At 45.4% G+C, this 528,157-nt stretch overlaps 8 protein-coding genes and 3 long non-coding RNA genes across 33 annotated transcripts in view; 6 read left to right on the forward strand and 5 right to left on the reverse strand.

Moving 5' to 3' along the window:
• The window catches only part of PARP12 (poly(ADP-ribose) polymerase family member 12), a 39,095-nt gene extending 3,356 nt beyond the window's left edge, over positions 1–35,739 (reverse strand). Inside the window, exons 1-10 of the mRNA XM_023250622.2 lie at positions 35,309–35,739; positions 31,518–31,653; positions 28,509–28,809; positions 26,909–27,010; positions 20,006–20,129; positions 15,307–15,502; positions 11,550–11,691; positions 8,170–8,266; positions 2,046–2,121; positions 135–265 (exon numbers count right to left, since the gene is read on the reverse strand). Coding sequence (XP_023106390.1) covers positions 135–265; positions 2,046–2,121; positions 8,170–8,266; positions 11,550–11,691; positions 15,307–15,502; positions 20,006–20,129; positions 26,909–27,010; positions 28,509–28,809; positions 31,518–31,653; positions 35,309–35,634 — 1,631 coding nt within the window. The 5' untranslated portion in view covers positions 35,635–35,739. The remainder of the gene's footprint in view (positions 1–134; positions 266–2,045; positions 2,122–8,169; positions 8,267–11,549; positions 11,692–15,306; positions 15,503–20,005; positions 20,130–26,908; positions 27,011–28,508; positions 28,810–31,517; positions 31,654–35,308) is intronic.
• Positions 35,740–43,823: 8,084 nt separating this feature from the next.
• KDM7A (lysine demethylase 7A) lies at positions 43,824–126,397 on the reverse strand. The gene is made up of 20 exons (XM_023250623.2): positions 126,085–126,397; positions 90,383–90,468; positions 85,370–85,487; positions 81,925–82,085; positions 79,966–80,107; positions 79,474–79,660; positions 78,093–78,255; positions 74,314–74,401; positions 72,891–72,997; positions 69,426–69,517; positions 67,031–67,120; positions 59,849–60,058; positions 58,223–58,347; positions 57,855–58,009; positions 56,539–56,636; positions 55,901–56,049; positions 55,362–55,570; positions 53,885–53,970; positions 51,095–51,368; positions 43,824–50,430 (listed from the first exon to the last, which is right to left on the reverse strand). The coding sequence occupies exons 1-20, from the start codon at positions 126,276–126,278 to the stop codon at positions 50,336–50,338; spliced, it is 2,829 nt and encodes a 942-aa protein (XP_023106391.1). The 5' UTR covers positions 126,279–126,397; the 3' UTR covers positions 43,824–50,335.
• Positions 126,398–140,561: 14,164 nt separating this feature from the next.
• Positions 140,562–295,049, reverse strand: SLC37A3 (solute carrier family 37 member 3). 11 transcript variants are annotated; one of them, XM_023250625.2, is made up of 16 exons: positions 294,912–295,049; positions 292,205–292,354; positions 286,214–286,375; positions 284,703–284,811; positions 278,251–278,343; positions 275,229–275,312; positions 273,009–273,154; positions 269,100–269,196; positions 266,643–266,727; positions 265,722–265,900; positions 263,112–263,253; positions 261,166–261,267; positions 260,515–260,562; positions 258,615–258,766; positions 253,545–253,610; positions 252,312–252,863 (listed from the first exon to the last, which is right to left on the reverse strand). In XM_023250625.2, exons 3-16 carry the CDS (start codon positions 286,300–286,302, stop codon positions 252,726–252,728), a joined length of 1,530 nt encoding a protein of 509 aa, XP_023106393.1. In that variant the 5' UTR covers positions 286,303–286,375; positions 292,205–292,354; positions 294,912–295,049; the 3' UTR covers positions 252,312–252,725. The 11 variants fall into 11 exon arrangements, 10 of the variants coding, with proteins under 10 accessions (XP_023106397.1, XP_023106398.1, XP_023106393.1 ...); XM_045052844.1 differs by lacking the exon at positions 294,912–295,049 and adding an exon at positions 294,872–294,887; XR_002740623.2 differs by lacking the exons at positions 252,312–252,863; positions 253,545–253,610; positions 292,205–292,354 and adding exons at positions 140,562–141,004; positions 241,691–241,805 and having other exon boundaries at positions 294,912–295,029.
• LOC109497647 lies at positions 176,813–181,464 on the forward strand. The gene is made up of 4 exons (XR_002153993.2): positions 176,813–178,842; positions 180,357–180,469; positions 180,651–180,737; positions 181,094–181,464. It is a non-coding gene; the product is annotated as an uncharacterized LOC109497647 (long non-coding RNA).
• LOC111559547 lies at positions 182,836–186,566 on the forward strand. Its single transcript, XR_002740624.2, has 3 exons — positions 182,836–183,021; positions 184,200–184,338; positions 186,127–186,566. It is a non-coding gene; the product is annotated as an uncharacterized LOC111559547 (long non-coding RNA).
• Positions 295,050–298,990: 3,941 nt separating the features above from the next.
• On the forward strand, positions 298,991–309,708 carry RAB19 (RAB19, member RAS oncogene family). Of its 3 annotated transcripts, none has more exons than XM_045052848.1 (4): positions 298,991–300,103; positions 301,227–301,450; positions 304,036–304,219; positions 308,633–309,708. In XM_045052848.1, exons 2-4 carry the CDS (start codon positions 301,250–301,252, stop codon positions 308,899–308,901), a joined length of 654 nt encoding a protein of 217 aa, XP_044908783.1. In that variant the 5' UTR covers positions 298,991–300,103; positions 301,227–301,249; the 3' UTR covers positions 308,902–309,708. The 3 variants fall into 3 exon arrangements, with proteins under 3 accessions (XP_044908783.1, XP_011278896.1, XP_019681457.1); XM_011280594.4 differs by having other exon boundaries at positions 298,991–299,364; XM_019825898.3 differs by having other exon boundaries at positions 298,991–299,347.
• A 14,459-nt stretch (positions 309,709–324,167) lies between these two features.
• Positions 324,168–343,625, reverse strand: MKRN1 (makorin ring finger protein 1). 2 transcript variants are annotated; one of them, XM_003983147.5, is made up of 8 exons: positions 343,261–343,625; positions 335,439–335,567; positions 329,924–330,153; positions 329,012–329,238; positions 326,579–326,793; positions 325,660–325,770; positions 324,962–325,100; positions 324,168–324,598 (listed from the first exon to the last, which is right to left on the reverse strand). In XM_003983147.5, the coding sequence occupies exons 1-8, from the start codon at positions 343,440–343,442 to the stop codon at positions 324,386–324,388; spliced, it is 1,446 nt and encodes a 481-aa protein (XP_003983196.4). In that variant the 5' UTR covers positions 343,443–343,625; the 3' UTR covers positions 324,168–324,385. The 2 variants fall into 2 exon arrangements, with proteins under 2 accessions (XP_003983196.4, XP_011278872.1); XM_011280570.4 differs by lacking the exon at positions 343,261–343,625 and adding an exon at positions 342,988–343,030.
• A 29,264-nt stretch (positions 343,626–372,889) lies between these two features.
• DENND2A (DENN domain containing 2A) lies at positions 372,890–478,537 on the reverse strand. Of its 5 annotated transcripts, none has more exons than XM_023250632.2 (20): positions 477,748–478,537; positions 448,640–448,741; positions 444,927–446,081; positions 430,691–430,818; positions 428,110–428,231; positions 419,069–419,269; positions 414,295–414,388; positions 413,712–413,762; positions 412,417–412,604; positions 407,740–407,849; positions 406,708–406,777; positions 405,333–405,410; positions 398,929–399,069; positions 397,061–397,209; positions 383,933–384,110; positions 382,254–382,295; positions 378,154–378,271; positions 377,595–377,840; positions 375,908–375,994; positions 372,890–374,757 (listed from the first exon to the last, which is right to left on the reverse strand). In XM_023250632.2, exons 2-20 carry the CDS (start codon positions 448,711–448,713, stop codon positions 374,726–374,728), a joined length of 3,264 nt encoding a protein of 1,087 aa, XP_023106400.2. In that variant the 5' UTR covers positions 448,714–448,741; positions 477,748–478,537; the 3' UTR covers positions 372,890–374,725. The 5 variants fall into 5 exon arrangements, with proteins under 5 accessions (XP_023106400.2, XP_044908786.1, XP_019681461.2 ...); XM_045052851.1 differs by lacking the exon at positions 477,748–478,537 and adding an exon at positions 475,923–476,115; XM_019825902.3 differs by lacking the exon at positions 477,748–478,537 and adding an exon at positions 462,689–462,777.
• LOC109497649 lies at positions 448,633–472,695 on the forward strand. Of its 4 annotated transcripts, XR_006594648.1 has the most exons (6): positions 463,311–463,443; positions 464,243–464,362; positions 465,684–467,900; positions 469,203–469,917; positions 471,498–471,689; positions 472,047–472,695. It is a non-coding gene; the product is annotated as an uncharacterized LOC109497649 (long non-coding RNA). The 4 variants fall into 4 exon arrangements; XR_002153997.3 differs by lacking the exons at positions 463,311–463,443; positions 465,684–467,900 and adding an exon at positions 448,633–448,766; XR_002153996.3 differs by lacking the exon at positions 465,684–467,900.
• A 10,516-nt stretch (positions 478,538–489,053) lies between the features above and the next one.
• On the forward strand, positions 489,054–506,933 carry ADCK2 (aarF domain containing kinase 2). 2 transcript variants are annotated; one of them, XM_003983109.6, is made up of 8 exons: positions 489,054–489,992; positions 491,897–492,043; positions 494,485–494,613; positions 496,648–496,743; positions 499,023–499,274; positions 500,918–501,046; positions 502,323–502,376; positions 506,506–506,933. In XM_003983109.6, the coding sequence occupies exons 1-8, from the start codon at positions 489,060–489,062 to the stop codon at positions 506,644–506,646; spliced, it is 1,881 nt and encodes a 626-aa protein (XP_003983158.1). In that variant the 5' UTR covers positions 489,054–489,059; the 3' UTR covers positions 506,647–506,933. The 2 variants fall into 2 exon arrangements, with proteins under 2 accessions (XP_003983158.1, XP_006929484.1); XM_006929422.5 differs by lacking the exons at positions 502,323–502,376; positions 506,506–506,933 and adding an exon at positions 501,327–501,761.
• Positions 506,934–511,668: 4,735 nt separating this feature from the next.
• NDUFB2 (NADH:ubiquinone oxidoreductase subunit B2) lies at positions 511,669–519,654 on the forward strand. Of its 2 annotated transcripts, none has more exons than XM_006929423.5 (4): positions 511,669–511,827; positions 516,647–516,791; positions 517,941–518,043; positions 519,572–519,654. In XM_006929423.5, exons 1-3 carry the CDS (start codon positions 511,730–511,732, stop codon positions 518,013–518,015), a joined length of 318 nt encoding a protein of 105 aa, XP_006929485.4. In that variant the 5' UTR covers positions 511,669–511,729; the 3' UTR covers positions 518,016–518,043; positions 519,572–519,654. The 2 variants fall into 2 exon arrangements, with proteins under 2 accessions (XP_006929485.4, XP_003983159.4); XM_003983110.6 differs by having other exon boundaries at positions 517,941–518,039.
• The last annotated feature ends 8,503 nt before the right edge of the window (positions 519,655–528,157 follow it).

Consider the following 528,157-nt stretch of genomic DNA (forward strand, 5'->3'; position numbering starts at 1 on the left):
AAAGTGGGGACACAGCTCTGGCTGCCATCTCAGATTGTCCCTAAAACCTAGGACATGTTTGGCAAGCAGCTAGCTACTGTGTATGTATCAGAGGGGACGGTCACCAGCCCACCAAGAGTGAGCCCCCAACGCACCACTGGTAGACTTCCCAGAGGGCCAGATTTTGGACTCGCTCGATCTTCTGAACAAAGTAGAAAGGCAGTGTGCGGTTAAAGAGGTTCCAGACCTTCTGATATTCATCCGATGCAGAACTGAGGGCAATCTTCTGCAGGGAGCAAATATTTTTTTCTCTGTTATCATCAAAGCAGAGGATATACATCAATCCCTTCTCAAGGTTGCTCATAAAACACCAGAACTGCCAACAAGCCCAGATAGTGATCACCACCCTCCCTTTGCCAAGAGGTGTAGTGTCTCCAGGCATGAGATGTATGCAAGTTGTGGTCACTTCCCTTTTGTCCACTGTGAAACCCCCCTGAAGGACAGGCAGGTGATGCTTACGTCAGCACCACCCTGGTGTCCCCAGGACATCCCTTCTCCTCCTCTGTACCCACACAGGGCAGACTATATAGCCTCCAAGACCAGAATTGGTATCAAAAATGTGGAGTGCACACATCTGGGAGAGAGGGGGGCCAACCCTGTTAAAGCAGGTTCAGGCTTATGGGCAGCAACGCATCAGGAGCTCTCAGGCTGGCAGACGCACATCAACTCAGGAGCACAGTGAGACTTGCAGGCATGGTGCCTGGCTGCTGCGTCCTCCCAGCTGAGTCCACCTCTCCCCTAGTGTCTTGCTCTGAGGAACAGTACTCCCTATGGGCCAGGAGATTCCTAACCAAGGGCAGCTGACACTTACACAGCGACCATCCACAAATTCCCACACCTGAAGCCTGCACCTAACCAGCCTGGCTCTGCGAGGCTTGGCCCAGTGACGGCCCAGTGATAACCCATTTGGGGACCCGTGAGAAATCCCTCTGTAGCATGCCCTACCCTTACCCTGAGTGCCGTCTGAATGTCCATGGGCTCCTGCAACAGAAATTCTGACTCTGGTTTCCCTGGTCGCACCCCAGGGAGGACACCAAACTCCTCTCCCCTGAGTGTGGAACCAGCCTGCCCCTTCCAGACCAGACTGTCAAGGGCTCCCATACCTGTCACAGCCTGCAACTCAGCCCCACAACCAAGCACTCCACAGCACGGCCCAGATGTCGCTCCTGCTTCCCAACACCTACACACGCCCTCTATCCTGACCCAGGTTCTCTCCCTAAGAAGTTTCCATCGACCTGTATGCTCTGCCCCTACCTCTGTCTGTACAAGCACCAGCCATCATTTAGGTGTGGACCCAGTGACATCTTCCCTGCTTCCCTCGGTACAGACACCTCGTCCTGCGGTGCTGAGTGCTGCTGTTCAAACTCGCCCAGCCCTTTACACGTGTGTGTGTGTGTGTGTGTGCTGCTGGGGTCTCTGTTCTCTGTCCAACTCAAGAGGAGTCCTCTCAGGGCAGAGAGCTGGTCTGCAGTGCTCTGCAGGAAGCCAGCAGCAGAGGGCAATCTGAGGGCCACACGTACACAAGGCAGTCGGACAATGGCATGAGCACTCCACGGAACTCAGTGTAGCTCCTGTTCGCTGGCAGGCACTACACGAGCCAGGTGAGTCGCTATTCCTGGTCTTTGAACATCCAGCACCTTTCAACAGCAACTCCCCCTCTCCGCGTCCCTCATCATACTTAAGTCCTCTCCTGGTTTTGTTTTCTTGCTTTGTAAAACTAATACGTATTGGCCGAGCAGCCGTTAAGCCCCTTATTTCTGCCCTTCCCAGAAATTTCTAAGTCATCATGCTCCATCCACAATACATCCTCTCCCCTCGGGGCCACAACCATCTTCTTGGTGGTCATCCAGGCTTAAAATCCCCTATACCTGAAAATAACAAAACCCGACAGAACTCTCCCTTCCTGCCCCGGCCTGGCCTCATAGCTTCCTCAGTGGTGGAGTCAGTTCACTCACTAGGTCACAGAACGCCCTCCTCCATGGACCAAAACAGTGCAAGTCCCATACCTTGAAGCCAGGGTCTGGCAGGGCCGAGGGGTCCCAATGGTCTGGGATGCTCTTTGGGCCTTGAAACTTGACACTGCTACAAAATGTAAACAAATATCATTTTGTGAAAGCAGGCAGAAGGTAAGGAAGCACCTAAACACACACTATCCACCATGTGGGAGCCCATGTGGCCAAAACGCAAATGATAAGGTACAAGGGATCCATTTCTCACCTGTATCCCAACTCTTGTATGAAAGGCAGAGAATAACTGATTAGAGCAGCCTAAACTCTCATCATTTTAACATTCACAGAGCTCTGCAACTTTTTCCAAGCAGCCTCAATTAGGTGTAATTGGCATACAAAAGCATTTTTAAAAACATAAAATCTATGTCAAAACCAATTTGGCAGTAGAAATTTGATTGAAACTGCTAAGAGACTACTTATGGTCTGTATATACCCTACTTAAATTGACTATGCTTTTTTTTTTTTTTTTAAATGTTTTCTTGAGAGAGAAAGAGAGAGACAGCACACAAGTAGGGGAGGGCAGAGAGAGAGGGAGAGAGAAAATCCCAAGCAGGTTCCATGCTGTCACAGTGCAGAGCCCGACTTGAGGATCAATCCCACAAACCATGAGATCATGACCTGAGCAGCTATCAAGAGTCAGACACTTAACTGAATGAGTCACCCAGGTGCCTCAACTATGCTTAATTTTTACTGCTGCAATATTGGCAAGTTTAATTACAGGTCTCACATAACACCAGCGCCATAGGATCTTCCAAAAAAGATAAAGAAAGATGGAGTTCTAAAAGACATATGGCTCCCCCCACCCCACCACAAAAAACTTAAAAAAAAAAAAAAAAAGACACATCACACAAAGGGTCTAGGAACAGGGACGGTGAAGCTATAATTCCAAATTTTTCTGACTCCTTTTCAGAATGGTCTGTTCTTCCTACAAAAGATATTCCTTCTGTTTCCACTGGCATAAGACATGTACCTTCATCCTAAGCCTCAAGGAACTCCCACAAATAACTTTCCTAGGAAAACAGCACAGTTTAAAAATAACTAACCAAGGTCCCATGAGCAAGAATCAGCCAGAAACAGACCATGAAGACCAAAGATGCTGAAATTAGGAGGCAGATTATAAAACAATTATTCTTTCTATGTTTAAAGAAATAAAAGACAAACTTTAAAAACCTATGTAAGGAGCTAAACTATAAAAAGATGGAGATTTGAAAAAGAATTAGGAGGAACTTCTAAATATGAAAGATACACTCCTTGCTAGAAGTTTGAAGGACAGGCTTATGAGCAGGGGAGACCACCTGAGAAGGGAAGAAAAGAGTGAGCTGAATGAGATGCTAAGTGGTAATTCAGAATGTGGCCCCACAATGAGGAGGTGGAAGATGTGGGGAAGAAGCTGGGACACAGAGAAGAGGGAGAGACAGAAGGCCAGAATCTGGTTGGAACCTAACCGAACCTCAAAAAAGAGAGGAGAGAGGAAAGGATGGAGGCAATCTTAAAGAGAACAAAGGAGACTCGCTGACACATAGGTCTAAGAAGCCCCAAGAATCTCCAGGATAATAAAAGCACATGCCCAGCCTCACCAAGGTGACAGTGCATGACAGCAAGACCAACGAAATCTGCAAAGCAGAGGAAAACGAGGGATTCTGGGAAAGAAACTCCAGTTAGACCGACTGCTGATTTCACAAAGACAGCAATGGAAACCAGAGGACAGTGGAGTGACCTCTTCGGCATTCCAGGAGAAAATAACCACACCCCAAAATTCTACAGCCAGTGAAACGATCTTTGAAGATTGAGGGCAAAATAAAGATGTACTCGGGCAAACAAAAACACAGAATTTTCCAACAGACTCATCTAAGATAATTTGAAATTACAAAGTGGTAAAATGTGAGTAAATCCAATGAAACATTCATAGTATAAAATAACAGTACCTCAAAGTTAAAAAACAGAGGAAGATAATGGAATCAGGTATATGAAAGCCCTTATATTAGTTGATACAAGCACAAAGATACAGACTTGACTCATACCTAAGAACACTTATTATAATTTCTAAGGTGGCCAAAAAAAATAGTTATACAATGTATAACTCTTCCAAACTAGAAGGGAAAAAAAACGAAATGACAAAAAATATCCACAAGGAGGCAAGAAAAGATAAAATAAGACCCAATCACATGAATAAAACATTTTTATGGAGGATATAAGGACAGTAAGGAACTAAACCGGATAGCTGATGTGTAAATGCCATTTCGAACTTTACGTTAAACTCTTGTATTATAACTGTGGAATGTGGAGATCATATTCTGTGACCCTGTCACTCACATAAACAGAGAAGTTGTATCTCTTTTTATTTACTTATTCTGAGATTGAGAGATCTCTGAGCATGCATGATCAAGAGGGGGAGGAGCAGAGAAAGACAGAAAGAGAATCCCAAGCAGGCTCCACGCTATGAGCACAGCACCCGATGCAAAGCTCAAACTCACGAACTGTGAGATCATGACCTGAGCTGAAATCAAGAGTCAAACGCTTAACTGACTGAGCCACCCAGGTGCCCCAAGAAGTTGTTTCTGAAAGCGACCTACTCTAATAGTCCCACTCTGCCACAGAGGCCCAAGCAGACTTGCTTTCTAGAGTTACAACATCTGGCTACTGTCACATGGGTTAGCAGGAAGAGCCACAAACTTCACTGCATGGACACTGACTCTTAGCTTATGCAGCAGAGAGATCCTAAATCGAGTCATATCTCAGTTTGAATTTAACCAAAATGATCACTATTATTTCGGATGTGTGGTGTGTTTGTGGCCCCATGAAAACAACATTACAGTGACAATAAAAGACATCCAGTCTCAGAAAGGAGACAGATTTTTTCCAAACCGTATCTAAGGTAGTCTCCGGATAGGGAAAGAATCAAAAATAAACTTTCAGAAGTAGAAGCAGCCACAGTTAACTCTAAATCCAGAAGCAATACACAGAAGACATGAGTAAATTTCACTAAAAAATAAAAAATAAACATTTCTGCATGGTAAAATATTTCATAAACAAAGCTGGCAAATAACCAAGAAAAAAGGTTTGCAATTTGTATAAGAAACTGAGTGATGGGGCACCTGGGTGGCCCTGTCAGGTAGGCGTCTGACTTCAGCTCATGTTGTATCTCACTGCTCCTGAGTTTTTGAGTCCCGCATCAGGCTCTGTGCTGACAGCTCAAAGCTCGGAGCCTGAAGCCTGCTTTGGATTCCGTATCTTTCCGCCCCTCCCTGACTGATATTCTCTCCCTCTCTCAAATATAAATATTTTTAAAAATTTAAAACAAGAAACCGAGTGAGCTCTCCAAAAGATAAAAGGCTCTTAATATTTACGAAATATACCAAAAGTCTGACAGAAAATTGGACAAAAAGACAAACCATCCACAGAAAAAGGCAAATGGCTGTTACAGGTTAGGAAAAAATATTAAACCTCACTCGTAAGAGAAAGCAAATTAAAATACACTGATATACCCTTTGCCACCCACGAGAACAGCAAAAGTCCAAGAGCTTGAGGTGAGGCAAACAGGCACCTCAAGCATCCTGGGGCAAGCGCATAATGGTCCAACCCCATCAAGAGAAACCTGCATTTACCTTCTAGGGCTTTAACCTCCATGAATATGAAACAGCACATACACCAGATCATCCATTGTGCCGTTACACTTGTGACAGTAAAAAATCTAAAACAATGCAAAATAAACCTCTAAAAGGAACAGATTAAATAAACGAGGGTATATACAGGTGATGGAGAGCCACGAAGACAACAACAGATTTCAGAAGACTTTAATGTCTTCTGACGTTGAAAGGAAATAATTATTTTTAAGTGGAAAAGAAAAGGTACAGAACAAACAATACATTTAGAATGTTACCCTTAGCACAAGAAAAACCAGAAAATACTGTATATGCATTTGCTTATTTTTGCAAAAAAAAAAAAAAAGATAATAAAGATAAACCAAAAACTTATACAAACAGGTCCTCATTACGGAAACACTGGGGATAACAGCAGGCAGGATACGGACCACTGAGTGTACCTTTTGCTTGAATTGCTAATACCTTTCCCCTCTATCCTGTATCAAACTCTCCTCTAAATGACCATGCTCCACAAATACAACCACTGAAGTCCATCTGTGAGACCTAGAAGAGCCAACAGAGAAACTACCAGTTCTCCATGAAACGGCTAACAACACCGGCTGAAGTCTCAGCGTAAGCCGTGACACACCCGAATGTAACTGGTACTGTAGTATCTCTTGCCAGCCAGGCTCCTCTCCCCCATCATGTGGCTGCGTGGATCGGAGAGAAAGGACCCCTTCCCCAGCTCCAATCCTGGCACATCTGCACCAAGCCTAAAACTAGTGGTTCAGAGGAAGCAAAGCTCATAGATATACCCCCAACAGCCGCAGAAGGGCCTTCTCCTGCTCTGAAATGCTTACAAGGCAGGGCGCTACCCTAATGGCTTCTGGCAGCTGTAAGGGAACCCACTCTGAGGATGAAGCTGGCCTGTTAGTGCCTTCAAGTATCCGTTTTTGGTTTTTTGGTATCCCATGAGATTCAAGTCCTGAAATACATGGATTTTTATTGATCTAATTCCATTAGTTTTCTATTACTTTAACATTTTAAAATACTCAAGTTTAGAATTCAACTAGTCAACTGAAAATAAAACCTGATGAGCCAGGTTCGAGTCTAGACTGATCACAACTAACAGCCTTATAATTGTGTACCACCAATCTCCTACCTACAAAGATAATTCTCTTGTTTAAAACATTTCCCAAGTAGAAGCAGCCACAGTTAACTCTAAATCCAGAAGCAATACACAGAAGACATGAGTAAATTTCACTAAAAAATAAAAAATAAACATTTCTGCATGGTACATTCCCAAGTAGTGGAATATGGATGCCAGGAGTCAAATTGCTACAGGTGACTTGGCATCAGAACTGCCATTCATTCATGATGCAAATGGAGAACAAAGAACAATGTGCTTTTAACACAAGCAAAAACCATAGCTCACTATCAATAAAAAACTCTAGGACTAAATACAAAAAACCCAAAGAGCTACTGAAAAGATCCCTTCCAAGTTATAACAAAAGAAAGTTACATGAAGATAGAAACAGAGAGAAAATATTAGGAGTGATATTACTACTATTTCTTAACCATTCTCTCAAATCAGTCTAAAGTCAAGAACTTTTTTGGCTTCTGGAAAAGTCTGCACAGGAGTACCTTTATGACTCAGTAACATTACTGGCACACTTAAAACATATGTTGTGTTTGCTTTGTCACTTTAATGCTTTATTAAAAATTAATTGATCTGGGTGGCTCAGTTGGTTAAGCATTGATTTCAGCTCAGGTCGTGATCTCACTGTTTTGTGAGTTTGAGCCCTGCATCAGGCTCTGTGCTGACGACTCAGAGCCTGAAGCCTGCCTCGGATTCTGTGTCTCCTTCTCTCTCTCTCTCTCTCTCTGCCCCTCCCCTGCTCATGCTCTCTCGCTCTCTCTCTCAAAAATAAACATTAAAAATAAATAAAAGTTAATCTGGCAATTAGTATAATACTCTAACGTTCACCTCTCTATAAACCTGCATTATATTTTATACTCTTGTAATACATGCTAATATTTCTCTATCTGAAATGTGCTAGGTGTACCCTGATTTTTCAGATTCATGAACTCTCAGACCTTTTATAGAACACTGATATTAATACCAGCACTCTGGCATTCAGTGAAGGAAAGTACAAAGGCACGTGGAGGAGGGGCGCCTAGGTGGCTCAGTCGGTTAAGCGTCCGACTTTGGCTCAGGTCATGATCTCACGGTCCAGGAGTTCTAGCCCTGTGTCGGGCTCTGTGCTGACAGCTCAGAGCCTGGAGCCTGTTTCAGATTCTGTCACCCTCTCTCTGACCCACCCCCATTCATGATCTGTCTCTCTCGGTCTCAAAATAAATAAACATTAAAAAAAAATTTTTTTTGAGAAAAAAGGTACTTGGAGGAGAGCTAGGCAGAGACGGGAGTGTGGGCGCTTTCGGTTATGGAAGCCAACAACCCTCTCACTGCGCTGGCTGGTCTGAGTAGGTTTTCTGTACACGCAGCACAGCGCACCCCAACTGACACACATGCCACCTACCAGGTTTGCTTCACCTTCACCTCCTGGGGAGACACGTATTTGGGTCTCCGGCAAACCCTTCTGACCGTGCCATAGACCAGGTTTTTCTGAACAAAGGCTGAAAAAAAAAAAAACACCAAATGCATAGATGCACACAGGACAGCAAGGTTTTATAAACACAACTAAATGGGCTGGAAAACTAATCCAAATGTGTAGTATAGGATCAGTCTGCTAAGAAATAAAGCAATTTTCACATTTCAAATATCCATAAAGAAAATAGGTATCCTTAGGAGACTGGGTTTAATGAACACATGAATGATGAGTAATTGACATAACAATTATACATGAGTACTTTTAAATTGTTCCTTCCAATCTTGTTTAAACTATTATTTTGCTTAGCAATTTTTCCCAGCTTGGATATAAAAAAGCTTCAGCCCAGCCTGAGACTAAATTACTACATCTTAAGCCAGTGGGATTTAGTTAATATAATAATTTTACTCTTATGACTTTTTTTCTTAATTTGACTAAACTGATTCCATAGCAGTATTAAACCTTTTAAACCTGTACCATCTTTAATAAACAAAATTCTTGCCCCATGCCCACCCCAAAACCCTCAGGGTAATCCTGAGGGTTGGTGGCGGGCAGGGGTGGGGGAGGACAACACTGACCCTCAAGTTGAAAAATCACAAATGCCTATGAGCTAGATTCCATGTCCTTATCCACCAGGAAAACCCTGTCAAGTCTTACTTTCTGAACCTGGAGTACAAAAACAACTTTTTTTCATTTAAAAAACACTTAATACTAACTTGTAGATGTCTGTAACTTACATTACAGCATTTGAACCTATGCTGCGTTATCACCTAGATGTGTGTCCCTCATGCTGTAGCTCAGGAGGTCGTCAAGAGCAGGCACTCCTTGGGGGTCCCCCACATTCTAATCAAGAACCCATAATCCAGACATGGCTACCACTGCCCCCATTGTTGTCCACCACTCAACTCCCCATCAATAATTAGCACACTTACATGGGTTTTTATTGGCCTGTTGACCGACATCATGATAAATCTGAAATGGGCTTTCACTAGTGAAATGATTCAAGATATGTGGACTGGCTAAATATATGTCAGACCCACTCCCAACCGTCCCGTGGACAGGGAAAAATAAGACGTTTTCTCTAACTTAACGTTACCAGGGATACATAGGCTGAGTCCCTACACAAGCCTGACCTTTGGGATTCTACCCATCTGCTGCCAGCTAACAGTTGTCAGAATTCTGCCTCTGGAATCTTGGCCCTGGCAGTGGCCTTGAGCAGCACTTATAACAAGAGTCCCTAAAATGACAATACTGAGTCTTCCCCCACCACCTCCCTGAGGCTTCCTCCTCCTCCCTCAATCCTACAGTACAAATCATTTGACCTATTGTGTGTGTTTCTTAAATGTACTTGTTTCCTAATAATACTTAGTTCATAAATGTGTCTGGCAGATTTGGGTCCGAAACTTGCTTTCACTACACCTCTCAGTGAGGCAGTGAGACGGGAAGCTAACTCATCTCAAACTACTTCTGTGGCTGCTGTTCTCCACCATCAACAAAAGTAATTCTCCTTACTCGCATGAGCCTGGGTCAGTCTGGGGTGAACTCGCTTCTTCCTGAAGTTTGCAGAAAACTGCATTCGTGTGCTCTTTCCCACCCTTACCCTGATTTTCTGTTACGTCCCCTGGGGCTGTGGCCCAGGGTGAGAATGATCAAGGTTGCATCTGACATTTCTGGTTTTGATATTTTCCAGATACTTAAGAACAGTTGCCAGCAGCAGTCAGATGGGTGCTAGCCGTATAGACCTGATCCTCATGGAGTTCGCTGTCCCCGTTAGTGTATTTGTACCTATCAGACCGTGGACTGCAAACCACCTGATGTACGGCTGGTGTTCTCCAGCAGAGACTGAAGGCTGGTAAGCAGTTCTCATCGCAGAGCAGAAGAAACTTTTAAGTTCTCTGTAAGGGCAAGTCGAGGGGGCAGGGATTCTACCTTAAGCAAGAGGATGAGCCCCACAACCACAAGAAAAACAACTGGCTAACAGCAGGCAGGTAAAGTGACTTTAGGATAATTCACCAGACACACTTTGCTGCCCTTTATCCAGAAGAAGGTCCATAAAAATAGAGAAAACAGTAAACCATATTTAAATGAAGGCCCAGTTATTCCCCTTAAAAGGACTGAACATTCAGAAGGATTCAGAGTTTAAAATGTGAGTAATGCAAGGGGTGCCTGGGTGTCTCAGTCAGTTAAGCACAGGGCATGATCTCGCGGTCTGTGGGCTGAAGCCCCATGTCAGGCTCCCTGCTGACAGTGCAGAGCCTGCCTCAGATTCTGTCTTCTCTCTCTGCCTCTCCCCAGCTTGCACTCTCTCCCTCTCAAAAATAAACATTAAAAAAAAACAAATGTTGGGGCACTTGAGTGGCTCAGTCAGTTAAGCATCTGACTGCGGCTCAGGTCAAGATCTCACAGTTTGTGGGTTCGAGCCCCGCATCGGGCTCTGTGCTGACAGCTCAGAGCCCGAGCCTGCTTTGGAGTCTGTGTCTCCCTCTCTGTCTGCCCCTCCCCAACTCGCACTCTGTTTCTCTCTCAAAAATAAATAATAAAACATTTAAAAAATAAATAAAAAATAAACAAATGTAAGGCAAAACTGAGTTAAACACAGCTGGACTAATAAATCCAAGAGAAAACGTCTTCAGAGAAGCTACAGAAAAAAACTAAAATTTAAACAAAGGAATTCTCCAAAATCAGTCACTACGTGAACTGGCCAAAGAGTATCTGGCCTGTTTCTGTCTGTCTGCAAAGGCAACCAGGACAAGTCACTTAAAGCCCAGTGTCAGAACATCTGGAGCACAGGATAATCTGCTTCCCAGCAACTTTTAATGAAAGTGTGCATCTAGCATGTGTTTAATCTGCAGCCCACCTAAGCCACAGGTGCCTACGGAGACAACGACATGGAGCTGCCATTCGAGGGAGGACACAGCAGAACTGCTATGACAGGAATCAGGGACTCAAGTTAACCCTTAGACCAGAGGGACTCGTCGTCCATGGCCTACAGGCCCACCACCACGGCACGCATGCAGACCACCCCCATCCCTCCACACTTCGGGCCCCTGTCTCCATCTCAGGGTCCTCTCTCACCACCCCCTCCTCAGGCAACTTCTCTTCCATCCCACTGGGTTGGCATCATCTGTTTACAGATCTGTCTCCCATTCCAGATGTGCAGGACTTCTGGAGCAGGGACCACCCTTACCACCCTTTCCTTTTCTCTCCTGGCCCTCAGTGTGCACATGGACCTTTTCCAGGGTGCAGGTGGAGAAGGCAGAGCCAAAAGATGGCCAAGCCCTGCTGGGTGGGGGCAGCGGGTCAGGAAGTACCTTTGAAATCTAACTCATATTTGTGCTTTCCAGCCTGGAACTTCAGAATGGCTGCCTGGGCATCAGACCCAGGTGCACAGTATGCCAGGTAGGCCTTCTCCAAATCGCTGCTGCAGACGGTGGTCACGGGGTGCTCCATGCCCTACAAGGGAAAAGCCAGACGCCTGGTGAAGCCAAGAACCTACAATGATGAGGAAAGCTGCCGGGTGCTACCCACACCACACTGCAGGCATGACCATGGTGCATATTCGTGTCATGCGGGAGGCAGGAGAGCCGGAAGAGAAGAGCCAGGGCGTAGGGGTGCGGCAGGAGAGGGAGGCACAGAATAGAAGGCAGCACGAATGCCTCCAAAAGCTGCCCAGAAAATGAAAGGGAGTAAATGCAGATCCTGGCTAACCATACCAAGATAACCAGGATGGCAGCAAAATAAGACACAGCATTCACTCCTAAGGGATGACACCTCCATTCAAGGGAAGGTGAACACCAACGCTGAATTCTCCAATCCGCATGAAGGGATGGCCTGAGCATGGCTGCCTCTTCTCTGCCCATTCTTGTACCCACCACCCTGCAGTCAGAGCTTAGTCTTCCTGTTTTCTTTTTCTGGGCCCTTGGAGAAGCTCTTCTGCTTTCAATCACCCATTTTGATCCCACAACTTCTATCCAACTACCTCCAAGCTATCTAAAATTTGGGGATGGACCAAGCTTGAATTTTGGCTCCTTCATAACTGTGACAAGTTATTTTAACCTCTCTGAACCTCCACTATCTCAACAGAACAGGAAGAAAACTTAAACCATACTCCTATCATGATTCCACAGTGCCATCCCACCCTCAAAGGACTAGGAAAATAATTAAAATAAGGCCTGCAAAGCACTTAGCACAGTGCCTGGAACAAAAAGTAAAGGAGCCACAGAAATATTAGGAGTGTATCTAGATACATCAGTCTCAAGTTCAAAGAATCTGGTCTGCAGACAGACGTGGAGAGACCACTTAAGGTGGCCACCAACGTCAGAAGAATGGAGGTGTGGGCCGGACCCTGGGACACCCCAACATTCATGAAGGAGGGTGGAAAGAAGAAGCCCATGAAGGAGACTGAGGAGGAATGAGACAGGAGCGTGAGGAGGGAGCGGGCAAAGGCTGCAAATGCCCCAAGATCTGGCACCTGGGCCCATGGCCGTTTGCCAGCTTCTATGGCACAGTAAGGGCTGTGTCTGGCAAGGCCCCACGTCCTGCCAGCGCTCCATGAAAAGTGGCTAGATGAACAAGTAACAGGAACACAAGTTAGATCCTGGAAAATGAAGGAACGAACAGGAGTCTTTACTTCCATGTAGAGATGAATGGGTTGTTCAGGCCCAAAAGGGTGAGAACAACTGTAGAGGTTTTAGATCAAGGCAAAGCAGATCACAGGAAAGGGTGCTAACTCAAAAGGTCTATCAACATGAGCAGCTTGTTAAGAATGATCCAAAAGGATACAGGTCAGGGTAAAGCATCCTGGAGCCCAACACCTCAGGGACATTGAGTTTAACTCAGGAAAATTCAGTGGGCCTGGACAGTAACACCTTTATACACAAGATTAGGTTATGGATTGCACTATGCCACCTCCTTTGCTGTAAAAGATATGCTGAAGTCTTAACTCTAGTACCTCAAAACTTGACTTCATTTGGAAACAGAGTCACTGCAGATGTAGTTAGTTAAGATGAGATCATACTGGAGTAGGGTGGGCCCCTAATCCACATAACCTACGTCCTTATAAAAGAACAGCCACGTGATGACAGAGCAGAGACTGGACTGAAGAACCTACAGACCAGGGAAGCCACCAGAAGCTAGGAGGAGGCAAGTATGATTCCCTACAAGCTTTAAAGGGAACATGGCCCTGCTGACACCTTGATTTCGATTTCCAGCATCCAGCTGTGACACAGTAAGTCACTGCTGTTCTAAGCCACCCAGCTTGTGGTACTTTGTTATGGAAGCCTTAGGAAATTAATATAGGGTGGAGGTAATTTAGACTGAAATTTGGCTGTACCTCCTGAGCTTGGGAAGAAAAGAACCTAGCTTTCTGAATCAAAAGAAAATGGTCCTAAACTGGCCATTAGCAGAAAACTAAGAAAGAAATCCAAATACAGGATGACACCAGAAGTGTACGGGAAAGAAGAGCTGGAGTTGACAGGTCACCCTATGACGCAATTCAGCCAATGGTACCAAACGAGACCGCACAACCAATAACCACTGAATTCACACACGTGCATCTGCGCCCCACCATCACGTAGCACATCTATGACACCCAAATACAGGTCATTCCCAGAGATTCTCAATGTTCTAAGTGAAGTTATACACTCTGACTATACGGAGTAAATGAAGAGCAGCATAGAGAAAAAAAAGGTAAAGCCCTGAGTGTGGGTTGTTTGGGGGAAGAAGGCCCCCACTTCCTAAAGTTGTGATAATGCAGTTTGCCAAGTCACCTAGAGAATCCTACTTTTTCACGGGATGCCCTTAGGGTCTCATGTCATCTCATTCAGCTCCCCGAGAAGGGGGACACACCACAAAACAAAAAACGTGAGAGGTAGTCACATTTGCTAAGTGCTTTTCACCTGCCATGAGTTCCTTCATCAGGTCACCAGAGAAGTTCCATTCATGGAACATAACCAGCCCCTCATTCTATCCCCCTCCTCGATACCAGGCATGGCCTCTCCCCTCCTGCTCCCGACCAAACCAAGAGCAATGTTGGGGAGCCTCCCTGAACATATCTGCATGGCAAGGAAGGAGAGGGAGATGGGTGGGAAAGAGGGCAGACAGAATAGCCAATGAGGAAAGGCTGGCACTGCAAGAAATGGAGAAGTGTATGAGGGCTAAAGCAAGGCCACTGCTGAAAGTGACCATGTCCAACTCAGCAGTGGCCGTGGGGCAGCAATTACTCTGTCCTTCAACCCACCAACATCTGTGACCTGAGAACTTGCAGGGTACAGGCAGAGTCTTCCACACAGGGCACATGTGTGGCAAAAGAGAGACAGAACTCCCTGCTCTCATGGAGCTCTCATTACAGGGTTCCCAGAGAAAAAGATATCCTAGGTGTAAGTCAAAATAAGAAACTAAAGCTTTAATACAGCCTTATACAACACAGAAGAGTACAAATGTCTATCAGACCACATATCCCAATTTTCGTTTCGGAAAGCTGTTCCTATAGAAATGGTGATCTCCCTATACTTGTACCTCTACAGGCACCCAGAGGGTTCCCTTTAATGTGATCCAGCCATGAACATCTTCAAATAATTGACAGCAACAGTTATCAGATCCAGATTCCAAACCAATACCTGAAATAAATCAATTTTCTTACACTTGCCCACGTTCTATGAAGTTGCTGCTACAGAGAAGTCAGAAGCTAGTTTCAAAGGGCCTTAAAGTTTATTCTGCAGCTACACAAGTCTCCTATACACACAGACACTTGCTTTGGAGCTATCTGTTCAACAGTTAAGGAAGGCATCTTTCTATCCCATGTAACAAAACCAATGAAGAAATGTCCTCTCACTGTAATTTACACTAGGCCATGTTCTCATGAGGCCAACAGATACCTAATCATACAGAAGAACTCCCAACTACCTAGTTTTATCATAATTCTCCCCAAGCAAGTGAGTCACAGGAGGATTTGGGGCTCTTTGTCTCTATCAAGGACTCCCCAGAACAATCCTTGTGCTCATGTCTGAAATGGCTCCTCCATTGGGGGCCCTCAGGAGAAAACACCTGTCCTCTTTCCATGACACTTACTTGTCTTCCATACTCCTGCCAAGAACCAAACTCATCAGTCCAGTACCAAACCCAGTCAGTGGTGAGGATGAAGTGTGGAGGTTTAGTAACCGAGGAGGCTGTGGAGAGGCGGCGGGCTGGGGCAGCACCAAACATCATGGAGTCAAAGTCTAGACAATCAAAGTGAAAGTTGCTGGCTGACTCAGCACAGAGGATCCTGCAAAGGAAGTGAGAGGTAAACTGAAAATTCCACCAGTCAAGCGAACACTCAGGTGCTACCTGTGGTCTTCTAGATGCTCAGCTGGTAGACGTGAACATCAATGTGACACATACCTCAGGGGGGGAAAATGTTTCCAAGTTGGGGGAGGGGAGTACAAGTTGGTTCTTATAAAAAAAATTTGGGGGGCGCCTGGGTAGCTCAGTCGGTTGAGCGGCCAACTTTGGCTCAGGTCATGATTTCACAGTCCGTGAGTTCAAGCCCCACGTCGGGCTCTGTGCGACAGCTCAGAGCCTGGAGCCCGTTTCAGATTCTGTGTCTCCCTCTCTCTCTGACCCTCCCCCTGTTCATGCTCTGTCTCTCCCTGTCTCAAAAATAAATAAACATTAAAAAAAATAATAAAACAATAAAAAATAAAAATAATTTTTTAATTAAATCAATAAATCTCAGAGGCAAGATTGATAAGAAAAAAGAATACTGGAAATATAAAAGGTAAAAATTAAAAATGTCATAGACACTAAAAGAGGTATTATAAGCAAGTGTATGACAATTAGTTTAGCAATAAATAAAATGAACAAACTCCTGGAAAAATCATTAAGTTTACCAAAATTGACTCAAGAAAAATAGAAAACCTGACTGGTTAGCAGTTTAAAATCTTCCCACAAATTAAACATTAGGCCTAGATACTCTTATGGTCATTCAGGAAAAAAATTATTCTAACTTTACATAAATTTTTTCAGAAAACAGAAAAGAAACCATCCCAATCTCATCTTCATGAGGGTAGACACTTAAGATAACAACCAGATCAAGACAATATGAAAAAATTATAGACCAATCTTACTCAAATATGAATACAAATATCTTAAGTACTGGCCATACAAATTCAGCATTGTGTGTGAGTTGAGTATGTGTGTGTCTGTGGGGGGGGGGAGGGGAGAGAGAGAGAGGAAGAGAGAAGAGAGAGGGGGAGAGAGGGAGTGGGAGAGAAAGGGAGAGAGGGGGGGAGAGGGGGCAGAGGGGGAGAGAGGGAGGAGAGGGGGGAATAAAAAAGGATGAAATTAAAGTGCTATTCACAAATATTAATGTCTAGATAGATATCTAGAATATATAGATAACTATACAGATAATTCAAACATTACCAAGAGAGTCCTCTGAGTTCAGATACCTTAGTAAAGTTGCAGATACAACAGCTGACAAAAATCAATTGCATTTCTATACATCAGCACAGAGAAAAATTTTTTTTTTACTGGGGATGTAACATATAACATGACGACTACAGTTAATGCTATACGGTATATTTAAAAGTTGGTAGGAGAATAAACTCAAAGTTCTCATTGTCAGGAAAAAAACTGTTTAGTAACTATATGAAGTGATGGATGTTAACTTATCCAGATAATCATTTTGCAATATACACATATGTCAAGTCATTGTGCCGTACACCTTAAACTTCTAGTGTTGAAAGTCAATTGCATCTCAGCACAACTGGAAAAAAAATTAAATCTCTAACAAATGATATCCAAGACCCTAATGGAGAAGTTATAAAAACCACTGAAAGATATTTTAAAAGATTTGAATAATCACATGCTATCATGTATATGAATAGAAAAATCTCAGCATCATTATGGTGTCAGTTCCCCAGAAATGCCAAGTCAATGCAATATTAATTTCAAAAATCACAACAGCGATTTTTGTGAAAACCAATGACATTTAAAAGTTTCTAGGGGCGCCTGGGTGGCTCAGAAAGTTAAGCATCCGACTTCAGCTCAGGTCAAGATCTCACGGTTTTTGAGCTCAAGCCCCGCGCTGGGCTGTGTGTGCGGACAACTCAGAGCCTGGACCCTGCTTCGGATTCTGTGTCTCCTCTCTCTGCCCTTTCCCAATTGTTCTCGGTCTCTCAAAAATAAATGAATGTAAAAAAAAAATTTTTTTAATTTCTGAAGAGGAGCAAAAGACCAAGAGCCCTGGCAATTCAAAGAAAGAGAAGACAGGGATTTGCCTTACCGGATGCCAACACTTAAAGCTCCACTAGGTCAAGACAGTGTGGCACTGAAGCAGAGACAGACCGACCAGTGAACGACAAGAAGAGAGGACCAGTGGGTGTATTCGCTGATCCAGTGCCGGACACAGGTGGCACTTAGAAACAGGTGCAGAGCTGGCCTACTTAAACAAGTGATATTTGGCACACCAGCCTGAAAATAAGCTATAAAATGTGTTAACACTGCCAAATTGGGCTCAGTTTTGATGGGTTTAAAAATAACTGCTAGAAATGGATGATGGGAATGGCTGTACAACAATGTGAACGCAACGCATGCCACTGAACCTACACTTAAAGATGGTTAAGATGGGGCACCTGGGTGGCTCAGTCAGTTGAGTGTTTTACTCTTGGTTTTAGCTCAGGTCATGACCCTGGGGTCATGGGATACGGCCCCATGCCGGGCTCTGCACTACGTGTGGAGCCTACTTAAGATTCTCTCTCTTTCCCTCTCCCCACTTCTCTCTCAAAAATAAGAATAAAAATAATGAGAAGAATAAGAAAAATAAAAAATAAATAAAAACAAAGGGGTGCCTGGGTGGCTCAGTTGGTTACGCATCTGACTTTGGCTCTGGTCGTGGTCTCAAGGTTTATGAGACTGAGCCCCGCATTGGGATCTGCGCTGAAGGTGTGAAGCCTGCTTAAGATTCTCTCTCTCTCTGCCCCTCCCGTGTTCTTTAAATAAATAAAATAGAATAAAATAGAATAAAATAGAATAAAATAAAATAAAATAAAATAAAATAAAATAAAATAAAATAAAATAAAATAAAATAAAATAAAATAAATGGTTAAGACGGCAAATTTTATGTTACGTATATATTACCACAATTTTATATTTTTTTAATTAAATATATTTTTAAAAAGTAGTTTTGCCAAAACCGGTGATTCATCTGCGTAAGAATGAAACTGGACCCATATTTCACCACCTGCAGGGTAAAGATTAAACAGTCCTTAAAACGTTAAGATTTTTTAAAGAAAATTCAGAAAAATTTCCTTACAGTCCTGGGATAGGTAAAGATTTCTTATGACTCAAAAAGTAAAAGCCGTAAAGGAAAAGACGGATAAATACTTATCTATATTAAAATATACCATAAGCTGACAGGAAGAGTTTATCTTCAACGCACATTTAATATCCAGAAATTTAAAGAATTCCTAAAACTAAATAAATAACTAAACACACAACCTTGCCCTTCAACAAAACAGCCAAACTACAAGAACAGACATTTCACAGCAGAGGAAGCTCAAGTGGCCAAGAAACAGGTGAAGAGACACATTACCTCATTAGGACCCAGAGACCTGCAAACGCAGATGCCACGTGTGCCACTTTAAATCCCCAGGCTGTGAAATGTTCAGATGCAAACAATACCAAACGCTGGGGACACGGTCACCACAGACCGAACGGGTGTGGAAAGTGGCACGACCATTTAGCGCCACCGGGCAGAGCTGAAGAGGGAGCCAGCCTACCTCCCAGAACTCTCATCCCCAAACGTCAGGCCTACAGAAGCCTGCTCGCACGCCCACCAGGAGACGAGCAGAGACTCGAGCACAAAGCACTGAGAGAAAGACATCAGACGTGGTGGTAGAGCGTATGCTCCATTCAGACAGGGTTCAAGAACAGGCAAGACTAACCTGTGGTGACAGATGTCCAAACAATGGTGGCCTGGGGGTGGGCACTGATGGGAAGGGGACAGGAGGGGACTTTCTACGGCGATGAAAATGATCTCTATTTGGATGAGAGTGTTACATGAGCGCATGCATTCATCAAGACTCACTGAACTACACGATTAATATCTGTGCACTTCCCTCTGTGTAAATTCTGCCTCAGAAAAACAGAGAGAGGGGAAGAGTCAGCCAATGCATCTTCCCAAGGGGAACCATTTGTTCCACATACTTCCCCAGCAGCAGTTTGCACACAATTGCACTCTTAGCACAAATTTATTTTTTCCACCTTAAAAAGAGTGGGCTTAAATTCTCTTCATGGCAACATATTTTAGCAAATTCAATCCAAGATATGGTGAAGTATTTGAAAATAAGGCTCCCCGAACTTCCCCATTCATTCTGAATCAACTAAGTGAAAATACTGGGACACACACAGAAAAATTAAAAAGTTAAAGGCTGAATAGTAAACAGCAGTTCAGCTGCATGACTTTACATGCAAAGGCTAAAATTTCACAAATGACTGCTTCTCGCTTTTCTGCATTAATCAATGTGGATATATGTACACAATCAATCCCAGCAGCAAGTAATTCAAAACTTATCTGGTACCGCCAGTTCCTTTCCCCATAGCTCCTCCCTGAAGGAGATAAAGGCACCAATCCACAGTTTGAACAGTAACTTCCAATTTCCAGCCCAAGTTGTTTATTGGGGTGTGTGTGTGTGTGTGATCAAACCTAAACTCTGTTGTGTCTAAACTTCCCACACTGCACACAAAAGCCCAGTCACAAAGCAGACACCAGTAATGTATTTCATACCTGTCTTTTCTGGGATTGCTATATGCCTCTTCAATAAGCTCCATTTTGTCCAAATCCTTCCATTTGCCTCTGTCCAAGAACTGCCATCGATATGGCAAATGGAAATGAACTTTATTGCACTTATCTAAAATAAAAATATTAAGAAGTAAGACATCTTGGCAATACATAGCATGACCCAGGCCCATGGTTCTCAATGGGGGTGGTAATGCCCACTGACCTGGGAACATTTTGGAGATCTGTGGGGGCATTATTTTTAGCGCAGTCATACCTGAGCATCTAAATACTGAAATACTGTGTATTTTATTATACGCGCTTCCGTTTTACATCTCCCCTTTTAATAGGGCGTTACATCAATTTTTAAAAATACGTATGTTGGCAGGTAACATTACATTTGAATTTCATCTCATGAGCAAAGAAGCTGACCATGAAAAGGTCAATCAGACTGCGGGAGGCCGTGTGATCACCCATTATCACTATACATGTAGCATGTGGACAGGTAGCAGTCACACTAAAAACTGAGCCAGATTCATCTCTATTAGAAACCCATCCAAACCCCGACACATCTGACCACAGGCAGGTCAGCAGTGTGGTTCCAGCCTGCTTTGATCTTCTGGCTGCTAACATACTCACCACCTCGACACATCCCCACATCATCCCTGAAGGTATTTATATACACTGCCCTGCCCCTGCCAAAACACACAAAATGGCCCAGGTCTACAGTTTCAAGCCAGGTGCTCCCCCCACATCTTCCCTGTGCACCCTGGGACCTCTGTCACTCCTAGCACATTCTGCCTGCCTCGCCTTGGCTCATGCCAGCCCCTCACCTGCAATGCACCTGACACTTTTGTTACTTTTCAATATCCTATATGAAATTCTGGTACATCCCCACCGAGGAAAGGCACACTGGAAAGAAAAGCAGCAGCAATCTCTTTGCACTCTGATACAGACCTACTTCCAAGGTATATGTTATTAGGTAGAATGATACACAAAAAGGTGCAGAACGCCTCTACTTGGGTAAAAAGGTAGAAAAGAAAAATGAGAAATACTCTAAATACATATACATACACATATTATTCCTTGCAGAGGGGAAGTTGGTAGCCAGGGACAAAGTTATGAGGAAAGACTTGTGTTGTTTTCTTTTGAAGTTTGAACCACAAGAATATATTCCAAAAAATTAAATGTCTAGTTAAGTGGGAAAAGATACAAAACAGTGTGCACAGTGCACCTACGTGAGAAGGAAACTGATCAGACATATATACTTGTGTACATATAAAATCTTCATGGAAGGATAGTCAAGGAACTGGTAATAATGACTGCTTCTGGAGGGGATCTGGGTGCTAGAAAAAAGAGGTGTGAGGGAGACATTTCTTACTGGCTGTCCTCTGTACATTTTTAACTCATCTGTCAAAATATTAACAATGAGGCATGGCTAATTTGACACTTGAAAAAAATTAAAACTTTCTAAAATTGTATGCAGGCTTTTCAGACATATCTCAATGCCACTTCCTTCCCACAGGATCTACAAAAGTTACCTTGGTCCAGGAGGACCATGGAGGAAGGTGGGCAGGCTGCCTGAAGGTGTCAAAGGCTAGGCCTGATGCCAGGCAGACAGGACAGACAAGAGCACCCAGCCAAGACTCAGGGAACAAGAGACACCTCAACCCAGGAAATCCCCTCCAAGTTCACCAAGGCTGGATTCAGCCACTCTGGGGACTCAGGACATCCTGACTTGTCCAGAGTTACAGCGTGGACAGCTCATACCAAGCCAAGAGACCTCTTGGACTCTACCAGGGATATGCACAATACAGTAATAATGAAGGGCTCAACCTGGATAGGTAAGAGCACAGCTATGGTCCAGAGGTCATAACCACGTAAGATTTCCTGGTCCCTCCCTGAAGGGCACGAAGGGAATGATCAGAGTTAGGAGCATTCAGTCACTGCACCTATATACCTCGGCTCAGGTGAGTCCTGGACAGCCTGAAGACTCTCTCCTTAAGAAGATCCCCTTCAAGGAAGGCACACCACCTACCACCCTCCAGGCTGACACTTCCTTGGGAAGGACACAGGGGCGCAGGGAAGGCTGTGTGGTCAAAAGACTGCAGGCCCAGGCTTCCAACTCTTAATGTGAGCTCAACGTGAAGACCACATCACTCAAGCCTAAGAAAAGAAGGTGCCATACAGGCCACTGCAGCCACAGTGGCTGGTTAGAGCGGAGTCCCAGTTGATGAGTCCCCTTCTCTGCCACATCTTCTCTGGTCCTCCTGTCCCCTTTCTCGATTTCCTCTCCCTCCTTCTAACGTTCCCCTCCTTGTTGTGGCATTCTAGAATCTAGGCCTTCTGGAAGGTAAGTCGCAAAAACAAATTAATTTGGCAAAGTACCACATCCATATCCCCTCTCTCCCTACATCACTTGAAATGATAGACCAGAGAGAAGAACAAATTGAAAAATGCTGGAAAAACGTAATCAGTGCTATCAAAAGACCAGAATTATTGAAGAATCCCTAAGAATATGAAGGACACAGAATCAAACTGAGGGAGATAAAGAGAGAGAAACCCTTGAAGATATGAAGAGATCTACCATGGAAGGGGGAAATACTGGGGAGAGTGGCCTAACAAACTCAGAGTTACACGTAATGAAAGGCAAGAAAGACACCTTGCCACTCACAATGAGACTAAATGGGACCCACCAGAGCAGGAACTCCCTCTGTGCATTGCTTGTGCCCAGCAACCTTGCTATTTGTCCCACAGAACATGTGACTGTGAACGTAAGTGCTGGAGAGAGACAAACATGTAAGAGGGCCATCAAAGCTCCCACCCCATTCCAAGGATACACACTAGCAGCCCAAGCCACCGCACAAAATGTACTGCCCCTTCCCCAATAAGCCTCGATCAGAATCCACATCACCAGCAGACACTGAATTCTGGAGTAGGTAACCACGAGTCACCCCACATGTGAGGGAGACTAACACAGACAGGAAGCTAACTCACACAGAAGAGCCAATACCAGGGCACCTGGGTGGCTCAGTCAGTTAAGCGTCAGACTTGTGATTTTGGCTCAGGTCAAGGTCTCATGGTTCATGAGATCAAGCCCCACATCAGGCCTTTTGCCGTCACCACAGAGCTTGCTTAAGATTCTCTCTCTGCCCCTCTCCTGCTCATGCTCACTCACTCTCTCAAAATAAATAAATAAATAAATAAATAAATAAATAAATAAGTAAATAAGTAAATAAATAAATAAATATTAAAAAAAAAAAAACAATACCCAAGAAATAATTATTAGAGTATATAGATTAATAGCTAGACCTCAATTTGTAAAAGTGAAACCGATAAAACTAGGGGGAAAAAACATGGCGCCATTTTCAGAGGCATGGAACAGGCAAAGATTTTTGAGACACAAGAAAACTATAAAACAAAAAAATACTAAAATCCTCACTGATATTAAAACTTTTATTCCTCAAGGGGCGCCTGTGTGGCTGAGTCAGTTAAGTGTTTGACTCTCGATTTCGGCTCAGGTCACAATCTAAGCATCATGGGATCGAGCCCCGTGTCAGACTGTGATGAGTGTGGAATCTGCTTAAGATTTTCTCTCTCTCTCTCTCTCTCTCTCTCTCTCTCTCTCTCTCTCTTCCTCCCCCATCCCTCCCCTGCTCACGTGCTCTCTCCCACCCTCTAAAACAAAAACAAACAACTTTTATTCCTCAAAAAAAAAACCATAAGGAAAATGAACATTTGTAACTGACAAATCACTAAATTCTACTCCTAAAACCAATATTACACTATATGTTAAGTAGTTAGAATTTAAGTAAAATTTTGAAAAAAAGAGAAAAAAAGAAAAAAAATGAACATAAAACCACAGACTGGGAGAATTTATTTTCAATACCTACATCTCACAACCACTTGTATAAATAATACACCAAATCCTCACAACTCAATAATGAGAGATCAAACCATCCAATTAAAAAATGGGCAAAACAAGGGGGCACCTGGGTGGCTCAGTCAGTTAAGCATCAACCCTTGATTTCAGCTCAGGTCAAGATCTCAAGGTTCTTGAGTCTTAACCCTGCACTGGGCTGTGTTGACACTGCAGAGCCAGCCTGGGATTCTGTGTCTCCCTCTCTCTCTGCCCCTTCCCTACGCATGCTTTCTTTCACAATAAATAAGCTTTTTACAAGTCACAAAAGACTATGTATTATATGATTCCGTTTATATGAAATAACCAAACAAATCCATAGAGACAGAATGTAAACCTGTAGTTGCCAGGAGCTGGGGTGCAGGAAGAATGGGTACAGGATTTCTTCGAGGATCATGAAATGTCCTAAATATTAACTGCGATGATGGCTGCACAATTCTATAACTATACTAAAAACTATTAAATGGGTGAATTGTATGGTATGTGCATTACACTCAATACCTCAATCAAGATGTCATAAAAAAATTAGAAAATTTAAATAGATACTTCACTGAAGATATACAAATGGCCAGTGAGTACATGAACAGAAACGTTCAGGGCGCCTGGGTGGCTCAGTCGGTTGAGCAACTGACTTCGGCTCAGGTCATGATCTCACAGTTTGTGGGTTTGAGCCCCATGTCAGGCTCTGTGCTGAAAGCTCAGAGCCTGGAGCCTGCTCTGGATTCTGAGTCTCCCTCTTCCTCTCTGCCCCACTCCCACTCACGGTCTCTCTCAAAAATAAAAACATTAAAAAAAAAACATTAAAAATCATTATCAGGGAAATGCAAATTAGAACCACAATGAAATATCACTACTCATTAATTACAATGGGTAAAGTTTAAAAGACTGGCAATACCAAGTGTTAACAAAAACACAGAGCATCGAACTCTCATACATTGTTGGTGGGAAGGTATACCCACCAGTTTCTTATAAAGTTAAACACACACTTATATACGTTCCAGTAATTTCACATCTACGTCTTTACTCAAAAGAAGTGAAAACAGGGGCGCCTGGGTGGCTCAGTCAGTTAAGCATCCAACTTCAGCTCAGGTCATGATCTCACAGTTCATGAGTTCGAGCCTGCATGCATCGGGCTCCGTGCTGTCAGCTCGGAGCCGGGAGCCTGCTTCAGATTCTGTGTCTCCCTGTCTCTCTCTGCCCCTCTCCCGCTCACACTCTGTCTCTCAAAAATAAACATCAAAAATAAAATTTAAGTGAAAACATACATCCACATTAAACTTGCACATAAATATTTATAAAAGTTTTATTTCTAAAAGCCAAAAACTTGCAACACCTCAAATGTTCACCAACATATGAATTGATAAATTGTATTCAATCCATCCAACAGAATACAACTCAGCAATAAAAAGGAGAAAACTACTGATTTGCCAGCATGGACAAATCACAAAAACATGCTGAGTGAGAGAAGACAGGTACAGTAGAATACATGCTGTATGATTCCATTTATATGAATTTCTAGAAAGGGCAAATCTACAGTGACAAAATGCAGATCAGAGACTGTGTGAGGTCAGGAAATTGGGAGGTGAGGATTCACTACAACAGGACAAAGGGACCCTTTAGAATAAGGAAACTCTTCCATTACCCCAATTGTTATTACCAAAACTCAGTGTATACTTAAAATTTTTAAATACTTAAAATGTTATTGTGTGTAAATTATATCTCACTAAAATTGACTTTAAACACATACATGCATATATGATACATATTTCTTGAGCTAGCATTCCATTTCCAGGAATCTAGCTATGGAAATACCTATGTGTACTCAGATGCTCAATGGAACATCACTCTTACTGGACACTACAGTTGTTTTTCAAAATAAGGTAGACGCACACATACCAATGTAGAAAAAAATCTTCAAGACACAATGTTAAGTGAAGGAAGCAGGTTAAATAATACCTATCACATGTTCTCATCTGTTGAAAAACATGCGAAACAAGTATCATAACCACACGGCACGTGTTTACCTTTGGGAAGGGCTGAAGGAGGACTTCAGACTTTACTCTGTATTATTGGACTCTTTCACAAAGTGAAAGTATTCCTGAATTGCTTGGGTGGCTTTTAAAGACTGAAAACAAAACAAGAAGTTTGGTGGTTGTTTTTTAAGAGCAGTCACCGAATTTGAGAAGGAAGCTTTCTTCAGTCAAAACCCAGGACAGCAAGAAGAAGAAAACAAAGCTTTAGTAAATACAGACAAACACGTACACACAAGAATTGCTACTTGTAATAAAAGAGGGACCATGGAGAGAAGGGGCACCTGGGTGGCTCAGTCAGTTCAACGTCTGACTCTTGGTTTCGGCTCAGGTCATGATCTCACGGTTCATGAGTTCCAGCCCTGTATCAGGCTCTGCTGACAGTGTGGAGCCTGCTTGGGATCTGTCTCTCTCTCTCTCTGCCCCTTGTTCCCCAGCTTGCTTGCTCTCAAAAAACAAACATTAAAAAAAAATATTTTTAATTAAAAAAAAGAGGGACCATGGAGAGAAACCCCCAACTTAAGTTCTTATGCCCCAAGAGCACACACAGGCATCTCCTCCTCAGGGAAGGCCTTCCGGGTTTCTGAAGCATTTCTAAGTCTACAACCTCCCTTTATAAGGGACACTTATATTTGTTTCCACTAGACGGGGCATCTGTGCAGGCCTGTGACCTCAGGCTAAGGTGATCAAGGGTCAACACTTGACACTGAATGAACCACTTACGTTCCCCAAAACTCATCTACAGTCTGATTTCAAGAAACTCAATTCCTACCATCCTCAACTCCCCAACAAAATCGCTTCAGAACTGGTTTGGCAAAGTGCCACACCAGCTCACCATGAAGAAGGTCCCAACCCTCTCTGGATGGGGGAGAGGGCCCTGAGGGGTGGCCTTAGGGCAGAACTCTTGAAACACATAGCAGCTATTCCACCTGCAAGCGGATGAAGGGGATTCCTCTGACTTACCTTGAAAGCTACAACTTTTCCGGATGTGGTACAAGCAGATCTGATCATTCTCCTCCTGGTTAGCATTGTTTGGGGATACACAACCTGAACTATCTCTTCTTTCTACAAGGAAACACCACAGAGATGTATCAGCATCCACCAAAGCTTCCAGTGTGGAGTCAGAGTAGTTCAAGATACAAAGGACAGAAAAGAGCATTCACTTCCCTGCATAAGACAAAAGCAGGTGACGTAATCTCACAAAATCCTATGATGTTCAAGATAAAATGACCCTCAGACATACAAGTGGACCCCCTCTCTGCTTTTTAGGGGAGGAGCCAGGGAACCCAAAGCCACACAGTTGCTTGCCAAATCCAGGACACCATGGAGAGGCTCTTTTTTCTCAGCTCTATGCTCCCAATCTTAATATGAAACCTCCTTAATAACTTTACATTAGTTGCAAGAATTTTTACTTAAAACAGGCATGGAGGGTATTTCAGAATTTATCTTTACTAGTGCTCCAATGAGACTTTACCTAACAATTACATTTACCACCGCACCCACCTACCATAATACAAGAAAACAAAACTCATTCGCAAACCCTCTCTATTCAGTATCGCCTGTTAATTTTCCTTTTTCTTTTTATGGGCCCTTCAGACATCCACAGGGTGGGCCTCAAAACCCACACCTTTGGGGCCTTGGAAATAACCTCCCTTGCTCCCCAAGGACAAGTATCCTTCCCTCCCTTTCTAAGGCCATAATCCACTTGACACTCTTAAAAATCTATTTAAAGCAAAACCTGTCTACATCTAGCTTCCTACTATTGAAAGAAATTAACCCAAAATAACGGAAGAAAATGTAAAGAAAACACATATATGGCAAGGACAATTTTTAAATATCAAAATCAAGTGAGATTAGATGTTGGGGTGCCTGAGTGGCTCAGTCAGTTAAGCGTCCAACTTCAGTTCGGGTCATGATCTCACAATTTATGGATTCGAGCCCCACGTGTGCTGACACCTCAGAGCCTGGAGCCTGCTTTGGATTCTGTGACTCCCTCTCTCTCTGCCCCTTCCCTCATGCTCTGTCTCCAAAATAAATAACCATTTAAAAAAAAAAATTTAAAAGATCAGAGTGTTAAGTGTGTTTGCTGGTAGTCCTAGCAACACCTAGAACTGATATTTTAGGAAGTGGTCTATTAAAAATCCTAGATGCCACTATAGTTAACAAATTCCTTTATTAAAAAAAAAAGTATACTAGCATGCTCAATCACTCACCAAATGCCTGCATGCCCACTATGGACCAGGCACTGTCTAGGTGCTGAAGATGAGCAGCAAACAAAGAAAATTTACAGGGACTAAAAAATCCCATTTATTCATGCCAAGAAGAGAGCTGAAATTAAAATATGCTTCCTTCACGGTAGATCAGACCTGTGGGGAATTCATTCAGTCAACCTCAAATGGCATTTGTCTTGCTTGTTCATGGCTAGGATTCCAAGTCATCTTTACAACACCCACTGATGAAGGAATCACCAACTGACTTTACTAAAAGCAGCAGTGACTTGCCCAAAGTCATACATTCCATTAATGGCCAGCTGGAATCTACGAGCCCCAGCCCAGGGTCTTACCAGAAGTGGCCTGTGGGCCTGGAGGAGGAGGGTGCCCTCTGCTGGAGGTGGAGCTCCTATTCTTGATGTCGTGAGCATTTCTGTATATGGAAGGCAGCCTGTTCACCAGATCGGAGTTCATGCCCAACTTCTCCAGTTTCTCCAGATTCTCAGAATTAGAGATATCATGAGATCTCTTACAGCCAGTGCCAAACTTGCATTCACCCTGTAAAAAATACTGGCAGATATGGAGTTTGATACACTGCTTTTGAAAGGAACAAGAGCCGTAGGGTCCATCTCCTTTGTTGTAATGAAGGCAGATCTGTTGACAGAAAAGGAATAAAAACACCAGCTTAGGAAGGTCTCACAGGACACCACCCCACTACTGACCAGTCCACGGTCAGAAGTTCCTCCAGAGATCTGGCCAAAGCTGTGATTCCGTCATCCACACAAGCCACACAGCTCTGAGAACATCCTCCACTCTAGATGGACCACCGCTAACATATGCCCTTGGATAAAACGGGAACTGGGTGGACAGCAATGAGCAGAACAAGCCTTTCCACTGGGAAAATCCAAAGAACTTCCAACTGATCAGAGCTGCTCCCTTCCCAGGAGACAATTCAACATAACTCACATAGCAGGAGGCTAACAACCCATATACTCCACCTACACCCTTCCCCCACTGACTCACCAACTTTCCCTAAGCCAGGCTTCTATCTCCCTTCTTTCTGAAATTCAAGGTCAAAGAGGCTCTGAGCATTTAAAGCATCTTAGAGAAGGCCAAATACAGCCCTTTCGTTTCTCAAGAGCAAAGTGAAACTCAGAGAAGTTCACCAGCTTGCCCTAGTTCACTGCCAGCTATCTACATCTGGCACACGCAATGTCTGTTGAACTGCGTTGTTGGTAAAGCTGGGACTTAAACCTGAATCAACTGCTCCTTCTCTACATTCCAAATTCCTAGAGACCACCAAGGGCCTACCCACTCAATTCATACACTGAGCAAAAGATAGAAAAGCAGCAGAGGGCTGCAGAACCCAGACTTAGATACGCAGGGACCCCACTCAGGACAGAAGCCCCAAGGGAAAAGGCTAGAAGAGGCTGGGCCCTAACCTTGATTTTGCCACTTACAAGACGCCTGACCTTAGACAAGTCACTCACCAGCTCTGAATTTCAGCTTTTAATCCCTAAAATGGGAATAATGCTACCTCCATCATTGGGTTATTAAATGGGAAATATACAAAGTGGCCGAGACAATGCCTTGGAACATAGTGGGTGCTCGATTCATGGTGGTGGCCCCAACTGTTCATCTGATAAGGGGACTAGCCTGAGAGCAGAAGGCCTGGCAGGAAAGCTGCACTGGATCTGAGTTTATGGTCACAGTTCCGGTTGCCGGCACTGTGCTCTAAAAACCACCTGCATACCCAAGAAGACAAGAGGCGACACACTCCAGACTGGTCACCTTCGGATTCATTTTTTTATACCACTGACAAGTTGCTCACTCCAAAACATTAATGTCCACTCTCCAAACACAACCCCCCACCCCAAGTCCTTCCTGTGATACCAAAGGCTGCATGGATCAGTCTCTACTCACCCATTTCTCCTTCTCTCCTCTCCCAACCTAAATCTAAGCTGTGCTCACCTACATGCTGTCCCCCAACCGTGCCAGGTTCTGTCCTCTGTGCCCCCCTTCTTCCCAGACCTTCATCCTTCATTCACCCTTCAGCATTCAGAGCAGGCACCGCCTACCCCAGGATGCCTTCCCAAGTGCCCCAACTGCCTGAGGCCAGAGTGCTCACTTCTATCGCAGCACCTAAAATAGCACCTTACAATCACACACTGATTTGTCGGTCTCACCCAGTAAACTTGCCTCCTGGAAGGGCAGAACAGGGTCTTTTATCTCCTTATCGGCAGTGCCTGACCCGTAGTGGTTATTCAATAAAGGTTAGCTGAATCAATAGTAATTTTCAAAAGGCAAGAGAAAAGTTACTATCTATTATGTAGCAGTCACTAAGCCACAAAGCACCGTTCTCAAATGAGTGGTTTTAACTGAGTAATATGGAAGCATTTTCATTAAACCAGGTCAATCTAATCTCTGTAGCCTTATCCCAGAGAAAGTGCCAGAACATCCCATAAACCTGTGCTGGCCACAGGAACACACCACTCGGATCTGCTGCAGAGCACCACTTACTCAGCTCAGCTGCTGCCCTCGGGAGCCACTACCTGATTCACACAGAGACCATGCTCCCACGGGCTGCTCCTAGCCAACAATGAGCTACTTTAGCTCAGAACTTCGTAATGGCCAAGCAGCAGCTTTCTTAAAACTGTGCTCCAGTCAAGGTCTCCTCCTACCCGGTCTCCTTCCTTCCCCCTCTCTTGCAACATCACTGTCCAAAGGCTCCCCACCTCCTTCTGCTCCCTCTCCACTAGATCTCTTACACTTCTAATCCCATCTTGGCGTCTGCTTCTTGGAGGGCCCAAGATAGTACACGGCCATTACAGGGACGTTTGGTTAGCATCTGAAACGCATTATGAGCATCTGAAATGCACATCAACTAAAGGTCAAAATTCCCTGGGTGCAACTGATTTAGTAGAGAGCTCATCACCTGCCTGTCAGCATCTCTGAAAAATTTCCTCACAGAACTCCTGGGTTTGGCAATAACACGCGGTTCCAAGTCCTGCTAGACAGAGAGGAGCAGGCTGGAGTCCCTTATCCCCTCATCCCCATGTAAGGAACATCCTGTTGCAGCCACTGGCCAAACAGACTCCCCCGATCTCACGGAAGCCCTGAAAAGGAGATACCGGCCCAAATGACACAGAAGGAAAGGAGGCCTCTAGACGGGGCAAGGTTGGCCCAAGGTCACAGGTCTAAAAATCAGCAGAGCCAGGAATTCAATCCAGGTCTCCTTCAAGTAGATCCCTGTGGTCACTCTGGGGTCCTTGGCTCCTCTTCTGCCACAAGATTTCCTATCTCCCGACCTCTGGCTTCTCCCCCATCACTTGCATACATACACACCCCCTCCTGGAACTCACCTCTGGCAAAAGCCAGGGGTCATTCTGAAACAAAAGCTGGCAGAGCTCACTGTAGCTGAGGTGGTCAACACCGTGAGTTCTCAGCACACTCAGGTTGTGATCTGTCGTCAAGCTGTGACTGTTTCTACAGTTCTTCCTGCAAAGAAGCAGAGCTGGTGTCACGGTTCAACCGAAATTCTTAGGTTGAAGTTCTAACCCCCAGTGACTGTATTGGAGATAGTTTATAAAGAGGTTGTTGGGCTGGGGGGTGGGGGCCTAGTCCAATCCAACTGATGTCTTTATAAGAAGAGAAAATTAAGATACAGATGCACACTTGTGAGGACACGGGTAAAAGACAGCCATCTGCAAACCAAGGAGAGAGGGCTCAGAAAGAAATCAACCCTGCCAACACTTTGATCTCAGACTTCCTGCCTTGAGAATCGTGAGAAGTTTCTGTTTAAGCTCCCAGCCTGTGGCACTTTGTTATGGCAGCCCTAGCAAACTAATAAAGCTAGTAAAATCAGTCTCGAAGATAATTTTTCAGTCATCGTTCTTGACACTGCTTAGGAGCATCAGAAAAAAAACCCACATGTCTATGCGATGAAAAAATGTAATGCTTATTCACAAAGGAAAAGGCATTACCTTGCAAGCTCGAGGGCCTAGGACAGCACTTCTCATCAACATCTGGTAAGAATGACAGTGCCATCCCCCAAAGAAGAGTTGCAGTATGACAGACAATGAGCACTTAGCAGACACTTGAACACCGGCTGAATAAATGAGCGTGGACACCTACGGTTATAGGTATGTGCACAGACACACTCACACCCTGAGGCTCAGACCTCTTCTCTGCTCTCCTCCTCCGTCCTTTCCATTAACAAGCCCTGGCTGAACATTCACTGTGAGCCACGTACTGGCACCATGCCCTGATGATCCAAACACTTCAAATGATTTCCCAGGTCACCAGGACCCGGAAGAGTCAGGCAAATATCATTTGCTTTACTCAGACTCTGCCAAACCTCACGTGTTTATTGTGAGCATCTCAACAGAAAACCCAACCCGTGACGGACTCCCCCAAACCTGCACCTTTCACAAGCTCCCCCAGCTCAGTAAAAGACCACTTCCCTCCTTCACTGCACAGACCGACAACCTTGGAGTCATCCCCTTCTCCCCTCTAGCGGAAGTAACAGATACGGAGAGGACTCTCAAATGGCATGGTCAGCTGTGCTGAGAGTACGTCTATGCAGACGGGAAGGGCACCTGAGCCTGACAGAAGCACTCAAGGGTCAGTGCCTAAAAGGTGTAAAGCCTGGGCCAAATACTTAGGTTGAGGAACCAGGCAAGAAGAGGAAAACATTCTAGGCAAACTTGGTGCCGCCAGAACCAAATATAGCTAATAATTAGGATAATGACGGCAGCAATAGCTACTAAGACTTGAGCACTTATCACAAACCTGAGCCTGACAGAAGCACTCAAGGGTCAGTGCCTAAAAGGTGTAAAGCCTGGGCCAAATACTTAGGTTGAGGAACCAGGCAAGAAGAGGAAAACATTCTAGGCAAACTTGGTGCCGCCAAAACCAAATATAGCTAATAATTAGGATAATGACGGCAGCAATAGCTACTAAGACTTGAGCACTTATCACAAACCAGAGATTTCCTGAGGTTTTATCAGTTAAGTCATTCAGTCCTCAACAAGTCTATGAGGTAGGTGATATTATCCTCATTTTGCAGATGAGGGAACTGAGACACTGATACAAAGTCACCTGCCCCAAATCGTGCAGCTAGCAGGGAGTGCAGCCAGCTTGAAACAAGGCAGGCTGGTCTTGGGGCTGTGCTCTTAACCACGATGCTTACTGCTCCTCAGCAAAGGATGGAAGTCAGGGACCTGGGACCCTTCCCAGCTGTGACCAGTGGGCAAAAGCAGGAGCCATGATCTATTTCTGAAACAGCGGATCCTGTAGTTCAGGGAGACAAGCAGAGTCCCAAAGAAAGCATAGAAAATGCAGCCAACCGCACCCACTCTCCCTTATGTGACCCGAAAGCAGTTGAAGAAGGAAGGTTCAATTAAGTGTCCTGTGTGAACCGCATGGAAAATGGAACAGGGAAGAATTTAAAAGAAAACTCAGCATCATCTAGGCCAACAGATACCAGACTCCCAGATTTCCAAGACAAGTAAAACGCAACCCCCAACCTTGGGAACTAGCTGAGAAAAGGGCTGCCATCTTTGTTTCACCAAATACAGACGTTAACAAGATCCACCAGTTACCCCATCATGAGATCCACCCATCCACCGTTTATTACGTCCACCTTCTTCTCCAGCTACTGCTCCTCCTTCTCCCCTGAAGTGACCCATCCACACCAGTCCGAGGGCCCAGTTTGCCCAAGGTTCCACCGTCAGCCTCCACCTCAGACCTGACCCGCTCCTGGGGCTGCAGCCGTCAACTCCCACGCCAGCACCTGGGACCCTGGCCATGCTCTCCCAGGCTGCAGACTTGGAGAGCTGCCCCTGGACACACTTCTGCTCTCTCCGCCAATAAGAAAGCAAAGTAAGAATCATCCCTCAGTCAACAAGGAAAAAAGAGAGGTATGAGTCATCCCTCAGTCAACAATAAGATAACAGCCATCACCTCTCCCCCATCCTGTCCCCACACTCTCACCAGCTCCCCATCTCTCTCTAATTTCTCACACACACACCCTCCCCTCTTAAGGCCTTAAGCTGGGGGTTGGAATATTCTAATCTAGGTATTTCTCAACAGCTGCTTCCCAGGGGCCACATTTCCCAGCTCCCCGCCTCCCTCGCATCTAGACATGATGGGGGTCATGAGACATCCTGTGGTCCAGGGGACAGATGGAAAACTGTCCACCCCTTCCAGACCTGGGATAACCTCCCCCCAACCCTCCCCTGTCCATCTTCTCCACCTGCTCCCCGGAATCCGAGACCCAGAATGGCCTAAAGAGCCATGGGCCAAGGAGACAGAGTCTAGGTCAGTCGGCCTGGGTCCCTGAATGACTGCATGGATCAAGACCACTACCTCATGCCGTCTAGTGGACCTGACGGGAGCAAGAAAGAAGTGAAGCCAGAAAAAAAAAAGAAAAAAGAAAAGAAAAGAAAAGAAAAGAAAAGAAAAGAAAAGAAAAGAAAATTAAAGAAAAGAAAAGAAAAGAAAGAAAGAAAGAAAGAAAGAAAGAAAGAAAGAAAGAAAGAAAGAAAGAAAGAAAGAAAGAAAGAAAGAAAGAAAGAAAGAAAGAAAGGAAAGGGGAAAGAAAAGGAAATAAGGAAAAACGAATTCTTCTACATAAGCGGACTAGCTTCTCAACAGGGGCACGCATTTTCTTCCCAGTGCCACGGAGGCCACTGCCGGCTTGTGAAGCAAGCGAGCAAAAGCTGAAACAGGCTTTCGAAGATTCCTTCGCTGCCGGGCAGAGAAAGCCCTCGGCTGTGGGGCCCCTCAAAGGTCGCCCCGGAGACCGGGCGTGGGGGGGGGGGTGCTCCGGAAGCCAGAGGCGGCTTTTTCTCGCGGAGAATCCCCCACCCCACCCCCCCGCCACCCGCGGGCTGTCGCAGCGGGTACCGCGCTCCAAGTCCCTCTCTGACACTGCAGGAGCCTTGGGGACACCGCTTCACCCGGAGTCCCTTACACGGCACCCGGTATTCAGCAGGTGCTCGATAAACGTTCGCTGTAGAGAATTAAGGGTGGGGAGAGGCCAGGGAACGGACGCCCCCCGGTCTCCCCAGACTCTAGGAGGGGCCCAGGGCGGGCTGGGAGAGAGCAGGGTCCCCCGGCCCCGCCGTCGGGCTCCGGGCGCGGCGCTTACCCGGCCCTCATGAACTTGCAGGCCCCGTAGACCAAGAACTTGCAGAGGTGCAGCTGAGCGCACAGCCCCACGCAGCCCGGCTTGGGGCTCTGGTACGCGCGGCACAGGCGCAGCGCCGAGACGGCCACCACGACGCGCTGCGCGGAGGCCGCCGCGCCGCCCGCCCTCGCCGCCACCGCGAAGCGGCCGCGGTCCCGCAGCAGCCGCTCCAGCGCGTCGTTGCCGACGCCCTCCCGCAAGCGGCGCCGCAGCTCCTCCAGCTCCAAGGCGCCCCCGGCCGCGCACAGCACCTGGGTCACCTCGCCGAGGACGCCAGCCTGCGCCATGGCCGCGGCGGGGGCGCGCTGCCCGTCGGAGAGCTGCTGGCGGGACGCGGGCGGCGGCCGGCGCGGACTGGGCGGGCGGTTCCCGCGGGGCTCAGACGCCAGCTGGAAACGAAAGCGAAAGCGAAAGCTCCCGGGGGCCCGGAAAAACGGAACCTGTGCCGCCTCACCACGCCCACCGGCCCGCAGCTGAGGGGGCTCGCCGCCTTCCGGCCTCAGGGCTCCCAGCTGTGCGCGGCCGCCGGGCCCCGCGGCCCGCTCCCCCGCTCCGTCGGCAGCCGGGGGGCCCCGGAAAGCGGCTCTCCGGAGCTCCAGAGAGAAGCAGCCCGGTCCTTCGGGGCAGCGCCTCGCGGCTCTCGAAGCGCCTTCGCCTGGTGGACGGGGGCGGAGATGCCCGGGCCGTGCGCAGCCGCTCGCCGAAGCCCCGAGCATTTGGAAATCGCGCGGCCGCCGGCCCCGGGAGCTCTCCGCTCGGGCGTTGGCCGAGCAAACGGGGACGCCGCCCACCTGGCGACCGAGCCCCTCAGCCCGGCTGCTGCCGACGGCGCCGGGCCGTATCCTACACCACGTGACCGCGATCACGCCGACCCGCCGCGCGGCTCGGGCGCTACTTTCTCTTGGAGCCGGCGCGATCCGCGCCGTTCTGGGCGGCGATCCCGCCGTTCTAAGCTCCGAAGCGTCTGTCCTGTGCGAAAGCAAAGCCATTTTTTCCTCAGCCCTGCTCAATAGCACAGTGACCGAGCGCTTAGAGACCGCTCGGGGTCCCGGCACACTCCCGGGGTGGGGGGTGGGGGGGGCGGATGGAAAGGTGAACTGTTGGCGCCCTTTGGCAAAGTAGTCCCTCAGCCCCTAGTAAAGTTTTGAAGATGCATGACCTTTGACTCAGCAGTCTGTCTTCTGAGAATCTTCTAGCACTGAAAGGAACAAATTCCACATATGAATGAAAATATACGATATCGGTGTTTCTCTGATTTATTTCACTTAGCTAACTTGACAGTAAGCTATATTAAAATAAAAACAAAAAATAAAATCAGCCCTCCTAAGAAAAAAAAAAGTAAAAGCAACAGTAAGTTCTGGTGAGAGTGTTTGGCGGGGGGCGGGGAGGAGGTATGGTGCTGGGAGCAACGCCGGGGATCCTTGTCCAGACTCTGTTACAGGACTTCAGCAAGCATGCATTACATTTCTACAGACCTAGAAGGACGTCCGTGACGTGTTAAGGGGGAAAAGCGGTACAGAACCGTTTAAATCAATAGCGAAAAGAGAACCTATTTGTGTGGCGATGTGGCTGTTTTTGAATGGCAATGAGAAGGCTCAGGAAGGACACACACTGTGCCAAAGTTGGCTCATGAACACTGGCGTCGGGGAGTATGCAGTAAGGGGCACCAGGAAAGTGGGAGAAAAATGAGGGGCGGGAAGATTGCAGGGGAAGGAAACTTAGGTACGATGTTAAAATTCTCCATAATATTACCGCAAAACGGTAAAAATCTGTTAAGTGTGTGGATGGTGAGTATAAAGTAACACGCACAAATGAATTAGGGGGTGAGGGGCAGTTATCGCTTGGCTTTTAAATGTGGATTTAGTGGCGCCTGGGATTTAGTGGCTTAGTCCGGGTAAGTGGTGAAGTGTTGGACTTGGGCTCAGGGCATGATCTCCGTTAGTGAATTCCAGCCCGCACTGAGCTCTCTGCTGTCACCGCAGAGGCCGCTTCAGACCCTCTGTCCCCCTCTCTGCCCCTCCCCTAGCTCATCGTCTCTCCTCTCTCTCAAAAATAAAATAAATATTAAAAAAATAATAATAAATAAATAATAAAATAAATTTGGACTTTAAAACATCGTGGACAATTTTTTAGGTTTAATTCTTAATTTAAAATTCTAATTTTTAATTGTGGTTTTAATATTGTTTTGCGGTTTTGTTTTGTTTTTTTTTTTTAAGGAAGGATGACAGCAGTGAAAATGGTGGAGTAAGGACCTCAGAAAGTTTGCCCTTCCAGGTGAAAAAATGGCCCAAATGGCCCAAATCCCTACTGGAAATTATAAAGTTTTGCAGCAACTCATTTAGCATTTAGTCAAGAAAAACAGCCGAGGGCCTCCCTGTCGAAGCTTGATCTCGGGGATCGTGAATTTAAGCCCCACGGCTGGGTGTAGACTTTACTTAAATAAACAAACAAACAAACAAAAGCAACAGCTGAATCTAAGTTGAAAACCTCAAACTTTGTAGCACTTCAACTTCCCCTAGTCCTGTCTCCTCCTCAGTTCCTTGGCGGCCTTGAAAGCTAACAGCCCACACTGCTGGTACCAGAGAGGGCAGAACAGGGCTGGAGCTGTTTCCAAAAGTCCTTGTTAGACTTGTCCACTGGTTCCCTGGAAGACCTTCCTGAAAACACTTGTATTCATTCGTCCTCACTGTAACTAGCCTAGTCCTAATGGCTTCTCCTCAACGGTGTTTGTTCAATGTTTTAACATAACCACTGACTGAGGCAATGGATAACAGTCGAGGCAAACAATAAACGAATCAAAAGCTTAACAGGAAAAGCTGAAGGATGAGATGTCCACCGGGGCTTTGAAAAGCTCCAATATATTTCTAGGAATCTAGAAGGCCATACACATGCCACCCTGATTCCTTCCCACAGAAGTCACGATAAAGACTCTTGCCCGCATTTTTCCCACTCCCTCTGCCCCCTTGCCAGTGTTGGCGGTGCGTCCCTGCGTGGCCCTGCAAGGTGTGCCCGCCTCCTGTTTCTGGGGACTTGTGAATATAAAAACATCTCCCTTCATAACAGACATTTCCCTGTGTGTGCGTCTTACCTGATTAAAACAAACGCCTTTTATTTATTTATTTTTAAATGTTTATTTTTCAGACAGAGAGAGACAGAGCATGAACGGGGGAGGGGCAGAGAGAGAGGGAGACACAGAATCGGAAACAGGCTCCAGGCTCTGAGCCATCAGCCCCGAGCCCGACGCGGGGCTCGAACCCACGGACCGCGAGATCATGACCTGAGCTGAAGTCGGCCGCTTAACTGACTGAGCCACCCAGGCGCCCCAACAAACCCCTTTTATTTATTTATTTTTATTATTTATTTATTTATTTTTAATTTTTTTTCAACGTTTTTTATTTATTTTTGGGACAGAGAGAGACAGAGCATGAACAGGGAAGGGGCAGAGAGAGAGGGAGACACAGAATCAGAAACAGGCTCCAGGCTCCGAGCCATCAGCCCAGAGCCCGACGCGGGGCTCGAACCCACGGACCGCGAGATCGTGACCTGGCTGAAGTCGGACACTTAACCGACTGCGCCACCCAGGCGCCCCTAACAAACCCCTTTTAAAACACAAGTCACGAAGGGTTTTAAGATAGAAGAGTTTAGAAGATTCCTTACTAAACATCCGCGCGGAAAATGCCCAGCCTGCACTTGGATCTGTGCGTCTGGCATTTGTAGATGAGGTCAGAACAAGAGCTGTGAACATATAGATGGCTAAACCCACAGGACCGATTAGATCATCAGGTAGGAGTGTAAAATGAGAAGAGAAGTCCAACGATCTGCCCCTCTAGAGCTGAGAAGGCTGAGAGAGAGCCGCCTCTGAGGTAGGAGGAAAACCAGAATTAGGGAATCATGAAAGCCAAATATTTCAATATCTCAATATTTCAATATTTCAAGAAAGGATGATCACCTACGTTGAGTGTCATCAAGAGACTGAGTAAAAGAGGGTAGAGACATGTTTTATCCATTGCTGTGCAACAAACCACCCCAAAACTTAGGGGCTAAAAACAATGGCTCCGTTTTCATGATTTTGTGAGTCGACAGAGCTCAGTGGGGTAGTTCTGCCTCACACAGTATAACCAGTCATTCCTGGGGCTGCATTCAGCTGGGAGCTCAGCTGGGACTAGAACATCCAAGATGGCCCCTCACCTTCTGGGATCTGTGTGACTGCTCATCACTTAGCAGTCTGTCCCAAGCTTCTTTATAGTGTGATGGGTGGCAGAATGATTAAGGATAAAGACTGGAGTGGGTTGAAGTGTGAATGGGCAGTGAGGACATGAAAACAGCAAATGGAGATAGGGTCTGCAAGAAATTTTGCTGTAAAGGGAAACAGAGGAGATGGTGGTAACAACTAGCCTTACTTACTAGAGGAAGGAGGGGGGGTGCAAGGTCTAGGAAGCTTTTTGTCCGTATTTTGTCCTGAGGCAGTCATAACTAATGCATAGTTTCATTCTGTATAAACTACCCAGTGGGGAGATGGTTGATGTCAGGTGAATCATTGATTTGGGTGGGGAGAGGGGCGATTTGAGGACAGCATCCAAGAATCTGGCTTGGGCAACTGAACGTTGGTGAGGCCACTCACATAGAAGCCTATTTGCGATTCAGCGTGGGAATTTGGGATCTGATACCCAAGTGTAAGGTGTCTCCACCAGGTGGAGTTGATCTGGAGTTGGGGAACCAAGCCTGGATGAGCTTGTGTTCTGCTGGTCCTGCTCTTGACCAGGCTCCTTACCAGGAATCGGTAGAGCCCGAAATCTCTGCTGGGCTCAGCATACTTAACACGCTCATCCGTGGCCAGGCCAGCTGCGTTACGACTTGTCTTCCAAGGTGAGCCCTGCCGAACTCCCGAGCAATTCCCTTTCCGAACATTACACTGCCCAGGAATTCAAGCAGAGCGACAGCACCCTTGAAGGGTCCTGCTTCAAACCTCTGAAAATAGTGCTCTGTGGAATCAAGTAATTTTTAGCAAGCTCTTTTTCCTTGTGGATAGAAAAAAAAAATCCTTTCATAATTATGTACCACCCAAGTAATTTGTTTTGTGGTTTTAGACATTAACCATTACTGTTTAACCATTGCCATAGCTCCAAAGCAAGGCACGCCTGTATAATATTTACAAAGCAACTACAATAAAATTTAAAGTTTTAGGTTCTATGTGAGCTATATAACCCGTTTATCTCATTAAAATCTATTCCGTCTTTTTTATTATTGTAAAGAAACTTCAAACACCCATTTTTATACTATATTGGTGAGTTTCCACAGCTCTTAATACTTGAGACCGAATTCTACAATTGTATTAGGTTCTTTTCCCATTGTTCTGCTTTTTTCTTTTACCCTATCTCTTCCCACCCCCCCCCCCCACCATCTCATCCCACTGGTCGAGAGAGAGAGAGAAAGAGAGAGAATCTTGGTAAAAAGGACTGTGTTTGTTTATTCAGTGTATTTTAGTGAGATTTGTGCTAAACCCTGGAATAGAACACACTCAGGCTGGTAGTTCGAACAAAACAAGGAACAAAGACACTGCAGAGCGAGAAGAGCCTCAAGGGAAGCAGGGACGGGGCAGAGAGTACAAGAGGAGGGAGGAAGGGCTCCCTGGTGACCTGCTCTGTGTCCATTCAGCGGCCCTGACCCGTGTGCCAAGCCCCACTTAGGCGGCCAGTACAACAAGAGGGTCTTATTTCTGAGGGGTGAGATAGGTACCCCAGCGTGAGTAGTGTGTTCTTGGGCAGCTAACCCATACCCTGTGGTGGAACCCACTTGTCTCCTATAATTTCGAATTTGACAAGTTATTTGAACTAGGAAAAAAAAAAAAAACAAAACATAAACCCGAAGTGTCTACAAGTTCCCAGCCTCAGAATCTCCTATTCCTCAGGTCACCAAGCACCACTAACACAACATGCTTTATTCCAGACACAGATAGACCTCAAGTTCCTTATGTAGGGCAGCTTCTAGAGTAAATGATTAGGGGAAGGTCAAATACTATTCTTACTGTTACTGAGAATCTGTCCCAGGTTTTATTTGCCTTACAGAAAAGTGTATGCAATTTACACGTTACTTTCTATTTTTAGGCCTTCATTTTTTTCTTTTTCCAACTCTGGCATGGAAGGGATGACTTTACAACACATCAGAATTAGCGCTTTTAGAGTGTAAAGGGTATTTCTGGGTCCGAGGGTGGGAAGAGCCCAGGAAGCAGGGATGGAGAACCTTCCTGGAAGTGAGTGAAGATGAGGACCTGGGGACCTGGATGGTAAGGAGATTTCGGGGGGGGGGGGGGAAGGTAGACTCTGGAAGGCAGGCAGCCGGTCTTTTCTCTCTCTCCTTCCGTATCTGGGCTGGCCCACCTACAGGGTGGAGGTGCAGAGGGCGGCAGGAGAAGCTTCAGAATGGGGAAGGCGGCGGCACCAGCAGCGAGGGAGGCAGCTGAGCCCTCACGGGGGCCACATCCAGGCCCAGGAAGCGGCGTAGGCACCGGGCACAGCCCCTACTGGGACCCTCGGGATGCGGCTTTGGGATCCGCTGTTGGGTTCATGTATTGTAATGGTATCCCATGTTCCCTGTTTACAGCCTGTTCTCCACAAAAGGTGAGATTCTAGATGATAAACCAGTGTTTCATGTGTGCGTGTCCCTGGGAAAACTAGACTCAAAGCTGAGTGACAGAAAACTTCTGAAGTTATTTCAGTCCAAAATGGATACCTACAAGCAAATGTTTAGAACACAAACCATTTTGTTTGTTTTTAATGTTTATTTTTTGAGAGAGAGAGATTGCGAGAGGGGAGGGGCATGGAGAGAGAAAGAGAGAGAGAACCCCAAGCAATCTCCACGCTGTCAGCACAGGGCCCGACTCGGGGCTTGAACTCACAAACCGTGAGAGCACGACCTGAGCAGAAATCAAAAATCGGGCACTTAGCCGAACTACCCAGGCGCCCCGAACACAAACCATTCCTAAGGACCATCTATTCCTTTTTAATAACTGAAAGTATACAACTAAAATAATGAGAGAATGCCAAATGCAGAGGAAATACCAGAGCTTTTAGGTAGGCTTTTGATTAAAATCTGTTTTATGAGCAGTGTGAACCCACACATATTATTTACCCTCTCTGGCCTCAGTTTCATCTGTAGGATGGGGAATATAGCACCTACCTCGCTGGGTTACTCCGAGGAAGAAATGAAAATATCCCTTATACGCAGGAAGTACTCAAATGGAACAAAGATAATGAGGGCTTCTGTCCAAAACTCTGTGTTCGGCATACCACCTGATTCTTCTCAATCTAAAATGAGGGCTGGGTCACACGACACATCTCACAGTGATGCGTCTCAGTCTCACTGCTTGGTGCAAACACAAAAATCAAGCTAAGTCTACGGAGAGTAGGTCCTGATAACCAGTACCAAATGAGCCCGGTGAAGGGTCAACATCCCGCAGGTATACAGACCGACAGTCTGGATTTTTACAAAAGAACAGATTCGTTTCAGATTTAGGTCTCAATCGGCTGGACCAGAGCAGGCCGGTTTAGAAGAAAGAGGAGGCATAAAGGTGCTTTGGGTAACACTCCCGTAACAGCTGCTGAGGTGGGCTAAGTGTGCGTGCTCTGGAACAGCGACTCTCTTGCAGGTATTAGGTACAGGAGGGCACAGGCCTCTGTTATCTCTGTAGCCTTGGCTCCTGTGACCTGCACTCGGGGTCCTCCTCCTGAGCAGACTCAGCCGCTCTCTGCCCCCTTCCCGGGCCCCTCTTCTGCCCTGAAGTGCTGCCCCCACCCCGTACTCCCTCTTCCTCTGCCCAGGGCTCCTTTCTCACTGTGCCGCATATCCTCCCAGACGGGGCTATCAGATCCCGCAAAAGCACCACGTCTGAAAGGGAACCCGTCTTTCTCCCTGAACTAGCGCTCCCACCCCACCTTCCCTGAGGCAGCCGGTCACCGAGGCACCTCTTTTCTCCCCCACCTTTCACATCGACCGTAAGCTCCCTGACGACTGGGGCTGTTCCGTTCGCTCCTGTAGCACCGGCACTAGAACAGCACCCGGTATACCGCAGGTGCTCAAGAAATCTCTGTGGGGTGACCGGCTTGGGGACCATGAGTGCTCTTAAATGTCCGTCAGGAAACACCCCCATCCGTGGCCACAACACAGCAGCATCTTGCCAATTAGCCTTTGTGTTCTTTCCCCTCTTTCAGCAACTGCTTCCCCAGAGATACATCTAATAAAAGAATAGGACACATTACTCCTCACATTTAAATCTTCGGAAACAGTAAGAAGCGGAAGTGTGACACAGCTTTTCACATTCTCCAATCTCCTATGAGTCAATAAACAGAAAAAGGGAGCAGCAAGTCAGATTTGGATATAGAATTCAGGTTTTTTTTCTTTCAAAGACACATTTTATACAACTTTCAACATTTATACTTTCAAACAAAATGAGCAAAAAATACACCGAGTGCTAAAAAAATCAAAACAGAAGTAATACAATTTTAATTTCAATATTTTAAAATACAGAAATTGGAAAGTAAGAATACTAAATACAACTTGAAACAAGTCACTTGTCCTCCCCTAGAATAACCAATGTAAGCTACTTGAAGACTTACAAAGTGAAAACAGAAACAAAATAAATACTGTACACTTTCCCCGCCTGCAGGCAAAAGATGGGAAATACTGTTACGAATCCAAAAAAAATGCTCTTAAAGCTTCCGCATCCCATTTCCCAGCCACACCCCACTCTGTTGTCACACCGTGTGCTTCTGTATTCAAAGGACACACATGTGCACACATACCAACTGCCTATACAAACAGACAAGACACTACTCCGCAGACACCCCAAACAAGAAAGGGTGACAGTCACCTTGGACCATGGGCATAAAAATCAGTTAAGGAAAGTCAGTCAGGCTAGCAAAACGTTACTACAAAACTAGTAAATACCATAGCCAACAACTGTCCCCTTTTCAAATTTCACAGATTTAAAACCCCTAAAACCAATACTACCCCCGCATCACCACCCTCTACACCCCACCCACCCCCCAAAAAAAACCTGCTGAAGCACTGGCAAAGTTAGACATTTCACAGTAAATGTGAAAATTCATATTATATAATCTCTTAGAATGAACCTTTTCACCCTCTTTCCACAGCATGAAACTGTTATGGCTTAATTTATATTAAAAGTAGAAAAGTCTTGTCGGAAGGAAATAGTCTGCAAGGGTGCACTGTGCTCCCTGATCAGCGCTATTTCACACCTAACAACTGCATGAATCGCTTTTGCAGTCAGAAGCTGTTTTTGAGAAAACTGAGGTTATTATAGCTTTTGATTCAGTCTAACCATATATGTAAGGCCCTTAGTTTGGTTTAGGTTTCTTTTGCAAGATAAAATAACCTTGGGGTTCACTTAGCAAGTTACACCTCAGGTCCCTGACTATAGTGTGGAAGTTATATGTATGCTTTGTAAAAATAAAAGGTTACTTATGAATCTTAGAGGGAAGAAATGATTCTTGGCAAGGAATCAACTCCTCATTATAGATCACACTCAATGCTGGTAACTGTCACCAACCAAAATCACCAAAGAAACGTAAGAAGAGTATGTCTGGGTTATTTTATTCCTGCAAAGTACTATATATTCCAGCACTTATGACCATTGTTTTGGTGAAAAATCTTGGGGACAAAGAGCTGACATCTTGAAAAGGAAATGGCCAAAATAAAACTGGGTGGAGGCAAGGTTTATCTATGATTAGGTTCCATTTAGGACTGATTTCCAAAATAAAAGTGGATTCAGAATGTCACAGGTCTTGCATAGGTTTATAAACTACTTGGAGGTCAAGGGCTACGTGGTAGCCAGGGTTTATTAGTGAAATAGTGCAGAGCAGATAAACTTGGGAGATTCACTGTATGCAGTTTCAAAAAGGTTTTAACAAAAAATTTAATTTTCCACTTGATAAGACAAAGCTTTAGGACACTAGAAAGGGCACCAAGGGTGAGTGGGAGAGTCTACGGGGTAGAATGCAGGCAAATGGGTATCATATTCCCCTACCCATTATAAAGGGAAAAAATACTATAAAAGAATAAAACCACAGTCATGATAAGCTGATTGCTTTGGAAACAGGCATTTGCTTCTTAGCGACCTTACTTCTAAAATTTTGTTTCTGTAAGGGGATCAAATATTTGACTTATGGCAGGAAGCTCACTGAAAAACAAATGAAAATATGAAAAGGGTTTTTAGTAAGGCTACAGTATTAAAATTACATTACGTTCGTTCATCAGCAACGTAGTAAGCATATTATTTCTTTCCCTTTCTTTCCACGTGACTTCTAGTAAGCTTATCATCGTCATCCACCACAGGAGGAGCAGAGGCTGCACAAGGTCACACAACAGGGGCTGCTTCAGGAAGCGAGGGACCTGAGGTCTAGGATCCACTGTGACCCCAGGCGAATCACTGCCCTCCTGGCTTTCGTTGGTCTCCTCTATTTACTGGCAACACTCTTTTCCTAAGCTAACAATCTGAAGCTCAGCCTTCTCAAGATTGCTTTAGGTGAAGGTCTGGGACATCCAAAAATGACTGCCGATTTTTAGCAGGGAGGGAGCAATTAGCTTAATATTTAATGGGGGAGGGAGAAGGGGAAGGAATTTTTGAAAAATGTTCAGATTTACATTATTAAGCCCTCATTTCTTAACATGAAATTGTAAAATGTTTACATACTGTAGTAGTTACTCCTGGTATCGCTTCTCGGCCTTTTGGCTAAGATCAAGTGTAGTTACTCCTGGCAGTAGTAAAGTGGGCCGTACAATTACTCATCCACTCTTTGGGGACTAGCCCTATCACTACAGACAGCACCTCTGGAAAAGAGCAGAAGGAATCTTCTCCTCTGAAGATGTCCAGTCAAGTCTCCTTTCCCACTACAGTGTGTTCTCTCTCTACCCAGCAAGCTCTTCGTGGCCAACTGCGAGCTGGCTTTGTTGGTTCCCATCTTTTGACCATCTTATATTTTTTCCCTGGCTCCTTGGGTAGCTGCTAAACCATTTTCATTCCATGACTTATTTTACCTTTATCTAGTACCTGAAGAGTCTGTGGAGCAGCACTGACCTAATTCCTCTTTGAGCAAAACCTCAAACCACCTTTGAGTTCCTTTAAACCATCATAACAGCTACTTGTTGTTATCCATAAACCCTTATCCATAAACTAGCTCATTTCTTTTTCTTCCACTTCAAGCACTAATTCTGATTTTAACTCAATGCCTTGTTAGAGATGCTTCTGACTTTTTAGGTACCATGCTCCGGGCATGTATTGTATGTGAAACAAAATTTATGAGTAATAGTTTTCACTTAAAAATGCATAGAGATGTGCACTGTCAGTTGTAACTTAAATGATAAATTCTCGGTAAGTATGACGTGTTAATAATTAAGGAATGTTTTTCTATGTTTTTCCTAACCACATTTTTGTCCATACTTACAAATGAGAAAACCAAGACTCAGAAAGAGTGACTTATTTCCGGACACACAGCTGATGCATAAACGGTAGAACTTGGGACAAAAACCCAGGTTCGTGCTCCCTTCCATGTTACACCACACCCCTCTACTACCAACATTAAATTATTAACTTCTGAAATATTTCTTAAATTTTAAAAATTAAAAAAAAAAACCTTCCACTTCTTTGAAACTATTAAAGTTATGCTTTTTTTTTTTTTTTTTTTTTTTTTTTTTAAATACACGGGCCCTCTTTTGCATAAGTTTGCTTAGAAATGAAACTAATACTGCTTACTTCTTGGAGAAGATGCCTTCAAGAGCAGAGACCACAACTTCAACTTTAAATTCCCCCACAGGACTAAGTAGTGCTGGGCACACAGGTGTTTCGTAAATACCTGCTGCTAGTATACGAGTCAGTACAGTAGAGTTCATTTAAAAGGCAATAATTAGGATTATTAAAAAAACAGAACAGTCTTCAAGCTAAGTATTTAAGTTGTGATAAAGATGGGCTTGTTTTCTCTGAGTTTACAAGACGATTTCAGTCAGAATTTTTAACTCTGTATGCTTAAAACTTAACTGATGCTTACGAAGTTCGGTGTATTTCTAGGACGCCAAACTACTATCAACTGCCAGCTTTGTATTATTTACATCGTTAATCAATCCTGGAAAGCATGTTGTGTGACATTATGAGTTACAGTACAGGGGGTCCCAGGTTAACAGAAGTCACTTATTTGAATCAATACAGAAAAACCATGATCTACTAGTACCATTAAAATCACATATGTTAAGTCGCAATTGTTTTTACCTATTTACTTGCATATGATCAGCTAAATGCCACCACTGTTGTCTCCTTGTCTATGCTGCAGTGTCCGTGTGGTAGTATGGTTTATAAAGGAGACAGAGGAAAACATGAAAGGCTGTCTATCACAGCGGAGTCCAGACCCTGGCTGCAGTCATCTCAAAGTTCAGTCATTTCCATGAGATGAAAGGATGCATCACAGCCAGTAACTTTAGAAGACCTTTGACTAGGAGACTCACTGGGCCAGTAGGCTGAATTTTCACCAATTCAGAGAAAGATACATGAATTCTGTTTCAGTGGTTATATTATACTACCGAAAGCTGTTTTTTGGTTTAACTTAGCCCGTTAATGGGCTAAATGTGCCAAAAATGAATCCACAGTACCTTCACTTAATACTTTTACATACTGGCTACTTAAAATTAGTATTTATTGGCCTAAGTACACAGGGTGGACACTGCTCCCCACTTTAATTCATAAAAATAAATCGATTTTCATTTTTATAGCTAAAGAAAAGAGGTCAGGTAATTAAAAACACTTAGAGCTAAGAAAAATGTAAAGAAAGCGAACCCAGATCATGATGTAGCCGGAAGAAGAAATTATAATTCTTATTTCTTAAACCCAAACAAAATCATGGGAACTCTAACACTAAAACGGTGTCTGCAGAAAACCAAAACGTCACAATAATACATCGGGAGGTAGGAGAATCAGTCAAACCCCAACTTTTGACAACTTGAGATCCAATGACCAAACAAATGACTGATTATACCCATCTCCTTAACTAGTTTTGGCATAGTGTAGACAGAGTTTAAGTAGGCCATTTACAGACATTTAGTATTTCCATACCAATTCTTTTTCCTGACACCCAGTTAAGACCCAGACTTTGGTCCAGTTGCTTGGACCAGAAAGGCTAATTCATAAGCTATTTTATATTTATTCCATGAAATACTGGAATAGAGACAGAGTAAGAAATATTTCTCTTTGAAAATACACATTTGAATACAACCATGAAAGATGATGGTATAGGTTTTTTTCTTAGCTCTTCAAGTGACACTTAATACAGAAGGGAATGTCCTGCTACCTTGCTGAGTAAAAAAGAGACAAATCCACAATATGGCCATATTTCTTCTCCATAAAAATAAATTTTATCTTATTTGCCTATATTTTCTTTGTAGAAACTTGTAAAATGTTCTATTGTCAGAATTGGGAATATCTCCACCCCACCCCCAGAAATCACTTATTTTTATGCCATGGGGGAGAAAAGGGAAAATATAAGCTATTAGAGCAACTGAAAACTGGCATTTAGTAAGAACTGTGCATAAAGGAGATAAACGATTCCTTAAAGCTCGACCAGATACTTAATCTCAATATGCACTGGTTAAGTTAGGACATATGGAAGAAACTGCAAGAAGCACCATTTTACTCCAGATCCGTATCTTAAATAATTCCTTAGAAAGTTAAGAAATAAGAAACTAGACACACATACACCCAAAAGATCTACTCCAACATGCTTGCTTCTATACAACTTAATATAGTATAGTCCTATTATATTACGGCTTATTATGCAGATTTGAATATACTAAGTCAAACCATATCTCATATTTTCCAACAAGTTAGATACACACAGAATAAAAGCGTCATAAAATATAACCTCTGTGGCAGGTGCTCGTCCTGCCCTCCAACACCAGCAGTATGAAGAAGGCCCTCTGTAGTTACAAATGTATTTGAAAAACTATAAACATGACAATTTAACCAAACTTATGATCCTTTCCCCAAAGGTAGGAAAAAGATATTAAAGCTGTTCTCTTTGGGACCCAGATATCATCAGCAAAAATGAAAATGCAAGAAGCCTATTTATATATAATTAGAAGAAAACTGCAATGTCAAACGAAATGCGAAATGTGGGATCTTTTATGTAATTCTTACACGTTGGCTACGAAAGTGTTTCCCTGCAAAGAGAAGAGTCTTGTGTCGTCACAAAATGATGGGGAGTGCAGAGGGAAGGTGGGATGTAAGGTAATCGACCTGGATAACAGTATGCACCTTGGATGTTAGCAAAAGCGAAGCTAATAGCTTATAAAAAACACATGAAATATATAAAATAAAATGATTTTCATATACATCTTAATTTAAAATAATTAATGCATCAAATCCCTGTTTAAGACTTTAACCTGAATATCAAATTTAAGAGTCCAGACTAGTTACTGTTACTGTGGCTCCTCCCCACATGTAACATACACACTATCAAAAATAATTTAAAAACTTTCACATTCTTAAATCTAAATTAGTGAGATATTTCTCCAGAAATCTTCCAAATAAATAGCTTTAAAAAAGAAAGAATTTAAAAGCTGTTAACTTTAAAAAAAAAAAATCTGTTAAATAAATTATTGATAATTCTTTACCTTACTACTGAAAATAAATCAAGACACTACCAACAACAAAATGAAATTCAAGCCCTGACAAGAGACCTTTCCCAGTTCAAGGTCTCTTTTTAAGGTTCTACCCTCCTTCTTCCTCTCCCCCACCAGGTCCAAAACGGTTATTGCTGAGTGGGTGTGGCACAGTGAAAATGCAGCATCAGGTTCATTTTGTTCTTCAGGCAGTGTTCTCTACTGTACATGCAAACCGCGTCGGGCGAGGGCCCGGCCGGAGCTCCAGGCTCCCGCGCCCCCGAAACCAGTCTGTCTCCAAAGGGAAGAGTGGCCACAGCAGCAGCCCCGTCACACAAAGAAACGGGCGTGGCCATTTCTGTTCAACTTAAGGATCTTCCCAAGACGTTGCTTGGCTGTTGCCATTCCTTTTTTCGGACGTTTACCTATAAAACACCAACGACAGTGTAAATCATAATGAAAGTCATTCTCGACAGACAGCACTTGGAGGACCTAAAGGGAGAGCTGTACGGAAAGCAAGGCTTTTAGGTGTTCCGATCGGGCAAAGTCACGCTCCTGGAATCCTGTTGCTTCAAACTTCCACCTCAGCACTTGAGAGATACAGGCCAACCTCCTTCACAGGACTTACCAGGCCATCCGCCCCTCAGTCTGATCCCTGCCGATCTCTTGAGCATGAGCTCTAACCGGATTCCTGCGTCATCCGGTGCTTCAGTGACAAAACGGTGGGTCCCTAAATACCACCCCCCCCCCCCCCCGTACTGTTTCTCACCTTTGTACCATGGGCCATCCCATCTCCTTCACCCTCACTGTGGTCCACCCCGTCACTTCCCCAACCCGGCCTGGCTAACCCCTTAACCTCCCTTTTCGGGATCCACCTCCTCTTCCAGAAAGCCACTCCCAATCCTCACGGCTGACCTAGGTATCCTTCTTTTCCCACGGGCATCTCTGTTCGCACAACAACCTCTGCAAGCTGCCATCACCGCACCATCCCTCAGGCATCAGGCTGTCAGCAGCTGCAGGGCAAACCACTATACGAGGCCATCGCAACTGCCACCAGCACCGCCACACACAAAATTATACTCAGCCTACCTTTTGTTGCCTGGTTGCTGATAGGTGGTGGATTTGATGCAGGTCTCTTGGTGGGGTGAAGGGGCACTGAAAAGGAAGTTTCACCAACTGGCCTTTCTGGGCTTATACTGCCATTATTTATCTGGCACGCCCCTGAAATCAAGCTTGAATTCTGCGTATACTTTCCATTTTGAGGGCTTGAGCCACTGCTGTCCACAGAATTTCTACTTTGTACCTTCTGAATGATTTCGGATGAACCTTCCTTTTTGATGCATTTCTGGCCTCTACTAAGATCCTAAAAAAGGAAGGAAATAAGGCCGGATTTTTAAAGTCCTTTAAGATAAGCGAGGTATTTACCCTCTCTATTCAATAGCAAGTCAAGAGAGAGGAGAAATAGACTACTGAACTGCGGTTTTTGTAAAATGTGGCAGCCACAGAAGACCACCCCTTCAGGATGGCCATGTCACTCCAAACCCGAACAGCACGAAGGAATTCAAGTATTGAAGTTTGCACAGTAACTTAAGTCCAAAAGAAAACTTTTTTATTTACATATTTATATATACACACACATATAGTTTTATTTACATAATTTATAATTTATATATACATAGCTTATATTTTTTAAATGTTTATTCATTTTTGAGAGAGAGAGAGAGTGCGCGAGCACGCATGAGTAGGGGAGGAAGGCAGGGTGGGAAGGACTGAGGATAGGAAGCAGGCTCTGTGCTGACAGCAGTGAGCCTGATGAGGGCTTCAAACTTCCCAACTGTGAGATCATGATCTGAGCTGAAGTCGGTCACTCAACCGACTGAGCCACCCAGGAACCCCACTTATAATTTATGTATATAAATACCTCTTTCCCTAAATGTATATATTTGTATAAGTACATATAATACATAAAGTATATTATACTGCAACATGGCACTGTGCGTGTGCCATGATATGACATGGAAGGAACACGGGGATGGGGTATGTGGACCTACCATTTCCTTAGCATAACGCAGCTCCCATGTATGGTGTAATGCACTATCTTTTTTACAATCTAACCTCTGTTAAGTTTCATCTCCACTGTATTTAAGTTGTGTGCTAAGAAAAGCCCCTGGATGCTGATTTTTCTCTAACAATTCTTCCTTCAGTCTCTTCAAGATCACTGAGTGAACCATTAGGAAAAACAAACAGTGCTACTGACTGGTAGGTCTTGAATCCAATGGAAAGGGTCATCACCAGAATTAAAAAAGGAAAGGAAAACACAAACTTGAAAAGAGCATACATCTGATGTGATGTTTCATGAAACCAGTTGTATATGTGTGTATGACATAAAATAAATTCCTGATTCCGTAATGGTCAAATAAGTTTTAAAAACAGCATTAAACATAGACTTGCTTTAAATTAGTCTTACAAATCTGCCTGAGGATGAGAAAACAATTGTTATGATTTGACATGCCTCTCTATAAAACCTCTCTAGCTTACAGGCAAAAGAAATCTGATATTTTCTAAGGCGATCTTGTTAATTATGTGCTTTACTTCTTTATTTTCAAAGACAACAATAAAAACAACAGCTAGATTCAGGGGCGCCTGGGTAGCTCAGTTAGTTGAGAGTACAACTCTTGATTTTGGCTCAGGTCATGATCCCAGGGTCGTGGAATCAAACCCCACACTGGGCTCTGTGCTGAGTGTGGAGGCTGCTTAAGATTCTCTTTCCTTCCTTCCCTCCCCTCTTCCCTCCCTCACATGCTCTCTCTTTAAAATTAAAAAAATATAAAAAACAAAAGATTCAAATAATAGCTTATTTTTAATATTGAATCCTATACTACTAACAAATTATAAATTTTATGACCAGTGAGGTACTATAAAATCATACACTGAATGAGTGAATTACTAATAGTTAAAGGATTCCTTCCTTGACCTTTGATTCTGGAGCATATTCTTCTATTAAAAGAACTTGTACTTACGAAACTTTGCCTTAAAAAAATAACTTGGCTATTTTTCTTATTGTAAAATCGATAGCTATTTAGAAAATGTGGATAAGCCAAATGAAGAAAATAAAAACCACACATAAAATCCACTGCTCAGAGTATGCTTGGCGTTGGGAAGGTTAGGGGACTCAACTCTGCCACATGAGAATTTTGATTCTTCCTCTGTCATTTTCCAAGGTTTGTAGCAAAAGGTCGTATCACTTTCCTTGTATGGTGCTACTGGTAAGGCTGTGGCTTTTCAAAAAGCTATTTTGGGTTCATTTTGTTTGGTATAAGCAATAATACACTGGGATCCCAAGACATCAAGTGTCTCTTCTCTTAGAGCAGGGGCTCCTAATCTGGAGTCAGTGGATAGTCTGGGGTAAGGATGGGACACAAACCGTGAGAAAATTCTATGCAAAAATCAGTATTTATGATGAACATTTTTCTGGAAAGAGAATCTATAACTGTCATCAAATTTCAAAGAAATTTACTATCTAAAAATGTTCAAGAAACACTGTCAGATTAAAAAGAGATCTTCATGGTACTTTTTTTCCCTTTCACTCTACCCAGACATAACTTAAAAGTGGTGGCTTCAGGAGTTTTTAACTTTCCTTGTATCAACTATTCTTCTCCAGATCACATTATATCCACATGGCTTGCATTAGCTGTTACATTGGAAACCCGTAAGGAGGAGAGCTGTTAAATGTGCATTTAACTGTAAATTATTTTTTTACCTTTACAGATCGAACGGTTGATTACTGGTTGCAGTAAAAAATAAAAAAAATAAATAGAAAGCAAAAAGAGTTAATAACAATCTTCAATCTCCTTTTGATGTTTCAAGCCTGGCACATACCTGAAGATGAAATCTGGAAGTGGTATCCAACTGTTTCCTCCAGGAAGAACTCCTCAAGTCTTGATCTTCAGTCTTGACATGGTACCCTAAAGAGATGTTTTAATTAAATCATCTCCGTACAGACTTGATCGTAATGAACAAAATTCGCCTAATGTTTAAAAGTGAAAGTACATTTAGGTGGACATTTTATTAAAACAAAAACAAAAACAAAAACAAAAACAGTATGTTAACCCTTTAGGTACTTATGCACATACTTTCACCACACTTGTTTCCCTCCCAAGAATAAAACAGCCACCAGCTCACAATCTAACACATTAAACCTTTCAATTCTCTCCAAGACTGTCTTTCTATGACAGGTTTTGTGCCAGATGCTGGAAGATCTAGAGTCAAATTCTAAGGCCATCTGTTGGAGATGAGAAACCAAATGCAACATACTCTAAAGCTGGTATATTTTTCCATATAGAATAAAGGCATATGTTTGCCTGAATTCCGCAGTATTTTCCTAGAAGCCTTCTTTTCAAGGGACCAGAGAAATTACAAGGAGACACAATGGTGTGGACAGACAGATAAACCCAGACCTGAATCTGAGTTTTTCCATTACCAATGCATCTTCAGGCAAGTTATCTCTAAACCTCAGTTTCCTCTTCTACAATAAGCCCAGATTTTGAGATCAGACAGTCCTGGGTTTAAATTCCAATACCAACAAATAATAGCTATGTAATACTATAATGGCTATGTAAGTACTGTAAGTACAGGCAAGTTCACTCAGCTTTATTAAGTCTTCTTGCCTCCTCCTATAAAAGCGTTATTACATACACCAAAATGTTGTTTCAAGGACTAAATGAAATGCATGTCAAGTATCTGGCAGACAATTCACACAACTAGGTGGGAATGAACACAATTTCTACAACAGGAATTTCGTTTTAATGTGGTACCGTCTTCTCCACCCGTCTTCCTCAGACTTTCGGTAGACAAAATCTTCCCCCAAGGCACAGAGAACAAAAACACTACATGACATCACTAATACTGTCACTGAGTCTTCTCTTCCCCAGTACTTCTTTTTCAAGTAGGAGAGAGAATATTCTCAACCAGAAAGAGATCAAAACTTGTTTCCCCTCCCATGAAAGGAAAGAGGGCTGATGGTTCAAGCCTAGCAGACCATGTGAGATGCCTCAACATTCTTTCCACTCTGAACAGCTTAGGAAAGGGAAGCAGTACTAACTATCTTGCAACAGAACTGGTAGGATTATGCCAGTGAACATGATTCTCCAGCCATTAATTTACATTTTGAGTTCTTATACTTGCATCTTGTATACATCAACACTATGTATTTTTTGGCCAATAAGCATAACACCATCTCCAACTAAAGATGTCCGATCAACAGTTCTTATTCATAATCTTTAACTGCAGCTAGGATTACAGAGCTATTAGTTGGGGGAGACATGTTACATTTTAGAGACTAATTTATGTTTCTTACCACATTCCACTGGTTTATCACAGCGATACACCTGTCTGACCTCATGGTTACTGCTGTGGCAGCCGCTGGGATCCTGGAGAGAGTCTCTTTCACCATTGCAGTCTGTGCTTTGTATCTGCCTTTGTAAACATGTGGAATAGTGCAACCCTGCCATAGACAGCATGCCCTGAATCGCTTCTTCCTCTGTGCTCGTCGAGGTAGGACATTCCCTAAAGAGAAGGTAAGTAAAAGGACAAGAGTTTATTTATTCTTTTGACACTTTTTGGTAAAATTTAAAATAAAAAAATGTTTTCATATAATTTATATCACAATGTAATAACACTACTACCATCAATAAGCCTAACTTTTTTTTGAGAGCACACATACACATGAACAGGGGTGGGGCAGAGAGAGAGGGAGAGAGAGAATCTCAAGCGGGCTCCATGCCTAGCACAGAACCTGACACAGGATTCAATCCTACGACTGTGAAATCATGACCTGAGCTGAAATCAAGAGTCAGACACTTAACCGACTGAGCCACCCAGGCACCCCAAGCCTACCTTTTAACTGGAATTTCATTCCTAGATGGCTTCTGGCCCTTTTGAACAAAGTTCCTCATCACAGTAGAGTCCTCCTTGAAGTTTGATGTTATTTCTTGTTTCTTTTCATCACCTGAACTTTCAGACTCTTCAGTGGTAAAATTATTTTTCTGAGATAATAAATAATTAAATGGAAGCAAATAATGTAAGAAATCTGAGTAAGTCTGTACTAACCAAAAACACTTTATCAGTCTAGGCAAAGTCAGAATCTTAATTATCATGGAATTATTTCTGTATTTCATATGACAGCTAAAGTTTCTAGCAATTACAGTACGTAACTCCTTAGTACAAAAACATACAGTACAGGATTTCTTTAAAGTAAAATGAAACATAACCTATGAGAAATATAAGAACAGTATTTCCACCCACCCTTTCTAAAACGAGACAAAAGCCACATTTATCAAATGTAAATAGTCTGTGACTGGGGGTATGTGTGCACGTGCATGTGTGTAATCACCATTACAGGGAAGACCGGGTGCCACAAAGGTCATGGAGACAGGCTTTGGGAAAAGCTGTCATTTACTTTCCTGGTAGGTGAAGGAAAGTAGGTGTTCATCTTTCCATCAAAGATTGCAGTAGTCACAGGGGTTTGGGCATACCAGTGCAGTGCAGTCAGGTCCAGAGTCTTCTGAATCAGAAATATCAGAATATTCTGATGATCGATTCCTGAGTTCTGATTTCACACTTGTAAAAAACCCTACAAAGGAAAAGGAAGAGGGAAAAAGGAAAGTCAGTGGAAGCTTACGAGCAAGGTGGTACCTGAAGTTGGTCCAGCCTCCAGGTCTGTCTCGACTGCCCCGCTCTCCCCTTTTCCATTGCTTTCATTTTGTTCATTTCTTTCTTCCCCCAGAGACTCTCTCCCTAATTGACCATGGTACAGACTGAACTGTACTCTTAAAACGTTTGGCATTTACTGAACATGATGATATAGTCCTCATTTGCGTGGAAATTTTGTATTTCTGTCCAGAAAAAAACCTCCGACGCTAAAATTAGCTACAAGATGCTTTTCACTTTCCCTTTTGCATTCTTTCACTCAACAAAAAACAAAAAGATAACTCTCCTAAACCGAAAAAGCATTCACGTGGATAGCGAATTCAAGACGTGTGAAAACCAGGCTTTGCCACTGCCCTTCTCTCCCACGTGGCATCACCACATAACAACTGTCTGCTAATCCCACCGATGAGCTGCCTTCCCCCTGGCGTGTGAACACATGCACAGCCACACCAAATTTACTTGGAATTAGCAGGAACTGACGTATCCCAAACGGACTTGATGTTAATTTTTCTTGTCATTATCAAAATACTTAACTACTTTTTAAAATAGAAGCGTACACAGAGGCTCTGAAAAATGCTAAGAAATGAAGACTTCATTCAAACAAGAACGATCTCAAGAAGGAGGAAGTGTTACTATTTGTCACGCTGACAATAACCAAGCAGAGGTGGTCCTGTCAATAGGCAATCAAATAAAACAATATATGGATTACTAACAGCTTCAGACCAGCCAACTGTACTGCCTCCTAATTCTGAAAACCATATACATGTTAGCTAAAATTATTTATGAGGCTGTATTAAACTGGTGACTATTTTATTATTTGGAGTAGAGGCCCATAAAACGCACAGGCTTTCATGTGACTCTTGCTAAAAACTGTCACTAGACAAAGGTGTCACTGACCAGCACGTATCCTTGTCACTAAAAATGCCTTCCCTGTGCATTACACCTCACTTGGCATCCGCACCCACATTTCCCCGATGGACAAACTACTCGGAAACACTTCAGATTTCTCAAAAGAGTATTAGGGACACGACAATTTTCAATCCTGCCACGAATTTAAGAATCTTAAAGTTAGCAAGATACTTTACACATTATCACATTGGTAATAAGCAGACCTTTAAAGCGACCATTAAAACAAACATACTGTTAAGTGGCTTTTGAGATTCTTCATTCTCCACCCCCTCTATTCCTGAACTCTCTTCCATCTTCATTTTGGCCTTTTTTGTCCTTCTCTTGTCCTCTTCATTTTCACTATCTGCTGTATAAAGACTTGGATCTGCAAAGGGCTGTCTCTCATCCCTGTACATGGAGGGAAAAGTGACCAAGTCACAAAACAGTGCAACGATGCAGCCAAATAGTATACCCTCTCCCCTAATTTACAGTCGGAGTGGAAAACCGAGATGCTTTCCCTGTATTTGAGTCAGACGTGCAATAATATGGACTAGGGATTAAATGAACACAGGGAATCCACCGAAAACTCATCTGTATGACACTGTGATCTACTTTACATACTTAATTATCCTTCCATTTGTCAGCAATAATCGTAGATCATTATCTTTTGCTCTCCATTCAGGTACCGTGGAAGATGGCTGGAGATGTTTGTTAAATTTTCCATTCAGTTTCGAGCTCAAGATGTCCTTAAAGTATAAAAACAGAATTGAACTTAGCATCTGCCCTCAAACATGCCTGCCTGACAAAAGAAATGCAGTATACTGCTACCTTCCTCCATGGCCCTGAATCCCAAACTGTGCTAGGCAGCCCCCTAGGCCAGGGGATACACAACGTGTGGCACTAAAGCTATGTGGTTCCTAAAACCAAAGCATAAATATGGTTTATCTTTCTGTAGGGCCATTGACAATAAAACACATTCTATAAAGCAGAATGTAAAATTTACATAAAGTGAATTTAAAGACATTTCACTCTTGCGGAAAGCTGAAAAGCTAGAAAAGCAGTGCCTTAATGTATTTTAATTCTCATTTCCTTGCTTCTTCCTGCGAAGCACTAGTCCCTCCCAGTCATCCTATCCTTGACCTAATCTCTTGTCTTCCCAAGAGGTACCATCAGCAACTCACAGACCACCACCCTGCCATCACGAGGGACAAAGGCCACTGTGTGACATAAAAGAACAACAGTAGCTGGTTTTTAATAGAGAGTATTTCCTATTGGTGGTGATTTTTTTCTTTAGTAATAAATAGAACCTTTCATAATAAGCTACGTCTTTTCCAGAGGGCTATCGGTTAAAAAGGTTTAGAACAACAAAAGCTTAAAATAGTATCAATACAATTACATAAAAACGTAAAATATTTGTTACAATTCCTACGGAACTTCTTTAAATATTTTAAGTCAGAAGTACTTCTTTCTTATTCATTTTAAATTATTCCTATCCTTTACTTAAGATGTAAATTGATGGGTGATCTGCATCTCATCACAAACTCATTACCATGTTTTACAAAGGTCCGCCCTCTCCCCTTTGTCCATCGTGCCAGCATTTCTCTGACAGTTTCTCTGGGTTTATTCTGACCGTCTTCCTGTCCAACAGTCCCCCATGCTGGTGCTGTTGAGTCAGGGTTAGGCTTTCTGCAATTGCTTTTCCCTCTGTTTCCTCAAATCCTTGTATCCACCTGACTTCTTCCAGTGTTTGTCAGCTCAAATGCCACCCCACCTGAGAGGCCCTCTGACGGCCCCAGCTAAAGTAGCCAGCCACGCACCAGGCCCTTTATTCTCTTGCTCTACTGTTCTAGCTTCCTTTATAATACTTGTTATCTGAAATTACAACATTTTAGTATATGCCTCATGTTCCATCCTTCCAACTCGAGCTAGGATGGAAGCCACACAATAGCAGAGACTTAAGTTTCGCTCACTCCAGTATCTTTTTCAGAGCCTAGAAGAGCACAGGGCATTTGGTAAACAATAAACATGTCCGTAGATAAATGAGATCTATTCATCCTACTTCTACACCGATGCCTACAAAGCTGAATGAAGCCTGTTCCCTGTCGTAAGCATCAGTACTGTTGACCCCTACAACGCTAAGCAAAGATTAGAAAACAAGAATGGCCACACTCTTCTTTTTATGACCCTTCTAAAGAACTTGCAGGAACAGCCAAGTCTCTTTCTGTAACAATGAAACATAATACTTGCCTCTTCCCACGGACACATCTCTAACCTTCTGAGGACCTCCCTTGTATGGAGCTCTAGGATGTCTAGATTAGAAGGAGTTCGGACATTATGATCTCGAAGTTTCCTCATCTTTCGTCGGGAATGATATGGGGAAGTTGCTTCATTTGAGGATCGTGAAACTGGACACACAGTAGGAATTCCCTGAGATTTAACTGGTTTGCCATTTTCCTCCTTTAAGAATTAAATTCAGAGTGTTTTTATGACAAGGCCACCATATATACCTGACTAAATAATCAGCCACAAAAACATTTTAGAAAACAAAAACCATTCAGTTCAATCATGTAAGAAACAAAGACCAAATCATAACACTCCTAAGACTCAACATAAGCTTTGCTGAGACCATTATTCCCCCTCACTCCCCCATGTAATATACTGTGAACGTATTTCTTTGATTTCAAATACCATTTTGAAAGCTGAGTTGTGTTCCACTGTATAGATACAGCATAATTTATTGACCTAATACCCACTGGTAGTTATTACAGGCTGCTTCCAGTTCTTTCCTATGATAAGCATTTTTTCACACATACATATTTGCATAAATCAGCAACTGTTTTTTAAACCAAAGTCACCCATCTATGTAGTTTTAACAATTAACTCTATAAAACGTATCATGAAAAGCAGTTGTCTCCTCTTCCCCATCCCTGATTCCCATTCTCTTGAGGTAACCACTTGCAAGTTTCTTTTTAGTGTAGTGACATCCATGTGATTTTGCACCACATATATGGTAATATATATGTAACTTACCATTTTAACATTTTTAAGCATACAGTTCGTGGCAGTAAGTACAGTCACATTGTGATGCAACCATCACCACCATCCACCTCCAGAACTTCTTAATCTTCCCAAACTTAAACTCTGTACCCATCAAATACAGTAACTCCCCATTCCTCCTCAGCACCAGCCCCTGGCAATCACCATTCTACTTTCTCAATGAATTTGACTGTTCTCGGAACTTCATGTAAGTGGAACCACACAACAGTAGTATCTTTGTGACTGGCTTATTTCACTGAACACGGTATCTTGAAGGTTCATCCACAGTGTGGCATGTGTCAGAATTCCCTTCTCTCTCAAGGCTGAGTAATAGTCCCCGGTGTGTATGTGATGTCTATACCACTCTCTGTTCACCCATCCATCCATGATGGACAGCTGGGCTGCTTCCACCTTTGGGCTGCGTAAATGAAGCTACTATGAACGTGCATGAAAACCCTGCTTTCAATCCTTTGGGACATATACCCAGCACTTCCAACTCTTGTAGCTGTTTTGGTGCTGGTGGTGTTGTTTGTTCAGTTATTTGCCCACAAATTTCTAATCACGTTATTTCTTGATTTTTCAAGAAAAGAAACACTTTTCAAGAAACACTTTTCAAAAAGAAACACTTTTCAAGAAAAGAAACACTTTTCAAAAAAGAAACTTTTTTAAAGTGTTATTTCTTGATTTTTCAGCTTTAGATATTACTGAGTTCCTACTACGCAAGATGAAGTTTTAATCCTTGTACACTTTTCCTAAATGTACACATATTTCCTCTTCCTTCAGTAAACTGGACTCAGTGAAAATTACTTACGACTGAGGGCCACGACTTACTACATTTCCTTTCTTTTACATCCTTTGACTTTCCTTTGAATTTATAATTGTCTCACCCTCTGCTTTGTTTTCTATGTACTTATCACTAACTGATCTCAAAATTCTCCACTGGAAGAATATTCAAACACATTAGGTAATCTATCAATTTTATATTTTTCTTTAGTGACATGCCTCCTGGACAGGAACACCAGCTAAAGTACAAGATGCCCAGCTAAATTTGAATTTCAGATTAACAACAAATATAGAGCCCTTCATTCTCCTGATCCATCCTTGGCTGGTTGCTCATCAAAAACCCTTCCTGACCTGCCACTTAAAACTGCAACCCCCACCCACTTAAAACTGCATTCCACCATTTAAAACTGCAACCCCCACCACCATCTCTGGCTGTCACTCTCTATCTTTTCCCCTTCTTTATTTTTCTTCATAGCACTTGTTAATTCCGGATACATTAAAGTATTTATGGCTAACCTCTTCCTACTCAGCTCCATATGGGCACGGCCTCTGTTTTCTTCAGTGTTCTATACCCATCTTAGATGGACACAGCACACAGTAGGTATTCTGTGTTTGTTGGAAGAATTCCGGAGCTCCTTCTTTTGTTGGTGTTATTTACTTCCTCTCTTTTGGAACAGCACCTAAGAGTTTCCTGAGAAGGGGTACATGGGAGGCAAACCTTTTGAAATCCTGCCTCTTTGTCATCTTTATTTTAAAGTATGGCTGGCTGAATACAGACTTTCGTAGGCTCACATCGCTCCCATCACCCTCTTCCCCCAGAATGTTAAAATACTTTGCTTCACTGTCTTCTAGTTCTACAGTGTCACTGTTGAGCAGTCTGATATTATTCTGATTCCTAATGCGTTATTTCCTAACGCTTTTTAGAATCTACTCCGTTACATGTATTCTAAAATGTGACCACTATGGGCCTTGGCATAGGTCTTTTCTCACCTAGTGTACTCAGCATTCTGTAGGGTCTCAATCTAGGAACTTGTGTCCTTGAATTCTAAAACATTTTCTTGGATTATGCCTCTGATAATCTCCTTATTTTCTATGTTATCTCTTTCTGGACTTTCTATTATTTTGATGGTGACTATGTAAAATGACCTTCTAATTGTTCTGTCCTATTTGGCCTTTTTAAATTTAATTTTATTTTTTAACTTTATGGCAGATTTTTCCCAACTTTATCTTCCAGTGATTTTGCTAAATATTATTTCTATTATATTTCTAATTTCCAAGAACCCCTTTCCTTTTTTCTTTAAATATTCTTTGTTATAGCCACCTGTTCTTTTCTCATGGAAGCAATATTTATTTACTCTCTTCTCTCGAAGATATCAATTATATTTGGGTTTGGGCCTAAAGATTTGTTTGTTTATTGGTTGTTGTTTCCTTCAAATACTTTTTTTTTTCTTTTTCTCTTTTATTTTTTGTCTTTGCCTTCAAAACTCTTCTTGGTTCTCCATGCATTTTAAAAGAAAAAGCATTTATTTCTTTATTTAAAAAAAATGTTTTTTAAATGTTTATTTTTGAAGGAGAGAGAGAGAGGGAGACACAGAATCTGAAGCAGGCTCCAGGCCCTGAGCTGTCAGCACAGAGCCCGACGTGGGGCTTGAACTCATGGACCGCGAGATCATGACCTGAGTCGAAGTCGGACGCCCAACCGAGCCACCCATACACCCCAAAAGAGAAAGCATAATTAAAAAGCTAATTGGTTTCAAGAAATTGTGGCAAGAGAACTAGATAAATATGTAGGGGGAAGATAATGCCTTAATTTACCTTATGCTATACATGAAAATTCAAGATTGCCCATGTACCCAAATGTAAAAGCTTCCAGGAAAAAAGAAAGTACCTTCAAATCTTGGGGTGGACAAAGATTTCTTAGAGTGGACACAAAAAAAATATTATAAAAGAAAACAAATTTATAAATTGGACTTCTTCAAAATTAAAAATTTCTGCTCATAAAAAGACACTATTAAGAGAATGAAAAGATAAGCCACAGGCTGTGGGTAAATATTCACTATATTCATCATATATGAACACAGGCATGCCAAAGGACAAAGAACTTGTGTCTAAGAGCAGCGCCTGGGGGGCTCAGTCGGTTAAGCCTCCGACTCTTGATTTCAGCTCAGGTCATGGTCCCAGGCCATGGAATCAAGCCCCACATCAGGTTCCACGTTGAGCCTGGAGCCTGCTTGGAATTCTCTCTCTTCCTCTCTCTGCCCTTCCCCCAAATAAATAAATTTTATTTATAATAAATAAACATTTTTTAAAAAGAACGTGTGTCCTCTCAAAATAAATAAACATTAAAAAAAAAAAAGAATTTGTGTCCAAGATATATAATGAACTCCTACTAATCAATAAAAACAATATAATTTCTTAAATGGGCAAAAACTTCCAACAGATACTTCATAAGAAAAGATATATAAACAGCCATGTACAAGAAAAGGCGCTCAACATCATTAATCGTCAGGAAAATGCAAATTAACACCACAATGAAACAGTATTTCATATCTCTGGGAAAGCAAAAATTAAAAAGACAGAAACCCCCAAATATATAGCAAGAATATGAACAACTACAAGTCCTATACCTTAGTGGTGACAGTGGCACAACCACTTTGGAAAACGGTCTGACAGATTCTTATAAAGTGGAAATTCACTTACCATATGACTTGATAACTCTACTCCCAGGTACTTACCCTCCCCCTCAAATGAAAACATATATTTACCACAAAAAGACATACAACGTTGTTTATAACAGTTTAATTCATACCGACCACATCCATATGTAACCCAAATATCCATCAACAGAAGAATGGAAAGCAAATCATGGTATATTCATTCAATGAAATACCACTCAGCAACCACAAAACAGCTACTGGCTGATGCAACAACACAGATGAATCTCAAAAGCATTAAGTTGAAAGAAGCCAGACACAAAAATAGTATGCACTACATGGTCGCCTTTATTTGAAATTCAAGAACAGGCAAACTAATTCATGATGAGAGCCACAGAGGTCTGAATGGTGGTGGCTTTTAATAGTCAGATCATATTGGGGAGAAAGGACTTTCTGGGATGACAAAAATGATTTCTGTATCTCAGTTGCAGTATTGGTTACACAACTGCCTGTTTTTGTCAAAACTCGAACTGTACTTTTATGATCTGTGCATTTTACTGTATGTAAAAAGAAAAAAGCTAATTGGGAGCTCTGTGTAAGTAGGGCTTTGTCAATTGGTGGGTTTCGCTGTAGGAAGCTGCCTGAGTTGTTCCATTCAGGAAGGTTTCAAACGGTCACTATCAGCGGATCTTCTTCCTGGCCTGGGAGGTATAGGCCAGGGTGCCAGCGTTTGGAGAGTCGGGTGGAAAAAGAATCATTCACTGTAGACTGTCACTTAATCCCCTTGTTTTCAGTATGTACCCACGTCCCTCAGCTGGGTTCAGTGTCCCCAAGTCCAGTCTCAAGTCCAACCTTGCAAACCACTAAATCCCTAGTTCTCTACATGTGTTAAGACAGGGATTTGGAGATTAATTCATTTCTTAAACAGACCTGTAATCAATCCTGTTCTCAATCCCACCTCCACTCTGATATTCAGAGGGTCCTAGCTCCCTAATTCCCGAGCTTTTTGAAGGTTCTGCTGTACAAGTAAGACCTGCTTCTGGGCTTCACCCACCGCCCACACAGATTTTGGCTCTCTCAAGCTTGTTAAATTGGTGATCACTTGTATACTTCTTTCCAGCTTCCAAAATCATGCTGGAGTTCATTTCTATTATTCTCCTTGTCTTCAGGAATATCGTTTTTATTCTTTTACTATCATTTTGGCTCCAAGAGGTGAGAGCAATAAGTAGGTATGGTCAACATACCAAGTTTAATTAGAATCCTCTTCTTTACTGGATTAAGTGCAAGTGCTCAGCTAAGGGATATGCCACTTAGAAAGTACAAGCTAATTTACACTTCCTGACCAGCAGGACAAGAATACAGAATTTTATCTTTGCCAATTAGATGAACGATCATTTGGAATCATAAATTATTTGGCAAAAGATGGCTGAATACTTTTTCACATACTGAGAATCTTTTTCATATTTTTATTGGATTGGCCATTTCTATTTCTTCTTTAGTGAGATACCTGTTTATTTTCTTGGAACATTTTTCTAGTCATTTTGCTGCCTTCTATACTCTCAACCCTCCAATTTAAACAACAACAACAACAGCAGCAGCACTTTGCTGGCTATTTTTGTCCAATTATTCTTCCAGATAGATCTCACCATTTTAAATTTGTAATATCAATTTGGAATTGACATATTTCAGAAATGACATTTATTCAATTGTTATTTCACCTCCCTTACTAAAGATTTATAGTTTTTTTTTTCATATAGACCCACACCTTTCTTTCTTTAAAAATCTTTTAAATGTTTATTTATTTTTAAAAGAGAGAGAGAGAGCGAGAACAAGCATGCACTTGAGTGGGGAAGGGGCACAGAGGCCGGGGACAGAGGATCTGAAGCAGGCCCTGCACTGACAGCAGAGAGCACAATGCAGGTCTCAAACTTGGGAACTATGAGGTCATGACCTGAGCCAAAGTCAGATGCTCAACCAACTGATGCACCCAGGTGCCCCTAGACCCACATCTCCTTTCTTATTGAGTTTATTCTTAGTTTTGGTTATCACACATGAGATTTATGCATTTATATATCTACACATATATTTAAGATTATATATGTGACTTGATTTCAAAATCTATCTCTATGCATAAATAAATAAAATCTTTTTATTGCAATTACCACCACTCTTTAAAAGCGGAAAATATTTTTCCACTGTATCGGAACACATTGAGAATTATATAAAATATTCTATCCGAGGATATTAAACACAGCATTTCATTGTTTCTTAGATGTATACCTCTTTCCATTCCCCAAACACAGCCTGAATCTAAGCTGTTAAATTACCACTTAGCCTCCATTCCTCCACTTAATTTCCTTCCACTTCGAGCGAGACACTAACAGAACCACCTTGTTGAAGAATTACTTTAATTAAAATCCCCTTTAATACCGAAAATAGTTTTCTAATTAAACAATTAAAACAACTAATCTCAGATTTTATGGGCTTTTATCAAGGGGGGGTTTACCAACCCTAGTTGCTCTAATACTTCAGTCACGTGGGTCTCCTTGCCTTTCCCCACCAGTAGCATCCCTCTTTCCCAACGAGCCTGACCTGGCTCGACTCACCTGACATTTTGTCTCTTCCTCTAATTACTTAACACATACTCATCTCTGCAGAGCAGAAAGGAATGGGATCTGAAATTTTTTTTATTTTGTATTTTTTTATTCTTGGAGTAAGCTGAAGAAATTCAAGTAACCTGGTAACCACTTCTTTATTTCTTCATTATGATATAATACTCTAAATTTCTCTGTAGAAGCTTGGAAGCCTGAGAACCTGAGACTCCTCCCAAGACACAGCTCATTCTATTTCATCTAAGAGTATAAGTGCTTTCCAATGTTTGTAATGTCACGGTAGCTGCGTTTGCTTCTCAAAGCAGACAGTAACCAAGCATTCAGTTGACAGTTTCTACTCTTACCTCTATTGCGCGAATTACTTTTGAAAGTTCTTTAATAAGATGTCCAGGTCTGACGTTGTCTGGGATCTCAAAGGCATGTTCAGATACAAGCTGGATTCGGATTAACAAAGATAAGACAACCAAAGTTATTTACACTTTAATAAGTGAAAACTAATTTACTAAACAAATTTTGGATTCTCTAAGCGAAATACTAATAAGCCAGGTCTCAGAGTTCACAGAGTTGGTATAATACTCTTTAAGGAGAGCCTTATTAGCATGAAATCCTCTTAGCTCAAGTTAAAGATGGACTATCTTACAGTGAGTTTTGCTTTACACTGAGAAGTAACCTTGTACTCTATCCCTCAAAGCCCACTGTAATTCTAACTACTACTATAATTAGTAAAGTTAAGTCTAGCATTTAATTCATAGTATATAAGGATTTGTAAGTAGGAACACAGGGACTTAAATAATCCTATTTCCTATAGGAGGTCTAATCTGAATAAGTTTTTGAAACTTCTTTTCTAATTTAATAGGAAAAAGATTGCATCAGTAGGACAGACGCATTGCTGAGAAACCCCATCTATCCAACTGCAAACTACTGCCATAATTTCTTATGTCTGTTTCTAAATCTTAACTGTTGTTAAGAACATTTTGATTCTTCAGATGCATTTGATAAACCAGTTTTTACTTTTGCTTTACATCTTCTCCTTGGTTTTAGCATAACTTGTTAAAACAAACTAGGAACAACAGTAACCGCAAGTGCTAACTATGTGCCAGGCAAGGTACTGCACTGTTAAGCGCTTGAGGGTGTTAACTCATTCATCCTTTCACCAACGCTATGACAGAGCTAGTACTATTCTCACTTTACATTTGAGGGAAAGAATGCACAGGGGTTCGCTAGTTTATTAGTAGCATAGCTGAGATTTGAATCCAAACATCTGACTCCGGAGTCCATGCTCCCGACCACTAGACTAAGCTGCCTCTCATCCTAGAGCAAGGTTAACAGGCGGTTAAACGCAAACATCATGCTTTTAAAAGAGCACTTCGAATGTGATGAATTAACAGGATTTATTATTAATGAATTTCACTGTACATCAAAATCACTTACAAAGTTTGTTAAAAACAGAGGTTCAGATCCCACCACCAATCTATTTTATCAGTATCTCTTAGGGAGGATCCAGGGAGTTTGTTTTTAGGGAGCTCTAAAGGCGATTCTGACAAATACGGGAGTTTGAGAAGAACTTATCTCAAGTCTTCAGCAGGAAACAAATTACACAGTTTTTGCCACATAATCCTTTATTTTGTTATGATATGGTTGTACGGTTTTGTAATCTGTTTACACTTTTATGTGTCATCTAGACGATGACGTCTCTGACAGGGGAAGACACAACTTTCTCTTTCCTGAATGCTTCCACAGTGCCTTGCTCTAGAGGGTATATAGCGATGATAATACAGTAAAAAGAAGTGAAAAAAAATTATTGGAAGGGTAACCTATTAATTATTGTCTCCAGTATCTCTTAAGAGCAGAATTTTTATTTCAAGTAGGCATTCAAAAAATTAATATGGGAATGTATTTTCACCAGCTCACATATATATCACTTATTAAAGAGTTGCATGTCAAGTTACAGAGGGGAATAAAGATGGCAAGTCCCTGTTCTTCAAAAGCTCATAAACCTAGTGAAGGGGATGTGAATATGTTACTTTACAGACATTACTTTGAAGTCCACTGGCATAAGAAAGATGCTACTAAGCATAAGGGTAGGACACACAGCTTCCAACTGGGGAGCGGGGATGACCTCTTGGAGGCAGCAGGACTCCAATGCAAACAGACCACATTTTAGTGAAAATGGAAGCTCCTGCTTGAACCCTTACCTCCCTTTTCCTTCATTTTTACAGAAGTCTAGCAGATGGATAAGAGTACTTTGCGATTACAGAGCCCCAGCTTTAGTCCAAGACCCTCCGGTATTCTTGGGCAAGTCATATACAACTCTTTGAACCTCAGCTTCTTCATATGTAAGACAGGGATAAGGAGAGCATCACAGCCTTCCAGAGTTGCTCTGAGAGCTAAATGGGATTATGGATATAAAGACTAAGCACAGCGATTAGCACACGATACGAGTTCAAAGTTATTTATTATCGTTCTGTATCTACATGTTCTTTTCTTAGCATCTTAAATATATTCGAATTATTTTCTTTTCAGGCTAAAGATTAAAGAAGTACTTAGGTACTCTATCCTCATCAACGTAAACACAAGCCAGGACATCTGTGCACGCGTATGATAAAACACACGTTGTACTGAAAGCGTCCATTCCCTTGACCACGCCACTCAAAGTGCTGCCGCGGCAGCATCGGGACTCGCGCTTTGGATCTTGCCATAGAAACAGTAGCCATCGTTTCCCCAAAGAAAACTACTTACTTCTTTCTTCATCCATAATTTTAAAGCAGCATGCAGTGCCTTCACTCCCTGTACCAGGTACGTTTGAGGCTGGAAACCGTCTTCTCTCAGCTCTGTGGGAAGGGAAGCGGAGCGGGGAAGGGAGTTACAACGGAGAAAAGGGCTAACTTCAGACGCTGAGCAACCACCGACTACCAGAGTGCGTAACTTCCAAGTTACCAGAGAGGAAAAAAGTGAAACAAAAGGCAAGAAAGAAAAAGAAATGGAATTACATTTAAGCATAGTTGTACTAGGTGCTCCAGGCAAAAAGAAGCTCACACAGTGCTGAGGAAGAGACAAGTCATGAAATAATGTCATATGGATCGACTCACGCGAACTCTAAAAACGGAAAACATTGTGCTATTTTATCACTTGTGACAGAGGTGATAAAACGGAAGAAAAGGATTATCACAAAAGTCAGGACAGTGGTTCTCTCTAGAAGGGAAGGTGGGGGAGCGGTGGAAAAAATAACTGGACGTTTCAAACGTCTTGGCAAGGCTGTTCATGCTCTCCAGGTGAGCCCTGTAATTATTTAAACTGTTAAGCTCGTGCACTCTACACAGTCAGTGTGTGTGGTCTACACAGTCAGCTATAGGCATGACATATTTCATGATTATAAAGGTAAACACGCCACACACACATGCGCATACCTTTTCCGAGTCTTTAAACCAAACTATCTAAAACTCACACAAAATGTATTCTGTTTATGTATGATATGGTCTAAAATTTGGGTAAGGTGAGCCAAAAGCAAAAGGTTTTACTTCTGTCCAGTGGCTAATTTAGTTACACAAGTCCAAGATTAGTTCATTGCTGTATTATTACTGACACTAAACACAATTAAGTTTCATACAATCTATCCTCATTTTACCCATCATATAAGCCTAATAACAGTCTGAGAGCTGGTAAGTAACAGGCCCCGATGGCAAGTTAAAAGGTCAGGTGTGAAAGAACATAATGTGGGGTGACAAGACCACCATTCCCACTTCCAGGATTGAATGCCTAGGATGATGAGCAATTGGTACAATGGCCACTTGGCCCCAGCCTTAGTGGGATTTGATGGCCTCGCTCGTGTTGCCGGCTATCCTATCCCATACTGATCCTGTACTGATGAAATAAAAATATTTAAAAACTTGAGCTACCAATATCCATTTATAGTAAATCTTCTTAAGTCTTTAATGTACAGGGCCACGTTTTCAATCAGACCTCTGTATTTCTGAACTCTCAATGGCCTGAAACAAAGGCTAAATCAATATTCTAAGCAATTTGCTGTTTGTGGGTGCAAGAGGAACAGCAAGATTTTGTCTTTCAGATAAATTTTTTAATTTGTTCCAAAAAGTTGATTGATGAACCTCTCTTGGACATTAGGAAAAAATACCACTTGAGGCGCCTGGGTGACTCAAATGGTTAAGCGTCCTACTTTGGCTCAGGTCATGATCTTGCAGTCCGCAGGTTCGAGCCCCACACTGGGCTCTCTGCTGTCAGCATGGGGCCCGCTTCAGATCATCTGTCCCCCTCTCTCTCTCTGCCCCTCTGCTTGTGTGCTCTCTCTCAAAAGTAAATAAACATTAAAAAAAAAAAAAAAAAAAAAAAAAAAGGAAAAGCATCACTCGAGGGCTGGGTGTATGTTAGTGAGAAAAGACGGAAAAAGACTCCGAACTTTCTGAGTACTGAATTGCCAATCTCTTATCTGGAGAGTTCAGTAACAGGGTTTTATTTCCAAAAACCAAGGACATTTATAAAGATTTTTATAAGTACTTGTAAGTGTTCCTATTTATGTAGGCTTCTACTACCCAGTACTTTACTGGAAACCACACACGGCAACTCTATGTATGGTCCACCGGGAGATTCCTGCAGTCCAGACATCAAGGCATGCTCACTGAAGATGAGGTGGCGCTCAGCCTCACCAAAACCTGAAAACACTCAATGAGTCAGGGATTTAGGATTAGAATGCATTTCTGGAGACTGGTCTTGTGGAGAAAGCACCCATTCCTCTTTATCCATGGTCTCCTTCCTCCATCATATATATGACGGTATACCTGCACCACATTAAGACATCTACCTCCACTGCTGCAAATGTGGGAAGGAGCCCTACTGTTTTTTCCTTTCAAAGAGAGGGAGGTTGTGGGGTGTGTGTGTGTGTGTGTGTGTGTGTGTGTGTGTCTTGAGGAAAGAAACATAAATGAGTTTTATCATTTAATTCTGTGCATTCTATCCTGGGAAATTATTGATTGTTTCTTTTCATTTTACCTTTTATTCTTGTGCAACTTTTAAATGGAGAAAGAAACAAATGTTTAGAACAGACTTTACCGTTTATGTTTTTATCTGTTTTTCTGAGAGTTAATTTTTTTTTAATGTTTATTTATTTTTGAGAGAAGGCAAGTCAGGGAGGAGCAGACAGAGAGAGACAGAGGATCTCGACAAGGGGCCTGAACTCACCAACCATGTGATCATGACCTGAGCTAAAGTCAGACACTTAACCCACTGAGCCACCCAGGCGCCCCCTTCTGAGAGTTAATTTAATAGCACAATTTACAAACTGACTAGAAAAGTCAGACAACACAAAAACCAGACAAACTGTATTCTCATGAGCACAAGTGAGAACATGGATAAAAGTAGACATGACAATCTGTGCCAAACTTGACTGCTCAAAGATTATTAAACCAAAGATAAAACACCAAAATATGAAATTCCACATTAAAAAAGTTGCTTCTAAGATTAAATTTTTTTTAACATCTATTTATTTTTGAGAGACAGAAAGAGACAGCACAAGCAGGGGAGGGGCAGAGAGAGAGGGAGACACAGAATCCTAAGCAGTTCCAAGCTCTGAGCTGTCAGCACAGAGCCTGACGCGGGGCTTGAACCCACAAACCGTGAGATCAGGACCTAAGCCCAAGTCAGAGGCTTAACTGACTGAGTCACCCAGGTGCCCGGTAGCTTCTAAGTTTAAATTAAAGAATTTCCCCTTCCCAAAAAACATTTTTTTCAACAACAGACTCATAGCTTGACATTCAGCTGTTTTGTGCTAACAGGGACCTGAAACTGGCCAGCCTAATCATCATTAAGGGCAATGAAACAGGTGCTACCTGATTCTTTCAGGACATAAAAAATTCACATTACAGTAACAGTCTCTTAGCTTAAACTCCATTTTTGTGAGGGAGGCCCTTTTACATGCCTGACAGTGTGTGCAGGCTACTAGAGTCCAAGGTGAAATGAACATTTTTCAGTATAACCTATGCTGTTCTGCTACAGCGCTTCATATATCTGATTTTTAAGGCCACGGACTAGAGACTCCGATTTGCTAAAAAGGTTCTTGGCAGGGAGAAATCGTGCATTTCAAAAGCCAAACAGGGGCAACAGTTACACCATAATAAAAAAGGGCCTTTCTCTCAGTGGCTTTCAGTGGAATTTACAAACATCATACATCATAATGTGAAGATTAGTAATTACCTTTCAAGGTTTCCAGCAAATTTTTGGCTACAAACCAACATATGGCTTCAAAGAAAGGGAATTTGAAAAGATCTGGTGTTTTTAGCCTTTTTTCCATCTCATAACACCTAAATAAAATTTGAAGAAATTTAGTATTAATATTAGCATTTCAAAGTTAAATGGAGGCAACCAACTCAAGGAAAACAAAAGCAAGCAGGCCACAACACATAAGCCCTATCAAGTAGGGTGTATTACTAAGCACTGCTTCATTTGAGTAAGAATGAACCGTGATCTTATCCAGGTCTGACTGACCACAACAAAAGTACACTGAAGTATTCTTCAGTGTACTTCCAGTGTACCAGTTCTGGAAGACACCGGTCTTCCAGAAGCTCAGAACCTCGGAATTTGTATCCCAGTTGTGGTAGAAGGAATTTTATAAGGGTTCCACCGTAATAAGTAAAATAGTATGCTTAGAAGAGAGCTCCCTGTGTTGGGCAACACTGCAACACCCACTCAGGGAGTTTTCTTCAGGCTCTACTAAGCATTCAGGTTCAAGGACACAATCGGCGCTGGTCAAGGTGAGAAGACAGGAACCACAGCTTGTCACAGTGTCAGTCTTCCGTGGGAGTCCTGGCAGCAGTCCATATAGCCAGGAGCCATCTTTCCCCCAGGGACGGTTCAGGTAAAGAAACAAGATTCATATCTGACAGGTGTGTAAGGTGCCCTGGCTTAGAGCTTCCTGACCCGTAAGAGCCAGTATTTCTGTAGTAACTCCAAGGACACATAGCTTCCAAGTTCCCCGTGGGTATGGCAAATAACAAGAGTCACCACTTTCAGGAAAGCCCAAAGATATGGCTTCCTACTAGGTATCTCTAGTTCTCCCAGTCGTGATGCAGTTACTCAATCAGAAATCATTTTACCATAAGCAGTGAATGTAGCCTGGTAACACTCTACTCTCTTCAGGCTACCAAGGGGAACAGAGGCATCCAAAGGTCAAATTCTCAGACAGAAGGGGAAACAGCTGCTAATCCTTTACCCACAGCACAACTAAAGCAGGTGTTCAGCAATACTAACCTAGAATTACTTTCCCCCAGCACCGTCACACCTGAGCCTGAGGGGTTTGGTTCATCTCCCTTATTGTAAAAACAGTCAAAGGAGAGGACCCACCCATTTTTATAAAATTTTGAAATTCAGGGATACATTTAGTCTCAAACTGAATAAATGATTCTTTTTGTTTTTAGAGTTGAAATACATCAAGGAACCTTCCTGACAAAATTTGAAGATAATACATTTGTTTAAAGGTCCTATTTCTAATAATTTCTCAGGGCTTTTCTTCGTGAGATTTCAATTAAAATATATTGCTGAATTTATTTTTTGGAAACTTTAAAACAATGCCCTATTTAAGAAAAAACAAAAGATCCTTTAAATTACTGATGACACAAACCTGAGCTGCATGCCAATGTTAAGGTTGTGCAGAAAGTTCCCTCCAAAAGCCATACAGTCCTGAGATGTGAGCACAGCATGTATCCACCCTGAAATAGTTAAAAGAACATAAAGCAGTGATCTTTCAATATTTAAACCAAACAAATGTGCTATCTATCTGGGAGACAAGAAACTCACAATATCAACATCAGTTTACTTCATACTCCGCCCGAGCTAGAGAAGTTAATGTCTATTATGATCTACAGATACATTCATTTAAGTATCCATTAAATGCCTATTATATGCCAGATTCTGTGCTGAGTTGGAGGAAACAAACGCATCGATCCAATCAAACAAAATCATGGTACAGGATAGGTGATGGTTTTTGTGGTTATTGCCGTTTTCGTTTTTTAGTTTAAAAACACAACGCAACTTCACATTGAAGATTTTACTCCGAGAGTAGTCAAATGTGGCTAGAATGAGCTGAGCACATGTCTATGAAATGAACCTGGGACTGGCTGAGCACGTCCCTCCTCTAGTGTCATCCTGAAACGAGTGTTGCCTTAGGGACAAAGCAGAGGAGCAAGAGTAGAACTCAGCTGGAGGCCTGGCTCTAAGAAGAAAAAGGTAGATCACCCACATTTCATTATGGAAGGTTATGGTCCTATAAATATAAATGTTGACAATCAAAATGAGGTCTTTTTTTTCCCCACAAAAATGTTTTGAAAGTAAAAATCACTTCTAAGAGATGATGCCTAACTTTTGAAAGAAATATGCATACGCTGAACATAAAGCCTTGATATAAATATAAATATATACACACGTTTGCACGTAAAAATCAGCTACTAAAATAGAACCCATTTTCTTTATATTTTTCATTTTTTGATCTCTCATCATGCTGCAACACAACATGAAAAAAACTCTTTTTTTCATTAAAAATTTTTTTAACGTTTATTTATCATTGAGAGACAGAGAGACAGAGCATGAGCATGGGAGGGGCAGACACAGAATCTGAAGCAGGATCCAGGCTCTGAGCTGTCAGCACAGAGCCTGACGCAGGGCTCGAACTCACAAACCAGGAGATCATGACCTGAGCCGAAGTCGGACGCTGAACCGACTGAGCCACCCAGGTGCCCCGAAAAAAACTTCTTTAAAGACTTTCATGTGGTGCCCATTTGTGTGCTCAAAGGCACACAAAGCCTTGAGCTTCACCCTGAAATCACAAATTAGACATTTTTGTCAGCTACGAATCCTATATATACATCAGTGGTTCTCCACAGAGGCAGCACTGTCTATAAAGGATGTTTTGGGAAGTTTGGAGGACCGTTTTTGACTGTCTCAGTGATCAGGAGGCACTACTGTCATTTCATGAAGGAGAGCCAGGGATGCAATGAGCAGGCCACTCCACGCAGTAAGCAACTGTCCTGTCCTGCACTAGTCAGGACTCTCTCCTGGGCACTCATACAGGTACAAAATCTGTCATTAACTGTTGAAGTCTAGAAACTGTAAGTCCATTATATATGTAAACAGTATTTTTTGCACATTTGGCACAACTTCCCAGGAATACAACCTACTCTGTAAATTGAAGGAAAGTATAGTTTGTTTGAAAGTTTATCAGCTGCCAGCTACCCTGGAAAAAAGCAACAGTCCCTACGGTAATGGTTCTCAAAGTGTGGTCCCCTGACCAGCAGCATCAGCATCAATTGGGAACCTGTTAGAAATGCAAATTCTCAGCCCCCCTTCCCAGATCTACTAAATCAGAACTGCTGGGGATGAGGCCTAGCAATCTGAGTTTTAATAAGCCTTCCAGGTGATTCTAATGCTCAGTGATATCTGAGAACCATTAATCTACACCGATGCTAAAGAATTTCAGTTGCCAATCATACACTTGTCTGAACAGGCACATATAAAATTGTATTTTACTATAAATTATTTTTTAATTTCTTCTTTCTATTCTAGTTAGAGCACTACATTTTGGGGGAAATTATTGGTTACTGGAGGTTATATCATCAAAGAATATGAATTCAAGATTTTGAAGAGGGCATAACAAAATATTTGTTATAAAAGGGTGCCCTGGGAAGAGGATTGAAGGGAGGAGCTGAACCCACTCACAATAAAAATATTGATACTCATCAAGATTTTTAAATTCTGGCAGTTCTAGGCATTTATTCTTCATTTATTCAATATGTATTTATTATTATATACACCAGAGGCAAGGCAACAAAGCCAGACCTGCGGCGACAGATCCCTGTGAACTCTGCAGCCATTAAGGAAGGTCACCCACATCAGAAAAACATACTTCTCAAAACCACTGGCTTGGAGAGTCCATACTCTGCATTCAGTCACAACTCAAAGTGACTGACCTGATACCTATACTTGAGGTTATAGCTAAGGCTGGTATTCAATCCCTTCCCAGGGTCCCTCAAAATATACCCGCTGTCTCCAGAATGTCCCAGGACAGCAGCCCAGATTCTTAAAGCAGACTTGGCCTTCGGCAGCAATGTAGAGCCGACTAATTAAAATTGAAAGGGTGTCATCAAAATTTCAAAATTTTGTGGAAAGGACATTACAATGAACCTATAAAGAAAGTGAAAAGATAAGCCACACAATAGGAGAGTCACCTGCAAGTCACATATCTGGATATATCTAGATCATATATCTAGTATACAGAATAGATCAAGAACACTTAAAACTCAACAATAAAAAGACAAATAACCCAACTTAAAAATGGGCAGAGGATATGAATAGACATTTCTCCAAAAAGATACAAATAGTCACATTAAGCACAAGAAAAAAGTTCAGCATCACTACTCATTAAGGAAATGCAAATCAAAACCATAATAAGATACCATTATTTCACACCTACAAGAACAGTCAAAATAAAAAAGATAATTACAGCGTTGGTATAGACGTGGAGAAATCAGAACATGTGTACATTGCTGGTGGGAATGTAAAATGGTACGACCATCTGGAAAACAGTTTAGCAGTTCCTCAAAAAGTTAAACGTCATAAACTGTATGACCCACAATTCCATTACTAGGTATATATATAACCAAAGAGAAATGAAAACATAGCTCCACACAAAAACTTGTACACAAATGTTCAAAGCATCACAATTCATAATAGCCAAAAAGCGGAAACAACCCAATGCCCATCAACTGACAAATGGATAAGCAAAATGTGGTATATCTATACAGTGGCATATCATTTGTCCATAAAAACTAATGAAGCACTCATGTGCTACAACATGGATGAACCTAGTAAACATTATGCTAACTAAAAGAAGCTAAATACAAAAGACCATGCACCCCGCATATTATATATGAAATGTCCAGAACAGGCAAATCCAAAGAGACAGGAAGTACATTAAGTGGTTGCCAGGGGCTCGGGGGGGGGGGGGGGGGGGGGGGGGGGCGGAAATGGGGAATGCCAACTAATTGGTACAGGGTTTCTTTTTGAGGTGATGAAATGTTCTGGAAGTGGTATGGGTCACAACTTTGTTAATCTACTAAAAACCACTCACTCTTACATGTTAAAAGGATAAATATCATGGTTTGTGAATTTTATCTGAATAAAAATTTAAATGAAGGCAAATGACAAAAAACACAATTCTGAAACAGGTCCTAACTACAAGAGAAGCCCTCTAACGGACAAAGCAGTGAAAAGTCTAAAATCAGGATTATCTCTCAGGCTATGCAAAGCTACTTTCCAAGCATGTTAAAGCCAGAGGTTCTAATAAAAAGCCAGCTTCATGTGACTGAGTATCAACCATGGGGTACGGGAATGGGATTAAAGCCTTACCTGTAGGAACAAATAATGTATGTCCCTGCTTTACCACACATTTGTAGCACTTATCCACTTTATCTCCAAAGAACACCTCACTCTGGGTCACAGATGAACTCCAAGACTCATAGAGTGCCAAGTTTTCATCTGTTGGTTTTATCAAATAGAAAATCTTCTCACCCTAGAAGGAAGCAATCACACTATTTTTGAAGAAAAAAAAAAGCACCATTCTTAAGACGCCCTACAGTGATGCAATTTTCCAGTACAACGATCTAAGTAAAATTACATAATTATCAGATTTTTTAGGCTCAAAAGGACACCTTTCACAAACCTGATCAATAGCTCTTGCCCTTAATAAACATCTTCACAAAAGCTAAAACTCCTCCCCTCCCCCGCCAAAATCCGAGCAGAAGTCAGTAAGACAGCATCGGAGAAGCAGTTAGAAGAGAGGAGGGTAAAGAATCATGAACATCTTACTGATCTCATTTTCAAAGTATGCAAGTAAATACATGTTAACAGGCCCAGGTCACAGAGAGGCATCTCTGCAAACTCTGCCCTTGCCCCTAATATCTACAATATGATTATTTTTAAAGGCCTGTAAATAAACTTCACTTCACCAACTAACCCTTTGCCTTCTCCTAGAGAAAAGGAACAGAAGCTCAAGGACACAGCATCAAATACAGTCCAGAGCATCACAGACGCACAGGCATTGTATATAGATGAAGATGTGGTTCTCGACCAGCACCGTCCAACAGAACTTTGTGTGATGATAGAAATGTTTTTTATCTGTGCTATCCAATACACGAGTCATAAGCCACAAGTGGCTGCTGAGCACTTGAAATGTGGCTAGTGCAAATAAGGAACTGAATTTTAAATTGTATTTAATTATTATTACTTAAATTTAGCCACGTGTGGCCAGTGGCTACTGTACCAAATAATGCAATTCTAGCTAAAGCAAGGTGAATATAAGCTGCCAAGAAAAAATAGCAGCTTTGTGGGCATTCCCAATTTATCCAACTAGCTGTCCTGGCCTGCCCTTAAGATGAGAAGCAATTACTACTGTAATTTTGCTATAATCAGGTATTTGATTCAGGGATTAACTGATCATTGACTAGGAGAAAGAGGAAACAGAGACAAAAGGCTAAAAGAGACCAACTTATAAGATGGAGACAAAAAAAAAGGAATCTAAATATAAATTAAAAACTCATGGTGGCCCCTCCATTCCTTGAGACTTAAAAACCAACAACATAATACTTAAAGGTAAAATGATAGATCCTACTTAAAAAGCACAAAAACTTCCCTCTTTACAAATGTCATTTATAGCAAACAAATGCATTCCTGGAAAAACAAGATTATGTGTTTCTGGCAATAAGGGAACAGAGAAATATACCAATCTTACCCAGAGGACATGGTACCAAACTGAAGTTCCCCCAAAGTCAATATGGAAATCTGTGTAGCTGTCTTGAACTCCCATTAAGCAATATTTCTGAACAAATGGCTTGGGAAAAACTGAATCATCTGGCCAATAATTTTCCACCCAGGACAGTTTTCTGGCTATATCAGGGACCTCCACCAATTCAGACATCCTTTAAAAAAAAACAAACACACGCATATACATATACCCACGTCATGCAAATGAGTTCTTAAAATTTCATCCCCCATCTCAACCCAAACCAAGAAATTAACTGGAACTCAAGGTTAACACCAATAAAGTTTAAAATTCATCATATTTCTAAATATTCTCTGTGTGTGCCAAAGCAAAATGCACAGCATTGCTATCACTGGACCACTTTAGAAGTAATAATTATAGTTCTTACTAAAATAAATGTATCATTTAACTACATTCAGCTAATACTGAGAAGACTCAACCAAAATGTCCAGAACTACTCACTTTGTATCTGAAAATTCAAGGCTGATCACATTTAACACTTTTGGTCTGTTAGGATTCATGAAGTATTTAACATAATTGTGAAGTGTCATTTTGCTGTCTGCCTGCCTTGCCACATCAATGACATCTATCACTTTGTCACCACCTGCAGAGAAAAATTATAGTCTTATTATCGGGCTTAAGAGTTACATCAATAGATGCCCTAAACAAAAATATTTAAAAGACCATATTCACTTCAGCCAGCTATAAAACTACATAGCCTCGACAAAGAATCTGCCTGTATTCTTGCTTTTTAAGTCCAACTGGAACTTTTGAAAAAGGGGGCAGTTTTTGAGGGAAAGAATAAAGCAATGAAGACAGAGTTACTCATTAACACTGAGTGTGAAAACCTAAATGTTTACAAAGTTTTCCATACGCTAGTGATTTTTCGTGTGCAGCTCATACTGACAAAATGCATTCTATTGGTACGTGCAAAGTGCACCACATGCTCGGATTCTCCATTTCCTCACGCATAAAATGAGCGGACTGACTTCCTCCTTTCGCTTCTATAACTTCTTTGAGAAGTATCTTCTATAAGATTCTATCATTTAGAAAAACCAATCAGTCTCTGCGGAACTAGTGAGCAAGGTAACCACAACAGACAATTTCTGCTTGCCAGGTAGGGTCTCCTCTTCTAATATTCTGCTTCAAGAAAAAAGCCAGTGGTTAGGAAGCAAAAATCAGTTCCTATTAGTGCATGTGAGAGGAGTTGTGAATTGGGATTAATTTATAACTTTCCTATAAAACCATGAGGTGTCGCCTGCACACCAGTGCACTGTCCCCCCCCGGGAAGCATCACCAGTTCTGCAATGTGCTACAGGACAAGCGGAATTCAAAACACGGCAATAACCAATCTGAAAAAGAATTCAAGTAAATGCCATTTTCTTACTTTAACTTTAAAGTATTACCTAGTAGACTTTATTTTATACTTCAGAGGCAATACAATTGTTAACCAAGGCATCTTGCAGTGTTGAAAAGGAAGCTATCCAGTCATTTGAATATTTTTTCGCTAGCCTCTGACTCTACAGTGCTATTTATGCAAACAGGTTCAGGTTACACCTCAGCCTCATCCCCTGATTCATCAAATAACTCAAAATTAGCTGAATGTGAAGTCATGACATTTAACCGGGTTTCCTCAGTGAAACAGTTATCAATAAAAACTGTCAACCAGCAGCTCAATAAAAGAAGTCCTCAGACATTTCAGACTCAGGAGATAATGTATCACAGTAAATGTACAATTCTGAGTCAAGGGAGATTTGAGATCTAACCCTCAAAAAATCTCTATCTACAGCTGACAAGGAATGAGATCTACAGAGTCAGTTTTATCTATAAATAGCATGATGAGAAGGAACAAAATGACTGAAAATGTCAAGAAGATGGCAAGACATAAATGGTTTTCCCTCCTGTTTCTTAAGCCTTTCTGGGCCTCAACATCACAAATGGAGTCCATACATCATTAAGTGGCAATATCATCAAGTCGTTAATATAAAAACAGCCTTGAAAACGGTCTCCTCTTTTTTCTAGTCTTTCTCTACACACAGGAGGCCACTACAACACCAGGACCCAGAGATTCCTCTCTGAATGAACCCGTCCGGCTTCCCAGTGTCTTTCTTAGTATTTACAGTTACACCTCAGTTATGGTTTTTCCTAAGCGAGTACCAGAGAATTTGATGACAAAAAAAAGCAGCATGGTGAGCCTGAGTAAATAAGAATAGATACATTGTTTCATTCTGTTTTCCTGGTAATTGTAGGTCTGCTGAGAAGAAATAGTTTTCAATATAGGTGATCCTGAATTTCACTTTTCCTGACCCAGAAAACTGAACTAAATTAACATCTCCTCACTTAACTTCTCATGTTATTAGGACAATACCACTATTACTTTTACCACATTCTCCCAAGTACTTAAAGGAATCAAGTGCGTACCTACATAGCGTTCCACATCCATGACTGAAAAAGCAGGTGGAGGGAGCCTGAGTCCCAGGTCATCTAATTTGGGGACCATAATAGGAACTTCAAATCCATGTTTCTCCAAGTATCTTTGTGTCAGCTGGCTGCCATGCATCTTTACAATGATTTCATCGGCACTAAGGAAAACAGAAGGATAAAATGTCATCTTTGTTGTTAAGTTCAGTTTTAAAAAAATAGTCTGGTAATGGGTTAATTCATACACTGCGTTATTGTCCATATCAGCAGTTCTCAACCTGTCGTACCGAATTCTCCATTCTATAAAAAATGTTTTTATAAAGTCTCTTTTACTATCCTAAAGTAAAATTCATAATTAGTCCAATACATATAATTGGAAAAATACAGATGTATTGTATTAGATGCCTTCACTAACACAAGAGAAAAAAATTACAGCAAAATATATATATTTCAAGATGTAAATGTTTAGGAAAACTATGCTAGAAGAGAGAATATAATAATAGGGTGATTACAATTTGTTGTAACGAGTGGCTGAATTTAAAAAAGTAACTAGATCAGAAGCCACTCAACACAAGTCGTGTAGGAAATCAGAAGAGCAAAAGGGAAGGGACATCGGAATAAAAATTAGTGTCAGGATAAGTAAAACAGATCAGATTCCATCTGGCTATAAAATTCTACGTAAATACCTGTCAGACATTTCAAAGTCTCATGGCCATAGAACAATTCACTGCTGTCCTGCACAACACAGGCAGACTGGCTCTCACAGTCCCTGCCCACTGAGACAAACGTCCGGAATGAACTCCTGACTTAAATTATCTGGTACCACAAGTATTTCATAAGTTCCAGTAAGCAGTCACCTTAAGCCACTAAAAAAGGATAACCCCACACGCCCTCTCTGATGATTAACACTCCACAGGCGTTACACTTAAGTGTGGTTTGCCCCTTTTCACTGTCCTCTCTCTTGCCATAAATTGAAGATCTCCTTAAGGGAAGTTCTAGATTTTATCTCCCAATTGCTCCCAGAATGCAGCTGCCGTACATTCAAATAAGTGCAACCCTTGCATTATAGGTTAGATCACAAGAGTTTCCATTTACACAACGAGACCTTAACCGTCTTGATGTCATCTGTGGCTTAGCCGTCAAAGAGAAGACAAGAGGTACCAGTTCTCTGAATTACTGGCTCTGTCCACCCTCTCAATAAGAAAAGGTCGGTTTGAGGCTCCCCAAAATGAGATAGACTTTTCCTGGATAGTCTTATTACATTTGGAGGGTGTAGATCTCCTTCACCGGACTCACTGAGTTCTGTACTACCTTCTACTCCCCCCCACCCCCCAGTTTCCCTCCTTTCCCAACCTCTGACAATCAAACACTTCCTTGAACTCCAACCTAAAGGAGAATTTCGAATCACTTGTACACCCTGATCTTTAACGTTTGGTGTTTTACTTCCCCTGTCGATCAAAAATACATAAACACAAGTGCTTAAAAACAGTTTTTTTTTAAACCTATTAAAATCTAGTATCTGCAAGAGAAAAAAACTGGTGACAAACTACACATGTATCATAGAGGGACAGTTAAGTAAATTATGGCGAATATACACAACTGCATACTACACAGCAGTTAAGGAGGGAGGTACATTTTTGTACACATAGAGAAAGACACAAATGAAATATAATAGAATTAAAAAAGCTGCACATCATTTGCATAACATAACCCCATTTAAAAAATTAGATGCATATATATTTATATATTCATACATCTATATACTAAAATACTTTATTTTATTTATTTATAAGTTTATTTTGGGAGAGAGAGAACACACACACATGAGCTGGGGAGGGGCAGAGAGAGACAGAGAGGGAAAGACAGAATTCCAAGCAGGCTCCACGCCATCAGTGCGGCGCCTGACACAGGGCTCAAACCCACAAACCATGAGATCATGCCCTGAGCTGATATCGAGGGTCAGACACCTAACCAACTCAGCCACCCAGGCGCTCCTAAACATAAGTATCTTAAATGTAATTATGTAGACAAAAGGCTTACACTAAGTCTTAAAACAGGGGAGGAGAAAGATAACCCATTCACTTTATCTTATACACTTGGTATGTTAATCACATCAAGTATGTGTAATTTAACTAATTATTGTCACTCTCTGGTTTTAAATGATATGAAGGTTTACAGAGTTAAACAAAAGAAAACCAAAGACCTTTAATTAATGGTAATTACAATTTAGACATCTGTGACCATCTCCATAACTTGCTCTCGTTAGTGATTACTTTGGCAGAGAAGGCACCAGCATAGCCAGGATTTTTAACACTATTCTTTTGGGTCACAAACCTATTCGAAAAAAATAAAAGCTATGGCTCCTCTTCCTGAAAAATGTACATTCACATACTGACACTGAACTGTTTATACAGTTGTAAGAAACTCACATGCCTCTCTGAAGCCAGTCCGTAGGCCCAGGCCGGAAACTCTGGCCCTAGACTCTGAACCAATCAAGGAAAACAAACATTCTCCTAACCCCTTTGAAACTGAGAAAAGAGAAATGTTGAGACTAGGGACTTTAATATCACAAAAGTCATGTGGAAACCACTGTGGAAACCTCAGTAGACCTGAGGGAGCCAACACGAGGCACGTATCAATTCTAGGTTTCTGTTTAAGGATTAAGGGGAAGGGGACAGACCGGAATGTAAAGGCTGTGAGGCAACGTCAAGGGTTTTATAGTCACAGGATCTGAAATAATTCCATAAGAGGCTGCACGTGATGTTGTGATTTAAATTTAAATCGTGCCTCCCCTCTTTCACAAGCCTGGATATGATCTGTGTAAAAGGCTATTAAGCATTATCACTTTAAATAGATGTCAGGCAGCAAGCAGGAAATGATCTCAATTAGCATGATTCAAAGCTGGATCATACTTTTGACTCTCTTTGAGCCACAGATAAGTCAAACACTTTCCATTAACTTTAAAAAATCAAGAAGCCTAGTCCTGGTGCCCCCAGAGAGGCCAAGCCATGGTTATGGGTCCCTCTGGTAGGGGGACCCTAGGGTAGAGAGAGAGATGCAAACTACCTAAGAAAAAAACCCGAGTTTGAAAATCAGAAGAGATGAGGTAAAAGAGAAAGAGAAGCAGCAGCTGTACAGCAGAAGGAACCCAGCACCAGGCTTAGTGTATCTCAGAGTCTCTGGACAGAGATCAACAGTGAATATATTTTTATAAGGTGACCCAGTACACATAAAGGACACAATAGTTCGTGAAACTGCACTTACTTATTCCTGTTGCTAACAACATGCCGATATTTTCTATTTCATTTATTAAAAAAAAAAAAAAAAAGGTAAAAATCTGAGAATAATGGGGTTGCAACCTGAAATTCGAAAACATTGCTTTAGATAATGTCACGTTACCAGGTAACACTCTTCAATTGTCTTTGGTCACAACAAGTTTCCGTACCTTGGGAAGACTCGAGAACGTAATTCCTGAACAAAAGTCCTGGTCCCAGCCTGCACTGGTTTGGAGCCATCATCAATTTCGGTGTAGTCATGCCTGTGCCAGTTCCTCCTCTTTTTCACTGGATTTTCAGATTAGAAAAAGAAAACAGTTTTGGTAACTGGTGATACCATGCACTTTCTAAAAGTTATATTCTATATAATCAGAAATAACAACTGTTTAAGTAGAAACACACTTGCTTTTTAATGCATTTCCACGCTGAAGAGGTAAATTTTACCTTGTGTAATGCTGCAATTATAGGCAATTAACTGTGGATTTTTAAAAATCTTTTTATTTCAAAAAAATTTTTAATGAAAGCAACAAATTCAAATTAGCAGGTGGAGTCCATTATAATAGCCACATTTACACATACTATAAAATATCACAATTATTTTAAATCATGATTTTCACTAGACCATTTAAGTCATAATATGGTTTCTACGGATCATCCAAGTCATCCTCTCAGGATAGGACCTTTGATCCCACATCGGAAATTTATTCCAACAGCACAGCTCCCTTCTCTTTTATGTCAAGATCTATTCCCAAAATAAGCATGCTTACACTGCCACAAAAGAAGAGCAGGTGGCTACATCATAATTAAAGGAAAACAAGAGAAATGACAGAACAAATAACTTTATGATTAGTTCTAACGCTAAGATCCTGTGATGCTACAGCTCTGGGCGGCTACGATCTTCAAGAGTCACGGCAATCAAAATCAGTAGACTTGGATTTAACTCCTAGTTCAGCCATGACTTACTCCACAACCTTGGGCAAGTCACGGAACACGACTGGGTCCAGTTTTCTCAAGTGGAAATGAAGGCAGGAGAGCTGTGTTTCAAACTGTGTCAAGAAACCCTTGATAAAGCGGAAGATGGAGAAGAGGCCGAAAAGGGAACTCCAGACCTCATTCTGCTTCCACCAGGGCAGCACCACATACATCCCTTTTGTTGCTATCGGTGTAAGATGTCAATTTTCTACCTTTTTTTTTTAAGTTCGAAAATCACTCTTAAGCCTAAAACCTTCATGATTCTGGGAAATGTACTGAAGTCTGCAACCAGCTTAGAATGCATCCCCCCCCCAAAAAAAAAAGTGGATACACAAATAGACAGTGGGATAGTTACACAGACCGCAGTAAAGCAAATAACGTAAAATGTTAATAGAGTCCTAGATGGTGAGTTTGGAGGTGCTTCCTGCAAAATTCTTTCAACTTTTCCTGTATGTTAGAACAGTGTCATAATAAAACATGGGGTGGGGGCAACTCTATGAATCTAAGTTATTTTAAACCTGCACCTTACAAAGATCATAATAATAAAATAATACTGGATCCTCATATGGATAAGAAGTCACACTAAGTACCCAATAGGGGAGGAAATAAGCCTTATTCATATCTAAGAGTTTAAAACAAGATTCCCAAGTAATTTGTGGCAGTCAGACCCTCAACATGGAGAAGAATAAATCCCATTTTTTAAAAGTCTCATGAGAAAAACTGAGAATCTTAAAGCAACCTTCCTAGAAAATACCATTTCCTAGTATCCTTCGTGTGTTATTTTTTTCTCATTTAAATCACTTGTAAAATTCAAGGGTGTTTCATTTCAGGCTTCTGTTCTACATCTATATAGATTCATAACCCCATTTTATTTTCAACTGGGATCATGATATTCATCCTGCTTACCTTTCTTATTCTATCAGGAGCATTTTCTCATTAAATATTCAAAAGCAATTTAAAGGCAGCCTAGAATTTTAAGACGTAGATGTAGATGCATCATTTTATAATCCTTTTTTTGATTCTTAAGCACTTAGCTCATTCTGAATCTTTCTTCAAACAAAGTTAAGATTAATATTCATATACATAAATCTGTTTCCCTCATTAATTCCTCAGGATAAATTCTTAGAAATGCTAGAAGATTCAATATTATGAAGATACTTGCTACATACTGCAAAACTGCCTCCAGAAAAGTGGTAGGTAACTCATACTCTTACCAGAAAAGCAGTAGGTGACTCATATTCTTACCAGTGTACATATAAGCAGCAGCCATTTCAAAACCCTGGATCAACAGTGAGCATCATCATTTAAAAAAAGAAAAAGAAAAGGCTGCCCATCTGATAAGTAAACTATGGTATTACATTGTTTTAATTTTCATTTCTGCAGAACAGATTAGAATTAGAACAGATTTGGGACTGGACAGCTACGGGCTCAAACCCCAGCTCTACCAAACAGCTACATGAAAGAGCTGGTTAGATAATATTTTTCTCACATCGAGGTGTTACAAATACCAAAGGAAATGACAGAGGTCAAGTACTTCTTAGCACAGTGTCCGGGGCATCCCATGAGCTGCCAATTACTTCTCTTTCTTTTTAAATAAGCAGTCTTGCGGGGCGCCTGGGTGGCGCAGTCGGTTAAGCGTCCGACTTCAGCCAGGTCACGATCTCGCGGTCCATGAGTTCGAGCCCCGCGTCGGGCTCTGGGCTGATGGCTCAGAGCCTGGAGCCTGTTTCCGATTCTGTGTCTCCCTCTCTCTGACCCTCCCCCATTCATGCTGTGTCTCTCTCTGTCCCAAAAATAAATAAACGTTGAAAAAAAAAAATTAAAAAAAAATAAATAAGCAGTCTTGCATGATGTTAACAGAATGTTATAAATGTCCTGTGAGGCCAACAGGCTTAACACACAAAATCAGCCACTGCAAGAAGCTGGCTGAATATCTGAGGGGAAGGAATATTCTAGCAGTGGTCCTAGGGAGAGAAAATGTTGAGTTTGGCTTCCATGTGCCTGAGGAGCACTGAGGTATGTATTTAAGTATTGGGCTTTTTTGATACTTGCCCTTGAATAGAGTTCCTGATTCCCATTAAAAGGGTCAAGTCTAAATTCACTATACCAAGTGGGTATTATACTGACTAATAGTATCTATAATAAGAATTCCCAGGGAATTCTGAGAAGACAGAAGCCCTAGGTAGCCAGCAAGAGAGGCTTAACAGCAGAGGGAAAGAGGCCAAAAGGGATGACCCAAGTTGAGGGTGGAGGGTGAGGGGGTGGGGAAAATGAGCCTTAGATCAAGATAAAACAAATTACTGGATCTTGGGCATTTTCCCTGTGGGTATTCAGAGCTGGACTCTTGCCCAGAAGATAACCAATGCCTGACCTTATGTTATTCAAGGATGAGAAGCATACAGGCCAGGGCCAGGCAGTAGTCAAGCTTCTCTCTGAAGCATCGTTATTCAAAGTGCAGGTCGTGATCTATTATGGATTGTGAAATCAATTTAGTGAGGATGACAAGCTTTTTAAAAAATTAAATCACACAGGAAAAATAGAAAATAGAGTGCATCACATATCATAGTTAACCCACTGGTATTTCATAGAAATTAAATTCAAATTATTTCATTTTGGGATTACATACTTGAATTCTAAACTAAAACTGTTATAAATTTTAGTTCCGTTTCCTTTCTTGAAATAACAACCCAGTATTGGTTATTCCCTCTAAGAATTATACTTGGTAAATAATTATTACAAGTTATATGCCACATACTTCACGGCTACACAAAATAAGAACTTTTAAAAACATTTATGACAATAAACTGGTCAATTACACTAACAATTCTACCAATTTGTTAACCTCAAATTTTATACTGTGTAACTAATAAATGGATAACCTGTAGATTACAAGGAAATATTTTAATGTATTCTTACAGCTTAAATTTCTCAATCTCTTACAAAGAGACTAGATAAATTACTAATATTTCTAACAGATAAGCAGTCAGTTGCTAGTAAGTTTCTCTTAAGTAATTACTTGCCCACAACTTCAGAAAAAAATTTCTATGAAGAAAAAAATACTAGGAAAAAAGCTGCATTTAAAAAGGTTGGATAGGTTACCTACATCTCACTCAAGTGTGTATCAAAGTATGTTCAGGTACAGTTTTCTTCCTATTGCAAAATGATTAAGCCTGGTTTTTCCCTCTAGTCTCATGAACACAAAAATGCTATGTTTGTAGCCTACATTTTTTACAAAAGAAAGTTGTAACATCCTTCAAAACCTTTTAAACGTTATCCCTACTTTCCATCTGCACAATGACCATTAGCATTCCAGGCTATTCTTCTGAAGCATCTGTAAAATATCGTTTTGTGTGTGATGCTGGTACACCCCAGAGGATGTGTGAACTTCCCTGCCTGTGTCCTGCCCCTGGGGCAGAAGAGTGCAGGCAGACACTTGGTCTGGCTTTGGTCTTCCTCAGAATGGGACTGGACGGGGTGTGGCTTCAAGTCGGGCAGGACTCTAGGCCATACTCAAACTGATGACCAAATTCAGAAAACGTAAGTAATATTTTAGCATATTGATGCCCTAATTTTCTCCTAAAAATATAATGCATGTGTGTGCATTAAAGTCTGTCCCAAATATTACTGAAAGGTTTTTTTTAATTTATTTATAAAGAGATAAAAGCAGTTGATATCAGTTTCTAGAATTAGCAAATTTTTCACATTTCTCAAATTGAAAACTTTGAATATATGTCCTTGAATTTGGGGGCTTTGCACTGGCAATTAAGAATAATATTTTTTCATTTAATCTTTTTGACTTATGAAATAAGTTATTCAATAATTCAGACAGAAAGTGCATTCTCAGTATCTTCAGAAAAATATTCCCTACAGTTCTTAGTGGATGTAACATAACTAGTGAAAGTATTATTAAAATATTGTCATGTACACATTAAATTCTTTTTATTTTTTAATGTTTATTTATTTTCAGAGAGAGAGAGAAAAAAACATGCAAGCGTGAGGGGAGGAGGGGCAGAGAGAGGGGGAAAGAGAGAGAATCTCAAGCAGGCTCTAAGCTGTCAGTGCAGAGCCCGACACAAGGCTCGATCCCATGAACCATGAGATCATGACCTGGCCAAAATCAAGAGTCGGACACTCAACTGACTGAGCCACCCAGGCACCCTGTACACATTAAATTCTAAACTTCAGTTTTTATTTAAGCTTCTAGTACTTACTCAAGGAGGAACCATGTAGAACTGCACAGTTGGGACAGTGATAAAGGTCAATGTCAACAGCATGATGTTCTTCTACACCAACACAGCTAAGATAAAGAAAAATAGAATCAATATGTAAATAAGTTGAAAATATTTACTTAACTGTAATAGATGGTTAGAATTTAGCTGCAAAGTGTACAACAACCTCACCAACAAATTTTGTAGATTCCAGAAACATATGTACAAATTTTATTCTCTTCCCTACACACTTGCTAAATAATTATGGGGCAAAAATATGCCCAAATACATGGGAAATGATTCACTATTAACAGTAGAGACATCAGAAATAATATAATTATAAGCCATAAGAGCTCAACCATTATGTAAATGTCACCTAGTGTGGATTCAATGTTTGCGTCCCCCCAAAGTTCACATGCCAAAGCTTTAACCCCTCCACGTGGCTGTATTTGGAGACAGAGCCTCTAAGAAGTAATAAAGACTGAATGGGGTCATAAGGGTGGGGCTTTGATGCAACAGGATCAGTGTCCTTAGAAGAGACACTAGAGAGCTCTCATGCTCTCTTTCTCTTCTCTTCCTCTTCCCTTCCTCCTATATCCTAGCATTCTATTAACCTAGCACTTAGTATTCAGTTAAAAATATGTTTCAAGAAGGAGGGGGGAGAATGATTCGTAGTGAACCAAAACCTGAGAGTTCACCTCCAGCTAACCCACAGCACAGGAAATGCAAAGGACATACTTCTGGAAAATGGGAGATGATCACAGAGAGGTCTGGATGCAAGAAAAAAGTGAAAAGCTAAAAAAAGTAATAAATATATGGGTAAATTTACATGGAGACTCACTACCGAAAATAATGTCATGTGAGATTTAAAAATATATAGAGAACTAAAACACATAACAACAGCACTTGAGTAAGGAAAGGACAAATGGAGTTACAGGCTCTTCAGGCACTTATCCTGGAAGGACAGGAAAGGTGATGATTAACATCACCTTAAGTTGATTAAGTTGAGAATGCCTATTAGAATTTCTTGAGAGATGACTAAAGGAATGGAAATAGAAAGTATAGCTTCCAGGGGCCCCTGGGTGGCTCAGTGGGTTAAGTGATTTCGGCTCAGGTCATGATCTTGCAGTTTGTGAGTTTGAGCCCTGCGTCGGGCTCTGTGCTGACAGCTCAGGGCCTGGAGCCTGCTTTGGCTTCTGTGTCTCCCTCCTCTCAGCTCCTCCCCTGCTCACACTCTGTCTCTCTCTCAAAATAAATAAAGATTAAAAAAAAATTTTTTTTCAAAAAAAAAAAAAAAGTATAGTTTCCACACTAGTACCGAAGCAGAAATAGAATTTATAAGAATTTATTTTTAAAAAATCAATTCAAAAACAGGAGGGGAAAAAAAAGAGGAAAAGAAATAGAGACAGCAAAATAAGATGGAGGTATAAATTAAAATATATGACCTCTGTCATTACATTATATGAAAATGGATTAACCTGTTCCAATTAAAAGCTACAGATTACCTGGCTGGACTTCCCTAGTTATAGGAGACATACATAAAACAGGAATACAGAAAGACTGAAAGTAACAGGATGGACACACAAATACCATGAAAATAGTAATCAAAAGAAAGTATGCTATATTAAAATTAAGCAACACAAAATCTAAAGTAAAAAATATGCGATAAAGCCTAAAACTTTCAGTTCCCCAGGAGGACAATAACAAGAACAACTAACTGTACTGGGAGATTTTGACACCTCTGTCAGTATCTGATGGAATAAGAAGGTCAAACAAGAATCTAAATATACAAGATTTGAACTGCAGGATTAAAAAAAAAAAACATGAACTAATGGACATCTATGGAATACCCTACCCAACCTCTCCAGGACACACATTCCTTCAAGCATACATGGACCATTGGTAACAAGCTACCATACACTGGACCACAGTCAAATTCTGAAGGTCTGAAATTAGGAACTCTCTAGCTACAGTTCAATTAAGCTAGAAATCAATGACAGAAAGCTAAATGGAAAATCTTCCATTGCTTAGAAATTAAGAAATAAACTGCTAAGTAACCCATAAGTCAACAGATAATGAAACACTGAAATTATCTGGAAGTGAGCACTAACGAAAATGCTACATAACAAAACTTGTGGGATGCAGAATTTATAAACAGAATATACAGTTTTTTTTAAAATATCCCTTACAAAGTAAAGTGTTTTTATTTCTTTTTAATTTTTTTAACGTTTATTCATTTTTTTAAATTTTTTTTTCAACGTTTATTTATTTTTGGGACAGAGAGAGACAGAGCATGAATGGGGGAGGGTCAGAGAGAGAGGGAGACACAGAACCTGAAACAGGCTCCAGGCTCTGAGCCGTCAGCACAGAGCCCGACGCAGGGCTCGAACTCACGGACTGCGAGATCATGACCTGAGCCAAAGTCGGATGCTCAACCGACTGAGCCACCCAGGCGCCCCAGAAATATACAGTTTTAAGTGCATGCATTAGAAAAGGCTGAAATCAATACACTAATAAGCATCCACCTGAAGAAGTTACAAAACGAATAGCAAAATAAGCCTTAAAACATAAACAGAAGGAATAAAAAAGCAAAATTGATGACACAGAAAACAAACCATGCAACAGAGCATTGGAGCCAAAAATTCTTTGAAAAGACAAAACTGGGAAAACCTCTAGCAAGTTTAAGAAAAACAGGTGACACAAATAACCAATACTGGGAATGAAAAGAGGTAGAAACTAGATTCTTACAGACATTAAAGGTAAAAGAGAGTATTATGAACAACTTTATGCCGAGAGACTAGAATATATAGGTAAGACAGACAAACCTGAATCACAAGGAAATAGAATATTTGAATAGTCCTGTAACTGTTACTTAGTAATTTTTAAAATTGTCCCACCAAAAAAAAAAAAAAAATCCCAGTCCCAGATGGCCTCACAAGCAAATTCTATCAAATACTCAAAGAGTAAATAATTCTTGTACTAGAGGAGCATCTGGGCTGCTTAGTCAGTTAAGCACTGGATTCTTGATTTCAGCTCAGATCATGATCTCAGGGTTGGTGAGATCAAGCCCCGCATAGGGCTCTGCACTGACAGTGCAAGCCTGCTGGGGATTCTCTCTCCCTCTCTCTCTCTCTCTGCTCCTCCCACGCATGTGCACGCACATACTGTCTTGCTCTCAAACTTGTTTTTTAATTTTTTTTAATGTTTGTTTATTTTTGAGAGAGAGAGAGAGTGGGGAAGGGGCAGAAAGAGAGCCACACACAGAATCCAAAGCAAGCTCCAGGCTCCAAGCTGTCAGCACAGAGCCCAATGTGGGGATTGAACTCAAGAACCTCAAGATCATGACCTGAGCCAAAGTCGGGCACTTAATCAACTGAGTCACCCAGGCGCCCCAAACAAACTTTTTTTGTTGTTTTATTTTATTTATTTTGAGAGTGTGTGTGACAGCAGGCGAGGGGCAGAGACGGGGGAGAGAGAGGGAGAGGGAGTGGGGAAGAGGGAGGGGGAGAAAGGGGGTGGGGAGGGGAAGGGAGAGAGAATCCCAAGCAGACTCCACCATGCTAGTACAGAGCCCTATACGGGGCTTGATCTCACCAACCATGAGATCATGATCTGAGCCGAAATCAAGAGTTCCACACTTAACCAACTGAGCCATCCAGGCACCCCCCAAAATAAATAAATTAAAAAAAAAAAAAAAAAACTTGCACCAGAGGGTAGGACAAAAAGCCTTACTCCCTACCTCATCTTAGGATAGCATAACTTGATACTAAAACTTAGGATGATACGAGAAAGGAAAATTACAAACCACTCTCATTTATGAGAAAACATACAAATACCAAGTTTGGCCTATCTCAGGAATGCAAGGTGGTTTTAACACTAAATATTTTAATCAGTGAAATGTACTACATTAAACAGATTAAAAGAAAAAACTTATGACCATTTAAAAAAAATGCAAGACAAGTTCTCAACAAAATTCAACATTTACTTATGATTAAAAAGCAAACAAAACCTCTAAGAAAATCAAGACTAGAAGGATACTTCCATAATCTGTTAAAGGATACTTCTAAAAAATTCTATGCAAATAACATGAAATTGGTCTGAGATTAAGAACAAAAGAATGTCTGAGCTTACCAGTTCTAGTGAATATTAGCTGGTGTAATAAAGTAAGGTTAAAAGGTTTAAGAATTAGAAAAGAAAAAAAAGCTACCATTTGCAAATGTTACGGTTACATATGCAGAAAACTCAAAAGAACCTATACATAAACGATAAGAATCAATAAGAAGGTTGCTCGATATGTTATCAGCACATAAAAATCAATCACATTTCCATATACAAACAATATAAAGCTAAACAATGAAATAAAACACCACATAGATGCCCCCCATAATTAAAATGTTTTAAGGATAAAATTCTATCTTATTTTTACAACTACGTAAAAAAATTAATCAACAAAAACTTTGAAATATAGCAATCTAATGACCATAGCAAAATATCAAAAAAAATCTTACAGATCTCTGAATATACGCAAACAAGCCTACTTTCTTTTTTTTTTTATTTTTTAAAAAAATTTTTTTTTTCAACGTTTATTTATTTTTGGGACAGAGAGAGACAGAGCATGAATGGGGGAGGGGCAGAGAGAGAGGGAGACACAGAATCGGAAACAGGCTCCAGGCTCTGAGCCATCAGCCCAGAGCCCGACGCGGGGCTCGAACTCATGGACCGCGAGATCGTGACCTGGCTGAAGTCGGACACTTAACCGACTGCGCCACCCAGGCGCCCCAAACAAGCCTACTTTCATGTGTGAACTCCATCCAGTACATCTGCTACCATAAAGTCATTGAGACTCTGAGTAGAGCTCGCTGCAATCAAGACAAAAAAGCTAAAACCAGCTGTCAAAAATAACATGACAGGGGCGCCTGGGTGGCTCAGTCGGTTGAGCATCCGACTTAGGCTCAGGTCATGATCTCACCGTGAGTTCAAGCCCCATGTCGGGCTCTTTGCTGACAGCTCAGAGCCTGGAACCTGCTTCGGATTCTGTGTCTCCCTCTGTCTCTGTCCCTCCCCTACTCCCGCTCTGTCTCTCTCTTTCTCAAAAACACAGATTAAAAAAAAATAATAATAAATAAATAAATAACATGACATTGCCATTCAAACACTCAATCCATGTACCTTAATCAGGTAAGTGCAATTTACTTTTGAGCAGACTGAAAATTGCTTTATTTTTTTTGTCCAATTTAGATTTATTTCATTTATTTCCATAGAAAGCAAAAGGTGAATATGCTAATTGTTTAAAAAGCTTTTTTTTTTTTTTTTTTTTTTTTTTAAAGAGAGAGAGTGTGTGAGCAGGGGAGAGGGAGAGAGGGAGGGAGAGACAATCTTAAGCAGGTTCCACACTCAGCACAGAGCCCGGCGCAGGGCTTGATTCCACGACCCTGGGACAATGACCCAAGCCAAAATCAAGAGTCAAACCCTCAAGCGACTGAGCTACCCAGGTGTCCCTATAAAGCTTTTTTTTTTTTTTTTAACTGAAAGACTATAAATTTCCACTTCAATAAAATAAACCCTAGTAAAATTTTCTACGTATTTATGTATCATGTCCTGGGCCCATGGTTTCTTATACCCAAAAAGGTTTCTATAACCCAAAGGTTAAAATTCATTGGATGGAGGATCCAAACTTCCAAATTTCAAAACTTACATATAAAACTACAGCAATCAATACTGTGTGGTAGGAGCGTAAGGACAGACACACAGATCAATGCAACAGACTTGAGAACCCAGAAATAAAGCCTTACTTTTAGGATCAACTAATTTTCGACGACAATGACAAAACCATTCAATGGGGAAAGAATAGTCTTTTCAACAAATGCTCCTGAAATGAACAAAGACGCAAAAGAATGCATTGGGACCTCACCATATACGTATACCAAAATTAACTCCAATGGATCATACACCTAAATGTAAAATTAAAACTATAAAACTCTTCAAATAAAGCAGAGGAGTAAATCTTCATGCCTTGAATCCAGCCCCACACGCACACGGAACAAAGGAAAAAATTGATAAATTGGACATCACACTATAGCCGGAAGGCTTCGGTTTTCTCAGCTTAGTCTGGTGTGAGATAATCAGCTGAATGTGGACAGTGTGAGAAAAGAAAGGCGTGAGGCGTGAGGAGCTAGGGAAGAAAGTATAAAATTACTGACCTGAAGAAGGAAAGACCAAGAAACACAGTCACACTGCCAGGCAGTGTTGAGAGTCCACCTGAGGTCTGTGACCACAAATTCCAAGTAAAACCACTTCTGCCCACGTGTGCGATGTTTTTTCAGCAGTGTTCAACACAGGCCCAAGGAAGGAGAGTGGGTCTGTCCAGAGCTGGGGTTTTGTGGACAAAGACCAGAAAGAGAGGTGAGGGTATTTCCAAGGAAGTTAACATAATGATGGACGCTGCAGTGTGAGCTGGACAAAAGGGGCATGAAGACGGGAAAAGGTAGTGAAAGCGAAAAAATGGTCAGATGGTCTGAGGCGTCTCAGTGCGGTCCTATGTGCCTCAGCGGAGGCCTTGAGCAAGCGATCCGCGAGGGGCAGAGGTTATGCTCAAGTGGCGGAACGTTTAGAGCTCGAAACATCCAAGGAAGCAGATTCTCTGACAGTGCTACGGGCAGTAGCAGCGGGCTGAGATGCAGCAGAGAAGCAAGCGAGATGGGGGAGAGCTCTCTCTGTATCCAGTCAGAGCTCCAAACCAAGCCTCGAAAGGGAGGTTCATGAGGTGCCAGCAGTAGAGGCTACACTCCAACCAGAACAGAAACTCAAAGGCACAGAAGCCAACTTGACACTTCCAGAAACTCAGATTTGTCAGGTCATACCTCGACTACGGCCACATTCCTCTTAAATAGTGACGGTTACACCAAATTAAGTAAGAAAATAATGTCCTGGAAAATCTAAATCAACATATAACACAAACTCATCTATCAATAGCTAAGATACATAAATAAGGGTGACTCCCACAAGGCTTAGGGAAGAAGATAGGGCCATTTGAACTAATTTAGGACCCTTTAGGCAAAACTTAGCTAATAATCCCCAGAGATCCCTAGTTCCTCTCTCCAGCTTCTACTCTTCACCCCCCTCCCCAATATAATCTCTTACACTAAAATGTCAGTGATGTTTTCACGTTTTGACAATTCTCATCAACTAGCAAAACATTTTCACCAGCATTCATTTTAAAATTTCAGAACCTGGAGTGCCTGGGTGGCTCAGTCGGTTAAGCGTCTGACTTTAGCTCAGGTCATGATCTCGCGGTTCCCGAGTTCGAGCCCTGCGTCGGGCTCTGTGCTGACAGCTCAGAACCTGGAGCCTGCTTTGGATTCTGTGTCTCCCTTGCTCTCTGCCCCTCCCCCATTCGTGTGTGTGTGTGTGTGTGTGTGTGTGTGTGTGTGTGTGTCTCTCTCTCTCTCTCTCTCTCAAAAATAAACATTTAAAATTTTTTTTTCTCAGAGTCTAAGAATTTTAAGTTTTTATCAAGATAAAAACTAAAAATAAACCAAAACATTATAAATGGCATTTTACTGAAGAACCTCTCACTACCTTATGTGCCCTCATGATTATCAAGCAAGCTAAATGTCTGCATGAGGTGAAGCTATACTCTCTTCCACTATGTGTCTGATCTAATAACTCCTACCTGTGCTTCAAACTTGATTCAGAAATCACCACTTTGTGGACCATCACTGCCTGCCTGACTCCAATCACAGCTGACAACTGAGTTAGGTTTTCTTGTTCCTTTCTATAGCTTCTGTTATAAAGTTCAGAATATATCTTTTACCAATTTGGATTGTAATGGTTTCACAGGCCATATTTCCAGTAAATTATGAGCTCTGTCAAAAAAATAAATAAATATAAATAAAATTTAAAAAACTTTTTTTTTTCAACGTTTATTTATTTTTGGGACAGAGAGAGACAGAGCATGAACAGGGGAGGGGCAGAGAGAGAGGGAGACACAGAACCGGAAACAGGCTCCAGGCTCTGATCCATCAGCCCAGAGCCTGACGTGGGGCTCAAACTCACGGGCCGCGAGATCGTGACCTGGCTGAAGTCGGACGCTTAACCAACTGCGCCACCCAGGCGCCCCTAAAAAACTTTTTTTAATTTCAGAACTTTATAGTAAATTTGGTACACTATTTTTTTACTAAAGCAATAAGTTGATAAATTATTTAAATCTCTTTAATCATAAAAAATATCATTTTAAAAAATCAAATTAAACACAAAAAATTAAGTGTTCCCAGGGCACCAGGGTGGCTCAGTTCGTTAAGCATCTGACTCCAGCTCAGGTCATACATGATCTCATAGTTTGTGAGTTTACGCCCCATGTCAGGCTCTCTGCTGACAGCTCAGAGCCTGGAGCCTGCTTAGGATTCTGTGTCTCCCTCTCTCCCTGCCCCTCCCCTGCTTGCACTGCGCGCTCTCTCTCTCTCTCTTTCTCTCTCTCTCTCTCTCTCTCTCTCTCAAAAACAAACAAACATTAAAAAAAAATTTTTTTTTAATTAAATGTTCCCAAACCAAGAAGGTTATTTCAGATCTCTGAAGAGCAGTAAAAGGAACTACTACATACATTTCAGTTTCTTTCCCAGAGGAGGGATAACTTTTCCCACTTCTTACCCTACATTAAGAGAATTCTAGAATCACTACAGCTTTAACAGGTATGTTAAAAGCAAATAGAGTAGGACACACAAAATGCAGAATTCTGAAAGCAAATTTTGTAAGAATCACTGTCAACCCTTTAGTCTCTCCATTTATTTCTCTTATAAAACTTTCCTTCATATACAAATCGCCCTTTTTCCTAACAGCAAAACGTTAAATGTTTATTAGACTAGTGTGTGTATGTGTTGGGGGTGGTTTTCTATAGGGATGACAATCTGACCTTTGCTCAATAGCTTCCATCTATAGAAGAACAGCCCTATTGCCATTTGGTGAGTGGGACAGTGACAACTTTAGCACTTTCTATTGTCTTAATCTTCTGAAATTGTTGCTTAGCTGGCTTTTTTTTTTTTTTTTTTTTGGACCCTTGACAAGAACAGAATTGAATTAATGACTAACCAGAATTCCGTAGGATCTGCCACACATTCTCTTTTTTCCTCTTAGATAATGCTCCCATTTATATTCTCTACTCTTGTAGTTGGAAGGGTGGGTGGCCAAATTCTTTAAGATCTTACTGTCCTGTGGACTTCATTAGATATTATTTTTCTTGCTTCAAATTCTCTCTCCATTCTTCACCAAGCAATCCACACTACCTAGTCTTCAAAGACTCAACTCAAATTCCAACTTCTCGGTGAAACTTCACTGGATCACCCACAGAAAGTCCTTCAACATTTTATTGCTACATTTTCATACTTTGATATTGAGCTATTTTACATACTCTATTTCCTGAGTTGAGCTCAAGATTTCTCCTGGCTAAGTACAGTGTCCCCACACCACCATGATCCCAGCAAATTTCTACTGATTATTAACTATGCAGAATACCTATCTGAAAACTAATACGTTGTGTTAAAGTTATAAGCAACTTTTTTTTTTAAGTTTATTCAGCTTGGGGTGTCTGCCTGGGTGGCTTGGTGGGTTAAGTGCCCGACTCTTGATCTCAGCTCAGGTCTCGATCTCAGGGTTCTGAGTTCAAGCACCACATTGGGCCCCACACTGGACATGGAGCCTACTTAAAAAAAAAAAAAAAAAAAAGTCCATCCAGCTTTAATTTTTTTTAAGAATTTGGTACAATAACTAAAGGCATCAAACAGTTGGTAAAAAAGGGAAAGATCTTTCAACATATGAATTAGTAGATTTTTCATCCTTTCTTGGATGATAGAAGGCTCTAGTAAAGAAATTCATTCATTTAAAATTTTCCTTCCTTACAAAAGTTTTAACCTGTGTATCAAAACTCCACCTTCTCACCCAAAGCACCAAACTACTCGACTACGACCTCCAAAGCCCCACACTATCATCAAAGAGGCTGGGAAGTAGCCTTTGAAGTGAATGACCTCCAGGAACATAGAAGATAGTTTATAACCCGCCTTCATATTTCCTTTTAGATTCTAACTCTGAGGTCAGTGGGCTCATGGGACAGCGATAAGCCAGGCAATATCTACCCGGCCTAGGTCCTTGCCATAAGATAAACAAGTGTGGACTAGCTTCAGTGAGATGCACGGATTCTGGAATTAGAAAGGCTTGGTTTGATTTTAGCTCTCAGAGTTTTGACTCTGAGCAAGTTTCTTAATCTCTCTGGGCAGGAGTTCCCCTAGGATCAAATAGAACAATGTGTGTAAACACGTAAGGCACAGGGCTTGGCAAATAGTAAGCAATGGCACTGTAAATATTTTAAGTAATAAATGGCAGCCATTAATATTATTACATTTCTATCAGAGAGCGGTCATAGCTAGTATAGCTTTGGGTTTATTTATGAGGTTTGAGCGTAAGCAGGAAACTTGGCTTAATATTTTTTCTTCCCAATGTCTCTTCAGAGAACACTTAGATATTCAAATGGCCATTCTTTAAGGGGGTGAGGGGAGATACTTTGTTTTCAATTTCTGATTGATTTTGATGGTTGCATTGTCTGGACTCAGTCAGCCTATATTAGAATCCTGGCTACTCCACTTAAGTAGTTGGGCGACTTGGAGCAACTGACTCTGCCTGTTTTTGTCTTATTTGTAAAGATGGAGATAATGACACTTGTTTCCCTCTTAGAGCTAATAATAAAATATACATAAAATGCTTAGAATGAAACTGTAGAACATTAGTTTTGCTGGTCCAAAAACTTTATTTTGCTAACTAGTATTGGCTTAATAGGCTGACATTCTTACTAAAAGTACAAGGATGCCAAAAGGCTCGCTCTTTCTTTCTCTTTCTTTCTTTCTTTCTTTCTTTCTTTCTTTCTCTCTCTCTCTCTCTCTCTGCCTCTCTCTTCTTTCTTTCTTTCTTTCTTTCTTTCTTTCTTTCTTTCTTTCTTTCTTTCTTTCTTTCTTTCTTTTTTCTTTCTTTCGAGAGGGAGAGAGAGAATTGGTGTGGAGCCCAATGGGGGGGCTCAATCCCACAACTCTGGGATCATGACCTGAGCCGAAATCAAGAGTCTGATGCTCAACCGACTGAGCCACCCAGGTGCCCCAGGCACTTCCATTTTTAAATTACATTTTGTGCAGTGTGTTAACCCTGAGATTATTAACAGATATCAGCTAAAGTAAAAATTTATAATTTGCACATATGAAATTCAAAATGGTAATTTATGATTAAATCTGTGGTTCAGAAAAAGCCCAACTTCTATTATTTTCTTGCTGACATGTAAAGCTATTTTCATAAAATTAAGTGCTTTTCTTTATAAGTCAAGTATGGCATATTTCAACTGCTGGGGAGATTTTATTTTTGACATATTAAAGCTATTTATTGGCATATTATGTGCTTAACTATATTTAACGAGGGTTTTGAATGAAGTGCATACTATGAACCAAATTCCTTCAGTTCATAATAATCTCAGAAAATGAGACACTTTTTCTACCTCAAACAGCTGGCTTATGCTTCCAACTGTTCCAGGGCTTCCCAACTTATTTCCAACCAGCTGAATGAGAACATCTATGTTACTGAAGAACAGAACGAAGAACATGAGAGAAAAACAAGGGGAGGTTGAAGAGCCAACAGGTGTGCTCGCTGGTACAAAATGCACCCCTTAAAAGCCAAACATTCTGTTAACAAGCTTCTAACAAAATTTGTTCCAAGGTAAATTTGTGAAACCTATCGGATGCATCGAATACATTTTAAATGCTGACACACTGCACTGTTTGCTTCTTGAGTGCCAAAAACATGTTCCTTCTGCCTGTCACTGCCTGACATCTAAGTACCGAGTAGGCAATGTAAATGGTAAATGGATGAAATGGATCTTTACAAATAAACTGTTCTCTCACGAAGGTAATAATTTCTATTAAAATGTTCTAAAGAAAGAAAAGGTGTTTAAAATTTCCGAAATACCCAAAGAGCGAAACATATTTGCCTTTCACCAGCCTGTGGCCATTCCACTAGCCATTCGACCTCTTGGGCTAATAGTCTTGCTTCTCTTTGGCGAACTACTTTCTGCCTGTCTGGCTCTGTATAAGGTATGTCGGCAGAGACTAAGCGAAGCTATAATGCAAACAATGCCCAGCGGATCCGCTATTTGAGGATCTGCTATTTCATGGAGCTAGACTATACTGCACTTCTATTTGTAACCAGTGAAACAGCGAATAAATGAATAAACGCCATCCCAAAGCAAATATGATGTGAACATGTAAGAACTTTGTAAATTATTTGGGGGGGAGAAAAAACTTGCAATGTCAATAAAGGATAAACATTAGCAATTTCATAAAGGTTTGCTTGGCAATTTTCTTAATAAAGGAAGGAATTTAAAAGTATGTTATCAGTATGCATATCAGTATATAATGCCTTATATATTATATATATATTATAATGCCTTATATATTATATATATATCATATATATAATACATATAATACTACTGCCTTAATGTATTTTTGACTGACAAATTTTACCTAATAACCATATCAAGTAAACATTATGTAAAAACTTGTTCTAAAGCAACCTGAATCTAGAAGTACACAAAATGTTTGCTGAGTCTAGTTCCTTGCTGTGGAATGCAAGATTTAAAGCATTAACATTTCAAGAAAACTTTTCCTAACCTCCTTTAACATTCAGACTATCTGTGGCTCCCAAACCTGGCTGTACAATAGAATCCCCCGTAGGGTTTTTATAAGCTGCTAGGAGGCAGCCTTTCAAAAGAATGAGGCAGCTCTGTGGGGAGAGACAGAGAAAAAGATCTTTAAGATATGCTGGAAAGAAACAAAAGCCAGGTGCAGATTTGTATAATATGCCCCCACCCGGCCAACCAACCACACATGCATGTTTGCAAATGCATGCAGAGTATAAGTCTGTAACAATATGCAAAAAGTTGGTACAAGTGATTGCCTCTGGGAAAGAAATCAGAATGGATGCAGAATGGAAAGAGAGAATTGCTTTTTACCATATAATTTTCTAAATCTTTTGTGCTGTGCATTGCTTATTTTTCATTCTTTAACGTTTTTATCCATTTTTGAGAGACAGAGGTGGGGCAGAGAGAGAGAGAGAGAGAGAGAGAGAGAGACACAATCTGAAGCAGGCTCCAAGCTCTGAGCTCTCAGCACAGAGCCTGATGCGGGGCTCAAACTGTGAGATCATGACATGAGTTGGATGCTTCACCAACTAAGCTACCCATAAGCTACCCAAGCGCCGCGCATTGCTTATCTTTAAAACGAAAAACATATTCTTGAGCCCCACCTTAGATCTACAGGGAAAAGTTAATGGGTGGGGCCCAATAACCTTTATTGTTAACAAGTTCCCCAGGTGGTTCTTTTGCAGCCGCTCAGAGCAATCCTCAGCAATGGTATCTGAGGAAGTGCGGATGTAAAATCCTGGCAGGGAGGCCAGGGCAGTACCTTATTCACAGTTGTTTGTCAAGACGATGGTAAGATGGAGAGGCAGGTATGGTAGAGCACTTCAGGGACAGGTTTTTCTCCCGTCATAAAAGAGAAGGCCACGTGACAGAAAGATTGCTTTTGACCCCTTCCTTCCCTCCTGCTTTGGATGCTCTTAAGAAGACCTTCGCCAGCTCTCTTGCAACCGTGTGGTGACAAGCCCGAAGTCGGGTGTCAGCATACCGGGGAGGTAAAATAACAGTTTTCCTTCACATGGTAACTGAAATCTGTGCGTTATCAGAACCTTGCTAAGTGAAGACTGCACATACAGCAGTCTCCAAAAGAGCATGTCTTAACTGTCCCACAGGAGGTAAGGTTCCTCACAAAACGATTCCATAGTCAAATAAGACTGCCTAAGAGGCAAGATACAGCCTATCACCACCCCGGCCATCTGCGTGTCCTCCGGGTCAGACTACCTGTGAGCCAGCACTACCCTCATTCACCAGGCAGAGCTTCTGCATTCCAAGCTACTATCCAGCGTCACGAGCACACTTTACAAATTCTAAGCTTTCCTGCCAGACCTACTGAAACGGTAACTGCCAAATCCCTCGGCATAGCTTGATTCCATTCCTGGCCGGGCTCATCCTGTCACAAGTGTAGCACAATGACAGAGTGGGCAATTTAAGAAGACCCGTTGTCTGATTCCACTTGAAATCTTACATTTCTCTCCAGTTAAGAAAACACAGTAAAACAGGAGCAGAATGTAAGAGCTAGCAGGAAAGTATAGCAAGTTAGGAGATGAAACACTACCAATAAATACCACCGGTCTGAGGCAATTCAGTGCACAAACGGTCCAACACATGCCAGCAGCCCATGCGGCACAGCAAACCAAGGTCCGTGATGCTTAGTCATCAAAATTCAATAGTGCAGGATTCTCTAGTAGAGCATAATATGCCCACCAAAATCCTTCTAAAAACAATTGACATATGGGGAATTTTGTCTCCAGAGCAACTTTTCTGAGGACATTCAACTACATTTCACAAGGAGAATCTTCAGTTATAGGGAAATTTTATTCCAGTAGACCACATCATTCCTCAAAGATAGCAAAACGGCTGCTAGTTTTTATATGGTAATTAATCTGTGAAATGTTAACACTTGATTGCAACTGGACCCATGCCAAAGGTTACTTACCACTACAGAATATTTCTAGCATTTTGAAAAAGGGATTCAGAAAGGATAAAGAAAGGGAGAAATAAATTAAAACAGTAGCAAACAACTTCAAAGTCAAATCTTATCACACAAGACATCTTTTTAAGGTAGCAGGATCAGAAAACTATTCAATGAGGTAAGTAAGTGGCTTTCATGTTGTACTTTGCAGGTAACTTTCCCAGTGCATCTGCACACAGATACAAGTAAATGAAAGCACACTTATTATACAGGCATTAATACACAAATATGACCATCAGGTAAAAAATCTGTTACTATTTATCTTTTATAAATTTTTCTTCAATGTGTATTTATTTTTGAGAGACAAAGAATGAGCAGGGGAGGGGCACAAAGAGAGGGGGGCACAGAATCCAAAGCAAGCTCCAGGCTCTGAGCTGTCAGCACAGAGCCCAGTGCGGGGCTCCAACTCATGAACTGTGAGATCACGACCTGAGTCGAAGTTGGATGCTTAACCGACTGAGTCACCCAGGCGCCCCTGTTATTTACTATTTAATAAAGGGAATCCAAACTCTACTTTCAAACCCAGTATCTCTCATCTATGACCTTTCTTCTCATTAATAATTTTCTACGGCTTTGGGTGGGAGTCTCCCAAAAGCAGATCCTGATACACAAACCTGAATGCAGATGTTCACATGGCAGTGATCGCAGGAAGCACTAGCAGAGGAGTGTAAAAGTGGGACAGGAAGAAGCCACAGTGCAAACCCTAATGAGCATTCACCCCTTTCGGGACAGCTGGAAGACTGTGTAGTAGGGACATGGTCCCATCCAAAGGAAGAGAAAGCAAGGTTATTTATCCAGCCTCCCAACAGACAATGGTGATGGCTATCCTCCGGGCATTAACTTCCCAGCATTTCCAGCCTATTTCAAATGCAAGGTGTTGAGCTTCAAATGCAAGGTTGGAGAAAGTCCTCAGGCCAAATCTCAAGTGCTTTCAGCAAGAAGTCTTCAAGAGATAAAGACAGAGGGGCGGCCTGGGTGGCTCAGTCAGTTAAGCATCTGACTCCTGATTTCAGCTCAGGCCATGATCTCATGGTTTGTGAGTTTGAGCCCGGTGTAGGGCTCCACCAGTGTGGAGCCTGCTTGGGATTCGCTCTCTCGCCGGTGCGCTCTCGCGTGCGCTCTCTCTCTCTCTCTCTCTCTCTGTCCCAAAATAAATAAACTTAAAAAATTAAGAAAAAAAAAAGGGAGATAAAGACAAATAGAAATAGACTGAAACACAGAGCGCCAGGGGAAACAAGGGTAGTGTTCCTACAGAGCCTGCTACATATGCACAATTCCAGTCTAGTCACACTAGTGTGCGCACCTACTTGTTCATTCTTGGTACGTGTATGCTCATCTCAATACTCATTGAGTTCTTCCCCCTTCTCCCTATTATTCCTCCATTTTCTCGGGGACAAATGCTGAACAAGTATATATGTAAAATATAATAAAGTTATCATAAGTAACTAGGTATAAATTAAGTAAAAGACACTAATGTGTAATACTAACAATATTAATTACTTAAGTAATATGCAATATACTAATATGTGATATTAAGTAATATTAATAAGTAATATTTCTGAACAAAAATTAAAGAAAATTTGTCCAACGTGATGAAGAAATTCACAACTGATTTGTGTAGGAGGGGAAGAACCATCACTGGACCTCGGCAGCTCTCCGGAGGGGAAAATAATCATTCCTAGCAGCATATTATGCATCAGCTCCAGAGACACACATAAAGTTGATGAATTTTCAAGACAAATTTTGTTCCACCACTGAGGGCAGTCTCAGCTCTGGGCTCAGCTACCCTGAATCTCTTATGAGACTGGACCCTTATGTAGAAGAACGAAACATGGAGCAGATGGAAAGAGGGCAATCTTTTAGACAAAAGGGATTAAAATATCTTAGCTATCCTAAGAGAGGTTCCATAGAAAAAAGTACCATTTCAGGAACTATTTTTATTGTATTTTATTTTTTTATTTTTTTTTAATGTTTGAGAGAGAGACAGAGTGTGAGCAGGGGAGGGGCAGAAAGAGAGGGAGACAGAGTATGAACAGGGAAAGGGCAGAGAGAGAGAGGGAGACACAGAATCTGAAGCCTCAGGCTCCAGGCTCCAAGCTGTCAGCAAAGAGCCTGACACGGGGCTCGAACCCACAAACCGTGAGACCATGACCTGTGCCGAAGCCGGATACTTAACCTACTGAGCCACCCAGGCACCCCACCCCAGGAACTGTTTTTAAATTAAAGAAGAGAACATGGTGATGACTAGGAAATTTCCAGAGACTTTTGCTTAAGAGGAAAGTGCTACACTAAATTACGTGGGGAGGGGGGAACAAGGGGGATGAAAAAGGAGCATACAGAAGGGGTTATGGAGGGGGATGGCTCAAGGAATGAGAAAAGAAAACAAAGGAAGCTGGGATTAGGTAGAAGAGATTAAGTCACAAAGAGACCCCTCGAGGGCAATGTACAGCACGGGAGGTGAGAGCAAGAAAAAGAAATGCAAGCAGGTGGAGGTGCAGGCCGTAACACCGGTTTGTTAGTTTAGCAGCCATAACACCGGACGTGGGTAAAAGACACACTTGACATCTTCTTTCCTTCATCAAGGGATAAACTCCATGCCATAAAGTGAACCCAGAATGCCTTCTATGACTCAGCCATTCACTCATTCAAAGCACTATCAGGACACCTGAAATGTAACAATGATAAAATCAAGAAAATCAAGTGTCTATACTCCTGAAGCTTACATTTTATCTGGGGAGACAGAAAAACAAACAAGCAGCCATACAGTATATGTCTGATGTCAAGTGCTGTAGGGGAAAAAAAATGTGCCAGAGGGTAAGGGATTTTCTATCTTATACTACAGTAGTTAGGGAAAAGATGACAATGAGAAAAAACCTAGAGGAAGCGTGGAACAGACCCTGGGGTATGTGAGGAAAGAATGCTCTGAGTTGAAGTAAAAGCGAATGCAAGGGCCCTGAGGCAAGTCGGCCTGTGTAAGAAACAAGAAAGCAGGGACGCTGTTGGCCAGGAGCAGTGGAGGACATGGTGTTCTTAGAGGCACAGAAGGCTTTTACTCTGGGGGAGATGGGACTCTCTGGAGAGTTCCAAGCAGAAGAGTCACAAGACCTGACTTATATTTTAAAAGTGTCACTCTGGTTCCCATGGCAGCAGAAGGAAGGGGACCAGTTAGAAAGCTACTGCAATAACCTCAATTTATGTAAGGGGAGCGATGTGAAGGGATGAGACCATGAAGGTAAGCCAACGGCGTTCTGCTGGAGAATTTAAAACACAGACTAAGAGAAGAAACAAGGATGACTCCAACGATTCTGGCCTGAACACCCTGAAGGAGAGTTGCCATTGACAGAGGCCGGGACGGCTGCAGGAGGAGGAGAGGGCTGACTGGGAAGGGAGGTCTGGGTTCAACTGTGGACACACTAGAGGGCGGGATGACTACTACTACAACTCATCCGAGTAGAGACATAAAGTTGGCAACTACCTATTCAAGACTAGGGCTCAGGGGAGAGGTCTCTGAAGGAGATAAAAATTTAGGAATCATCCACATACAGATGAAAGCTGAAGTCACGGATGAGATAAATGCTAGAAAAAGAGAGCTACTGAGGACTAAACCCTGGGATCCCCCAGTGTTAAAAGATCAGGAAGATAAGAAGGACTTGCTGGAGAAAACCCAGCACGAGGATTCCCTGGAAGCCACGGAAGGGGAAGCTCACCAGCAACTTTGACAAGACCGTTGGCACAGAGTGGTAAAGATGAAAGTCCGATTGGGTTCAGACAGAATGGGACCTTAATTAGCAAAGAAGAGATAGAGAAAAAGAACAAAAACAAAATTGGAAACAGTGAACATGGACACTTCTTTTGATGAATTTGCTGTAAAGGGAGTAAAGAAATGGGGGCTGCAGATGAAAGGGGAGTGTCAGGTTAAGGATGTTTTTCTTCATTTTTAAAAAATGAAGGTTATATACTACTTGCTAATGAGAAAAAACAATATGGGGTAAGGGGTACAATTACTGAAGCCAGGTCCCTGAACAGATGACAAGGGACAGGATCTAATATACCTAAAGATAATTCCCAATAACTTTGGCAGTTTCCTTTTCTTTCTGGAAAGTTACATTTCCAGAAATTTCCGGAATCTGAAAAGAGATCTCTCCATACCACAGCAAACTTCGGCAACTGGCTCACATACAAATGACTGAATACAAGATGTATAGCACTGACCTTTCAAAAACAATGACTAGAATAAAAAGCACTAAAGACGAAAAAATGTCATTGATTTCAAGAATACATGTTGTTCTGACAAAACAGATATGCTACATGTCCTCATTTAAAGATCCCTTCTTTCCAGTGGGTATGCAGACAGCTTCCAGTGACTCTGTACTGACCCAGCTCAGGGTCTACCAAAGTGTAGTTACGCGAACCTGCATCAAGCGGCTTGAGAGCCTCCTAGGAAGATGCTACGTCTGAGCAGCTGATCTTCAAGTCACCCTGTCTTGCTCTCAATGCTAAGGGATATGCTGTGGTTCAGAGCAGTTACTCTTACTCGCTGGGCAGGCAAGGCCACCACTAAATCAGGGAGGAATCCAGAGAGCCCCACCCAGCACCACCACCATCGTTAGAAAGGCTGGACAACCTGATGGGATCCAGTTCCCAGATGGCATTACATTGGCAACAGGACACATTCACCAGAACTGAAGGCCAGGACGGCTTGTCCTGCCACTGGGCCTCCTGCTGTATGAAGCCATTCTCATTTGGTTAAGTTCTTCTTCTATCCTTTACTTCCCTTAAAGAAATGTGTATTCTTGGGGCCACCTGGGTGGCTTGGTCGGTTAAGCGTCCAACTTCAGCTCAGGTCACGATCCCAGAGTTCATAGATTCAAGCCCCACTTCTGGGTCTGTGTTGACAGCTCGGAGCCTGGATCCTGCTTTGCATTCTGTGTGTGTGTGTGTGTGTCTCTCTCTCTGCCCCTGTCCCGCTCATGCTCTCTCTCTATAAACATTTAAAAAAATTTAGGAAATGTGTATTCTTTCCCTGTGTCTGTAATCACCCTGTCATCAATCACCACCACCCTTCTGTCAATCTTACACATACACATTTTCTGTGATAAAGAGTCTTTATCTCAATACATACATCTTTTCTCACAAAAATTCAAATATGTAGTGAGTACTGCAAACATGCGATTTAACAGACACCTTTGTTCAGGACGAAGTTAAATTTAAAAAGCCAAAATCCATTTAAAGCTGTTTTAAAGAAAAATGTTAAATAAATATTGCAGTACACAGATACAGCAGAAACCGTGATGGTGATCAATAAGACGAAAACTCACTGATGTGGTGGAGAGGAAGAGACAGAAAGGGAAGAAAAGTCACCCATATCCTAACACCACTTGGCCTTAAAGTCCTAAAAAGCCGTGCCATCATCTTCCTCTGTTCTGTCCAGAGAAACAAAAGGACTTCTCCAAGCATGGAGCTGGTGAAAGAACCATGCAGCAGGCCTGGGGCCAGGACTAAGGCTGGAAACAAGCACTCTGCGACTGGCAGGAAGTAAGAGAAACTGCCTGGGTCAGGTAACACTCCCAAAGAGACGAGCAGCCCCAACAAGGTGATTCTGAGAAAAAGATGTGCGTGAAAGGCTGTGGATGAACAATTAGAACAAGGGGTTCAAGGAATGAGGACACCGAAAAGAATTTCACATCAGGGGATCCGGTCTCTCCCACCACAGGCTGGATGCCCACAAAGGGAGAGGCAAGAACAAGAAAATTCGGGAGCGGAGGCCAGCACAGGCTACTTGGCATTTGGAAGGTTGGAAAAGCAGGTTTGGGGAAAGAATTCCCTGAGTCAAACAGAAGAGACTCTGCTCTCCCAGTAACCATGGGATCTGATCCTTTGATATACAGAAAATAAGGACAGCCTAGCAAAAAAAAGAAAGTGACTCAAAGAACCAGGCACACAAAAAATCAGCCTTAAAAAAGTACTGAAATAGGGAAGACTCTAAGAGAGAAATATGAGTCATATCTGTGACAAGTTAAATTAAGTAAAAAGACTCAAATTCCTCTAATCTGCAGATGAAACTATTTATACCCCACAATTCCTTCAGAAAGCAATGAAGTAAAAAGGACTGACCACATGTCTCCAATATAGTGTGTGTGATGTGATAGGTGAGGCAGTGTGGGAGCTCACAGAGAAGAGGAAAAACCCATGAACCCACAAAGCAGTTTCTGGGGGGAGAAGGCTCTGATGTGGCCTCCCCAGAAGGCCACAGAAAGTTTCTGACGTCATTGATGGGAACTGGCCAGAAAGCCTCTGCTTCCAGGGTGCCTTGTCCCACACTTTGTCACTTACTAAATTAGGATGCTATCCAAACTCACTCGGTTCTGACTTTTGTTCATGTGGAGTTGTTGGGATTTTTTTTTTTTTTTTTTGCTATTGTTTTTTAAATAGTCTGTGGAGTTCCTGAGCAGTAAGAATATCTCCAGGACCTCCAAGCAGATCCCCAGGACCATTTAATTTTCTTTTTTATATTTGTTAATACTAAAGTATCCATAAAACACTATATAAATCAAAAGGACCACAGTGGACATTATCCCAATTTCTTTGTCAGACAGTGACTGCTTATCTGACAACAGCTTGTGCACATAAAAAACAAAACAAAAAAAAAAACAAAAAAAAAACACACCAAATTGGAGCACCTGGGTGGCTCAGTTGGTTAAGCCTTTGACTCTGCTCAGGTCATGATCTCACAGTTCACGGGATGGAACCCCATGACGGGCTAAGCACTGACAGCATGGAGCCTGCTTAGGATCCTCTCTCTCTGTCCCTCCCCTGCTCATGCGCTCGCTCTCTCTCTCTCTCTCTCTCTCTCTCAAAATAAACAAACATGAACAAAAATTAAAAAAAAAAAAACAAAACACCAAATTATCTACAATGGTATAGGTTCTCCCAACTTGAACAAGGTCATAATTTACTGCACATGATGTCAGGCTGTTATGATTGCTAACTGATAAATGGGAATCAATATTAGATATCTGAAATGCCTGTGTTTTGAGCTCAAGGAAAACTATACTTCTAAATTACAAAGGAAGAGAAGTTCTGCACTTCTTCACAAAACATTCTGAAAATGTTTTATTCCCCCTCCCCATAATACAATACAATTTGGATATGTCGTTGTATGTTCTCTAATATTGATTTTGATGTATTAGAATTAGCTGATGAATGCAACTTACTGCCTTGGTAAATTAGTATGTTAAATTTGCATAGTTAGTAGGGTTAAGCTCACCAAACTTATATTTTAGTATCAGTGTTCCTTCTGCTTCCTGGTTGTGCTCAACATTCCCCTTAGAACATAAATTTTAAAATATGACTACAGGGGCGCCCAGCTGGCTCAGGCAGTTAAGCATCTGACTTCGGCTCAGGTCACAGTCCCATATTTTGTGGGTTTGAGCCCTACATAGGGCTCTCTGCTGTCAGAGCAGAGTCCGCTTTGGATCCTCTGTCCCCCTCTTTCTCTGCCCTTCCCCAGCTCGTTCTCTTTCTCTCTAAATAAATAAATAAACTTAAAAAAATTTTTTTAAATAAAATATGACTACAGATAAAAAAAATTTAAAAATGTGTAACACTAGGAACTTATCTTAAGGCTACCCAAATGCTTGTCAAGAATAAAGATAAACATACAAAAATAACACATACTACAGCACAGTTAGGTACTAAGAAGAAAAAAAAGAAAAGAAATGGAGAGACCAGATGAAGAATCCATCATCAGAGAACCAGGTTAATTATGGGAAATTCACAGAATGGAATTCTATGCAGCCATTTAAGAAGAACGAGATACCTGTCATGCTGTTACAAAAAGCTCTCGTCAACCTCCAGGATATTTTAATAAATGAAAAAGAGCCAGTACAGGGGCACCTGGGTGGCTAAGTTGGTTAAGCATCCGACTTCGGCTCAGGTCATGACCTCACCGTTCGTGAGTTCAAGCCCCACATCAGGCTCTGCGCTGACAGCCTGGAGCCTGCTTCAGATTCTGTGTCTCACACTCTCTCACTCTCCCTCTCTCAAAAATAAATAAACATTAAAAAAAAAAAAAAAGCACAGTATAGAATCATCTGTACTGTATGACGTCTGCCTTCTTGGATGGTAACTCAAAACCGTCAATGTTGTTTACTGCTAGAGAAGTGAACTGTAGGAAGGAGACGAGATTTTCACTTCTCATTTTTTCATCTTTCTATATTGCTTGAATTTCTCACTAGATTTGTTTTGTTTTGTTTAATTACAGGGTATGTGGTCAAAGGAGATATGAACCCTTTCTTGTATTTATCTTTTTACCTCCCTATATTGCTTAAAGCTGATAAATGTTATACATTAAAATAATTCTTTAACGAATAATCAATAAAGAATGCTAATAAGCCGATTAATTCCAAAACTAGTGATAAAGGGAAATAAACAGTTAATTCCGCCTCTCCTATACAAACTGTACCACTAGGTACCCAAAGGGGTAGATAAAGAAAAATCTTCTCTTTACGGAAGTATTCTAACTAGTAAATAAAAAAGAATTACGTAAGTAAATTATCATCATTTTGGAACCACTCATAAATAAATGAATGGATACTGACATTGGTCAATGGCAGTAAACATGACAAAAAGAGAAATCAAACATTTTATGCTTCCTGATGGAAGACTATACCTCCCACTTATAAAATATTCTTTAAATTTATTTATTTATTTATTTATTTTGAAAGAGAGACAGGCAGAGGGAGAGACAGAGAGAGAATCCCAAGCAGGCTCCGCACTGTCAGGACAGAGCCCAATGCAGGGCTTGAACTCATGAACCACGAGATCATGACCTGAGCCAAACTGAAGAGTTGGACACTTAACGGACTGAGCCACCCAGGCACCCCTATAAAATACTCTTGAAGGGAAAAAACTGAATCTGATCAAGCTTCTCTAGATCCAACTACCAATTTACAGGAAAGAGAATATGTTAAAAGATGCAGCAGGGATGTAATAAGCAAAATCCAGAAAGTGGGAAACTTTGCAGGATAAAAGAGCACTGTTGACCAAAAACAAATTGCAAGGGGAAAATAAGAGACATGAGGAAAATCTGAAGATGAGGGTTTTCCAAAAGCAGCACTAGTGACACTTAGGGATGGATAATTCTTTCTCGTGGGGGCCATGCTGTGCACGGATGTTTAACAGCATCCCTGCCCTCTACCTACTCGACTCCAGCAGCAATTCCTCCTCTCCATCCACCGGCCCCAAACCCCGGTGCCACCAAAAGTGTTTCTAGATATTCCCAAGTATCTTCTGGTGGGGAACAAAACCTATCCAGTTGAGAACTACTGCTACAGATTAAAAGACTTGTGGACTATATTTGGATCCTGATTCAAACAAACAGTAAAAAAAAAAAAAAAAAAAAAGTTAATGACATTTTTGAGACAAGTGAAAATTTGAACAATGACTATTTCATGAAATTAAGGAATTGTCAATTATTTTTAGTTGTGATACGGTATTTTTCTATAAGATGCCTTAACTTACAGATACACATGCTAAAATATTCACAAATGATTTGTCATGAATTTGCTTCAAAATAACTAAATGCAGGGGCGCCTAGCTGGTTCGGTAGAGCATGCAATTCTTGATCTCGGGGTTGTAAGTTCAAGTCCCATGTTTTGAGGGAGAGATTACTTAAAAGTTTTTTTAAATCTTAATACAAAAAATGCAAGGGAAGAGGGAGAGTTCAATGAAACAAGACTGGTCATGAATTGATAATCACTGAAGCATAGTGATGGTTACCTGGGAGCACATTATATTATTCGGTCTACTTTTGTGTATGTTTGAAATCTTCTCTAGAAAAAACAAAAATTAAAGTCAAGACCATCATGGTAACTAGCAGCACTCAGCTGAATGACAAGCCAACCCAGTAACTCAATCTTGGTAACATTCAACTGATTTCCACTAACTATCCCATGAATGTCACTCAGAGGCACTCAAACTAATGCATTAAACACACACACACACACACACACGCACGCGCACGCGCGTGCGCTATTCCTCTTTTTCCAAGACAAATTAAAAGAAACTCCCAGGATACTTTAAACCCCGGGGGTTCACAAAACACAGATTAGAAAATGCTGCTTTAGAGATATTCCTGAATCATTAATAATGCTTTAGAGATTCCTATTATATTCATTTAGTTGCTCAGTGTATATCTGTTCCTTTATGTCACTTCGATTCGTCAATTTTGTTTAATACTAAAAATGACCAAAAGCAGTGGTATTTTAAAATTCAGATAAGTATAATATTTTTATCTTTCTTTCTAAATATAATTTATTGTCAAATTGGCTTACATACAACACCCAGTGCTCATCCCAACAAGTGCCCTCCTCCCTGCCCATCACCCACTTTCCCTCTCCCCACTCCCCCCTCCACCCTCAGTTTGTTCTCTGTACTTAAGAGTCTCTTGTGGTTTGCCTCCCTCTCTCTGTTTGTAACTATATTTTTTCCCCTTCCCTTCCCCCATGGTTTTCTGTTAAGTTTCTCAAGACCCACATAAGAATAATATTTTTAAACTTAGGTACAAAGCATCACAGGAATACAACTTAAATATCCACTAGTGAACACTGTAGTGAAGAATATTTTCCCACAAGGCTATTCTTCCCAGGCAGCCAATGATAAGGTACACTTAAAAATATGTTATGTATATATTAACAGATGTAAGAGGGAAAGCATACGGTTCTCTTCATAGATGCTGAAGAAGTCTTTTGACAAATTCAATATTCATTCACGATAAAAACATTAAAAAAAAAACCTAAAGAGACTCTTAATAGGATAAATTATGCCTAAAGCATATCTAATTTAAGGAAGAAACAGAGGCCTTTCCACTAAAATCAAGAACAAAGAAAGGATGTCCACTATCTCCACCACTATTTAATACTGCAAGTGGGATAAGCCCGTACAATTAGATAAGAGAATTCATTTAGAGGCAGAATAGGTATGATAGGAACCTCTAGTGAACTGATAATACAACAAACTCAAACAATTCTTTTAGTAAAATAGCTGGAAATAAAAGTAACTCCCGAAGTCAAATCTTCATATATACAACCAATAACCAATTAGCAAGCAAATGATAGAGAAAAGCCCATTTACAACAGTAACAAAGAAAACAATGTATAGGAATAAACTTATAAACTTGCAAAATCTTCAGAAAAAAAAAACATTTAAATGTATCTGATAGTCACATTAAGTAGACCTAAATAGACATCCCTGTTCTTGGGATTACAATGTCCATTCTCCCTAATTTAGAAATTCAATGTAATACCAGTAAAATATCAACAAGCCTTTTTTTTTTTAACTTTTAATTTTAATTCCAATTAGTTAACATACAGTGTTATAGTAGTTTCGGGTATACAATGTAGTCATTCAACAACTCCATACATCACCCAATGCTCATCACAACAAGGGCACTCCTTAAATCCCCATCACCTATTTAATCTATCCACCCTCCTCCGGTAACCATCAGTTGTCTATAATTAAGAGTCTGTTTCTTGCTTTCAAATAATCAACAAGCTTTTAATTAAATTAGACAAGTTGCTACTGAAGTTCATATGGAAAAATACACCCCCAAGAATAGCCAGAAAAACAACTGAAAATAACTAACTGCAAGGCTGGGACTGGTGTTACCAGACTTTAAAACATACAGTAAAAGCCATACTTAAAAGTATGGTAGTGGTATAAGAGTAGATAAACAGATCAGTGGAAAATAACAGAAAGGGGAGAAACTGATTCACATATATAGAGAATTTCAATATCTGATAAAGGTAGCATGTCAAACTACCGGGGCAAATAAGAACTTTTCTTTTTTCTTTTTCTTTTTTTTAACATTTATTTATTTTTGAGACAGAGAGAGAGAGAGAGAGAGCATGAACAGGGGAGGGTCAGAGCAAGAGGGAGACACAGAATCCGCAACAGGCTCCAGGCTCTGAGCTGTCAGCACAGAGCCCGACGCGGGGCTTGAACTCACGGACCGCAAGATCATGACCTAAGCCGAAGTCGGCCGCTTAACCGACTGAGCCACCCAGGCGCCCCAAGAACTTTTCAATAAATAGTGCTGCGACAAGAAAATTTATTTAGAAAAAAATAAAACTATATCCCTATTTCATACCATATACAAGAATAACTTCCAAATGTATTAGGGATCTAAATGTAAAAGAACACAGAACCATACAAGTTCTCAAAGAAAACCGTTAAAATCCTTTTTAACCTTGGGGTAGAGAAAAGCTTGCTAATTATGACTCAAAATCCAGAACCAATAAAAGACTGGTAAATAAGACTATATATGTGATGTGTGTGTGTGTGTGTGTGTGTGTGTGTGTGTGTATTCATTTGCATGGCATAAAAAACATCACCACAGGCAAAATTATAAAAATAACTATGACCATGGAAGAAATATTTACATATGCCACAAAGGGCTAACATTCCTAAAATGTAAAGAGCTCCAAAAACCTGACAGAGTCAGAAAAAGTTATAAACAATCTTCAAAAAAAGAAAATGCCCTCAAACATATGAAATGTTGTTTAAACTCATTTATAATTAGGAAAACACAGAGAGATACTATTTTTCACCTATCAGGTTGGCAAAGATTAAAAAACATGACAACATTCTGATGGCAAGAACATGGGGAAAGATGCACTCTCATATCCTGCTGGTGGAACTGCAAAATGGTGCAACAATTCTGGAGGGAAATCTGGTAATCTTAACAAACAATATATGCACTTATCTTTTGACCAAGTAAACCTACTTCTGCTAATCTAACCTGAATATACCTCCAACAATATGAAAATACATCTGCACAAGGTTATACTTTTTTGGTAGCCATTTGTAATCACAAAATACTATAAACAATCTAACTGCCCATATACAAGAGAATGGATGAATAAAACAGGGAACATCCACACAAAGGAGTACTATACAGCTGTTAAAAAGAATAAGAGCTCTATGAACGGACATGGAATGATTTCCAGTATGTATTCTTAAGTGAAAAAAAACAAAGAATACTCATCATAAGCCACCCTGTGTGTAAAGGAAATAGATACAAGAAAATACACATTAATCTTCCCACATTTTGTGGGAAAACAAAAACTCCACAACGCATAAATCAGAAACTAAAGAGAGGTAGCTGGAAAAGAGATGCAAAGGTACTGGGGAGATGAACAGGGTGTGACCCTTCTGAGTAGACCTTTTCAGGTAACTCTGACTTCTCAGAATCATGGTAATACTTTACATACTCAAAGTATAAACCAACAATTAAACCAACCAGGATGTGGGAGGAAACCAAAATCCAACACAAATAGTAACGTATAAACCCAACTGTATTACAAATAAATGACATGACACACGAAATTGGGGGATAAAAGAACAGAACCTAAGTGTGGAAAACAGTGTTTGGCTAGATGTTATAGACAGCTAGAAAGTATAGGCTAGATATTATAGATACATATTTGATATTATAAAGCTAAAGATATTGTAGGTATAAGGCTAAAAACAAAAAGAACCACAAATAAATGCTATAATTTAGTTAGTAAATCTATTACAACAGTGTGGTTTAGCAATTCTAGAACTACTTTATGTATATACTAGGATGGAAGAAAACATAACTATATTGCAGATAATAGCTAGACTGTCCAACCCACTGCTGGACAAAAAAGTTAAAAGTAAGGAAAGGGAGAAGGCTAAACTGAACTCTGTAGTATTAGATTAGCATCAAAGTTATGATTATGAAAACTCATAGGTTTTAAAACATACAGATAGATGGAACAGAAACAAATACAGTTGTGTATGCATAATAAATTTCCTAGCTTTGTCATGGAGAACGCCTACAAGCAAAAAGCCCATCTAATGCCAGACCTTCGTTTCTAAAAACCAGTCTCCAATAAAAGGAACCAGGACTCACAGAAACACACACAAAAATCATCCAAGTTTCTATTAATTCACACCATAATTAATGGAAAAGTATAATGCTAATAATATTAATGGAAAAGTAAACAATCACTATAGTAACAAAATGTCACTTCCAAAAAGAATCAGAAACTTGGTAGCAGCTGCAAGATCAACACTGGTCAACTGTTCAAAAGCTGTGCAAATTATTGTGGGGTTTGAATTGCTCAAACCAAGTAAAGCTTGCTTTATAATCAAATTCCTCTACACCTGTTCCATTATTCTTAAATCCCCATTTCAGATCAAATATAAAGGCATTCTTCCCCTTGGATATTCAGTAAAATCAATTTCATACCTAAGAACACAGGATATGAGAGCATACCAAGCAGAAATCTTCCCCAAACTGAGAGTTAAAAAAGAAAAAAAAGAAAAAAAAAAAAGTTGATGAGAGAACTATGTCACTGCCTCCAAGCAGCCTGAGATGACTCCCACATCAAAACAGATTTTGTTCAATAGCAAAATCAAGTACACATATATTCACTTTTATAAGTCAAACACATGAAAAGAATGCTCATATATTTTCTTATGATAAACTGTCATCTCAAAAAGAAAGTGGCGGGGCGGGGAGCGGGGGGGGGGGGGCGCTTCTGGGTGGCTCAGTTGGTTAAGCATCTGACTCTTGATATCAGCTCAGGTCATGATCTCACAGTTCTTGATTTCAAGCCCTGAGTCAGGCACCGCACTGACAGCTTGGGGCCCACGTGGGATTCTCTCTCCCTCCCTTTATCCCTACCCCCCCCACACACACACACACTGATTCGCATGCATGCTCACTCTCCCTCAAAATAAATAAATAAAACTTTGGAAAAAAAAGATATTGATAAGTTCCTCAAATGGGCTTTTCGTTTTCTTATAGGGAAATACACGTTCACCTAGTAAGTTTATGTCGTAACACTAAAAGTAATTTCACCTTTAAGAAGATACATAAAATAAATTTTAAAAATAATTTTTATCCCTAATGTAAAAAGTAATAAAGTAACAAGAAATAAAGAAGTAAATAAAAATAAGAAACCCATTATAACAAGCATGAAAACAAAGCTATAAAACTTCTCAAATATTTTATAAGTGCTACTCCCAAAGCAGTTATGACCATTTTTAATATATTCATGCCAAAGACAGTAACTTAGTAAAGAACAAAAACAAAAGTACAATGTTTATAGATGTATCTCTCTGGAAACTGTTGCATCTATTCCACCAATGCCCTCCCTCACCCCATCCCAGGATAAAGACAGACAAGGGGGAAGAAACCCAATACCGCCCACTACTGGTCAAGAGAGCGAGCTCAGGAGTCAGCTCACCTGAATTCAGACGCTAGCTCTAAGACCTTCTAGCTTTGGATGCTGGAAGACTTAGTAACCTCTCTAACCCTCAGATCCCATCTGTAAAATAAGGATAACAATAACCCTTACCCAGCAAGGTGACTATGAGAAATAGATGAGCTAGTTAATACATCTAACACAACAGTGCCTAGCATTTGGTATAAAGCATTCAATAGTGTCTGAGTGAATCCCAGGACTCCGATGACTTCAGGTGAGGACCTGAGAAACTGCTACCAAATAGCACTATTCTAGATAAAATTTTTCTTTTCTCGTAAACGAAGTTTTTCATTCATTCTTTTATGACATGTGAAAATTACCAAAATTGATTCCAACTTTTAAAGTCCTCTCACCTGGATGATTACAACAGCCGTCTTCCTGGTCTGCCTGTCACCTTTGCCTCTCTGTCTATTCTCCACATAGCAGCCAGAATGAAGCTTTTAAAGGTTAAGTCAAATCGTTTACTCCTCTATTCAAAATATACCTGAGCAAAATCAAAAATATTCTTGTGTTCAAATGTCTCCTCAAGGCCTTCCATAATCACACCATATAAAAGCGGCCTTTTATACTACTTCCCAGCCTTTCTTTTTTCCTAGGTCAATTTCCTTTTCTTTTGTAATATATACTTATCTATCTTCCCCCACTAGAATATAAGTTACAAGAGAGCAAGGAACATCTTCTTCATTGCTATACTCCTAGCACCAAGAACAGCACCACGCATACCACAAACCCCAAGCCAAAGCCAACATCATACTTAACAATAAAACACAGGCGGCAATCCCATTAAAGACGGGGACAAGAAAAAAATCGCAAAATACCATACATCAGCTACCAAATTGGCAAATTATTAACTTTTTAAATTTTGAAGTACACTTCAACAATAAAATCATTTTAAAAAAATCTCCAGTGCAGGGTGCGCCTGGGTGGTGCAGTTGGTTGAGCAGCTGATTCTTGACTTCATCTCAGGTCATGATCCCAGGGTCATGGGATAGAACCCTAAGTTGGGCTCCACGCTGAGCTCAGAGCCTAAGATTCTGTCTCTTTCTCCCTCTGCCCCTCACTCATGTGCATGTGCTCTCTCTCTCTCTCAAGTTAAAAAAAAAAAAAAAAAGACAATTATTTAGGGGAGCCCAAGGGGCTCAGTCGGTTAAGCATCCGACGTCAGCTCAGGTCATGATCTCCGAGTTAGTTGGTGGATTCGAGCCCTACACTGGGCAGGCTCTGCCCTTGACAATGTGGAGCCTGCCCAGTATATATTCATTCATTCATTCATTCATTCATTCATTCATTCATTCATTCATTCATATTTTCTCCCTCCCTCTCTCCCTTCCTCTCTCTCTCAAAATAAGTAAACTTAAAGAGAAAGCTCTCCAGTGCACATACATCTCAGTGAATTTTTACAACTGCGTACATTTATGTAACCACCACCCAAGATCAAGATACACAACATTTCCTGAACTTCAGAAGCTCTCTTGGTTGGGTCTCCTCTCAGTAAATAGCCCCAGAGAGGTAAGCACCAGTCTGACTTCTCTCACCCAACTACTCCTGTACTTGAACTTCACATAAGTAGGTTCAAACAGTAGTCGCTTTTGTGCCTGGCTTCCTTTATTCAACTTTGTATCTGTGACATTTGCCCATGTTATTGCATGCATCAATAGTGCATTCCTTTTTGAATCATTGGGTAGCACTCTGTCTTATGAATATACCACAATTTATCAAATCCACTGTTGATGACATTCAGGCTGTTTCAGTTTGGAGATAATATGAATAGTACAGCTGCAAACAATCTTCGGTATGTCTTCTGGTGGAAATATTATCTGCAGACCGGCAACATGTTTGATTGGTTCTGGGGGAAGGGTTTAATAATACTTTAGACTATGGATGACACAGGGAACTAGAAGTGGGCAGTGCTGGTGAGAGTCTAAACTGGAATAACCTTTCTGGAGGACAATGTGGCAACAGGCACCAGAAGCTTGAAAAGATCTGTGCCCTGAGACTAATAATTCTACTTCAAGGAAATTTCTTATCGGATACTTACAAGTGCCAGACTTCTAAGTGTTTTGCATGTATTAACGCATGTGATTTATTCTATGGACATATTAGAGATGCTCACAATGGTTTAGAAGGATGTCAACCATCCATCATTAGGAACTGCAAGTAGTAGCAGTAAATAAGGTAAAAAACTAAAAGGGGAATGATGTTAAAACATATTGTACCTCTATGAAATTAAACATTATGCAGCCACTGAAACTGTTTTTAAAGAACATTACAGACACAGGAAAAAATATATGTTAGCAAAGTTAACAGTGGAATGAATAAAATGAATTCCAGTTTTTTAAATCTATGCATATACCTTAAATGTTAAAATAGTGGTAATCCCTGGAAGACATGGGTACTTTCGTATTCTTGATATTTTTCTGTACTCCCCATTTTTTCTATATTGATTTTGTCAATCAAAGAGAATACAACACTAAAAGGACTAGTAAACAAAGGTGTTTACATTCTTATGGGGAGACAGAAGATATAATCCAATTTAATTAGGGCAGTGACGCAGTTTTGTATAGGATGAAATTAAGAGTACTATGTGAAAGACCTCTAGCCTAGAGATTAGGGGCTGAGACATTATCAGGAAAGATCTCCATTGTCTTACTTCCACCAAGGACTCCCGAGAGGAAGAACTCCATCTCTAGGCTGGAAGGAACCTTCATAAGAAAATCCTGTTAATTCTTCAGCTCACCATCCTTAGGATATCAATTACACATTGTACCCTGGCAAGTGTTCTTCTCCCCGCCCACTTAGAAAAAAGGCTTAGCCAGAGGAGGAGTGAAAGAATTCCTGAACACCAAGGATACAGTAGTTCAACAGCTTCAAACGTGGAGGAAGCTGGTTCCACCCACTCTGCAGCCTGGCTGAAAGGCACGAAGGAAGGGCCTCTCTTTCCCTGTCAGGCTAAATGAGGGCAAAAACTTCTCAGATTTCCAGATGTCAGAAACTCCAGATAGAGTAAACTCAAATTTATACCAAAACGCTGATCCCTTGAGTTCAAAAAATTCTTCCACTTGAAGAAATAAAATCATCAAGAAATTATCCTGCTAAAGGTAATTCTCTGTATCAGCCCTCCCACTCCCTCCTCCTCTGCAGACAGACCACCCCTGGAAACCAAAAGAAAGCGGAGCATGAAGATTAAAACTGCACCTTAGTATCTGAGTGGCCAATTCTCACTTCAGCAAATGATATTTGTTTAATAATTAATGCATAAAGAATATTTTGAGGTGTTCAAGAAAACCACCACTCATTTTTATGGTACAATAAACATTATTTTCTCAAATGTTGCCAAATTACCCATACTTGATTAAGAAATTTGCTAAGAAGATGTTGCTTTTGCATGGCAGGGCGTTATTACTAAATTTTCTAACTTGTGACATCTAAACCACATTAAAATTCTCAAGGACTGCTGGTCAAAAAACAAAACAAAACAAAACATTTCAGAGTCACTTCCACAGATATGAAATCACACAAATTTATGTGATAAATTTATGTTTTGGTCTCACTCTCCCTCCTTCAATATATGCCCTCTTTATTTTCCCTTCAAACTTCTGTTTTCAAATTTATACTTAAATGCCACAAAATTCTCCATAACCTACCTGCAGCTTTTCATGGCTATAGTATTAAATTGCCTAAATTAAGATTTAAGAAAATTCTAGTCTAAAATTTATTAATGGATCACATCTCTACATCGCACAATAGAACAAATTTCTTATGCAGCTAAAATAGTTTTTTGAAAAAAGTAGCTATTTACATAATCACCAGGGATCCTGGTTTTATTCTATATGTAACCTAGATTTTTGGATAATCTACTCCGGTTGCCTAGAATATGTTATGGGAACAGAGGATATAGAAATAGAACTGGCAAAATTTGGTATGTTCACATTTCGGCTTTAGATATAATCAAAATACAGAAAAAAAATCGCTTTGGAATAATAAAAAAAGAACGTTGGATAATTTATTCTTAATTACATGTTCCAAAGTTGTAATAATATTCCCTCAGCACAGACCAGACTGTGAACGATTACCTGATATACAAAATTAGGACGCTGTCCTTCTTTTACAGTGACAATTTGGCGGGGGAGGGGGGGGTGGTCACTGTTGTCGCTGTCAGAATTGTGCAACCTGATTAAATAAAACTACTTGAAGATTAAGTAAAACTAACTGTACCTAGCACTAAACACTGTAAAGAACGCTGTAACAGAAGCGGTTTTCTCTCCCAGGGCCAGTAGAGGGAGACTAAGACATCTGGCCTGGTCGTGCAGTGTTTCTGTAAAATTGGGGAGGGGGAGCGGAGGCTGTATTTAAATGTCCTGCTGTCAATCAAAGGACACTTCCTACAATCACAGTCACCATATCTGCTATTAGCCGTGCGCGTACTCTCGCCAAGATACAACACCAAACGGTGCTCGCGTAACCTGCTTCACCTAAAGGTGACCGCAGGCTTTGCCACAACACCCAAATAAGGACTTTGGGAGCCCAACCCCAACTAGTTTCTTTGTTTAAATGCCTGCGAATCCCTCCCACGCCGGAGTCAAGAGGCTGTGGCGCCGCCCTTTATTAGCCTCACACTTTGATTACAAAACACACGAGTCGACGGCTTGGCGGCGGAGGCGGCCCGAGCTCTCACAAACGTCAAACCCGAAACGCAGGCGGCTGCGGAGGCAGAGGGCGACGCTCGCCGCCCCCGCCACCCGACCCAAAGTGCCCACCGGCCGGCCAAAGTTCGCCCGCACCAGGCCCCCCGGATGCGAGCCCCCGGCCGTCCGGGTGTCGCCGGCCCCTTGGGCGACGGGAAATTTCACTCTTTGTAAAGTTTGAGCTGCGGCGCGGGGGCGACTCAGGGGGTTGGGGACCAGAGGCTGTCGTTCGGGCCCCGCTGACCACTCCACCCCCGCCAGGACCGGGTGTGCTGGGGTGGCGGGTGGGGGGCACGGTCAGAGCCGACCTGCCGCCCCGCCCGGGACCCCCGGCCCCAAACTTCCGACTGGCATCTTTTAAGTCCCCGAGAGTGCCTCATCTGTTGCTCTGTTTACTCCTCGGAGCCTCGCCGGGCTGGCGCTGCCGACGCCCCCGTCCCAGTGTCCCGCGGCCGAGGAAGTTTGATAAAGACCGGGGAAGGGGGCGCGACGGGGACCGCGGAGGGGGGAGGGGAAGAGGGCAAATTCTGGAGACCCTGAGCTGGGGCGAGCCGGTCGCCGCCCGAAGGAAGGCGCTGCGGCCAGCCGAGCAGGGCGGCCGGCCGGGCGGCGACTCCGGGCCGGAGCCCCGGGCGGGCGGGGCGGCGGCCGGGCTGCGGGCGCCGCGAAGGGCGGCGGGCCCCGCCGGCGCTCCGCCCGCCGCCTCCGCCGGCGCCTGCCCCGGCCGCGTACCCTCGCCCCGGTCTCCCCCTGCCAACTTCTCGGCCGGCCCCCTTTGTTCCCGTTTGTTGTGGCGACTCTTCTCCCGGCCGGGAGATCCCACCAGCCCCCCTCAGCCCGCCCGGCGCCCGGCGAGCCCGGGGCCCCGCGCGCCCCGCTGCCCGGGCCGGGGGCTCGGAGCTGGGGCCCCTCGGCGCTCGGCGCCGCGGCCGGGCGGAGGGGGGCGCGGGCGGCCGGCGCGGCGGCGGCGGCGGCGGTTGGCCCGTGGCCGTCCGCGGCGGCGGCGGCGGGGCTGGAGGGGGTTTATTTACCTGCCGTGGAACCAGTCCTTGCAGATATCGCACTCGATCATGAAGCGGTTCACGTCGTACGGCTGCCGGCACACACAGTACACCGGCGGGGGCGGCGGGGGCGCCGAGGCCCGGCCCGGAGCCGCCACCGACACGGCTGCCGCGGCGGCTCCAGCTGCTGCTCCCGCGGCCACCGCCGCCGCCGCTCCGGCCATCTTTAAAAAACACACACACGCTCGCTCGCTGCTCCGCTCGCCGACTGGAGCGAGCGCAGCCGCCAGCCAGCGCCGCCTCCTGCAGCAGCCGGAGCAGCAGCCGCGGCGGCTGCGGCGGCGGCGGCGGCGGCGGCGGCGCCTCAGTGCGCGCGCGCGAGGTCGCTGCCGGGGCCTGGGGGCGGGCGGCGGCGCGCGCACGACGCGCGAGGCTCCGGCCCGGCTCCTTCCGGCGCTCCGCGCGGGGCCGTGCGTCTCGCGCACGTCGTCCCGCCGCCGGCGCGCGCGCCCCGCTCCCCTCGCGTCGGCCGGGCGGGGGCGCTGGGGGGGGGGGGCACCCGCTGAAGGGCACTCGGGGCGGGGGAGGCGGAGGGAGGCCGAGGCTCCCTGAGGACACGCGCGGCGGCGCAGGGAGCGCGGCCACAGGAGGAGGACGGCGGGAGCGTGCGAAAAGCCGGCTTCGGCGTTTCTGAGTGCGAGCTGAGGCCGGGGAAGTTCCTGCGCAGTGGAGAGCGGCACACGCTGCGTCTGTGCGCCGGGAAGGGAAACCGAGGAAGTTAGAGCCCCGCCAGGGCCACCTCCCGACGAGGGGAGAATCCTTAGGCAATTAGCAGCCTCCCTGCGACCTTTGCGGGCCGGAGCCGAGGGTTTAACAGCACGCCGAGCCCTGCCGAGGTGCCCGAGTGTGCTGGGGAGTTCCTCAGACCCGAAAACGTCCCACTCCAATTCCCACCGCCCAGCTAGGGAATTAGTGTGGATGGAGCCGCTGATAGGTGAAGGAGGTGGTTCTCAAGAGGAATTCATTAATGTCAGCGAGCCGAGAGGGACCAGCGTGAAGTGTGCTGCGTGCAGAAAGGACTGCAAAGGACTCTGGCGTGTTATAAATAACACGACGTAGATGCGAATGCTTTCGAGTCCCAAGTTCGGAAGACAGGGATAAAATTCTAAATGACAGTGACACCTCGGGAAAGGAATACTACAAAAAAACAGACAATACGGTACCTGGCGCGTAACAGGCCATTAATAAATATTTTTGAATGAAAGGTGAGATTGACAAGAATAAAAACAGCTAACAAGTACTGAATAGAGAAAGAATGCTTTGGAATCATAACTACGCGAATTGGAAGGCACGTTAAGGATTATTGAATCAGGTATTTGTAGCCGAATTTCGTAGTAATTTCTATCATGGGGAAAGCCCTATGGCTCCCATCTCAGCCAGCCCGACAGAGAATCGCTGATCCAACCTACTTTTTATAACCGAGGAAAGTGAGTAATTTGCCTGAAGTCTCACCGATCCGAGCTAGAGCTAAACTTTCAGTTTCTTGATTATGCGCCACTCCTTTTTCTTCCACACCACTACCTGGCACGTATTTTGCAGGCAAAGAAACACCTGGAAATCAGAGTTGACCACAAAGTGAATGCGTTCGAAACATTTATACCGGAGAAAAAGGAAAAAAGTTACTGTAATTTTGGCGTATGTTTAGAGGCATCATGGAGTGGAAGCCCCACACTCAGACCCTACATATATGTAAGCTGTGCAACGTTGGGCGAGTCACTCCATTTCTCTTCAACTAGATCCCTTGGAGATATGTTCAAAGAAAAATTATGGATAATAATACTACCTCAAAGAGTTTTCATAACAAGCAAAAGAGATCATGTATTTTTAAATTTGTTTTAATGTTTACTTATTTTTGAAAGGCAGACACGGAGCACGAGCGGGGGAGGGGCAGTGAGAGGGAGACACAGAATCCGAAGCAGGTTCCAGGCTCTGAGCGATCAGCACAGAGCCCCCACGAACTGGGAGATCACCACCTGAGCCGAGGTTGGATGCTTAACTGACTGAGCCACCCAGGGTCTGCCAGATGATGTATTTTTAAAAGTACATTGTAGAGGATGTGTGTTGTTAGGGGAGAGCACAGCCGAGTGTAAGGGAAGGAGAGGCAGCCAGAGCTGTCATGTTGGATTTGGGGTGAGAAGGGCATGCACACAGGGAACTGGTCCGGTGCAGGGTGCTCTCCTCTCCCTGCTGAGGGGCTATCTGACCTTGGGAAACCAGCCTGGGTAGGTTGAAGAGGGGGCCAAGCAGAAGAGGGGGCAGTATTGGTGGTGGGAGATTGGTTATATATAAGAGTATTGATCCAATAAGTAAATAAGGGAAATGGGAATCCTATGTCTCACTATTAAGGAAGAGAGTTACAAATATATGGAAAGAAAACTAGAATGAGCCTTTTGGTAGTGGACTGACAATGGAGGTGTCAATTATTTATATAGGTGTTTAAGTAGTATATACTCTGTCGACACTGAGAGAGAGTAGTGACAAAACAAAACAATGAGTACATCTAGTCCAGATCTTGGCTGCTTTTTTTTTTTAATGTTTATTTAATTTTGAGAGACAGAGAGAGAGAACACAAGCTGGGGAGGGGCAGAGAGAGAAGGAGACACAGAATCCCAAGCAGGCTCCAGGCTCTGAGCTGTCAGCACAGAGCCCAACACGGGGCTCCAACCCAAGAGCTGTGAGATCATGCCCTGAGTCGAAGTCGGATGCTTAACAGACTGGGCCACCCGGGTGCCCCCAGATCTTGGCTTCTCTACCATTCTCCTTATTTTTCTTTTTTGGCAAATTGGCTGATTTCAGGACTGGAGAAGAGAAGTACAGGATGAGCCTGGAGCCTCTAGCTGTGCCAGAAAATAAGGACATGCTCAAAGAATAATGGGGCATGTCAAATGGACACAGGCCAACTTGGGTCCCACTGGCCAAATCTTTGACAAATCCAGCTTCAAAATAAAAAATGATAATAATGTATTATAACCTATTGAATAGCACAGGAAACCATACAGAGGTAAACAACATAAATTGATAATTTGAAAAAGATTGGAATATTTACATACTTTCAGATTATGTCCCCACAAAATACTTGCTCATTATAAAGGGAAATAGAGTAATTTTACAGTGGAGAGAGTCTGGCAGACAACATCTTAAGTGATTAAAGGCCATTGGTAATGGGACAAATCAAAACTGTGCCCCAGCTGATAGGATCCAATGAGAAGTATACTAACATCATTTCTGTGTATTTCTTCCTGGCCTACTTAGAGGAGTCTCTAGTTTGAAAATGCAACGTTTTAAAAGGTACATCAAGAAATCAGCAAGAATAAAAACACTATAAGGCATACGATCTGTAAGGAAAGGTTAAAGAAATTGTAAACACAAATATTTGACCTTGAGAAGAAAGGGATGAAGGCCACACGTCTGAATAATGCCAAAATTTTAGTGACAAGCGCCATGCATGGTAATTAAGAGCATAGATTCTACAGTCTATTATCTCTGTGACAACGTACTGTTGGGCTTTAGTTTTCTCATTTTAATGGGGATGATAAGAATAACCACTTCACAGGGTTGGGTTCATTAAAGGAGATAACAAAATGCTGGCCACAATTCTTAGTGCCTAATAACCCATATAGCTGTTAGCTGTAACTATGAATAATTATTTTACTCGTTTATTGACAATAATAGGACTGAAGAGCATCTAGAGAGTTAGAAGGGAAGCCTATGAGAGTATTATCCCAAGTCAAGGGGGAGAGAAATTCCGAAAGAAAATATCTTGAAGAAAGACACCCAGCTCCCTGCTAGCATTGGTCGGCAATGACTGTGGGGCTCCCTCCGCCTTTTTCTCCTTTGCAGATACCCTAGTACCTGAAGTAGACCTTTACTTTTCATATCAAACCTAAGCTGCTCTGTTGGTTGTTTTTAACACTGCACTTGTCCTTAAACCCTCATTTCTGTGAAAAGAAATATATTCTCCAACCTAACAACTCTGCTTCCTACTACTACCAATATTTGTCTAGCTCCATGATCATGTCTGCTGTTCTCTCCCTTTTTCTTCAAAATGCTGTTCAAAACCCACCCCCAATCCTGATGATACTGTGTACCTTTATATACATAAAATTTAATTTGCATACTACTTGTGTGTTACCCAGATATTCAGCCAGTACCCATACTTTTTTTTCTAGGGGATAATTTCCTTCTTACAAATTCAGGAACTGAAAGAGCCTGCTTCCCAAAACTTTATATACTTACAGGAAAAAATTGAATAATGAGAAAAAAAAAATTAACAAAAGAAGGGATATTAGTAAAATATTTAGCAGTAGCTCTGGATGCTTCTATGGTGATGAAGGCTATAGACCATTTGTCCTATGCAATTTATTTGGGGTCCTGAAAGAAATTACCTATCCCAACTTGTTTTCTTCATCAACCTGCCAGGGTACATAAAAGTCCCATCCCTCAAAGGTAGGGGTAGGGAGGGTCTCCTATCCTCAAGGCTCCTGAACAAAGACAGATGTATCAAGTGTGAGAGGTATCCCATTGATGGTGATTCTGTGGAGCAGCGACACTAAGAAATATTCTGGGGACTGCAGGGTTCCCACAGCCAAGTAAGTTTGTAAGATACAGCCCTACACATCGGGCTCCGTGCTGAGTATGGAGCCTGCTTAAGATTCTGTCTCTCTCCCTCTGCCCTTCCCCTGCTCATGTGCTCTCTCTCTTGCTCTCTCTCAAATTAAAAAAAAAATTAAAGAACGAAAAGAACCAAGCACAATTCATGAACCTTGATCCTGATTCCAAAAAAATAGCTATAAAAGACAGTTTGGGGGATAATTGGGGACATTTTAATATAACCTGGGCATTAGATGATGCTAAGAAAACATTCATATTCTTTGGTGTGATACGGTATTGTAGTTTTATAGAAGAATGTCCTCATTTTTAGAAGACACATGCTGAGGTTTTAAAAGTGAAGCATTATTTTTAAAAATAAATAAATAAATATTTTAAAAGTGAAGCATTATGACATCAGCACTTGCTTTGAAAGATTTAGAAAAAAAAGAGAAGATGGAGATGAATGAAGACAGTACAATAACGTTAGCCATTGTTGAATCTGGGTAATGATGTGTACATGAATGTTCAATGGACTAGTCTTTCAACTTTTGTGTATTTTTGTAATTTTTCATAAGTTTAATAATACAGCCTCTTTCCTGAGTCTGCTCAGAAGTTAAATGATTCTTATGTAGTCAATGATTTCCTATTCTGAATATCTCTACAGTTTCTTTTCTTGTTATAACGCCTTCTAGAGTTTCACCTGTCTTCCAGAGAGCAAAGTACTATAGGACCATTATTTCATTAAACTCTAAAACCCAAATATGGCTCTTCTAAACAGGAACAGGGAGTGGCACATTTTTAGACTATCTATATGCACATCCAGAAAGTTTTCGAAGTGTTCCTAACACTGTGCCTCCACCCCTCCATCTGTCATCTAGTGGGAGATGTTACTCATGGGTGTGTGCCACACATGTGTACAACATGGAAGCAGAAAAAAGTTGATAACCACCATGTTAGATCCTTATAAAAAAAAAAAACTCCACTTGTGCCCCAGTCTAACCATGAGAAAAACATCAAACAAATTCCTACAGAGGGGCATTCTACAAAGTGCCTGACCAGTATACCCAAAATGGCCAAGATCATGAAAACAAGCAAAACCCGAGAAACTGTCACAGCCAAGAGCGTCCTAAGGAGACGTGACAATTAAATGTAATGTGGTACCCTCGATGGGATCCTCAGGGGGAAAAAAAACCACATTAGATTAAATCTAAAGAAATCTGTATAAATCATGGGCTTTAATTAAAGATAATGTATCAATATCAGTTCATTAATTACAACAAACGTATCAGATGTAGGATGTTAACAATAGGAAAAACTTGGTACTTGCATATGGAAACTCTGTACTACTTAAAACTGTTCTAAAAAATAAAGTTTATTCCAAAACACTGTTGTGTACGTTACCTACAAGGTCTCCATGTTTCAAATACGAACCCAGTTGCTAAAATATAGCTACGCAGGGCACTAGATCATGCTTTCCCGTTCTGATTTCTGTGATACTTTGATGCAGTTTAAGAAGGTATGCCTGGTGGGGTGAGCAACATATTACTAATGATTAAGTCTGGAAAACTATGCAGGTCTGTGTCTATATGTGTAACATTATTAGCCTGAGGGATTGGCTAAATTTAAAAGTAAAGTAACTTATTTATCCATCCATTCATTCATCATTATTGAGTGACTGGCTACTACATACATCTGATAGTTGCTAAGAAAACCAGGGATGAAACACACATCCTCTATCCCCAGTGGGCTCTCACTGTAAAAAAATAAATAAATAAACAAGTAAATATAAAACCATAGCACGGGACACCTGGGCGGCTCAGTTAGTTAAGTGTCCAACTCTTGATTTCAGTTCAGGTCATGATCTCATGATTTGTGACGTCGAGCCCATGTCAGGTTCTACACTGACAGTATGCAGCCTCCTTGGGATTTTCTCTCTCTCTGTCTCTTTCTCTTTTATAAAATAAATAAACTTAAAAAAAAAAAAACCCATAACACATTATGGTAAGTGTTGTGGTGGAGAAAAACACAAAGAGTTGTAGCAGCACATAGGAGGGTCAGCTAATCCAGACTGGGATAGATCAGGACATGTTTAGTTCTAAAGGGCAGACAAACACTGAAAGAAGCTCTATGTCCTTCACCATCCCTATTTCTGAAATATTAAAAATTTACTTTCCAAGCAACATAAGGAAGTTTTACTCTCACTGCAAGTAGATGTATCTATCAAGTAATATATACACGTTTGTATGTATGTTATGTATGTATATATGTGTGTGTGTATATATATGTGTGTGTGTCTACACATATATATAGACACATATATATCAAGTACATATATACTATACATATATATCAAGTAAATATATACATATATATATACATTTACTGTGTGCATATATATTATATATATATCTCAAGTAGATATATATATTTATAAATATAGATATAGATACAGATATAGATATAGATATTGGTTTTAGAGTTTTCAGGCTATAAGAAGCAAATGAAATAATCAAGATAGTGCTTACTAGTAAACAAGTCAGGTTGTGTATCTTTAAAAGGGATTGAATAAGAGACAGTGGCAAAATCACTAGGGTACCAACAACCACAAACACTTTTTCAGCACCCAAGGCAGTGTGTTTAACAAAACTGCAGATATAAAGAAAAACTGGATAAATACCATAATAGAAAATTATGGACAAGTTCTTACTAAATTTTGTTTCCATTCCTAGTTCAGGGGTAATTCATCCTCATTTCTGATTGATAACAATCAGTAGTCACTCCTAAAAACCTATAAATAAATATTTCTAAAATGCAAAGAATCTCTTTCAAACTGACCCCAAATGACAGGTAATTCTTTTGTGACCTGAAAACTGCAGCATTAAATATATATGTGACAAGTACAGATATTGTTCATTGTCTTTAAATTCCTCATATATCACCTATGGCCTATGCGTAACTATATTTACAGCCTAGTAAGTCTATAAATTTAGTTCAATTGTGAGTCCTGCCTCTTGAGTTTATTGTCCCACAGATTTATTCCTCTCTAAACCCTAATTGAGAAATTAACAATAAGACCAAAATTGAAGTTACAGTTATGTTTTGTTTTCTTTCTTTCCTTTTCTTTCTTTCTTTCTTCTTTCTTTCTTTCTTTCTTTCTTTCTTTCTTTCTTTCTTCTTTCTTTCTTAGAGAGAGAGTACGAGTGGGTAAGCAGGGAAGAAGGGTGGAGAGAGAGAGAGGGAGAGAATGAATCTCAAGCAGGCTCCACACTCAGAGCAGAGCCCGAAGTGGAGCTCAGTCCCACGACCCTGGGATCATGACCTGAGCAGAAATCAAGAGTTGGATGCTCAACCAACTAAGCCACTCAGGCGCCCCTTAGTTTTTTCTAATTGCTCAAAAACTGTAAAATGCCACTGAACATCTTTCTTCATAGTATAGGAGATAGAGTTTAGAATTCCCAGCTCTCTTTTGCTTAAGTACTTAAAAATGGTAATTAATGTACAGTCAGCCTTAATATTTAGGGACATTTATGGGAAAGAAGTTTGCATGTTTGAGAAAGAATAGCCTCAAAGATGCTTTTAACAAATGCACTAAGAATTACTGGAGCATATAATAACAAAAATAAAGTGGGTTAATAAGATTTTGCTGAGGTCTGTTTCATGTAAGGCAGTATGCTAGATGTGATGGAGAAAAATGAAAGAAATATACAAATGGCTCCTGCTTTTAAGTAACTTATAATTTACAGGAGTAAAAATAGTGAGCAAAGGGCTAATCGTGTGGTACACAAGGAGCCCTGGAAAGCCAAGATTTTCAGAGAGGTTGGACAAAGGGACATTCAATCAAGAACAAATACAGAACTGCAGCACAGACTTGTATAAAAGATATGAGGAAGATTAAAGCATGGGATGGGATGGGCCTTGCCAAAAAAAGTTAAAGACATTAAAGGGACTCTGAGAAAAAGAGTGAGAAAAGAACAAGGAAGGCATAGGCAGGATGCTTGGGGCTGATGGTGTAATACTGACAGATGACAAAGCAAACTTGCCCAATTATCTATTTCATTTTCATCACTCTTACCAGAAGACATCTTTGAGCTAGAAAATACTCTGCCAAAAAAAAAAAAAAAAAAAAAAAGATGGCATGTGGAACTAAGTACTGATTTGATCCGACTTATTTGTAGCAGGATTGGGAAGACTAGAAAGGTTCTCTGTTTAAAACTAGACTTAGTTTTTGAGTGGGCCAAAGGGAAGTATCAAAGTACGAGAGAGGCAGGGGTAGGTGATGCCAGAGACAGATGTAGGTTCATATGTATGAGGGTCAGTTTGCCCAAAGGAAAGAGTAAAACCAGTTGGCAATGCAAAGAAAGCTGTTTACTGGGGGGTCAGAGACAAGGTAATAGGGCATGGAGAATAGAGCTAGTATTTCTATGCAGGAACTATCCTGGATGCTTCGTATACATTCTCTCATTTAATGTCTTCAACAATCTTAATGGGAGTAGGATGATCCTCACACTTTTCTAATGTGGGAAATAAGGCTTAACGTGCAGGTTAAGGTTAGGCAGCAAGTGAGAGGAGCCAGTGAGCTCTTCACCCAGGTCTGTATGACTTCACAGTATCTTCCTCTATATGCTGAAGATGGCCCAATAATGTGGAATCTAAGGAATAATAAACTCAAGAATCAGAGGTGCCCATTGGCATCAAGTAAGTCTGTGAACACCTATAACAGCCCCCCGCCCCCCACTTCTTGGGACTGGAGTCTAGGGTTAGGGTGACCTTCCCTAGGCAAGGAAACTGACTAGAGCAAAGTTAGGTACTAGGCCTATGTTGTCTGAAATACATCAAAAGAATGACCTAATCACAGGGACTAGGCCACAAGGCCAGGAATTTGACATACAATTCAAGGAAGAATGACTTGGCGCTGACCTGCTTAAATACTTCCTGCTAAGATTCACGCAACATGGGAAAATGGTTAAGGGAAACCCCAGGAGTGTAGCTGAGCAGAAGCCTGCAAAGCAACCTGTCAGATGGGAAAGGCAGACAGCTAGGAGAGGAAGGTCTCCAGGGACTAAAACAAAAACAAAAACAATGAAACTGACAAATGGCTTGAAATGGTATTTTAAACAAACAAAATACAACTGATGAGTGTGACAAGTATATTGGAGCATTTGGGGAAAAAATTAATAAATAAACACTAAAAAAAAATAAGCAAATTCAGGGGCTCCTGGGTGGCTCAGCCAGTTAAGTATCCAACTCTTGGTTTTGGCTCAGGTCATGATCTCACGATTCATGGGTTCAAGTCCTACATCGCGCTCTGTGCTGATGGTGGGAAGTCTGCTTGGGATTCTCTCTACCTCTCACTCTCCCTCTCTCCTCTCCCTCTCTCTCTCTCTCTCTCTCTCTCAAAATAAATAAACTTTTAGAAAGGAAAAAAAAGAAAAAGAAGCAAATTCAAAAATTGGTTGATTTTAACATTAGGACAAACTCAAATTGTAAACGAAAAACAGTACACTATGAGGTTCTGTAGTGAATCCTATTTAAAGTCTGGTTATTGATTTAAAAAGAAAAAAAAACCTAATACATATAGGGGCACCTGGGTGGCTCAGTCAGTTAAGCATCAGACTATTGATCTAAGCTCAGGTCATGATAATGGTAATATTCAAAGTTGATAAATTGAGAAATAGTCCTATAAGTATGTTATTTAGAAATATAGAGTTATAGGGGCGCCTGGGTGGCTCAGTCAGTTGAGCGGCTGACTTCGGCTCAGGTCATGATCTCGCGGTCCCTGAGTTCAAGCCCTGCGTCAGGCTCTGTGCTGACCGCTCGGAGCCTGGAGCCTGTTTCAGATTCTGTGTCTCCCTCTCTCTTTGACCCTCCCCCGTTCATGCTCTGTCTCTGTCTCAAAAATGAATAAATGTTAAAAAAAAATTAAAAAAAAAATAAATATAGAGTTATAGAGTGGCTCAGTCGGTTAAACGTCTGACTTCAGCTCAGGTCATGATCTTGTGGTTTGTGAGTTCAAGCCCCACATCAGGCTCTCTGTTGTCAGTGCACAGCCCGCTTTGGATCTTGCATCTCCCTCTCTCTGCCCCTCCTCCGCCTCACACATGCTCTCGCTCTCTCAAAAATAAAGAAACATTTAAAAAATTTTTAGAAATACAGAGTTAAATAACAGAAAAAGGGGCTGAAAGAGTTCAAAACAGTTGCCAGTAGAGAATGAGTCTGGGTGGCATGGGTGAGGGCAGCAAGGTGTAGTGATGTTAGCAGAAGACTGCTTTTTTCATTGCAAGTCACTTTTGTACTATTTGATCTGTTGCTTATATCATTATGACAAAATTCCTAATTTTTTTATTTATTTTAAATGTTTATTTTTGAGAGAGAGCGGGCACCCGCAGGGTTCTGCGCTGTCAGTGTCCAATGCAGGGTTCGGGCAGCACAGAGCTCGATATGGGGCTCGAACTCACGAATGGTAAGATCATTACCTGAGTCGCAGTGGGACACAACAGACTGAGCCACCCACGTGCCCCTAAATGGCTAATTTTTTTAAGCTTATTTATTTATTTTGAGAGAGACAGCACGAGTCGGGGAGGGGCAGAGAGAGGGGGAGAAAGAGAGAGAGAGAGAGAGACAGAGACAGAGACAGAGTCACATGGCGAATCCCAAGCAGGCGCCATGCTGCCAGCGCAGAGCCGGATGTGAGGCTTGAACCCATGAAGCCTGAGATCGTGACCTGCGCAGAAACCAAGAGTCCGACGCTTAACCGGCTGAGCCACCCAGGCGCCCCTAAATTGCTAATGTTTTAAAAGCAGATGGGGTTTGATTGAAAAAGAAACAAGAAACCACACCACAAAAAGTAATAATGAGTCACCAGTCAATACATTTAGAGAGGAGCGAGCCATGGGACAGTCAGCAAAGCAACTCACTAAAGAACGTGAGAACCAGCTGGAGCAGGTGTACCCTCTCCCCTCTCCTTCTCAGAAACAGAGTTGCTGGCAGCGGTGGCTTCGCCCTAGGCCAATAGGTGTCACACTACTGGGCTTGTTTTGGGGCTTGTTAAAACCTAGATCGCTGAGCCCCACCCCCAAAGTTTCAGTCGGGCTAGGGTGGGGCAAAGAATTTGCATTTCCAGCAGTTTCCTGATAAAGCTGCTGCTGCGGCTACAGGGAATCTGGGACCACAGTGAGAACCTCGAATCCGGGATGAAGCTAGAACTGCTCTCTAAACAGGCAAAACCATAACACTTAACGACAGAGAAAAAAACCAAAAGTTGCTGGAGGGAGGTGGGCTAGGTGGGGGGATGGGGACCAAGGAGGGCGCTCGTCATGATGAGCACAGGGTGTTGTATGGAAGTGATGAGTCACTCAGTTCTACTGCTGAAACCGATATTGCACTGTAAGGTAATTAACTAGAATTTAAATACAAAACTTGAAAAGAAAAGGAATGAAAAGTACATGAAAACCGGCAGGCAACGTGCCTCAGGAGGGCTCTTAATAAGGGGACTGAGGGCCGGGAGACACGCAGCACAGCTAAAACTAACTCCAGGCCTCCACAACAGATGCCAGGAAGAAGAAGGAAGAGAAGAAGCAGGAGTAAAAGCCAAGGATAGAAACACGCTAACTTGCTATTTTCCCAGAATAAAGCTCTTCTTACTTTGACAATTGAGGAGGTCCCCAACCTGCTTGCACGCTGCCCACATCCTGACCAGCAGGATGCCTGCAAATATTCCTCACCCACTGACCTAAAACCCACACTCAGGGCTCCCGTACAGGGAAGAACCACGTCAATCAACTGCAGGAAAGCCCCAAAGCAGCCACGCACTAACGTCTATATTTTTATATATATAAACGTGTATTGTATATTTTTTAATGTTTATTTATTTTTGAAGGGGGGGGGTGCAGAGGATCCAAATCTGGCTCTGCCTTGACAGCTTGGGCGCTGACAGCTGTGAGCCCCAATGCGGAGCTTGAACTCACAAAACGGGAGACTCTCCCACGGCGAGCTCGTGACCTGAGCGCAAGTCGGATGCTCAACCAACTGAGCCACCCGGGCGCCCCACAGGAACGTGTATTATAAATGTGAAGGGACGAAAAGGCATGTGAAGGAAATCCACGGTATAAAAGAGGAGGTCTAACGTGAAACACACACACACACACAAACAACTCACCCTAAAAGAAGTATAATTCAGGAAGAGAAATGTATTTTTGTCCTAATTCTGGTGAGTAGCCTCGGAGAAACTTGAGGGAAAACGTCAAGCCACGAGAGCAAACTGCTATGACAAAGGAGCCCAGCTTCTCACAGAGTTGGAGGAACGTAAAATACATGACTATCAAAACTAAAAAAAAAAAAAAAAAAAAAAAAAAGTGAATGAGCAGAATAATGAATGAACAAATTAATGGCCAAATTCGTGATCTGGACGATAAACCCAAGGATATGTCCCAGGACATGATACAAAAGACAAGAAAATACATGATATGTGAAGGAAAATGAAGAGGAAGGAAGTCCTATGTTCATCAAATGGAAGTTCTTCAAGGAAGGCAAACGGAGAAGGGGGGAAAAATCAGAAACAACAAGGCAATATATATATATATATATATATATATATATATATATATATATATATCCCTAAGCTTAAGAATGAATGAATGATTTCAGAATGAAGGGGCCCACAGAATGCCAGGCCAGTGCGGTATAACAAGACCCAGAACTAGGCGCATCTTGGTGAAAATCCCTAATAAAATTCAGATTAAAATATCTATGTGTATGTACGTGGAAAGTTTCCAGAAAGAGAAGCATGTTACTTACCAAGGAATAAGAATCAGTCTGACTTCAGACTTACCAAGATTGCCAGATGCTTGAATGTCTTCTAAGCAAGGTCCACTTCATAACTTAAGGGTTCAGTGGCAATGAAAATGTGGGACTCCATGATAAAAAAGTATTAAGAATTTCAAGATGGTGACAGGGGAGTCTTATACCAAACCGGGGAGGGTGGGCACTTCCAAGCACAGGGTCCTTCTAAGTACGGGGCCTCTTATTTTGTGCTTCCTTTATTTCCTGGTCCTTCCCAGCTCTCAAGGCTTATAATACTTCTTGCTATTTTCTTTCTTGGAGAGCACAGGTCTCATGCCAATAAAGGCAGTCCTGTTTCCAAGTTCTGAGAAGCAAAGATTTTGAACCCAACATTCTATACTCAGCCAAACTGTTGACTAAGTAGAAGGGCAAATAGAGATGTTTTGGGACTTGTAAGGATTTAGAAAATTTATTTGACACCTATCCTACATGAAAATGGTATTTCAGTAGCTTTCAAAACAACTTAGAGCTTCCAGAAAAATAAATCAGGACTCCAAGAAATAAAGTGGCTTGAAATACCAGACACAGTGGTAGCTGGGAATGACCTAGAAGTAAAGGAAGATGAAAAGAAAATGGGTTACATTAGGTATTGATGCTTAAGCAATTTTTCTTGAAACTTCTAAGATTTAGTGACAGTGGATTCCATTCCTTTTCTATAGAGCCAATCATTGGTGGTTCAGTGGTAAATAATATTTAAATAATTATAATATTATAATGGCTTTTTTAATGATTTTTATTCGTAGAATCAATCTATAGTCAAAACACACACACACACACACACACACACACCATCATTATGGTTACAGAACAGAATGTAAACCTTGGTAATGTAAGAAAAAAGAAAGTCACATAAGGAAATAAGAGACAGATAAGGAAAGCAGAGAGCCCATTGGATCTGCCAGCATTTGATAAATCCAGAAATAAAGGTTTTAGTATTTTATCTGAAATTGTAAAATACCCCATAGGAAAACTAAAGAACTAAAATAATATATCGAATAAAGACTGGTAGGGAAAGTAGGTGGCATTGTAAGATGTATTAGATTCTTCATTTTCATAGCAAGGCATTAGTAGACGCTTTCTGATTAACCAAAAAACAAAGGTATAAGCACATTATTTCAGGTTCTGTGATAACCACCATAACATTTTTAAACAGGAATTCTTGACAATTCTGAAGAGTGAGACTGAGGGAGTAGTTTGGCAAGGAAATATAATGTCTATTTTTCGTTTTATATGTTCATTTTCTACTTTTCTGTATCATTCTAATTTTGCTATGCGTGTGCATTATTTCTATAATTAAAAACCAGTGCATCAACAAAGGAGATGAGAGTCATAGGAATCAGCAGGAGCCAGTATGGCTCGATGAACTTGATTTTCTTCCTGGTTACTAGCCCGGTAGATCAAGATAACTCATTACGACCATGTCCCAGACCTTCTTCTAGGAGCCGGGGATGCAGTAGTGAACCTTAAAAAGAAAAAGAAACAAAAAAAACTGAACCTACATGCAAGTACAGGAAGTTCACATCCTAGGTGGTAAGGTCTAAAGCAACTTCAATTAGGGAAAGGTCAAGGGATGCCTGGGCGTATGGCAGTTTTGGATTGGGTGACCAGGGAAGGCCTCGCTGAGAAAGTGACTAAATAACCAAAGACATGAAAGTGATAAGGGGAGTGCTCATGGGGATACCTGAGGGAAAGTATTCCAGGTAGAATAGCCAGTGCAAAGGCCCTGGGGCAGGAATACACTGAGTAAGCTCCAGGTACCCGGTGGCTGGAGTGGAGAGAGCAAAAGGGAGTGTTGTAAGAGATGATATAAGAGAGGTAAGAGAGTAGAGGCAGATGACACAGGCCTTATCTGCTCTTTGAAAGACTTCAATTTTTCTAGTGAACAAAATGGCCAGAAAGAGCCCTGTGATATGGTAGAGCATGGAACTTCTCAAACTTTAGCAAACACTCACGTGACCTGAGGGCCATGTGAGAACACAGATTCTGATTCAGCAGGCTTGAGGTGGGCATTGAGGTTCTCCAGTTCTACAAGCTCCCTGGTTATACAACGCTGCTGGTCTGAGAACCACACCGTGAGTAGTAAGAGTAGCTGACCCAAGCAGAAGTAAGCCTCATTAGACAGCTTTCAACAGAGGGGGACATGCTACTTTAAAAATCTCTGGGGGCGCCTGGGTGGCTCAGTTGGTTAAGTGGCTGACTTCGGCTCATGTCATGATCTCATGGTTCTTAGGTTCCAGCCCCACGTCAAGCTCTAATGCTGACAGCATGGAGCCTGCCTGGGATTCTGTCTCCCTCCCTCTCTCTCTCTGCCCCTTCCCCACTTGTGCTGTCTCTCTCTCTCTCTCTCTCTCTAAAAATAAAGAAATAAAAATTAAAAAAACCAAAATAAAATCTCTGAGCACTACAGACTTTATTCACATGGCTGGATGGAGCTATTTGCTTCAGGTAAATAGTACGTAAAGAATGAGCAGGCTCTTCCATTCGGAGGACTCCGATCAAAAGCCAGTGAGGACCTGAGGTCCTCAGTCCCACAAACTATGTTGAACCATATCCTGCCAACTACCACTTAAGTGAGCTTGAAACAGAATCAGGGGCACGGGGGTGGCTCAGTCGGTTAGTCGTCTGACTCGGTTTCCGCTCAGGTCATGATTTCGTGGGTTCGAGCCCTGCATCAGGCTCTGTGCTGACAGTGCAAAGCCTGCTTGGAATTCTCTCTCTCCCTCTCTCTCTCTGACCCTCCCCCACTCACGCTGTCTCTGTCTCTCTCAAAATAAATACATAAACTTTAAAAAATTAAAAAGAAAAAGAAAAGACACAGAATCAACCCCCCCTATCAAGCCAACTACAGCCCTATCAAATACCTCGACTGCAGTCTGTGACAGACCCTGAGCCAGAAGACACAGCTAAGCCACCCCCAGATTCCGGACCCACAGACACTGTGAAATAATAGATGTTTGTGTTTCGAACCACTAAATTTCAGAGTAATTTGTTACACAGCAATAGATAACTCATACACCATCAAAATTCTCCTTTAAATCTATGGGGCATTTATGATGCTATAGCCCGCATTATCAAGAACATTCTTGATAGGCAAGTTCCTAGGCAGGAACTTTTAACTAGGCGTTGATGAAAACCAAATCATTTGTGTAAAGCTCACATACCCGATGACTGAAAGTATTTTCCACTGACTGGCCTCTGGCTCCATACATTTAAAAAAACTGGTTTCTTCTCCCTTATTCACATATTTCGTATCAAATTACCAACTCTTGCCCTGAACCTTCGTGTCATAAAACGGGGTGAATCAACATAGTGGCGGTAGGAGTGCTCCTGGTATTCAGCGCTGTGAGGGGGCTGGCTCATTCTGGCTCACCAGCGCCGACTCTTAGCTTTCCAGGAATTTTGGGAGGTCGTTGTTGATCATAGCCATTCTTAAAAATTAAATAACATAAATGTATAATGAAATAATGCTAAAAACAAAGAAAAGAAATACTCAAAACACATCCTTTCCTAATTATTTCATGACATTTTACTATCACTATGCTCTCGGAGTTATTTACATCTACTGTATTCATACGGTGCCTATACTAGACGATGGTATATACTCTTCCCGCCCCACATACAGTGATGACACCAAAAGCTTGGAGTAGGTGGGAGCATTTATACCACAGAAATCAGCGTTGAGTACCAACCTGGTTCTAAGCATTTCCTAGCACGGCCTGGTAGCCACTCCTACTCCAGGTTCGCTCTGCCGTCGCATAACCACGCACAGAACCGACTGCGACCTATCGAAATCTGTCCCACAAACCCAAACAAAAGGAAACCCCAATTCAAATTTCCTTATCGGGGCACCACTCCTCCACAACCCACCAGGAGGGTACATGTGACGGAGAGGAAACTGGAGTGGAAAGAGACGTCAGTTTTAACCAACTGCCGTCAAAATATCTTTTTGCTAAAAGGCATCCAAATCGGCCAGAAGAAGGTCAAATTGTCACTCTTTGCAGATGACATGATACTCTATATGGAAAACCCAAAAGATTCCACCAAAAAACCACTAGAACTGATCCATGAATTCAGCAAAGTTGCAGGACATAAAATCAATGCACAGAAATCAGTTGCATTTCTATACACCAATAATGAAGCAACAGAAACAGAAATCAGGGAGTCAATCCCATTTACAATTGCACCAAGACCCAGAAAATACCTAGGAATAAATCTAACCAAAGAGGTGAAAATTTTATACACTGAAAACTATAGAAAGCTTATGAAAGAAATTGAAGAAGACACAAAAAAATGGAAAAATATTCCATGCTCCTGGATAGGAAGAACAAATATTGTTAAAATATCGATACTACCCAAAGCAATCTACATATTCAATGCCACATCTATAAAAATAACACCAGCATTCTTCACAGAGCTAGAACAAATCATCCTAAAAGTTGTATGGAACCAGGAAAGACCACAAATAGCCAAAGCAATCTTGAAAAAGAAAACCAAAGCAGGAGGCATCACAATCCCAGACTTCAAGCTGTATCACAAAACCGTAATCATCAAGACAGTATGGTACTGGCACAAGAATAGACACTCAGATCAATGGAACAGAATAGAGAACCCAGAAATGGACCCACAAATGTATGACCAACTAATCTTTGACAAAGCAGGAAAGAATATCCAATGGAATAAAGACAGTCTCTTCAGCAAATGGTGCTGGGAAAACTGGACAGCGACATGCAGAAGAATGAACCTGGACCACTTTCTTACACCATACACAAAAATAAACTCAAAATGGATGAAAGACCTAAATGTAAGACAGGAAGCCATCAAAATCCTTGAGGACAAAGCAGGCAAAAACCTCTTTGATCTTGGCTGCAGCAACTTCTTACTCAACACGTCTCCGGAGGCAAGGGAAGTAAAAGCAAAAATGAACTATTAGGACCTCATCAAAATAAAAAGCTTCTGCACAGCGAAGGAAACAATCAGCAAAACTAAAAGGCAACCAACAGAATGGGAGAAGATATTTGGAAATGACATGTCAGATAAAGGGTTAGTATACAAAATCTACAAAGAACTTATCAAACTCAACACCCAGAAAACAAATAATCCAGTGAAGAAATGGCAAAAGACATGAATGGACACTTCTCCAAAGAAGACATCCAGATGGCCAACCGACACATGAAAAAATGCTCAACATCACTCATCATCAGGGAAATACAAATCAAAACCACAATAACATACCACCTTACACCTGTCAGAATGGCTAACAACTCAGGCAACAACAGATGTTGGCAAAGATGCGGAGAAAGAGGATCTCTTTTGCACCACTGTTGGGAATGCAAACTGGTGCAGCCACTCTGGAAAACAGTATGGAGCTTCCTCAAAAAACTAAAAATAGAACTACCCTACGACCCAGCAATTGCACTACCTGGTATTTATCCAAAGGATACAGGGGTGCTGTTTCGAAGGGGCACATGCACCCCGATGCTTATAGCAGCACTATCAACAATAGCCAAAGTATGGAAAGAGCCCAAATGTCGATTGATGGATGAATGGATAAAGAAGATGTGGTATATATACAATGGAGTATTACTTGGCAATCAAAAAGAATGAAATCTTGCCATTTGCAACTACATGGATGGAACGGGAGGGCATTATGCTAAGTGAAATTAGTCAGTCAGAGAAAGACAAAAATCCTATGACTTCACTCATATGAGGACTTTAAGAGACAAAACAGATGAACACAAGGGAAGGGAAGCAAAAATGATATAAAAACAGGGAGGGGGACAAAGCATAAGAGACTCATAAATATAGAGAATAAACAGAGGGTTACTGGAGGGGTTGTGGGAGGGGGGATGGGCTAAATGGGTAAGGGGCACTAAGGAATCTACTCCTGAAATTATTGTTGCACTATATGCTAACTTGGATGTAAAATAAAAAAATAAATTAAAATACCAAAAAAAAATTTTTTTTTGCAAATTTGTTAAAAACAAGATAATGTGAAGGGGCACCTGGGTGGCTCAGTTGGTTAAGTCTCTAACTCTTGATTTCATCTCAGGTCATGATCTCGTGGTTTATGGGTTTGGGCCCCGCTTCGGGCTCCCAGCTGACAGTGCAGAGCCTGCGTGGGATTCTCTCTCTCTCTCTCTCTCTCTCTCTGCCCCTCCCCAGCTTGCATGAGCTTTCTCTCTCAAAAATAAATAAACAAAAAAACCCCAAAACACGATATGTGAATACCTTGCTAGAGCCCCTCCTAAGACATTGGGAGGAGCTCCAGCAAGTAGGAGGCCCCTGAAGCTAAAGCTTCATGGACCTCATGGTAAATCCACCTCTGTTCCAGAACTTTCTGGATGCTTCCATCACCCCTCAGTGGCTCCCACCAGAGTTGACTCGGGGCTTGGGAACATGGGGTGAGGGACATTGAGAGCTCTAGCATCTGACATGTTTCTGCACATTCTGTGCTAATGCTCACTCAGTGGTGGGGGAGAGGGCTCTCAACACACACATGCTGGAAGGACTGTGCCCCTCCCCGTCTAATATTTCTCTCTGAAAGAGACTGCCCTAGGGGCATGTCTTTCTCATTCTTCATTGCCAAAAAGCCATTAGCTTGCCTGGGCTGCCACAACAAAATACCACAGACTGGAAGCCTTAAACTATAAAAATGAATTTTCTTACACTTATGGAGGCTAGAAGTCTAAGAGCAAGATGTTGGTAGGTTTGTTTTCTTCTCAGGCCTCTTTGTTGGCTTGAAGATGGCCGTCCTCTTGCTGGACCTTCCCATGGTTGTCCCTCTGTGTTGTCATGACCTAGTGTCTCTCTGTGTCCAAATATCCTCTTCTTAGAAGGACACCAGTCAGATTGGATTAGGACCCATTCTAAAGACCTCGTTTTAACTTAATCATCTTTAAAGACCTTATCTCCAAATACAGTCACATTCTGAGGTACTAGGGTTGGGATTTCAACATGTGAATTTGGTGGAGGGTGGGGGTGGGGGACACAATTTACCCCTTAACGCTAACCTTCTCGGGAGACACTAAGCTCAGCCTCTTGTCCTAACACTGATAGTAATAAGACTGATGGAAAACAGACCTCATTTATCAAAAAGGAAAATATAGCAGTATTTCAAAAACTATCATTCTGTTGCAGAATTATTCAGGAGATTCACAGAGAATGGGGTCATAAGGAGGACTTCACGTCTGGGAGCTACAAGGAGGCAGGTGATGACAGTGTGAAAAATGCCGTGCAAAAGTGGGACTGCCTGGTACCCGAAGAGTTCTCCGTCACTTGAAGCCTTCACAGAACTCAATTGTCAGAGACAAGTGCCCAAGCAAAGCTGGAAAACTAGTCTGAGGCTATTCAAGCACTAGACAAGGTTTTAAGTTAAACAATCTTCGGGGCACCCGGGTGGCTCAGTCAGCTAAGCGCCTGACTCTACTCAGGTCATGACGTTGCAATCCGTGGGTTCAAGCCCTGTGTCAGGCTCTGAGCTGTCAGCCTGCTTCCGATTCTGTGTCTCCCTCTGTCTCTGCCCCTTACAGGCTCATGCTCTATCTCTCTCGCCTTCAAAAAGAAATAAACATTAAAAAAAAAATTAAACAACCTTCAAGACTCCACTACCCCCACATTCTCCAATTTTTTTCACAATCAACATGACAACCACGTCACTGGATTTAGCAAATCTTTTATTTAAGAAATGTCGACTGTTATAATTCAAAGTCTATTTCATCACTGAGAGCTATTGCTAAGTAGTTTTCCCTTAAATTTCTGTCTGGGAAAGATCTGAAATGATGGAAAGGCAAAATAAAAACAAAAATTCCCCAAGCTTCAAGATTTGAAAGTCAAGAAAAATGTTCCAGATCTCAGCATGAAATGATCCAAAATAGGCAATATAATTTTCACATCTCTTGGAAAAATACTGAGTCATATTGCCCACCCACATCTTACAAAAATAACAGAAATCCAATGATTCAAGCAAGATACTCTGCCATTGTCTGAAGCAAACATTTGAGTCATTCAGGAAAACCAGGAGCAAAGTCCCCTCAGTGAGAAAACATTGAAATTCCATGTCCCAAGGGAAGTTTTGTAATGAGGAGTTCTCTCCAGCCCAAACCTACCTTTTTCTCACATCCCGGGATACCTTCGGGCCAGAAATCAGAAGTCCCCTTTGCCAGATCAACAAACAGCACTTGCTGAACAGGCAGAGGACAGCCACGCGTTCAGGGAGCAGTGATTAGGACTCGGTCAACAGTCGCCTGGGACAAAGGCGGGAACCGCTTCCCAGAGACCCCCAGGGCAGATGGAGGCCACACTCCGCCCACCCCCTGGATTCCCGTCACCTCCCAGACCACCTGTGCGTCTCTACATTCAGCAGCAGCAGGCTGGCCCTCCGTGGCCTCCACCCGAGATTCACCCCCCTTGCTCTCCCTCTTCTGGCCAACTGTTCTGTGCCTTCGTCCCCTTCCCCCCCTGTGCCTCCTTCCCTCCCTGCTCCCCATTAGCCCCTTTCTCTCTCTCTTTCTGCAAAGCCCGAGTTTCCCTGTCACCGCCTAGCGGAGTGTCTGACGGCAGTAACTGCTCAAGAAAGGTTTGACACGGGACGACGACGACAACAACAGAAGGAATCCTAAATAAGCTGCCTCTGGGCTTGTCACTCCTGAAGGAACTGACCCAAGTGCCCTCCCCCCACGAGGAACTTCGGAGCCTCTGTTTCCTCTCCGGTCCCTGGTGCTGTGCTTGGCACCACTAGGAAATTACTGAAAGGGCTCCAGGAAGGGCACCAAGGCCCAAGGATGCCAAACGAGGGCCCTCTGCCCGTCCTCATTCCACTCGGTCTCTGCAACACCGGGCAGCGATGATGACTCACTCTCTAAAAGAAGTATCCTCTCGGCCGCGGCAGCCCCTGCTCTCTTCGTAATTCAACCAACCACGGCCTGCACGGCCCTCTCTCTGCGGCACCTGCTCTGGGGCCTGGTCTTTGCCGACTCCTCTTGCTTTCCACTCTCTGCACACCTCAGACCTCCCCTCCCTTCAGACAGCGCCCCTTCGGAGGCTTCGAGCCGACCTCAGTCTCCATCCCTGTTCAGACACGGCCGCTTCTCTTCCTCATTCCTGCTCATCACCCGTCTTCCAGTCGTGCACCTTCAACCCTTTATCTTCTTGGATTTCCATCGAGCTTTGCCACCCCACCTTTAACGCCCTCATCCCAGTCATGTGAATGAGAAAGAGTCTTTACCAGGCCCTACGAGTTCTTTCTTTAATTTTTTTAAATGTTTATTTACTTTTGAGAGGGAGAGAGAGAGAGAGAGACAGAGACAGAGCACGAGTGGGGGAGGAGCAGAGAGAGGGAGACACAGAATCCGAAGCGGGCTCCAGGCTCCGAGCTGTCGGCACAGAGCCCGACGCGGGGCTTGAACTCACGAACTGCGAGATCATGACCTGAGCCGAAGTCGGATGCTTAACCAACTGAGCCGTCCAGGAGCCCCATCTTTCTTTAAAATTGTTTTCTCAGGGAGCCTGGGTGGCTCAGTTGGTTGAGCATCCGACTCTTGATATCAGCTCAGGTATGATCCCAGGGCTGTGGTATCAGCTCAGGGCTGACCCCACGTGGGCCTCTGGACTGAGCATGAAGTCTACTTAAGATTCTCTCTCTCTCTCTCTCTCTCTCTCTCTCTCTCTCTCTCTCTCTCTCGGCACCTGGGTGGCTCAGGTGGTTAAACATCTGACTTCAGCTCAGGTCATGATCTTACAATTTATGAGTTGTATGTGTGCTGACAGTTCAGAGCCTGGAGCCTCCTTTGGATCCTGTGTCTCCCTCTCTGCCCCCCACCCATCCCTAACATACAAAATTAATAAGTAATAATATATTAATAATGATACATATTATATTGTAATGTTATAATAATATACTATTAATATTAACTAATAAATAAAAATAATTAATTAATCTCTCTAAAATAAAAAATTGATAAAAAGAAATTAAAATTGTTTTCTTCCCTGCCTCCCTCCCACACTTTTCCTTCCTTCTTACCACACACCTGGATGCCTTGAGTTTTAGCCCCTCTTTCCTCCAGTTCAGCTTGAAGCATCTTCCTAAAGCACCTCACTGATCCACACTGCCCTGCTGTTAGACTGCAGCAGGCTCCCAGTCTAAGGAATTGGCTCATGTGATTGATTTTTGATTACGGAGGCTGACAAATAAAAAATCTGGGCAGGTTGGCAGGCTGGAGACCCAGGGAAGAGTTGATGTTGCCACTCAGGTTCGAAGGCAGCCTGTTTGCAGAATTCCCTCTTCCTCTGGAGCAGTTAGTCTTTCTCTTAAGGCCTTCAACTGATTGGATCGGGCCCACCCACGTTATGGAGGTGATGTCCACTGGTTTAAATGTTAATCCCATTCCAAAAAATGCTGGGTTGGTCAACCTGTGCTGCTATGACCAACACCATACCTGGGTGGCTTCAACAACAAACACTTGCTTCTCACAGTTCTGGAGGCTGGGAAGTCCAAGACCAAGTGTCCCGCCAATTCGGTTCCTGGTGAGGGCCTGCTCTCCGGTTTGCAGATGGATGCCTTGTCGCTGTGTCCTCACATGGCAGAGAGAGAGAAATTGTCTCGCAAGCTCATGTGCTAATCTCATCATGAGAGCTCCATTCTTCTGAAGGCCCTACTTCCAAATACCACCACACTGGGATTAAGGCTTCAACTTATGAATTTTTAGGAGAACACAAATTTTCAGTCCATACCAAATACCTTCCCAGAAATATCTAGAATGGTGTTTCACCAACTGTCTAGGTACCATGGCTTATCCAAGTGGACACATGAAATTAACCATCACAGCCTCTCCAAACTCTGACACTGGCTCTCTCAACTCAAGACACCGCTAGGCTCTGTTTAGATTCCTCTCCCTTACATGGCAGGCAGAAACTCTCTCCAGATAGTAATCTGGGGGAATTTAATGGTGCCCCTTATTGGTTCCAATTCTTTCAGTGATCACTGTTTTGCATTGCCTGTTGTACAAGTCTGAAAACTGTTCTCTTATACATCTTGTCTGGTTTGTCAATTGTTTTAGGTGGGAGGGTAAATCCAGTCCCTGTGGTTCCATTATAGCTCAAGGCAGAAGTTTATTTCTACATCATGCTATGAGGAATGCTTTGTTCATCTAAGCTCATGTTCATCAAATAGCATTTCTATTTTCAAATTTAACATTTTTTAAATGTTTTATTTATTTTTGAGACAGAGAGAGACAGAGCATGAGCAGGGGAGGGGCAGAGAGAGAGAGAGACACAGAATCTGAAGCAGGCTCCAGGCTCTGAGCTGTCAGCACAGAGCCCGATGCAGGGCTCGAACTCACAAACTGCGAGATCCTGACCTGAGCTGAAGTTGGACGCTTACCGACTGAGCCACCCAGACGCCCCTCTATTTTCTAATTTTAAAATGAAGCTGTTTATATCACAGAAAGGGCAAAAAGAGGCCACACCTTTGGCTGTGTAATCTTCTTCTTTTTGTGAATATATTACTCTCTCCATAAATCCATTTATGACTCTTTTATTATCATCATTATTATTTTTTAAATTTTTTTTAATGTTTATTTATTTTTGAGACAGAGACAGAGCATGAATGGGGGAGGATCAGACAGAGGGAGACACAGAATATGAAACAGGCTCCAGGCTCTGAGCTGTCAGCACAGAGCCCGACGCGGGGCTTGAACTATTATTATCATTATTATTAACCATCTCAGTAAACACTTTTGGATGAAGACCTGTGAATTGGCGCTAAAATCGTTCTGGGACCACGCACTCATGAATCCTCTTGGATCCTAAGAGAGAAGCACCCTGCCACTATGCAGATGCTGGACACGGAAGTTCCTGCAGCGGGGAAGTTACTTAGGGAGTGTGGACAACCGGAGTCAGAACACAGAGCCCAAACCTGATCTGCTTTTGAGGTGTGAGTTGCTCTCAGTTGGCAGGCCCCAAAGCCTCTCTTTCCAGGACAAAGACTACTCTCTATCCAGAAAAGGACAACAGAGCGTCTGGTTGCATGCTAAGGGAGTCTGGTCTGAAATGACTAACGGAAGGAGGGGAGAATTGATCTGAGAGGTCAGAGGTGCTTGGTCCTGCGGAGGCGATGCGCCACTACACCCCAGGAGGAAAGAGACACCCCGAGTGTCCTGCTATCATGGATAGAACGTGCTTCACGCCCTTCTCCTTGTGCCTTGCTCATCGAAGGCCCAACACAAATATTGGTTATAATTGGTGAATGGAAGATAGAACCAAGGGGGTGCCAGGGTGGCTCAGTAGGTTCAGCACCCAACTCTTGATTTCGGTCCAGGTCAAGATCTCATGGTTCATGGGTTCAAGCGTTGGGCTCCATGCTGGAGGTGCATAGCCTGCTTGGGATTCTATCTTCCTGTCTCTCTAAAAAAAAGGAGAAGGAGAAGGAGAAGAAGGAGAAGGAGAAGGAGAAGATAGAAGGTCTCTGAGAAGCCAAATTTTTTTCTGCAAACCTCTGTTTCTCCCTGATGGTTTCACCTTTAGCCAGTGTTTTGGTAGTTTTGCCAACACCAGATCTGGGGTGTCTTACACTCACACTCTTACACTCATACCACAGGGACAGAGGCCCGATAATTAGTTGGCTCACAGATGCACACATTTTTATCATACTTTAAGTCTTCAATTGTCTGACCTTCAACCATTTAAGGGGCCAGTCTGATGACCTTTGACTCCTGTCATTGACCTCTGACCTGTCAATCGCTTCTGGGAGCAGTGGGGGAGGATAAGGGGTAGAAGGAAGTTCAACTGTCTATGAAGCGGAAGTAGAAGAAATTCTCTTTTGGTAAGAATCCACCAAGAAGCCTTAAGATAGATAGCAACAGAATACAATGGAGGTGAAAGAGAGAGAGAGAAAGAACCAGGTCCCTTTTTTCTGCATCGAACACTGGTGATCCTGAGGCTGGAGACAGCCAAGCAGCCTCAGATCTGATGAGCTCAGCTGACCACAGGAGAGCACCTTACGCAGTAATAATATCTCAGTTCTCGTTGACGGGACCTGAGAAAGAGCCCCCCATTTTTCCCTCTTTCTCATCTCAGTCAGAGAATCTGCTGGGCAGGAGGTTACATTGGCTGAGGGCACGGGCTCAGAAAGTTGCACACCAGAGTTTGCAGGCTGGCCCCACCACCTAACACCATTGTGACCCTGGGCAAGACCCTCACGTGTAAGGGGGGGCAGAGTTTGGCAACACCTACCTCATGAGATTGCTGTGAAGATCCAAGTAAGTAAGGCATTTGGAATGTCCCTGTCCTCCGTACATCTCAGTAAATCTGAACTGCTATTATTTTATTTTTCAGACCTTTCTCGAATGTTCTTTGAAGTACCTGGTTTCATTTAAAGAAATTTTGAGGGTAGAGTTGTGGATTGTTATGAAAGATTGAAGACGTGACAAAACAAAACATTTCTGATGGGGGGGAGGGGACGGGGAAACTTGGAGGAAAGGGAACTATATTAAATGGGAAAGATACAAAAATGGCCTTCAAAAAACTAAAATCCTTTTGATGTTTGGCAACATGAAAATGGACTCTGTATAGGTTGCTGCTCTTAGAATGCTTTAGATAATAACTGTAAAAGGAGAGCTTATCTGAGATTTCACTCTAAAACTATCAGTTGACTCGATAATCGTCTGTTCTTGAATTCTTGTTGCGGATGGGACTACGAGACGTTAGGAATCTAAGTTGTGCCTATTTGCAAGAATCAGACAAACTCTAAGAACTGGGGGAGAAAGTAGCCTTCCAGTGAAACAAAGAAAGTCATTATGTTCTCTGCACTCGGTGTCCTCCACTGTTTCAAAAAAGATACAGAAAGCCCTGATTTCCAGAAAAGGAGCTGAGAATAAAATGAACCCAGATTCACAGAGAACATCTTTTTTTTTTTTTTTTTCTTTTTTTCTCCCACAGCTCTAATTAGTCTGTTTTGGTGCTGCCACTAACATAAATTTCTGCCTTTTTTGTTTCTTTTGCATCACCTTCAAGGATTTCGGAAGAATGAGGTTTTGTCCAAACTAAAATTAATTGCCCTATCTTTCCCATGCTGGATTATTTCTAGAACAAATACATGTCATTTGTTTGCTCACTCAATAAATATTGATTAAGTCCCTCCGGTGTGGCAGGCACTGGGTGGGGGGCATAAGGACACACACGGCCCCTGACCCCAAGGAGCTCACAGGCTGTGCGGGAGACAGGTGAGGAATTATGCATACTGGAGAGCTATAGGAGCAGCAGGGCCTGGCGTTTAGAGGGGGCACTCGGGGACATGCCCACCCAAAGGGAGAAGAGCCTATGTCTGCCCGTCAGTGGGAGGGTTACGAATGTTTTCAGGGGATGTATTTGATGACTCCTTTTCAGATATACTTTCCAAATTGGCCTCCTTCTTTCCTTTTCTGTAGGACTTGGGGGCCTCTGAAGTCATCAAGGGTCATGGCTTGCAAAGGCCTTGGACAAATGTGGGAATATTTTTACAGTCCCAATATGTGCTGAGAGCATCAGTGTAATTCGTTAAGAAATGGCTGAGAGAGATGCTCAGCCCAGCCATTTCCTACCCCAGTGTTTGTTGATTGCCTCCTGCAGGCCCCTGTGACTATTATCCTAATTTCCTTCGGGGACTTCCCCAAGGTGAGCCCAGAAGTCCTTCTTCTCAAGGACAAGGATCCTTACATCTAGAAGTCCTTTGGGTACCTCACCCTTAACTTTAAGGCACTCCTGGTTTTCACAAACACTCACAGCACTTTATAGGGGACCTTACCAAGATTCACCACAGAGTTTCAGTATCTTTTTTTGCCAGACATTCTTTTCATTTCTTTTTTTAAAATATTTTTTATTTTTGTATTAAAAACAATTTTTTAATGCTTATTTATTTTTGAGAGAGACAGAGAGCAAGCAGGGGAGGGGCAGAGGAGGGGGCGATCAGAGGATCCAAAGTGGGTTCCATGCTAGCAGCAGAGTGCCCAACGCAGGGCTCGAACTCATGAACCTATGAGATCATAACCTGAGCTGAAGTCGGATGTTTAACTAACTGAGTCACTCAGGTGCCCCTCTTTTCATTTCTTCTTAAAGATGGCGTCTACCTGAGTGGCTTTTATGGGAATGACCAAAGGTCACGGTTGAGGAAGGGTGTGAAGGGAACAGGAGTCCAAGTGGAAGGGGGTGAGCAGACAAGCTGGGTCAAAGGCCTGGAGAGAGCAAGCCCGGGACCTCAGAGCAGGCTGCCAAGGTTACAAGAGCAGGTGGGGAAAGGCAGTCAGACTCCGCCACAGCCGTCTACTTCCTCCTGCAGGTGAACGCCAGGTGCTGACGACAACACCCTCCTCTAACGTCTAGAAGATTTTATCATCTGTTCTAGCTTCCCCAGATTTAGGGACAAACAGGTTTAGGTCTCAGGTTCCCAGGCAATCGGACTCTGAGACAGACAAGAAGGTTATTGGGAATGCCCGAAGTTTCATCGCTGATGGGGCCAGAGGGAAGCAGGACGGCGCTAGGGAGGCTTTGGGCTGTGATGTGGTCACAACAAAGGCCTCAGCTCCCCCGAAAGGAGCTCTGGAGCTGGGATGGCCCATCAGTGTCTAGCACTGGGGCAAGGGAGCCACATCCCAGCACTCACCAGTCAGTAGATGTGGCAAGTCCTGGGAGAAGGCGGGTGACCTTGAGCAAGGACGGCAATTTCTGGAAAGAGACTCAACTCAGAGCCATCAGCCACCTCCTCCCAGCAGGCAGGGGAAAGATCATTCACAGAACCCACTCCTGAGGGGGATGTTCACATAACGAACAATCGTTACCTGTACTTCTCATTTTGTTTCCACATTGGATGATGAGCATGTTGTGGGAAAGACTTGCCCTTTCAGCTAGAAGCGTCCCTCACAAGGCCCTGCCTCTTGAAGGCCTCCCTGGACGGGATTACCAACTGGGCCTGCAAATACCCAAGTCCTTTATGCTACAGGGACGCCAGCCATGATGAAGGGGCCTTTGGGGGACCGTCATGCTGGCTTGGGATGCCTCATCTTCCCAAAATGCTGAAAACCAGGAGCTGAGGGTCAAGGGGCCTCTTGGAATCTCCACTCCCGCTGACCTAGAGATCTGCAGACCGTGGGTCTCGGTGTGGTCTGGGACCAGCAGCCTCAGCATCACCTAGGAACTCCATAGAAATGCAAATTCTCGGGCCCCAGCCCAGACTTACTGAATCAGAAACTCCAGGGGCGGGGTCCTGTGATATGTGTTCTCACAAGCCCTCCCCGTGACTCAGGCTCACTAGTTTGAGAAGCATGGAGTTAGTAACACAGCATGGTAAGTGTGGGAGGCAAGGGATCCTATGAATCAAGGGAGCCTATGAATCATGCCTTTGCAAAAGAGCCCGCACCTGGCCAGGGAAGAAGAAAAAGACAAAAAGCGGGAATGACGGAGTATCAAGGGTCAGCGTGTCCATCCAAGAGCACGGTGTGTCCACTCTGGCCTAAGGGCCAGGGGAAGAAGCCAGGCGGGCCCTGACACTCAGCACACACCTGATGCCACCTGAGATGCACTGTGGCAAAGGTGTAAGAGTATCTTTGTTGGCATCCTGCTTCTCGCCGCGTTCAAAGGGTCCCGGGCTGGTTGTGGCTTCCTTACCGCAGTTGAAGGGAGGCACACCGGCTGCCACCTCCTTGGCTGAGAAAAAACAAGCTTCTGTCCAAGCCTCTACCCTCTATGGGAAGGAGAAGTGAAACGGGCCGCGGGCTGGGGAGGAAGGAGGGCCGAATGGGGTTTCTGGAGATGCCGAAACTTTCTGGTTTGATCTGACGGTACAACCCCAGCCGTGCTAGGAAAACAGAAGCGGCTCCCTCCCTCCCTCCCTCCCTCCCTCCGGTCAGTTTGGGCAACGGCTGCGGTAGTCAGGACTTACTGGCACCTGTCCACGCTCTGGTCTTGGAAGACAGAGCCCTTTGTGATAGGTGCATGGAGCCTCGTTAGAGAGAGCAGGTTCAGTCACCCGGAAGAGTGACAAATGAACCTGGCCCATATACCTAGGAGCTAAATGGCATGGTGGGGATCTCACTGGGATCTGTCGGGGGGGGGGGGGGAGCGTGCTGTGAAGACTCAGAAGACCTCCGGGAGGAAACTGGAGGGAAAGACAGGCTCAGGAGGCCAGGAGAAAAGGAGGAGAAGGCGTGGGGGCCAGTAAGAGCAGGACCAGAAGCAGGGAGGCGGGGAGGCCAGGGAGGAAACAGGTCCCACTGGAGCAGAGGGTCCTGCAAAACACACCAGGCGATGGGTCAAGGCCAGCCTAGGGAGCCTCCCCGACAGGGTTGCCAGATAAAACACAGGATGCCTAGTTCAATTTGAACTTCAGATAAACAAAGAATAATTGTTAGTATAAGTGTGTCCCAATTATTGCAAGACTTTCTGTTCTAAAATATTATCCACCGGTTTTTTTTAAATTTTTTTTTTAATGTGTATTTATTCTTGAGAGATGGACAGAGCATGAACGGGGGAGGGGCAGAGAGAGAGGGCGACACAGAATCGGAAGCGGGCCCCAGGCTCCGTGAGCTGTCAGCACAGAGCCCGACGCAGGCCTTGAACTCACAAACTGCGAGATCATGACCTGAGCCGAAGTCAGCCACTTAACCGGCTGAGCCACCCAGGCACCCTGGGCATCCTGTATTTTTATCTGCTACATTGGGCAACCCTGTTCCTCAAGTAGTTATATTTTATGGTCCCCGACTTACTCCGTGAGGTAGTTCTATTGTCACCATCATCCCCATTGTACAGAGGAGAAAACTAAGTAGCCGCGGTCACACAACTAGTGACTCTGTGTCCACAGCTGGGGTTCCTAACCTCTAGGCTACGATCCAGAGTCTGGAACCCGTCAAACCTTGATTCAAAATCTGGCTCTGCCACTTACAAGGTAATGACGGAATAACAGGGACCCTCAGCAAGTCATTTCATCTCTCTGAGCCTCCAGTTTACCTATTTCCAACTCCTCCCCAGTAGTGTTTTATGAGAACTAAGCGAGGTAACTAAACAAATGGGAAGTGCTCGGTCAATGGTACCGTGATGATGATGATGGTGGTGGTGGTGCTGAGGAGCCTTGAAACTCATCAAGAGGAGTCATTTACGATGCTACAGAAAATGAGGAACCACGAGCAGGGTCTGGGATGGTGGCAGAAGCTGACGTGTCTTCTGCCCTCTCGTGCCTGCCTCCTACCCGGTACCCGGTCTGCTCAGTTCTCTGACTTGTCTCCCCGCCCCTACCCTTACGCACTGAACCAGCCCATCCCGCGCGTATCAGAGGCATCCTGGCCCACGCTCACTTCGGAGTCCGGAGCCCCTCGTTGCTGGAGGCGGGGGTTCCCTGCCTGGACTTCCAGCTCACGTTCCTGACTGTAAGCGGTCCTGGCCTTTCCACTTGTCCGTTAGCTCCTCAGATCGCTGCCCAGATGTGCCCACATCCCAGTTCTTGCTGCCACCAGGAAAAAAAATCCAACAGACGGAGCATGTTGCACCCATCTCCAACCACATATCACAAACGGGTCCTCCTCCCTGTTACATAACTCAGCCTCACCCAGACCGCCAGCACGCATGCTCGGAATGCCTTTCATCGACCTATCTCCTGAGTAAAAGCTAGACAGAAAATATCTGGTGATTAGGTTCAGTTTTAGTCATTTCCTGCCTTCTCAGGACAAGTCAGGTAGAAGTTCGCTTCTGGCTCCTCAGCTTCCCATGAAGCCCCTCGCTGCCCCAGGTCCGCTTAGCAAGGGGCCATCCCAGACAAGCTGCCCCACCTTCTCCAGCCGGGTTAGGTGTCCAGGGTACTAGGGACCCAGCATAGATGCCTAGTGTCATCACTGTTCACTTGTTTATTCCTTATGATTTTTTTTTTTTTTTAACCATCAGGGCTTCATGTAGCCATTAATCCTAGTAAATAAACTAAAAACCGTATGGCCAGTGCTCTCACCAGAACTCTCCTCCGGGGCTCAATGAGTCACGATTACCTCGACCTTCAAGCAGCCCCCCTGATTCCGTCTCTCAGTCTGACCTGTGTGACTCTTTTGTTCCAGGTCATGACAAGATTCCTGCTCTCAGGGGGCAAAATAATATTTTTGACCCAGATTCCAACCATGTGGTCACTCACTCTGAGTTCCTGTTTAACTCACTTTCTTGACTTTTAGAAGCAATGGCCCCTGGCTCCAGCCTGCTCACCAGGCTTGGGCTCCATGCTCTCAACACCGACCCATATTTCTGGTCTCATCTGTTCCCATGCCCTTTGCCTGTGTGTTGATGTGAGTTTCCAGCCCTCTTCAGACTCTCCCAGCTCCAGGGCTGAGTCCTACCCCCGGACCCTCAGCCACCCACCCGCAGCACTGACAGTGCCCGGACTCCAGCCATCTGGCCCTCATAAAGTGTCCCTGGCTCCGTGCCGAGCTGCACTACAGATTGGCCCTTGGTTCCCTAGGAAACTGTAGGCTGAACTGGCTGCCAAGTCAATGGAGGGTTTCAGCCATGTGGTTGGCCACCTGGGCATAAACCTTGCTGATTGCTTTCTTACCTATCATTTCCCCTTTTGAGCTCCGAAGCCCAACCCTATCTGAGTCACCTGGGCCTTGGAAACCTATTCCTTTGGAGTCATTTGCAACTTGGAAACCCAGTCCTCCTGGGTCACGGGCACCTTGGATATCTGATGAATGTCCTGCGTTAAATAAGTCTTTTGTACTCTGAAATATTTCATCTTGTTCCTGGTGTCCTAGGCCTGGGAGAGCTGGGCTCTGAGAACCGGCCACCCTGTCTCTAGAACCCAAGTATCTGAGTCACCAGAGCCTTGGTTACTTTTTTTTTTTTTTAATTTTTTGTTGATGTTTTATTTATTTTTGAGAGAGAGAGAGTGCACAAGCAAGGGAGGGGCAGAGAGAGGGAGACACAGAATCCAAAGCAGGCTCCAGGCTCCGAGCTGTCAGCACAGAGCCCAATGTGGGACTCGAACCCAAAAACTGGGAGATCATGACCTGAGCTGAAGTCAGATGCTTAACCAACTGAGCCACCCAGGCACCCTGAGCCTTGGTTACTTTTGCTAGATCAATAAAACCGTGCAGTCATGTCAGAGTCCTGCCTTCATTCACCCTCCCCCACACTCATTCACCCAACTTATCTATTCACAAATGTTTATAAAGCATGTATCTTAGATAATATGTTAGCTCAGGTTTCCCAGCAAGGAATAGGCAAGACGTGGTTTCTGGATGAGAGGAGCTCATAGCCCAGTAGAAAGCATCAAAGTAGAGCTAATTCATCTCAACAGTGTAGACAACGTCACAGTAGGGTTGGGGCAAGTTCAAGGTAATGGGAGCAGCACCTGGCAAGAGCATATCTATCTCCTGCCCAGGGGCACAGGGAATGTCTTCCACAGTGAGTCTACCCTGAATCCTGAATGACAGTGAGAGCCAGTGAATGAGTCCAAGTGGGAGGGGGCACTCCAGATCTCATGTGTGAAAGGTCAAGGAGAGAGAGCAACTCAAAAGGGAAATGAAAATCATCAACGTGACCAGGGCAGGTGGAGAGGTAGTCAGGCCTGACCATCAAGAAGGAGTTGGTTGGGGGTGCCAGGCTGGCTTAGTCAGCAGAGCATGTGACTCTTGATCTTAGGGTTGTGAGTTCAAACCCCACATTGGGCATGGAGACGACTTTAGGGGAAAAAAAAAAAAGAAGGAGTAGGTTGGTATCCTGAGGGTGATGTGAAGGCACTGAGGGATTCTAAGTAATACCCATCTCACCTGCTCTGAATTTCACGCTCAGATCCACACTTTGGGAAGCTCGCCCTGCTTCCCATGATGGAGATGGAGAATGAATCAGAGGGAAGGCAATGTTCTTGGCAGGAAGAGGCTGCAGTGGCAGGATTCTGAGGCTGTGATGATAATGGCCTGAACCAAGGAAGCAGTAAAATGTATGAGGAACATAAAATCCACAGGACTTAAGATTGTGCACAAAGCTGAGGGAAAGGGAGAAGTCCAGGAGGGGAGCTCCAGCCCGGGCTGACATCAGTGCACAGAGGAGGGAGGGCTCAGGGAAGGAGAGCCAGGAAGAGCGGTCCTGAGGGGCATCCGGTGAGGGAGCTGTGTCTCCAGGAGCCATGTTGGCCGGAGACAGAGGTCTGAGACTCAGCAGTGTGAGAGGAGGAACGGGAGCCAGGAACACGATCCAATGGGAAAAGCAGAGGCTAAGGATGGAGCCCAGGGAAGATCAGCGTTTAGAGACAGACAGAAATTCCACGTAGTCCAAAGTATCTCCCACACCTGACGCTGATTAATTGTGATGGAAAAAAGTAACTTTATGATGGAGAAACCTGGAAGACACCACTTTCACCAAGTCATCCAGGGGCTCCTGGGTTGCTCAGTCGGTTAAGCGTCCAACTCTTAATTTTGGTTCAGATCATGATCTCATAGTTCATGAGGTCGAGCCCCTTTGTCAGGTGCTACACTGACAATGTGGACCTGTTTGGGATTCTCTCTCTCTTTCTCTCTCTCTCTCTCTCTCTCTCTGCCCCACCCCCCCCCAAATAAATAAACTTTAAAAAGAAGTGATCAGCATAACTATTGCCAGTAATGGGACAAATAGCCATCCTGTGCCTCTTGATATGATGTACTAAGAAGGACACAACATTACTTCTGTAACATTCCTGCCCCAATGCATGATCTGAGTCTAATCAAGAGGGAACATCAGACAAACCCTCACTGAAGGACATTCTACAAAATAACTAGCCCACGCTCGAATCCCAAGCAGGCCCTTCAAAGATTCCAAGAGTATGAAAGACAAAGAAAGAGGGGTGCCTGGCTGGCTCAGTTGGTGGAGTATATGACTCTTGATCTTGGGGACATGAGTTTGAGCCCCATGTTGGGTGTAGAGAATGCTAAAAAAAAAAAAAAGGAAAGAAACGCTGAGAAATTGTTTTGGATTAAAGGATACCAAGGAAGGGGCACCTGGGTGGCTCAGTCGGTTAAGCATCCAACTTCGGCTCAGGTCGTGATCGTGCGGCTTGTGAGTTTGAGCCCTGTGTTGGGCTCTGCACTAACAGCTCAGAGCCTGGATCCTGCTTCAGATTCTGTGTCTCCCTCTCTCTGCCCCTTCCCCAACTCATACTCTGTCTCTCTCCCTCTCTCTCAAAAATAAATTAACGTTAAATTTTTTTTTTAAATAAAGGATACCAAGGAAAAAACCACAATAACTAAAGAATTCAGTGTATAATCCTGGATTAAATCCTGGGCCAGGAAAAAAAAAAGCGAAAAAAAAAAGTTTACCATTAATGTGACTTTGGGACAATTAGAAAAATTTGGAATAATGTTTACAGATTAGACAACAGTACAATATCAGTGTTTTTCTGAGTTTGAGCATTGTACTTTGTAAGTGAATGCCCTTGAAAGTAAAAACCAATAGAAGTATCTAGGGGTAAAGGAGAATTGTGTCTGCAATTCACTCTCTACTGTTCAGGAAAAAAGTAATATGGATGAATGGATGGATAATGATAAAACAAGTTAACACTTGGGAAAGTAGGGTATGAGTGTACTGGAATTTTCTGTGGCATTCTTTTACATTTTTCTGTAAACCTGAGATTATTTTGAGGTTGTATTACATGCTAAATATTTATTAAATGGAGTTGAAAACTGACTTGTTAGTTGTTTCTCTAAGAACTTCAACCTCCATCTCTTCCTTCCCCTTTGCAATGTAACTATGCTTCAAACAGCATTCTTTTTTTTTTTAATGTTTAGTTATTTTTGAGAAGCAGGAGTGGGGGAGGGGAAGCGAAAGGGGGCAGAGGGTCTGAAGTGGGCTCGACACTGACGGCAGTGAACCTGATGTGGGGCTTGAACTCATGAGCTGTGAGATCATGACCTGAGCCGAAGTCAGACACTCAACCAACTGAGCCACCCAGGCGTCCCTCAAACAGCATTCTGTTTTAAAGCTGTGGTTAAAAAAACATATAACTTTAACCATTTTTTAAAATATTTTTTTATTTATTTTGCCATCTAACCATTTTTTTAAATATTTATTTATTTATTTTGAGAGAGAGATCATACATATACAAGCTGGAGAGAGGCAGAGAGAGATGGAAAGAGAGAATCCCAAGCAGGCCCTGCACTGTCAGCACAGAGCCTGACGCAGGGCTTGATTCCACAAACTATGAGATTGTGACCTGAGCTGACATCAGGCATCGGACGCTTAAGCAACTAAACTACCCAGGCGCCCCCCATCTTAACCATTTTTAAGGGTACAACTCAGCAGCGTTAAGTAGATTTGCACAGTTGTGCAAATATACTCTCTCTGTCTGAATTTTTTTTTTTAAGATTTTACTTTTAAGTAATCTCTACACCCAACGTGGGGCTCGAACTTACAACCCTGAGATCAAGAGTCGCAGGCTCTACTGACTGAGCCAGCCAGGCACCTCAGTCTGAAATTATTTTAAAAGAAAAGAGAAAAAAACCAAGAAAGCAAGGGAGGGAGGGAAGAAAGAAAAGAAAAGAAAAGAAAAGAAAAGAAAAGAAAAGAAAAGAAAAGAAAAGAAAAGAAAAGAAAAGAAAAGAAAAGAAAAGAAAAGAAAGAAAAGAGGCAGGAGAGGCACCAGAGGAGGAGACAGAAAGAACAGGCATGGAGGTAGAGGAGAAACAGCAGACCATGAGGGGGTAACAGCCCAGGGAGGAGAGCGTCAGTCAAACAGACGTTTGTGGTCTGAGGGGTCAAGGCTGCAGAAGGCCACATAAATGCAAGGGGGAGACAAGACAAACAAACCTCAATCCCACAAGTTTGCTCTAGAAAAGCTCTCCACTCTCCATCCACAGGCGCTACTGGTGGGGAGAGAAGCCTGGAATATTCTTGGAAATCACTGACTCCATGAAAGAAAGGATGGCTTCAGAATTTCTGCCAGTGTTCCGCGTGGCTGAAGGTGGAGACCCAAGGGGAGATTGCATTTTGGTATGGAAGATGCCTCGTGGGCCCACAGTGTAAGTGTGGGGGAGGCTCACCCCCCCAGCACCCACCGTCATCACCCTCACCTCAAAAGGAAAGTTGAGTCAAAATGGAACTGGAATTACACAGTGTGAAAGGTAAGGGTTATTTTCATGGGCCCTTGGTACCCTGGTGACCTCAGAGACAGGACTCTGGGAGGGACCTTGGCGCGTAGGGAAGCTACTGAATGTGGGAGGAAATTCTATGTGGGGAGCAAGAAGGCTCTGTCAACAGGGCAGGAGACTGGTCAAGAAGAGAGGCTGCTGGAGAGCGTTTCCACAGACTCACTGGACAGCGGACATCAGGAATGTGGGTTCAGATACTCAGTGCTCACGCTCTCCGTGCCATCTATAGACTTTAATAACAGTCCCTTCCACCCAGCGCCACTGGGTGAGCATTGGCCTTGGGTATGAAGACAAGAGGTGAGTTCATATCTGGGATGACGCGCATCAGAGAGTGAGGCTGAGACCAGCCACAGGAATTGGGACGGGAACGCTTAAGAGAGACAATTGCAAGAATTTAAAGACATACACACACCACATTCCCTCAGAAACATTGGGGCTCACACCCCACTTATACATTCTACTTACAACTGCATGCTGAACCTTCCTTTGTTAAAGAGAGACCTCAGGAAGTCACAGGAACTAGGGACATTCAGGCCGCAGAACTGAAGCCAGTTACTGGGGATGTTCATGACCTTGGCAGGAGCAGATTCAATACAGAGGCCAGGCACACACCCCCTCCCCAAGAGCTGGCAGAGCAGAGGTTGAGAGAAAGCAAAGCTGGCCCACGCAGACAATGCATGGCTGCGACAGGAGGAAGGACACAGGTATCGACAGTCATCTGCCTAGAAATAGAAGGAATTTTGTCTCAAGATGAGAAAGACCTCAAGTATGTAATGGATGGCGAGGGGGACAAGCCAGTAAGGAGGGAAAGACTAATGATTTAGGGAAGAGAGTAACAACAGCAGGGCGACTTGGTTGGTTTTAGGGCACTGGAACATCAAACCCCCACGGGATAGGGGCTCAGTCTAGACACCATCAGGGTGATGCTCCTGGGTCCAGTGTCACCATTTTTTTTAAAAGATGTTGATTTATTTTTTATTTATTTTTTATTTTTTTTTTCAACGTTTATTTATTTTTGGGACAGAGAGAGACAGAGCATGCACGGGGGAGGGGCAGAGAGAGAGGGAGACACAGAATCGGCAACAGGCTCCAGGCTCTGATCCATCAGCCCAGAGCCCAACGCGGGGCTCGAACTCACGGACCGCGAGATCGTGACCTGGCTGAAGTCGGACGCTTAACCAACTGCGCCACCCAGGCGCCCCAAAAGATGTTGATTTATTTTTGAGAGAGACAGAGTACAAACAGGGAAGGGGCAGAGAGAGACAGAAACACAGAATCTGAAGCAGGCTCCAGGCTCCAAGCTGTCAGCACAGAGCCCAACGCGGGGTTTGAACTCACGAACTGTGAGATCATGACCTGAGTTGAAGTCAGACGCTTAACTGACTGAGCCACCCAGGTACCGCGAGTGTCGTCATTTTTATCTTGAGCCTTAGGAACCAATTGGCTGAATCACTTCTGCTCTCCCTCCCCGCTACCCCAGGCAGTATGGGACCCTCTGCTCAACGGGTGACACTGAAGAAGACCAACACTTCCTCATGGCCTAAGCTTCCTATACTCAATTACATTCAATTCTCCCAGCAGCCCTCCAAGTGGGCGTTATTATCCCCATTTTATAGATGAGCACACTGTGGCTCAGAGAGGCTGAGTATCAAGCAGCAAAAAGCAGAAGAGGAACAAGCCTGGATCTTATTCCAAAGTTCATTGTCTCTTCACTCCAGCCCTTAGGAAATATATTCTAACGTCCCCGAGTTAAGAAAATTATGTCTGGGGGCGCCTGGGTGGCTCAGTCGGTTAAGCGTCTGACTCTAGGTTTTGGCTCAGATCATGACCTCACAGTTCGTGAGATCAGCTCCTGCGTCGGGCTCTGTGCTGTCGGCACAGAGCCTACTTGGGACTCTCTGTCTCCCTCTCTCTCTGCCCCTCCCCCTCTTTCCCTCTCTCAAAAATAAATAGACATTAAAAAAAAAGAAAATTATGTCTCATTACCTACAAAATCATAAAAGTATTACCAAGCTTTTTAGCTGAGCCTGGGTTTCCTGAATTACAGAAATGTGTGCCTCTGTCTCTAGAACCACAGAAACCTAAGCCCACATAACCTGTTCAATTTGCTTCTCTCGAAACCCAGAAACTTTCCACCATTGCTCCTGAAGTTTCTCCCTGGGGCCATGGAACTTTACAACTGCTGAGATCCCTGGTAACACAACAAAGCAAATAAAAAAACAGGTCCTGGCTTGGGCTCCTCTCCTGTCTCAGCTCAAGGTGCTTCCGTTAGCCTCTGAGGTGCCTCCGAGAAACCCCAGGACTTCATGGAACACAGTTTAACAGCCACGGCTATTGGTCAGGAAGTCTAACTTTTTTCTTTTTTCAGTGAAGATGCCAAAGCTCAAAGAAGTAAAGTGATCTGCCTAGGGTCGGTGCCACACAGTTAAGTGAATTACAAATCCCAAAAACCTGTTTATTTCACAGCTACTAAATACAGCTTTCTCTGATAGAGATTGCTAGATGTCTGCCCAGCCTAACAGCAATGCTGTTTCTCCCGCTTGGTAACAGAACCCCAAATTTATTCCAAGTAGAATTACCCCCTGCTAATGGACTAATTTTCAGCTGGGTCTGGCCATTAAGTTCTAGCCAGTGAAGTATAAGCAAACAGCACGGTTCTTCCAAGAAAGTGTCTTTAAAAGAAGGTATAGGGCCTTCTTTCTTTCCTCTCTCCTACTGCTTAGAAGTCAGGTGTGATGGCTGGAACCCCAGCAATCGTTTTGGACCATGAAGGATGAGACACACAGTCTAGAAAGGGCAGACAGAGGGCTGGAAAGAGCCTAGACCCCTGATAATGCTGAAGCTGACATATTAGAACTAGATTGCGTACATGAGAAGCAATTTAATATGTCTGTTTGAAGCTGCTATTGTTGTGGCTGAATCTAAACTAATTGATATAAATCAGGAAATTTCAACTGTTTTCTCTAAACCATAAGGATGATTCCTAACTATATGGCCCGGAATGCATATCTGGGCCTGAGAAGGTATGACCAGCAACTTTCCACTCACTCTTGAAGCCTCTGTGTGCTGTGTTTCCAGAGGCAGGAGACCAATCTAGCAGCATTACTCATCCTTGGAGGATCAGGTCATCCAAGCTGCCAATCCAGGCTCATCAAGGATCTGTAAATCTACGTCTGGGCTCTATTTCCAGAACTCCCAAAGTCCATCCACCTCCTGAGCCTTCAAGCTGCTGTTTTCTCTTAACCTCAGAAAACCCCTGCGGTTGTATGATCATGAACTCCAAACGGGGGTCATTGAAAAATCACAAGAAGTCAGGAAATAAAACTACTTAACCTGTTCATAGAAATTCAGTAAAAGTACACTTAGTAGCGTGAGTGAGGCAGAGCAAATCTGTAAATATAAAGAGCTTAGAATCCAATAGTGATAGAAATCGCTGGGATGGGATGCTCAAGCCTTCACTAAAAGAGTTTCCCATTACAGCAATAAGTTCAGTCTTGCCTGAAGAGATCAGAATATAGGAAATTCCCATCCATTTCCCACTGAGGAGAAGCATCTTGGGAGACTCAGCCCGTCACAGGTCAGCAGCTCTTCAGTCCCTCCAGCACCTGTCCGCCCCTCCTTCCTGGTCCAGCCCCAGTGCTGGGAGTGAACAAGGTGTGGGGAGATTGCACCTGTCAGCGGGAAGACACCCAGCAGCTTCTTAGTGCATTTTCCTAGCTGCCAGGGAGACCGATGGGCCGTAGGGAGAGTGTATGGGTCCCGGAATTTAGGAAACTCAACCAAAAGCAAGTTTACTCCTTGACAAGGCTGAGCTAATCATTAATCATTTGCAACCATCTCAATTGTTAAGGCTGCAGCCCGTGGAGGAGATTAGCCACATGGGAGGTGGTCCAGAGGCAGGTGACGGGTGCCCGGGCCCCTGGCACTGAGCATGTTGTGGTGCATATGGAGATCGTCATGTAGAAAATCTAGAGAGAACTCTGCTTCCGGGTAGTGTAGGCATGGATGGGGGAGGTCCCGCTGTGATGCCGAATAAGGGGATGGGACATCGTGCCTCACATCCTCTTTCTACTCCAGCTGTTGCTACAGCAACCAGCCACACAGGGCGTCACCTACGGCACCTTGCCTCAGCTGTGCCCCGTATCTCCTGCCTTCTGCCCTGGCTTTTCTCTACTGTCACCTGTGGAATCGGTAACCTGCAGCAACCCACTCACCGTGGGGCAGCTCTCACTACCAGGAAACAAGAACCAGTGGGGAGTCTCCTCCCCCTTTGCTTGGGCAAACAAGTCACAGGCGTGGTCTTCACGGCTTCTTGGAAGACCCCCGGCAGGACTGAGCCCTGGTTACCCAAAGCCAATTGGGGTGACGTTTCCCTTTCCTGTTTGTCTTGCCCGGTCCTCTCTCTAGTTCCTCGGGATCATTTCCCAGGGGAGGTGACCCGCATGCAAGTCCATCTTCTCAGGCTCCGCTTTCGGGGGGAATCAGGCTAGAAAGACAGGAAACAGACCGATGCCCAACTGTGGGAAGACACCAGCCTTGTGGGGTCCCAGCGGAGCACCTGTGGTATTTAAGAAAGTACCCAACGGGAAACTAATAACTCCAGTGGCTGGGGATGTGTCCAAAGGCCTGAAGCCGGGACTCTGGGCTCTGGGACACCGTGGCTTTTGTGTGTGTTCTTCGGCTCCATACTCTGCCCAACTCCTCATCTCAGAGCCCCTCTGCCCACACGGTTTCATGCGTCCAGTCTACACTGACGGGTTGCAAACACTGCATCAGTTCACCATCCCATTTCTCGCCCAGACCCCGGGCTGGTTCCAAGGTACCTCTCTCGGTCAGTATCTGAGAAACGTCTCTCCTTCCCAATTTCTGCTGTGAAGGTCCAACTACCAGGCTGGAAAGTTCAGGATTCCTTTCCCCCAGCATTAAATCAGCCAGCAAGTCCTGTAGTTCCTTTAGTGACATTCTTCATGTCTTCACTCCTTTCCCAGCAGCCTGGCCCTGGGCTCACTTTTCAACGCAATTCCTGACACAGCTGGTCTCCACCGGTGACGCCAGTGATGCGACCTCCAGCACCTTTCTCCAGGAATCCACCCTGGGCCCCGGGGTGGGGCACCACTCTGTCCGGAGGGCTCACGGGCTCTCGGGGCCCACAGATCTTTGGCTCGTCCTGGGGGCAGACAGAAGGTTCCAGTGAAGACCACCGCAGCCTGGTCTCACAGGAGCGAGTGGGGAGATGGGCCCCTGGGACCCTCCTGCACCAGCGGCCTGCACCCCAAGTGGCACAGCGAAACCTCCCAAGGCAGAGCCTGTGACGGTCGCTCCTAACATTCCATTTTCCCTTTGGACAGTTTTAAGAGTTGCAAGTTGTCCTGTCACTCTAAGCCAACACTGGCGTCACTCTAGCTTTTGCCCACTGGCTCTTGTCCTGCCCCCCCGCTGTCTCTGATCTGGACTTACACGTATCAGTCTGATCCCTCTTTCGTGCGGTGGCTTTTCATACTTGAAGACAGTTCTCCTGTGCTCTCCTCCTCCCCTCAGTGCTTTCAGCACCTCCAGCAACCTCCTAAATGACTTGGTTTCTAGGTCTTTCGTCATCCCCAGGATTCATTCATTTGTCCAGTAAATAATTATTGTGCACCTACGTGCCAAGTCTTGCTGGGCAACGGGAGGTAACATTGAAAAGGTCAGGCTTGATCTGCTTTCGTGAAGCTTATTTAAGTCTGGGGAGTTCTTGAGTTTACTCTTGTGCCTTTCAAAATGTGAGGGGCGCCTGGGTGGCGCAGTCGGTTGGGCGTCCGACTTCAGCCAGGTCACGATCTCACGGTCCGTGAGTTCGAGCCCCGCGTCGGGCTCTGGGCTGATGGCTCAGGGCCTGGAGATTGTTTCCGATTCTGTGTCTCCCTCTCTCTCTGCCCCTCCCCCGTTCATGCTCTGTCTCTCTCTGTCCCCCAAAAAATAAATAAACGTTGAAAAAAAAATTAAAAGAAAAAATGTGATGCCCATACTGAATGTAATAAATACCTCGCACCTAGGACCAGTGAATCGTACGATGGGCCTGTTATGTCCCCTCGTCCCTTCCCGCAACTTGAATTTTGTGTTCAACGAAAATAGAAAAGCACTGGGCCAGGGGGCCAAGTCCATTTCTTGCTTAAAGCCAAGCCTCTTCAAGGAGCGTCTGGGTGGCTCAGTCAGCTGAGCGTCAGACTTCAGCTCAGACCCTGATCTCATGGTTCATGGGTTCAAGCCCCACACCGGGCTCTGTGCTGACAGCTCAGAGCCTGCAGCCTGCTTCCGATTCTGTGTCTCCCTCTCTCTCTGCCCCTCCCCTGCTCAAAAATAAATAATCTCTCTCTCTCAAAAATAAATAAACATTAAAAACAATTAAAGACACGCTTCTTTGAGACTTTGATTCCCCATCTATAAAATAAGGGTAAAAATACCCTGTCCGTCTTCCTGAATCATTCTGAAGAAACCATGCACGTGCACTGAGTTTTCAGCAGCCTGGGGTGAAATCTGATCCCTTTTAGTTTGCTACTTCAAATCACAGTGATTCTGAGATGCTGGATGAATGTCAGTGCTCAGTCCCATCCCTGAAAGTTTCCCCTGGGTCTTTCAGGGAGTCCTCAAAAGGGTTCCCCAATTAGTCCCAGTCACGACTGTGTCCTTCTGCCCTGACTCCCCTGGCTGAGATCCACGGCCCCCAAACCACCACTACGAGCCCCAGGGCCACCACTGCTAATGGCACAGGGCCCATGGTGAGGCTGTAAGTCTCCAGGTCAGAGGGGCCGCCTCCATGCCCTAGAGCCCCCACGCCCCACGTGACCCACCAGTGCTGATTCTGTGCAGAGATGGAGAAAATGCACCTTGCACCCTTGCACTCGCCCCATCTCCTGCAAGCAGCCTGCAGCAAATCTCCGCCCCTTCTCCACCCACCTCCTCCCCCCCAAGGGGGAAGAGAAAAGCAACAAAAATACCAGTTTCTGTAAGAGTGAGTTTAGGAATCACTGGCCCTCCAGTCCTTTGCTCCCCCGGATTCAGACCTGGCTTATCGTAACAGATGATTAACGTGCTGAAACCAGAACGATGAACCTCTACACTCAGGTGAGATGAACAGTGTATTTGTTGAATTGAAACATCCACCTCAAAAAAAAACCCAGAAAGCGGCTAGCCACTTTTATTTTTTTTTTTTAATTTTTTTTTCAACGTTTATTTATTTTTGGGACAGAGAGAGACAGAGCATGAACGGGGGAGGGGCAGAGAGAGAGGGAGACACAGAATCGGAAACAGGCTCCAGGCTCCGAGCCATCAGCCCAGAGCCTGACGCGGGGCTCGAACTCACGGACCGCGAGATCGTGACCTGGCTGAAGTCGGACGCTTAACCGACTGCGCCACCCAGGCGCCCCCTAGCCACTTTTAAAAGACAACCCCTCCTCCTTCCTGGCACCTGGACTGCCCTGCCTGGGATAAATGAAGGGCACAGGACCTGGTGACAGTGATATGGCAGAGACGGCACAGCATATGGGCAACATAGATGGTCAAAGAGAATCAGGCAGATGAAAAGAAAAAAAAAAAAGCTGATAATAACTCCATAATAAGAAGAGGGTTGTAGGAGAAAGGGGTGTGGTCAGAGGCTGACAACATTTGTCTAGTCCTCACAATGGGGACACTGACCACTTCATCAAATGTTGTAATGGAGGGACATGGTAGGGGCCTATCTCCTCAGCTACCATGGTTGGAAGTCAACAGGTAATGTCCCAAACTGAAAAATCAAGAAATAGTAATATACACAGATTATTTAGGAAAATAGAGGTAAATGCCAGGAAAAAGCCTATCCAGCTGAGAGTCATTTCCTCAGAGGAGAGAGCCCAGAGGACAAAGGGTGGTTGTTCCTTTTCATGACGATAAATATTTATTCCATTTCAGTTTCTTTTTAAAGTTTATTTGAGGGGCGCCTGGGTGGCTCAGTCGGTTAAGCGTCCGACTTCGGCTCAGGTCATGATCTCGCGGTTCGGGAGTTCGAGCCCCTCGTCAGGCTCTGTGCTGACAGCTCGGAGCCTGGAGCCTGCTTCGGATTCTGTGTCTCCCTCTCTCTCTGGCCCTTCCCCTCTCGAGCTCTGTTTCTCTCTCTCTCTCTCCCTCAAAAATAAACATTAAAAAAAATTTTTTTTAAAGTTTATTTGAGAAAGAGAGAGAGAGTGCAAGTGGGAGAGGGGCAGAGAGAGAGAGGGAGAGAGAAAGAGAATCCCAAGCAGGCCAGATGCAGGGCTCAAACTCACACACTACAAGATCATGACCTGAGCCAAAGTCAGATGCTTAACCAACTGAGCCACCCAGGCGCCCCTCCATTTCACTTCTAAACTATGTACATGTATCATTCTGTTAAAGAGAGAGATGACTTTTTATAAAACAGGCCCTCTCTGGGGTTAAGCGTCCGACTTGCACTTAGGTCAAGAGCTCACGGTTCGTGGGTTTGGGCCCCGCGTCGGGCTCCATGCTGACAGCTCGGAGCCTGGAGCCTGCTTTGGATTCTGTGTCTCCCTCTCTCTGCCCCTCCCCGGCTCACGCTCTGTGTGTGTGTCTCTCTCTTTCAAAAATAAATAAACATTAAAAAAACACTTTTTTTTTTTAAACAGGCCCTCTCAGCTTCTACAAAGCAAGGTTTCAAAAATCGAAGGGCTCTACGCACCCAGGACAGCCAGCCGATGTGCTGCCGTTTGTATTACTTTGCAACAAAGTCCTGCAAACGGGGTGGCTTAGCCAGCAGAAATGGCCTGTCTCACGGTTCTGGAGGCCAGAAGCCTGGACTCAAGGTGTCGGCAAGGGTGGCTTCTTCTGAGGGCTGAGAGGGAGAATCTGTTCCAGGCCCCTCTTCCAGCTTCTGGTGGTCTGCCTGGCTGGGAGACACTTCACCCTGATCCCTGCCTTCATGCCCACACGGCGTTCTCCCTGTGTGTCGTGTCTGTGTCCAAATCTCCCCTTTCCGTAAGGACACCAGTCATATGGGATCAAGGACCCACGCTCCTCTGGGACGACCTCATTCTAACTTAGCTAATTACACCTGCAATGAACCTACTTCCAAATAAGGCCACATCCTGAGGTATCGGGAGTTAGGGCCTCAACGTATGAAGCGGGTAGGAGGACACAACTGAACCCATACCACCGTGTTACTGAGATGAGGAGTTACTGGGATACTCTGAAGCAGACTGGCCGCCCCGCAGGTCCCACCTCTTATTGTGGACCCCTTCCTAGGACACCTGCCTTCCTCTGCTCCCGATGGACTCACCAAGGGCCCCCTCTCTCTTAGTTTTTCCCCGAACACATACCACTGGAAGGACCCTTGCTCCTCCAACAACGATGCCAGTCATGACGCTGTCCCACTGTGTCATCTGTCCTGCTTCCTCTCACCGATCCCTGCTGGGCCAGGGGACCCTTAGGTATTCTCCCCTTCCCTCTGATTCGGCCAAGTCCTTTTCAAAAGTTTCTTCTCAGGTAGAGTCGGAGCAGGAAGCCCCTAAGTTTCCCCACCACAAGGGCTCGGAAACAGAATCTCAGCAAAGACGAGCAAAGCGCTTCTATCCCCACGTGGCTGGGTGACACGGCCACGAGCGGGAGCCCTGGCTGAGCCACTTCGTAGCCCTGGGCAACTGAACCTTCCTATAGCTGCCTTCCCAGCTGCCGAGTGGGAATACTGACAGTCACCTGCCTACTTCATGGGGTCCAGTGATGTGAGGCCTGTGAAGCCCGAGTGCGGTGCTCAGAACATGGTAGGGATTCAGTAAATACCATTTGTTATTATTTTTATTATTACCACGTGTGACTCCGTCATACGTTCCTCTATCTTTTTGTGTTAAGAGCAAAAGCCTGGCTGTGCTGGACCTCCCCCCGGCCTTCGGCTAAAGAGAGGCCTCATCGGTGCTTCACGGTGCTGTTATCAGTGCTTCTGTCGCTCCTGCCCCCTCCCCGTGCTAACCGCCGAGCAGTGGGGCAGCTCGCCGTCCTCCAGGCTCTCCCAGGGCACACCCAGGTCCAGGACAGGCTCCACCACACTGCCCCGCTCAGATGATTCCTAGTCAGTCTCTTAACTTCAGGGGCTTTCAGGAGGACCTCTCCCCGCCAAAGCAGCACTTTTAAAACATAGGGGCGCCTGGGTGGCTCAAGTGGTTGGGCATCGGACCCTGAATTTCGGCTCAGGTCATGATCTCACGGTTGTGGGATGGAGCCGCATCTAGGGCTCCTTGCTGGGCAGGGAGCCTGCTTGGGATTCTCTTTCCCTCTCCCTCTGCCTCTCCCCAACTCGTGCTCGCGTGCTCTCTCTCAAAAAAAAAATGTTTTTTAAGAACATTATTTTGGGGGCGCCTGGGTGGCTCAGTCAGTTAAGCGGCCAACTTCGGCTCAGGTCATGATCTCGTGGTCTGTGAGTTCGAGCCCCGCGTCAGGCTCTGTGCTGACAGCTCAGAGCCTGGAGCCTGTTTCCGATTCTGTATCTCCCTCTCTCTGCCCCTCCCCTGTTCATGCTCTGTCTCTCCCTGTCTCAAAAATAAATAAAAGTTAAAAAAAAATTTTAAATAAAAAAAGAACATTACTTTGTAAAATCAAAAAAAACCCCACTTTTTTAAAAAAGGAAATGATTTGGTAAATAATGTCAAAGTCAAGTTACCATTTCCATGTCATTAACACACACACACACACACACACACACACACACACACACACACACACATATTCCATTTTAACTCCAGGGCATCAAAGCACCCAGCTGAGGTCTGAAAGGCATGTTTTTGCTAACGTGTTTTTGCTAACGTCTCCAGTTGGGAAGGAAGGACAGATCAGGTCCGGAGCAAATCTCTGTGGGAAAACTTCAGTATAGTTTGTCTTGGAGCAACTTGTTCTGGAGTCCAATTCCCAATACCATTTAGAGACAGCTCTCACCAGGGAAAAACAAAACCCTGAATGCTTCTGAAAGAACGCATCAAGGTCTACTGCCTACGACTGCTGTAGAACTTGCTATCACGATAGAACTTTCATGCTTATTCTTCGTAATGGCGACAGTCATCCAAAAAATCAATAACTTTTCACTGTGCAGTTACTGTGTGCCAGGCACTGTTGTGCTTTGTGGGTTTCGATTTGTTTGATTCACCCAATTAGCTTTTAGCGGAGGAGGTGCTCAAGAAGGAAAGCTCTAGAGGCACCTGAGTGGCTCAGTTGGTTGAGCGCCCTACTTGGGCTCAGGTCATGATCTCGCAGTTCATGAGTTCGAGCCCTACATGGGACTCACTACGCTCAGAGCAGACCGTGCTTCAGGTCCTCTGTCCCTTCCTCTCCCTCTGCCCCTCCCCCACTCATGCTCTCTCTCAAAAATAAATAGCACATTAAAAAAAAAAAAAAGAAGAGTGGGGCCTGAGTGGCTCAGTTGGTTAAGTGTCCAGCTTCAGCTCACATCATTATCTTGGGGTTCCTGGGTTCGAGACCCGCGACCGGCTCTGTGCTGACAGCTCAGAGCCTGGAGCCTGCTTCACATTCTGTGTCTCCCTCTCTCTCTGCCCCTTCCCTGCTTGCACTCTTTCTACAATATATAAACATTAAAAACAAAAATTTTTTTTTAAGAAGAAAGGGTCTCAGACAGCTAGGCTTTCAATTCCCCATCTATAAAGTGGGGGATAATACCCGCGTGGGGGAGAGTAGCTGTGAGGAGTAAATGACATAATGAAGATAAAGCACTTGGGCCCAAGGTTTTCCACTGTAATTTCACAGGCATCAAGAATTGAATGATACATTTGAAAAATATGAACAGTATTAATTAAAAAAAAAACCAGCAGGAAATGGAAAATTTTAAGATTCTAGAGTATTTCAGTCTGCCCTTCAATATGTCCGTCCTGCTGGAGGTGAACTTGGGGGTGGCGTTTGATCTATGGGTCCCCAGGAGCCAGTCTCTGCTAAGCCTGGCGTCATTCCACATCAAAGGAGACAAGGAGAAGTCAGAGGAACCGAAATGCTGCCCACACTTCAAAGGGAGTTCCTCTTCCGGAAGTTGTTACAGCCTTTCAAGGAGGGTAAAACAGCGGTGCAGCTGGGGGTGGGGGGGGGGCACTCTCAGCGAGGTACAGCGACATCCAGCTGGCTTCCACGCTGGGACGCGGAACTTTCCGGGGCCCAAGCAGCACAGCGGGGAATGAAGATGTCGCTGTGTATACAGACCGTCGGCCCCTCCGCCTTCCTCCTTCCCAGCACACTGAGGAGCAATCGGCAAGCTCCGTCTCGGAGTGGACCATCAGCGACGGCCAGTCCCCTGCAGGCGGTGCCCCGCTCTGCGCTCTGTCAAGTCCACAGCTCTGATTCCTGGGCCTCCGCCGAGAGGCTAACACATTGGATGGCTGCGTTTCAAAGTCACAACCAGAAATAAAACGCTCCCTATTCTCGGGGCGGAGACGGCGGGGATGCAGGGAAGGGAGGGAGCGGGGCGGGGGTGGGGAGGGTGGTAGTGAAGAAGGGGCCTAAAATGATCTACTGTCTCCTGAACAGGTGCTCTGGGCCCAGCATTTGAAGGCCCCCTCTCGCCGGCCCCCCGCCCTCCTGCCTAGGGCCCTCGGCTAAGCAGGCGGTGGACAACAGGCCCTTCTGCACCCGTCCGTAGCTCACTTTCTAGTGACAGAGAGGGACAGAAACGGGCTGAGAGGGCTTGGGGAATTTCCCGGCGCTCCCCTAACAGGTTAGGGAGGTCGAGCTGCGGGCGGACCCTCCGGTGGGCCCTGGGGTACTCCCTCGGCACGCCGTACTCCCCCGCCCCCTGCGATCCCCACCCCATCGACCTTAGGCATCCCCCTTACCCCCTGCGCGTTCACAGCCTCTCAACACCCCACTGACCGCCCCCCCCCGGGCCGCTCGCACCGCCCAGCCCCCCCCCATCCGAGCACACTCCCGACCCCCGCGCGGTCCCACCTCCAACCCCCTGCGCACCCCCCTCGCCGGCGCAGCCCGGGTTGTCTCGGGACCCACTCCCCCCCCCCCGCCCCGAAAACCCGGCGGAGCCCGCGCGGGGCGGGGGCCGGATGCGGAGACGTGCCGCACGTGCGCCGCGCGGGGATTGGCAGCTCGGGCCCCGCCTGCGCCCCCGCGCCCCCGCCGAGCTGCGGAGGCCCGGGCTGGTGAAGGGGCGCCCCGAGACGCGGCGGCTGCAGCCGGTCCGGAGCGCGGGGGGCTGCCCGGGCGCGCGGGGCCGGGCTGCGGGGTGCGGGGTGCGCGGCCCGGAGCGGCGGGGGAACAATGACAGCGGGATGGGAAGTGGGAGGGGGGTTGGAGCAGCCTCCGGAAAGCGCCGCCAACTGCACGGGTGCTCTCTTGCCCGGCGCGGCTAAAACGGGCTTGCTCAGAGGGGCCGGAGCTGCTGTTTTGCCGAGTGAAAATACTTTCTGTAAGTGATGAAAAAATTTTCCACTTTATTCGGTTGTTGGCTGGGGCCCAGTGCATTGAAGTCCCAGAGTTCTTCGGGGAGGAGCCAGGAGGTTTACTGCATCCTCCGACCTGTGTTTCGCGGGGAGAGGAGTTAAGAAGCCTGAGCATTCTAACGCAGCTGGCGGAGCTTGAGAAAGTGACAAAGGCAGAGCTCGTGTGCGTGGCTCGGGGACGATGCCCCGCCTCTGAGCCGGGGACCAGAAATGTGTCCATTAAGGGACTGGTAATGGCTGGGTTCAGCCTGGGACGGTTCCCCCAAGGAGGCGATTTGAGAGGAGGCTGTAGGTGCCCGGCCTGGGACTGGAAGAGCAGTCCGGGAAGGGCCCAGGGGGCGTGGAGGGCGCGCCCACCGGCCACCTGGGGATAGGAGGCAGCAAAGGCGCCAGCAGCCCTCAGAGATTCCCAGGGCTGTGAACTGCGCAGGGCCTGTGGCTCCTGGTCCCAGCTACAGTCAGCCAATAAAAGATACACGCAGGGGACCCCTTCCCTCCCCCCCCCTCCCCCGCCCCCGGAGCCAATGGAAACCTACCCGCCGGCGGAGGAATTGCCACCCGCCGGTGGAGGAAACATTTTCGGACACCTGGCCAAGAGGCTTCCCTTGGGGGTTGCCTTTCCAGGAGCCCAGGACAGGCGTGTATGAAGGACCAAAATACCAGGAGCGTGTTCAATTAGTCATTCTTTTGGATCAGGGCGCCTGCTGCTTGTAAAGCCACACACGCCATTACAAACTGTGAGGGGGCGAAGAGCAAAGGCAAGAGGGCAGAGGGGAAGAAACGTGCTTCCTGCCCTGAGCATCTCAGAGGGGCCTTTCCCCCTGTTGTATGTCTTGCATCATGTTCCCTGCTGTAAAGGTTAGCGTCTTGTATTTGTGTAATGCTTTACAGTTTCAGACTGTATTATTTATCTGGTAATCACTGTAACCTATAAGGCAGGTATTATTACTCATGTTTAACCAGCAGAGGAAGTGATGCTCAGATTAGCTAAACCCTACACCCAAAGTGATACTGCCGTTAGTGATGGCTGTGGGACTAGTACTCCGTGTCGTGGCTGCAAATCCAGGGCCCTTTAAATACATCAAAGGAAGGAAAGCAGGCCTGCTTTATGATTCTGGCGCCCAGGACACACCCAACAATTAGAATGAAATCCAGAAGGACTAGGTTAATTTCTTAGTCATTGCTCCTTCAGATCGTCCCCTTGCAACACAGGTGAGCTCCAGCATTATACACCTGTGTGTGAAGAAGGGGTTCCATTGACTCGCTGCCAGGAAAGCCAGTCCTGGAGGTAAGAACAGAACGGGGGGATGAACACGGGTCACCAGCTGTGGCTCCCTTCCTTATCCACACTTAATAGTGCCTGAGAATGAGCAGGAGGACAGCTCCATTCACGAGAGCCCAAGAGGGAAGGAAAACCACTGATGGTAGGAAAATGCTGTGTCGTGTGTAAGACCTTGGAGGAATATAGGGTAGGGAACTGAGAATGGGTGGGAACTTTTTTTCACTAAAATAAAATGAAAGAGTCAGGACTCTAAACCGAGATAAGGTCAGTGGCTTACATTTATTTACATGACTTCTATTCTGATCAATGGACCATGTTTGCTTCATTTCCTTACTCTCTAGACGTGCACTGTTCCTACAGTAGCCACTAGCCGTGTGTGGATGCTGAGCCCTGAAATGTGGCTAGTCCAAATCGAAATGTGCTGTCCATGTAAGATTTGAAAGATTTGAAAGACTTGGGAAAGGTAACAGCTTACTGACACCTTTAACACTGATTATGCCTTAAGAGAATGTTGGGGATCCGCTGAATTAAAACCAAATACATTATTAAAATTAATTTCATCTGTGTTTCACTTGTTTTCATGTGGCTCCTAGAAAATTTTAAATTGCATACATGGTTTGTGGGGGCTGAGAACGTTCTTGATCTGGGTGACAGAGATTTATGTATATGTGCGTAGGTGTTCGTTTCATCCAACTGTGCCCTTAAACCTTGTGTACTGTACTGCTATATGTTAATAAAAATCCGTTTAAAAAATTTAAAAAGAAACTAACAGTGGGTTCCTGTTGCATTTAGAGCAAAAGCGAAGCTCCTCTCCTGGGCCGCCAGACCTGGCCTGCTCCTCTCCCTCGCCGGATACCTTTCTCCCTCCCCATGGCTCACTGACCTTCCCACTTCTCCAGTGTGCCTAGCTCATACCCATCTTGGGATATTTGCATTTGCATTTTCCTCTGCTTGGAAGGTTTTTCGTCCAGATCTTCTTTGCTCCCATTCATATCCCAGCTCAAACGTCACCTCCTTCTTCCTTGACCATTTATATCGGTTAAGATGTTTTGGTCAAAAGGAACAAGAAACCTAAATCAGCTTAAACATTGAAGGGAGTTTATTGGCTGTAGAACTAAGTCCAGAAGCAAATCAGGCTCCAGCCAGGGTATAGTCAGGATTTTTCTGTGATTCTCTGGGTGCTCCCCTCAACAGGTCACCTTTATCCTCATGCTCAATATGGCTCATGCAGCAATATGGCTGCAGCAATCCCTGGCCTCACATCTATATCCAACCTCATCCAGAAAGAGAGATTCTTGTCCTTCAACACTCAAAGGAAAGTCCGGACTTCACCTAACCAGTCCCTTAGCCCAGGAGAATCCCACACACTAACTGGTGTAACCCTGAACCAGGCAGTGCTCAAAGGACCCTAATTAGTAGGCTTAGGCGGTGAAAGCCCCATGCCACCACCCAAATCTCAAGGCTACGATGTGTTTGAGACATTTGGAGGGGTGCTGGGGAAGCAGCTGATGTGTCACTAGACCACCCTACCACCTTGAGTCACTGTCTAAACCAGTACTTGGCAAACTTTTCCTGTCGTGAAAAAGAGTAGATAATGAGGGTTTGCATGCCTCCTAGAAGTTTGCATTGTTTTAGAATCCTTAAAAATATATAAATGATTCTTAGCCCATGGGCCTTCCTAACTAGGCCAAGGGCCGGAGTTGACCCAAGGGCTGGATTTGCCAACCCTGATCTAGACCATCGTGATGCTTGTGATGCCTAAATTTACCTTGTTTACTTATTTCCCCTGACTATAATGTAAGCTCCGTGAGAGCAGCAATCATGTCTGTCTTACTCACCACTGTCCTCTCAACACCTGAAACAGTGCTGCACAGAGATGCTCAATAAATACTGGACGAACGATGAGAAGAACTTTATGTCAGAGTAGGAGGACCCAGTGCCTTGCTCTGACCTGGCTTTTTCTGCCCTCCCCTCTAGAGGACACAGCTGTCCCATCCTGGGCAGGACAGCCGCTGGTCCATGAGATGGCTTTATGCAAACTGAGAAAAGGAAATCGCTCTGACTGATGCAGCCTGGCACCCAAGGCCATGGTGAGGGGGCAAGGACTGGGTTGTGTACAGCGGCCTCGGGGTGGAGTTCTGAGTCAGGGTTCTAAGATCTCACCTTTTATTGTTCCCACACCTCTACGGCAAATCCTCTGGCTGTGCTCTGCTTGCTGCTTTGACTCTTCTCTTTCACCAACTCCCAATACCCTCTTGTTCCGGTTTTCAGCAAAATGACTGCAATTTGCATGTACCGAAGTGAAATTCTCATTTGGTACCTGGAAGGGCATCCAAGCGTAACAGAATGTGGCATCGGGTCAGTATGCGGTGGGGGAGGGATTTCTGTCCTGTGCGCTTACTAAAGCTCAAGAAAGACAGTGGGAACCTAGAAAAAGGGCCGGCCAAAGTCGTCAAGGAAATAGGGAAGCTACCATAAAAATACAGAGTAATAGGTTGAGGGTTCTTCCATCTGGGAAGATAGAAGCCAAGAAGGAATCACATCTGTTTGATCATGAATGTTAGGTGAGGCTGGTCACGAACGCATTCACCAAATCCTGAACTAGACCAGGGTGCCCTGCTTAAAGCTTGAGAGAATTCTGTTTAGGAAGAATAAAAGAAGATCTGACTTCACTCCGTGGGTGGTAAGCTCATGGAACTCATTACCCCAAGCAGGCATCAGGCGGGAAATAAAAATGCCCAGTAACCAAGACTGCTGTTGACAGATTTTAACGACTTACAAGAGGAATGAGGATGCCTTGGAATATCAGGATGTGCTCTTAGAAGTGGCTGACAGGAAGCGTAACTTCACATTGCTTCCCTGCATATCCCCGGAAGGGACAGAGTTCCAAGCAGGAAAGATCACGAGTCATGGCCATAGGCCACCCATGTCTTGGGAGGTCTGGAAGATTCCCTTGCTCAGGGGAAGGGGGTCTCATGGATCAAAGAGTGACTTTCCCAACTTGGGTTCCTCTAGGCCAGCTACAATCTGTCACTGGGAATCTGGAAGTCATTAAGATAATAAAATGATGTTCGTGGAAACATTACATAAATGCCTACTCAGTGGAAACTCACCTGTTGTCATTGTAATAGCTAATGTATATTATGTGCCACGTGCTGCTATAAGTACTTATTTAATCCTTGTAACAACCCTGTAATATGGGTACTATCATATCATCATCCTATTTGACAGGTGGGAGAACTGATTCACAGAGAAATAACTTTTTCAAGGTCCCACAGCTAATAAGTGATCCAGGATTCAAACTCAGGCTAACTGTGGAGTATATCATTTCCCCCATGAAACCAGGGTTAGGGCCACCCCTACAATTCTACTGAGGAAGACACTGCTCAGCTCCAGTCAAGTGTTTCCATGAAGGAATGCAGGCCCATCGTGCCCATATAGATTTTTTTCAAGGAAAGTCATACGAGTCAACACTTGGTTCTGGATCGAACAAATCCAGCTAAGTCTAGCCTGAAGTCATCTGGCTCCTGACTTCTGCTCTGCCCGCACCACCTCTCCAGCAACATGTCTCACAGACAAGACGCTTGACCCAAGTTCCTAGGCATGTGCTCTGATCGGTGGGACAGACTCACGGGGCTGGGGTGCTTCTGTGACTGGGGGGTCTGTCCCTACTGGAACAGATTTTGTGTCCCTGCCACTCAGCAATGTCCAGTAATCTCTCTGCTCCCTTGCAGTTCCAGGACCTGCTGGAAACTATGAATGCCATCACTGAAAGTAGCATCAAAGGCTCTGAGGCAGAGAGGTTGGATGTGTGGATAGGCTCTCTGGCATAGAACTTGATTGTCCAGAATAAGCGCATAAACCACACAAAATGTTTAGAATCCAGGGCTACACCTTACATCTGGTGGGTTCTGAGAAAACTGGCAAAGCAGAAGCAGGGCAAGAACCCGTGGCATCTAGTGGAGCCTTCATTCAGGGTCACCCCATAGGGTTGGGCAGGTTGCGCACCGCACCTCAAGTTGAACAAAGAGGACTGGGGGCCTTTTCCTAGTTTACACAAAGGCACTGTCTATTTGTTAAACTGAGCACTCCTGAGGCTGTGTCTGCCCAGAGGAAGGACCTTTTCTAATTCATACCAAGTCTCCATATGTACCTGGGGGACCCTGAAGAAATTTGGGGTGCTGCTCTATAGCACAGAGCCTGATGCACCGCCACCTCAGGACAGGGCTCCGAGCTCAATGACAGGACTGAAGCTCAGCTTCAGTCCAGGATTTAGAGCTCTGGCTCCCCAGCTCCCTGTACCAGCCAGTGCTCCAGGGAGGAAGAAGAGGGAGGGCAACGAGGCCAGCCTGCAGCAGGACCAGGGTTCAGCTTCCTCATTCCGTCCCCAGTGAGGAGAGCAAGGCCTACCCAGCCCCTGGGAGCAGGAAGTGAGAGAAAAGGCCACACCTGGGCACACGACCCTTTATTGCACAAGAGCCCCACCCCCCTCATAAAAGTGTCTGAAACAGCGTCCTGGATCCTGACCAAACAGATTACAGCAGCGACCTTGGGGGGAAGCCAGCAGAGGGGTGGAGACTTTCTCTCCCCTCCAGAACACGGAACCAATCTCAGCTAATCCTCACAATTTCCCTGTTCACGGGTAAGGAAACTGAACCACGAGCTAAAGAAAGATAAGGAATTGGGTCAAGGTCACATAACTAGTAAGTTGCAGAAGTGGGCTTTGAACTTGAAGTGGACGCTGTGGCCTCTGTCCAGGTTCCCCTTCAGGGCTGATGACAGCTCACGGCCAGTCCCTCAGGAATAGCCCTGCCTGAAGGGAGCCACCCCACGTCCAACACTGGCCTCTTCCTGGGGCGGCCCCCATCCAACTCAGCCATGTTGGGGTGGGGGTGGGGTACAAAAATCAAATCCCTTGCCTCGATTTGGGACAATTCCGAAGGGCCATCCTGGCTTCAGAGTTTTTGTTGCAACTGTTGCATGTCAACATATCCCTCTGCTTCCCTCACTTCTAAGAGCTGCTGCTGGGGGACATGCTCCCCAATAAACTCTCTGCTTGCAAATCTCCTTCTTAGCATTGGCTTTGGGGACATCCCACCTAAGACCCCTGCATTCCCCATCTTTATGAAACACTGCCTCCCACCTCAAGCTTGCCAGGATAGAAGAATCCAGAATTCCAGTAGGGAAGGTGAGGCAAACCAGCAATGAGCAACAGCAGGAAGCCACCATCACCCCCTAGACTAGGACAGAAGATGGGGCAGCGTTACCCGAGCCCAGGGGTCATCCAGCAGAAGCTGGGACCACAGTAGGTCACAGCAGGTCTGTCTGGGAGAAACAGAAACCCCCTACTGGAGACATCCTTGAGGTTTGGGAGCGCAAGACCCTGGCTCCTCCCTTCTCCCTCCTTCAGATTTATGACTATAGACTACTTATAAGCACAGAGAGTGAATACCCAGGGTTAACTCTGCACCTATTTAGGTAATATTAAAAACTGAGAATGTTAAGTCAGTTTCAGGTCCCTTCTGAAAGGGAAACATTGCTGTGGAACAAAAGCATCATCAGCCTCAGCCCCGGCCCTGCACAGCCTGAATGTCCAGACTTTCTATCCCTCCTGGATCTTTGATCCCTCCTGGATTGGGGGTGGGTAGCCCAAAACAGCCTGGAGAGCCAGGGGACTTTACAGCCAGAGGGTCCATCCTATGGAGGGGCCCCTAACTTTAGGAGTCCATCACTCCAGGGCATTAAAGTCACCTCGGGGCTGTGAATGTCAGTCCAGAAGAGTGTGTGCATATGCACGGTGTCTCTCTCTGTGGTTCACAGACGGGCGGTGTGTGCGCATCTTTTCCAATGGAGAGGAGTCGTTGGCATCGGTAATAGATGGAATGTGAATATTGTATTGTGTGGAGGGACAGCTCCTCTGGCCTGTGGCCAGGGAAGGAAGACAAGATCCAGTGGAGAGGTGAGGACCAGGGAGCCCAGCCCAGCTCCCGGCTCCAAGGAGGCCGGCCCCGCCCTGGAGACAAGCTGCCATCTGTTTGTTTTCCAGTGGGCTGGAGACCTGGGCTGAAGGCACATCTGCTTCTGTTTATTCTTCCTCCTTATCTTAATGGGCCCCCACCCATCACCCCCTGTTACTCCTCACCACCCACCTCACCACCGCTGGGACACTCTCTTGCTGCCCCAGGCAAAGACTCAGGGCTGGGGGTGGGGGGGCGGGGGAAGGACAAGCTGGAGACTTGGTGTCCTGGGTTAAGCGTCCTCACTAAACACCACCCCCCCCCCCACACACACACAAGTTCAGCTGGACTCTATGGTCAAAGTGGAAAAGGACAAAAGGAGTAAAAGGCCAAAGACTCTCCTCCCGAGAAGGAAAGCAGGAAACTGGTAGGTTGCCAGGGGCAACCTTAGCTCTAAGAGAAATGTAATTACATTTAAATTTCAGGTTACACCTAGGCTAATAACTACAACTGGAAATTCCTGTGGGGAGGAGGAAGTTTTCTCTCGTTAAGAGATAATAGAGAGTTACTCGCCCTTGAACCCAGAACAGTCAGTTTCGTACAGGAAGAACTTGAGTCACAGAGGGCCCCTGCTAGCCAATAAGGCACCTTTGTGCAGATTAGAGAAAGGGGCCCCTTCCTCCAGGCGGCTGCCCTCTCACTTCCCAGCACCCTGGGACAGGAGAAAAGGGACAGTTACATAATCCTAGCAGCTCTCCCTTCCTCCCTCCCTTCGCTCTCCCTTTCAATAACCTGGACAGCCTGAGCTCTGAATAGACCACCCCAGGAGCAGAGAAAACCACCGGTAGCTGTGAGGGAAGCTCGAAAGGCTTTGAACACTAAACTGGTCCAAAGTCCCTGCTCTATTTCATTCCATGATAAGGCTTTGAGTTGAGCTGTAAGAAAGCTTTCTAATCATGTTCCAGGCCTGACCTGGGTTATGCTAAGTTGTGATTATTGGCAATTTAGAAATCATGAGAAAGGTACCAGATTTCTCAAGGATTTCCTTTTTTTTTTTTAATTTTAATTTTTAATTTAATTTTTTATTTCAGAGAGAGAGAGAGAGTGAGTGGGGGGTGGAGGGGTAGAGGAAGGGAGAGGGAAAGAGAGAGAGAGAGAGAGAGAGAGAGAGAGAGAGAGAGAGAGAGAGAGAGACCCAAGCAGGCTCCATGCTCAGCAAGGAGCCCTACAAGGGGTTTGATCCCACAACCCTGGGATCATGACCTGAGCCAAAATCAAGAGTCAGACACTCAACCGACTGAGCCACCTGGGTGCCCCATCAAGGATTTCCTTCTTTAAATTTTGCTTAATACCTGTCATCACCAAGCATGGTTTTTGCTTCTGTTTTTAAGTGTAGATATTATGAAGTTCCGTTCTTTTTAAGTAGTTCTCTTTTTTTTTTTTGGTAGCAAAATTGGCAATATAGCATGGTGGTTCCAAGCCTGATTTTGGAATCAGAATGATCTAAATTCTAATTCTTTACTCCCCTAATTGCTCGCTGAGTGGCCCTGTACAATTTACTTAACTTCTCCACACCCCAGTTATCTCATCTATAAAATGGGGATAAGTAAGAGTACTTACCATAAAGAATTGGCACATGAATTAAATGAGGTGATGCATGGAAAACAAAGTGCCGGGCACACAGCACCTAATATCCATTAGCTATTCTTAAGCTTCTTTTAAATGGGTAGGGAAAGTGACACCTTACTTCTGGGTAACCGAGAAGGATGACCATGTTTTCTCTCCCTTAGAGAAATGGCTGATTCACTGTCTGGGGCAGAGAAAGTGAAACTGGGGCATCAACTTGTACCAAAAGACTAGGAAGTGTTCAAAAACATAGGAGATATAGAAGGGATTCTTACTGGCCAAATTTGGGACAATTAGAGCACCAAAATGAATAATGACTGCAACTGGTAACATGATGAATAGAACAAACTCTATGTGTCCATAGTGATATTCAAAACAAGAGGGGAAGGAAGGGAAATAGCTAATAAAAATGGAAGGAATAATAGAATTGGATATCACTATTTTGCAGCCCCCAATAAAATAAGTGATTTATACAAAGTTTATCAATGGAGCCACTGGATAAAAGTTTACTAGACAGTAAGATATTCACTTTGCCACAGAGGACCCAAGTATTATCAAGGGGGAAATTTCTCTTTACAATAGAGAGATCTGGGAGTCAGTATCTTTTTTTTTTTTTAATTTTTTTTTCAATGTTTTTATTATTTATTTTTGGGACAGAGAGAGACAGAGCATGAACGGGGGAGGGGCAGAGAGAGAGGGAGACACAGAATCGGAAACAGGCTCCAGGCTCCGAGCCATCAGCCCAGAGCCTGACGCGGGGCTCGAACTCCCGGACCGCGAGATCGTGACCTGGCTGAAGTCGGACGCTTAACCGACTGCGCCACCCAGGCGCCCCTGGGAGTCAGTATCTTAACTGAGTAATCAAACAGAGCATCACCAATAGTACAACAATTATGCACCTTCTGATGTAATATAATCTTTTTTTAAGTTTATTTATTTTGAGAGAGAGCGTGGGAGGGGCAGCGAGAGAGATAAAGAGAGAGAGAGAGAGAGAGGGAGAGAGAGAGAATCTCAAGCAGGTTCTGCACTGTCAGTGCAGATCCCAGTGTGGGGCTCGATCATGACCTGAGCTGAAATCAAGAGTCACTCAACCAACTAAGCCACCCAGGTGCCTCTGATGTAATATAATCCGAAATACACAATACCACCTGTGAATTATTCCTGCCAAAGTAACTACCATGAATCTAACCAAGCCTCATGACTACATTCCAGCACATGAGAAAGATGGAGATAGAGGAACAAGAGAAATCAAGAAGATAAACTCACAATGTGGAACAGACCATAAGACAACTGACCGGTGACAAAGGCTCACTCCTTGACCGGACTTTAGTCAGGCTCCTTTGAATGTCTTTTGATTAGGACTTGAACTTGGTCCCCACTCTGTCTTGAGCCTGCCCAGCTAGTCTTAGCAAAAAATCTTGCTAAATCATCCCCCACCCTTGACATCTGATCACCCTTGACTTCGGATCAAGGTCTTCCGCACAGCTTTGATGTCTAAGTCCCTGACCTGCCCTTAGCGAGTCATTTCAGGCCAGTGTAGCAAGAATCCCACTTACCCTTGATGTCTGCTCTTAGTACTTGTCCATCCACCGATGCCCTCGTCCTGCTCTTTGGCTATAAATCCCCACCTGTCCTTGTTTCAGAGCTGAGCACAATCTGTCTCCCTTATTACAATAATCTTCGTTATCATTTGACAATAATTTTTGCATTAACGCTTCAAAAAGTTAATGTCATTTAACAAAAAAAAGGTGGATTACTTTAGAATCAAAGAGGTTAGAAAGACTTAACAATCAAATGAATATAAAAGGTACCATGATTGGATTCTGACCAAAAACGAAAAAAAAAAAAAAATCTACGAAAGATATTTGGAGGACAATTAGATCCTTTTGATTGTGGACTGGATACTACAAAAGTATTGTTGGTTTCTGCAGGTATGATGATGGTACTGGTTATGAGGAGGAAATAGCAACATTTTGGTAACACCTGTATGTAGAAGTTGTCTTAGTTTCCTAGAACGGTTGTAACAAAATAACCGCAAGCAGGTGGTTTTCAGCAACAGAACCTTGCCCTCTCACCGTTCTGGAAGCTAGAGGTCTGAAGTCAAGGTGTCAGCGGGGGCCATGCTTTGTCCGAAGCCTCTGGGGGAAGATCCTTCCTTGCTCCCCCCAGCTCCTGGGGCTCTGGCAATCCCTGTTGTTCCTTGGCTCAGGACCACATTCACTCTAATCTCTGCCTACAAGTCACGTGTCCTCTCCCCCCCCCCCCCCCCGTGCCTCTCTGTGACTTCAAATCTCTCTCTCTTTATAAGGATACCAGTTACTGGATTTAGGGCTCACCCTACTCCAGTACGCTCTCACCTTCACTTGATTACATCTGCAAAGGTGCTACTTATAGGTGCTACTTAGAGTTCACTGGTACGAGGGTTGAGGACTTCAGGCTGTCTTTTGGGGGAACATAAGTCAACCCACCACAAGGGTGAAATGTCAGGATGTCTGAAATTTACTAATTTCAGAAAAAAAAATTTTTTAACTAAAGAAAGTGTGAGAAAGGAAAAAAAAACTAATGTAGTGAATGTGATCATCGTGAAAGCTACGTGGAAGGTTTAGGGGTGAGTATTGTATTCTTTCAACTTTTCTGTATGTTTGAAAATTTTCAAAACAAAAAAATTGAAGAAAATTTAAAAATAAATAAATAAATGAATAATTGAAGAAAAACCAGACTCCTGACAATTCTGCCATCCACAATCCTATTGTTTCATTCATTTATATATATGTGTGTGTGTGTGTGTGTGTGTGTATGTGTGTGTATATATATGTATATATGTAAATACATATATGTAAATATATGTATATATATTTTTTAACAAGCATTCTCATTTTTAATAAGCACTTAAAGATGATTCCAATGCACCACTAGGGTTGAAAAAATACTATAAATGCTAATACTATACCATACTATTAAAAATACTATTGGGTGGCTCAGTCAGTTAACGGTCTGACTTTGGCACAGGTCATGATCTCACGGTTCATGAGTTCAAGCCCCACATGGGGCTCTGTGTTGACAGCTCAAATCCTGGAGCCTGCTTCGGATTCTGTGTCTCCCTCCATCTCTCTGCCTCTATCCTGCTTGTGCGCTTTCTCTCTCTCTCTCTCTCTCTCTCTCTCTCTCTCTCCCTCCCTCCCTCCATCTCAAATAGTAATTTAAAAAATACTACTACTACTAAATACTAAATATATATATACACTAAAACACTAAATATATTTAGTAAATATAAATACTAAATACTGTAAATCATACTATCCTTTTATTTATAGTACTAAATGCTATAAATATCATAAATACTAAAAATATTATAAACTCACATGGATGTATTTAAATCTCCCTCCCCTTCTTTCTACTAACACACTCTAAGATGTATTCTTTTTAGAGTGTAAATTTATGTAAAATTGTGTCCACCGAAACAACATACACATACACACACTCATACAAAGATGGTAAGTATTTCAGAGCACACTGTCCAATGTAACAATGTCTAACAACTTATTATTAGATATATATTTCACAATAGGGAGTTATATCCAAAGTAAATTTATTTCCCTTGAATAGGCTTCAGCTAGGATTTTTTCACCCCTCTCTCTGCTCTTATCTCTCTTACGGGTTATATGCTTTTTTTTTTTTTTTTAAGTCTCTTTACCCACATCTTAGCAGAGCTTGGGGAGGAGGCTTGAGGCTGATGCACATGTTCAGTCTGCTGTGTTTAACGGGAAGTCCTCAGAACCCAACGTTTTCCACCCTAATTTTATTGAAATAGGCTTCCTCATGTAAACTAGTCCCAATTTTGAAATGGAAGTCAAGGAGGAATATGACTTGATTCACGTAGTTTGAAGACCACTTTCCAAAAATGCTTTTGGCCTGCGTGGTTAAGTCTGAATGATCAGTCTAAGTATAATCGTCTGACCATCATGTGTGGACCGTGTATACACAGCTCGAACCCAAAGCCCCAGCCTCGTCCCTTCTGATGAACACCAGTGCCCACAAACAGAAGGTTCCCCTTCTCTCACCCTGGAATAAACAGGAAGGTCTCTTGGAGCTGTGGTCTCGGGGCCATAGCCCTGCCCCTAATTTCTTCAGACCCTTTACTAAGAACTGAGTCATTGCAACATCGTGCTCAGCCAGCTGTCTCAGCACAAGAAAAGCTTTGCTGTGGTATGAGGTTTTGTGGGCTGCAAACTACATCTAGGTCAGCAAATTAAACTCCACGGTGTGGTTACACCGTCCAGCTTCATCTAGCTCAAGGGCTGTCTGACTTCACTCTCTGGGCAATGGCTCCTCTGGCACTTGGGACACCCTCGGCGGGTGTTTAAGGTACAACACTTCAAGCCTAAACCCCTGGATGGCATGTGCCTAAACACAGAATCTTGTTTTCTCCGCCAGGGCTCCAGGGTATGTGAGTAACAGCACTCCACATCCGTAGACACTGAGATTTTGTGTGTGCATATTGGGACAAAAGGGGAAGGTGGAGACGTATTTCTTTGTTCCTTATTTTCATCTACTACTTGTGTTTTTTTGCTGCCATGATGACCCAAAATGAGCCTTTTTTTTTTTTTCTCAGTTCCCTTTCATGGAAGAAGAATTTTAAGTTTCAAGAAGAATTTCATAACAGACGGCCAACTGGTATACCTGGATAGGGTTTTACAAAAGGCAGTAAGTAGTTCAATGGGGTGGAGTCACCTGGTTCAGGAACTGGGTCTCAGGTTTACAGTGGATAAAGCCCTCAGATATGTTAAAAATTCAAAACAACTCAGCAAACACTTACTTGAGGGCCTGCTGCTATCCAGGGCTCAGGAATACAGATGTGAAAACCAGAGTTGCCTTTCAGGAGCTCTTTGACAATGGAGAAAGTTCACCAACATTCTAGTGGATGACTACACTTTTCACCACCTAGCACCTACTCACACTTCCGGAAATAGTACCCCAAGTTCACTCTGGGGAAAACCCCTCCTTCATTCTCTGTGTGCTTTCATTGGAACTAGATCTGCCCCTGGCTCTAGAGCTGAGATACAAACTCAGGAATGGCCATAGTGATTGGTTGAAGATATACATGAAATGTTTGCTGAACTTAGTATTCAGGAAGAGGTACTAGATACTTTTTTACCAGGGTTGCTACCAATAAGGATGATATGAGAATAGAGTTGCCAGAAGCCGCAAGATGAAATCTAAGAATGAGGCCAACACAGCAGCAGACAGACCTGAATGAGAGAAACTGAGCTCTCTCAAGTTTGGTCAAGCCATTCTTGAAGTTCCATATATTCCTACACTTCCCTGTTAATTGTCCCAATTATCATTTTTATTTGTTTCACCTACTCAGATGGCATTCTCTGTAATTGGCAACTGAAACAGTTCTGTGTCATAGGTTGAACAGTGTCCACCAAAAGTTCACGTCCACCCAGAACTTCGGAATGTGATCTTATTTGAAAATAGGGTCTTAGAAGACGTAATCAGTTGAAGATGTTACAATGACATCATCTTTAATATACAGCGTGCCCAAATATTTTTTTAAGTTTAATTACTTATTTGGAGAGAGACAGAGACAGCACAAGTGGAGAGGGGCAGAGAAAGAGAGAGAGAGAGAGAGAGAAAGAGAGAGAGAGAGAGAGAGAGAGAGAGAGAGAGAGAATCCCAGGCAGGTTCCACACTGTCAGCACAGAGCCCGATGTGGGGCTCAATTCCACGAAAACCGTGAGATCATGACCTGAGCCGAAACCAAGAGTCGAACGCTTAACCAACTGAGCCACCCACAGTGTGCCCCAAATCTAACGACTGGTCTTCTTAAAGATGAGGAGAGGCAGAGGTTGGAGGCATTTATGTTGCCAAAGGCCAAGGAGCGCCTGGAGCCACGAGCAGTGAGGAGGAAGGCGAGGAAGGATCCTCTCCCGAGAGCACGTAAAGGGAATGTGGCCTTGCTGACACCTTGATTTCAAATCTCTGGCCTCTAGAGCTGTGAAATTTCCGGTTTTAAGCCACCCAGTTTGTGGCACTTTATTACAGCAGCCCTAGCAAACCAATACCCTCTAATACATGAAATCACTCAATAAATATTTATTGGGCCCTAATATGAGTCTGAACAGATCTCAGAATAAAATCCAGAGAATGCAGAGAGATACCTGAGCTGGGACATTATGAAGCCTGAAGGAGTTGGGGCCCACCAACCTGCCCCCTCCGTGGGCACCTCCGGAAGGCCCAGGGGAATCTGCAGAATTCATGTTCTCCGGGGCTCCCCTTTCTAGCCTTCTTGCAAGCCCCTCTCCTAACACGTGGACTTCTTTTTCTTCAACAGAGAAATGAGCTCTGTTTGATATAAATTGAATACATTCCTCCCAGTTTGTCTTTTGTCTTTTTACTTCGTTTATAGTAACAGTCGCCCTGCAGAATTTCCATTTTTTTTACATTTCCAAATCTATCCTTTTTTTTTTTTTTTTTTTTTAAGGCTTAGAGTGGTTGGCTTTTAAGCCCTTTGTGGGGGGGGGGGGGGCACCGGGTGGCTCAGTCGGTTAAGCATCCACCTTCAGCTCAGGTCGTGATCTCACGGTTCGTGAGTTCGAGTCCTGCGCCGGGCTCCCACGTCGGGCTCTGTGCTGACCTCTCAGGGCCTGGAGCCTGCTTTGGATTCTGTCTCCCTCTCTTTCTGCCGCTCCCCCGCTCACGCTCTGTCTCTCTCAATAAAAACATTAAAAAAATTTTTTTTTAATTTCTCATTTTTAGCTAATGGGCTATACTATCTAATAACGTAGCTTTTTTTCATTTTTTTTCTTACTGTAGAGGAATACACATAACAAAATTTCCTATCTTACCCATTTGTTAAGCGTCCAGTTCAGTGGCCTTAAGGACGTTCGCACCGCGGTGCCACTGTCACCACCATCCATCTCCAGAATTCTTCCCATTTTGCAAAACTGAAACTCGACACCCATTCTACGATAAGTCCCCATTTCTCCCTCCCTCTGCCTCTGGTGGCCATTGTACTTTCCGTTTCTATAAGTTGAACTCCTCTTAGTATCGAGGGAGCTTTCTTTGAGATTTACTTGTCCTTCCCTCACACTGCATTTCCGCCGCCTTTATTGGGTGCTCCCAATAAACAGCAGTGGTAAAGGCTTCCATTTGTGTCCAGGCATCGTTCCCAGGCTCCGCGTCCAACGGCCCTACTCTTCCAGCATCCCGGCCAGCTGGGTGCATTTGACGGCGTGAGCGAAGCGTGGCCCCAGCGAGTTGTACAAATTGCGCTGATGAAGAGCCTCACTCGCGCTCTTAATTGGAAGAGGGAGGACTTGTGTTCATGTCTGTCCAACTGAAAGCCAGGGCTCTCTCCACAACGCTATTTTAGAAGACCTGCGTGTAGGCCCTCGGAGCGAGGAGCTTCTACAGACCTCTGATCTCGTCTCTCAAATGTGGACTATTCCTGGCTTTACTCCCACAGGAGAAACTTCCTTTCAAACGCTGCATACACCTTTTGCACCTTGAAGCCCGGTTACAGAATGCAAGTCTATTAAGACCATGGCAGAATAAGAGGAAATAAGTATTAAAAAGCGAAGGCTATGCCCACGGTCAAGATTCCAAAGTCGAAGGCTACGGTAGAACCGAGTCGGTAGTCCCACGGGCGGGTCCCCGCCCCACTCTCTGCCCTCCCTCAGGTGGGTGGCCTCTCGCTGCCAACTTGTCTTGTCCTAACCACAGGAAGGCACAGAAGAGTGTGAACTTTGCCTCGTTTGAACTCTGTTTCCTGTGTGAGGGCCGTGTCTCATTTAAAGGAAGTGTAAACAATGGTGAATGATACTTGTATGAGTTTGCTAGGGCCGACCTGATGAGGCGGGCTCGAATGACAGAAATGGCTCACAGTCCTGGAGACTACATGTTCGAGGTGAAGGTGTTGGCAGGGTGAGTGTCTTCTGAGGCCTCTGTCCTTGGCTTGTTCACAGTTGTCTTCTCCTTGTGTCTTTATATCATGCACCGGTCTGCTTGGGCTGCTGTAACAAAATACCACAGGCCGGGTGGCTTAAACGGCAGAAATTGGTTTTCTCTGGGCGCCTGGGGTTGAGCATCCGACTTCGGCTCATGATCTCGTGGTTTGACGGTTCGAGTCCTGCTTCAGGCTCTGGACTGACGGCTCAGAGCCTGGAGCCTTCTTGAGAGTCGGTGTCTCCCTCTCTCTGCCCCTCCGCCGCTCGCGCTTTCTCTCAAAAATAAATAAACATTAAAAAAAAATTGTTTAAAGGGGCATTCACTGGGGCACCTGGGTGGCTCAGTCGGTTAAGCGTCCGACTTCAGCCAGGTCACGATCTCGCGGTCCGTGAGTTCGAGCCCCGCGTCGGGCTCTGGGCTGATGGCTCAGAGCCTGGAGCCTGTTTCCGATTCTGTGTCTCCCTCTCTCTCTGCCCCTCCCCCGTTCATGCTCTGTCTCTCTGTGTCTCAAAAATAAATAAAACGTTAAAAAAAATTTTTTTTAAATAAAGGGGCATTCACTTTCGAATGCCCCCTCTCTGTAAAGAGAGCTTTCATACTATTCTTCTTTTCTGGCCTTATACTCTAATGAACTTTTGCCTGCTGCTCAAAAAAGATTTTTTTAAAGAAAAAGAGAAAAAAAGAAGCGTGTTTTCCCACAGCTCCGGAGACTGAAGTGCAAGCTCAGGGTGCCAGCCTGGTCAGCTTCTGGTGACAGCCACCTTCCTGGCTCAGAGGCGGCTTCTCCCCGCGGGCTCCGGTGGTAGACAGAGCTCTGGTGTCTCCTCCTCTTATCAGAGCACTAATCCCAGCACGAGGGCCTGTCTTAGCTCAGGCTACTGTAACGAAACGCCACAAACTGGGGGGGCTCACAAACGACAGTTGTGGACGCTGGAAGTCCAAGGTGCCCGCATTGGTCACGTTCTGATGAGGGCTTTCTTCCAGGGTGCAGAGTGCCTGCCAATATGTTACCCCCTCGTGGGGCAGAAAGCGGGGTCAGAGAAAGCAAGCTGTCTCAAGACTCTTACCAGAACACTATTCTCACTCTCCCCTCTCCCCTCACAACCTCATCTGATGCTAATTACCTCACAAAAGCCCCGCCTCCCAATACCATCACGTGGAGGGGTCCGATTTTGAACGACACAAACATCCTGACCAGAACAGGACCCCACCCTCATGACCTCATCTAAACCTCATGGTCTCCCAAAGCCTCCATCACACGGAGGGGGTTAGGGCTTCAGCATAGAATTGGGTCGGGGGTGGGGGACACAAACATTTAGTTCCTAGCACATTGTCTTTTCTCTCTTCCAGTCTGTGTGCAAATTTCTTCTCCTTTTATAGACACTACCTACCCACCCCCCCTTGACCTCATTTGACCTTAATTACCTCTGTAAAGGCCCTATCTCTAAAGATACTCACATGCTGAGATAGTGGGAGTTAGGATTTTGACATATGAATTTGGGGGGGGGGGGCACAGTTCAGCCCAAAATACTACTCTGAGCCTCACAGAATGAAGAGATTTTTCCAAGCATTACTGACCCCTCCCATGCCTGTGATATATTCAGATTCACTCCCAGCAGCATAGTATTATAAGAATGTTCATACATCCAGAGAAGTTGAAAGAATACCACGAGACTCACCATAAGCCCACCACCTAGACTTCATCACTGGTGACATTTTGCCACTTTTGCTTTTATCTATAAACATGTGAAGGGCGGGGGGGGGGGTTGCTAAAATGCTTGAAAATAAGTTTTAGAACTATTTCACCCCTAAATGCTTCAGTATGCACCTCCAAAAATAACCACAGTGCCATTTTCACACCTAAGGAAGTTTACAGTAATTTTTTTTTTGAGAGAGAGAGAGAGACAGAGACAGAGAGTGAGCAGGAGGGGGGGGCAGAGTGGGTGAGTTAGAATCCCAAGCAGGCTCTGCACTATCAATGCAGAGTTTGACGTGGGGCACGAACTCTTGAGCTGTGAGATCATGACCTGAGCCGAAATTAAGAGTCAGGCACTTAACCAAGTGAGCCACCCAGGTGCCCCTACTGTAATTTCTTTTTTTTTTTTAATTTTTTTTTAACGTTTATTTTACTTTTGGGACAGAGACAGAGCATGAACGGGGGAGGATCAGAGAGAGAGACACAGAATCGGAAGCAGGCTCCAGGCTCCGAGCCATCAGCCCAGAGCCCAACGCAGGGCTCGAACTCACGGACCGTGAGATCGTGACTTGGGCTGAAGTCGGTCGCTTAACCGACTGAGCCACCCAGGCGCCCCTGTAATTTCTTAATATCATCTAAAATCCAGTCCATATTTAGATTTCCCCAATTGTCCTCAAAATATATTTTATAGCTCTTTTTATAGAACCAGAATCTAAACAAGGTTCACAAATTGTATTTGGTTGTTAGGTGTCTTTTATTCCAGAAAAGTCTCTCCCACATTTTTTTTTTGGACATTGACTTTTTTTAATTTTTTTTTAACGTTTATTTATTTTTGAGACACAGAGAGACAGAGCATGAACAGGGGAGGGGCAGAGAGGGAGGGAGACACAGAATCAGAAACAGGCTCCAGGCTCTGAGCTGTCAGCACAGAGCCCGATGCAGGGCTTGAACTCACGGCCCGTGAGATCATGACCTGAGCCGAACTCGGATGCTTAACCGACCAAGCCACCCAGGCGCCCCGACATTGACTTTTTAAAGAAACCAGGTTTAGTTGTTTTGTAGAATAACCCACATTCCAGATCTTTCTGATTGTTTCCTGTATGCCATTTAACTTGTCCCTCTATCCCCTTATTTCCTCTAAATTGGACTTCTTTTCTTTTCTTTTCTTTTCTTTTCTTTTCTTTTCTTTTCTTTTCTCTTTTCTTTTCTTTTTTCTTTTCTTTCCTTTCTTCTTTCTTTCTTTCTTTCTTTCTTTCTTTCTTTCTTTCTTTCTTTCTTTCTTTCTTTCTTTCTTTCTTTCTAAGTAGGCTCCATGCCCAGCATAGGGCTTGAACTCATGACCCTGAGACTAGAGTTGCACACTCTACCTACTCAGCCAGCCAGGCACCTCCAAACTGGGCTTTTTCAACTGGGGTTCATCTGTACTAAAGTGATTCTAGGGAGAAATTAATTCATTATATACAAAGGAAGCTGTGATGATTAACTGTATATGTCAACTTGGCTGGACCACAGGGTGCCCAGAATTTTGGTCAAACGTTATTCTAGGTGTGACTGTGACAGTATTTTCTGGATGAGATTAACATTTGAATTGGTAGAGTACAGCAGATTGCCCTCCCTAATGTAGGTGAGCCCCATCATATCAGTTGAAGGCCTGAAGAGAACAAAGGCCTCGAGTGAGTAAGTCCTACCTGACTGCCTTGCAGGTGGGACATGATTATTTTCCTGCCTTCAGACCTGAAAGGAGACATTGGCTCTTCTTGGGTCTCAAGCTTACCAACTGCAACTCTTGGGACTTCTCAGCCTCCATAATTACAGGAGTCAGTTCTTTGTAACAAATCTGATACACACACACACACACACACACACACACACACACACACACACACACCCTATTGGTTCTGTTTCTCTGAAGAACTCTAACATAGATGCCTTAGGTCATTAGGACTTATTTCTTTCCCAGAACTCTGGTTGCAAAATTAAGGTGAATAGACTAAGATTAACCACTGGGGGCAAGAATATTTCACATCACATGACATCAGGAACTCCATAATATGCCCTTCTATTAATGATGCTAAATTTGATCAGTTGACCACAGAGTTTTATTTTATGAGGTTATTTTTTCCCCTTGTGATTAGCAAGTCACTCTGTGGGGTTAGGCACGAGGCAATTATCCTGTTTCTCAATTTGTTTTTACCAAATGATTTTAGTACTACTCATTGAGGATCCCTGTCTGAATCAAGTATTTCATTTGTTCCCCTTCCAAAAATTAAAAAAAAAAATTTTTAACGTGTATTTATTTCTGAGAGAGAGACTGAGAGAGAACACAAGCAGGGGAGGGACAGAGAAAGAGAGGGGACAGAGGATCTGAAGTAGGCTCCACACTGACAGCAGACAGCACAATGTGGGGCTCGAACTCATAAATTATGAGATCATGACCTGAGCCAAAGTCGGATGCCCAGCCAGCTGAGCCACCCAGGCGCCCTTGCAACAACTCAAACTTAAGAAAGTTTGCTTCTCAAAATGTTACAGATTCATCTGTGATTAACGAATGTAGCAGGATGGGGCCAAGTCTCTCACCCTTAGGGGGCTTTCTCTTTGCTGTGAATCCTCTGATAACTGCCTAGTCTGTGCAGACCAGGCTTGGCTGGTTGAACCTCTGGGGCCTGGAAAGTAAACACTAGGAGAACATTTTGTATCTTGTTTATGGTGCCTGAAAGCAAGAATCAGAGCCATTTGTGGGGGTAGGTGGAAGGGAGGGGAAGCACTAAGGTGAAATAAAACAAAGCCGGCATGTCTGAATCAAGAGCAAGATAAGCTGAAGATAGTACCTGATGCTGAGGTGAAGATTCCAGCAGAAAGGAGGGACTCAGAGAAGCCCCAACAGAGCCCCAGCGGAGTGGTGAGCATCGGCTGTGATTCTAGGGAACCGTATTCTTATATTCTGAGGCGGGGCTTCTCTGTTCTAGCAAATGCTGGTCAGAGGAGAGTGGGGTCCGGCGGGGCGGGGAGGAGGACGCGTATGGTGGGCCAAGTCTGTTGAAAGGGGTGGGAAGACCAAATGACGGCAGAGGACGCAGTACCCAAGTTGGGGACAGGTTGAGCTCCCCCCACACTTCATCCGGGCAGGGGAGGGTTACGGTCAGAAGCCAGGGAAGATCAACAATTCACGCGGCAGGCAGGAGGCACTGGCAGGAACGGGAGAGAACCAGTGCAGGTGCCCACAGAGCCAGGCACTGCAGCCGGAGGGGACAACAGCAGTTCCTGGAGGAATCCTATGGAGGCCGGGGAGCCAGACGAGCATGGCTTCTGTGTACAGGCCTGGGGGGGGAGGGGGGGGTAGGTGGTGACAGGGGCCTCCAGGTGGGCCAGGGGTGCTAGCACTCCTGTCCCACCTCCCCCACTGCCTCCACCAACACTGGTTGCTGCAGGCACCCCAGGAAGTGCACGTGTGGGGCTTGAGAGAACCCAGGCTCTCCCAGAATGCCGCTTTACTCCTGCCCGTCATTAGGGCCATTTTCCTGCCCCTCCCAGTAAATGCTGCGGGAGCTTCCTGCAGGGATCCCCCGCTACCTTGGCATTTCAGCACCTGGAAGAGATTAGTGTCATTGGCAAACCTGGAGAGCTCATTGTCCACTTCCTCCTCAATGTGATTTGTTTAAAAAAAAAAAAAAATAAAACTGTTGAATGAGATCAGTTCCAGCACTTTCCCTAGGGATCCATGTAAACTCTACAGAGAAGTGTCCATTTATCACTACCCTGGGGTTTCCTGTTTTGAACCTGACCTGTTCCTGGCAGACCCTCCACCCTGGTTTCATCACATCGAAAAACCTGGACGGACTTAACCCTTTCTTTCCCCTCCTCCTCTCCCATTCCCTGCCCTGCTTATTCTGAGCTTCAGGCACCGGGGCAGGACTCAGGCCTCTGGGGACCCCCAAGGCAGGCGAGGCAGCTAAGAAAGCCACTTTCTAGTCACACTCCCTGTGGTCACTGCGCTCTGCTCGCTCCTTTCTTTCCCAGGTAATAGTTCGTGAAAGTCGGGGCTGTGTTTCGTGAAATGCAGGCCCACCTAGACAAAACGTTCCTGGTGATCTCAGAGAGAGCAAGCCTCAGTGCGGGGTATGGCTGACAAAGAGCCAACGGATCCAGTTCAAAAGCAAACACCTGGCTTGGCCTGGACTGTTGCGAAAACCATGAGAAAAACATGGTCACAAAATGGGGAAGGTAGATAATAGAGCTCTATCTAAGACTGCCCCCGGAAAAGTGATGAGGGTGTTATGAGCTCATTCTTCTCTTCACTCCGTCAGGATTGTATCCCCGCCACCTGTGGATACTTGTTTGTGCCAAAGCCCACTGGTGACCAGCTCCTTCAGGTAATGGGAAGGAATCCCGTGCGCCTCCGGTGCCAACGCGGGCATGCCTCACTTTAAGGAAGCTTCCTCGCTAAATCCTACCCGCAAAAGTCAGGACAACTGTGTGTCTACCTCGCACTCCTACCCAGCTTCTGCTAGATCCAGACCCTGAGCCCCAGCCATAGAGTGTGCACCTGACCCAGGCTGTCAATCGTGGTGCCCCACCCCCCGCCCCTGGTGCCCAGAAGCCACGAGAGACCTAATGCAACTAAGTGGCCGCCATTAAAAAGCGGGTACTGAAAGCCTGCTGGTTGCCTGCCCCAGCATTCATTTGCAGCTTACTCCTTAGTGACACAAGTCCAATTGTAAAAAATTGTGATAAAACTCACATAACAAACGCCACCCTTCTGAAGTGTGCAATTCTGTATTTAGTCACTGACAAGGTTGCACGACCATCACCCCTCCCTAGTTCCAGACACTTTCCCTCACCCAGGGGGCTTAATTTATTCAGGGTGGCAGTCTACCAGTTGGAAGACCATTTCTCCACTGGGCAGCTAGTTGCGCACTGTGACTAGGTTTGGGGGGCGAACTGTGAGCGTAAGTGGAAGAGGCCCTGGGAATGGGCCTCCCTGTCCCCTCCTGTTGCTCTCCTGTAGCTATCAGCCGACTTCCAGGGGTTTGGTTGGGGGCTCGCTGCCCTCGGAACGGGCAGGTTAGGTCTTCTCAAGGGGGAGTTCCCACCTCTACTGCCACTGGTTCCCGAAGGAATGAAGTCACAGGCCTAGCCCAGATCCACACCAGGGTGTGAAGCCCAGCACGTGTGGCCCAGGCCCACGATCCTGGGTCATGTCAGCTACAGAACAATCTCTGATGCATTCCTTTTTTTTTTTTTTTTTTTTAATTTGAGACAAAGAGAGACACCGTGCTTGAGCAGGGGAGAGGGGCAGAGGGAGAGAGAGAGAGAGAGAGAATTCCAAGCAGGCTCCACACTCAGCGTGGAGCCCCCCACCTAGGGCTCGATCCTATGACCCAGGGATCACGACCCAAGCCAAAATCAAGAGTCGGCCAGGCAACAGACTGAGCCACCCAGGTGCCCCTGATGTATTCCTATCTCACTTGACTTTTCTGACATGACCTAGTGTCTGTCTCCGAGCAGCCTGAAATTTGACTGCTAGGGCTCCCCCTCCCACAGCTGAGGAGCCCGTCCGTGGGGGGCTGGTACAAGCCCACCCCCTGTTCCACGCGGCAGCCTGGGTAATAAGCTTCTATGGTGCTCACTCTGTGCCAGGCTTTGAAAGAAGCATTTGACATGAATCGGCTCCTGTCATCCTCACAGTAACCCTAGGAGGTGAGAATCATCATTTCCTTTTTTAGAGACCAGGAAACTGAGGCACAGAGCTCATTTATTTCACCACGTGGCCTTTTGTCCTGAAAAAGAACATACGACAGAAGGCCATCCGGTGACATACGTGCAAATCCTCCTTCCGCGTGGTTCCTCCCCCACTCACCACAGCCACTGACACCATAGCTCCACGCACAGACTGGGTGGCTTAATGACAGAAATGTATTTAACTGGTCCCCCACTGGCTATTCCCGAACTTTTGCTATTGTAAACAACACTGCAACAAATATCATCGTGTATGTATAATTTCGTCCACACGTTTATCTGTCAGACGGATTACGAGAAGTGGGATTTCTGAGGCAAAGGGCAGGTGCATTTGTAATTCTGATGGACACTGCTCTCCATAGGGATTGAACCAATCTGCTCTGTTTTGCTATAGCTTCACCAACACACCAACAAAATAGTATCAAATTCTGCCAAACTGATAGGCAAAAAAAAAAAAAAAAAAAAAAAAAAAGTAGAACTCCATTGTACTCCAACTTGTCGTTCGCGTGTTATGAATTAAACTGAACATCTTTTTTACTTGTTTGGGATCCGTGACCCCAGTCTGGGAGTAAGCCATGCCCTCGGGCCAGGCCTTGGGTGCAATCAGCCCTCCCCTACCTCCCAGGTCAACAGAGCTGCAGCTCACTCAAGGCACCAACTCAGACGCTTCTTTCCAAATGGCAGGGCTGCCCCCGGGGGCGACCCCACGACATCAGAAGAGCACAGTTTCTTGCATTCTAGTTTTAATACTTCTTCCAGCGCTTAAGTAACACGTGATCCAGACAAAAAAGAATATGGAAGAAAACGTGAATGGCTGTAATCGCTTGACCCAGAAATGTATGGTTAACATTTTTATGTCTTTCCTGCCAGCTTATTTTTCTAAGTGTGTATTTGCTTTCCCTTTTGAAAACTGTGTTTCTTTTTAGTTTCACTGAAATACAGGTATACATTCTCACCAAAAAAAAAGTCAGCGCAAACCAGGCTTAAAAGAGGAAGAAATCTGACATGTGCTACAACATGGATGAACCTGGAGGACATTAAGCAAAATGAAATAAGCCAGTCACGAAAAGACATACACTGGACAACGTACCTATATGAGGTGCTTGGAGTGGTCAGATTCACAGAGACAAAATACAGCGGTGGTTGCCAGGGGCTGCAGGGAGGGGATGGGGAGTTGCCGTTTAAAGGGTATCAGAGTTTCGGATTTTAAGATGGAAAGAGTTCTAGAGATGGTCGTACAACAAAGTGGATGTATTGAACTGTACACTTAAACAAAATGATCAAGACAGGAAATTCACGTTACCTGTATTTCACCATGATTTACAAAAATTTTTTAATTTAAAAATAGATTGGGGTGCCTGGCTGGCTCAATTGGTTAAGCATCTGACTTCGGCTCAGGTCACGATCTCATGGTCCAGAAGTCCGAGCCCCGCGTCGGGCTCTGTGCTGGCAGCTCGGAGCCTGGAGCCTGTTTCAGATTGTGTCTCCCTCTCTCTCTGCCCCTCCCCTGCTCACGCTCTCTCTTTCAGAATAATATTTTTTAGAAATTAAAAATGTTGTCCCTCCCCTTCAAAAGACAGCACAGAGGCAGTACCCACTTGATGCCGTTACTAGCTGGGTAGGTATGCTTCCAGAACTTTTCCTATGCATGGATATGCTTATGTGAACATATAAAACAAATATACTGCTTCATGGGTAAAATAGGTGATGGGGACTGAGGAGGGCACTTGTCACAATGAGCACCAGGTGATGCATGGAAGTGTTGAAACATTCTGTTGTACACCTGAAGTTTATATAACACTGTGCCTTAACTAGCTGGTATTAAAATAAGAAAAACTCATACAGACCTGCATGTGGGGGGGGGCGGGGCTTCGTTCTGTGTGGGGGTGACTGCAATTTTACCATTAATGTTGTTATTCTGGACCCTGTGTTTTTCGCTCAACTAAGTGTCAGAGAGATATTGCCTAATTAGCACATGGTACATATAGCGCATGTCAGCAGCAGAGTATAAAGTCAGACTTGTGTTTTCTTTTGTGGTTCTGCTAGTCTCCCTTTGCTGGACGTTTATAGCATCATCATTTTTAACCTTATAAACAGTGCTCCAGGAACATCCTTGGGCACGCTTCCTTGAGCACATGTGCCGATGTTTCTCTGGCGATAAAGGCCAAGAAGTGTGACTGCTGGGTTGACGGGTACGTACGTGTAAAATTTCACTAGATTCTGCCAAGTGACCTTTCCAAAAAGGCTGTGCCGATTTATACTTCATTAGGAGTGTTGGAGACTTCCCACACCTCACCAGCACTTGATAACATAGGCCTTTTTTAGGTGTAATCGTTTTTTGTTTCCATTTATTTTTAATAAATGTATGTATAGTTGTACATATATATGCGTGTGTGTGTATATGCATGTATATAAGTTTTTAATGAAAAGCAGCAGTTCCTGGCCCTAAGATTTTTCACCACCAGGAACTACTTCCCAGAGGCAGCCATGGGCAACCCTTCTAGCTAGTGTCTCTGGTATTTCATCTTCGTATTTACGAACAGTATGCTCCTACTGCTATTTGTTTTAATGTATGTAACTTTTTTTTAAGTTTATTTATTTTGAGAGAGAGAGAGAGAGAGAGCAGGGGAGGAGCAGAGAGAGAGGAAGGGAGAGAGAGGGAGGGAGAGAGAGGATCCCAAGCAGACTCCGCACCTGCCAGAGCAGAGCCTGACACAGGGTTCCATCTAACCAACCCTGAGATCACGCTCTGAGCAGAAACCAAGAGCCACGCAGGCGCCCTTTAATGTTATTTCTTAATTTATCATTTTTAATTTTTTTTAATGTTTATTTGAGAGAGAGAGACAGAGCACGAGCAGGGGAGGGGCAGAGAGGGAGACACAGACTCCGAAGCAGGCTCCAGCCTCCGAGCTGTCAGCACAGAGCTCGATGCAGGGCTCGAATTCACAAACCCTGAGATCATGTCTTCGAGCTGAAGTCAGACGCTTAACTGACTGAGCCACCCAGGCGCCCTCGATGTATCATTTTTTAGACATTATTCACCGACTTTGGTGCGTGAGTACCTAACTGTCCCACAGGGACACCCATCACTTCCCTCCCCCATCACCCCAACCCAGCTCTAGGCCACTTTTTGGATGAATAGTCAGTATTTATGTTACGACTACGCTGAGCCAAGTAAGCATTATTAGGTCCAGTCCTGTGCGACCCTCCAGGATCCCGAGTCGGCGATGGCTTCTTTTTATTCACTCCACCTTCTATTACTTATCATTAGTGTTCTCTAAAAGCCTTCGCATCTCTGCCAAGGGCCTTTCCGTGATAGTCTCCATATGCTCAAGGACATCAGTTCCATTTCTTCTTCCTGGAGCCCTCAGGAGTCCTTCCTCCCGCATTTGTGGCTGGCTGGGCTCTGACCTCATGCTCGGCTCTATCTGGGGACTTCTCTTCACACCTTCCAGTGTTGGACACCTAGTCCTTGTTTTGAGGATCCCATTTCCTTCTCGCTCTCTGCGCCCCTCTTTTTTTTTTTAATTTAAATTTTTAAGTGGTCTTTACACCAACATGGGGCTCGAACTCACAACCCTAAGATCAAGAGTCATGGTGCTCTACCAACTGAGTCAGCCAGGCACCCCTCCACCCCCGTCTTTCTAATTTTCTCCCTCCTTTTGACGACTCATATTCTCTAGTAGTAGCCTAATAAAAATCTCTTGGGAGTGCACTTGAAAAACGTGCTTCAGTGAAGACCTACGCATTGTTTAGAGCACCTCCTTTGGAGTCATGTGATTTTGACTCTGTGGGGGCTCTGTGCCTTTCATTGCCTTTGAGCTATTTTACAACTCTGGAGATTGTAGATAACTGATAGCAGTGCAAAAATAATTCTTATCCTTAGAGATGCAAATAAAATAAACCGGGTCCCTCTCTCCACTCCATATAAAAAGGCAGTTTCGTACCTGTTTGTAAATTCACTACAAAATTCCTTTATTCCATATAAATCCGTGCTGCTTTGGCTCCTTTTAAACTGGTTGTAACATCTTCCTGGTTCCCTCACTAATCATGAGTTCAGTGTGATATTTAACACATGCTCGCTTTATATTTGTGAGTCATGATCTTACCTTTAAAAAAATTACAGAAGTTAATTTTTCAAGTTATTTGTAACAGAAGTTATTTTTTCAAGTCACTGAAGTCTACAAACACCTTAGTTTTACCTTCCTACTTGGTTGGTTGGGTATAAAACTGTAGGTTAAAATCCAACGCCGTTTTGACTCCTGTTTCTTCGCATACAACTAGTTTCCAACACTCTCCCAACCCTTTCTGTTTGTTTGTTTCAATCTATGAGATTCAGAAATATCCTGGTGGTGAGGGTCTCTTTCATTCATTTTGCCATGCACTTCAGCGGACCTTTGCATCAAGAGACACCCGTCCCTCGGGCCTGGACATATTTTTATATTATTTCCTTGGTGATCTGCTCCTCTTAATTGCCTCTCCTCTCTCTTGCTGGAATCCCTTATATTTGGCTGTCAAACGCCAAGATTTAATCTTCTGTTTCTCTCATGTTCCCCACCTCCATTCTCACTGTTGTATTAATTTATTCCCCTGTTTATTAATGAGGTTAAGCAGCCTTTCCATATTTAATTGGCCACTCGGCTTCTCAATTATTCTTGTTCTATCCGACAGAATTTTGATGTAAAACAACTGAACGTAAACCAGTAACTTGTCGATATTTCGTTACATTTCAAAGGATGCCAACTCAGAGCAAGATTTATTTGTATCACCTCGGTAAAAAGGGTGCCTTGCTGGTCTCCCTAGCCACAGAATCCCCAACATTCTATACGTGTTCTGGCATATGATAGTTGCTAAACATACGTCTGTTGAGTAAATCTTTAACTTATAGATTACTCCTAAATCTTAATCTAGTTCTTTCTCCAGGGTTAAATAGACGATCGTCTTTAGCTTTTTACTCTGGAAAAATAAAAATAATATTTACTGACTACTTACCCTTTGTCCTGGCCTAAGCTCTTTAGGTGTGGCAATTAATTTCATCCTTACAACAATCCAACGAGATAGGGACTATTCTTATCTGCACTTCGCAGGTCAGGAAACTTATCTGAAAGCTTAAGTGGGTGAACTGAGGTTTGGCTCCAAAGACAACACTTTTAACCACCGGACTAGGTGTCTCTGTAGTTGGCTCAGCTCATGTGCCAATTCTGATCTATTTATAGTAGCTATCAGGCACATATTGTTGAGAAGAATTCTGGGGCAGCATCTCAGGTCCATGTAGGGCAGGGGGGATGGAAATCTGCCTTGATTGATTAATGATGTCTGCTATGGGCTCAGGAGGGAACAGTTGGGGTTACTTTTTTTTTTTTTTTAACTCTGCTTAATAATTCCTTGGAGAAAAAGATTATCTTCAGGGTTATACATAGCTCTAGTGCTTTCGAAATGAGGGCATGTTGACATCCAAAGTGTTTAAAGGCTGCTTTGTTTCTCCGCTGTAGCAAGAGAATTCTTTAACTGCCTGTTTATAATTTATCTGAGAGAAGCACTGGTAATTAAGCATCTGAGCACCCCTCGGATTCCCTCCCGTCTTCCTTTTCCTGTGGCAAAAACAGAAAGTCAGAAAAATAATCACATTGCATCATGATACCAGCGGGCCTTATAAAAAGCCCCATGATGTTATTTTTCCGATCATTGGTTTCCTCGGCAGCCAGCATTTAAACCATTCCAAATACCCTTCCCATCAGATCGTTAGAAATGACCGCACAGTCGGTCTCTTTACTAACCTTTCTACATCCCAAACAGTTTTACAACTTGGCTGCAGCTGCGGGGCAGCCCAGCTTTTCCCAGAATATCCATTAAACAGAACTTAACAGAGGTTTAAGAGGGGTATAAAGTGATTTTCTCCCATCTCTACCCACTTTTCAGAGTGCACTTTTGTCTTACACTCAGAGCCCGTGTCCATTTGTTTAGGATAGTCACATAAAGTGTTCGATACTCACTTTCCAATCCTTTAAAAAAAAAAAAAAACTCTGCTAAAATATACATTTATAGAGACTTCCTGGGATGGCTATTATCTCCTCTAACTGCAAGGTGGGGCACCAAGCAGCGAGAAAAACCACACCGTCCTGATAGCCCTGGTTGAGAAAATGGAAGAGGAGGGCTGTCCTGGAGGTCAGGTTCACGAAGCCAACGGGGTTTTGAGGGAGGCAGGTGGAGAGGAAGTCCCATGACACCATGTGGGTGGCGGCTGTGCTCGCCTACCACTGGCCCCTGTGTCGATATCAGGGGGAGCTCCTTCTGGCCCTTGGTGAGGTCCTCCTCCTGGAAGCTTCACAGGGGCGGCAACAGAGAGCCAGGTGTGCCCAGTGTCGTAATGAGCATCTTGGAGACGACTGGGCTACTCAGACTTTGGCCACTTTGAGGCAGACAGGGCTCGTGCTTAGCTATTCCCAAAACATCCCCCATCAGATCAAAGAAGGAAACCCTCTGGCCGCACACCACACGGGTGCTGCAGGTCAGCTGTCCCGACAGAGCTGTGTGAGGGGCGCATGCACACGCAGCCCCACAGACGGCCTTTCCACTTAAACTCCTCAGTCTAGGACCTTCCCTGTGAGGGGACACAGCTTGCTGCACCCGGGAAGGAGGGCATCTCATCCTCCTGTTGACAAAGCACCTGCTGGGATGGCGTCTGGTCCACGATCACACGAAGTTCCTGCTTATGATACAGGAAGCTTTCACGGCCTCTCAGCTGTTCGCTGCATCCCATCATCCGTGATGTTCAAGTTCAACTAAGAACGTCCCCTGTCACCCATGCCCCACAGACCTGCCTCTATCATGGCACACCCAGCAAACACACGGCCAAATGTGCCCAACCTGAACACATCCTCAAAGCCCAGATACTCGTTAGCTGTTCTTTTTGCTGGTTTTTATTTTGTCCTCGAAATCATATATGCACATATAACACGTACGTACAGTTTAAAAACAGTAATAAAGTGGGGCACCTAGGTGGCTCAGTTAAGCATCTGACTCTTGATTTCAGCTCAGGTCATGATCTCACAGTTTGCGAGAGCCTGCTTCGGACTCTCTCTCTCTCCCCCTCTCTCTCTGCCCCTACCCCACTCATTCTCTCTCTCCCTCTCTCTCTCTCTCTCCTTCTCTAAGTAAGTAAAAATAAGCTGAAGAAAACAACAACAAGAAAGTAACCCCCGTGTACTTATAACCCAGGTCAGGTAATACAACATTAGTAAAGCTTCGGGGCTTGTACTGATTTCCTGAATCTGCTGTAACAAATTATCACAAACAGGGTGACTTCAGACAACAGAAAGTTATTCTCTCCTGGTTCCAGGGGCTCGACGTCAGAAATCACAGTGTGTGTAGGAGTGAACCAGGGAAGAGAGTACACGGAGCAGAGGCTTCAAGGCGGAGGCTCGGGGGGGACAAATCCTGAAGGGGATGTGAGGAGCCATCAGCTGTGGTTGGAGCCATGGCTGAGGGAGCCCACCCAGGAGAAGCGTACGGGGGACACGCTGGGTAGGGGGGAAGGCAGTACCGATGGGCTGAGCACAGGCAGCAGCCCCCCAAGAGGGAGACTGAGAAGCGGCCACAGAGGGAGGAGGGTGGTGATGCCCTGGTGGCCATCAGGAAGGTTTCAAGGGGTCCAGGCTTTCAAAAACAGCAATGGAAACCAATGCTATCTGATCCCATTTATGTGAGGAGTTAGAGTGGTCAAATTCACAGAGACAGAAAGTAGAACGGTGTCTACCAGGGGCTGAAAGGGGGAAAAACAGGAGCTGTTTAATGACTATAGAGTTTCAGTTTTGCAAGACGAAAAAGTTCTAGAGATGTGTTGTACAACAATGGGAATATACTTAACACGACTGAATGCTTAGAAAGAGGGGAGACGGCAAATTTCATGTTATGCATTTTCCCCCACAATAAAAAAAAAAAAAAAAAGTAACACAGAAACCAGAGTCTGTTTCTAACGCTCAAATGTTCCTCGATTCTTTACCCTTTTGTGATTAGCATGACTCAGCGGACCAGCATTCCCCAAATAGGGATAAAGCTATAATGTCTGTTCATCACCCCTGGAGGATCAGAGACTTTGCCTCCCCCAGTACTTAAGCACCCCCAAATACCTCATGCTGGCAGACAGAAATCTAAGTAAAAGCCCAAGCCAGGTCTCTTAGCAACCTGCAACCACAATGCCTCCCTTCCTGCTCAGAACCTCTAATAAAGAAATTCTGCCAGGGCGCCTGGGTGGCTCAGTTGGTTAAGCATCCGACTCTTGGCTTCAGCTCAGATTATGAGCTCATGGTTTTGTGAGTTCAAGTCCCACATCAGGCTCCACGCTGGCAGCAGAGAGCCTGCTTGGGATTCTCTGTCTCCCTCTCTCTCTCTGCCCCTCCCCCACTCACACAGTCTCTTTCTCAAAATAAGTAAACTTAAAAAAATAATTATAAAAAAAAAAGAAAGAAATTCTGCCGCCCTCCCCAGCTAGTCGGCCAGTGCTCCTGCTGGCACGCCACTGCTGAACCCTGCCAATTGCTAAGACTTCTGCTTTATCGCCGGCGCCAATGCCTACTTTGGATCCTGTGGTCCAGGGTCTGGAAGTTCCGATGGACTCCTGCAAAATTTTATCACAGAATGAATTTTACACCCTTCTAGGCTGAGTAACAGGCCCAGGTAGGCGCGTGATGGGTTATCAGGATAGGGGGCCAACTGGGAGAAAAACATAACCTGAAAGGCCCAGTGGATGTGGGACCTTGAGCTGAGGTCCAGCTACAGGGCCCGGCTCTGGAGAGCAGCATGGAACGGTCTGGAGCTTCATCCAAGGAATCACAGACGCTAACACAGTAAAACACCTAGAGCCAATGTTTAGTACCTCTGTGGGGCAGGCATCTTTCTAAGCCCGTCACATGCAGGAACTCAGGGAACACTCACAGCAACCCTGTGATAGCAGTATGCTATGCACCCCACTTCAGAGATGCAGAAACAAAAGCACAAGGGGGGGGGGGTCTCTCTTTGCCACATCTATGGTGAGAATGAAGACCACGCTCGGCAAACAGACTGTTGACATTCCAGAAAATGTAGACATCACTGGGAGGGGACGCACAGGTGCTGTGAAGGCTCCCGGAAGGACTTCGCTCACCTCAATTAGAACTGTCTCCTCGGAAAGAAAAAGAAGAGGCTCTGGGTGGACAAATGGTGGGGAAGGAGTAAGGAACTGACTACAGTTTGCACCGTCTGCTGTCATACAGAGAACACGATGGAGGGTGTTATCCTGGCTTCTGTCGTAAGACGAGGTCTGGACGCTCACTTCCTCGTGACTACTGTCATTTAGGAAGATGGGCCTCTTGTTGACATCTGAAATTTCCTGGGTGAGAAGTACATCAGCAGTGTTTGAATGAGGTCAGACATCGCTTGTTCACAGTTTCAAGCCCAGGAAGATGAGTTAATTCTTAAAGGAAAACACACTGAACTTGTATCAAATTCGGGTTGCTACATCAATTCTACGAGCCACAAAAGCTAAAAACAAAGATACCAAGACACTTTCGGATGGTATCCAAGTCTCTGCAAAAGGAACGGTTTAGCAGGCTGATGTTGTCCGGCTATGGAAATAACAAAATGACAGCTCATTCTTAAGACCTATTTGTAATACTTTAAAGATGCTGTAAGAGCCCTCTATTAAAGAAAAAAATGAACACGGAAGTTAAACTACTTGTCCAAGGTAAAACCTTGAGTGTCTGGCAGAGCCAGATCCACATCCAGGCAGTTGGTTCCTGAACTGGCACCCCTCACCACGTGACCACTCTCCCTGCTCCCGGTCTGTAGGTGGAAAATCAAACAGATGGCCTCACAGTAGGAAAGCCAGAAAAGTCTAGAGGCAGGCTGGGGTTGTCATGGTTCCAGATAATTAATGGTGTGAGGCAGGGCTTGGCCAGCCAGTGGGTTGGGTGGTTGGCTAAGAGTTCAGACGCACAGAAGGGGCCTGTCCAGAGCTGGGCAAAGGCTGGGGATCACTGTAGTCCCAGCGAAGGGGCACCTAGACTCCACTGACTCTGAACCATTGCCTTATTTCTGGGCTGGGGCCCTGATGTGCTGATCTAAAAGCAGTGCTGTGACACCAGGGCTATGACACAAGGAGCCAGGGCTTGCTCTGGGACACCCGATCCTAAGTCGCACAGCAGCAAACACAGCAACATGAGAGACGACCTGACTGGCACCAGGCCTCTGGGTAAGGAGAGTGACTTAATGACAAGGCCTCATGGGCTGGCGGAGACCAAGAAGCAAAGGATGAAAGCACCAGTGGTTTCTGGGTGGAGAAGGAAAAGGCAAGCGACGTGGGGCAGGTTGGGTAGAGTCATCATCAAGGGCTCCCTGCCCACGGAAAAGCCTTCATGCATCTGTGCACAGTTCCGTCCTGAGGACAAGACACTGCACTTACATACGCCACAGGGTCTTACAAGTGCGGATTCCACGGCTCCTGTCCCACCTCGCCTCAGCCGCTCCTCCCCATGCCAACCATGCTCCTGCCTCAGGGCCTCTGTACTTACCATCCGGGGCCTGGAACACTCTTCCTCACATACCCACTCCCCTCAGGCCTGTGCTCAAAGCTCACCTTAGCAGAGAGAACTTCCCCACAAAGAGCACCCTTCTCTCCTATCTCCTGCTTGCCGACCACAGTCCCTTACTGCACGGGCTGTGTTTTCCAAAGGTGGGCAGCAATCTGTCCTGTCCCACACGTTCTTTCTCCAGCCCCCTTGAAAGTGGGGCGGGGCACCTGAGGCTGACTTAACCAACAGAATACGGTAGAAGTGACACTGAACTTAACTGCCCCCGCGCCCCCAGCCTCTGCTTCCTACTGCGTGGAATACTTGCTTTTGGAGAGCTCCTTCCAGAAGCAAGCCGCTAGGCTGAGAAGCCCAGGCCACTTGGGGAGGCTACAAGTAGGCACACTGGTCCTCAGCCCAGCTGAGCCCCCAGCTGGCAGTCAACATCAATGGCGGCCGAGTGAGGGAGCCACCTCAGTGTCCAACCCAGCCGATCCTTCAGATGGGCTGTACCGCACGAGAGATCCCAACAAGAACCGCCCCGATGGGCCCAGTCCATCAAAGAACCATGTGCAATAACACGAAATTGTTGGTGTAGGCCACTAAGGTGTCAGGGTGGTTCGTTTCACAGCAAGGTACCTGGAACACTCATTCTGCTTAGCTAATTTCCACACTGCCTATAACCTGACGTTATACCACGAGCCATTTATTGTCTCTTTCTCCATCTTGGTTTTGTTTACTGTCATACGCTTACCACCGAGAGCAGTACCTGGCGTGTGGTAGGCTCTCAGTAGATACTCTCTGAAAGGATGAATGAACCCAGAAACGTTTTCCCAAAAAATCATAAATAATAATCATGGGATTTCATTAGTTCTCAACATGCCTAACGCTGGCTATTCCTGAGCATATGGGAGGGATCAGGTTTGGTTGCATTTATTTATTCAACAACTATTTTATGGAGTTCCTACTATGTGCTAGGCCCTGGAGATAAATCACGGAACAAAAGCAAAAATCCCTGCCCTCATTTTGGTGGGGAGAGACAGGCAATACACAATACAAATTTTAAAATTATAGGATACAGGGGCGCCTGGGTGGCTCAGTCGGTTAAGTGTCCCTCTTGATTTCCGCTCACATCACGAGCTCATGGTTCATGAGATCAAGCCCCGCATGGGGCCGGCAACGCAGAATCTACTTGGGATTCTCTGTCTCCTTCTCTCTCTGCCCCTTTCCTGCTCCCCGCATGCACGCACACTCTCTTTCTCTTTCTCTTTCTCTCTCTCAAAAATAAATAAATAAACATTTAAAATTATACGACATGTTAGAAGGGGATAAGTTGCAAAGAAGAAAACAAAGCAAAGAAGAGGGAGAGAGTGCCGGGGGCTGGCTGGAATGTGCAATAAGGTGTCTGGCGGTAGGGGCTTGCTCCGGCTGCCATAACAAAGTACCACAGAGCAGGCAGCTCAGACTACGCTGTTGTCTCATGGGTCTGGAGGCTGGATCCCAAATAAGAGAGGCAGACTCTTTGCAAGGGTTCTGCATTTTAGAACAGTGTGATATAGATTTCATTTAATAAAACAAAAACTCAAAACTGAGAAAATAAAGCAACAGAATTGATGAAAAGGAGGGCTGCAGAGCTAAGAAATAAATTGAAGACCAAGATTCCATGATTTCAGATATAATCAGTAAGTTGGAAACTAAAATAATAATCAAATTCACATCAGCATGGAGGAGAGACAAGATCATGACGGGTGCACAGGGAAAAGACAGAGATTGAAGCAGTGAGAATGTGATAGGTCCAAGATGGTCTAGGCACCAGGGTGGCTCTGTCAGGTGAGCATCCAATCCCTGATTTTGGCTCAGGTCCTGATCCCAGGATCATGGAGTCAAGCCCCGAGTTGGGCTCCATGCTGAGTGTGGGACCTGCTTAAGATTCTCTCTCTCTCTCTTTCCCTCTGTCCCTTTCCCCCATTTGTGCACTCTGTCTCTCTCTCTCTCTCAAACTTAAGAAAAAAAAAAAAAAGAAAGAAAAGAAACAAAAAGACCAAAGAAAATCCCTCTTATTTTAAAAAGAAAAAAAAAAGTCAAAGACGTTCTATCAATTAAGGATAATTGATGTCCCTCGTGTCCAGAGCTCAACAAAAGGAACTTAAAATTACTCAGAGATATAATATAGGAAAATTTCTCTGGCTTGAAGGAAAAATTCAATCCAGAGCCTGAAAAGATAGTGCATATGCCCAGAAAATCGCTTTACTATAACCAACATTATGTTATACACAGGTTACACTCCTGTGTAAGAGTCTGAGCTTCAAAAAAAAAAAAAAAAAAGAATTGTTCACACATACTAGTAGGAGGAAAAAATAAAAATCAGCAACATTCAGTGCCAGAAGGCCCAGAGTTCTTTGAGAAAGGTCTGAGGGGAAAACCTCTGACCTGAGAATGTCACATCCAGTCAAACCAACATGGAAGTAACAGGCAGACACTCTCACATACTCTCACATACAGAAACTGGAGTTGCCATGGGCCCTTCCTTTCAAAAAAAAAAAAAAATTGACGATGAAAATCCAGCCAAGTGACAAATCAAAATAAAGAACTCTAGAAGGGAGGCGCTGCACAGAGGAATAGATGGTAGGCTTTGAATCCAGGTGAAGAGAGAGCCAGGGCTCCAGGGGAAATCACAGAAGTAGCCTTGGGAGTGGGGACAGGGGTGGAGGAAGGCCACTCGGCAGCTTCAGCCACTGTGCCTCCTGCAGTTGGGAGCAAATCAGTTCCGTCTGCAACTGGGGTGTGCTTTCAAAACCTGTAATGGATTCGGTCTCCTGTGCTTTTCATAAATCATAATCCTTTTATTTTAGACTTGGAGTATTTTGGGAGCTAACATCTCTTATGTGAAGAAACGTTTTTCTTAAGTTCAGTAATTTCTTCTGTTAAATTCAAATAAAATTAAATAGGCTTTAGATTTAAATTAGCTCATGTGGGAGAGAACATTCATTTCCCTAGTTCTTCAACTTTCCCCACACCTATGCCCTGCATCTTGGAACTCCAGAAATCTCACTAGAGACAGAATACTCCCCTCACCTCCCCGTGTTGGGTTGGCCACTGTTATGTTCTGCCTTTCAAATCTCATATGAACTCCTCTTTGCATGAGCTCTACAGAGAAGAGGATTCTGGGGAGTGTAGTTCCAGCTTAGCCTATCTGACACAATACAAACCACCACAGTCCACCCCTTATGAGCCATACATCATACATACTTCTCTGAATCACACTTAACTTACACACATTTAACTTACGTGCACAGAACCAGCAAAATCATGCATTCACCTAACATGATACAATTATTCTTTATACAACCAAAACACACTAACCCTCTTTCCAAAAAAGAATACAAAGCCACATGGTCTCTTTACCCATCTTTGGGTACTGTTCATCCTTCTTCTAACTCCTTCCCTCTTTGATATTCTATCACTTAAATACTGAAATATAAAGTTAACTTATTAGCACATCTAATTTAGATGGTATTTAGATGGTAGAGGTTTAATTATTGATGCAGATCCATTCGGGTGTGCGTGTGTGTGTACATTTGCAGAGATTTGACCTCAGTAGTCACGGGAGCTGGTTAACAATCATGTGTTTGTATTGTCTTCACATACATGAGATCAGATGCTACAGCTTGATGTCTGAGGGGCAGGCAATTAGGAAGGAAATAAATGTAAAACAAGAGAGGAAGCACAAGCTGTAACCTACAAGTACAAGCTGAAACCCAATAGAACTGACTAAAACCTGTGTCAGTTCTCAGTGCCCCAACCTTGAGGGTCTCGGTGTCCTGCAGAAGAACCCAGTGTCCTTTGTCATGGAGTTAATTGCACAGGGGGCCCAGGAGTTGGAGGGGGGGGGGGTACTTGCAGGCCTGGCTGCTGCCCCAGGCTAATGAGCAGAGCCAGTAGGTAAGTGAAACCAGGTAAGCCAAGAAAGGGATAGTCACTCCTACCTTCTGGCTCCCTCTCGTGGCCCACCCTAGCTGGAAACACGCAGGGAAGGGATTCTGGGAAATACAGTTCAGCCCACCAGACTGGCACATTATAAAGTCACCACACCCCTCTTCTCAAGTTGGCACCTCTTTAAACCATACTTCACCCTCAGATAAGGACAATAATAAGATAAAGACTCCATCTACTATCCCACATAGCACCAAAAAACATGGAGCTCTTCCCCAGAAGAGATACTGTCCCCTTTTTATGTCTTTTGGTGGTGTTTCCTCTTGTAACCGATTCATACTCCCCCTTTGCGATCATGTAATTACTTAAGGCAATTAAACCTTAATTACTATTGTGGTGCCTGGGTGGCTCAGTTGGTTAAGTGTCTGACCCTTGATTTCAGCTCAGGTCACGATTTCATGGTCTGTGAGATCGAGCCCCGCATTGGGAGCCTGTTTGGGATTCTCTCTCTCCCTCTCTCTCTCTCTCTCTCTGCCCCTACACAGCTCATGCGTGTTCTCTCTCTCCCTTAAAATAAATAAATAAAACATTTTTTAAAAAATGTTAATTACTTTTAACATGTCTTATGTTACATGTTAAGAGGATAGGAGAGGGGAAGAAAACAAAAATATTTGGTTAATTTATATTGTACCTGTAATTATTCCAGTGCTCATGACCATTGGTCATGTGCTCGCAGCTGACATCTCCAATTACCTTCCACTACTTGGTCCATATCCCCTCTCCCCCCAGCAAGCACCTCAGCAGGTTGTGATTCTTTGTCTGGCAGAGTGAGGCCAGACTTGAAGGGTCTGGGACATTAGCAGTCTTGCCTGAATTGGGATGTTGTAGTTTTCCGTTGACTGTAATCATAGGACATGGAGTACTCAGTCCTCGAAGGACCGTCAAACACACTTCTTACCCACATGGTGTCCTTGCAACCCAATTTCCTCTGATCATCAGGACTGATTACCTCAGTTACCTAACTCCCTTCTGTGCCTGTTGATACACCGGCAGGAGGTAGCCAGATGATTGGATCCATTTTCAGCTCAATGGAATCACTGTTGTGTCCCGGGTGGAAGCATTTCTTCCTTGGGAAGGGACACCTCTAACCTAGCACAGCCTAGTCCATCACTGGGAGGGATGGTGAAAGGGACTGCTCCCTCTCCCACACCTTCACGCCCGGAGTGGAAAATCCTGGCTATGGGGGAAACAACGCTACATATTAGATGCTGACTTAGAGCATATAGCGCATCCTGGAGGACGCTGCCTCAAACCAAAGACGGGTTGCTCCCTAGCTTCTGAAAGTCAGTCATTGAAAGGCCTCTATCTAACCAGCTCCTCTGGATAATGGAGGATATGCTAAGACCAACAATTCCATGAGCACAAACCACTTGTCTCAATTCATCTACAGTGAAACGAGTTTCTAGTCAGAAGTGAGGCTTTGTGGAAAATCTTTTTTTTTTTTTTTAACATTTTATTTCTTTTTGAGAGAGAGACAGGGAGAACTTGAGTGAGGGGGGGAGGGGCGGAGAGCAGGAGACAGGATCCAAAGCTGGCTCAGAGCGAGGAGCACAGAGCCTGATGCGGGGCTGGATCACGACCCTGGGATCATGACCTGAGCCGAAATCAAGAGTCAGCCACTTAACCGACTGGGCTACCCAGGCGCCCCTTTGTGGAATATCTTGATGGTAGACGAAGCACTCAGTAGGTCTACAGATAGCAGTTTTGGCAGAAGCTTTGTGGGCAGAGAAGGCAAATCCACAACCAGAGCAAGTGTCTGTTCTGGTAAGAATAAAATACTGTCACTTGGCGGAAGTTCTCAGTGTAATCAGTCTGTCACCAGGTGGCTGGCTGATCACTCTGGAAAACAGTGCTACATCAGGGCCCCGGGGTTGGCCCCTGGTGCTGGCACAGTGGACACTCAGCAGTGGCTACAGCCAGATTGGCCTTGGTGCGTGGAGGTCTGTGTTTCTGAGCCCAGGCACAACCTTTACCCATGACATGGGGCAATGGCTGGGGAAGGAGGCTGGCTGACACCTATTCTATCATTCTATCCATTTGATTATTAAAATCCTCCATTCAGAGAAATCTACCCATCCACCTGTTTTCCAGACCTCCTTGTCATCAGTTTTCCAATCGTGGTCCCTCCACGTCCCTCCCCATGCAGCCAAACCATTAGCCACAACCCACAAACTGACGTAAACCCACACCTCTAGCTGCCTCTCCTTCCAGGCAAAACACGCAACCAGATAATCTGCCTAAGTTCTGCCGGCTGGGAGGATTTTCCTCCACCTGCTGGCCTTGATGTTCTCCCCACAGAGGAAGGACAGTACTGCAGCTATCCACAGATGTGTGGGTAGGATTATCAGTCAGGTGTGTTTGCCTGTAAGGAACAAAATATCCAACTACAAGTGGCTTACACAATAAGGGGCACATTCCAAGAACATCTGGAGGCAAAAAATGCACTGTCGCAAAAGTCCTTTCTAGAGTAAGTCAAACCTTCACCAAAGCAGAGCCCTCTTCCCTGAGCACATACTAGTGTCAGTGAAGTACCCACACAGGGCACAAAGCTAAAAGGTCAATAATTGCAGGCTATTATAATAACTGTTATATTATCTCTAAATCCTCTTCTACTTCTCAGATTCTGGGAACGTTGCTACTTGGTGGCAGAGTACTTACAGCTTCAGTTTTGGGGAAAATGAAGTTGCAACATAGTTGCACTTGCTGGTATTCTACTAAATGTAACACCGAATGACTAACCCCTCTCCACCCCATTTCCTTCTTTTAAGACCACAAGAAAGATTACCAAACTAACACACAATGTATCTGAGAATGTAAAAAGTTCTTTGAAAAAAAAAAAATTTAGCAGATTCTACCCATCCTTCTCATCATCGCTAGGCATTACTTTGCCACACAGCACCCCCTTTTTCTTTTGTCTTCTTTTTTCTTGCAAACTCTGTAGAGCTGGATACTAAGACAAGGTCTTCATTTCCCACAGAAAAGTTATCTACATCTGCCAGTTCCTAGTGTTCTGAGTGTCACAGACTGGTTAACTTAAAAAAAAGCGGGAGGCGGGGGGGGGGGGGGCGTGACATACTGGGTGGCTCAGTCAGGTAAGCGTCTCTTGATTTCCGCTCATGTCATGATCTCATGGTTGGTGAGTTCGAGCCCCACAACGGGCTCTGCCCTGATGGCGTGGAGCCTGCTTGGGATTCTCTCTCTCTGCCCCTTCCCTGCTCACTCTTGCGCTCTCTCTCTCTGTCTCTCCCAAAATAAATAAATAAACTTTTAAGAAATAAATTAAAGAAGAAAAAAAAAAAGACGGGGGTGGGGATTTCTCACTTAACCTGTAAAGGACCTTTTTGTTTTTAAATCCCAAATATAATGTTACTCTCACCAACATTTCATTAAAATGCCATCAAAGGAAAGGGCAGTTTAGCACCAAAAAAGTAAGAAGGGGCAGAATCTCAAAATAACGTGTCCTTCCGAAAAACCATAGTTGCCAGCTTACTCTGCTATGTTAAAAATTTTTTTAAATAGCAAAATATACTTTTAAAAATCAAGCACAAAAAAATCCCAACACAGAATGTTACCTTAAGATACTATATTGTTGGGGCGCCTGGGTGGCGCAGTTGGTTAAGCGTCCGACTTCAGCCAGGTCACGATCTCGCGGTCCGTGAGTTCGAGCCCCGCGTCAGGCTCTGGGCTGATGGCTCAGAGCCTGGAGCCTGTTTCCGATTCTGTGTCTCCCTCTCTCTCTGCCCCTCCCCCGTTCATGCTCTGTCTCTCTCTGTCCCAAAAATAAATAAACATTGAAAAAAAAATTAAAAAAAAAAAGATACTATATTGCAATTTCATTTTTAGATTGTGAGTACTACATAAAAGTAAGAGCACATACAATGTGTATGTATACAGTTTAAGGAATAATAACAAAATACACAGCCGTGTGCCCACCCAACACCTGGCATAAAACACAGAGCATTCCTGATACCTTCCCTGTGCCCCTCCTCCACCTCCTTCTCCCACTCCCAGAGACCATCTCCTTTAATAGGGAGTATCTGTTTCCTGTCTTATCTTTATATTTCACTACCTGCGTCTCTGCCTCCGAACAAGGCATTGATTAGTTTTGCCTGGTTTTACTACTTCCGTGAAAGGAACCATATTACATGTGACTTCCCCTTTTTCAGTCAAAATAATGGTGTTTCTTGATACAAGTTTGGTGTGTGAAAATCTATATCCTACTGGGTTTCATTGCAAAGAGAAACTGGGATGTCTACTTCGTTTATACAGCAGTCACGGCTTAAAATCCAGTTTAACCCATGCATGCGGATGGAAAGGGGAGGGAGGCTCAGGATGCCCAGATCATGCTTTTTGTATTAACAGCCTCTGAGCCTCCCATGGTTTCTATGGGGGAGACATGCTAGATGCCCCAGTGTGGGCTGCAGGGGCTGGTCACTGGCTGGTCACTTCACTGGAGTGACACCACTCTCAGCTCTAACTACCACCCACCTATTTGTGAAGGTGCTGTGAGCAGGCAGATTTCCCAGACCCACTTGAAGTATGGACTGGAATTCGGAACACCGCGTTGTTGGTCAGTAACCTCGGAGGTTCAGGGCGCCTGGCTGGCTCAGCCAGTAGAGGGAGCAAGTCTTGATCTCAGGGTTGTGAGCTTGAGCCCCATGTTGGGCGTGGAGACTACTTAAAAATAAAATCTTTAAAAAAAAAAAATCACCTACTGGGTTCACATTCCTGCACATTGTCTCCTTCACCACATATAAGAAAAAGCTCAGGAAAGTCTCACTGGATCCTGGATCTCTCCTGGAAAAGACTGTGGTAATACCAGTCTCTGGTAACACAGAATCTCATGCCCTACTAAGACCAAACAAATCCAAATTTTGCATTTAATAAGATTCCCAGGTGACATGTATGCACATTCAAGTTTGAGGAACACTGGCCTAGAGCCTTCATTTGTGTGTGTGCTTGCTAATTTATATCACATAAATATAAATTATATTTATATTTATTTATTTACAGCATAAGCAGGGGAGGGGCAGAGAGAGAGGAAGAGGGAGAACCCCAAGCAGGCTCCTTGCTGTCAGCATGGAGCCCAACAAGGGGTTCGACCCCACAAACCATGAGATCACTACCTGAGCCTAAATCAAGAATCAGACACTTAACTTACCGAGCCACCCAGGTGCCCCTGTGTGTGTGCTTTTTAAATGAATATAGTGTAACACACATTAAGAAAAGCACTAAATCATAAGAGCATCATTTGATGAATTATCACAGAGTGAATCTGCAGGTGTACTTGGTACCCAGATTAAGAAACAGAACACTGGGGGGCTCAGTCAGTTAAACAACTGACTCCTTATTTTGGCTCAGGTCATGATCTTGTCGTTGTGGGATCAAGCCCCATGTCACGCTCTGTGCTGAGCATGGAACCTTCTTAAGATTCTCCCTCTCCCTCTGCCCTTTCCCCCAGCTTGCACACGTGCTCTCTCACTCTTTAAAATCAAACAAATAGGGGGTGCCTGGGTGGCGCAGTCGGTTGAGCGTCCGACTTCAGCCAGGTCACGATCTCGCGGTCCGTGAGTTCGAGCCCCGCGTCGGGCTCTGGGCTGATGGCTCGGAGCCTGGAGCCTGTTTCCGATTCTGTGTCTCCCTCTCTCTCTGCCCCTCGCCCGTTCATGCTCTGTCTCTCTCTGTCCCAAAAATAAATAAACGTTGAAAAAAAAATTTTTTTTTTTAAATAAAATCAAACAAATAAATAAAAAAGGGTTGAATCGTTAAAAAAACAAAAACAAACCAGAACCCTGCTGGCACCCCAGGAGCCCCCTCTCCCACATCCCTCCATTACTAAACCCCCTGCTCACTGAAGGTAACCAACACTCCAGCTTCTAACAGCATAGGCTAATTTGGTCCATATTTGTAGAATATGAGTGGAACCACACTGTATGTATTCTTCTGTGTCCAGCTTCTTTTGGTCACATGTTTGCAGGACAACATTTCTCACTAGGAACCCCAACCGCCCACTGTTTACCTACACATTGTATACTGGCCTTCCTCCAGTCTCCTGGATCTCCCTTCTCCAGAAAACGACTATCATGTTCAATAAAGCACAGGTACTCAAATAAAGAGCTATTTAATGAGCATCTAAACCACCACGGATTGCATCAGGGGCTGAACCCCAAAGTGTGTTGCCAAACTGAGGCTTCCCTCTCGATGGGGCATCTTGCCCAAGCAGTTTTCAGTGATGTGGGAGAGTCACGTCGGCATGTGAAGTCAAACTTGGAAAGGAATTTATTACCTGCCCTAAAAAACATCCAAACTGCAGTTTAGATCACAGCTACCCAGTAGCAGCAGGGGCTGCTCACTTATATCTTTTGAGCACATCATAAAATCCAAGCCCAAGAAGCTTCTGACTCAATTATTTCTAGCTTTTCTTCAAATGTGATTTGTTTGGATCTTGAGATTGTCCCAGCTAAAAGTTCTAACTCTCTCCAAAAGCCCTCCGCACTTGTGCTTCTCAGGGCCTTGAGAAATAAATCATGCCTGGATCCTCACCACTGGCCCCCCCCGTGGACGTCTGTAGTACTTAAATCCTCATCGCCGTGAAACCAGTGGTCAGTCAGCTTCTTTCTGGACCTCAATTTTCTCATCTATAAAATGACAGACGTGGACTACGTCGAGGTTTTTAACCTGCAGTCCGTGGATTCCTTAGGGAATCCATTAATCCCTGGAAATTACATGGAAGATTGTGAATGCGTGTCCTTTGGTGAAAGAGAGCTCAGAGTGCAGCGATCCCCCCAAAATTAAACACGATCGTGTCAGGTGACCCCCAAGAACCTTTCTAGCACTTAGTATTCGGCAATCCCCCGGCTCCTTTCGAGTCAATGGGAGGCTTGATTTTTGCTTAGAGTCTGGCTAGAGTGGCACCTCTAAACGAAAAGGTGGCCTTGCCTTTTTCCTTCTGTAGATATTTCTGCCCTAACAGAAAGGATACCACAAAACTGCAGTGTGGCATGAGAGCATCTCTCTGATCTCTGCAAGTCAGATAACATCAAGGGTCGTTCCATTCAAAATAGCATGGCCCTGGAGCAAGTCCCTTAGTTTTATATGATCTCCGTCCGGGTCCTATTTTATTTGGCTGGGTTGTTTTCTAAAGCCGTATCCAGTGTAACCTTCAGGACAAACGGGCAGTTCTGGGCCTCATAGCCAAATAGACGTGAACATACCAGTATATTCTGAATAAGTCAATCGGATTTTCTCTCCCCGGAGAAAGGGCTCCGAGGCAGAACTGCACCTAGGTTTGCCTCCCCAGACCGGTGTCCCGTCCTGTCACCTGAGCAAAGGAGTGAAACAGAACCCCTCCTACCTCTCTTAGGTGGAGGCTCATTATGCCACACACAATAATATTAGGTTACATGTTCCCTGTGTGTGGCTGGCTCCCCTGGCAGTGCCCTAGCAACAATATGAGCCAAAAGTGTTCATTACAAACCGCCTCGGTGGGTAGAAGGAACTCTCTTGTATTCCTTACACAGAGCAAGACATGCTGGGCTTGTAAACAGGGTTCTTAATAATTAGATTGGTTTCGCTGCAGATGAAAGCGGCGGTTTCAGAACCCCTCCTCTTCCTGTAAATATCCTTTTCTGTTCTTAGTTATCTAAAGAAGTAGAGCCACACCTTCAACCCTTGCTACTCTGAGTGTGGGCCGCAGACCAGCAGCAGCAGCATCTGGAAGCTGGTTAGAAAGGCAAAACTCTCCGTCCCACCCCAGTCCTACTGACCGGATCTGCACTTTCACCACATCTCCAGGCGATGGCTCATCACAGGCACATTAAAATTTGAGAAGCACCCCCAAGGAATTGCCCCAAAGCCTCACCAGCAGCCAATGCCTCACTTAAGCCTGTGACCGTCCAGCAAATAATTCATGATCGGTAAATGTGAGCTTCCTTCCTTCTCCCTCCTAAAACCCAGAGGACCACCAGAGAGGCCTTGAGGAAGGGAGAGGAGGAGGAACAAGCCCAGAAGAGGGGAACCTTGGAGACCGGAGGGAGGGAGTAATGAAGGAGAAAGAGGACCGGCAGAGCGGGGAGGGGAGGCTGAGGGGCGAGGAGACAGGGATGGCCAGCAGAGTGAGGGCCCAGGGTCTCCACACCCTCTCCAGCAGGGGCTCCCACGTTCACGGTTCTCTCCATGCCACGGGCTGCCTCCCATATTTACCTTGAGTCATTCGTGCTTGCCATCTTTTTTTAAAAAACATGTTAAAATAGAATCATGGCTGCTGTTAACACTTCGTTAACTGTTGTTCATAACCGCACCCAGGTGGTTCGGGCCACACCTGGGACACCTGCCCCGGGAGGAATGATCATCCAAGTGATGGTGCAGCAGGTCCCTTATAGCTGGCATAAAATGCACGAGGCTCATTCTATTTTCTCATGTGTCTAAACTGCCTGGCAGGATGCAAGGTGTGCTCTAACAGGTGTCATTCAGGCTACAGCAGCAGATGACTACGGGTCATACTCTTGCAGGGTCACTCATCTAGAATCCACTTAATTTGTTTTGAAAAACAAATTTTTTTTTAATGTTTATTTATTTTTGAGAGAGCAAAAGACAGAGCATGAGCAGGGGAGGGGCAGGGAGAGAGGGAGACACAGAATCCAAAGCAGGGTCCAGGCTCCGAGCTGTCAGCACAGAGCCCGACACTGGGCTCGAACCCAGGAGAGGTGAGATCATGACCTGAGCCGAAGTCAGACGCTCAACCAACTGAGTCACACAGGCACCCCTAGAATCCGCTAAATTTTTAAGGGTACTCCCAGAACCTGCGATGAAGCCCGCAGGGTAACTAACAAGCAAGTGTTCACTGAGCATCCCAGGTAACTCAGGCGTGTTACATTTACTAACCCTGCGCAAGGCAGGCTCAGGGCACGAACCCGAAACAAGCCAGAAGCCCTCCTCTGGAGGCCACTCGGCCTGACGAAGGCTGGGGCTTTCTGATCCCTGGCGAATTAACACTGCGACTTCCCCTCGCCGGCTCCACGGAGTCTTCAACAATTTACAGAACCCCCACTTCCCTGTGTCTTTTGAGAAAAGGGAGACGCAAAGCAAGGGAAAGACATTAGAATGTGAACACACCGAGGTGCTACTTTTTCAAAGAAACCAAATAGGAAGTCTAATAGGAAAGAGAAAATAAACGGGAGGTCAGAAACACAGCCTGGAAGAGAAGGCAGCAATTATGTAAATGCGCCAGTTAGCGGCAGTTCTCAGGAATTTAACAGGTGTACATACATTGGAAGGGGACAGTGTCTTTTCCGTCTCCACAGAGAACATGACATAAAAGGAACAGGCTCAAATCGTAGCAAGAGCACAAAGGAACTCTGACTTGTCAGGGCTTTTAGACTCTGATCCAAACTAACAAAGGAAATAATGGGCTCGCCTCAGAAGATCTTTTTTAATGGATAGCTTAAAAAAAAAAAAAAATTCACCCTGGCTCTATTGTGGGTCAGGTACGGTTCTGACTGGATGTCAGGGGTGAGTCTATGGATCCTTTCAATCCAGTTATAAAAAGCTCCTAGGACCTCAGCCCCAGTCCTTTCTAGTAGTACAATTAATTCTATTGCATTAAATATTGCTTCTGATGAGTGAACCATCAATGCACTCCAAGCCTTTCTGTTATTCATGTTTCTGTCCTGTCAAGAAAAGGGATCTTCTAACAGAGCCCTTTGTAGACAGACTTTCTACAAATTGTACACAGTATATTAATTGCACCACAGGAGGAGGGGAAAACGAGCTTTACTGTAAAACTGAGAGCCTTTTGTCAATCTGGATTTTGAAAAGCACCACGGAAGAACCCACCCAAGGTAAGGAATGAGTTACTCTCAAACACAGGACAGAGATTGAGGGGAGCTGGCAGGTACCCAACGCACATAAAGCTGTTAGCACAGGGCCTCGCCCTCGGGACGCAGGCAATACGCGGAAGGAAGCTCTTAAAATATCACTATCAGCCCTGTTTGGACACTGCTATTTGCTTACCCTCCACTTGTACACGGGGCCAGGTGGGGGTGGGGGGATGACCAAGGATCGATATTGCATCTCGGGCCCACCAGTCCACCAGTCTCTTTATCTCTGCCCTGGGATCCACGGCCGTCCGATTCCAAGCTCCCGAGAGCAGCACCCAGGTTCGTTCCAGCCCTCGTCTCCCTGCACTGTGCCGGGCCAGCCTCCTCCCTCCTCCATAAAACAGCAGCAGCTCCTTCCTGCTCAGGCCCTTCCCGCTCTTCCTAAAAGTGATGAGATGAAAACTAGTGGGTTGATCATCACTCCCACCGACTGGAGCTGAAAAATAGGTTGAAGGCAGCTGTGGAGGGAGGGCGGAAGCCCCTCCTCCTGCAACATCTTCCAGAAAGTGACCAAAAGTCCGTGGCCCACACGCTTCACAAAGTACGGAGAAGCTTGTGACTCCTCCGTGAGACTCTTCAGATGACTATCTGAGAGTACATGGCAATTATCAAATATTACGTTTACTAGAATAAAATTATATATAAGTACCACTTAGCATTGAGGTCCGATTCTATTGCTTTTGGTCAGAGGCCAGAGTAAGATTACAGGGCAAGAAACAGCACAATGTAATCCTGAGTTAAAGAGTCAGAGTGAGTAACGTTTCAGAGGAAGTTTCAAAAGAGGAATGATTTCTGGGTCAATTTAACTGGAAAGTCTAAAATAACTTCAGCAGCCAGCTCAAAAGATAAACTCTAAAAGTGATATACGTGTCTGTGTCAAAGAGTAGGAAACTGACCTTTCCTGAAACGTATCTTAAGTGAATCCTGGTTAGAATTATCCCCAAGAACATTATAGGGAAAGGAGGTGACAGACTGGAAGAGTCTAGGTGGATCACTCATCAGTCAAGGCTGCCAAATGGGAGGTGAGCACCAGAAAAGGCTTGTCTCCATTTGGAAAAGATAAAGTTGGCCAGGGAGTGACACATTCGGGGTGATCCTAGTCATGGCGAACGCTGTGTCCGCCATAGCCTACCTGGAGAGCTGAAGATTCACAGAAGAAATGTGCGCTGCTGAGAACCTGTCCAACCCGCTGCTTACTCCACCTGTGTCCTTTCGTGAGGTGAACTGCGTCCCTCTCCCCAGAGACATGTTGAAGTCCTCACCCTCGCTACCTGTGAATGTGACCTTATCTGGAAACAGGGTCTTGGCAGATGCGATCAAGTTAAGGTGAGGTCGTGCTCAGTTAGGATGGGTCCTCACACCATGTGAGTGGTGTCCTTTTCAGTCAAGAAAAAAGAGTCAGAGATAGGCTCACGCAGAGAGGAGACAATGTGGAGAGACAAGCCGAACCCCAGGTGACCACGGGGGCAGACTGGAGCGGTGCCTCTATAAGCCAGGCACTCCAAAGATTGCCACCACCTCCAGAGGTAAGGAAGGCTCGGTAAGACTCGGTAAGGTAAGGTAAGGTAAGGTAAGGTAAGGTAAGGTAAGGTAAGGTAAGGTAAGGTAAGGTAAGGTAAGGTAGGCTCGTCCCCTAAGGCCTCAGAGAGAGTCTGGCCCAACAGACACCCAAGCCTCCCAAACTGTGAGAGAATAAATTTCTGTTGTTTTACCCCCTCCCCCCACCCAGTTTGTAGCCTTTTGTACAACAGCCCTACAAAATGAAAAACATCTCCCAAAGTGCTTTGGCCTCTCCTTCAGGTAACCCCATTCCTCCTTGTTCACACAGATGCACATGTGTAAGAATGACCACACGGAGTCCGTGGTCATGGCCCTCTACACAGAGCTCCCCCAAAACATAGACATATCTTGGGGGTATCTACTGAATGGTAGATGCTCAAGCTGTCTTTTTTTTTTTTTTTTTACATTTATTATGGACAAATTTTTTTTAACATTCACAAAAATAGAGCTGTGTAATGAACTCCTGGGTGCCCACCCTGCAGCTTCAACAATTATCAATCTTCTGCTCATTTTATTTCATCTGTCCTCCACCCAAGTTGACCCTGCGTGGAGGGGTGCCTGGAGCAAGCCTTGAGTTTTGTTTTGTTTTTTAATGTTTACTCATTTTTTGGGAGAGACAGAGAGACAGACAGACAGACAGAACATGAGTGGGGGAGGGGGCAGAAAGAGAGGGAGACACAGAATCCAAAGCAGGCTCCAGGCTCTGAACTGTCAGCACACAGCCCGATATGGGGCTCGAACTTAGGGACTGTGAGATCAGGACTTGAGCCGAAGTCAGATGCTCAGCCTACTGAGCCACCCAGGTGCCCCAAGCCTTGAGTTTTAAAGCAAACTCAATACACATTCCAGGTCATCTGTAAGTGCTTTAGTCTAAACTACCTCAGACATATTTTCTTCTGTCATCTTTGAGCACTGTGTATTTTAGTAGTTACGTAAGAGGAATGAAGAACATTTTATGTCGGAGTCTTCTGTTTCTACCCCCCCCCTTTTTTTTAACAGCTCAGTCGTTTTTAATATATTCAGAGTTGTGCAACTATCACTCAATCTAATTTTAGAACATTGTCATCACCTCCAAAACGAAACCCTGTACCCATTAGCAGTTACTTCCCATTCCCTGCCCTTTCCAACCCCAGACAACCCTCATCTACTTTCTATGTCTATAGATTTGCCCACTGTGAACCTTTCATATAAATGGAATCCTACAATCTATAGTCTCTTGTGTCTGACTTCTTTCACCTGGCATGATGTGTACAGAATGTCTACAAGATGTGTCTACATTAGGGGATGTAGCAATACGTCATTCCTTTTTATGGCTGAATAATATTCCACTGCATGCATACATCATTTCTGTTCATCCATTTATTAGTTATGGAAATTTGTGTTGCTTCCAATCTTTTAGCTATTCTTTTTTTTTTTTAAGTTTATTTATTTTGAGAGAGAGAGAGAGAGAGAGAGAGAGAGCGAGAGAGAGAGAGAGAGGGGCAAACAAAATCCTAAGCAGGTTCCGCACTGGCAGCACAGAGCCCAAAGCAGGGCTTGATTCCAAGAACTGTGGATTCGTGACCTGAGCCCAAATCAAGAGTTGGGCCCTTAACCAACTGAGCCACTCAGTCACCCCCAATCTTTTGGCTATTCTGAATAATGCTGTAAGAGACACTTGTGTGAACGTATGTTTTCCTCCTCTTGTGTCTACACCTAAGAGTCGACTTGCTGGATCATATGGTAACTGTACGTTTAATATTTTGAGGAAATAGTTTTGAGAAATGTTTTGAGGAATATTTTGAGGAAACACCAAACTACTTTCCAAAATGGTTATGCCACCTATAATCCTACTGACAATGTATGAGGATTCCAACTTCTCCATAAATTTTCTACCACTTTTTACCGTAATGTTTTTATTAGAAACATGCTAATGGATATGAAGCGGTATCTCATTGTGATTTTGATTTGTGTTTCCCGAGTGACTAAGGACGTCGAGCTTTTTCACGTACTTACTGGCTATTGAGATAAGTTCTTTGGAGGAAAAGCTCTTCAGATTCTTTGCCTATTTTTAAATTGGGGTCCTTATCTTTTTTTGTTGACTGGTAAGAGCCCCTTATATATTCTGGCTACGATTTCCTCATAAGACATATGATTTGCAAATATTTTTCCCATTCCGTGATTTTCTACTTTCTGGATGGTGTCCTTTGAAACACAAAAGTTGTCAATTTCATGAAATCCAAATTATCTTTTGTTGCTTGTGCTTTTGGTGCATCTCTAAGAAACCACTGCCTGAATCAGCATCACCAAGATTTACTCCTCTGTTTCTTTTTAACAGTTTTATAGTTTGGGCTCCTACATGTAAGTGGTGACCCAATCTGAGTTATTTTTTTGTATATGATGTGAGGTAGTGATTCAATTTTTCTTGCATGTGTATATAGGCGTGACATCTTAATTCTATAATTCTATTTCATGACGTCTACTCTAATTCTAATTCTATGACACTGTACTTCAGTTTTCCATAAATCCTCTTTTAGATGATTTTCATCAGACTACAGCCTACAGTGACCAAAAAGAAAAGAAAACCTTACAAAGAAATATGTTAAATGAGGAAGTAGTTAGCCCTTCCCTCACTGCCTGTCATCTGTAATTTGTTTCCCGGATTTTAGACTTTTTGCCCTTTTCTTATAACATTCCACAATGCAGTGTAGCAGTTGGTTGACTCTGTTAGTCATAATCGTACAAATAAGTTCTGCCCTAAAACCCAGATATTCAATTTAAAAATGTAGTATAGGGGCACCTGGGTAGCTCAGTTGGTTAAGTGTCCAACTCTTGGTTTCGGCTCAGGTCATGATCTCACGGTTCATGAGATCAAGCCCTACATCTGTGCTGGTGCAGAGCCCACTTGGGATTCTCTCTCTCTCTCTCTCTCTCTCTCTCTCTCTCTCTCTGCCCCTCCTCTACTTGCACTGTCTCTGTCTCTCTCCAAATAAATAAGCTCAAAAAAAACCTAATATAACTAAGACTTTGTGTACCAACAACATGTCCACTGGTTCTGATAAATCTGAGATAAAAAGGCTCTCTGCCCTCAGATAATTACCGGCTAGAAAGGGAAAGGAACAGTATGCACTCAAATAATAATGCGGGGTGAGTATGAACACAGGAAGGAAAGAGTGGTTGTGTGGGAAGGCTAGAAAGGTACAGTGAAGGAAAGGCACTAGAACAAAGGCTTACACTGGGCCGAGGCAGAGAATGTCCAGATCCGATGTCACCCAATGAGGACCTTGTCGAGCTGGAGACGAGATACCTCATCTACAGGGAGTGGTTCCCACTCATCCCCAGCAGATTATATGCCTACAGAAATGGGCCTGGTAAACCCATGAGTGCCAGATGACTTCTTCTTTTTTCTTTTTTTTTTTTCAAGAGAAGTTGAAAAAAGTCTAATTTTTATGAGTAATCTCTCATTTTTAAAGTTGTTAAGTGCTTTGAATTTTAACAACTCTACAGCAGGTTCCTCAAAAAGTTTAACATACACTTACCATATGACCTAGCAATTTCACTCCCAGATAGATACCCAAAAGAATTAAAATATGGGACTCAAACAGATTATGATAGTGTTTGTTGTGGCATTATTCACAAGAGCCAAAAGGTGGAAGCAATCCAAGTGTCCATCAACAGATGAATGGATAAACAAAATGTGGTCGATGCACACCACAGACAGAATACATTCAGCCATAAAAAGGAATGAAGTATTGCCACCTGCTACAAAACGGGTGAACCTCAAAAACATTATGCTAAGTGAAATAAACAAGACACAAAAGCGCAAATATTGTATGATTCCACTCTATGAAATATCTAGAAGAGGCAAATTCATAGAGAGTAGATAAGAGGTTACCAGAGGCTGGGGAGTTATTGCTTAATGGTTATAGAGTTTCTGTTTGAGGTGATGAAAAAAACCGCTGTAGAAATAGATGGTGGTGATGATTACACAACATTGTGAATGTAATTCATGCCACTGAATTGCACACTTAAAAATGGCTAAAATGGGGGCGCCTCGCTGGCTCGGTCGGTTAAGCGACTGACTTCAGCTGAGGTCGGGATCTCACAGTTCATGAGTTCAAGCCCTGTGTCGGGCTTTGTGCTGATAGCTCAAAGCCTGGAGCCTGCTTCAGATTCTGTGTCTCCCTCTCTCTCTCTCTCTGCCCCCTCCCCCGCTTGTGCTTTCTCTCTGTCTCTGTCTCTCTCTCAAAAATAAATAAATAAACTTAAACAATTTTCTAAATGGTTAAAATGGCGAATTTTATATTTAACATAATTCATCACCACCAAAAAAACAAAATCAAGCCAACTCTAGAGGAGCTAGACAAAACATGTCAGGGATTACCATGTGAGCTGCGTGGGCCACCAGTTTGGGCCTCGGGCTCAGAATGATTAACACTGGATACCTCATGCGCGCTGAGCAAGGACTTAGCAATAACGCGAAGCTCTACACTGGACACTGGCTGGGAAGGTAGACAACGTTAAAGATACACATTCCTTATCCTCAAGGAGATCAATGGCCAGAAATAGACCGAATCATAGTAATATGACAGTGCTTTCAAGATGTTCCAAAAATGTGCTTCAAGAGATCCAGAGAAGAGAATACACCCACTTGGGGGGGATCACCAAAACATTTGTGGAGGTTAGAGAACTTGAGCTGAGCACCTAAGGACAGAGAAGAAGGCAAGTCTGTTCCAGAAGAAGCATGAGTCAAGGTCTATAGGAAGAACAACAGAGGGTATATCTCAGTATGGGGTCCAGTTTGGATAAAGAAGAATCCAAGTGGAGAGGTGGCTGCAAAGAGATCCGGACCAGGGTGCCATGATTGACAGACTGGGGATTTTCCACTTAATTCTGAGCAGGATGAAGTTCTCAAAGTTGTCTCTGAGATTGATTAGCTGGGAATCAATGTATAAAATAGACTGAAAGAGGTGACAGAGGCTTCTGAACAGCTAGGTGAAAGGGAGGGAAGGTCTGGCCCTCAACAAGGCCATGGGATGGGAATGAAAGGGAAGGTGGGGACCAGGAGGGGGCTCTTGGGAGGAGCCGCAGAAGCTGACGGCCACAGGGCGGAGAGGGAGTGTCGAAATGGGGCAGACGGTGGTAGCTATATTATTTAGGGACAGATGATTTTCAATTCATTTAACAATGAAGATGGGGAGAGGCTTTTGGGCATCACTTGGATTCATTTTATCTGTTTTCTGGGTTAGGAGAGACTGAAGTAGAAGAACTAGTAGCATGGAGGAGACTAGAAACTAGAAAGAAAGAGAGAAGGGAGGGAACTGATGGAGTAGAAGATGTAAGGGGAGCAGAGTGAAGAGACCTGACAAAGGGTTAGGATAATGTAGCTGGAAGTGAAGGGGAAAGGGAAGGAGAAAGTCAAGAGAACACTTTAGTGGAGAGGAAGGAAGGCGGCTCCTCACTCCTCAATGAGATAGGAAATGAGACTCTGATGGCTCCACAATGGTGCATCTGCCGCAGAATGTGACTCAGGCAGCCAACAGAGGAAGAATCAGATGACTGGTGAGTGTCACTGGGGCCCAGGTGAGGCTGGAGAGCACACACATACAGCAACCCTCACTATGGCCCAGCCATCAGTGCTTGGCGCTCTAAGGTGGGGGGGGGGGGTGGAAAAAGCTTATGGCGGGGGTGGCTTCTAAGTATGCTTAAGATGCATGTAATAAAAATCCAAGAGTGAGGCATCTTGGACACTTGAAGGCACATCTTTGAAATGGTCAACCATGGGGTTTTCCGAGCTCTGCAAAGAAAGAAGAGAAGGTAGCCTGGGGCGACGGGCAGAACGAGGAGTCTAGGGCTCCCACTTCAGGTGGGAAGGAGAGAAAAAGGTGGTGGTCTCAAAAGGTTTTGAAAACAGCTGTGTAACTCTTCAGGCCAAATGTGATAAGATGTCGTGGTGTTCGTGTTTCATGTTGAGGACTTTCAAATCCGTGTCCAGACTCAGTTTGACTAAGTGCCCTGGCCATTGATTAGTGATGTCTGTCAAGGGCAAGGGAAAGGAGGGAAGGGTCATGATCCCAAGAAACGTGGTCGGAGAGATTTTGAGCCGAGAAGGTTAGAGGAGGAACATTCGCACCTGATTAGCAAGTCCAATAAGCTTAACCATCCTCGTGGGTGCCTGCAGTGTCCTGTAAATGGAGATACTGCATTTAAGGTCTAGAGAACTAGAAGGGTGGGATGTTTGGACGGTCAGTAACACAGATGTTCAATTCCTTGGTAGCGATGGCAATTAAAAGTGTTGGGACGCTATCAGTCCAGCACTAAACTCATTACAGAAAGAGGGAGGGCTTCCTTGAAGTCAGTAGGTGGACACAATGACCTTGAAGTCAGTAGGTGGGCACAATGATGACAAGCAATATAATTAGGGAACCCAACAAACGGCAGGTGCTCAAGAATTACTTACGGAGCAAAGGGAAGCATCTCTGGGGGGCAGGGAGGCAGCATTCCCTTCTCCTGCCCCACGAGTCCGGGAGCTGACAAGGTCAGGAGTCGATGAGGTGGAAGTGGCACGGTCAGGACAAAGTCAGGTGGATGCCAGCGGGAACATGTCTGGGAGGGTGTGGACAGAGCCAGAGGAGTTGAGTCCTGACGGACTGCAGAAGGGGGCCTGCTCCCAGGGCTCACTATAAGTTCCAGATGACATGCACACCTCTGTAGGCAAGAGTGTGTGGATAGCTCAGAGAAACTCCTTATGGCTTTAATAGAACCACTCAGAGCACAGGTCCTCCTGGGGATGGCCCGGTCTCATCTCTTAAGTGAAGGGAGTTTCCTGAGAAAAGAGCAATGTGACAGAAATCAAACACGGATCAGGGGTCTAATCTCAACTGTGCGAACCAAGTCTGTGCTTTCTGGAATAAATGCGGTTGGCCTCATTCACTCACTCATTCATTCATTCATTCACTGTGCCTCAGGGTCCTCACTTTATAATGGGCCTAAATCTCTGTCCTACCTATTTCGTGGATTTGTTCTGACAATAAAAATGAAAGTGACTTCAAAACAATTCACATCGAAGTGCCTCCAAGTTATCCCATTGCAGTGAATTTTAGGTAACCATCCCTCACGCTTCAAAATATTGTGCCATGTGTTTGGAATAAATGGGTCATCCGGTAGGGCTTAGAATTAGCTTCGATCCAGAGACCTGGTCATATTTACGACAAGTGTTGACCCCGTACAGAAGTGAGGTGCTATTCACAACCAACCTCCTCTGCTTTCTACCCTCACTCGCGGGATAGTTGACACAGCCCCAGTGCCTCGTCTTGTCTAGTTCTTTTGGGAAGCAAATGCACTTGGAGGTTTTGGTAATAAAGCTGCATTCTCCTCAGAGCACGTGTGCTGTGCAGCCACAAGGAAGGGAGAACAGAAAACCTCTAAAACAGTAAATTCTCACCCTCGCTCAGACAGTGCTATGCCACTCTAGCCAAGTCACCCAACCTAGCTGTGCCTGGATTTCTCTAAAGCGTCCTGGAACAATTCTGGTGATAGACACATGCAGAGCTAGAAGGCACTCCCCCGCTGTGAGGGAGGAACACGGACACATCATCATTTGAACTCGAGTGGATCCAAGAATATCAGTGCTGGGGAAGGGGCGAAAGAGAAAAAATGCCGTGCTGCAAACATGAAATAGGACACACGGCAAGAGCTCAGGAAGCTTAGCTAAGACCAGGAGATGTGCGGCCTGTCTCGGGTTGACCAGATGAAGAATGCTCCATTTTTAAGCATAAGATGGCATTGGGAGGATTTTTGTTTTAAGTTTTTAAATTTACCATGAGGGTGAAAGACAGAGACAGCATGAGCAGGGGAGGGGCAGAGAGAGAGAGGGAGAGGGAGAATCCCAAGCAGGCTCCGTGCCACCAGCACAGAACCCGACGCAGGGCTCGATCCCACGAACCGTGAGATCATGACCTGAGCCGAAATCAAGAGTCAGATGTTTAACTGACCGAGCCACTCAGGTGCCCCAGCATTAGGAGGATTTTTAAACCACGGATTCTGCTGCAGGTCAAATGGGGACCAACGTGGTGAACTCTGGGCCTGGACCCACACTAGGGGGTTTGGTGCTGAGAACCCTAGGATTCGGCATTGACATAATTCGCCGTTGGTAGTATCTTCTGAGTTAGGGCTAGTGGTAGGGGAGGGCCAACCAAGAGATGGGACATACCTGGGTTGGAAAACTATCCTGGAAAGGAAAAGTCCAACAGCTGTGATTTCATAAGTAAATAGAACTCCTGCTGAGCAAGGGGAGAGAGAAAAGAATTAAGAGAAAAGAACGGGACGCAGAGAACAGGCTGCAGACCACATTTAAGAGGGGCATCATATAACAATGAGCGATACTGTAGAGACTGACCTAGAAGCTTATCCAGCTAATGGGGCTAAGCAGGCCCCAAATTTAGACAGGTCTTTAAAATGACCGCTGCCTTCCTTCCAAATATCAGGATTGCCTTTCTTCTCCATATTTCCCTAGGGCTTAGAGCAGACGGGAGCAGGAAGCCCTTCAAAAAGGAATGGACCAGTGCCCTGCGTCTCCTAGCAGGCACCACCCTGCATCATTGGCCTCCCCTTGGCCCCGCAGCCCGGCGAGCCCGGGAAGGGCACGGAACTGAAGTCAGGAAAGGAAGCTGCGGGAGGCCTGACTCACCCTGTCCTCGGCCACTCGGATCACGGGTGGGCAGGCCCGCACACGATGAATCACCGAGAGCTGTGAATGCGATTCAGAGCTCTGCCAAGGACACGGATGCTCTACTGGCACCCTGGCACCCTTCACAGTTTCTTTCCTTCCTTGTCTCGCTGCCAGGAGACAAGTGCTATAGGAACTGAGCGTTTGAGTTTTTTTAGCCTAAGACAGAAACTCTCTAACTCTTTCTATTCCTGTTTCCCTTCTCAGTTCCTGGAAATCACTAATTGGAAACCGGGACTGAGAGCCACCTCCTTGAAAACCCAGCTGAGGCAGCCTTCTGAGAAGCTACTGCAGGGAAGGGCAAGGGAGGGCAAGGCGTACCGCGTGCAATTTCCCAAACGAATCACCTGGCTAAAAGTACCTAAGAAGTATATAAACTTAAGTTCTAGATTCTACCAGGAAAAGCCAGACCGGTACCTATAGTTCTGCATAACTGCCAGTTAACTGGGTTAACTGCCCCATCTCTCAAGCTCCCTACAGTGAATGATGACTCATGCCCATGCAAGCCACATAAAGAGTTAAAAGCTATATGGACTATATAAAACCCACCAAATGCTGCTGGACTTAGTTACCGAGAATTTAAATAAGAATGTGTCTTTGTAATATCCTCATACTACTCTGTATGAAATTACAAGAGGACCCACAGGGGAAAGTCAGCTGCCCTTCATCCTCTTACTGTCTGCGTCATAGACCCTCAGGGACAGGCATTTGGAAAAGCAAAGCTCATGCTTCAGGAAGATGAGAATGTAGTACCTTCCATTAACACGTATTTATTGAATATGAGACAGGCATTTTGGGGGTTATAGAGACGAAGGCGGCACCCTTGAGGAGATTAAATCCAGTAGGAGAGATAAGATATGTACACAAATCATTTTAAATAAGCACGAAGTGCTACAGGATATGAGGAAGGAGAGTTATCTGGTTTGATCAAAGTCAGGCAGGATCCATGAGCTGTGACTTGGAGAACAAGCACACTTCCCACAAGGGAAGAGGCAGAGATGATACTCACGGTGCAGAAAACAATCTCATTTGTCTACAACGATGTGGGGAGATAGAAACGGAAAGCACACAGGTTCGGACATGCGGTGCCTTGAGCCACTATCCACTGGGTGTGGAAAACTCACTGAAGACCCTCACCAGGGTGAGAGTCCTGATCAAGTTAGTCTCTAGACACTCAGCCTGGCAGTTGCCTGATGGGGGGACCAAAAGGGACAGGAACCAGGGGTAGAGAACTAGAGCTTTAGTTCCGATGGGAGTAATGAAGGCCTGATGGAAGGCAGCACCATGGGGACAGAAAAGGAAACAGGTGTGTACAGGGTTATGGAGGGGATCAAACAGAGCCCAGATTTCACTGAATGGGAGGAGATGAGCGGAGAGAAGGACATCAAAATGACTTTGGAAAACTAGAAACCGTAAGACAGAAATGTGTTTTTCAACTAGCAAAAATGATTTTAAGGTGGAATGACAGAAGATGACAGTGGCATTCATAGGCGTATGGACACGAGGAGGAAGAAGAGAGCTGGGGGATGCTTCTCCTTTGTGAAGGTTAACAGGTCATGGAGATGCCCAGAACACAGTCAAAAATTCTTAGGAGAGAGAGAAGGATGGAGAGAGAGATATGGGAGTCACCCACACAGGGGTACCAGTGGGGACTGTGGGACACAGCAAAGCATTCTGTAGGTAGGACTAACCTAATGAAGACCTACATTTAAAGAACAGAAGAAACAGGGGCACGTGGGTGGCTCAGTCGGTTAAGTATCTGACTCGGTTTTGGCTCAGGTCATGATCTCATGATTTTGTGAGTTTGAGCCCCACATCAGGCTCTGTGCTGACAGTGCAGAGCCTGCTTGGGATTCTCCCTCTCCCTCTCTCTGCCCCTCTCTCGGATGCTGTCTCTGTCTCTCTCAAAATCAACTTTAAAAAGTTTTTAAAAAAAGAACAGAAGAAACAGAAACAATGGGGGAAAGTAAAAAGAGTTATTTACTGAGTCCTAACCAGATGCTTGTGCTGAGATGCACATACTGTTATCTGTGAAGTATTTTTCCCATTTTATGGATGAGAAAACAGAGTCTCAGGTTAATCCACCAAACAACCCAGATGCCCAGATCAAAAACATGAGAGTCATTCCCTTCAAGTCCATTTCCTTCACCTCTCACAGTCTAGTGCAACATACCTTGTTAATTCCACCTTTGAATCTTCCTTGACTCTATTCCCTTCTTCAAACTTTACTTTGGGCCTTCAATTCTTCCCTGCTTAGGCAGTAACCTCCTATCTCCAGATCTTCCCACTCATGATCTCACTCACCACCAATCCATCTCCTCTCCTACCACCATCCACTTCTCACCAAGCCTTCAGAAGCTTACAAGGCCCTTGGAAAGATGGCCCCACTTATCTCTCTCTAGGATCACCTTGAGCCCCTCTGCAAGCACCCCACACTCAAGCCTCACAGACCTACCTGTGGCTCACAGAATCCAGCTAGCATTCCATATCTGCACACATTCCCTCTCTCCCAAGACTATCTCCAATTGTTCAAGAGTAATTTAGGCAACATATCCTCAAGTTGATCTTCCCAAGGGCCTGTTTTCTGTACTTCTCATTGTCCTGGCCATACCCCCATCATAGCACTTATCATACTATAATATTTTATCCATCTGACTGTCTCTCTCACTGTTTTATTAATATATTAACAGCAGTTTGGGAGCAGGGATTTTCTTCTATACACTGGTGTCTAACACTCAACATTTCTTGGTAGAATTAATAAGACAATCAATTCAAACCCAAATCTGATTTTGAGGTCCACATTCCTTTCACCAGACCATAATTTCAGAGAGGAGACAGAGAAATAAGATAGTGTTGGATGAAATGGGGCACCTGGGTGGCTCAGTCGGTTAAGCATCCAACTTTGGCTCAGGTCATGATCTCATGGCTTATGAGCTTGAACCCCACATCTGGCTCTGTGCTGACAGCTCAGAGCCTGCAGCCTGCTTCAGATTCTGTGTCTCCCTCTCTCCCTGCCTCTCCCCAACTCATGCTCTGTCTCTCTCTCTCTCTCAAAAATAAATAACCACTAAAATTAAAAAAAAAAAAAACATAGTGTAGGATCACAAAAAGGCAAGAGGTCATCTATGAAAAACCCACAGGGGTTCTTGGGTGTCTCAGTTGGTTAAGTATCCAACTCTTGATTTCAGCTCAAGTCATGATCTCAGTTTGTGAGATTGAGCCCTGTGTGGGGCTCCATGCTCTAACCAGGGAAATTAGGTAAGGAAAAGAAATACCAGTCATCCACATTGGAAAGGAAGAAATAAAACTATTTCTATCCCCAGATGATGTGATCTTACATACAAAAAATACCCTAAGGAATTCAGAAAATAATTATTAGAACATAAAACAAGTTCAGCTAGGTTACAGGACACAAGACGAATATATAAAAACCAGCTACATCTCTATATACTAGCAATGAACAATATGAAGTACAATTAAGCAAATAATCCCATTTGCAACAGCATCAACAAGAAAAAACACTTAGGAATAAATGTAACAAAAGAAGTACAAGACTTGTACGCTGAAATCTATGGAACATCATTGAATGAAATTAAAGAAGGCCTAAAAATTGGAAAGATATCCATATCAAAGACTAGAAGATTTAATACTGTTAAGATGGCAATATCCCCCAAATTGATATACAGAGTCAACATAATCCCCTCCCAAATCCAGCTGCCTGTTTTGTTTTGTGGTTTTGGGTTTTTTGTTTTTTTGTGTTTTGTTTGTTTTGTTTGTTTTGTGGTTTGTTGTTTGTTTTTTTTTTTTTGTTTTTTGTTTTTTTTCTTTTTTGCAGAAATTGACAAACTATAAAATTCATGTGGAAATACAAGGGACCCAGAATCACCAAACCAATTTTGACAAAGGAGAACAAAGTCAGAAGACCCACATTCCCTGTTTTCAAAACTTATTACAAAGCTTCAATAATCAAGACTGTTTGGTATTGACATAAGGACAGACATACAGATCATTCAGATGTTTTAGGTCAATGGAACAGAATTGAGAGTCCAGGAAAAAACCTGACATTAATCATCAGTGGGTCTTTGACAAGGGTGTCAAGACAATTCAATGGGGAGAGAATAGTCTTTTCAGTAAACGAAGCTGGGACAACTGGATGTCCACACGCAAAAGAAGTAACTTGGACTCCTAGCTCATACCATATACAAAATTGACTTCAAATGGATTATACACCTAAAAGTAAAAGCTAAAACAATAAAACTCTGAAAAGAAAACTTAGGACTAAATCTTCATGACCTTGGCTTAGGCAAAGATATCATACATATGACACCAAAATCAAAAGCAACAAAAGAAAAACTAAGGTGTCTTCATCAAAATAAAAACAATTTGTGTTTCAAAGGATACCAGCAAGTGAAAAGATAATTCACAGATTACAAGGAAAAGATTTTCAGATCATATATCTGGTAAGGGACTCGTATCCAGAATATATAAAGAATTCCTACAACTCAACAATAAAAAGACAAATAACCTAATTTTTAAATGGGCAAAGGAAACATTTTTCCAGGAAGATATGCAAATGGCCAATAAACACATGAAAACTTACTCAACAGTGTTAGTTATTAGAGAACTGCTCATCAAAACCACAAGACGACACTACTTCAAATCTATGAAGATTACTAAAAGTTTTTTTTTTTTAATTTTTTTTCAACGTTTTTTATTTATTTTTGGGACAGAGAGAGACAGAGCATGAACGGGGGAGGGGCAGAGAGAGAGGGAGACACAGAATCGGAAACAGGCTCCAGGCTCCGAGCCATCAGCCCAGAGCCTGACGCGGGGCCCGAACTCACGGACCGCGAGATCGTGACCTGGCTGAAGTCGGACGCCCAACCGACTGCGCCACCCAGGCGCCCCAAAGATTACTAAAAGTTTAAAGTTTGACAGAGGCGCCTGGGTCGTTCAGTTGGTTAACCATCAGACTCTTGATCTCGGCTCAGGTCATGGTCTCACGGTTCATGAGTTCCAGCCCCATGTCAGACTCCACACTGATAGATGGAGCCTGCTTGGGATTCTCTCTCTCCCTCTCTCTGCACCTCCCCTACTTGTGCTCTCTCTCCCTATCTCAAAATAATACACTTTTTTAAATAATAAAAATTAAAAAAAATTAAGTTGCAATTTATAAAAATAAGTACATAAAAATTTTAAAAATCAAAAGTCAGACAATAACAAGTGTCAGGGAAGACGTGGAGAAACTGGAACTTTCACAGACTGCCGGTGGGATTATAAAACGGCATAGCCACTTCGGAAAACAGTTTGGCAGTTCTAAATGTTAAATATAGTCACCATGTGACCCGACAATTCCACACCTAGGAATACACCTGAGAGACCTGAAAACATACATCCACACAAAACTTGTATGCAAATCTCATAGCCTCATTTTTCACAAGAGCCAACACGGGTAGAGCCCAATGTCCATCAGCTGAAGAATAAACAAAATGCAGTGGATGTGCACAATCCAGTTTCAAAAAATGCAGTGAAGAACTGACACATGAAACAACAAAAATGAGTCTTTGTCTCAATTTTACCTGCAGGATTTTAACTTACGGAGGTTACAGAGTGATGACACAGAAAAGTTAATGCCATTGAACGAAGATGTTTATTACTTACCATTCTTGAGCGGAGGGCGCACCATATCACGCAAGACCACGTAGGGAAGCTCCAGTGTGGGTCTGGGGACAGGAGGAGTAGGAGAAAACAGGAGCCAGAGCTTTTATTGCGTTTTCTGCAGGAAAGGCAAGGCAGGACAGGGTAAATCATTTAGGACTGGCTTGTCTGAATAATTCTGATAGGCTTTGGGAAATAGGGGCTGTCCCTAGCTATCTGGTACCTGGCTCTGGGGTGATTTAGGGCAAAGGAAATAATGGCTTGGTGTGTAAGTGGTTGATAAAGTAGATGGTTGGTTCAGGCTGTGGGTTCTGGACTGGCTCATTTGCATATGAAAAGTGTGCTCCCGGGTGAGCCCTTTGCTCTCTCTGGGAGAGGCAGTCTCTGCCCGGTCATAGAGACCACAAACATCAGAGCATCAAGAAGACAGAAAATAAAGGGTGCTTGGGTGGCTCAGTTGGTTAAGTGTCCAATTCTTGATTTGGGGTCAGGTCATGATCCCGTGGTTTGTAGGATTGAGCCCCATATTGAACTTGATGCTGTGCGTGGAGCCTGCTTGAAAGTCAGTCAGTCTCTCTCTCTCTCTCTCTCTCTCTCTCTCTCTCTCCTAAAAAAAAAAAAAAAAAAAAATCCTTAAGGCTGTGATCCTGGCTGGGGGGGTTGCAGGGTGCTGTTGGCACTGACAATGTGTGAAGATTATGGCACAGTCAGGGACTCATGGTCTAGGAAAAGAGCTGCTTAATGACGAAGAATCATGGTTGCTCAAAAATGTTCCAAGCAGCCTATCACACAAAGACCATGGGGAAGGCTATATGGTAGTAGGTTTTTACCGACTGGGTGGGGAAAACAAGCTGTATTAAATTGGGCTGCGCACAGGACATCCCAGTGAGCTCCAGGCAATTTAAGATTAAAAACTGAGTAACAAAATGGGGCTAGACACAAATACTTGGTAGTCAACTGCAGGTTTTAGAGAAATATGAAAAAGTAAGCTTTCTCTAGGAAGCGAAAATGGAACATTTGCTAGGTTCTACCTTCCACTCGCCAGGCACTGCATTAGGGGATTTTTCTAAATGATTAGAAGGTAATTCTGACTTTCCAGAGTTCTGGAGACTGATAAAGACAAGGCTGAAAAACAGAATATGAACAAGAGCCTCCGGACCACAGAGGATGAAACAGTTTTGTCCAGAGAGTTTTCTTGAGATCGAGGATTAGGAGAAAGAGGTGAAATCCAACCGGAGAGAGAAGCGGAGCTCAAAGAAAAGGAGACGGCCAATGGCTTCAAAAGTAAAGGACCGCACTGCCAGATTCCATCAGAAACCAATAGCTGGGGGAATAGTTCCGATACAAATTTAAGATTGGAAGCCCAAAAAGCTAAAAGAGAGAGACGGAAGTTGTCCTCAAATATACCAAGAGAATAAAAGACTTCGGAAGGAAGAAATGTTGCTTTGGAGGGAAGAAATAATCAAGAAAGGAGAAGGAGTTTCCTAACAATTCCAGCTATCCAACAATGGAACGGCCTCCCCAGGGAGGGCGCACTCTGCTCCTGGAAGAGAACATTCCCGAGTGCAGGTCCCTAACAGCTGTTTGGAGATAACAACTCGAAGCTGTCGCACTGGGGAGGAGACGGAATGTGCTTTAGGTCTTACCTCCATAATTCAAAGCTGCCCAGGTCAGAGAGGGAACAGTTGTTGGGGGGAAGAAGAGGGAGAGAGAAGTTTGCATGGGGAGTCCATCCATTTGGATTTGGATTTGGACTCACTACTCATGGCAGAAGGGATGGTTATGGCGGGGTGTGGAGTGCATGGTTGAGAATCTCAACTGACAGGCCTGCAGAGTTTAAAGACTGGAAACAAGAGGTGGAGGGAAGCTATTCAAAGGCACAGGGATTTACAGTGAAGCTAAGGCATCACGTCCTCTGGGAGACAGAACAGTCCGAGGAGAGAAACTCCAGAGAATCTCCATCTTTCTGTCAAACAGGCTGGGTGGCCCATCAGCGGGGGTAGGAGGCTGTGGGCAGGGGCAGGTGGTAGAACAGGAACTCAAAATAACTAGCCGGGAGGGTTTGAAAACACATAAAAAGTAATAATGAAATAAAAATCATATGGCACCTTCTGGGGTTGAAAATTATAGTCGGCAGGGTCTCTGGGACTTTGTCTCCCCCTGCTGAGTCAAGAGGAATGAGCGGCCTGAGATGGGGAAAAGAACGTGACCGTGAAAGGCTGGCTTCTTTTGGTGTGGGCAGAGGGAGGAAAACATAAATGCTGATACGAAAATCTCCTTGTAGATCAGAACCACCACAGTCCCGTAGCACTAAGTGAGCTGGCAAGACGTGACATGGCTGTGCGAGAGCCAAATGGGAGACGGATGTGGGAAGGGGGACCGCTCTGGGTCATTCCTGTGTGCCACCCTTGTGAGTCTTTTCTCGACAAGATTCTTGGGGCGCCTGGGTGTCTCAGCCGGTGGAGCGTGTGACTTCAGCTCAGCTCATGATCTTGTGGTCTGTGAGTTCGAGCCCTGTGTTGGGCTCTGTGCTGACAGCTGCCTGGAGCCTGCTTCAGATTCTGTGTCTCCTCCTCTATCTGCCCCTCCCCTGCTCATGCTCGCTCTCGCTCTCTCTCAAAAATAAACAACATTGGGGCGCCCGGGTGGCTCAGTCGGTTAAGCGTCCGACTTCAGCTCAGGTCACGATCTCGCGCTCCGTGAGTTCGAGCCCCGCGTCGGGCTCTGGGCTGATGGCTCAGAGCCTGGAGTCTGCTTCCGGTTCTGTGTCTCCCTCTCTCTCTGCCCCTCCCCTGTTCATGCTCTGTCTCTCTCTGTCTCAAAATAAATAAACGTTAAAAAAAAATTTTTTAATAAAATAAAATAAAATAAAATAAACGTTAAAAAAAATAAACAAACGTTAAAAAAAAAATTTTTTTTTAAGATTCTTAACCAACCCGTCCCTTTGTCCAGAGGCTGTTTCAGTAGCCTAAGTGATTGCAGGGGTGAGAGGTGTAAGGGTGGGGTGGGGTAGCTTGGGTCTTGATTTAACTTAATTAGGAACCTTTCTTTCCGTCTTGACACGGGCTTACTTCTCAAAAGTCCTGCTAAACGACAAATCTGGGTGACAATGCCACACTTACGTCCCCTCCAAGAACTTGTTTACAGAATCACCTTTTACATGGGGGCGCCTGGGTGGCTCAGCTCGACCCTTGATTTCAGCTCAGGTCATGATCTCAGGGTCGTGGGTTTGAGCCCCACACCGGGCTCTACACTGACAGCGCGGAGCCTGCTGGAGATGCCCTTCCTCTCTCTCTCTCTCCAAAAAAAAAAAAATCATCTTTTTCATGAACACAACTGGTGGTGCAATGATGAAACCTATTTCACGACTACAGGGGCCTCTGGGGCAGGGTCTCTGCAGACTCTTCTTTCGTGACGGCTGCTTCACGCCCGCCCCAGCCCCACCCTCCTGGCTCGTTATTTTATAACCCCGTTAACATATTCGTCCCCTGAAACAAAGGCAACTCATGTATGCTATTCATTAGGTGGTAATTTTAATGGAAACCAACTGCATTACTGTTGGGTTTCTGAAACTTTTCTATGGTGAGGCTAGGACAATGAACGAAACGCTAAATAAATAAGAGACTGCACACACACACACACACACACACACGCAGAAACTCGGACTACGGTCGCCTGATGTCCCTCTTTAGAGCGTGATGATAACTATTAAACAAGGTGAAGGCCTTTGAAGTCCTTAGATGAAAGGTTTCACGTAAATACGATTATCCCATTAAAAGCCACAGCATTCTGGTCAAACGGGACAGCCTGTTTGTCAGCACCTCACTGTGACAGAGGGGATTCAAAACAGTGTCAAATGATTTTGCTACTTCTTGAATTTCTGGAGGGGCAAAAAAGACAAAAGACAAAAAGTTACTTCTTTAACAGGAGGGCATAGCAGGCACTAGAAAGCGGACTACTGGCATCTTAGGGGCCAGCGCCTTGTTCTAGGTTAATTAAGCATTCATTAGAAAGAAAGGTAAAAAGCAGGGATCTTGGTCAAGAGGCAAGAGGCAGACCTGGCTAAGGTGAGTGTGTGAAACCCGTGCACCCAGCGGCCCGGGAAGAGGGAAGAAATTACAACGCAAGAGTCTGTCAGGGTGCAGAACCCCCCTGAGCCTCAGAGAAAAGGGCTGAGGAAAAGAGGGAAGAGGTGTTCTTTAGGAAGGGGAACGGGGGGCAGAAGGCACCTGCAGAGGGAAGCCGTGGGCTGGAGCAAGGATGACAGCCCGAGGGGTCTGGGCGCAGTGCCGCGCAGCAGGTGTAGGGCCGGAGGCAGCCGTGATGCGAGGGTTGCTCACGCCCCGGGACCCCGGCCCTCGGAAAAGATGGGAGCAGTTACACGATGTAAACACCTTGTAGCCTAGGATAAGATTCACCGGGAGGGGGCTGCATGGCATATTGGGAAGGGCACCAGAGTTAAGTCAAAAGGCCTGGGTTTTTATTTAGTTCTGTTTCTGTCACTTACTGACTACGCGACCCTGGGCAAACCCCTGAATGTCTCCGAGCCTCAGCTCTCGATCTAAGGAACAGAACCACACGTCCTGCCTGCCTCGCAACAATGCAGTGGGCATAAAAGGGCGTAGTGAATAACGGGCAGGCACTTTTTAAAGATGTACAGGCATAGGAACTATGATGTCAGGATGATGGGAAGACCACACCCCTGGATGCTCAGGTACGGAATTTTTCAATTATTAGACTCAAGATATATAGGGGTGCCTGGGTGGCTCAGTTGGTTAAGCATCAGACTTCAGCTCAGGTCATGATCTCGCACGTTGTGGGTTCAAGCTCCACATCGGGCTCTGTGCTGACAGCTCGGAGCCTGGAGCCTGCTTCAGATTCTGTGTCTCCCTCTCTCTCTGCCCTTCCCCCGCCCAGGCTCCGTCTCTCTCTCTCAAAAAAATAAACATTAAAAAAAAGACATATGTACATATGTACATGTGTGTATGGTTACATGCAACATGTATACTTATATATAACATACATGTTGTTCCCTATAATAACCTATGACACACACATATATAACCACGAACCTATGTTCACATATGTAAACATCATTAACTCATAGTCTGATTTATTCAGATACATGCTGAAACAGACTTGGTCACCAGAAATGATCAGGGCACTTAAGGAAAAGCAAAAGGAAGGTGACTCGGAATCTAAAAGTGCAAGAGGCCACACGGGAAGGTAAACGGGCTTCCTTGATTAAATGGCTGCTGCATCCTTGGACATGAAGCTGACCCTTTGATGCTCACGATTTAATTGAGGAAATGACAACCAGAAACAACCAGAGAACAAAATTGAGCAGCAAAATCAATCAGCCTGGGGCAGACTGTGTGGCCTACGAACAACAGCTCTGGGAGTTTGAAGAAGAAAAAGAGCACTCGGAGTGGGGTTGTCAGGAAAGGCTCCTCGGAGGCAGGGCACCAGGGGCGGAGCGGGAGGAACAGCACTGGAACAGCAGTGTAAGGAGCGGGACAGTCCAGGCCAAACCACACAGCAGGAACAGAGACAGCAGCTCGAACAGCATGAGATCTGCGCTGCAGCAAGAAGTTCACTGTTCCTGTTGCCTCGGCCCTGACAGGTCTCCCAAAGAGCCTGAGGAGAGGATAACGTGCCGTGCGCCAGCCGGCCTCAGCACCTGGCCGCCTCCTGCAAGAGGCGAACTGTTTCTAAGGCAAAGGGAAGGGCCATTTGCAGGGTCAGGGACCACACTCCGCTCTGCCCAGCCTCCACTCTCTCATCTTCCTTCCACCTTTTCCAACATGATCACCTTTTACTTAGCACCAACCATTAGGCTTTGGAGAAAAAGAGCAACAATCTCATTGGGGAGTTAGATGTCAAAATAGCTGAGAGAAACAGCTAAGCACCAAGTAAGTACTTCTGCTATTCCTAGACAGGGAAAGGGCGACGGTGGATGCTAGGGAGGCTGGCTGAGAAAGGCTGCTGGGACTAGCTGCTGCTGGCCAAGCCTTGAAGGAAAGTTCAGGTGCACAAGGCGGAGAGTTAAAAAGGGGTATTACAGACAAGAGGGTATGAACAACAACAGAAACGCTCATAACACGGCTGAACTATACGCTTAAAATGGTTAAGATAGTAAATGTTAGGTTATGCGTATTTTTAAAAAATTTTTTTTTTTACATTTATTTTTGAGAAACAGAGTGAGACAAAGCGTGAGCGGGGGAGGGGCAGAGAGAGTAGGAGACACAGAATCCGAAGCAGTCTCCAGGCTCTGAGCAAGCGGTCAGCACAGAGCCTGATGCGGGGCTCGAACCCATGAACTGTGAGATCATGACCTGAGCCAAAGTCGGATGCTCAACCGACTGAGCCACTGAGCTCAACCGACTGAGGCGCCCCAGGTTATGTGTATTTTAATCACAGTTTTTTAAAAACTTAAAACAATTAAAAACAGGTGATTCCTAAAAAAAAAAAAAAAAAAAAAAAGACAATAAGGTATGAAAACACACTGCCATTTGTAGCAAGAGATAAAGCCAACCATCTGACTCTGTAGAAGATTCACATAGAGTGGCAAAGGGAGAGTCGGTAAAGAAACAGCTAGAAACTGGACTGTGGAAAACTTCATGCCAGATGGCACTTGATTCTCTACACCAAGGTTTCTAACTTTGTGGTCCAAGGATGGGCTTCAAGTTTTGGCCCATGAACACCCTGTAACAAATCTTCAATGTTCATTCATATGTGCATTTTGATCTAGACAGAGGGTAATGGCTTTCAGATTCTCAAAAGGGTTTATGACTTAGAAACCTTGGGGTGCCTGGGTGAGTCCGTCAGTTAAGCATCTGACTCGATTTCGGCTCAGGTCAGGATCTCAGAGTTTGTGAGTTCAAGCCCCGCGTTGGGCTCTGCACTGACAGCACGGAAGCAGCTTGGGATTCTCTCTCCCACTCTCCCTGCCCTCCCCTGCTTCAGTTCTCTCTCACACACAGTAACTAAATAAACCTTTAAAAAGAAAAAAGAAAAAAAGGAAACCTTGAAAACCACTCACATAGACAATTGGCAGAGCTGTGTGGTTGGGACGGGACAGGGAGTTGAAGTTACAGAAGTTGACTACATTTCCCTGGAGACTTGCTCTTAACTATACGCCAGATAGTATGTAACAAACCGATGCCACACCCGTCTTTAGTGGTTTCTTATTCACTAAGTGCTTAACAGAGCTCTTGGTAGGTAAGAACAGCTCATCAGGGAAAGTTGCTGACACTTACAGAAAAGAAACTAACAGAGACTAAACAGAGAAGAGAACCCAGTAAAGGGGATAGGAGGTCAGATGACTCAATACATTAAAATGCTACAGAAGCCAGAGAAAAAATGGCCAGGGGAAGATGAAGTGATTACCAATGTCAAGTACAAGAGAGGAAATAAGAAAGATAAGAAATGAGGAAAAGAGAGCTCCATATTTAACGATCTTCAGATGTATGGTGTCTGTAGGTGATGAACTAAGAGGCTGGAGGGTAAGGATATGGTGTCTAAACTGGGGCATTTGGGGGCAGCTGGGTGGCTCAGTCGGTTAGGCGTCCAACTTTGGCTCAGGTCATGATCTCACGGTTCATGAGCTTGAGCCCCTCATAGGGCTCTGTGCTGACAGCTCAGAGCCTGGAGCCTGCTTGGGATTCTGTGTCTCCCTCTCTCTCTGTCCCTTCCCCGCTTGCTCTGTCTCTCTCTGTCAAAAATAAATAAATGTTAAAAAAAAAAATTAAACTGGGGCACTTGTAGAGAAGGGAGGTACTGTTGATAATTATATCAGAACAACAAGAATCAGAACAACAACAACAGCAGCCAGAAAGGCAGCAGATAACCATCCATTGACTCAAAGGGTTTGACTGTGAAAAGAAAAATAGGATAGGAATCAGTAGAACTAGTAGGGATAAGAAAAGGCTTTATCAGTTATTTGTCTAGGAGGCAGAGAGGACTTCTGGAGGTTTTTGTTTTGTTTTCTTTAGAGTGAGAGACAGAGAGGGAGCGGGGGACAGGGGCAGCGGGAGACAGAATCTTCAACAGGCTCCGTGTCCAGCGGGGAGCCCCACGTGCGGCTCGATCCCACAACCCTGGGATCATGACCTGAGCCAAAACCAAGAGCCGGATGTTCAACTGACTGAGCCACAGGCATCCTTGGGGCTTCTGGAGGTTTTTAAGGAGAAAGGAAGGAGGAAGCAGATGAGAGCACACTGCAGCCTCCATCCCAGAGTTCATGATGCACACAGAGGGCAGGCACTCAGGCATTTCCTGCATGAACATTTACTGAGCAACTCTGGTCTTCCAGGAAGCAGGAAGGAACAGAATGAGCAGGAGCGGGGAGGAGACTTTCTTCCTTTGAAACTACACAGGAGAGAAGAAAACACAGAATGACTAGGAAGGGCAGGCCAGAATAACCTCCCTCAACCTCGTGAGCATCCGAGACGTAGCTGCCAGAGAAGCTGTCGTTTCCAAATGAGCTTTCCCTATGGTCAAGGGAAAGGAAATTAATAAGAAAGGGAAGCTAGCAGTTCGTTAAAGCTGATTCCTATGTAGGTGGCCAGAACTAGAATACGGAAATCTATCTATCATGCAATATATCCTTTCGTTCAGAGCCGAGCACTTATCTATTTATAATTTCATTATACGTACAGCTTGGGGGCTACAGCTACAGAGAGGTCAGGGGAACACTCACCCAGCTGAGTTTCAACAGGGTAAGAAAATAATGTTGGTGTCAGGATACAAAGATGCTACCATACTGATAATGCGGACAGAGAGGAAACTCACAGCCAAATGTCAGAAGGAGGTTAAATCATAAAAATGGCATCCGTCTACGGACAACTCTTAAATTACAATCAGGCAACTCATCCAAACTTGGTATAGTCTCACACAAAGGGGAAGGGAAAGTGTCCACAGAACGTAACAGAAATGGGGCCATTTCTGGGGCTAGCTGAACACTCTGGCAACACCGTAGGGTCAGTAAATGGTCAACAGCAGGAAATCATAAGGCACGAATCACGTTCTAGAACAAGAAACTCAGAGTATACATTTAAATAACCAGATGGACAGATATTTACTACAAAAGTCAGTTTATTTTCCCTTCCTGTGTTTCATATTTTCCCTTTTTTGTCAGTAATGATCAATTAACTGATTGGAAATCTGCTTGATTAAATAACATTAACAAGTCCATAAACACATCACACTTTACAGTATAAAGTAAGAAGCTGAAAAATATTCCCTATCCCAATGTGAATTAGGCAGCCCTCAAAATTGCACATTTTCTCCCTAGTTTGTGTCCATAATTTAAAATATATATATATACAGAATGACTTTAACATATCGGTAATTAGTATAGAATTCACAGCCTTGAAGACATACACACTACAAACTTCTAAAGAATAGATGCCTAGTCCTCAGGCCCTAGTAACCCATTAATATGATTCAAGGTCACATACCTAACACTTACTAGGACAAAAGGTTTTTCCTCTAATTCTAGTCTTCTGCTGAGGTAACTCAAGGAACCCGGTCGTGAGAGAGATCAATTCTCTGAAAACAGGGCTAAGGAGATTAGCTTCCTAGTGGATCCTAACGTTCCCAGACAGCAAATCTGGGGTGGAGTACTTCAGTTGTGAGCTACACCTTGGAATGTTCACAACAACTGATGATGTACCTTATGGTCCTTGAAAGGAAGACTGAATACTTCCAGGAATCGAAGTAAATTTTGAATGAAGACAGAAGAGAATGAGCTGACAATAATTTGAAGATATTTCTGCATCCAGAGCTGAATAACTTTAGATCAGATACAGAGTGACCGAGCCAGTCACCATGTAGTGTGATTTTCCCACCACAGTTTAACAAAGGGATTCTTTGTCCAAGGCAGCCTTACGCTTGATCCAGCTTGAGCACTCGACCAGGATTTGATGCTTCAAAGATGAGCCGCTCTCTGCAAACTCATTATCAAAGCAAAATCCAGTGATCCTTCCCTATTCATGGAGCCCGTCACTGATACGAACCATGTGCAACTGTCTCATGGTCACTCAACTTTCCGGGCTGGAGAATCCAGTCCAGGTCCAATACAGTACTTCAGGCGAAAAGGATAAATCTCAACAGGCCAAGTAAAGACGCTGGCAGATTCATAGGCCACTCAGTACGTTCATGGAATGACAGCAATAAAATCATCCACGATAATTTGTGTAGTGCAGAAAAACAGCCCAGCCTTCACCAATCGTCAGCGTCACAAGGTGAAAGAGGCTTGCCGATCTGAGGTTTCGTTGGAGCTCTTGAGACAACGCCCAAATAGGGAGAATTAAGAGAGAGAAGAGTCCTGATGCGTCTCCCAGTGTTCTTTTCTCTTGCAAGCACCACTCACTCACTCAGTGAGTGAGCCTGTCGTCTTTGCGTAAGATGGCGTATTTCCCTCACTATTAACGGTGAGATAAATAGAATCGTACAACTTGTCTGTGAAGAGAAAAAAGCATTAAATATGCAGTGGCAATTTAACGAATTCTGTTAGAGCACCATGTTTTGAACGTAATAATGAATTTGGACAATTACATTCATTATGACTTTGTGCAAAGATAACTTGATCTTTAATGAATTAAAAAAATGATTCCAAAAATCACAGTTAATATATTTTTTTTAATTTAATGTTACACAGTCTCCGGAAAAAGAACTAGTGTACACAAATTAAATGATCTGCCATAGGCAGAGCAGAAAACTGATACTAGAGCTCATTTTCTTCTTATTTTTTTAATTTTTTTTTTAAGTAAGTAAGTAATCTCTGAACCCAATGTGGGGCTTGAACTCATGACCCCAAGATCGAGAGTCGCATGATCTACTGACAGAGCCAGCCAGGCGCCCCTGGAGCTCACTTTAAAACGTGTTTCTTATAATGGATCCAGTTTTCTTTCTAGTACAATTTCTTGTGTGATCACACGGCAGGTTCATAAGGAGATATCTCCCTCTATTTAGCACAGATGTCAGAAGTGGAACACAGGGACACACAGTCCAGTCTTCCGAAGCTAGAAGGCAGTTAGGCAGGAGAAGCGTCCTTTGTGACAGCAGAGTACGCAGCCTTGAGGCAGCTCCAGAGAACTCCAGGCTCCTCGGACGAGGCTGGAGGGCCGTGCCTGGACCTGGGGCGATTGAGGTTGTCTCCAATCAGGATGCACTAGATTTAGGAGTGGGATATTAAATGCATCCCCTCCTGGATGAAGCTGTCACCAGACTCTCTCAGGGAGGGAGACCTGTCTCGAGCACCATCTCACCAGTAATGTAAGAGGTCAGGTCACATGCTTATTCAACAGACAGCAACATTTTAAAACGGTAAGGCCTTATTCTGAATTGGCTATTTCCCAGAAAGTACACAATTCCAGCCAAGAATGTTCAAGGCACGACAAATATTTTCTCAAGAGATTCTCACCGTTTTAGAACCGACACACCACGGTATTAATTACAGCGATGCTTCTTTTTGAGCCTGATGTTGCTTGGGGTACACTGTAATTTCCTTCAGAATTCCAAATTATATTTAGCAGATAGAGAGTACCCGGGAAGAATACACCGGTTAACAGTTGGTGATATTTCAATAAGTCTCTCACCATTTTTTTTTTTTTGGAATTATACATGACAATACTCATTAGGCTTAGATCAAGGGCAAACTAAAGACCCATTCCCACCTTGAAAGAATGTATCTCATAGACTCATAAAATGTTACTTTTCACCACAGGGTCATTAAAACCCATCAGCAATTTTGCCAGTTTAAGAAGAGATTTAAGTAAATGCTTTGAACTAAATTAGTAAGAAAAACTACAAGTTAAAAAAAAAAAAAAAAAAAAGGCACACGCTCACTTACCATGAGAATGAAAAAGTAGAACACCCACATCCATCCCAGGTTGTCCTGGATCAAAGACACTAAATACTACAAGGGAGAAAAAGAAATTACGACATAATCCTTTATAAATTAATCACACGAAGTAGCTGAAAGGTGGATTAAACACAGCTCTTCCAGAAAGTGAGTTAGGATTTATAGAATGGTTTTCAGTTTCCAAAGCTTTCACGTGTGTGTTCCTACTTAAAGATACCTGGCCTTCATCTTGTAAGCTGGCAGAGTCCAAATACAAAAACTGCAGAGCAGATGACAGGACTTCAGGTTTATTTTTATTCACTTTGCTACTAAGAGAGGAAAATTAACATCCTCAAGCCATTTCCGTTTAATCATTCTTTCTTCCAGTGAAAGGTACTGTAACTGAAGCTTTCAAAAACAGTTGGTCTTCCAAGCGTACTGTTCGTTTTCGATTGTGTTATTTAAGCAGAGGATTTCTGCACAGTTTTAACATTCTACAGCATGTTCTTTGACTTTGTTTCAATTGCCGAAAAGGATCCATTAGCGTTTAACCCACCTTCTTTTTCAATTCTGATAAAATATATGTAACGTAAAGTTAGCCATTTTACCCATCATTAAGTGTATGATTCAAAGGCATTGAGTACATTCACAATGTTGGACAACCATCACCACTATCTATTCCCAAAAATTTTCATCGCCCGAAACAGAAAGTCTGCACCCATTAAGCGATAACTCCCCACCACCCCCTCTCCCCAGTCCCTGGTAACCTCTAATCTACTTTCTATCTCTAAGAATTTGCCTGTCCTAGATATTTCATGGTAGGTGGAATCACACAATATTTGTCCTTTTGTGTCTGGCTTATTCCACTGAGCATACCGTCTTCAAGGTTGCAGCATGTGTCAGAACACCATCCCCTTTTATGGCTGAAAAATATTCTCTGGTGTGGACACACCACATTTTATTTATCTAGTCATCAGCTGATCAACATTTGGATTGTTTCCACCTTTTGGCTATTATGAATAATGCTGCAATGAACACTGGTATACAAACATGTGAGTCCTGTTTTCAGTTCTTTAAGGTATATTCCTAGGAGCGGAACTGCTGGGTCACATGGTAATTCCATGTTTCACTATTTGAGGGACCACTAAAGCATTTTCCAGAGTGGCTGCACCATTCTACATTCCCACCAGCGATGCCAAAGAGTTCCAGCTTCTCCACATCCTCATAAGTACTTGTTATTTTCTGTTGTTGTTGTCCTTGTTTTAAATTACAGCCATCCTGAAAGGTGTGAAGTGGCATCTCACTGTGTTTTTTATTTGCATTTCTCTAATAACGAAGGATCTTGAGAATCTTCACAAATGTTTATTGGCCATTTGTACACATTTGTCATAAAGATTTGTCACTATGATTTCTTTTTTTTTTTTTAATTTTTTTTAACCTTTATTTTTTTTGAGACAGAGAGAGAAAGAGCATGAATGGGGGAGGGTCAGAGAGAGGGAGACACAGAATCCGAAGCAGGCTCCAGGCTCTGAGCCGACGGCACAGAGCCTGACGCGGGGCTCGAACTCACAGACCGTGAGATCATGACCTGAGCCGAAGTCGGACGCTCAACCGACTGAGTCACCCAGGCGCCCTATGATTTCTTCTTGAAGAGTTTTTTATTTTAATGTTTGGGAGAGAGAGCTCGTGCGTGCACATGCACACGTGAGCAAGGGAGGGGCAGAGAGAGGGAGAGGGAGAGAGAGAGAATACCAAACAGGCTCTGTGCTGTCAGCGCAGAACCCACAGCAGGGCTTGATCTCACAAACCATGAGATCATAACCTGAGCTGAAATCAAGAGTCAGACCTCAATCAACTGAGTCACCCAGGCACCCCTCTTCTAAGAGTTTTCATGGTTTTAGCTCTTAAAGTTAGGTATTTAATCCATTTTGCATTAATTTTTTGTCTATGCTACAAGGCAAGGGTCCATCTTCATCCTTCTGTGTGTGTGAATATCCAGTTTTCCCAGCACCATTTGGTGAAGAAACCATTCTTTCCCCACTGAATGGTCTTGGTGCCCTTGTCAAAAATCAACCGACCACAGGTGTGAGTTTCACACATGTTCTTCCATCACACACTACCAGTGAAATTCGTAAGCAAACAAATTTAAAAGCCAAACAAGTGAGGGGCGCCTGGGTGGCTCCGTTAAGCATCCGACTTCGGCTCAGGTCACGATCTCACTGCCTGTGAGTTCAAGCCCTGCATCGGCCTCTGTGCTGACAGCTCAGAGCCTGAAGCCTGCTTCAGATTCTATGTCTCCCTCTCTCCCTGCCCCTCCCTGACTTGCACTCTGTGTGTGTCTCTCTCTCTCACTCTCAAAAACAAACAAACATTAAAAAGCAAAACAAGTGAGTGATTTACCCTAGATTATGAAACTATGAGATCTGGTCGCTCATTAAAGAGCTCAGAGCAGTGCCCCCATGTCTTTCTGTTACTTTATCTTTCTTTTAAATAGTTTTATTGACGTATAGCTTACATAACATAAAGTTCACCCATGCAGTTCAACGGTTTTGAGTATACTTACAGAATTGTGCAACCATTACCATAATCTAATTATAAGCCATTTCTATCACCACCACCACCCCGCCCTCCCCCCCCCCACAAAGAGACCTCGTACCTATCAGTAGTCACTCCTCACGCCCACCTGCTCCCAGGCAACCACTACTCTCTTTCGCCCATTTTGGATATCTCACATGAATGAAATCATTTACAGCATGTGGTCTTTTGTAACTGGCTTCTTTCACTTAGCATAATATTTTTTAGGTCCATCTATGTAACATCTATCCTCTTTTCAGTGCCAGATACCCTCTTAGAAATACTACTCCATCATAATGAATACACCACATTTTGTTCATCCATTCTTCAGTTGGTGGACATTTGAGTTTTTTCTAATTTTTAGCTGTTAGGAAAAATCCAGCTATGAACATACGTGGACACGTGTGCTCATTTTTCTTGGGTAGACACCACGATTTAACCTTACTGATCCCCTACTGTGTGTCATAAACACACTAAGCATTGGAGGAAAGAAACAGTTCCTGTTTGCAAGGAATGCAGTCTGGCACAGACAGATAAACCAGGAAGCGGGATGCCCCATGACAAGCACTGTTAGAGGTGAGCACCAAGTGCTATGGAAACCGAGAGGGCAATTTTCTTGTGAAGTCAAGGAAAGGTGGGGAAAGAAAGCTGCTCAGGGTAAGTTCAGAGAGCTGGGACAAAGCTCATCAAGTTTCTGATATTAAGTCACAGAGTTTGGGATTTCATGCCCCGAGCAATGGGAAATTACTCAAAAATCAACATGGAAGAGGAACGAATAAAGCTAACAATGATTCACTCCTGACCCACTTCCCTGACCACCAAAGTAAACCCAACGCTAACCCACATACACAGTTAGGGATCCAAATACTGGCAGGTGAGGCACCCTACACAAAAATAAGCTCCTTGAAATGCTCATTATAACATGCCCACTTGGTTAATGCAGAAAACATCAGTGAGAAACGAGAACCTGAAATACAGTAGTGTCAGAAAAGGATGTCCAATACAACCACCCCGATCGCTTACATGAACACGAAGACCTCTGAACTGGTAGCCAACAGCATTCTTTGGTTTCTATTCCAGAGCACAATCAAGTAAGCAAATTTCTCCTACTTTTTGTTGGATTTTTCTTCCTCTTCAGTCTCATCATCAAATATGCTAATAAGCACATCAATCACATCGATCAGTCGTTCTACTACAACTCAACAGATGCTGGAAGGTCTACTGTGTGCCAGGCACTGTTCTATGTACTGGGGCTACAGCAGAACACAATGCAAAATGCTGCCCTCGTGATGCTTACAACATGGCGGGGGAGTCAGACATTCACAAATAAATATACAAGATACGGCTGAGTAGTGATAAGCATCAAGATGGCTTATCTTCCTCAATTCTTGCTCTCTCATTAACCACCAGCAATCCGGCATCGGTGATCTAGCCCCACAGAGCAAGCCAAACAGCAATATTCAGGTCCGATAATGACCTGTCAAAACTAAGAGCGTTTTCGATTCCATTCTCCTTCTCTGGCCTCTCTACACCTATGACCTTACTGACTAACACCTCCCCTTTCCTACACGTCACCCTGCTGACTTCCTGTTTCTTCGACCACTGGGCAGCCTCTGAGATTTTGTCTATATTTTCCTTCCCCATTAAACATCTCATTCACTTCCAAAGTTTCAACTATTTTATCTATGCAGATGATTCTCTGATCCTTATTGTCGCAAAAGCAGCACTCAATGTGCTGGAAAAGTATAACCTAAGAGAGGCATGACTCACAACTGTCCCAAAGAAAAGGTTGAATTTAAGCAAAACAAGACTGATTTGAGTTGTTCTGACTACTTATTGTAGGCCTATCTTAGCCTAGACGATCTCAAGTTTAGAGTGCATCACAATCACCAGGAAGGCTTTTTGAAACGCAGATCTCTATGTTCTAAATCAGCAAGCCTGTGGTAAGCTTAGCGTTCTGTACTTTAATAAATCACCTAGATGATCCTGACCCAAGACTTTAATGAACCGCCCTTTGAGACACAGCCATTGGAAACAGAGAAAATGACTCAGAAAAGCTGCCAGAGTCCGTGGCGATTTCTGGTAGGGATCCACGTGAAGAACGTGTGTGTCTGGTAGGAGAGAGGAGGTAGGGTGTGTGTGCATGCCAGGTGGGGGATAACGAGAAGCATGTGTCTCAGGGCCCCGCAGACTGCCAAGTTCAGGCTAGGAAGAAAGGAGTAGCAAACTGGGACTGAGAGCTGTCTTATGAGGTGTCAGCTAATTTCCAGACAGGAAGAATCTGGATATTAAAGTGGGAAGAAGAAACTAAAAAACGTAGAAAGACCTTCCATATCAGGTCACATTAGCTGACCTCAGAGGAGATTAGTAACGCAAGGCTTTACGGGAAAGTGTCCTGTATAGCACTAGAGTGCCACCTACTGTGGCCCGGTGGGCAGATGTAAATTCTTGGACCATTGAGAGACTACTCACCACTCAGTTTCACCCCCTCTCCTGTTCTCTCACCTGGCCTACCGCTGCTCCAATGCTTCCGGTTCCATCAACAATTCCTGTGACGGTCGCCAAAGCCTCACTGCTCCCTTGGATCAGCTCTTGGTGACCCAGGTCCGCAGAAATAGCAGAGCTAATCATATTAGAAGGTCCACCAATAAAAAATCCTGAAATCATAAACAAAACAGGTTCTCATTAACACACTATTCTTAACACCACTAGAAATCTACTGGACAAGATAAGCTCTTATCCAAACATTTTTTTTTAATGTTTATTTATTTTTGAGAGAGAGAGAGACAGAGTGTAAGCAGGGAAGGGGCAGAAAGAGAGGGAGACACAGAAGCAGGCTCCAGGCTCTGAGCTGTGAGCACAGAGCCTGACGTGGGGCTCGAACTCACGAGCCGTGAGATTATGACCTCACGGTCATATGGAGATTATGAGCCAAAGTCGGATGCTTAACCCACTGAGCCACCCAGGCACTCCTCAACATTTTAATCAATATGCTGAAGAGAAACAGTGAAGGGGGGGGGGGGGAGAAGAAACCAGTAAAAATGAACACTCTCCCAGATAGTGACATCTTCAAACTAGTTGGCATCTGCTTTTCTGAAAGTCCTACTTGAATTACGTGATACGGCAGTATATTTTTATAAAAGCCAAAGATACAGAAAATACAGTGAACGTACAGCCTTTCTAATGCTGCAAAGGCTGCGTTCATCAGGAACTAATTACACTCGCTTGTCGACTTCTACGGTAGAGTTGTATCAACTGAGCATTTGACTCTCCAAATTCAACCACACGTACTGAAAATGAGAGTGAAGAGAAGCAGCTCCACAAGCGGCGCAGATGGTTCTTCTCAGCCACCGCCCCCCGCAAGGCTGTCTGAGGACTGAGCAGAGGCTGGCCCGTGTGAATCTGTTCGCACGGCTGGAATGCGCTCCATGTGCCTCACGTATCATGAGCAGCTCTCACTCTCCCGAGTATGATCTAAAGTTTAAAAGTCATTCTTCTATACCACGGCCCTGATTACACTCAACTGTTTCATCTGCTGCTCCAGTGGAGAAACACTGGCCAATTCCAACACTGAAAGCTGGTGAACTGGTTTCTAACGTGCCATCTTCCTAAGTCCCTTCTAGAAGTAACAGGGGAAGCTGAGGCCAATCAAAAAATACTAGAGGGGCGCCTGGGTGGCTCCATCGGTTCAGCGTCCAACTTCGGCTCAGATCATGATCTCGCGGTCCTCAAGTTCGAGCCCCGCGTCAGGCTCTGTGCTGACAGCTCAGAGCCTGGAGCCTGCTTCGGATTCTGTCTCCCTCTCTCTGCCCCAACCCCACTCGTGCTCTGTCTCTCTCTCTCTCTCTCTCTCAATCTCTCTCTCTGTCAAAAATAAATAAACTTAGGGGCGCCTGGGTGGTTCAGTCGGTTGGGCATCCGGCTTTGGCTCAGGTCATGATCTCACGGTCTGTGGGTTCGAGCCCCACGTCGGGCTCTGTGCTGACAGCTTGGAGCCTGGAGCCTGCTTCAGATTCTATGTCTCCCTCTCTCTCTCTCTGCCCTACCCCTACTCATGCTCTGTCTCTTTCTGTCTTAAAAATCAAAATAAACATGAAAATTAAAAAAAAATAATAATAAAATAAATAAATAAATAAATAAATAAATAAACTTAAAAAAAAATAAAGTAAAAAAAAGTACTAGAAAATCTCTGTCAAAAGGGACTGCTTCTCTAACAACAGGACTGAAGAGGTCACATAAGAGCAGAGAAACAGAATCTGAAGTAGACAGTTTTCCTTTTCCCATGTGAGTTCTCCATAACGAAGGGTCAGTATTACTCAAGCTGAAAGAGCACACAGTTTCCCTCTCTTCTTTTTATTTACAGAGGAGTAGTAATAGTATAACGAAACGGAGCCACACAACATACCCGTAACCGCCATCAGAAGTGCGTTAATGGACTTATCGTTTGGAGAACCTATGAGAAGGGACACAGAAACAGCGTGCTGATTTTAAGAACGGATTACACGGGCCCGCACCGAACGGCACACAAAGATCTGGATCTCGGTGACCTCACAGATCACTCCCAGAGACAACAAAGGGCTACAAGTCTTTCACCGCCTGCCCCAACTTTTATTTGTAATGTCTGCCACTTGCTGGTGCTCGAGCTAATGAGACTTCTAAAAGCTAAGGAAAAACTCTACTCCCTTCTCAGCAGCATCTTAAGGGACATATACCAAACCTACTAATTACCATCTCTCCTCTTTTGAAACCCTTTCCCTTTTATTGTTTTATTGCCTCTAATGCTGGCCCTCTGGAGCCTACCCTCAAACAAAGCATATACACTCCCAAGCAAGCTTTTAAACAAACCAACAAAGCAGAAGAGATGCCAGTTTCCTCCCCAACACAAATAAAACTACGTGATGATACTTTTACCAGGCATTTACAGGACCATACAAAGGTCTCGGATCAGCCTTTGTAGCCGGTCTCAAGGATCTCCCTGGCGTTGATCGCCGACTCATGGCAAAGGCCTTAGTCCTAAGAGATCAGAAAAATAACTGAATTGCAAGGGAATACTCACGGCTATATCCAACGAGGGACCCAACTGCCAGAAGCAGACTCAGAGCTAAAACCGGGGCTCTCTTCTGTAATACGTCAGAGACGAAACCTTGCAAAGTTCCACCTGTAAAGCACAAGGAGCCCATCACAATCAAAATCGTTTATCATTTAGCTCAGTTACCTGAAACTCATTCACCGTGTACCCTCTACCTGCTATAGGATCCTGAGACTGGTCCACCCAAAAAGAGGGCTGACTCTCCTAAAAAGCTTCCACCAGAGCTTCCTTTTAGGAAGAATGCCTGACTGTCAATTGCCATGATGGATGACAGGGACAGGACACCATGAATCAGACAGCAAAATAAGGAAAAATCATCAAAACCACCCACTGTCTCTTGCTGTTCTCCCTTTTCAAACCAGCTGTGACGGCTTTTCCTAATTCTTCTGCTTTTTATTTTAAAAGATACGGGGGTGCCTGGGTGGCTCAGTCAGTTAAGCGTCCGACTTCGGCTCAGGTCATGATCTCTCAGTTTGTAACTTTCAGCCCCACGTCGGGCTCTGTGCTAACACCTGGGAGCCTGGAGCCTGCTTTGGATTCTGTGTGTGTGTGTGTGTGTGTGTGTGTGTGTGTGTGTGTGTGTGTGTCTGCCCCTCCCCCACTTGCGTTCTGTCTCTCTCTGTCTCTCAAGAATAAATAAACATTAAAAAAAATTGTTTTAAGATGATTCATTAGGGGCTCCTGGATGGCTCAGACAGAACCTGATTGGGATTCTCTCTCTCTGTCTCTCCCTCTTTCTCTTGTGCATAGGCCCGCCCTCTGCCCCTCCCCCTGACTCACGCACGTGTGCTCTCGCTCTCTCTCCCAAAATAAATAAGCATTAAACAAACAAACAAAAAAAGATGATTCATTGAAGACCATGCCTCACAGGCTATTAGTAGCAGCCAATAAATGTTCACTAAAATTAAATGCAGTGATTATGGTCTGGTGATAATGCACAGGCCAGGATCTTTAAAAAGAGGTGATGTGAATCCTTCAAACAACAAGGTCACCTTTAGATACAGCCCCATTTCGAGTTCTAGGGACTATGGGACATCTGGTACATCCTCATCAGACAGCAGGATCCAGAGGTATGAGCAGGTCTAAAGGTGACAGCCTCACCTTTGGCTCTGTATCTAAGGCTAAGGGCAGACAAGTTCAAGTACAATAACAGGGTGTCGCCTGAGGATGCACCGCTCTCACGTGCTCAGGACAGTTTAGCCTTACCACAATTCTAAATCCAAACAGCACAGAAAAGATGTTAAGGTTTTGCCACAGCAACAGCAGTAACACCCACTACCGCAGTCCGTACCGCTGTCTTGTTTTAAAGTTTCTCCCGTACTTGTTTGTACTTCCAGCTATAGCAAAAAGTTACCATTAAAATCTGCTGTGTACAATGAAACAGCTGCAAAATGCGCATAGGAATTAACCCCGCTATTATTCCTACCTCTATGGTCTGACAAAATCTACACACTAAGCTAGTATCTCCCCTTCTTTGGTGTGGGTGGTGGGAAAGGTGGTGGGAAATAGATCAAATGAACACATTCACATTCTAACTCGGCTCCCTGGCATGTGATTAGCTTTAGAGCTCAGATGTCACTTACAAGTGTACGAAAGGGTTACACTTAAAGAGATCACGGAGGGAAACATCGCTGTGCTTCCCAACACAAAAGAACTGATCCATAAACAAAGAACGGAGAAACAAGAGCCCTATAAATCACAGGGCTGCCGGGGGCTGGCTCTTCTTTTCTACGGATTCTTTTTTTTTTTTTTTTTTTTTTTTTTTAAGAGTTTGTGTGTTTACTGATTGGACACTTTAGGAAAAATGGCTGTGGACTAAGTAATAAAACTTTAAAGGATGTCAGATTTCATAACCCAGTAAAATATTACTAGTGACTAATTCCCCTTACAGAAAAAGATGCACCTGGCCTTACCTATAATTCCTCCAACATCGTACCAAATGGACAGCTTGTCAGCTTCAGCCTCCTTCCATCCAAAGTTGTTACTCAGATAAAAGGGCAACCAGAAGAAGAAGGAGTAATTTACCAACTTCAAGCAGGCATAGGCCAGTGAATACTACAAGAAAAACACGCGACTATCAGTGAGAACAAACAGCACAGCAGGACCACAATTTTTAACATAATTAAGAAAGCAAAACCAGACACAGGAGTTTGGGATGAACCCACCTGATTCTAGAATTAAACATTTCTATAGATTCCCTGACTTTGCCTAGTCTCCCTCTTCTCTTTATCCCCATTAGCTTCCAGAAAAGCACATGCAGCAGGCCTTTAGAATAAGAACACATAGGACTATTTCTTGACTGTCCCCAATTTCTTCTCCTTCCAGTTCTCTGGTAGAAGCAAACCAGTGTTTTGAACCTAAAAGGCAGGGCATTTACTCGTGTTTCTTTATTTAGACAAAGATAAAAGGTATTCATCCGACTATCATTAACCAAAAGCAAAGAAATCCAGTAAGCATCTCGGCTTTTCTTCCAAGCAGCCAGACCTTTCTGGTTCGTCTACTTCCTGCAAAGTTAACATTATGAACAGTGGAGGGCCATAGGACTACACTCCAGTTTCAAGGTCTAAAAAAAGCATCAATGTTAAAACTATTTTCATATTATGGTGTCCAAAGGCTTTATATTCCAGTGGAAAAGAAAAAGTATCTTTGGTGAGTCAGCAATGAAGGAACACGATGGCCATGGGCCTCGTGACTCTACTTGGAGGAATAAAAGATGGCAGCGGGGCTAAGACTCCTATATTCAACACATTATTACCAGGAAATCCTGACATTTAGCATCAAAGGAAAAAGGGGGAGGAGCAGAGAGACCGGACTTCAAAGGGTGTCTGGCTAGTATATTCTTTTCCCTGGAGCTGCCAGTTATTCCCTAGGTATCACTTGTTTTAAAACAGCTTCCCTGGCAGGGCAACAGCCACCCCCTAGAGAGCTAAATCCCAATCATGAGGGCGTTTTGTCCAGACAGCCTGCTGCAGAGACAAAGGAATTAAGTTAACTAGATTTCCTCTGCATCCCTGCCTGTGTCAGGGAACAATCGCTTGTGAAATACAAAGGAATAGAAAAAAAAAAAAACCACTTACAGCAACAGATTTTTAAGTCCTGTCCCAGAAATTAAACTATTACCAGCAAAGTATTTTAATAACTAGTTAAAAATTACTAATCACTAGCATGAGAACAGGCCTAAAGGAACTTGCATTTCTCTTGTATAATATATCATCTTTTGGTGACAGAATTGTGGAAACTCACACTTACATTTTAACTTATAGTTCACTGTTTGCAAATATCGGTCCCCTCGGCTTGGAGGCAGAGGTCAGAGGGAACAAGTATGTATGAGAAAGGACAACCTGCAGGCTCTGAATCTAGCTGAGGGGTTACATTGTAAAGCACCATTAGACAATAAAATAAACAAAACCGGGTGCTTGTTCACAATACAATAACCCAATGTTCTAGGCCCCGGGGAAGGCTGGTTTACTTTCCACTCCAGAGGGAAGGGGAACAGGGACACAGGATGGGCTGAGGGACTTATCCCAGGCCTCACACAGAGTTAGTGGGTAAGCCGGACACATAACCTAGGCCTCTTAACTTCCACTCCCGTGCTAGAGGGCCCGAAACATCAAGACAGAAAAACTGCAGCAGAAGGGATTTAGTTCAGACGTTAGACGGTTCTCCTGACCGTAAAGGTTTTGGAAACACTGGAATGCATTACCAAGAAGTACTGTGGAGTAATGTGCTCTGGACCTTTTAATAAAAGGGCAAACGATTTTGTTCCCGGAATGATAAGAATATAGGCAAAGAAGGCAGACTGAAATGGACCATTCAAAACCCCCTCTTGGTCTACATATAATTCTACAATACTTCAACAAATCAGAAAGAATGTATTTAAAAACACCAATTTCGGGCACCTGAGTGGCCCAGTTGGTTAAGCTTCCGACTCTTGAGTTCGGCTTAGGTCATGATCTCACAGTTTGTGAGACTGAGCCCCATGTCAGGCTCTGCCTGCTTGGGTTTCTCTCTCTCCCTCTCTCTCTCTCTCTGCTCCTCCCCTGTGCATGCGTGCATGTGCTCCCCCTCTCTCCTGCTCTCATTCAAAATAAATAAACATTAATAAACAAAAACCAAAAAAAACATTAATTCTGCCTTCTTACTTGAATGCTAGGTCAGGGTCAGCACACTGGAGCTCACGGGCCAAACCTGTCCACACCCATTTGTTCCATACCATCCAGGGTTTCTTGCTTCCTGGACGTGAGTAGTTGTGGTAGAGCCTGTACAATCCCCCCTCCAAAGTTAAAAACATTTACTATCTGGCTCTTCGCAGAAAATGTACACCAACCCCTGCATTAGACTGCGGATAAAATTTCAAGTCTAGAAACAAGCTGAGGGTCACTATCCAATATTCCTCTGAACATACACTCCTACAATAAGGTATCAAAAAGAAGCTAAACACTTAAAGATGCTTTATCCTAGGGAGGGTTCACATTCAGGCCATAATATCTCACTGGTGGTAAGGAGATCTGAGGGGCCCTTACCGGTATAACTCCAGGAAGACAACAGGCCTGATAAAAGCTGATTGCCTTGACTTGGGTAATAGTGCTGCCTTCTTGAATGGAATAATTAGGTTCGTATTCATCTTCGTTTTCGGCATCATTAATTAATGGCCTGTGTGAGTCTTCTTCAAAATTTTCTTCTGCCTCAATACCTGGGATACCTGCAACAGTAACAGCCACCATTTATAGAATGCCTTCTAGACGCCCGGCACTGGGCCGAGGGTTCTGCGTGTATCATTGCTCGTGAGGTTGGTATTATTTTCATTTCCACATTACAGAAGAAGCGACTAAGGTTCAGAGGCCAAGGTCAGCTGAGGTCAGCTAAGATCACACAGCTAATAAGCCACAAAGCCAGGACTCTGATTCTACTTTACCTGGCTTCAGAGCAATGCTTTTTCAACTACTTCACACTCTCTCTCTCTTACATTAAAAAAATAAAATAAAATAAAGTGTTCACTACACACGAGTAAACTGACATGTCTCTTCAAGAACACTCAAAAGACGGACTTGTACATTTATTTGCTTCTGTGGTTTTGCTCGTACATATTCTGTATGTAACCACAGATGAGTATCACACTAGATTACTTTTACGAAGGACAAGAAATGTCTGAAGAAGTGAAATGAGAAACATCCCATGATAGTTTCCAGTCAGTATTCTCGATTACAAAGCTCATTTGCCAATGAAGAGTTTTCCCTGAATCCGGGAAGGTGAGCCTCGCTCCCCCCCAACGTCCGCAGCTGTGCTGGGAGAGCCACCCACGGGGTCTACTGGACACACAGAGCAACGCCACTCCTCTAAGTCACTGAAAGGGGCTCACAGTTCTCCTAGAGAACAAGAACCTGGCCGTGCAGGCCTCACCATAACCGTAAGATGTTCTGAACAGAAAGGCCGCTTCTCCTCACCAATTTCTTCTGGTGACACCAGGAGTCCAAAGAAGATGATGATCCCACCAGCAAACTGCACCGCCGCGGTCACCAGAAAGGCATACTGGAGAAGAGAGGAGAGAGGTGCTTCCTTACCCATCTGGGGGATTCGTTCAAGCACATTCATTAGAAGCACCCATGGGGAAGGTGGGGAGCTGGGCAGGAAGAACAGGGAGACTGGCAAGGAAATGGCCCGTGCCAGGCACAGAGCTGTTTCGCGTGTTTTCCCAGGCATCTTCCCCACGAGGCTCAAAGAGCACAATTAAAGTCCCAGGGACACTGAGTGGTACTACAATTGTGAAATCAGGACTGGCTCCCAAATCCTCATTCTTTGCACCACACAGCCTCCCAAGGAGACAGTATCTGCCCCCGCAAACATTCTATCCGGTTGAGGGGATTAAACAATACACCAAACAATAACACGAGGCATCAAGCAGCCGAATAGATGAGAAGGCCCAGTCGTAATAAGAAACACATAGAGAAGGAAACAGCTAATGATGCCGATATAGCAAGACAATGTCTTAAGGAAGAGCTAAAACAGGCAGCTGACGGTCTTTCCCAGCACGACTGAAGCAAAGAGGGCTGGGAACTGGATAGAAAGTCTCCTACATGGTCAAAGCAGATGGCTTGTGCTGAGGGACAGTAGGGAATAAAACTGATAGGAAAAGCTGAGATCAAGATGAAAGAACCTCAAAAGCCAGGCTGCAGAGCTGAATTCTGTTTAATAGAGAATGGAACCTGATGTGGATAGACAGCCTAAATTTCTGGAAAAGACGGTGACACGTTAGCGTTTCCAGAAGTCAAACCTGGGAGCAGCACACAGGGTGAACCAAAATTCCCATCTGAAGCAATGAGTATAATCCAGATGCAAATCTAAGAAGCCTAGAATAAAGGTGACTGGGAGTGCACGAAGGACCTCCCATTGACCCTAACTAGACAAAAATTCTTCTGAGACCAAACCTTTGGTGAACTATTCAAAGATTTATTTATTTTTTAGGGGCACCTGAGTGGCTCAGTCGGTTAAGCGTCTGACTTCAGCTCAGGTCATGATCTCGCGGTCTGTGAGTTCGAGCCCCGTGTCGGGCTCTGTGCTGACAGCTCAGAGCCTGGAGCCTGCTTCAGATTCTGTGTCTCCCTCTCTCTCTGCCCCTCCACCACTCACACTCTGTCTCTCTCCAAAATAAACAAACATTTTTTAAAACTTAAAGATTTATCTACTTTTTAAAAGATTAACTTACTTACATTATTTAGGTTTTAAAATACATATACTTTCACATGATCCAAGCAACAAAAAGTAGATTGTATAGTAAAAACTCTCCTTCCCACCTCTTCTCCCATCCACTTAATCCTCATTTTCCCAACATATGACCATTGTTATTTGATTTCTACTTCCCAGAGACTGTTTTAGAAACACAAGCGAATATAAATATATACTCTAACTTTTCCGCCATTCTACAAAAATGGCTTCACTCAATACATGCTGTTCTGCACCCTCGCTTTCTTCATTTAACATACCATTGAGAACTTTCCCTATCAGGACGGAGAAAGCTTCCAAATTCTAATTTATGGCCTTCAGCCTTCCGTTGAAGAGGATGTCACAGTTTATTTCCCTACTGGTTCACATTTGTTATCAATTTTTGTTATTACAAACAATGTTGAAATAACCGTATAGAAATATTACCTTGTATATGTGGAAGTATATTCACCTGTGGGATTACTTACTGGAGGTGGAACAGCTCAGTTAGAGCAGCTGTAATTTTGATGGACAGTCTCATAGTGACTCCGGGGGGGAGGGGGGGGGGTCAATGCTTGTTTACATTCTCATAAACACAAGATGCTATCAAACTTAGGGATTCTTACCAATATAACAAGTAAACAGCATAGTTCCTTTCTTTTTTAGTGTAGTTTTAATTTGCATTTCTCTACCAACTAACACCTACGCTCCATAAAGGCAGAGATTTTTCTCTTTTCTGGCCAGTGCTCTACTCCCTACTGCCTAGGAGCACTTAGACTGTGATACATATTTATTGAATGAATAAGTTACAAATAAAGTGGCATATTTTGTCATATATTTCGAAACCATTTCTATTTCTTTTTCATGAACTACACATTCAAATCCTTTACCCTCCTTTCTATTTGTTGTTGATCTTTTTATTATCAATTTGCAGATACTCTTTACATAGGAGGGAGATTAGTTCTTTATCTGTAACATGAGTTGCAAAGACTTTTCTCCCAATTGATTATATTGTCTTTAGACTTGGGCATTTTTCCCATGAATAATCTCTATGTTTGGATTTATCAAAAGTTTGTCTACTTTTAAGACAAGCCTTGCCCCACCCAAACATAGCTCTACATGGTTTAAATAGCCATAGTACTATTTCCTAAAAAACAAAATATATTTATATACTCAAGAAAAAGCTAGAAAGAAATACCTACCTCATAACCATATTGCAGAACAGAAGAAGCTAGGCATGCTCCCAAAATATTGCCCACTGATGCACAGGCACTCCAGAGACCAAACACGACTCCTCGTCTACGAGAACAGTAGAAAACAGAAGACAATACAATCGGAAGGAATTCTGACGCAGTTCCCATACAAAATGGCCAAAACGGTGGAAGTCCACATTACAAAGAACCAACATTCTATCTTAAGATGTTTTTAAAGTACACCCAAATGACAAAACATCATGTTCCTTAAGGCTATTATTAAACTAAAGCTCATTTCGGGGTGCATCCCAAGATACTGTTAAGAGATTTTTGAAAGTAAGCCACAGATTGGGAGGAAATATTTGCCTATCACTGATCTAATAAAAGACTTCATCTGAAATACAAAGAACTCTCAAAACTCAATAATACAAAACAATCCAGGGGCGTCGGGCTGGCTCAGTCAGTGGAGCATGCAATTCTTGATCTCAAGGTTGTAAGTTGAGTTGGGTGTAGAAATTACTTTAAAAAAAATTTTAAATCCTAAGGGGGAAAAAATCTAATACAACATTAAAGAGTATGAATCTACAGTTATCTCAAATAAAAAGTTTAAAAAAAAGAAGCTTCGTGCACACAAAAATATGATGCAAGGAAGCACATAAAAAGATATTGGACACCATCAGATATTAGGGAAATGCAAATGAAAACCAGTGATGTACCACTGCATACCTACTAGAATAGCTGAAAACAAAAAAGGCCACATATACCAAGTGCTGGCAAGAACACACAGAAACTAGAACCCTTACACTCTGCTGGCAGGAATGTAAAATGGTAAAACCACTTTGGAAGAGACTGCCAGTTTCTTAAAAAGGTAAACACACACCTACCACATGACACAGACATTCTACTTTGAGGTATTTATCCAAGGAAAAGGAAAGCATATGTTCTTTTAAGGATTTATACACAAATGTTCACAGGGGCTTTGTCTGTAATAACCAAAAACTGAAAACAACCCAAACGTTCAACAACAGCTGAAAAGATAAACAAATGGTGATACAATAGGTTACTACTTGGCTAAAAAAAGGAATGAACTATCGACACACACGATATGAATGAACCTCAGAATAATTACATTGAATGAAAGCAATCAAGAAACTATATACTGTATGATTCTATTTATATAAAATTTTAGAAAATGCAAAGTAATCTAAAGTGACAGAAAGCAGATCAACAGTTGCCTGGAGACAGCAATGGGAGGGAGGGAGAAGGTAGCAGGAGTGGTGGAGGAGAGGACTTTAACAAAACGGCAAGAGGAAACTCTTGGGGGTGATGGATATGTCCATTTTCTTAACTGTGGTGGTGGTTTTAAGGACGTATGCATGCCAACGCTCATCAAATGGTACATCTTAAATCTGTGCAGCTTATTATATACCTTAATAAAGCCATTAAAAAAAAATAGGTAAACCAAGAATCTCGTGGAAGGGAACCTAGCTACCACAACGGTCCAGGAAAGGGGTGCCTGGGTGGCTCAGTTGGTTAAGCAGCTGACTTCAGCTCAGATCACGCATGCGAGTTCGAATCTTGCATCAGAGTCTCTGCTTTAGCACAGAGCCCACTTCAGATCCTCTGTCCATCCCCACTCCCCTCTCTGCTTCTCCTTCTACCCCCGCACCCGACTCCTACGTGCATGTGTGTGTGTGTGTGTGTGCACATGCGTGTTCTCTCTCTCTCTCTCTCTCTCTCTCTCTCAAAAATAAACAAACATTTAAAAAATAATAAAACAGGCTCCTGGGTGGCTCAGTCGGTTGGGCATCCAACTTCAGCTCGGGTCATGATCTCATGGTTTGTGGGTTCGAGCCCGTGCCGGGCTCTGTACTGACAGCTCAGAGCCTGGAGCCTGCTTCAGATTCTGTGTCTCCCTCTCTCTCTGCCCCTCCCCAACTCATGCTCTATCTGTCTCTGTCTCTCAAAAATAAATAAATTTTAAAAAATTAAGGGGCACCTGGGTGGCTCAGCCGGTTAAGCATCCAACTTCGGCTCAGGTCATGATCTCGCAGTCTGTGAGTTCAAGCCCCGTGTCGGGCTCTGTGCTGACAGGTCAGAGCCTGGAGCCTGTTTCAGATTCTGTGTCTCCCTCTCTCCCTGACCCTCCCCTGTTCATGCTCTGTCTCTCTCTGTCTCAAAAATAAATAAACGTTAAAAAAAAAAAGTTGAAAAATTAAAAATTAATTAATTAATTAAAATAAAAAATCATAAAACATACAAAATCTATCAAGAGGGTCCTGGAGGAAAGAGGTCAGCCTCTGAACAACACTGGCTAACCAAAGACATGATTTTAGAAGAAACCAGTTGAAAAAGAACTGCTTTAAACTGTCATAGTTTTAATGGTACTTTGTGGTTTATTGCTGTGTTTTAGAGGAAACCTCACTGGGCCTTAAGTAGCACATCATCAATTTCACTTACTAGTATTACTTGTTTAAAAACAAATTGTCCAATGTTCAAAAATGAACAATAATGGCTCAAGTTTTTTTTCTTTGTGATTGATCCATGGAAATAATGGAATGGTCAACCTGTCCAGGCACTGCTTTCAAACACCCAGTGTCATCCAACTTATAAAAGCTCAGGTAAGGAGTGCCTGGGTAGCTCAGTCAGTTAAGTGTTCAGACTCTTGATTTTGGCTCAGGTCATGATCTCAAGGTTCATGAGACGAAGTCCACAGCAGGCTCTGTGCTAACAGCATAGAGCCTACTTGGGATTCTCTCTCTGCCCCTCCCACACACTTTCTCTCTCTGTCTCTCTCGCTCTCTCTCAAAATAAATAAATAAACATTTTGGAGGGCGCCTGGATGGCTCAGTCAGTTAAGCGTCTGACTCTTGGTTTCAGCTCAAGTCATGATTTCATGGCTTCGTGCGTTCAAGCCCCACATCAGGCTCTGTGCAGGCAATGCAGAGCCTGCTTGGGATTCTCTCTCTCCCTTTGTCTCTGCCCCTCTCCCACTTGTGCTGTCTGTCTCTCTCAAAATAAATAAATTAAAAAAAAAAATTTTTTTTTTAAATGAATAAAAATTAAAAAAAATAAAAGCTCAAGTAAGAATGATCTCAAAATGATATGTGTCAAAGTGATTATCTTTGGGGCACCCGGGTGGCTCAGTTAAGCATCTGACTCTTGATTTTGGCTCGGGTCTTGATCTCGTAATTCGTGAGATCGAGTCTCCACATCAGCTGCTGGCAGCACAGAGCCTGCTTAGGATTCTCTCCCTCTATCAGCCCCTCTACCCTCCTCTCTCTTTCAAAATAAAAAAATAAACTAAAAAAAAAAAATATTATCTTGGGGCACCTGAGTGGCTCAGTCGGTTGAGCATCTGACCTCAGCTCAGGTCATGATCTCATGGTTCGTGGGTCCGAGCCCCGTGTCAGGCTCTGTGCTGACAGCTCAGAGCCTGAGCCTGCTTCGGATTCTGTGTCTCCCTCTCTCTCTCTGCCCCTCCCCTGCTTGCACTTTGTCGGTTTCTCTCAAAAATAAACATTTAAAAAAAAAAAAAAAAGAAAATGTGCTGGGGGATGGGGGGTAGACTGGATGGCTCAGTTGGTTGAGCATCTGACTCTCATTTCAGCTCAGGTCATGATCCCAGGGTCGTGGGATTGAGCCCCACGTAGAAATCTCCCCACCCCCACTCTCTCAAAAATAAATAAACATTATTTATTTAAGAATAAAAAAGAACGTGTCTCACGGGGCTAGGCCACCCCTCAAGTCCACACCATTTCCGACACGCTCCAATGTGAAACCTCTCAACTATTCTTTCTAAGATAGAGGGAAGGCACGGGAAGGATCAAAAAGATCAAGTTGACTGATGACAGGTGTGAATAATCTGATATTAAAACCACTTAAAAAGAGAAATTAAAGACAAGGGGAGTGGCATACCCCGCTTTCCCAAACCAGTTGCCCATAACCGCAACCACACAGGGCCAACCGGTAGACTGCAGCAGGCCATTCCCAATCCACAGACAGCAGTAGAGGCCCTTGTTGTAGAAATGCAGCCATTCTGTGACAGGGCCAAAGACGAACACCTACGAGGAAGGGAAGAAAAAGGGACACGTGACATCCACACGGACACCTAGAGGACACCTAACTGCCTACCATGCTTATGTTTCTGCGTGAAGAGACACATGCAAGGGTCCCGGGCCTAAGAGACACGCGGCTGACTCTCCAGAGGCTCCTGCTCAGAGCAGCACCGAGCGAGTAAGACAAACACGCCAAACTGCCGCCACTGACGAAAGACGTCAAACAACACAAAGCTCCCTGACGACCACCCCCCGGCTCAACGTGGATCTTCTGCTCTAAAAAGTTCAATCCTCATTGTTCGACCCCATCATATAGCTCTCGTTTTCTCGTCCTCAGGCCCATGTGTGTGGAGGACAACTGTAAGGACCGAGTTTGTGGATATAAGGTCAGTCAGCGCAGGGCCACGCACACTGTGGGGCCCAGGACACACAAGCTATCATTATTACTGCAGCTGTCGAGAGAACCGGTGGAAGCTGTGATCGGCTCGGTAATTCGTAAGCGTTCGCCAAGCAGCTGCTTTTTGTAGGCATTTTGCTCAAGTGAACATTTTGTCTGCAGTTGAAATTTCTTTGGGGAATATTCTGCATGGGTTAAAAAATGGAATGCACCATACTACATGTTTCCATTCTGGAATAAGCAAAAGTATAAGGAGAGAAAAACGGTCAGTGGTTGCTGACCAGAGGCTGGGGGAGGAGGGAAGAATGGTAGTGACACAACTGGACTCGTTTGTTGAAACTTGGAACCACACACCAAGAAGGGTGAGTTCATGCACATACTTCAATTTTTCAAATAATGTAAACAAACAAAACAAAACGTACACAGGTTTTAAAATAAGATGTATACGTGGGTAGGCGAGCAGGCTACGAATGAATGAAGTGTTTCAATCTCTCAAGTGGCAGATCTCGGAAAATAATCATAAAATAGGGTCTAACTGAAATCCATGCTTTCATTCAACCAATAAGAATTCCTCACTAGGAGCTGGGAAACAAACAAACAAAAAAGATGCATCAAATGTGGATCTTGACCTCTAGAGCACTAAATTAGCTAGGCGTTGTTCCCCAGCCCTCGCACATAGAAACTCGCAAGAGCCTCCTTATCAGCCCTGTGGGGAGGTCTTCAATGAGGCTGAAGCAAGAGCAATGGCAGCTGGGAGATGGCGGAAGAGGAAGTGACACCCAGGTAGTCCAGGTCTCGGGAAATCTGTGACCTCAACCATCATGCTGCATACCCCCAGGGAAAGCAAGACTGATACAGAAATCAGCAGCCCAAGCAGCAGACAACGTAAGTGCTACGGCGGGGGAGCCCGGAAGAGGAAGCGATCCCTTTGAAGAACGAAGGAGGTCAGGAGAGTAAGGCATTATGAAAGAACTGCCATTTAGCCAGTCACTTGCAGGAGACCCTGAGTTAGACTATGGAGAGCTAACTGAACAGGGAGCCATTGGAGGCAGGAAGAAGAGCGAGAGCAAAGAGAGTGAGGCAGAAAGACACAGGCTGTGTTAGGACCACGGGAAACAGTATGGCCAGATCCAAGTGGTGAAGTGTAGTGGTCAACACAACTACCAATGCGGCTCAGGACCACGTTCTTGAGAGCACTGAATGCCGTGCTATTTATGCTTGGCTTTGGTGGTGAACGAATCAGGGAAGGGGCATGATCCAAATCTCACATTAAAAAGATTCCCCTAAGTGATAGGGCGCCTGGGTGGCTCAGTCAGTTAAGCATCTGACTTCAGCTCAGGTCATGATCTTGCAGTTTGTGAGTTCGAGCCCCACGTCGGGCTCTGTGCTGACAGCTCGGAGCCTGGAACCTGCTTTGGATTCTGTGTCTCCCCCCTCTCTCTGCCCCTCCCATCCTCATGCTCTGTCTCTCAATAATAAATAAATGTTAAAAAAAAATAAAAATAAAAAATAAAAAGATTCCCTCAAGTTGAAAAGGCACACAAGGTACTAAAAAAATGGAAGATTAATTCTATTCTCCTGTTCTACATATAGAAATAGAGAGAGTACTTGGATTCCAAAATACCTGATCAAGATGATAACATTGATGATGACGATAATAACACTAACACCTTTTCAACTTACCACTAGTGCAGAAGAACACATGCCAAACGACAGAACCCATCGCAAATTAAGCCGATCTCCAACAATTCCACTGATGAAAAGGCCCTAAAAATAAAGTATGTTTATTTTACAGCTCTGAGTAATGACACAACATGAAAAACAGGAAGATACAATGCGATGCAGGTGAGGGAAACAAAACACTGACATGACTCAAAATTAAACTTCGTTCATAAGCCCAGACTAGCTGTCTCCGTCAGTTTCACACACGTTTCGTGAAATAACAGTGGGTTTCTGCACATTACACTGTAAATAAACTCACATACCCAAATACCACAATCCAGTGTAAACTCTGGTTCTATCACAAGTGGATCCCCATCACTGCCTAAAAAGGAGACTGGAAAACCAAAAACAAAACAAAGCAAAAATACTAATGAAACAAGCACACAAATATATTTCATTTTCTAGAACAGATTAACTCGTAAGGATCAGCGATGTGCATTCCCACAGGGGCTCCACTTAGCCATTTGCATTCTGAAATCAAGATGTGTCACAACGCGTCCTGCACAACAGAAGCTTCTGGGGCACAAGCACTGCCTGTTTAATCTGACCCTTGGGCTTCATGACTTCACGAGGCAGGGAGTATAGGGGCACAAAGCCAATAATTAGTTGAAGATAAGTACAAACGTTCTGCCTCCTGCTCTCCTCCCACTGAGCGGCAAGAATCAAAATCCAGTGGTCACGGCCGCAAGGCAGACTAAGGAGCCAAGGGCAATACACTGGGTTTCTTCCATTAATATGTAAAAGGAATAAATGTCTTGACTGAAAACGTAAATCCAGGTATAGGTGTTTGTGACACACTGACTGTATCTATACTAGAGAAAAGAGATGGTATGTCTCATCATCGACCTGTCACTACTTCAAAAGAAACACCTGTAAGCTTCAGATTCTATGTTCTATAGCTGCCACTCACACGTCTTATGCTACAGACAGTAAAGGGGGTGAAGAAAATCTCTCAATGTTTCAGATGGGGGAACCAATTTATTCTGTGCTATTCCAAATGCCTACATGATGCCTGAAGTGCCAGGACATGCGGCTCCATATAAAGAAGCATGATCACTGACTGCTCGTGGCCCCTTTCTCTCCTAAACCTACTGAATCCTAGTGACAGGTATGATCGCAACTCTAGAGAAGAGGAAACTAAAGATCAAAAAAGGGTTAAATTCCATTTGGAAACCAAATATGACACAGCCAGTTGACTGTGGTAGAGGTGGTCTTTGCACTGGACGATGCTGCTTCTTAACATACACCGTAAAGGCTCAGTGACAAGCACTCCAGGGAGTGCTCCACCCACAGGGGGTGCTCCACCTAAAGCTGAATGACCATGTTATTGGGATTTCCTACTCAAAATGCCCAGGGTGAAGAGTTAGGCTAATTGATCCACGATCTGCTCCAACTGTTCTACTACTACAGGCTTCCTCTTTGAAGAAAAGATATTCCAATAATTGCCCAAAGAAACACTCAGAGATTACTCTGGAACTTTCACTTGGTGTTTCACATCACCTGGATATTCGTAATCAAAGGCTTTTTTATAACTGGACACATCTGCAAGAGAGGAAATCAGACCCTGGGAGAAAAGCGCGGACGGCTCACAGTATGCTCCCCGCGGCCTGAGCTCAGCCGCCACCACACAGCTCCCGCAACCAGAGATCCCAGCTGCCCGATCCAAGACGACTACCTTGGACAGAGAATTAGCGCCTGCCATGCTGGTATGGCTCCCAGGACACCACCATCTCTCGGTTCTCCCCCTTTACTGCTGCACCTCTGCCCCACGTGCCCATTCTTCACATCCCCTGCCTCGAGATAACAGAAGCCCCATGGCTCAGTTGTCGCACCTCTTCTTCATCCTCACCTGCTCCTTGGATGATTCCATTCAGTCTCCTAACTGAAAATTATCTAGATGCCAAAGACTCTGAAATCTGTACCGCTAGGCTGAGCCTCTACCTTGAACTCGAGACTCACATAATCAAATGTCTACTCTTCATCCTTTGGGCAATAATAGGTATGTCACATGTAACCTGTCTAAAAGAGACTGCCCCCAAAGCCTACCCCTCCCACCGTCCTCCACTCTGCTATGATACTTCTACCCTAGAGTTGTTCTCGACACCTCTCTTTCTCTTATATTCCACACGCAACAGGAAAAAGAATTATTGGTTCTACCTTCAGAACACAGGTAAAATCTACCTCTTCCCACCTCTGTTACCCCACCATGGATCTGAGACATCATCATCCTTCACCTCAAAACCGGAAGAGCCTAACCTGTCTCCTTGTTTCTGCCTTTGCCCTTGGTTCAGTCACCCAGGGCAGCAAGTGCACCTGTACAAACACGGGGCAGATCCCAGCACTCATCTGCGCAAAACCTTCCATGGCTCCCATCTCACTCAACGTTAAAGTCAAAGCCCCAACAAAGGGACCAAAGCCCTAAAGGTCTGAGCCCCATACCTTCTCTGGCCTCACTTCCTGTCTCTCTGTTCTAATCACCCAGACCTCACCCACATCAGGTCTTGGCTCAAATACAGCCTCCCACCCGAGGTCTTCCCCAGCCGTCCTACCTAAATTACAACTCCCACCCGGGGCTATGTATCCCCCTTTCCCTGCTTCATTCTTCTCCACAGCACCTATCACCTTCACCCATCCTCTTTATTTGCTTATGTACAGCGCCGTGTTACTGTTGGTCCTCCTTAGCTCCCACCCAAGAATGTAAGCTTTATAAAGCCAGGGATTTTTCCTGTGTTGCTCACTGATGAACTCCCACAGACTAGAAGAGTATCCGGCACATGACAGGTTCTCAGTAAATATTTGTCAGATGGATACAAATGAATGAATGGCTGGGTAGATGGATGGGAAGGACACAAAATATAAACTTCAGCAAAACTGAACTCTCCTGGGTCAGGAAACTCTAGAATCCCTTAAACACTTGACAAGTGTGCAGTCATTTCCATATACATCTTTCCTCAACCTAAAACCCTCAAATTCTAAAACTTACCACAGCATAAGAGAAGAGGAAAATGGTGTCCAGCGTTCCAAGGAAAAGAGTGGCCTCCTCTGCGCTGGGGAACAAATGGTTGCTGCTCCAGATCTACAACAACACAAGAGCCAGGTCAGTCCCCACTGGTACCTGTCAGTCCTTCTCTCTCTCAAAGCACCTGCACCTACGGCCTCTGCCCGCCCTCACAGAGCCCTGGGGAGGTTGCACAGAGGAAATCAGCACTCTGTAGATAAGGAAACACACACGAGAGGGTTTGCAAGGTCAAAGCTATTTGCACAATACGAAAACGTGAGCTGCTTTTTTTCTTCTTTTGCACTGACGGCGCGTATGCAGCGGTGGGTAAAACTCCTCGTGGCTCAGCATGAGTCAAGGCCGTTACGCCAGACCCTACTATTAATCGTATATTCTTTATGGCCACGCTCACAGTTAAAAAAACAAAAAAAACAAAAACAGGCCGATTTCACTTAAGAATGTCCTTGGTACATGCTAGATGCTCAAATATTTGGCGAGAAGCAAAAAGTATTAAATTTACTAAATCTGGCCCTCAAGTCCGCTTATCTCTAATATTCTGTGTGCCAGTGCTCGGCACATCCAGGCACCATGGCTGTTCCGAGGAAGAGCACATGTGCAGCGAGCCACAATACGGTTTTTTTACTTGGAAGAATGACTGACAGAGGAGCCACAGTTATTCAGATTTGGGTATTTGGCAGATATGTCCTCAAAAAAGAACGAAATGATCCTGTCACTTCAAAATCCATTCAAAGTACAAGACAGACAAATGGATCTTAATATAAGCGTACAAAAAGCTAATCGATACAGTTTCAGATTCCACATGGCAACTAACCTTTAAGAAATTGCCACTTGTCAAATTCTGGTGTACTATCAAAGACACATGCCCACAATCAGCTGAAAAAGCTCTTAAAGTACTTCTCCCCTTTCCACTGTGTATCTGTGGAAGGCCAAATTCTCTTCAAACAGTTCAAAGGATCAGATGGCAAGAGACTGAATTCAGAAGCAGACTGAAAATCTACTATCTTCTATTAAGCCACATGTGAGATTTGCAAAAATGTAAATCAATGTCATTCTCCTCATGAAGTGATTTTTTTGTCTTGAAGACTCATTTTTTATAAAATGCCATTTATGTTAACACATTATGGGTTTACTTAATTCATTTAAAAATAACTAAAAAAGAGATGAGGTGGATTTTTTTCCAATTTCTCAGGTTTTTAAAAAAATTTTTCAATGTTTATTTATTTTTGTGAGATAGAGAGAGAAAGAAAGAGAGGGAGACACAGAATCTGAAGCAGGCTCCAGGCTCCGAGCTGTCAGCACAGAGCCCGACACGGGGCTCGAACTCACAGACTGCGAGATCATGACCTGAGCTGCAGTGGGGTACTTAACTGACTGAGCCACCCAGGTGCCCCTAAATTTCTCAGTTTTAATTTCTAAAACAGTTTTAATTTCTAAAATATCTATAAATGTAAACCCACAAAACCAAAAACTCTTTGGGGTCCTCAACCCAAAAACTGAGAGAACTCCTAGAATAAATGATTTCTGAGATGGGTTGTTACAGGAAAGAAATTCTGACTTTAGAATATTTGGGGCGCCTGGGTGGCTCAGTCGGTTAAGTGGCCGACTTCGGCTCAGGTCATGATCTCACGGTCCGTGAGTTCGAGCCCCGCGCCAGGCTCTGTGCTGACAGCTCAGAGCCTGGAGCCTGTTTCAGATTCTGTGTCTCCCTCTCTCTGACCCTCCCCCGTTCATGCTCTGTCTCTCTCTGTCTCAAAAATAAATAAACGTTAAAAAAAAAAAAGATTTTAGAATATTAAAGAGAAAAATCACAATCAGCAATAAAGAAAAAAAATGTTTAACAGAAAGTAAAATCCCCAAATTATAAAAGAATGCATAAAGTGTGATTCTAAAGGATTGGGACTTATTTCTGTGTGGCTTCAGGCATCAGTCTTGCTCCTTTAACAACACCTCACGCGCTGTCACGTAGAGAAAAGAGCAGCCCACACAATGATCGATCGGTATTTCCAGGCACTAAGTGGGGCCCTAAAGTTCCCCAATTCGAGTCATTTTGCCTCAGGCCACCATCTTCCGCCCTGATGCTCATTAGGACCCAGGACCAAGCCCTGTTGGGCACACATCAACGTGAGCTAGAGACAGTGGCCTCAAACAGCTGCCCCAAGTTTCAGGAGTCCTTCTTTACTCTCTCAAGAGGTCACCAAAACTCCCTGCAGGTGTGGCTTTCACAAGGACGGACAGATTTCAAATAGCTTTCTTTTGCTTTACTACCAGAATTCAGCTGAAATATACTTTTGATGGTCTACTTAACAAGTGGACTTAACAAAAAGAAACCAAAACCAAAAACAAAAAACAAAGTAGGACTAACAGAAAGATACAGAAAATAGGGTAAGAGAACAAGCCTAGTCAAGAAAGTTCCCTTCAACAACCGAAGTCAGACAGACTTGTCAGAAGGATACATACTAGTGAGAAATGGTCCATGCATACAGAGCAAATCACCCAGTGTTTAATGAAATGACTCGCACACGGTGAAATCCCATGCACTGCAGTGGTGTAGCTGAGCTGGCCTGCATGCACATACAATTAACATGGGAACCCCCGCCCCCCTCCCCCGGCCCGTATGCATGTCGGGTTTCCGCGTGTTGTGGGGGGGAGGGGCTGTACTAAGCACCGAGGCACTTCCTGGAAGCATGAAATTGTGTGCGTGGGGGTTTCCTAAGTCAGAATGTTTAGCACAGAGTGAGGGCGAGGCATGGGGTGGGGAACTACTGACAAGAGCTTCCTGAAGTGGTGCACAGAGAATGAGTTAAAGCTGACTTCCGTTCTGGGGTCTGCTCTCTGACCACAGTGAGTGGTATCGCTTTCCGTGAGATTCTGCTGGGGGAGAACAGCTGTGGATGAGCTGGAGACAGAGTGTTGAGGACACCCTGAGTCCCGCTACCCTCTCCTGGACAGCTTAGACTCAATCACACTGCTCTCCTGGAAGGACTGTACTGTCTGGGGAGGTAAGGCTTTTTAATTTAATAGAACAAAATCTTGCTTACAATTTTCAGTCAAGTTGTCCTCAAATATCAAATTTAACCATTACCTCCTTGCTATCTCTGAACATAGATTTTATGTTCTGTTCCCTATTTTCAGTGTTCACCCGTACCAGTGGGATCCATGATAAATTCTCAGGTGAAGAGACTATGTGTGCTTAATTCTTTTTGTAAAGCATCTAAGATAGCTATGCATTAAAATGAAAACTATAATAAGTAATTTTTGATGATGCTGTTCAGGACACTTAAATGTTTAATGCTATGTTAGCAAACTATTTTTCAGAATAATTTTACATAAACCCCTGGTTCTTTTTTTTTTTTTTAGTTTATTTATTTTGAGAGAGAGAGAGAGAGAGAGAGAGCATGGATGAGCAGAGGAGGGGCAGAAAGAGAGAGAAAGAGAGAGAGGGAGGGAGAATCCCAAGCAGGCTCCATGCTGTCAGTGCAAAGCCCGACACGGGGCACGATCTTAAGAACCGTGAGATCATGACCTGAGCTAAAATCAAGAGTCAGACACTTAACCCACTGAGCCACTCCGGCACCCCATAAACTTCTGGTCCTAAGAACTCTTCCCACTTCAGACAAGAAAGCAAGTCTCAAATGGAGGCTAGCGCTGACAGTTACAGACACAGAAGCACAGGAAGAGTGAAAAGTACATATCACCCCAGCTGTTCCACTCCCAGCAGTAGGCTTAAAAAAGAGGAGGAAAGAAAAAAACCCAGACCTTAAAGTGTAAAGAAAGGAATGGAAGGTCAGCACTGCTCTCCACCACAACATAGACGGAAATACAAAGATCTCCAGGATAAGTCTGAACGTGACTTCTATATAACCAACCCATCCAAAGTACTCAACCCACAGTTCTGAAAAACCAGAATGGTGAAATCTATTTTAGCAGCAATTAGAGTAAGTAAATAAATAAACGCCTAAGAAGAAAAGTTAATACAAGTCCCACAAGAGCTAATAATGTTAACATGGTTACTGGCAATAAAGAGTTAACAGAGCAGGCCTGAGACTGTTCTCCTCAAAAACGCCTACTTGTGAGTTTGGCCCCTGGCTGGCACCTGAGAACTTGGATTTTGGGAGTGTTCCCATCCTTTCCTACTAAGAGTGGTTCACTGTATCTAAACTGCTTGTACAAACAATGTGGTTTATGCTGAACCTTTCCTCCTAGGCGTCTGGAATTTTTGTACATGTCAGGCACAAGGTGCCTGTGTGACCAGTCCCAATAAAAACCCTGGGCACTGAGTCTCTAATAACCTTCCCTGGTAGACAGGTTGTCACAACCTGCTGCTGGAAGAATCACATACATCCTGTACGACCCCACTGAAAAAGTCCTCTTGGAAGCTCGCACCTGGCTTCCTCCAGAACTCAGCCTATGCTTTTCCCTTTGCTGATTTTGCTCTGTATCCTTTCAGTGTGATAATCCACAGCTATGAATATGACTATAAGCTGAGTCCTGTGAGTCCTCTTGGTGAATCATCAGACCTGGAGGTTGTCTTGGGGGCGGCCAAACTCAGTTACCTAAAAAACAAAGGCAGCCTTAGGCAGCATAACCAGAAACTTAGTGCCGAAATCAAATCCTATTGCTCTGTATATTAATCAGACTGCACCTGCAAAATCACATTCAGCACACAGCACCACTACACTACAGTTCAAGGAACCACGCACGTTGGCCTAAATGAGAGAAACTTAGGAAGAAAGGTCTTCTCTGAATATTCAACAGGCTGTCACGCAGCAGGAATCGACCACTACGAATGGCTCAGAAGAAAACCCAAGATCAAAATTAAACAGCAGAATACTTTTCCCTAACATAAGAAAGAACTTTCTAGAAGTATTAAAGCAGAAGGTGAGTGATCATCTTTCAAAATGACAAAGAAAGCATCTTATACTGGTTGAGAGGTTAGAGCACATGACCCCTTCAAGGGCACTCCAAGGTTTGTGACAAGTCATTTGATCATTTAGATGTACTCAGGGAGCACACAGCACTGTCAAGACTCAGTGTGAAATCTAACCCTCTATTCCTAACATCTTTCCTTTTAAAAGTTCCTGTTATGGGGCACCTGGGTGGTCAGTCGGTTGAGCGTCCGACTTCAGCTCAGGTCATGATCTCACAGCTCATGAGTTCAAGCTCCACATCCAATTCTGTGCTGACAGCTCAGAGCCTGCAGCCTGCTTCAGATTCTGTGTCTCCCTCTCTCTCTCTGTCCCTCCCCTGCTCATGCTCTGTCTCTCTCTGTCTCAAAAATAAATAAAAACGTTTTAAAAAATTAAAAAAAAAAGACATGCCAAGAATATTAATATGTATCTACAATTCCACATAAGTAGAACTCAAGGTATGTGGTAAAGAATGCATGGAGTGGGGCACCTGGGTGGCTCAGTCAGTTGAGTGTCTGTCTCCTGGTTTCAGCTCAGGTCATGATCTTGTGGTGCATGAGTTTGAGTCCCGCATCAGGCTCTGTGCCGACAGCTCTGAGCCTGGAGCCTGTTTCAGATTCCGTGTCTCCCTCTCTCTCTGCCCCTCCCCCGTTCATGCTTTGTCTCTCTGTGTCTCTGTCTCTCTCTCTCCTCTCTTTCCCTCTGAAAAATAAACATGAAAACATTAAAATAATGCATGGAGTGGATTTGTATATTGAAATAGGGTATCGTAAAGAATAGCATCTCCATTCCAACTGGTCATCAAAGGATTCACTTGATCCATAATGAATTCAAAGAAGTGGATACATACTCCCTGACTTCTAGACTCTTAAGCAAGATACAAACAAATGAAACAATCACAAGGTACCTAAATACTGAGACATTAAACTATGTAACACACCGTACACAGTTCAGATGGGGGGGTGGGGGGCAGGAATTAGTGGAAGCTAGGAAAAAATTTGATAGAAAAAGTGGCATTTTAGGGGGGCCTGGCTGGCTCAGTTGGTGGAGCATGTGACTTTTGGACTCTGGGTTGCAAGTTCAAGTCCCACGTTGGGTGCAGAGATTACCTAAAAAAGAAGAAAAAGTGGCATTTTATCTTGCCACAGAGGGAAAAGCCAGATTTAGATGGGAAGGAAAAAAGAGAAAGAGCCTAAAAAAGAACATGAGCAAAATCTCAAAGGCAGAAATGAGTACAGGTGCTTGTGCAACTCAATTAAAAAACAGTCTCACCAGAACTGTGTCACTTCAAAACGGTGAGAAAGCAGCTGGATAGAACGGTAAGTAAAACAGGTCTGAGTCAGGGCGAGCTAAGAATCAGGCAGAATAGTTTGGATTTTATGCCATAGGAAACAGCCATTTTTCAGAGTCCTAAGCAGATGAATGAAACAAACTAGAAGAATTTCAGAGGAATTTAGGGGTGGGCATGGCTCGCTTCCTGAACCCGTCCTAGCACTTTGTTCCACTTACCTCTACAGGCAATCTAATGGACTTGTTAAAAGCACTTGGGGTCCACTGCTTAGAGATACTGACTTTGACATTGCTAAAAGTTTTTCTTGATGCGTGGAGCAACGAATAACTGCAAAAGAGAAAAATACAGCTGAATGAATAGCAAAGAAAATGGCATTCAATAAAAACCCATTTGTTTTATTCAATTTTAGAATTCTTCTCTTAAAAAAAAAAAGTTTTGCTTTATCAACTGAAACAGTCTGCCAAGCAAAAGAAAAACTTAACTGGGGGTGCCTGGGTGGCTCAGTCGGTTGAGCATCTGACTTCAGCTCAGGTCATGATCTCACAGTTCTCACAGTGAGTTTGAACTCTGCATTGGGCTCTGTGCTCTCCATCCAGAGCCTGGAGCCTGCTTCGGACTCTCGTCTGCCTCGCTCTCTGCCCCTCCCCCACTCACACTCTGTTTCTCAAAAAATGAATAAATGTTAAAAAAAAAAATTTTTTTTAAAAGAAAAACTTAACTAGTCTTCTTATATAAGCCTCTGTGTTCACTCCTAACTTATCCCTCCACCTAGAAGACAGAAACGTGATTGATCCCAACCGACTTTAAATCATGGAGGCAGCTCTGTAAACAATTTTAAGTCTTTAGCAACCACTGGCCCCTTGTTGTTGTACTAGCCACTCAGTAACTTTCTCTTGAGTCCTGTCTTTTCCTCATATTGATGCCTCCTCTCATCCCCAACAAACGGCTATCCCTAAAAAAAGCATCCAAAACTACCTATCAACTGTTACACAATTAGAGAACCATTTCCTAGTTCTGCCTTAAAACAACCAAACAAACCTATCACATCATTTGTGGTGCCTTCAATAAAGATTAACCAAAGAAAATCTACCCAGAAGAAATCATCAAAACAGCTGAGCCACAGGGTTATAAGTAACATGGCTCCTAAAACCAAACAGCCTGGTTTATGTCATCTATGGACCACTAAAGAGAGCCACTAAGGGCCACAGAATCACAAATACTGATGATTCCTTGGTCACGCTCCTTACAATTGTCTCATACAATTTTTACTTTACTTCTCAAGGATGCACAGGGCATATCCTGAACACGTGCATCCTGTGTTCTGAAGCTCCTGGTTTTAGTAAAGAAAGAGTTTCATGTTGAACCACAGTTTCTCAACCGTGGCACTACTGACATTTTGGGCCCTGAAAATTCTCCGTTGTGGGAGGCCAGCCTGTGCACCGTAGGGTCTGTAGCAGCATCCCTGGTCTCTATCCACTCCAAGTGGCACCCCTTCCCCCAGTGTGACAACCAAAAATGCCAAACATTTTGGCCAAATATGGGCAAACATTGCCCACGGGGCTACCAAAAAGTACAACAGAAAGAATAACTAGCCAGTTCATAAGCCCATGCCAACTCGTGCATTCAACACTTGCCATGCAGTAAGTACCTCTCCCAAACAAACAAACAAACAAACAAACCAACAAACCAAAACACACAAGAGAACAGTTTTAGCAATCCATCCACATACCTGAAGAAGGTGAGCAAGAACACAACAACGTGATGATGGCTGAATCGGGAGAACAGAGTTCCTCTTTGAAAAATATTTGGCCAGGCCATAGTCTTCCTGACCTTCCTTCTCACCTCTGACCTCAAAGTTTGGACAGTGAATTATTTACATTATTTCTTCTTTCTGGAAAGACAAAATGCATTATCAACATTACTTAAAATAGGCAGTTAATCTAAAAACTGAATTATGTAGAGTTATAACCAGTCAGCATATTATCAGGCCTTGAAAAAAATCACATGGGCTAGCTGACACCAGAAAACTAGATTGATAACTATGTTTTATAACAAGTCCTTAAAAAGAAAAATCCTTGACAAAAGATTGCATACTAACAGAAAGAACTCTCATACAAACTGGTAAGAAAATCACTAATTCAAGGCCAGCTGGCTGGCTCAGTTGGAAGAAGGTGTGACTCTTGATCTCAGGGTTGTGAGTACTTAAATAAAATCGCACAGGTGCCTTGGTGGCTCAGAAGGTTAAGTGTCCGACTCGATTGTGGCTCAGGTCTTGACCTCACAGTCATGAGATCAAGCCCCAAGTCAGGCTCAGCATGGAGCCTGGTGCTTACTTGGGATATTCTCTCCCCCCCCCCCCTTAAAAGAATAAACTTTAAAATAAAACAAAATCTTAAAGAAAAGAAAATCACTAATTCTGACAGAAAAATGAGGAAAGGAAATGAATAGACAACTCAGAAGAAATGAAATGTCTATTTAATTTATCAAATAAAAGCTCCAATTGGTCAGCAATACAAGAAATATTAATTAAGGCAAGAAAACGCTTATATAGTTAAAAAAGGTTGTGCTCAATGTAGTTCAAGGTCTAATGACTCCTAAACTCTCATATACTGCTGATGGAGGTAAAATGTAGTATTACAGAAGACAATCTGGCCATAGTCATTAAGAGCTTTGACACAAAAATTCTATTTCCGGGGCACCTGGGTGGCTCAGTCGGTTGAGCAGCCAACTTCAGCTCGGGTCATGATCCCACAGTTCGTAAGTTCGAGCCCCGCGTCAGGCTCTGTGCTGACAGCTCGGAGCCTGGAGCCTGCTTTGCATTCTGTGTCTCCCTCTCTCTCTGCTCCTCCCCTGCTCACATGCTGTCTCTCAAAAATAAAGATTAAAAAAAAAAAATTCTATTTCCAAGGACCTATCCCTAAAGAAATACAAGATGCATTCAGCTCTATAAACAAAGGTAGCTTTCACAGTATTTCAAAGAAGCTTTTTTATGTTAAAGAAACGAACTTTGTGTCAGTCATAAGGAAATGGGTAAAGAGGCAGGGCCACTCCCATGCCCTCTGTCTCCACCGCTTTCTCTCACTTCTCCTTGGTTCTCTCTGAAAGCCGCATCCATGCTCTAATACCCAAGAATTAAGCACAGAGTAAGCATCTAAAATTGAATGTCTCCACTTATAAGTCTGCAGAGACAACCTGAATATGCAATTAAAAGAGGAATGATTAAATAAACTATGGTATATCCATATAGCTGAATATTTTATAATCATCTGACATGAAGAATTAAGGTTTTTTAGTGACATGAGAAAATGGCAAGTGAAAAAAGGAAGAAATGGGGTGCCTGGCTGGCTCAGTCAGTAAAGCGTATGACTCTTGATCTTGGGGTGGTGAGTTCAAGTCCACGTTAGGCATAGATGACTTACAAAAAAAAAAAAAAAGTTAAGATATGACTTATAAATATCAACTCAACTCTATGTTTACATAATATTTACAAATAAATAGGGAATACACTAGCTCTCTCTGCGCAGTAGGATTATGGGTAATTTTAATTTTCTAAATGCTTTCCTAAAAAATCTACAATAAAAGTATATATTACTTTTATAATCAGAAGGGAAAAACATCCACAGCATTGGTAAAGTCTTGTAATTCACTTGCTTATTAAGAAAAAAATAAAGTGAAATTAACAAAATGACCTGTATGCTACATATACTGCAATAGTTGAGGTAGGAGACAAACTCAAGAGCTCCCAATACTGAAATTAGCAAGTCACAGGGCTTTGCTTTCAAGGCTGTGTGCCTTGTAACTTCTATTAGACTCATGTTTTCACCAGCCACAGTTTAGGAGAGGTAGCCAAACCGTAAATGCTGACAGACCCACCAGCTGGCCATTCCTGAAACTTTTGGATAAAAGGTACAAAGGTGAGGTGGTTAGATATTATAGCTGTTTGACTTACTGGCTATAAGCCAACCTCTATGAATCGCATGTGGTAGTCTATAAAATGTCCTGTCTCTTTTGAGAGTTATAAGACTAAAATAAACAATGAATGTTAAGTAAGGTATTATTAAGATCATTATTTTAGCCACTGATCTGCCCAGGATTAATCAAGCCCACAGCAGAATGTAGCTAATTTCATTTCACCTTTCTCCCTGAAAAATGTTCACAAAATAATGAGCCAAGTAGGATTTTAAAATTCCACTTGCAAAACGTAATAAACTTTCTGTCTGTAATTCCAGAAAGTTACAAACCCGAGAGCTATTAGTGTTACTGCTAAATTTACCTCCATCCCCTAAATTAAACATGAAACCCAGTGGAACTCAAAGCTTTGTGTAAATTGTAGCTCTTTGAACTGAACACATACATTCACACCTCAAAACGGTATGCTGATAAGAGTTATGAAATTCAGTAATTTATCAGGTAAAATAATTCCAAAAATGTATGCTCCAACAGATTGGGATTACATTGCTTTGGCAATAACGGTTGTGTATTTCAAGGCTCTGCAGTTACATTAATAACTTTAAATGACTACCGAGCTGTTTGAGACCATCTGGATTTCATTTCTAATAAACCACCTTTTCCTTAGTTCCGTGACATGAGAGAAAAAGCTTAATAAGTACACCAGGAAAATAGTTTTAGGTAATCACCTGCTGCTGGCAGGATGCCATTTAAAATGAATACTATTATAACATCTGGTCCTAAGTAATTACAATAATTAATAATAATAATACCTTGCACTTATATTCTCTACATCACAGAAGCGATTTCTAATCATCTGTGAGCTCTGTGACCCTGGGAAAGTGCTGAGAGTTTTTGCCAAGTCTGAATCCATCAAGCACATTCTACTTTCTGAAGACCATTTTCTTTACTGCTCTAAATACAGACTGAACAAGTGTCTAACATTTTCCAAGTGTATGTGAATGCTGTCATCATTAATAAAACCAAAATTCATTTAAGTACTTCTAAATTCAAAGTAGTTTATCATTTAGCATTTTCTCAATGGATACTGAATATACAACTATCCCATGAGAACAAGAATTAGCTTTTAAAAAGAAAACTTACTAAAAATAAGATCCCTGCCATCAAAAAGGGTCCAGAATCACTGAGCCACGCTCACTCCTTTTCAAAACCAGTTCATAATCATGAACTCATCTGATTTGCGATGAAGCTTTTTTGAGCCCCAGAAGATCACGCATACAAGGTAGTTTCCAGAATGAGACACTCCGCATTGTGCGATCAACGCTGAATAAAAGACATGGAAGGTAATCTCCCCCTTATAAAACAATGCCTTGGAATACAAAGCGTTCCAAAACTGTTACTTTCTATACATGTTCAGAGCCCATTTCAACCCCCCAGCAGTAAGAGTTCAGGCTGTCCTGTACCAGGAATGCCGTGGGAGACACGGACTACAAAGCGGAAAGGGGAAGGCTGGTAGGACAGATGGCCCGCGGAAAGCATCTCGGCCCCCACGGCCACGTCCTCTGACCCAGTCCTCACCCTGCCCCAATCAGCTTCTCTGAGCTCATGCCGGGGGCTCTACTGCCCGCTGCCCCTCAGCCCTGTCACCGACTGACCTCCCGGCACTCCGCTGTCACTACAGACAGCGCTTGCCCCGCTTGTCTTCGGCCACTGCTTTGGTCTCCCTGCAACATCCTGGTGGCTCATCTATCACTCCCCAGTCCTCTTCACCACCCATCTTTTCCTCTATAAAAACCCACAATTTTACAGACGTTTTCCACAATAAAAACCCCATCCAGTAACTACATCACCTCCCCCAGGCAGATTTCAAACCCCCAACTTTCTTCCCTTCCAGAAAACTCCTTGCTCTCCTACTTCCCACTCACCAGTCATTTTACCTCAGCAAAGCTCCCGATTCAGTCACCTCACCATTTTCCCATCATCCGTTACCCTCCTCTTGTCCTCAGTTCCTTCTTCACTAACTTAGAATCTATCCAACTCCCTTAAGGGCCTTTTCTCCTTGCCTCTGTCCACCTACCCTGTACCCAAGCGGCTGCAGTTTGCCGGAGAAAAATCACACAGGCGGGCTGATTTCACTTTTTAGATTCAAAACCACAAACCTCAAAGGGCATGCAACACTGCCCAGCATGACTACACTTCCCTAATGATTCTGCTCTCTCAACCTCTAAGACAATTCCACACTTCTCTCGTTAAAGCTCCAGCACCCCTCTGTCTCAACCAGCGCGACGGCTTTCTGTCGACGCCCAGAACAATGGCTCTAACTCTCCAGACCCTCCAGAGTTCCCGACAGTCCAGCCAACTGTCCATTTGATATGCCTCAGGTACCTGAAGCAAGACGCTTCACTTCCTCCCTCAAAACTGATTCCTCCCCCAGGACCCCCCACCTCATAAATGATACTACCATTCCCCCAAGTTGCCCAAGGTAACCAGGACTTATCCTTCATTTTTCCTTTTCTCTCTCTCAGCTTCCACAACCAACCCATCACTAATTACCTCCAAAATACATCCCAAAGTATTCCTCCTCTCTCCATCCCCACTGCCACCACCAAGATTAGCCACCCATCCCCCACCAAGCCTACCCCTAAAGCCTTCTGCAGGGTTTCACCATCTCTATGTCTACCCTGCCCCCAACTCATTCTACACACATCGGCCAGAAATATATCTTCAGGCATAAACCAGCTCCCACCCTCTGCTTAAAACACACCGATAGCTTCCCAAGACTCAGATAAAAATACAAAACAATTTGCCATGCCCTTCAAAGCCTGAATACCCCAGTCCTCTGTAGTAAAATTGGAAGGTTAAGGGGAGGAGAGCAGTGAACTGGACAGCTGTGGTTTGCAAAAGGAGGCTAAGGACGAAGGAGGTGACTGCCTGAGCAATGCCTTTTGAGAGAGTGGGTGTTTCTTTTTTTTTTTTTTTTTTCAACGTTTATTTATTTTTGGGACAGAGAGAGACAGAGCATGAACGGGGGACGGGCAGAGAGAGAGGGAGACACAGAATCGGAAACAGGCTCCAGGCTCTGAGCCATCAGCCCAGAGCCCGACGTGGGGCTCGAACTCACGGACCGCGAGATCGTGACCTGGCTGAAGTCGGACGCTTAACCGACTACGCCACCCAGGCGCCCCTGGGTGTTTCTTTTTTAATTGTTTTATTGATTGTCAATAGGTCATGCATGCATAAGGCAGAAAACTCAAAAGACATCGAAGGGGTACCATAGAGTGAGGTCTCCCTCTCTGATCTCACCACCCCGTGCCCTTACAGGTTTCTTTGCATCCCTGCAGAATACATGCCTGTGCATCCACTCCAGGCATAGCTCCTCACTCACACATACACAAAGGAGCATACGACACGCTATTCTGCACCGCTTTCTTTTCTTCACTTATCAGAGGTGGGAGATCTGCCCCATCTGCACCTACAGGGTCACCACATTCCAATCTCCCACCGGACATCTGGGTGGTTCCCCATCCTTTGCCACCACGAAGCTAGCCACACTTCGACACAGCAAGGAGCTAGCCCATTTCCTTCCTCCCCACCCTCGCTACAACGTCCCCACACCGAATTCTTTTCTTGTCCCTGAGCCCTTCCTTGCTTGGGGTCTTTGCATTTGCTGTTCCGCTGCCTGAAATGCTTTTCTGTTGGTTCTTTGCGAACGGTTTGGCCTTTCCTTTTCTTGGCTCATCCTCAAATCATCTCCCTCAGTGGTGTGCCCTGATCGCCCCGTCTACAATGGCCGGGGCCGGTACTCAGTTACCTGTCTCCTCTCTGTCTCTGCTTCTTCCTTTCATAGCATTGTTCCCAATCAAATTATCTGCTTTAACGGTTTACATGTGTGTTGTTTGGCCGTAAGCTCCACAAAAGAACGGCCTCATCTGTCTTCAGTCCATGGCTACATCTCTGGCACCTAGTAGAGCATTTAGAATGATCCATAAAGATTTTGTGCACGAATGAATTCTTTGACCATAACCAACACCGAATACTCTCAAAGCACCAGGCACTGTGCTAGGTACTTGCCTTGCGTTACTGTATTTAGTTCTCACATCTTATAAATAAGAAAACAGATTTTATAAAGCAGTATCTCTTAACAGAGGAAGCGAGCGTTCAAACCCAGACCTGACCCTAGTCTCTATGCTATACTATATAAGAAAAAAGGCTAAAATATCTGAAGTTGGGTAAAACACAGCAATTAGAAATAATGTCACCTTAAGCTTAGAAGTATAAATCCTGAATGGGGAAAAAAAAAACCCACCTATTAGTAATAGTGGTTACACTATTACTATACTCAAATGAGAAGGACACTAGATGGGCAATTACTTCACCCTTCAGACTTCAGTTTCTACATTTGCAAAGTAAGAAGATTGTGTGTACTAAAACAGAAAAAGGTAGCTGGAAGAGTAATGGATGCATAGCTGAGTCCAATTGTTTTGACAGTATTGTGTGTGTTGTAATCCAGCACCTCAATGTTTGGCACAAGTAACTTTTTCATCCCACATCATCCCATTTGAAGCCATTTATCTGTACCACACGAATCCTTTCACTCAGAACTCAAGCCTTCTGTAATTTTTGTCTCTTCTTAAATTGTTTCATTACCACAGATGTAAAGTACCTAGCACTTCCCTGTAAAATTCTCTTGTCTTATTCCAGGCTTCCTAAAACGACATTCTTCCTACCCATTGTAAACATATTCCAAAGACAACTAGTTTTCAAGATAAAAACCTTTCCCTCTCGGTGTGCCTGGCTGGCATGTGACTCTTGATCTTGGGGTCTGGGGTCGAGTTCCACATTGAGGGGTAGATTGTACTTAAAACAAAAACAAAAAACCAAACAACAACAACAACAACAGAAACAACTTTCCTTCTCCTAAACAAAACACTCATATGCCAGTTAATGGTTACTGCTGCGACATTTCATTTTATCAGTGCACAAAACAGAACCTTCGATAACACACTTGATTCTGACATCTAGAAAGAAACAACACGTTGCACCGACTTTAATTTTATAAAATTACTGTTTCAGGGTCATTTTCTAATGAAAATGAAAGGCCGAGGTGCCCGGGTGGCTCAGTCCATTAAGCGTCCGACTTCAGCTCAGGTCATGATCTCACAGTTCATGAGTTCGAGCCCCGCATAGGGCTCTCCGCTGTCTGCACGGAGCCTGCTTCGGATCCTCCATCTTGCTCTCTCTGACCCTCCCCTGCGCTCTCTCTCTCTCTCTCAAAAACATTTTTAAAAAAAAAAAAAAGGAAACGAAAGGTCAACAGAAGAATTATGTTCTTTGAAACCACATGTGACCCACAAAAAGGCATTAAAGTTGGAGCTGGAACCATAGATCCTCCACTTAATTAACTTCTCTGAGCCTCGATTTTCCTCATTTAAGAATTAAATTAGGGGGCGCCTGGGTGGCTCAGTCAGTTAAGCATCCAGCTTTTGGCTTCAGCTCAGATCATGACCTCATGATTCATGAGTTCAAGCCCCGCATCCGGCTCTGAGCGGACAGTGTGGAGCCTGCTTGGGATTCTCTCTCCTCTCTCTCTGCCCCTCCTCCACTTGTGTTCTCTCTCTCTCTCTCTCTCAAAATAAATAAACTTAAAAAAAGAAAAGAATTAAATGAGATAATTTTAGAGAGTTCCTAATATAGGAACATCCAACAATGGCAAAGAAATAATTCAGCACCAAGACACTGAAGAAAGGCGGCAACTGGGATTCAGATTTCACTCACCCCAGGAACATACTCTTCTCCCTACAAGCATTCAGTCACAAGTTACCATGAGATCATCTACAATCTTATACTTCAGGAAACGCCAAAAGCCCTGTAGCCACGTTCCCATTATCCCCTGTCAAAAGTGAGAACAAACAGACCACATTCTGCAAATAAGAATCCTGAGAGAATGACGAATACGCAATGTGACCAAATTCCTTGACTGAGGCCACAGCAGTTAGCAGCATACAAAACCCAGCTATTCCACTAAGACCCTCCCTCTTTGGCCTCGGTGCATCTTTTCCAAAAGCCTGCCTTCCTTCGCACCCTACCTGGAAAGCATCCCTTCACCCGGTCTAAACTGCAGCCCTTTTCCGGGACAAGAGCCCTCGTGGCGCGCGGCCGGGCCCTCCTCCCCGCGGGGGCCCTCCCGGATCCTCCCGCTCTCCTGCCGCTGGGGTCCTCGCCGGCCCCGCCCGGCCCCGCACTCCCGAGACCGAGGAGCCGGGCCCGGGCCGGAGGGGAGCGGCGGCCCGCCGGGCCCTCGGCGCCACACCCACCGGCCGCCCCCACCCGCACCCGCACCCGCACCCGCACCTCCGCATCGCGCTCCCGTCCCCTGGAAGCCCCTCGGACCACCCTCGCGGGCGGCGCCCGCACACCTCGCCCGGAGCCGGGCGCCGGCCCCTCCTCGGTCGCGCCCCACGCGCCGTGGCTCGCGCACCCGAGACCGCGCCGTCGTCGCCGCGCTGCGGCCCACTGACCCGCTCGCTCCGCTCCGCTGCCCGCAGCCCGTCGTCCCCGCCGCCACCTCACCCGCGCCCCGGCAGCCAGGGTTTCCGGACGCTCACGTGACCCGCCCCTCCCGGGGGGCATGCTGGGAGTTGTAGTCCGACCGCGCCGCTTCACCTGCGGGACGCCTAGGTGACAGCGGAAGGGAGAGGGAAGGCGGGGGCCTCGGTGAACCTGGCTGTTGGGCTGGGGGACGGATGACGGCCAGGAGTGTCGGCTGGAAAAAGACAGTGAGAGATAAGATATAATGATCTGGGCAGAATTGCTATATAGGGCATCTTTTTTTTCCAGAAAAGCTTTATTCTGTTGTTTTTATAGAAAGTAACATGCTGCTAAGTTTGCTACTGACCAGGCATCAGGGCGTAAGCTTTAGACTTTTATTTAAATTAATTAAACGCAGTGACCCATGCAGGCAGGGCCATTAATCTGCCTCTGCCATTCACCTTCTGCACTCCACCCCACCCACCCAAACAAGTAAATGAGTGTTAAGATCCTGACAGCCTCAAGCCAAAATTAAAGGCCTTAAAAGGAGGCAGGACTTGGAAGTGGAACCTTCTCGTCTCCTGGGCTCTTTCACCTGTTGGGGAAATATAATTTTTTTTTTTAATCTCCCAACCGAGAAAATTTCTCTACAAAGATAGAGAAAGAAAAGTTTTACTATTGGATAAACATTAAACCAGAATGTGATGCTCATCATGATCTAACAGATTGCAAAGACAGAAAGGAATCTCCCGCATATACAGCCAAGCAGATACAACCCCTTACATGCATGTTCTCAAATAAGCAATCACTAGCCCTCAACTGAGAAGACCGGGACAGGAGCTTTTGTCATGTATAGTTGGTCCAAACTTTATCATGGCAACTGGGGAGACTGTCTGAATTGGCTTATCCAAAGAAGAAACAGACTTCTCATATCTCTAGGACAAGAGATAGTGTTGCAAATTGGAGCAAGACGCCCACAGAAGTTAGGCTTTTAGCCTCCCAGAAACTAGGAAACTGGAGGACTATCGCCCTGGATGTTTGTATTTCAAGATGGCTCCCGGGGCCTGGAAAGTTTCCTGATATGAGGCTGGCAAGAGGTTATTTAGCCATTATGAACGGCTATACATCTATTTGAAAAGGACAAAGGGCAGGGTGGAGGTGGGAGTTCTTATTTCCAAGGGAGACTTAAACCTCTTATTTTTTATTTGTATTTGCCTTTACAAGGCAGTTGTAGTTCTGTTCCCAGTCATCTGAGAGTGTGGCTGGGAAAATGTGATATCAGGGTGAGCAAAAACAAATTGCCCCAACATTTCACTTTTATTTTTAAAAATATTTTGTGGAGGGGCTCCTGGCTGGCTCAGTTAGTGGAGTGTTCAACTCTTGATCCCGGGGTTGTGAGTTCGAGCCCTATGTTGGGTGTAGAGATTACTTAAAAATAAAATCTTGGAGTGCCTGGGTGACTCAGTCGGTTAAGTGACTGACTTTGGCTCAGGTCATGACCTCACAGTTTGTGGGTTCGAGCCCTGCATCACATTCTGCGCTGACAGCTCAGAGCTTGGAGCCTGTTTCACATTCTGTGCCTCCCTCTCTCTCTCTGTCCCTCCCCCCACTCACCTCTGTCTGTCGGTCTCTCCCTCTCAAAAATAAATAAACATTGAAAAAAGTTTAAATAAAATAAAATCTTAAGGGGCACCTGGCTGGCTCAGTTGGAAGAGCATGTGACTCTTGATCTTGGGGGCATGAGTTGGAGCCCCGTGTTGGGTGTAGAGATAAATAAAAAATTGTTGTTAATCTTTAAAAAAAGAAACACACACACACACACACACACACACACACACAGGGGAACATTATTCAGCCTTTAAAAGGAATGAAATTCTGACACACGCTACAACATAGATTGTGTCTGTGGGATAGAGACACATTGAAATAAGCCAGTCACAAAAGGACAAACAGTGTATGATTCTGTTTACATGAAGTGCCTAGAGTAATCAACATGATAGGGAGAGAAAGTAGAATAGTGGTTACCAGAGACCAAGGGGGAAGAGAAATGGGAGTTAGTGCTTAAGGGGCAGTTTCAGCTGGGGATGATGCAAAAGTTCTGGAGACGGACAGTAGTGAGGGTTGCACAATTTGAATATATTCAATGCCCTTAAAAATGGCTAAAATGAGGGGCGCCTGGGTGGCTCAGTCGGTTAAGCGTCCGACTTCAGCTCAGGTCATGATCTCGCAGTCCGCGAGTTTGAGCCCCACGTTGGGTTCTGTGCTGACTGCTCAGAGCCTGGAGCCTGCTTCTGACTCTGTGTCTCCCTCTCTCTCTGCCCCTCCCCCATTCATGCTCTGTCTCTCTCTGTCTCAAAAATAAATAAACGTCAAAAAAAATGGCTAAAATGATAAAGTGTATGTATTGTGAAACATATGTGTGCGTGTGCATAAATGTATGTATGTGTGTGTGCGGAGGGGGTGAATAAGATATCACCCGTGTCACCACCACCCAGGTCAAGAAGCCCACACCACACTCTTTGCACTTATAGTCATGTTGGTGGAGAGGGGTCAGAATAGGGAGAGGCAGAATCTCTCTCTCCTTAACTTCCACAACCACCTAGACATTTCACTCTTTGATTTCTACTTCTAGATGTTCTCCAAGTACCGGGTCTGAGTCAGCTGACTTTTTTTTTCCTTTCCCCATAACCATAACTAGAAGAAGAAACCATTTTGACATCTAACCTCACTGACATGAACATCAAACAGGCTTTATTTCCTGCCTTCTGCCTGTACATGGTGGTGAATCTTGACGGATATTTCATTTTCAATTCACAGACATACGACAGTGGCTCTCAAAGTGACAATGTGCAGCGGCAGCTGGCAGTATCCTTTGTTTTCTTGCTCTACCTGCCAGCATTGGGTGTATGTTACTCAAAAAGAGAGGTTCCTGAAGAGTGATGTGTAAATGGAATACGGGGCAAGATAAATTATAATGTAAAGGTTTCCTGAAGGAATCATAGAAAGAAATGTTCTTGGATAGTGAATAAATTGTCCTCTATTTCAGTGCTTCTCAATCTTTTTAGGCCTCAACCCACAGTAAGAAATACATTTTATGGGGGTGCCTGGGTGGCTTAGTCGGTTAAGCGTCTGACTTCGGCTCAGGTCATGATCTCACAGTTTGTGGGTTTAAGCGCCGTATCAGGCTCCATGCTGACAGCTCAGAGCCTGGAGCCGGTTTCAGATTCTGTGTCATTCTCTCTCTTTCTCTCTCTGCGCCCCCCCCCTCTCTCTCCCTCTCAAAAATAAATAAAAGCATTTAAAAAAAAATTTTTTTTAAAGAAAATATGTTTAAAAAAAAGGAAACACATTTTACGTCAGCCCAGCACACACATGCATGTTTTCAACTGGTCCACGCATTGCACAAAACAGTACTTAGCCTGACTGCGTGACTGCATGAGATATATTCTGAAATTTTGTCCTAGGTTCCTCTGTGAAAGTGCCGGGTGCAATCCACAAAAATTGATTTCGTGACTCATTAATAGGTCTCAGCCCCCAGTTTGAAAACACTACACCAGTTTAAATATTTTATCAATCTGGATGTTTCCGTTTTGCACAGTGTAGCTTAACTGCCGACGCCTTGCATTCTGCATCGTGGAGAAAATCTAGCGCCGAAGATCTGAGGGACAGCGACGTTTCCAGACACTGTGAGGGGAAAAAAGTGAGGAAAACTCACCTCAGCTTTCTGCCTCTACTGCCAGCAGGAGACTGATAAACTCTAGGTTTTCTCAGACCTAGAAATTAACCTTTGTTCTGTGGTGGATTTTTTGAGAGAGAGGAAACAAATGTTTGTTTGTTTCAGCTCTTTCTTCCCATGCAAACTCAAAGTTGTTTTGGTTTTTTAATCTTTTTGGACCACCTTCTTTCTCTCAATTGCCCCTCAGAAAGTTATTCAAGTCCACAAAACAATCAAACGACTCCAGATCCAGGTCCCTATTCTCCTTGACATTGCCGTTCTCTCCCCCGGCCGCCCCCCGCCCCCCGGCCAAACAAGGGACCCAAGGGAAGGTGGGGGGCGAGGGCTGCAAAAGAGAAGGGGAGTGGAAAGAAGGAACGGGGGCGGCTGAACAGGTCGTGGCTGAGTGAACCGGCTCGTCCTTCCCGTTTGGCTTTGCTAGGTGACTGGGTGACGGAGGTTGGCCGGGAAGGCTGACTTGGCGCGGGGTGTGTTGGCCGGCGCCTCGCCTTTGCCTTTGCGCTTTGTACCCAACCGCGCGCGCGAGCGGCCGCGCTCAGGTGCGGTGGGAGGGTCTGCGCTCTCCTTTCACTTTCTCCGGTCGCCAAAGCGGACACCTGGGGACGGAACCACAGCTCCCACCAGGCCAGCGAGGCAGGAGGACCGAAAAGGAAGGCTCGGAGAAGAAGTGAACATTACCTGCTAGCAGAGGTGAGAGAGCCAGCCAGGTAAGCAACAGGTGGACCAGGAAGGTGAGGGTTACAGGATGCGGGACGAAGGGCACCGGCGGGGGCGGGGGGCACCGCTCATTCCTCCTTGCGGCGCCGCAGGCTTGGGTGAAGAGGGCTTCTGTGGAAACCCTGAGGACTTACTTGGGCAAGGGGGCCGTGGAAGCAAGATTCCAGCCCAAGTGACAGGGATATGACACCGGAAGTAGAAGGGCCTCATTTGAAAAGCCAGAAGGAACAAAGAAAGGGGTTTCATCGTGGCTTTTGTCTGCTGGATCATTTAGCCATAGGTGACTTCAGAGGTGTCCAAGAGAGGTATGGGATCCTTCTTCATCCATTTAAAGCTCAGGGTTTTCCCAGGCAAGTGATGAATCTGTGCGCTTTTCAGTTTCTGTGATGATACAGACTTGTCCTTTTCGGACTTTCGAGAAAACCCGAAGCTAAAACGGGAAGAAATGGAGAAGGGTGCTGTAAGGCAGGAACAGTCTGAAGCCAGTCAAATCTAATCGCCAAATGCTATCAGCTTTCGTGTACTTTTACGACACGCTGGAGGAGGAGGAGACCCAACACAGCACCATGTGAAGCACAGTTGAAAGGCCCAGGGATATTTGCCTTGAGGGGATGTGCTTGCTGCTTCAAATATCTGACGGGCTGTCGTGTGGAATAGGAATCTGCCAAGTCCGGGCACAGCACGAGGGTCAACAGATGGAAACTCCAGAGAGATAGAATTCAACCCCATGTAAGTTAGAGCTGGGCATGCCAAATGGGCTTTTTCAGGAAGCAGTGAGTTCCTGGGGATCAAACATATTAAAGCAGAGGTGGATACTGCAGCAGAAATGCTGAAGTGGGAATCACGTTTCAGGTGAGGGATTGTGTTGATCAGCACTTCCCAAACCAGACGGTCATCAGAATCACCTGGGGAGTGTTTGCCTGTGCGTGTGTGTGTGCGTGCGTGCGTGCACACATGTGTGCAGGTGTTTAACTATATTTAGCAGATCTGGGATGGTCTCCAGGAATATATCTTTTTAATTATCCCCTCCAGATAGTTCTGCCATAATCAATTAGGGAGCCACTGTCATTAGAAACTTTATTTTTTCCAGTCTATCGTAAAATATGCTCTAAACACTTGAAAACCATAGTTTTCATTTGGGTTGTTTTTTTTTTTTTAAGTTTATTTATTAAATAATCTCTTACTCCAACACAGGGCTTGAACTCACGACCCCGAGATCAAGAGTTGCGGGCTCTACCAACTGCGCCAGCCAGGTGCCCTGCATAGTTCTCATTTTGAAATAGTCTCAAAGTCTTAACTTCCTGGTCAAGGAAACCAGAAGAAAAGGCCATGTCACTCTTCCCCAAACTGACTTCCTGTCAGATCTTGTCTGCCCTTGTTGCTGGTTGCCTGGGCGTTGAGTCTTCCATAGCTGGGAGTTTTGCTCCCCATGCCAAGTGGAGATAGGATGACACCTAGGCATGTCCTCCAGCTGATGAGTGGCAGGTAGAGCCCTCCCGTAGGCATCTCCTCTGCCATCCTCCTGCTCTGGGCACTTGATGGAGTGTGAGGCACTTCGCCTCAGTGACTAAGATTTCAGTCAATCCTGTCAGCTGAGAGGGTTGCTTATGTGCTGGGCCCAACAGACAATGGCAGTTAAATCTCTACATTCTAAAGTAATGTCAACCCACCGAGGGCAGGTGTGGGCTTGTGGGGATAGCTCCCTTGTACCTGACCAGTAATTAATGTCCTTCTCCCACAAAAGCAAGAACCTCCCTTTCTCTTGTCCCGTCCTGCATCCTGAGTCCCCGGCTCCTGACCGAACAGTGCCTAGCTCACTAAAGAGAGACTGAATTCCTACTTTTCTTCCTAGGTCCGTTCTAGGTGGCAACGGCCATGCAATTCTCCAGCTCATCCAGGGCAGCAGATGAGAATTTTGACTATTTGTTCAAGATTATCCTCATTGGGGATTCCAATGTGGGGAAGACGTGTGTGGTGCAGCATTTCAAATCTGGGGTCTACACGGAGACGCAGCAGAACACGATTGGGGTGGATTTCACTGTGCGCTCCCTTGAGATCGATGGCAAGAAAGTGAAGGTCAGAAGGGCACCTCTTTTAGCTAGAGTTCCTAACACTGAAACACATGCCTGAGGAATGAAAGACTTAAATATAAAACATGAAATCATAAGACTACCAGAAAAAAACCACATCGGAATATTTATTATTGTGGAATGGGGAAATCAACCTTTTTTTTCCTTAGAGAGAGCACGTATGAGCAGGGGAGAGGGGCAGAGGGAAAGAGAGATAATCATAAGCAGGCTCCACACTGAGCATAGAGCCCAATGCAGGGCTCGATCCCATGACCCTGGGATCATGACGTGAGCCGAAACCAAGACTCTGACCCTCAAACGACTGAGCCACCCAAGCGCCCTGGAAATCAACCCTTTAAGACAAGAACCCAGAACTCATGAAGGAAAAGACTGCTTAATCAGAAATATCCAAAGGACAAATTTATACATCTCTATGTAATGCTATAAAGGTCAAATTGCTGAGTGTGGAGTCAGTTTAAGATTCTCTCTCTCTCTCTCCTTTTGCCCCTCCCCACACTCTCTCTCTAAAATAAAACATTTTTTTAAATAGTAAAAATAAAGGCCAAATTTCTACATCCACAAAAATACCATAAACAAGAGATGCATAGGGGAGCCTGGGTGGCGCAGTCGGTTAAGCGTCCGACTTCAGCCAGGTCACGATCTCGCGGTCCGTGAGTTCGAGCCCCACGTCGGGCTCTGGGCTGATGGCTCGGAGCCTGGAGCCTGTTTCCGATGCTGTGTCTCCCTCTCTCTCTGCCCCTCCCCCGTTCATGCTCTGTCTCTCTCTGTCCCAAAAATAAATAAATGTTGAAAAAAAAAAACAAAAAAACAAGAGATGCATAACAAACTGGAAAGAAATATTTGCAAATATGGGACTGACAAAGGGCTAATTTCCTTCATGTGAAAACAGAGTCCCAATAAATATCTAAGAAAAAGACCAACAACTAAATAATAAAAAGTAGGCAATCCACAGACTGGACACAAATGCCATTTCATAAATTCGGTAAGAACTAGCTTGGAAATTCCTTACTCATAATTTAAAAAGTGAAAATTAGAATAACAGTGAGATATTACCTTTTGCCCATTTGATTAGAAAAGATCAGAGAGTGTTGGTGACAATGTAAAGCATGATCTTGTTTGGGATCTTGATTAAACAAAAACAGTAAAAAGACATTTTGGAGACAATCGGGAAAACTGTAATGTGGTCAGGTATCAGATAATACCAAAGGGTTATTGAAAAGTTGACCAGCAGCGATTGTGGCGTTGTGCTCGCATAAGAAAATGTCCACTTTTGTAAATGTTTAATTATTTGTGTGTGTGTGTGTGTGTGTGTGTGTGTGTGTGTGTGTGTGTGAGTGTGTGACAGAGAGAGAGAGAGAGAAAGAAAGGGAGAGAAAATGAGGGGGGAGGGAGGGGTAGAGGGAGAGGGAGACAGAGAATCCCAAGCAGGTTCCATGCTGTTGGCACAGAGCCCTACGCAGGGCCCAAACTCATGAAAGGTGACATCATGACCTGAGCTGAAATCAAGAGTCAGACGCTTAACCGACTGAACCACCCAGGCACCCCGAAAATGTCCACTTTTGACACAAATGAAATGACATGAAGTCTGGGATTCACATTAAAAGAATACCACAAAGAAATCAACAGAAGGAGCTAGATGGAGCAAGAATGGTGAGATCTTGATAATTATTGAGTGTGGATGATGGCTATATGAAGGTTCCTTGTTTTATTCTCTCTAGTTTGGGGTATGTTTGCAAACTTTCTTTAAAAAAAAACATTTTATAGGGGTGCCTGGCTGGCTTAGTCCGTAAAGCATGTGACGCTTGATCTCAGGGTCATGAGTTCAAGCCCCACATTGGGTGTAGAGCTTACTTAATGAAAAAAAAAATTAATTAATTAAATAATATATTTTCTAAATAGTGTGAGTGAACAAACAGGTACACCCAGACACTGGGAGGGTGTACCCAATGGGTGCCCCTGCTTGGGATGATAATTGCAAAGGTATTATTATAAGGATAGTCTTAAATGTAAACAGCTGAGTGGTCCTTTAAAATCAGAACAGTCTGGTGTGCCTGGATGGCTCAGTTAAGTGTCCAGCTCTTGATTTCGGCTCAGGTTCATGAGTTCGAGAGCACAGAGCCTCCTTGGGATTCTCTCTCTTCTTCTCTCTCTGCCTCTCCCCTGCTCACTCTCTCTTAAAATAAACTTTTTAAAAAATAAATAAAATCAGACCAGTTCAGCCAGTGCCATCACCTTGAGTGATATCACTGAGCAGTTTCAAAAGATAAACTCCAAAATCTAGAGGAAGGGAGAACAGAGGTAAAAAGGTCAAGAACACGAAACCCAAAATATTGGATCCACCTCTCCGACTGAACGTCCCGTAGATGGTGACTCCCAAACCCGAAAGCGCATCCAAAATGCTCTGGGAGTGAACGGAAACACTGATTCCTAGGCCCCAGACACCAGACCTACCGAATTTGAATATCTCGAAGTGAGACCCAGAAAACTCCCTTGTTCAGACAACTCAGGTGAACAAGTTCCCATAAAGCATGAGAGCTCCTGATGTGGACCTCCTTCTCTGCCCTCCTCCAGATGCAAGTGTGGGACACAGCAGGCCAGGAGCGCTTCCGGACCATCACGCAAAGCTACTACCGCAGCGCCCACGCGGCCATCATCGCCTACGACCTCACCCGACGCTCCACCTTTGAGTCTGTTCCTCACTGGATCCACGAGATAGAAAAATATGGCGCGGCGAACTTGGTCATTATGCTGATTGGTATGCTGTTTTCGAAGCATTTAGCTTTTCGTTCCTGGCCCCCTCTCCTGATGCTCAGCTTTTTGGGTGTTTCTGATGGCAATGGCACATGAAATCTTAAGAATGCCGGTGGTGGAAGGACCTCAGAGTGTTTGGCCCGGAAATTCCCATCAGATTCACCCGAGAACGGGGTGAATGAGGTTGGCGGGATGGGATGTGAATTTGCTAATAATACAGATTCCAAGGCCCCCACCCTAGAGCGTCTCATTCTGGAGACCTGGGATGGGGCCCCGGCTTCTAGAGAAGCCATACCCTTCATACCGATTTGATGCGAACGTGTGTAGACCACACAGAAAATACTCTATAGTCTGAGGTTCATAATAGCAGATGGCTCCAGATCCTCAAGGAAGCCACTCAGATGCACGTGAATGACTGCACCCAGGAATAACTCCTTACAGCTGCTAAGATCCTAACAAATCCTAGGAACAAACCTCCATCAGAATTAACAGGGATACAAGGGGCAGACCAGACTCCCAGCTTAGGAATGGCCACTCCTACAACATCCCTTGGTGAAAGCCACCAAGGGGCTCTCGTATCTTTCTTCTAGAAGCAGAGCTGTGCCCTGACCTTAAACCTCACTAGCAGGTGCTTGGGTGGCTCAGTTGGTTAAGTGTACGACTTCGGCTCGGGTCATGATCTTACGGTTCATGGGTTCAAGCCCTGCTGTGCCGAAAGCTCAGAACCTGAAGCCTGCTTCAGATTCTCTCCCTCTCTCTCTGCCCCTCCCCCAATCATGTTCTATCTCTGTCTCTCTCTCTCTCTCTCAAAAATGAATAAATGTTAAAAAAAAAAAAAAAAGAGGTGAGCTGAGATCAAGAGTCAGACCCTTAACTGACTAGGCCACCCAGGTGCCCCTAGACATTCTTAATTTCAATATATTTCAATCCATCAATCTTTCCCTTAATGATTGTTTCCTTGTATCCTATTTAGGAAATCCCCTAATCAAAGTCATCAAGATATTCTGTCTTTTGAAATAAGTTGTCTGTCTGCCTTCCTTCCTTTCTTCCTTCTTCTCTTTCTTTCTCTTTCAACTTATTGTGGCTTTTACATTTAGATCTAATGTAACATCATTAGATCTAACCAACATCAGAACTGATGTTGGTCTATTTGTTGGTATGGACCACAAATTTGTAATTTTTCATGTACAGATCCAATTGCCCCAGTGCTATTTACTAAAAAAAAGCAGCCTTTCCCACTGCTCTGTGATACGATCTTTCTGTAAAGGGTGCATATATCAGTGCACCCTTGTTTTTGAGCTTTTTATTCCACTCTATTGATCTATTTCATGCATGCTCTTGTGGGGCAAAGTGCCTTAGACATTACAGTGGCTTGTGGCCCTCCAAAGGGTTAGATATACCATGTATCTGTGATACTAAATTTTCATGGGATCTATATACAAATGTTCATAACAGCTCTATTCATAATTAACCAAAAACTAGAATCTACTCCATCTCTTCAAATGGGTGGATGGTTAAACTCTGGTCCATTTATACCATGAACTGTCACTCTGCAGTAAAAGGGATAAATTACCAATACATCCTTGGATGGAACTCAAGGGAATTATGCTGGGTGGAAAAAAAGGCAATCTCTAAAGGTGATATCTCTAAAGCCACCCTGGGGCACCTGGGTGGCTCAGTCGGTTGGGCGTCCGACTTCAGCTCAGGTCACGATCTCACAGCTCGGGAGTTCGAGCCCCGCATCAGGCCCTGTGCCAACAACTCAGAGCCTGGAGCCTGTTTCAGATTCTGTGTCTCCCTCTCTCTCTGCCCCTCCCCTGCTCATGCTCTGTCTCTCTCTGTCTCAAAAATAAATAAAAACATCCAAAAAAAAGTTTTTTTTAAATAAAGGTGATATCCTGTATGATGTCGTCTATAATAGTCCTGAAATAACAAAATTGTAGAGATGGAAAACAGATCAGTGGTTGCCAGGGGTTGGGGGTTAGCTGTGATGGGAGGTTATAAAGTGGTAGCACGAAGGAGCACTTTGTGTGATGGAACCACTCTGTTATCTTGGCTGCAGTGGTGGATGTATGTGGTGAAATTGCCTGTAATTATACATGCACGTGCACAAAGGAGGGTACCATGTAACTGGTGAAATCTGAGTAAGCTCTGTGGGTTGCACCAATGTTAACTTCCTGATTTTGAGGTTGTGCTACAGTTATGCAAGAGGTTACCCATGGGGAAACTGGGTGAAAGGTACGCTGGACCTCCCTGAAGGACCTCCTTCAACAGCCTGCAAGTCTAAGTGCACCTGGGTGGTTCAGTCGGTTAACGTCAGACTCTGGAGCTCTACACTTACATCGCGATCTCACCGTTTGTGAGATTGAGCCCCAACTTGGGCCCCGGGCTGACAGCATGGAGCCTGCTTGGGATTCTCTGTCTCTCTCTCTCTCTCTGCCCCTCCCCTGCATTCTCTCTCTCAAAATAAGTAAACATTAAAAAACAAACAAACAAACAAACCAGGGGCACCTGCGTGGCTCAGTCACTTAAGCCTCAGACTTTGGCTCAGGTCATGATCTAGCTGTTCATGAGTTCAGGCCCCGCATCACTCTCTGTGCTGACAGCTCAGAGCCTGGAGCCTGCTTCAGATACTGTGTCTCCCTCTCTCTCTGACCCTCCCTTGCTCACATCCTGGCTCTCTCTCAAAAATAAATAAACATTAAACAATTAAAAACAAACAAACCAATCTGTGAGCCTATAATTGTTTCAAAATTAAAAGTTTTAGGGGCTCCCGGGTAGCTTAAGTGCCTGACTTTGGCCCAGGTCATGATCTCATGGTTCGTGAGTTCCAGTCCTGCGTCCAGCTCTGTGCTAACAGCTCAGAGCCTGGTGTCTGCTTCAGATTCTGTGTCTCCCTCTCTCTCTGCCCCTCCCCGCTTGTGCTCTGAGTCTCTCTCTCTCTCTCTCTCTCTCTCTCTCTCTCAAATGAATAAACATTAAAAAATAATTAAAGGTGTAAAGGCTTTCATGGTGGGGAGGGGTAATTACGAGAAGAAAGGGCCTAAAAAGGCTCCTTTATGGGAAAAAAACAGGTTGAAAAACATTAATCTAGCCTGTCTTAATTATGGTAGCTTTGTAAGAAATCCTGATGTCTGGTAGAACAAATCCTTTAGGAAGACAATTTTACCTTGTGATTCCTGCCTCAGAGAAATCAAAGTCCAATGACTGGATGAATATAGGGGTTGAAGTAGAGAAGCCAAAGAGATGGGTCACTCTTCCTTCTGTGAGCAGTCCCGGGCCATGCTTGCAAAACCCCTCACTGAACTCTCTGGGGTAATAGGGAATGTTCTACATCCAGAGGGGAAGGGTGGTTACAGAGCATATATGTTTGTCAAAACTCATGAACTGCACAGTTAAAGTCTGCATCTTGTTGTCTGTAAGTTATAGCTAAATCCCGCATTATTCATTCCACACCTTCAATCCAGCAAATCCTAATTCACAATCTCCTCAGCTAGACCAGGGCCATCCAACAGCACCCAACACTTTGTGGTCTGGAAAAGATAGTGGAAAGAGAACCAAGATTTGGGGCACCTGGGTGACTCAGTGGGTTAAGATCAGCTCGGCTCACGATCTTATGGTTTGTGAGTTCGAGCCCTGCATTGGGATTGCTGCTGTCAGTGCAGAGTGAGCTTCAGATCCTCTGTTCCCCCCTCTGCCCCCCCAACTCTCTCTCTCTCTCTCTCTCTTTCTCTCTCTCTCTCTCTCTCTCTCAAAAATAAATAAACATTAAAAAAAAAAAAGGAGGGGCACCTGGGTGGCTCAGTCAGTTAAGCATCCAACTTCGGCTCAGGTCATGATCTTGCGGTCCCTGAGTTTGAGCCCCGCGTCAGGCTCTGTGCTGACAGCTCAGAGCCTGGAGCCTGTTTCAGATTCTGTGTCTCCCTGTCTCTCTGACCCTCCCCTGTTCATGCTGTCTCTCCTTGTCTCAAAAATAAATAAATATTTAAAAAAAAAAAAAGGAAAAAAGATTTGGAGGCAGAAGAGAGAAGACTGAGGACTCCCTCTGGCACAGTCTTTACCTTGTTTAGACTTTGAAGGAAAGACAGTACCTCCCGAGAGCACACAGCCTTCATCTGTCCCTGCCAATAAACACAACCCTCCAGCCCCTTTCTCACAGCTCCTGAAGATCTTGACAGTGAATGAAGACAGTGGCTCTTTCCATACATTGATGGTTTCATTTTCAGTAAATCTGCCCACAATTGCTGTCTATGAATGTATGCACGCGTGCATATTGCTGAACTAAATGTTTCTCTTAAGGTTCATTAAAACACGTGCGCGCACCTGCACACACACACACACACACACACACACACACACACACACACAACGGATTCAGTCCCTCAATGGAATATTTGTTTATCTCTCTCACTCCCAGGGAACAAGTGTGACATGTGGGAAAAACGGCATGTCCTGTTTGAAGATGCCTGCACGCTGGCTGAGAAACACGGCCTCCTTGCTGTTCTGGAAACATCTGCTAAGGAGTCTAAGAACATCGACGAGGTCTTCGTGCTGATGGCCAGGGAGCTGATTGCCCGCAACAGCCTGCACTTGCTTGGTGAGAGCCCCCTGAACAACCTGGCCATGGGTTCCCGGCCGGTTCTTATGGCCCAGGGGCCGAAGGAGAAGACCCACTGCATGTGCTGAATATGCCCTCGAGGCCAGCTGCACGCACCGGATGCCTGATGTCAGAAACCAAAGTTGGCCGGATATCCTGTTGTCGGCCCAGAGCATCTCAGACCAAAGCACAGACTTGCCTCTGGCCCTAACCCCGCCCCCTGGATGGGGAGCACTGTTGCCTTGATTCACACCTGAGGCCAGAACTGCGGACTCTGAGGAACAGGACACCACTGTTTCTTTGGATCCCGCCTAGGGCTTAAGGCACAGGGGTAGGAGGACACGGTCTGCTCTTTCATCCTTCCATTTTCTGTCTCCCCAACCCTTCAACGGCTTTCTACTGAATTCTGCTTCTCACTCAAAGAAGAGGGTAGTGAAGGAAAGAGGAAAGGAGGCCTATCAAGAGGGGGAGAGGATGTTTAGAACATTCCAGGGCAGTTTATAGCAGCTCTGGCAAGGGAGGATGGAAAAAAAACCCTGCAGTGATAAACCAGAATGCTGCTGACATTCACATCTCAGGTCTTTAGCTTGGGGGGCAAAGCCTTTGACATAAAGACCATCTACACTGTTTTGCCGAATGGTCAAGTGCCATGTGACGGAGACAGAATGGGATCTCACTTTATCCTAGTTAGATTGCTTTGACCACCCTCCTAGAATGCGGGAGATGCCTACAGTTTCCTTTCTAAAGTACCACATTACCTGCTGGATAAAAACTCACTTCTGAATTGCAATTAAATGGGTTCATAGATGAATTTCAAGACAAAAGTGACCTCACTGTGTGGCCCCTGTGCATGCCCCGGACCCTCCAACACCTGTGAGAAATAAACGTCCTTTTTTTGAAGTCCCCTGATGGTTGTTGCTGAGGCAATCATAATGATATTGTAATCATAAGAACCACGGGGCTGGTCCAGCTACCCCGTGGCTCTGAACAAGGAAAGGTCTGTGGTGGCTCACCTTGGCACTAATCACAGGCCGAGACCAACAAAGAACAGATAGCCACTATCTGGGTACTGGGTACTGGAGATGTGGCTAATCTGAATTTGAGATGATCTCTACATATGAAATACACACCAGATTTTGAAGACTTAGTACTAAAAGAGTATAAAATATCTCATAACAATTTTATATGATTATATTTTGAAATGATATTTTAGATATACTAAGTTAAATAAGTATATTATTAATGTTTCACCTTTTTTTTTTTTTTTTTTTTTTTTTTTTTTACTTTTTAAATATGGCTACTAGAGGAGCGCCTGGGTGGCTCAGTCAGTTAAGTGTCCGACTTCAGCTCAGGTCATGATCTTGCAGTTCATGAGTTTGAGCCCCGCGTAGAGCTCTATGCTGTCAGCGCAGAGCCCGCTTCAGATCCTCTGCCCACCCCTCTCTCTACCCCTCCCCCGCTCACATTCTCTCTTTCTCTCTCTCTCAAAAATAAGCAAACATTAAGAAAAAAATAAATGTGGCTACTAGAAAAATTTAAATTACGTAAGTGGCTCACACCATACATCGATTGGACAGTACAATAAAGCAATGCTTCTCAAAGTGTAGTTCACCAACCAGACATAGGAGAGGAGCCAAGGGAAGCCTGTTACAGATTCCTGAGGCACATGACTGACCTGTGGAATCGGGATCTGTTCAGGAATCCACATTCACCCAAGCTTGCTGGCTGATTCCCATGCTGAAAGTTTCGAACTGCTACTTTACAGAGGTTGGTGGGGGGGGGGGGGGAGGGTTAGGAGGAAGATCATAGAGAATTAATCACATTTTAATTCATTTCAATACATATTTGTTGCTGAAAAAAACCACCCACCTTTAGGAAACATGAAGGAAATCTAGTTAAATGCCAGAGAGAATAAATGCATCCACGCATTAACCTGTCTCATCTGTGTTTTATTGTTCTAAGTGAAGGGGTAGGCACAGCAGAATCTCAGGACTAGATCTGTACCAAGCCACTGCATGGTTTTGCGAGGAGGCAAGAAACAGTCGTTAAGAAAGGTGAAGAAAACTGAGTAGGTCAGGGGAGGGAGTGAGCAAAGACGAAAGAGGCTGAGCATGAAGTCGCACACAAACTTCCCATTTCCCTGCCTGTCAATCTCACTACTCTCACGACCTCATCAGCTTCTCGGGCTATGCGCTCTGGGGATTATATGGAATGAAAATATTCCTACCGACAGGGTGCACATGTGAGAACAAAGCCACCTGAACACCAGCGACCTGTAATTAGCCAGCCCGGGCTTCGGTCGAAATTATAGTGCTTCAAACAGAAACCCCCCCAGTCCACTTGAAAGGGACTTGGAAGGGTGACGGGAGTGGAGCGGCGTCACTGAAAGTGGGTGTGCGAAGGTCCGCTCTGAAGAGACGCACAGGCTTTTCTGGAGCGCAGCCCGGCGTCCTAACTGGCACGGTGAGGCCAGTGCAGGCAGGTTCCCCTGCACAGCCGTGGTCACGGAAGGCTGTGTGGCACTGAATCCTGGTATTTTTCTCACGTCTCCCAAACCGTACAGTTGGTAATAAGTGAGTTACATGAAATCAGGTTCTAAAAGGGACATTTCGGGAGAATGAAAAGATTACAAATGTCTCCATATGTTGTCTGCCAATGTTAAGCACATTTCCATATGTGAAGAAACCTTTCAGTTAATATTTCATTGTTCATAGATGGCTCCTGACTCTCTTCCCCATTCTGTTACTGAAAAGGTCCATTAGTTATAAGAGGAATATTACTATAATAGCATTAATAATAGCAAACACATATAGCAATTACTATGTGCCCAGCGCTGCACCATACTGACTCAGTGAATCCTGTCTACTCTCTTTTGAAGTGGGTGCTATTATTTATTCCTTTTTTTTTTTTTTCAAGTTTTTATTTTTGAGACAGAGCCCAAGCAAGGGAGGAGCACAGAGAGAGGGAGACACAGAATTGGAAGCAGGCTCCAGGCTCTGAGCTGTCAGTAGAAAGCCTGACGCAGAGCCCAAACTCACAAGAGATCACAACCTGAGCCGAAGTTGGTCGCCTGACTGAGCCAATAGGCGCCCCTAATTCTTATTTTAAAATGAGGGTATGAAACAGAGAGAGATTAAGTTCACACAGCTTGTAAGTGGCAGAGCCATGACTCAAACACAATCTGGTTCCAGAGCCCACTCTTAGCATTGGGCTCTACTCCCTCCCAGATAACGACCAGTATCAGATTTGGCTCTGTCATATTAACCTGTCACATTTTAATCTCACTCACACACACACACACACACACACACACACACACACACACACACACACACAGAAATACGCTCATCCCAAGATATACTCTCAAATGTCTATTTCAGGGGCACCTGGATGGCTCAGGTCATGATCTTGCAGTTTGTGGGTTTGAGCCCCGCGTCAAGCTCTGTGCTGACAGCTCAGAGCCTGGAGCTGCTTCAGTTTGTGTCTCCCTGTCTCTCTCTGTCCCTCCTCCGCTCATGCTCTCACTCTCAAAAATAAACACTAAGAACAATTTTTTTTTAATGTACACTTCAATATCCTTCCAAGTCAAGTCATGTAGCTTTCTCTGTACAAGAAGCTGGAGGCTGGAAGGAGGCAGTGGGGGAGGGGGCAGGGGTGGAGAAAGGTGGCTGGTTGGGTGGGTTAGGCTCGGCCTATCTAACCACAGGGGAATTATGTAGGAGCAGGGCCTCAGTTATGCCAGCTCCAGCTTGAGTCCACCTCTTCTTTAACAGGGATGATGTGGAAACTCCACCTTGCTTATATGCAAGGTCATTTGGGTGACCCAAGGCCAACTAGGCTGAGTCCTACCTCAGCACAAGGGTTAGATTGCGGGCATGGAGAAGCAAGCACACATCAACGCTCCCCGCCTGTCGTCTGATGGAGAAGAGGCTCTGGGGACTCATATCATCAAAGACAAGATTAGTGCTTGCTTCAGTTTTTCATATTTTAAAAATTATGTATTTTGAGAGGGCGTGAGGGGCAGAGGAGAGGATCTAAAGCAGACAGCAGAGGGCTTGACGCAGGACTCAAACTCATGAACTGTTAAGATCATGACCTGAGCCAAAGTTGGATGCTTAACCAACTGAACCACCCAGGCACTGCTCTAATGCAGTATTTTTATCTTTTAATGTGTGTGTGTGTGTGTGTGTGTGTGTGTGCGTGTGTGTGAGAGAGAGAGAGAGAGAGAGAGAGAGAGAGACAGACAGACAGAGAGATAGAGACAGAGAGAGGAGGGGAAGAGAGAGGGAGACAGAATTTAAAGCATGCTCCAGGCTCTGAGCTGTCAGCAGAGCCCGACGCATGGCTCCAACCCATAAAACATGAAATCACAGACGCCTAACGGACTGAGCCACCCAGGTGTCCCTCCAATGTAGCATTTTTAATATTTTTTCTGCATAGTGAAGAAAAATTTTAAATTACAGAAAATCTTAAGAATATCAAAAGTACCTGGGATCCCATGCAGAATGACTTTCTCAACATGATCTTGTACATATTTTCTTTTCTATGCTTACTCTAACATTTCAACATGCACAGGATGTAGCTGTTACTCAAGTAACCCCTCAAGGAGTGTATTCTGGCCTGGCCATTTACAAATATTAACCTGGCACTCGCTTCCACTTTGGGTGGGGGGGGGGGGGTGGTTAATATTGTCAACTGGAAGAGGCTGGGCCACAGAATGTGTGTGCTTCAGATGGGCCACAGTACCTGCTAAACATGCAGATTACCAGCCCCACCCCCACCCCCCTGAACTGTATTTCAGTAGGTCTGGACTAGCTTGTACAACTCTCAAGGCACTAGAGGATTCTCACAAGCCCATTCATAAACCGGGCATCAAAGTCTAGAAACAATCGGTTGTTCCTACAGCTCCCCAAGCACCCAAAGCCTTAGTGGTCAGTGACAAGATTTAAAGCAGATACCCAAGTGCCAAACCCACTGTCCTCTTGAAGCTTTACTACTACTCAGGGGATGTTTACCATGAGCTCAATTTAAGGGTTACTTTATATACTTTATTCTAGGGAACGTGGGAGTTTAAAAAGTTCAAAAAGAATTTCCCAATCTAAAAGAATTCAGTATTTAGCTTGGAACAAAGCTTACATATTCAAGGCTAGAAAATGTCGCATGGTTAATGGCTTCAAAAACTGATGGAGAGGAACATATCAGCTCAGGGTAGGGGGGAAGCAATACCAGGCTGTCTGAAGTGATGTGGGGAAAGGTCCTGGAGGCTTCAGGACCTCAACAGGCCCTGCCACAGAAAAGAAAGCAGAGGGACACAAGGGGGCCGAGAGTGAGGAGGCAGAAGGCAGGAGCAGGCCCAGTGTTTAGGGGTGCAGAACAGAGTTTGTTGGGATGTCACGGGCACATGTGAGGCATTTTTAAGAGCCCAGAATGAAAAAGTTGATGGAGTTGATCCTGCCTCCAGAGACAGCAAAAAGTTCCTAAGGATTTTGAAAAGGGGAATTTTATGATTGTGTTGATAAATCCAGGGTAATAAGGGGTTGAGTCAAATTTGTGGAAAGGCTGATGGTGTCTTAGGAACTGAGGCAAAGGGGAGAGGGGTATCCCAGAGAAGGTTCAGGCAAACAGCTAGATATCAGCTAGTACCTGATGAAAGGCAGGACAGAGGGAAAAAGATGAAGTCTGAAGACGGGGTCATTACTACTGCTTTGGTGAGGACACTGGTGCCCACAGCTATTGGCCTTCTCACCCCTGAGCTTCTTCAGTAGCCCAACTTCCTTTAGTGCCAAGAACTGTCGTGGTTAACTTCTGTCTCTCTAGCACTGGACTTACCTATGAAAGTTGCTTCACATGTTTGTTAGCAGGCTGAATTCTGAGTAGGGGTGAAGGAGGATGGAGAAAGGCCAGGAGTGGGCCTTAAGGAATGCCCACGACTCGGAGGAGGAAAGAGGAGGAGCCAGGATGTGAAAGTCAGAACCAGGATGATGAACTATGGCTGTTCAAGGAGCCGTCTGCATGGTCTTCCTGGTCCGTGGCCAAGTGAGTGTAGAAATTGACCATTTATGGGGCACCTGGGTGGCACAGTCGGTTAAGCGTCCGACTTCAGCCAGGTCACGATCTCGCGGTCCGGGAGTTCGAGCTCCGCGTCAGGCTCTGGGCTGATGGCTCAGAGCCTGGAGCCTGTTTCCGATTCTGTGTCTCCCTCTCTCTCTGCCCCTCCCCCGTTCATGCTCTGTCTCTCTCTGTCCCAAAAATAAATAAACGTTGAAAAAAAATTTTTTTAAGAAATTGACCATTTAGAAACTTTTCTATCATTCTGGGATTGCCACAACATCCAACGCTATGTTTGTTGAGTTCAATGACAACTTTGGGATTGTACTTTGAAGGGCGTTTTTCATTTCATTTTGTAACAACTCATTTTTATTATTATATCACAAAGGTATTAGCCCACAATGGACCAGAAACATGGAAAAATAAAATGACAACTAGTCCTTTACCAGTAATACTTTGAGAAGCATTGATGTTAAGTAACATTAAAGATTGGGGAAAATAAGGGCGCCTGCCCAGCTCAGTTGGTAGAGCCTGTGACTCTTGATTTTAGGGTTTTGAGTTCAAGCCCCCGGTCGGGCATAGAGATTACTTAAAAATAAAAGGTAAGATTGGGGAAGAAGCCAAAGAAATGGAGAAAAGGTTCCCACGATTCCTGAATTTGGCAGGAACACCAGTGACCTTTGGCAATCCACTTTTGGTGGAGTGACTGTGGTACAGTCCCATCCCTAAGGAAAGAAAATAACCTCAAGGCAACTCCTGCTTACAGGAGTAAGAGACAACATCCCTCACGACCTTATGACATGAAACCACTTAATCAGACATGTTTGTGTTACCATGTATGGGACAAAGAAGTAAAAAATACATAAAACCACAAGCCACGTGGTGTTCAGGGCTCATTCTCTGGGTACAAACCCAACTGAGCATGTGCCGGCAGGATAAAGTTGCTTCCTGGAAAGAAAAGCCTCAGTGTCGCGACTCTGTGCGAGAATCCCGCTACGCGATGACGACGATGACGTCCAGCACAGGAGAGACAGTCTGAGTCTGGCCTCAAATCAGAAGGACTAAGTTTGGGGGCGCTTGGGTGGCTCACTCCATTAAGCATCTGACTTCGGCCCAGGTCATGATCTCACAGTTCATGAGTTTGAGCCCCAGCTCAAAGCCTGGAGCCTGCTTCCGATTCTGTGTCTCCTTCTCTCTCTCTGCCCCTCCCCCACTTGCACTCGGGTCTCAAAAATGAGTGAACATTTAAAAAAAAAAAAAGTTTGAAGCCTACTTCTCAGCTTATCCACTGCGAAACCACAGGCAAATGACTTTTCCTTTCCTCGCTCATAAACCAGCGACCCACTTACCTCTGATTGCTACAAGCGTTAATAATAATGCCTAATTGAAGGGCTAAGTACAGGTCCCGATACACTGTATTCGTCACTAAAAGCATATTTTTTTAAAAAACCACATAAGTAGAGATCACTTGTTCAAGAACTTTCTTTGTGGAAAAGGAGAAAAATAATTGGTGTTTAGAAACAAGCAAAGGCTTCCTCTATACCAGCAACACTACTTGTAAGTATTTAGACTCCAGAGTGTCAGGGATTGTGAGACGGTACTGTTAGTAATAATGAAAACCTAAAAAATACTCTTCAAAGGGGGTTGTTAAATAAATTCTATACAACTTTTCTTTACTTTTTAAGTAAACTACACCAAGCGTGGGGCTGGAAATTCGTGACCCTGAGACCAAGACCTGAGTCGAGATCAAGAGTCTGAGCCACCCAGGCACCCCGGTAAATATATGTATTTTAAAGTTTACTTGTATTGAGAGAGACAGAGACAGCACAAGTCGGGGAGGGACAGAGAAGGTGAAAGAGAAGGCCAAACAGGCTATGTGATGCCAGTGCAGAACCCTGATGTAAGGCTCAAACCCACAAAGCCATGGGATCATGACCTGGGTAGGATTCTTAACCGACTGAGACACCCGGGCGTCCCTATTTATTTTAAAGTTTATTTATTTTGAGAGAGGAAGTGCAAGCAGGGGAGGGGCAGAGAGAGAGACAGAATCCCAAGTGGGCTCTGTGCTATCAGCAAAAAGCCCTACCTACATAGGGTTCAAACCCACAAACGGTGAGATCATGACCCGAGTTGGATGCTTAATCAAATGAGCCATCAACCTATTACAAGCCCTATCTATCTAGATATTTTTAAGTAAGCTTCACATCCAGTGTGGAGTTAAACGCAGGGTGTTTGAACGCTCAACTGACTGAGCCACCCAGGTGCTCCTATAATCAGCAGGGTTTAAACGAAGAATATACTCTATAACAAACAATTTATTGGATCACCTGGGTGGTTCAGTAGGTAAAGCATCAGACTTCAGTTCAGGTCATGATCTCACAGTTCAGGGGTTTGAGCCCTACGTCGTGTTCTGTGCTGATCGCTAGAGCCTGGAGCCTGCTTTGGATTCTATTGTCTCCCCCTCTCTCTCTGCCCTTCCCCACTTGCATTGTCTGTTTCTCTCCCAAAAATAAACACTAAAAAAAAAAAAAAAGAAATGGGTCAAGATTAAGGATTTTCTCATAGGTGGTCTGCAGGTGTGATAGGAGGAGGCCATCAACAGTCAGCACTGACAGGGAGGGGAGAGAAATGGAATAGGACGGTGGCATATGCTTGGCCCCAAGCAGTATGTACTGGTACCAAAGACGATACAGGGCTGGCATTGGGAGCAAAAGGAGGCAGTGCTAGAAATGGTGAGTCTACAAGATGCTGTAACTCACGGAGTAGGATGAACCAGAGAAAAACCAGAGAAAAGACAGGTTCATTAAGGATGCTTTAGAATGTAAATGTCAGGAGGGAAGGATGTCCAATTTGTTCCTTCTCATATCCCAAGTACCTAAAGAAAAGTTAGGACTCAAAATTTGATGAATCAAGGTTAAGGGTTGTTAAGTACAATATATTTCACATTGTTGGAACACAGTAGGAGAAATGTATTCATCAATCATCACTGTAAAATACCCAGATAGGGGCGCCTGGGTGGCTCAAGTCAGTTGAGCGACTGACTTGGGCTCAGGTCATTATCTCACACATGGGTTCGAGCCCTGCATCAGGCTCTGTGCTGACAGCTTGGAGCCTGGAGCCTGCTCCGGATTCTGTCTCCCTCTCTCTGACCCTCCCTGTCTCCCACTGTCTCTCTCAAAAATGAATAAACATTAAAAATAATAATAACAGGGGCGCCTGGCCTGGGTGGCTCAGTCGGTTAAGCGTCAGACTTCAGCTCAGGTCATGATCTTGTGGTTTGAGTTCGAGGCCCGCATCAGGCCCTGTTGCTGACAGCTCGGAGCCTGGAGCCTGCTTCAGATTCTGTGTTTCTTTCTCTCTCTGCCCCTCCCAGGCTCATGCTCTGTCTCTGTCTCAAAAATAAATGAAACATTAAAAAAATAGTAATAACAAATAAAATACCCCGATAATTGTACTGTGTTTATACAGGAGAAAATTTTTTTTCAGTTTTAATATTTTTGACAGAGAAATCACACAAGTAGAGGAGGGGCAGAAAGAGAGGGAGACACAGAATCCGAAGTAGCCTCCAGGCTCTGAGCTGTGGGCACAGAGCCCGATGCAGGGCTTGAACTAACTGAGATCACATGAGCCAAAGTCAGACATTTAGCCAACTGAACCACCCAGGCACCCCTAAGTAGGCCCCATGCCTAGTGTGGAGCTCAGAGTGGGGCTTAAACTCACTCTTGATCCTGAGATCAAGAAGACCTGAGCTGAGATCAAGAGTTGGAGGCTTAACTGAGCCAAACAGGTGGCCCTAGGAGAAAATGTTAACTGTTGTTACTTAGGGTCATGTCCGTAACTATTCTCAAATGGACTGGCAGGGTCACAAGAGACATAGAGAGTGAAAAACCACACATGGCAAACATTAATAAATGGTTATTCTAACGTTCAACACACTATCCTTGCAGTTTGAAATTTCTGAACAAAAAAGGAGCTAGGGAACTAATAGGTGAGAATTACACACACGTGCACACACACACACACAATTAGATTGAGCCATATAACATTAAACGCTTTCGACCTACAAAAACAAAGAGCATCTGACCAGATCACACGTTTTAAGAGCTGTTCTAATTGCACGTGTCCTCTCAAATGCAACTATTCCCCTAACGCAACAGAAATGTGTTGACTGAACACTTACGAGGTTCAGTACCAGAATAGCTGCTTTACCATTAGAATACTCAAAGATATAAATTAGACTAAGGAGAAGACCAGATCTTTCAAGTTGCAGGCTTGGTTTACTAATCACTAACTTGCTTGGCTACTGGTTATTGAATACTAGAATACAGTAAAAATGCTTTCTTTGTGGGTCCTTAAATAGTCTCCTTGATATACTCCCTTAGTGTGCAGGCTCTACAGTTCCATAAGCTTGTAGTCAGCTGGAAATTCCAAAGGTTAAATCCCACTACATTTTTTGGCCAGTGAGAAGTTTGCTTACAGATTTGCCTGAGGCAGTATAAAAAGTAAATTCACAAAAGAGTCCAATAGTGAAGCCTGGTAGGCTGCTTTCCCAGTGGTAGGTGGGGCCAAGAGCCACCTCCTGCCTGTTGTACTTGACTTACACTTCAGTCAAGCTCTAATGCACCCACACGTGGTACCTGGACAGGCTGGCCTGGCATCACGCACTCCAAAACTGGCTGCAGTTCATCCAGATCCCCAACCCACCCACCCCCTTCCCTTGACTAGCACATTGAAGTTTGAGAAGCACTGTGGTTTCCAGGGCAGGTCAGGATAGGTCACAATTTACTAAAACACTCAAACTTACAAAGAATGTCTTATGTATGAAGGCAATCCAGCTTTATCCCTGTTACTGACACTTGCAGTGACATACTTTTCTAAAGGGAAAAGTTATTGTTGATGAGTAAACGGGGCATATCCTAGAGGCCATCAAATGCCATTAACGGGAGTGTCCAATAAAAGCTGTTCTCTTCTTGCCTGCCTCAGGGCTTTGGCACAGGTCTTTCTGAAGGGTGTCCTTTCTCCCCTTTAGCTCTCAGCTCAAAGGAGCTTTCCCAGGGCACCTGACTCAGTTTGTTTAAGTGACTTCAGCTCAGGTCATGATCTCACGGTTCCTGGGTTCGAGCCCCTCATCAGGCTCTGTGCTGATTGTGCAGAGCCTGGAACCTGCTTTGGATTCCCTCTCTCTCTGCCCCTCCCCCGCTTGCACTCTCTCTCTCAAAAAATAAGCATCACCCCCCCCCCAAAAAAAACAACAAAAAAAGGTTTCCCTGGCCTGTTAAAAGCTCTTTTAATCTACACCTTCATAGTATAATAATTTGTCATTACCAAAAATAATCACTGTTGAACCACAGAAGTACACCTAAAACTAGTTATCAACTATACTCAAAAAAAATTTTAAACCTAAAATAAAACCACAGATATCTATGACTTCATGAAGAAAAGGATTACAATAGGATACTTCATGCCAGCTACACTGGCAAAAACACCCAAGAAACCACAGCCACTATCTGCCAAATGTCCTAAATATCAATGTACGTTCAAGCAAAAACTTTTTACAAATTCATTGAATTTATTGAGAAGCATAAACATTTGGTTCAAATGACACTGAGCATATCACTTGAACCTAAAAATACTTTTGCTTAGGTACTACATGGTTTATTTCTTCCATGCGCTGGTAAGGGAGGTGTTAAAACCTGGTTAGTCTTGGTGAGGATCTTTGTTATTTCTTGTCAGCCACAGATCTTCTGTCATTTAATAAAGTGCTGCCTCGTTAAAGTGATTGACTACAGAGCACTTCTTCCACCTAAAATGGGAAGCCTGTTTAGTTTGTGAAAGTCCTAGACACTGAAAAATCTTAAAACATGACCACTGGAGGAAACCTGATACTGTGTCAATCACTTCAGATACAACAAAAATTTATTTTCCTTTGCTCAAGCCCACTGAAACCCTCAGAAACGGCTTCTAGTGTTTGAAGGATATTTAAAAACTCACCTTCTGCTATCCTATTTATAGCAATTAGTTAATTTTAATTTTTTTTTTTAGTGAGCTCTATACCCAATGTGGGGGTTCAAACACACACATATGACCCGAGATCAAGAGTCACAAAATACACAAACTGAGCCACCGAGGCACCCCACGATTTAAAGTCTTCTGACATAGATTACCATAGTCTCCTTCTTAAAAAAAGTACATATTTTCATTATTAACATGTATTATCAAAGGGTAGGCAAAAAAGTAGTTTGCTTTCTCTCCTAATACCTGTATACCAAGTACCAATTTTAAATCATAAAGTTTGTGTTGGTTCACTGATACACTTTATTACTTGCTCCTGTATTTTAGGCATTTTGGTTTATTTTTGAGAAAGAAAGGGCATAAGCAGGGGAGGGGCAGAGAGAATCTCAAGCAGGCTCCACAGTGAGTGCAAAGCCCAAACTCATGAAATCAGAGTCACCCAGTGACCCCTTATCTTACTTTTGGATTGCCTTGAATAAAAGTGCCCCAAAAAGTTGCTAAAATAATTGAATATTTTAAACATCAAAAGGCCCTCAGTTTTCTGTATGACAGTTCCTTAAACAGATGGTTTCAAACAGGCTGTTATGTTGGGATAACAAAAAGACTCAAAATCTCAGTGGCTTTTCACCCTGAAGGTTTATTTTGCGGTCACATTATAGGCCCCTCAGAGATCAGCTGAGTGTCCTGCTCCGTGTGACCCAGGCTGGTGAACAGCCACGTTCGATTGCCAGAGAAAAGGGAAGAATGAGGTCAATGGTGGACTGGCCCTTTGCTCACCTTTCATCAGCCTAAGAAAAGTTGGGCTTTGCAGCTGCCCTAAGCATCCATAAGGCATAGACTTAGAAACACCATCAATATCCTACACCTCCCCTCTCTCCCTCAACTCTTGGGTTGTATTTACTTCACTTATTCTCCCAACCCTTTTTTTTTTTTTTAAATAAGAATCTGTGGATGTCCCCAAGGGTCCGTCAGAGATGTAAACATCACTCATTGTGTTGTGATGGCATGACAAGAGGTTGAAACAGTAGTTCTGTGCAAATGAGAAAGTTGAGGGGTTTCTATGGTCACTGTTGGTTCCCCAACTCTTTTTGCAAGAGGCGGGCACACTGAAAGAGCTCGTGCTCAGTGCACAGAACAGGACAAGAACATGTTATGGATTGCTGATACACAAGCTTCCACTGCCTTTCCCAAGACCTGAAGGGAGCTGCTCCAAACATAAATGTACCTCAACTGGAGAAGCAAGCCACACTCACCGCCTGCAAAGACCATCTCCCCAGTGCAGACACAGATATGCCAACAGGACAACCACCAACGAACCTCTTCCTCCTTTCCAGACACCAGAAAGCAGAGGCTTTCAAAAGAGTCTCTCTTCCCCACTCAGACCCCCAACGGTTCTGCCTTGCCTCTGAGGCTCTCCAGCATCACTCTGGGGGTGCGTGTGATCCCCAGCAGCTGGAGGCACAATGTCAGCACTTCTGGAAGGAAGCAATGGAGAAGAGAGCTTACAGAAACAGACTACTCACGGACCTATAGCTGTTACTATGACTACAGTAAGTCACAGTAATCCACCATTCCTACAGGTGGAAACATTCTCAGTGGCACAAATTCCTGACATAGATATTTAAACCAAGCAACAGTATTTTTACAAATAAGCAATGCAAAAAGGTCACTGCAGAATGGTTTTTATTAATAAAAAGTAGGATAGCATCACCAGGGAGAAAAATACCCTTTCAAAATAGATGGCATGTTGTGACCTACCTGTCATTTGAGGGTACACGAAGCAGGTTCAGCTACAGGCGCGCAGCAGCAGAAAACTGGCAGGGCCTGTGGCCGCCAAAGAGGGCCTGAGTCTTAGCCTTGCAAATTCTAAAATACAGAATCATTGGAGGATCCCAGCTGGGAAGGTCCTCTCTGTATCTCTCAAAGCATTCACAGCAGGCTAGATGTTTTAGGCAAAGTGGTCACTTTCCTCCACAGAGAGGTGACTAATTGAAGAACTGATCAGAGTCCACGAAAGAAACAAATGTTATGCTTTGACATCTGCACCAAAACTGCTCAGTACACGAAACAGAAAGCCAACTGGTTTTTTTTTTAATTGTTTTATTTGGGAAAAGTGCTTCTTACAAAAGGGCAGCTGCAAAATACAGACACCTCTGCAACAGTTACTTGTTTTCTCTTAAAGTGAAAGAATGGGCGGGACCCAAGGAATCACAGCAGTGGATGGACCAATGAGGAGCATCTCCAAGTTATCTCCGAAACTAGAGCAACACAACTCAAAGCTAAAATTTCCAATCAAGAAATTCTTGTAAGAACTGAACTTTAGCCTGTCTCGTGGATTACCAGCCCTGCCCCCGTTTAGTGGGAAAGCGTGACTTACCCCTGCGCGCCAATTACTCCACTACAAGAAACGTGTCAGAATATTAAGTTTTGAATCACATCTGTCTGCCTGCAAAGCTCAGGGATGGAAGGAGGCAAATACTTCCAAAAACAAACACAAAAACCCAACAATGAAACCTGAAACAAGGACAAAGGTTTGTCCAAAAGTGCCTGGCCTGGAAAGGCGAGGAGACCGTAGAACATTAAATACAACTGTGTATCCGAGCCCGGGGTTCAATGTGTGGGACAACCAGGCGCACTGCTCTATTTACAGCTACCAAGACATGCTTTGTCCTTTACCATCTATTGGCCACACTAGGCTGAAACCACTAAACCAAGTCTTTCCACTAAGGCTAAGAACACTGCGTCTATGCAGGGAGAAGCTTATCGCACGCTCACACTCGTGCACACCAAGTCCAGCAGCCCCTGGGAGTCCACTTCCGCCTCTGCATTTCTTTTACGCCGCTGTATCTTTTTGTACGTGTTCTTTCACAATCTGCCTATCATGCTACACGATAAAATCTCAACACATTCGCACCTGGTTCTGGTTACCCCGTAATTATTACTTGTGTGCAATTAAACAAGAGACCAAAACCACAGAACAAGGGCACAGGTGGGGAGTACAGGGTAGGGAACAGACAGATGTAAAAACAGATGTGCAGATTCCACCAGAAGCCTCAAGCATCCACCTTGTGAGTCTGCAGCAGGCTACTTGCCACAGTCCAGACCCTTCACCTGTCACCCCTATTTCTTGGACCCGAAAGCGGGGCCCGTGCTGTTACGTTTGAACCCGGGGTCCTCAAAGTAGAGTGTGGAAAAGTCCGTAAACGCTACCCTAGAACCGTGTGAATCTGGCGGGAAACAGATGGCGCAACTAACCTACTCTGTCTGACAGTTAAATCCATGTTACGAAAAAAAACTAGCTTTAAGATTTATTTTTGTAACTTCTGGAAACAGAGGAGACAACACACTCCTTGGGGGAAGGTGAGGGGACGAGAAGACAGGCCCTGGGTAAAAGGACCACGACAGCACCTGGATTGGATAGGCCTGCCTAGGACAGAAACACGGGCACTGCCACACCACCACGGGGACGGCTCCTGGCTGAGGCTCGGCAGACCAGTGCGCCACGCAAAGCTGCTATAGATCCAAGTCATAAAAATCTTCCAGCTCATCATGAAACAAGTCCCACTCGTCTTCAGAGTCTGTCAGGTCGTCGTCCCCACCTGCGGCCAAAAGCATAAGCAACATCTCGCCCAGCTCAAAGGTGACAACCTCCTCTTCGTCGTTGTCAAATGGGTTGCTGTTCTCTCTTTCCTCAATGAGCTCCCAGAAGTGGTTCCTTCGTTGGGCCTGTAAAAAACAAGGCCATGATAGGGAGGGCACTGTCGAGTAGCATCTTCTATCCTGGTGTTTCTAAGGCAAACCGTCCAGCACACCAGAGGGCATGACGAACAGACTTCTCATTTAGGGTTTCGACTTTACCAATTCCTACCCTCTGGTTACTTGATGCAAACCGTTTAGGCTAGAGCTCTGGGCACTCTGTATCTTTTCCTCTCCTATCCCTCCCCATTTCCTGAGGTGGCTCTCTCCTCCTCTCATCCTCCAGTCTCACTCCCAGACCTGTGCGGTAATCTCCTTCCCCTACCCCAATCTGTGCAGGACTCAACGGATAGCGTGGAATTTCCCCTCCTTTAAAAAAACAGCGAGAGTTACCCGGTATCTGCTTGATGTTCCCACTTTCTGTCTCTGTGGCTCCTCTCTACGGCCATCAGGGTACGCATGCTTGTAAAAACAGTTCCCTCCAAATGGGCAGCTCCCACGTCCTTCATCAAAATACCTGCACGCCTTGTTGCTGGAAAGGAAAATATCGCAACCCTTATTCACAGTGGATTTCAGGTCTGTATTTGACTATCATCCGGTATTTCGTTAAACAGGTAGGGATAGAACCAGCATGTTCGTTCACAGCCCTCCCCAAGGTGTGTTCTTAAACATGTGTGCACGAATGCATGAAACACTAACTAGAAACAGACACTCTGTTCAAGTCTATGCTGTTTGTAACAGCTCCAGTACCGCAGATTCAGCAAAGAGAAAGTCTTCTAGAAGCCCACACACAAGCACATAGGACAACTAGAACATGGACGCAGAAGAAGGCAGAACCCCACTCATGGGGTTTCAGCAATCAGCAGTATAGACTTCGTTATAACACAGTCCCTTGGCGTGCACCCCAAGGACTGTGTTATAGCCAGGTACACAACGGGGAAGTGTAATCAGGGGCGACACAAGAAACTGTACTGGGAAGTCAAAGAAAGGGTAGGAAGGAGGTAGGAGTATATAATGCAGCACTGTTCTTTTCAAAGTGAACCCAAGCCATGTTGGGATCTTAGCCTGAGAAAAGGCTGCAGTGCTCATACCTCATTGCCTCTTTGTATTTCTGAATGAGTTTCTGCTTCTCTTCTTTCTCCTCCACCCAGTACTCACTTGGAATGACAAAGTTAGATGTGATCCGGCATTCTGGGCAGGACCTGGGAAACAATGAACAGGCTGCAATGCATATCCCCCTTTACAGGCCCACTCTTCAAGGACACACCCTGATGTGTCACCTCCATACTTAAAGACTTAACTGAAAGGCAAGTGGGCATTTCCTGAAAGGGTTCCACACACTGTCACACAACTGACCATTTCCTCTGAGGCAAGACAAACTCCTTCATAAATTCAATTCAATGGCTAGCCAATTCACTCAAAAAAATAATGATAATAATAACAACAACTTCGGTTAAAAAATAAAAACAAAAAAATAAAAAAACAAAACCAAACCAAAAAAAAAAACAACCAAAGAAGACATTTCACACGGACTCCTTTTTCTTTCGTTTAAATAGATTTATTTCTTGTAACTTTGCTCTGTTTAGATTATGTAGTCTTTGTTCAGTTATGAGAACAATCTTTAAAGGATGGTGGATTATTATTGGCTAGCTTAATGGATGGAATAGGAAAGTGGAAAATGTAAAACGTCAGGAAACATACATTCAGAGCTAGATAAGTTTGTTCGCTGAGCCTAAACTGGCTAATCCATTAAACACAATCTCCTCAGAAAAAGCACGAAGAATCTACTGACTGATACACAGGGTCTCCTCGTTCAAATGAAAAGTAGACCTATACCAACTAACCTAGAAGCTAGCGGAAAATACAAAGGAGAAGTCCCAATTAGAATACCCCAGTTTCAAGATAAAATGCATGCATTTAAGTGCGGTCCATCTGGTTGAAAGTTGGCACAAGATACTAAATTCTTCCCCAAAATAGAAAGCACAAACGGAGATTGGGGAGGAGTCTCACTTTATGATCTTGCTCTCAAATTGCTTAGCACTCCTCCACTTGCGAATACACTTGAGACAGTAAGTGTGGCTGCAGTTGGAGAGAATCCCAAAGCGGCGCTCGCTGGGGCTGGCTTTCTCATAGACCACCTCCATGCAGACCCCGCAGACCATGTCCTTGCTGCGCTGGACAGCGAATGAGAGCTCCATGTCCTTCTCATGGGCCTCGATGCAGGACTAGAGACAGTAGAGAGAGAAGTGTGATCAAGTCACTGAACAACGAAGACTTCCACTGATAGCTCAAGACTGGTGTTCAGAGAAATCAATAGTCACCCAAAAAAGAGGTTCCCAATTGGACATCGAAAGCAGCTTTGTTCACAAGCAAATACAGTAACCTTTTGGGTCTTTACATCATTACAAAGTCAAACTAGAAGAATGCAACTTGAGGGGCGCCTGGGTGGCTCAGTTGGTTAAGTGTCCGACTTCAGCCAGGTCACGATCTCGCGGTCCATGAGTTCGAGCCCCGCGTCGGGCTCTGGGCTGATGGCTCAGAGCCTGGAGCCTGTTTCCGATTCTGTGTCTCCCTCTCTCTGACCCTCCCCCATTCATGCTCTGTCTCTCTCTGTCTCAAAAAGAAGAATGCAACTTGAAGAACGGGGCGGGCGGGGGGAGGGGGGCAGGGAGGAGAGGTGTCACCCAGTTTTCTTTACCCTCTGCGTTATGATCCATGTTGGAGACGGTTTTTCATACTGTTTATTGATCTCATTAAGGATGATGGAAACTAATATTTATTAGGGGACAACTATGTGCCAGGCACCTAATTTTCACATTAAAAGAAAAATCAGCTTTATTGAGGTATACTTCACATACCATTTTAATTCATTCTTTCAAAGGGTGCAGTTTAGTTTATGTAACCATCCCCACAATCAATAGGAGAATGTGTCCGTTACCCCAAGAAAAACCCCACTTCCACAGCAGTCACTCAATCCCCCTGAAACCAGCCTCCCAGTCCTAGGCAACTAGTAATCTTTGGCTATGCTTATCCCGGGGCATATCATATAAATGTGTCCTTTAGGGACTGGCTTGGTCAGTTATCTACACTGTGGAAGGCTATCTGCGTGTAGAGATTACCTAAATAAACTTAAAAAAAAAAATTACACTACTCTGAACATTCATGTACAGATTTGTGTAGATGTCCCACCCTTTGTTTTAAGGGAGGTGTAACTGACATGTATTACACTACACATACTTTTTCATTTTAAGAAACACGTTAATTGTAGGAAATACAAAAAAGCAACCAAAAAGTCACCCATAAATCTACATAACCACATTTTAGTATATTTTATCTTTCTGAAACCTCTTTTTAAACAATCTTCAGAAACAGGCATTACAAAGAGACAAAACAAAACAAGACGCTACTATCCCCAAAACATACCTGAACGATTTATTTAACTTGCCTAATTCACACAACCAACATGCTATGAAGGTAGGATTCAAACTATGTCTATCCTACATCATGCTTTACCCAACAACCAAATTAATTTTTATTAAACAGAAATGATAACGATTGGAGGCAAAATCTGCTCCAATAAATAAGATTCATAATGCAATGTTTTCTCAACAAAAAATTTATGCTGCAATGGGCTTAAAACCGTAGCCTGCAATCTGCACCCTTTGGGTTTGAAAGGTAAAGCGCTGCCATCACCGTGGAGAATGCCTGGCAGTGGTTTCCTATGACCCAGCAATGCTACTCTCCAAGAGACTGCCAAGGGGGAAACAATCCAAGTGTCCATTCAAATGATGACTGGAAAGAAAATGTGGTACAGCTATGCAGTGAATTGTTATTCAGCCAGAAGGAATGAAGTACTGATAGACATATAGGATTTCATTCAGAAGCGATCCCCACAACAGGGAAATCCAGAGAGACAGAAAGTAGATCAGTTATTTATTGTCAGGAGCTGGACGAAGGGCAGGATGGAGTAATGGAGCTAAGGGGCATGAAGTGTCTTTTGGGGATGATGAAAATGTCCTAAAATCACAATCATGGTAATGGTTGCACAACTATGTCGATAGACTTAAAAGCAATGAGACAATCTTAGAGTAAATTCTATGGAATGTGAATCTCGGAAAAACTGTTGGTATTTAAAAAAAAAAAAAAAAGGAAGGTGCCTGGCTGGTTCAGTTGAAGAGCATGTGTCTCTTGATCTCAGGGTCATGAGTTCAAGCCCCACATTGAGTACAGACAGCACTTAAATAAACACTTTTAAAGAAAATGAAAACATTTAAAAAGAAAGAGCCCATGGTCTGAATTCTGAAAGGATGATTTCGTGATAAGGTATTCAGAGCCCAAGAGATAAAACCACTGAATCCACCAAGCGTTTCTCTGAAATTAACAATGCTGGTGAAAGGGGAAATCCCATCTCACACCTATTAGCACATGACCCCGCTGACTTACTTTTATATGTTGTGATCTCTGGGCAGCGTCCGTGGGATGGAGAACCTGCAGCCCACACATGTCACAGGAGTCTCCGTGGAGATACACGCAGTTCTCCCCGTACCGGCACTCTCCCACGGCAGCATACGGGCAAAGCTGCTTCTTTGTTTCAGCCACGGTTTGTTCCTTCTCACATTCTTCCTTGGTCACTGAGCCCTGCGGGGGTGCCTCAGTGCAGGAAGGGGCAGCTGAAAATGTTTAAGAGGGCAGTAAAGGTCCAAAATGGGTAAGGGGGAAATAGGAACTATAAGGTAGTAACTGAGAACCTAACTGAAAAGAAAAAATGAGAACTTCAATTAAAGGCCAAACAGTCTGTTTAATCCCTTTACTCCTGAAACAAATCTTTCTAATGCTGGTATTTCCATGAATGGGCTTATTTAAAAAACAAAACTTTTTAGACACCTCTTCTACAATGGCACTGATTAAAGGAAAGAGGCAAAAGAAGCTTCAGTTTTTCAAAACATTCTAAATTCACTACTATTGGGATCAAAGTTTCTTTCACTCCATAGGTAAATCTTGGGTAATCCAATTTAGTGTATTAAGATTAGGTTAAGGGGCGCCTGGGTGTCTCAGTTGGTCAAGTATCCGTTAAGCATCTGGCTTCAGCTCATGATCTCACAGTTTGTGGGTTTGGGCCCCATGTCGGGCTCTGTGCTGACAGCTCGGAGCCTGGAGCCTGCTTCGGATTCTGTGTCTCCTCCTCTCTCTGCCCCTCCCCTGCTCATTCTCTCTCAATAATAAATAAACGTTAAAAAAATTTTTTTTACAGATTAGGTTAAACATGAAGAGTGGAAGTAGAAGGCTGTGACACCCACCTAAAGGATGGACTACTGTCTAGTGCACTAAGTTGTTTTTAGTCTTCCAAATACTCACTACGGCCACAGTAGGGCTGGCCAGGAACAAACTCAATGGCATTCACCCAGTCTTCTGAACCTGCTCCTACACTTGCAAAGTTTGAATTTCGTGAGTCGGCTTCGCCCGTATTCATTTCAACAACTGGTCCAACTACCGATGAGAGACTTGAGGAAGCAGCAAGGGATGATTTTGCAGTTAGATCTGCCACGGTCACTTCTTCCTGTTTCAGTGGCTTGCTATGTTCATATCTAAAAGAAAAATTTAAAGTCAGCAGTCACTGTCTCGCCAGCAGCCCCAAATGGGGTATGTATTTCCTGATCCTATCTTTGGGTTCTTGTCAAACTACGGTACCGATGAATCAGCTGGGAAATTGTTAAAAGGCAGATACCTAATTTCTTAGTCTGGAGCAGAGCCCAGGATTCTCCAGGTCTACCAAGGCCCCACAGGATGAGAATACTGCTAGCCCAAGGACTACACTGTGAGGAGCAGGGTCATACACCAGGGGTCAAGCAAACACTAAAGGGTCAAACAAGGGGTGCCTGGGTGGCTCAGTCGGTTAAGCGTCCGACTTCGGCTCAGGTCATGATCCCACAGTCCGTTGAGTTTGAGCCCCGCGTCGGGCTGTGTGCTGACAGCTCAGAGCCTGGAGCCTGCTTCACATTCTGTGTCTCCTTCTCTTTCTCTGCCCCTTCCCTGCTCATGCTCTGTCTCTGTCTCAAAACTAAATAAACATTAAAAAAATTTTTTTTAATAAAAAAAAATAAAGGGTCAAACACATACTTTATGCTTTGCAGGTCATACTGTCACTGCCATAACTATTACTATTAAACTCTGTGATTATACTTCAAAGGCCACCATAGGTGTTACTTAAGTGACTGTACATGGGTACATACTATACATGTGTGTATTCCAGTAAAACTTCATTTATCGAAAGAGCTTTTGGCCACGTTTGGCCTACACACCAGAGTTTACCCACCCTGTCACAGTCCACCCACTACCCCTTAGATTCTACTCCAATGGGGGCGGGGGGTCCTGCAGTTACCATGGCAACTATGCTAAAGACCCCGGGCAGCCAAAACTGACCAAAGCAATGCTAGGGTGCCTGGGTGACTTAGGGAGGGGTTGAGCCTCCCACTCTTTGGGCTCAGGTTAGGATCCCAGGGTCACAGGATCAACATGGGGCTCCACTCTTGTCACTGAGCATGGAGGCTGCTTGAGATCCTCTCTCTCCTTCTGCCCCTCCCATTTTTATACACACACACCCTCTCTCTCAATAAATAAAATTATTAAAGAAAAAATGCAAGGGTGACAAATTCAACAAGCAGAAACCTGGAACATTTTACCAACACACACATTAAAATGTTCACACTATTAAACGGAAGAGATAGTATTTTCATACATTTTTTAAGCTTATTTATTTTGAGAGCATGTAAGCAGGGGAGGGGCACAGACAGGATCCCTGGCAAGCTCCACACTGTCAGCAGAGACCCAACATGGGGCTTGATTCCAAGAAGCATGAATGAGATCATAATGAGCTGAAATCAAGAGTTGGACAGTTAACCAACTGAGCCACCCAGGCACCCCCCGGAAAAGTAACTTTTTAAATCAAATCTGCCTATTTAGGCAAAGCTATTCCCTTAGTGCAGAATAGATCTATATAAAATGTGACTCTGAAGCAAAGATTTGTGAGTAAGCACTAGGAGAGATCAAGTACAAATAAACAGCAAGACTCTCATTTTGAAAGGCAAAAAATATGGTTCAGTGAAGCATGAACTTTAGGAACAGGGATCAGTCTCAGACCCTCAGACCAAATTCAACCAGAGCTAAAAGTGGCTTTGACATTTTTAGGTTTAAGTGGTATATATTCCTTTGATTCTAAAACACATTTACAACATTTAAATTATCTATTTATTTTTAAAAGTGAGCTCTATGCCCAACGTGGGACCTCAATGAGTCACAACTTGAGATCAAGAATCACACGCTCCACCAACTGAGCCAGCCGGGCGCCCACTGACATTTGTTGATTATTACTTTTTCATTCTTTTTGGGAGAGCAACTAGAATTGCAATCCAGGAGACACAGATTCAGGTAGCAACCTGACTTGTGTTCCTGGTTTCACCATTTTAAATTGGTTGGAAAAAAAGATCACTTTAGGACACATGAAAATTATATGGAACTAAAATTTTAGCATCCCAAATAAAGTTTCATGGGAACACAATCACATCCAGCAGCTTATGTATATCTATGGCTGCTTTTGTATGACAAGAAACCACGTGGCCTGCGTAGCCAAAAATTTATTTTCTGGCCCCATACAGAAAAAATCTGCCAAGTCCTGCTTAAAAGGACTCTCGGATCTACTGGATTCAGAGCCCAGGACAATGTCTTCATTATAATTAAGTTAATTCTTTAATGGATTATCACAGAATCAGTGACCTTACAGTCAAAGTGTTAAGTGAAGAAATAATGCTGAGACAACACTGAAACTAATATTGAGCTTTTCTTTCACATCTTGCAAAGAACACTTTGATATAGGATCAATTTCTATGTAAGGAAGTTTAATCAATTTTCCTTCCAGCTCTAACTAAGAGAAGATAAACATTTTTCCCTCCAGTTGGCTACTTCCCGCCTCCAATCATTCCAAAGTCTGGTATCTGTCTTTAAATATTTTAAAACTTAGGGGCCCCTGGGTGGCTCAGCTGGGTGAGCGTCAGACTTTGGCTCACGATCTCGTGGTTCGTGAGAGCCCCGCATCGGGCTGTGTGATGACAGCTCAGAGCCTGGAGCCTGCTTCAGATTCTTTGTCTCCCTCTCTCTATATGGCCCTTCCCCTCTCAAGCTCAGTCTTTCTCTCTCAAAAATAAACATTAAAAAAATTTTTAATAAATAAATATTTTAAAAAATTTTTTAATGTTTATTTTTGAGAGACAGAGACAGAGTACAAGTGGGGAAGGGGCAGAGAGAGACAGAATTTGAATCAGGCTCCAGGCTCTGAGCTATCAGCACAGAGCCTGATGTGGGGCTCAAACTCATGAACAGAGCCTTGAGATCATAACCTGATCCAATGTCCAGCACTTAACCAACTAAGCCACCCAGGCACCCATCTTTAAATATTTTAATTTATGGGACTCAGTGGGTCTATAGGGTAAGGGCCTACCATAGCAAAGGTTGTCACCTGTCAACCAAGGTTCTCCACTGGTGTCCAGAAACAAGGAGGTAAGGTCGCCTGGCTGGCTCAGTTGGAAGAACATGCAACTCCTCATATCAGGGTTGCGAGTTTGAGCCCCTCGTTGGGCAGAGGTAACTTAAATAAAACTTAAACAAACAAAAAAAAGACAAAGGAAACGAGGGAGTTCTAATAGCATTCAGCAGGTGGGGGCAAAGGATACTAGACTTCCTGCCATGTGTACCACCAGCTCTGGGCAAGAACGGCCTCACTTCATAACAGTGTCACCACCAGCAAACACTGATGCAGTAATTTTTCTGAACTGTTGGAACTAGGACTTTTATCTTTCATTATAAACTACTCCCTCTGTGAGGAGTTCAATTAATTGAAATCTCTGGGCATTGGCCAAGTTATATTTAAAAAATCCCTAGGGGCGCCTGGGTGGCACAGTCGGTTAAGCGTCCGACTTCAGCCAGGTCACGATCTCGCGGTCCGTGAGTTCGAGCCCCGCGTCAGGCTCTGGGCTGATGGCTCAGAGCCTGGAGCCTGTTTCCGATTCTGTGTCTCCCTCTCTCTCTGCCCCTCCCCCGTTCATGCTGTCTCTCTCTGTCCCAAAAATAAAAAACGTTGAAAAAAAAATTTAAAAAAATAAAAAATAAAAAATCCCTATACCATAAGAGCGAATGTTTAAATCATCCAGGTGTAATTTTAACAAGAAAATAAGCAGTCTTGGAACAAGCACCTCCGTAACATTCCTTCTTTAGCTAGTCTAGAATCAGTCTTTTAATGATCACCTAACCTATTAGGGGTGCCTGGGTGGCTCAGTTGGTTAAGCGACTCTTAATTCGGGCTCAGGTCACGGTTTGTGGTTTATGAGGCTAAACCCCGAGGCAGGCTCTGCCCTGTCACTGTGGAGTCTGTTTGGGATTCTCTCTTTCCCTCTTTCTCTGCCCCTCCCCCCCACCAGGACTCTAAACAAACCAAAAAAAAAAAAAAAAAAAAAGATTGCCTAGACCAGTCTATCTGTCCCAAACAATTACCACCGAAGCTTCCTTTCAGGCAGGCTATTAATACACAGGTTTCCCTAACTCCTTTCACTTTATCCAAAGGGCCCTAAATCGAGCTCAAATCAGGACTATTCCCCAGAGAGGGAGCTGCACCTTTCCTATAAAGTAAACTTACTAGGTGACTCACATCTGCCTAAATGTCAGAGCCTCACCAAAACAAGGGCTCACTCCCTGGCCTTCAACCTGGCTAGGCAAAGAACCCAGCTCCCCTACAATTAATCGGCCTAGAACACCTGCAGAGACCAGCCCATGAAGAAATGCTTTTATATTTAGTATGATAGGGCTCTAGACACCCCCCCTTTCATACTGTGACTAAAAAGGATAAATAAACCTGGGGGGGGGGGTATTTTTTGGAGTAGAGTGTCACTGTCATTTGTCCCCATCTCCAGTAATACTGCAAGGAAAAAAAAAAAATCAGCAAAGAGTAAGATGATTGACTTAAACTCAGATACCAGAGGTTCCACTTCTGAGCTTCTAGTCATATGAAAAAAAACTTTGTCCTTAGTAACTTCCTAGTAAAATGCATGTGGGATGACCTAACATTAATATCCCACCCATCGGTAATTCAGTCTTTTGAACTCTTTAGCATTTGAACACAAGAGTTGACATAATCCTTTTCTGAAAGAATGCTAAAATTGGCTGACATTCCCAAAATGTCTTACCTACTGTGATGGTTTAAAATATGTCCAGAATTCTTTGCCACTACTCCTTTCAAAAGGTGGAGCCCAATCACTCTCCCCTTGACGTGCGCTGGGACTTGCTGACTTGTTTATAATAAACAGAATATAGTGGAAGGGAGTGTGGGACTTCTGAGACCAGGTCATAAAAGGCATTGTGGCTTTGTCCTTGCTGGCTCTCTTGAATCACTGGCTCTGGGGAAAAGATAGCTACCAAGTATGTGGACGCTGAGCAGCCCCAGGGAGAGGTCCGTGTGGTGCGAACTGAGGTCGAGCGAGCCACCCTAGAAGTGATCCTCCAACCCCAAGACTTCAGATAATGCCAGTTCTGCCAGAAATCTTGACTGCAATCTTGGGAGTCTCAGAGCTAGAACCACTCAGCTAAGCCATGCCCAGATTCTGACCCCCAGAAACTATGAGACAATGTCTATTATTTCTAAATTGCTGAATCTCCCAGTAATTTGTAATAAACAGGTAACTAAAACACGTGTTTTCTGCTCAATTGCAATTTCAGATTATGGTACCAATTCAAAGACAGATTATTGGAATTATGTGTCTTACTCTTATCTTTTCTCCCAATCTCTCCCAATCCACCCCTGAACAAAACTGATCTGTAGAATTCTTACCTGCAGCGGTCTCCGTAAATACAGTATCCTCGCTGAAAATACTTGCACACTACACCATACGGACTGTCAGAGAGGTCATGCGAGTAGCGACAGTTATCTCCTTCCTTACAAACCCCATGCATGAAATACCTGTGAGAAAAAGAACCACAAAATTGGATTTAAAAAGTCTAGAGCCAGGGGCACCTGGGTGGCTCAGCTGGTTAAGTGTCCGACCTCAACTCAGGTCATGATCTCACAGCTCATTGGTTAGAGCCTGCGTCCGGCTCTGCGCTGAACCTGAAGCCTGCTTTGGATTGTGTCTCCCTCCCTCTCTCTCTCTGCCCCTCTCCTGCTGGTGCTCAGTCTCTCGAATATACATAAACATTAAAAAATAAATAAGTGAAAAGTCTAGAGCCAGCACTAAAAGAATTCTTAGCCAATGTATCAGTAATATACTAGTGCTGCATGGCAGCAATATATTCTATTACATGTGAAACGAACACAGAACACGTAGAATTAGACCGTATGACAAGATTATCCATTATGGTACCACAGGAAGGCTGCCTATGCATAAGTGCACCAATTCAGATTTAAACTTTGAGGTTGGTATTAATCTGACCACTGTTCTCATTTTACAGTCCTGAGGAGGTAGCTTCTTGTTTTCCGCTAACTTTAGCCAATAATAGCAGCTCTATCTGTAAAAAAGTCAAAGATAAAGAATCAAGAAGCAATGCAGACCACAACGGGTCAGACTACTGTACTTCAAGAGACCATTTTAATTCTTTCAAATCCACATGTGAAAATAAAAACCAATTCTGCCACAGAGTTAAAGGGCAATCACCATGTCCTATGGTTAGTATGTTGTTCCTGTGCCTTAAAGGGTTACATGTGTATCTAACCAGCAGCTTCCAAACACCAAGTATCACAGTCGGAATTACTAGGACTTACTTCCTAAGGGAATCCGGACTAGGCAGCACCAGCACCACCTGGGAATTTGCTAGAAATGCAAACATTGAGACCTCACTGCCTATCTACTAAATCAGAATCTGGGGGTGTCCATATTTCTCTAAGTGTAACTTATGTGGATTAGGTAAGTGGTATGGGTCTTATTTTTATAGATAACCCTAATCATGTCAAGTGAGTAGAACCACCACCACCACCACCGTCCATCTTCCCACCACTGACTTCTGTCAGGGTTTTTGTTTTTTGTTTTGAATTCTTTGGTCCAGGGCACCTGGGTGGCTCAGTTGATTAAAGGTACTTAAGTTTGGGTCATGATCTCAGTTTGTGGGTTCAAGCGCTGCATCAGGCTCTGTGCTGACAGCTTGGAGCCTAGAGCCTACTTGGGATTCTGTGTCTCCCTCCCCCCCTCTGCTCCTCCCCCACCTGCGCTATCTCTCAAAAATGAATAAACATTCTTAAAAAATGTAAATTCTTGGGGCGCCTGGGTGGCGCAGTCGGTTAAGCGTCCGACTTCAGCCAGGTCACGATCTCGCGGTCCCAGAGTTCGAGCCCCGCATCGGGCTCTGGGCTGATGGCTCGGAGCCTGGAGCCTGTTTCCGATTCTGTGTCTCCCTCTCTCTCTGCCCCTCCCCCGTTCATGCTCTGTCTCTCTGTCCCAAAAATAAATGTAAAAAAACGTTGAAAAAAAAATTTAAAAAAAAAATGTAAATTCTTTGGTCCTTCCTTTACTGGTCTCTTTCTCTTGAGCAGAGTAATGAAGATTTAATTTTGGCAGGCCACAACTCCCCCCAAATATGCATCTATGTACAGCTGGCAGAATAAGAAAAAAGTGCCTATTTCTTGGATGTAAATATGGCTGGTCTTGCAGATGACATCACTATAGCCAAGAGTGTCACAGTTATCTACAGCTGGTAGGTACAGTAACAGAAAGTACAAGCCCCTTGCCCACTGAATGGTAGGTAAAAAAATATTCAGATTTACCTAAGGAACTCTGAAGAAGTTCCTTCAATTGAACTGTCCCCAAATTCGAATGTGAATAGTTCTATGCAGGGATTACCTGCAAGTGAACCTTCTACGTGACAACAGGTAAGATGGCAAGAATGTAACATGTTAGTGGAAACAAACAGTTAAAAAAGATCAAGATCCTGAAGTGCTATGACTGCAGTCCATTAAAAAAATATAAAAATATAATTGGAAGTCAAATTATAACTATAACCTAACTTCAACTGTTACTAGGTTTGCCATAATCTAACTCAGGTCTGAACTTATGCTCAACTACAGGGCAACTAAACTAGTTCTATCAATAGATAATTTCTGACTGCATAAATGAAGACATCAACATTACACACACACCCAACACCTAAACAAGCCAATGATAATAATTACATTGTAATCACCACTGCAGTATAATTATGCCTCAAAGTATTATATATCAAGTATCCAGTTGCTAATAGGTTATCCATTTGAAACAGTGTCCACGCCCGAATACAGTTGTTTACTGTCTCATCCCTGGTAGGAACTTTCGCTTTTTAAACACAAGACAAAGGTGTCTCAACAGTTGTTTACTGTCTCATCCCTGGTGGGAACTTATGCTTTTTAAAGCAAAGGTGTCTAAAACTTTGATATTTCTTCGGGATCAATCTTAAGTCAGAGATATACAGACCATTTATTGATTCAGTTTTAAGGCTTGATAAACCCTCTAGAGATTTCCAGCTGGGAAGGTAGCATCTAAGTCTCAGGCACAATACTTGAAATTTTAGGTTTGTTTTTAAATCCCATTTGCCAAGTTTTCATTCATTCAACTGCTGTACTTGGGTTTATGACCCTCTTCACTATGTCAGATGTCATCTTCCACCACTCCCCTGCCTGACCATAACTTGGGTTCTTAAACCAGTTGCTTCATTTAAGGAGATCAACTTCCGGGGCGCCTGGGTGGCTCTGTCGGTTAAGCGTCGACTTCGGCTCAGGTCTGATCTCACTGTTCGTGGGTTCAAGCCCCGCGTCGGGCTCTGTGCTGGCAGCTCAGAGCCTGGAGCCTGCTTCGGATTCTATGTCTCCCTCCCTCCCTGAGGCTTATACTCTGTGTGTGTCTCTCTCTCAGAAATAAAAACATTAAAAAAAATTAAAAAAAAAAAGATCAACTTCCTAAAACCTGCAACTTAACATTTAGTAGGACACTTCATTAGCACCTTTGTAAAACATACACAGCTATTTACTTGCTGACATCCATGAAGGGTAGAAACTCTTGAAAATCCACAAGGATAGTGAAAACTCAACTCAAAAAGATGGAGCCAGCCAGGCACTCCCCATCAGAAGTGGGAGACTCACTTCCAGCTTTGTCACTTGCTAGCGATGTCATCTTAGTCTCACCAATCTTTATATTTTAGAACTTGAAAAAAAAGGGCAGGATGTGTGAGTGAAGTCACTGCATTAGGCCTTTGTTGCTACTCTGGCTCCCTTACACCTGGGCCTTCACAGCTTCACTCTGCCCACACTCAGACCGCATTTGGGGACTGTACTGGTTTCTTCCCATGCCTGATAGGAGGTGTATGTGTGAACAGATCAGTTCAGAAAGAAGGCAAGACAGCTAGATGTCAAGCCACAAGAAGATCTGAAGTTAACCGGAGTAATCTAGCCAGAAAACAAAGGAACAACCTTTTCGGGAACTATTCCTGCAGAAAGCTATACCATGCGTGGTTCAACAGGAGGACTGAGAAAAAGAACTACCCAGCAAGAAGTTCCTGTGGTCCAGAACTAGCAACACCGAAGGAATTCAAGCAGACACAAAATCACCGGATACTGCAGGATCAACAGAAACACTAGAACACAAGTCCTAATCAGTTACTGCCAAATACTAAGCGTTAATTTACATGGTGTTTACTACGTACTGTCTGGGTTTTTGGGGTTTTCTTGTCTTTTGTCCCTCAGTGGCGTGAACGGTATTGGTACACCCAAAATTATATCATCCTCACAGTGAAACCCCTCCTTGCCAACTAATTTCTAAGAGATCATGACATAATAGAAGTTACAACAGAAAAGTGGAGAAGGGCAAGCCTCTCCCACGAATTTCTCCCCAAAACAAAACCAAAATAAATGCTTTTTATTTTTAAATGCCACCACCAAAAACCACCATCCAAATTCACCTTGATGTCATTGCCCAGACTAAGCCTCCTTTGGTAAAAGGCTGGGCCACATGGTTTCTAAGGTTCCTTCCACCTTGAAGATTCTGGGACTCCAGGCAGACATTGTCCAGGAATAAAAACAAACATAATCGACTAGATTCTACCCACTGCTGTATCTTTTGGAAATCTAAGCATGTTTGCCAAAATATGTTACAAAAACCACAGTATTAGCTTGTGAGGGTACAAGAGAAACAATACCCTCAAAGCATGTCTAGCACTGTAACAACCTACCTGTGGATTTACAGAAATTACTGAATGAGAATTTGGCATTTACCACTTAACTGGCTGACATTCCTTACTGGGATATTTAGTTTTTGATGAGTGCATGTATGCTGTTTCTCAAACTGGACTGTAAATTCTTGGTGGTTAAGGACCATGGATTTCTTTTTATGTCCTACAATACCTATACAAACAATACTTACATATTTAATAAAAACTGTAGAAGACACCTAGGTGTCATGCAAATCGTAATGCCAGTAACTAATTTCTTAATGAGCTGTGACTTTTTCAATGTCACCCCTTCAAAGCAAAACCACATAGGTTGCAAGTAATAAATTTCACTATGGATATCACAGCACTTGCATAGACTTTCTGGAGTAAGTTCCTTTATTTAAGCTATACCTACACTCAAAAAAGCAAAAAACCTTTTAAAAAATAGAAATGAAGGGGCGCCTGGGTGGCGCAGTCGGTTAAGCGTCCAACTTCAGCCAGGTCACGATCTCGCAGTCCCGGAGTTCGAGCCCCGCGTCAGGCTCTGGGCTGATGGCTCGGAGCCTGGAGCCTGTTTCCAATTCTGTGTCTCCCTCTCTCTCTGCCCCTCCCCCGTTCATGCTCTGTCTCTCTCTGTCCCAAAAAAAATAAATAAACGTTGGAAAAAAAAATTAAAAAAAAAATAGAAATGAAGAAACACTTGTATTTTGTTACATTATTTCAACTGCCAAACAGTTATATCTACCACTGCAGAAGCACTCTAATCAAGCAGTGTCTTAAATTCAAAATTACAGCTTGCCAAATTACCATCTATTCTTTTAAGTATTATTTTAATCCCACACTCAAGCTAAAACCAATAGCCTACTTCATAATATTCCTCCAATAAAAAATATGAAAAATGGCCAGGTGGGGGCAGCATAATACAGTTCCTCAGAAAAGGTATATGTAGTTCGGTTTTTCTTAAGCTGCAGAAATAAAAGTGAGATAGGATTCTGAGAAATATATTAAGAAAATAGTAACCAACAAGAATATACAAATGAGTTGGAACAATTAAAAACAAGTGTCTGTCAACTGGAAAGGGAGAAACAAACTGTAAGAGGATTATGCCCTAAGAAAAGTCTTAGTCAAATTGCTAGACACAAGGAAATAAGCAAAAACACTAAAAATACGGCACTATTGTGAATTCAAGGAGACTTAGCTTTCAAACAGAATAAAGATATTTATAATACAGTGCATCTCTACATTCCCTTGAACATCTAGCATTATCTCACTGTAAGCACTAATGCTTATTTAATGAATAACTGACAAAGTAGTCTCCCAAAACAATGTCTTTGCAAACTTACAAGTTCATCCTTTTTTTAAATGAAAGCAAAGGAATCCTCAAGCACGTGAAGTGGGTAACTTTACGTGTGGGTTTACCAACATCAACAAGCTGTTACCAAGTACAGATAATGACAAATGAAACAGGGTCCGTACTCTAAGAAAGCTCCAACTCTACAATAAATGACATATTTGACATAGTCCTATCCCAAGAAAAAAGGTTTTTTTAAAAACAGGATATCATATTGGTACATGGAACAACTGAAAACAATGTCAAATATTAAAATTAAGACGCACCAACTAACCTATACTTTTAGATCACTTTCTCCAAGTTACATACAGGTTTACATAGAAAAAAACGAGTACATCTAAGCTTGTATCTTTCACACAATGCCTTTTCAAAATACTAGATTACTGAGCTATGCAAATTTTTTAAATAACATATACTGGTTCCTGGGCAAAAAAATTCCCACCAGTCCAGGGACAATCTAGAATACTGCATTCACTCAAAGATCCTAAAGGCAGACAGCAAAGAGGAATGATTAGTCTGGTAAGCTATTTTGAATTGACTATGCCGGTGAGGAACCAGAACGAACAGGGAAAATGTCTAACAGCAGGGAAAGTGAAGTGAAAAAGTGACCATGAATTCTGTGCACTGCTGTAAAGGTGGGTTCAAGTTACCGCTGCAAGATAAAAATGAGGGGAAGTATGGTCATTTCTGGTTGGTGATGGGTATTCAAAGCTAGACTATATGGAGACTGGAGATAAGTAAAATCAAAGCATTGTATAGAATTCTTAAAAGAACCCACATATTCAAACCGTTTTCAGCATATAGAGGTAGACTGGGACTGCAGAGGGAAGGGCTAAAAGTTCAGGAATATAAAAGTTACACTAGCTACTTTAAAAGATCCAACTACCACGTTTAAATCAAGGGCAGCATTGTGGAGGAAAAAAAAAAAGGTAAACACACTCAAACAACCGGTTCCATGAATAGGAACTTTAAAATTCTCATTCTTTACGATACTGCACTTGACTCCATTCTTACCATATACAAATGAGAAGCTTCCTAAAATAGCTTTTGTTTTTCCATTCCGTTGCGGAAAACAAACTTTATTTATTAAGCTTATTCATGCCTTGTATGTGTATTACAGAAGAACGCTTCAATATCGCTGTTAACACAAGGACAGTGAATTCTGCGTGTTAAGACTATTCTTACGTATCGTATGGAAATTATCCCACGCGGGTTCAAGTTGGCGCTCCAGGTTGATTTAGAGAAAGGAAAAGCTTCTGGGCGCTAGTGATCACTTCTAAAAAAAACCAAGTATAACACCCATTTAAATGCACTCGTATGTACAGCGCGATCATTTTTTACATGCGTACACTCAACGTATCAGTAACCGCCACCAACTAATTTTTTTTTTTTCCACATCCTTGCATCCGATATACCAAACCAAAACAAAACTGCTCTGCTCCGGGAGCGACAAGCTCTTTGATTCCCCTTCTAAAGTAAGAAGGGTGGATTTCAAGAGAAAACACTTCGCCGCGGGAGGGGAATGGCAGCACGTACAATTTCAGGCGGAGGAGAGGATCCGAGCCAGGCACTCGGTACTAAGACAAAGCTCAGAACCGCCAACCTCAATAAACATACAAGGAAATAACAAAAGCTACTTCTCGGGTGCGGCGGAGGGCGGGGGCGGAGACGCGAGCGGACGTTACCAACGGATGACAAGGCGCCGGGGGCCCGGCAGCCAGCGGACAGCCAGGCCACCTCGCCGGTGAACGCGGCGGGGAGGCGGGCTCCAGGAAAGAACACCCACCCCTTCCCGAACCTGCGGAGGTGCAGGCAGGGGATGCGGCATCCCGCGACAATGCAAAGGAGGGAGGAGTCAGCCCACCTTTCCCTCAGCGCGGCGCGCCGCTCGGCTGGCGCAGGGAGGGGCGGGGAGAGCGGCGGGCGGTGCGGCGGCCCCGCAGCGGCGCTGCGCGCGCTCGGGCCGCGGCGGCCGGCGGGGGTTGACGCAGCGCGGGCGGGGAGGCCGCGGCGGCCAAACGCCGCTCTTTTCCTTCCTCCGCCCGCCCCCAGCAGACCGCCCGCCCCTTCCTCCGTGCCCTCTCCGCCGCCTCGGCCCCCCTCCCGGCACCCGGCGCCAGGCTGCGCAGCGTCTCACCTGCAGGTGACCTGTTTAGTCCAGCCGCCGCTGCAGCCGTCGCTGCCGCCTCCCCCTCCCCCCGCCCCCGGGGACGGGGAGGTGACTGTGGGGATAGGGGTGGGGGAGGCCGCTGCCACCGCCGCCGCTGCCGCTCCTGCTCCTGATGTTGTGGCTGTTCCGGGAGCTGCAGCCTCCGCCATTACTGTTTATCCCACACAGCAGTGGCACCGGAACTTCCGGGATCACATAGTTCCGGTCCGGCGGCCGGAGGAGAAGGCGGCGAGGCAAGGGGAGGGGAGGGGAAGGAGACTGGGGCGCCCGCTCGCTCCCCTCGGCCCCTCGTCGCGTCTCCCGAGCGCTCCAGCCGCTCGAACTGCGGGCCGGAGCCGCAGCGCCCGCGGCCCGCCCCCAGCATCCTCTGATTGGCGGACGAGAGAGCTCCGCCCGCGGGGGCGGGGCGAGGGCCGGGCTCCGCCAGGTGGGCCCGCCCTCACTGTCCCCCCACCCCCCCACCCTCGAGACTCCACATCTAGGGAACTGAAGTGCAGGTTTCAAGCATGCAGACCCAGGAGTACTTCCCTAGTGGAAGATGATGCTGTGTTGGGAGGGAATTGGGATTTGGATTGGAATCCAGAATTTCCCATTTGCTGGCTCTACCAATTATTGGCTGAACCAACTTGGGGCTAGATACCCATTCTCTCTTAAGCCTCAGTTTCCTCATCTCTCAAATGGGGATGCTAGTAGGCCCTCCCTCACAGGGTTGCTGTGAGGATTAGGCACTGCGTTTAGTGCCCTGTACATAGTAAACACTTAACCTTCTCTATGCTTCCAATCAGGGTGTGATCTGAACCCCAAGATACTAGCATAGTAGACAAGCAAAGATTGTGGACTCAGCTTGTCTCCCTGATCTCCTGGTCTCCCCCATTCCTAGCTATGTGCCTTTGAGCAAGTTAATTTACCTCAGTGCTCCTGCTTTCTCGATCTGTAATTAGTTAATGAAATGAGACAATGACTTTCAAAGAATAAAAATGGCACCTAACACAGGTGGTTGCAAAAATTAAATGAGAGTCCATGGAAAATCCTTAGCACTATTCTTTCACACTATAGTTAACAGATGACATAACAAAAGGTGTCTGGAATTTCCCAGCTTCTCACAGCCATTTGTGAAACTATGACAATTAAAATGCATATAATCCTATTTCCCCATCAATGTCCACTCTCCTCTCAGATGCTGCATATTAAATCCTGAGTTTCCAAGCCCTCGATTTGCTTTTCTTCAGTCTACCTTAAGAAAGTGAAAATCCACCCCACTGGCAACCAGACCACAGTGTACCTAACAGACACAAATAACAGTGACAGAGCCAACAGAAAACAATGTTTCTCCCAAGGCCTCAGCATGGCTACAAAAAGACAATCCCCCCCCTTTTTTTTTGGTAACAGCCTTCTTAACAAATGTCTTTGCATCCCACCCACTTCATTGCTCTCTCCCCTCCAAACTCCCCAAAGACCTTGGAGACACCCAGTTCCTAAACTGCCCCACCTATGACAGGACCCAATCCGGAACTGGTTCCTCTTTTGCTAGTCTGTCCCCAAGCCAGCTTCAACCCAGTAAGAGGCCCCTCCCTACCACCCTTCCAAGATGCCCATTTCTTGGCTGCATGGTCTCCCCTGCTGTAGCCAGGATCATAAATTTGAGTTTGTTGGACTATAGGCGTATTCCTGATAGTCTTTTTGAGTTTTATCATTGTTTTTTAAAAAGGGAAGTGGGGGAGGGGCACCAGGCTGGCTCAGTAGAGCATGTGTCTCTTTGATCTAGAAGTTCTATGTTTGAGACCAGTATCAGGATGTAGAGATTACTTTAAAGGGGGGGATGAGCAGAAATGAGCACTTTATGTTACTGTGACGTCCCTTAGCATAAAAAGGTTTAAGTTAACGTGAAAGCATTCTTCTATTTTAGGGAAATCCTCTTGTGTATTAAGGATTCTTTGTCTCCATATTGCTGCCATCACCTGGAAAGCATTGGCACCCAGCTCAGAGCCCTTAGTGGAATCATAGGTGATCATAAAAGATATGAGCCTCAATGCCACACCTGGAAAGGCCATGGGCAATAACTTCAGAAATAATCCAGACTCAGTCCTAAAATGGGGGGAGGATGGGACCCAAGGCTGCCCCCAAGATCACATGTGCCATCCAAGCTGAGTTCTGAATTTCTGATCTTCCTGCTCAACCCTGCAGCCAGAATGATAGATAGCATCAGTTTCTTCTGCTCAAAGTCCTCCAAGTAGGGTTTCAATCAGGGTAAGTCCTTGGCAATGAATGAAAGAATTCTCTCATGTTATAAAAATTACTATGCCTTGGCTCACCATCCATACCAATAGGAATAATGATGTTTTGTGTTATGGGGAAATGAACTTAGAGTCCTCTCTGTTTTAGATTAACTGGGAGAAAAGTTCAGCACAAGGGCAACCCTTGCATTTCTTCACTCAAGAAATACTGATTAGTGAGTGGCTCTCCTGTACCAAATAGCCAGCTTATTGTAGGAGAAAGGGCCTCCAGTGTGGTGTGATGGGAGAGCACCAAGAACCTTCTCAGATACCAAGGTCCAGAGGGTGATGACCCCAGGCTGGGGAGGATGCTCACGGGAGCATACACGTTATTACCCACTTCCAATGACTGGGCATCAGGCCAGTTTAAGAACACTTGGCAGGAATACGTGGGTAGCCCAATCAGTTAAGTGACTTGCGCTCAGATCATGATCTCACTGTGAGTTCGTGTCCTGCATCAGCCTGTGCTGACCGCCTGGAGCCTGCTTTGGATTCTGTCTCCTCCCCGCCCCCCCAAACCCTGTCTCTTCTTTGCTCCTGCTGTCTCTGTCTCTCTCAAAAATAAACATGAAAGAAAGAAAGAGAGAGAAAGAAAGCAAGAAAGAAAAAAAGCACACTTGGCAGGCACAGGGAAGGAGAGAAGGGAAGAGTCCCAAGAAAGGACATGGAGGGCATCTCCGTTACAATTTTGCACAAAGCTATTGTCATTTCTTGAGCATAGTGATCATATTTATTAAAACAAAAATGTGGGGCGCCTGGGTGGCTCGGTCGGTTAAGCGTCCAACTTCGGCTCAGGTCATGATCTCATGGTCCGTGAGTTCAAGCCCCGCGTCGGGCTCTGTGTTGGTTGACAGCTCAGAGCCTGGAGCCTGTTTCAGATTCTGTGTCTCCCTCTCTCTGCCCCTCCCCTGTTCATGCTCTGTCTCAAAAATAAATAAACGTTAAAACAAACAAACAAAAAATGTTACCCAGCTTGACAAGGAGGGTACACAGTTAACTGGTCAGGAGAACAGGAAGATTCAAGTCAGGCCGGAGCAGAAAACCCAGGTGACAAAGGAATCACGAGAGAACATAGTAGTGTGACATCGGGCAAGTTACTGCCTCAGTTTCCTCACTGGTGAAATACTTTTCCTTATAAGTATCCAATCTGTTAATATATGTTCACAGGACAGTTGCTGGCCTTCACAAGTGCTAAATATTTGCTACCGTTTCCATTGACGTTTTTAGGATATGGAAATAGGTTTTTCAAATTTAGCATATTTAAAAGTAGAGTATGCCCAGTTATAGTTGAATTTCATTTTTAAAAACTGGTGGGTGAGCGCCTCAGTGGCTATGTTAGCTGGGTGCCTGACACTTGACTTCAGTTCAGGTCATGATCTCAAGGTTCGTGGGCTCGAGCCCTGCATTGGGCTCTGCACTAGCAGGCAGAGTTCTGCTTGGGATTCTCTCTGCCCCTCCTATGCACACTCTCTCAGAATCAAGTGAACTTAAAAAAAAAAAGAGCTGGGGTGCCTGGGTGGCTCAGTCAGTTGAGTTAAAGACTTCAGCTTGGGTCATGATCTTGCAGTCTGTGAGTTTGAGCCCCGCATCAGGCTCTGGGCTGACAGCTCAGAGCCTGGAGCCTGCTTTGCATTCTGTGTGTCCCTCTCTCTCTCTCTCTGCCCCTCCCCTGCTCATGCTCTGTCTCTCTCTGTCTCAAAAATAAATAAAAACATTAAAAAAAATTAAAAGAGGGGCGCCTGGGTGGCGCAGTCGGTTAAGCGTCCGACTTCAGCCAGGTCACGATCTCGCGGTCCGTGAGTCCGTGAGTTCGAGCCCCGCGTCGGGCTCTGGGCTGATGGCTCGGAGCCTGGAGCCTGTTTCTGATTCTGTGTGTCTCTCTCTCTCTGCCCCTCCCCCGTTCATGCTCTGTCTCTCTGTCCCAAAAATAAATAAAAAACGTTGAAAAAAAAATTAAAAGAAAAAAAGGAGCTTAAAATATTCTTAAGTAAGCTCTATGCCCAAATGGAGCTTGAACTCACAACCCCCAGACCAAGAGTTGCATGCCTTGCTGACTGAGCCAGTCGTGCTCCGGTAAATCTGAATTTCAGATAAATAAATTGGTTTCTCATGTAAGTATATCCCAAATATTGCATGGTATATGCTTATACTTAAATGATTCACTGTCGGGGCACCTGGGTGGCTCAGTCGCTTAAGCAGCGGACTTCAGCTCGGCTCCTGCCCCGTGTTGGGCTCTGTGCAGACAGCTCAGCGGCTGGAGCCTGCTTCAGATTCTGGGTCTCCCTCTTGCTCTGCCCCTCCCCCACTTGCACTCTGTCTCTCTCACAAATAAACATTAAAAAAATGTTTCACCGTCTAAACTTCTAGTGTAAGTAGTCCTCCTATACTTTACCTGACACGGTTTTCAAAGTGATGTGGGCAGTCGGGGTCTGAGGACCCAAGGGGGGGGGGCCCACGGGAGTAGCCAGGAATGTCCTTGGCTTCACAGGATGGAAATCAAACGTAAGCTAGCAAAAAGTGAAAGCGGAGTTTACTGTGGACAAGATTTACTGTAGACAAGTTTATTGTACACAAGATATGTAGAGACATACGGATAGAATGCCCGGGAGACTAGGAAAGGAGGAGTCTCGGCTTTACTTGGGGTCCAGGGTTTTTACTGGCAATTGTGGTCTGATGCACGTGAACTCTTGACCGGGAACTGGTCAGAACAAGGACAGGGTCCTTTATTAGTCACTGAATCCCTGAAGCCAGGGGTCTTGGGGTCAAGATGTGTGGGGTCGGTGGTCTTGGAGAATGTTTGAGGTCCCCAGCCTCCTCCGATGTTATCCAAAGATTTCATTATCTCTGCGTCTCTTACAAGGAGGGCATCTGCCATTTGCAGTACAGGGTATTGTAGAGTGGGGTGGGGGAACAAGCCCTAGCAAGAATAGAAGGAAAAGGAGCAAAGGGGGGAAAAAAAGAAAAACACGTGGGATTTTTCCCCCATGGGGTCTCTTTAGTTTCCCTGTCTCAAGGCCTTTTTCACCTACCATATCCACTTCCAGCCTCACAGCAGGCTTTTGCAACGGGGCAAGCACAGATTACTTTGTCCCTTTGAATCTGACAAGGTAGAGACAGGCAGTGACACCGTGCAGGATTACACAGCCCTTGAAGCTACAGTGAGCAGAGTTTAGGAATTTGAGCTTGTAGTCTCTTGCTCCCTCCCCTGCAGGTGCTGGAAATCAGGTCCTGCCTTAAGGGGGCTTTTCATTCAAAAGGGAGACCAGACCTGCAGTCCAGACACAATCGTGCTTGTCCCCCTGTGTTGAGGGCCACAAAATAAGAGTTAAGATAAGCCTGTCATCCTGCCATGACATCTTGGCCTGGGAGCTGTGAACAAGTTTAGTTGTACTCTGACACAAACTTTGAAAATGTTGGGGTGCCTGGGTGGCTCAGTCGGTTGAGCGACCGACTTCGGCTCAGGACATGATCTCACGGTTTGTGAGTTCTAGCCCCGCGTCTGGCTCTGTACTGACCGCTCAGAGCCTGGAGCCTGCTTCTGATTCTGTGTCTCCCTCTCTCTCTGACCCTCCCCCCACTCATGCTCTGTCTCTCTCTGCCTCAGAAATAAATAAACATTAAAAAAAATTAAAAAAAAAAAAAAAAGAAAATGTTAACCTGGCAGTAATCACAGTTAACAAGGGTGCCTGTGTGGCTCAGTCGGATTCTGGGTCTCCCTCTGCCCTCCCTTGCTCACATGGTCTCTCTCCCAAAAATAAACTTTAAAAAAATTTTTTAATAAATAAAACTAAGTAACAAAAAAGTTCAAGTAACGATTTCAGTAATAATTTAGTCACTGTACAGTTTATATTCTCAGAGGTCGGCGGTTTCCTGCCTTTTTAAATACCCTCTCCCACAATTTATAAACTATTTTGTAATTAATGCTGTGTCAATTTTTGGTTTGCATAAAAGTGGTAAACAACGAAGCCACATGACTCAAATATTTGGAAAAGTAGAAAAAGACAGGACAAAGAGAATCTTTGGCCAAATTCTACAAATTCTACTCAGTCTCCCCTGAACTTCTCAACTAGGTCTCAGTTTTGGACTCTCACATTCATTTCTGCATTGATGGCCTTATTTTAAATTTTTTTTAACGTTTATTTATTTTTGAGACGGAGAGACAGAGCATGAACCCCCGTTCATGCAGGGGCAGAGAGAGGAGACACAGAATCGGAAGCATCTGAGCCATCAGCCCAGAGCCCGACTCGGGGCTCGAACTCACGGAGACCGTGAGACTGTGACCTGAGCTGGAGTCGGACGCTTAACCAACTGAGCCACCCAGAAGCCCCTTGATGGCCTAATTTTAGCAAGAATCCTGCCAAATTGGTTTAGCCAGAACCCTCCACCCTCCGTATCTGATCAGGCTCAGGACTTCAACCACCTCCATCTTGACCTCAAGACTAATTTCCTACTAATTTCTTACAGACTAAATCCTCCTTTCCAGCTGATTTCTTAACTGAAGCAAAGGACCCTGCGGGGCAAAGCATCCCCTGCTGGGAACTGAAACTACCTCCTCAAGCAATTGAGAACTACCAGGAGCCAGCAAGACCCCACCCACGATTGACCTCCCCTGAGACAGGGAGGGACCAGACCAGTACCCACCGACCTATGTCCCACTTCCCTTATATAAACCTGGAAGTAGGGCACCTGGCTGGATCAGTGGGTAGAGCATGCAACCTCAGGTTTGTGGGTTCAAGACCCACACTTGGGCATAGTGCCTACCAGAACCTGGAAGTATTTTCAGCACTTCTTTGGAGACTTGAGATATCCCCTGTCTTGTGGTGTTGGCCTTACAGAAATACATTCCTCATTTTATTTTTCACGTTTATTTTTGAGACAGAAAGTGCGAGCGGGAGAGGGCCAGAAAGAGGGACACAGGGAGATCTGAAGCAGGCTCCATGCAGTGAGTGCAGAGCCTGACACAGGGCTTGAACTCATGAACCTAGAGATCATGGCCTGAGCCGAAATCAAGAGTTGGCCACTTAACCAACTGAGCCACCCGGGTGTCCCTCCCCCTTATTTTTCTTCAATGTTTATTCATTGAGAGCACGCAGGTGAGTGGGGTAGGGGCAGAAGGCAACAGAAGATCCGAAATGGGCTTTGTGCTGACAGCAGGGAACCTGATGTGGGGCTCAAACTCCTGAACCATGAGACCATAACCTGACCCGAAGTCGGACACTTAACCCACTAAACCACCCAGGTGCCCCAATTTCTTGGTTTCACCACTGATACAGCTTAAAGTAGGGCTCAGACCCATTGGCCAAGAAATTCTTGAGATGTGTTCAGTGCAGAAAGGTGTTTCTGCTAAAGCAGAGGGACGGAACCCGGGAGGGGTGAGAACAGGACCCGGGCAGGAGGGGGTGGGTAGAAAAAGCCCCACTGGGATAGTGAGGAGCAATGAATTATATACTTTGGAGTTGGGGGAGGTAAAGACAAAGGAAACTTCCAAAAGGATTTTCATATGCTGAATCAGACTCACAGGATCCCGGGGGGCCTGGCTGTCAACCTAAGGTGGTTTTTCCCTGTAGGAAAGCCTTCTCTGCCTTTGGGTTCTGTCACTGGGAGGTGGGCGAACCTGGTCTGTCTGGGGCCCTGAGAGCCAGCTGCACCGTGTGCTGCCTCAAAGGTGGTCACCTTGGCTTGCCTTCAGCAAGAGTCCGGGTAGGTCGGTTTAGCCAAAGCGCCCCTTATACCTGATGTGGTTTCCACCCACCTACCCCCCACCTGCTCGCATTTTGCTCCTTTGCGGTAAATTGCCAGCTGCTCCAGCCGTACTCGAAGTGGAACCCAATCTCGCCCCCACCGTGGCAGTCCCTATGCCCACCAGGATGGCTCCCCTTTAAACAGAAGTCAACCTTGCCATGCTTTTTCTTTCTCAAGTGCCATTGCACCGTTCTTCCTTAACGGAATGTTATTTTTTTCTTCAATGGGTATAAAAATGTCACCAGCTAGACCCCAAGACCCGGCCTTTACCGCCCACCTGCTAGTACTCACAAACCTTCGTTTTTCCCTAAGCTCTTCATTCCGACTTTTCCCTTAACACAGGCAAACGAAACCCAACCCCCCCCCCCCCCCCCCGCAGGAGGTGGCAAGGACCCGGACAAAAATCTCCCACCCAGACCAGACCGTTTGAGTCAAACCTGACTCGCGCCTGCGCAGATGGACCTTGGAGTGACCTCTGGAAAGACCTTCAATCACCTCTACCTCGTTATTAATACTAAAATCAGAGCCCAGGGAGGAGCCTCGAGCTCATTTGCATCACAACGTATGTGTAGGCGTGTTTCCTTAAGGCGGATGCGCGACCCTCGTGGCTGCCTCTCCTTAGTACAAGCCTTCCTATCTAAATACTCATCCTAACCCCAAGCCAAAGGAACCTATTCACCTCTCCAGGAGCCCCAACTTTGGAAGCCATCCCCCATGATCTCCTTTGCTGAAATACAAGTTTTCTTTGTGCAACAACTCAACCCAGTGTCGTTTGAGTCACCGAGGAGTGAGCTGAACTCATGGGACTCCCATTCCGTTCTCCGGGCCTCCCAGCTCCTTCCCCCTCCTCAGCCAACTACTGCTTTTCATTAATTTGTATATCCTTCAGAGCTATCTTACGCATATTCAAGTAAATGTCTAGGTTTTTCCTCCTCTTGTAAATAAAACTAGTGACAGGCTATACGCCTCCCCTCCTCTCCCCACCTAAACAGCAGTATATTCGGAGTCCTTTCCCTATTAGAACCTAAAGGAAACCATTCTTTTTTATAATACTTGCATAGCTCTGCTATGTGGATGTATCCCATCGTTTCTATGACCCAGTCAACTGGTGCGTTCTCAGTCTCTTAGCATAATAAACAGTGCTTGAATTCATCACGTTTTATGTAGATTTTGTAAATGGGAGATTAGGTCTGTTGGATAAACTACTACTGGCATTGCCACGTCATAGAGCATGGGCGGTAGCCAGATTTTATGAAAACGTCCCCCATGCGGGTTGTTCCCATATACAGTCCTGATGGGGGGAACTAAGGCAAGTGAGAAGTTATTTCCTTACTGCCTACAGCCCCTTGACAAGTCCTTAAAGCAGAGTGATCTTCCTCTGGAGAGAAAAGGCAATCTTAGCCCGACTCCCCAGGATCCTGTAAGTCTACCTGAACATATCAGAATTCCTTTGGAAACTTCCTTTACCTCTAGCCCATGATAGATGTTTGGCAATCGTACTCCAAACTTAGGGCTCCCTGATATACATCTGAAGGGTCTCTTGACTGAGGTTTTACTAAACAGTAATAAATGACCTTTTCTGGACAGCGAGCCCCTCAAGGTCCTGGAAACCTTGTTTCCAAAATTCCTCAGAGACTTAATACCAACCTGAATGTATTTAATCAGTCCCCCATCACACCCCCAGTGCGGCTCTTTCTGCCGGCACATCCTGTCCCCATGCTTCAAGAAAACCACCATTTTGTAACAAAGAAATAAAGTTTTTTTAAAAAAAACCCACCATTTTGCACCAAAATTGTGTCAAGAGTTCTTTCTTGGCTGTCGGCCCCGAACCTCAACACTTCAAACCACATCAGTCCCACCATCAACATATACCGAACTATTTGCAAACACCCTCACCAATCCCACAAGCCACCAAATTTTTGGCAATTTGCCAGTCTGATAGGGAAAAATAACACTTCAATGTAGCTTTTTTTTTTTTTAAGATTTTAAGTCATTTCTACACCCAACGTGAGCGTCAAACTCACAATCCCAAGATCAAGAGTCACACGCTCTACTGACTGAGCCAGCCTGACCCCCCTGTTTTTAAAACCCCCGTATTTTTATTTTCAGCAGCAAACATTTTGGAGGGACCCTCCGACCTCCATCTGCACCCAATGCTTGGAGCTCTTTCTCCTCAGCATTTAGGTCAATGCCTGGCTCAGATTTGGGGCTCAAAATATTTACCCAAGAAAACAAATGGATAGATAAACCAATGAAGGATGTGGGCATGGGGCAAATTTAGATTTGTAGGACATTACCTTGGCTCCAAGTTTTCCTCCCAGCTGTGACGGGACACAAACTGAAGTTTTGGGAAAAGAAGGAAAACTACAGGCAACTCGGCACCTCTTTAAAGGGCCATCAGCCCTCTCACTCCTAAAAGCCTTCGTGCTGACCAACCAGAGTTCGTTGCCGGAGGGCATTCTCTTAGGGAGGGACAAAAAGTGCTAATAGGCTTCCAACTTCCTTTCTTGCTTTTGCTACTGGTTCGAGCTGAAAACAATGGATAAATCTCCAAAAGAACAGAACCGGCCAGGTGCCCCTGCGGGTAGGAAAAAGATAAGCTTGATTCTAGAAAAGGGCTCCTAGTAACTATTTAAAATACCAAGACATTATAGTGAGAAAAATCTTGTCTGCTTTCTTTGCTTTCTTGATTTTTTGTGTGCGAGGTGTGGGGGTGGGGAAGCGGTTAGAAGTTGCAGATGAAACAATGCCTAAGGCCTGAGACCTCAGAGGGCTGCCTGATTGCCATGGAAATTACCCATTTCAGACTTCTGGAGTCCCCACTGAGCAGTAGTTGCTGAGGAGTTCCCCAGTCCTATTTGGCTAAAATGCCGGATTTTGTCTTCTGTCTTTTTAAGAAAAAGCCTCTTCCAGACACAGCCTAAAGGCACCACAGTCTTAGGAGATGTTGGCATCAGTGAATGCATTCATTTATTCATTCACTTAGATGGGCTCATCAGGGAGGTCTAAGATGATATTTGAACAGAGGCCTAAAGGATGAGAAAGGGTAAGCTATGTAAAAATCTATAGGTCACAGGGATCACCGGGTGCAGAAGCTTTGGGGGGGGGGGGGGGGCCTTGGCTGATGTGATCCGGGAACTGCTGAGGGCGGCGGCTGGAGCCCAGTGAACCATGCTGTGTGGTCAGAGATGATGAGAGAGCATGAGGCAAGCTGATACCCCGCAAACACCACCCCCACCCCCGCACCCCCCCGTTGGGCTGGGATATGTGTGACATTCCTCAGGCACTCCTGGCTGCCCAAGAACAAAGGAAAGAGGAAAACAAATGGTTAACTGATAGCGATCGCAGTCGGGCAGGACCCGAGCCTCCTACAGTTTACAAAGGTCTTAGTAAAAGACAAGAAAAAGGCAATCTTATCAATAGCCTAATCTCCAAAAACCTATAGACTCGGTTTCCTGGAGCTCCAACATTACCCTCCCCTCCATAGTGATGTGGGAGACAAAGGCAGAAGGACGTGGCAGGTAAAATTAAATCTCCTTATCACCTGCAGCCCATTGACAAATGCTTGGGGCAGGCACAGTAAAACATTCTTCCAGGAACTCCCTACTGTCTTCATGTTAATGCTTTGCTAGAGAAAAAATGGCCTTAGCTTAACAATAGCTCGGCCTCCAGTATCTCAGGAGTCCTCTTTAGCATATGAAAGTCTTTCCGGAGGCCTTTCTTCTGCCTTTACCTCCCCTAATTCCATAGTATGTAGCCAGCCACTCCTCAGAACCCGAGTGTTGCTCTTTCTGCCCACGGGTCCTGTCCCCTTGCTTTAGTAAAATCACCTTTTTGCACCACAGACGTCTCAAGAATTCCGGAGCCATTAGCCCTGGACCCACACCACCCCAAAACCACGTGAAGAGACAGGGCAGGCTGCCTAGAAAGCAATGGGGGCAAAGAGTGGGCATTAGTGCCCTGGGAGCACGTTCCTCCCAACACCTCAGGTCACAGAGAAGTCACATACTTCTGTGGCCGGGGCGCAGGGGTGCACCAGCTCCTGGCTCCGGGGGGGTCCCAAACAGACCAGACTTGGCCCTGGCCGCTGACAAAATCCAAAGGCAGGGAGACCAGTGATGATGACACAAGAAAGGATTTTATTTCAGGGAGGCCGACACCAGGAAGATAGCAGTGTCTCAAAGATGTCTCCAAAGCGCTGAAAATACTTCCAGGTTTGTGTAAGGAAAAAAAACAGGACAAAGGCTGGTGGGTACCTGAAGGTGGGCCATACAGGTGCGGTCCGTCCCGGTCTTGGGGAAGGTCAATCGTGGGTGGGGTGTTGCTGGCTCAGGGCAGTTCTTACCGCTTGAGGGAGTGGTTTGGGTTCTCAGCAGGGGATGCGTTGCCCGCAGGGTCCTTTGCCTGAGTTAAGAGATAAACTGGAAAGAAGTTAATCTGTAAGAAAGTATAGACAGGTCAAAACGGAGGTGGTTGAGGGGCACCTGGGTGTCTCAGTTGGTTCTAGATTTCGGCTCAGATCATGATCTGACGGTTCGTGGGTCGGGATTCTCTGCTTGGGATTCTCTGTCTCCTTCTCTCTCTCTGTCCTTCCCCTGCTCTCTCTGAAAATGGATAAAAAAAAAAAAAAAAAAAAGTCACACAAGAAACAAGATACAACAATGGGTAAATTAATGAACCGAACTCAAAGTCAGTCCATGAGTGTGCCCCTGAGGTGAGGGCTCTGTCTGGTTCAGGTGAACTCTTGGCGCTCACTGCATATTGGGTTCAAGCAGTGGAGAATCAGGATCACTACTGTGCTTGGAGGTCAACGGGACAGAGCCTGAGGTGGCAGCTACCTTCGCAAGACGTGAAAGGGTCGGTGTCTGGGGAGCCTGAGAGTTTGCGGCAGAAATCCTCCCTTCTTAAAGGAGTTTGCTGAGTCTTTAGGCTTCTGGACCCCTTCTGGTTCCTGTGGTTATCAGTTCTCAGTTCTTCCAGGCTCTCTTGGTTTTGCTGGTTATCAGTTCTGGATGCCGCCAGCATGTTCTGGTTCTAACGATATCTATTCTCAGCTCATCACCCTTGGCTGCCTTCCAGATTGATTAGGTCACTGCTTGGCATGAGTCACTGCTTGACATGAGTAACTCCATCTTGCTCTCTACAGGGCAACACAGACCCTTTTTCACTGTTGGATAATCACAGATTCAGAGTGTCTATTCAGCTTCCTGTCTGCTTCTGCTCTTGGCTTCATACTTATCAGGGAGTTTTAATCTGAAGGATTACAGCCGTGCATTCTGGTTTTGGTAGTTATTATGAAGGAAGAAAAAAAACTTTTCCTCGACACTGTTAGATTCAGTAGCTGGGGCTTGTGAATTAAGTTGACAAAAAACCTTAATAGGAGAAAAGGATTTATTTCACAGGCATAAGGGGAGCCAACACAAGAAGTAGCTGGCTCTTTAAACGGTTAAAGTTAAAGGCTTATATATTTAACTTAGTAGGGAAAAGGCAAGGGGGAGAAAAGGCTTCTTTGGGAAAAACCAATAGGCTTCTTTAGGAAAGACCAATGGGTTTTAGGAACAGATGAGAGATAAGAAAGTTTGTGATAATGTTTGTCTATACAGTTATGCATAGTTTTTCTGTGGGGCCATAAAGGGGATTTGTGGTAGCCTCATTTCCCAGACTTTGTTGCTTTTAGTCAGTAAAAGAGACACTGAAAGGCTTTTTTCCTTCATGTGTTGAATCTCAAATGTCTTCAATCTTAAAATAATCTTCTTATCAACTCTGAGGTTCTGAGTGGGTCCCCACATCATCAACATATATCTCATAGCATCTTGTGCCTGTGGTCCCAAAACTAAAAAATGCATATGTAATTGATGGATGACACCAAGCTCTCGGATAAGAAAGCTGGGCAGAGAACGCTTGCATTCACATGTCCTAATGGGGCTGGGATCGGAGCCGCCCCCCTGTCTCCACCAGCAAGGCCCAGAAGCTGCCCATGCCTTCCCCGCCCCCCTCTCTCTGCACAACATCCCTGGGCCCAAGTCCTGGTCTTTTCACTGCTAAAATCCACCTCCCGTTGGCCCACTTCCTTCACCGCCACCGCCGCTACCCTAAGCCGAGGCACTGCTACTTCTCGCAGGCCTATTTCAGTGGCCTCACAATTGGTCTGTGGGCATCCACTCTCACCCTTTCCATCCCGTGCCCTCCCCTGAAGCCAGTGATCTTCTACACCTAAAGATGCTTATGTCAGGGGCGCCTGCCTGGCTCAGTCGGAGCGTCCAGCTGCCTTTCTCCAGGTTGTGAGTTTGAGCCCACGTTGGGTGTAGAGATTGTTCAAAAATAAAATCTCGAAAAAGAAAATAAAGATGCTTATGTCGTTCTCTTGCTTAAAACTTTTTATAGTTTCAAGTTACTTTTAGAATAAAAATTTGGGGGGCGCCTGGGTGGCTCAGTCAGTTGAGCATCCGGCTTTGGCTCAGGTCGTGATCTCGTGGTTCGTGGGTTCGAGCCCCCTGCATTGGGCTCTGTGCTGACAGCTCAGAGCCTTTGTCTCCTGTCTCTGCCCATCCCCCATTCACACTCTGTCTCTCTCTCTCTTTCTCTCAAAAATAAAATTTAAAAATTTAAAAATTTTAGAATAAAAATTTTTATTAATATGATCTATAGAGCCTTGTTTGGACTGAATTATAGCCCCTCCCCAATTCATATATTGAAGCCCTACACCCTCAGGACTGTGACTGTATTTGGAGAAAAAGCCTTTAAAGAGGTAATTAAGGTTAAACGAGGTCATTGGGGTGACCCCTAATCCAGTGTGACTGGCCTCCTTACCAGAAGAGGAGCTTAGGACACAGACAGGCACAGGGGAAAGACTTTGCAAAGATCCAGAGAAAAGACAGCCATCTTCAAGCCGAGCCAAGGAGAGAGGCCTCAGAAGAAACCAACCCTGGGACTTCTGCTTCCGGAGCGTGAGACAAGAAATTTCTACGAAGTTACCTGGTGGCAGTGCTGGCAAACTCACACAGCTGCTACTTACCCCTCCAGATCGAGGTCTCCACAAATCTCCCTTTCCTCAGTTTCTAGAACTGGCTTTGCTCCCTCGCACCAGGTGGCTTTTCCAAGCCATCTCCAACCTTCTCTCCCTTGCCCATTCCTACTACGGAAGCCAAATACATACTGGCTTTCTCAGCGTCGCTTGGAGCAAAGGACAGCTGTGTGGTCAGCTCTGACCAATGCACTATGAGAGCAGGCTGCCGGAGGCTTCTGGGAAAGGTCTCCTGGATTTCGTTCCCACTCGGGCCTCCTGCTTCCTGCCTTTGAAAACCGTCTTGACCTCTGGAGCTGGGCTGATAAAAGGCCAAGCCTGAAAACAAGACCTAAATGCATGAAGAAGCAAAGCGGAGGACAGAAAGAGCCTGGCTCCTCAAAGACAGTGTGGAGTGGGGTTCCTGGGTGGCTCAGTCAGCTGAACGTCGACTCTGGCTCAGGTCACGATCTCACGTTTTGTGAGTTCGAGCCCGGCAGAGGGCTCACTGCTGTCATCACAGAGCCCGCTTCGGATACTCCATCCCCCTCTGTCTCTCTACCCCTTTCTCCCGCTTGTGCTCTCTCTCTCAAAAATAAATAAAGCATACATACATGCATACATAAAGATGGTGTGGAGTAACTGGACCAGTGCCCACAGCCACCACCCCCATACTTCTTGTGTGAAAAAAGAAACTCCATTGGTTTAAGCCACCAGCGGTCCGATTTTGTGTTTCTTGGAGCCGGAAGCACTTCTAACCAATATATGATTCAAGGCTTTGCACGCGCTATTCCCTCTTTCTAAAACGCTGTTTCCTGTTCTCCTCAACCTTCAGATCTCAGACGAGTGCCACTTTCTTGGGGACGCGTTCTCTAGACTCCTAGCCAAGTCCAACCCCTGTGATCTACTCTCACACCCCAGTCCCCCATCCTCCATAACGCCTCTCGTGTTTGCTTGTACGCGATTGATTGTCTTTCTCACCCCCTCCATAAGCTCTGGAGATCAGGAACCATATCTATATTTGTTTACTGTTGCGGCTCCAATGTCTATCACACTCCACACGTGTAGAATGAATGAATGAATGAACTACCGTCAAGCAGGCCCAATGTCAAAGGCATGCATTCATTCCAACTAGAGTAGTGTTTGGCACATCACTGCAGTTCCATAAATACACGTCTAATGAGTAAACGAATGGATGGATGGGGGGGGGGCAAAGATGAAAAGAAAAAGCACTTGTCTTAGAGGAGCTTGGAACGGAAGAGGCGAAGCAGGCCCCGAAGCAGAGCACTTTGCTGGGGAATGTACAGATGTAGAGCCGTCTGTAAGGAGCCGGCAGAACTCAGAGAAGCAGCCTTTAAGTTGGGCTGATTAGGAGAGAGGGTAGTAGCAGGGAAGGTGCAACAGGAAGTGGGTTTTAAGTGAGCTGAGCCAGCGCATGTGGCCTCGCTGCAGACGTGGAAGCCGGGGCACCGAGCTGAGGGACAGGACGGTGCCACAGGGAAGCCGGGAGCAGCTCTGTGCTCATCGTTGGAGCATCGAGTCCTGGGTAGGAAAGAGCAGCTTGCGACGCGCGGGCGGTGGGGGTGGGGGTGGCGGGAGGACTTGGACTTGGTCCTGCCTGTAAGGGGGAGCCCTGGAAGGTTTGGGGCAGGTGCCTGGCATGCTTGGTCAGATCACATTCTAGCAGTGGAAGGAAGATAGCTCTGGGTCCTGAGTCCTGCCAGCCTTGCCATTGTTATCAGCCCTCCTCACCGGGATGTGTCCAAGTGCAGGCAAGGTTTCTACACACAGGTTGTTCTGAAAAACATATCAGCCTTGTTAACTGAGTCAAGTAAACAGCTTATGATCATTCACCTGGGACTTTGGCATCTGCCCTGTAGACTCACCACCCTGAGCCAGACCATACTACTGGGTGTCTTGATTTTGTTTCCATATATATATATTTTAAGTTTATGTATTTATTTGGGAGAGAGAGAGGGAGAGAGAGAGAGAGAGAGAGAGAGAGAGAGAGAGAGAATCCCAAGCAGGCTCTGTGCTGAAAGTGCAGAGCCTGAGGTGAGGCTTGAACCCACGAACCTCGAGATCATGATCTGAGCCAAAACCAAGAGCCAGGTGCTCAACTGACTGAGCCACCCAGGTGCCCCAATACTGGCTGTCTTGAAAATCCATGGGGACCCTGCTGACCTCTTTCCACACCCTCATCCTCAGCGGCCTTCCCCTTCCTTTCCCTCCCTCCTTCCCTTCCCTTCCCTTCCCTTCCCTTCCCTTCCCTTCCCTTCCCTTCCCTTCCCTTCCTTCCTTCGATCTCGAGGTTTGTGAGTTTGAGCCCAGTGTTGGGCTCTGTGCCTTCAACTCAGAGCCTGGCGCCTGTTTTGGATTCCGTGTCTCCCTCTCTCTCTGCCCCTCCCCTGCTCACACTTTGTGTGTGTGTGTGTGTGTGTCTCTCTCTCTCAAAAATAAACATAAATTAAAAAAAAAATTTTAAGGTAATCTCTCCACCCAACATGGAGCTCAAAATGACAAGAGATCAAGAGAGAGAAATTACAAAATTACAAGAGATCAAGAGATCAAGAGTCACACGCTCCACGGACTGAGCCAGCCAGGCGCCCCTAGAAAATGTTTTAAGATGAATGGATTTAGGAGCACACGGTGTACAGATAAGGCGCATGTGGTGGAGTGTGTGTTCTCTGCAAAGCCCTGCATGAACCGGAGTTGCACCAGGGGCCCGGTGTGCCCATCAGGAAGGCAGACGTCCCTGGGAGAGAGAGCGGTGCAGCTGGCTACCAGATAGGGAGGTGCGTGAGCTGTAAATAGCTGTTAGGAAGAGCTGGGGCGCATCCTGACTTTAAGATCAACTCAGCTCTTAGCTGCCCGGGCTAAAGTTCACTCGGGCTAAAGTTCACTCTTCACCCCCCAGCTGTCCTTGACACCATCAGCCAAGGCCCCGTGATCCCGCCCTGACCAGTCTTGTAGGTCACACTTCCTGGGTGTGGCCGCAGGTGCTCCAGGAATCCGTCAAGTCTGGGGTCAGAAGGGACCTCTTCTCCTATTTTACAGATGCGGAAACAGAAGAGCGGGAGGTGAGGACACATTCCCCAAGTTCCACAGTAAGGTGGAGGCAGGGCTGGGCCTCAAGGCTGCAGGCCCCACTGTCTCCCAGACCTCACTGCCCCTTCGATGCCGGAGCCTCCGAGGGAGACGAGAATCTGGCACGGTGGCTGAAATAAATCGTCCCTCCCCTAAGCGAGGCCAGGACATTCTCAGTTTGCCAGTGAGATATGAATTTGCTGGGCGTGGCACAGTCAGTTGAGCATCTGGGGCGGGGCGGGGGGGAGGGGGGGAGGAGGAAGGAAGATGTTTTCTTTTCTCTCTCTTTTTATTTTTTTTTATTTTTTACTAAATGTTTTTATTTATTTATTTACTTATTTATTTATTTTACTTTTTTTAATGTGTATTTATTTTTGAGAGAGAGAAAGGCAGAGTGCAAGCAGGGAAGGAGCAGAGAGAGAGGGAGACACAGAATCTGATGCAGGCTCCAGGCTCTGAGCCATCAGCACAGACCCCAACACAGGGCTGGAAATCACAAAGTGTGAGATGGTGACCTGAGCTGACGTTGAACACTCAACCGACGGAGCCACCCAGGCACCCTATTAAACGTTTTTATTTATTTTTGAGAGAGAGACAGAGCATGAGTGGGGAAGGGGCAGAGAGAGAGGGAGACAGAAGATCCAAAGCGGGTTCTGCACCAGTGAGAGCAGAGAACCCAACGTGGGGCTCGAACTCACGAACCTCAAGATCATGACCTGAGCTGAAGTCAGACACTCAACCGACGGAGCCACCCAGGCGCCCCTCTTTTCTCGTTTTGATGTGTCAGCAAACAAAAGACTGTAACACCGATGTGCACAGTCTAACCTGAAGGGGATGAGTATGTGCCACCCTAAAATACACCATTTTGGTATAAAGCTATTTTGACTGAAGGCAACTGAGAATCCACAGATAAAGAGTTCTCTGTCCTCCTTCTAAAAACAGGGCACAGATTTCCCTTGTGAAGGAGTCCCCTCCTCCCATGTGAGAAAGAGGAGAGGAGCTGTTACCACTGGACATGCAGAGTCGGTGGGCATAGACATGAGTCTACGGAACCAAATCTAACTACTAACTTTTCTGTCACCAGTTTCCCCGTATATTCTCCAGTCACTCTTCCACAATCTGTCATCCTTCAAAGCCCAACCATGGTTTCTTTTCTTTTTTTTAAGTTTTATTTATGTTTTTTAGTAATCTCTACCCCCAACGTGGGACTCAAACTCATGACCCCAAGGTCAAAAGTCTCATGTTCTTCCGACTGAGCCGGCCAGGCCCCCCTGATTTCTTTGTCGAAATGGTGTATGAGCTCCCGAGTTTAATCCGTTCTTTGATTTTCACTTATTCCCTGTGAACTTCTATGCACATAAATGTGGGTTTTTTTATGTTTACTTAAGTTTGAGAGAGAGAGAGAGCACACGCGTGCACACGCATCGAAGTGGGGGAGGGGCAGAGAGAGAAGGAGAGAGAGAGAGAGAGAGAGAGAGAGAGAGAATCCTAAGCAGGCTCTGCTTTGAGCCCAGTGTGAGACTCGATCCCATGACTGTGAGACCATGATCTGAGCTGCAATCAAGAGTCGTAGGCCCAACTGACCAAGCCACTCAGGAGTCCCTTTGCACATACATGTTAATAAAGATTGTGCACCTTTTGTCCATCACTCTGGCTTTTGTTAATCTAATTAGTAGGCCCCAAATTCCTGAACCTAAGAAGGTAAAAGCTTTTCTCTCCACAAAACACACACCCGGGGCGCCTGGGTGGCTCAGTCAGTTAAACATCCGACTTCAGCTCAGGTCATGATCTCAAGGTTTGTGAGTTCGGCTCTGTGCTGACGGCTGGAGCCTGGGGCCTGCTTTCTATTGTGTCTCCCTCTCTCTCTGCCCCTCCCCTGCTTGCACTCTGTCTGTGTGTGTCTCTTTCTCTGCCCCCCAAAAAATAAACATTTAAAACACACACACACAGGGGCGCCTGGGTGGCTCAGCCGGTTAAACATCTGACTTCGGCTCAGGTCATGGTCTCGTGGTTTGTAGGCTCGAGCCCCGCGTCGGGCTCTGTGCAACAGCTTGGAGCCTGGAGCCTGCTTCAGATTCTGTGTCTCCCTCTCTCTCTGCTCCTCCCCTGCTCATGCTGTCTCTGTCTCTCAAAAATAAATAAATGTTAAAAAAAAAAAAAAAATTAAACACACACACACACACACACACACACACACCCATGTACCTACCACCCATATCAACAAGGAGAATATGATCATTTCCTAGAAACCCTGCCCTATGTGCCTCTTCCAGAACAGCCTGGCCCCCAGGAAACTACAGTCCTAAATTTTGTATTAATTTTTCCATTTGTTACATTTTTTTCTACCTACATATGGAATCCTAAGTAAAACATTATTGGGTTTGCCTGTTTTAAAATTCTATTTAAATGGACAGGGTGCCTGGGTGGCTCAGTTGGTTAAGTGCCGACATTGGCTCAGATCATGATCTTCAAGTTCCTGAGTTTGAGCCCCGCCTTGGGCTCTGGGCCAACAGCTGAGAGCCTGTGGCCTGCTTTGGATTCTGTCTCTCTCTCTCTGCCCCTTCCCCAATTGTGCACATGCTCTCTCTCTTTCTCTCTCTCTCTGTCAAAAATAAAAACTTTAAATTTTTTGAATTCTATTTAAATGGAATCATACTGATCCTTTCTCTTTCTTGCTGCTTTGGCTTATGTTTGAGAGATGAGCCTACACTGGTTGAGTGTAGCTATAGTTCGTTCATTTCAGTGCTGGGTAGTATTCCATTGCATGGTGATATCACACCTTACTTATACATTTTACTGTTTTTTGTTTTGTTTTTTTAGAATGATTTTTTTTTTTTTTAAATTTTAGAGAGAAAGAGAGGGAGAGAGGGGCAGAGGGAGAGAGAGAATTTTAAGCAGGCTCCACGCTCACTGCAGAGCCTGACATGGGGCTTTGGATCATGACCTGAGCTGAAATCAGGAGTTGGGTGCTCAACTGACTGAGCCACCCAGGTGCCTCACTGTTCTTTTTTTGGGGGGGGGGGGATTTTATTTTATGTCTAAAAATTTTTTTAATGTTTATTTATTTTTCAGAGAGAGAGAGAGAGAGAGAGAGAGCAGGGGAGGGGCAGAGAGAGAGACAGACACAGGATCTGAAGTAGGCTTCAGGCTCTGAGCTGTCAGCACAGAGCCCGACGCGGGGCTTGAACCCATAGACTGGGAGATCATGACCTGAGCTGAAGTCGGACGCTTAACCGACCGAGCCATCCAGGGGCCCTTATTTTATTTTATTTTTAAGTAATCTTCACACCCAATGAACTCAACAACCCTGAGATCAAGAGTTGCGTGCCCTACCAACTGAGCCAGCCAGGCGCCCCTGTGTGTACATTGTACCGTTGATGTATATTTCCCTATATCCTGTTTTGGACCGCTACAAATAGTGCTGCTATGAATATTCTCATGCACATCTTTTTTTTTTTTTTTAAATCTTTTCTTTTTCAACGTTTATTTATTTTTTGGGGGACAGAGAGAGACAGAGCATGAACGGGGGAGGGGCAGAGAGAGAGGGAGACACAGAATCGGAAACAGGCTCCAGGCTCCGAGCCATCAGCCCAGAGCCTGACGCGGGGCTCGAACTCACAGACCACGAGATCATGACCTGGCTGAAGTCGGACGCTTAACCGACTGCGCCACCCAGGCGCCCCATCTCATGCACATCTTTTGGTGCGCATATGCATGCATTTTGTTGGGTATACACGTCGGAGTGGGATTCCTGGGTCTTTGGTCAGTTTTCCAAAGTGGCTATCCTGTTGACTCCTAGCCTATCCTGCTTCTCCATGCTCTTACACTTTGTCCTACACGTCGGAAAGGAGCTGACCGTCCCCAAGACCCTGCTCTTCTCACTCCCACTCATCACCCACGGCTGAGGCCCAGAGCAGTTTCAGATACAGGAGATCTTTCCGAGGTGATGAAAATGTTGTGGAATTAAGTACTCGTGACGGTGGCACAACTTTGTGACTAGACTAGAAACTACAAACCTCTCCACTTCACAAGAGTAAGTTTTGTGATATGCAGAGTGACTGATATTTCAATTTCCAGTATCACCTGACTTTAATTTTTGATCGTCAGGGAAGTTTGAAATGGAAACACTTTGTGGTTTCGATTTGCATTTACCTGATTAATATTGGATTTGAAAATCTTTTTGTATGTTTATAGACCATTTGTGTTTCCTCTTCTATCAAGTTACCACACAGTTCTTTTGCCTATGTTTGTGTTGAATTGGTTGTCTTTTTCCTATTGATTTATAGGAGCTCATTTTTTTTTTCAAGTTTATTTATTTTGAGAAGTAGGGGGAGGGGCAGAGAGAGAGAGAGAACCCCCAAGCAGGTCTGTGTAGGGCCAGTGTAGGGCCAGATTCAGGGCTCGATCCCATGAAATCAAGAGTCAGAGGCTTAACCGACTGAGCCACCCAGGTGCCTCTTTAGGGGCTCATTCTAGATTCCAGGTATTAACCCTCTGATGGTGATGATAGTGATATGTGTTACAAATATCTTTCCCCCGATGTGTGGCTTATCTTTCCACAGTACAGACGGTATCTTTTGATGAGGAGAAGTTTCCCCCCCAACCCCATATTTCTGTTTTTTTTTAAATTGAGACGTAATGTAAATACAATAATACGCACAGATCTTAATCGTTGTTCAGTGAATTCTCACACCTGTATGACTCATATGGTCACCACCCAAACAGGATAGAAGGCTCTGATTGGAGCCCCCATGCCCCTTCCTGCTCCTTTCTAGTGAATTCTCCCATCCCAAGACACAGTCACCTCCTGAATTTGAAAAATTTTTATTAATTTATTATTTTTCTTTAGGTAAGCTCTACACCCAACGTGGAGCTTGAACTCATGACCTCAAAGATCAAGAGTCTCATGTTCTGTCGACCGAGCCAGCCAGGCGCCCCAACATTTTGATTTAACAAGCTGTTCAGTGGTGTTTACCAAGTTCCAAACCTTAAAAATATTAACTAATTTAGGGGCGCCTGGGTGGCTCAGTGAGTTAAGCGTTTGGCTCTTGATTTCAGGTCAGGTCATGATCTCATGGTTCATGGTCGGAGCCCCACATTGTGCTCCGTGCTGACAGCATGGAACCTGCTTGGGATTCTCTCTCTCTCTCTCTCTTTCCCTCTGCCCCTCTGCCCCATGCTCTCTCACACTCTCTGTCTCCCAAAATAAGTACATGAATAAACATTACAAAAATCAACTAATTTCAACCTCATAAAAGCTCTATTTATTACTTTAATCTTCTAGATGAGGAAACCAGGAGACGTTGGGTAACTCACTCCAGGTCCCCCAGCCAGTGACAGGGAGGCCAGAATTCAAACCCACGCAGTCTCCCAGTCTCCGGAATCCATGACCTTCTGGTGAGGACACTGAGACCCCTGGAGTTAGTTTGTACGCGTGGTCTGAGGTAGGGGACCAATTTTCTTCTTTCTCCATATAGAAAACCACTTTTCTGGGCCCCAGGTGACCGTGTGACTCAGGGACACTTTGAAGTGGCTTCAGCTCCTTCCTCAAGTACCTCGTCTTCCCCACCCTTGGCCCTGCAGGTCTTGGAGGGGGGAAGGCAGCCTCTCTGTGGTCTGGGGCCCCAGTCTCGCCTTTTCAATGCAGTGCAAACACTGCAAATGTCCTTCCCCAGCCACGGAGGAGCGAGTGTGGGGAAAAGGCGTGACAGAAACAGTCTGGCTTTCTCATGCCTCTTTCAGGAGAACGAGGCCCATTTGCCGTCCTGGCCTCCTCTGTGGGGAGCCTGCCAAGGAAGGGGGGCTGTGGCCCCCGGACAGAGTGTTCGAGCTGTTCCGGGTTTCATGGGCTGGAAGAAACGCCGGGATTCGGGGAAATGTTGGATGCGGCCCGTGGCTGTGTCCCTGGGAGGAGGGCTCATCGGGGAGATGCCTGGGCGCCCAGACCATGTGTGTGTGACCTCACGGGGCCCGAGGGAAGGGGTGATGCTAACTACCGGTTGTGGCCGTGCACGTGACGACCGTGACACAGAATGGCAGTGCTCGCTGGGGGCGGTTAGCCGTCGCAGGGGTTGCTGCGACCGCAGGCCTCAGAGCCCAACACCAAGACAGGGCTTCTGTTCTCCTGCTTCTTCTCTGGGCTGCAGCTGGTTTGGTCCCACGACCCCCCCCCCCAGGGGCCACGGCAGGCACAGCTTCTACCCTACGCCAGGCTTCACTTCTCCTTGTCCCCCAGTGGCTGGCCTTCACTCTGAGCTTAACTGAACTATAGCTCACGTGCTGTAAAGTTCACCCTTTCAACATGTACATCTCTCTGGTTTTGACAGTGACCTTCAGCACTGTCTAATCTCAGCTCTTTTTTAACTGCTGTGGGTGGAAGCTTGGGTGACTCCCTGGGAGAAGGGGCCTGGGTTCGGGAATTATTGCATTTTATTTTATTATTTTTTTTTTCATATTTATTTATTTGAGGGAGAGAAAGAGTGTGAGCATGTGCACACGTGAGCAGGGGAGGGGCAGAGAGAGAGAGGGGGACAGAGGATCCGAAGCAGGCTCCTCACTGACAGCACAGAGCCCGTGTGGGGCTCGAACTCATGAAGCGAGAGGCTGAGGTCAGATGCTTACCCCATGGAGGCACCCAGGTGTCCCTCCGTGCTGTTTAAAGTGGAGGGGTTTCAGTGTTCCCCTGAAGGTCACCAGTGTGTGTGTGCATGTGTGTGTGAGGGCCCAGGGCCCGCTGTGTTGTCTCAGACAGTGGAGGGTTTGGGTGGTGGGGAACCTGTGAGGAACTAGGCAGGTACAGTCAGGGAGGCGATGGCAAATCAAGGGTACGATTCAGGACAGCCGCCTCCCCACCCCCCAAAATATCCCCCTAAGCACCAGTGTCAACTCTTAAAGCTGGAAAGCCGGAAGAAGAAGCAGAAATGCCTGGAAGGCGTGACTTCAGCTGTCATCCCCACAGCTACCTACCTCAGGGCCCTGAGGGAAGAGGGACGATTGAGTTCTGGGGGCAGAGGGGAAAGTGGGGGGCCGTCCTGCCTGCAGCTGAGTTGCAGAAAGGAGAGGACAGAGGGAGGACCAGGCTTTAGCAGAAATCTGTCAGCCAGCACAACGCTCGGCGTATTGTCCTAAGGCTCCATGTCTTACCCTGAGACCACAGAGGAAGGCATTAAGGAATTCCTTCAGTTTCCTGGACCAGGCCTGGAACAGTAAGAAAACAAAATTTTGAGAAGAATATATATAACTTTAGTATGTAGATTTGGTGGGACAATACCATTGGAATGGAAGGAAGCCATTACATAGAGGGAGAAGTTGGCATTTATCTTATAGAAATATGTGTGTGAATGATGTATGTCCAAAGTTAAGATAATTGCACTAGAATATACATGCAGTGCAACATTGTTGCTGTGTGTGTGTGTGTGTGTGTGTGTGTGTGTGTGTGTCTCAGAGGGGGTTTAACAGGCACACAACATAAAATGTATCATTTTAGGGTCACCTGGGTGGCTCCGTTGAACATCTGACTCTTGATTTTGACTCAGGTCACGATCTCACTGTGGTGAAATTGAGCCCCACGTCGATATCCGCACTCCGTGTGGAGCCTGCTTGAGATTCTCTCTCTCCGTCTCTGCCCTTACCCTGCTTTTTATCTCTCTCTCTCTCTCTCTCTCTCTCTCTCTCCATCTCAAAATAAATAAACCAATATTTTAAAAAATTGTTTATTTATTTTTTGAGAGAGAGACAGACAGAATGTGAGCAGAGGAGGGGCAGAGGAAGAGGGAGACACAGAATTGGAAGCAGGCTCCATGCTCTGAGCTGTCAGCACAGAGCCAGACGCGGGGCTCGAACTCACAAACCATGAGATCATGACCTGAGCAGAAGTCAGATGCTTAACCGACTGAGCCACCGAGGCGCTCCAACATATTAAAACAATGTATCATTTTAGCCATTTTTAGACTATATAGCTCAGTGGCATTAAGTACATTCACGTGGTTATCCAGACCAACATTTGTTTTTTGTTTTGTTTTGTTTTGTTTTGAAAGCCCAATATTTTGACGTGGCTACAAAGTGCCGGATGGTGACTGTCCTGCCTGGCGGAGCATGGCCTTTACCCCACTAGCTCCCGCAGGAAGCAAATGCCCCATCTCAAGATATGTGGCAGCTTTTGGCTTCACTCTGCCTCCACAGCACCTCTTCCTCACTCAGCAGGGGCCTGACTGGGCTCGAAGGGCCACCTGGTTGGCCAAGGCCAAGGACGTGGGCGGAGCGGACCCCCCTTGCTGCTGCCGGGAAGGGCCCTGACCCACCCCACCCTGAGTCATCCTAGCGGCCAACCCGGCTTGGCTTGAGGCTGCTGTGCTGTGTCTGGTCCCGCTCAGAGCTTTCCCAGGGTAAGGCAAGGCAGCGAGGGCCCGAAGAGCGACCTATGCCCCGAGACCCAAGCTAAACTCCAGGCACTGGGGCTCTGGTCGGCTCAGGTAGTTGTCCGCCTCCCGGAGCCCCACTGGATAAGCCCCTTCACACCTGTCAGAGAGGGCGAGGGGTGAGTTCTCTGCCAGAAAGAGAACTCGGTCCACACTCTGCCCGTAGGGGTAAGAGAATGAACTCTGCTGTAGGAAGAACAACCGTCGTGAGGTTTGGGTGCAGGACTTAACTGCGTGCTCCTAGGAAGGCAGCTGGGGTGGGTTGTAGGCGGAGGAGAGGAAGACAGGCAGGGCAGCTGGCTGAGGTGCCCGGAGTTGATCGACGGTGACGCTGTTTGCTTTTTGACCCATTGCCAGGGAAGCTGGCACCAGGCCTCTGTGAACTGTAACCAAAAAGGAGGCAGAGGTTGCCAGTTGCACCCCGCCCAGGATCTGGGTGAGGGTGAGGTGTGGCCACCGGACGAGCCAAGTTAATTGGCCTTAACAGGTGTCAGCAGTTCAATGGCCCTTCTCACCTGCCCTTTGCTTTTCTTACTAACCTTGGCTCAGGCCAGAATGTCCCTTCTTCCTCTGCCTGTTTCAGCCCTTCCTGCCCACCCAAGTCGGGCTCTGGACTCAGCTCACATCAACTCCTCGTGAAGTCTGAGCCCTCCTCCCCCCCCCCCCTCCCCTCCCCTGGCCTGCCCTGCACACACCCACCTCACCCTCCCCTGAGCTCACTCCTACAGCAATCTCTCCTCGGGATTTTTGGGGGCCTAGCATGTACCACCTTGGGCTTGCTTTCAAGCCTATGCCAGGTAACTAGAATGATGGGACCTTTCTCAAAAACCTAGTTCACCAGCTTTGGTATCTCATATGAGTGTGGGTGACCCCTTGCAAGCTTATACCCATTCATGTTTTTATTTTGCAGAGCATTTTAGGAGCCCTTAGGTAATGCTGAAATCAGGACATGCATGCAAAAGTCTCATTTCCAAAACTTGGCCCTAAGATTACTCTCTGTCAGTGAAACATAAAGGAGAATTTGCTTATAAGGGAGGAGATCAGTCACCTGAGGAAGTGAGTCACCTAAGACAGTGTCCTGTAAATGTCTGAAGATGTTTGGTGAACTCCTGGCCAATCAAGGGTTGCAGGGCTTAAGCCCTAGATAGGTTAAGGTGGGTCCCAGGAATCTGCATTTCAAACTTGTACTCAAGGTGATTCTGATGCAGGGGGTGCCAACTCCCCCCCCCCCCCGAGAAACATGGGGTCCTCTCTGAGAGGTATGGCTGGAAGGTGATGGGGATAGCTAAGCAAGCTGGAACCTGTCTGAAGAAAGGAATGGAACATTGAAAGGTGGGGGGGGGTGCCCTCACACATTGGGGGTGGGAATGAAAATCAATGTAGCCACTGTGGAAAATAGTTTGGTGGTTCCTCCAAAAAATTTTTTAGTATACAATCTCTACACCCAATGTGGGGCTTGAACTCACAACCCCAAGATCAAGTCTCAGGTTCTGCCAAGCGAACCAGCCAGGCGCCCCCGTCTAAATTTAAATGTAGAAATTTCTATATGACCCGCAATCCCACTCCTAGGTGTATCTACTCAAAGAAATTGAAAACTGATATTTAAATAAATACATGCACACACGTTTGTAGCCGTACTAGTCACAATAGCCAAGAGGTGGCAATAAAGCCAGTGTCCGTTGATGGAAGAATGAATAAACAGAATGTGGTCTATCCATACAATGAATATCATTCAGCCATAAAAAGGAATGAAGTTCTCACCCATGCTAGAGCCTGGATGAACCTTGAAAACATTATACTAAGTGAAAGCAACCAGACACAGGGGACATGATGTGATCCTGTTTATAATATCCAGAATATCCAGACTAGATAAATCCATAGACAAAGCAAGATTCATGGTTGCCAGGGGCAGGGGGGAGGAGGGAATGGGAGTAACTGTTTAGTGTTTAAATGTTTAATTTTTGGATGATGAAAATGGTTTTGGTTGTTGCTAATGTTATGAGTGTACCAAATGGCAGTGAATTTTTCACTTCAAAATGATTAATTTTAGGGGCGTCTGGGTGGCTCAGTGGGTTAAACAACTGACTTTGGCTCAGGTCATGATCTCATGGTTCCTGAGGGAGAGCCCCACATCAGGCTCTCTGCTCTCAGCACAGAGCCTACTTCAGATCCTCTGTCCCCCTTTCTGTCTGCCCCTCCTTGTTCATTCTCTCTCTCAAAATAAATAAACTTGAAAAAAGAAAAAAATGATTAATTTTATGTTCTGTGAATTTCATCCCAATATAATAAAAAGCGGGGGGTGGGGGGGGGAATGGGGTGGGTATGAAGGAGGCTGTCAAGGATCAAGGAGGCAGAAGGATTATCCCCACTGCCTGGGGGAAATGGACCATGTGAACTGAAATGCAATAACGGAGTGCTTGCAAACACATACACATTCTTCGTTAAAATGTATGCTTTTTCTTGGCATTAGAGGACTTGGTTCTTGGACAGATGCTCCGTGTGAGGCACGACACATAGGCTGAGTGGCGGTCATCTGGTCTAGCCCACCCGGGTCTTCCAGCCACACTTGGTTTCTGAACCCGAACAGTGTTGTCCATCCACAGTCTGCCCTAAACTGTGAGCTGGGATTACAATTCTGCTTTGTTTATCTTGCCTCGGACCCTCCCCAGCCTAATTTCCCACTTTGCAAATTGTAGACAACTTTTCAGTTGATTTAGTTTGAACATAAGCAGAGTTGGACCGGAGGAACGCTGGGAAGGCGGGTAGGAGGGTTCTCCAGGGTCTGATGATCTTCTCTTCTTGACCTGAATGATGGTTACACGAATGTGGTCATTTGCAAAGGTTTGTTATGCCGTAACTCACGATCGGAGAACTTTTCTGTTATGTATATTTTACTTCAAGCAAAAATGAGAATGAAAATAAGGCAAAGTACTGAGATACTTATACAATGATGCTTTTCTCAATGCTCTTTAGGATATTAAAAACTGGAAATATCCTGCATGCAGAAAGGTAGAGGATTGGTAAAATAACTTTTAGTACATCTATAAAATAGAGTGTTACACAATCATAAGAAATGTTGACAAAGATGTGTATTTATTCACCTGGAGGTGTTAAGTAAACAATATAATATGAAATAAGTTAGAAAAGAAGGTATATTCCAAAATATTAAAAGTGATCATCTCTGGGTAGAATATTGGTATTAATAAAATAAACTAATCTGAGGAGCTTGTTAGGTACAAATTCCTGAGCCCCCAAGACTCAAGAGACGCCTATTCAGTCTCCCCCGCCCCCCAACCCCAACACACATACCTACCCAGGTTAACTGTGATGTATAGACTGGTTCCTACCATTTTGGGGGGTCTTGGACCCCTTTGAGAATCTGATATAAACCATGGATCCTCTCTCCTAAAAAACAAATGGACATACCAAAGCTTGGATACAACCTGCAGGTGGGAGGGGGTCATTCATGACTCCAGTTAAGAACCTTTAATGGAGAATGACAGGTCAACCTCTTCTTCATTTTCCTTCTTGTTCTTTTTTTTTTTTTTTTCCCCTTAGAAGACTCCTTGCTCCCAACTCCCTAAAGGTGAGAACCTCTGCCAAGTGGCACAGGTCCTTGGGCCATTACAGAGTTCAGACTGCTGGTGCCGTCCGGAGGGGATCCACCAGTGGGATATGCTGTGGTGGTGGGCCTGAGGCCTGCTTGAGAACTTGCCTGTGCTGCCCACCATTCTTTTCCTGCGTCCCCCCTGCAGCCCTTGCAGGATGGCACTTGGGGTGTAGCCTCTTCCACACCTCCCTGCTTCTGGTCCAGAGGAGTAAGCCTCCTCACTGGAGCACAGGTCTGAGGAAGCTAACCCCAAAGTCTGGATGCCCCTCTTGTTAACATCAACACCACAAGCCCCTCCATTTTTCCGGCACATGTACTATTTCACTTATGCTGATTTGGGTCCCTACAAGAAGATGGGAACGTTTCCTATGATATAAATGGGAATAGGGTCAAAGCTGTGGCTTCCGTGTTTTAAGGACCTCAAGAACGTTTCCTTAACAGACCTTAGCAGGAGATTTCCTTCTTGTGTGTGCCTCTAAAAGTCATGGACTGCTTGGGCAGTGAGTGATGCTATGGCTTTGAAGAGAGAAGAAGGCCATCCAGAGGAGTCAGGTCCTTTTGGGACGAGACGACTGGGTTGTACAACAAATGACCTTGGCCACCAGGTGGCATCACTGGCTGGCCTCAAGTGCAGCTCATCCCAGGAGGCAACTGTTCCTACAGCCCCGATATGACCTCATTCCACACACAGGCCAATCCTTTCGGGGAGAGGAAAGGTGTCCCCCACTCCCCTCCCCCCCCCAACTTGTGAGCAGGAGCGTGGTAGGCATCGCCACAGCCCTCCTCCCCTGACACCTGCATCTGTCCCTGCTTCTGCCAGAGGAGCACCTTGTTTCTAAGTCCCCGGTCACTGCTCCTGCCCTCCTCCTCCTCCCTCCTCTTGGCTTCAGAGCCCAGCTGCCAGGCAGGATGAACCAGGGCAAGATGGCACAGGGCAGAAGAGACTCTTCCTAGCCCTGGCATAATAAAAAGAAAACCCAAACACTTTTCTTTCTTTTAATACCTAAGGTTAAAAATATAAAGAGTCCCAAACCCAACAACCCAAACAATACATCTGAATGTCGGTGACATGCCTGCTCTCAGGTCCCCTTCGCAGCGCTGTTCTGGAGAAGCAGCACCTGCTGCACGGCTCTTGGGCCCTGGGTCCTGGGGAGGCTGTGCGGCAGCCGGAAACCATCCTGGCCTTCACCCCACACGTGGGACAACCAGGACCCAGCGTTTCAGAAAGGCCACTAGGACTGTTTTTTTTAAAAATGTGCTTGCACTAGGAGGAAGTTTCGCCTTGAGGATGAGCCGAAGGTTATTTCTTGTGGAGAAACTTCATTTTATTGCCTAAAAAAAAAAAGAAAAAAAGAAAACAAAACGAGAACATTTCACCAGGTGGGCAAAAGTGAAATCCTGCTCTTTTCATCCTAGACGCGGCGTGGACAAGTGTGGCCTCCGGTGTCACCTCTGAAGCCTCTCTGTGTGCCCTTCCGTGACGAAAAGGGATCTTCCCCAGAGGTGGGAGTTTTGAAAGGAAGAGCTTCAGAGCCGGAAAGGAGGCTTTGCTCCTGCACTGGTGACACAGGAAGCACTGAATGTGCCGTGTCCTTGAGGAGCCAAGGATGGAGAAGACTCCCGGCGGCCCGGTGGGTCGGGGCAGGCACAGTATGGCCACGTGTAGCTCCTCCTGTGCCTTGTCAGTGCAATTCAACCAAAGTCCTTACGATTCTTTTATTTTCCTTTTAATTTTTATTTATTTTTTTAACTAATCTCTACACCCAACATAGGGCTCAAACTCATAACCCTGAGCTCAAGAGTTGCACGCTCCACTGACTGAGTCAGCCAGGCGCCCCAAGGTCCTTATAATTCTTACGTTTCCACTTTTCAGGGCCACTTGGAGACTAGTCCAGGCCTTTCCTGCCATACACCCTTCTCTGGTTCCCTTCACACTTCCTAAACTCGATTCCCCAGAAGATTCAAGAGTGTGGGAGTAAAAAAGGGGGAACAAAAAGGGGGCACCTGGGTGGCTCAGTTGGTTAAGCTTCCAACTCTTGATTTCAGCACAGGTCATGATCTCTTAGTTTGTGGGTTTGAGCCCCCGCATTGGGCTCTGTACTAAGGGTGTGGAGCCTGCTTGGGATTCTCTCTCCCTCCCCCTGTGCTCCTCCCTTACACACAAGCCTGCTCGCTCGCTCTCTCTCTCTCTCTCTCTCTCTCTCTCTCTCTCTCTCTAACTATGTAAGTTAAAAAAAAAAAAAAAAAAAAAGACCACGGGAGATAACAGCGAAGGAAGATAGCAAGACAGCCCAGGGGGCTGTAAAGCAGGAGGGGTCCTTAGCTTCCTCAGTTTCTATTCTGGGGCCAGATTAGAACAGGAGGTTACAATGCTGATGCGGAAGCACAGCTCAGCATTATTTAGGACCCACCCCAGGGGAGGCAACTGGCTGAGACTCCAAGGACCAGAGGCTGGTGCTGGGGACTGACAGCTGGGCCTTACCAAGTCCCTTCAGGAACCTATTGACGCCACTGTGTTCTCCACTGGGGAGTGTTTCCAGGTACTCCTGGGCTCGGACCTCAAAGAGACCTGTTGGCAAAAGAAATCCCAGCCATTTTAGTCCCTTCTCTTTCCCTCTCTTCTAAACATACCCATTTCCTTATTGCCATAAAAAAAAAAAACCTTGCTTCTGAGACGAGCGGCTCCTATAAACATGCTCTGAATCGTAAGGTTTCTAAGGGTTTTTATTGCCCTTATAATTGCCCAACCTTGTGCAGTAAGTGTCTTTGGAAGGCTAGAAAGCTAGCCCGTATGTGAAATCCTATTTTTATTCAGCAAACACCTTCCAAGTGTCTATACCGTGCCAGGCACGCGGTTTGGAGGATGAACCAGACGGCCCTGGCTTTCAGGACTCCTGCAGCCTCCCATACGAGGAACGCTGGCCAAGTGGTTGGCTTCCTGGGAATCCATCAGCCATCTATCAGCTCAGCAGGGCCAGACACAGCACCTCGTAGGTGTGAGGCCAGGGCGGGAGCCTCAGCCATTCTGTCTTCTTTTCTCATCGGTCTTCCCTGGATAGAGGCTGCCTTCCATGCTACTTTTAAGCTTTTGTGTCTCTCGACCTTTCTATCAAATAGTGATCTGTAGACAGATATGCTGGTAAAGCAGAGCTTCTCTTTAAAGGAATCCTATCATGGAGAGTGTGACTCATACTTTAATCAATTTCCTTTTGTCTCTTCAGTTACCACTCATCAGAATACCTGAAGTGTGGCCAGCCTCCATCATTACTTTGCAAAGAGCTCCAGGAATGTGGGGCTTTGGTTCCTTAGCCTAGTCTCTGCCATCACAGCACCAGAGGACAGCAAGGCCCAGGCCGAGGCTCTCCCAGGGCCCCCCTGCCCTCCCTACTCACTGCACCTGGGTGGTAAGCGTCTCTCCACCGACCCCGGTCTAATCCCATCGGTGACCGTCTTTACCCACATTTCTAGCTTTTCGATTCCCGAAAGGGCTTAAGATGATGTAAGAAAGAGAGGGAGTGATCTGATCCTCCTTCACATACTTTGCCTCCTCCAGCCCTGGAAATACGATGGAACCCAGCCAAAGGGGACAGGAAGAGGGAGGAGAGAGAGTGCAGGAGGGGAATGGGTGGCCTCTGTGGCGAGATGACCCCCATGCTGGGAGAGCCACTGCTGTCCTCCCTCCTGTGTGGTCAATCTGGCTAAGCGTCAGGAGGCCCTCACACAAAGTGGAGGCCTCGGCCTTCCTCTCTTCCGCCGTCCCGTCCCAGCTGGCTCTTGCCATGCCCAGTGGAGATGGAGGAAAGAAGGGCAGAAGGGAGGAGGAGAGGCCTGAGGAAAAGGAGACGAGGGGCCAGAGAGAGACAGGGGAGAGTGTTCTCAAGCGTTTCGTCAAGTTGGAAAGATAGAACAGAAGGAGAACTTGCCACCAGAACCTGGACTGTGGTTCTGGGAGAGGCTGTGAGAGGGGACAGAGATGGCCCGAGAAGACAGGCAGGACACTGGGGCAGCTGGCTCAGCTCCGAGGTGGCAAGAAGGGGCGTTCTCCAGAGCAGGCAGCCGCACTGGTCCCACCAGGGCGCTGGTTCCATGACCTTCCTTTTTACTCATCTGCCCCCGGGGCCGGGGCGTCCCTAGCTGCCTGGGCCCCCACGTGGAAGGTGCCTCCTCACCTCTGGCATCCTGCCGGCGCAGTTCCCGCTCTTGGATGAAGCCCCGAAAGGTCTGGGTCTCCATGAAAACCTCCAGGAAACGGCGGAGGCTCTTGGAGGAGACGGCTTTGCGGAAGGCCTCTCGCTGCAGGGTCCTCTCCTCGCGCTCGCCCGCCGTCAGGAACAAGGAGTAGTGACCCACGATCTCCACGAAGAAGCGGACAAAGGCTTCTGACACCACCTCGTTCAAGGGGCTGGACTCCGGGCCTGAGCACAGTGCGAGAGGCCGGTGAGGGCAGGGTTGACACAGAGCCCCCGAGACACAGGTTACCCAAGGTGATGAAGTCATTTTGTGTCCCCTTGTCATCAGGGATTTTAGGGCCCAAACGGAGGAGACGGGAAAAATCATCTCACGATTCAGTGTTAGAATGAGATCCAGATAAAGGGGTTACAGACCCACTTTCTCTCCGGGCATGCCTCTCTGGCCGGCCACGTGGAAGGGACAGTCACTTGCCCATTTGCTCCCGGACTGTAATGACGGAAGAGCAAGGTGCAGTCTGGGAGGTGGCTGGGCACTTACCACGCTTGCAGTCCGGGGGCCCTTCGTCCTGGTCACTAGCCAGGTCATTCCTCTGCTCCAGAATGTGCTCCAGGGCTACCTGCAGCTTCCTGGGGAGAATGGAGTCCTCGTCATCCATCTGTAAAGCAGAAAAAGCAGGTGGGCCATTGCCCCAGGGCTTCTGGGGTGGATAGCTGCATCCTGGCCAACAGGTCATGCTGGATACACCGCAGGGCCATCCTGGCACAGTTTTTGGTTTAGCGGAAGGAATATGATTTAGAGACAGAGATCTGAGGTTTGAATCTCTATTCCACTTTTTACAAGCGATACGAGCCTCGGTTTCCCCACTTGTAAAATGGGCTAGCAATCCGTATCTACCCCATTGTGAAGATTAAATGCATATAGAAGACATCGATGAAAGAATCTGACCAAGATGTAAATAAATGAAAAGATATTCTGTGTTTATGGATTAGAAAAATCAATGTTGGGGCGCCTGGGTGGCTCAGTCGGTTAAGTGTCCGACTTCAGCCAGGTCACGATCTCGCGGTCCGTGAGTTCGAGCCCTGTGTCGGGCTCTGTGCTGATGGCTCAGAGCCTGGAGCCTGTTTCAGATTCTGTGTTTCCCTCTCTCTCTGCCCCTCCCCCGTTCATGCTCTGTCTCTCTGTCTCAAAAACAAATAAACGTTAAAAAAAAAATTAAAAAAAAAAAAAAGAAAAATCAATGTTGTTAAAATGTCCATATTACCCAAAGCCATCTATAGACTCAGTGCAATCCCTATCAAAATTGCAATGGCATTTTTTATAGAAATAAAAACAGCTATCCTAAATTTCACATGGAACCACGAAAGACAATGAGTAGCCAAAGCAATCCTGAGAAAGAAGAATAAAGCTGGAGGCCTCACAATTCCTGATTTCAAATTTTATTACAAAGCTATAGTTATCAAAACAGTATGGTACTGGCATGAAAAGAGACACATAAACCAATGGATCAGATACGAGAGCCTAGAAATAAACCCACGCATTTATGCTCAACTAATATTTGGCAAGGGAGCTAAGAATTCAATGAGGAGGGGCATCTGGGTGGCTCAGTCAGTTAAGTATCTGACTGGCTCAGGTCATGATCTCATGGTTTGTGGGTTTGAGACCCACATTGGGCTGTGGCATTGACAGTGTGGAGCCTGCTTGGGATTCTCTCTCTTTGCCTCTCTCTCTGCCCCTCCTCCACTCACTCTTTCTCTCAAAAATCAACTTAAAAAAAAACTTAAAAAAACAAAAGAATTCAATTCAAAGAATGATGGTCTCTTCAACAAATGGTGCCGGGAAATTCACATGCAAAGGCAAAAAATTGGACCCCTATCTTACACCACTCACAAAAATCAACATGAAATGGATTAAAGATTTAAAGATAAGACCTGAAACTGTAAAACTATTGGAAATAAATGGAAAAAGTTCCTTGACATTGATCTTGACAATGATTTTTTCGGTTATGACACCTAAAAGCACAGTGACAAAAGCAAAAATAAAAAAGGGCCACATTGCACTAAAGAGCTTCTGCACAGTGAAAGAAATGGTGAACGACAGTCGTATACTTGTGCACCGTTGGTGGGAGCGTCAAATAGTGCAGCGTGAATGGGAAACAGCATGAAGGTTCCTCAAAAGTTAACGATAGAACTACCCTCTGATTCAGTAATCCCACTTCTGGGTATATATCTAAAGGAAATGAAATCACTATCTTGAAGAGGTATCTGCACCTCCATGCTCACTGCAGCATTATTCACAAAGGCCAAGACATGGGAACAACCTAAGTGTTCATTCATGGATGAGTGAATAAAGAAAATAATAGACAGGGGCACGTGGGCGGCTCAGTCGGTTAGGCGTCTGACCTCGGCTCGGGTCATGATATCACTGTCCGTGAGTTCGAGCCCCGCGTCGGGCTCTGTGCTGGTAGCTCAGAGCCTGGAGCCTGCTTCGGATTCTGTGCCTCCCTCTCTCTCTGCCTCTAGCCCACTCACATTCTGTCTCTGTCTCTCTCAAAAAATAAACATTAAAAAAAAATAAAAAAAAAAATAGATAACAAAGAATATACACACACATATACACACACATACAACATACATATACATACATACACACAATGGAATGTATACACACACACATACACATATAATGGAGTATTAGTCAGTTATAAAAAAGCAGGAAATCTTGCCTTTGTGACAACATGGATTGACCTTGAGGGCATTATACTTAGTGAAAGGAGTCAGACAAAGACAAATCCTGTATGTTCTCCCTTCTATGTGAAATCTAAAAAAGCCGAACTCACAGATTTCGAGTAGAATGGTGGTTGCCAGGAGCCAGGGTGTGGGGGAAATGGGTATAATCTTCAGGTTGTAAGATAAGTTCCGGGGAAATCCAATGCATGGCAAGGTAACTACAGTTAACAACAGCACTCCACTGTATACTTGAGGTTTGTTACTAGGTCTTAAATGTCATCACACACACACAAAGGATAATAATGTGAGAGGATAGAAGTGTTAACTAATCTTATTGTGATAATCATTTCATAGTATGTACGTGTATCAAATCATCATTGTAAACTGGTATATGTCAGTAATATCTCAATAAAGCTGGGGGGAAATTAAGTACAATACAAAGTCCTTGGCACCTAGTAGATACTCAACAAATGTTCCCCGCTGCCCCCACCCTTCAGGATAGCCAGTGCTAATAAGGGAGCTGTGGTCAGGACAGATGACCAGTGTGATCCGAAGTTGGCTTTATGATCTGACCTCAGAGCAGGAGGGCCTTGGGAAGGGCAAGCAGACAAAAGTAATGATTAAAAAAACCGAACAAACCACATTAACATGACAGAACTTTTCAGCAGTATGGCCACGTCCAAGTTTAAAAGCAATCCAACAGAATGCCTGGAAAACCTTACTACCGTGATTCTTTGCAAGATCTGATAGGAGTTAGCTCTCTTAGGCGAGTGGTAACAAGAAAATAAATGTGTATTATTTTCTCTGATAATGAGAGTAGTTTATGATCATTATAGAAAACAAATGAAAGTATTAAAACAATTTAAGATCTCTCATACTCTGCCTCCTTTTCAGTCTCCTACCCCGAACAGTTAGTATCCATGTTTTGGTGAGTTTTCCTTTCCATCTTTTTTAGAGGTGTGTGCGTGCACACACACACACACACACACACACACACACACACACACACACACACACACGTATACACACACACACAGTTGACCTTTGAACAACACGGGTTTGAACTCTGTAGGTCCACTTACAGGCAACTTCTTTTTCAATAAATCCAGTACAGTCCTGTAAATGTATTTTCTCTTCCTTATGATTTTCTTGGTAATACTTTCTCTTTTTTTCTCTAGCTTACTTTATTCCGAGTATCTGATGTATAAGACATATAACAAAGAAAATACGTATTAATCAACTGTCTGTCCTATCAGTAAGGCTTTTGGCCATCAGTAGGCTATCGGTAATGAAGTCTTTGGTTAAGTCAAAAGTTATTATACACAGATTGTCAACTATGCAGGGACACTTCTAACCCTTGTGTTGTTTAAGGGTCAACTGTGTTTTTTTCTTTCTCTTTCCTTTTGTTTTTTAAGATATTCTTTTTTTTTTTTAAGTTTATTTTATTTATTTTGAGAGAGACAGAGATAGCATGAGCAGGGGAGGGGCAGAGACAGAAGGGGTGAGAAAGAATCCCAAGCAGCCTCTCTGTTGTCAGCGCAGAGCCTGATGTGGGGCTTGAACTCACGAACTTTGAGATCGTGGCCTGAGCCAAAATCAAGTGTCCGATGTTTAACCGACTGAGTCACCCAGGCGCCCCGACTATAGTTATAACCTATACAAAGCTTCTAACTGTTAGAAAATAATTTTCTAACACAACAAATGGGACTCAATCCATTCCCAAACCCTTCCCCTTTGACCCCTGCCTTCTGTCCTGTTCTCAGTACAGCCCGGCTAGGGATCACTCAAGCCTGCCGGCCTATTGTGCAATCCCAGGCCCACCAAGGAGCCTTTCCAGACCCGGAAAATTGTGTCCCAAACAACAGAGAGGTGAAAACAGAGCAGCACGCTGAAGCCAGCCTTTTTACTCACCTGTCTGAGGAACCGATTGTTGACCAGGTCAACCACAAGGACCTGCAAGATGAAGAAAAGGGACGATTACTGTCACCAGGGTTTCTGGGATGTAGTGACAGACTCTTAGCCTTCTTCCTTCTTGGCATCCCGACAGGCAGCTAGGGTGGGGGATAGAGTGGCCCATTTGTGGTTTCCCGACGTTGCCACTGTAGCCACAAGTGATGAAGAGGGGAGGTAGGGGGTGGGGAAGGGCTTTCCAGAATCGCATGCTTTCAACACTGAAACCACAGCTGGGACATGTGTATGCCACAGATTGGACTCCCTGTCCCGTTCCCACGCTGGCTAAGGCAGAGCCTTTGGGACAGATTTTTAGTGTGCAGGTTACTGGGGTGGGCAAAAGATGCTACAGGCCCCCCAGGCCCCCCCTTGCTTCCATTCCATTCGACACTGCCACCCCCCACTCCCAGCTCGCTCTCTCCTCTCAGCTACCCAGGTGGCCTTGTCCTTTCTCTGAACGGGACAAGAAGAGAGAAACCCAGAGGAGTGGATCCAGCTGGAGAATAAATCAAGCTGCAGGTGCTGGGCTTTCATTAGTCAAAGCTTTTAGGGTAGGCACCTTCCCCTTGTCTCCGTAAACAGGGACTGGGGACTGGGACTCGGGCCAGGTGGGCCAGGTGTTGCGTGAGGCAAGTGAGGCGCCTATAGCACAGGTCAGGAAAATGCTGGCCTCTGCTTACGTGACCCAGGGAGTGAGGCCCTCACTTGGGCCTCGACATGGGCCACACTGGCTATGATGAAGAGCATGGGCCTGCATGGTCACCATGTTGTCACCAACAGCTGGAAACACAGGCTCTAATACATCCCAGAGACTGTGCCCAGGAGCTGAGGGAGCCCTCCCATTCCTGCTTCTGGGGTTGAACTGAGCCATTTCAGGGATCACACAGTACCCAGACAAGCTCCTTGCAGTTCAGAAACTTACATGCGAAGAGCTGTGTGTGCTGGTGAATACTTAATGGGGCTTCAGGCTACCTGGGCAATTAGAAGAGCCACGTCTGGGGCCCGGGGGTGAATTTCAGGGACAGGTGTTCCCCAGGGGGTTTGGAAGTGAGTAGTATCAGTTAGGCCCCTCTGGTTCCCTCTCTGAGTGCTGGGAGCTCAGGACACAGGACAGTGATTATTTAGAGGAAGGGACTGGGGCTAAATACCCACAGAAATGCCAGGTAGGATGTTCCCTGCTTGGGTGCAAGCCTGAAAACCCAGAACTGGAGGATTAAAAACATTTTGGTTGTTGTCTCTTTAACTGATGTGAAAAAGGACCTGTTCGCACAGTCTGTCAAATTTGTTATTAGTCCAAATATAAATTCCAGTTAGCTCTTGTGTGCTCCCCACCCACCTCCCAGTTTTGGGGAATGCAAGGGAGGGGACGTTAGGGTAGACGGCTACTTCTGGATGAAACGTTTTAACATCTGGTTAAGTTGTAGATGTCTGCCCTTCTCAGGCCAGTAGGTTCATTTAGAGGAGAGAACTGAACTTGCGGCTACTGAGGGTCCACTGAGGCGGACTGGGGTGGGGGGCGTGGATCTAACAGACAAAGCCATGGGGTCCCCTATTCCCTGCGTGCCTACAGTGCCTTAGCCAACACCTCCCCTCTACCTCGGGCACCCTCGGGAGGGAACAGGGATGCCCCCAGAGCTCACCTCTTCCAGCGGCAGCTCCCTGAGCAGTGGCAGCGAGCTGGTGAGCAGCCCGATGAGGAAGGGGGTTGGTGAGCACACGATGTCGATCATGGTGGGGGGCAACACGGGGATGTAGGTGTGCTGCCAGGTGAACGGGTAGATGGCGGCCACCATTGCATGGCCGCACTTGGACAGCGTGCTGCAGTGGAGGGGAGAGAAGGGGAGAAGGTGCAGATTCAGGGAAAGCTCCAGACACGGCCTGCTCAGGCTCAGAGGGTGGGCGGCCTCCATGGAGGAGGCTGGAGACAAATGTGGGCACTCCTCCCCGAAGGCGTGTTGGTCAGAAAGGGCGTCACGTGTGTAAGCAGGTACATCATGTAACACAGTCCTAACGCAGAGTATATCAGGCACATGGAGCCTGTGTGAGGCTTGGACACACAGCCAGAAGGACAGATTGAATGCCTCAGCTAACTTTTGCTAGTGTCCCTTCACATGCAAGCTACATTCTTTTTTATTTTATTATTTTTTTAATGTTTATTTTTGAGAGAGCATGAGCAGGGAGGGACAGAGAGAGAGAGGGAGACACAGAATCCGAAGCAGGCTCCAGGCTCTGAGCTGTCAGCATAGAGCCCAACGCGGAGCTCGAATCCATGAGCCCTGAGATCATGACCTGAGCTGAAGTTGGACGCTGAACCTACTGAGCCACCCAGGAGCCCCATGAGCTACATTCTGGTAAGATCTTGACCACATCATTCACTTTCACCCCTCTTCCCCATATCCTTCCAAAACAACGAAAGCCTCTTTTCTCATGGATGCTCATGGATTTCTCTTACTGAAGACAGTTTTATATTCTAACACTAGCTGCTTCTTCGTTCCCTTCCGCACATTCGCTCAGCCAAGCACGAATACCTAGGTGCCATCAGGGCAAACAGGGTGGCTCCTCTGGCATTTACGTGGCAACTGCCAACGGTGGGGCTCTCCTTGTAAGCAAGAAACTCATATGCAGTCAGTTACCCCTTACCCAGAATTCAAAACTTAACAAAAAAACACAACGTTCTCTCTTAAAGAATAATGATCATGGTGTAGCCTTTATCGGCAAGCCCTGAGCTCCACTGATCACCGTCCCCAGTGCTCTGTGCAGAGCTTGAGTTCATGCCTGGTCTGCTGGATGAATGGGTGGATTACCCCGGGCTGTCATCTGGAATATCAGCCCCACTGTGCCACAGATGGTGATGCCTGGCAGCCTCCCAGGGTGGGCAAGAGCTGACTTTCCCTTCTTCTGGGCAGTTTCTTGTTGCTGGTGAGCCTGCTGGGGCCAGACCGACTCTGTTCACATCCTAGTATGCTGTTCTAAAATGCCATGGGACTCAAAACGTCAGAAGCTTGTGAGAAATATGTGTAATGTAAGAATAGAATAAAAGCGAGGGCCCATGGCTTCTCCCTGGAGTATACAGCATCCTTCTCAGGCCACAAGCCCTATAACCAGCATTTGATTTGTTAGGCCACCTTTTTAATGTTTGCCCCAGGTTTCAGCTGAGTTCTGTTTAGGAAGCAGAGTTCTGGATAGATGAATGCCCCCTTACTGGGTTCCCAGAGATGTCAGGCACCTATAAAGGCATGCATACCTTGGAGATACTGAGGGTTCTGTTCCACACCCCCAAAATCAAGCAAATATGTTTGGGACAGGGAGTCAAATGATTTTTTTTGTTTTCCGGTGCATATAAAAATTATGTTCATAGTATACAGTATGCAAATATGCAATAGTATTAAAAAACAGTTTGTTGCTAAAAAATGCTAACCATCATCTGAGCTTCCAGTGAGTCATAAATCACCAATCACAGATGACCATAACAAATATAATGATAATGAAAAATATTGTGAGATATTACCAAAGTGTCACACAGAGACACAAAGCAAGCAAACGCTGGTGGAAAAATGGTGCTGATAAACTTGCTTGAAGCAGGTTGCCACAAACCTTCAACTTGTAAAAAAAACACAGTATCTGCAAAGTGCAACAGAATGAGGTATGTAATGTCATGGTCATAAAACCTTCCCAAGCCCATTTTAGTGGGATCACTTAACTTTGGCTTCCTTAAGGAGAAAAGATATTGGCTAGCAAGTGAAATACCCAGACAGAAAAAGACAAATACTGGATGATTCCACTTACATGAGGGACTCAGAATAGGCAAATTCACAGGGACGGAATAGAACAGAGGTTACCAGGGGCTGGGGGAGGGAGAATAGGCAGTTGCTGCCTCTGGAAATGGGCAGTGTTGATGGTTGCAAACACTGTGAATATACTTACTGCCACTGATCTGTGTACTTGAAAAGTAAACCTTCTGTTATCTATGGTTTGCCACAATAAAAAAATAGCAAAAAAAAAAAAAAAATCACTTACTTTCTAAGGGATTTCCTATGAATGTGGCACTCCCTGAACATCCTTAAAATACATACCAGCCCTCTTTTCCATCCCATCTGCACTCGGGGCCCCTCGAACCAGAGTAATGTTGAATCTTGTTCATTTATCAGCATGAGCCCTCTGACCTTCCTGTTCCCTGTCTTCGCAAACCATCACTCTCTGAACACTCACTGGGGTCATGAAATGCTTCTTAGTAGCACGGAACCCCCATGTTGCCCTGATATGTGGTCCTAGTCTCTTCTTCCAAATTATCACCCCCAAAATGAGAAAGATGCCACCCCAAGATTTCCTTCTTATCACTATAATACCTTCTTTGTAAGAGTGAGGTATACAAAGTATGTAATACCCTCTTGAGTAACAGTGACCCAGGATAATTAAGTCAGGACTTATACCAAGGAGAATAACAGCAATCAGTCAGCCAGTGGCTTGGGGTGACTTCTGTCTTCCAAAGAATCTTCTCTCAGAGCAGAGAAGCATTTTCCTAAGGCATCACTTTCTCTGAGATACCAGGAATGTTTATACTTTCAGTGAGTTGCACACCATTTGTGTTTAATTTTCTTGATCACGAATGTGTTGAATTTACTCTGTTCTAAATTTCTTTAGTTTTAGGACTAGTCTGTGTCTGTGTGTGACCAGTCTACAAAGGTGATGTGCTCACATACTATATTTGTGAGAACACAGCCGAGAAGAACGTTAAAAAATAAAGGAGGATAGTTAGGTGTAGAGTGGATTTTTTCAGACTATACTTTGCAGCCCATCATTGGGTCCTGAAATAATTTTAGTGGGTTGTGATCAGCATTAAAAACAACAAAAAAGGGGCACCTGGGTGGCTCAGTTGGTTGGGCGTTGGACTTTGGCTCAGGTCGTGATGTCACGGCTGGTGAGTTCGAGCCCCACATCGGGCTCTGTGCTCACCGCTGGGAGCCTGGAGCCCGCTTCGGATTCTGTGTCTCCCTCTCTCTGCCCCTCCCCTGCTCACGCTCTGTCTTTCTCTCAAAAATGATACACATTAAAAAAAAAAAAAAAAAACAACACACAACAGAAAGAAGAGACAAGAGAGAGTGTGCTGCAATGCGTTTCAGGTGTAACTATCTGTGTGTATGTATGTGGTGTTGGGATTGGGTCTGGACGTGAAATGCATTTCTCATCATGGTCTGTAATAAGAAGGGTCTGAAGCCAATGACTTGGACTGAAGAACTGGAGGTTGGAGGCAGGCGGACAGAGATGGTTCAGCTGGAATTCTGGTATGTTCCATTTTTTACTGGGAGGTTGGCTTTCACTCCCAAGGGACTAGAGGGACCTTAAAGGAGACCGTAGTAAAGAATTCCCTGAATGAAGCCTCATGTATGAAACCTGTCTCTTTTTATAGCACATCTGTTGTGAGCTCCTAAACAGGACTTGGAGGGAGAGTGGCGGGTCCCCACGGAGGGCGCTGTCTGGCGGGGTCCACCTCAGCCATCTCTGAGGCTCTCACTTTCCACTTGCTACCGGAAAATAAAAATGCAATGCTCACGCTGAAGAGTTCATTCACATTTTAGAGTTGTGGTTTAAGCACTTTTGACCCCAGGGAAGTTGTAAAATCACAGAAGTTTAAACCTGGAGCCACCTTAGAGATAGAGTTCATCTTTTGATTTTTTTTTTTTTTTTTTTAAGTAAGCTTTATGTCCAACGTGAGGCTTGAACTCACAACCCTGAGGTCAAGAGTCCCTTGCTCCACCGACAGAGCCAGCCAGGCGTCCCTCCTTTGGAATTCTATAGCTAAAGAGACCTAGGCTGAGGTTGACCTCTGAATTCAGGGTGGGGAGCGAGGCGGCGCCCGGGGCCTGGAGGAAGTGAAGAGATCCCGAGAGGAATGGAGGCCTGAAGAGGCACAGAGAGAGAAGCCTTTTGTGGTTTTCTCAATCACTGCAATAGAAAAATAAATCAGTTTAACTTTTTTTGCCCAAGTCAAAGAAAAGGCCTTCTGCCCTTTTGCTTTCTTGTGGCCTCATGGTTGGAAGGAGAAAGCGCGATCGGTGGCTCGCTTCTCTCTGCTGCTAGAGCTCCCTGTGGCTCCTAGGGGAACCCCAAGTGGGCGAGGCCCCCAGAGGTCAGGCAGGCCCCCGTTCAGCTGCGGGGAGTGTGCACCGGCTGCACAAGGAAGGCAGTTGGAACCGGTTAGGAAACACGATAAGCAGTGCCAGCGCTAGCCTCACACATACAGTGGGGGGATACGTGTTACTGAGGAAGATCAAATTCACTCTTGCGGCCGGAATGCACTGACCTAAAGGTCACCAGAATTCAATTCTGAAGGGGACCCACGATGACAACTCAGCCGGGTACCCCGTTGGCCATGTAGGTAGGCGCTGCCACTGCCGTTTCTCCGAACAAGTGGTTTCTGTTTGTTTTCAAATCATCTGATGTGCTGTTGCAGCTGGAGCCCAATGTTTCTGCACCTGGTTATCATTAGCACCTCCGGGCAGGCGCAAAGGGGGCCCGGTGTGCTCACGACAACAGGTGGGCAGGGCTGAGGAGTGTCTCATTCCTCTTGCTCACTAGCCCACACCAACACGCTAAAAACAAAACAAAACAGAACAACAACAACAACAAAAAGCCCCAAAGGACAAAAATACACCTCCCCCTCTTGAAATACTGGAAGGAAAGGTCAAATTCTGCCAAGAGTACGGTGACAACTCTTCCCCCAAAATAAGTGGTAGAGGAGGAAAGAAGGGATTATTCTGAGTGTCGCTTGTGCTTTCCTCGGTCTCTGCTGCAAGCGGTAATGACATTTTATTCTCAGACCCATGAAGGTGAGTCTCCATGGGGGTGGGGGGTGGTCTCTTAGGAATATGGAAAGAACAGGTTTTGGTTTGGGGGACACAGAGGATGACTTTTCAAGCAAGCTCGTCACATGCCCTCCCTGAGCGGCCTGCTGGTCGGAGGAGAGGCAGGGTTTTTGGAGGAAGTCCTAGGAAGAGAGCCCTCCCAGCTGGCTTGTGTTACGTGGGGGTGGAGGAAAGGAACACCAGCCTGCAGCTGGGATCAATTTGTACTAAAGCAGGGGAGGGAGATGATGCCCACGTGCGAGGCTGGCTGGGCCACAGGGTTTAAAGATGGGCACAGGGGAGAAGGGCCAGGTCCCAGAATGCTTTGCTACTTGGCAGTGCTTCACGAGGGTTGAAGCATTAGCTCAGAGCCACTGGGATGCGCCTGTGCGCATTCAAGTTCTCCTGGACGGGGGTGCGACCAAGCCCCTGTGCCACAATGTGGGCTTACTATGTTCAGCAACCTTTCAACTCATCTGGGAACCAGAAAGAACAGAGCACAGAGCCTCCTGTAAAATGCTGCCAGAAAAGTCAACAATGAGTTTCCTGAGTTAGACAGGCTCCCCAGGAATTTCAGGAATGATCCATCAGCATCTGTTAGTATCCCAAGCAAGGCATCTCTCCTGGTGCATCATTCCCAGGAACTGGAGTGAAAGGCGAACTTCGGTCTGCTCTGGTGCCTGGGGAGACCTAGCGGGAGGTGGATGGCACCAGGCACTGGCTGCTGTATTTCACTGCCGTACTTGTAAATCTGGCAGTGACGTGTAGCTGAATTAAAAAAAAACAACAACAACAACATAGGCTGGGCCTCAAGAAAACTGGGCCAACTGGGTCTGCTACTCCCCGTATGCTCTCAGGTAAAAGCCCTGAACTTCCTCATCTATCAAATAAGTAAATGGACTAGATAATTTCTAAACTCCTTCCAGCAAAATGTTTACAAACTACAAATCTATGAGAGAAAGCCAGGAACTGGGAAGAGCTGGAAATTGAAAAGAACTACGCCTGGTCATCGGAAGACAGTTCTAGGGCTCGTTAACGGAGATAGGACAGAACAGCAACAGTGAACTAACAGACAAAAGCAGTGGAGAGGTTTTGAGTCCTGGCAGTAAGTTCCAAAAAAGGCGGTAACACAAAGCAAGCACGCCTGAGAGCATGTGACCCTGAGATGGGTTTGGAGTAGAAGACAATTTGTGGTTATGCTAGTCTTTTAATCCGGCTCCGCGTGTTATCTTCTTGGTGTTCATATGCAAACATAGGTAGTTGACCCTTCATATTTAATCAGACTGATGTCATTATGTTACTAGCACTGTATTTTTCATAGAATTTTGCTGATTTAAATGTATGTACCTCTGTCAGCCGTGCTGAGGACCTCTGAAATAGTATCTTGTTTTTGTTTTGTTATCCTTTTTTTTTTTTTTTTTTAGTGTTTATTTACTTTTGAGAGGGAGAGAGTACAAGTAGGGCAGGGGCAGAGAGAGGGAGACAGAGGATCCAAAGGGGGCTCTGCGCTGACAGCAACGAGCCCGATGTGGGGCCTGAACCCACGAACTGCGAGATCATGACTCGAGCTTCAGCCATCCAAGGTGCCCCCTGAAGTAGTAGTTTGAATTTTTTTAAGCTTATTTATTTTTGAGAGGGACAGAGAGAGAGAACAGGAGACACAGAATCCAAAGCAGGCTCCAGGCTCCGAGCTGTCAGCACAGAGCCCGACACGGGGCCCAAACCCACAAACTGTGAGATCATGACCTGAGCCGAAGTCGATGCTCAACTGGCTGAGCCACCCAGGTGCCCCATGAAGTACTATTTTGGATGCCAGGCCACCAAGGGGGCAGCTACCAAAACTTCAGGTCGGCCTCAGGCAAGCTCATTGTCTAGAGAGGGCAGGCTCACAAACCCAACCTTGTCTCAGACGGTAAGCATTGCTGAGCACAACTGATTCTAGGCAGCACAGAGGACCTAGGCTTACAGAAACCGATGAAACAACGAACCGACAGGAGCACGCAAAAGGATGAAAATGCACAGCCACCTACGAACTTATCTGTGTAGTTACCCAGGTGTGGAAGGCAAGGCGCAAACTCCAGTATGTGTCAAGATTTGACCACCTGATCCTACTTATCAAAAGCCAACAGTCCCTTGGCTTCTAGCCTTCATGTACTCCAGAAAGATAAAAGTGAATTTCTTAAATGTTAAAAATCTGTCCCATCTAAAACTTTTGTACAGATTTGTTTATGTGCAGCTCTGACTTCACTATTCAGCCTGGTCTGTAGATACAGTCAAAACTTTGGGAATTGAAATTAATGAACTAAAAAACAAAATGTTTACCATCGGGGCAATGAAGAAAGGGGTATGAGCAAATATTTAGTTGGGTTGCTATGACAACAGAACAAGCCATCACAACAGCATTCTTTCCTTTCCATCTGTCAAAACTTCGGCTTGACAGGCCCTTAAGAAACACTCAGGGTCCACCCTGAAGATGAAACGGAGCAAAAATGTTATTCTAAGTTTGATAGATTTTTGGCCTGACTTGAAACTCTTTCATAACTCATTCAGCATTTGCCACAAGTCCCTGCTATTTCCGCCTGCAGTGCGCAGACTCCCCGGCAATGAAGACTGAGAACGCTGTGTGGCAGGGGAGGGAATGGCGGCATGACTACGGGCCTAATGCAGGCCCCCGTCCACCCTGGGATGCCACGCGGCCACTCCCGGAGCTTGGGGCATGTCCTGCTCTCATGCGCTGTTCTGCGGTGTCACGAGGTTTGGGAGGAATCAGGAGAACGGGAGGCTTGCTTCAACGTCTGGCTGGACAGGGCTGGAAATGGGAGCATGCGCGGCGGGGGGTGGGGGGGGTGGGGGAGTACTGTGCCCAGTAAGGAGGAGGAAAGCCCCCCCCCCCCCACCTCCCACCACGGGAGCTTATGCGGGAGGCTCTCTTCCTGCACCTTCCCAGGTCACACAACTTGCAGCCAGCCACTGTCCCCCAAGCCCTAGTTTGTCATGGCCTGGCCAGAGAACCCTTCAGTTCCTTATGGCTCTTTGCCCGTAAATCAGGCAGCTTTAGGTGCACACAGATTGGTCCTGGAGGGACAGCTGGGAAGCAGAGCAGGATGGAGAGGACAACATGGCTTCTGGCTTTTTCACGCAGCAGCGTCACACGTGTGATGTTCTTCGGTGGAGTTTCTGTGCTTTGATCATTAGCTATGTCACTTTTTTCTTTTTTAAAAAAGAATTTATTATTTATTAAAACAAAATTTTTTTCATGTTTACTTTTTTAGTGACAGAGACGGAGCAGGGGCATGAGAGGGGCGGGGAGAGAGGGAGACACAGAATCCGAAGCAGGGTCTAGGCTCTGAGCTGTCAGCAGAGCCCGATGCAGAGCTCAAACTCAGGATCCATGAGATCATGACCTGAGCTGACGTTGGACGCTTAAATGCTGAGCCACTGGGGTGTCCCTATTTTATTTCTTATTTTAGAGAGAGAGAGAGAGAGAAAGAGAGGGAGAGGGAAAGAGACAGAGCTCAGCACAGAGCCCACCCGATGTGGGGCATGATCCCACAACCCTGGAATCAAGACCTGAGACAAATCAAGTCGGGACGCTCAATGGACTGAGCCACTGACACGCCCCACGATTTTATTTTTAAGTGATTTCTACACCCAATGTGGGGGTCGAACTTACAACCCTAATGATCGAGTCACATGCACCACTGACTGAGTCAGCCAGGCATCCCAGCGATGTCACTTTCTTACAGGTGAGCCAGGCTTCCCTGTACTGGCTTAGCTGGCCTGTTAGGGAAGGGGTCACAACCAAGAAACCCAAAACTGAGGCCTCCAGAAGTAGACCGTTTAAGCTGTAAAAGGAGGTGCAGAGGGCCCCCACTTTGGGCACAGTCTAGGTCAGAGGCCTGGGAATCCTGGAGAGGACCCACAACATGGTGTGTATTTGTCTCTAACCCAAGTGATGTTAAGAGGGGCATTCAATGAGCACACAGTTATTTCGGCATCACACCAGCTCTGAAGTGTCTAGGATTAGAATCGCAGACGCCAAGTAGCTGGGACAGGCTTCCCAGGTGATTTCTACTGAACAGATCAACCTGGGAGAGGAGAGAGCCTACCAAGGGCAGGGAGATGTGGGCTGGCAGTGCTGACCTTCCCTCATCAGTGTGTTCACAGAGTCAGGCATCACTTGAGCTGGAGAGGTCCAGCAGAAATTAGATGATCCCTCCCCCACGGCACAGCTGGACACACGAGGTGGTCATCCCCGGGGATGCTTTGGAAAGCACAGGATGCCTGAGGAGGGGAGTCCTGGGTCAGGAATGGGGTCCTTAGCAGGTTCTGGGCCAGGGTCACTGGGAGGGCAAGGCACAAAGGAGCACAGTCCCAGGAGGCCCAGAGCACTCTGACCGTGCAGCCGGGAGTTTCAGAGCTAGGAGAGAGTGTGGGGGTCATCTGGACCCACCTGCCTCTCCAGGCCCCAGATGAAGGCCATAAGAGAGGGAGGGCCTGGGGAGAAAACCACAGAAGCCTCAGCTTCTTCCGTAGACAATTCTAGCCTAACTGCCAAGCACAAAGGGGTCTTAATGGCATGTTTTTAAAAAGACTTTCCTTATGGGGGCGTCTGGGTGGCTCAGTTGGTTAAGTGTCTGACTTAGGCTCAGGTCATGATCTCATGGTTTGTGAGTTCGAGCCCCGCATCGGGCTCTGTGCTGACAGCTCGGAGCCTGGAGCCTGCTCCGGATTCTGTGTCTCCTTCTCTCTCTGCCCCTCCCCCACTTGTGCTCTCTCTCAAAAATAAATGAATGTAAAAAAATTAAAAAAAAAAAAAAGACTTTCCTTATAGATTTCTGTAGGTGGGGTCACAGGCACGGCCGCCCTGCACCCTACCCCCCCCTTCCCAACCCCCCCCCCCCCCCCGACCAAATGAGGCCAGCTCCTCCTCCTTCCTTCTCATTTTCTCTGGAGCCAGGCTGCCTGTGTCCCAGCTCTTCCACTAACCTCTGGCTTGCTTGAGCAAAGTGTCTTAACCTCTGTGTGCTTCTTAGTTTCCTAATAATAGAAGCTATGTGATTGAGTTGTCAGGAGCCTGAAAGAATACAGGTCAAACGCTTCCAAGAGCCTGGCCCAGAGGCAACATTCCAGGGCTCCTGACGGTTGCCTGTTGTTACTGTCCTCTGGCTCCCGCCTGCTGTGTTTCCTTCTTTTCCAGCCTCAGCTCTGTGGGCCTTTATTTATTTATTTTTCCACCTCTTCAGGTCTGCATGGAACTCGTGTTGGATAGAGAGATAATTTATTGGGTAAGAGAGAGAACACTGTGAGCCATTTGTAACAGGAAAAGTACGGGCTGCCTTTGGGGCCAACATGACATGGGAGCCCAAGCAGGTCAGAATGACAAGGGACCTGGGTACAGACAAGCCCTTGTTTCATAAATGAGGAGACCCACGGCCAACGGTGGAGGATGTTCAGGCTTCCTCTCTCCTGGGGGCGGGGGGTAGGGGGACACCCCTAGGCCCCACGTCCTCTGTGATGAGAGATGGGCGTGCAAGTCTGAAGGCCATGAAGGGTTTAAAAATGTAATTAAGGTACTTTCCACGCACACACACAGCAGTTAGCTGCACTGTGGCCCAGCTCTGGACCCAAGGGCAGCACCAACGTTCTCCGTGTCCCTGCAGCATCCACGGCTGCCATCTTACCCCTCTCCCCTCTCATGGGTGTTCGCTTGTCCAAGGGACTAAGTCTCTACCGGCAGAATACCAGGCATCATGGAAGGTGGGGACACTCCAAATGCCTCCAGTCTGACCACACTGGTGATCTGTCTTCCCCACAAAGCTGCCCCAGAGCAGGAGGGGAGGGGATGGTAGAACTAACAAGATGCAGCCACCGGGCAGGGTCCATTTACAGCAATGGGGCTCCTTCGCTTTCCTTTGTCTCCTTAGAGCAGTTCTGTGGGAGGGAGGGGCTTTAACCCATCAACCCAGAAATGTGTCCAGGGAGGGGGTGGGGGGGCGAGGTGGTGGTCTCCTCCCAGAGATCTCTGTCCTGAGCCCTTCCAGCTGTCTTGGTCCCCTAAGCCTGACACATCCACTCTGTTGCCCTTCAGAGATGCATTTGTCTTTGACCCTCTCTGTTCTCACCTTCTCTCTTGCATTGTACTTTGACAAGAAAAACAGATGATATTTTGTGTTCTCCTCTGCCTGGGAGGAAGCCTGGGGAGGGCACACTCCTCTCCAGCCATGCCCATCTTCCTGGACATTTTCTCAGGCTGGACCTTCCTGAGCCTAACATCTTCAGCCCAGAAGCAATCTCCTCAGGGGACTGTCTGGCTCCATCTCCAATCCTGGTGGGCAGCACGTTTACTTGGCTGGCAATCACTTCTAGCCTAGGCCTTTCTGAGATTCTCCACTCTCCCCTCCCCCATGGCCGAGGTTGAGAATTCTACTTCTGGGGGACAGAGTGGGGCTTCCAGAGAATACAGACAGCTACTAGAATGTCCATGAAATCCGATCCTGGCCACTGAAGGGTTATTACTCCTCCTCAGCTCCCAGAGCCCCAACCTTGAGAACTCTCCCGTCTGAACTCCCCAGTGTCCAGCGAGCTTGGAGAGCTGCCCGCGCCCAGCGGAGTGCCGGCCCGCTTCCTGAGCGGACCCCAGTGCACAGGGAGTGCAATAACCACGACAGTAAAAGTGAATAGCTCGCTAAAGGCCAGGGTGGGATCGGGCTGGGAATAGCCAAGTGGCTGCTGTCCAGAGAGGAGCATCACCAAGATGACCAGATGGGCTGGCGCGGGAGGAGAGGACTGGATTCCACTTCCTACCACATTCCTGATGAACTCCACGTTCATACCTTCTGTCCTTGCCATTCCTCTTTCCCTGTTCCTCTTCCTCCCTTTTGTTTTCCAGACTTGGGAGTCAGATTTCCTCTGCAAACCACGGTTCTTTAATTTTTGTGTTTTTGGCATTTCTTCTCTCCAGATGGACTCCTCGGTTGGCCTCATCTGCTTTCACTGGTTGGCTGGCCCATCTCTGACTGGGTCCCACATCTCAGCCCCTCGTGGAGTTTCACTCACTACCCGTGCCGCTGTGCCCTCAGCTCCAAAGCAAAGAAGGCTCTGATTCGGTATTTTGAAAGGAGGAAAATGCCAGGAATTCTTTTTTTTTTCTTCCTAGTTTAGAATTAACTCGAATCCCTACCTGTATCTCCTGGCTCTTCCTTGCTTTGTGACATGGGCTTTGCAAATCACTGAGTGTGACCCATAGGACGTGGGGGGCATCCTACCAAGCAGCAAGCAGGTGTGTGTGAGACTCTGTGTAATTTATTTTAGCACTGAGAGGAGGGGGCGCCTTTGGGATACATCTGTGCTCTAGCACAACCCTGCAGCCGTCTGTGAACCTTGGCTCCCTGCCTCCTCCTGGGCCTTCCTCTCTGGGCTCAGCTGCAGCCAACGGCTTTGCAGTTCCTGAAGGTGTCATGCTCGGCCTCCAGCCTCCTTGCCTTGCTCCTTTCGCCTGGAATGTGCTTTCTACTTGCTGTTAGTCTTAGGACACAGCCAGAACTGGCTTCCTCTGAGGAGGAGGGCCCTCCTCCTGCCTAGAACACACTGCTCTGGTAAGCCTTTACAACACAGTACTGGGTGGTCTGCTCAGTTCTAGAACCGTCGGTCCCCCAGCACACGGCAGAGCGCCCAGCACACAGTGGAACGGGTGGAAGGCAGGCTGCAAATCAGGTAAGTGTGTAGGGAGGCGTGGGCTGACCCGGTGTTTCAGAACCGCGGTGCCTTACAGATCTCCACTCCTCGCTGCCCACTGACCCGCACTCTTCCCTCAGGGTGCTTCCTTGGCAGTCCCCGACAATCACCTGCCCTACATGTGCCAGCCAGCCCGAGACCGACTGTCATTCAGACACTTTATTTAGTAGGAGAGGCCACGGTTGGTACCTGAGCTTGTCTGCGATGAAGATGACCCTCCTTTCCAGAAGCAGGGAGGCAAAAACACAGAGCAGGTGGCGGACGCTGAGAGAGGAGAAGAGAGACTCAAAGTCTACGTGTTCAAGCCGGGAGTCCAGCGGGCGGCACAGTTCAATCACCTGCCGGGGAACAGGAGCAGCCGTGAGGAGGGGCCGCACCACAGGCCGGGGGCTCTGAGGTCCTCAGCAGGGTGCACCCACTGGCAGGGGAAAAGGGAAAGGAAACAAGGAAGACAAGGCGACCAGGGAAAAGAAAGATCCTAGGAGACTGGGGAGCAGGTACACTTGGAAGTGACTCTGTCGCAGTTGAGTGTGAGGAAAGTTCGGATGGAGGTGGGGACATAGGGTGGCAGAATCAATGGCCCTTGACCCAAAATGGCTGGTGGCTCTGGCTGGCGATGACATATGTGGACCACGCCCCTCCCTGGAAGTGCCATGACTGTTGCTATCCCATCACTTAGAGTCCCACAGGGAAGTGTCTGCCTCACAAGGGAATATTACCTGCTGGAATGGAGTCATGGGCTCATGCAGAAGGACCAAAAGATCCAAGCAACACTTTCAAGACTCACCTCCTCTAGAAGGCATTTCTCAGTGAGCCCAACCCCATACCAGTCCCTTCCCTATGATGTGTCTTACAGCTTGTATGTTCAGTGGGCATAGTTTCTCATTCTGTACTTGTTGAAATGTTCCCAAATTCATCTCAAGTCAACTACTCCTGGGTGTGCTTTTCTTCTTTTTTTATTTCTTTTTTGTAAATGTTTATTTATTTTTGAGAGAGAGAGAGAGAGAGAGAGAGACAGAAAGAGCGCGCACGAGTGGGGTTCGGTAGAGAGAGAGAGGGAGATACAGATTCTGAAGCAGGCTCCAGGCTTCGAGCAGTCAGTGCAGAGCCCGACGCGGGGCTCAAACTCACAAACCATGAGATCATGACCTGAGCCAAAGTCGGACATGTAACTGACTGAGCCACCCAGGCGTTCCTGTTTTTCTCTTTTAATAGCTGACTCCTTCACAGTGAGCAGAGACCAGTGTTTTACTCTGAGCACCATGCCTGCCCGGTGTTGCCCACACAGTGGGGCACGTTAATGTTAATATCCCTATGGCCAAGTCGCCTGTATCTGGTATAGGACAGTGCAAGACTCTCCAGCAACAGGGAGAATGCTTCTCTCTGCTCTGGGAAAATGAGTTGTGGCAGAATATCCCCTCCCCATCCTCCCCTCCCCATCCTCCCCTCCCCATCCTCCCCTCCCCTGTCTCCAGAGGTGACTTTGCTTTTTCAAGGGCTTTTGGAAATAAATAGATACTCAGGCTGGATGGGATGTACCTTCTGATGTCCACAGAGCCATATTAAAAAGAATGGGAAGGAGAAAAACAAAATCCTGCATTCAATCCCAACCCAGCCAAGGAGGGGAACATGCCTCAAAGTCCTAGATGGGTGAAAAAAAAGTAGTACCTGAACTTGTCTTCCCTGAAAATAATCTATCTGACAATATGAAGTTATAGAGGTGACGGAGACCAAAAACATAAATGGGTTCAAATGCTATGTATGAGAGTAATGGGCTATTAAGAGTAGCTAAGGATGTTCAATGCAGGTCCCTAATCTGTGGGACCGAGGTCATGCAAAGAAACACCATATACTGCCATGACATAGTTCTGGGGATGCTGTCTGGGAATAAATCCTCGAATGGATAGACAGGACTTGGGGTGGATTTTACATGCACCTGAATGTGACATCAGGCAATGAGACAGACCACTGAAAGCCAGCCCCTTGCTTGGTTTACTGGGACTTGGCTGTCTGGGCCATTCTTTCTTCTAGGAGACAATAGGAATCTGATGGCTTACCTCAGTTCCTGATCCTGGCAAGAAGTTCTTGACGACGATGGTCTTGCCCAGTGCTGGGAAAGGGGCCTCCATGACACTCCTCATGAGGGGCTGTACCAGGGCAGGAGAGATGCCTCGTCGCTTTTCCACCTCATCCAAGATCTGCAAGGGTCACCAAAGCAGCTTAGCTATCCTGATGTCAGGGTGCCAAGGTATTGCTCTGTTCTCGATGAAGTGGGCCCACCACAGCGACTGAAGAATTATGGGGAAGCCCTGCTGTCCTCATCAGGCCAAACTTTAAGCGTCTTTCACCCCATACGGTTTTGTCCCAAATCTCCTTTCTGTGTACCTCTCCTCTGCCTTGTGCCTTTGCAGTTCTTTCCACCAAAGGGGTGAAGTTCCTTGACTCGCTTAACTTTGGGTTTGGACATGTAACTTACTGGGCTAACATATGCATTTTTAATGGGAGCGATATTGTCCCTAAGGGGATAAAAATTGGTTCTTGGGGGTGGTGATGAAAAAAACTTAGATACTATAATGGTTTGTAGCCTTTTAAGGGGCGACAGTACATAAAAAGATATACAGTATATCTGTGGATTTAAAGTCTCTCTGGGGGTAGCCATTAGGAAAATGCAAACACAAGCCACAAAAAGATTCCACTTAACACGCATTAGGAGGGCTAAAACCAAAAGACGGACAATAGTAAGTGTTGGCAAGGAAGTGGAGACATTGGAACCCTCATGCACTGATGGTGGGAATGTAAAATAGCTAACAGGCTGGTAGTACCTTAAAAGGTTAAACACCGTGTTACCATATGACTTAGCAATTACATTTCTAGACATTTACCCAACAGACATGAAAACATACGTCCACACAAAAACTGGCACATTCATGTTCACAGCAGGGGCACCTGGGTGGCTCAGTCAGTTGAGCCTCCGACTTCGGCTCAGGTCATGATCTCATGGTTCGTGAGTTCGAGCCCCACGTCGGGCTCTGTGCTGACAGCTCAGAGCCCGGAGACTGCTTCGGATTCTGTGTCTCCCTCTCTCTACCCCTTCCCCGCTCATGCTCTGTCTCTCTCTGTCTCTCAAAGATGAATAAACATTAAAAAAAAAAAAAAAAACTATTATTCACTGTAGCCAAAAAGGGGAAATAACCTAAATGTCCATCAGCTGAAGAGTGGATAAACACAATGTGATGTTCCATTATATGCCATAATCAGCCACTACAGGGAATGAGATACTGATTCATACTCTAGCAGGGATGAACCTTGAAAATACTAGGCTAAGTCAAAGACCCGAGTCACAAAAGGCTACTTCTTGTATGATTCCATTTGGATAAAAACTCCAGAAGAGACAAATCCACAGAGACGGAAAGCAGACTGCTTTCTGGAAGTAGAAAGTGACTACTAATGGGTATAGGGGTTTCTATAAAAATGTTGATAAAAATGTCCTATAATTGTGGTGATGATTACACAACTGTGTGGATGTGCTAAAGGGTGAATTTCATGGTTTACAAACTTCATCTCAATAAAACTGTTATTCTAAAAGGTCTAAATGTAAGACCCTCCATAATCTAGTTGTGGATCAAAGAGTTTTAATAAAAATGCCATTTATAGGGGTACCTGGGTGGCTCAGTCAGTTGAGCATACTTTTTTTTTTGTTTATTTAGAGAGAGAGACAGAGAGAGAGAGAGAGAGAGAGAGAGAGAGAGAGAGAACACAAATGGGGGAGGGGCAGAGAGAGGGAGACACAGAATCCGAAGCAGGCTTCAGGCTCTGAGCTATCAGCACAGAGCCCGACACAAGTATTGAAGACAGGAGCTGTGAGATCATCACCTGATGCTTAACCGGCTGAGATACCCAGGTGCCCCATCTCTCTCTCTTTTTTTTTTTAATGTTTATTTATTTTTGAGGAGGGGGACAGAGAGAGAGGGAGACAGAAAATCCGAAGTGGCCTCTGTGCTGACAGCAGAGAGAGCAGAGAACTCGATGTAGGGCTCGAACTTACTAACCGTGAGATCATGACCCGAGCCTGATGCTTAACCGAACGAGCCACCCAGGTGCCCCAAGCATGGAACTCGTGATTTTGGCTCAGATCTTGACCTCACAGTTTGTGAGACTGAGCCCTGCATTGGGCTCTGTGCTGACAGCACGGAGCCTGCTTGGGATTCTCTCTCCCCCTCTCTGTTCCTCCCCTACTCACGCTCTCCTTTTCTTTCTCTCAAAATAAACAAATTAACTTAAGAAACCCATTTATAATAATATCACGTGTAGGTATTGAACTCTTGAAATATGGCTAGTCTGAACTGAGATGTGTGTTATAAATGTAAAAACACTCAGTAGATTTCAAAATACAGAATTAAGAATGTAAAATATCAATGACTATATTGATGAAGTGCTGAAATACTAGTATTTTAGATATATGGGTTGAATAAAATTTCTTATTAAAATTAAAAAGATTGTACGTGTGGCAGTTCCTCAAAAAATTAAATATAGAATTACCCTACCATCCAGGAATTTCACACTTAAAAGGGTATGTACTCCCAAAATTTGAAAGCAGGGACTCAGACATCTGAATGGCCATTTTCAGGTTAGCATGATTCACAATATCTAAAAGGTGGGAACAACACAAATGTCCATCTATGGATAAACAGATAAAGAAAATGTGATATATACAAGCAATAGACTGTTATTCAGCCTTAAAAAGGAGGGAAATTCTGACATATGCTCCAATATGGATAAAGCTTGAGGACATATGCTAACGTGATAGAAGTCAGTCACAACAGGATAAATATATGACTTCATTTACATGAGATCCTGGAGTAGTCAGACTCACACAGACAGAAAGTAGTATGGTGGGTGCCAGGGGCTGGGAAGGGAAGGGAACGGGGAGGTTAGTGTTGAATGGGTGCAGAATTTTAATTCAGGATTGTAAAAAAATTCTGGAGATGGATGATGGTGACAGTTGCACACAATGTGAATGAACATAATGCTAATCAACTGCACACTTAAAATGGCTAAAAATAGGGGTGCCTGGCTGGCTCAGTCGGTAGAGCAAGAGAGTCTTGATCTTGGGGTTGTAAGCTCAAACCCCACATTGGGTATAGAGATTACTTAAACATAAAATCGTAAACATAAAATGTTTAAGATTACTTAAACATAAACATAAAGTCTGGGTGGCTCAGTCAGTTAAACATCCGACTTTGGCTCAGGTCATGATCTCCGGGTTTATGAGTTCGAGCCTCACGTTGAGCTCTGTGCTGACAGCTCAGAGCCTGGAGCCTGCTTTGGATTCTGTGTGTGTGTCTCTCTCTCTGCCCTTCCCCTGCTCATGCTTGGTCTCTCTCTGTCTCTCTCAAAAATAAACATAAAAAAAAAAAAGAAAAAAAATAAAATCTTAAAAAATGGCTAAAATAGTGACTTCTATGTTATGTATATTTTAGCACAATAAAAAAATAATATGACAAAAAAATTAAAAAGAATTTTATGAGGGGAGGCAATGAAGGAGGAAAAAAATCTTTTTTAATTTTTTTTATTTTTTAATGCTAATTTATTTTTGAGACAGAGAGAGTGCAAGAGAGGGAGGGGCAGAGAGAGGGAGACACAGAATGTGAAGCAGGCTCCAGGTTCTGAGCTGTCAGCACAGAGCCTGACACGGGGCTCGGACTCACAAACCACAAGATCATGACCTGAGCCAAAGTCGGACATTCAATCGAGTGAGTTGCCCGGGTGCCCCAAAGGGAAAAAAAAAATCTTAGAACTCTGGCTAGGTGGTAATAACAAAAGGATGAAGAATTCTGAGGCAGAAGTGACAGCGTGCCAGGTCTAAGCCTAGGCCTCAGGAAGGCTGCCTTACGTGTCTCCGCGGCCTTCTGGGGCTTCTGCCACAGCCATGAGAACTGCTGGAGAAGTGCACAGGCCAGCTCGCTGTCCAAGGAGGATGACAGACATGTGAGCCAGCCCCAACCCCAGCCTTGCAGCCTACAGCAGAGACCAGGCAGCCCAGGTCAGCCAACCCCCGGCCTACCCACAACACAAGAGCGAGCCCAGGGGTGGGGGGAAGGGGGAGATGAGCTGAGCTGAGCCCCGGGCGACCTGCAGGTCTATAAGAATAAATGAGTGCTGCTTTAAGCTACTGTGGTTTGTTACAAAGTGTGACTGTAGTCATATTTAATGATATACCTTTCTTCAGAGATTCTGAGAAGTGTTCCTTTTTTTTTTTAATGTTTATTTTTGAGCTGGTGGGGGGGACAGCGTGTGCAGGACAGCGGCAGAGAGAGAGGGAGACAGAAGATCTGAAGCTGACTCCAAGCTGACAGCAGACAGCCCGATGTGGGGCTCGAACCCACAAACTGTGAAATCATGACCTGAGCCGAAGTCAGTTGCTTAACCAACTGAGCCACCCAGGCACCCCTTAGAGCTGTTCTTCTTAAAGACGATTCCTCTTTCTTTGTTTTTTGTTTTTGTTTCTTAAGTAGTCTCCAGGCCCAGTGTTGGGCTTGACCTCACAACCCTGAGATCAAGAGCTGCATGCTCTACCAACTGGGCCAGCCAGGCGCCCCTGATTCCTTTTTCTGTACAAAAGGACAATTTGTCATTTTAGTCATCCTTGTCCCTCACCTGGAAATAGGCCGAGTTTATAGAGATCAGTTCGCTAAAGCTCTGTTTCTGGTTCTATCCAGCATATTTGCTGTGTGGTCTTTGGCAACTTATCATACACACCCTTCAATATCCCCAGTAACAAAACTACCATGAAAACACAGACCTGCACAGCATACAGTATGTTAATACGTTTACTTGCTTGTCAGCCCCTGTCCACGACAAAACAATGGGGCTCATGTGAATTCCAAAGCTGCCACTGGCCGCTAGACTAACTCATGGGAGCGGTTCCACTTCCTTCTCCCTTTCATAAGCATTCTCTGAACAGCAAAGGCTGTGACCTACAGCCTTATTTCCATGTTTAAAACCCCCCTGGGCAGGGGGGGGGGGGGCGCCTGGGTGGTTCAGTCTTTCAGTCTGACTTTGGCTCAGGTCATGATCTTGTGGTTTACGGGTTTGAGCCTCATGTCAGGCTCTGCTGACAGCTCAGAGCCTGGAGCCTGCTTTGTGGATTCTGTGTCTCCCTCTCTCTCTGCCCCTCCCCTGCTCATTCTCTCTCTCTCTCTCTCTCTCTCTCTCTCAAAAATAAATAAAACATTAAAAAACAAATTTAGGGGCGCCTGGGTGGCTCAGTCGGTTAAGCGTCCGACTTCGGCTCAGGTCACGATCTCGCGGTCCGTGAGTTCGAGCCCCACGTCGGGCTCTGGGCTGATGGCTCAGAGCCTGGAGCCTGCTTCCGATTCTGTGTCTCCCTCTCTCTCTGCCCCTCCCCCGTTCATGCTCTGTCTCTCTCTGTCTCAAAAATAAATAAAAAACATTAAAAAAAATTAAAAAAAAAAGAAAAAGAAAAAGAAAAAACAAATTTAAACAACCCCCTCGGAAAGACCCGCATGAGCAGCAATGCACAGCTTTCCTAAGAGTCTGCAAATGACCAACTTCAATGTGAAAGGCTTACCACCTCACTGGAGTGGAGGGAGGAACACAGACAAGTTGATATCATCCTTTATTTCTAACAGGCTTGAATAGAAGTATAAGTTCTACCAAGGCAAGAGGTTACACCAGATCAGTAGAAGTCAGGCTTCCTCTGAGTATAAGAGGACGGTGGGCAGGAAGTAGACTTATTTCGGAATGATTTTAGGAAATGCTGCTTTCCATCCACGGACAGTAGACATAGGACTTCAGTTCTCAAAAGAAAGCTCAGACTAAAATATACGCTCAAGAAGAACTTAAAATCAATTTATGGATTAGATGGTCATGTCTCGTTAATGTAGGAAATGAATGTTGGATTATACCTAATATTTAAGATTATCATATATGATAGTAATTAGCTTCTCTCTACCCACCGAATAGTAGAATGGATGGGCCAATTCAATACAGCAGTTCCTAGGTCTTGATACATTGGCTTATCTTCCCAAAAAGAGGACCAAATTACATTAAGGATTTTGATAGATTTAGAGCACAATTACAATAATAAATCTCTCACACACACAACACGCATATATATACACAGATACTTAGACATCCATCCATTATAGTGGCCTTTCTGTCATGCAAAAGCTAATATGACAAAAGACAGGGCTGAGAAGTACGAAAGTAAACCATAAGGAATATTCTGGGAAGATCCTCCACCCCCTTCCATCCTCCACCTGCAATTATTTTGACTCTCCCCCCCCCCCCCTTTTCCTGGGCGCCAACCGTCATCAGCTCTCATTTCCAGTATCAGTGACAAGAGAAGTGGGAAGGAAAATGTCAGGATACGCTTATAAAAGTACCAGGGGTCCGGGTGTTTCCTGTGTCCTCCCTCCGCTAAGGCCCCAGTCCTCACCTTTGAAAAGAGGCTGAAGCACCCCAGGCGGCTCACGATGCAGTAAACTTCAGGGAGACGCTTCCCTTTGCCACCAGGCTTTTTGGGGTGAAACACAAGGAAATCATGAGTGTTAGCACTTCAGAGAAGAGAACCCAAACATTTTTAAGTGCATATCATGTGCCAGATGTTTCCACACACGGAACCTTTTGAAAACGCACTGAGGTAAGTAGTTACCCATACCCCATTTTATAAGTGGGAAGCACTTCTGGCCATGTAGTATATATATTTTTCTTCTCTTGAAGGGACCAAATTGAGGGTGTTGTGCATACAGGAGGCACTCAAAATGGCCCATGGAGCCATAAAGGAAGGAGGCTAAACTTGTTCACCCAGATCCCTGTGGTTCCTCTTAAGGAGTTACCTTGAAACCACATGTTGCTTGTTAGAATAATAATTCCAAGTCAGAAATCATTCCTGAAAAATCTTTTTGGAAACTGCCTTTTAAGCTAATTTTCAAACCAAGATGAAAATCAATCTCATTATGTCATAGTAATTTTATCAAGGAAACTTATTATCCCACTGAACTTTTTATTTTTTTCCCACTTAACTTTTTAAATTGCTACCCATACTTTTTATTCACTATTAATTCAACAAATAATTACTGAATATACCTTCTGTATGCTGTGCATTATTCTTGACTCTAAATTATATCGGCTTATGTCAAAGATTCAAATATACTCAGAGGGAAACGATTTGCTTCTACTGAAGATTTTCAAAAGAATGAGTCTCAAAAAGACAAGCTCTGAAATGGGTTAGCATGGTCATTTCACTGGAATCCAATCCTGACTTAAAAATTTTTTTTTAATGTTTTTGTTTTAGAGAGAGAGACAGAGCATGAGTGGGGGAGGTACAGAGAGAGAGAGGGAGACACAGAATCCAAAGCAGGCTCCAGGCTCTGAGCTATCAGCACAAAGCCTGACATGGGGCTTGAACTCATGGATGGTGAGATCACGGCCTGAGCCGAAGTTGGATGCTTAACCGACTGAGCCACCCAGGAGCCCCTGAAGAACACACTCTTGAATGATCTGCATCATGAACAAGAGAACTACCTTTCTTTGGCCCTTAGCAGGCATTATGAATGTGCACTATAAGCTCTCTGGGTCTGTGTAGCATGTTTTATTAGAAAGGACATTTGGCTTAAAGAGAGAAAGGCCTTTCATTTGGCGAGGAAAATAACGGAGCAAGTATTTTCTTCTTAAAGGAGACAGAACTGTTGTTCCCTTCTACCCATGAGACTTAGGTGATTCCCCCAAATCTTCCATGTTTTTAACTCCTCTGATTAACCTGTCACACTTCCTGCCTCTTCTCCTGCAGACTGAGAGCTGAATGTACTAACCAGCAGTCTTCGGCAGTAACCGAACCTTCTGCTCCCATCTTCTCCAGTTAAGACAAATGAGAAGGTTTCACTGTGGTTGGGGAAACAAAAGTGCATTACAAAGCAGAACACAACCAAAGACACCAGGCAGTGAGCAATCACAGGGACCTGCCTGTGTCTGTCCTGCCCGTCCATCTCTGTGCAGGGACTCTGTGTGCCTATAGTTTTGGGGTCTGTGTCAGGGAGAGGGAGACCCAAAGTGCCAGTGCACCCTGAGAGGAATGAGGGATTCTTCTTCACCCTGAGCTCTCAGAGCATTCTATCACCTGAACCGTCCCATTCCCCGAAACACAGCAGTCACTGATGGAGAATCTACTGTGACTCCTGCCCCCAGTGAGGTCCAGGAGGAGATGGCCTTTGCTGTCCTAGGGATGTGACTCAGTGAAGGAGCAGCTGAAGACTGGGGCAGTTCTGTGCCCCCCTTGGAAGTGCCCCTCGGGTGACCCTCCCTGAGAACTGTCTCTTCAGAGCCAACCGGAAGCTCAGACTGCCCTTAGAGACTGCTGGGCCAACTTCAAGGAACACGGCGTCCCTCAAACACAGAGTATGCAGCCTACTGAGTTTGGTCAATTGCTAACACATCCGATAACAAAAATTTTGGTATGTAACAATGTGGGTTAAAGCAGAAATGTAAACCTGTCACAGTCCGAGTAACAGCTGGATGGGCTATTAAAGAAATGTTTCCAGGGACAAGGGACAAGGAAAGGGTGATGGGTAATGTTTCTCTAACATCTCCTAGACCAAGAACTATGTTTGCCCTTCACAGAGGCTTATAAACCAAATGTATGCCCATGTTCAGTGGGCATGCTTAGCAAGGTGATTCGTATCTTCTAAAAGATACCCATTTTAAAACATGGTGGGGAAAACCTCTAGCCTGGGGCCCATTGGGATCACTTAATGGTAGGAGTGAACTATGACATCTGCCATCTCTGACACCCTCCCTGGTTCTTGCCTTAGCTTTTTGGGGTGGGGAAGGGAGACACCAGCACATACCTGGTAAATTGCTGGACAGGAGTCCAATCCTTGGCATCAGGGAAACAGAATTGGGGGATGGCCTTCAGCTGGTCCTCAGCCTCTCTCATGAACTTGAAAGACCTTTCCAACTGCAGGGAAAAGGGTGAGAGAAGGTTGGGGAATAAACCCCAGCATGGTAGAGAGAGAGGCAGATGTTTGGCAAGACCACATCTTCCACCTTCCCACAGTAGAGACCACCACCTTAACCTTGGGAAGGGTTTGCAGCTCAGTCTGCTGGGGCCTTTTTTCCCCAGGGCACTGTCAACTCTAGTCTCATGGGGCAAGTCAGGGGAAAAAAACTGGTCTGTTTTAGAGAAATATCTTTGATGTTTAACATTCTGGAATATAACTATTTTAATCAACTAGGAAAAAGTGTCATAGAAATCCCCTTCAACTAGGAGACTCATGAATCTGCAGGACAGAGCCTCAAATCTGGTCTTCCAACTTCTGGGCCCAAGAAAGCCTCGATCCATGCAAAGACATTTTATGACACTTCTTAGTGAATATATCCAAATTATATTATACTGTAAACTTCAATGAATTTCAATGACCTTAAATGTCAGAATCAAAAGGAAACTAGACATCATCAAGTGTGACATCCTTTTTTTTTTTAGTTTTTTTTTTTTTACTGTTTATTTTTGAGAGAGAGAGAGAGAGAGAGAGAGAGGGAGAGAGAATGAGGGGGGAGGGGCAGAGAGAGAGAGGGAGACACAGAATCCAAAGCAGGCTCCAGCTCTGAGCTAACAGCACAGAGCTAACAGCTATATGGGGCTCGAACCCACGAACCATGGGATCATGATCTGAGCTGAAGTTGGACGCTTAACTGACTGAGCCACCCAGGCACTCCATGACATTCTTATCTAAGAGATAAGGAAGTAAACCCTAATGTGTTAAGTGACTTGCCCATGATCACACAACTTGTGTGGAATCTAGCTAGGAATCTTTTTTTTTTTTTTTAATTTTTTTAAATGCTTATTTAAAATATTTCTGAAAGAGAGAGACAGAGTGTGAGGGGGCGGGGTGGGCAAAGAGAGAGAGGGAGAGACAGAATCTGAAGCAGGATCCAGGCTATGAGCTGTCAGCATAAAGCCTGACAGGGGGCTTGAACCCAAGAACTGTGAGATCCATGACCTGAGCTGAAGTTGGACGCTTAACCGACTGAGCCACCCAGGTGCCCCAGGAATCTTAATCTCTAGTCTCTCAGTCTCTGTCTCTCCCTGCTTTATCTGACATCATAGACTGGATGAATATCCTCTTGTTAAAAAACATAACAAATTAAGGGCGCCTGGGTGGCTCAGTCAGTTAGGCGTACGACTTTGGCTTCGTCGTTTGTCAGTTTGGGCCCCGTGTCAGGTTCTGTGCTGACAGCTCAGAGCCTGGGGCCTGCTTAAGATTCTGTATCTCCCTCTCTCTCTCTGCCCCTCCCCTGCTTGTGTTTCGTCTCTCAAAAATGAAAAAACGTTAAAAAAAAAAAAAACTAGAAAAATAAAACCTACTTCTAGTATGATTCCCCTTGGTCTAGAGCAAATATAATTAAAGTTGCTACTGATATTAATGGTTGAGACAACTATCAGTGAATGAAACACAGCCACCATTTATAGGCCTAAAGCCAGTCATTAATTGTCCTTTGGTTTTTGTTCTTCAGAATCAATAGTCACTACTGAGAGAATAATGGTTCCCTCTTCCATCCATGATGAAACATAACAAACGAGATTCCAGCTTGTCCAGGAGCAGTTTTTGAGTTGATAATTCACTAGCTCAGACCGTTGCCAAAGCATTAATTTTGGCTACCCTTGGATAATCTCACAGAGAGGCAAATACCTGCTGGGTGTAGTTGCTGGAAGGGGTCATTAATCATCGCAGAGTGAAGGCCCATAAACTCCAAAGAATACAAAAGGAAAGAACAATGACATTTTTCCACAGTGGAAACCCTTAGAGAACTAAAGAGTAGGCCTTGTAGGGAGGCGAGTTCCAGCACTTTTTGACATGGCCCATCCTTGTGGATGCGCCCACCCTCAGATCACATGCACAACACACATACGTGTGTACACACATGTACCTACACATGCTGTCATCAACATAGGCGTTATCAACCCATATGTGTACATGGGTGCTCTTACATGCACACAAGCTCATTTATGGGAAGTGAGACATAAAGAGGTCTCTCACAAATACAAGCGATCATAAATGGCTGGAAAATTTCCCAGTCTGCATGAACTGTCATAAAGATAATTACATGATATCAAGCATTTTAATGGAACATGGCAGGCACGATCTCTAGTGTGCAAGTATGGAGGGGAAATCTTGGTCAAGGTGACCCTAGAAGTGGGGGATAAAAACCATAAGAAAAAGTTAGAAGGGAGGAGAAAGGAGGAAGCAAAGGCAAGAAGATATAAAAGAGCCTGATCTGTAAAAATGCATGCACAGAATGATCACACAGCATTCAAAATAGAAATGTAAAGAAACACTGGCAACAAGATACATTTCCAACAGAAAGAGACTGGTTAAATAGGGCATACCCACATAACAGAGCTTTATATAATTAAAAAAATGTTTTAGAATTTATAGGAAATATGTTTATAAATAATGATACATTTAGAAAACACGATGCAAAGATTATACAACGTACAATATCAATTTTGTTAGAAAATTACACTATGAGAGGGGTTCTGGGTGGCTCAGTAGGTTAAGTGTCTGACATCAGCTCAGGTTATGATCTCGTGGTTTGTGAGTTTGAGCCCCGCGTGGGGCTCTGTGCTGACAGCTCAGAGCCTGGAGCCTGTTTCACATTCTGTGTCTACCTCTTTCTCTGCCCCTCCCCTGCTCATGCTCTGTCTCTCTGTCTCAAAAATAAACTTTAACAAATTTTAAAAAATGAAAAAAAAAAGAAAGAAAATTACACTATGAGAAAAGTCTGGGAGGAAACATAACAAAATGCTAACAGCAATGATCTCTGTGGAGTGGGATTATAGAGGACTTTTTCTTGATACATTTCCAGATTGGTCCCCTTTCCAACAATGACTATACATGTTTCCGCTCAAAAGTTTTATGTGGATGTCTAGGAGCCTGGGGATTCCAGGTTGGAAACTATAAGCATTCAATAGTTATAGTGATTCAATCATTAATTCATGAATTAAGGCCTTTATTCCTGAAACACTGATTAAATATTGCCACGAGTACAACACTGTGCTAGGCCCCGAGGGAAGTAAACAGGATAAAAGAACAGTCCTCTGTGCCTGGGTGCTTGCTCCGTGTGGGCCTCAACGAAATGTGGGCATACTCATAGCTTTGGGGTTTTCTGGACACCATCCCTGGAGGTCAGCTGGACGCAGGTGAACAGAGCCAGTCCGGAGGGCCGGCGCCCATGATTTCCTTCAGTGATACCTAGTTTCCGTCCTAAACTCCAAGGGCCTGATTACTGCACTGGACCACAGTGGACAGGACAGAAGGAAGCTGGCCCAGCATAGATGCTGGGATCATGCTTGGGCAGTGGCAGCAGAAGGAGGCCCTGAGGGGACCAGGACACATCCTCCCTCCCCTCTTCCTGTCTCTGAACACCTTCATTGTCTGAAGGCCACGTACAGTGTCACATTCTGCCTCATGAGTCTTTGTATGCTTATCTTATGACCTCCTGTCAGAGTGTAACCTTCTTAAGGACGGAAAACATATTCTGCTCATCTTTATAACAGTAGGGCCAAGCAGAAAACAGCTTGAATGTAACAGGGTCTCAGTAAATTCTGGGCGGACTGAATTGAAATGTGGTGGAACCCATTTAATAGTGATGTCAAAGACTAAGAACAATATATATATATATCTATATATATCTATATCTATATATATATAGATATATAACAATATATATATAGATATATATAGATATATAACAAGATATATATAGATATATAACAATATATATATATAGAGAGATATATATAGAGATATATAACAATATATATATCGATATATATAGATATATATAACATATCTATATATAGATAGATATATATATAACATATCTATATATCTCTATATATAGATATATATAACAATATATATAGATATAGATATAACAATAATATATATAGTAGATATAAGAAATATATATATATATATTATTGGCCATGCTATTTTAGGCTTTATTGAGTGCCAGTGCATTTTGGGTACCTGATTTAATGTATGGTAAAGCCACATCCACACAGCTGCGAACCATGTTAGACTTAGAACGGGATCCTAGCACACCTGGTGCACACCCAGAGGTGCACAGCACACGCACAGATGTTCAGCAAACACACACTCCCAGGGGACAGTCGTGTGGCTGATGGGAAAGAGGCTTCTAGGATAGCCTGGGGAGAGACGTGGCTGCATAGGGAGACGGGGAGGACGAAGAAGCTGGTAGGGACAGCACAGTGACCACAGGAAGTGAGTCAGTGTTTTTGTCCATACTTGTGAGTCTCTGAATCTCCCACCTCTTGGGACCTCCCAAGTTCTCCAGCAGCAGCTTTTTGCATTTGATATACCCTAGTTACGACCCGCGTTCAAGATTCCAGACACCAAGTGCTCCTCAGACTCCCACACCTCCCGGAAACCACGAATACCAGCACGAAGTTGGCAAGAACGCCACAGTCCCCTGGCAGGCCACAGAGGCCGGGCCCATACCTTGAGAGGGAACTGCTGGGTGAGTTCTGGCACATACGCAGTCCCGGCCTGCTTCTTATGCAGTGACACGACCACAAAGTACTCGAACAGCTGCCTCTGCTGGTACTCCATGAGCTCCCGGTCAAGGGATGGGTATCTCGGAGCCTGCTTCAGGCGTGACTTCACATTGACCAGGCGCTGACTATGAGCTAGGGGGACAGGGACAGTGAGTGCCAGCGTGCCACTGTCTTCCCAACGAGGCACTGCACGGGGCTGTGACAGCCTGTGTGTTCCTTCCAATCCTAAAAAAGTGTTCCCGCATTTAACAAATTAGCTCAGAGCCCTTTGTTTGGGGTCCCTGCCAACTTCAGGGCGAGCCACACTGGATAGGCCACCCAGCTCGTGGGGGGCGCGGAAGCCCGGGACGCGGGGGCTCTGCTCAGCCATGGGTCTGTTGTGTGGACTTGGTGCAGTGGTTTGAGTAATCTTTGCGTCCCTCTGTCAGATGGGGGGGATGCTGACTCCTCCCCTCACTTATTCCCTTCATCTTCCAGTTTGTGGGATGTGACACAATCCAGACCACAAGGCTTTTGGAGCGGGGAACTTTGTGAACATCTGTGTGACAGAACGGGCAGAGACATGACTAACTCAGAGCTCCCACCCACCTTCCCTCCTGCCATCATTCTATGTGATGGAAACGGACTTGCTTCATTCTTGAGGTGGGCCGGGGAGCAGGTGGGCGTGAGAGGTGAATGAGGCAGGGATGCCAAGCAGACCGGTCCCCATCAGCTCCCTCAGCAGCCCTGGGCTATGGCTTTCTTTGGCTTCCCCCCACCCCGGGTCTGAGAAATTGTGGAAAACTCACTAAAGCCTATACCGAAGTCAATGAATTTAGATCTACAGAGACCAATTACTTCAGTGACTTCATTTGAAAGATGAGGAATAGAGGCCCTGAGATCTTAAGTGATTTCCTCCTGATCTTACAGCAACTTTCATGGGAGTGGGACAAGAGCCCAGGTGCCTGGAGTCCCAGGCCAGCAGTGGAAAACACCGATAACGGAAAGGCATAGGAATGGGGGCCACTGCAGTGGTATCCACCCTGGATCTCTGGAGCCACAGGCTCAGTGACCGAACAGGTCCTGCCTGGTCATGCTCAGGACTGACCGGCCCCTGAGCAACCCTGTGGGTCCCCTGTCCCCTCACATTTACGCCTTTCCCAACCGGCTCATGCGAGGACACTCTGTCCTATCTCCCACGTTAAGCAGGAAGCGCCACAGCCATCTGCATGCGCCCTGCACACCACCTGCTCTTCTCACCTTTCAGTTTCTCCTCGGTGTCGCTGTCAGACTCACTGTTCTCATCTGTCACTGGACAGAAAGACAACAAACAAAAAACGGCAATAGAAGAAAATTGCATGCGTGAGTTTTTCTAACACAGGAAACTTTTGCATGCAGTCACGTAAATCCACGATTTCTACTTCAGAGGGGCTATTTTGTTTTTGTCAATTTAAATGTCATGGACAAACTATGTCTTTGTCCAACTAAATGTACTTCCACGTGAAAGCGGCTCTAGTTCGGATGGTACCTATATCAAAACAATACAGCCAAAGAGACTGGCTCCTTGTATGTGTGCTAAGCAAAGAGAACTGCTCCCATGGTGAGCTCAGAGCGTGCGGCACTGGGCTGACTTGATGGGTGGACAGTCAAAGGACCACGGGACAGGCCACCAGGCTGAGGTCTTTCCTGGGTCCTTGCTGTCCCGCGGACAACAGGGGATTCTTACAAAGGGCTGACTTGTTCTCATCTTTGGTGAGCCAGCTCTGAACCACAGGAAGCCTCTTTTAGGAAGAATCTGTTTTCAGATTGATGGGGCGCGAGTGATGGTGGCGGGGGGTCATACCTTTTCCTGAGTTGCTCTCTGTTGACTGGGACAGCCTCTTCACACGTTTCTTTCCTCTCCGGGCCTCGTAAATGGCATTGATTCGCAATACCAACTGCCAGACACCGGGAGAAGAAAAGCCAGTGTTAGTGGCTTCCTCTCCATGTGCAGCTGGGATTCCTTTGCTGCTCTTTCTCTTCCAGGACGACGGAAGGCCAGGAAAGGAGGAAGGAGGGGCCGCTTTCCACGGGCCCGCTGGCATCTCTCAATTACTCCTTTCTACCAGACAGGAACAGGACTGTCGAGGACAGTAAAGGAGGCTGCCAGCCTCCCTTATGTATGAACAGGGGAGGTCTGAATATACTAACACATCCAGCTGAGACACAGGGAGGCAATTTCATTGGCTGATTGTGCGACAGTCGCTCCCCCTTCGATGCTGCGATGTCACTGTGATTTGGGAGCAGTCTTTGTGCCCCCCGGGGTGGGGGGCGGTGGTGGGGGAAGAAAAGGGAAGAGACAGCAAAAATAAAAAGCTTCCCGGGCAGGGCCCGTTTTGCAGGAAACACGCCAAAGACTGTGTGAGCAGCTGTGGGCAGCAAGCGGGCAGGGATTGCAGCAGCTTTCGAGTTCTAGCTCAGGGCTGCATAGCCATGCCCTGCACCCCGCATACCACCCTTCCTGCGGAGGAATGCTCATCCACACTTGTAAGGCCTTCCATGATCTCTCTTACCGCTCGGCAGGCACCACTACTGAGCAGCACATTTTCCAGGCTGACTCTAGCAGACCCATCGGGCGACTGAAGCCCTGGGTCGCTTCCCACCAGGCTTTACGGCACCTGCAAATTTCACCAGTGGAAGCCTCCTGGGCTCCACCTGGTTGCGAGGAAGGGAAGTCTACCTGTGTATAGTCAAGGCAAACCAACTGGTGAATTTATTATTTTTTTTAAGTTTATTTTCCCTAGGAATCTCTACACCCAACCTGAGGCTTGAACCCATTACCCTGAGATCAAGAGCCACACGTTCTTCTGACTGAGTCAGCTGGGTACTCCCCAACTGGTGATTTTATTTTATTTTTAGTAAAAAAAAATTTTTTTTAATGTTTGTTTATTTTTGAGACAGAGAGAGACAGAGCATGAACGGGGGAGGGGCAGAGAGAGAGGGAGACACAGAATCTGAAACAGATTCCAGGCTCTGAGCTGTCAGCACAGAGCCCCATGAGGGGCTCGAACTCACGAACCGTGAGATCATGACCTGAGCCGAAGTTGGACGGTCAACCGACTGAGCCACCCAGGCGCCCCCCCCGCCCAACTGGTGATTTTATTTATTTTGTTTTGTTTTGTTTGTTTTTTTTTCAATATATGAAATTTATTGTCAAATTGGTTTCCATACAACACCCAGTGCTCATCCCAAAAGGTGCCCTCCTCAATAACAACTGGTGATTTTAAAGGGGAGCTGTGTTTATAAGCTGCCTTGAAAAGTTTTATATTCTTTTTTGCACTGGAAGAACTGGAGAGAGGATGTGCTATGATGAACTGGGTGATGGGCATGCAGGTGGGCACAGTGGGTTAGCTGTTGCCAATCCCCATCTCTGCCCTCCGTTCCTCTGTCCCAGTCCCTGAAGCAGCTCAGCAGCCCCTCTCCACAAGCCGGAGTGCTGGACCACCAACGGAGGAAGGTGGCTCATTCTCCAGGTCTCCTTGTGGCGGGCCTGGGCCCTGGCCCCTCAGCTCTGCAGACTGTTAGGACACTGCCCTGCCACATCTTTGCACACCTGCACACTCTGGGTCCTGTGAGGTGGCCCAACGCTGGCCTTGACAGCTCTCTTGGTGAATTCCTCATTCCTAACCCTGTCCTGGCTTTGCCTTGAACCTGAATGAGGTCTCTGCCTTCACTGCCTAATCCCTGCAGTGTGGTTTATTTATATTTGTTCTTATGAAGCAGCCATTTGCTTCAGAGCTCAGACCCATGAAATGGCACTTGCTGGTTTTCACACATGTTCTAACCACTGGAATATTAATGCTAGCCCCATTTCCTATGGAATAAGACAATGCATAAATGAGATGCTAGTATTATTCACAATAGCCAGGAAGTGAAAACATCCAAATGTCGATCAAGGGATGAATGGATAAACCAAATGTGGTACGTACAATGGAATATTATTCAGCCTTCAAAAGGAAGGGAGTTTGGGCACATGCTCGAACATAAATGAAACTTGAGGACGTTATGCTAAGTGAAATAAGTCAGTCACAAAAGGATAAAGATTGTAAGATTCTACTTACGTAAGGTACCTAGAATAGGCTAATTTGTACAGACAGAAAGCAGAAGAACAGTGGTTGCCAGAGGCTGGGGGGGAGGGCGGAATGGGGAGTTAGTGTTTCACGGGTACAGAGTTTCTATTTGGGGAGGTGGAAAGTTCTGTAGATGGATGGTGGTGATGGTTGTATAACAGTGTGAACGTACTATTTTATTTTTTTAATGTTTATTTTTGAGGGAGAGGGAGACAGAGCATAAGCGGGGCAGGGGCAGGCCAAGTGCCTGTGCACTGTGTAAGTGCCGGTGACACTTCCATTTCAGGCAGTATCTTAGCATGGAACGAACTGCTGCATTTGCAAATTAAACACATACACAGCAGCAGCACTAGCCCTGCTTTCCCTCCACCTCTACTTTCATAAGATGCGCACACGCATTCTCTTTCTCTCAGTCTCAAAAAACCTTTAAAAAATATTGGAAGCTCCTGGGTGGCTCAGTCGGTTGAGTGTCTGACTCTTGATTTCAGCTCAGGTCTTGGTCCCAGGGTTGTGGTATTGAGCCCCACAAAGGGCTCTGCACTGAGCATGGGGCCTGCTTAGGATTCTCCCTCTTCCTTTACTCCTCTCCCCAACTTGTGTTCTCTTTCTCAAATTAAAAAAAATGGGGCACCTGGGTGGTTCAGTCGGTTAAGTGTCTGACTTTGGCTCGGCTCATGATCTCGCAGTTAGTGGGTTGGAGCCTCACGTCGGGCTCTGTGCTAACAGCTCGGGGCCTGGAGCCTGCTTTGGATTCTGTGTCTCCCTCTCTCTCTACCTCTTGCCCGCTCACGCTCTCTCTCAAAAATAAACATTAAAAACAAACAAAAAAAATTGAAACAATTTTTTTCTAATAATTAAATAAAAGATATTAAAATAGTACATGGAGGGGTGATGGGTAAAAGGACAGGGGTAGAAGACAGAGGTTAAATGCTTGGTAAGAAAATCATGTACTCAGAGTTGTGTTAAAGCTCTTTTAACCCACACGTAATCCATTTGACTATCTCTGTTTCATTTGTTAAAATAATGGTAAGGCTGTCAGTACAGATGTGAACGGTCACTTTTAATTATTCTGCAAATGTAGGATTTTGATATTTCAGAGGCCTGTGAACAGTCCCAGAAAAAGCAGAAGGGGAGTTAAGGGAGGGCCCAGAGATGCCACACTTTGGGGGCCCCGGAGCAGCTATCACGATAGCACAGGACAGTGACTGTGGAAGGCGGTCGACGGGACGCTGGGGAGTGAGTCTGTGCTGAAAGAGACTGGGTCCCTGTGTTAGTGGAGCTCATTCAGCAAACATCAAATAATCAGTATGCAACCTGCACCACACTCTGGGCAGGACAAGGCCCAACAAGGAGAGCAGAAGAAGGAGGAGGCCTGGCTCCACCCTGGCCCCTCCAGTTGCCCTCTGTCAGCAAGATGTCTTCTCCCCTGTTCCACCTACAACCCCCTCCTACCAGGCTGTGGGTTTTAGTCTTGTCTCAATCACCTGACCCTGGCTGCCCTTACTCTTCAGAACGCACTCTGATTGTCAAGGTGACTTCACTTCACTTGAATGAGAATGTTGGGAACGGGTGTGGTAGGGGTGAAATTATGGCTCAAAATACTGATTAACCAAACTGTCAGGAGGAACCAGCTTGTAAATGTCCCATGACTTTCAGGTCAATGCATCACTTTGAGAAATCTGATGAAACCTATAGACCATCTTCTCCCTCTTCCATCTATCCCCCCAAAACTCTCCACACAAAATTTTACATGATATTATTGGTTTCATGACTTCTAAATCCCATCCATCCATCCATGTATTCTGAAATGAGGAGTTCCTGCTCTAAAAGTTCTCATAGGAAGTTGGTACCCAAGTGGCCAGTGAAGAGGGACCAGCACAGCAGGGCTGGAGCTGAGGAAAGGGAAACATCCTTTGATGTTTTACCTTTCCGGTAGAAAAGAGGCAGCAAAGGGGCACCTGGGTGGCTCAGTCAGTGAAGCGTGACTCTTGATTTCGGCTCAGGTCATGATCTCACGGTTGTGAGACTGAACCCAGCATTGGGCTTATGCTGGGCGTGGAGCCTATTGGGGATTATCTCCCTCTGCTTCTCCCCTGCTCGGGTTCTCTCTCTCTCAAAGAAAAGAGCCAGGAAAGATATATTTTTGACAAGTGCTGGCCCAGAGCACAGGCTTCACACGATGCCACCTCTGTAGCTGGTGTTCACCAAAGTCCGAGTCACAGCACAAGGAACGGAGCTCTGCTTTTTGAGGCCCTTGGAGGAGGGGCATTGGAAATGTGGTGTGGAATCACAAGCAGAGCTGAGGCTGGGAGAGGAAGGGCTAAGAGGAAGGCTACAGGACCACAGTAACTATCATGACAAAGGCTCAGACACTCCAGCCTGCTGTCTGGCCTGTGATGAGGCAGGCAGAAGATGGCCCAGTGTTCAGTTCTCTGCCCAGATTCCTCTGCAGCCCTCCTTTGCAGGAAAGGGGACCTATCTGCACACGAAGTTTGCTGCAAGCCTTACCTTGGGTATCTTTCTCTTCTTCCTGCCATTCTGCGGATCTCCAAGGTTAAAGAAAGTGTCATCAGGGCTGCTGGGGGTGGAGGGGGGGCTGATTTTGGAAGGGGACCCATATCCATCCCGACTCAGCTTCCTAGTGTCCAGCAGTTTGAAGTTCCTTCTCTCTGAATTTTGCCGGAAAAAAGCAGGTTTGGACAATGACTGCTGGGAGGGGAAAGGAGAAAAGAAGAGCAAATAAATACAAAGGGACTAACTGGGAGATGGCTGGGGGTGCCAGTGATACAGACCATGAGATGGAGAGGGAAAGCTGGTCTCTGTTCCCAGGGTAGGCTGAGTCTGTCTGCATGAAGATGACAAAGGACGCACACCCAATCCAGTCTCCTTTTAGACAAGCGGGAGTACCCTGGCTGTCTTAACTGGACAAATCAGGAGCTCAGCCAACTAACACCCACCGGACTGGGAGTCAGAAGACCTAAGCCTGGTTTTGACCCCTGCCCGCTGGTAAGCTGAGGACCTCCTATACAAGGAGCTTCACTTCCTAAGCCTCGGGGTCTTATCTCTAAAAATGAGCTGCTTTAAGGTCAACGGTAAAAAAGCAAAAAACCCCAAAACCAAAAACCCTGCAACTTACAGATCTTCTTTTTCTTTTTTATATACCACAAATTTTTAAATATGTATTAGGAAGGTTGCGGAAGAGACGTGGTTAATCCTGGTGTTGGGTCACTGGTCTGTGGGCTCCACAGGCCCTGGTCCATGCTGTCTGGTCCCCCTCTGCCATCTTGTACTGATTTAAAATTAACTCCCCTAGGGGCGCCTGGGTGGCTCAGTCGGTTAAGCGTCTGACTTCGGCTCAGGTCACGATCTCGCGGTCCGTGAGTTCGAGCCCCGTGTCGGGCTCTGTGCTGACAGCTCAGAGCCTGGAGCCTGTTTCAGATTCTGTGTCTCCCTCTCCTTGACCCTCCCCCGTTCATGCTCTGTCTCTCTCTGTCTCAAAAATAAATAAATGTTAAAAAAAAAAAATTAAAAAAAAATAAAATAAAATTAACTCCCCTAGCGGTGCCTGAGTGGCCCAGTCGGTTAAAATTAACTCCCTCTAGAACTCATTTTTGTAACACATAAATTAATGAAAAGGCAAACAGGCAAAAAGATAGGGATGGAACATTTATAAAATAAAGACAATGATGCTTAGATATGGAAAACGATTCTTAGCTTTACTCATAAGAGAAAAGAAAATGAAAACTCCATCAAAGAGACATTTTTCCCTCTAAGATTAGCGAAGATAAATTTGGTAACTCACCGGAGTTATTGGTGAGTCCCTTTCACACTTTCGTACACTGCTGGTGGGACTAGAAATTGGTGTAATTCTATGGAGGGCGATGGAGCAGTGTCAACGAAATTACAAATGCACATGCCGCTTCACCCAGTAATTCCATCTCCAGGAATGGGCCCTACCCATATACCCAGACTTGGGCAAAGTTATACCGTACGAGGCAAGCTATACTGTGCAAACCGTATTGTACCCTGTGAGATGGCTTGTAAAATACAAGTACACAAAATACTGGAAACGATGTCCATCAGCAGAAGCTGGTCAAATAAAATCTGGTACATCTACAGAATGGAATACAATGCACGTGTAAGAAAAATCTTAATGTACTCATATGGAAAGTTCTCTCAGATGTATATTGTTTTTTTTTTTTTTTAATGTTTTACTTATTTTGGGGAGACAGAGAGAGAGAGACAGAGTACGAGCGGGGGAGGGGCAGAGAGAGAGGGAGACACAGAATCCACGAAGCACGTTCCAGGCTTTGAGCTGTCAGCACAGAGCCTGACATGGGGCTTGAGATCATGACCTGAGCCGAAGTCGGACGCTCAACTGACTGAGCCACCCAGACGCCCCGGATGTCTGTTGTTAAAGCATGAAAAGCAAAGTGTAGAACAGTTGGCATAACATGCTGATGTGTGTGTGTTTTAAGGAGCTACCCTGCTGGTGTATGCAGAGGAGAGTTCTGAAGGACACATCAGAAACTAACAGTGGTTCTTCTGGGGGACAGAGATGGAGGGCCAGGGGCCAGAGGAAGACTTTTCACTGTACACCTTTAATACTCCTCAAAGTTTAAGCCATACGAATATATTAACACTGAAATAAGAGACACTAATAAAATTTAAAAACTACTTGGACTATCTTCTTTCTAAAGGTACTTCCAGATGCACACTGTATTATAATTATAGCTGCAAAGTCTCTTTTTAAAAATGAATTAATGAGTTAATGCATTTGATGGGCTAAAGGTATATAAAGTACCTAGCAAAATACCTGATACACTATAGTTTTTCTCATTTTTTCATACTTTAATATGCTAACTGCTTTTTTCTTTAGTATATTGTTTATGTTCTTTGCCTATTTATTTTTTGAGTTCCTAGTATTTCTCTTATTAATTTGGAAGAACTCTTTATATAGAGCAGATATGAACTATTTGTCAGTTTTGTTGTGTGTTTTTTCCATGTTTTTTTTTTGAGATCATGTGAAATCTTCGTATATGAAAATCTGTTCATCTTTTCCTTTGTGAATGATTTAATCTTGCCTCTCTTTGCCTAGAAAGTCTATATATTTTTAGAGGTTTAATACATATTTAATTCCATTTTCTTGTGGATTTTCTTAGCTTATTTCGAACATATTTTTTTAATGTTTTATTTTTGAGAGAGAAAACACGAGCGAGGGAGGGACAGAGAGAGGGGGACAGATGATCTGAAGTAGGCTATGCATTGAGACCAGCAAGCCTGATGTGGGGCTCGAACTCATAAACTGCAAGATTGTGACCTGGGCTGAAGTCAGACACTCAACTGACTGAGCCACCCAGGTGCCCCTTAACATATTTTATTTATTAATCCATCAGTCATTTATTTTATTGCATGTTAGTCTAAAGTGATTTTTTCCCCCCAAAGCTACCTTATCTCTATTCCATTTAATAAATAAGTCTTTCTTTTCCTATCAGATTACAAGGCCACATTTATTATATCTTAAACTCTTACAGAATAATCTTATTTTGTTCCATCGATTTCTCTATTCCTGTTTCATTCCACATAGTATGTAACAATAACTCCAGAACCTTTTCTTTTTGAAGATTTCTAGGAATAAAGACTCCTAGTCTTCCCAAGCGGCCTGCTGCAATGTTTGTATCACGAGTCTATAGGCAGCAATCAATCGCTTAGCACCACAAGCCCTGAGCAGAAAAAGCCAGTGTGGTTTGCTCACTATGCGCATCTTCATAATTAAACCAGCACATAAAGAAGGAATAGCTAGAAGCTTTCTTAGAGACCAAATTCCATCTGCAATGAAATCCAAGGAAATGGCCCCGATTCTTTCCCTGTATTAGAATCACGTATCACATTGTTGGCAAAAAGCAGGCATCTGTTTTTATTAGACTTTTAGGTGTGAGAGTGTTTGTTCAAAGATTTGACCGATAAAGAAGTCTGAGGAGAAAGAAAACAACGGAATCAGAACATGGTACGCAACTCTCTAAAGGGTGTCAAGAGACCTGGGGGAGGCTGCGTGGGCTGCATCTCCCCGTGGTGACAGCATCTCCCCGTGGTGACACTGCCAGGGAAAGGGGCCCCGGTGTGCCCTCCAGAGCACCCAGAATCAGCCCCCCAAATGTCCAGGGAGCTTTCATGAGGGGGTGGAGTTTCAGCTGCTACTTAACTGAGAAGAGGACCTAGTGGGCTCTGGGGTAGAGCGTTTTCAAGTAGATAGCACAATCTGAGAAGAGGCCTAGCAGTGAGGAAGAGCAAATTAGACCAGAGAGAGTCTTCATGGCTTAGAGCGAGTACAGCCAAAGAGATGGGAGAGATCACACACCAATGAGGACATCAAATCATCTGTGGAAGGCCTTTGAAGGTAAGGGTATGACTCTTGGACTTAGCAGGGGGTGGCAAGCCTTTTCTTAAAGGCCAGACGGTAAATATTTTAGGCTTTGTCACGACTACTAGACTCTGCCACCGCAGTGCAAAAGCAGTCATACCAAATATGTGCATGAATGAGCATGGCTGTTATAGAAAAACTTTATTTACAAAATCAGTCAACCAGCAGAAGTTGGTCAAACCTGAACGATAGTATCAAAGAATAGATACTATAGGACCCCAGGGGTGATTATATCAGGCTGTGGCCCAGATAAGATTCCTGCTTTTGATCAGAAAGCCTCACTCGGGGCGTGTGGATGGTTCAGTCAGTTGGGCGTTTGACTCTTGATTTCGGCTTGGCGTGGGTCATGGTCTTGTGGTTTGTGAGTTTGAGACTCTGCCCTGTGTTTGGCTCTGGGCTGACAGTGTGGAGCCTGCTTGGGATTCTCTCTCTCTCTTCTCTCTGTCTCCCCCTGCTTGCTCTCTCTCTCAAAATAAAGTAAACTTAGAAAGAAAGAAAGAAAGAAAGAAAGAAAGAAAGAAAGAAAGAAAGAAAGAAAGAAAGAAAGCCTCACACCAATGTGCTCTGATGGTAATATGCCTAATTCCATTGTGTCTATGGAATAACCTCTAGGGAGGGGCCCAGCTGTTGCAGAGGCGCACAGAATGGACCTAGCAAAAGATCTGTGGTGTCCAAAAAAGAAAAGCAGGCAAGAACTCTCTGTGGAGACTTCATGAGTTATTTTGGGGGACCGAGTGTGATGGGCCCTGGCCAGGGGACTTCTTGGTGGGGAAGAGGGGCGGCAAGGAAGCTGCATGCCTCCCTAAAGGGAGCTGACCTGGACTCAAGCCAGGGTTCATTCACCCTTCTTGCCTGCGAATGGTGGCTGGTGGCTTAACTCCTTCCTGTCCTCTCTTGTCCCTGTCTTACTGCCTCAGAAGACAGTGATGTAAGAAGACTGAAAGGGCCCTTGATACCAAATATCCCATCTCTTCCTAACCTAACTTAACCTCATTCCTGGTCTCTTTTATAGAGGCCTCCTCTAAGGACTTAGACGTCATTCTCACAAACATGTCTGTTAGCTCATATATACCCACAGGTGCATATCTTTCCATGAATGCATAAACACGTCCTTAAATATACACACACAGAAGTACATAGGAAAGCAAACACGCATATTTTAACAATTGGGACATTATACAAAGTGATGACATTACATTTAAACAATGGAATGCCAGGCAGACAACAAACATTGTTTTTAAAAGGAAATTAATGATGTGGGGAAATACTCAGGATAAAGGCCAGCAACAGTATATAGACATCATCCCAAATCTTTTTTATGTACACACACACACACACACACACACACACACACACACACACACGCTAACAATCTATTAAAGAAAAATAAAAATCCCCGATTATGGATGAGTTTTATATTCTTCATTACACTTTTCAGTATTTAAGAAAATTTTGGATGGCTCAGTCATTAATCTGACTTCGGCTCAGGTCATGATCTCAGGTTCATGAGCTCAAGCTCAGCTTAGGGTAAAACGTGAGCCCAGCTTCAGGTGAGCCCTGCTTCTCACTGTCTCCCTCACCCACACCCACACCCACACCCATTTCCTCCTCTGCCCCTCCTGGGATATTCTCTCTCTCTCTCTCTCTCTCTCTCTCTCTCTCTCTCTCTGACCCTTGCTCACTTGCACCCTCTCTCTCTCTCTTTCTCTCAAAAAAAATTAAAAAAAATTTTTTTAATGCTTATTTATTTTTGGGAAAGAGAGACAGAGCACGATGGGCGGAGGGCAGAGAGAGAGGGAGACACAAAATCCAAAGCAGGCTCCAGGCTGAGCTATCAGCACAGAGCCCAGCATGAGGCCTGAACTCATGAACTATGAGATCATGACCTGAGCTGAAGTCGGGTGCGCAACTGATTGAGTCACCCAGGCGCACCCCCCACCGGCCAAAAATTTTTTTTGTGATGAGAATGTTCTGTTTTTAGGAAATAAAGATTTTTTTTTTAAAAAAAGAACACATACTGAAAAGCACAATTCTATATATTTACCAAACGCACATAAATAGTAGCTACTTAGCCTAAGTATTTACAAGGATTAATTTGATTACTCTTCATAAAATCCCTACGAGGAGAGTACTATTATCATTCCTATTTTATCAGTGACAAACTGATCCTTGTAGATGAGATCATTTGCCCAAAGTCACTCAGCTAGCAAGTTCTGAATGGAGACAGACTCTAGAACTTGCACACTCAACCAGATACTGCCTCTCTGTAGCTACAGCTAAGTGATACAGGATTTTTTGGTGTGGGAGATGGTGTGGGTGGGCTCCCCAGGCAACCAGAGAATGCTACTTAGTGACACGTTTTTTCCCTTAGGTCTTACGAGTCAGTACATAAAAAAGAATGTCTCACGTTAGCCTAGATTTCCTTTGTTATCAAAATTAGTTCCTACTCCATTTACTGTGCTATTATTCCAGGTGTGGGGATGGAGGTAACACATAGCAAGAAAAGAAAATAGCCCCGGCTCAAGAGCTTGCATTGTGTGTCTATAAGCATTAGCATCTGCACATCTGCTCCGTTCTGTCTGTCCAGCTGACCCTTACCCCTGTGCTGGGTCCAGGCACGGTCTCACTAAGTGAGAATCCCAGAAGCTGTCACAGGATCTTTCTGAGGCTGACAGAGGAGGTCGCCACAAAGGGACTGCTTCCGCCAGTTCTAAGGTCCCAGGTGCAGCCCAGATGCGGCAGATGCTCCATGAATATTTGATGAGTTAAAACGGAGGAAGTGGTGAAGTCTGCAGCTGTCCCCCAGAATGGGCACAAACCGGATACCCAGATGTGGGAGAGCGGAGGAATGAGCGTGGACACAGAGTCCTGCGGATGACGTGCAAAGGCTGAAAGCAGCTGGCAGGAATCGGCGGCAATCAGACACATACCCTGGGCAACTGGAGACAGGGATAGGCTTGTGGAGGTGGTTACCTACTGTGTTTAGCTGCTCTGGTGACACAGGACCTAGGTTTTCTCTGGCTGGCAGGAAGGGGAAGAAGAGGGCCGTTAAGTCCTTATTTCCTGGCATCAGGGAGGAGCCCCCAGCTCTAACTGCAGAGTTGCTTGGGGCAGATGTGGTTCATTGCTCCTAAGGGGCAGGCGGTGCATTCCCTGCGTGAAGAGGAGAGCAGGGGAGAGCCAGGTGGGACACGAAAGGGCACCCTGGGTTGTGAGAGAGCCTTCCTTCTTTTAAGCCAGACTTATCCACTGTGGGAAATGAAGGATTTCCTAAATGTCGAAGGCATCTATGTCTACTGAAGACACATTTCAAAGGCAAGTAGGAAAACTCTGCTAATTATCTCTTGTGCTGGATTATTCATGACAACACTCTTCCATAGGAGGAGAAAAAGAGCAGTTAACTGGCTTCGGCAAGAATTACAGTAATCGGCTTGGTTAGGTAAGATCCACCCCTCATGGTGGAGTCTACCTTCAACTCTCTTCAGGAAGACTGGTGGCAGAGAGATTCCCTGTGTGACCATTGAGCACAAAAGGCATGCCTCGTGTGCGGACCCCCCACCTGCCAGCAAATGCATGGAGCCCAGAGAGGAAGATGGCTTCTTTTCTTAGGCTGGAAATAGATCCTGCAATGGGACTGAAACTGACACCCGGGGCCTGGACTTGGCCTTCCCTTACTTAATTTCTTCATCAATTACACACTGTAGAACAACCACTAATGGCGGACACAAAGAAAGAGAATATTGAGGAACTTCAGGAATTCATAATTTAGCTGGGGAGGTTTTTAAGATACATTACATGACTTAAATCAGATTTTAAATCATCAACGTCAGAGATATCATAATGCCGTATACACAATTTGGTGTAAAATGAACACTTTAGCCCAATGAGTAAGAGGGGAAGAAGTTCCAGGGGCTGAAATGGCCTAGAAACTTCTTGAAGGAGGCAGGATTGATCTGGGTTGTAAAGGATGGGGAGAGAAAGACAAGAGCCAAGAGGAGATATAAAAATGACCTAACACAGGGGTGGGCAAATGTGGCCTCTGGGCCACATCTGGCCCACCACCTGTTTCTATACAGCCCACGAGCTAAGAATGGTTTTTACATTTTTTAAATGGTTGGAAAATAAGTAATATTTCATGACATGTGAAAAGTATGTAAAATTAAAATTTGGTGTCTGTAATAAAGTTTTATTGACATACAGCACATCCATCCGTTTGCATATTGTCTACAGCTGCTTTTCACTATAATGCAGCACTGAGTAGTCACAACAGAGTTCATATATTTACCCTCTGGTCCTTTAGAGAAAAGGTCTGTCAATCTGGGCCTAGAGTATCAGAGGGGCAATTTGTATGCTTTTGCTAGACGGGAGCTTTTGTATGTAGGAAGTATAGGAAATTAGGTAATAATGGATGCCCAGGGATCAATTATGAAGGATTATTTAATGCCAAGCTAAGGAATATAAATTCAATCCTCTTGGCAATGAGGTGAAGTTATCATTCACATGAGTATAGTTATATTATCTATATGTACCTAGTACAAAATTTCAAAAGGTTCAAAAGGATATTCAGTAAAAAAAAAAAAAAGAAAAAAAAAAAGAAAAAAAAATCAGTTTTCCACCTTGCCCTCCAGGTACTCACATTCAGACAACTCCACAGATATACCCACTCACTCTTAGGTTCCCTACAGGGATATTCCTCTACATACACAGACATATTTGAGTTTCCATGTATGTATATTTTTCTATTTAAAACCTCACAGATGGTGGCATGCTATAAAGGTACTGTTTCTGTACCAGAACTTTCAGTCTTATAGTTTAGACTTTGTTTTAGGTCAGGCTACTCTTCCTTACAGTTGTATAATACGGATGTGCTATCTTACTTACCCAGTTTGGGGAGATTTCTGACCCAGAAACTAAAATGTTATTTTAGGATGTTTGGTTGAACAGAGGGTTTCCAGGAGAACTAGAGGCAGAACTAGAGCAGGCAGGCAGCTGATAGGCAAATCCAGGAACCCAGAGGTGAGGGAGGCCTGGCACTCCGGTGTAACCCACAGCTCGAGGCTGCTCGAGGCCACCATGCTGGGGGTGCTGGGGACCCCTCTCCCTGCACCACTCCCCGGGGGGCTCATACCTTGGAGGGTGTGTCAGGAATGGAAGAAGTGGGAGAACCAGGGAAGTTCAAGACACACTTCTTCCCCAGGCAGCGACCGTGCAACTCCACGTCCTCATAAGGGTTTTCCTTCATTGGTGGATCTGTGGTCAAAGGCAACAAGTCAGGAACTGGGAACGTTACGGAAGTTTTCCTTATCAGAGAGCCACCCAACGTCTCGGCCTCTCCTGGTGGGGATGTCTGATGTCTTGCTATCCATTCACCCCCTTCCTCTTGGACCCTGGTTTTCGCTAACCCTGTGTCCCCCTTCTTAGATATATGGAGTTAACTCCATTCCAAGTTCAGAGCATCAGTCAATGTGAGCATCCCCAGTCTCCGCCTCAGTGTCCAGTTCAGGGAAGGGCTCACATCCCAAGCTTATGCCAACCAGTGCATGGCATTCCTGGGCTACGAAGGTGAACAAGGGACCTAAACCAGTCTCTTCAGCGTGAACCTCGGCATTTTTGTTGGGTGCAGAACATGGGCTCTCCTTCCCAACGGGAAGTTACAGATTCCAGGGAGCTGATGGCAGCCATCATGAAGACCACAGGAAACCCGCCGAGAATGGAGCTAGCCCGAGTGATAACAAGGGAGAAGAGGGGCGCCTGGCTGGCTCAGTCAGTGGAGTGGGCAGTTCTCGATCTCAGGATTGTGAGTTCAAGCCCCACACTGGGTGCAGAGCCTACTTTATAAAAGGTGGGGTCGGGGGGAGGAAACAAGGGACAATAGGCCAGTTCTGGTCACATGAACCAACAAACTCCCTTGTTATTTCAGCTGGGTCTTCCGTTCTCTGTAACTGAAAACTTCCCTGTTAGGTACACACTGTTAAGAGAAGTCCAGACCTCATACCCGCTTCAGACCTGGGAAGCCTACTGCTTTGGCAGCAACCCATCTCCCAAACTTGGACGCTATAATTCAGTCTATGGTGAAATTCATAGCTCAGCTAAATATCTATTCTGCCTCAAGTCTCGTGTTTCCTCCTACTGTGGAGTTTGTTCTGGTATTGATGATTCCATTCACGTATGTATATGTGTATCTGCCCTACCGATCCCTTGCATGTGGCCACGTATGGATTTCTCCCTCTTACCAGCTCCTTTCTTCCCCCACTCCCACCCTTGACCCCAACATGCAGACGGTGGGCTGAGCTCACACTTCCCTGAAAACTGTGATATTCCCTGAAGGCTACTGAACTCACTAATTTATTGATTTTACTTTCCTTTTTAACTCACTAATTTAAATGCATACAGAGGTGCCTGGGTGGCTTGGTTGGTTACATGTCTGACTTTGGCTCAGGTCATGATCTCATGGCTCAGGAGTTCGAGCCCCACATCCGGCTCGCTGCTGTCAGCAGAGGGTCCACTTCGGATCTTCTGTCTCCCTTTCTCTCTGCCCCTGCCCTGCTATTTTCTCAAAAATAAATAAACATTGGGGTGCCTGGGTGGCTCAGTCAGTTAAGCATCTGACTTCAGCTCAGGTCATGATCTTGCGGTTTGCGAGTTCAAGCCCCACATCGGGCTGTGTGCTGACAGCTGGAGCCTGGAGCCTGCTTCAAATTCTGTGTCTTCCTCTCTCTCTGCCCCTCCCTTGCTTGCTTGCTCTCTCTCTCAAAAATAAGTAAACATTAAAATTTAAAAAATAAATAAATAAATAAATAAATAAATAAATAAATAAATAAACAAACAAACATTGTTGGGATGAGCACTGGGTGTTAAATGTAGAGGATGAACCACTGGATTCTACTCCTGAAATCATTATTGCACTATACGCTAACTAACTTGGATATAAATTAAAAAAAAAAAATCTTAAAATATTAGCAAATGAAATCCAAAATAAAATATAAACATTAAAAAGTAAAGAAATGCAAACAAACTTGGTGAATCTGAGCTCCACTTTAGAATTTAAAAGAACTTAGGCCAAAGCTACTTTTAAAAATAGTAGACATTCATTTTAGTCTGAATTTTGATGCCCTGTTACTGTCACACTCCTACAGATTCAGGAAGAGCGTGGTGGCCTTAGTTTTCCTTCATTCCGTAATCCCTAAATTTACTGAGCATCTGTTACAAACCAGGTACTTTCCATTCCATTTTCTCCAATCCTCAGCCCTACAATGTAACTGTCATCGTCTTTATTATACAGATGAGAGAACGATGTTCAGAAAAGTGAAGTCCCCCACTCACTGTTATACAGCTAATCAGGAGCAGAGCAGAGATTCAATCACAGCTCTTCAGACCCCAGGTCTCCAGTGTTTCCCACTGCAACATGCTGCCTCCATGGCCATTCAGCACCAGTCCTTCCTCTTTCCTCTCCGGTCCCACTTTCTCTCATATGTCCCTCCGTGGGCCACTCTACTATGCCCCTACCTGCTGTCTTGTTCATCTGAGTACATGTATTTCTTCAAGACTCTGTGTGTGTGTGTGTGTGTGTGAGAGAGAGAGAGAGAGAGAGAGAGAGAGAGAGAGAGAGAGAGAGTGTGTGTGTCTGTGTTTCAAGGGGTCAGCCCCATTTCCTCTCCCCCTTGCCAGAGACAGACCCAGACTCATACACAGGTATGTGGGCCTCTTACCTAGAATGTCCTCGTAGACGTTCTCCTCTGATAAAGTGCGTGTGAGCCCCAACTTAGTCTGTGCGTACCAGTCCACTCTGCTGTTCTCAGAGGAAGATTGCAATAAGTCTTCAAACTCATAGGACTTTCTGGTTTGTACAAGATGGGAGAAAAAAACCAAAAAACAAGAACTCAAATCAATTAGGCTGGTCCAGAGATTATATGCCCCCAAATTTTCTTCCTGCAAAGATTTCTATTAATGAAATCAACTCTGTTTCTTGTAAGAAGGTATGAAAATCCTTACATAAGAGGTGTGGCTTTTATCTGAAAGAATGTTTATGCTGTTACGCTGAGTAAAGGGAGTCAAGTACATATAAAATACAACCCCAACTTTGTAAGCACACATATACAGAGAAAAGAAGTGAAGGAAGCGAAATATACAGCTATATCTTAGGGCTAAGGAATGGCTCATGGCTTCTTTTCACTTTTACTTTCTGGAGTTTTTAAATATTCTGCAATGTTTACAGAGCATACATTAATAATCGGAAAGGAGCAGTGATGGCCAGTTCAGAGTGGACCAGAGGCCTGGGCCCCCTTCGCACTTCTCTCACTCAAGTGGTTATTATCAGAATGAAACCCGGAGGCCAGCTGAGACACCCCCAACTCCCTCCCGCACTCCCCCTGCAGAGATTTGTGCAAATGTGGTAAGGATGATCAGTAAGGATGATAAATAAATGGCTATCACCCTCACCACACCCCCTACTTCCACAGGAGCTGTCCCTGTCCTGCTGGTGTTGACCTAATGCAAAGTCCAGCCCCCACCCTCAACATACACAGTGGCTCACCTTGAGTTTCTATGATTTCTTTAGCTTTACTGAACATTAGGAAGGTCAGGAGGTAGACCATACCGTGGAACATACAAAATATCAGCCACCTCACCGGTTCATTCCACCTTTCCCTTTTTTCTCCTCTTTCCTTCTCCTTCTCCTAAGTAAAACACAACTTCCCCCCAGTTGGACCAGAACAGCGCTGTCCACTCAGGCTCTCGAGGCTCATCTTGTCCGTCCAGGGGACTTGTGAGGAACTCGCGCTGAACACACTCGGGCCTTCCTTGAATGGAATTTAGTCCCCCCACACTCCTGAGGGCACACTCCCCAGCTGGCCTTGACTTGGTCCTAGCCCTTCACTCCTCCTGGTATAGGATGATCACAAGCCTCCCATGGCCCAGGAGTCACGGCTCCTTACTCTGGGCACCCGTGTCTAGCACAGCGTCCTGCACATGCTTGACGTAAACTGTGGCTGACTACGTAGAAGTGTATGTCTTTGCTTCTTACCCATGCTTCCAATCTCTCTCTGCCCCTGGGGAAGGTGCCCTCTGGTGGCTCTAAGATTAAACAGATCAGTACACAGATCTCAGATGCATTGTTCACAAGCCTTTTAACCTGGGATGAACTACTTAACTGGGCTGAAACTCTTCCTCCTGACTTGAAAAACAGGAATTATCTCATAGGATTGCCCAAAGAATAGAAAAGAGAAAGTCTGTAAAGTCCTTAGCACCTAGCAAACATGCAACAAGTGTTAGCTGTTACTATTACCGTGCAGTGCTATAATTACTTACGTAGAAAATGTTTTATGTTGAACATGAACTATGTGAGAGGCACTGTGCTCAGGGTTCCATAAATAAGGAGTGACTAAAAGAATCAGAGTCCCTGCCTCAGAGAGCTTACATTCCAGAGGGGAAGACAGGCGTTCAAGCAGAGCACGCACAAATACATCGAATAATAATAACCTGTGTTAAGGTCAGTGATGGAAAAGAACAGGGTGTCACAAGTGAGACTATCAAGGATGCATCGGGGGAGGCTGACAAAGTCACTCATTAAAGCTGAGACCTAAGGATACAAAGAAAGACCTCAGTTGGGGCGGGGGGCGGGGGGTGGGGGTGGGGAAGAGTGGTCCAAGAAGAGGAAAGGGCACCTGTGAAGGTCCTGCGGCAGCGGAGAACTTGGTGCATTTGTGGGAAAGGCACACAGACGCCCGGCAAGGCTGGATTGTAGGGAACAGGGTGGTGAGCGCGGTGGGAGGGGACAGCAGAGCCAGGCAGATGCCATGGGCCTGCTTTCCAAGCTTTGGGGATTTGCTACATTTTAAATCTTTCCCTCTCCACTAGCTCCTTTCCCTCTTTAAACACATACGGGTTTCCTCTAGAAAAGCTTTCATTGGAATCAAGGACCCTTGCAGTTCTGCGGATTTCTCACCTTCCTTGCCAAGGGTTTTAAGCTGGTGGGGGTTGGGGGCAGGTGGAGGAGGGAGGAGCTGAGGCTGTCTATCAGTTTACCTGAACTCACCGGTTTTCCTTCTTTATCTTCTCAACCTGGCCTCTGTAAGCATCCCTTTTCTGAAGCTGCCCCCTGAGGGTCACTACTGAGTTTCTGGTAAAACCTAATCACTTTCTGGGGCATTTCTTTATGTGACACCTGTTAGTTTCTATAGCATAAGGCTGTGGTGCTCAAAGTGCAATCCTTGGGCCAGGGCTGGTGTGCCAATGACATAGGTACAATAATTGAGAATAGGCATTTAAAAACTCTTTTTTAAAAGTTATTTTTCTCTTTGCTTTAAATGTAATTTCTACACCCAACGTGGGGCTCGAACTCAGGATCCCAAGATCAAAAATCTCATACTCTACAGACTGAACCAGCCAGGTGCCCCTGTGCTTAGAAAATTTTAAAGCAATTTGACAGAACAAATTTTTAAAAGACAACTGAGGCTTGTATATTGTTGTCTTTTTCGTTTCATTTCATTTCATTTCTCTGGCAATTCCTTTTTGTTGTATTTTACAGAAGTATCATTCAGCAAAGGATTGCAAACACAGGCACACAGGCACCCTCTGGGGTTTGACGAGCTGGGTGCAATGCTGGCCCCCGGCCACTTCCCCTTCTCAGACAACTGCCTGTCTTTGCTTGTAGCTCTCTCTTCCTCTTTCTCTCCCTCTTTCTGGGCTTTGGGTGTTTCCTCTCTAGGCTTCTAAACTTGAGTATCTCTCTAGGCTTCTAAACTTGAGTATCTCCACATCTGAATTCATCATCCCTAATCTCTACCTCACCCTTCTCCCTTCTGAACCTGAACTCAGCACTCAGGACAGGAACATAAAGAAAGACCACGCTTCCAGCTTCCAGCTTCCAGCTTCCAGCCTAGGTCCTCAGGGCCTTAAGTCAGGCCATGAGGCTGAAACTGTCACCCGTGCCCTGAGGTGCCTGATGCACTCATGGAAGCTCCTGCTGCGAAGGAAGGGCTACCTCTCCATAAACCCCTTCTTCCTCCCCTTGAGGTGTCCAGCCAGGAGAGGAAGGACTGTGCCTCAGAGCTCCCACAGACGTGGTCTATGGGGTGGAAGCGGGTCTGAGCTGTTTTCTCTCTACGACGGGATCGCACTGTGCTTTGTGCCCGCCCTGAACACTCCCTAGTCGGGGATGCCATTAGCCCAGGCTGGTATTAGCCGGGCAAATGCTTGGGGATAGACGCGTGGTGGTCTGTGGCCCAGAGCAGAGTGAAGTTACCGGCCTGGAGTGGGCCATACAGCTCCTGGGTTTCCCCCTGCTGAGCTAACCGGATTCTGGTAGCTCAAGTCCCCAGCATGCATACTACCTAGATTTGGTAGGGAAGATGCAAACTGTTCAAAGAGGCCGCAGAATCACTCAACATTTACTGAGTATCAACTAAGTCTGTATTCGGATTACTACATTCAAACTTTGCAACAACCTTGTAAAGAATTACTATCATTAAACATATTTTATATACGAGGAAATAGAGACCGGGGTGCCTGGGTGGCTCAGTCTGTTAAGCGTGGGACTTTGGCTCAGGTCATGATCTTGGGGTTCGTGAGTTCCAGCCCCACATTGGGCTCTGCACTGGCAGTACAGAGCCTGCTTGGGATTCTCTCTCTCTGCCCCTCCCCCACTGGTGTGTGCACACTTTCTCTCTCTCTCAAAATAAATGAATAAACTAAAATTAAAAAAAAAAAAAGGAAACAGACAGAGCTCAGATAAATTGCTCAAGGTCACACTGGGAGAAAGAGGTGCAGCCAGGGTCAGAAGCCAGGAAGTCTGGTCCGTGTCTGGTGCTCTCCACAGCACAGGCACTAAGCAGAGCATGGAAGTTAAGTCAACGCAGGAGGAAAGCTGTGGTCACAAAAAGTTTTAAAACCTTTATTTACATATTAACTTTGAGAAAAAGGAAATTTCAAAAGGCTAATGATAACCACATCCAAACTGGCTTCTTTCTTATTTAAACACTTCCACATTCGTCCCACATCCAGCCCATATGTTTAATGTGCACCTTCTGGGGGTCGAGCTGAGCTCACAGCTAGCTGGTGAAGCAAAGGCAAGAAGTCCCTGCCTTTGGGGAGCCCACAGCCTGGAGAAGGGGTACACCTCCTCCCAGCCTGAGTTTGCTTCCTGGGCCTTCAAATTATCATGTGATTGAGGTACTTCTTAGTTTTAGAGATGCTGGGATGATTCAACTGGTCCACTGACGTTTCCTGAAGTGGGTCACAACATATGTAATATCCCAGTTTTGACAACCAGTGCCAAATACTGTGATTTCAAGTAGTATTTTGAAGGTTACCTGTGACTTTTCTATATTTTTGTAAATGAAATACTAAGTTAAGAGCTCATCCCACATCTCCATTTGAATGACCCGTGGGAATCTAAATCCAAGGGGCACCTGGGTGGCTCAGTCAGTTAAGCATCTGACTTCGGCTCAGGTCATGATCTCAGGGTTTGTGGGTTCGAGCCCCGTGTTGGGCTCTGTGCTGACAGCTCAGAGCCTGGAGCCTGCTTCAGGTTCTGTGTCTGTCTCTCTCTCTGCCCCTCCCCCGCTCATGCTCTGTCTCTCAAAAATAAATAAACGTTTTAAAAAATTAATAAATCCAAAATTGAACTCACCCTCCTATTCCCCTCGCACCCCAATGAAGACCAGTTCCTCCTCCAGTGCTCCTCGGCATAGGCCATCGCCCTCTGTCCAAATGTTTATGCCTTAAACCTGGGAGTCCTGTCCAAACCCCCTTCTCCTTTAGCACCTATATCTGACCAATTAACAAGAGTTCCGCCGGCCAAGCATTCCTAGTATTCACTGCTTTTCTCAGTTCCCCGGCAGCTGTACCCTGGGCTTACCCCATCCCGCCACATACCTCCTCCCACCCCACAGTTACCCACCCTGTCTGCTGTCCAGGTGAGCTTTTCACAAATGGAAATCCGGTCAGGTCTCTCCCTTCTTAAAAAATGTGAGTTTTTAAGGAAGGTTTCCCATTCCTAGTAAGTGATAGGCTAGAACACTTCCCTCCCTGGTCTCCGGGACTCTTCTGGACCAGGCTCCAGAGGACCTGGAGGCCTCGGCTCACACCCTTCCTGATCTTCCTGGCCACACCACTGCCTTTCAGGGCCTCCAACACACTAGTCTTTCTTCCTCTGGGACATTCACCTGTTTCTCAAACTGAACACCCCTTTTCCACCTGGGAATCTCAGGTCTCAGTCCGAGTGCCACTTCCTCCCCAATCTGGCCCTGTTTCCATGACAGGCTAGATAACCCTGCTGAACATTCCTGCAGCGCCATGGGCTTCCTCGCGGCACTGAGTGTGGTTATAGTTACATAACTGCAGAGTTGTGTGCTTCTCTTACTAGTACGTAAGGTCCACGAGGCCAGGGTCTCAGTTCATTTTGTTCACTGTTATGTTCTATTACTACACAGGTGCAGGATAAATGTTTGCTGGTTGAATACATGAGTGAATATTTAAATTTTTTTAAACATTTATTTTTGAGAGACAGAGGGAGAGCACAAGCAGGGGAGGGGCAGAGAGAGAGGGAGACACAGAATCTGAAGCAGGCTCCTTGAGCTGCCACAGATTCTCTTCTTGTCTCTGTGTCCAGTGACCACACACAGGTCTTCCCCAGGTCCCACCGGCTCTTGAGAAGGGCGTGTGTGCCATCAGGAGATGAGAGTGGGGCTAAGTGGGGGAATGCTTATGTTAGCTGGGCTCACACCTCCCCCATCAAGTGCTACTGCTACTCATGGTGGGTTTATGCTTATCTCTATCCTAAATCCAAAACAGAAATGCCAGTAGAAAACCCATCTTTATCCACCATTATGTCTAACGTCCAATCATTTCCACCTCCAGTGGGAAATAAGACATGACATGTGGCACCGGGGTGGCTCAGCTGGTTGAGCATCTGACTTTTCATTATAGCTCAGGTCATGATCTCATGGTCCCGGGATCGAGCCCTACGTTGGGCTCTGTGCTGGTTCATGGAGCCTGCTTGGGACTCCCTCTCCCTCTGTCCTTCTGCCTGCTCAAACACTCATGCTTTCTCTTTATAAAAAAAAAAAAAAAAAGCTATAGGGGCGCCTGCATGGCTCAATCAGTTAAGCATCCGACTTTGGCTCAGGTCATGATCTCGCGGTTTAAGGGTTCGAGCCCTACATTGGGTTCACTGTTGATCCTCTGTCCCCCTGCTCTCTCTCTGCCCCTACCCTGCTCTCTCTCTCTCTCTCAAAAATAAACATTTAAAAAATTATTTTAAAAAAAGACTTGACAGTCACTGCTCTAATGTAGAATAACAACTTTCCTCTCTATTCTTTAAAAAAAAATTTTTTTTAATGTTTATTTTTGAGAGAGAGAGAGGCAGAGACAGAGTGTGAGCAAGCAAGAGGTAAAGACAGAGGGAGACGCACACCCGAAGCAGGCTCCAGGCTCTGAGCTGTCAGCACAGAACCTGACAGGGGGCTTGAACTCACAAACTGTGAGATCATGACCTGAGCCAAAGTTGGACGCTAAATGGACTGAGCCACCCAGGCACCCCTGTCCTCTCTATTCTTATTTCTGTTTTCTAATGCAACTGCCATTAAATAAAGAATTTACAAAATCAAGCTTCTCTCATGCTTTCAAAGTAACTTTGGCTTTGTCAAATTAATCAAACAATTTGCCCCTTTGAAGATTTTAAGCACTCAGTTTTTAGACATGGCAGTTACAACTGCCTCTTGGATGGCATGTTGACTGGAACAGCCATGACAGGAACAGACCACAATATGGCTGGTAAGTGAAATTAAGCACTCACTGGGTAATAGCTGAGGGTTGCTGTCCAACCAGACCACTCTGGGGATCCCTATCAGTCCTACCGAAGATGGAAATTATGGAATCAATAACAGCAGGTGTATGATTCGGTAGCCATATAATGACCCAGGCTTCCTGTCCTCAAAAAGTTCCGCAAATTGTACGCTAAAGCCTCAAGAAAAGGCGGAATCTATCTATACAATGCCAAATGATGTTGAAACGTTGAAATTTTGGTCAACATAGTTATTTGGCTTCATAAGGATCTAAAAACTCCATCATAGGATTAAATTAAACTAAAATTAAAAACCTGCATGCCAGGGGCACCTGGGTGGCTCAGTCAGTTAAGTGTCTGACTTTTAATTTCTGCTCAGGTCATGATCTCTGCTCAGGTCATGATCTCATGGTTTGTGAGTTTGAGGCCAGCATCGGGCTCTGCGCTGACAGCGTGCAGCCTGCTTGGGATTCTCTCTCTCCCTCTCTCTCTCTGTCCTTCCCCACTCACCTGTGAATGCTCTCTTTCTCTCTCTCAAAAAAAAAAACAAAAACAAAAACAAAAACCCTAAAAAAACCAAAAACCAAAAAACTGCATTCCAGTTAAAACATTTTGGGTATACAGATACGTGTAAATTCAGGATGCTGCTTACACTTAAAAAATAGTAACTTTCCTTGTTAAATGTAGGCCTTCAGGCATTCCTGCCAGAGTTATTCAATGCATGCCATAGAACATACACAACCAAGTTAATGCTGCTGTAGGAACCTTATCTTTGGAATTTCCTGACATTTAAGGGTTTCTCATTTCCCATTTTAGGATTGAAGGCATAAGTCCTTGCATTTAATTTCCTGGGGCTTTAGCGAAATGAAGAAAGGAGGAAGGGGAGAGAACACAGAACAGAGGAGAAAGGGAAGAGGAAAAAAAAAAAAGAAGAGAATGTCCAGAAAAAAGGCATTTTCTCAAACTGAGAATCTCAGTCCACTGGTTTGGCTCCTGCAAGAGTGGACCCGTCGGCCTAGGAAAATAAGCTGAATACGTTCTCTGAAGTGCACAGCCTGGCCATGTAATTCTAAACCCTCCTAACCTCAAAATCCTTAATCATTTCTTTCTTCAGCCTTGGCTTGGCTCTCCTGCCTCAGAGAGGACAGTAAGTCAGCCAAATCCTGAGTTGAGCCTCTTCTTTTTTTTTTAAGAGATAGGACCACAATAAAGAGCACACTTTATTATTTTTTTAAGTAGAAAGTGAACATCTTGCCCTAATCACCCCCATTGTACTATTTTAAACAAAAGGAAAAATCCAAAGCCAAAATTCTTAAACACAGCTGATGCAACCATAATCAAACTGGCCAAGAAAAATTTCATCTTTGGACTGAAACTAAGTAACTTTAGCTGGTTTTAAAGAGAATGCTGGAACACTGAAAAGAGCAGATGGTAGCTACGAGAGAAAAGATAATGGGAATAACTGTTCACCAGGTTGATCTGTCTGCACAATGAGGACACAGCAGAAAGACTCTGATTTCCCAGAACCAACCAACCTGCCCCTGGGAGAGGGGGGCTTTTTTTTTTTTTTAACGTTAATTCATTTTTTGAGAGATAGAGAGCGCAAGCGAGGGAGGAGCAGAGAGAAAGGGAGACACAGAATCCGAAGCAGTCTCCAGGCTCTGAGCTGTCAGCACAGAGCCCGACACGGGGCTTGAACCCACAAACTGTGAGATCATGACCTGAGCCGAAGTTGGACGCTTAACCAACTGAGCCACCGAGGTGCCCCGACAGAAGGAGCCTTTTTGGAGGAACAGCCCAGGAAGGGCACAAAGAGCTGCTGTCACAACACACTGGGGACATGAGCAGCGAGGTCACCAGAGCACTCACGCACCTGGGCTTTGGCACTGGTTTGGGAAAGGATTTAGAACCAGAGATGGGTACGAGCTTTCTCAGAATATCAACACGGAAGCTCTAAATTCTTCTATGGATTCTACATACCGATGACGCTAAAGCCTGGTGAAGACCAGTCCCATTTATGGAATACTGATACAAAAATCTTAAATAGAGTAATAAACCAGGACCAAATGGGAGTTCATCCCAAAAATGTAAGAATGGGTCAATATTAGGATATAAAGTCATTGCTCGTAGGTCAGAGGATAGGAACCATATGATCGATCATATAAAGCTACTGAAAGTAACTTGACAAAATCTGACGTCCAATTCTAATCTTTAAAACTCTTAGTAAAAAAGGAAGTATAAATGAAAATACCTTGATTACATAAACACATACCTCAAACAAGAGTACCTGTGAGCAGAACACCAGCAGCATTACCATGAAAGTCAGGGAGGACACAGGGCTGTCCACTGCTATCAGCACTATTACTTAACCCTGTTCTGAAAGCATTAGCCAGTATGACTCAGAGAAAAAGTTCAGAGATTTAAAAGAAAAGGCAAAATGATAATTCTTTGCAGACGATATTATATACATAGAAGATCCAAGAGAATCAACTGACAATTAGCAACAGTAAAAAATTTCTTGAAGGGGTCTTTCAAGAGAATAACATACAGGGGTGCCTGGGTGGCTTAATTGGTTAAGTGTCCAACTTCAGCTCAGGTTATGATCTCACATTTGTTTATTTTTTTATATTTTTTTAATTTTTTTTCAACGTTTTTTTATTTTTGGGACAGAGAGAGACAGAGCATGAACGGGGGAGGGGCAGAGAGAGAGGGAGACACAGAATCGGAAACAGGCTCCAGGCTCTGAGCCATCAGCCCAGAGCCCGACGCGGGGCTCGAACTCACGGACCGCGAGATCGTCACCTGGCTGAAGTCGGACGCTTAACCAACTGCGCCACCCAGGCGCCCCTATTTTTTTATTTTTTAATGTTTATTCATTTTTGAGCACAGAGCCCAATGCGGGGCTCAAACTCACAAATGTGAGATCATAGGGGCGCCTGGGTGGCGCAGTCGGTTAAGCGTCCGACTTCAGCTCAGGTCACGATCTCGCGGTCCGTGAGTTCGAGCCCCGCGTCGGGCTCTGGGCTGATGGCTCAGAGCCTGGAGCCTGTTTCCGATTCTGTGTCTCCCTCTCTCTCTGCCCCTCCCCCGTTCATGCTCTGTCTCTCTCTGTCCCAAAAATAAATAAACGTTGAAAAAAAAAAATTTTTTTTTTTAAATAAAAAATAAAAAAATAAACTAGGGTCGCCTGGGCGGCTCAGTTGGTTAAGTGATGGGCTTTGGATCAGGTCGTGATCTTGCTGTCCATGAGTTCGAGCCCCGTGTTGGGCTTTATGCTGACAGCTCAGAGCCCGGAGCCTGTCTTGGATTCTGTGTCTCCTTCTCTCTCTCTGCCCCTCCCCCACTCACGGTCTCTCTCTCTCTCTCTCTCTCTCTCTCTCTCTCTCAAAAATAAATAAACATTAAAAAAATAACAAAGTAACATATGTTGTGTGTGTGAAATTTGATAGTGACATCTAGAACATTTGGAACAATACATGCAAGGTCAAGATATTTTTGAAAAAAGGAGGATAATAAGGAAACGAAAAAGGGGGTTATAATTATTACAAAGGTGAACAATTGGTCACTTTTTTTGGTGTACGACAGGAGAGTGTACGTAGTATGTCAAAGAGAATCAACTGATTACTAGGAACGAGAAGAAATTTCTGTCAGCTCTACTAGATATTCAACATATTATGAGGTTAAAATAATTAAAATAGTTTGGTGCTAAAACAGAAATAGCTACTCTAAATATTAAACAGAATAGAACCAGAAAAAAATAACAGCAGCTTACATTTATTAAGCATTCACCATATTCCAGGTTCTATTTTCACTTATGTTTACACATATTTATTCATCCAATCTTCACAACAAAGCTATGAAGTGGTTTCTAGAGTTATCGCTATGTTACAAAATAAGTCAAATGAGGCCAAGACAAATTTAGTAGCTTGCACAGCGTCACACCGCTAGTAAGTAGCAGATCTAGTAAGTTCTCTGGCCCTAGAGTCTTCTCGAACGCTATATGCTCTTCGCCCCAGCATTATATGTAAATTGGAAACAACTGAAGCACCTGTCAGTACAGGAATGGTTAAATATGGTTTATCCACATGAGGTAAAGAATGTAGCAGTTCAAAAAGGAAGGTGAAAAAAGAAGTGGCAGCACTGAAAGATCTCCGCCATATCCTATGTGAAAAGCAGTATATAGAGCAGGATTTCTTTTTTAAAAGGATGTTAATTTATATCTATCCCCCCCCCTCGAATATGCAAACTTTTTCCACTGGAAGAGAACCTAAGAAATTATGTTTCTTACAGCAAAACAATCCTACCTGACAGACCATGCTGAGTAGGAGAGTGACATGACTGAATATATTTCTAGAAAACTCCTCTGGCTGCTAAGGAGGAATATATTAAGGTGGAAGGTAGACAACAGATAAGTAGTAAGAGAGCAGATGGAATCAGATTCAAGATAATGTTTGTTTTTTTTAAAATTTTTTTTTAATGTTTATTTATTTAAAAAAAATTTTTTTTTTCAACGTTTATTTATTTTTTGGGACAGAGAGAGACAAAGCATGAACGGGGGAGGGTCAGAGAGAGAGGGAGACACAGAATCGGAAGCAGGCTCCAGGCTCCAAGCTGTCAGCACAGAGCCCGACACGGGGCTCGAACTCACGGACCGTGAGATCATGACCTGAGCCGAAGTCGGACGCTCAACCGACTGAACCACCCAGGCGCCCCTCAAGATAATGTTTAAAACTAGAACCGAAGAGCTTGCTGATGAATTAGATGAGGGGTGTGTGAAAAAGAGACGAATCACAAATCACGCCTAGGTTTTTGGCCTAAGTGCAATGAAGGATGATGCCTTTAACAAGATGGCAATTATCTGGCCTGGACTGGGATTTAGGTTTAGACACATTCAGTCCAAACTGTCAGATAACCAAATGGAGAACTGTGCAGGACATGACGGTGCAAACCTTCACGAGAGGAGGGAGTCAGGGCTGGAGAGATACATCTGGGGATCGCAAGCAGGTAACTGACATTTAAAGCCATGGGACTGAATGAGATCATTTAGGGAGTGATGTAGATGGAGAACTAGCTGCTCTGATCCCGGTCGATGGTGTGTCGGGCGTGTTATTCCAACACTCAGGGAGAGAGGAGAACAGAACTGAGCAAGAGACTGTGAAGTAGGGCCACCAGGGAGGTAGTGACCTAGAGCACAGTGCTTCAGGTGGAGGGAGTGAAGTCGTTCCTCAAATGCCAAGAGATGTCATGTAAGAAAAGAACAGGGAACGGGCTGTTGGATTTAGTGAGATGGGGGTCACAGGTGGCCTTGGGTCAAGGGAAGTTTCACGATAAATGTCAAAAGCCCAACTGCAGTGAGTCAAGGGAAACACAGAGATGAAGAAGGGTGACCACAGCAGGCACAACAGGTTTGAGTTTTGTAGTGTAGCTGGTTTCCAGATTAGTGGGTATCAAACCAGTTAGCACATAACAAAAATGGACTAGACATTAGTTCTCGAAGCAGAAAGGAAATGGTTTTCAAAGCATAGATTTTAACTTCAAGCATTCACGTTTTATTACCTAATGTATTATTTTAACATTATAAAATACAGTAAAACCTTGGTTTGCGAGCATAATTCGTTCCGGAAACATGCTTGTAATCCAAAGTATTTGTATGTCAAAGTGAATTTCCCCTTAAGAAATAATGGATTCATTATTCCATTCCAGAGGATTCATTCCACAACCCAAAAATATTCAGATAAAAATGGTTACGATACTGGACTATAATACAAAATAATAAAGGAAATACAAAATATAAAGAAAAGTAAACAAACTAACCTGCGCTTGCCTTTGAAAACCTTCGAGGCTGGTGTGGGGGAGACAAGAGAGAGGAGGGTTATTGTGTAGGACGACTTTCACTATCACTAACGGATGTTGACTACACTACATATTAATAAACTCTTGTCACAGACTGTATTTAAAGTAACTGGCAATAAGGCGGCGGAGGAAAGGGTCTATATCTGCAGGCAGCCTGACCTAGAATGAAGCAAAGCATTCCTAGGCTTACTCTTGTATGGAAAAACAAAGGACTTTGTGCTTTGAAGTGACAAAATACACTCATGCCAGTTGTGGGCACCTTCCAGCTTTCAGAAAAATCACTGATTTCTGCCAAACGCTGTGGCATGAGACGGAGCATCCAAGCATGGGAGAGGATCACCCATAATTCTGCAGCGAGCAATCGAGAGAGACAGAGACAGAGAGACAGAGAGAGAGGGAACCTTGGCTCAGTTGTGATCATGTGACATTCAGCATCACATACAACTCGTACTGCAAGATATCACTCGTTTATCAAGTTACGATTTATTACAAACGTTTGCTTGTCTTGCGGAACACTCGCGGAACAAGTTACTTGCAATCCAAGGTTTTACCGTATTTAGTGTGTGCATCTTTTAGCATGTATAAATGAGGAAACTGAGGTTTCAGGTTCAATAACTTGTTCAAGGTCACATAGATAGACTGTGACAGGGCCAAGGTAGACCCAGGCTGTGTGTTTCTCGAGCTCATACCAGGAAAAAAACATGAAAAAATGAGCCAGTGGAGATTCAAAGCACCATGCACGAGTTGGGGATGGTGGTGGCAGAATGAGTTGTTGGCACCAATTAGTTAATTGCCAGGGTTAACACGAGTTTTCGTGGAACCCTTGGTTAGTGTCAGAATGACAAGGACTTATCACATCCAAAGGTAATTTTTCAAAGCAAATACTCTTTTTTGACGACAGAGAACACAAAACACATGCATCAGCTATCACATCTCCAGGTTTAATCAATAAACTATCTCAAGCCATGAACGGTCTCGACCAACTACAAGATCCATCGGCGTAATAAAACAAACAACGAGGGGCACCTGGGTGGCTCAGTCGGTTGAGCATCCGACTTTGGCTCAGGTCATGATCTCACAGCTCGTGAGTTTGAGCCCCGTGTCGGGCTCTGTGCTGACAGCTCAGAGCCTGGAGCCTGCTTCTGGTTCTGTGTCTCCCTCTCTCTCTGCCCCTAACCCACTCGCATTCTGTCTCTGTCTCTCTCAAAAATAAACATTAAAAAAAATTTTTAAACAAAAACAAACAATGAGGCTCACAGCAGTTGTGATGCAGCATAAACTACTGGAGCAGACAGCCACCTGTCACCTACCTGTGGTCAGCACTGGGTTTCGGTCTTCCGGTCCACAGTCTTCTGTTCACAGAGGAGGGCGGGGGAGAGGAGGGCAGGGGAGGGGGAGGTAGAGAAGGCAGAGGAGGCAGGTGCCTCTTGTCCTTCCTGAAGCCTGGGTTCCCGTCCTTGTCCCCTTCTCCGTCGTGTTTGAACGTTCTCCGGGGTTTGGGCAGGGGGTTGATGAAGGGTTTGGCGGGGGGGCCCTCCGAGCCCCTGTCCGCACTCTCCAGGCTCCGGTCGCAGGGCCTCCTGCACGAGCCTTTCCTTTCCTCTGCAGCCTCAGGGGCGAGCTCCCTGGCTTCTAGGTCCCAGTGGTGGGACCTGAATTCAGAGCCACGCCAGCCAGCTCGGTTCTCAGGAAGGGCGGGCCCCTCCTCGGCCTTGTCCGGCAGGCAATGCGGGGAATAACAAGTCCCTGGTAACTGGGGATCCAACCCTGCCGACCCATCCTTCAGAGCCTGCTCGAGTTTCTCCACCTGCCTCAGCACGGAGAGGCTGTCATTCGGCAAGCGCTGTTTGCCCGGCCGCGGCTCGCGGCCTCTGCCCAAGCTGGGTACCGGCTGCTCGGTGGGCTGGCTGAGGTCTTGCCTCGGCTCTGCATCCTGTCCCCTGACTTTCACAAGCCCTTTATTCCTCTCATCCTCCTTGCTCTCTGCTTCTGGCCTGGTTCCATCGTGAGCCTCTGTGCCCCACGCTCTCACACCATCACTGCTTCTCCCCATCACACAGGACGTCAGGTAATCCTCTTGCCCGTCTGCTTTCCTGCCGGGGGCAGGAGCGGGCAGCTCTTTTCTCCCTTCCCATTCGGATATCTTGTCCTTTATGCTGAGGGGCTTGGGCCGGGCCCCGCCTCGGGCAGAAAGGCACGGGTTCTCGACACCACCGAGCTGCCTCTTGCCTCTTGCCTTGCTGGCTTCTTTAGCATTGAGATCTGAAGCTGAGTCGCTGATGATCATATTTGAGCTGAACATGTTCTGCTGAAAACAGTCCACTCTTGACTCTAGCATCAGGTTATTGAGACTTTCCAGTGAGCTCCTTGTGGGGGGTGAATCCTGATCAGTCTCTGGGGAAGGAATGGGGGACCTAAATGGCCTTCGAGGGTCTTCCCCAGCCTCTGGACCTTCCACCTTGACCCTGGACAAGAAAGACAAACACTGGGTGAGGCATTCTTGGTTATTGTTCTTGGCTGCTCATAAAGATTTGCTAAAACTTAGATATAAATGTTATATGCTAGTTGTAAGTCACAAACATTGAAGCCACCACTTTAAAAAGATCACTTTGTTGGGGCACCTGCGTGGCTCAGTCGGTTAGGCGTCTGACTCTTGATTTTGGCTCAAGTCATGATCTCACTGTTCACGGGACTGAGCCCCCCATCAGTGGGCTCTGTGCTCACAGTGCGGAGCCTGCTTGGGATTCTCTCTCTCTGCCCCTCCCCTGCTCACTCTCTCTCTTTCAAAAATAAATAAACATTAAAAATAAATAAACATTAAAAAATTATCTTGAAAGAAAAGCAGAAAAACATTTTTAAGCTAGTCTAATGAGAATAGGAGTCTCTATGTTTTTGAATACAAAACATTCTTCCACCAGCAAAGGTTGTAACTAAGCAGAGTGACCTTGGACATGCCATCATTAGCAAGCACACGTGGACCAACTTCATGGTGTACATTTTTTGAATGGGTGGTTCTGACAATATAGGAATTCTGAAACTCCAGTTAAGGTTCACAGTGAGAGATGGATAATTTCATGCATTCTGTTAGTATTTAGCTTCCTGTTCGAAGACTAAGAGTTATTTACATGCAGACTTCTCCCTCCACTGGGACATTAGCACGTAAATTGTGTTGCTGTTCACGGTTACACAGCATAAATTAAAAACTCGTGCAAACGTAAACACATTTTCGTATTTTAAATATGGCTATCAAAGCAGAATTCCTGATTTAAATAACCGATCAGAACGCACGAGAGAGTGCTTACAAAAGAGAAACATATTTTTTAATTGCCCTGTCACCACTGAAGACATTAGCATGAATTCAGATATCAGTCAGAAGCAAAAGCAGAATCAGTTTGTTGACATTTTACTGAGAGTTCAAAAGGCAGAAGTGAAAGTCCTTACTCTCACAGTGCTAGAAGCAAGATGAAGAGACAGGACAGACACGCATTCAGAGAGAACAATTCGGGTTAGTTCATGCTTAAAGACAGTGGATGAGAGGGACGCCTGGATGGCTCAGGTCACGACCTCACGGTTTTGTGAGTTCAAGCTCTGCACTGGCTCTGTGCTGGTGGCATGGAACCTCCTTGGGATTCTTTCTCCCTCTCTCTCTGCCCCTCCCCAACTCACGCTGTCTCTGTCTCTCTCAAAAGTAAATAAACTTAAAAAAAAAAAAGACAGTGCATGATAGAATAATAATCATTAATATCATATGTACTATTAAACATCATTGACAGCAAATAAATATGGCTTTTGAGTCAGAGGGACTTCAGTTTCAATCTTGGCTCCATTTTTTTTTCATTTTAAAATAAGAAACCTCCCTCCCTTCTCTAGACTGCAACTTGAATGGTGCAGAGGCCAAATTTATCTTGTTTTCTGTGCCTAGTACACAGTTGGTAGTCAATATTTACAAAATGAATGAATGGATGAATTAATATTGGTAATGTTCCCACATGATAGCACACAGTGTAGGTTGTGATATTACTAAGTGGCAAGCAGTGTTTTTAATTTTTTTTTTAAGTTTATTTATTTTTGAGAGAGACAGAGAGAGAGAGGGAGAGAGACAGAATGCGAGTGGGGGGTGGGCGGAGAGAGAGGGAGACCCAGAATCCAAAACAGGCTCCAGGCTCTGAGCTCTCAGCACAGAGCTTGCCGTGGGGCTTGAACTCACAAACCGCGAGATCATGACCTGAGCCGAAGTCGGCACTTAAACGAGCCACCCAGAAGCCCCGGGCAAGCAGTGTTATTGTAGTGATTACCGCTCTTGTCTAAGATCCCAAACATCTGGAGTGACCTCACAATCACTGAGGCCCTATGTAAAAACTTCTGAAAAGGAGAAAGGATGGCTTGCTGGAAGACTGCACTGGGTTTTCGAAGCTCAAGCAAGAGAGGCAGGGATGGTGAAACCAGATGCAGAGTGCCTTCTGCACACAGTTGCTGCACCCAAGAGTTTCTCAAGGTCCTGTTTCCAGGACTCTATGGCTCCAGAAGGGACTAGGGCCTGGGGTGCAGAGCTGTGAACAGCCCAGCGGTCGTCAACCCCTCTGAAGAATGAGACAGACAATCAGAGGAAAGGGCTCCATCTGGACAGAAAACAGCATTGCTGAGATAAAATGGGCAAAGCTGGCTTTGCGGACAGATGCAGCTGTAAAGCTTTACGGTGCAAGTATAATTCAAATACCCGTGCATCCTAGTAGTTAGAAAAATAAATCCTGGGCTGGGAAGCGTATCGGGGAGAGGCCTGAAGCTGCCATGCGTCTGTCCTCTCGACAACTGGACATCAGTCAGACCTTCCCTTGACCACTTTGGCCTCAGGTCCTGCAGCGCCTTGGGGAGGATGTACAGGAGGCGCATCACAATGACCGGGAAAAGAACTCCTCCTTGGTCCAAGGAAGTGAGGTCAGAGAGGAGGGAAAGGAGACAGAGAAAGGAAGGAAACTGAGAATCCAGGCCAATTCCTACACTCTCGGGGGAGAAAAACTCTTACTTGTCAGCCAATTTGTAGCTCAGGTTTTCAGTCTGGCTGTGGCTGCCCTTGGCCGGCCTGCACACTGTCATCATGTCAGCACCAAGAGGAGCTCCAAGTCGCCTGGGGGAACAGGGATGCACACTTGGTGAGTCACCACGGCAGATCTAGGGCCCACACCCTGAACTATTTATCCCTGATAGAGTCCAGCCCGGAGTGGGGCGGGGGTATGTGTGACTGGAACACACCCTTCAGAATCCCGGACCCAGGGGAGGGCACAAGGGCACAGAATCCCGAGGTCCACTTGGACTCAGACCCCATACCAACCTCTTCACCTCCAGACCCCATGCCAATCTCGCGTGTGTGTGTGTGTGTGTGTGTGTGTGTGTGTGTGTGTGTGTAAGCAAAACAGATACCAGCTCAACGTGACACTTTCAGCCTAAGAACCCGTAATGAGCTAAAAGTCCCCAAAGAAGAAACGAGTTGTTACTTTACTTGAAACAAGAAATAAACTAGGTGCCAAAGCAGAAACATCTGCACAGAGGTACTTTTGCGCTGGCCCTCACGAGAAGCACGCACCCACAGCGTCCTTGGCTTTGGAACCACGCAGGAAGGACCTCTCCCAGCGGCCACAAACCCAGGGGAGGAAACATGTAACCCCTAGGGTCATCTGTCTAAGGGAAACTAGGTGGTTCTGGCAAACCCAGGAATCCCACGGGGCACCTTAGACCTGAAAAATAATCAGGACCATGTGGATACCAAAGCAGCTGCCTCAGCACCATGGTGGTTGCACGATATGCCAGAGCCTGACATTCAACTGAAGTGAAGTGGCTGATTAAAATGTATGATTTCGGGGCACCTGGGTGGCTCAGTCTGTTAAGCGTCCGACTTTGGCTCAGGTCATGATCTCACAGCTTCTGAGTTCGAGCCCCACGTCAGGCTCTGTGCTGACGGCTCTGAGCCTGGAGCCTGCTTCAGATTCTGTGTCTCCCCCCTGCCCCCCGCCCCTCTCCTACTCATGTTCTGTCTTTCAAAAAATAAATGAATGTTAAGAAAATTAAAAATAAATAAAATAAAATAAAATGTATGATTTCAACAGCAAGTCCCTATAGAACTCTGGGTCTCTCAACACGAGGACAAATGGACATTGCTCAGGTGGACGTGGTTTGGAAGATGAGGCCCATCAGAGAATGCCAACAGGATGGGCTATGCAATTCATTTACCTCGTCCCCGTCCCTCCCGAGGGGGACGAGGTAACTCTTTGACTAGAGTTTTAAGGAGTATTGAGATATTGGGGATTCACATTTTTTTCCCACTGACCCTCCAGGGACTTCCTCCTCTGAATTCCTCTAAAGTTCCGAGATTCCCATCCCCCCTCCCAGGAGAGTTTATCTGCCAGGTGACAGGGTGGGCTGCCCAAACTCCTGGCCTGGGCATCCCCTTCCTGCAAGAAATCAAAGGGCTAGGCTTCAAGACATCCATATAACTCCCGGGAACAAGGAGAGGGAGGCCAGCAGGAGGAAGAGAAAAAGGAGAGTGAGTGTGGGTAACAAATTAAAAAGAAGCAGGGTAGGACTGGTGAGCTGAAAATACAGGAAGGGAACAGACTGGTCCAAGAAGGTGTGCGTTTGGGGAGGAGGAAAGAGGCTCAGGCCTGCGCACAGACCTCAACTGCCCCTTACCAGTCATGTGGCACCCTGCAGCTTGGGGGATGGCCATGCTGGAAGCAAGCCCCGCTCTTTTTTTTTTTTTAAGATTCTTAGAGAATGAGTGAGAGAGCAAGCACAAGTGGGGGAGAGGCGGCACAGGGAGAGAGAGAGTGAGAGAGAGAGAGAGAGTGAGAGAAAGAATCTTAAGCAGACTCAATGCTCAGCACAGAGCCCAATGTGGGACTCGATTCCACGACTGTGGGATCATGACCTGAGCTGAAATCAAGAGTCGGACACTCAACCAACTGAGCCACCGAGGCGCCCCAAGCCCAGCTCTTTGAGAAAGCCAGACCCAGGGTTCTCCTCTCCTGTTATGGAAAAGAGCACTGAAGGGCCTTTCAGAGACAGGAAGGAACTCATTGCCCCTCTCGTAAGTTCCACAAAGCTTCTGGTCCACTATACTACAATTTAAAAAATTCAAAACAAAACAAAACTCTGGAGCCCCTCCATTTGGCCGGACTGAAAGACACTGCCCTTCTGTCCTGAATCTGGCGCAAGGCCTGTCAGACGGCAAGGACAGTGGCCGCCCCCGCCACCCCCTTCATGCCTGCATTCTGCCTCCACACAGACCGACCGCAGGGATGCAGCCTTGTTCCCCGTGAGCAGCTGCTCTGTCCACCTACCCTCTTCTTTCAAGCTGGCACCCCCTTTCCCTGGCACTACAACGAGGTGCCAGGCTTTGTGCAGGACGCTCTGGGCCTCAAGGATGAGGAAGACAGGGAGTGTGCCCTCAGGGAGAACACCCAGGACTGTGCTTGGGTCACTATCGGCCCTGGCATCCAGCTCTCCCCAAAGAGAACAATTTCCCTCTACTTCCCAGAAAGCCAGAGCTTTTCCAAAAGGGACAAAGGCCACTGTGTCTCCTGCATGGAGAACCACATATGGACTCTGAGGTTGAAGTCACAAGAAGCACTTAATACCGTACTGAAGTGAAGACGATTCCCATGGGGCAGTAACAGCTTCGAGCGCTAAACGCATGGTCTTTGGAGAAATAGCTGATGTCATATTCCAAGAAGCTTCAGGGGCTGGAACTCAGAAGGCAAAGAACGTCCCCCACTCAGCAGTCAGCGTGCTGGCATTTCTGAATTCACAGAGGAATGGAAAATGCGGCCCCCAAAAACCTATGACCCTTCCCTTTTCACCTGTGTTGTTTATTTATTTGTTTATTTTTTTTAATTTTTTTTTCAACGTTTATTTATTTTTGGGACAGAGAGAGACAGAGCATGAACGGGGGAGGGGCAGAGAGAGAGGGAGACACAGAATCGGAAACAGGCTCCAGGCTCTGAGCCATCAGCCCAGAGCCCGACGCGGGGCTCGAACTCACGGACCGCGAGATCGTGACCTGAGCTGAAGTCAGACGCTTAACCGACTGAGCCACCACCCAGGCGCCCCAAGAGTAAGTACATTTTAAATGTACATGAAACTTAGGTATTTGTGTTTAGATGTTTAAGAATTAAGTTCATCTTACTCTTCACTGTTAGTCTATTAATATCATTGGTCCATGGAAGGACCCTGGCTTATTTTGCTTTATGTAATTTTAATTTAAATTTTTTTTTCAACGTTTATTTATTTTGGGGACAGAGAGAGACAGAGCATGAACGGGGGAGGGGCAGAGAGAGAGGGAGACACAGAATCGGAAACAGGCTCCAGGCTCCGAGCCATCAGCCCAGAGCCTGACGCGGGGCTCGAACTCACCGACCGCGAGATCGTGACCTGGCTGAAGTTGGACGCTCAACCGACTGCGCCACCCAGGCGCCCCTCACCTGTGTTGTTTAAAAGTCATTAGTTAGGTGACAAGCCCAGCCTAATTTGCTGATGGGAAGTTCTCTGACTTAAAATTACCATAACTTCACTATCACTTTATAGGTCTGGAATTGCAAGGCGGAGCGATTTCAAGTGTGGTCCGCTGGGAATCTGGGAACCGGGGGACCTCGTCAGACAGGTAGATCCCTGGGCACCAGTCCAATGTACCAAAACCAACTGTCCGGGCAATGGCCTGGAAGCTGCATTTCAATACAGTAAAGCAAAGGCCTCAGGTGATTTCTTACGCAACCCAACATTCTTTATTTCTTCCTGGGCAATCTGGCCTTGTGATCCAGACTGGTTTCCAGGAGGTATAATGAATGTATGACTAATAAAAACACATTTTCTCACTCAATTGCTTTCCATAAAAATACAATGGAGACATTCATCAGACGGGCTTAATTAGTACTAATAATTAGTACTGATCATTTTAATTCAATTTAAAATGTTAGACAAAATTCTGAAGCTAAATAACAGGTGGTACATGAATATATTTTTTAGTGAGATGCTTCTGGTCAGTCTCAAAGGCCCACAGAAAATGTAACTGCTCCAGACTGACACTACCGGATCAAAAACCTGTATTATTTTAAAATTCTTTTACGTTGGGGCGCCTTGGTTAAATCGGTTAAGCAGTTAAGTGTCCGACCTCAGTTCAGGTCATGATCTCACAGTTTGTGAGTTCGAGCCCCGCATCGGGTTCTGTGCTGACAGCTCAGAGCCTGGAGCCTGCTTCAGATTCTATGTCTCCCTCTTTCTCTGCCCCTCCTCTGCTCACACTCTGTCTCTCCCTGTCTCTCAAAAATAAATAAACGTTAAAAAAAATTTTTTTTAATTCCCTTACGTTAATCCACTAAGCTTGAAGTTCCAGCTTGATCTCTGAAAACACTTTCCTTAAGGACCTTGGAGTACTAAAAGGTGAAATCATTAATTAAAAACTAAGTATCTCTGGAGTGCCTGGGTGGCTCAGTTATGAGTGTCCGACTCTTGGTTTCAGATCAGGTCATGATTGTGGGATCGAACCCTGCATCAGACTCTGCACGGATAGCCTGGAGACTGCTTGGCACCTCCCCTCTGCCCCTCCCCTGCTCGTGCTTGGGCGCTTGCACGCTCTCACCAGGGAAAGGAAGGGGGAGAGCAGCTCCTCCAGGATCCTGCCCACGCCTGCCTGTCTGCTCTTTCCTCCACTGCCACTTGGGGAGCCAGTCTGGTGAAGCCAGGTAGTCTTCACTACAGGTTGTATGATTCCATTCATACGAAATGTCTAGGGTAGGCAAGTCCACAGAGGGAAGGGGAGTTGGGACTGACTGCCGATATGTAAGTAAGGCTTTCTTTTGGGGATGACAGAAATATTCGGTGACAGTTGTACAACACAGTGAATATACTACAAGTCACTAAACTGTACACTTTTTTAAAAGTTTACTTATTTATTTTGAGAGAAAGAGAGAGCACGAGCAAGGGAGAGGCAGAGAGAGAATGAGAGAGAGAGAATCTCAAGTAGGTTCTGCACTGTTAGTGCAGAGCCCGATGCAGGGCTCGAACTCACAAACCATGAGATCATGACCTGAGTCGAAACCAAGAGTCGGATGCTTAATGGACTGAGCCACCCAGATGCCCAAAACTGTACACTTCTAAGTGGTAAATTTTATGTGAGCTATTATCTCCATCAAAAAATACATTATAAGGGGTGCATGGGTGGCTCAGTCGGTTGAGCATCCAACTCTTGATTTCAGCTCAGGTCAGGATCCCAAGGTCATGGGACCAAGCCCCACTTTGGGCTCTGAACTGTGTGTGGTGCCTGCTTAGGATTCTCCCTCTCTATTTCTCTCTCTCTCTCTCTCTCTCTCTCTCTCTCTCTCTCTCTCTCTCTCTCCCTCTGCCTCTCTCTCCTAGCACTCTCTCTTAAAAAAAGGGGGGGGGGGATGAAAGCTGGTGCAGCCACTCTGGAAAACAGTACGGAGGTTCCTCAAAAAACTAAAAATAGAACTACCCTATGACCCAGCAATTGCACTACTAGGTATTTATCCATGGGATACAGGTGTGGTGTTTTGAAGGGACACATGCAACCCCCATGTTTATAACAGCACTATCAACAATACCCAAAGTATAGAAAGAACCCAAATGTCCATCGATGGATGAATGGATAAAGATGTGGTGTATATATACAATGGAGTATTACTTGGCAATCAAAAAGAATGAAATCTTGCCATTTGCAACTACGTGGATGGAACTGGAGGGTATTATGCTAAGCGAAATCAGTCGGAGAAAGAAAAATATAATATGACTTCACTCATATGAGGACTTTAAGAGACAAAACAGATGAACATAAGGGAAGGGAAACAAAGATAATATAAAAACAGAGAGGGGGCAAAACATAAGAGACTCATAAAAATGGAGAACATCAGAGGGTTACTAGAGGGGGCATGGGAGGGGAGATGGGCTAAATGGGTAAGGGCACTAAGGAATCTACTCCTGAAATCATTGTTGCACTATACGCTAACTAATTTGGATGTAAATTAAAAGAAAAGAAAAGAAAAAAAAAAACCTATGAGGTTTCACATTAAAAAAAAAAATTAAAAACAAAAAGCAGGAACAACTGCAGATCATGAGGAGATCTGGCCCCCACCCCAGACAGAGTGAATCATACTGCCAGGAGGGCCTAGGAATATGCATCTCTAAGCTCCCCAGGGAAGTCATGGGACGGTGTCAGAGCTGCTAAACCATATTTATCTGTCTGCCTCTTGCATCGTCAGTCGGCAACAGAAATACTCTCCTATGGCCTCTCCTTTGTAAGGCAGCCTTTCACTCCAGTGTGTCCGTTTGCGCCTATTTCGGAGCAGCTCCAAAATCTGGTGGAGGAGTTATCAGCCCACAGTTAGTTGCCTCTGTCCCTTGAACCCAGGGGTAAATGCTCCAATGAGCATTTGAAAATGAAAAGCTCATTTTCACGCTAAAGGAGGCCTCAAGCCCAAAAGCATAATCTGAGTCATTTTAAGACTTTCTGTGGGTCTGACTCCTCAGTTACTGACGATATTTTCTTTTAACAATTTGGTCAGTATTTGCCTGACCTGCACCTGTCAGTTTGTCTGACAAATGAAGCCACTGGGAATTTGTGGCCAGAACAGCCTGACATTGCAGGAAGGAACACACTTTGTGATGCTCCTGTGGCCAGAGGCGGCTAAAGATTTTTATTCTTCTTCCTTTCATAAACCCGAGTTTCACACCTGCAGAACATTCTTATGTACAGAGCGATGTATTTGGCCACCTTAGTAGAATGGAAACACATTTTCACTTGACAGTATTTGCAAACCCATGCTTTTTCCGTCACTCACAATGTAGAAATACTTCCATATGTTGCCTTTAGGTTGTGTATTTTGTCGAGGTAAAAAGAGATAAAGTACAATTAGGTGGCCATCTTGCATATGAGCACTAAGCTACAGTGTATAAGGTTTTAGTGCTGCCAGCCCTCCCGGGGGAATGCTTGAGAACTACCCGTGTCACCGCTGTGGAAAAAGTTCCTACGGGTTTGCCACAAATCATCAAAGTATGAGTTATAAAAGCTATGAAATATGCTCACACTGCCAAAATATGATTTAAGAATCTGAATTCTGGTAAATATATTTTCTTGTAAGAAAAAAAGTACTGGCTCAGTTGGTAGAGCACGTGACTCTTAATCTGGGGGTTGTTGAGTTCGAACCTCACGTTGGGCAGAGAGCCTACTAAAAAAATAATAAACCTGCAATGCAGTGGTATTATCCTCATTAAAACAAAAATTAAGCTTTTTTTGTTCCTTTTGTGTATTAGAGGTCACCAAACTGGGAGGAGTCAAGTTCCAACTTCTTTCAACTCTCAAATATTTTTTTAATGTTTATTTTTATTTTTGAGACAGAGAGAGAGAGAGAGAGAGAGAGAGAGAGAGAGAGAGAGAGAGGGACCGTGAGTGGGGGAGGGGCAGAGAGAAATGGAGACAGAATCTGAAGCAGGCTCCAGGCTCAGAGCTGTCAGTACAGAGCCTGATGTGGGGCTCGAACTCATGAACACGGGATCATGTAAGACCTGAGCCAAAGTCGGACGTTTAACTGACTGAGCACCCAGGCGCCCCTCAACTCCCAAATATTTAAACTTGCTCTTCTTTCTCTCTATTCTGGGCTACACCAGAAGCCGCTTCTTACTTCTAACCTCTACGGAAGTCAATGCCAAAGTGCCTACCATGTTTCTGATAGGAAATAGAGGCTCAATCAGGTTAGGTCATTTGTTCAAGTCCATACAACAACTCATGAGTGAGCCAGGAACGGGTCTAGGTTTTGAACCCAAATCTGGTGCTTTTTATGCGACAACTGTGGCTTCATACTATCTCATTCAGTCTAGAAACAGACTCTAGCTCATTGTTTTCAGGGTCTGTCTCCGTCAGCTCTTCCAAATCAACAAGTGTTTTACACTGCTTTGCAGCCATGCCGAATTTCATCACTCAGCTTGCTGAGTGAGCTGGGAGGGAGACTGAACGTTTTTGTGGGTCTCTCTTTTTTTTTTTTAATGGTCTGTGATGATATACTTCTGTATTTGGAGAATCTATCCTAAGAAATAATCCTAAATGGGGTGCCCGGGTGTATAAATAACTCAAATGTCAGACCATATAATGGTAACATAAGCTATAACATAGCTATTTTTTTTTAATTTTTTTTTCAACGTTTTTTATTTATTTTTGGGACAGAGAGAGACAGAGCATGAACGGGGGAGGGGCAGAGAGAGAGGGAGACACAGAATCGGAAGCAGGCTCCAGGCTCTGAGCCATCAGCCCAGAGCCCGACGCGGGGCTCGAACTCACGGACCGCGAGATCGTGACCTGGCTGAAGTCGGATGCTTAACCGACTGCGCCACCCAGGCGCCCCTATAACATAGCTATTTGATGGGCTATCATAGAGCACATGAAATTATGTTTAAGGAGACTACCATTCTGTAAGGGCAGAGAGGAGAGTAGTGGTTGCCTAGGTCAAGGGTGCATATGGCAAGAAAAAGAGGAGTGACTGCTAATGGGTATGGGGTTTCTTTCTTTCAATTTTTTTAAATGTTATTTATTTTTGAGAGACAGAGAATGAGCAAGGGAGGGGCAGAGAGAGAGGGAGACAGAATTTGAAGCAGGCTCCAGGCTCTGAGCTGCCAGCACAGAGCCTGATGCAGGACTTGAACCCATGAACAGTGAGATCATGACCTGAGCCAAAATCGATGATTACCCGAATGAGCCACCCAGGCGCTGGGGGTTTCTTTCTAAAGTGATAAAAATGTCCTAAAATTGATTGTGATGATGGTTGCACAACTCTGTAAATATGCCAAAACCCATTAAACTGTACCCTTTAAACGGGTGAACTGTACTCTATGTGAAATATCTCAATAAAGCTCTTATTTAAAAAAATAAATTAAAAATATTGTGTCCAATATGAATAAGATATTAAAAAAAAAAAAAAAGAGGAGGAAGAATCTATTCCTATTCCAAATTGTGTAAAAGGGGCACCTGGGTGGCTCAGGGGGTTAAGCGACTACTCTTGATTTCAGCTCAGGTCATGATCTCCACGTTTGTGGGTTCAAGCCCCGTGATGGTTTCTGCACTGACAGCACAGGGCCTGCTTGGGATTCTCTCCCTCCTTCCCCCCCCCCCAAAATAAATAAACTTAAAAAGGAATTTCCAAAACTGTGTAAGAAAATGACTGTAAGTAAATGTAACAAATGATTAACAGTTGTCACTGGGTAAGAAACTTGGGATGATTTTTTTTACCCATTCTCTATACTTACCTATAATTCAACAACAACAAAAAACAGATTTCCAAACTTTCTATAATAAGCACACATTACTATTAATGTCACAAATAATGGGGAACATGTAAACCCTGTTGTCTGTGGGTGTCTGAGTCTGCCCTGTGGCGCCCCTTAAAAGGCTCTGGTTGCCTTATGGCCACAAGTGTGGCTGGGCACTGGGCTGGCCCGAACCCATCAGTCCAGCACTTGTTTTGTTATGGCACCGCTACCTCCTAAATGAAAGGGCAAGTGACACTGTTCTCATCACCGCCTTTCCCTGAGTGACCACCAAGCCTTGTATTCTGGCCTGCCACTTCCCAGTACAGATGTTGCCCTGGGTCCAAAGAGAGATTATATGGAAACATATGGTTAACAGGAAAATAATCCTATAATTCATTCTTCCAACTAATAGTTGTGTCTGCTTTGCAAGGGAAACCGAGAGTGAAGCCTGAGAGAAATATAAAATAAAGAGATTGATTTGCCCTCTGAGAGTTTTCATTCTTGTACAGGAAAGAAGATGCACATAACGAGACTGTACTATGCACTTGAAAGTTGCTAAAGGAGTAGATCTTATATGTTCTCACTGCAAACACACACAAGTTAACTGTGAGGTGACAGATGTGTTAACTGACCTTCACAATGTATACGTATATCATATCATCATGTTGCATACTTTAAACTTACAGAATGTTGTAGGTCAATTATATCTCAATAAAGCTGGAGGGAAAGACGCACAAGAGTGTCTCTGATACAAAAGAGTGAAGGCAAGATCCTTTGTGGGCCTGGGCTTGAAGGATGGGCTGAATTTCCTTTGCATAGATGTTTGCATAATCTCAGGATGACTAAACACTTAAAGAGGCACAAACCACTGAGTGAAAAGCAGCACCGATTCCACTGAACTGAGTGGCTGGATTCCGCTGCGGGGGTCAATCAACATGTGACCCAAGGCAGAATCTGTGAATACGATTTGTGCAGATTTTCTGAAAGCTTTTACGAAGATATTACCCTAAGCCTAATGACCTTACAGATTTTTTTTATTCAGAAATGATTTCAAGTTTGAAGAACAATTGCCAGAATACTTTTTTATTTATTCGAGAAAGAGAGAGAGAGAGAGAGAGGGAGAGAGAGAAGGGGCGCACACATGCATGGAGGAGGCGCAGAGAGAGAGGGAGACAGAGAATCCCAAGCAGATTCTGCATTGTCTGTGCAGCCCGATGCGGGGCTCAAACCCATAAACCCTGAGATCATGACCTGAGCTGAAATCAAGAGCTGGACCTTAACCAACTGAGCCACTCAGGTGCCCCCAGTTGCCAGAATATTACAGAAAAGTCTTATAAACCCTTCATCCAAGTTTACCAAGTTCTAACACTCTATTAAAGACTGCTTTAAAATGCTGTTTGGAAGGTTTAGGGAAAGTAAGTTCTATCCAGGCACTAGAAGTCTTAAATGCTCATGAATTTGAAAGAAAACAGAATCTTACAAAACCAGTTTACTAAAGTAAGTAAGCACAGCCAGGTGCAAAAGACAACTCAACCCCCAACCCACTCTGATCCTCCACCAGGACCTCCCAGGAGGACAATGAAAGCTTTAAAACCTAAATACCAGACATGCGAGAAGAGCTAAGAAAAATGAAAGAAGAAAAATAAAAAGAAAAATGAAAGAAGAACAATAAAAAAGAATGTGTGTGGGGAGGTGGGGTTTGGGGACCACGATCATATATTAAAACATACTCTAAAGCTTCTGTGACTAAAACAGTGTGGTACCGCTATAAGAATAGATAAATACACTGGTGGGACAAAATAGAAAGGCTAGACCTAACCACACATAGAACTTTATATATGGCAAGGGTGACGGGGTGGCTCAGTGGGTTAAGCCTCCGACTTTGGCTCAGGTCATGATGTCAGAGTTTGTGGGTTCGAGCCCCATGTCGGGTTCTGTGCTGACAGCTCAGAGCCTGGAGCCTGCTTTGGATTCTGTGTCTCCCTCTCTCTGCCCCTCCCCTGCTTGCACTCTGTCTAGACTCTCTCTCTCTCAAAAATAAATAAAAATTAAAAAAAAATAACTTTATATATGATAAAGGTGGCATCTTAAATCACTAGGGCAAAGATGGACTTTTTAAATAAATGATGCTGGAATAACCAAACAGCCCAAAGGTGTTCGTGTAAGATCACCCCGCAAATCTGATGTGCCTGGGGCGCCTGGCTGGCTCAGTTAATAGAGCATATAATTCTTGGTCTCAGGGTCGTGAACTCAAGGCCCACGCTGGGCATGGAGCCTACTTAAAAAGAGAGAATCCATGGGGCGCCTGGGTGGCTCAGTCGGTTGGGCATCCGACTTCGGCTCAGGTCATGATCTCGCGGTCCGTGAGTTCGAGCCCCGCGTCGGGCTCTGGGCTGACGGCTCAGAGCCTGGAGCCTGTTTCGGATTCTGTGTCTCCCTCTCTCTCTCTGACCTTCCCCCATTCATGCTCTGTCTCTCTCTGTGTCTCAAAAGTGAATAAACGTTAAAAAAAAAAAAAAGAGAGAAAATCCGATGTGCTTGCAGAAGTAGTGAACTGCAGGAGGATAACCCGCATCTTTCTCTGAGCCAGAGAACCAGCTGCAGGCAAGAATGGGTTTCCCATGATGGGTTGCAGCCTTGAACGGTTAACACCAACCCCAGAGGGGCTCCAACTGCCTTCAGAACCCACTGTGATTTCAGTGGATTTTCAAAAATCTGACTTTTTCTGGGACAGCCCTAGAGCTTACAATACATTGTGCAGCACCCATAGTATACACACATGATAACATACAGAAGCCCACTCCCTCCCACCAATTTCCAGACGCATTACTGTTATCCTCATTTTGAAGGTGAGAAAATCAAGGTTCAGAGACTTGCCCAGAATCATGATTGTTTTAAGAGACAGGATAGGGATTTCGTAACTCTCCACTCCAAATTCTGTAGTTTGGTCCTCAAACCTCCTTATCTGCTCCCTCAGTATCTTTAACTAGAACCACCCAGGATTGAGACCTCTCACAACCTGATGCAAGAATCTGCTAATTGGTGATGCCAGGACCCCTTGGGGACAGTAACCTCAGAGTCTGACCCCCAGGGGTCAGGCCTTTTAGGGAGCCTGACTTTCTTCTAAGGGCAGCAAGCAGGAAATAGCTTTCATTCATAACCTTTGAGAAGGTCAGGGTAAAGAAATTAGCACTGCTACATCCGGTGATCTGTCAGGCATTGATTTAAGCTCTTCGCAAACCTAATTACAGAAATAATGCATCGCTCAAGACAAATGAAAACATATGTCCACATATGTTCTTCTACGCTAACATTCATCGCAGCATTATTCAGAATGGCCATAAAGTGGAAATAATCCAAACGCCATCAACTGATGAAGAGATAACCCAAATGTGGTATATCCATACCATGAAATATTGCCCAGCCCTAAAAGTAACAAAGTCCCGATACCTGCTACAACGTGAACCTTGAAAATATTATGCTAAATGAAAACAAGCCAGTCACAAAAGCCCATATATCGTGAGTCCATTTATATGAAATGTCTATAACAGGGAAAGCTATAGAGACAGAAAGTAGATAAGTGGTTGCTAAGGAGTATGGGTTTCTTCTTCCCTGTGATGAAAATATTCTAAACCACTGTGGTGGTGGTTGCACAACTTTGTGAATACACTAAAAACCATGAAATTGTAGGCTTTAAATGGATGAATTTTTATGGTAAGTGAATTATACTTCAATAAAGCTATTACCAAAAAAAAAAAGAAAGGAAGGAAGGTGGGATGGGGGAGGAAGGATGAATCTAAGTATCTAGCATCATGTACCAACAGGTACATGATTTTTTCTTTTTTTTTAACTTTTTTTTTTTTTTTACATTTATTTATTTTTTGAGAGACATAGAGAGACAGAGTATAAGTTGGGGAGGGGCAGAGAGAGAAGGAGACACAGAATCCGAAGCAGGCTCCAGGCTGTCAGCACAGAGCCCGACGCGGAGCTTGAACCCAGGAACCGTGAGATCATGACCTGAGCCGAAGCCGGAGGCTTACCCGACTGAGCCACCCAGGCGCCCCCTTTTTATATATTTTTTAAGGGTTTGGTTTTTTTTTTTTTTTAATTTTTTTTTTCAACGTTTATTTATTTTTGGGACAGAGAGAGACAGAGCATGAACGGGGGAGGGGCAGAGAGACAGGGAGACACAGAATCAGAAACAGGCTCCAGGCTCTGAGCCATCAGCCCAGAGCCCGACGCGGGGCTCGAACTCACGGACCGCGAGATCGTGACCTGGCTGAAGTCGGACGCTTAACCGACTGAGCCACCCAGGCGCCCCCTTTTTATATATTTTTTAAGGGTTTGGTTTTTTTTTAACGTTTACTCTTTTTTGAGAGGGAGACAGTGTGAATGGGGAAGGGGCAGAGAGAGAGAGAGGGAGGCACAGAATCCGAAGCAGGCTCCAGGCTCTGAGCTGTCAGCACAGAGCCCGATGTAGGGCTCAAACTCACTAACCGCCAGATCATGACGTGAGCCGAGACCCGACGCTTAACCGACTGAGCCACCCAGGCACGCCTAGATTTTAAGAGACCTGTCTAGCCCCAGAGCCCTTGCTCTAGAATATCGTTACTTCCTCCTTCACAAGCAGTATCTCTGGCAAAGTACTTGGCGAATGAATCCCAGAAACTAGGATACTTATGAATACAATGGTAAAACAAATGAACACGAAATGGCTAAAGAAACATGACCCAAGTAGTAGATACGGCAGGCGCTATGCGAGCTTGCCTACCTCACAAGCAGTTCCCTTTTTCTACAAACTGCCCCATCCTTCATTCGAAGGGTCCCAGGGTCACTGGCAGCCATGTTTGAGTGAGGAGCCCACCCCCACCCACAGCTGATTGGCTCCAGAGGAGGCCTGACTCAAGTCGGACCAATCAGATTTCACTCCTAGGGAGTGGCGTCAATCTGTGTCCTGGAAGACAGAAACGAGTGCTGTGAGGTGGCCATCTTCCACTCTGCGGAGTAAGGAGGGCTGGGCTGTTGGAGAGAAGGATGCCAGTGCAAAGATGGCCTGGCACCCCCTGGATCCAGTCGCCTCCTGAGGCTAGGCTGCACTTCTGCCCATGGGTGCCACCAGACGTCTTCATGCAGTGTCCTGCTCAATCTGTGTTCAGCTGCTACATTCAACTACTTTCCCAAAGCGAAAAAGTAAAGCTACTGTATGTATGAGTTTTAAACATGAATCTGCAACCGTATGGCTGAAGCTGGGCAAGCCCCACTGGGTTTGCCTCCAGCCTGGCGCAGGAGGTTGGGTGCTCTCTGATCTTTCCCGTTACACGACGGAGGGTCAGAAGAGCAGCTCTCAAGAAGTCCCTTTCTGTCCCTGCGAAGACTCTTCATGGCACTGGAGGTGCCGGAAACTTCTTAGTAAAGTTATCCTGAGACCTAACCTTTCCAAGAAGCTGAAGAGCATATTATAAGCCTTATTACAGGAGAGCTGCTGAACCCTTGAATGAACCCTGAAATAGGACATGGAATCAGAAGGTGAACACTCTCCTTCCTTTCTTGACAGTAAAACCCCACTGAGAAAAACTCCAGCTTTTTATTGGAATGGACTGATGAGAGGTTACTGTGGGTAAATGAACAAATAAAAGGCACGTACGCCTTCTTCAGTTCTTATTTTAGATCTGCGATATATATACAAGAAAGCAGATATCACATCTCCCCCCCCCCCCCCCCCCCCCCCCCCCCCCCCACTGGCAGGGACACATTTGAATGAAAAACATTTGCAAGAGTTTGCATAGTCTGGACAACAGAAGGAAGAGCCGAGTTGACAGGAGGGAAGGGATGGACGAATCCTTTTCCCATCCCTCTGTCTATTTATGGGAGTCACTTCCTTTCAGGAAATGCTGAGCCCCTTCTCCCAGGACCCTGTTGGGAATGACGCCTGCACGGGCTGACCCAGCCTTCCACATCCTCCTGGCCTCAGCAATTCTACCCTTGTGACCCAGTCAGTACTGGGAATCCGGCCTGTAAATGACAGTGCTTTTAGGAGGCCCCAGCCTAGTGAGGAAATTCAAAGAAAAAAAGGGGAGGGGACACATAATGAAGTCAGAAAGGCCCCTGGCTTGGAGAAGCTACTAAATATGAACACAGAAAGGGGACGGATCGGCGGGGGTGGGGAGGAGCTGGGGCTAGAAACGATGACACTGTGGCCCAAGAGTTTTGTGGCTCACCTTATTGGACACCCTGCTGGGTGATGGCTAAGGCAGAAGCAGGACCCAGGGTTCGTGGCCCCGTCCAGGGCTCACTCACCAGCTCCACACTCCTTTCCTTTCCCCAGATGACTCCTGTTTCTTTGGAAAGAAGAACCTGGGTCTACTAGTTCCGTGTTCTTGATGAAGGTGGTTCTCCTCTCTTCTTGGTCAGCCCACCTCTTCAGAAACCCAGAGAGATTTCTGAGGTTAGTGGGGTTTTGGTGGTTGGTGTTTGTTTTGTTTTGTTTTTGTTTTGTTCTTTAAGAAGTGAGAAATGTTTTTGGTCTTAGGATGTTGAGAGATTTTTAAACGGCGACAAAAACAAAAGCATTTGCCCTACAGATGCAAGGTAACTTTAGCCACTGGCTCCCATGGAATGCTTTTTCTTCTTTTTTATTTAAAAAAATTTTTTTTAACGTTTATTTATTTTTGAGACAGAGACAGAGCATGAACAGGGGAGGGGCAGAGAGAGAGGGAGACACAGAATCAGAAACAGGCTCCAGGCTCTGAGCGGTCAGCACAGAGCCCGACGCGGGGCTCGAACTCCCGGACCATGAGATCATGACCAGAGCCGAAGTCAGACGCTTAACCGACTGAGCCACCCAGGCGCCCCTCTTCTTTTTTAAAGTTATTTGTTTATTTTGAGAGAGAGAGAGAGAGGGCGCATGCACACAGGGGAGGGAGGGAGGGAGGGAGGGAGGAAGAGAGAGAGAGAGAGAGAGAGAGAGAGAGAGAGAGAGAGAATCCTAAACAGCAACGTGGGGCTCTATCTCAGGAACCATGGGATCATGACCTGAGTCGAAATCAAGCGTCGGATGCTTAAACCAACTGAGCCACTTAGGCGCCCCTGCTTTTTCTTTTTCTAAAAAGACAAATGAACAGATACAGTGTTCAGAGCTTCCCTGCCCTATTCCAGGGAGGAAAAGAGACTTAGTGTTAGCAGGTTAAAAGAAATGAACTGGAGACTGAGGGTAAGATAGAAGTTGAGGCAGAGAATCAGAAAGAAAGACAAAGACTGAGAAGTAAACAAACAGGGTAAGTATGGCACTGAAACACGGAGAGGAGGGACCCGGCAAGAAACCACCCAGACGCAGACAGAGAGGGCGGCTGTTAGGTGACACCCAGACGCCCTTCCATTGGATGCAGCATCCTGGCGGTCAGCTGTTTTTGCAGCTGAAGTGGATGTAAATGAAATACGTCGCCCAAGTTTACACTGCGGGCAAGAGGAGCTACAATAGTCCAGTGGCAAATACTCCTGCACTTCAGCAATTTGGAACGTTCACGTTCCCGTCCCCGCACTTCTGTTCATGTTCTTTCCCTCGGCTGTCACCCTCCCTTTCCTTTGCTATTATATTCCCACCAAGCCCTCAAAATCTAGTTTGAAATTTCCACAGAACCTACTGTGACCACCCCACAAACTAAAGTTCTTCCCCGCTCTTCTGAATTTCTAGAGCAGTTATTAACTTATCTACATTTGATCACCTAATAAGTGTGCTTTGACTATTATTTAAATACTTTTTACCCAAGGTCCACATGTTTGCCACTTCCAACTGCAATAATGAACTCATGGCTAACGTTTATTGAGCATCTACTATTCTCCAGGCAAGATTCTACATGGATTGTTTTGTTGAATCCTCACATCAACCCTACTATTGCCTCCCCTTTACAGATGTGGAAACTGAGGCCTGGAGGGAGTAAGTTTTTCCCAAGGTCACATGCATGCTGAATAAATCCAGGTTGTCAGATTCAAAAGTCCAGTGCCTAACACCCAAATAAATGCGGGGGGGGGGGTGGGGGAAGGGTACAGACCTTCTCCTCCTGGATACAGAGTAGCTACTCAGTAAAAGTGTTACTTGGATTTTATTCCAAGTACCCAGCATCCATCCCCTCTCCTACCTCCCCTCCATCTCCTTCCTGCCCACCATGAACACCCTGGCACCAAGGCACTGCCTGGCCCTCTCTTCCACTTCCAGAAGCAGCCCTCAGGCCGCCATTTTGTGACTTATTTTTCCTCTGAATGCTCTCCTGATGTTCACTGTAACCTGACCTCACAGAACAGTAATACTGAGGAGGGGAGGCAGGGCCCCCTGCCCCACCTGTCCTGACCCTTGGGCACCTGGAGAGCCCCCGGGCCTGTGCCTCCCAGGGGCCTGTGCCTCCCAGGGGCCTGTGCCTCCCAGGGCTGGCTGCCGCACCACACCACTTGAAGGTAGCCACTTGAAGGGATGCACCTGAAAGGCACATTTTATTTGCTTCCTGACACCCATCTCTGACTCCAGCTGTGCTGCCCCAAACTCCTCACTTTCCCACCTCCTCTCTCCCTAATTCCTGCCCTCCTCTTCCTTTCCTCCCCCTCAGACCCTTTCCCACCCTCTTTTGCTGGCTTCTGTTCTCTTTCTTTCCATGAGCAGAGAGTTTCCAGCTTGGCTCCTGGCCAGCACATTTGGACAAAAGGCAGCAATCTTAGAGGAAGACGTCATCTCGCACCCCCTTTCCCGGGGCCGGCACCGTGGCTCCCGAGCCCAGAGAGGGAGAAGGGGGCCCAGGCCTCTCTGCCACAGCTCCCCGTTCGGGGAAAGGCCCTGAGAGATGGCGTTAAAAGCAAAGAGTTTGCAAATAGACCCAGGCTCAAATTCCCATTCTGTCACTTGAGGCTGTGGGACCTTGGACAAGTTACTTTGCAAAGATTTAGCCCTCTCCTCTGTAAAACTGTGATAATTGTAGCACCTATTTTGAAAGACTGCAAGTAAGGATTAAATGAGAATGCACCTGTAAAGCATTCAGCACAGCACATGTCCTGTAAAAAGTGCTCCACACGTCCCTTCTGTAATAAAGCGAGCTTAACTCTGCCAAATAATACAAACAGGAGTAATAACACAGGAGCTTGAGTCGATGATAATAATACCTCCTCAACTCATCTGCAGGGCTACTGACCCAGCCTCAGTTGTCTGCAAGTGTGGTAAAGCTGCAAAACCCTCCCAAGCACGGAGTTGCTGTTACAATGTAATCTGTGTGAGTTGGTTTTGACATTGGAAGGGGAGCTGACCCCTTTTCCTTTTCAGTAGGAACAAGGACGTGCTCAGGCTCAGCTTCAGAGCTAGATGTGAAAGTAGGAGGAGCCCACTGAGATCAGCACAGCCGGCTCATCCTGACTCCCCTCCCCCTCCGTTTTCTGGCTCCCTGAACTCCGAGGCCCTGGCTCTGTTTGTTTACTATCTGTCTCTGGTGTTTGGGACTTGCAAGTTGTGCAATGCCTGGGAACGTGTTCATTTTTACTTAGCTAGGTTTTGAGAAAGGGAAATGGTCTTTCCCCTATGACTTTATTTAGCTCATCTGGGCCAGCACGGAGAGATTTGAATTTAATCAGTAAGATGAATCAAAGAGCGTGAGGTGCTGGGTGGTGGGGGGATGCTGGGAAATACACAAGTATATGGGATGGTCCCTGCCTCTTAGCGGGAGGAATAACAGCTATAAACCCAAACAACCGAATGGCAGTAAAAGACTGCAGTTGTTCACGATCAAACGACAAGATTAGTCCAGGGAATGACTGACATACGGTTCACGAGTTTAAGGACTAAATTTGAACTACAGTGGTGGATGTTACCAAACAAATGCAAACTGGAGGAACGCAGAGGTGGGCAATGGAAGTCGGAATGGCCACAGACTGCCTCAAAGAAGAGGTCGGACCTGGTGGCCCTTAAGAGGAGACTGGGTTCCAACAGCTGGGAAAGGAGAAGGTTGCAGGTGAGGCAAGGGCAGGAAGGTACACTCCCACCTGGGACACAGGGACCGATGGGATGTGAGCCAGGAGAAGATGGAATGGCTTGGGGGCTTACACTGGGGGATGTCCTGAAAGGAAGGAGGAGGAGTTAAGACTTGCTCACCTGGGAAAATAAAGAGAATACAGAATGGAGAAACACACTCTTTTGGACATGATGGGGTTAAGATGGCACATTCAAGAGGAGCCATGTGGAGTAGGCAGTCAGAGGGAAAGATTTAGGGGTCTGGTGAAAGAACACCCCTGGGGGTGTAAATCTGGGAGGGAGCCCACGAACCTGTGAGCATGAAGGAGATCCCCGAGAGAAAAGTGCAGAGAGTGAAGAAATAGGCACGGGGAACTCTTACATTGCCCTTATTACTCAGCTTGACTCAGTTTCTTTTTTTTTTTTTAATTTTTTCAATGTTTATTTATTTTTGAGAGAGAGAGAAAGAGCAAGTGAGCAGGGGGAGGGGTAGAGAGAGGGAGACAGAATCCAAAGCAGGTTCCCGGCTCTGAGCTGTCAGCACAGAGCCCGACGCGGGACTTGAACCCACGAACCGAACCGTGAGATCATGACCTGAGCCAGAGTCAGATGCCCAAGCCATTAAGCCACCCAGGTGCCCCACTGACTCAGTTTCTTTTTATGTGTCCTCATCTGGGCCTTCCAACTAGACAGTGGTAGGACATGAGGGTTGGGCTTCTTTCTATTCCTCTGCAGTGCCTAACCCACACTAGGCTACTATGGGTGAGGTACAAATGCTAGTTGAATAAGAAAAAGAAAATCAGTGAAGATCTCCTTTTCTACAGATAATTAGAATAACCAAAATCTTGTGGTGTCTCAGGTGGGGAGGCAATACGCAGAGTACTTAACAAAGCTGTGGCTGGGACACCAGCCAATGAGAATTGGCCTTATGGTGAACCCTGTGATGGCTGGATCTGGGGCGGTTGGGGTTCCCAGGAATGTGGGACACTGGGAGCTTGGGCAGTGACTGCTTACTAAGTGGTTCAGAAGCATTAGCCATTCTGACAAGTGGACAGTGTATCAGTGCACATCAGTTCTCCATCAACCTTGACCTGGGTCAGGGTGTCGCACACACTAGGGAGCTAAAGAACAGTGAACGGGCTTCATTAGAAACTTAGGATAAGGTCTCAGCAGAGGGTTAGGGAAGGAAGCCAGATTTCAGGGACTTGGGGGGAGGGGTTGTGGCTGGTGGACCTGCCCCCGGGGGCTCTTCCTGCTGTTCCAGGTCCCCATCCTGAAACCCCCTCCTTCTCTTTTCCTCCAGGAGGTTGGCAGCTTGAACCTGGAGCCTGAACCAAAGAAGCTGTCTCTTTGACTCCCTCCCCAACTCCCTCCTCTCTGCCCCAGGCCCGGGATCCGGGCTATCCAGGGTTCAGGGGAAAGGAGAGCCTCTGTGCCCCTCCCTCGGCACTGCTGAGACCTCTAAGTCTCCATGTTCTGGGAGGCATTAGGGGGTTAATTTTCTCTGACATTTTTTCACCCCATTAGATGCACCAGTTCAGCTGGAGGGTAAACAGAGAGCACTGGTCTCTTTTTGATGTCCTGGGAGCTTGTGTGTGTTTGTTGTGTTTGTTGCCTGTCACCAACACAGATGGTGAAATGGGCCAGATGTAAAGGACGACAGCGGCCACAAGATGCCGGGGAGCTTTGCTGGGGGTTGGATGACCACACACTTCATCCCACATCTGAACCACTCTCACCCGCAAGTCAGAGTATTAAGCAGAGAACGCCCCTGCGCCCCCAGAGAGCTGGAGACGTTTTCTGGCAGAGAAGCCCAGAGCACCGGCAAGCTGCTTCGAGAAGTTCCTCTGTGTCTTCCCAGTCTCCACCCTGGGCGAGTCTGTGGCTGAGAAGCTGGCCTGCTCCAGCTGTAGGGGAGGCAAGTTCTAAACCTCAGGTGTCCCCGTCACCCCTGCCCAGTGATCAGATCAGTGCTCTGTGGCTTCTCCCCCAACTAACATCTCCCCTGACCACTCAAGGTGAGTTTTAATCCCGATTTGCTGATCCCATACAAATGGGACATCCAGGGAGGTTGAGCCTGTAATTCACAGGGACATGACAAGCACAGACAAAATGATAGAAGTGTCCCGCTTTAATGGTTCCAATTTGCTGAGAAAAGGCAGTCGTGATTTTTTTTTTCCCATGGTGAGCTGGGGGTAGGCAGGGACAGGAGTGTCCAACTCTTCTGACTCCTTTAGTGGGAATGAGAAGTTCACATGTAGCACCGGGTTATCCAGCTGACCCCTCCTCCTTCCCTGCACTTCGGGCTCTACTCTAGGGGGGCTAAGAAAGGCTGGGGGGCAGAGGGATGGTGCAAACTCATTTCTGCTTGTGTCAATGCCCCTGGACCAGCAGGGAGAACGGACAGATAATGGCCAACTCTCACCCTTTCCCGGGGCGTCCGCAAGTTGCGGTTTCCAGGGATAGTCCCAGGGCAGGCCTGTTGTAGATCAATTAACAACTTACCTTTTTATTTTTTATTTTTTATTTATTTATTTATTTATTTATTTATTTATTTATTTATTTATTTATTTATTTTGAGAGAGAGAGAGAGAGAGAGAGAGAGAGAGAGGCAGAGGCAGAGAAAGAGAGGGAGAGAGGGAGAATCTCAAGCATGATCCTCGCTGTCAGCACAGAGCCCAACGCGGGTTTGAACTCATGAAACTGTGAGATCATGACCTGAGCCAAAACCAAGAGTCAGCTGCTTAACTGACTGAGCCACCCAGGCGCCCCAACAACTTATCTTAAGTGCTCCCTTTTTACTTTCAAAGTGGCCCGGTTTGTGTCTTATGGTTCCCCTATCCATTCCCCATAGTGAATTTGCAGAGAACTTGCTGCTAAGTCAAACACAACCCTGACTACATTTTTTTCTGAGAAGCAAGAATGAGGGAGAAAGAGGGAGGTACTTTAGATTACTGCACTGGGTTGACTCTTGTGTGTAACCCACCCCACCCATCCCAGGTTCCCGCCTACACAATATGTGGAATCGTGATTATGTGGGATCGAGGTTGTGGGAACATGAAACCAACAGCCAACCAAGAGACAAAAATTAAGATAGTTTGTTGGATCACAAACTACAAAACATAAAAAAATCTCCTAGAGATCATAATGTTAATATATTGCCTTTTTAAATTTAATATAACTCGAGGCGCCTGGGTGGCGCAGTCGGTTAAGTGTCCGACTTCAGCCAGGTCACGATCTCGAGGTCCATGAGTTTGAGCCCCGCGTTGGGCTCTGGGCTGACAGCTCAGAGCCTGGAGCCTGTTTCCGATTCTGTGTCTCCCTCTCTCTCTGCCCCTCCCCCGTTCATGCTCTGTCTCTCTCTGTCCCAAAAATAAATAAACGTTGAAAAAAAAATTTAAAAAAAAATTTAATATAACTCAAAATAGTAGATTGCCTCTATGAATGTACCACACTATGAATTTTAATTTTTGTATTAACTTACATAAAAATTCAGAGTACATTCAGTGGGGAGCTGGGGTGGTAATGCTTGGGTTAAGGGAGAGAGAGGTAATAATACATTTTACAGTTGTTTTTTGTTTTTGTTTTTGTTTTTAAGGCTGAGCATCAGGATCTCATTTTTAAATTATACGTCACTGGTCACAAATATATTCAATATCCATTTGGCTTTGAAATCTATTTTAATCTAGCAATTGCACTTCTGGGAATTTATCTTACAGAACTATTGGAACAAGTGACCCAGAGTGCTTGTAGTGGCTAAACTCAGAAGCAACCAATGGCTCAAAAACAGGTAATTTGTTAAACAAATGAAGGCAATCCATGCAAAGAAACAGTAGGACTATGTAGGTCCCCCACAGAATTATTCTCACAAACGAGTGTTCAATTATGATAGCATGTTTCCACTTCTGTAAACAAACAAGCAAACATATTACAGGCAAAGAAGAAAGTCTGAGGCTATTTGGAATATATACCAAACAGGGATTGCCTTTAAGGAGGGAGACAGTATGCAGTCAATTTTCATGTTTCATCTTATTCTTTTTTCTTATTGCTTAAATGTTTTATAGCAAATATAACTTTCACAGTTTACGTAGAAAAATATATGTATATATACAAGTACATGTACAAGAGTAATCTTAAAACTTTATAGTATGCTTTTTAGGAAAACAAAACTACCAAAGGAAATGCATCTGATACTGTGTTTGAACTGGTCTGACAAGCCCTCCTGATAAGACGCACAGCCCAAGGAAGGCCTGGATACCATGGAAAAAATGGTCACTGTCAGGACTTCCTGTCCTGATCCCACTCCAGCTCGATCCTACTCTCATTTCCTTCTGAAGGGGAGCCGTGGGACCGCTTTGTTCCCCACTGTTGAGGGAAGCAAACCTCTTCCCTGAGCTTGCCATGAAGATGACTCACCCCGTCCTCCCTTCAGGCCAGGGAGAAGAAAAAGATAGCAGTTTTTGGCAACTCAGCCTGTTAGAAAAGGGGGTCTAGGGCTCACCCCTCTTCCAGTCAACTGCAGGCCAAGGATGGATGCATCTAAGAGAAGCCAAAGACAAGGCAATTCTGGACTGCAGCTGGCAAAGGGCTTAACTCTGGGCAAGCTGGGAGTCGACAGGATACATTTTTGCCCAGATCAGACAATGATCTTGACACAAGGGTAAAAGATGGTCTGACTCTGGCTTCCCAACATATTCTGTCTTTGGATATCAAATGTAGAAAACTGAGCTACTCACTCACCTCAGTTCCAGACACTGATTTTTCTCCTATAATTAAAGGGGTACATGTGTCTGTCAGTCTTTCTGTTGGGTAGCCTGTGTGTGTGCGTGTGGGGGGAGGGGAGGGGCGTTTAAAGATCACCTGGGGTACCTATGGAGGCCATCTGGCTCTGTGGAGGAAGAAGGGTCCACGCCTAGACACAGGAGATTGGGCATGACACAAGCTGGGTCACTCATGAGTGCCTGTGAGACATTCCATGGGCCCTCAGGAAGCAAAAAAGAAGGGGCTGGGGTTCCAGAGATCATAAAGGAAGCTGAGTCAACTTTGCCTACAGCCAAAGAAGCAACTGCCTGCAAGGTGTATTTGAGAGTTATAAGGAAAGTCATTGAGCCTCAAAATATTTCCCCTATTATCCTGTCAGAGTTGCTGAATTCAACCCGTAGAGATTCATTCCTTTCGATTAAGACTTTATGGATGTTCCATTGCAAACTGATTTTCCCAGCTTCTTTCCAATCCAGAAGACATTGGTTAGAAAACAAACACACTTGAAGTGTCTACTTGAGGCAAGTAGAAAGTACCCAGAACTCAGAAGCTCAGCACTCAAGAAAAGTAGACTTATGTGAGTTCCAAGCAAAGAGAGAAAGTTACCAAATGTTTTCAGTTTGGGCTAAGGTGAAGCATGCATACAGCTGGATTAGACAAATCTAACTGCAGAAGCCTTGTGATTCTGCTTTTAGAGTTTCTCTTTTTCATTTTTATTTATTTTTTAATATTTTAAATGTTTATCTATTTTGAGAGAAAGAGATAGCAGGTGAAGGGCACAGAGAGAGAGAGAGAGAGAGAGAGAGAGAGAGACAGAGAGACACAGAGAGAGAGAGAGAGAGAGACAGAGACAGAGACAGAGAGAATCCCAAGCAGGCTCTGCACTGCCACGAGGAGCTCAAACTCACAAACCTCACAAACCATGAGATCATGAACTGAGTTTAATTAAGAATCGGATGCTTAGGGGTGCCTGGGTGGCTCAGTCGGTTAAGTGGCCGACTTCGGCTCAGATCATTATCTCGCGGTCCGTGAGTTCCGCGTTGGGCTCTGTGCTGACTGCTCAGAGCCTGGAGCCTGTTTCGGATTCTGTGTCTCCCTCTCTCTGACCCTCCCCGGTTCATGCTCTGTCTCTCTCTGTCTCAAAAATAAATATGCTCTGTCTCTCTCTGTCTCAAAAATAAATAAACATTAAAAAAAAAAAAAAAGAATTGGATGCTTAACCGACTGAGCCACCCAGGTGCCCCAAGAATTTCTATTTTTGTAAAAAAATACTTCATATACACACAAATGCGTCTGCCACCAGCCTTTGTATCTAGCTCTGTTCAAGCTGGCTTTAAATTCTGATGTTGAATGCACATTAGCTGTTTGATTTTTATTATGAGTAACGGGCTTCCTAACTAAATTTTATGGGGTCCTTGTTTTTGGAATCTGAGGTTTCTGTCCCCTGCTGTAAGGAACCCTTTATGTGATTGTTAAAGCAGCCACTCTCACCCTTGGCTGTACCTTAAAACCACCTGTGACTTTCAAAAATACCGATGCCCAGGGCCCATTCTCAGAGATTTTTATTTACTCTCTGTAGCGTGGGGCCCAGGCATCTGTTCTTTAAAAAAAATGCTCCCCTAAGACATTTAAATGTGTGTGTGTATTTTTATTTTTTTTTAATGTTTATTTATTTTTGAGACAGAGACAGAGAGAGTGCAAGCAGGGGAGGGGCAGAGAGAGAGTGAGACACAGAATCTGAAGCAGGGTCCAGGCTCTAAGCTGTCAGCACAGAACCCAACCCAGGGCTTGAACTCAAAAATCCTGAGATCATGACCTGAGACGCTTAACCAACTGAGCCACCCAGGCGCCCCACCCCACCCCCCTTTTAATGTTTGTTTATTTTTGAGAGACAGAGACAGAGACAGAGAGAGCACAAGCAGGGGAGGGGCAGAGAGAGAGAGACACAGAATCTGAAGCAGGCTCCAGGTTCTGAGCTGTCAGCACAGAGCCCAACACAGGGCTGGAACCCATGAACTGTGAGATCATGACCTGAGCTGAAGTCAGACACTTAACTGGCTGAGCCACCCAGGCGCCCCTAAATGTGTTTTAACAGGCCACTCCCAGTTACAAATATTAAGAAAGTGATGGGGGAGGGGGGCTGGAGGAGTAGAGTCTCACACCTATTCAATGCTAATTTAAGACATCTAAAATTAGCAAGAAATGGTTTCAACAGCAGCAATGCATGGACAGAGATTCCGCAGGAGGGAACAGGTTCCCTCCCGTGTTCAGAAAGCAAAGGGAAGGACCCAGCCAAGGGATCTGTGGCGGAGTCCGCAGAACCTCTCAACTCTGGGTCTGCGTTCCCTGTCCTGTGACATTCCTGGTATTGCAGCAAACAAGATTCCCACCCCCTCCGGCCTCACTCAGGGTGAATCTCTAGTCTCGCGAGTCCCACCCTTTCCCTGCTGTGGAGAAGCAGGCTTTAACAGCAGGTCTGAGGGCATCTGGTGGGGATGGGGCGTGGGGGGTGAGACGTGGACTTGCCCATCTGACCGCAGTCCTCGAATGCTGCCCCCACTGCCTGCTTCCCTTTTGGTCAGGGTTTCTGGATGCACACTGCGTACCAGACCCTTCAGCAGACCAGAGTCTCAGCCTACCAGCCGGGGGACCGTTCTACGACTTGCCTGCTTCCCCTTCACGGTGGGCACCCGGGGTGCTTTGCTCTCTACATTCATCAAAGCTGGTGTCACCTCCTCCACTTGAGACCATGGGCTCTTGAGACCATGGGCATAGATTTCCCCTGGCCCCAGCTGCCTGCAAGTCTGAGCTGACGCTCAGCAGCCCGCAGAAATGCAGTGTGCTCCCAAGTCAAAACAGGAAGATGGTATAAGGAGCCAGTCACGTGGAATTTTATCTTCCCGTCTCTTGTAACACCGACAACGAACATTTTTTTTTTCCCTCTGTCACTCTTTGGTCTTTACACAAGGTTCCTCATGACAAATTCCCTATTGAGTTCATTCCAGGAAAAATTGTGTTCTGAAAATTAATTTGTAAGCTTTCTGTTGTCCAAACTCCAAAACTGTGCAATCCAGTGTATTTTTGTTTGTCTCTAAGCTGCCAGGAAATTTAGAGCCAAATTCGTTGTCCAAGTGTTGTAATCTGCTAAACTCAGGCCATTCAAAATATCCATTCCTTTTGCTTTGCTTTGTTTTCTCCTGAGCTTTTCGGCACTTGGTTTTGGTCTAAGTTACCTCACCTGTGCCCGTCGCCAGGGTCCTACCTCTTAATCTCTTGGATCCGTCCGTCCTGCCTCAGCGTTGCCATCATCTGCGCGTCAGTAATTCTGGCCCGGGCACCGCAAAGCCGCGGTCACATTCTCCTCCAGACCTCCACCCAACGACCACAGCGAGCTTTCTAGGACATCATCTGAACCCAGCTTCAGTGAGATCCTCCTTCCCTCTGGGGGCACACTGGGAATTCTCCCCACACTTACCCTCCCGCCCTCTCCCTCCCCCTGTCTTGGTGACTTTGTGCTTTCCGTTCCCTCAGCTGGAAACCGCCTTCCCTGCTTTGTTTTCTTGGTGAAGAGGTTTTCCGCGCTCAGTCCCAGCATTGCCTACTCTGTGGGCCTCCCCTGGGCTGAGTGGCCCAGCTCTGGGTTCCCCTAGCACGTAGCACCCACAGCCAGGCCAGCCCAGGACTGGTTTTAATTTTTTTTTTTTTTTTTTTGGTAAGATTTTGTTCTTAAGTAATCTCTACATCCAACGTGGGGCTCGAAATCACAACCCTGAGATCAAGAGTCCCGTGCTCTACAGACAGCCAGCCAGGCACCCCTGGTTTTAATTCTTCTGACTATCCAGCTGGGATGGTGAGTTCTGGAAGGAAGAGAGAGCTCTTATTCATCACTGGGTTTGTTCCTAACGCCTAGCACAGTGCTGTTAAGTGAACGATTACACAACACAGGGAGGCTTCAAATCTTCCCAATAAAAGCACTGGAAGCCATCCTCTTCCACCAGCCTTTCCACTCACTACCCTTCCTCAAAAACAGTCACTGTTTGCTCTTAACTCCTCACAGACTTTTGCTCCATCTAAGCAGCCCAGCCACAGGCTTTCTACTCCACCACGCTGGTGTGTTCAATACTTGACAGTGCAAGCAGAGAGGATTTAGTTCTTTTATGCCCTAACCACCAAGGGCGCAGAGTTTGATAACAAAATTTCGGTGGAGTGCCGACTATAAGACGACCAATCTGGGGCCATTGCTATCTGAGTGGCTGGAGGCATTAGAGAAGTCGGTCCCTGAAGCCCATCTCCACACCAGCTAGAATTCCCCCTGCTCCTTCTCCAGTACCGGCCGCTTAGAGCACAAGTCACTGCACTTCTCCTTGCCCAGCCCGGCCGGAGTGCACTGCCCAGCTTCCCCACCGGGTCCCCTGGAAAGGACCCCACCGCTGAGGTCTGGCCGTCCTCAAGGGTTTGAATCCAGCTGTCTGTGACTCTCCTAAATATCACCGTACCCCGTGTTGTTAAGAGACACCCCACTCCCCGGGCTCCATCTGCTCCCAAATCCCTCCTTAGGGGAAAAGTGGGAGAAATAAGAGCATTTAATCATCTTGACCATCCTGCTTTCCCAAGACTGCAAATTCTGACCCAGTTTGGGGTGGGGGGGGCTTGTCTCTGGCTGCTCAGCCCACTGGATTCTTTCTCTACACACTCTCTCTCTCTTTCTCACTCACGCCCCCTGGGACACAGCCCGGCGGACCCAGGCTCTGCCCAGTTTCTGCAGGTTTCCGAAGCGCGGGACGACGGCTTCCCCACTCGGCCCTGAAAGTCACGCCGAGCCCCCAAAGGCCGTCCGGCCAGCACTTTGCTCAAGTCCCTCAGGTCGGGCTGAAGAGCCTCAGTCCCCACGTCCGCACACGGGAAACCCGGTTTTCGGTCTGCAAAGAGCCGCTTCCGAGCCCCGGGCTGGGGCAGCTCCCGCCGTCCCCTCCCTTCCCCCCAGGACCCCCTCACCCCCCTCCCCCGCCCCCCGCCGGCGCGTCCCCTCCGCGGCGCCCCCCGCCCGCCCCGCGCGTCCCCTCCTCGGTCCCCCGGCCCGGCCCTACCTCCTGGCGGGCCGCGGCTCCGCGGGCTCCGGGGCGCAGCTCGGGGGCGCCCGGGCGGGCGGGGGCGGCGGGCGGCGGGGGCCCGGGGCGCCATGGCCCCGCAGCCCTCCGCCCTGGTGTCGGCCGGGCCTCTCCCGGCGCCCGGCGAGCCGCGCGCCCTCCGCTCGCGTGCCCGCCGCCCGGCCGCCGCTGTGGGCGAGTGCAGGGCGGGCTCGGCCGGCTGCCGCGTCCTCTCCGCCGGGCCGCGCGCCCCGCCGCCGCCGCCCCCCGCCCGCCGCCGCCGCTCCAGTGAGCTCATCCGCAGCTGGCGGGCGCCCGGCCCGTTGCCACGGCAACGCCTCTCCCAGGGCCGCGCGGACTCGAGCGGCTCCCGTAAACAGGACCTTCTGCCGGACTCTTCCCCTCGCCTTTTTTTGGGGGGTGGGGGGTGGGTAGGGCGACGGCGGCTTAACCCTTTCTTCGCTGGAGACCGGGCGGCGCGGTGTTCTCCGTCTCCGCCAGGCCCGGGATCTATTGGCGCGAGGCGCCCGGCGGCGGCCGAGACCCTGAGCCACAGGCACGGAAGCGGCGGCGACATTCCCTGCCCCCCCCTGCCCGTTTCGCTCCGTCGCCAAACGCGTTTGTGGGGCACCTACTACGGGTCGGGCGCGGCGCTGGGGTCTGGGACGTCCCGGGCAGCGAGTCAGCCGCCTCGGTTGCCCCTTGCAGCTTGCAGTCTGGCTGGGGCACCGACAACCAGAACAGAGGCAATAAAAGTCCGGGGGCGGGGGAGAGGGGGCGAGCGCGGGGCACAAGGGTTCCCAAGCCGGGCGGGAGGGAGTCAGGAGAAGCTTCCCAGAGGGGACACGACTTTATAGTGTCCACTGCCCCCACTTACGTAGGGCAACCAAGGAACACAGATCGCGTGAGTTAGGACCGCCAGAGGAGGAGTACACGCGAAAATGCTGTGGGCTTCTCGTGCTGAGGACAATGGGGGGCCACGGAAGGTTTTTGAGCGGAGGAGTTCCCTGATGAAAGGGAGATGGAACTGACAGTGGTGATTTATGGGTGTGTGTGTGTGTGGAGGGGGTGGGGGGGAGACTCCAGGCGAATCTCTATACCAGAGAAAAGTCACTCATGTCTTTAGCTCAGGGGCCCCTAGAAGGAAGGGTCTAAAGCCTAGGCAACGGGGGTGGGGGGGTGGGGTGTGTGTGGGGGTGTGGGGAGATAGAGCCCTAGCCTATAAATCCACAAAAGGGGTGTGTAGGAGAGAGAAAAGAAAAACTATTGCAGAACATGGGGAACATTAGATACTGTCTAGGCAGTCCTTATAGACCGGGGCCCAAGATTTGAGGGACTAATTTAGATATCAAAGTCACAGAACAGAACGTCACCTGGGTGGCTCAGTGGATTGAGCATGGGAGTCTTGATTTCCACTCAGGTCATGATGTCTGGGTCATGGGATGGAGCCCTATGTGGGGATCCTTGCTGACCCGGGAGCCTGCTTAACATTCTTTCTCCCTCTGCCCCTCCCCCCTCTGCCCCTCCCCCACTCTCTCACTCTCTCAAAAAAAAAAAAAAGTCACAGAAAAAAAGCTGTGTCTCCTTAGCTCAGGGTTTTGCTCATTCTGTGAGATTTTTGAAGCTTTTCTAGAGCTTGTTAAAGCTTCCTAAACTCTATCATGCTATACCCACTTCAACTAAGCACAGTAAACTTCCAGAATACAAATTTGCAAGGTACAAGCAAATTACTTTTTTTTTTTAAGTATACGCATTTAAATTATTGTTTTGTTTGCTGAAGCATCATTTAATACATTTCCACTTTATTTTGAGAGAGAGCAAGCACACGAATGGGGGAGAGGGAGAGTGAGAGACAGAGACAGAGACAGAGACAGAGAGAGAATCTTAATCAGGTTCCATGCTCTGCTCAGAACCCGATTCGGGGCTTGAAGCCGGTCTGGATCCCACGACCCTGGGATCATGACCTGAACCAACATCCAGAGTCAGGCACTCAACTGAGTGACTCAATACCTTTTCACTGTCTAAAAAATAATTCTAGGACTTGGCTTCAACGTTTATTACCCCCGGGGCTCTGGGTTATCATGGGGCAAACTGGCAACGTGGGGAAAATGGCAGATGGAGCTGAGAGCCCAGTTGGCTGCCTCCCCCAATCCTACTCACAGCGCAGGCTGGTCACCTCTGATTCCGTGGCTTCCAAATTGCCAGTCCCACGTCAGGTGGACAAAGCAAGAGGAGGCTGGCTGGGGAGCTCCTTAGTGGCAACTCCTTGGTGGTGGCCAGCACTCCTGCTCCTTCATCTTTGAGCTCTAGACACTGGCTTGTTTTAGAACCAGACCCTGCCTCAGTTCCCTGGGGCAGACTCTGTTGAGTGGAGCCTGTGCTCTGCGACTTTCCATCCCTGCCTGCCTGTTGGAGCCCCCAACCCCATGGCTGCTCCTGTCTCTGGGCCTACCAGCCACTGTCACCATGGCAGGGCTCGGCCTCTCCTGTGTGGCCCTGCCCCCCCCCCCCCCCCCCCCCGGCTCTCTGGAGCTTTCCCAGCTGGTGTTTGATCCATCCCAAGCCCTGGTCTCCAGCTCCAGAGGTCAGGGTAGCCATCCAAGGTGAGGGCTGTGCACAGGAGCCTGGAAGACCCTCTCAGTGGTCCCTCTTCTCCCCGTTCCTGACACTTGACTGCTCCAACAGTGCCCCGGCCCTCCCCGTCTGTCTTCAACGTCTCTCCATGTTGGAAAATGAGGTCTAGGGTAGGAGATACTGCCTGGCCTCAAGGCGGGAAAGGTGTGGATGGGAAGAGGGAGACAGAGTTGATTTTTCTTCATCTTGAATCCTGTTTTTTCCACCTAGAACAACCAAGGGGCGCCACAGAACCTCTCTTACCCCCCCCTTCTCTTCCTTCAGCATCCTGTTGAGGAGCACGGGCTCAGGAGCAGGTTGCTTTGCCTCTCACAGTGTCTTCATCTGTAAGGTGGAAGTAGCAATGGTTATAACCCACTTCATTCTGTTGGGAGGGATTAAAAACAGATCAGCAAGTAAATGGTGGTGGTACTGGGTTCGGCCTGTTGGGGGCACTCTCGGTCACCTCCTGTTTGTTATTTTCCTAGGACAGCAGGCCATTTTCTCCTCTCATATCCGAGTGGAGCTTCCCCCCAACCTCTTTTAGGTCCAGGGCCTTCTGCACCACGGCACTGAGCCTGCTTCATCTCAGCTATAAACGAAGTGAAGAAGTACCCAGGGCTGGAAGAAGGCTAGCCTGAGGAAGACGGGGAGAGAGCCTGAAAAGGAGCCTTTGAACAACTCCTCTTCTCCAAATTGTTTAATTTCCACTTAAATTCCTTTTTTAAAAAAGTTCATTTGAGAGAGAGTGCATGTGCAAGCAGGAGAGGGGCAGAGAGAGAGAGAGAGAGAGAGACAGAGAATGCCGAGTAGGGTCCACACTGTCAGTGCAGAACCCATGGGGCTTGAACCCACAAACCCTGAGATCATGACCTGAACCCCAATCAGGAGTCAGATGCTTAACTAACTGAGCCACCCAGGTGTCCCAATTTAAATTGTTTGGATGCTAAACATTTACCGAGCACCTTCACGAATGGTCTTGCCACATAATCCTCCCCGCACCCTGGGCAATCCGATATCATCCCTGACATTTTACGGACGGGAAAACTGAGTTCCAAGGCCCATTTGGCTCAAGCCAGGTTCTTTGTTATGCCAGCTTGTCTGAGAGCAGTGGTTCTGCCCAGTGCCAGCCACTCCGGACTGGGATTTCTGGATCGGCGATCAATCCGCGTCCTGGCTATGCTTCCCCAGGCACAGGCAGTGCAGTTCCCCCAGGCCTCTCTGACACCCCTCCTTAGAGACTGCAGACCCCCTGCTTGGGTCACCGGGATCCATTCCTTCTCAGCCCTTGAGAGATAGGAGCCCTCTCGTCTCACTGGCACGCAGGTGGCATAGTTGAAAGGTATACACACAGCAGACAACAGAGGAGAGGTTTGGTTGTTACTATTAAATGTTTATTTAGTTATTTATTTATTTTGAGGAACGGTGGTGGAGAGAGAATCCCAAGCAGGCTCCACACTCAGCACGGAGCCTGACTCGGGGTTCGATCTTACAAGCATGAGGTCATGACCTGAGCCGAAATTGAGAATCAGACGCTTAACTGACTGAGCCACCCAGGTGCCCCTGGTTGTTATTATTATTATTATTTTATCCAGAAAGCTGGTGTGGGGAGAGGAATCGCTCATTTTTCAGCGCATGTCATCTGAATGAGGTAGAGCGAGGAAGGAACTTATGATAGGGGCAGGAGAAAATCCACAGCCTCACCTTGATATGCCCTTGGCAAAGCTCCTCCACAGCCCCCCAGTGGCTAAGTGGAGCCCACTAGCAGCAATGCTCCCCTGCTCTTTTCCTCCACAGGAGGCCCGCTGCCTTCTTCCCTTCTCATTCCATTGCTAACCCATCCTTGGCCCCTTCTGCTCCCCTGCCTACAGACAGCTGGACGCACGTTCCTTCCTATCCGCCACAACCCTCACGTGCCTCCCTCTGGGGAAACAAAACCAAGCCAACCATCCCACCCAAACTTCAAATCCAGGTTTGGTTTGTTCTTGGTCCCAATCAAATGTCATCCAGGAGGAGGGTCAGAGGCGCAGCCACCCAGGGGAAGCAGTGAGCAGGGCCCACACTGAAGGCTTCAGGTTCCTTTATCCTCTCCTGGCTGTGAAGGGCCCGTCTTCCGCGGAGATGGCTTTGTCCCCTCTCTTCTCTCCCGGTGCCCTGCTGCCTTCGGTACTGGCATGGGAAGACGGGCAGTTGTGGGGGCCCATGAGGGGGCGCTGTGGAGTAACTGACGTTCGTCATCATAGACCCACTGACATTTGTCAGGGTACCCTGGAAATCTCAAAGAATCACTGAATTGGCAACTAACACAATAACATAATTTTTGCCCAAGAACCATCTGTTGCATTTCTATGCCCTGAGCTTTGGAGGGTCATTTTTTTTCCCCCACAAAGAATTAAGGCATTCATCACTTTACAAGAACTAGTGTGTTTACGACAGAAAGCAGAGAACAAAGTCAAGGACATTCTGCAGCGTTCACCGCCAGGCAGTTTCAGATGTTAGGCCTGCAAAGCCAAATACCCTCGACTCATATATTCTCTTCCTGTTGGGAGACCCAGTTGAACGTTAAGGAAGGGACACAAGAGTGTGGTGGTTTAGATTCTCTTTTCTGAAGTCACAGATTTGTTTGTAGGAGCAGTTCTAGCTCTTCCTGTTCATTGTGATTCCAGAACATGCCAGGTCAGTCGGACCAGCTCTGGACTGTGCTGAGGACACAAGACTCCCGTCTTGCTTCTCAGAGTTTTCCTTGACCTACTTCCTGGCCAGCTAGACAATCTCCTCAAACCTGAATGGGGAGGCAAGAATTCTCCAAACGTTTCCATCACACAACGTTATGAGTTGGGTGCTGCACCCACGGCCTCAAAACCTGCCAGCTCAACCCCCCTGGCTAACGTTCACCCAGGACCTGATCTCAGCCTTTAGACCTCCAAATAATTGCAGATCCCTGCGCTGCCTCTCAGAGGCCACACCTCGCTTAAAGGAACATGTTTCTGGGAGGCCCTAATATCTTTTTTTTTTTTTTAATGCTTTTTAAGTTTATTTTTGAGAGAGAGAGAGTGAGCTGGGGAGAGGCAGAGAGAGAGAGAGGGACAGAGGATTTGAAGTGGGATCTACACTGACAGCAGTGAGCCCGATGTGGGGCTTGAACTCACAAACTGTGAGATCATGACCTGAGCTGAAGTAGGATGCTCAGCTGACTGAGCCACCCAGGTGCCCCTTAGGTTTATTTATTTAGAGAGAGAGAGAGGGAGGGAGGGAAAGAATGAGTGGGGGAGGGGCACAGAGAGAGAGAGAGACAGAGAGAGAGAGAGAGAGAGAGAGAGAGAGAATCCCAAGCAGGATCCACGCTCCATGTCACAACTGTGAGACCATGACCTGAGCCAAAATCAAGAGTCGGACGCTCAACTGACTGAGCCACCCAGGTGCCCCTGGGAGGCCCTAATATCTGATCTGCTTCCTCTATCTCTCAGATCAACTTAGAGCAAAATAGAAAATATTGCTCAAAGGCAAGCCAGGTGACATCTGACTACCCTCAGATGTCAGTGTGACCTTGGGCACGGCACCTCCCTTTCGCGGGTCTCAGGTGTCTGGGGAGATCAGGCCACCTGGCCCTCGGGCCCCACCCAGCTCCCGCCTTCTCAAACAGTCAGAAAAAGCACAAAGCAGCCACCGGTTCTCATTCTGCTTTTCCCCGTATGGCTGAGTGTTGCCAGGTAATGTTAAGGTTCTGCAGAGACCAGCTAGGAGGGAGGTTCTAACAGCCTCTTACCAATGCAGACAGAGCCAAAAAGAGGTAGGTGCCTTGCTCGAGGCCACTGCGAATGAGTGCCAGAGCCCGGAAGGACCCAGCCGTCTGACCCAGGACGACCTGAGTGGCTCTGCCAGGAGGACCACTAGCCGGGGCTACTGGTGTCATGGGCCCGGTTTGAGAGCAGAGACGTGGAAGGCCCGGGAACATCAGAGCTGAGCATGGGTGGGGCCCCACAGAGCAGAGCAGAAAGGGGCCTCAAAGGTGGGCATGGCCAAGCCCCTCATCGAGGAGGGAGGGACCTGCCAGGACACCCGGTATTGGCACAAGAGCGGCACCTGCCGCGGGGGGTGCCGGAGCAACCCCAGAAAGCCAGAAAGCGGGACCCAGAGGAGGGGCAATTCCTCTGACAAGCCCGCTAAGGAGAAAGAAAGGAGAAAGCGGAAGGCGGCCAGGGGGCCCGCGTGAGGAAGGCCTGGGACAATCTTTGTGGCAAGTGGGGAAAGAGGTGGGCGAGCCCGCCTGCTTCAGCCTCGTCCCTGACTGTCCTTTCCCAGTGTTGTTTCTGATATTTTCTACTCTACAGGCTTGAGGAGTAGATGTACATGGGTGGCCCACGGCCAGCATTTTCATGCCACGGTCCAGCTCTCTTAGGCGCTAACTGCAGGCCAGGTGTACCAAGCGGGACCTGGGGGCAGGATAGAGTCAGTCCTTCTCCAACTTTTTATTTGCCTGATAGGGCCCTTGTATTGGGAGGGGAGGGGAAGCAAGGGTCCCAATGAAGGGGGGCTGGGTGGGGCCCGGGGATTGCAGCTTTACAAGCTCCCCAGGTGTTTTCAGTGGAGGTGGCTCAAGTCCCCACCGGAGACACGCTGGTCTAGGGTCTGCTCGAGGCAGGATGAAGAAGGGGGTGCTGCAGCAGGCGTGCTCAGGGCTTTCCCTTCGCTGATATCCTGTTCTGAAGAAACCGAGGCTGTGTGTTGAGGGGGGAGTGGCTGAAAGGGTCTCAACAGAGAACTGTCCTCCAAAGGAGCTAAGCCCAGTGGTTCTCACCTGGGGGCAACTTCGCTCCCCAGGAAACATTTGGCAATGTTTGAAGACATATTTAAAAAAAATTTTTTTTAACGTTTATTTGTTTTTGAAGGAGAGAGACACAGAGACACAGAGTGTGAGTGGGGGAGGGGCAGAGAGAGAGGGAGACACCGAATCCGAAGCAGGGCAGGCTCCAGGCTCTGAGCTGTTGGCACCGAGCCTGACACCGGGCTCGAACTCACCAACTGCGAGAACACGACCTGAGCCGAAGTCGGACGCTCAACCGACTGAGCCACCCAGGCGCCCCATGAAGACATATTTTAAAGTCATAATCGGGAAAGGGGGTTTCCAGCATCAAGTGGGTTCCAGCATCCTACAAGGCACCGTTCGGTTTCCCCTCCCCCTTGCCCACCCCTCCTCACACACAACAAAGAATTATCCTGCCCCAAATGTCAAACGTGCTGAGGCTGAGAACTCTGAAGCCAGCCAATCCTGCATCTTTATCCCCTGTCCTGGGGCTTTGAACAACACTGGCCCTGCATCACATCTGCTCTGTCACAATGTTCCATGGGAAATGCTAAAATCACAGTCATTTGGATCACGTAAAAAGATAAGCACAGCCAGGTGGGCCTTTGCAATTCTCTTCCCGCGCCGTCAGGTCTGGGAACCCCGAGGAGGCCTCGGTTGCAGGTCACGAGAGAATGGTGCCACCTAGTGGTGGCAGAGTTAACAGCATACGCAGGAGCATCTCCGAGAACTGGAAGCTATGAATAGTTAGCGGGCTTAGCTGTCACGAAAATTTCTATGGAAAAAAACCGGAGACCACCCAAGTGAGAACAAACGGAGGCCGTTTATCCAGAGCTTTCTATAGCAAGGAAGTCAGCCATCATCACTTGCATGTGGCAGAGACTCAAATACAAGTGGAGACTCAAACGCTAGTGGGGACAGGTTATACAGAAAAAAAAAGGCACCAAATGGGCCCTAATTGGAGGTTGTTGGCACAGGGACGCTGGGGGCCTGGGCATCTCCTGTGACCGGTTTGGAGTAGACATTTGGCTTCCCGTGGTTGGTCCTGAGATGGAAGTTGGGGATGAAAATTAGAGAAGCTGGCAGTCAATGGCCGAGTCCTGACTGTCCAGGACCTATTACCGCAGAGGCTGCCGGTCAGAGTTCCACCGTCATATATCTGGCCAGTGTCTGTTTGTATATTTGGTCTTGCTCTCTATTTAAGCTTGAGAGAGAGAGAATCCTAGGCAGGGTCGGTGTTGTCAGCACAGAGCCCGATGCGGGGCTCAGACCCACAAACTATGAGGTCATGACCTGAGCCGAAATCAAGAGCTGGATGCGTAACCGACTGAGCCACCCAGGCACCCCTGTTTGTATATTTAGTCTCTTAATTCATTACTCATTCCAAATACACTCCTGCTGTTACACATCCTGAAACAGATTGCATAAAATGCCCCATGTGAGAAGCAGCTTGACTGCCGCAACAGCTGCGATTTTTAAAGGCTGCCCCTTACAGGTTCTGACTTAGGGTTCATATTTGATATAACTGATTTTGCTGTCCATGTACCTTAATATGCATAACATCATTCTGCTCATTGACATTCGCACGGGCCCCAGGAATCCCTCAACTTCACCTGCTTGGGTGCCTGTAGCTCCTTAAGTTGCACCTTCACCACCACCGTCACCACCACCACTAGCGTCCCACTACCCCCACCATCACCTCTGTTTCTCTGCCCCTTGTTGTCTAGAACCATGGGACCTTCCTTTGGCTTTTCAAGGTTAAAGCAGCCCCCCCCCATCCTCACACTCAACTCCTTCCTCTTGAGGACTTTATTATTATTTTTTAAAATATTTTGTATTGAGAGACAGAGACAGAGCGTGAGGGGGGGTAAAGGCAGAGAGAGGGAGTCACAGATTCAGAAGCAGGCTCCAGGCTCCCAGCTGTCAGCACAGACCCTGACACTGGGCTTGAACTCAAAAACCATGAGATCATGACCTGTGTGAAGCAGGATGCCCAAACGACTGAGCCACCCAGGCGCCCCAAGGACTTTATTCTTTATGTATCTGAACACCCTCCCACTCCTAACGCCTCTCTCCCTTCCTGTCCAAAGTGGTCGCCATGCTTTGGGTTCTTCTGATTCTTCCTTTCTTTCATGCTGTGTCACACTTGGAAATTGTACATTATGTGTTCCCCTGTGGGATCTCCCTCATAAGTGACCAGCTTGTAAAGTCAGGATGTGCGTCTCCACGTCCCCGGGCCTAGCGTGATACCTAGTTCAGAACATATTATGAGCCTCGAGGCGGCTGGGTGGCTCAGGGGGTTAGGGTTCCGATTTTGGCCCAGGTCGTGAGCTCGCAGTTCATGAGTTCCAGCCCGCAAAGGGCTCTGTGCTGACAGCTCAGAGCCTGAAGCTGCTTCAGATTCTGTGTCTCCCGTTCTCTCTGCCCCTCCCCTGCTCATTCACTGTCTCTCTCTCTCTCTCAGAAATAAATAATAATACATTGAAAAAATTAAAAACAGAACATATTATGAGCCTCGATAATATTACTAGATTCTGCTTAAGAGTTACGTATTGGGCTCAAAAAGCATTAGTTAAATGAATATGCCATTAGCCACTCCCCAATGTCCAAACACATCCCTAGATTAATGCAGCCTGGTACTCCTGGTCCAAGGATCACCTCCCTCCCCGACCCTCCTCACATTCTGCTTAGCTGAACACTCAACCTGTGTGCAGACCGGGCTTTCAGTTCACCGCGCGTTTCCACGATTTCTGTAAGGAAGGCTGCAAAGATGTCCATGGAGACCCAGAGCACGGGCAGAAGAGGAGGGCGTGGAGGGCCCTTCGAGTTTTGCGCGAAATCTATTTACGCAGTCCAGGAGCCGAGGGCGGGGACGAGCCTCCGCCGCGTCCGCGCCGCTTCCGCTTTAAGGGGAGGTGCCCGAGCGGGCGCGCCGGGCGCTCCCGGAAGACGCGGGCGGCGCGTCCTCTGCGCCGGGTCCTCGGCCCTCCGCACGCGGTCCCGGGCTCTCGGCGGCGGGTTCCTCGGCCCCGGGATCCCCTGTCCCCCGCACGCCCTTTCCGCTCTGGGCTCCCGGACCCCGGCCGCCTGACTCCCGCTCTCCTCGTCCCTCTCCCCCTTTTTCTCCAACCCGATCGCCAGCCCTCCGCACACCCTTCCCGCTGTCGGCGTCCGGATCCTCGGGCCCTCAACGTTGGGTCTCTGCACCCGCCCTCCCCCCGCCCCCCGCCACCTCCCGGCCCCAGCCTCCTTCCCACCCTGGTACCCGGGGCCTGGGTCTTCGGCGGTCCGCACCGCCCAACGCCCCGGCTCTCAATCCCTTGACCCGGGTGTACCTTCCTGCCTCCCCCGCACCCCTCGCTCCTGGCTCTCAGCACCCGCGCTAACCCCCACCTCCACGCAGCCCCTCCTCGCTGTGGCCCTCCGCGGGTGCCCGGCCAGCGACCTGGAGTGGGGTGGCTCCGCCTGCGCGGCCACCTCGCCGCAGGTCGCGTCCCCGCTCTGGGCCTGGCCTGGCGTCTGGCTCGGCCCCTCCGGCCCTCGCAGTCGGTGCAGTTCTGAAAGCCCCCGAAGGCGCAGGCGGCCTCGGACCTTAGGTCTAGGCGAGGTACCGGGAGGGAGCTCGGGGTGGAGCCGGGACGGAGGGGCCGGGCTGCGAGGCCTAGGGGGCGCTCCCTGCAGGGCAGGACCGGGAGCCAGACTGAGCACCGCTAGCACTCGCGTAGTTAGCCTGTACGCGGGCTCTGAGCGTCGCCGCATCTCGCTGCTGCCCCACTTTTAAGTGGGATACTCAGCTCTGGCCTGGACTCATGTCAGCCTTGCCCAGAGCGTGAACATAGATGGGTGCCCTTTAAGTCGAGGGCGGGCAACCTAGGCCGGGGACCTCTGGGAGAGGATGGTGACCCCCTGGCGTTTTTGTGTTAGGGTCTGCTTGTCGTACCTAAGAGGTTTTGAGCTCAGACAGGAACTCGGCCTTTTAAGATCATCTGGGTGCTCTCGTAATGCCAGACTCTGTTGGCTTCTGCTTGGCACTTTACCCAAACTTATCTCAGCCTATGGAGACGTTGGTGAGGGGGGCCCTGAGAGCGTGTGCCAGCAAAGAGCCAGCTGGAGTGACCTAGCTGAAAATGGGCCACCCCAGAGAGTCTCCCAAGAGGGGCCGCTAGGATGCCTCCTTCTGCACCTCCGTATCTGGCTCCGGGCTGGGGCTCTCTTGATGAAATTCTTCCCCCTCCTTCTCTTCTACCCCCTCACCTACCTGGCACCCAGCATCTCCAGCCTCTGGCTCTATCTGCTTCTGAAGGCCACGGAGACCTCGGGCCCAACGTACATCAAACTGGGCCAGTGGGCCAGTACCCGGCGGGATCTCTTCTCGGAGGCTTTCTGTGCCCAGTTCTCCAAGCTGCATGTCCAGGTGACCCCCCACCCTTGGACTCACACTGAGCACTTCCTGCGGCAGGCATTTGGGGAAGACTGGGGAAGGGTCCTCTGCTTTGAGAAGAAGGAACCTGTGGGTTCAGGCTGTGTGGCCCAAGTGTACAAAGCACGTGCAAATCCCGCCTTCCTGGAGAATGTCAGCATCCAGAGACTTGCCAAGGCCTCCAGTCTGCAGCCTTCTTCAGAAGCTGGGGCAGTCCGGAGGCTGGGAGAGCTCTTTGGACCCCTGGGAAAGGGGTGGAAGTTTCAAGGAAGTCTTGCCGACCAGTCATTTCTAGAAAGGCTGCTCCTCCCTAAAGCTGACCCGGATGGATCAAATGCAGTCCTGTCTCAGTCTTCAGCACCTGCCCACCAATCTGAGCCAGATCACCTCATCCCTGTGGCAGTGAAAGTAAGTGCTCTGATGTTGTCACCTGTCCCTCCTGTCTCTAAAATCTCACCGACCCCACAGAGCTGTCCCCGATCAGAAACCCCCATTTGCAAATCACCCCACATTACCTTCCACTGATTTCTGTTAGCTTGACCTTGATCTGACTGCCTATGCTTTGCAAGCTGTTATTTCTTGGTTCTAGGGAGTGGTTGTGTGAATAGTCCAGTAAAGGAAAACGAAGAGGGTTTGGGGTCCGCTGCCTCTGTGGCTAGAGGAACCACCCAATGGACCCACTACTCTGGGGTCAGGGTGAGTCACAGACAGTCTAGGTTAGATACCATGTGGTGAGCCCAAGATGGCAGTCTTCATTTTTACAGAAGTGGCTCCCTTGTCTCTTCATTTTTTTTTTTTTTTATTAAAAAAATTTTTTTTTACATGTTTATTTACTTTTGGGAGACAGACAGAGTGGGGGAGGGGCAGAGAGAGCGGGAGACATGGAATCTGAAGCAGGCTCCAGGCTCTGAGCCATCAGCACAGAGCCCAACGCGGGTCTCGAACCCATGGAGCACAGGATCATGACCTGAGCCGAAGTCAGATGCTCAACCGACTGAGCCACCCAGGCGCCCCTCTTCGTTTCTAGTCACCCCTGCCTGGGCTCCATCATTTTTTAGTCTCCACACTTTTCCATTCCCTTTCAGCATGACCCCGGGGATCTGGCCGACCCAGGTAGCAGGTACCCCTGATGCTCTCTTACACCTCCTTGGAAGAAACCCTCCCAAGCGTTCCTCAGTTCACACCTACTGAATCACACTTTCCAAGAGAGGAAGCTGAGGCCTGTCTTTTTATAAAGGCTGCAAGTGATTCTCATGAGTTGGCATGTTTGGGGAACACTGGACCAAAGTATCCTCTGCTCTGTGGAAGGCAAGGAGTGGGTGCCTGCATGATTTAATCTGTTCTTAAAGAACAGATGTTATGTTCTGCATGTTAGATGCATGATTTAATCTGTTCTTGATGCCTTTGAAGTAGGCATTTCTTTAATTTCTATTTATTTATATTCCCATTTTATTCCAGAAAGGACTTGAAGTGGGGGTAGGGACTGTTATCTCCATGTTTTCAAAAGTGGAACAGGGGTGCCCGGGTGGCTCAGTAGGTTGAGTGTCCGACTCTTGAGTTTGGCTCAGGCCGTGATCCCAGGGTTGTGGGTTCGAGCCCTGCATCAGGCTCCACGCTGAGCATGGAGTCTGCTTGAGATTCTCTCTCTGTCCCTCTGCCCCTCTCCCCAGCTTGGATGTGTTCTCTCTCTCTAAAAAGAAAAAGGAAGAAAAGCCAGAAAACTTTAAAAAGTGGAACAGGAGGCTGAGAGGTTGAGTACGTGCCCAGTTTCGGACTGGGCAAGAGTTGCAGAATAAACAGGCATTTGAAAGCACACTCTTCCTGTCCCACCGTGGTGCATCCTTGCTGGAGTTCTGTGACTCTAGATCCTTATCCGGCTCAGGCTTTGGACTACCTGACTCATTTACCTGGTGTGCTCGCTCAGTAAAATGCAGATTTCGGGTCCCATCCCCAGGGTAGGTGATTCACTAGGTCTTAAAGGAGGCCCAGCAGTCTTTGTTGTCACCAGGCACCCCAAGGTGACTTTTATGCATGCTAATATTTGGGAGCCACTGACCTAACCTTAATGTATTTGGAAGGAAAAGCCCGTCTCTTCTTCCCAGCAAAGCCAAGTGCAGCACAGAGGAGTTGCCCTGAGCATCTCCTTATCGAAGGCACATGGGAGTGAGGGCGGCAGGAGCATCCCGGCTGTCGGGACCACATCCGGTTTTGCTCTGATGAGCATCGGGCTTGGCTCTCCTTTGATGGTGGGACCCAGCCCTGTCTGGGTGAATGTGCCCTCCTGATCCTTCTTCTGTCTGTCTTCCCGGCAGGTGTTGCACCCTGGCTTGCTGTCTCAGGTACAGATGGACCTGCTGCTGATGAAGACGGGCAGCCGAGTCCTCGCGCTTTTGCCAGGAGTCAAGTGGCTGAGCTTGCCGGAGATTGTGGAGGAATTTGAGAAGCTCATGGTCCATCAGGTGAAGCCTCCTTCCCTCGGTTGTAAATAGCATCTAACATAGTTCTTGCTGTTGGCTGTTTCGTAAATGCTGAACGAATGCGTGATTTCCTAGAATGTCGTGGCTCGTGTGGTGTAGCAGTCGGGGTAGGTACTGCTAACCGACATAACAAAGAATACCCCAATCTCAGAGGCCAAGCACAGCGAGGTTATTTCTTGTGCCATGCAGATGAGCCGAAGGAGGGAGAGGGGACTCTGCTTCGTGGTTATCCAGGGACCCAATTTCCTCCCAAGTTTGGTGCTGCCGTCTTCAACCTGGGTCATCTAGGGTCCGTGTGGAGTGGAGAGAGAGGCCACTGTGGCCTTCTTAGTCTACAGGTCAGAGCTTTAATCGCACGGGCCCAATGTCACCACAAGGGTGCCTGGGAAACACCATCTTCCTTAGCGCCTGGGAGGAAAGTCCCAGGATCCTGGTGTTATCTGTGTCATCTGTGTTATCTGTGCCACAATCGATGGCTGATCTCCAGGGTGAGAAGAATTGGTGAAGTCACACACTGTGCCTTTGCTTTGTTTCGTTTCCAGGGTTTTTGAGTAGACAAGGACCTGCTCCCTGTCCAGGACCCTTGGGATACTTGTTTAAGTAGCTGGACTTGGTGAACATGTTTTGGGGGCAGCCGGGGCTTCAAGTAGGCAAGTGCACTGGCTCCCTGTTGGAGAGTGCAGAAACTGGCCGTCTTTCAAAAGCAAGGTGCTCAGTCTTCATTTCTGTCCTCTGATGGAAGGTTTTAAGTCCCGGGGATGCCTTTGAATGTTTAGAAAGCTTTGCTTTATGCTGCGGGCGACGTAGTTTCCATGATAAAAGAAAATTCAAATAGAGGAAATAGCTTCTATTCCAGCAACCAGCTCTGCGTCACTGTCATTCCTGCCACCCCTCCTCCAAGTCCGATAGACACCATGGGGTGATGGGTGAGATTTTCTCGTCCATAAGGAATACATAGTACGCAGAAGGGGACTGGCCCATAAATATCTGCAAAAAGAGCACGATCCCGGTTATAGTAGGAGTCTCTCCAGGTTCACTTGGGTGGAGCTGGGGCCCGAGAGGGGAAGTGGTCATTCTGTCCTGAGGGTCAGGCTCCCCAGACTCCAGCTGAGTCTTGAAAGGTGAGTGGTGTTTACAGTTGGACCAAATGGGGGAAGAACATTCCCATCAGAGGGACTAAGGAAGGCGAAGGGGATGGGGAGCATGAGGCAGGCCAGGATGTTCAGCACCGTATAGACTGGCTGAAGCTAGAGTTCTGGGAGGCGGAGGAAGCGGGAGGCACAGAGAGATGGAGCTGAAGAGAGCCGTGGGGGCCAAACAGTGAGCCACCTTGGATGTCATCCTAAAGAATTTAGGCTTCGTCCTACAGGTGGTAGGGGGCACCAGCAGATGGATTAGAGAGACGGAAGATGGGGGTCAAGGAGCCCAGTGCCTCTTTTGGCTGGGAGTCACCCTGGGAGCTGTAGTGAGGGGGAAACGGGGGAGTGGATCCGAGAGAGGTGTGGCTGCAGCCTTGGTGGCCTGGAGTCACAAATAGTGTGGAGGACAAGAGAGGGGTAATCTGCAGTGACTCCCAGGTGACTGGCTGCATGGGGGGCGGGGGGGAGTAAATTCCATTGAGACGTGGAGTTCGAGGGTGTTCAAGGGTGGACTCCATTCAAGACACGGAGTGTGGGCTTCTAGGAAAAGAAGTGTGGAGTTGGTAGCGGGGTCTGGACGGGAGACCACGGTTCTGTCGCGAGGAGGTGCTAGCTGAGGACGTGAGGGGATGGAGAGGGAGAGTGGAGGCTGGCGGAGGTCAGCAGCTGAGACCGCGAGGGGGCACACGGGGGAGGAGTGGCCAGGAGACCAGACCTAGACGGAGCGGTTGGAGGCAGGGGGAAGGCCGGGGGAGGGAAGGGTGGGTGCCAAGAGAACTGTTCAGGAGGAACAGGGTCATCAAGGGCACCGGTAGCAGGTGCCTGGAGAGATGGGAGCGGTCCCTTGAGTGGCAAGGGAACGGCTTGCCGAGCGGAGGGAGCTGCGTCAGCGCAGTGGGCAGAGGGCAGCGCCGGCCCCTGATGGAGGTGGACCTTAAGAGGGGGACAGGTCTAGGGCTGGTGGAGGCCAGAGGGCCACCGGAGAGCAAGGGAGAGAAAGCCCTGGGACGTGGGCAAGGGCTCCGTGGCCTGGAGTCACGCGGGGTGGACAGAGAGGGAATAGCGGGGAGGCAGTGGGGTCCAAGTGCGGTGAGGGGGTCTGCAGCTGTGGCTTCCAGGAGTTCCCGCGACCAAAACCGCCCTCCCTTGTCTCCTGAGGAGTTCTGCAAGAAGGCAGGTGCAGAAGGCCGCTGCACGTGGTGACTCACTAGCTTGCTGGCCATCCAGATACTGCTCTCCCTGGGCCCAGGTTACCCCTCATCTTTTCTCTCCACTTCGCTCTAGATCGACCTGCGTTACGAAGCTCGGAACCTAGAACACTTCCAGTGCAACTTCCTGAATGTGAATTCCGTCAAATTCCCCACCCCTCTGCGTCCCTTTGTCACCAGGGACGTCTTGGTGGAAACTTATGAAGTAAGAGTGAGCGCTTCCCAGGCCGTGCCTTCCACTCACAGCTGGGCCATCTCCGCTGTTCAGTCTGAAAAGGCAAAAGCCAAGAGAAACTGAGGGCAGCTCAGCTGTGGCATGAGGCAGGGAGGTCGTGTAGCGGGGTGGCTGGGAGCCTGGGCGTGGCTTCAGACTTTCTGGACTTGAAAATCTGCTTTCTTTTTTTTTTTTTTCTTTCATATGTCAAATTGACAGAGATTTCATTTTACTTTATTATTTTATTTTATTTTTTTTAATTTAATTTATTTTTAAAATTTACATCCAAATTAGCATATAGTGCAACAATGATTTCAGGAGTAGATTCCTTAACGCCCCTTACCCACTTAGCCCATTGCCCCCTCCTACAGACCCCTCTAGTAAACCCTCTGTCTGTTCTCCATATTTAAGAGTCTCATGTTTTGTCCCCCTCCCTGTTTTTATACTATTTTTGCTTCCCTTCCCTTATGTTCATCTGTTTTGTCTCTTAAAGTCCTCATATGAGTGAAATTGTATAATTTTTGTCTTTCTCTGACTAATTTTGCTTAGTATATAATACCCTCTAGTTTCATCCACGTAGTTGCAAATGGCAAGATTTCATTCTTTTTGATTGCTGAGTAATACTCCATCGTGTATATATACCACATCTTCTTTATCCATTCATCCATTGATGGACATTTGGGTTCTTTCCATACTTTGGCTATCGTTGATAGTGCTGCTATAAACATTGGGGTGCGTGTGTCCCTTTGAAACGGCATACCTGTATCCCTTGGATAAATACCTAGTAGTGCAGTTGCTGGGTCATAGGGTAGTTCTATTTTTAATTTTTTGAGGAACCTCCATACTATTTTCCAGAGGGGCTGCACCAGTTTGCATTCCCACCAGCAGTGCAAGAGAGATCCTCTCTCTCCGCATCCTCACTAATATCTGTCGTTGCCTGAGTTGTTAATGTTAGCCATTCTGACAGGTGTAAGCTGGTATCTCATTGTGGTTTTGATTTGTATGTCCCTGACGATGAGTGATGTTGAGCATTTTTTCACGTGTCGGTTGGCCATCTGGATGTCTTCTTGGGAGAAGTGTCCATTCATGTCTTTTGCCCATTTCTTCACTGGATTATTTGTTTTTTGGGTGTTGAGTTTGATAAGTTCTTTATAGATTTTGGATACTAACCCTTTATCTGATATGTCGTTTGCAAATACCTTCTTCTGTTCTGTCGGAAAAACTGCTTTTCATTTTATTTGCTGGTGACTTCAGTTTCTTGGTGCATAACAGCAGGTACTTGCCCCTGCCTCATAGGGTTGTTCCAGGACACAGTGACACATTGAATACAAGATGCCTTCGGCAGAGTTTACACAGAGAAAGTGTTCGGCAAATGTTTGTGTCACATCGTTGCCCCTAGCTGTTGCCTGGTTTAGCCTCCTTTATAAAGATAGTAATGGTGAGATCCAGGGAAGTGACACGAATGACCCGGTGTTACTAGCTGTGTGATCTTGAGTAAGTTATTTAAACTCTCTGGGCTTTAGTTCTTTTATTTTCTCCTGAGGAATAACAAGATCTGTCTTAGCGGGCTGCTTTGACAATTAAATAGCTAACCTGTGTGAACTGTTTCTTTACTAGCTCTTTCTTGTCTCTGCCCTTTCATCGTCCTTTCCACTTCCCTGGCCAAGGCCATAGAGCTCATTCACGTCCCTGTTGACTGACTCTTGATCAGAATCTAGTTCTCCTGGGGTCTGTTCCTGTCTTCTCCCACCATCTTACAGCATCTCTTACCTGTGGGGGGGCAGAGTTGTGGGTTTCCTCTGTAAAATGGGACTTGTTTTCCTTTGAGAAGTGTTCTAGAAGGGATAAGTAAGTAGATTAAAATTAACTTGTGGGTGACAGATTCATAGGGATTCTAAGGAAGGAAAAACTCTCAAGAAGAGTAGGGATGGGAAGGCAGTGCCCATGTGTCACGTGGGGATGAGGAACAGGGTGTTCGGTGGGCTTTTCAGGGTAAAGCTGTCTCTTCCTTGACCCTTCTTCAAGGAAAGTGTGCCTGTGTCCAGTTACCAGCAGGCGGGGATTCCTGTAGACTTGAAGAAGAAGATTGCACGGCTGGGGATCAACATGCTTCTGAAGATGGTGAGTTCATGGGCATGGAGAGGGTGCCCCAGCCCAGCATGTGGTCAAATCTCACGTGGGAAGATGGTGGAGACACTGGTCGGCTCCCATGGGCGGGAAGATGAGGAAAGCAGCAAGCCGCCATCTTGAAAATCTGCTCTAGGAAGAGCTGAGCCACCCACCACGACCATTCATTCTACATCTTTCTGTTAAGCGCTTTCTTGGTGGCATGTGCTTGGTCACCATGCAGGGTGCTGTGGGAAGAGTGGGGAGCAAGACCCAGGCTCTGCCCAAGTTGCCTACAGTTTAGACAAACAGCGGAAGATACCGTATGTTAAATGGTACTTCATTCATTCAGCAGTGTTTATGGAGCACCCTCTCTGTGCTCAATGAACTAAATCGAGTGCTGACTTTACAGTAGTGAGCGAAACAGATATGATCACAACGTTCATGGAACTGTCACTCATTGGGAAGACAGGCCACAAATGAGTAAATGATACACAGGCACAAGAGGGTCATTTAGGTGGGGCCCATCCTAGCCTCAGGATTCATTTAGAAAGCGATGCTATCTGAGCTCAGATGTAGAGGAAGTCTAGGTGTCACCTGCGCGGGCTCAGCCTGATGATGTAAATGAGCTGATGCCCGTAAAAGGACACAGTGAGCCCTAAGCAGTGTTAGCTCCCGCTGTCATCATTAGTACTAACAGCAGCAACTGGGATTGATAGCAGCTCACGTGTAGGAGTAAAGAAAGTGGGTACTGAGGTTATCCAGGGTCTGGACTCTCCCTGGCAGTTGGCACAGAAGGGAGTGGTTGAGGGATGGATGGCATGTTGTCGGCAAGAGAGAGGATACGAGCCCAGGTCTGCAGCAAGTGGAATACGGGTAAGAAGGAACCAGGTGTGTCGGCAGAGTGGGAACAAAGCACCTGTGTGACTGCCATGGAGCTGTGGGGGCCGAGGCCAGTGGCCAGAGCAGGGCAGGGGTGAGAAGAGGAGCTCAGAGCAGGCCTCGACTCCACCTCTGGCCTCTGGTGGAAAGTCAGCAGCACCACCCCCCACCCCCCCTACCACCAGCTACTCCCAGAGAAGCCGGATTGTCTAGGGAGAACTGGGTGTTCTCTCAGTCGGTGCAGTGGGAGTTCAGTGGGGAGAGGACTTTGTCCCCAGCAATAGGGCTCCAAGGGGCACCTTGGGCCAGAGGGGAGGGTGCGGTGGGAGCAGCCAGGGGGGAAGGCAGCAGGAAATAGCACGCAGAATTGGGGCGATCGTGATGGGTTCCAGCTTGCAGAATCAAGGATGGGGGTGAAAGCTGGGGGGCCAAGGGGACAGCAAGGTGCCAGGAGGTTCAGCCCGGGGTCAGGGGTCAGCCAGCCTCTGGAAACCACATCCTGCGGGTGTGCCAGCCCTGGCTTCTCTGGTTCCAGGATTTTCACCAGGGCAGCGGCCTCTCTTAACCTCCTTCACAGCCAGAACCTGGCCCAGGAGGGCCTCTGGCCTGGGTCTGCAGCCAGTAGGAGGTAGGAGGGTGTCCCTGAGAGCCTCTGAGGCTCTTCTTCCCCTTTGGAAGGATTGCTGGTGGTTTCTGACCACAGAGATGAGCTTTCATAGGAGGCAGATCCTGTCCCGCCAAGTCACACCTGACTTCCTGTCCGGCATCGTCCTGGGGCTTTCTTTCCTGCTTAGTAGGTTCGAAGCCACTTCTCCCCGCCCACCCGATGCTGTGTGCCAGTGTGGGTTGTTGGTATCATGGTTAGACTCTACCATGTGGACGGATGGAGGGAATGGAGGGGATGTCTGATTAATGAAATGTTTTCCTAAAAAGATGGTTCCACGAATTTTAAGAACATAGAATTTGGGGGAACCTTTAAACAATGAGTAGATAATTCGTAATTAGAATATCAATTGCTCAAACTACAGTATAAAAATAAGTCCTTTGAAATGCAGTTTGGCCTTTGATTTTTCATGTTCCCTTCTAATCTTTTTTAATGTTCTTTACTTTGAAAATAACTTTTCTCTTAAAAATGTCAACCTGGCCTTCGGCAGTACAAATTCTGAAGTGAGAACAGAAGCCACGAGGCTTTATAAAATGTGCACCTCTTTGCCATTGTACTCAGTCGATGTGGGGCTCGAACTTACAAACCGTGAACCCTGAGATCATGACCTGAGCTGAAACCCAGAGTCAGACACTTACCCGGTTGAGCCACCCAGGCAGCCCCCACCCCTGTCCCGGAAGCTTTTTCACGTGTGGTCTGATGGTGATGGGTGGTGTCTCAGCCTTGAATAGCACTGATCTCCTTCCAGATATTTGTGGACAACTTTGTCCATGCAGACCTCCACCCTGGGAACATCCTGGTCCAGGGCGCCGATGGTCTTTCCAAGAGTCAAGAGGCACGGCTGCAGCAGGTGGATGTCTGCGATACGCTGGTGATGGCCATGACACCTGCCCCATGCCCGCTGCGCCTGGTGCTGCTGGATGCCGGCATCGTGGCCGAGCTGCAGGATGCCGACCTGAGCAACTTCCGAGCAGTTTTCATGGCTGTGGCGATGGGCCAGGTGAGACCCACTGGGCCGGCAGGAATCGGAGATGATCTTTTAGGCTCTTGGAAACCGTGGGGTTTCCCTTGTCAATCTTGTTAATGCCTGCCTTGGCCAGGGGTGCTCTTGATGGACGCAGGTGGAGTGGAGTGGAGCGGGGAGAGGGAAGGAGAGGAGAGGAAATGAAGCTATCCAAGGGGTCTTTGGTCAGAATGCGCCGATGCCCACGCGTGACGCCCGTTCTAAGCAGCTCACAGTTTGGGACAGCATCGCGAATGCTGTTTCGTACTGGTAGTTTCTCTTCCCTCCTCAGCAGGCATGTGGGTGGGCGCTGGGAATGCCGGCTTCTCGTCTGAATAACGGCTGGCCTGGCCTGTGCCATTTGCTGCAAGACGGCAGGCTGGTGAGAAGCAGCAGCTTAGAGAACCTACTCTCCAAGTGTGGGGAGAAACCTTGGAATCTGGAGTGGTCTTCTTCTTTTTTTTTTTTTTTTTTTTTTTTAATTTTTTTTTCAACGTTTATTTATTTTTGGGACAGAGAGAGACAGAGCATGAACGGGGGAGGGGCAGAGAGAGAGGGAGACACAGAATGGGAAACAGGCTCCAGGCTCTGAGCCATCAGCCCAGAGCCCGACGTGGGGCTCAAACTCACGGACCGCGAGATCGTGACCTGGCTGAAGTTGGACGCTTAACCGACTGCGCCACCCAGGCGCCCCGGAATCTGGAGTGGTCTTTAACCCCCAACCCTGTGGCTCGGAGGGGCTCCAGTTGCTGAGAGTGATTATTTGCAGAAAGGGATTCAGCAAAACCTCCACAGAGTCAACTTCAGGTACTACATCAAGAGTGACAATGAAGAAACCCTCTGGCCAATGATGTGGAATTTTCTAGCAAAAAAGACCCTGCCAAAGAGAGAGCTGGTTTAAAAAACAAAAAGGCAAAGTTCAGGGGCGGCTCTGCTTATTTAGGAGGCTTCTGAGGGGACAAACCAAAGGCTCGAGCCTGAGACCGTATGAAAGCATCCCCTGGGCCAAGGTTAAACACTGAGGTGCAGTGGCAGGTGGAGGGTGGGGGGACGTTCCCCTGCGCAGGTTGGGGAGACAGAGCCTGGCTCCTGGGGTGGCTCTGTGGGAGGTGAAAGGCATTGTAGTGACCACTCGGGTGTTCGGGGAGACCGGGAGGCTCTCTGGGCAGAGGGCGCCCTGGGCAGAGGAGGCGGAAGGCTGGAGCGCAGAGGTCAGGTCGGGTGTGAGGAGGGAATTCTCCTCGGGCGAGGAGAGAGCCCGTGAGGAGAGTGTGGCTGGTCCGGTCCAGCAGCAGGTCCTGGTGACTCTGGGGGATGGGCTGGTTGGTCGGCAGTGCCTCGTGGAGCGCGAGCATCAGGGCACTGGTTTTGCCCCGTCCCCTGTGTGGCTGTTGAAGGTGAAGGAGGCGAACACAGCCCCTTGCCCTGAGTGCACTGGAGCCTGTGGGCTCCCAGCGACCGACAGAGGCTTTGAAAGTCTTTGTTTGGTCACCAGGTATTTTGGAGTGGGTATAATTAGAAAAGTGCAGGATGGTAGAAAACTGAGGTGGAAGCAACTAGAATATAAAGAAGTTTGGGCAGAGCGTCCAGTTTTATGGCCTCTTGACTGTACCGAGTTTCCTTTCTTTCACGTCTTGCAGGGCCAGAGGGTGGCTGAGCTCATCCTGCATCACGCCCGGGCCAGTGAGTGCAGGGACGTGGAGCGGTTCAAGGCCGAGATGGCCGCCCTGGTGACTCAGGCCAGGAAGAACACCATCACCCTGGAAAAAGTGAGCAGGCCACTTGAGGGGCAGAGGCCTTGGGTGTTTCCTGCCCTTGCCCTTGGATGGAGCAGAGGTTGAAGGGAGACCTGTTCACAGGGAGAAGTCTTGAGTGGGGTTGAGCGTTAAGGCAGATAGAGAGCGCACGTTTCCTCTGCCCACGTCTTCCGGGTGCGAGGCGACCCACTGGAGGCCCGGCTCTCAAGAGTGACTCCTCGACCAGGTTCTCCTGGTGGCTGCTGGGGCAGGGGCATTTATAGTGCCACTCTCCCACCCATCCCCCATCCAGGTTGTGGCCCTTCTGCAGCCTCGCCTGTGTCTGGAGCTCAGCTGAGTGTGGAGGGAAGGAGGACGAAGGCCCCGGAGCAGCCAGAGGACATGCCTAACCTTCGTGTCCTTTATTTACAGCCGAACCAAAGCCCACTAGGTGTTTTATACACCGTTCTAACCCGTTTTCTTGCCAAGTTCATGGTCTACACTAGCAGGAGCAAGTCAGAGCAAGGAGTGGCCCCCTCTAGTGAGGAGCTGGCACACTGGCACTGGCCATGTGGTGTATTCACCTAAGATTTCTGTGCGCTGAGAGGGATGGGGTCCACGGGCCCCCAGGCTGGACTGCGGCGGGGGGCTTGGAACTCAGTTGTGCGATGGGAGCTGGGCTTGTATGTATGCGGTCCTTTCTGGAAGTTGTCCGAGAGCCCCTTTCCCGACGGCTGGTGTGTGTGTTTGTGGGGGGCGGGTCGGTGGGGTGGGGTGTGTGTGTGTGTGGTTGTGGATGTGTGTGGGTGTGGGTGGGTGTGGGTGTGGGGGTGGTGTGGGGGTGGTTGTGTATGTGTATGTGGTTGTATGTTGGTGGTTGTGGCTGTGTGTGTGTGGCTGTGTGTGTGGGTGTGTGTGGTTGTGTGTGTGGGGGGGTGGTGTGTTGGTGGTTGTGTATGTGTATGTGGTTGTATGTTGGTGGTTGTGTGGTTGTGGCTGTGTGTGTGTTTGGGTGGGTGTGCGTGGGTGTGTGTGGGGCTTTGCGTGTGTGGCTGTGGCTGTGTGCGTGTGTGCGTGTGTGTGTGTGGGGGGGTGGTTGTGTATGTGGTTGTATGTTAGTGGTTGTGTGGCTGTGGCTGTGTGTGTGTGTGTGTGTGTGTGTGTGTGTGTGTGTGTTTGGGTGGATGTGCGTGTGTGGCTGTGGCTGTGGGCGTGGCGGGGGTGGGTGGTAGGACGGGGTAGGACAGGGACCTGGAAGGTACAGAAGCGGTTGTGGGGACTCTGCAGTCCGTTGCATTCTGTTTTCCAGCTTCAAGTTTCCAGCCTTCTGTCGAATGTCTTTAAGTTACTGATGACTCACAAGGTGAGGCCCGAGGCGCAGCTGAGCCTCCACGCTCCTCAGGCTGGAGGGCAGGCGTCTGGGGAAGCCGGAGGGTGGCCTCAGGGTGGAGGGAGGTACTTCCCCTCCGTGCGATCTCGTCCTGGCGGACGTTCGTGTGGCGAGTGCTTTTCGTGTTCGCTGACACGGGCGTGGCGGGCCGTTTCCCTCTCACCGTGACTCTGAGTACCCCTCGGTCGAGCGGCCCAAGTACCCGCGATACCCAGCTGGAGAGACAAATACCCAGCTGTCTTCACAAATGCCAGAACCGCCTCACTCGGGCTTTTCATGCCTTTTCCGTTCTCAGTTCTCGTTAGTGATGCTTAGTATTAACGTAAGTCATACTTACCTCTTTCCCGTGTGGCATAACGTCCCGGGGTCAAGGGTGGCCCAAGAGGAGGTGCCTCTTGTCCTGGTGGGTTCAGACGCCCCGGTGGGGCTGTCCTGGCCTTCGCCTCCTGCCCCAGTCCCTTAGGGGGAAGTGGCCTCATGGTTCTTCACCTTGGCCTTTGCCTCGGCTCTCTCTGCTCGTGATGGAGTGTGGTCTTGGGCCACTCTTCAGAGTGAAGCCGCCAGCCAAGGTGTTGAGGGTGGGGAAGGGAGGAATCTCCTCTGAAGATGGCCTTTCCCATCATTTCCCGTGAGGCTCTGCAGTCTGGTAATAAAACACCACGTGGAGGAGGCAGCTCTTTGGCAGGGATCATAGCACAGAGCTGAGAGTCCTAAAGTTGTCTGGCCCGGCGCCTTCACTCTACAGAAGGCACAGTGGGGGAGGCCGGTCTGCTGTCTTTCTCGGGCCTCAGTGGTGGAGCCGGGACTTGACACATAACCAGGTCTCTCAGTCCGGTGCTCTCTGTGCTGCTCCATGACTACTCTGCAGTAGCGGCATGCTTGGGACAAAAGAGACTCACAGACCAGGGGTCTCCAAGTACCCTATGGATTCATGAGATAACAGGTGCCACTGGCTCATATAGGACGCTCATATAGGACGCTCATATAGGACCACCTGGGGTCCGTTGCGCATCCAGCTTCTCGTTAAATCTCAGGACAATGCCCGCAGGCAGGTCTGATCTCTATCGTGTTATCTGAATGAAGAGACGGGGCACGGAAGGACTAAGTGACTCCCCACGTCCCACCAACTGTGCGTGGCACAGCCTCCCCCCTGCCCCCCTGCAACTGTCTCTTGACTCTAGAGTTGGCTTTGTTGGTGGGGTTTTGGTAAAAAACTTTATGCTTTCCAAAACTTCTGACACGTTCTGTTTTGCAGGAGGCTTCCATACGGCCTTGGGGTTGGGGAAAGCTTTAGTCATCGCTAGGGAGTTGGGTTGGAGGGAAACAGGACTGAACATCCGCTCCTGGGAGTTCAGTCGCACACGATGCAGAGCAGGCGGCCAAGACTCAGGCTCACCAGCTCTGACCTGAATGAGCGCCTCCCAGCCCCCAGGGCCGCCGTGAGTAACCACAGTAGTGTGCAGGGGCTCCCCGTGTGTGCCCTATATCATATTGTCACTGTCCCATTTAAAGCCCTCAACATCCTCAAGGTAGGCACCTGTGCCAAGAGGCCCAGCCACGAACCCACGGCCACGCGGCGCCTGTGGTAATGCCGCAGACGGGTGCCGGCCGTCTGACCGCAGAGCCCGGACTCTTCCTGCTTTGTCCTCCTGTCCCCTGTGCTCTAACTCCGCAGACAGCCTTCCTTACACACAGTGTGGGACACAGTGGTTAAAAGCTCTTGAAGTGTTTGCTGTTATCGTTGCTGTTCCCAGGATGGGAGAACCGACAGAGTACCTAGTACAAGTACCGCATTCTGGACATTTCACCAGGCATTTAATTTTTTAACAAACTTAAAAACGTTTATAGGTAAAATATATGTATACATTTATCCTAGCCATTTTTTAAAGTTTTTTTTTTAATGTTTATTTACTTCTGAGAGAGAGAGAGAGTGCACACATGTGTGCTCGAGCGGGAGAGGGGCAGAGAGAGAGAGGGGGAAGCAGGCTCTGTGCTGAGAGCAGAGAGCCCGATGTGGGGCTCGAACCCATGAACCGTGAGATCATGACTTGAGCTGAAGTCAGACATTTAACCGACTGAGCCACCCAGGTACCCTAACCCTAACCATTTTCAATGCATAGTTCAGTAGTGTCCACCATATTCACATTGTTGTGTAACAAATCTCTAGAACTTTCTCAGTTTGCGAAATGGAAGCTATATCCGTTGATCAGCATCTCTCAGTTAATTTCTTCCTCCTGACAACCCCTGGCAACCACCGTCCTACTTTGTTTCTGTGATTTTGACGACTCTAGATATCCTGTATAAATGGAATCGTGCCCTGTTTGTCCTTTTGTGACTGGCTTATTTCACTCAACATCATGCCCTCGAGGTTCCTCCATATTGTAGCACGTGACAGGGTTTCCTCCTTCTGTAAGACTGAATAATATTCCACTGTATGTCTACACCGTATTTTCTTTATTTGTTCATCCAGCCACAGATATTTGGGCTACTTCCCCCTCTTGGCTGTTATGAATAGTTCTGTAGTGAACATGGATGTGCAAATATTTCTTTGAGGTCCTGCTTCGAGTTCTTTGTATATTTACCCAGAAGTGGGACTGCTATATCATATGGCATTTTTTTTTTTAGTTTTTGAGGAAGCTCTGTACCGCTTTTCCATGCATGATTTTACCTGTCCGCCACCAATATACAAAGGATCCAGTCTGGCTTTTTGCTAATGGCCATCCTACCGGGCGTGAGGTGGTATCTCCTTGTGGTTCTGATTGCGTTTCTCTAGTGATTAGTGACGTTCAGCATCTATTCATATGCTTGTTGGCCATTTATACATCTTCTTTGGAGAAATGTCTATTCAAGTGACACTTAAATTTTTAATAAAATATTTGCCAGAGGGGAGCCTGGGTGGCTCGGTCGGTTAAGCTCTGACTTCGGCTCAGGTCATGATCTCACAGCTCCTGAGTTCGAGCCCTGCGTCGGGCTCTTTGCTGACAGCTCAGAGCCTGGAGCCTCCTTCGGTTTCTGTTTCCCACTCTGGCCCTCCCCTGCTTGTGCTCTGTCTCTGTCTGTCTCCCTCTCTCTCTTTCTCTCAAAAATAAATGTTAAAAAACGTATACATTTGTCAGAAACAGTGGAAGAAAGAATACAATAAACACAAACTCACCCCTCAGCTTAAGAGTGAAAGCATTTCTGGTGGTGCTGAAGCACGACCTGACCCCCACACAACTTCTCAGGTCTTAACTGAGACAAATGCCCTTTACCTTTTTTTTTTTTTTAAGTTTTATTTATTTTGAGAGAGAGAGAGAGAGCATGTGTGCCAGCGGGGGAGGGGCAGAGGGAGAGGGAGAGAATCCACACTGTCAGCGCAGAGCCCGACAGGCTCGAACTCCCGAACCGTGAGATCATGACCTGAGACGAAATCAAGAGTCGGACGATTAACCCACTGAGCCCCCCGGGCGCCCCAATAACGTTTCACTTTTAACAGAGATTATTTCCCCCTGAGTCAGCCTTCCATTTTCTGACCTTCTGTGCTCTCGAAAAGCAGATTCTTGCTCTTCCAGGTTTAAATTCTGGCTCTCCTCCCTCTACCTCACGCAGCGGCCTGGAATAAATCACTTAACCACCCTGCACCTGAGCTCCCTTTCTCTAGCATGTGGAGAACAGTACGTTTGCGGACTAGTTGAGTAATTCACTTAAGTCGCTGCTACTATTCCCCGGGCTCCAAAGGGGAGGCAGCCATGCTGTTTGAGCAAAGCCACTTGCGCGGTCTCACAAAGGGCGTTGCAGCTCTTGAAGGATGACCCTCGTGCAGCTGTGAAATAGTCATTTTATCATTTTTAAGTCATTCATCCACACACACACACACCCCTAGAGAAGTACGTGCTTCATCCCCCAGATTTTCCGTCAATATTTCTAGTAGAGGGGAGGTTGGGGGGGGGGGTAGATGATGGTGGGGAAGACGATGGGGTCGGGAGAGGAGTGGTAGGTAGGTGGTAGAAATCCCAGGCGTGGAGTGGTTATCCAGGATCCTCTCTCTCTCTCTCTCTCAGGTTATCCAGGATCCTCTCTCTCTGTCAGTGGGCTTTGGCAAGAACCAGTTTTTCTGTTTCAGGTAAAGCTAGAGAGCAACTTCGCCTCCATTGTGTTCGCCATCATGGTGTTGGAGGGGCTTGGCCGCTCCCTGGACCCCAAACTGGACATCCTGGAGGCAGCGAAGCCCTTCCTTCTGAAAGGACCAGCGTCCTCCCGCTGACCGCAGCCGTGGGCAGGCAGCGGGCTTTCGTCTCAGAACTGAAGGCCACCCCCGGCAGCCTCTCCTGTGGCAGCTTGGACATTTTCAAATTGGTACGTGTGGAAGGCATGCCGAGGTCTGGCGCTCTGACCTGGTTCAGGCTTCTGTGTGAAAAGCTTTGGGTTATTTGGGGAAGGAAAGGGCGGGGAGACTCCTCTCCGTTCAGCGTGGGAGCTGGGCCCGCTGTCAGGGAGGCTTTCAGGGAAAATGTTCCGCGGAGGAGGACAAATAAACTTAGTTATTTTGTTTTCTCGTTTCTCTCTTCTCTTCTTAACCCTGCACATTTCCCAATCAGGGAGGCCCTGCAGGTGCTCTGATATTTAGGTTAGAAAATGTCACAGAATCCTGTAGACCCATGGCTTCCAAATGTTTTTGATGAGGTACCCTCCTAGTGAAAAGTTGGATCTATTTACATACATACCTGCACGCACATAACGTATTTAGAAGTTTTATACAGGTTCTACCGCCACCAGCAGATCTCTGAAGGCACGGTATATGCTCTGGGCAAATTTTGCTGTACTTCAAAGTATCTTCTTGATAATTTTTCATATTTTTTGGTGACCTGCTAAATGTTATGACCAGGTAAAGTGATTAATGTGGCTGCCACAGTAGGGACAGGACAGAATCATCTCTGCCATTTTCTCAAAGTTCCCCAGTGCTCACATATCAGCATTCATACTGCAGTCTCTGAGCAGTGTTCAGGCCCTTTCCCATTCGTCCAGGGTTAATTTTGGCTGATATTAACACAGAGGTAACATAATGAGAACTTCTGTAAACCAGGGCCTGACATCTGCAGTAGCACACGGTGACACTCTCCAGCAATGAATTAAGGAGGCCACTGCCTGCCTTTCTGCCCTGGGCCCACTCACGGTCAGTTCCCTAAAACTGGTGGGCCCCCATGGACTAAGCGGGTCCCAGGGTCAGCTTGTAGAGCCGATATCAGTAAAACTTAGTTTCTTTCTTTTCTTTTTCTTCTTTTCTTTTTCTTCCTTTTTCCTTTTGTTCTTTTCTTTCTTTTTCTTTCTTTCTTTCTTTCTTTCTTTCTTTCTTTCTTTCTTTCTTTCTTTCTTTCTTTCTTTCTTTCTCTTTCTTTTCTTTCTCTCCCTTCTTCTTCTTCTTCTTCTTCTTCTTCTTCTTTTTGATAAAAAATAGTATTTTCTCCCACATCACAGTGGATTCTCTTGCTTGTTTTGGAGACTGCTGCTCTAGATAGTAAGTCAAGCCTTCCCTCTCTCTGGAAGTTCTGGTCTGACCACAGGACTAGATTCTTCCACTCTTTCCTTCTCAAGGATGAAGTTCCTCCCCTTTGTCTTTTAGGGAGCAAAGAAGGTTTAGTTGCACATAGGATCATTTGGGGCAGTTTTTTTTGAGGGGTATGGATAGCAATTTTACTTATCAGGTCTTTTTTTAATGTTTATTTATTTATTTATTTATTTTAACGTTTATTTATTTTTGAGACAGAGAGAGACAGAGCATGAATGGGGAGGAGACACAGAATCTGAAATAGGCTCCAGGCTCTGAGCGGTCAGCACAGAGCCTGACGCGGCGCTCAAGCTCACGGACCACGAGATCATGACCTGGGCCGAAGTCGGCTGCTTAACCGACTGAGCCACCCAGGCGCCCCTTAATGTTTATTTCTGAGAGAGAGTGTGTGTGAGCAGGGGAGGGGCAGAGAGAGAGAGACAGAGAGAGAGAGAGAGAGAGAGAGAGAGAGAGAGAGAGAGATTCCCAAGCAGGCTCCATGCTGTCAGCACAGAGCCCCTCGCGGGGCTCGAACCCACGAACTGTGAGATCATGACCTTAGCCCAAATAAAAAGTTGGACACTTAACCAACTGAGCCGCCCAGGCACCCCTTTACTTATCAAGTCTTGAGGGGAGGGCACTCTAGTCAGGCAGTGAGGGGTTGGGGTGGCTCCAGATAGCTGGGGTGGGTAGTGGCACTGTTCAGCTTCCTCATGGGCACTCCAGCCAGCACAGAGCCCTTGTGTCAAGTGCACGTACACCTACGCTGTGAGGTGAGAGAGGGTCCAAGTGCAGGGTGGGTGCCGCCCTGAGCCTGTCTCAGCAGTACTGAGCTTTGCCTTAAAGCCGATGGATTTAATCAAACTATTGGTGGCATGTGTTAGTTCTCTAACATCGCATACAAACTACCCCAAACTTAGTGGCTGAAGAACAACAAAACTTAGTACCTCACAGTGTCTGCAGGTCAGAAATCTGGGTGTAGTCTAGCCGGGTCCCCTGCTCAGGGTTTTGCCCAGGCTGCGGGCATCTTGAGGCTCCACAGGGGTGGGTGCGATGCCAGGCTCATTCACGTGGCTGTTGGCACACTTCAGTTCCTCGTGGGCTGTTGGACTGAGGGCCTCAGTTCCTCAGGAGCCATTATAGCAGCAGCCGAAAATGAACACAGGCTGTCTCAGGGGAGAAAAATGGGCAACAGATGTGCTTTAATGTAGGTAATTGGCTGATTTTTAAATTCAGCATCTTAAAAAATGCTAAATCTGATTTTTAAAGTCGTCTTCTTACCGAGAAAAGGCTACTTCCTTGGGTGTAGGTGGATAAAGGGGCAGCATGGTGGCTGTCCCCTGAAGAGCGACCACAACACAATCCCTTCTAAAGTAGAAAGAATAAGGTTCATTTCTGTGTTACTAAAACCGCTGGACAGATGGGTTCCTTTCTTCTTTCTAAGACTTCTAGGGAAAGGGAGATCAAGCCTTTAAACGTAGGAAATGAAATGATACATGAAGTTGTGTGAACAAAAGTTTGTTTTGTTTTTTCTCTCCCTTCCTTGCTTCCTTGCTTTGTTTTCTATTCCCAGCCAAGGAATAGGTTCTTGATTTGGGGTTAGATGCTGTATGTTAGGTCAGTTAGGGTCTGTCCCTAACTGACAGAGCCACCCAGGCGCCCAGCCCCTTTGGAATTCTTAAAGCGTGTCTAGAAAGCAAATAGGCATCACTGCTACATAGTCAAAATATTTTACTGATTGGGACCATAAACTTTATAGTAAAATCAGAATTTGTAATGCAAGGCATTAAAGCTAAGGGTCCTACAAATGGTCTATAAAACAATATTTTTATTACAAGCATTATTATAATTATTTAATATTACAAGCAAGCATTGAAGTTAAAACTTCTTGTTTAGTAATTCAGCAAAAAAGATGGGAAGAGTGGATGAATTTTAATTCCCCTGGATAGCTTTTGCTAGGAGGAAAGGAAAGAATAACAAAGAATAAACATTTCCTGAGTACATGTGGTGGGCTAGGTACTCTAGAAGACTCGCACTCAGATGGGGCCACTGATACTCAGAGAAGTAAAGTGACTCGACTTTAATAGAGCTAATAGAGCTATTAACTCGATTTGACCCTATTAACTCTATTTGAACTCCAGATCTTTTGGCGCTTTTTTGTTTAAGCTGTGCTCCACCTCCCCCCCCCCCCCCCCCCGCCCCGCCCCTTGGCCTTGCAATCACAAATTCATTCTTTGCTGGGATCAGGGAAGTTGTGTAGCTTGGGCAGTGAGCTCCCAAGGAAGAATGGAAAGCTCTGTCTTCCCAGTTCATGAACTTCATATCTTAGTGGTCATACATGTCACTAGAAAGGGTAAGTGGCTCAGAGGAAGCCATGCTCTTGTGTATCAACTGGAAAGTCAACTTTCATCCAGAAAATAGTGGATTCTCTCCTCTATAAACCAGCTTACAAGTTGGGAGGGCAGGACAACAGGGGAGAGAGTTCTACAGGGCCAGGGGTTAAATTAATAGGCTGCTCAGAAGGTCACAAGGCAACTCAGTAATCCCAAGCTTTATGTGAGTGTAACTCCAGGGAGACAGGTTTCCTGTTACAGGGCACATGGAGACCCAGATCTTGGCACAGGAAGGATGTCAGTTATATTCAGTGCACTGAAATCCCTAAATTTAGGTCTGCATTTCTCTCCGTAAGTATCCTCTTCTTCATGCTTGTGACTCTGAGAGTGAAGTCTTCAGGGCTTAGCAAACGATGCATTTCAAATAGAAATCTCCAAGGTGTGAGGCTGGCAGGCTAAGTCTGTAAGTTAACCTTGTGGGGGGTGCCTGGGTGGCTCAGTCGGTTAAGCAATCGACTCTTCACTTTGGCTCAGGTCACGATCTCAGGTTGGAGAGATCAAGCCCCAGCTGGGCCCTGCCCTGACAGCGTGGAGCTTGCTAGGGATTCTGTCTCTCCCTCTCTTCCCCGCCCCCACTCACATGTGAGCACACTCTCTCTCAAATAAATAAACTTAAAAAAATAAATCAGTTAATCAAACTTGCAACTTTTTAGGAAGACCATAACAGGTAAGTAAAGACCCTAAGAATTTCTGGGAGGGTTGAGGGGAGATGGTGGTGTGGGTGTCTAGAGGAGCTTAGAGTCCATCCAGGATTTAATAGAAGGCAATATTAGGAGACAAAAGTCAAGAATCTAGGGCTTGGCTCAGGATCAGGGAATTAGAGCACTGCATAAAGTGGAGGGCATGCTAACATGCAGATTCCTTGGTCTTGCTCCAGACTGAAGAGTATCTGGGATCGGGCTCCTTAGGTGATTCTGATGCCACCAGTCCATGTACTGGTATTTGCGCACCACTGGCTGCTGGTTGGTAATCAAGTGGCAGAACAATAAAAAAACGAAGACTTTAAAGAAAACTGTTGTGAGCCTCTTGCAGGAGAGGAGAGCACAAAGGACTTGCTTTGGGCAGGTCCTCTGCTTCAGAAAGGGTCTAGCAGCCTTAAGGGGGGTCCAGAAGGCAGTTAACTAGGGAAGAACAGGCAGAGGAGCGGATGGAGGTGGGAAAACACCGTGTAGATGAGCAGTCGGAGGAGCGAGTGAGCAGACTCAGTGTTGGTTTCCCAGCACAAGCGCGCAAAGAGGGTCTCCTAAAGCTGAGCCTGAACCCGGGAGACTCCTAAAGCCTCTCCCCCGGCAAACGCCACCTTCTGGGAGACGGGCGGGGCGACGTCATGACGTAACGGGGCGGGGCGCGGGGGGAAGTGACGTAAGAGGCGGTGCGGCCTGGGAACGGCGATCCGGACGCGGGCTGGCATGTCGACTCTGAAGCGGTTGGCGCCTTTCTTTCGGGTTGGAAACCACTTGTTCAAAGGCCGCGGCTCCGGGGCGGCTGGAGGCACTGGAGTCCGTCAGTGAGTGTTGGCTGGGAGAGGGGCCCCGCCTGCTTCTAACGGGAAGCGCCCGTCTTCGGGACGCCCTCACCTTGACGCGGGGCACCTGGACGGACCGGGTCTCTCCAGCGATCTCCGCCCCGAGGCATGCTGGGACTTGGAGTCCCGGTCCGTGACGTGGGGGCCAGGGAGAGCCGGGGGGCAGTGGGCGCCGGGGCACTGTTTGCTTGGCAGGTTTTCCACTGTGCGGGAGGCCGCTCCTGCCCCAGGGGAGCCTGCCTTTGGGAAATTCAGTTGAACGTGGAGGCAAGCTGGAGCTGATCTGGAAGCGAGAGCAGGAGTTGGGGGAGGCGAGGGCGTTCTGGCAGAGGAAACAACCTGTACGGTGTGTTTTGAAGCGTCAAGTGCGAGGCAAGGAGTGTCCGAAGTGCCTCGGGAGACCTTGGGACGTAGGGAGGGAATGTCCGCATGCCCGGCTGGACGATTTCTAACGGAGGCGATAGCGATCCCAGGTTTTAATTAGATGTCACATAACCAGATTTTAATTTCATTCTGAATAGTTACTCTGGCTTCAGGGTGGAGGATGAAATTCTCTTAAGGTTGTGGAGGCGATCACCCAGGGAGAGTGCCGAAGGGTGAGAGGAGAGCCAAAAGTGGATGCTTGGGCGATACAGGAATAAAAAAAAAAAAGAAATCTTATTTTTTAGAACTGTTTTGGGTTCACAGCAGAATTGAGTGGTAGGTACAGAGATTTCCCATAAGGCCCCTGTTCTCATGCATAGGCTCCTCCATTATCAACATTCCCTATGAGAATGTTCCCTTTGGCAGAATCGATTGACACATTATCTCCGAATCCCATAGTTCGTGTTAGGGTTCACCAACCCTAACTTGTTAGGTGTTCTCACAACACCAGAATTAAGAGAATGAGCAATAGAGGAGTCACCCGTGAGGTAGCCCAAAAATTCAACTGGAGATCATAGTGCTGGGATGCCAAGGGAGGGCACATCTGCCAAAAATGAATTGGTAGTGCAGAGATTCAGTACGAGCAGGACAGAAAGTAGAACGCCTGATTTTTACAGGTGATGTTCCAGGCCCCTTAGATCATCATCTACATTTTTCCAAGAGGCAGGGTAGGTAGTGATTAAAAGCAGGATTGTGGCCTCAAACTGCCTCAATTCAAATCTCACCTCTGCCACAGTCTAGCTATTTGGCCTTGGAAGTTTGTTTCTTTCTTTTTACTGTTTATTTACTTATTTTGAGAGAGAGAGCATGAGCAAGGGAGGGGTAGAGAGGGAGAGAGAATCCCAAGCCGACTCTGCACTGTCAGGGCAGAACCCGATGAGGGGCTCGATCTCAACTAACCGTGAGTTCGTGACCTGAGCTGAAGTCAGGAGTTGCATGCTTAACCCACTGAGCTACATAGGTGCCTGTCTTAAAAAAAAAAAAAAAAAAAAAAAAAAAAAAAAAAAAAAAAATTAATGTTTGTTTATTTTGAAGGAGAGAGAACGTGAGCAGGGGAAAGGCAGAGAGAGAGGGAGACAGAATCCGAAGTAGGTTCCAGGCTCTGAGCAAGCTGTCAGCACAAAGCCGGACATGGGGCTCAAATCCATGAACCGTGGGATCATGACCTGAACCACCCATGTGCCCCTCTTTTTTTTTTTTTTTAATGCTCTCTCCATCCAGTGTGGGACTCAAATTCACGACCCTGAGATCCAGAGCTGTGTGCTCTACCAACTGAGCCAGCCAGGCGCCCCAACGACCCACTTATTTCAAGTCATAGTTAAAACAACAGGTCACTGTGGCAATAATGAAATGTGGAGAGTTCCTGGTAGTGAGTTTGAACTGTAATTCTCAAATATTATTTTAATGAATTCAACTGATGGGCCCTTGTATCTAAAACGTATCAAAGAGGAAGCCTGTTGTTACAATATATTGAATTCTCATCCCCATAGTTTGTTTCTAAAATGAAGTATTTATATGCATAGATAGGTCCTGAATAAATACTGTTAAATAAAATTGGCACATGATGGCATTACAGAAACAGTGTGATATATTCTTCAGGTCATAAAGCAATGATGCTTGAGAGAGCCTTTTATTTATTTATTTTTTTTAACGTTTATTTATTTTTTGGAGACAGAGAACAAGCAGGGGAGGAACAGAGAGATGGGGGAGACACAGAATCCGAGGCAGACTCCAGGCTCCGAGCTGTCAACACAGAGCCTGACGTGGGGCTCAAACCCACAAACTGTGAGATCATGCCCTGAGCCGAAGTCAGCCGCCCAACCGACTGAGCCACCCAGGCGCCCCTTGAGGGTGCCTTTTAAAAGTAATATGTGGTCACTATTTAAAAACAAACAAACAAAAAAATCTATATTACTCAGCCATAAAAAAAATGAAATCTTGCCATTTGCCACAACGTGGGTGAATCCAGAGTGTAATGCTAAGTGAATTCAGTCATAGAAAAAGACCATATTATTTCATTTATATGTGGAATTTAAGAAAAACAAATGAGCGAAGGCAGGGAAAAAGAGAGAGGCAACCAAGAAACAGACTCTTAACCCTAGAGAACAAACTGATGGTTACCAGACAGGAGGTGGGTGGGGGGATGGGTGACCTAGGTGATGGGGATTGAGGAGGGCACTTGTGGTGAGCACTGGGTGTTGCATGGAAGTGTTGAATTTCTATATTATACGTCTGAAACTAATATTATTCTGTATGTTAACTAACTGGAATTTAAACCAAAACTTAAGGGGTGCCTGAGTGGTCAGCCAGTTAAGCATCAGACCCTAGGTTTCAGTTCAGGTCATGATCACGTTATGGGAGATAGAACCCCACGCTATCCACTTGGGATTCTCTCTCTCCCTCTGCCCCTACCCTGCTCATGCTCTCGCTTTCTCTAAAATAAATAAAATAAACTTAAAAAAAAAGTTAATAAAAATTTAAATACATATGCAAAAATAGGAATCACCTCTTACGCCATCCATTAATATTTTATGTAGAGCCTTCCAAATAGATGTGTAATATACTGGGTAAATATTTACATACAAATGAAACTTTATCTCTTCAGTGTGGTATCATGCTGATGGGAATTCTAATTAAGAACTGTGTCTTTGATTCATAAAATGAGAAAATTATTAATGTTGTTCGTAGGCAGTATTTAAGAGCTTGGGCTTTGCCACCAAATAATCCCCCAGTGTTTTCATTTGTGAATATTAGTAACCATAGGCTCTGTCTGTAGGGTTATGAACATAAATGATAATGCATATAAAATGCTTACTTTGGTGTTTGGCACATGGTAAACAATAAATGATGAATATTAATAACCTTTAACAATTAAAGGGAGAGGATAGGGGCGCCTGGGTGGCTCAGTCGGTTAAGCGTCCGACTTCAGCTCAGGTCATGATCTCACGGTTTGTGAATTTGAAGCTCCCAGTTGGGTTCTTTGCTGACAGCCTGGAGCCTGCTTCAGCTTCTGTGTCACTCTCTCTGCCCCTTCCCTCCCTTTCAAAAACATAAATGAACATTAAAAAAGTGTTAAAAGAGTAGGAGAGGATAATAAGGGTGGTGGGTAAGAATGTATAAGGAACCATAGATCTAGTGATGTTCTCAAATCTACAGCACAGTTTGAAGAAATGTTAGTGCAGCTTTGGTACAGTTATTCATTTCTGTGCTGCACAGAAGAGAACATTGTTTTACAAGCTGAGTCTTCCCTGAAATGAAATTTGTGAACACTGTAAATTTTATATAGAAATTCTCTTTAAACTTCTGTATCATAGAATATGTATAGCTGCTAAATAGATCTTGACAATAACACCATTCAGTACAAATTATATTACGTTAGAGTCCACCTATAATAATTAAAATCTAACTGAATAAAAAGACTGCAGCCCTTAGGGATTGTGTCCCCCAGTTTATCAATATTGAAATGAAAACAAAAACCAGAAAAAGTTGTTTGGACTTACTGTTTTGAGGCTCTTTGCTTTGTTCAGAAGTATTAGCTTATTATTTATTTTTTTAAAGTAAACATTTGCTTTTATGTATTAAAAATTTTTTTTAGGGTCATGAGTTCCGGCCTCACATTGGGTGTCAAGATTACTAAAAAAAATAAATAAACTGAGAAGAAAAAAAAAAAAGGATTTGCTGAGTCGTCATTCCCATATAGTGGTCTTTTAATAAAGACTGTAATGGAGCAGAGGACATAATTTGCCTTTGAAATAGATGGCTAAACAGAACAAAATTAATTTGCCCATTTGTTTTTCTGGATCACCTAAGTGACGTACTGCTGCAGGTTCACGTCCCTGGACTAAAACTTGAGGCCAGTATCCCATTATCAACACGTTCATATTTCTGCTATAAAGTACATGAATATTCACTAAAGAAAAATAATAATCTCATCAGTGCAGGCCAGTTTTTTGCTGCCAAACAAGTTTAAAAGCAGGCTTATGAAAAATGAGTTTCAAGGGACTGTGGAGGTCTGTCATCCTGTGTTTCATGGAGGAGATGAGAAATGTTAGATTTAGGGGCACCTGGGTGGCTCAGTCGGTTAAGCGTCTGGCTTCGGCTCAGGTAATGATCTCACGGTTCGTGGGGTCAGGCTCCGCTTCGGGCTCTGTGCTGACAGCTCGGAGCCTGGAGCCTGCTTTGGATTCTGCGTCTCTCTCTGTCTGTCTGCTTGTCCCTGCTTGTGTGCTTTCTCTCTCTCTGCAAAATAAATAAAACTTAAAAAAAAACAAAAAAAAACAAATGTTAGATTCAGTTTCTAGATTTAACTTTAAAATTTTGGATGATTTCGTACTTTGAAGAGGCACCAAGCAGCGTAACATTTTGTTTTGTGTCATAGTGCCGGTGGCGGGGTGCATATCGAGCCTCGGTATAGGCAGTTTCCCCAGCTGACCAAGTCCCAGGTGATCCAGGCCGAGTTCTTCAGTGGGACCATGTGGTTCTGGATTCTCTGGCGTTTTTGGCATGACTCGGATGCTGTGCTGGTAAGTGCAGGACAATAATTCTAATATATTAATAGAGTATTATAATTAATTAGATTGTTATTTACTAATGTATCAATAGCTTAGCTTTTTCATTTCCTGTCTGTAGACCGTTTTGCTGTCTGGATATATCCCTTTACCACGTTGTCCTTGGGGACATGCAGAATCCTATTAACAAATGAAATACATGATCTCTGACCTTTTCTACCCACAGGTGTACAGGTTGGTAATCCATCTCTTGCGGTTTCTGTTAGGTTGTCATATTCGGAAGGAAGACTAGAAACTAATTCTTTTACCTTCTGAACCAGGGGTTCCTTGGTGGGTTAAGTTTCAGACTTCAGTTGCTTTAAATGCTCAATGTCATCTAGTCTGTGCAGGGGCCCAGGGCAGCCAGATCAGGGTGGGAGAGATGTGGGCTAATTTGTCTTGAGAAGTTAGCTGCTGGTAACATTCTAACATGTTACTAGCCTCACCTGAGTTTTTATCACCTTTGCAGGACTCTGTTCTCTAGGAAATTAAACCTTTCCGCCGTTGAAATCTGTGCTCGTTGATCTAGATAGGAAAAAAATCTTCATACACAAATCTTTGATGCATCAGGTTGATTCATGTCCCATTTCCCTTAGAACTCTGTGCTCTTGTCCCCCTGTAGGGAGTTGTTTGGTGTCTGAATTGGCAGCACGTGGACACCCCTAGCTCACTGTAGGTCCGCCGTCAGGCCTATATGTGGCTGCTTGGCCTGAGACGATGATGCCACCAGAAATGCCCTGAGTCGGGACTGAAGATGAATGAGCCCACCTGAGGCTTCCAGATCTCCCGCCAGGATTGACAGAACACTTTGAGACGTTATATTTTACCAGGGCTTTAATGCATTGTCGAGATGTGGGGTACCTTCCCCTACCATCATGGATGCATACTGAAATGCTGGCTCGGGCTGCTGGCTCCAAAATGGGTAGGCTTTGAAGTTCAGGCCACAGCTCATATTGAACAGGTTGAAGAACAGTCGGATGAGCAAATAGTAAAGTAGTAGAATTTGTTCCTGTGGCATGTCAGGGTCTGTGTATAGGACGGCCTTAAATTTTTTTTCTTTTGAATTTAATTTGCTGTATGGAATATATGTAGATTCTTTACCTTTTTTTGAACGGTTGTCCCCAGGGTCACTTTCCATATCCAGATCCTTCCCAGTGGACAGATGAAGAACTAGGTATCCTCCCTGATGACGAAGACTGAAAGTGTCGATTGAGCTCTTTACAAGTGGGTATGCCCCACATTCCTTTGGAAACTTGTTTGCCTTGTGTCGATAAAAATGTTTTGACTTTATGATGGTCTTTCTAAAATCATGATGGGCAATTAACTGTATTGTGTCTGACTTCTGCCTTTAGTATTTTCATATTTGCTGTCTCCTCTTCCTTTTCAATATTTGTTTTCAAAAATTCTCTTTTCCTGAGTCATGTTATGATTTAGGGTCCCATTTAGCCATCTTTTTTTTTTTTTTTTTTTTTTTTTTTTTTTAGTGTTTGAGAGAGAGTGCAGGAGAGGCAGAGAGCGGGAGAGAGAATCCCAAGCAGGCTCTGCCCTCAGCACGGAGCCCATTGTAGGGTTCCGTCTCATGAATGTGAGATCATGACCTGAGCCGAACATGAGTTGAACGCTTAACTGCCTGAGTCACCCAGGCGCCCCTATCTATTTATTGATCAAAGACTTTTCTAAAGTATCAACTCCACAGGGGGATTATAGTGGTGGATAAGGCAGGTACGGAGCTTGCAGTTATGTTTGTAGTTGCAGAAATACCTACTCTGAGTGTTTAAGTATAGAAAGTTCCAGCTTATGAGAAGTGTTACGATATGGAATTGTGTGGAGATTAATCCCAAACAGTAAAAGGTTATGGTCCTTTCATTTTTCCAAATTAGGAATCAGAGTTTTTCTTAGTTTGAAAGGAAGGTTCTACTCCTAGAACCTTCAGGGGTTAAGACATTCTCATGTAACATGTTTTTTAAATCAATCATTGCATTAATAATTGCCAGCACTCAAAAGGCCTTGGAAATTGTTTTATTTATTTTCAGGAATTATTTTAAATGCTAGGAAGCATTAAATGAAAAATGTTCCCATTCCATCATACTATTAGTATTGCTATTATAATTTTAATTAGAAGTAGCTTATTGAGGGGCACCTGGGTGGGTCAGTTGGTTAAGTGCCCGGCTTTGGCTCAGGTCATGATCTCATGTGAGTTTGAGCCTTGCGTCGGGCTCTGTGCTAACAGCTGAGAGCCTGCAACCTGCTTCAGATTCTGTGTCTCCCTCTCTCTGCCCCTCCCCTGCTTGCACCCTGTCTGTCTTGCTCTGAAAAATAAACATTAAAAAAAATTTTTTTAAGGAAAAAAAGTAACTTATTGACATGAAAATTACAGCAGTTTTAGGGTATGTGGGGAGGAGAGGGAGAGGAAAAAAATGTCCCCCAAGGGCAGGTGGTTAAACTGTCTCACAGCTTGTTTTGTGTCTCTGGATTTACCGTGCGTAAATCAGGGGTCCCTGTTAGCAGGACCCTCCTTCCCTTTGGTAACGTGACTGCCAGCACAAACCTCCTCTTCTTACAGATTTCCCAGTATTCTCACACAGTCATTAACACTTTATTTTAAAGATGAGACTGTAAACCCTTTGAGAAGGTACTCTATAAGACTACTCTCATGATTGGTGCTCAGTGAATGCTTGAATAATTGAATAAAAGTTATGGATTTGACTTATTGAAAATAAAAGTACTTAAAGCTTTCTACTTTTGTTTCCCTGCAGGAGTCAGGCGAAAAGTTTCAAGCGATTGAGGACTTCATATCGTACCTGAAAGTTGTAAATTAAAGTGTTTTGGTCAACAGTGAGGAACTGAGTTATGGATGTTTCTGATAACGACAGCCACCCTCTATGGATTATTTCCTATGCTCCCAACTGCTGTCCTAACTGGTTACAGGCCCCGTCACTGGATCCTCTGGGGTACCTACCCATGGTATAGACAGACATTAGCTCCACTTCTCAGTGAGGAAATTCAGGCTCAAGGAGATGAAGTAACTTTGCCTTAGGGTCACACGTTGATGAGTAGTGACATTAGGCCTGGCCCTGCACTTAACTGCAGAGCGATACCGCCCTCCTCCTAGTGAATGTTGTAGTCCTATGTATGTTGACAGTTAACATGAAAACTCTTGCCATTTCTCTACTGCTGGTGTTTTCTTGCCCGACATACAGAGGTGAGAGGTTTATGTGGTCCATTTCTTGTGTTTATATTATCGCTTGTGGGCTGGGCAGTGTTAGTGGCCATTTGTGGACCTGAGATACATGTCTAACTAGGAATTCTTACGACTGGAGGAATGGGAGATACTGGTGAAATAGGATATTCCGCTTTTTCTAAAATGTGTTTCGAAATACCTTCCAACTTTCTGTAGCATCACAGTTCTGATAGGACAGAATTTTCTTCTGTCCACAGATAAAAATCTGCAGTATAGAATGGCTTAATGATTTGCCCAGAAACATAACTGTTCATATTTTTAATTTAGGTTTTTAACCACTGGAGTGTAGGCAATACATTGCTGAACAAGACCGATAAGATGATTTTTTTTTTCATGTTCAAGGTTTTTTATTTATAGAGAGAGCAGGAGTGGGGGAGGGGCAGAGAGAGAGGGAGACAGAGAATCCCAAGCAGAGTCTGCACTGCCAGCACAGAACCCGATGTGGGGCTTGAACTCACAAAACCATGAGATCATGACCCGAACCGAAACCAAGAGCCAGATGCTTAACCGACTGAGCCACCTAGGCATCCCGAGACGATCCGGTTCTTAAGGAACTTAAAAGACTTTAGGAAGGGAAGACAGACACAAATTGATTACATGAGATTTACTAAGTGTCCCGAAGGAAATGATGTTGGGTGATGTGCTACAGATCAGTAGGTGGGTACAGGTGGGTATTGATCTTTTGGGTGGGAGGCACCTGAACAAGTAGGAGAAACCATCTGTGTGAGGGTCTCAAGGGGAGAGTGCTCCAGGGACAAGCAGTTGCAAGAAACAAGGTCTAGGGTGGGACTAAGGTCACTATGTTTCAGGAGCACAAAGTCCGGTGGGACTCCAGTAGGTGAGGAGACCAGGGGACTAGATGAGGTTAACAGGTCATGGCTGCAGGTTTGGATTTTATGTTCGAGGCAGTGAGAAGCCTCTGGCAGGCTCTAAACAGAAGTGGTCCTTGGTCCTCAGGTGTCAGGAGTAGGCACAAAGGCAGCAAAGCTGAAGCAAGGGGAACAGTTTCCCCCTCCCCCCTCCAGCTCCAGTAGTCAAGAGCCTGTTGCTAGACACTTCTTTTCGTTTTGTGTTCACTTACCTGGAGAAGAGGGCATGGTCTCAGCTGTTAAGTCTGTAAGATCTTTAAAAAGCCATCTCTTCTCTGTACTTTTGAGGTCTAATTTTTATTCTCTCTGCGCCCTCCCTCCCCCTCACAAAGTGTTTTATTGATCCGTACTCATCTGTAACCCTGAACTCAAGATAATCCCATTAACCTCTTTGCCTTAGAAATCAGAGTTGCTTGATTTGAATTAAGGGTAACTTTAAAAAGCCTCCACCCTATCACATTTGACTGGAACCACCCAGGGGTTGGGGTGCCACCCCTGTGGAGTCGAAAGTCTGGGTATAACTTTTGGCTCCCCCAGAACTTAATGGCCTACTGCTGACTAGAAGCCTTACTGGTAACAGGCAATTAACATGTTTGGCACATTATATGTGTTATATACTGTATTACAGTAAAGCTTGAGGAAAAAAAAAGCAGAAAATACATTTACAGTACTGTACTGTCTTTATCAAAAAGAATCATGTATAAGTGAACCATTATAGTTCAAACCCATGTTCAGGGGGCAGCTGTACAGCTTATGGGAAAATAAAGTAGGAGAAGGTACCAAAGCGTGACGTACATGTGAGCGATGGCTATATAGTTAGAGAAAGCTTATGGCTTAACTATGGGCCAGGCACTGTGGCAAACACTTTGCACATGTTAAGTCCACATTTTATAGACGAGGACATTGAACTATAGATTGGTAACTTGCCCAAGCTCACACAATTGAGAGCTGAGGTTCAGATCCTGGCTCGCCAGCCTGGCTCTAGGCCGAGTCAGCTTGTGAGAGTCAGTACAGCATTGTGTAAGCCTTTTTGATCATGACCTACTCGCTAATTTTACACGGTGGCCTAGAATATATGCTTGTGTGTATAATCCAAAAGTTTTATGACACAGTACTTACCTGTGATACACACTACTTTCTCTTATTCTAAAATGGTTAACCGAGCCAGGTTCTACCACCCACGAAGGGGACTCCATTTGAAAAACTGGCACAGTGCTTCATGAATTCAGTCTGGGGTCAAACTTGCTGGATCTGACTCATTGCTTTACCATTTACTTGATGTGACTTTGGGTACATTCCTTATTTGATCTCTTCTTCAACTTCCACATTTGTAAAAGGGATTAGATTAAATGTGTTAGCACATGAAGCCTCTAGAACCACATCTGCTGTGAAGGAAATAATCTCTAAATGTAAGCAACTGTTACTTCTAGACCACTGGGTCCAAGCCAAGTTTATGGTGACGCTTGAATCCCAGTCCAATTTTATAGGAAAGCCTCAAACTTTCCTGTAACTCGTCAAACATTCCCGTATATGCATACTCCGAGTGTTAGGGTATGGCCTGCTAGATGGAGGGAAAAGATGGACCTTCACAAAAGGAAAGGCAGGTGGTGAAGAAATGACTGATGGCAACAGAGAGCGTCAAATTTTAACACAAATTTATAACGTTTCCCATGGAACCCTGAGTACAAACACCACAAGGGAGGTACTGTGTAAGGACCCCTGGTTGTACGCATGTTACGGGAAGGTACAGAAGTCCTCTGGGTCCTGTGTGCCCCTAAAACTGTTCAGTGGGAGGTCGACCTGGCTGTCCGCCGCTGCCACCTCCTAGAAAGCACCAGTGGGGCCACAGCGTATGGTGCGGGGAAACAGGAACTGCCCATCCCAGCAGCCAGGCCTCCGCCTCTTGTCACGTACCTGAGCAGGGGCTTGGCCGACTGGCAAAGACAGCAGGGGCAAGTGCAGTATGCCTGGCACAACATCCACTTCTTGCTACAAACTCACTGTCACGGAGTGAACACCCATTTCTGTCCAAATTTTGTTACAGCTATTAAACCATAACAAAATCGTACACACACACATACATGTAGAAAATGGCACATGCTGCTGATGTTGAAAACAAAAGTCCGGAGTCTTGGCTGTGTCATCCTTGGGGATTCCTATTGAGTATCTGACAATGAGGGGACCTGGACCAGAATATCTTTTCTTTTTTTTTGTTTATTTTGAGAGAAGGAGTGGGGGAGGGGCAGAGAGAAGGAGAGAATCTCAAGCAGGCTCTGCACTGTCAGCACAGAGCCTGATGCTGGGCTTGAACTCATGAACTGAGATCATGACCTGAGCCAAAAGCAAGAATTGGATGCTCAAGCGACTGAGCCACCCAGGCGCCCCTGGACCAGAATTATCTTTAGGAGCTCCTTCTGCACTGGCATTTATCACCCTAGGAGTACTACATAATCCAGACAGCAGGTCCAATTATCACAGCCCCCAATAAAGTCTCAAAACTGGTGTGGTAGAGTGCTTTGTGATAGAATTTTATCACAATAATGAAAGCGTTCACGTTCTAGACCAAGTTTTAAGGAAAATTTCTAGTAGAGTAATACGTTCTTAAAACATAAGGCCCCACTTTGTTATAATCCTCTGTGAAGTTTACTTTAAAATGAGTTTCTAAAAAAAAAAGTTTCGGGGCACCTGGGTGGCTCAGTCGGTTGAGTGTCCGACTTCGGCTCAGGTCATGATCTCACAGTTCGTGAGTTCAAGCCCACATCGGGCTCTGTGCTGACAGCTCAGAGCCTAGAGCCTGCTTCGGATTCTGTGTCTCCCTCTCTCTCTGCCCCTAAACCCACTCACATTCTGTCTCTGTCTCTCTCAAAAATAAATAAACATTAAAAAAAGCAATTAAAAAAAAAGTTTCTATAATATCTGTATTACAGAACTTTCTTTTTTTAAGATGAGAAAGCTATAGTTCAGAGAAAATAGTGGTCTCCACAGAATTTTATGATTAGCTGGAGGGGCATGAAAAACAAACCAGATTCCTCAAATAAGGTACCAACCTGAAGATATTTCTGTTCCTTCACATTAATCTCAGACATAGGGTTTCCAGGTGAAGTTTTAAAATGGTTGACTTCTCTTCTGGAAACTGCCCAGTTATCTGACATCACCTGAAGTTATTCTAGGAGTCATTCAGATTTCAGGTCGTGAAATCATGCACAAAATGAACTGTTTGGGGTAACTAGCATTTTTAAAAAACACAAGTGCATAGTTTCAAATACATGTCTATGAGTACATTCTGTGTTCCTACGCAAAATGTTTTGGAAGTTGTGTCAGAAAAATTGGAAACCTATACAATTCAAGGGGAACTTCTCCAGACTGATTCCTTCAATGACTCAGTTACTGCACACACTTCAGCTGAGCCACTGGAGGGCAGCAGTCAGCTCACAGCACCGTAGCATACTTGAGGGTCACCACCAACACCAACACTGGACAAAAGGCTGTCCCCACCACCCTAGTGCAGTCGGTACAATGTACCAGGCATTCACTGCGACTACTTACTTTAAAAATATTTTTCATACAAGTAACTTCTACTCACCAAGCAGGGATTGACATGTATGAAACAAAACGCACATCTCCGGGTCTCCGCATTGCCTGGAAGTACTGTCAAAACCCCAACTACTTACGTTACTGGATGGGATAGTGCTAGAAAAAGAGTCTTGATAAAGACTTCTCCATGCAGTCAATCTTTATTATAGCAGTATTCGCATATTCACATCAAGTACATAGAACTTTTTGCCTTTTATATAATACAGAGTTTTTAAATAACTTTACACAGAAATAAATCTCTTCAATCTGAATTTCAGCTATTTTTTTTTTAATTCTCCATGCTTTCTATCCAAACTGAACAATATTTTCCATTGTACAAATTTACATGAGAAAAACTCCAAAGTACAAATGAAGGGACCTGAGCAGGAAAGAACCAAAGTATCAAGGAGTGGGTATGGGGAAGATTAAAAAAAAAAAAAAAAAAAAAAATTCAAGCAAACACTGAGGATTGAGGGACAAGAGGGAGACATTATCCATTTGACTGAAAATAAATGTCTTTTTATGAATTGAAAAATAAGCTTTAAAAATAGTTACTCCATTGTAATTTTTGCAAAGCAGGTATAAAGAGGTCTGTGGACAATTTAAAAGTCCCCATTTTTTTTCACTGGGCACACCCCAGACTCCATGAGAACCTTTTCAATGCTTGAGTGGAACCGAAGTGAACTAAAGCCAAACAAACCTTTGGCAGCAAGAGAGAGAGGAATGTGTGTGTGAATCGCCGTAAGGTCTGGAGTGGTAAACCAGGAGCCATTAATTCACTGCAGTTAAAACACGAAGGATTTCCCTTTCCTCTCCTTTCTAGAAGAATTGTCCTCAAACCAAGAAGTGAATGACAACGGGGTGATTTCCTTTTTCCTGGTTTAAACCAAAGAGCAATCCTAAGTACTGAACTAGAATTCAAAGGGACGTATGTCGAGGAATGGTCAAATTCAGTCCCCTCATCAGCTGTACGCTCCTAAGAAAGCTACTGCTGAGTGAGGAAAGGGTCAGCGTGTACAACTAACAAATGAGAACACCACAAAAATACAGCACTGTGATAGAGTCCTTCAAATCAGGCAATATCACGAAGGCCAAATCAAGAACATAACCTGTGGCGTGGCCACAGGAAGAACAGAGGACCCAATGAATGCATTTCCAAATGGAGGGAAATACAGCACATACACATACACATACACACACGCACACGCACGCATACGCACTCCTGTATGTAAACTATTAGAACATGAAGATAAATAAGACATAAAGGTTAGCCACTTATGTTGGTAATTAACATGAATAAAAAGGCATTATATGTTTACATAGCCGGTTTTAATCAGCTATGGAACATACACAAATGTTAGTAGGAAGGAATAATTTCTTTTAAAAAACTGTTCACAGCTTAGAATAAAAAGCACACTTATTGCACTCTTACGTTTTATTTCAGGTAATTATAGTTTATTTCCCACCATCACATCAATTTTTCCCTAGCCCCCGACTTACTCCCACACCCTCCCACCTCCCATTTTGGTCCATGTTCTCTGCATCTGTGCCTACTCCGTGAGCTTTGCTGCTTATGCTAGTCTCAAGTTTCTTCCACCAAACTCCAAGTGGGTTAAAAAAGGCTTAACACACAAATGCAACACAGAATCATTTTCAACACAAAACTGGTACTGAAGCAACTTTTAACCCCATCTTGGCCCCTGTAAGGAGAAGCCCTCTGCCGCGTCTCTTCGGCGAATTTCCCGCCCAGTTCCCCAGACTGATGACAGCCGGCTGCTGGTGGCGGACCATGTGCCCAGCCTGCCAGAGCAGCAGATGCTTGCCCAAGTCCTGTGTTCGGGACTAACACGAACAAACATTTCGGCTGCTTTCCAAGAGTACTTTGATCTACAGAATCCTTAAAACACAAACCCATCACACACACACACACACACACACACACACACACACACACACACACACGGATACACTGGCTGTGTCCCCATGCACTACAATTAGAACAGAATTCTGTTAAATAAAATTATACATTTTAATAAAATTAAACATTTTAATAAAACTAATTTAGTAATTAATAAAACTAAATGAACAGTTGGGTAGAAGGGGTCAGAGGATAAAAAAATTAAATAAAAAAGGATTAAAAAATTAACAGCTGAAGTTGTGGATGTTGAAATTAAAGATCTACCTAATCACTTTTTTGAGGTGAGGACGAACAATCCCGATGCGTGTTAAAATAAAGCACTGCTGCCTTACTTTAAGACTGTGGGACTTAACGTTTCTGTCCTCCTCTACCTTAAAAATCCTGATAGAAACCATCAATTACCCTTTCCGCCACTGGCAAAATTTAGGAGTCAATTTCAATTTCAATATCTTTACCCAAACAGAAGTGAAAATAAGTTATCTGAAAACAACAAAACAAAGCTTACTCTCTAGTGTGCTGATTAAACAAAATCTTCCCAGTATTTTCAATTTTATCAGAGCTAGCAATACACTGGCCGCCTCCCTCTCCTCTGGTCAATGTACACATCAGGCAGAGATCCTACTGCATTCCTTGGGGCTCAACGGCCCATGGGCATCGTAGTACATACGTACCAGAGTACAACAGCCTATGGGCATTTACAACCTAGTAAAACATCTAGAGAACCTGCTGGAGACAGTACAGTGCCTTTCCTGGGGGTGGCAAGAAATGAAAACAAGACACAAAATGCACACCATGGAGTGTGTCCAGTTCACAGCCATCGGCCACGTCCCCAACCGGTCCAATGCTCCCTCCTAGAGGGGCCCCCGTGGCACCCCGAACAGCATGACCAGGACAGCCCCACTTAATTTGCAAACATGTCCTGGGAGGCCAGTTTACATTTTAAACTCTGAAAAATCCCTGTTCAGGTTGGCAGTACTCTGGAAAGTGATAAAATCAAATTCCGTCCTCTATGTTACTAGCATCCTCCTTCTCACTCTTGAGAAGAGACTGCTGCCCAGCATATATTATTTCCAACCCCAAACGACAGCAACTCCTTAAAATGTCTGTCAAACGTTTCTGTTATATAAAAGTTCCATGCTTTGAAGAACCTATTGGAGTAGAAAAAGTTTCTCTAGAAATGTCACTGAACTATAATTTTCAACCTACTTGCTCTATGTGATAAATATATCTGACTCTACTAGGGATTACGTGCTTTAAAAAAATAATTTTGTTCACCGAAAATTTACCTGTGTGTTTTCTCATTTTTTAAATGTGATTTCGGCTATAAACCCGTGAGTGCACTGATCTTTGCGGTCTACATTGCGCTCTACAAAATATTAACACAGCTGAGTTAGACCAGAGTGGCTGCTCTCTTCACATATCACTGATTTCTGCTAAAATTTTAGCTTTTTTATTGCATCGTGAAGGCACAGTAAAGATCATTTGGCAAATTGTCAAGGTATTTTTCTAGAGCCTCATCTACACCGTTTCAGTGTATGACCCCTAAGCTATCTGCTGTCATACTCACAGTAAACTTTCCATGTCTGGTTACTGTTTTTTGTTTTTGTTTTTGTTTTTTTAAATAGCCTTAATGGTGGGAATCTGCTAGTCCCAAGGTGCTGATATTCTAGTGCTAACGATGCCAACTCAGACAAAGAAGAGGATCAGGGGGCATCATTCCACCCTCTTCGCTGGGCAGTCT

This window comes from Felis catus, chromosome A2 (assembly GCF_018350175.1).
Source record: "Felis catus isolate Fca126 chromosome A2, F.catus_Fca126_mat1.0, whole genome shotgun sequence".
NCBI classification, from domain to species: Eukaryota; Metazoa; Chordata; class Mammalia; order Carnivora; family Felidae; genus Felis; species Felis catus.

Coding starts and splice junctions, on each gene's coding strand:
- KDM7A (XM_023250623.2), bottom strand. CDS start 126,278: ATGGCCGGAGCGGCGGCGGCGGTGGCCGCGGGAGCAGCAGCTGGAGCC. Junction 85,488..90,382: donor TCTACATGGTTCCTCCTTGA/GTAAGTACTAGA, acceptor CTGAAAATCCAG/TGAAAAAGAGGAGGAACTGG. Junction 53,971..55,361: donor TGATAAACCAGTGGAATGTG/GTAAGAAACATA, acceptor ACATCTCTTTAG/GGTACCATGTCAAGACTGAA.
- SLC37A3 (XM_023250625.2), bottom strand. CDS start 286,302: ATGGCCTGGCCAAATATTTTTCAAAGAGGAACTCTGTTCTCCCGATTC. Junction 273,155..275,228: donor TGTGTTCTTCTGCACTAGTG/GTAAGTTGAAAA, acceptor CCTTCCTCGTAG/GTGTTCGTCTTTGGCCCTGT. Junction 252,864..253,544: donor TCTACTTTTTCATTCTCATG/GTAAGTGAGCGT, acceptor TCCTAAATCTAG/TGCATCCTGATTGGAGACAA.
- RAB19 (XM_045052848.1), top strand. CDS start 301,250: ATGCAATTCTCCAGCTCATCCAGGGCAGCAGATGAGAATTTTGACTAT. Junction 301,451..304,035: donor TCGATGGCAAGAAAGTGAAG/GTCAGAAGGGCA, acceptor GCCCTCCTCCAG/ATGCAAGTGTGGGACACAGC. Junction 304,220..308,632: donor CTTGGTCATTATGCTGATTG/GTATGCTGTTTT, acceptor TCTCACTCCCAG/GGAACAAGTGTGACATGTGG.
- MKRN1 (XM_003983147.5), bottom strand. CDS start 343,442: ATGGCGGAGGCTGCAGCTCCCGGAACAGCCACAACATCAGGAGCAGGA. Junction 335,568..343,260: donor ACTAAACAGGTCACCTGCAG/GTGAGACGCTGC, acceptor TTTTTCTCACAG/GTATTTCATGCATGGGGTTT. Junction 324,599..324,961: donor GAACATCAAGCAGATACCGG/GTAACTCTCGCT, acceptor TGTTTTTTACAG/GCCCAACGAAGGAACCACTT.
- DENND2A (XM_019825902.3), bottom strand. CDS start 462,762: ATGGCTGCCAGTGACCCTGGGACCCTTCGAATGAAGGATGGGGCAGTT. Junction 413,763..414,294: donor AGAGAGCAACTCAGGAAAAG/GTATGACCCCCC, acceptor CTTTCTGTCCAG/TGACAGATGAGAACAGTGAG. Junction 375,995..377,594: donor GCGCCGGCAGGATGCCAGAG/GTGAGGAGGCAC, acceptor TTTTGCCAACAG/GTCTCTTTGAGGTCCGAGCC.
- ADCK2 (XM_003983109.6), top strand. CDS start 489,060: ATGGTGACCCCCTGGCGTTTTTGTGTTAGGGTCTGCTTGTCGTACCTA. Junction 499,275..500,917: donor TGGCTGTGGCGATGGGCCAG/GTGAGACCCACT, acceptor CACGTCTTGCAG/GGCCAGAGGGTGGCTGAGCT. Junction 502,377..506,505: donor AGTTACTGATGACTCACAAG/GTGAGGCCCGAG, acceptor TTTCTGTTTCAG/GTAAAGCTAGAGAGCAACTT.
- NDUFB2 (XM_006929423.5), top strand. CDS start 511,730: ATGTCGACTCTGAAGCGGTTGGCGCCTTTCTTTCGGGTTGGAAACCAC. Junction 511,828..516,646: donor GGAGGCACTGGAGTCCGTCA/GTGAGTGTTGGC, acceptor TTTGTGTCATAG/TGCCGGTGGCGGGGTGCATA. Junction 516,792..517,940: donor ATGACTCGGATGCTGTGCTG/GTAAGTGCAGGA, acceptor GGTTGTCCCCAG/GGTCACTTTCCATATCCAGA.